Source organism: Anabrus simplex, chromosome 1, assembly GCF_040414725.1.
Source record: "Anabrus simplex isolate iqAnaSimp1 chromosome 1, ASM4041472v1, whole genome shotgun sequence".
Classification (NCBI taxonomy): domain Eukaryota; kingdom Metazoa; phylum Arthropoda; class Insecta; order Orthoptera; family Tettigoniidae; genus Anabrus; species Anabrus simplex.
The window spans coordinates 963,994,140-964,502,326 of record NC_090265.1 but is presented as its reverse complement, the minus strand read 5'-3'; the positions used below and the strand labels follow the sequence as shown (position 1 = coordinate 964,502,326).

The 508,187-nt window shown below is 38.9% G+C and overlaps 2 protein-coding genes across 3 annotated transcripts; both read right to left on the bottom strand.

The window, feature by feature from the left end:
- Window positions 1–23,564: 23,564 nt before the first annotated feature.
- On the bottom strand, window positions 23,565–448,256 carry AP-1sigma (AP-1 complex subunit sigma-2). 2 transcript variants are annotated; one of them, XM_067136778.2, is made up of 5 exons: window positions 448,099–448,256; window positions 390,572–390,750; window positions 366,275–366,383; window positions 346,560–346,697; window positions 23,565–23,755 (listed from the first exon to the last, which is right to left on the bottom strand). In XM_067136778.2, the coding sequence occupies exons 2-5, from the start codon at window positions 390,748–390,750 to the stop codon at window positions 23,696–23,698; spliced, it is 486 nt and encodes a 161-aa protein (XP_066992879.2). In that variant the 5' UTR covers window positions 448,099–448,256; the 3' UTR covers window positions 23,565–23,695. The 2 variants fall into 2 exon arrangements, with proteins under 2 accessions (XP_066992879.2, XP_066992880.1); XM_067136779.2 differs by lacking the exon at window positions 23,565–23,755 and adding an exon at window positions 118,323–120,322.
- On the bottom strand, window positions 351,521–359,567 carry LOC137497076 (uncharacterized). Its single transcript, XM_068225709.1, has 4 exons — window positions 357,532–359,567; window positions 357,320–357,421; window positions 351,776–351,832; window positions 351,521–351,685 (listed from the first exon to the last, which is right to left on the bottom strand). Exons 1-4 carry the CDS (start codon window positions 357,619–357,621, stop codon window positions 351,521–351,523), a joined length of 414 nt encoding a protein of 137 aa, XP_068081810.1. The 5' UTR covers window positions 357,622–359,567.
- Window positions 448,257–508,187: the final 59,931 nt, after the last annotated feature.

Here is a 508,187-nt window from a genome sequence, read left to right as displayed (position 1 = left end):
CATATCAATATGGAACCTGATGTTTAAATGTAGAAATTGTTTAAATTACCTCTTGTTGAAACTGGGTCTAAAAAAGAAAAGACAAAGAGAAAGATGAGAAAATGAACTAAAATTGAATTGGGCAAGCGAAATAAAAACAAAATCACTCGCGTTCTGTCAACCAGCCCCCGTTGTTGACCTTGTTTAGTTAAGTGATCATCTAAATAACTCCAGGCTTTTGTTTGCTTTTATGATTTATGTGTTCCTTGTAACATATATTAACATTCCTACTGGTTTGTCCGATGTAGATGGTCTCGCATTGTGCACATTTTAGCTTATAGACACCAGATTGAATGCATGTACTATTACTATTGAAAATGTAGGTGTTATAAAATATTTTAGAAAAGTATCGTTGGTTTTGAAATCAATTTTCAAATTCCGTTTCTCTGAAATGCTCATGATTGATAAAGATTATTGTTATTGTAAGTAAAGGTAGTGATAATTTTTTTCTTTTCGGTTCTTTTTGAAGGTAGTGGGTGATTTATGTTTTTATTTTGTTTATAATCTTGTTGACATTATCCTTGTTATAGCCATTGCTTACTGCAGTGTTATAAATGTAATTAATTTCTTTTTTGTAGTTTTTGTCTAGGAGTGGGATGGCGCCCAGTGCCAGTGCATAGTGAGTGCTCTCTCTTTATCCCGCAGAAACCGCAGAATTAATCTCATATTTAGCCCGCGAGTATGACCAGGATATTGTCTAGATACAGTAGTGCCTTAATTCATCTGAATAATGTTGCCAAAATTTTTTTTTTTTGCTAGTGGCTTTACGTCGCGCTGACACAGATAGGTCTTATGGCGACGATGGGATAGGAAAGGCCTAGGAGTTGGAAGGAACCAGCCGTGGCCTTAATTAAGGTACAGCCCCAGCATTTGCCAGGTGTGAAAATGGGAAACCATGAAAAACCATTTACAGGGCTGCCGACAGTGGGATTCGAACCCACTGACTCCCAGATGTAAGCTCACAGCCGCCCAGTGCTGCCAAAAAAAAAAAAAAAAAGAGAGAGATATCAGGTTGGAATTCTGAATCAAACGGCAAGATGATCTGCTGGATGAAGCTGAGCAATACAGCTGGAGAAACTGTTGTCTTATTCATGGGGTGAGTGAAGATCCCAAGGAAGATGTGTATTCCAGAGTGACTGACGTATTTAAATCTCATTTAAACATTGATTTTACAATGGGCAATATCAGTCGCTGCCACAGAATTGGAAGACCTCATTGGTCAGTGGCTGATGTGGTTGCAAGTGATAAATGGCAAATTGTGTTGTTGTTTGGGTCATGAGTCCATAGACTAGCACACTATCCTGTGCTAACCTTTTAATTTCTACATAACTACTGCATCCTACATCTACTCTAATCTGTTTGTCATATTCACACCTTGGTCTACCCCTGCCATTTTTACCACCTACACTTTCCACAAAAAACTAACTGAACAAGTCCTGGGTGTCTTAAGATGTGCCCTATCACTCTGTCTCTTCTTCTGGTTAAATTTCACCACACCATTCTCCTCTCACTAATTTGATTCAGTATCTCTTCGTTTGCGATTCAATCTACCCATCTCATCATCAGCATTCTTCTGTAACACCACATTTCAAAATCTTCTGTTCTCTTTCTTTCTGAGCTCGTTATCGACCATGTTTCACTTCCATACAATGCCACACTTGGGATGAAAGTCTTAAAATTCTCTTTCTAATTTCTATTTCAATGTTTGAAGTGAGCAAATTTCTTTTTCTTATAAAGGCCTTCCTTGCTTGTGCTAGTCTGCACTTAATGTCCTCCTTACTTCTGCTGTCATTAGTTATTTTACTACCCAAGTAATACTAATATTTATCTACCTCCTTTAAGACTTCATTTCCTAATCTAATATTTCCTGCATCACCAGACTTAAATTGACTCCATACCATAACCTTTGTGTAGGATTTATTTATTTTCATCACTAAGACAGTGTCCATACCATTCATCAATTTCTTCAGATCTTTTGCAGACTCAGACAGAATAACAATATCATCGGCAAAATCTCAGACTTTTGATTTCCTCTCCTTGGATTGTGATTCCTTTTCCAAATTCCTCTTTGATTTTCTTTATTGCCTGTTCTGTATAAATGAAAAAGTGAGGGGACAAACTGTAGCCTTTCTTCACTCCTTTCTGGACTGCTGCTGCTTTTTCATAGCCTTTGATTCTCATCACTGCAGAGCGCGCGGTTGTGAGCTTGCATCCGGGAGATAGTAGGTTCGAATCCCACTATCGGCAGCCCTGAAAATGGTTTTCCGTGGTTTCCCATTTTCACACCAGGCAAATGCTGGGGCTGTACCTTAATTAAGGCCACGGCCGCTTCCTTCCCACTCCTAGTCCTTCCCTGTCCCATCGTCGCCATAAGACCTATCTGTGTCGGTGCGACGTAAAGCCCCTAGCAAAAAAAAAAATCATCACTGCAGACTGACTTTTGTACAGGTTGTAGACAGTTCTTCTTTCTAGGTATCTAATTCTGATCACCTTCAGAATCTCTCCCAAATAGCTTGGTCCAAACAACATTGTCGAATGCCTTTTCTAGATCTACAAATGCCATGTGCATACGCTTGTTGATCCTCTAAGTTCAGACGTAAAGTCAGGATTGCTTCACATGTTCTTACATTTCTTCTGAAGCTAAACCAATCTACTCCCAACTCAGCGGCAACTTGTCTTTCGATTCTTCTTTAAATAATACTGTACTTTACTGCCTCCCTGTGTCTTCACCCGGCTGCTCAGCGTCAAAGTCCACCTTCGGTTCTACAGTGGGTCTAACACAATATCATAACAAGTATTCTAACAAATTGATGCAGGGCAGGACTCAAAGTACACATTCGTGAACGAGAAAGTAACAAGATGTGTTTGACTAATTTTATTCTCAAGGAAAAACATAGAAATTTAATGGAAATTATCCATTAAAATCACTTAAAAACAAAGAAGAGTACCCTATACATATTACCAAAATGGTAGGTCTCCTGCCCACACAACTTTATCTGTGTCTATAGATTTGGAGACGCGAGATTTCTTGTTACGTGATATATAGTGAGTTATCTAGTCTTAACAGATAAGAATTATTCAATCAAATCAATCAATCAGTCAATACTGATCTGCATTTAGGGCAGTCGCCCAGGTGTCAGATTCCCTATCTGTTGTTTTCCTAGCCTTTCCTTAAATGATCGCAAAGAAATTGGAAAATTATTGAACATTTCCCTTGGTAATTTATTCCAATCCCTAACGCCTCTTCCTATAAACGAATATTTGCCCCAATTTGTCCTCTTAAATTCCTACTTTATCTTCATATTGTGATCTTTCCTACTTTTAAAGACACCACTCAAACTTATTCGTCTACTGATGTCCTCCCACGCCATCTCTCCATTGACAGCTCGGAACATACCACTTACAAGTAACTATTCTCATTTTGGTTCCGTATTGAAGTTGACGTATGTCTCAAGTATTATTACAATATTATAAGTCCACCTGTTCAATACAATACAATATGATCCACTATTTCATATGGTCAAATATTTTTTATACATAATACATAAAAGTCAAAGGTACATGTTTCACCCTCCTTACGGGCATCATCAGCCTATATCAATCTTAAAAATAATACATATATAGTCCGCACACTTTATGTTGGTGCATTTGTGTACGGTGGTGAGGAGTAAGGAGGGAGGTGTCCCGGTATCAATACTGCTGCCAACCGAAGGAAAATGAAATCTGAATTGAATCGAGAATATGATCGATCGATACGAAGTTTCTAAACCGTTATCATCTTAAGCCAACAACTATGTCACATACACATTATATAACATTATAAAACATTTCTCGATGCGAATCTTGTTCCTAGCATGAATTCTATACTTTGGATTTGTTGTGTAAACAACAACAGTACTAGTACGTAAAGTGTACGCCAGATGTCGCACAACGATGCTTAAGCGATTCATAGTTTGTGTTTCAAAGGTTGCCAGTACGAATCTCGAAGATCGCCGAGGTCGACCGATTCAGCACTAGGGTGTAAATGCACCAACATAAAGTGTGCGGATAATACTTATAAATTATAGGTTAAAATGTTGAAAAATGATTTCGTAAAACATTATACAGTAACATCTAAAACAACGATAATGCACCAAAGTATGTTAAAAGAGAGTGAATTAACAGTTTTGAAGATTAAAACGTGATTAAATATGAAATTTTGAGAGTTTAAAACTAAAATGGATCCATATTTTTATAATATCATTAAGACTGTGATGGCCTTGAGTGTAAACACAATCATCAAAGGGGGATGTTTCTTCAATTCCCAAGTTGAATCCAAGGTGGTAAAATCACTGTCAGTTATTTAAAACGGAAATGTGAATGTAATAAACAAGTTAAAATGTATATGTTTGGGATATCTGAAAGTCGAGAAGAAAATGGAACTTCTGGAGAGGCGTTGCTTGTGATAAAACGTATGTCAAAGCTAGCGGAGTTCGGAAATTATGTGGTAGTCGAATGGATCTAGAAGATAGTCAAGTTGATGTTATAATTCCGTTGAAACATTTGTTGGAAGAAATGTTAAGGATTTTCTGAAACAAAATGTAGAAGAAAGTTGGTGAATAATACCGTACTGTACAAGAGACTTCCCGTACGTCAAAGATGGCTAATGCGTATTAAGTACGTCAGGTTGTTGTTGTGTGGATTTAGTTATGTTGGACAGACTGGGCGCAGCTTCCTTACGAGATATATGGAGCATTATAATGCCTTAAAGCACAACAAATATTCAGCGATGAGCTCACACATGAGTGAAACAGGACATCAGTTTACATCAATTGATAAAGATCTCACTATTCTAAAATGCATAGGCAAAGGAAAACTTATGAATGAATTAGAAAATCTTTACATCTTTTTAGACCAAGCCTATAACAAAGACCATAATCTTAACGATATCACGGAAGCAAAAAAATCCTTTATATGAGCTAACTCCAAAGTTATTAGGCATGGTGAATTCAAACCATAATACAATCCCGCCAACCTTTAGAACTTCTTGTTCTAAAGCTTCCACCACCTCGTCAAACGATAGCCCCGCCCATTTTGCTCCTAACAGCCCGCCAATAACAACACATGCGCGCAAGGATCCACCCACCATTACCCCCCCTCCATGTCCTTCACTGCCTCAACCACACTGTTATAATACTAGAAGTCGAAAACCCAGTCAAGCTAGCGCTGCTGTAACAACCGGACGTACTTAATACGCTCCGTACGAGTAAGTACCGCATTAGCCATCTTTGACGTACGGGAAGTCTCTTGTACAGTACGGTATTATTCACCAACTTTCTTCTACATTTTGTTTCAGAAAATCCTTAACATTTCTTCCAACAAATGTTTCAACGGAATTATAACATCAACTTGACTATCTTCTAGATCCATTCGACTACCACATAATTTCCGAACTCCGCTAGCTTTGACATACGTTTTATCATAAGCAACGCCTCTCCAGAAGTTCCATTTTCTTCTCGACTTTCAGATATCCCAAACATATACATTTTAACTTGTTTATTACATTCACATTTCCGTTTTAAATAACTGACAGTGATTTTACCACCTTGGATTCAACTTGGGAATTGAAGAAACATCCCCCTTTGATGATAGTGTTTACACTCAAGGCCATCACAGTCTTAATGATATTATAAAAATATGGATCCATTTTAGTTTTAAACTCTCAAAATTTCATGTTTAATCACGTTTTAATCTTCAAAACTGTTAATTCACTCTCTTTTAACATACTTTGGTGCATTATCGTTGTTTTAGATGTTATTGTATAATGTTTTACGAAATCATTTTTCAACATTTTAACCTATAATTTATAAGTATATGTATTATTTTTAAGATTGATATAGGCTGATGATGCCCGTAAGGAGGGTGAAACATGTACCTTTGACTTTTATGTATTATGTATAAAAAATATTTGACCATATGAAATAGTGGATCATATTGTATTGTATTGAACAGGTGGACTTATAATATTGTAATAATACTTGAGACATACATACCACTTAATCGAGCAGTTCGTCTCCTTTTTCCCAAGTCTTTCCAGCCCAAACTTTGCAACATTTTTGTAACGCTACTCTCTTGTCGGACATCACCCAGAACAAATCGAGCTGCTTTTCTTAGGATTTTTTCCATTTCTTGAATCAAGTAATCCTGGTTAGGGTCCCATACATTGGAACCATAACCTAGTTGGGGGTCTTACCAGAGACTTACATGCCCTCTCCTTTACAGCCTTACTACAACCCCTAAACACCCTCATAACCATGTGCAGAGATTTTTACCCTTTATTTACAATTCCATTTATGTGATTTTTCCAATTAAGATCTTTCCTTATATTAACACTTAGGTACTTACAGTGATCCCCATAAAGAACCTTCACCCCATTAACACAGTAATTAAAACTGAGAGGACTTTTCCTATTTGTGAAACTCACAACCTGACTTTTAACCCCGTTTATCAACATACCATTGCCTGCTGACCATCTCACAACATTTTCGTGGTCACGTTGCAGTTGCTCACAATCTTGTAACATTTATTACTCTATACAGAATAACATCATCTGAAAAAAGCCTTACCTCTGATTCCACTTCTTTACTCATGTCATTTATATATATGTAAGAAAACATTTATGTATAGACGGTGTTTCAAAAATAGGGGGCATAATTTCAGGTATGTATTTGTTACATGTAGATAATCAAAATAGTGCATTACAACATATGTCCGGAAATGCTTCAATTCCGAGTTATGGCGTTCACAACACCGAACTCCACTGGAACGTTTTTCTTCTCCAGGTCATTGTCATTACAGAAGAAGTTCAAAATTTCACCTCCTGCTTGAATACAGACCTCACATCGATGTCTTATTGACCTGCGAACACGATCCCAAACTCCAGGAGTATTGCGTATGTCCTCACACGATGCCACAATTCGATTCCGAAGGGTTTCCACATCAGGCACCGGAGACAAATACACTGATGATTTTAAATGACCCCACAAGTAGAAAAGGAGAGGGTTCAGATCAGGTGAGCGTGGAGACCAAGCAATCGGGCCACCTCTACCTATCCATCGATCAGGAAACATTCGATACAAGTCAATGAGACATCGATGTGAGGTCTGTATTCAAGCAGGAGGTGGACATTTTGAACATCTTTTGTAATGACAATGACCTGCGGAAAAAAAACGTTGCGGTGAAGTTCAATGTTGTGAAGGCCATAACTCGGAAATGAAGCTTTTCCGGACACATGTTGTAATGAACTATTTTGATTGTCTACATGTAAGAAATACATACCTGAAATTATGCCTCCTATTTTTGAAACATCCTGTATAAGAAAACGTAGCTAAGCATCTATTAAATATGGTAACAGATTAGCAGGGTTCGCACATTACTTCCCATGGAATTAGGAATATAAAATACACACACGCATGTTCAGGACTGTACAAATTGTTCCCCCTCAAAAATATACTGCTTCTACTATGGATGTGATTTCCATAATGCAAATGAATGAGTATGAAACTTTAAGCATATGGGCTTATGAGAACAAGGCACAACAAAGTATATCAACAAATCACACACAATTCTCACTGCACCTGAAAATACATATAAAAAGGAAATATACTTGTCTTGAGAAAGTAAACATCTGGGTCATTCAGCCATCCCTCTGGAATGTAATCATTGGCCTCCAGCATAAACACGGAGAAGCAAGGTCATCACCAAGCTCGTGCAGTTCTCCTCTGGCTCTGTTAATCTAATGTAAACAACTTCCTTACCTAACACGGCAAGACTTGACACAGCGACCTTGATCCATGGCCATCCCTTTCTGGGAGAAACTAAAGCACTCATTTCAACAAATTCTGCTCCTTTCTCTGAACATAGAGCTTCAATATCTTTAGGCATTCCTATCATATCTCATAACACTCAAAATTTAATTACATTATCTGGTACAGTTTTCCCATATCAATGACTAACAACAAGTACTCCTCGTGGTCTTATCTCCCCACGGGTACTCTGCACATATTCATTATTCACATCTCTCAATATTTTGCATCAAACAACAGACTTCAATGAGGCAGAAGACATTCTATCCCAAGACCTTGACAAGATGGGTGATTATTTCAAAAAATGGCACCTGAAACCTAGTCCACTAAAGACAGAGGTAACTGCGTTCCACCTAAATAACAGGCTGGCAAACTATCAACCTACGATCAGGTTTGGAAACCACACACTGCAGTGTAATACCAACCCAAAATATCTTGGTCTAACTTTAGACAGGTCCTTAACCTATTGACGCCATCTTGAGAAACTGGCTGCTAAGCTTAAAAGCTGTAACAACTTGCTGGGTAGACTAGCTGGTACTTCATGGAACGCAGATGCATGCACACTATGAACAACTGCTCTAGCAATAATATATTCACCAGCTGAATATTGCTCCTCTGTATGGCTCATTAGCTCCCACACTAGTCTGGTCGATGTCCTACTGCACCACACAATGAGAATTATATCTGGTACATTGCGTTCTACTCCTATTCAATGGTTACCATTACTGAGCAACATTCAGCCTCCTCACATAAGACGGCAAAGTGCCCTTGTTAGACTGTGTGCCAGAATAGCGAAGAATAGTTACCTGCCATTACATCAGGATACAGATGAAAATGCCGTAATGAGACTCAAGTCACAGAAACCTGCCTGGAAGACGGCAAAGGAATTAGTTAATTCACATTTCAAGCCTGATGAAATATGGAAACATGAATGGTCTCAATCACGCCCTCATGGCATTGTCACCATCGGGGATCCAGCTACAAAGTTGCCTGGGTTCAACCTTCCTCGCTCCACCTGGACCACACTCAATAGGATACGCTGCGGAGTAGGAAGAAGTGCTTCTGCGCTGCATCATTGGGGCTGGAAAGACTCTCCAGCTTGTGACTGTAGTGCTGAAGTGCAAATCATCCTGCACATTCTGAAGGACTGCCCTCTGCGAGCTTTTGCTGGTTCCATCGAGGACAGTCACCGAGTGACCCCTGGAGCACTCTCTTGGCTGGAAGAGCTGGACATTCGTCTCTAAGAGACTGAAAGACCCCACATTAACTTTTTTAAATGTATATATAGTATGTATATAAATTCAATTTTTTTTTTGTGTGTGTGCGTTAACCCATTCCCGTACAAAGACGGATGTCTCCGTCCCGGCTCTCGACCGCACTCTGGTATAAAGACGGATCTCTCCGTCTGCGCATAGTGTTTATTTCCGGACCCGCTCCTAGCCGGTTTCCTTTGTGAAAGGATTTTATATTAGTAAGGTAACCTCTTGACAGATTGAAGCACTGTTTTATTTCATTGATGTATTTGATAAGCACTCCTGTGCAGTTATTCTGTGGAATGAATGACCTGTATCTTAGCAACCTCATCATAAGCGAAATCATGGCTGCCTCCAAGTTGAGTGACAAAGCGATCATAAGGGAATTTTTAGAAGAGAATGACATTGATATAGAAATAAGCAACGAAGAATTTTGTGGCAATGAAGATAGTGAAAATAGTTCGTGTGGCAGTGACGTGAGCACTGATAGGGGTGAACAAAGTGCTGTTTTGCCGTCGAGTATGTCACTGAATTTTAGGCCTACAACTGATGCCACGCCAACGGCTTTTAATCATATTTTACCTGATAGGGAATGGAACTGGTAGCACGTAAGTGATACTCCAGAGTATCATCCATACATCGCAACTGGTGAAATAAATAGTGTTGCTGTAAAGCATGCTTTTTCAGTGTTGGTGATAATATGTCAAGTCATGAAAATAAATGGTACACCAGGGCACAAATAAGTTCAATTAAATGGTACGTGAATGGGTTAAGAACTTGTAAATAGTCAATTGTCAACTATAGCATCATACGCTAAATAAATAATAAATCAAACGGGCCCTGTTTCGTTTGTCTCATGGTGCTGTGTCTTTCGCCCACTGGTGTTTCAAACTTATCCACGTAGGTTCACCTTGTTCTCTGTCTCTCCGAAACACTGAAAATTAGTGCAACATGGTGAATCTTCATGCAGTTTCCCTCTTTAGGATGTTTAGCCATCACTCTGACCTTTCTCTCTTCAATACCTACAATGGCCCTATCCACCCTGTTGTCTTTGATGACCCTATTACTCTTACTGTCACATCCCATGACAAGGCAGGAATACAAATGACGTAACATAACTTGCAGCAAAATCAACTAATCTACTTATGTTCCTCCTATCCAATAATCTGTTCTCACACAAAGCTACAAACATTGAAAATTAAGCATGCATTGGACCTGATCGTAACTAATCTAACACATAGTTTGCTCTAAGCTAATTAATTATTAATTTACAATTAAAATAAGTGAACCTCACTATTCTGCCCCATGCTCAGATCTGTTCATACTTATGTTATCACATGATGTCATTCAGCTCCATCGTCTGGACCCCTGGTTGTTTTAATGCCTCGTTGCACTCCGGTGGTCTTGGGCTCCGTCCTCTTGGATCTGCATCTTACAGCGGTTCATGGCGATGCCGTCTGCTTGGTTATAGTAAGATTGGAAAGTCTCATCTAGTATGCAGGAACTGCACTCCCTCGTTCAACTACTTCAACTGGATTTCCGTACCGGTAGTTACTGCAATCAGCCTAGTTAATTTTCTAGTTATAATAATTTTGTGTGGCTGTTTCTAGCCGAGTGCAGCCCTTGTAAGGCAGACCCTCCGATAAGGGTGGGCGGCGCCTGCCATGTGTAGGTAACTGCGTGTTATTGTGGTGGAGGATAGTGTTGTGTGTGGTGATTTTCTAGTTATTTGGGTGTTTATTTGCTGTCATAATCAATCACAGACCAGGAAAGTGTTAACTGCTGTAGCCTCTAACTAGCCTTTCTCTTCACGCTTTAATTACATACAGTCTGATATCTCCACACCTCACTACAATCACATGTCCTATTCTTGCTCAGGTAACGTAATCGCAATTTTTCCTTCGATTCTATAGAATATTCTTCTCTTGTGGTCAGTTAAGAGAGAGTACTAGATATCTTCTATCACTTCTAGCCTGCTATTACACAATCCTATACTTACTTTGTCTTATTGCCGTGCACTATTTTACACACACAATGTTCTCTGTCGACCTCCAGATCAGAATAGGCAGGTGTTCCCTATCTCATCTTCCTTTTATCTCTTCTTTTGAGTGACGCCTTGCTCAGCGAACTACTATCAAACTAACCCTAACTCTGTGTGGAGGTGGCATCGGTTCATTTACTGGCGTGTAAAAGAACTCTTGTGGGACTATATTCCGGCACCTCAGCGTCTCCAGAAACCGTAAAAGTAGTTAGAGCGACATAAAGCAAATAACATTATTTTTATTACATCCTTGCACTTCCCTTTCATCTAATCTTCCTTAGCTCATTTTTTAGTTTCTTGTATCTTCACTGTTCATCAATCAGGTCTAATATCTCCCGAGTTATCCACTGATTCTTACTTGATTTTACCTTTATTCCTAACTTTTCTTCAGCAGCCCTACTGATCTAATTCTTCATGACTGTCCACTCTTCATCTGTTGTTTCCTTCAGCCTTTTCATTTAGTCCTTGTGCAACATATTCCTTGAAACAATCCCTCACACTCTTTTCTTTCAATTTATCTAAGTCCAATCTTCTTCCATTCTTTCCTTTCTTCAATTTCTTCAACTTCAGATGACATTTCATGACCACCATGTTGTGGTCAGAGTCCTTATCTGCTCCTGGGTACAGTACATCTTTCAATCCAAGATCTGTCTAATATCGGGTGGCAATTCTCCTGTGTCATACATCTTACACACTAAATGGAATAATCTCCCCATGCTGGTTTCTCCTACGGCAGTCAGTAATTCTGAGGCGTGTCATCAATTCCAGCTGCCTTGTTCCTATTTAGGAATCTGAATCTCTGCCTAATCATAAAGAAATCTGTTTGATACTTCCCTGTGTCTCCAGGTCCACGTGTACTCCCATCGTTTGTGATATTTGAACCAAGTATTAACAAGGACCAAATTATGATCGGTGCAGAATTCAACCAGCCAACTTCTTCTTTCATTCCTTTGTCCCAGTCCAAATTCCCCTACACACACATCACGTACGGGCGTCAAATCAAAAGACCTGCACCTGGCAAGCCGAACATGTCCTTGGACACTCCCGGCACTAAAAGCCATACGCCATTTCTTTTTTCCAACTCGCAGAAAGTCAGTATTCATCTTCCCCCTCCTGTGTAGTCACACCTAGAGATCCAAATGGTGTGTTAATGAAGCTATGTAATATAGAGAGAGACTTTCATAGGTGTTTAAATGAAGAAGTTATATCATTTCAAGATCATGCTTTCACATCTCTACACAGTATTTAAAATACAACTCTTCTCAGAAGAACTCTTAAGGTTTCACCTTACTCTTTCCTGCCTGCTGGCTCTTTAGAAATGTGTGCGCGTGCGTTTTTGTATTCAGGTATCATTCAAGGCAAATATTATCGCACTGCAAGTTGTGTGGTTAAGCTCATTTTTAATATGCATAACGATGCATTTGTTTCTACATTCGGCCCTGTTTTCATCTCCTCGTAAGATGTGTATTGTTTAATGCAACACCTTGTGTAAAAATTGGGTTAAATGAAGGAGTTATATCATGTTCATAATCATGCTTTCACGTCTCTGCACAATATTTGAAATGAAATTTACCGTTGGTCTTTATAGCTATTGTTGAAAGTGAAGGAGAATTTCCTGTTGTATATGTTTATCAGGAACTCAAGGGAGACTTCATTAGCTAGTCGGAACATAGAAAAAATATGATGAACTCTTCTCAGAAGAACTCTTAAGGTTTCACTTTACTTTTTCCTGCCTGCTGGCTCTTCGGAATTGTATGCGCGTGTGTTTTGTATTCAGGAATCATTCAAGACGAATATTTTCACACTGCAGGATGTGTGGTTAAGAATATTTTAATATGTATAACTTTCCCTGTTTTTATCTCCTCGTAAGATGTGTATTGTTTAATTTCCTGTTGTGTATGTTTATCAGGAACTCAAACGAGTCTTCATTAGTTAGTCGGAACATTGAAAGTATGATGAACTCTTCTCAGAAGAACTCTTAAGGTTTCACCTTACTTTTTCCTGCCTGCTGGCTCTTTAGAAGTGTGTGCGCGTGCGTCTTTTATTCAAGAATCTTTCAAATTCAAATATTTTCGCACTGCAAGTTGTGTGGTTAAGCTTATTTTTAATATGTACAACTTTTGCTCTCTCAACGATGCATGTGTTTCTACATTCGTCCCTGTTTTTATCTCCTCGTGAGATATATTATTTAATGTAACACCTTGTGTAAAAAATGTGTTAAATGAAAGGAGTTACATCACGTTCAAGATCATGCTTTCACGTCTTTGAAAAATGAAATTTACCGTTGGTCTTTATAGCTATTGTTGAGAGTGAAGGAGAATTTCCTGTTGTGTATGTTTATCAGGAACTCAAAGGAGACTTCATTATTTAATCGGAACATAGAAAAATGATGAACTCCTCTCAGAAGAACTCTTAAGGTTTCACTTTACTTTGTCCTGCCTGCTGGCTCTTCAGAAATGTGTGCGCGTGTGTTTTATACTCAGGAATCATTCAAGAAGAATATTTTCGCACTGCAAGATGTGTGGTTAAGGTTATTTTTTAACATGTATAACTTTTGCTTTCTCAACGATTCATTTGTTTCTATATTCATCCATGTTTTTATCTCCTTGCAAGATTTGTATTGTTTAATGTAACACCTTGTGTAATATGAATGCCTACACACTGGCCTATTTTCCCATTTTTTGGCTGATGATGACGCCAACACAGCGTCGAAACTAGTCCCAAGTGCAAATACATGTTATAAATAAACTATAACATTTTTGTATTGAAAAGGTGGACCCTTTCTAGTTTTTCTTATGAATGTTATTTAAAAAGTTGGTCATAAAGCTTGGTATATTCCGTTTAATAGCTTTACAAATTTGAGAATCTTCCTTTTCACCATTCATTTTTCTTTCTTCTATGTACAGTTCTTATATTTACAGTTTTATGTTGCATGGTCATATTATCCCCAAAAGGCAATACCACAAACGTGGTTTACAAGAAGTTTCTGGGGTAAATGAAACTAAATTTTTTGGTGAGTTTTTATACTTTAGGGATTTTCAAATAATGTCTTAGTTCAGTACCGAGGGATGGTTACTTTTATCAAACTACGAAATCCATGCGAGCAAAGCCGCGGTTAACTGCTAGTGTATATATATTAACTGGACACATGGTTAATAATTTATAAGAGTGACAAGGGATTTTGATATATAAGCATTCCTGTAAAAAGAATTCAACCCCTTTATCAGTCCTTCCACCAGCCCCACTCCCATCTCAGTGGATTTTCTGAAAACAGAAAAATGCATTTCTTTATTTTTAAAGGAGACTCCAGATACCATTTTTCATGTCTGTAATATCTTCAATTTTCTCATTTAAAAAAATCAACACTTTTTTCACTTCTTTTCACCCTCATTAAGTGCTTTTTCCAAAAACAAAAAAAAACCATGTTCCTGTATTTTTAAAGGACTTTCCAAATACCAAGTTTCTTGTCTGCAACATGTAAAGTTTTTGACATATACTATAAATATACCAGTACTCATTTTAAAAATTCACCCGCTTTTCCAATTCTTTTCAGCCCCTTAAGTAGATTTTCTGAAAACAAAAGAATACGTGTTCCTTTATGTTTAAGGGAGATTCCAAATACCAGTTTTCACGTCTGTAACATCTTCAGTTTTTGAGACATAAGTATCCTCACAAAAAGATTTCAAGTTCTTCTTCATTTCTTTCCATCTCCTTAATGGACTTTCCAAAAACAGAAAAACACGTGTTTCTTTATTTTTAAAGGAGGTGAAAAATACCAACTTTCATGACTGTAACATCTTCAGTTTTTGAGATATAAGTATCCTCATAAATAGAATTCAACTCCTTCTTTACTTATTTTCACCCCTCCTTAAGTCGATTTTCCTAAAACAAATAAATAAATACCCCAATTTTCACATCTGTAACATCTTTAGTTTTTTTTTTTTTTTTGATATAATTATCCTCAACAAACAGTTCAACTAATTTTTGAATTCCTTCACGCCCCTTAAGTGGATTTCTTGAAAGCAAAAGATGTGTCTTTATTTTTAAAGGAGATTCCAAAAATGCCTATTTTCAGTTTTTGAGATATAATATTGGAAGAATATTCCAAATACAAATTTTGTTGTCTGTAAACATCGTCAGTTTTTTGAGATATACATATCCTCATATCCCCCCAAAATGCGTGTTTCTTTTTAATGGAGATTCCAAATACCAATTTTCACACTTTAGTTTTTGAGATATAAGTATCCTCATAAAAATAATTTACTTTTTTCACTTCCATTCACCCTTCCCCGCCCCCACTTAATTTTCTGAAAACAAAAAATATATGTTTATTTATAAGAGTTTCCATATACCAATTATCACTACCGTAGTGCAACATCTTCATTTTTTAAGATACGTGTATCCTCATAATAATTCTACTCCTTCACCCCACCCCAAGTTGATTTTCCCCCAATATGCGTGTTTGTTTATGTTTAAAGGAGATTCCAAATACCAATTTTTACGTCTGCAACATCTTTTGTTTTTGAGATATAAGTATCCTCATACAAAGAATTCAACTTCTTCTTCACCTCTTTCCAGTCCCTCTCCCTTTAAGTGGACTTTCAGAAAACCAAAAATATGCGTTTCCTTATTTTTAAAGGAGATTCAAAATACCAACTTTCACATCTGTAACATCTTCAGTTTGTGAGATATAAGTATCCTCATAAACAGAATTCAACTCATAGTTCACTAATTTTCAACCACCTTAAAGTCGTTTTTCTGAAGAAAGGAAAAAAAGAAAAAATTCCTTTATTTTTAAAGGAGATTCCAAATACCAATTTTCACATCTGTAAAATCTTGAGCTTTTTGGATAAATGTATCCTCATACAAATAATTCAATTGACGAGATGGAAGAACTGTGGAAAGACCTAATGAACAAATGTATACAGACTGGGAAAATACCAGAGGGATGGAACACACTCTAAAGATACTGTTCAAAGGAAAAGGGAGCAGAACATCACTAGACTCATTTAGAGGAGTAGCACTAGAAAATGCATCCTTTAAAGTTTTCACGAAGATACTAAATGAAAGATTACTAGAAGCCTTCAGTGGGTACATTCCAGAAAATCAATTCGGTTTTATGAAAGGCCGGAGCACGGTCCAGGCAGTGAAATACCTAATAAATCAGGTAGAAGAAGCCTTAAGACACAAAGGAGGGAAATATCACGCGGTATTTGTTGATTTCAAGAAGGTATTCGACTCAATCGACAGGCGAAAGCTAATCGAGAAAATGAAATTGACAATCGGCGAGAGAGACCCACTAGTGAGAATAGTTGAAGCATGTCTACAGAGAAACATAATCCGAATAAACAACAACGTAGACATTTCTGAAGACATAATACAGACGAACGGAGTTATGCAAGGGGATCCCATGAGTCCCATACTTTTCAACATTTATACAGCAGATGTGAACCGCATAGTAGAGGAAGGATCAAAAGCAGAGCTGATCCTATACGCAGATGATATGCTGATCGGAGCAAAAGAAAAGGAGGAGGTGCAAAGGGTAGTCCACAGACTAGAGACCTGGGCGGAGGAAAACAGCCTACAGATAAATGAAGAAAAGACAGTACAAATGACCTTCAGAAATGGTGGGATTTCAACGCCCAAAGACAACACAACATTACACCAAGAGCCACTACAAAAGGTACGAAATTACAAATATTTGGGAATAACACTACAGACAACGGCGGCGTCCTTTGGTATACATATTCAAGAAAGAACGGCAGCAGCAATCAGAGCCTCATACAGCATCCAAAACATATCAAACATATCAATCAGCACGGCGATGAGACTTCGAAACGACAGTAGCGCCAGCGATAACATATGGAATTAAGATCGTGTGGGAAAAGCTGAAGATCGGAGACCTGATGAGAATAGAAAGAATAAAAGCATGTTCATGAAGAGGATTACCCGAGTTGGAAAGACAGCGCCATCCCGGATGGTATACGAAATGATGCGGGAGACGTATTTCATAGAAGACATACGATCACAATTCTACCTACAATCAACGGAAGCAAGCAGGGCACTAGTAAACTTCAGGGAAAGGAAGAAAAGTGAAATTGACCTAGACTTCTACACCTCACCAGCGATGACGGACGATAGATGGACTCGAGAGTGCAACACACAGCGCCACGTGATAACACGACTCTCCATACATGGGTTTCACCACAAGATATGCGTAAACCAGAAGTTCCATGAGCCAGACGAAGATTGTAAGTGCACTTTGTGTGGGCAGAAGTGTAGTAGATACCACATCATAACTTACACGAAAAGAACCAGGACAATAACAGACTATAGCAAAGACTGAAATGTGAAATTTATTTAATGCTCAAACTTGAGTTTGGAATTTTTTCAAAAACAGAAGAAGACGCATCTCTTTGTTTTTAAAGGAGATTCTAAATACTAATTTTCACGTCTGTAACATCTTTTGTTTTTGAGATATGAGTATCCTCATACAAAGAATTCAACTATAATTTTTTAATTCATTCACACCTCCTTAAGTGGACATTCCGAAAACAAAAAAATAATGTACCGGGAAATTATTGTGAGGTTTGAGCATGGGAAGGATCTCAGGTAGTGTCCGGTATTTTTTGGAGCAGGTACAGAGACGGATAGTATCGCAGGGCGAATAATAGATGGCAATTCTTTTTTCTATAAAATGTATTAATAATAGCCACAGATACATCACCCTGCACTTGCAACTCTACTTGGTAGTTAATATTTGCCAAAATGAAAAAGAAAAGATTTATGTTATGATTTTCTTGACGTCTGTTCGCTTGAGAATTTCAAAAATAATTATTGTTCTTCTATAGATCATGAATAGCCTACAGTCTTTCTAATTTTAAATGCAAACACACACAAATATTGTTTAGCACCTTGGAAATTGTCAGTTCATCATTTAAGGTGCTGACCTACAGTCTTTCTAAATTTTGAAACACAAAACAAACACACACTTGTCATGGAAAGTTTGATAAATTAAATATTTGAACTCTTTCAGTTTGTTTAAATTGAAAAAATGAAATGAATAAAGCACTTCAATTAATTAATGACTTAGAAAGGCATTTACAGCAAAATATGAATTTTTAACTGACGATGAAATTATGAATTAACATCCACACGCAGCACTTGTAAGAACACTGTACTGAACAAAGTGCTTAGTAAAAAGTCAGTCAGTTGTGATTACTCACTCAGATTACTAGAAGATCTGCTTACTACTGTTGGAGTTGAGCTGTACGATGTCTGGAACATTCCGCGGAGTGCGGACGAAGACTCGAACTCAGCACCGGCGATGTTCAGTGAAGATACCACGTCAATCTCCCTCGTCGACGTCCCTCGATGGGTACCATAACTGAAGAAACCATGTAAATCCCTCGTTGGAAGCGACGTTCAATGTAGCAGGATCTCGTAGCACTTTTGCCAAGATTTCCGTTGTTCTTGGAAGTAATGTCGGAACACGGAAAGTTCAATTAGCACTATTGAAAATATTACGGATGTTAATACTACACACCGTCGTAATGCACAGTTCTATTTTTACACTGATTTTACGGCGTTAAATTAACATTCACAGTCCACGCTGCAGAAAACACAGTTTTTATATACGCAGTTCATAAGCACTTGAAAACGTGATCTATCACCGTCTCTGAACAAATATTATTAACATATTAAGGCGGTTTTATGGTTGTATTTACACCACACTAGTCCGTACTATTTAAGATTATTGTAAAATGTCCTTAATGTTAACTGGGTTTCTCACAGTGGTGATCGAAAGATTGAGAACATGTTCAAGGAAAATGGTTAAAGTTTGCCCTGTTATGGGACGAATGTCGAGGAAATAAAGTTATACACAGTTCACTGATATATTATCGTGAAAAATGTCTTAGACTGATTGAAGTGGTCTTAAATTATGATTTCAGTTTACCACACGCACTGATTTATGATATTAGCACAGTTTAGAATTATGTGGAACTAGTACAGTTCATGGTGTCGTATTTTAGTCAGTGAAATATTAGCACTTCAATTATTACTTCCTATTATAGCTTCACCTTTATAATAAATTTGCAAGTATTATATCACGCTAATTTACCTTTAAAAACGCCTAGAATCTTACAGTCGTCGCGGCGCGGCGGAAACTTCACGTACGGTACGACGTCCTTTTACTATTACAACAGTTTTTGAGTACGGCCACAATTATGTCCTCGCGAATCGCGACGGAGCATACTTTCTACACACACACACTGTGCACACATGACTCTGTACACGGGACTGCACTGACGGGACTACACTGGCTATGGCCTTGGCCCAGTGGCCTATATATACACGTCAGGCGGGCAGCGCTTGGAATCAGGTTATAAGGGGCGAGTATTTCTCCCAAATTTTAAATTGTCATATCTCGGAAACCACTGGATGGATTGATTTAAATTGCAGGGTTTTGTTTCCAGAACATTAGCTATAATTCAGCGTGGGTCTAGTGTTAATCGGCCCAGGCATTAAAAAGTTCATGAAAATAGCCGAGAAACTTCTGTAGGGGAAGTAAGCTGCATGCTGCGGTGACGTTGCTTGACTTGCGTTCTCGCTCGTGTCGTGCAGTAGGTACGAGAACATTCTCTCACACAGCTGTTCACGTATCGGAACTGAATTGTATACTAGAAAATAAAATTTGTAATTTATATGTGCCAGGGCCTATGCCTTCCTGGTACATCACGTATTTGTTTAATTCGAGATAATATTTCAAATCAAATTTTAATGTCTGTAACATCTTCAGTTTTCGAGATATAAGTATCCTCATAAAGAGAATTCAACTCCTTTTCAACCCCTCCCCCACCGTAAAGTTGATTCCCCCACCAAAAATGCGTGTTTCTTTATTTTTAAGGGAGATTCCAAATATCAATTGTCACACTTCAGTATTTGAGATATAAGTATCCCCATAAAAAATTCAATTGTTTTCAATTCCTTTCACCCTACCCCTAAGTGAATTTTCCAAAAACAAAAAAATATATATTATTTGATTTTTAAAGGAGATTCCAATTTTCATGTCTGTAACATATTCAGTTTTTGGGAGTATCCTAATAAAAATATTTCAACCCCCTTTTCAGTCCTTTTTACCCCCATGATGTGTTTTAAATAAAAAATACATGTTCCTTCATTTTAAAAGGGATTAAAGATACCAATTTTCAGACCTGTAACACGTTAAGTTTTTGAGATATACTATAGATATGCTTATTTTCAAAATTCATCCCCTTTTTTGGTTTCCGTTAAGAGGATTTTGCAAAAAAATCTATGTTTCTTTATTTTTACAGGAGGCTTCAACTACCAATTTTTACATGATACTGTATAGGCTTTGGGGCTTATGTCGTGTCAAGAAAATAAGGTGAAATTCTTTATGTTTCATAGAGAACTGTGCTCTGCGTCTTCAAAAGAAATCTCGATTGTCCACGAGAAAGGCTTCTTAAACAATGACTCTTTAAAATTTAGACATTATAATAGAAGTTGAAATGGTACTTCTTTCGCCACCAGATGGCTCCCAGGACATGGCACAACGCTAGAGTTCGAAGCGGAAACTGACCGAACCATAGAATCAGTCTAAGCGTTCCACATAAACGTGTGTACATAACATATGACATTGACAGGTGTATGATATAGACACAAGCCTGGATGTTTCATGTACAATATTCTCGGTTAGTGACCGTTGATTTGTTGACGCGCCATTTGTGTGTTAGCGATGGCTATGTACACGTAAATAGGCCTATTATTAGCATTTGTAAATGGTAGAGGAAAGAAATTATTGTTTAAGGAAATATTTCGTCGGTTAACAATGAGTTGTATTTTATTATAAGATTAAAGATTGTGTAGTATTTCACATTTTGTAGTTGGGTTAAACGGAGTAGTTTACATAATTATACGAAAGTTAGAACTTGTAGGTTAGGAAATTAAACTTTGGTTAAGACTTGTAAGTGTATATTTCGAGGTTAGGTGTATTACTGAGTGCCTTTTAAATAAACGGTTCAAGTAATAACAAACAAACCTATAATTAATATAGAAGAGATATCTTCGGGAAGTACATGATGCACCTCTCAGATGGCTTGGAGCTAAAGTTTGGATCAAAACATTAAACCATGAGATGGAACTGTCCTATTTAACAGATACGTGGATGGGTTCAATTTAAATCAAAGCTGGAAGGAAGAGTGATCTATGGAAACATTGGATCTTACAAAGAATCCAAAGGGTTTTGACCTTTCAAGAAAGCATTGGTACCGAGAGAGTGGCTGCGCAATTTGGGCCACAATGCTGTCAGCTTGCATTCGGGAGACAGTGGGTTCGAACCCACGTGTCGGCAACCCTGAAGATTGTTTTCCGTGGCTTCCCATTTCCAAACCAGGCAAATGCTGAGATTGTGACTTAAGGCCACATTTGCTTCCTTCCCACTCCTATCCCTTTGTCGCCCTAAGACCTAACTGTGTGTGTGTGTGCAACATAAAGTAAATTGTAATTTTAAAAACAACTTTTTGGTGCTCCCTCAACAGACATAGGACTGGACACGGCTGCTGCAACTACTTCCGGCACAAGTAGGGCTAGATCAGCTCAGTTGTGTGAGACTGTGGTATAGAAGAGCAGAATATCGAACATCTTATCCAGTACTGCCTTTCCATTCTTACCTTACCTCACTGCCAGACCTTGAACAATAAAACAACGTAGCAGCAACTCTGCACCTGCAGTCAATTGTTCATGTTTCACTCTGACAAGTACATCTGAAATCCAAGCAAAAATATAACTTACCTGAAGCCCTCATCCCTTGTCATTGCTCTAAGTAGCTCGAGCTAACACCACTCCTGTACTTCTTGGAAACAGTGCGTTTCCGATGGGTAGCCAATACGACACAATTCACTTAAGGAGTGTACAAACTGACAAATTTGTTTACTCAACACATAGCCCTGGTAGAGGAAGATACAACTAATAATAAGGCAATAAATCAGAACAAATCGCACCTCATCTGATCCTTAAGAAAGGGATAGTCCCTCATGGACTTTTCAGCCAATTGGTATAACTTTTGTAATATTTACCATTCTTGTTATAATAAACAGAATTCAAACAAAAAAATTTAAACTGTACATTTTCTGGGGGAGAGGTTAATTTACTTACAAGGGAATTATATACCCCCTCCCCCACCAGGCACTGCCTGAAATATACACTATTAGTTAGGCCATATGATCCTTCCCACCATTTATTTCTGATTTTGCACCCTGGTACAGAATGTTGACCTAGAGTAGTTTTGTATTTTTATCCATTCATTGTGATATCTATACAATTAAATGAACGATAACTCAATAAACTGATCGTTATAACCTTTTACTCAGTTTCTTAAGTTTCTTAAACAGTAGGGTATTCATGAGAAGACAAGCCAAGTTAGGATAAATACACAGGACGAAAATGTCCTTAGAGCTAGTTTTAGTAGAGGATTTGCAAAGGAATAAGTAATTACTCAAGAGAATAAATTTTTCAACTACCATCAGTTTATATATTTCTTCTGCAGTTGGTCAGTTATAATTAACTGTTATTGTCCTACTATAATAACATATTATAAACAATTTTATAATAATGCGTTTTTGTTTTATGTCCCTCGGACTACTTTTGAGGCTTTTGGAGGTGCTGGAATTTTGTCCGATAGGTGTTCTTTTACGTGCCAATAAATTGCTAATGCGACGCTGGCATATTCAAGAACCTTCAAATACCACTGGACTGAGTCAGGATCGAACCTACCAACTTGAGCTCGAAAGGCAAGCACTCTACCACCTGAGCTACTCAGACTGACATAAATATTTTTAAAATTTAATAATACTTATCACCACATTTTTACATGCTTCGTCATTTGGTAACCATTGATGAAGGGAAGTTATGTAAGATTTCTCTCTGCCTGATTTCAAACTTGGAAGATGAAACCACAATCCTAAATATAAACAGAGGTGTCTAGTTCATTTGCATGTTTTTACCAACTGACTACTGAAAGGCACAAGAGTCTAAAATGCTACGGTTTTTACATTGCATCGACACAGATGGCAACGATGATGGTATAGGACAGAACTAGGTCTGGGAATGGTGCAACCATGGTCTTTATTAAGATACAGCTCCAGCTTTTGCCTGTTGTGGAATATGGGAAAACATGGAAAACAATATTCAGGGCTGCCGACAGTAGGATTTGAACCTGTTATCTCCTGAATACAAGTTCACAGAGAGTATGAAAGGAAGTAGTGTGGAAACTTAGGTAGTCTAAGAACCATATTACACACCAGAATCCTTAAAAATTTTGATTGGAAACTAGGAATTGCTACATCTTACTCGATGAGAGTACAAAAATAATAGTGAAATAATCACTTTAGATATTTATTAATTTTTTCAACAACAGTGAGAAATCGCTCCATAACTACACACTGATTTTCGATTACTGCAATAAGCCTCTCTGTTATTTTATGCTGTAAACATCCATTTTAGCCTGCTGTACAGATCCTTGGCCATAAGCATTGCTGCTTTGCAGTTTCATCAATCATCTGCAAAGAAAGAGAACAATTTAAGATTAATATTTTATTCTTAATAAATTTCTTGCTACTGGTTTTATATCGCACATACTCAAACAGGTCCCATCCCATTGTTACCACAAGACCTGCATGTCTCAGTACAACGTAAAACAAATAACAAAAGATACCCACGTGCCATTGCTTACTTGTCAGTAAACTCAAAATGTAAAATATATGAAGCATTTGCCAAGGAAATCCAATTGGAAAAGTATGTGTACTCTATATATACATATTAGTGGGAAAGAAAAGGATGAAGGGTGTCATATATTTCATGCATACTGCAGATTTGCAGACAGCTGGAGTAATAGGCATTGATCACAATATTTAAAGGCCCGATGACCTTAGATGTTAGGGCCCTTTAAACAAGAAGGAAGCAACAAGTACAATATTTAAATATGAGAAATCTGCTGTAGACATTAATGGTTATTTATAAATTCATCTCGTTTTGTAGATATAGCCAGTTACTTCCTCAACAAGTTAGTATTTTGTAGAGTGGCTTATATTAGACAGTATATAGCCAATCACGTCCGATGTGTGGACAATAAGTATTTCAATATCTGTGCTTTGCTGGTATGTTTGTAACCAAAGCAAACAAAAAATACTTGTACACTGAATTCTCCAGTCAAACTCTTCTTTCATTAACGTGAAATATAAACCTGATTCTTTCTTGAGCAATTCCCATTTAGTATTAAATGTGATGTCATTCACTTTCAGCTTTAATTCCTCAAAGTCTTCAAATGTTATTGCATCAGCATGTTCACTATATGTACGTAAACTGTCAGTAATAGCATTTTCTAAACACTGTTTTTCCACTCTACGCCGCCTGTTTTCTTGATCTTCACGGCAGGCAGTAGTGGTTCCAGAGAGATATTAAGGGCAGTTTGGAAACTGTGATGGAACTGCATCTAAAATTCTTAAAATTAATTGTTACACAGTTGTACTGAAACTGGCATTTTATTAAAAAACAAAGAATAGGCCTAAAACATCACTGTGCTCTATTTAGGGAAGATGAACTAACCTTTCACCAATCTGGGGGTTTGACAAAGGAGCAGTGAGGAACCTCCCGTTCTTTTCATCGAACATGCTGGTATTGGAATAACTTACCAAGGGAGATATTCAATAAGTTTCCAATTTCTTTGAAATCATTCAAGAAAAGGCTAGGAAAACAACAGATAGGGAATATTCCACCTGAAAAAGGTTAATTGAAAACTACACTTTTTCACACATCCAACAAAAATAAACACGTGGCCACCTGTTTACAGTTTGAATAGGGGCATTATTGCTTTGGAAATGGGAAAATACGATAAGATATATGAATTTGCTTTAGAAAGAGAATACACAACACTTCAGCTGCCACCTACCAATGCGAATTAAATCCCACTGAACTCGTATGGGCTCAGGTGAAACGATATGTGAGCTTACATAATATGGACTTCAAAGTGAAAGAAATGCAAAGATTCATTGAGGAAGTTTTAGCGTGCGCCACACCTGATAACTGGATGAATTATATGAATCACGTTAAGAAAACTGAAAATGATATGTGGAAGGCTTATGAAATTCAGGACAACATCGAACCCGTTATCATTCACCTCGGTGCTAGGGCGCCCATATCCGGGGGCAAGGTGGGGCCGCGGCCCCCCTGTAGCTCACAGTGAAAGGTAAAACTCTAGTGTAGTCACGTGTTTTACTTTCAAGAAAATCGGTGCAAGGGCGCCCATACCCGGGGGCAAGGTAGGGGCGCGGCCCCCCTCTAGCTCTCAGGGAAATGCAAAACTCTAGTGTAGTCACGTGTTTTCCTTTCAAGAAAATGACTTAAAAGTCAGTATTACGTAAAAGCGGTAGTACCGTCCCCCACCAACAGGCAGGGCATACCGTGGGTTATTCTACCGCAGAGTAGAAATCGCCATTTATCTTCCAAAATATTAAAATTACTACGTACCCCCAGGTCTGGACCCTCCTCTAGAAACTGTCATTTGGGCGCCCATGCCTCGGTGACTCTTCAGACGAAGATTCCTCAAACAGAGTGTAAATGGAAGAGATGAATGTTCCACCTCTGTCTTGAAATCTCTACATTGCTGATAATGTAAGTAGAGTAGATGGATTTATTTTAAAATTATATTTACATTTTACCATATTTGTCTATCTGTGTTTGTGTGTTTTCGCGTTCTCATACGAATAGGTCATTCAGCATTCTGTGTTGTATGATGTTAGTTACGAGTAAATTTATATGAAGTGAGCTGTAGGATACATCACCGGGATAGAGATATCTCGTTGTCATCCATCCTTAAGGCGCCGTTCACACTAAGGCGATATAAGATAAGTGATATATAGTAAGGAATATATTGAGACGATATATTGCTAGGAAGGTTCATGACAGTGGGCGATAAATTGGCGTGATCTGGGCGGTAAAAATTTGGCTGAAACACAATTCTCACTACATCAGTTACAAATATGAGTTCAAGTGAGGAAGACGTTCTAGTGGCTTATTGGTTCAGGCGTAGGATGAGAAGTACTGGGTACATCCCTACAATCTTACCAACCTGCACCATAGCTCGGCTGTTGTTTCTCGAAAGCTGTCTCAACATGAATCAAAATTCAGGGAGTTTTATCGAATGCATCCTGAAAACTTTCATTTTCTGAAAAGCCTAGTGTCACGAACAATTGAAAAAAAAGATACACCCTTCAGGAAGGCCATTCCTTCAGATAAAAAACTTCTGATTGCTATAAGGTAAGTAGATATGAATATAAAAAGCAGTATTAATAAAATTTAGCATTTTTAATTTGATAATTTTTACATACTTTTTTTTTACAAATTATACCAATCAGTACCACTTAATTAGTTAAAGGTATTACAGAATTATCTCCTCTTCTTCCTGTCATGTTCACAGCTCAAATATCGTATGATACTAATCGCTGAAGAGACTAGCAAACTGCACTTCGAGAGATATGTCACTTGCGATATGTTGTGCAATCGCGCAGCTGTGAACCTTTTTTTACCACATCCCTTTAGATTTCAAGTATCTGTCTGTGCGTGTCGCGTATCGTATATCGCTTACGATATATCACTTATCTTATATCGCCTTAGTGTGAACGCGCCGTAACAGAGCTTTTTGTGTTGTAGCCACACAGTATTTGCCTTAATAGTGAAATGTTTCTGGGGGCTAAAAAACTAGCACTGTGCTCTCTTAAAACAACAACGATCATGAAACTTTTTCAGATATAATAAGCAAGACATAAACATTTCGGCTTTATAATCTTAATAAATGAATACTGTAGATTAACGCGTTGTCCGGTAGTGTTATAATGTAGTATAGTTGCAAATATTTATTAAGTTCATGTACCGGACAAACTAATAATAGGCCTAATGACAGTTATGTGATGCATCTGTTGTAATAATCATATTTTAAATCAAGAAATTAAAGTAGTCAGATTGGCGATCGAAGTCTGATTGTTATAAGCTCAATCCAATAATAATAATAATAATAATAATAATAATAATAATAATAATAATAATAATAATAATAATAATAATAATAATAATAATAATAATAATAATAATAATTGTTACGGAGTTATCCGTGGTAGTTAGAGGTGAAAGAAGGTGCGGGCGGGAATAGGTCTCAACTACAGAATTAAAGTTAATTTAAAACTTTAACAAAGGTTATATTTTCTTTTCAAAATCAACAAATGACAACAAATAACAAAAGTGTAACAGGTACCAAGTAGCAGATCAACTATTTAAGAAGTTACAGATTACAGTCGTTACAAGATTTGGGCTTCGAGCCCCAAGTTTAATTCCTGAGCTCTCAGCTCACAACCACCATAGCTGAAGGGCAGAAAACCCCTAAGTACGAGGAGCACTTGCTCCTAATTACAATGTTAAGAGAAACAGAGCAGACCCGCTCTCAATTTTACAAGCCTATCAAAGGCTACAACAAACTTCATTACTATCTGCCCTTAAGGCACACAAGGAAACAGGGGTAACTAGTACCCAAACTACGGGGCCTTCGCAGGAAGGAAAACAAAATAAATGGGTTAAGTAAATGGCCCAAAAAACCAAATTGACTGGAGGCGTAGCTTGCACTCCTACATGAAACTTCTTAAAACCTAGGTGGCACTCGGCCAGTTATACAGGGGCTAATCCCATACTAGGGAGGTGACTCGTAGAAGAATAATTTATTACACTAAGAAGAGAAGAAAATCGGGTATGAAAACGTAGTCACCTCAAAACAACATGAGTGGGAGCTCGAGAGGGTTAAGCACTCTCTATCCCAAATTGCGGTTAATTTACATGAATATAGTAAGGTTTACATTGAAAAGGATTCGAACCTTCCCCCGCGGGTTAAAACTGCTGAGCTAGCAAGAAATAAAGATGTTAACAGGTCATTACCTTGTTGATGAACCGCTGCCCGAAGAAAGAGGCGCTTCCCGCCCCCTGCTACATAATCACACACTAAGCAAGTTGTCGATGAAGTGGTCCGGAGACAAGAAAATCAGCAGTTTTTATACCCTCGTGGAAAATTCGAGACCTTTCAAGAATGAATAGACACACCCCATCAACTTTATTGGTAGACTAGGAATTACACATGGAAACCTGAGGAAGAAAGCTATGATTGGAGGAAAATTAATTACAGAAATTACTGATTGGTTAAATTCAAAACTGGCGGAAAGAGAAGGGTTATACTGCCAACCCCAAAAATGAATGAAAGAAATTTAACAAAAAACAAACTTATGAATACCAAATTTCTTCAAAAAACAGTTCCTTCACTTCGCACTAGGGTGCATAATTATAGTTCTTAGGCAGTGACATCTAGAAGAGGACGTCCACACTTCTTGCTAGATAGTAAACAAAAACACGTCGGAATAGACACAGTTCAGAAAATTTCAAAATTACACCATTTACCGTAGTGACATCTTTTAAGAAATAGTAGAATTAGTTCAGTTTTCAAGGTTCAAAACTTCTCCTGTAGAGGAGTTTAAATTGGCGCAATATTTGAACTAGCGGCGTGGAGGTGTACCGCCCGGTACAGACCTCCCCCCCCCCCCCCAAAGTCCTTCCCAAGGGTTACACCGAAGAAAACAAAAATATTTGTTTTAAAACAAAGTCCAAGTCTTTTGCAGATTGGATGAAGAAGAATTTAGCAGAGAAAATACCAATTTTTTAGTAGTCAGAGATCTCTTAATAGGTTTGATATTGGTGGGTGCGACTAGATTAAGTCCAGTTTTTAAACTTTTGTAGTAGATTTTGATGAAAGGTCTCTATGTTTGTAGGAGTTGAATTCAAAAGACACTTTAATTCTTGAAAGAAAAAACTTTTCTAAGTCCACCAAAGGTTGATTTGAAGCAAAAAATTATTAATTGTAGTAATAAGGTGTCCATGTAGCTGAAGAAGAACTTTAGCTGTTGATTAAGTTTGACGGCCAGACCAGCCGCCGCTGCTTGTGTTCAGAGGATGCCGCTCGGACCCCTCAAGTACTCTGAGATACACCTCTCCCGCTACTATGGGAGGGGTAGTGGTGGTGAAGCACGCCGCACACGCGACGATTGTTTACAGTCCGCGGGCAGTTTGCAGGTGGTGCGCCGCACATCAGCCTTAGCCGGAAGGAGGACTCAGACTCGCCGTACACTGGTTGACCTCACTGGAGTGGAGTGGGCCCGTACCCCACCTCAGTGGCGGTACGGCGCCGCACGGCTGCGGGGGCACTGAAACATTAAGATCTCGGCGGCAGAATTTTGTTGGACCATAATGGTTTTAGGGTACAGTCTTTGTGGTGAGGCTGAGGGGCCAGCGGCGTGGAAGTTTTTATTTCATTTTTATTAGCCACTGGTGTGGTTTAGCAGGAGACGCGAGCTTGGTAATGGCCTTACGGAGAGGACAGCAGAGTAACCTCAGGGAAGGTTTCACGCAATTTATACAAGGCAGATTCAACCAAATGTAAAACAATAAGGGGCAGAAGGTCTTGAAATGAACTTAAAAATATTACCTTCAGGATTCTTACAAAATTATAAGGACCAAGTTAGCACGGAAATTAGACAGGTTTCACCTGCGACAGGTGAACCCTAAATATCCTCTCGGTGGCTGGATTGCTTAGTAACAACGTCACCGGGGTAGGGAAATCTAAAATGACGCACGGCCCATGAAATCTGGGGGCAAGCTTGCCCGCGGGAACAAAATTCTTGACCATAACCTGGTCGCCTACCGTCAAATGGGTGGGTCTCCGTCCACGATCATATCTTTCCCTAACCTTTTCATGAGACACTTCAAGATTGGCCTTAGCCTTCTTCCAAAGATCTTTAATGTTATCAGGATCTATTGTCTCGGGTAGAATATCACTAAGAGACCAAAGGTTAGAGAGCGGCGTGTTGGGAACAAACTTGAACATCAAAGAAGCTGGAGTAAATTTATGAGATTCATGAACCGCCGAATTCAAACCGAAAGCTAACCAATGCAGGGACGTGTCCCACCTAGAATGATCGTCGTGATGATAGGCAATAAGAGCCGACCTCAGATTACGATTGACTCGTTCAGCTAGAGATGGTTGAGGATAATAAGCAGAAGTAGTCACATGAGAGATGGACAAACCAAAACAGAATTTACGAAAGAGATTGGATGTGAAAGCTTTAGCATTATCCGACACAATATATTGACATAGACCAAAAGAAGCAAAAATGGACTTTAAACAGGAAATATTGGACTGAGCGGTAGCCAGCTTAGTCGGAAATAACCAAGAAAATCTAGTGAAGCCATCTACACACACAAGGATGAACTTGTTGGCATTCCCCTCTGACTGGGGGAAGGGTCCTACGTAGTCGATGTAAAGACGTTCCATGGGGCGCGACGCTTGATGAGAAGACAAAAGCCCTTGCTTAGTGGACATGGAGGGTTTATTAATCCAACAAGTTTTACAAGTTTTAACTAGTTCACGAATTTCACCGTCTATACCTTTCCAAATGAACATCTCCCGGATCTCTTCTCTAGTTTTAAAGATACATAAATGCCCCCCTAATGGGGTCTCATGATAGTACTTGAAGATCATGGACACAAGAACGGCTGGAACCACCACCTTCATCTTATTGTCATGCCTCGACGGGCAACATAAAACACCATTCCTCAGCACATAAGGGACAACATGGTCCCCAGAAGAAAGAGTTTCCATGCTAGGGGCCAGCGTCGGATCTTCACGTTGATATTTCTCAAGATCCCTAAACAACATGGGAGCATCAGTTAAAATGGCATTAACCTCAGGTCGTATGGACTGGGGAGGTGAAGAACTATCGACCAGTTCATGGGTCTCTACATCATTGGAAAACATGCGGCTTAGTCCGTCTGCCACAACATTTTCAGTACCTCTGATATGCCTAACGTCAAATTGGAAGGCAGAAATTCGGATGGCCCACCGGGCTATACGACCAGTACGACGCGGCCTACCTAAGACCCAACTTAAGGCTTGGTTATCAGTCTCCAAGTCGAACTTGACATGTTCCAGATAAAGGCGGAACTTTTCTAGCGTAAACAAGACAGGCAAACCCTCAAGTTCATAGATGGAATATTTGGCTTCTTGAGCCGAAAGAGTCCTAGATGCATAGGCGATGGGTCGCCTCCATTGATCGGTCTCTTGAAGAAGGACCGCAGCCAATGCCGACGACGACGCGTCGGTTTGGACGATGAATTTCTTCGAGAAATCGGGCATGGCAAGAACAGGGGCATTACACAGAGCTAATTTAGGATCTTCAAAAGCGGCTTGTTGAGAAGGCCCACACTCAAATTTGACGCCTTTCCTACGAAGAAGGTTCAAGGGCGCCGCTCTGTTAACGAAGTTAGGAATAAATTTCCTGAAGAAATGCACCATACCAATGAACCTAGCAATACCTTTGATGTCCTTGGGAGGCTTGAAATCACGGATGGCCTGTGTTCTAGAGTGATCGACTGCAACACCATCGGGCGACACAAATGCCTAGGAATGACATGGAAGACTTAGCGAAGGCGACCTTGGACAACTTCACAGTTAACCCAGCCTTACGAAGGCGATTGAGAACTTCTCTCAGATGATCTAGGTGTTCTTCGAAGGTCTCCGAAAATACGACATCATCAAGATAGTGGTACAAGTACTCAAACTTGATGTCGGAGGAGACCCTATCTAGCAGTCTAGTGATTACAGCTGCTCCCGTGGGGAGCCCAAAAGGCACGCGGTTTTATTCGTACAAGTTCCAATCTGTGGCAAAAGCTGTCAGGTGTTTGGATTCCTCTGCTAGCGGTATCTGATTATAAGCCTGATTGAGGTCTAAGATGGTGAAGAACTTAGCTTTACGAAACCATGAAAAACAAGAATGAAGGTCGGGAAGGGGCACAGATTGTAACACCACCTTCCGATTGAGAGCCCTATAATCAATCACGGGCCTGAAGTCACCTTGCGGTTTCGGAACAAGGAAAATAGGCGATGAATATGCCGACTAAGAGGGCGAATAATGCCATCCTTCAACATCTGATCAATGATCTCCTTCAGAGCCTTCATTTTAGGCGGAGATAGCCTATAAAGTGGAAATCTAACGGGGATGGAATCCGTAACCTCAATCTTGTATTCAATAAGGTCAGTAACACCAAGAGTATCCGAGAAAACCTCTGGAAACGACTGACACAGCTTACGAATACTATGAGCCTGCTCCTCAGGTAGATGTCTAAGATCTAACAACATCTCATCCTGGGTAGGCGAAATAGATGAACTTGACACAGAACTACATTTTAGCAAAGGGATTTTGGAATTACTGTCAAATTTGAAAGTGCACGACTTGCTCTGAAGATCGAGCACTAGACCAGTATAGGACGTGAAGTCTGTTCCCAATATAATGGGGCAAGACAAGTGCTTTGCCACCAATAGTTAACCTTCCAAGTAAATTTAGAAATACGAATTTTGGCATTTAAGGAACCTAAAATTTCTAATGGAGAAGAATTAGCCGAAACATATTGAACCGAGGACGAGCAATAGTCAGGAAGTTTACAAACAGATTTCAATTTCGAATACCATTCATCCGAAATAATGGAACACACACTACCAGAATCTAACAGAGCTGTTACAGGTTCATTATTTAATTCAATTTTGAGGAAGGGAACCGATGCGGGTGAATCCGCCGCAATCCTAAGACATTCTCTGGGACATCCAAATGGTAATGTAAAATTGTTCTGACTTTTTCCTGCATTTTCGTCAGATTTAATTTGTGCTGAGCCTTGAAAGGATGAATCTACCGACTCAGCCGGAGCCACTAGTCATTTTTGATTGTTGGTGGAAGTTGCACCCGAAGTTGAGCAGGAGGGAGTGCTGCTAGCATTAGGGCAGTTCTTGGCAATATGTGAAAACGCGCCGCATTTAAAGCAGCCTTGGGATGAACCTGCTCCATTATTTGTCCTACTAGGTTTGATCAATGGACATTTATTGCGAAGATGGTCAGGCGACCCGCAAGCATAACATTTACGGGTTGTGACGGTTCGGCGAGGAGTGGACCGAAAGGTACTTGATGACGGAGGTGGCTCCCTCGCGACACGTAATGTGTCAGCATATCTAACCCCTTCGGCTGATACGGCCAATGCTTCAAGCTCAGAAAAGTTTTGCGGGCGCGTCGCAAAACACAAATATGACCTATAGGATGGTGATATTCCCTCCACAATAGCATGAACAATTTGATCTTCTGGAAAATGAAAAGCAAACACCCTGGTATAGAATTTGATATCCTGGATGAATTCGGCCAGGCTTTCGTCCAGACGCTGTACACGATTTTAGTGCTTTTGAATAAGAGATGACCTAGCTCGAGCCGGAATGAAGTTTGCGAGAAGGCGGGCGTGAAAGTCTTCAATAGATGACTGTTCAGCAATTGCCCTAAGTATTTTGTCTGAGAGGACACCTATGGCATAGGATAAATAATTTGAAGAATTTGGGAAGCAGAGAGGGAAAAATACTAGGGCATGATCTTGGAACTCGACCAAAAATCTCAAAAATGAAATTACCTCACTGGTAGAGTTAACCGAAAACTTGGAAATACCCCTAAGTAACATTGATAACGGATGAGGCAAACTACTGAAGCCAGGTGACATAGTAGGGAACTGCCTAGGGGGTGACGGAGGCTCGGAGGGAGCATTATTCAAAAAGAAGGGCGGAATTGAGGGCCGACGATCAGGTTCGGTTTCTAGAGGGGCAGGTGTCTTTTGAGTAACTGCAGATGTTCCATTTTCTTCCCCTTTGGAAGAAGTTTCCTCAATGAAAGTGTTTACCGCCATGGGCGGGTCAGTCTTGGGAGCCGTTACCCCCGATAACAACTGACCAACAGTACTGGACAATTTAGAAATGTTTTCAATGAGGGCACTAGCCTCCTTTCCCTGAATGTCACTCAATTTGAGAGTAAATTGATCATGAAGCCTATTATAAAATGGAATAATCGAGCTTGCACACGTTTAAGATGGTTAGGTGTTGGATTCCCTTCTTCAAAAAGCATACTACGGATGCTAGTTCAGTAACATTGTCATTGATCGTGGAGAGAGCGTCGTCAATCTCTTTCTCTCCCAAAGTTGGGTAGTTAATTGCCAAAGTGAGGGAATCTTTACGTTTGTTGGCATCCACCGCAACCGTGCCTCCAGATTGAACGTTTCTAATAGATAATTCATAAATTAATTCCTCCTTACGCAAATAGGAGGGATGGAGGACATCGCGAGGGCCGGACATGATGACGAATGATTTACAAATTTAGAAAAAACCAAAGAAAAAACAGCGACTGAGAAAATTGTTAGTGTTAAAAACAAAGTAAGTCTTAGCCGTCAAAAGGGGCTAAATTGAGACCCATTCAACCACGCTCTGCTACCACTTGTTACGGAGTTATCCGTGGTAGTTAGAGGTGAAAGAAGGTGCGGGCGGGAATAGGTCTCAACTACAGAATTAAAGTTAATTTAAAACTTTAACAAAGGTTATATTTTCTTTTCAAAATCAACAAATGACAACAAATAACAAAAGTGTAACAGGTACCAAGTAGCAGATCAACTATTTAGGAAGTTACAGATTACAGTCGTTACAAGATTTGGGCTTCGAGCCCCAAGTTTAATTCCTGAGCTCTCAGCTCACAACCACCATAGCTGAAGGGCAGAAAACCCCTAAGTACGAGGAGCACTTGCTCCTAATTACAATGTTAAGAGAAAAAGAGCAGACCCGCTCTCAATTTTACAAGCCTATCAAAGGCTACAACAAACTTCATTACTATCTGCCCTTAAGGCACACAAGGAAACAGGGGTAACTAGTACCCAATCTACGGGGCCGTCGCAGGAAGGAAAACAAAATAAATGGGTTAAGTAAATGGCCCAAAAAACCAAATTGACTGGAGGCGTAGCTTCCACTCCTACATGAAACTTCTTAAAACCTAGGTGGCACTCGGCCAGTTATACAGGGGCTAATCCCATACTAGGGAGGTGACTCGTAGAAGAATAATTTATTACACTAAGAAGAGAAGAAAATCGGGTATGAAAACGTAGTCACCTCAACACAACATGAGTGGGAGCTCGAGAGGGTTAAGCACTCTCTATCCCAAATTGCGGTTAATTTACATGAATATAGTAAGGTTTACATTGAAAAGGATTCGAACCTTCCCCCGCGGGTTAAAACTGCTGAGCTAGCAAGAAATAAAGATGTTAACAGGCCATTACCTTGTTGATGAACTGCTGCCCGAAGAAAGAGGCGCTTCCCGCCCCCTGCTACATAATCACACACTAAGCAAGTTGTCGATGAATTGGCCCGGAGACAAGAAAATCAGCAGTTTTTATACCCTCGTGGAAAATTCGAGACCTTTCAAGAATGAATAGACACACCCCTTCAACTTTATTGGTAGACTAGGAATTACACATGGAAACCTGAGGAAGAAAGCTATGATTGGAGGAAAATTAATTACAGAAATTACTGATTGGTTAAATTCAAAACTGGCGGAAAGAGAAGGGTTATACTGCCAACCCCAAAAATGAATGAAAGAAATTTAACAAAAAACAAACTTATGAATACCAAATTTCTTCAAAAAACAGTTCCTTCACTTCGCACTAGGGTGCATAATTATAGTTCTTAGGCAGTGACATCTAGAAGAGGACGTCCACACTTCTTGCTAGATAGTAAACAAAAACACGTCGGAATAGACACAGTTCAGAAAATTTCAAAATTACACCATTTACCGTAGTGACATCTTTTAAGAAATAGTAGAATTAGTTCAGTTTTCAAGGTTCAAAACTTCTCCTGTAGAGGAGTTTAAATTGGCGCAATATTTGAACTAGCGGCCTGGAGGTGTACCGCCCGGTACAATAATTAATACGGATTTTCCAGGTGAAAATTCGTTATATGTGGATAAATTCCAAGATCTAACATAGATGTCTGAATCGTAATGTTTGATTTTGTTTACCGCCGAATTACCATAATAATAATTTATTATTAGACTATTATTATTATTATTATTATTATTATTATTATTATTATTATTATTATTATTATTATTATTATCAGAATGTAAACTTTAAATAATTGTTTGTCACATGATCTTAATTTGAATGATAAATATGTGTTCACAAAATAATAATAATAATAATAATAATAATAATAATAATAATAATAATAATAATAATAATAATAATAATAATAAAGGATTATCTGAGTCTACAGAAATCTTATGTCATAATAATAATAATAATAATAATAATAATAATAATAATAATAATAATAATAATAATAAAAGTTAGTAACGAATATTGTATTGTCAAATTTATTCTGATCTTGTGAACAGATGTGATTTACAATTATAATCGTGATTATAATTTCGCGGTCACATCAAACCGAAGAAGGAGAAGAAGAAAAAGAATGTCAATTCTACATTTCAAACGTGGATATGTGGAGATAAGATTGCGTGTTTATTGTCAAATCACGCAGTGTAATGCAGTTGTTAAACTTAAACTATGATAATAATAATAATGATAGTTCGGAATTTAAATTGCGTAAATGAAAGCGTTACACGTAATATTTAATTGACGAAGGGAATGTATCATAGTAAAGGAAATCACATATGCAGATAGATGGCCGTGATAGGGGCTGTGTTGATGAATCGTTGTTAACTCGCAAGATACAGATACAAATGAAATACAGGTCCAATTGAAAGCTAGATAGGCTGATTATTAGTGTTGAATATAAGATATCCCTGAATATTTGAGATGAGGATTTTGTCTTTAATGTAAAAAGCAAGCGAAGATAATATAATTGAATATTAATAGCTCTATGGATAGGAGCAAATCTACGATGATGTATGAGCTAAGTGAATATTAAAGACGCAAACGATGAACAGGGATAATAAGGGATAATTGAATAGAATGGACCCATGTGAGATCTACTTATAAGCGAGTTTGGCAATTATTATCATACAGCGATACTTGTGAGACGTCAAAATCTCTAATGATTAATTGAGGAGATGGATAATGTTTTGTAATTGTGAAGTGATTGTCGACAATGATAAATAAAATTGATAATAATTTCAACATTAAATATTATAACTGTAGATAAGCACTGTATGCTTAAAACGTATGTTTGCATGTGGTTAATTGTAGTAACTGATGAATTAAAATAATTGATTAATTAAGTAATCTGGTAAACACTAACCTTCTTTACACAAATTTTGCATGTGTAATAATCATAAATAAATTAAGGGAAGCTAATTATCATAATATTTGGCAGACATTTGTGTCACTGATGACAATCTAAATCATGGGTTTGATTATAATTTAAATAGGCGTGGAAGGTCGTGAACATTAAATTGTGTAAATACTAGGTAGTGGATAAATTGTGTGATTTGAGTCATTTGTCCTATTTTCTGGATCACTACATTGTTAATGTTGTCTTATTATTTTGTAAATATTCATTTTTCTCGTAGTTTTAAATTTAAATAGCTAATAGAGTTAGCTAGAATGGATAACCCGTCAGTCTCAGTCAAAATAAATGCAGCATTGTCTGTACTCCCTAGAAAGTCAACGCAAAACCTACGAATTTAAATGTCACAAAAATCAATTAAAGGTAATAGTAAACTTTCCGTCAGGTCAACAACCTGTTTGGTCAGGTAAAGCAAAGTAAATGCCGTAAATTTAAGTATGAATAAGAAACATATTTCCTAGTGTCAGTGAGGTGATGTGAAGTGTAAACAAATGAGTGTGTTTACGCAACCAACGGCAAAATGTATTGGAGAGGAGGCTAAGTTGACCACTAACCCTCTACATGTAATTATTTTGTTAATTCTGTTAATATTGGTCCGATAAGTTCACAGTGGAATTATATTTAATATTATCAGGGCTTATAATTGTGTTTTTATTATTTTATTTATGGTAATGTTAAGACAGCCATGTCTGGCGGTATGCAGCCATTGAACAATCAATAGAGGTGCAACTTCATTGAACTGAAGTGATGTTTTATGTTCATGGTTATATTTCAAAGTTTAGGTCACACGTTTGATATTGAATGAGACTAATAGTTAACTGTTTGGAATCATTACTTCATGATGCTGTGACAAATAAATTAACAATTTCAGTCTTAACTACATTTTGTAATTTGAGTTTTGTGTCGTTAATTTAGTTGAGTTTTGAAATATCTTTTGGATTTTAGTCTGACGACATTGTAATTGTCCACAGTTAATCTTGATTTTTCCGATGTGAGTTTTATTTTTTATTTCAGCTCTATTAAACGTCAGTTTTTTATGTGGAAATTTCTTGATATTTAATACCGCTTTTATTTAACTTCATTTAATTATGTTTTGATTACCAAATGTTATCTAACAAGGAACAACTTTGACCTCGAACGCTCGGAACCGCACGAAACCATGCTTAGAATAACAAGCAATCATAAACAAAACAGTGGTGTGCGTCATTTCTAAGCAAAACGTTGCATTCTACCTGAAGTAATATTTTAATAGAGAGAAACAAAGTAACAAGATATCAATACCATAGGAAGGAAATGATATAATTTAATGGCGTCGGTATATCATTACATTTTCAATCGGCGGCACCAAAAACTCTCTGCTTAAAGTACTTATAATAGTACAAAACACACATATACAGCAGTACCACACACCTGAAAGTGCTTATATTAGTCTTCAAAGTCCAGATGCAGGATTTCGATCAAGTGCTTAAAACAAATTGGGAGATAACAATGTGCACACCTCACTAAAGCCACGTTATCACATTCCAAATCACTTTCGCATTCACGCAGTCAAATATCAAAAGCCACACTAATTACATTTTCAAATAATGCTGTTGATATGTCAATGTCATAACCTGCCTTTCGTCAAGCATATTGCAACATAGGCTTATACGTAGGTGCAGCAAGTTGATTATAATTCACAGAGTGAAGTTTCACGATGAAATAACGACCATGTACCTTCACTTGTGGTTTGGCACCTTGTAGTCTTACAAAATCAGTAATCTTTCTGATATAGAGTTTATATTGCCGAAAGAATAAACATCACGGGGTTGGCAATATTTTGATGTTTTCGGTGGCAATATCTTCAGCGTAACATCTTTGTTTGGAAAACTTACATCTAGAAGGGTACGATCTGTATGACCTGCCGAGGAATCACACACCAATAGGCTCTTTTGAATTGTTGCATATTCAGCAAGGACTGAAGTTAGTAAACGTATCATGTGTTCTTTAGTCATTTTTCCAATTTTGCTCCACATAAATGTTTCGTGGACAGGTTGTTTCAAGTTTCTTTAAAATATTTGGACCGAAAGTGCCTTGTGTGTCTTGAAAACAGATGTACAACTTGTTTGCTAGTCTACCTGCCATTGATAAAGCCACATCAATTGTGTAGCTGTGGATAGAGCTATGTACAGACTACAACACATTACTTGTAGTTTTCTCTCCTCTGTGGGACAGTGTAGATGCTGAAGACATTTCATACTGGAATTGACTCTGGTCACTGTTCCAAAGATTGCCTTTATCCACGCCCTCCTCTGTTAATAACACGTTCACTTCTTCCACAAACTTTTGTGCCTCCTGACGTATAATATTATCGTCTTCTATGTCCTTACGTGTGACAAATTTAGTAATATGCCTGCATGAAATGCCATTTTCAGGCTTGAGATGGTCGATAAAGGAAATGGAAGCTTTGAAATTGACCAAGCCAACTATTTTAGCTTCTTCTAGTGCCCACATTTGCAGATGCCAATAGTGAACCGTAGATCCATACCTCCATACACCATAAAATTGTGATATTACATACCTTTTTATAGTTTGTAATTGCGACGGTCTGTTTCCTTAGAAACGAGCACCTGCTCTCCGTTTCCTAGACACATAATTTAGAATTAATGTGCAATATGATTTACTTTTGATGCACTTATAGTGTTTCATTAGTTTGCGATAGGAATTGAGCCACGATTTTAATAGTCCTCATAAATGTTCACTAGTACGCTGTCATCAATATCTTTTAATACACTGGACTTCCTCTTTTTGGGTGGAGAGACTTCGTACTCACTTTGACTTGACTGTTCCTGTCGCTCTGGAGATGAATGTCGCTTACTGCTTGAAGAGCCAGGTTCAGGTTCCTCCTGTCCTTCAAAATCCGCATATCTATCCAGTGTTACGTCGTGTATTTCTGTGTTATCGCCATTATATTTCTGAATTATTATGTAATATAATATATCCGCGAAATCCATGTACTCGGCCCCGATGTCATTTCTATATTCAACACGTCGCAACTTGGTCCTAATATTTGGACCACATGCGTAGGGTTAATTCTCTTCATGATATCACTGCACTGTACACAGTAACTCGCCTTCGAACACTCCAAGAGACAAATACGTACTGCAGCTATACCACTCATGAAACTGGACCACTGGTTAGTGCAGCTACACCACGCCACGGTCTAGTGGCGCTAGCAGGCAATTGCGGAGTTTTGCACGGAAATGAAGCACACCACTGTTTTGTTTATGATTGCTTGTTATTCTAAGCATTGAATCGCGCAGTTCCGAGCGTTCGAGGTCAAAGATGTCCCTTGTAAGTTAACTTCATTTTATTTGTTTTTGATTAATAAATAATTTTACTTAATTGGGTTTACCTTATTGCGAAGTTAGCTTGACCCGTAGTTAATTCATGACACTCCTATACCAGCCCTGTACGAGGAAACATCCGGACGGTCCAGCGCCCTGAGAAGAGAATCTACGTGGTGGTATGTTTCTTTTTCAGATAGCCGTAGCAGAAGTTGGAAGAGGCTCATCACCACATTTGCTCTGGTCAAAATGGCACATAGGGGGTGTCGATCAAAATAATCTTGGCGCCTGAACTTGCGCGAGTTTCCTCTGTATGTAAAACACCAAGCGTGGTGTACTTTAGGCAAGCCAATAGTGGGAGATTCTTTCCGTAACCCAGACTAAAAACAATGAACACACATCCATTATTGAAATTATTGTTTGACTTGTGATTGTGACATTTATTATGTAATTACTTTTCTCAATTATCCTGATTTTAAGGATAATTTTTTTTTCAGAATATGTTTTTGCGATGCATTATATTTGTGTTAGTTTCATGTACACTGTGATCTCAAGGATCTCGTTTTTATTTTGAAATCATTATTATGTCAATTAATCAGGAACACTGGGATCAATTGAGCCAGACAATTGCTAATCTAAACATGACCACTGCTGAACTATCAAGTTATAAACTACCGCGACTGAACTTAGAAAAAGTCAAGGCTGAATTGTCAAATAAAGTAGAAACTACCAAGATAATCAGAACCAGTTGATGGAGGCTTGTAACAATAATGGGAAAGAAACTAAAAAGGAAACCCAAAATCTAGCCAAAGTTCAGGCAGAAATGCAAGAACAATTAAAAGAAAATACCCGTATTTTCAATGAAAATGTTAAGGAGACGCTATTCTTGATTCACAAAGCCAAGGCAAAGAATTAAGCAAAGGAATTGACAATGTAGAAAATAAAATAGGAAACGCTGAGAAGCAAACCAGGAGCGAATTGAACAAACTGCCCGCGAAGCGAGAGGAAATTACAAGGAAATAACAGACACACGCGAAGCTGACACGGCGGAACTAAAGACTAAAATATCTAATTTGAAAGCCGACACCATATCATTCACCCATGACGTCTCTTCTAAAATCGAAGAATTATCAGAAAAGATAACCGCCAACGAAAGAGAACTCGTGCTTAGGGAGGAATCTATACGGCACAAGATGAGTGACATCATCGATCAGAATTTACAGGCAGTGCAGACTCAAGGGGAAAACTTGTCTACACTAGTAAAAATGTTAGTAGGAAAACAAAATTCAGTTCAACAGGTGCTTAATCAAACACCGCCTATGCCGGAGGCCAAGCCAGACTCACCCCAAGTACTCGTTAACTTAACAGAGCAAACAATCCCAGAGACTTCACATTATGTTAGCTCACCACAGATAGTGAACATTCTTTGAACAAATGAAGATAAACCTAAGAAGTTCAACGGTGCATCACAGCTCACTCCGAAAGTATACCTTAGAGAGTTAAGGGAATATTTTAAAGAGATGAGAACACCCGAGAAGAAAAAGCTGCGTGTCGTAGAGAAATACCTTGAAGAGCAAGCGAAAACATGGTATTATGGATTTTGCGACACTTTTAGGAATTTCGAGGATTTCTAGAGAGCTTTTCTCGACATATTCTGGACGCTAGGTACAGAGCAATCCTTAAGAATGGATTTTTATTCGTACAAATGGACGCCGACACTACCCACGCGATTCAGTGAGGTCTTCCTAAGTCGATTAGTGAAATTACGCCAGCTAGGTTCGCCGCCATCTGATGCGGAGAGTGAGCGAACTATTATAAAGCAATTCCCCGCAGATATGCAACGCATGCTTATCACTGCAAAGGTAGAAAATCCAGCTCAGTCTATTTTAAGCCAGTTAGACAGCACGGCTAACAGCAACCAGCCTGGAATAACTAGACAGGCACAGGAGCACCGAGCTTACGTGATAAACACAGCAGACGAGAAAACCCAGGGTAATGAGAAGCCTAATAGCACTAGCAATTCTGGAGCTATTCCTCGTAGGAACCAAAATCCACGGAAAGAAGAATATCGAATGATGAATCCGCGGTACTATCAAAATATTTACCAAGACAGACGTCCGTACCAGGGGAGATATACATTCAGAGAGCAGAATAGAAGAAATGAGAGGGGTAGAGACCGGCCATATTACATGGACCAAAAAGATGGAATTATAAAAGAAATGACAGAGAAAATCAGTATGACCGAAACCCAGATACGAGGTATCAGTAACGGCGAAAGTACATCACTGAACTTAATGATAAACACGAGTAAGATAAATGGAAACTAGCTATTCACAGACAAGGAATGGATCCAGATATAACTGGATCAGAAAGCTTACAATTTCCGTCCTCCAGAGAGCAAGGTGTGCAAACCAGCCGACCATTAAACCCATGAGAACCCTCATACGAGGATGGTGCTAAGAAACAACCACCAAATTTCAATTAACGTCGCCATACAACAACGAGTATCACGGACAGGCTGGAGACGACAACCAAGGATGGGAGATAGCACAATTAGACTCGTGGATTTCACAGCCCGAAGATCTTTCAAATGACGCCATAAAACCGAAAAGCGCTCAGATTCCACCGTTACTCATAAAAATCAAAATCAATGGTACTAATGTACTAGCACTCTTGGATACTGGCGCCAGCGTAAGTATTATTTCGAGAAATGTATACTATGATTTATAGGACAGAGCGAATCTTCCGGAAATACCAGTCGCCACAGTAAATATCAAAGGAATTGTACCAGATAAAATCACTACTTGTAAATCACAACTTTTCTGGATTTAGAAATCGGAAATTCAACCTTCAGTCATACCTTCATTATTATGGCTACAGTCAACTACAACGTAATAATCGGAGCGGACTTTCTACTTGCTATTGTTGACTTAGCAGGTAGCGTTGTGAAGTTTCGCAAGAATGGAGATACTGAAAGGATTACCATAAACCCAGAGGCTGAGGACGAAGAAGATGACGACATCACACTGGAGGAGAATAACGACATCTTGAAACATGAACACGTCGATTTCGAAGTAATTATATTGGATCACAAAGACATTTTTGAGGATATTTTTAATACTGAAGTAAAGGAAGAAATGGAAAATTTAATCAACGACGAAGTCGCAGAATTCAACGGAACAAAAGTACAGAAGTGTCAATTGCGCGCATTTTAATTAAATACAAAGCTATGTTCGAGTCAAAAGTAGGAATGATACCAAACTTTACGTATGCATTAAAAGTTTTATACTGGCAAGTCTATAAAAGAAAACCATATCCCGTACCAGAGAAGTACTACCAGGAGGTTCGCAAGATAATTACGTAAATGGAGGAAAATGGATCGATTTCTAAACGCCCAACACCATCCGTAAATAGTCTGGTAATTGTAAAGAAACCGGATCGATATTTGAGAATATACCTAGATGCTCGGCAACTCAAAGAAAAAACCCCGAAAATCATAGGATCCTCCCACAAAGAACGTGATACGGCGATTTAAAATATGACAGGCTCCTACCACAAAGAACGTGATACGCCTATTTAAAATATGATAGTCTTCACAGGGATAGATCCAACGTCATCTTTCCACTATATGCTACTGGAGGACAAGTCAAAATTGTTAACAGGTTTCATGTTTGACCAGCGAACCTATATTTTTGAAAGGCTACCATTCGGACTCCGTATTTCAATCTCTGCATTAATCCGCGCGCTCGATCGCGATCTAACAGAACTTAAAGCCGTAACGACTTTGTAAATCCACGACATGATTGTAGCAAGCAAGTCATTCGTAGAAAATCTCCAGAATTTAGGCCTATTATTCCAAAATCTTATTGATACTGGACTCAAAGTGAATATAAAAAATCCCATTATTTCAGCCCGAAATGCTATTTTTAGGTCACTTGATAGATGGTCACGGTGTCAGGCCTAACCCTGTGAAACATAAGGCTATTAACAAATGTCTTGGGCCAACTAAAATTAAGCATATTCGCCAATTTCTAAGCATTGCTAATTCTTGGCGGATCATTGTCCCAACTTCACTGGAGTAGTTGCGCCACGTCAAGATTTACTGCGTAAGAACTGATGACAATGGTCTCAGGAGTGCGAGACCGCATTCAGGAACACCAAGGAGTTGTTGGAGAGAAGTACCAAACTCGGATACCCTAATTTCGATAAACCCTTCATATTACAAACGGACGCATCAAAAGTTGGCATTGGTGCAGTCCTATTTCAAGAAGGAGACAATAGAACTAAAACAAAAATTTACCTAGGATTCTTCAGTAGGAAGCTAATTATACAACAGAACTAGAAATGTTGGCGATATATCAAGCTCTACTGCACCGGCGCATGACAATCTATGGTTTTCCACTGGTCATACGAACGGACCATAAAGTATTAACGTTTATGTTAAAACAGCTATCTCTTTAGACCGAATGAAAAGATGGTCCCTTTTCGTTCAACAATTCAATTTTAAAATCGAGCATTATGCAGCGAAAGCTAACATTATAGCAGACGTCCTAAGGTGCAACCCTAACACTAGAGAAGAACACGTAAATTTCGTAGATCTTACGTCGGAAGGCAAAGATGTCCTATTGACACTAAGTCAAATGCCTAGGCTACAACAAGCAGACTTATCTCTACGACCTCTATTGGAATACTTTAAGGGAAGGATACAACAGGGTGATCTACGTTACGAAGAACTTCATAAGCTTTCAGAAGAATATAGATATTTCAATATCCAGCTATTAAATTATACGGATAAAGAGCAAACCAAATTGAAGATTGTTGTCCCTACAGAGTTACAAATTGAACTAATATGGCACGTTCACCGTATAACAGGTCACGGAGGGATTGACAAGACCGTGGCTACTATTCAAGCGACATTCACATGGAAAAACCTCCGAGAATAAGTAAGGAACGCCATCATTAGTTGTGACACATGCCAGCGTGTAAAATCAAATGCATACTTAATCAAGCAGATCCCGATTACCATATTACCTTCAAAGCCGCGTGAAATCTGCACAATGGATATTTTTGGACGAATTCCAAAGTCACGCAGGGGCTATCAATACATTCTAGTTACCATAGACTTATTTTCTAAATTTACAACACTCTGTCCCATGCAAAAGCAAATACAAAGCAAGATTTAAGATGCCTGACCAGAGATATTATTCGAGCAATGGGAAAACCGCAGCAACTGTTGACAGAACACGGATCGCAGTTTACTTCCGCACAATTTGAGACAGCACTACATCAGCTCGAAATTCGGCAAGTATTAAGTTCTACCAAACACCCAGAATCGAACCCAGTAGAGAGAGTGATGAGAGTTATTTCCCAATAGGATAAATATTCCTCAGCAACATTGGCGACGGGTGGATACTCTACCAGTCATTGTTGATTGTATTAATAATACCGTACACGATTCAACTTGGAAAAATTCATCAGTAGTGCATAACAACAAATATCCTGTCATACCCTGGTATCCCGTCATTAGCTGCCCATCAGAGATCTAACCTTCACCGGAGGTATGCACACAGCAGGTGGTTAAGGCAACAAGCTGACCGCAGGTTGAGACGGATGAGGGGAGATAGGTTTCACAGACCCCTACGAGAAGGCGAACATATATTAATCAAAATGTTGTAGATTTAGGAAACAATGCCTACAAAATCAGAAACAAAAGCGGAGATAATGGAAATATTTGCATGCCGCCAACCTCGCAACCACCTGGAGCAAATATAATCAATTTCGCATTAAATTATTGGAGCTAAACGTGCACAGAAGATGAAGAGGAGTAAGAAGAAGAAGAAGAAAGAGACGTGGAAGAGATACCAGTCACACCTGTAGTAGGAGCAGACATCCCGATAAGGAAGTAAACCCAAGTACAACTAAGGAATGTTGTATGTGTGAACAGGAGGCTAATTAAATCAAGAATATCCTAGAACAAATTGCTCAAGATTTAATTGCAGAAAACCAACAAATAGAGAAAGAGATCCGAGTAAAACTGCTACAACGTCAGAGATATTAATGAGACATGTGATAATATTCGTGAGATAGCAATAACATACGCTTGCAATTTTTATGCAGCTTATGTCGTAGAAATCTTCCATTGCTCTCTGAGATTTCTAAATCAATCAGTCACTAATGATCTGCATTTAGGGCAGTCACCCAGAAGTCAGATTGCCTATCTGTTGTTTTCCTAGACTTTTCTTAAATGATCGCAAAGAAGTTGGAAAATTATAGAACATTTCCCTTGGTAAGATATTCCTATCCCTAACTCCCTTCCTATAAACGAATATTTTCCCCAATTTGTCCTCTTGAATTCCAAATTTATCTTCATATTGTGCTCTTTCCTACTTTTAAAGACACCACTCAAACTTATTCGTCTACTGATGTCCTCCCACGCCATCTCTCCATTGACAGCTCGGAACATACCACTTAATCGAGCAGCTCGTCTCCTTTCTCCCAAGTCTTATCAGCCCAAACTTTGCAGCATTTTTGTAACGCTACTCTCTTGTCGGAAATCGCCCAGAACAAATCGAGCTGCTTTTCTTTGGAATGTTTCCAGTTCTTTAATGAAGTAATCCTGGTGAGGGTCCCATACACTGGAACCACACTCTAGTTGGGGTCTTACCAGAGACTTATATGCCCTCTCCTTTACATCCTTACTACAACTCCAAAGTACCCTCATAACCATGTGCAGAGATCTGTACCCTTTATTTACAATCCCATTTATGTGATTACCCCAATGAAGATCTTTCCTTATATTAACACCTATATACTTACAGTGATACCCATAAGGAACTTTAACCCCATCAACGCAGTAATTAAAACTGAGAGGACTTTTCCTATTTGTGAAACTCACAACCTGACTTTCAACCCCGTTTATCATCATACCATTGCCTGCTATCCATCTCACAATATTATCGATGTCACGTTGCAGTTGCTCACAATCTTGTAACTTATTCATTACTCTATAAGAATAACATCATCTGCAAAAAGCCTTACCTCTGAATCCACTTGGTTACTCATATTTATATTGCACCCATAATCGAATGGGCATATTAGATGCATAAATTAAATGATTGAAATTCGCATATGTGAATAGTACGGAAGGCAAGAAAAGCTTGCAATTTTACAAAGCGCCACCCAAGGAGACGTACTGGCTGGAAATATATCCGCAGAGTACGCTTTAAGTCACGTACAGGATGTAGCTGGCTAAGTGATCTTTCCAATAAAGTTTTATTTCGCCGAATAATGCGGACTTTCTATCTGGATTTCTCATAGGAACCGGCACGTTGGAATGTGCCCTACCCTAGCGTGGAAGGGAGAAAGCGATAATACCTATCACCCCTCGATAGCCAAGTGGTTGTGCCCAAGGTCTGTCTAGGGAGGTCTGGTCACGCTACCACAATCCTTTGCGGTGGCGGCCATATTGGGTCTCAAATATCGTTGTTACGTGGGCGTGCCCGATGTAATGATGTGAGTTATTACTTGTATTTTGAAGGAAAACGGGATACTGCTCCGCAATAAATTGTCAAAATAAGACAACTGACGGAATTAGAATGTTTCGCTTCCCGAGAGATAAGCAAAGGAGAGCTCAGTGGGTACAAAACTGTAGGCGTGACAAATGGCAACCTACAGATAATTGCTTCTTGTCCGAGGTTAGTGGAGTTATACATTCGTATTATTCCTGAATAACAGTATGTTTATATGAACGATGTTTTATATTTATAGGTCTTATCATGTTTTCATTTTTTATGCTAGTGGCTTTACGTCGCACCGACACAGATAGGTCTTATGGCGACGATGGGAGAGGAAAGGCCTAGGAGTTGGAAGAAAGCGGCCGTGGCCTTAATTAAAGTACAGCTCCAGCATTTGCCTGGTATGAAAATGGGAAACTACGGAAAGCCATCTTCAGGGCTGCCGACAGTGGGGTTCGAACGCACTATCTCCCGGATGCAAGCTCACAGCCGCGCGCCTCTAACCGCACGGCCAACTTGCCCGGTGTATTTTCTTCTAGCATCATTTTGAAGAATCGCAATTTGAACTAAAGAGGGCAGATGGACGGAAACTACTGAAGTGGAATTCCATCCCAACAATTTTCGAAGTCCCTAATCCACCTAAGTCTTTGACATATAATAGGAAACCTCCCAAAGAAAGAGAATTGTCTTTCAAAACAAGCAAGAAAAGTAACAGGCAATGTGTAATACTAGTATTGATGTTTATGAAAATTTCCTTTTCATGTGTCCGGCTCCATGGCTATGTAAATGGTTAGTGTGCTGGCCTTTGGTCACAGGGGTCCCAGGTTCGATTCTCGGCAGGTTCAGGAATTTTAACCATAATTGGTCAATTTCGCTGGCCTACGGGAGTCAGATCAAAAGACCTGCACCTGGCGAGCCGAACTTGTCCTCAGACGCTCCTGGCACTAAAAGCCAAACGCCATTTCATTCCATTCCCTTTCATGTAAACTACAGACAGTATCATTCTAACCCTACATGCAATGTAGAAATGTTTCACAGATATTTGAAATGCTTGTTCCTGTTCAGTTCATTATCATCATCATTTGTTTACCCTCCAGGGTCGGCTCTTCCTTCGGACACAGCGAGGGATCTCACCTGTACCGCCTCAAGGGCAGTGTCCCGGAGCTTCAGACTCTTGGTCGGGGATACAACTGGGGAGAATGACCAGTACCTCGCCCAGGTGGCCTCACCTGCTATGCTGAACAGGGGCCTTGTGGAGGGATGGGAAGATTGGAAGGGATAGGCAAGGAAGAGGGAAGGAAGCGGCCGTGGCCTTATGTTAGGTACCATCCCGGCATTCGCCTGGAGGAGAAGTGGGAAACCACGGAAAACCACTTCCAGGATGGCTGCGGTGGGAATCGAACCCACCTCTACTCAGTTGACCTCCCGAGGCTGAGTGGACCCCGTTCCAGCCCTCATACCACTTTCCAAATTTCGTGGCAGAGCCGGGAATCGAAACCGGGCCTCCAGGGACGGCAGCTAATCACGCTAACCACTACACCAGAGGTGGACTCCTGTTCAGTTACCAATTATAATCACAACAAACAATAGGCCTATCACTTCAAACCAACAATTTATGTCCAGCTGGCCATCATTACAACAATTGTATTGTTGTAGTCTTATACATACTGTACTACAGTTATTATTTACAGCTAAATTTCATTCATCTTAAATGCTCTATAGAGTACATTATATGGCTGGACAAATACTTAAAGATCACAACACTCGCTTCACTCGCACTAACCAACTACTGTAATTTAATGTACCATAGCCTAACATAATATCCTGATGTAATCCCTAAAATAGCCTAACCTAGGTTAACTCAACTTAATAGTGACTGAATTTCTATTTCTTATGAAATCGTGTCTACCAATGGCTTTAATTTTCTTAACCATTAATATTATTATTATATGCACGCATATTAGGACTCAGCTAAGAGCCCCGTGGTCGCCAACTCACGCTCCCTGGTTAGGAGAGCCTGACGCCCCATTCAGTCGCCTCTTATAAGAGGCAGGGGATACCGTGGTTGTTGTTCTATTGCCCCCACCCATGGGGAAATCTATTTTGGGTTGTGACTACGAGGCCCTTAGCTGAGTCTTGACATTGGTTTCACTATTCTAGCCCATCCGACCTCCCCTGGTCAACACTTGTTCTTTTCCGACCTCGACGGCATTAGCACATTCGAGGCCTAGGAAGATTTTTCGTTTCCACGCACTTTGTGACCTTCATCTTTCTTTTGCCGATACCTTCATTTTTCGAAGTTTTGGTCCCCTTCCATTTGTTTTCTTCTGATTAGTGTTTATAGAGGATGGTTGTCCAGTTGTACTTCCTCATAAAACAATAATTACCACCACCACTTTGTACTATATAGCTGCATGGGTTATCAATAAACTAGTTAAGAGTAGCTAAGAACATCACTCTTGTTGTATATGTGCAGAATATTTTGGCCTTGGAACCGAAAGAAATACCACACGAATGGATAACAATAGTTACAATACATAATTTAATGCACTCAACTCAAGAGGCATTCATAGTTTGTCAACAAACTGGGGTAACCTTTTAGAATCGCATTATCAGAAATTACTTTCTTAATAAAGCAAACACTGAAGGTAATTTATTACAACCGCCGTTTAGTACTTGAAATACAGTACTTCAAGTTCAGTATTTCATGTACGGGTAATCATAATATGACACAGGTACTGTACAGATTTCTATGTTTCTGTCAATAGGATTACGTATTTGACAGCTGATATTAAGAAGAAACACAGTAAAACCAAGTTGTAAGGAAGTAAAAGAGAAGAACATGAGATTTTCTGTTGATTCTTGTTTCTCAAAAAAGAAAAAAAAAGAAATTCAGGCTCTGTTAATTATCTTCCTATTCAAATAGCTGTGAATGTATTCATATCATTTAAGTGTTACACAGTTACATGGCCAAGAGATGCCCAATTAAATTCTTTATCAAAATTGGTTGGTATTTTGTTTTTATTTCAATGTACGGTACCGAAATCCTCTAAATTCGAATACACTTGCCTTTGGTTACGATCGCTTAAAGACCCAATATGGCGGCTCCATAAGTAGCATTCGTGACTTGACCTCCCTAGACAGACCTTGCTTGTGCCCAAGCCGCGAGGCGCGGGAAGATCTCAACCAATCAGAAAATTAGAAAATTTGCCGCCCCATCCTAGCGGGAATCGGTAGTCAGTATTTCGCGATTTGGTGACGGAGATAGCAGTGAAACACGGTGTCCTGATCTGAGAACAATATTTGAGGAGTTATTCAAGCAAATGCGAGGTTAATTATCTCTTAAATATTAAAGTTTCAACTTTGTGTAGAAGAGTGGTTTCGTCCAGGAAGCAAACTGTCTTGGCGGGAAAGCGCCATACGCCAACAGTAAATAGGTCGGATGAAGCATTTCATTTTATTTAATAACCTACGATCATTTATCACAACACAGTTCAACACGTCAATCGGACCAAAAGTTGGAATATTTAGAATACATCTCCTGAATGTTTGACATACGGACAAGTGGTAAATGATCCAAGGTGCCGTAGTAATCCGCCACATCCCTTCCAGTGGAACTAATTTTGAGGTGGGGGTGTGAGTGTTTACAAAACCACTAGCAGCAGAGTGTTGAGTGTTTAGTTTCACTTGAAATTTCAGTGTACAGAGGTGACTCTTCAGAAGGCCTAAGAGACGGCTTTGGCAGTCGAGTGAGTAAAGTCTTTATTTAAGTGAGTAAAATCTTTAGCCGGAAGATGAACATTTAGGCAGAACTTTTATTCATCATCGGAGTATAGATAATCAGACAATCATTTCAATTAAAATGACGATGATAGTTATTTTTATTGACACTTTTACAAGATAACTCATAACGTTATGTGACCGGCGGAAATGGAGACGAACATTGGAAATTTTAATAACACGTAGCCGTAGAACATTCTCTTTTGTCACAGGTTACTTGTACGCTAATTCTTTAATGGAGATGTTATAGTTTTGGAGGACAGTATCTTTTATAAGATTTATCCATATGTCACTGGGAACATTGCATTTAATTTCCACAGTCTCACAGAACTGAAATTTAAGTTGAGACCTTGGGAGCAGAATATTAGTCCAGCTAATTACGCGAGGGTGACCTTGTTTATTAGTGGAAGGCAACGGTACAAGGACTGGGGTCCAGTGTTATTGTCAGAGTAGGGTGAACGACCAGTAATCCCTTATACAAACAAACTGTGAGGGCTGAGCAGACAGCAGAGACCGCAGAGGTGACCAGGCAGGTAACTTGTTCCAGACTTTCAACGTCCACACGGCAAGTGCTACACGCTGTAATTTGTATTTTCTTCACATGAGTGTTTGAAATGCGTGTGTTTGTATAAAATTTGTCGTGTGTAACGCCAATATAAAAATGAATCCAGTGCGCGTGTATAAAGTATTGGATATCCTCGTCGAGATGAAGAAGGAGCACTAAACACACGATGGAGGCCGACAGATGACCCAGCCTGCCTCCCAGCACAAAGGTAAAGCAATGAGCATTATTTGAAAATGTAAAATAATTGAGGACTATGAACAATCAGTGATCAAATGTAGGTTAGCAATTTAGGTAGGCTTGTAAATAATAAAGTCCCGTACCGGATGATATGATCAGATTTTTGATATCATTTATATTTAGAGTTAGGTGTGAGGCCAAGACAGTTATATCTAACGATTCGGGATATAAATGCCATGGCGTCATAGTAACATAATAATAATAATAATAATAATAATAATAATAATAATAATAATAATAATAATAATAATAATAATAATAATAATATGATAAATATGATAGTCAGATAAATCTTCGTACTCTTCTCAGGATTTATGTCATATATTTTGAATCATTTTCTAGCGTGTGCTATTGTTTTGACATATGAAGTGTGCAGGGAAAAAAAGAGCTGTCACATTTTTAAAATTTTGAGTAAATGGCATTTAAACAGTTTAACTCTGCTTACCAACTGTATTTTCTAAAGTGAATATCAGTTAGAGTTATTCTCTACTAGCTATATAATTTATAAACAGTTTTAATTTATATCTGGTGTGAAAACAACATTCTATGTTCGGAAAAATAAATTTTGCTTTCCTAACTACACTACAGAAGGGGAGAGAACGGGGCTATTCTACGGAGGATGTGTGGTAAAAATTGTGCCCAATCCATTATTTGACAATTTTTCAGTTTTATTTAAAGTAATTTACACTGACTGACAGAGCAAATGCAACACCAAGAAGGAGTGGTCAGAACTTTATGCCAATTGCAGGGTAGACTGACGTCACTGAGGTATGCTCATGATGTGAAATGCGTCGCTGTGCTGCGCACGTAGCGAACGGTAAATGGGACACGGCGTTGGCGAATGGCCCACTTCGTACCGTGATTTCTCAGCCGACAGTCATTGTAGAACGTGTTGTCGTGTGCCACAGGACACGTGTATAGCTAAGAATGCCAGGCCGCCGTCAACGGAGGCATTTCCAGCAGACAGACGACTTTACGAGGGGTATGGTGATCGGGCTGAGAAGGGCAGGTTGGTCGCTTCGTCAAATCGCAGCCGATACCCATAGGGATGTGTCCACGGTGCAGCGCCTGTGGCGAAGATGGTTGGCGCAGGGACATGTGGCACGTGCGAGGGGTCCAGGCGCAGCCCGAGTGACGTCAGCACGCGAGGATCGGCGCATCCGCCGCCAAGCGGTGACAGCCCCGCACGCCACGTCAACCGCCATTCTTCAGCATGTGCAAGAAACCCTGGCTGTTCCAATATCGACCAGAACAATTTCCCGTCGATTGGTTGAAGGAGGCCTGCACTCTCGGCGTCCGCTCAGAAGACTACCATTGACTCCACAGCATAGACGTGCACGCCTGGCATGGTGCCGGGCTAGAGCGACTTGGATGAGGGAATGGCGGAACGTCGTGTTCTCCGATGAGTCACGCTTCTGTTCTGTCAGTGATAGTCACCGCAGACGAGTGTGGCGTCGGCGTGGAGAAAGGTCAAATGCGGCAGTAACTGTGGAGCGCCCTACCGCTAGACAACGCGGCATCATGGTTTGGGGCGCTATTGCGTATGATTCCACGTCACCTCTAGTGCGTATTCAAGGCACGTTAAATGCCCACCGCTACGTGCAGCATGTGCTGCGGCCGGTGGCACTCCCGTACCTTCAGGGGCTGCCCAATGCTCTGTTTCAGCAGGATAATGCCCGCCCACACACTGCTCGCATCTCCCAACAGGCTCTACGAGGTGTACAGATGCTTCCGTGGCCAGCGTACTCTCCGGATCTCTCACCAATCGAACACGTGTGGGATCTCATTGGACGCCGTTTGCAAACTCTGTCCCAGCCTCGTACGGACGACCAACTGTGGCAAATGGTTGACAGAGAATGGAGAACCATCCCTCAGGACACCATTCGCACTCTTATTGACTCTGCACCTCGACGTGTTTCTGCGTGCATCGCCGCTCGCGGTGGTCCTACATCCTACTGAGTCGATGCCGTGCGCATTGTCTAACCTGCATATCGGTTTGAAATAATCATCAATTATTCGTCCGTGCCGTCTCTGTTTTTTCCCCAACTTTCATCCCTTTCGAACCACTCCTTCTTGGTGTTGCATTTGCTCTGTCAGTCAGTGTATATACGCGCTTTTTGGTTAACTAGGCCCATGTTTCTGTCACACTCCATGTAACTGTGACCTCGAATAGGGAATGTTACTTTGAATCAAATCTCTTCTCAAAATGAACAAGATAGTGAAGAAATCGAAAGACAGTGTGATTCTTATTTTGTCCTGCGCAAGAGTCACAGAATATTTGAATGTCCCTAATTTTCATGGGCAGATGATTATAAAAATAATCATGCAATAACGAACACACGTCATCACTGCCTTTCTTTCCTTCAACTTCTGTATAGAGATAAAACTGACTTTCACCACAGGATAGTCTATGAACGTTGAATACATAAAGAGACAGCTGTCTCTTGTAATAAGCATCATTAGTTGGTATGTTAGGGATAGGCAGATTTCTATCATAATCAATACAAATTGCTTCTTTTACGCTTGAACGTTTACAACTTATCCTCGCTTTCCGTTTTCTGGCATAGAACGTGTCAGCCCTTCTAAGATGGACCCTATTTCCAACTGAAAGTCTTCTTATTTCATCAGAAATTTGGGCAGCTCTAGCAAAGTTCCCACAGTTTGCTTTTTCTTTCTCTAAAGCGGCGACCTTTGCTTTGTATTCATCGCAGGTAGAACAAGTGTCCGTTCGTGGGTATCCAAAACTGATATTGAATTCATTGTTGAATACTGAACGGTAAATTTCATACGAAAGCTGGATCGTAGGATACTTAGTTTAAATCATACCATACATTCTCTTAATATTGAGATCTTCAGCTAAGTATGCTTTTTTGGTGTCTTGTATACCATAGTGACTGTTTCTTGAGGGAAATGGTTTTATATGTTCACGAACAGCATCTAAACTTTCTTCCGGAATATTCCACGGCCGATTGGAATGCTTTCCTCTCATGTTCTTTTGACTTACACCGGTGATTTTAAGACCTCTTACCAGCCGCTCGACCCTCTTTTTACCAATGCCATGAATTGCAAGGAAAACTTTACGGCATACATCGTAATCATTCGTTACACCGGCACATTCCCTCTCTCTGTACTTGTACGTGGCTTGTTTGGCAGTATTTGCTTGACCCTCCAAGTTTCTAAGCCGTCGATGAGCGACTGGTAAAACAGAAATGAGTCCGTATAGGTATGAATCTTGGATGTCCCTGCTTAGCATGAGATTATAATTCCTTAAAATGGTTTTACTGTTTTCCTCACCAACCACATCAAAACATTTCATCTTACAATTGCAGTTCTGCCCCATTACATGACTACGTAGGTTAAGTTTGGTCCTGACCTCTGACATTCTTCCATGACGTCTCCTTTTCTTAGTTACCTGGTGCTGATCATCCTGATTAATTGAAGAATCTGATAGTTCACTTAAGTCACACATATTGAAGCATTAATTAACACTTTCTTGCTGAATCATTCACAGAGCACTCCTAGAACAAAATTTTACACATTAACTAACCTCCAAATGGTACAATGGAAGGAAATAATAATTAATATGATAGGGCTGGTAACTTAAAGGTTCAAAACTACTGTTTAAGAGCCCGTTTATTCCCTGACTTACTGGACATGACCCCTTCTTTCCCAGTGCACTGTTTCTTGTTTTTGCTGTATTTGTGGACCTAGCTCCTTCTTTCCAAATCCACGTGATGTATTGTTTACTACCTGGAATAAACATCTCATTCACATCAAAAATAAAAACAATTAAAAATGGACTTAGCCCTTTCTTTCCCTGCACCCTTCATATGGGAATCCTAATATTTATTATATAATTCAGGTCTAGTGTAATTGCAGGTTTTAATAATAATAATAATAATTGGGAATGTTACTTGATGGCATTTGATTTTATGGATGCTGCCACGTTATTTTGATGTTTAATTAGCTGTAATTGTTGCGCATCCAGTTTGGTATTTCATGTTTGCGTGATCACGTGTTGGAGGACCGTTTGCGGCATGTCTCATACCTTTTATTTCTGTGATGTAACGTTTAACACGAAACTCGCTTTTCTTTACGAGCACTTTGGATTCATATTATTGATAGCTGTGTATTTGGCAGGCAATCTTGTTATTACAATCGATAGATAAAGACAGGGAAACCATTGACAGTCAGCTCTGATAATTTATGACATGTGAGAGTGAAATGAGATCAAGAAAATGGATAAAGATATAGTAAGGTCACTAGTGATGATAATTGTGAAATGATAAATGTGAGATTTGAAGAACATGTCGTATAATAGTGTCGTAATAACTAGTATGTGAACGACACAATGTGTTATTGAAGTTATTTCGCCCGCGTGATATGAGCGAGGCTATGTTAAGAAGCGCTATGATAAGAGTAATGTGATGACTAAATAGAATTGAGAGATAAACAATTTAACTGACAAAGTTAAGATTTCGACGACATTTGTGATAGTTGTAGGCGGAAAGCCTGTGCATTTCAAATATTTTCCAGGGACAACATGGTGCTCGGAAGCAGACAAATTAGAGTCCGAGCCGAGTCATGAACAGAGCGACCGAACAGTGGGTAGTTTTGATAGTCATTGGTAATCATTGATGACATAATATTCAAGTGTTATTATCCGTAAAAGATGGAGCAATGTCATGCTCAGTTACGTCTGATATTAAGAGGTTGCCGTCAAATTCACTTAGTTGTTATTTGAATCATTTTGGGAGTTATCTCCACATCACGATTTGCGTGTGGTATTTCAAATTTGATAGGCAGTGATCACGTGTATTTTGAGATTCTTTTTGCTAGGTTTTTCTTTTCCTTTGTGGATATTTCGTCACCGTATTTTTTTTTATAACGTCTGATGGTACGTGAATATTGTGATGGTTGAATGATGTAAATAGATAGAGTAGTCAGGTTATTTTGAGTTTAGTTGTTTCTTCTGGAGCAGTTTCTTCTCCATTTGTTATGTTATTTTGTACATAAATATTTCATGTGTTAGGTTAATAGATCACTGATGGTTCATAGTCAAAATCAATGTAGTAGGTATGCTCAAGCAGCAAGGCAATTGCAACTAACAAGCTTTTGAAATCCACTACAAAATTCAGTTAGGTAAATGAATCGACCTTTAATGATGAGACTGTCATGAGTGCCGCAAATTAATTAATTAAACAAGATGGAATCCGCCTCCATCAAAGTTGAGATCATAATTTATTCATTCCTAATGGAAATACAGGTAGCGGCAGACTAGATAAAAGACTAATTTGTAAAAGGGTCGAAATCATTTATTCAGTTAAAAATTTTGGCACTTAGCCTAATGTATTCTATTTATTTAAGTATCCAGACTATCACAGCTAATAGAGTATAAATCAACTAAATAAGTTATTGTTAGTATTCAGTGTTTGGTGTGATAATATTCTTGGTTCAGCCACGAAGTATTAAATGTGTGGCAAAGTTATATAAAACGGTAAGGGATACGGTGTTCATGGTACTGCCTTTATTTACACATGGTTACTGTACACCAGTATTACTTGACAGTGAGGTGGTTACCAATTTGACATGAATTTGGAGTTAACAAACTTAGGAAGTCCTTAAATTAAAAAGGTCAGTGTGATTAATTAATTAATCAATTAATAAGTTATACAATTCAGTTGACTGAAAGGACGATTCAGATGTATTTTTAGAGGTGTTATTCAAATGAGGCTGTATATTTGTCAGACCTGCAGTCTGTTGTGGTTGTGTCATGTACACGAGAGTCTTTAGTTCGATGGTGATCATCATTATTAAATTTTAATCGACCTTCAGTCGAAATCATTAAGGCGGATGATTGTTATAAAGAACATTTTAAAATTATTTTAATTTCAGTAATTCTATTTTATTTTACTTAATTTCACTCCGTTTAAAGTTCATTTTTCACATTTTGCCAATTTTTGTTAATAAATAATTTTATAATTTACACTTAATTCAGTCTATGGGTACCGTCATTTACTAGTTAGCTGACCCCTATCTTTCAATTCCTCACCCCCGATGTTGTGTGGCCTGTCAACCCCGAGGAGAGCTTAAGGACGTTACCACGCCTGAGGAGAGAAGAGTCTACACGTGCGGTAGGTATTATTTTTATGACATTCTTTACAGGAGCAGACGGCGCATCAAACAAGTGTGAAGAATACCGCATCGGGAGCCTTAAAAGGGCACAATATATATAAGGAAACAAGGTCCAGTAATACTGCCTTGAGGAAATCACCTCTCAATTATTACAGGGTCAGATGAAGCTTCGCCTACTCTAATTCTCTGAGGTCTATTTTCTAGAAATATAGCCACCCATTCAGTCACTCTTTTTTCTAATCCAATAGCACTCATTTTGCCAGTATTCTTCTATGATCTACCCTATCAAATGCCTTAGATAGGTCAATCGCAATACAGTCCATTTGGCCCCCTGAATCCAGGATATCTTGCTGAAATCCTACAAGCTGAGTTTCAGTGGAATAACCTTTCCTAAACCCAAACTGCCTTTTGTAAAACCAGTTATTAATTTCGCAAACATATCTAATATGATCAGAAAGAATGCTTTCCCAAAGCTTACATACAATTCATGTCAAACTGACTGGCCTGTAATTTTCAGCTTTATGTGTATCACACACAGGGGCTTCTATAGCAACTCTCCATTCATTTGGTATAGCTCCTTCAACCGAATAATAATCAAATAAGTATTTCAGATATGGTACTATATCCCAACCTATTGCCTTTAGTATATCATCAGAAATCTTATCAATTCCAGCTGCTTTTCTAGTTTTCAACTTTTGTATCTTACTGTAAATGTCATTGTTATCATAGGTAAATTTTAATTCTTCTTTAGTATTACTCACCTACCCTATCTGGAAATTATCCTTGTAACCAGCAGTCCTTACATACTGCTTACAATACTTCTGCCTTTTGAAGATCCTTGCATACACACTCCCCTTGTTCATGAATTATTCTTGGAATGTCCTTCTTTGAACCTGTTTCTGCCTTAAAGTACATATACAAACCCTTCCAGTTTTCACTTAAATTTGTATTACCACCAATTATGCTTGCCATCATGTTACCCTTAGCTGACATCTCTGCTAGATTCAAATTCCTAGTAATTTCCTCAATTTCTCCTTACTTCCATAACCATTTCTAACTCTATTTCGTTCCAACCTGCACCTCCTTCTTAGTATCTTTACTTCTCTGTTATAACATAGTGGATCCTTACCATTCCTTACAACCTTTAAATGTAAAAACATATTTTCACATTCCTCAACAATTGCTTTAAACCAAACCCAGAGTCTGTTTACATTTTTGTTTACCATTTTCCAGCGATCATAGTTACTTTTTAAAAACTCCCTCATGTCTGTTTTATCAGCCACATGGTACTGCCTAATAGTCCTAATTTTAATGCTTTCCTTCCTTTCACATTTATTTTTAACTACGACAAAAGCAGCTTCGTGATCACTAATACCATCTATTACTTCGGTTTCTCTATAGAGCTCATCTGGTTTTATCAGCACCCCCAGACCAAGGGGAGCAGGATCTCCCCTACGCAGCACGTCGAGAGCTTACTCCCCGGAGCCTTAATCATCAGGGACCCCAGGCAGGAGCGCCTGGACAATATCGCGAGGGATATCTCTCAGATATACCAGGTCATCCGGCTACCAGGGAGAGACGACGCACCAGGGATTTTCGACGCCTTCCGATGGAGGACCTTAACCAGCGCGGCCGCGAAGGACCGATGGACGAGGGATAAGGACGTTAATACAGACTTAGTTCTCCCGTTCACGCCGGATACCAGCGACGCCACCACAAATGTGGAGCGTGCCACCCTCTGTCGCCGCGACTGTGCGACCCAGGCCGAGCAGCTCGGCACTGCGAAGTGGATGCAGGCCACTCCTCCAAGGACCATCTCTGCAAGGTGGACGCAGACCAAGGCCTACTAGGAAGGGACTAACACCAGGGCGCAATCCAGGAAAGCGTTCCACACGGCGGACGGCAGCGCAGCAGTAGAGGAGGACGCTTCCTGGCCTTCGGAGGCCCTGCCAGCGAGTCTGCCATGTTGCGGACATCGATGTGCGCCCCGCAGGACAGTGAACGCAATCAGGTGTCGGCAACGACCGACGCCGCCACTACCAGCCTGGAGGAGGGAGAAGCCGACGCCGCAGTGGGGCCAACCGCTACCCCAGGGTCACCAGGCGGGGAGGAGGGCCACCAGGGCGAGGCATCTTCCCTTGCAAAGAAGAGACCGCTCCAGCCGGGAAGCAGGCACCGCCCCTGCATCAGGAAGAAGAAGACGCCGTCGGCCAACCAACCGCAGCCCAGGACAGCAGTGGACCGAGGAGCCAACCAGGAGAGTACCTCAGCGGGAAGCGGCAGTCAGGTGACATTCAAACGTCCCCCTCAGCAGCTCTTGCAGTGTTTCCGCTGTTTGAGGCGGGTCCATCGCCAGGATAGGTGTGGGCCTTAGTGAGGTACAACCGTTGTGGGGGCGATCACCACTACACGGTCTGCGCAGCACTTAAAGATGCGCCGGTATGCGCCAACTGCGCGGGGGGCCACCGGGCCTCTCATTGAAGATGCCCTGTTTGCCAGGCCATGGCGCGGGCAGAGAGGAAGGAGGCCCGGCGTCATGACCCACCCCCATACAGGAGGCCCCCGCCCTGGCGGGCTTGGTCTCATTCTCCGGGATCGGAGGCTGGGTACGAGGGACCCCAAGGAAGTGACGCTGTGCTGCGGGCCCTAGTGGGACTTGACGCATCGCTCCGCAACCGGCAAGGCCCGCGCTAGTTACGGCAATGCCCAGACGGACTGATCCCCCGATAACGGGAATGGCGAGATTATGGCTCATGGCTGGTGCATGATACCATTTCTGAACTAACAAAAACACCTTGACCTATTCAGGAACTAAGGTTTCACATGTAGACTCTTACATTTTCTGCCTATGTGTGTTTCTCTGACCCTTAATACCATGCCTTAACCCCACTTAGCTAACACAAACTCTGGCCTTGGTGGCGAGTCTAACTCGGAAACGGGCAGATACTCCTTGTATCACTTCCCACCCTTCCCTGCTATCTCTTTTCTTCTTAGAAATAATAGCATGTCGGTGGCAATGTAGATTCAGTCGATTGCCACGCGGGGAGCGCGAGCTGCGCCTCTCCTGGAAAAAGCAACAGGATTCGAGGGGAGCAAGCTGTCACCCATAGCCAAAGGATGTACGTGCTTTCCGCTCAGTCACTCTCCTCGCCAGGCTTATCAGTACTTCTAAGTACAAGGCCTGTACTTGTTAGTATATACCCAAGAGAATTTTGTCTATAATTGTGTACTTCTAAGTACATGCTAAGAGCAACGTCTTGTAGGAATTCTCAGTGCTCATTCTCTTCCAGGATTTCAGGAGAATCACAACGACGACAGTGACACCGGAGGAAAACTAGGACGAGACACGCTGGCCCAGCCCTATCAGCCCTCTTGGTGTACTTTCGAGAGGGCCTTGGAAGGGAGAGGCGTGTCTTATCTTCAGCCTCATCACCAGGGGCCATCAGGCGAAAGGCGCTCCCGAAACGGAGAACGTCCTGGAAGCAATTCTTTCCCGGGCACTCACCCAACGCCCGCCGGACCAGTCATGGATCGGCTGGTGTAAGAAGCTACCGAGGGTCTTCCAGGTCATCAAACTGCCTGGACTGGGAACCAGGCCAAAGGTCGACAAACAAGACACACACACCCAGACACTACAGGAGACGTCTACTACAACCTCTCAACTACTAGGAGGCAGCAACGCAAGCAGGAGGGCATGGATCCACGTTTCTTGGCTCTACAGGAGCCGAGGAGGATGGTGACTCTCCCGAGCGTCACGTTGGCGCGACCCAGATTGAACTGCGCCAATTCTCTAAGTGGACTCAGAGGTCCATGGCCGTCAAACTGGAATGTACACCAGCTGTGCGGGCAATTCCGGAGAGTGTCCAACACTCGGGCGCAGACCAGGAAGACTCCCCGGACGGACGAATGTAGCGTGGAGACGGACTCCCCCGGGGCGTACAGAAGCTCCTACCCAGGCCTCACAGCTTGAGAGCGCCTCCCTTCACGATGCAGGTATCGATGTGTTATCCACAGGACAGGGAATGCTCTAAGATGCCAGTTAAGATCGACGCCGCCACCAGCCATGAGGAGGGAGTAGCCAGCACTGCAGCAGGTCCACTCGTTACTCGACGTTCGCCAGGCCAGTGGGAGGAGCACCAGGACAAGGCCTGTTCCCCAGCCGAGAAGAGACTGTCGCGGGACCGGTAGCAGACTTCACTCCCAATCCAGCCCTTAGGAAGGCGCCGGTATCCGATAATTGTGCGGGGTCCACCCGCCCTCCCATCGCAGTTGCTCGGTGTACATGGCTATGGCCCAAGCGGAGAGGAAGGAGGCCCAGTTTCAAGTCTCTCAACCATTCAGGGAATCGAGGAGGTAGTGGTATGAACATGCTGTTTTACAGCGCGCTCCGATGCGCTTATGTTTAAGTGCAGCGCATGGCGCATGAAGTAAAACGGACTCGTAGTTCTAACTTTTTCCTCCTTCGAAAAGGAATTGCCTCGGCCGGAGTGGCCTCATTCTACGGAATTGGAAACTGGGTACCAGGAACTCGAACGGGGTTGGGTGGTGTGGCAGGCGTTAGGGTTTCAGGTCGCATGGCTCGGCAACCGGCAAGGCCCGCGCTAGACATAGCAGTGCCCAGGAGTAATGATCACCTGAATAACTGGACTGGCGAGGAATGGGTCATTAAGGTATGAGGTCTTTACGAGGTCATTTTCTGTGTTCATTGTGTGGTCGATGCTGCATTGTATTCATTTGCTCGTTAAATTCTCTAGGAGAAAGTCGCAGAACTTTGTGGTTTATATGGGTAATCTTGAGTTAATGTGTTATTTCGCACATAATTGATTATTGCTATATGAAACAGTACGCAATTGTTCATTGCTTGGTAATTCCTTCATTGAATGGACATGACATTCGTCGTTAATTTATTCTGCATTGTGAATAGTGAGGTGACTGGAAACATTTTTTGTACCTCGCGCTGTTAATATACGTGGTAACTTTATTTATGGTAATATTTTGTTCATACAAAGGAGGTTAAGAAAGAGACAGCAATCTCATCCATACGAAATCATCACTTGGAAAACTGGCCTTCAAAACTATGTACATACATCGGTGAATGAAGGAGGCGATTCATGTATATTAATGTCTGGAGCGAAGTGAGAGGCCAGACCCTTTCGAAATAGTCGGAAGCTGGGAGGACTCAAGGCGCCAGTGAATGTGCAATTAAGGTTAGAGATGAACTTCGCAAATAAGGGGCATTGAAGTGTAAGGAAGGTTGTCGTATCTGTCCTTACTAGATCAAGTGGAATTCTAGTAGCACCAGGCAGTGCCTATCGGACTATTACCTTGGGGTATGTAGCACTGACACAGATATGTCTTATGGCGACGGTGGGGCAGGAAAAGTTTAGGAGTGGGAAGGAACCGACCGTGGCCTTAATTAAGGTACAGCTTAGTGTAAAAATGGGAAACCACGGAAAAACATCTTCAGGGCTGCCGATAGTGTGGTTCGAATCCGCTATTTCCCCGGTGCAATCTCACAGCGATTGTCGGGTCATTTTTGTTAGTACTGTTGGCAAATTTATAGGATCTGGAAGGCTGTGGTGTCATCCGGCACCCGCCAGTTAGAGAAGAGTTTGTAGAATTGCGTAATCACGTTTATTTAATTTGAAAAATATTGTTGTGACACAAGAGGCCGGTTTCATCAACACTTGTTAAATATATACTTACAAGTAGTTAGTTAATACTGAGTTAACATTTTTTTTTTGCTAGGGGCTTTACGTCGCACCGACACAGATAGGTCTTATGGCGACGATGGGACAGGAAAGGCCTAGGAGTTGGAAGGAAGCGGCCTTGGCCTTAATTAAGGTACAGTCCCAGCATTTGCCTGGTGTGAAAATGGGAAACCACGGAAAACCATTTTCAGGGCTGCCGATAGTGGGATTCGAACCTACTATCTCCCGGATGCAAGCTCACAGCCGCGCGCCTCTACGCGCACGGCCAACTCGCCCGGTAGTTAAAAATTTAATAGCGTGTTAGGTTTCTTGCGTTTCTTCAAACTTTTCCTGTAAAATGTTAACTAATTGACTGTAAACTCTCCCAACATTGCGAACTGGTGCGATTCAAGGAGGTAATGTATGAACATACTGTTTTACAGTGCGCTTCGATGCGCTTTTGTTTAAGTACAGCTGTTAAATATGGCTCATGAAATAAAACAGACTCGTAGTTCTAATTTTTTCCTCCTTTGAAAAGGAATTGCTAATTGAATTGGTTAGTAAATATAAAGGAATAAGAGAGTCCAACATAGCTCTCTGACATTTGATCCATAATTCCAGGCTAAGAACAGGAAATCTTATTTTCCAGACCCCTATCATCCTTTCCATGCAGCTCCGTATCCTGATATGCGCTAGATTGTAGCGGTTTTGTGGTCTTCCTTCAGGATGTTTCCAGACCCCTGTCATCATTTCCATGCATTTCCGTGCCCTGATATGCGCTAGATTGTAGCGGTTTTGACGCCTTCCTTCAGGATGTACGTATGGGGTTAAACAAAACTTTCTTAGCGGGTATCCATTATGAAAAATGAAAATCCACAGCCTGTTTCCAGTCATTCGACCGGGTCAGGAATGGAATGAATGAAGCCCCATCTAGCGGCGAGGATAGGAATTGTGCCGGCTACCGAAGCCTGTCGCACTCCTCTGGGGCAGATGGAGGGTGTTGCTGGAATGAAATATGACAGGGAAAACCGGAATACCCGGAGAAAAACCTGTCCCGCCTCCGCTTTGTCCAGCACAAGTCTCACTTTGAGTGACCGAGATTTGAACCACGGAACCCAGCGGCGAGAGGCCGGCACTCTACCGCCTGAGCCACGGAGGCCCTTGCGGGTATCCACTACCATCTACCAAAATCCCTTCGTTAATTGTTCCCACTTCAAACTGTGTTCTGATATGGGAGTTTTTAAATATTGTACTGTCATGTACAGATCCAGGCCACCTAGCAACTATATACCTGATTTGGAGGTTAGGATCGCTAATCACTTGAACATAACAGGGGCGTAACCCTTCCAATTACGATATACAGTATTTCGGCGCTAGTGCCTGCAGGTGATTGGATTCTTATATGTGTGCAATCTATTGCACCTAGAACACCAGGAAAACGGCTTATTTCATAGAAGTCTCGGATCATTTCCTGACGTTCTTCTACTGAAAGGAATATTACATACCTCTTTCTCATGGATGGTATTGTTACAGAAACTCGACAAATAACTCTACTAACAATGGCTTTAGAAATTTCAGCACTGTCTCCGACCGTTACGTGAAAAGAACCAGTAGCAAAAAATCTTATGCACGGTTTCTTCAACTCAATGTTAAATTTTACTTAACAAATGTTAACTAATAATTGTTATTAATTTAACACTTCTTCTAAAAGTGCCCTGTTTCTCGAACACATTTCCAACATTTGTTACGAAACAATTGTTAAAGACAAATTAAAACACATTTCCGAGAGATTTCTGAACGCGTTTGGCAGTGAGCGTCTTTTATTTCTTTACAAAAATCGCTCCTAGTGGTGTGTTGACACAACACCTCCTAGATATATAAGGCCTCACAACTGTTCTGGGAATATACTGTGACGTCAAAATCGGGAGGCAAGCTTGAACCTTTTCAGTAATAACACAGCAATGAGTTTGGCCATGTAACGCTGAAATTAGAAGAGTTTTAATTCGTTTAATGGTGCCAATTGTTAATACCGTTGTACGTAATGGTACTGATGTGTTGCGTACTCAACTTTAAGGAGAATTCCGGCAGTGATAACGAAGTGCATGCATTAAGTTTACGAAAGACGAGGTTATGCGGCAGATATGTTTACGTGCAATTCCAAGACAAGACTACAGATTTACTAATAACTCAATGGTGAGTAACTATTATTATTACATTCTCACACAATCATAATGAGTATAGGCCTATGACGTATTTAACTACACGCAACAGCTGGTGATATGTAGGCATATTTACTCTTCAATGATATAAGGTTATGTTAGATCACAATCATGGGATACATTATTTCAACGGTATTATTATTATCATTATTATTATTATTATTATTATTATTATTATTATTATTATTATTATTATTATTATTATTATACGCATTAAAACATACCACCTACAGGAGCTGCTGGTGTAGGCCGATTCACTCTGTAAATGCACGAATTTCGCTCACGGTGATACATTATTTTACAGGTATGCCACAGACATTTCAAAGTCGGTGATATTTTATGGGAAGTAACTGGTACTGATCCTGCCAGAATGTAACTATAAATATGATGGGCAGTTGGAAAAGATATAAGCCACTGCTGTCTCTGACAATCATGGTCTTGGAAGAGGAGTAGTTAAAAGAACCAGGCAAAAATGTAGAATAGAAAGGAGCAATAAAGAGAGCCATTGAAGATAGTACATATCTCATACACAGAATTTCAACACAGCTGAAAAGTACAATAAACACGTTGTTACCTGATGGTTGTTGTACTGTGATGAAGGGAAAGTAAGTAATTTTTCTGTACGTCGATACATCAAGGCAACCATACTGCATGGCATATGTAATCATCTTATAAGACATGGCCTTTATTCTAAACGGGTTTTATTAAAGTAAAAAATATTTCTAATGAATATGTGGACAAAATTACTAATACAAATGCGGTATATTCTTTAGTTACAAAACATCATAGCTGCATCACAAGGAATGAGTGTAACAATGTGTAGAAAGATTCAATAAATAAGTTAATTCTAGTCCTAGTTGGTGAATTGAACACCGGGGATGATGTCCCAACAGTTAATTTAATAGCCATAGTTTAAATATTTCTTAGTTCATAAAGGAGTATGTGTATGATTTTCTTGTTATTTGTTCAACCTTCTGTCTGATATCTCCTCATGTTTACAAATTTATGGCCGACCCCGTGGTGAGGGGATATAATGCCTGCCTCTTACCCGGAGGCCCCGCTTCGATTCCAGGCCAAGTCAGGGATTTTTACCTAGATATGAGGGCTGGTTTGAGGTCCACTCAGCCTGCGTGTTTACATTTGCGAGCTATCTGACGGTGAGATAGCGGCCCAGGTCTAGAAAGCAAAGAATAACGGCTAAAAGGATTCGTCCTGCGGAACCCAAGACACCTCGCAATCTGCAGGTCTTCGGGCTGAGCAGGATCAAGGCCAAGCCCTTCAGGGCTGTTGCGCCGTGCGATTTTTACAAATTTATGAGACAGTAGCAATTTAATGTTGCCACAATATGTCAATACTTTGAAAAGAGTAGGCTCCAGTCCGAATGGTAGTCCAATATTAGGTTAGAAACTTACATACTTTCTGGAATACATGAAGGTTTCGAACAGAATTACAAATTAGTAACATCGATGGTAGGTGAAATTCTCATTAAACCATACATGAACTCCAAGGGAGGAAACATTGTAGGCTCATGTGCATATACTGCCAGTGATGCTACATCAGCTTAGATGTTAGGCCTATGCTAATATTATACGTGCTAGTTTTCTTTTAAGATCACGTAATGCCTATTTAAATTGAAATATGTTTGTAACATTCTGTTGTGATGTTAGCAATTCGGCCTAAGTGAGTTAACATTGCAAAATGCTGTCGTGTTTTACAACTGTCTGCTGTTTATCTTTAATGGCAGAGTCACTAAAATACGGTAATAACGACAGTATAATTCAATATCCTTCAAATTTGAAACGCTATTTGTTAGTAAATAAATTATTCCATTGGCAAAAAATATTAAAATCATGTCTGTGTTTAACTATGTTCCGCGTTTCTCTGCATTGCCATCGCCTCCGTTGCGTGACGTCACTACGCTGTTGTTAGGCCTTATTATCTAGGAGGTGTTGGTTGACAAGGTAAGTAGACTATTATAAGGTAGGCACTCCCGCCCGTTCAGTGGAGAATTTACCCACACTGTTTTGCGCGCTGTGACGTCATGTGGCGGATAACTGAGGCCCCGGCAGACTTAGGAGTGAGTGAAAAACGAGGTAACTAGTGAGTGCGTGCGTGAGGAACCAGTAAAAAGGAAGCGTTGTGAGAGAAGCTGTCATCTATGTGTAAAAATAACAGTAATTTTGCAGTTGCAAATTGCAACAATTATGACCGTAAGACGAGTGGTATAATGTATCATCGTTTCCCTAAAGATGCAGTGACACAAAAAGAATGGTTATTGCGGTGCAAGCGTGCCGATGAAATGAACATGAACAATGCACGTATGTGCTCAGCTCATTTCCTTCCGGAGGATTACGAGCGTGATTTAAAGGATGAGCTGCTCGGTTTACCGCTAAATAAGAAACTAAAAGCAAATGCAGTTCCATCACAGCATTTGCCAAATTGGCACGGAGAAGTACGCACAGCTGAATGTGGCACGAATAGCGATGCAGTCGAAGAGGTAAGGATGCTAAAGATCTTTCCACATAAGTACTGTTGAACTGATTAAGTTTGATTTACAGTATTAATCTGTTAACTTTTATCTTCTCGAATGACTTTTGTTTTATTCATAGGTAGTTATGAATCCTCATTTGTTAGAAATAAAACAGCCGACCTCGTTGGTGTAGTAGTAGCGTTATTGAATATTATCCCCGAGGTTCCGGGTTCGATCCCCGATCCCGCCAAGTAATTTAATCCGGCATGGGGGATTGGTACAGGGTCCCACCAGCCTCGTGAGGTCAGTCGGTGGATTAGGACACCTACAACGTCATCGACGTCCAAGTATAAGACCCACGGGGTTACACGTGTTACGTTACTCAGAAATAGAACAGGAAACGTGGAACTGTGGCAATTGCCTACCTTTTACCTTACAAGTTGCTCTTTTTTCCTTTTAGGCTGCACGTGATCGTGTTCAACAGCATCAAAGAAGAGAAGTGCGAAAGAGTATAGTTCCGCTTTAGCCTTAGCACGAGCAACACGTATCTCGAGCAAGTGTGTACAAGTGTGGAGCCGTACAGTGAAGTGGGGAAAGCCCGTTTGGTTTCAGTGTTTTGCGTATTATACACTTAGGGAACTAACGACATTACGGAACGATGATAGTTGAAAGGAAAAATACAATCGTCATCACTTTCACAGAACGAGATATACCAAGACCAGCCCCCTACGAAATCCACGAGTGGATTTTTGAAAATTTGAAACTTGATGAAGCCGACATCGAAACATTACAGCTCAACGGAATTTCCCGACAAGTCTTCATTAAGTTCAGGAGGCAAGAGACAGTTGATCATCTTCTCAAGCACTATGCAGGTGAGCAATATTTTGTTCATAGCAATGGCTATCGTAGTAAAATAACTGTTGATTCGGCCGGCTTAGGGATTAAACTTGTGAGATTTTTTAACCTCCCCACCGAAACATCTCATGGACACATTTCAGACGTTTTGCGTCAGTACGGGACTGTACTTTCAGTAAGTGATGAAACGTGGAGTTCCAATTTTCGATATAAGGTGCACAATGGCATACGTGCAGTACGCATCATGCTTAAAAAACATATCCCTTCCTACGTAGACATAGCAGGAAATAAGGCTTTAGTAAGTTATGATAACCAACCACCAACCTGTGCCAGCTGCAGTAAGATAGGCCATTACCGTAGTGAGTGCCCAACGCGCCGTTTACCAGTTCAAACACCTGCTACACCCGACAAGCCAACCTGGGCGACCTTGACTTCAGCCTTGGGGAAGCTACCGACGCAACGTATACCTCTCACAACAACACAACTCACCCCAGATTTTCCAGAGGTGGACACACGATCAGCTGATACACCAGACTCACATGTAAACACACCGTCCGCACAACAGGCAGAAATAACCACAGAAGAGGAAGAGACACAAGTAGTGCAGCCAGCACACAACCACCTTGAGGAGACAACAGAACCTGTTTGCGATAGAAATTCCCCAGTGGAACAGTCGCTCAGCTTATCAACCTACCAAAATAATACCCAGTTAAGTGATGTACCGGTACTATCAGAACCACCCTCACAGCACCAGACACAACTTTGTGAACCTGTCAGCGAACCGTCCCCGACACCTACCAGTGACATGAATGGCTTAAAAAATGACACCACCACACAGTCTGTGCAGACGCATTCCGCACAGTGCACAAACAAAGTAGGCGGTGACGAAGGTAGTTTAATGGAAACGGAAACCACCAATTCAAAATCCAACCAAGCAGTTAGTCACAGGGATCCAAGATTAAAAAGATCGGTTGAGGGGAATGATAGGAAGAAAGTAATAAAATTAAGTAAATGTCTTTCACAAACCTAATCTGAAGAATATTTACGTGCTGTTGGGTAACGCCAAACGAGTATGGAAGCTGCTAATGTTTTTTCTTGGTAATCTTAGCTGTGACGTCAGTAGTTAGCTGCTACGGTACTCTGAATGTGAACTGCCTCCGAAGTCAGAGCAAGCAGGTCTTGCTAAAAGAATTTATTAAAGATTATGATTTAGACGTAGTTTTCTTGCAAGAGGTTAACGTCACGAACTTAGCTTTCCTTGGATCTCAATACAGTTATATAATCAATGCCGGAGAAAATTTAAGAGGAACTGCCATCGTCTATAGCGCTGGGATAAATATCAAATTCAGTGAATGTCACCCGAGTGGAAGAATTTCATGCATACTTACCGAAGATAATACACTGATGATTAATATATATCTACACTCAGGAACACACAGACGCCAAGATCGGGAAGATTTCATTCAGAAGGAACTGCCTTATTTTCTGCGTCACAATTATGATAACATTATTCTCGGAGGTGATTTCAACTGTGTATTAAATGCAAAAGATCAGACAGGTGAATTCCATCCCTCCCTGGCATTAGGGAGAGTATATCGCGAACTTCGGCTTTCTGATGTGTGGGAAGTTCTTCATGGTAACAAAGTCGAATATACTTTCTTCCGAGGTACGGCTGCTTCACGTATCGACCGCTTTTATGTAAATAAAGAATCAGAGAATAATATCCGAGCAGTAACTGTTAATGTTGCACCATTCAGCGATCATCATGCAGTAGTGATGAAGACTGCGGGGCATAGACCGGCGGCACAGATGGGAAGGGGTTACTGAAAAATAAACAGCTCCTTACTGTCTGACGACGATATACAAAATGAATTTTCACTCCTGTGGAATGAACTGGAAACTCGAGTGCGAAGAGGTGGACAACTTTCGATCAAATCTTGGCTATACAAGTTTAAGCCAGCTATTCAGAGCTTTTTCAAACGAAAGGGAGTAGAAAAGGCCATCAACAGACGCCGTACGCTGCATTCTTATTACGTGATTCTTCACGATCTTGTCACCCTTCAGCAATGACGTATCCAATCATTTGACCGCTGTTAAACGCCGAATCAACTCAATACAGGAAACTATTCTCCGAGGAGCAATCATTCGCTCCCGTGCAACATCAGTCATACACGAAGAGAAAGCACAGTTGTACCACCTTGCCTCCGAAAAGAATAAAGCGAAAAATAAATACATTCACTCGTTAATTACAGATGACAATAGGAGTCTTACCACTACAAGAGACTGCATTACTGAAGCCGAAAAATTCTTCCAGAGAACATGTAGTGAAAGTGAGATATCGATACTCGACCAAAACAAAATACTCTCCTACTTAGATCAACGTTTGCCTGAGGAAGGAAAACAGCAGCTGACCCGTGAGATCACCGAGGAGGAAGTTCTTGCGCACTGCAAGTGACAGATCAGCTCCTGGCCCAGACGGTCTCAGCTTCACCTTCTACAAAAAGTACTGGCCAGTCATTAAACATACGCTTGTAGAATTGATGAACATTCTATTAAACAACTCCGAAGAATCAACTGGATTCAGCGAAGGCATAATCATTCTTATTCCAAAAGTGTCAATGCCCCGAACTTTATCAGACTATCGTCCCATAACCTTACTAAATGCAGACTACAAATTATTTATGAAAATTCTGGCCAACAGGTTACGGCCGTTTCTGGCAACCATCATTCAGCTAGGGCAGACGTGTGGCATTCCGAACAAGAAAATCACTTTTAATCTCCAAGCAATTAGAGATGCTATATTATTATGTGAACACTACCCTCACAATGACGCAGCAATACTTAATCTTGACTTTGAAAAGGCCTTTGATCGAGTTCACCATGGTTATTTGTTTACGATTCTCGATAAGTTTGGTATTCCACAGTCAACATGTAGCATCATTAGATCTCTATACACTCATGCTCATTCCCGAATACTCCTCAATGGTCATTTCTCCAAACCTATTCCAATACGAAATTCAGTGCGACAAGGATGTCCTCTATCTATGATCCTCTTCGCCTTAAGTATAGAACCCTTCATTCGAGCTGTCCATCACCTCCTAAAGGATGTACCAAATCCGCACAAGATGTTTACCGTCCGAGCGTATGCTGACGACGTAACACTTTTATTACGGAACCGAGCCCAAGCGGATCAGCTGATTGGAATAATATCTGTGTACGAAAGAGCCGCCAACGCGAAAGTGAATTATCAGAAATCTGTCTTGTTACCTCTCGGTACCTGGCCAAATCACATCACAATTGCTGGAATCCCTGTCAAAGAAGAAATAACAATTCTCGGTTTGAAATTTACAGGCAAATTTCAGGAGACAGTCGAAAAGAATTGGACTGCAGTCATCAACACTGTCCGGAACACAATGACGAAGGATCTCAGCAGAAATCTTAATCTACTACAGAAAGTATGGCACATTAACTCATTTGCTCTGTCCAAGATATGGTACGCGGCTCAGGTCTTCCCCATTTCAGAGAAACATGCACAAAGAGTAGAACTTGGAATTAGTTACCATCTATGGAGAGGATACATATATCGCATTTCAAGAAATCAGCTCAGAAGGCCAGTTGATCAAGGGGGCCTAGGTCTCATCGCCGTCTCCGCTAAATGCCAGGCTCTGCTTCTGAGGTCAATTCTACTGGCAAAGAACGGACTCGGGGATATTAATGATATGCATTTTTGGACATCACCTCGAACTGGAAGCTTTAAACGAGTACTGCATACTATTCAATCTTTCTATCCTCATGTGAATCAACAGTGCATTCCACCCACACAAATCATCTACCGTCATCTTTTGAACCGTCAACTTGTTACCCCACAGATCATGGAAAAATTCCCCAACAGAAATTGGAAAAATATCTGGAAGCAGTTCACAACACAAGAGATCCCAACAGACTGGACAAGTTCAGCATACATAGCCATCCAAGATGCCATACCAACCGAGGAGAAAAAATTTCGCCACAACTTGGTCCAGTCACCCTTGTGCCACAAATGTGAGATTCCAGCTATTGATACACAACTCCACAGACTAACTTCGATGTGATGGTATGATGGACGTTTGGCGATGGACACTGACTCTGGTGCAACAGTTAACATCTTCCAATAACCCTAACGATATATATCGTATCTTGTTAGCTTTGGACATACCCAACAGGAACAAGTTTGCCCTAGTATGGCTAGCAATGGGCTTTCTTCATTATGCGCAGACCAACGAGAAATGCTCTGTACAAGGTTTTAGGCAGTTTCTCAAGACAGCGAGACAAAAACTGAAAGTGTATAGTGCTTCTGGAGGTCAGGAGAAATTCAATGAACTTTCTGTTCTTAACTTGTGATGATACAGATTGTGTAAATAATACTTTGTTTCTGTTTGCATTTATTTGTTTCTCTATTTAATAATCTAAATTAACGATGTAATTGTATAGTGTATCGGTCACCGACGAAAGTGGATCGCCTTCCCGTTCCTCATTAAAGTGATGGATCACGTGTGTTAATTATATATATATATATTTAAACAAGATATCTTAATGGTCGTGATATCTCTCAAGATTTGTTTGGTGGTTTTTTTTGTTGATTTTGTATTTGATGTTTATCTGTAACAGTATGTCTAATTTACGCAGCACTGTAATTAATTATGTATCCTTTACTTTGCTCTAGAAAATAAAATAATTATTTGAAAAAAAAGAGAGCAATTGCAACCTTGGAGTCTACATCCCCGAAGAAAAGGAAACTGGACCAAGTCACAAATACAGAGCCCATCCGTGAACTCTCTGATATGAGACTAAAGGAAGAAGAAATTAAAAGACCGAAAACCGAAATAGAAGTCCTAAAGAAGAAAAATGCAGTCCAAGAAATTGCCTTAAAAAGAGTAATGCAGCCCTGAAAAAGGTCAAAGCTGTAAGGCACATGTTGCCAAACAAGAGAAAATTATCCAGAACTCTGAAAGAAAGTGTCGTGAGGAAAAAAGTGGAAAGTGTGCTGTCTAAGTGTTTCACTCCCGGACAAATTCGCTGCTTGTTACGAGGCAACAAACGAGTAAGATGAAACTCCGAGGATATTGCCAACGCACTGATTTTAAAGGCTCTTTCTCGAAAGAAAGCGCAACATTCCCTTGCCATGTCGTGTTACGCTTCAAAATTGGACTAGGAATTTTAAGTTCAATTCGGGTGTTTCGGAAGAAGTTCTGTCAATCTTGAAAGTTAGGCCCGCACATTTAGCGATTTAGAGGAGAAAACTGTGCTGTGCTTTGACGAAATGAACATTGACGGCCGTATCTGTTATGATGCCTCGGAAGACAGAATTGTAGGACCTCACAGCAATGTTCAAGTTGTGATGATTCGCGGTTTGTGTAAATCTTGGAAGCAACCACTTTATTACGATTTTGATGTGACAATGAACACCAAGATATAATAATGAGATTTGGAGATTTAGGGCTACATGTCGTGGCGGTAACGTGTGATATGGGGGGAAAGAATTCAAAAGTATGGAACGAACTCTGCGTCAACACATCCAAAACTTTTTTCATAAATCCAGCCGACAAGAAAAGAACTGGGTTTTTTTATGACGTGCCTCACTTACTGAAGCTCCTTCGAAACCACTTTTTAGATGAGGGGGTAGTTTTGCTAATGGAACTGAGATAACGAGGAAGATAATTGAGGACGTATTAGATAGCCTGAAAGGCTATTTATCTATTACGCATCACATATCAGAAGCTCACATCAGAGTCACAGGTCGAGCGCGTCAGAATGTTTGTTTGTTGTTTGTTGCGCTTGTTTTCACACCGTATAGCTAAAACATTGAAGTATGTTCTAGGTAAGGAACGCGAGAGCATTTTCTTTGAATTAATGAATGATGTTTTCGATGTTCTGTATTTTCGAGTTCCCTTTGATCGTGGTACACCTCTCCGAAGCGGATTCGGTCTCAATTTTCCGAGCCAGGAGAATACATTAAGAAGGTTCATGGACGTTTGCCGTGGCATGCGCTTTGGAAGTAGAAAAGTTTTGTTGCCGTTTCAAAAGGGATTTCTCATCTACATCACATCACTTCTGGGACTGTTTCAAGAAATCAGAGAAGAGTATGGAAGATACATCCTACCATCTAGACTAAATCAAGACTGGCTAGAAAATTATTTTTTCGAGAATTCGAGGTCTTGGTGCCTTTCATAACAAGACTTTCCACACAGCCAACATCGACCATTTCTTCTGGAAATGGACCATAGTATCCCAATAATAAGGTCCTTTCCACACCCTAGAAAGCTAACTGGACTCTGTTCTCGGAAAGCCTCCCACAAGATCCAATTACAAGCGATTTGTTGGTGCTATCATAAGTACAGCAAAGAAATGTGTCCCAAGAGGCTACCGTAGGGAATATGTCTCTGGCTGGACTGAGAAATGTGATAAACTTTATGAGGAATTCTGTGTAAGTAACGACCGAGAAATAGCTGATGAACTGCTATGCCAACTTGACGCTGCAAGATGTGCTAAATGGACAGAGACTGTTGAATCCATGGACTTCCAAAAATCAAGTAGAAAGGCCTGGTCTCTCCTTAGGAAGCTTGGTGGAGGCAAATCATCACATCGTACTAACGGAGCTGTTACACCAAATCAAATTGCGTCCAACACAGTCAACAATTCAAGAGCTCCTCAAAATAAACAACACACGATCAAAGTTAAGATCATTAATCCAGCCCGTGGACCGCTATTCACACAGGCGCGTAACGACTGTCGTTTGTTTCCTCGCTCGCGGCCTTCTTGGAAAGGATACTTTGTAGCAGTGCTCAGTGCTGCCAACCTCTGTACTTAGGAACTATGCTTCGAATTGTTCCCCATTCTTGCCATTCGCGAAGCGGACTTCGCGGACTTAGGCCCCTAGTTTCGTATACAGATCTAGGCAAGACCATTGGTCTGGACGGTTAGGATTCTTGCCGTGGACAAGACCATTGGTCTGGACGGTTAATATTCTTGCCGTGGACAAAACCATTGGTCTGGGCGGTTAGAAGCCGCGAAGCGGCGTTAGGCCCCTAGTTTCATATACGGTTAGGATAGGATCTAGGCAAGACCATTGGTCTGGACGGTTAGGATTCTTGCCGTGGACAAGACCATTGGTCTGGACGGTTAGGATTCTTGCCGTGGACAAAACCATTGGTCTGGGCGGTTAGAAGCCGCGAAGCGGCGTTAGGCCCCTAGTTTCGTATACGATTAGGATAGGATCTAGGCAAGACCATTGGTCTGGACGGTTAGGATTCTTGCCGTGGACAAGACCATTGATCTGAATGGTTAGGATTCTTGCCGTGGACAAGACCATTGGTCTGGACGGTTAGGATTCTTGCCGTGGACAAGACCATTGGTCTGGACGGTTAGAAGCCGCGAAGCGGCGATAGGCCCCTAGTTTCGTAAACGGTTAGGATAGGATCTAGGCAAGACCATTGGTCTGGACGGTTAGGATTCTTGCCGTGGACAAGACCACTGGTCTGGATGGTTAGAAGCGGCGTTAGGCCCCTAGTTTCGTATACGACTTGCGCTTTTATTGTGCTGCGGTTGGTACCGGATTATCATCAACATACTTGACGGGAAGGTGATCACGTGCCACTTTACATTGGCCGATAAGAATACAAATACCTACTTCAGAAATGAACATGGCGTGTAATAATCTTTATTAGGTTATAAAAGTAAATGTACTTCTTGGGGCGGGATGGAGGGTTCCTGGACATCGCAAAGAACACATCTCTCCTCTGAGACGCTCCCCAGGTAAGATTTCACTAATTCCACTCACTTGTAACATTACAAATTACGCCGGTCTACGGACTGTACCAATGCCAAGTTAAGAAGGAATTAAGTGAGCTCAAGAAAATATGCAGCTCGAATTCTGAATATTCCACTCCATTCACTCCAGAAGAAGTTACAATAGCACTGAAAGATATGAAACCAGGAAAGGCTCCAGGTTTCGATGGTATTCATCCAGAGTTCCTTCTCAACTGTGGTAAAAATGTAAGAATATGGTTAGCTAAATTTTTCACAGACATTCTTCTATTAGGCAATATACCCCATGAATTAAAGAGGGCAAAAATCATTGCTATTCTTAAACCTGGCAAACCTAACAACGAACCTCAAAGCTATAGACCCATTGCTCTGCTTAGCATGATCTATAAATTCTGAAAAGAATTATTTATAACCGTATTTGCCATATCATTTTCAAAAACTTACCTGTTGAACAAGCTGGCTTCCGCCCGCACCGAAGCTGTACAGATCAGGTCCTTTCTATGACAACATTCATAGAGGCTAATTTTCAGAAACACCAGAAAACTTCAATTGCCTTCGTTGATCTAACAGCAGCATATGATACTGTGTGGAGACAAGGATTGATTCTCAAACTTCTACGAATCATTCCATGCCTGCACATTGGAAATCTTATTAACAACATGCTCAGTAACAAACACTTCCGGGTTCAAATTGGCAATAGTATGAGCTCACTGAGGAATCTTAATAATGGTCTCCCACTAGGTTCTGTGCTGGCTCCCCTTTTGTTCTGTTTATATATAGCAGATATGCCAGAGACTACATCTAGGAAGTTTGGGTAAGCAGATGACTGGGCCCTTGCTGTTAGCCATATAGACATCGACGATACCGAGGATATTCTAACCAGAGACCTCTCTACTATGGGACGATACTTTCGTGACTGGAGGTTACAGCCAAGCAAAGCATAGACAGTAGTTGCTTCGTTCCATCTCAACAATAAACAAGCGAATAGAGAACTGATTCTTCACTTTGATGGCAGATTACTCTCACATACCAAGTATCCAAAATTTCTAGGAGACATTCTAGATAGGACTCTTAGTTTCAAAGAACATCTTAGCAGAACTGCCGCCAAACTCAGAACCAGAAATAATATCCTGCAGAAACTGTGCGGCACTACGTGGGGGTCAACAGCTTCTACACTTCGAACTTCTGCCCTTGGACTAGTTCACCCCGTGGCTGAATATTGTGCTCCAATCTGGATAAATTGCGCTCATGTTAAGCTTGATACTCAGCTCAACCAAACCATGCGTTTAATATCAGGACAATCAGATGTACTCCAACATACTGGCTGCCATCATTAAGTCACATACCACCTACAACCGTGAGAAGAGAACAAGCACTTATCAAGGTGTACAATAATATGTGCAAAAATTCTTCTCTTCCTGTAACTTACATCTTGACATTCCTGTTATTAACAGGAAGATACTTCGCTCTCGCCACTTTCCATTGAATACTGCAAGGAAGCTTGCTGAAAGTAATTTCAACATGATTGACAGCTGGAATCAATTATGGAAGACCTCTGCAATACCAGAACAACAAGCTATGCTATGCATCACATTTAAGCCACCAGGTTTTGAGCTCGCCAGAAAAATTTGGTGTACTCTAAACCGAATCAGAACTAATTGTGGTAGATGTGCAGACCCCCTTTATAAATGGAAGAAAATTCCATCTCCCGAGTGTAGTTGTGGTGCTGAAAGACAAACTGTTCAGCATATTATCCAAGAATGCCCTCTATCAGCCTTCTCAGGAGATTCAGCCGAGTTCCTGATGGCTACTCAAAACGGTGTTAATTATATTAGAGATACCAGTCTGATATTTAATGTGTTCAGGCGTGAAAATAATTTTAAAATACGTTTATTGTGATGTGATTGTAAACCATACGATAAATAAATAAATAAATAAATAAATAATTAAATAAATAAATAAATAAATAAATAAATAAATAAATAAATAAATAAATAAATAAATAAATAAATAAATAAATAAATAAATAAATAAATAAATAAATAAATAAATAAATAAATAAATAAATAAATAAATAAATAAATAAATAAATAAATAAATAAATAACAACCCTACAGCACTTGAGGTGAAACACAGGATTCGGCTTCTTATCTTAACAGGAAACTCAAATGACCTACTTTTATCAGGAAGTACATCAGTTGCTGAAGAAAGAAACAGTACAGCTATGGCAGACGTCAAAACACGGGACAAGGAAACAGATGAGGAATTCTTCAAATTCATAAGTTGTAAAATGAGCATTGAAGTGACAGAAGAAAGCCCAGCGAATATTATACGTAGTTCTGGCAGTGAAGACATTGAAGAAGACGAAGAAGAGTTACTGATTAAACTCCACGAGTTAGGGCAGAGCTATTCTAATAATGAGGACGTTTCTCGGGATACTGTCCAGTACATGGCGGGCTACCTCGCATTTAAATGCCGAGTGATTGATAAATCCTTGGGATCACGAACTGAAATGTGACCGATTCCTGGGGCAAGTTCTAATTTCTGGATATTTACTGTTTCTCGAGGAGGGCTTTTTACTCCGACAAAAGATTGGGTGAACGCATTCAAACAGTTTGAAATTATATTTGCTGGTTTTCTTGAACATGACAGTTCGAAGTGTGACAAGGTGATTAAAACTTTGTCTTCAGTTATTAAATCGAAGTTTCCTCAGGTGCATGAAAATATAATTCATTTGTATACAAGGACGAGGACATTTATTTGCATCAGACATTTGAATAAGGAAAGGCAGTTGCAAGCAGCAAAGACGTATGCCGCAAAGAAGTATCTGATGTGGACTGCATCTCAGCCAGTAACATAATGAGGATACCTTTCAGTCTCCTGCATACAGGTATGTTCGGTTCACGACAAATTAAATTAAATTAATGCATGGTGGCGGTGGAACTCGTTCAATTGTATATAGTACCGTATTAATTTTCATGCTATGTATTTGTGTTTAGTTTGCACATTTTTAAAACGTGTAAATTACGAAAGAAGTACGTTCTCGCAACCTACACAGCATGCCCTGTCTCAAGGCTATCCGCCTGTTGACATCACGCGAGAGCGGCCAATAGCAGCTTCCATTGTGAATTGAAATAGTATTTTGTCACACAGACACATGGTTGGGGTTTAAATTATTATAGGTTTTGGCTAGCGGAGACCGATAAGACGTAAACATGTCAAGTAAGAGGCAACGAACGCGTTATTATGATTAATGGACAAATGTTGTTATAGTTTTAATTTAAAATTGTGCGAGTGTGCTTAAAGAAATGAAAGAACGGACTGTTAAATCACAACATTCCATATAGCCTATTCTTATAGGCTATTCTTATATTCTTATCGCCGGGAAAATGTGATAATTGATATGTTTTGAATGATTTTATGGCATTCTTTTATTGCGGGGAGAATAATGTAATGCCTTGTTAATGCTGCAATGGCAGCATGAATTCTTTGCAGGATTCTACATACTATTTTCTTGCACTCGTGAAAATAGTCGCCTACGATTACATGAAAAGTGTCTCAAGCATAATTAACAAGTAGAGGCCAGACCCTGCGGTCAAACGATTTCACCGAGCTTCAATGTACCTGTGGGGAGACACTCAATAGGAACTCGTGTATGAGGGTTTCGTTTTCGAAAAAAATGAGGTCAGATGTCTTTACACAGAAGCCGCTTCGGAAATAGTGGAGGTGATAGAACACTAAAAGGCGAACACATTTTACTTAAACATGTCAGGTCCGCCACCTAATAACTTCTGAAAAATTGATGAATCCCTGATTCCAATGCAACGGGAGTTACATCACTTGGGAGTTACATCACAGTGAGAGAGAGTGGTGGGCCTAGTGGTCACCTTACTTGCCTGTGAACCTCGTAGACGTAATTTCGAGCCTCGCCACAGTTATAATTATTGCACAAAATACATTAATATTTGAGGGAACGTTAAGATAAAAACTGGAACAAAAATATTACGCAAATTGCAGAATACTTAATTTTCTACCTGAAATTAATATAGGACTAAACGTTTTCACAGTTACTGCTGAATCTCTGTCTCTGTATACATATTAATTTCTTTCTCCTTTCTTAATCTGCTTACCCTTTAGGGTTGGCGCTTCCCTCAGACTCGGCGAGGGATCCCACCTCTACCGCCTCAAGGGCAGTGTCCTGGAGCTTCAGACTCTGGTTCGGGGATGAAACTGGGGAGGATGACCAGTACCTTGTCCAGTAGGATGTTGGTTAAGAAAGGAACACGATGGAATTGGTATATGTAACACGATACAGTATTTTATAACATTAAGGACATTGTTAAAACCAATAAGTCTCTGGGGCATTATAACCCCAATATTCCGATCTGTTTAGTGGTCGATGGTTCTTACTTCATATTGGGAGCGGTTATTTCTCAGAAAATATATGGAATTGAAAAATCACTAGCTATTGCTACTCGTACTATGACTAAAGCGGTGGAGGGGTACATCCAGCTCCATAAAGAGGCGGTTGCATTAATCTTTGCTCTTAACAATTTAATTTTTATTTATATGGGCACAAATGGATATAAGTTAATGATAACCATCCATTCCTTGCCAATTTCAGACATAAAAATGATATCCTGGTGTGTGCCGCTAATATGTTACAGCGTTGGGCATTGTACTTGTCAAATTACAATTATGATGGTGACTGGATTAGTACAAATAAAAATGTTGCAGACTAGTTGTCTCGCGCTCCGCTTCCCTATCGTAGTCGAGTCGATGATGACACTGACCCTGCCGTCCAATATGTTTATGAGGGAAATGAAGAATTATACCTTTAACATACGTATAAAGGTTTTAAATCATACAAGGAAAGATAAGGTGAGTAAAAAAATATTGACTTACCTTATGATTGGGTGGTCTTTAAAACCTGGCGATGTCTTATTACCGTATTTTAGAAGAAAAGAGGAGGTATATGCTGAAAAAGAAATATTATTTTGGGGGTACAGTGTTATAATACCTTCCACTTTAATAGATAAAGTTTTAAAAGATATTCATGGTTCCCACATGGAAATTTGTTGCCGGGCTGAGTGGCTCAGACGGTTAAGGCGCTGGCCTTCTAACCCCAACTTGGCAGGCTCGATCCTGGTTCAGTCCGGTGGTATTTGAAGGTGCTCAAATACGACAGCCTCGTGTCGGTAGATTTACTGGCACGTAAAAGAACTCCTGCGGGACTAAATTCCGGCACCTCGGCGTCTCCGAAGACCGTAAAAGTAGTTAGTGGGACGTAAAGCAAATAACATTATTATTATATTGGGAATTTGTAAGTCCAATGCTATAGCTCGCTCGTATGTATTGTACCATTTCATTGCCCTGGTCATTTCGAATCGTGGTGTTAAAATCGTCATTTTGCCGTGGATAGCGATAAAGTGTTGGAAATCATGTGGCAGAAAATACGAATTCTAACATACAGACATGTAGAATCAAATAGGCCGTGAATATCTTGTAAGAAAGTACAGACCAACGGAATCTAAATGGCCGTGATTTAGGTGAATGCAGTGACTTTTAATTGGAAGAACCAACAATAAAAAAAAACATCGCATGAAGTTACCAGAAAAAGATTTACGAGTGGATTGATATGCAAGAAAAACAGAAGATTTAAAAGGGATACTTCCTAAATTATTGTGAAAACAGATTGTAGTATTATAAAGTTATAACGATACATTTTTTGTAGTCGTAACAGAAATCCCAAGCGGAGAAAAAAAATAGACGAAGTAAATAGTGGAACGCAGATTCGGAGTAAACTAGAGTATCAAAAATGTATTACTGGAGACGTCGGGAATTGATCAATTAATGTATCTAATCAAAATAGGGCAACATTTAAGATACCTCTTAAATCATTCAAATTAAAAGATTGACGTTTGTCACGTCATAACTTTTTTGCTCAACATAAGCATAATTCAAGGAAGATCTACAAGTAGCATGATTGTCAAACTAATGAAATTTTCAAATATGTGTTTTATGAATGTCTTCGAGAGCTACGTGATGACCGACTAGACTGAAGATGGGACGGGTGTCTGGCGGTAACCCACCCACCATTCCTACAGACCCGAGGATCGAGACCGCAGCCCGGTCATGATGCAGCGATAACCCGGAGATGAACGTCCTAGGAGAACCAGGAAGGAGCCATCCCAGTCCAGAAACGCAAACGGATTAAGTTTCACAAAGTTCTTTCCTTAAATTTTAGTTAATTGTATTTTATTTGATATCAAGTTGTCAATGGTGTTTGTATAAGAGCTAGGTCGATATATCTTCGAGAGGTGACCTCAATATCGAGTTTCAGCGCGAATGAACCAATAGTGACGTTTAACTGAAGGATTTATATAGGTAATCTTCCAAAACTTATAAACACTCCCATGCGTAGGAAAGATAACACTCGCAAATGATGTGCTTTGTTAGCAATGTTCAGCTTTCTTTCAAAGAATATTGCCGTGCATAATGTGAACTGAGATATTTGAAATAAGAATATGTAGCATGTTGAATTGAAGGTTATCGAGATCGGATACGATGTCAACTTATTGCCAAATGTAAATAGATACAGGCTTAATATGTTCGTACTTTGATAAGTGTGCGTCGATATAAATGATAGTTGTTGATCCATATAGTATAAATTGTGATAAGATACTGAATCTATTGAATTGAGCGGTACTCTGAACAGAGTTAATGATGTTTATATTTGCGGTGAGGTCATGTACGTCGGAAATATTGAGGTAAGATTGGTGAATGTTATAAATAATATATGCATTGATATAGTAGGCGTGGAATTATGACTGATACGACGACGAATAAGGAAGGAATTCAGAGTAAGGCTAATTGATGTCAGTTTATTTTAAGTAGTTATGGATCAGGATATATTTGACGCTTATAGCGACATGTAATATGGCTTGTCTTATTATATGAGTTATTGACATTTGGTTAATGAACTTGCAGATTGATAATAAAGTACGATCTTCAAAAATAACCCTACATAACCTATAGTAGAGTATAATGACGGCATTTTCTAAGAAAATTTTACATGTTAATCAATATTTAAAATGACTTAAGTGGGAACAGAAAATCATTGACATGTACATACAAATGATTATTTGTCAACTTATCCTACGTACAAATATAATTTTGAATAAAATTAGTATTTAAGAATTTAACTAATTGATATTATTTATAGGTTATAAGATTAATTTAAGGTAATTTCATATGGAAATAATGGAATTTAAGATCGGTCGTATTTTGATTTAATCACCTGTTAGTCATGCAGATATGATGAATATATTAGAGGCGCGTATCTCAGTCGGATTCACGTAAAAACATATCATATTTTAATTTGATATAGGATAATCCCTGAGTTTTATAACATAGGTAGCTAAAGATTTTCTTGAACGCCGGCGTGTAGTTAAATGGAAGAAAGAATGACTCCCATACGTGGGACAAGAAAAGAAGAAAGACGCCGCGGGACTCAAAACGTGGCGCAAGAAAATTTTTCCTTCGACGCGGCGCAAGAAAAATTTGCCGCCCACCGTGGTTGCAAAAATGAATGTTGGGCTCAAGAAGAATTGTCGTCAACAGTGGGGCTTGAAAAGGAGATTGACACCCCAGTCAAGAGCAAGTCGGTTCAAGAAAATTTGTCGGCCTAACGTGGCGCAGTATGATTACCAAATTTAGACTTCGCAATTGAGAGATTTGTAAAGCATTGTGAGTCATGTAATGCCAATTGTGATAACCCTCCTAAGTCTTACCTTGTGCTATGGGAATAGCCACAGCGACCATGGCAAAGAATTCGAAGGACTTTTCCTTGGATGGTCATCGACAGTCATTCAAAGTGGTTAGAGGTATTCCAGATCCAATCTGTGACAGCTTTGACTAACATTAAGTCTCTGCATCATGAATTTGCCAGATTTGGTCTACCAGGAGTTATAGAAGCTAACAATTACTCTGTGTTTGAAGGTGCTGAATTTGAATTTAAAAAAATTATGAATGGGGTAGTTTTCAAGTGTTGCACACTATTTTCCACAAAAACTAAAGGTTCAGTTGAAATTTCTGTTAACACGTCAATTCCTAATTCCCATTTCATGCGCTTTCCATTTACTGTATCTATTCTCTCAACTTTGGAGATTGGATTTACTCCATGGCAGTTGTATGCAGTTGTTACAACAATGCCACTTGATGACAGCTACAGAATCTGTAACTTGAACTGAGAGTGACCCTCTGGTTTTCTTCCTCAGTTCCTTGCTGGTTACAAGAGAACAGCCTTGAGTACGATTCTCCCTACGAGTTCCTGAACCACCACTTCCATTTTGAGAGAGTTTGGTCAGTAGGGGAAGTGTGGTGAAAAATATAAAAAATATAGGTTGTAGAGTCCTCCAGTTTTTGGAAGTCTGCTTTCCATTTCAAGGACACCACCACCACCTGCACTAAGCATCCGTGGTGGAAGATGGTTTATGTCACCCAAACCTTCATCTCCACTTTCTTCGTCTGTTACTCGACCGTCTTCTGGAGGTATAATGGCAAACTGAGCTGAATCCAACGCCTTTTCATTATCTTCATTTTCTAGTTGAATAATTTCCTCCAATTTTTCATGGACTTGGAGGCTGAAAAATACAAATATTTCAATTAGAAGCAGCAGTCAATAAATATATGAAATGAGCTGTAGTGCCCAACGTCACCTGTAGGTGACAATGTCTAATTATTTTCAAGAATTTGTACTAAAAATTAAAATTACTGGCTCAAACTATTGATACGGTACTATTGAACTTTCCCGCCTGCAAATGCTGTTTTCGAAGTTATAATAAAGATGACTTACCTTGTAGGGGCAGAAAACGAAGGTCCTTTTCCAGAGAACAATGGCTCTTGGTTGTTGTTATGCGCCATCTTGATCTGTGGTTCACAGACTCACAGAAAGATCACATAGACAGCTGATATTATTATCTGCGCACTTTTTAACGATAGATTTACACCCTAGTGTTTAATCGGTCGACTTCGGTTATCTTCGAGATTCGTATTGGCAACCTTTGAAACACAAACTAAGAATCGCTTATCATCGCTGTGCGACATCTGGCGTACACTTTACGTACTCGTACGGTTGTTGTTTACACAGCAAAGCCAAACTATAGAATTCATGCTAGGAACACGTTTCGCATCGGGAGATGTGATATAGTATTATATATTGTGTGTGTGACACAGTTGTTGGCGTAAGATAATGAAGGTTTAGAACATTCATATCGATCGATCATATTATCGATTCAATTCAGATTTCATTTCCATTCAGTTGGCAGCATTACCAGAACCGGCAGCGCTCCCTTCTTACTCCTCAACCGAGTACAAAAATCTATCACTAAATAGTGCGCACACAATAAACAGATTTGTGAGTGAAGGTTAGTTGATGCCACTGAACAAAGAGGTCAGCACTAGTTGTCAGTATCAGAGTGATAGGAAGATACAGAAATGGTGTCACCTGTGGGTGACGTTGGGAATTGCCGAGTTAAGACTACAAAAGTATTAGTTTATAGGAAGGGGAGTTAGGGATTGGAATAACTTACCAAGGGATATGTTCAATAATAATTTCCAATTTCTTTGCAGTCATTTAAGAAACGGCTAGGAAAAAAACCAGATAGGGAATCTGTCACCTAGGTGACTGCCTTAAATGCATATCAGTAGTGACTGATTGAAATGACAGTCAATCTACCATATCGCCTTTGAATGTCCTATCAGGTGATACCCAGGCAAGAGACAAGATTTTATTGATGCGAAAAAACAGCTTTACGAGCTGCATTGCAAAATATTCCTGTGGAGAAATTGGAATTATGTCTTCAAAGGTTTTTGTTGGATTATCGCAATACTTCACCTGTGATCATAGGAGTGTCACTGGCACAAGCTCTTATGGCATGCATTTTGAGAAATAGACTAGATTTACACCACTTTCCCCAATGATGAACAAGGTTCAGGAAAAACAAAAGAAACAAGTTGTTTCATATGGTGGGACTCTCTCATTATCAAAGGAGTTTTCAGTTAATGACAATGTACGGGCAAGAAATTACCAGAAAAATGAAAGTAAATGGATGAAGGCAACTATAACTGAGCTTTGAGTCCTACACGTTCCTGAGTTTATGTTCCACAACTTCGGAAGTTTTGGATTCAACGTCATGATCAGTTGCGATCGGCACTATCGGACAAGGCTGAAGCTTCACATGGCGATAAACAGTTCCAAGATGACTTATCTTCTCATGCAACATATCCTCTGAAGGACTATGATGGCTCGCTCCATGTCGAAACGAACCAAACAGGCCTGGCACAGACTTCAGCGAATACCAAGCACAAATGATGGAATTCTTTCCTCGGCCTGCTCTTAATTATGATGCGACAGTACATAGTTCAATGGCCGAAGAGCCTTCTACTGTTATGAATTCTCTGCCCACTCTGGCCATCACCGCTGCCTATCTCTGTTTCTGTGAAGGTGCAACTACTACTACTACTACTACTACTACTACTACTACTACTACTACTACTACTACTACTACTACTACTACTACTACTACTACTACTCCTGACCATTCCTTGGAGGGCTAGGAAGAAAGTTAGGAAATATGAGTGTTATAACATCATTTTTAAATGTTTTTATTTATAGAGGAGAAAAGATCATTTCATGATCTATGAGACTGTATAAATATCACTACCCTGCAATGATTTCCCGCTTTTGGAGAAAATAGGAAAATATGGAATATGATGTGCTGATTTTTAAAACTCCAACAGTTTTGCCATAACACATACAGATTCTATGTAATTAGACATTTTATATATATATATATGAGCGGGAATCAAAAAGTAAGTTACACTAGCTCACCGCGAAAGCACCCTGTGTGTCGTGACTGTGGCCAATACGAAGGAAGCTACAGTAACTGCTGACACGTCCGATTGGAAGGTTGGTGTGGTATCCCGTCGTGTTGTGTGTGGAGAGCGGGCTAGGCTCAATGGCGCGTCTACTGAATGTTCACTCCCAACTGGAGGTGAGTGCAACAATCAGATTTCTATGGCCTAAACGGCTCAATTGCACAGATGTTCATCGTAAAATCGCTACTGTATTGTACCGGTTACGACCTGTACATGAGTATTTTTTGAGTATAAATGACATTTAATTATCACGCGTAATGTTCTGAGCACGCCTGGTTTGTTTACCGTCAGCGGGGCAAGCAAGCGAGTGAAGGACAGCTGTGAGCTGTGACGTACCCACAGGGGCTAGCTAGACCGTCCGCCCGTCACACCACGTGTTCCCAGCCTGGACTCGTATATTCTAAATTCCACGTCACATCTTCCCGAATGTTCGACGGGGAAAATTTTGTAACTCCCGTAATAATTATGCTAGCGGCTTGAGCGATATGTCATCTTGTTTGGAATCACCTGAACGTCACAATGCTCGAGTTTCAAGTAAATCCATCGAGGGATTCAGGAGATATTCAGTCAAGCCGTATTGTGACGTAGACGCCCCGGATCGAATAAAAGGAGGGCCCACTGTAGCCTGTTCAGTCAGTTACAGTTGAGTAGTCGGCGTGGACACTCTCGCTGCTACTACCGTCGTGTAGTGACAGTCCCGACGAGGAACTCTGTAATTTTCTAAGTATTCACAAAGTGAACTTGTATTTTTTCCGAGTGTGGGAGAACGAATTCTTCCAAGTATTCTCAAGTAGACTTATAATATTTCGAGTGTTAAAGAACATTTTCTAAGTCTTCATAATTGAACTTATAATATTTACGGGTGTTCGAGACTGGAAGTTTTCCAATTATTCATAACTAGCAAGATACCCGTGCTTCGCTACGGTATTATACTGAAATTTATAATTGAATGCTTATTGTTTTAGATATATAATCCGCCGAAATTCGCGATCTGACTCGTTCTCTGCGAGAATCCACCAAAATTCCCGATCTATTATTTTACGGCACGTTTCCTCCCATTTTTAAATCTTCCTTTCCAGCAATCGATTTCGTACTTCCCGAGTTAGGCTCAGGTATTCCTCCAGGTCAGTTGGGTCCGTAAATCTTTGCCATCTTTTCCTATGATATTTTTAATACGGATATAATCCTTCAGGAGATCCGGCGTGCTGTCATACTGGGTGCCTTGGCGGCACTGAACCCGCGACCGGACTGCATTCTTAGTCATTACCCGTCCAGGAGCCGTTTCCATCGCGGTCCGCAATTTGACGACGGTCCGGATTATTATTATTATTATTATTATTATTATTATTATTATTATTATTATTATTATTATTATTATTATTATTACTATTATGTGTTGCTGGAATGGCTGATGACAGGAAAAACCGGAGTATCCGGAGAAAAACCTGTCCCGCCTCCGTTTTGTCCAGCACGAATGCCACATGGAGTGACCGGGATTTGAACCACGGAACCCAGCTGTGAGAGGCCGGCGCGCTGCCGCCTGAGCAACGGAGGATCCTTATAAGTACATTAATAACAGTAAAATCAATTGGTCTCACCTCCTTCTACACCCCACCGCCGTTAAGTTTATTTACAGCCCCCCCCCCGAAGAAGAATCAAAAGGATGCTTGTTTCTTTATGTTTAAGGGAGATTCCAAACACCAATGTTCACGTCTATTAACTTCAGTTTTGAGATATAAGTATCCACATAAAAATAATTTACTTTTTTTCACTTCATTTCACAATAATCTCTCCTCCCCCTAAATGAATTTTCCCGCAAAAAAAAATACTTCTTTCTTTAATAGTAAAGGATTTTCTAAATACCAATTATCACGACTCTAACTTCTTCAGTTTTTGATTTATGTGTCCTCATGAAAGGAATTCAACTCCTTTACACTCCCGCCCTCCAAGATAGTTTCCCCACCAAAACGCCTTTTTCTTTGTTTTTAACTGAGATCCAAATACGAATTTTCACGTCTGTAACAACTTTAGTATTAGATGTATGTATTCTCATACAATTAAGTCAACTAATGTTTCAATTCTTTCACCCCCCCACCGCCCCCTTCATTGGATTTTCCGAGAATACGTGTTTCTTTACTTTTAAAGCAGATTGCAAATATCAAATTTCACATCTGTAACATCTTCATTTTTGAGATATCAGTAGCCTAATTAAAAGAATTCATCACCATTTTCAGTCACTTTTACCCCCCCCCCCGCCCTCCACCCAAGTGGTATTTCCGAAAACTAAAAATAAAGTTTTCTTTATGTTTAATAGAGATAAAATACCATTTTTCACTTCTGTAACATGTTAAGTTTTTTAGATATCCGTAAAAATTCTCATTTTAAAATTTCACCCCTTTTGGGTTCCCCTTAAGTAGAGTTTCCAAAAACAAATAACCTATATTTCTTTACATTTACAGGAGATTTACACCCACTTTTTACGTCTGTAACATTTTACGATTCCAAGATATTCTGTAGATATAGTCTTTCCAAAAATTCACCCCAATTTGTCACTCCTGTTTAACCGCCATTAATTGGCTTTTCCAAAAACTAAAAAATACGTGTTTCTTTATTTTTAAAGGAGATCACATATGCGAATTATCAGTTCTGTAATATCTTTCGTTTCTGAGATATGTGTATCCTCATTAAAGGCATTCAACCCATTTTTCACGCTTTTACACCCCTCCTATTAGGACTTACTGGAAACAAAAACATACGTGTTCCTTTGTTTTTAGAGGAGAATCTAACCACCAATTTTTACATCTGTAAATTTTAAAGTTTTAAGATGTAGACACACTCATTTTAAAAAATTCACCCCCGTTTTCACCCCCCAATATTTGGATTTTCCAAAAACGAAAAAATACCTGTTTCTTTACTTTTAAAGTAGATCCAAAATACCAATTTTCAGGTCTGTAATATCTTCAGGTTCTGAAATATAAGTATCCTCATGAAAGGCATTCAACCCATTATTCACCCTTTTACACCCTTCCTATTGGGATTTTCCTAAAACAAAAGAATACATGTTTCTTTATTTTTAAAGGAGATTCTAAATACCAATTTTTACATCTATAAACTTAAAAAGTTTTGAGATATAGATACACTCATTTTAAAAAATCACCCCCTTTTCACCCCCCCCCATTAATTGTATTTTCCACAAACAAAAAATACGTGTTTATTTATTTTTATAAAGGAGATCCCAAACACCAATTTTCAGGTCTGTAATATCTTCAGGTTCTGAAATATAAGTAGACTCATGAAATGCATTCGACCCCTTTTTCAACCTTTTCCACCCTTCCTATTAGGATTTTCCGAAAACAAAATATACGTGTTCCTTTATCTTTAATGGAGATTCTAAATACCTATTTTTACACCTATAACCTTTAAAAGTTTTGAGATATAGATACACTCATTTTAAAATAGTACCCCTTTTTACCCCCCTTAATTGGGTTTTCCAGAAACAAAAAAATACGTGTTTCTTTATTTTTAAAGGAGATCCCAAACACCAATTTTCAGGTCTATAATATCTTCAGTGTCTGAGATATAAGTAGCCTCATTAAAGGCATTCAACCCCTTTTTTACCCCTTTCCACACCTCCTATTGCGATTTTCCGAAAACAAAAAAATACGTGTTTCTTTATTTTTAATGAAGATTCTAAATACCAATTTTTACATCTGCAAACTTTAAAAGTTTGGAGATATAGATTCACTAATTTTAAAAATTCACCCCCTTTTCACCCTCCCATTAATTAGATTTTCCAAAAACAAAAAAATACGTGTTTCTTTATTTTTAAAAGTGATCAAAAGTACCAATTTTCAGGTCTGTAATATCTTCAGTTTCTGAGATATAAGTACCGGTATCCTGATTAAAGGCATTCAACACGTTTTCCCCCATTTTCACCCTTTTTCACCCCTCCTATTGGGATTTTCTGAAAACAAAAAAATAAGTGTTTCCTTATTTTCAAAGAAGATTCTAAATACCAATTTTTACATTTGTAAACTTTTAAAGTTTTGAGATATAGGTGCACTCATTTTAAAACTTCACCCCCCCTTTTCACCCCCTTAGCAACGGAATATCCAAAAATCCTCTCTTAGCGAGTACCTACATCTTCATATGAATGTATCCCCAAAATTTCATTTCATTATGTCCAGTAGTTTTGGCTCGGCGATGATGAATCAGTCAGTCAGTCAGGACAAGCTATTTTATATATATATATAGATTGGACTTGTATTATTTACGTGTGTTAAAGAACGGATTCCTCGTAAATTGAACCTGCAATACTTGCGAGTGTTGAGAGACTCATTCTTCTAATAAACAATGATTTATAAACTTTGCTAGTGATGATCTTTGAATGTGCTCAAAGTTCCCGTAAGCATAAATTTGTGATTTTGCCGGTACTGGTTCAAAGACTTATAAACTTTGCCGGTGATGAAATCTAACTTCATTCAACGTCTTTAAAGCATAAATTTAGGATTTCACCTGTGTTTATTCAAAGACTGGGATACCTTGCCAGTGATAGACTATAAATTTATTCATGTGGATGGACTTGTGTTTTTCGTCCATGTTCACTCAAAGACTTGTACATTCGCCAGTGTTGATTCAAAGACTTATAAATTTCGCCAGCGATAGACTGTAAATTTATTCATGTGGATGGACTTGTGTTTTTCGTCCATGTTCACTCAAGGACTTGTACATTCGCCAGTGTTGATTCAAAGACTTATAAATTTCTCCAGTGATAGACTGTAAATTTATTCATGTGGATGGACTTGTGTTTTTCGTAAATGTTCATTCAAAGACTTGTACATTCGCCAGTGTTGATTCAAAACTTTATAAATTTCGCCAGTGATGAACTTTAAATCTATTCAGATTTTCATGTGGATGGACTTATGTTTTTCGTCTGTGTTCATTCAAAGACTTGTACCTTCGCCAGTGATGAACTTTAAATTTGGTCATAGTTTCATGAGAAGGGACTTGTGTTTTTTGCCAGTATTTATTCAGAGACGAAGACTTTTGCTAGTGGTGAACTCTGAAATTATTTATTTTCCTCGTATACAGAGACATATCATTTTACGAGTGTTAAATTTTGAAAGTCTTGATGAATAATAACCAGTTACTTCGCTAATAGGTTAATCGTCCAAGGTTTTTATGAACTCAGATTTATCAGTACTGCGAGCGACCTTGGAGACATCAACCCTCTCAGTCACATTGGACTGAGGTAGCAAATGATTATCTGCAACATCACCAGGATCATCGGGGTTCAACCTGGGCCTCGAAAGTTCGAGGCAACTCTACCTTCTACCAACCCAGCCAGTCCAGCCGCTTCTGTACGGAGTCCCTGGAATCTTCTGGAACGTGTTCCAACCTACTCGGCTTGGTGAACTGGAGAATCCGAGTCATATTATAGGACTATGTGGAAGACAACTTATATCTACCTGGAGGTGATGAGCAATTTCATGTCTTATATGAATAAACTCATGTTCAGCCAAAGTTTTCTTGTAGATAGGACATTACCTCCTGTACCGAGCCCTACCTACTAGTCACGCAGTTTTAGCCCTGAGAACTATATTCTTGCTTACTTTAAAATATAATCTGAGAGTCGGGCTCTTTTACCGGTATAGTATGTGCTGAGTGTGCAATTTCTCGCTCACGTATTGTAAAGCGGTGTAAGGAATTTGATGCCGGAAGCACGGATCTCATGGACGAATAACGCAAAGACAAGCCCGCAACGTCCAGTACCATTGCAAACGTTGACAGTGTGCATGGGGTCATTAGAGAAAATCGGTGCATAACAATGCAGGACATTGGCAGCATGCTGAACATTTCGTTGGCAGTATGTTCTCCATTGTTCACCAGCACCTTGGATTTCGTAAACTGTGTCAAATATAGGTCCCAAGTCTGCTCACCGATGTTCACAAGGGACAACGTTACCAACCGACACTGGCATTTTTGCAACGGTATTCTGTAGAGGCCAAAGAGTTTCTGCGGCGAATCATCACAGGGGATGATATGTGGCTCCACTATTTCACCACCGAAACAAAGAGAACATCGACAGAATGGGTGCACACCACATGACCACCATGAAAGAAGGCCAAGGTCAAACCTTCATCAGGAAGGGTAATGGCGACAGTGTTATTTGACATGGCGGGTTTGGTGCACGTGGAATTTATACCGAAAGGCATTAGGATAAATTCTGCTTCATACTGTCAAATGTTGAACCAGTTGTGTTAAGGAAATTAAAAAAATGCGGCGGGGAAAATTGAGTGCCGGTGTGGTTTTGTTGCACGATAACACAACACTTCACACGGCCAGCCAAACGTTCGAACTGTTGCAGCGATTAAAGTGGGAGGTATTGCAACGTCCTCAATACAGTCCAGACTTAGCACCATGCGCTTATCATTTGTCCGGTAAGCTGGAAAAGGATCTCCGTGGATGACGATTCCGAAACGATTAGGAGGTGAAATCTGCTGTCTCCAGATAGTTACATAGCGCTGGACGTGATTTCTACGCGTCCGGAATAGAAAAGATGGTTGAACGTTCCTAGAAATGTTTTGGAGTCTCTTGGGGCCTATGTGGAAAAGTGAACTTACATTGTATGTTGTCATAGTTGTGTTGCCTATGTGTAGGTGATTTCATAAATGGCCATAACTTGGAAGTGTAACTTACTTTTTGATTCGCCCTCGTGTACATATACAGGATGAACAAAAATGCCGCACTTGGAGGTCGGCATGCGATTCATCGTCCCATTACAAGACAAAAGTTTCTATGGCCAAATCGGATCTGGTGCTGTTGGATAACAAGTCGAAAACGAGGAGCGGGCAACACTGTCACATCCTGCAGTGCATCGGAATGTAATAGAGAAACGTGCATCATCCCGCTCTACCGTACCCGCCGTCGCAGCTCACTGAGTATACTGCTGGGTTATCAAACCCACATGCACCATGATGCTACGCTCGAATATACGACAGTTTTTTTGTTTTGTGTGTGGCAGGTCCCTAGTTCCCGTCGTGTAACTGCGTTTGTAAGCATGACATCCTGTTGTCACATGACAATAGTCGAACACATGACAGTGTGATCCATTCAACTAAATGCATGAGTAGACTAACCACGCAGTGCGCAACCATAACTGGCCCTGTCAAGTGCATGTAGGGCGGCTTCCTGATGGAGTACACAAACGGCGAATACGTCGATATGCTTTTAGTGTTGGGTGCATCTGATAACCAAGCTTCTGCTGCTGCTCGTGAGTATGGAGCACGGTACCCTCAAAGGCGCCATTCCGACAAGAATGTTTTTCGTCACCTTGAGCAGCGCCTGCGGGAAACCGGTAATCTTCGTCCACAAGTAGTGGATAGTAGGGTTGGACAGACCGGAACATACAGTTGTTCCGGAACATTACGAGCTTGAGGCGGAGTGTTTTGGTACAGAGTGTCGGGACACGGGACACATGACACAGGACTGTAACTGCGTCGTAGAGAGAACTTCCGAGAGGCAATATGACATGTTCCGCGTCAGCTGGAATGTGCCTGTACCGAACGCGCTGTTGGAAGGCCGCACTATTTAGATTAGTTGGCCTTGGCTGTGTCTGACTGTCGCTACCGGCTGTGTGCCGCCCTGTGCTGGAGTGTAAACATTTCTTCATCCAGTTATATCTTTAAATCCAAAGCCATGACCTATACTTTTCTTGGGCTTAAAAGTTTCCTTAAAGTCCAAATTAATTTTTAACGTCAATCCCCGAGAAAGTGTTGAGGGAAATTTTCGAGATATTAAAGAAAGTAAATGGAAGTTGAGAGTGAAGGAGTTCGAAGTGCAGAGAGCATAACAGCACGAAAGTACAACAATGTTTTCATCCAGTTATATTTTTAATTCCAAAGCAATGATCTATATTTTTCTTGGGCTTAAAGGTTTGCTTGAAGTCCAAATTAATTTTTAACGTCAATCCCCGAGAAAGTGTTGAGGGAAATTTTCGAGATATTAAAGAAAGTAAATGGAAGTTGAGAGGGAAGGAATTCGAATTGCAGAGAGCACAACAGCACGAAAGTACAACAATGTTTTCATCCAGTTATATTTTTAATTCCAAAGCGATGACCTATATTTTTCTTCGGCTTAAAAGTTTCCTTAAAGTTCAAATTTAATTTTTAACGTCAATCCCCGAGAAAGTGTTGAAGGAAATTTTCCAGATATTAAAGAAAGTAAATGGAAGTTGAGAGGGAAGGAATTCGAAGTGCAGAGAGCATAACAGCACGAAAGTAATTAAACCGTACGAAAGACGGTAAAGTTTGCATAAAGTCGCATCGGAGTCCTGTTCAGGACTTTTTTTACTAGAAGAAAACTGTACAGAGTGAATGCAATTTATGTTCTATTTTGTCTGCAAAGGGACCTTCAACGCCACAATGACAAGACATTTCGAACTTAAACATCCCACAGTTTTTATTTTCGTGTTCCGCTTGTATATTGTGTACGTGAATAGAGCACTGACGAATGTTTCTTTAACTGTGCGAGTATACTTTTAGTTGGTGAAAACAACATTGTGACATTTGTAAACACCTGTACTGCCAGTGTAATCGTGACAGGTGTATTTCAGAATGAATGAAAACATTCTTATCCTAAAAAAAATTTAGACATGATATTTTGGTTGAGTATTTCATTCAGAGTTCCGACTGCTTTCTCACGTGCCGTGAAGTTTTATCCTGGCCCTAATTACTCACAATACAGGCCAATACATTCAACTGGTGAAAATATTCTTGAATTAGTTACTTTTAAACACCTGCGCTGCCACTGTAACCGTGTTATGTGTATTTCATATTGACCGGAAAAATCTTAACCTAAAAGCAGCCTTTAAACGTGATTATTGGGCGCAAATTTCAGTGTTCCGACTGTTCGTTCACGTTCCGTGCAGCTTTATGCTGGACATGGCCATAACTACACACAGGCACATTCCCACTGGCGCGGAGCATGTAATGTTGCCTCTCGAAGTTCTCTCTACACTGCGCAGTTACAGTCCCGTGTGCTCACTGCACAGTTCAGCTAGTAGGCGAAGGGCAGTGCATAGTGGCGCTTCTGACGGGACAGCGAGTCAGTGTCTCTGTCTCGCTTGAGAATGTTTCGGAACAATTGACACTCGGTGTTCTGGAAGAGCGGAATATAACTGTGCACCGGCACAGTGTGCCGAAACAGGGACATAGTGCCCAACCCTAGTGGACAGAGGTAGTCCAAGGACTAGACGTACTCCACAAACAGATGACGACATACTTGAAGCCGTTCACCAATCACCTCGGCGAAGTATCCGTGATATTGCAAGGCAGTTCCAGGTATCTCAAACACTGGTTGTTGACGTGTTACACGACGAAAAACTGCATCTATATTATTACACGTTAACTCAAAACCAACGGCCTGAAGACTGCATTCAACGAGTACAGTTCTGTGAATGGCTTTTGCAACAAGTTGAAGATAACGAACATTTTATAAATAATGTGATATGGAGTGACGCATGTAGCTTCACTCGAGAAGGTACTGCATTTTCAACCATCACAACAGCCATTATTCGTCTGACCACAACCCACATGTCACCCGTGAACGTGGCTTTCAGGCACGCTTTGGCATAAACCTGTGGGCAGGAATCGTGGGAGGAGTGCTTTTAGGCCATTACCCATTGCCGGGCAAGTTCAATGCGCCCCGCTATCGTACGTTTCTGGACAATACTTTGCCTGACGCTTTAGTAAACGTTCCACTTGGTGTTCGGCGACAGCTATGGGTTCAGCATGATGGCGCACCGCCACACTTTGGAATGCCTGTGCGTAACTGGTTGAACGGAGCGTTTTCAGGGAAATGGATTGGTCGTGGAGGTCCAATAGTCTGGCCTCCACGTTCCCAGGACCTTAATCCACTAGATTTTTTATTTGTGGGGACACTTAAAGGAACACGTTTATAGTACTCCACCCATGGATGTACAAGACCTAATAGCTCGCGTGCATGCTGCATCGACAATGGGGGGTGCAGGCGTGTTGCATAGTGTCCGGCAAAGTATGCTCCAGCGAGTGGCAAAGTGTTTTCAAATGCAAGGTGGTCACTTTGAACATCTGTTGTGAAGTGAACGTTGCTCGTGAGTGTACGTACCGGCTCTGTGAAGATAAGACTGGACGTCACACGTACACTATGGAATTATTGTGCGTAGCATAATGGGCAATCCAGTGTAGCCTACCTACTGTACTGTATTGTGTTTCCTTGTACCGTATTGGATAGAGACGATGTTAGTGTATCCACTATGTTCTACGTATTTGCTTTATTTGTGCCAAAGACGAAACAAAGTGGCCGTTTACGTCTGTAAGATGTTCATGCTATGTTTGAATGTTTAAATAAAGGTAACTGTAACGGTAAGACAGAACATAGTGTATTGGAAAGTGGAGTTGTACACTGCATACAATTTGATATATTAACAAAAAAATTGGCGCTAACGCGACTCGAAAATCGCGCGTCCGCACATCCGGCATTTATGGCATTACCACGTCTCACTGAGCTAATGAGACAGCTCCGGCAGACTGTCGAGTTCATGTGACCTGTGCTTCGCCACGCTGCACGTCGTTGGAGCGTTGCCAGAGCATAGTTTCTTAACTCGCATTTTTATTAAACCTATTGGTGGGACTAGTTTTTGCAAGATAAACTTTTGTCGTGAATTTCGACGTGGAACCGCATGCCGACCTCCACGTGCGGCATTTTTTGTTCATCCTATATATATATCGATGTTCGGGATTTAATGGAAATATGAATTCATTTCATCATGTGCCAAAAAATTATACCAGGCATCCAAATACGTGAACAACGCTAATATTAGTGTATCGAATTCAGTGGGAAAAAACAGAAATGCTTTATCATGTACCGTTTACAAGATATTAATAAAACATCCTAAAATTCTTATATTATGCAAATTTATGGGAACATGAAAATAATTTTATCATATATATATAAAGAAATTGCCAGTCAAAACAATTGGTGGGATACATAATAATACGACTTACTACCTGGAAAATAATACTACAGGGCTTACCCCTAGCACCCGTAGGTGACAAAATACATCCACAACGTTATATTGCACTGGATTTACTGAATTCTTTGGAAACTTTATAGTGTATTACATAATAACAAATGGATAAAAGCGAATCTATGCAGAGAATAATTTTGTGAAACCAAACACCTGTTTTACCCTAAGTTTTACATTTGGCGGACCATGTGTTTAAAATTATCGGAGGGTTGGGTGATTTGGGAATGCAAGACCAATACGGTGAAGGAAATAAATAAATAAATCTGTCAACACTGAAGAGAAGAGCGCTAAGATATGTTAGCTCATAAACATATCTGAGAAAAGAAAATATAAGTTTAGATAAACACAGCCCTTAAATAAATGCATCTTAGAATAGTACCACCATAGTCTTCATTTGGCTTTCTTTTCTCGTTGTTGTCCAGCGTGTAATATCCACTGGTGTTTAAGTGTTCCTTAGTGTTGTGTATAGTGATATATTAATATAATATGGCTTCAGTCTCTGCAGCACCAAGAAGGCAGTGTGTAAACAACCCGAACAATTTCTATTATGTATGTGGTTCATACTTATTACAGAGGCAGAAATATGATATTACACCCTTTATTAAAAAGTGTACGTTACATATTTCAAAGTTAAGCTTGGAGATCAAAACAAAAAGTGGGCGTTGCATATTACACTGCTGAAGAAAAAACATGCAACATTCTCGAGGACAAGGTCATTTTGTTCACAATTGATGTGACAAGCAGTACATTATTCTAGGAGTACGGTATATAATTACAAATTCAGATCAAATGAAACACACGTCAAAGTAAAGGGTGCCAAACAGTTGCATCAGTTCACAGTGTATCAACCTCTGGTAGCAAAGCAGGCATGTATTCGCGCATGCAAACGAGCAGACTTAGCAGATTTTCAAACTTCAAGATCTCTGCAGATTTCTCTGGCTCTGAAGAAGAATTGGCACATTAAATAGTGGTAGACTAGTTTAGGAATGATGTCCAGCGTATGTCCAATACAACAACCAGCACCTAATGGCACAACTGAAATCGCCTCAATAGTGTCAAGACACTCGTAAAAAGGTGCCGAATGGGCTCCTGCGATAGATTGTCCCAATTATCTTGCTCCTTTTGAAACAATTCGGCAATGGTTCTTGCAGGTTCTGGAGAATGCGAAAATTGCCGCTTCATCATGTCCCATACGTGTTCAACTGGCAAGAGATCCGGTGATCTTGCTGGCCAGGGCAGTTATTGTACACCATGTAGAGCACGTTGCGTCACAGCAGCTGTATGTGGACGTGCATTGTCCTGCTAAAAAAGTACATCACCTTTCTGTCCAAGACATGGCAGTAGCACGGGGCAACGACCTGTGCAATGTAGTGGGCGCTGGTTATATTACTCTGCAGAAACACCAACTGTGACTGCGAGTTGTAACTGATGGCCCCCTATACTATGAAGCCTGCGGTGGGACCTGGGTTTCGTGGGTGAGTGCACTCTGGAATAGGCCGCTCACCAGGTCTACGCATTGACAAATAGAATACATAGTGAGATCACTCACAGAGTTCAAGCACGCTCCCGCAGAGCGGCGGCAGTGGAGCCAATCACCAATGCTATACGGTCAGCTGATATAATGGAGGTTACACTGATACGCAAACAACCAAATATAACACCCAATTGCTTAGACTTTATAAGGGATCACACGAGATAAAATGGAACATTACGAGAAGCAAAAGTAATATTGTGCTTTACATATCGCACTTTAAAAAAAATTAAACAGTGCACATAAAACATTAAACATGTACCAGATTGCAAAATAACACTGACACTTTTCTCAAATAAAGTAAATGAGGTAAACTATTCATCAAAACTAGTTTGAGGCCACTTTTGATAGTTTACGAGTAGACTTAGCAGATTTTCGAACTTCAAGATCTCTGCAGAAGAATGGGCACTGTGGAGAACACAAGTTATACCTTTGGCGACTAATCCATTTCAAGCATAAGAAAGACAGTCTTTTGTTCTATGTTGTTATGTAGTCCCCTTGCATATAGTTTTGAAGATGGTGTTGAATTGCATGAATAAATTGTGTTAAAGTAAATGATTTGTTACTGTATAGAACATTTGGCGACCGTGGCAGGACTACAAGCAATTTCAACATCAATATAAATTAGAAGAACAATGACTGAACGACGAGTATTACGCGGCGTGTTTACTCGCGAAGTGAATAAGCTTGAAGAACTACTGAATCTTGCCGATTGTGACCACATAGAAATTCGTAGCAGGTATGCTTCACTTGTGGAAAGATACGCGAAGTTAAAACGTATTGATGATGAAGTCTACAATGAACTGCTGCAAAGAGAAAACCTAGAAGACATCGTGCTTGAAACAGAGATCTACAATTGCAGTGAGTACGAACTGAAATTTTTTAAGGTTAGAGAGAAGGTGCAGGCATTACAAGTTGCAGATCAAGATGTTTCAGAAGTCAATAGTAACTATTCACGTTCTTCCAATCAGAGATTATTAAGACTGCCGAAATTAGAGCTCAAAAGGTTTGATGGGAATGTGAAAGTTTGGATTGGGTTTTGGGCGCAATTTGCTAAAATACATGAAGATGGCAGCCTTAAAGATGAAGACAAATTTGTTTATTTGATTCAATGTGTGGAACCTGGTTCACCTGCACAGAAACTGGTAGAAAACTTTCCTCCTTCCAAGGAAAACTATAAAAAGGCTATAGATTTGTTGAAGTCTAGGTATGGGAAGGATGAGTTACTTATTGAATACTATGTTAGGGAACTTTTATCCTTGGTGTTAAAGAAAGACAGCTTAAGATCCATAGCACAACTGTATAACAGTCTGGAAGGACAGTTGAGGGCGCTTGATTCATTAGGAGTGACAAAGGAGAAATACGCAGCAATGTTATTTCCCCTCGTGGAGAGTGCCTTACCAGAGGTTATGTTTAAAACCTGGGACAGGTACCGTGTATCGAAAGAAACGTCTACCAAGGAACCTGACTGTTGCTTGACAGAACTGTTAGCCTTCTTAAAGACTGAGGTTGAAGGGGATGAACGACTTAAGCTAAGGCAAGGTTCTTTTGAAGCTAATGAGAGGGTAGATCCTGTTATGCAAGATGATAAAATCAAGATTAAGAAGAGGGAAGTGCCTTCAGCAACTGCTTTAGTTTCAGTACAGGATGTTTCGGTTAGTAAGGGAAACAAGAACAACAAAGAACTAGCATGCGTGTTTTGTAGCAGAACCACACATCCCTCCCAAGACTGTGCTGTAGCTATCGATTGTTCTCTAGAAGAACGCCAAGGGACGTTAAAGAAAAAGGGAGCTTGTTTTAGGTGTCTACGACAGGGACATGTCAGTGCTAAGTGTAAGATGTTTGTGAAGTATCCATTTTGCAGAGGGAAACATTACGCTTTGATGTGTGCGAAGACAGCCTCAGATGAACCTAAAGATGATTCAGTTTCAAATACAGTTAGCATGATAGCAGGTAGTAACGAAAGACAAGTGACCTATCTGCAGACTTTAGTTGTTAAGGTAGTTGTTGGTGGGTCCACTCACAGAGTGAGAGTTCTTTGCGACAGTGGATCGCAGAAAAGCTACATTAAGAAGTCTTGTGCTAAGAAATTAGAGTTGAAACAACCGGAAAGGTAACCCTAAGTCAAGAATTATTTGGAGGTAGGAACACAGCACCTGTTAGCTTCGAGTCCTATCAGATAACCCTGTTGGGTATGAACGAGGAAAGGAGATGTGAGGCTACTGTGTTAGGTTCTGATTGTATTTGTAGTAGTGCTCCCCTAGTTGACGCTGACTTGTTTAATTTACTGAAGGATAAGGGAGTTGAACTTACTGATGTTAGACAGTGTGATGATAACAATGCTAGTGAAATACAGGTATTGTTAGGAGCTGATGTCTGGGCTCAGATAATCACGCCAGACTTTGTGCACGTATACAAGAATCTGGTGGCTGTGAGAACTTGTTTGGGGTGGACACTTATGGGCCCTTCTGAGACCATCTCACCAACTGCCTCGTCTTACACTTTACTTACATTGACTCAATCAACAAGACCAGCGGATTTGTGGGAAATTGAAGCTATGGGTATAAAAGATCCTGGCGAACAGATCAAAAGGGAAGAGAGGGAACAACAGGTCAAGATGTTCTTCGATAAGACTGTGAAGAAACATCTGGACGCTACATTGTTAAACTGCCTTGGATTGACGGTTGTGCTTCTCTGGAATCAAATCGTGAAGTTACTGAGAAACGATTGTTGAACACTTCAAGAAAGTTACGAGGAATGCAGAAATTTCAGGATTATGATGAATTGTTTCAAGAATGGGAAAGTAAGGGGATCATTGAAGGCGTTGCAAACGAGGTTTCGGATGGAGCTACGCATTATCTGCCTCACCGAGCTGTGCTGAAAGACAGTGGTAATACAAAGATTAGGCCAGTGTTTGATGCTTCCAACAAGGACAGAAATGGTAATTCTTTAAATAAGTGCCTCGAACATGGACCAAACCTCATTGACCTTGTTCCATCCGTACTCACCAATTTCCGATCCTACCCTATAGGTCTAATTGCTGATATAGAGAAGGCCTTCCTGCAGATTATAATTAATCCTGGAGATAGAGATATGTTTCGTTTTCTTTGGTGGAATAAGGGAAAGGTCGCCACTTTTAGACATTGTAGGGTGGTTTTTGGGGTCTGTTCCAGTCCCTTTTTATTGGTCTCAGTACTGAACCACCTTCTGGATGGTGCCCCAACTCATTTGAAGGAAGTAGCTAATAAATTGAAACATGCATTTTATGTGGACAACTGTCTTACTGGAGTTATTTCAAAAGAAGAGATTGGGCCATTTATTTTAAAGGCACAAGAGTTGATGTCCTCTGCAGGTTTCAATTTGAGGGGATGGGTGAATTCCTCAAATTGTAATGTTGGCACAACTGAAAATGTCTTAGGACTTCGATGGTATTGTGACGTACATAAACTTGGATGCAACTTCAATCCAACTACAGGTTTGGTAACCCGAAGGGTGGTACTCTCCAGTGTGCAGAAAATATTTGATCCGGTTGGATTTTCGGCCCCAGTAACCCTTATTCCCAAACTCATTCTACAGAAGACATGGCAAAAGAAGATAGGATGGGATGAGGTTTTACCAGAAGATATTTGTGAAGAATTCTATCAATGGAACCAGCAGTTACAATACCTACATGACTGCCGGATACCTAGAAGGATTTTCCTGCATGACAACAGCTCATTGCATGTATTTGTTGACGCCAGCAAACGGGCGTTTGGTTGTTGTATATTTCTGAGGACAGAAGATGAAAATGAAATCAAACTGAGCCTTCTGATGGCTAAATCGAGAGTGGCACCTCTCAACACTACCTCGTCTCGAACTGATGGGTGCGCTCCTTGGAGTTAGGATGTCTCGGTTGAGCCTGCGATGCCTACATAGGAATAGTATACACACAGTGTTTTGGTCCGATTCAACAGTAGTCTTATCCTGGATAGAAAACAAAGGACATTGGTCTGTGTTTGTAGAGAATCGGGTAAAGGAGATTCACGAGTACAGTAAGGCTGATTCATGGAGGCACGTTCCGGGCGGTCTCAATCCAGCAGACCTGCTGTCTAGAGGATGTTCACCTGCACAACTTTGGAGATCCCGATGGTGGGAGGGCCCCTCTTGGCTTAAAAGTAAAGAGGAAGAATGGGTCTCAAACCGTCCTGAACCAGTATGGGAAGAAGTCAACAGGGAAAGAAAAACAGTTGTAACTGCCAAGATCACTGTTGTGAGAACGATCTTACTGCAACTAAGCTCACGATTCTCTGGATACACTAAAATCGTTAGAACTATTGCTTGGATTTTGAGATTCAGGCAGTGTAATCATAGGGATCATGTATCTAAAGAAATTGGTAGTGAAGAATTTCTCTATGCTGAGAAGAAGCTGTTCTTCCTTATCCAGTGTGAAACTCTTTATGAAGAAGAAAGAAAGGAGCAATTGAAGAATCTGCAGGTGTTCACAGATAACGAAGGAATTCTTCGCGTGAAATCAAGAGTTGTTGATTCTGACGACACTCCAGAATATACCTATCCAATTGTACTTCCATCAAGACATGTAATGGTTGAAAGGATGATTGAACAGTTTCATTATTTTCATAATCATGCTGGGACACATACGCTACTTGTTTTGTTGCGCCAAAGGTTTTGGATTCTTAGAGGAAGAAGAACGGTGGCAGCAGTTGTTCGGAGATGTGTAATCTGTCGTCGTACCTCTGCTAAAGCTTTGGAAGTACCTTTCCCTCCATTACCAGAGGATCGAATTAAAGCATCGAGTACTTTCCAGATCACTGGTACAGACCTAGCAGGCCCTGTATTTCTACGAGGTGCAGAAAAGGGATGGATTGTTATTTTCACTTGTGCGGTTTATCGGGCTGTGCATCTAGAGTTGATCACTTCACTTAGTACGGTAGCTTATGTCCAAGCTCTACGCAGATTTGTGGCAAGAAGAGGAAGAGTGAATACCATTTATTCTGACAATGGGACGAATTTCACAGGACTGCGTAAGGCGCTGGAACAACTGGACTGGACTGAAATAGAGAAGACATGTGGTCTTCTGAAAATTACCTGGAAGCTGAACCCTCCCACGGCAGCCTGGTGGGGAGGATTCTGGGAGAGACTTATTCGGATTTTAAAGGATTTGCTACGCCGTAATTTGGGCAAGGCTTTTCTAAATTATGAAGAAATGTGCACTCTTTTGTGCGATTGTGAGAATTTGATGAACAACCGACCTCTAACTTATGTTTCTGAAGAAGATGAACTGAAGCCACTACGCCCTTCCATGTTCTTACAGAATCTAGAGAGTAATGATGTAACCGACTTGGACCAAGTTCAATCTTGCAGTTTGAATGACAGATGGCGTTATCTACAAGCTGTTCGAGAGAGCCTTAGAAAGCGCTTCAAAAAAGAATACTTGGGATTTCTTCAATCACGGAGCCAAAAGCAACGGGGATCCCTCCAAGTTGGAGACATCGTGTTGGTGGAGAGCAACGACAAGAAGCGAGTCAACTGGTCCTTAGGAAGAGTGGTGGAGCTGTTACATGGAAGAGACAATGTGACTCGTCTGGGCAGGATTAAGACAGCAACTGGTGTCTTGCTTCGTCCAGTACAAAGACTTTATTCTCTAGAGATAAACTGTCTTGAGAAGAAAGATTTTACCAATGCTTCACAATACCGAACAGGAGAAACAGTAAACAACGAAGATGTTGCCAGTAGTGACTCCAGGAGTGAATTCAAGACTCGCTGTGGTAGAGCTGTTCGACCACTCAAGAAACTAGACTTATAGTGGTTCACATCTATGAGTGAAGTGTAAGAGTATAAATTTTCAGTTGTCGATGTGTTGCAAAACTGCTTTTGCAAGGTGGGAGAATGTGGAGAACACAAGTTATACCTTTGGCGACTAATCGATTTCAAGCATAAGAAAGACAGTCTTTTGTTCTATGTTGTTATGTAGTCTCCTTGCATATAGTTTTGAAGATGGTGTTGAATTGTATGAATAAATTGTGTTAAAGTAAATGATTTGTTACTGTATAGAACAGGCACATTAATTAGTGGCAGACCAGTTTAGGAATGATGTCCAGCGTATGTTCAATACACCAGCCAGCACCTAATGGCACAACTGAAATCGTGTCAAGACGCTCGTAAAAAATAACGCCCCAAATCGACCTAGACGAGCTCAGTTTTTCATTAATTTTTCTTTTAGTCTAGAAAAGAATCTCACACGCACTTTTAGATTGACGTGTTAGAAATTTCGTGCCGTGCCAGATCCGTAAGAACTGAAGACTTTTCACTTTTGTGGTTGAGAGAGTGGACACAGATAAATTTTGAGGATTTCCTAACAACATACCCCATCACATGATAAACTAAACACTTTTCTATCAAAGGATCGGGGACGCGGCTCAACTCCGGCACAGCACTTTCCCAAACTTCAATATTTAAATAGTCTTGAATAACGAAGTTTCACCATTCACATCGAAACAGTCCGCCTTAATAATTAAATTTTCGGAAATGTGCAGGTCATATATTCTGCTTTTGGTCGACAATTGCTTATTTCTGCGGAATAATTCTCGCCTATTTTGCAAACATTATTTTCTTTTGGCGGTGTAATAAATCGTCTACCATTACGCTTCCTTCCGTAATCTGACTTACAACCAGGAACGAAACAGTACGACCTTTTTTAAAAATAATAGAAGACTACTTGATTGCACACACAAAAAGCACTGCAGAGATACTAACACAGACTTTCGGAAAATATTCATACAAGCAAATTCCCTCGATAGGTGGTAAAATTATCACCATGACTTCACGCACACACGCTAATTACCTTCATCGATAATTTGACGCACTGGTGCGTTGCGACTGCAGCGCCACATTCCGCCGGGGTCACCAACGTGAATATTGAGAGAGCGGAATGATCGCACTAGGTATTCTTGTACACTTGTACCTACGCCCATCACTTGCATACAGACAGAATGTACTCTCGTCATTGAAGACAACAGAGCGCCATTCACCTCTCCAGTCGACTCTTTCATGACACCAGAGTAGCTGTGCTTGGTGGTGTCAGTTATAGCCTGGCCAGAGGCAAAAGTGATCGTAATTCTGCTGCAAGCAGATGGTTCCCAGTGGTTCAAGTGCAACATGTGACCGGATTTTGTTCCTGGATGATGTTTGTTCGGCCACCGCTGCTCGCAAAATGGGTTGATCTTGGAAGCGTGTCTGTACTACGTGGATGTCCAGAACCTGATTTGCGGGAGTGGGTATGTTCCACAGACCACTACTGAAAGCAGTGACACACCATTGATGCATTGCGTCCCAACACGTGCAGCAATCCGTTGATACGTCCATCCAGCTTCCCGCTGGCCCATAATGCGACCCCGTTCCAATGGCTGCAGTTGTTCAACTGGAGCACGTACTCGTCGGCGGGGCATGGTTGTACGGGATTTTATTTTTTATTTAAATTCATTTATTGAAAAACACAAGGCAATTACAATTTATTTTTTCACATAGTTTCATGCTTTGGAAATGCATTTGTCGCAGCATATGGGCAGCTTTTTGATGCCCTCATCGTAAAAGGAACAGGCTCGTGTCACCAGCCAGTTTCGCATGAAGTCTTACACACTCTCGTCATCTTCAAACCGTTGCCCTCCTAGAGATTCTTTAAGCGGTCTGAACAAATGGAAATCATAGGGTAGTAAGTTCGGGCTGCAAGGAGGATGATCAAACCTTGCTGTAAGCCTCTGACAGACCTCCAAATGTCTCAACTTCAGATTTTCGGTCAAAAGGTGAGGGACTTTATGGAACTGTAGGTCGTTTGTGATGATTGCTTGACAGTTCCCATAACTGGTTCCGACTTCAATTTCTGATATTATCAGTCGTCAATAATGTCTTTAACCGCACGAATGTTTCCGTCTGTAATGCTGGTCCGAGGACGGCGATCGTGTTGCTGATTTTCCACACGTTCTCGTCCTTCCTTGAACTTTTTATGCCAGGCAAACACGCGCGTCCTTGACAATATGTGATAAACCGAAATGTGCAGTCAATCTCTGGCAAATTTTCGCCACTGTAACTCCTTCATGAGTAAGAAATTTTATAATTATGCGTTGCGCAGTGGAGGGATGCACATGTTGCTCCGACATCGTGAGCGTTACTGACGAAACGGCGGGAAATATCTAACAGCATGCACGGTCCCGCCTAAGTATAGCAGAAGCACGGGCCCAGTCCTACCAACTGTTGATGTTCAGGAACATCCTGTTTATACTTGATCGACCAACGTACCCCAGAATGAAGGCTGCAAACACTGTTTACCTCTAACCTCAGCACAGTTACTGCCTGCAGAGTCAAAAGAGTGCATACAGACAGGCCTCCTGAGCTCCATCTGATCACCAATGTACATGTCAAATGAATCACTAACACAACCACCCCTCAGTATGAACATATTACACCCTGGTGCATTGAACACAGTCCTTGAGGAATATGAATTTTCTTTTCCCGGCAGTGTATATGTAAAACATGTTTTGAAAGACAAAGACATTGGTTTAATTGAAAACAATTCCATGCAGTTTAGAATTCCCATGATTTGGCGTAAACCAAAAAAATCATTATGATGATTGCTACGTCTGTCTGTGCAATGTATTGGGGTACAAAAAAATTAATAAACCTAAAATACAATATTCCAAAGATTTAGAATCAGTTATTAGGCCTGGGCCACAGAGTTGAGTTATTCCCGTTCCAGTGCCACTACAGGAACTACAGGACGTGGAGCAATTGAGTTCATCTGAGTCTACAGAATGTTTCTAAGTGGATGAGGATTTCTCCCCACTCACTTCAGAAGACAAACCACAGTTTTTTTTTTTACTCAGGCAGAGCTGAATGATTTTGTGCAGGACTTATGTCTTATCAAGGAAAAGTGTGAGACTGCGGGATCGAGACAGAAAGAAAAGAAAATGCTGGCAGAGGAACTGAGAGGAAGAATTCTGTAAGTTTTTCAAAATGGAAAAACGGGTGGTTTATTGCTGTAATACTAAACTTTGTGAGAAGAGTAACTTTTCCTTTTTTTTTTTTTTTCTTCTCAAGCGTCAACTTTAGAAAGACTGTAGGAATTTGAAGTGATAACATTCTAGAAAGACTTTAAGAATTTTAAGTGATAATATTCTAGAAAGACTTTAGGAGAATTACTTTTCCAACTCTATGAACTTAATGAAGAGAACGATTAGTTTTTGAATTTCATTTGTTGCAAACACTCACTAAAATTCATAATATTGCTGAATTGGGCAACATTAAATACAACAGAAGAAATTTTAATTTAATTTCTATTTTCAAATGCGAAATAATGAAGGAGTTATTTATGCCATACACAAGTTGAATAAACATAACATTTTAAAAATAACATTGACTATTTCGCACTGCAAATACCTTTCTCTGTTCCAGCTCCTAAGAACTGCACTCCCTTAGATAGGTCTCATGCCCCTTTTTCCTATGACCTTCCCTGGTACAATACAGTAGATCACTCTTTGAATCGTTTTATTTTTCCTGGGTGTGAGGTTATGTTTGACAGTGTATGGCGTTATCCAAGAGCATTATTTCTGTAAATGCACCTTGTTGGATACATTTCAGAAATACATTTTTTCCTGCAGCATATGAAAGGTTTAATTGTGAACCAAGGTGATTGCATGCATTATAGCTTCTTAGAATATTTTGTGATGCAACAAGGGTTGGCATTTCTGAATTTCGAGTTGGCGGTGGTTAATTCAAAATCACGTAATTCAAAGTCCGATTTTAGTGTCCAAACGACTTTGAATTAACAAGGTTTTACTTTAATTTGTGCTAGTCTGGCTGATCCTAAAAAAATACTACTTCCTCTTTTACATATCAAACTTGGGATCATTAAGCAATTTGTAAGAGCACTGGACAAAAGTGGTATGTGCTTTGAGTATTTAAACCGAAGATTTTCATTCTCGTCAGAAGCTAAGATAAAAGTGGGTATATAAGATGGACAACAGATTAGGCTCCGTATGAAGGACACTGCATTTTTGGGCACTATGAATGCTAGTGGCTTTATGTCGCACCGACACAGGTAGGTCTTATGGCGACGATGGGATAGCAAAGGCCTAGGAGTTGGAAGGAAGCGGCTGTGACCTTAATTAAGGTACAGCCCCAGCATTTGCCTGGTGTGAAAATGGGAAACCACGGAAAACCATCTTCAGGGCTGCCGACAGTGGGATACGAACCCACTATCTTTCGGATGCAAGCTCACAGCCGCGCGCTCCTAACCGCACGGCCAACTCGCCCGATGCACTATGAATGATGCTGAACATCAGGCAAGGTGTGCTTTCAGAAAAATAATCAATAATTTTTTGGGAAATGTAAAAAGGCATGAACTGTAAGACAACTGTGAAAAGTATGTTGAAACCATTTAAAGCTGTAGGCTGCAACATGAATTTAAAACTCCAGTTCTTGAACAATCATCTGGAATATTTCCCTGACAATTTGAGAGCCCTAAGTGGTGAGCAGGGTGAAAGATTCCACCAACAAATAAAGGAAATGGAAAGAAGATACAAGGAACGGTTGAACGTAGCGAAGTTGGCTGGCTACAATTGGTGCTTGAAGAGAAAAACTATGCAACATGGCTATACAGGTCAGTCAACACAACCCTCTTTCCAGGCAAAGAAAATGAGTTTTTCTATACTGTTTTATGTTGTACAAGGGTTTTCTTCAATTTTACAGTGCACTTTCTTAGGTAAAATCTAACTTTTATGACATTAGTTTTGTATACTGTAAGAAAAGAGGACTTTGGCACTAAATTCAGTGTGTGAAAATTATTTATTATCACCTATAACATCTCGGACCTCAGGAAAAGAAAAAAAAACAAAACAATAATATGCTGGTAAGTCATTTATGGTCATCTATTAAATAAATATTTTCCAAGATCTCTAAGGGGTGTCAAAACTGAGTGAAATGTGATCAAAATTATGATATTAAAGGAAATGATGCAACTCTTGTAAAAATATGATTAAGTGATATGAAAAAACTGAAAGCAGATTTGAAAACAGCACGAGTTTTACGTTAATGTTTGTTTATAAAAAAAAATTTTGCAGATCTTACGGTGTGCCAAAATTTAGTGAATTGTGATCAAAAGCATGGTATTAAAGGAAATAATGAGGCTACTGTAAAAATACTTACGTGATACAGAAAAACAGAAAGCAGATTTGAACTCAGCACACCTAAATTAGGTGAGATTATCTATTAAATCTTTTACTGAAGGAAAAAAAAAGAAAATGCAGGCTAGTGAAATGGAAAACGATGATGTAATCAATTCCATTTTATGGCAATACTATCGGGATGGATCGCCTGACGTTTGCCAGACATGGATATAGAGAATGAACAGTATTAGTAATATTTTATGTTATTAACATCTAAAAGAGTCCAGGATATTACACTGTGGTTTCCCCATTTTTGCACCAGGCAAGTACTGGGGCTGTACCTTAATTAAGGCCACGATCGCTTCCTTCCCACTCCTAGCCTATTGTCACCACAAGATCTATCTGTGTCGGTGCAACATAAAGCGAAAATTGTAAAAACTAAATAATAATTTGTAAAAATCTAACTTCAGCTGTACGGATTCATGAGCACTGCTTTTTATGCATAATAAATATGTGTGTTCAGGTCTAGAAAGCCAAGAATAACAGCCAAGAAGATTCATTGTGCTGATCATATGACACCTCGTAATCTGCAAGCCTTCGGGCTGAGCAGTGGTTGCTTGATAGGCCATGACCCTTTGGGGCTGTTGCACCATGGAGTTTTAAAACAAAATGTTCATTCAGTTTTGTCAGAAAATCTTTTCTCTTCTCTTCGTACATGTTATTTTTATTTTATGACCACTTTTATATGATACCGCGACCCCAAGTTAGAAATGCTGGTATAGAGAATATGTCACACACTCTGGACCTTGGACACTGACAATTTCAGAGAAATGTTATTTCGAAAGGAAGTCATTGAACAACCATTCTACTTCATCTTTTGTATTAATGCAGCATTGGCAACAGTAGCGTAGCCAGGATCGGCCAATGGGGGGGGTTACAGTTACAAAATTAAGATATAACATAATGAAAGTGCTTGTGCTAGTGTTTGTGCTTGTGCGTGTCTGATACGCGCATGCATGACTGTCATAAGGATACTGATACAAGAGTGAATTACTGTATGTGATATTCAGATTGCAATACATTACAAAATTCTTACTTTAAAATACAGAACAAGAACAATATGATCGAGGTCAGCAGTTTTATCTCACACGGTATGTTCAGTTTACAATCTAAAATCTAATTTTCGAGGCTTCCTAGAAAATAAATTTAACACATCTGTTGGTTTTACAACTATGTCTCTGTGAATGTTCAAGGGAGCCAATCCGTTGAGTCGACTTTCACTTGTATTTCTGAGGTAGGTTTTAAGGCGTCTTAATATTGAAAATGATCTCTCACTGGCTGCAGTGGTGACAGGTAGGGTGGCAAACACTCTCAACAAGCAGTAGATTGCAGGGAGTTTATCTTGATCACATAAAAGAAGTTTATTGTTTACTGTCAGTTTCTATTTATTTTATTTTTGTGAAAGTTCAATGGGGGGGGTTCTAACCCCCAGTAACCCCCCCCTGGCTACGCCCCTGATTGGCAAACAGTAGCATTGGCAAACAGTAAAGTATATTTATTTATTTATCGTATGATGAAAGGACGAATATCAGCTATTTACACAACATGTACAAAAATACACACATATACACACACTCTCAAGTTCATAAAAATATTCACAATACCATGTCCAGATGGTTAATCCACTCAACAGCTTCTTGTGTTAGTTTGTGGAGATCTTTCATTGAGCCTCTAAATGCTCTGAGGGGACATTTGAGCACTATATGGTCCATTGTTTGCTGTTCTTCACCGCAGTCGCAATGAGGAGACGACTTCCATTCTTACTTGTTCAGTATTGTTCCGCATCTTCCCTGGCCAGTCTTTATCCTATTCAGTACACACCACTGTTGCCGAGGTGAATGAAAGCTTGTGGGCTGCTCCCAAGGAGTTTTTTTTTTTTTTTTTTTTTTTTTTTTTTTGCTAGGGGCTTTACGTCGCACCGACACAGATAGGTCTTATGGCGACGATGGGACAGGAAAGGCCTAGGAGTTGGAAGGAAGCGGCCGTGGCCTTAATTAAGGTACAGCCCCAGCATTTGCCTGGTGTGAAAATGGGAAACCACGGAAAACCATTTTCAGGGCTGCCGATAGTGGGATTCGAACCTACTATCTCCCGGATGCAAGCTCACAGCCGCGCGCCTCTACGCGCACGGCCAACTCGCCCGGTCCAAGGAGTTTTAATTAAGTAATGATGTGTCAGAGTTTTGGCTCTGCCACTGATTGTTCCATGCATCTAGTATTTTGAAGTGATTATCTTGCAGATTGATTGCTGTTCGCCACGATGGTTGTCTGGACTTTAATCGCTGCGGTAATAATACTGGATAATCTGAATGTATTGGTAACAGTGGGTTGTTTTCAATTTTCTTCCATGTGTTCAGCAATGACTGAGATCTTCTTAGGGGTGGGGCTGGAATGTTACTTAGAACCGATAGCCAGTGTGTGTTAGTAGATCGAATACACCCTGTGATGAGGCACATTGCTTGATTGAGCTGTGTGTCAATTATTTTAGTGTGAGCACTGTTTAACCATGTAGAACAGCAGTATTCTGCAACTGAGTACGAAAGAGCCAGAGCTGTGGATCTAAGGACTGTAACTTCTGTAACATGTTGTTCTGGGTTTTAATTTTAGCTGCTACATTCTTGAGATGCATTTTGTATGTCAATGATTTGTCCAGGGTCACCCCTAGGTATTTAGGGTTACTGCATTATTGGAGAATCTCATCTCTGAAACTGACTGTAGGATTGTAATTTGCATGTTTGTTCTGCAGATGGAAAGTCTTTTGAGGATTCGGTCGAAGATAATTATGTTTGAAGTATAACTTAGTACACATTTCATTGCTTATTTATTGCATTATACTTTAAATATTTGTTGCTTTTACCAATGTTTATCTTTGACAAACCAGTACTAGACTGCTAAAGTAATGTGGCGTATTATTTGGAGTGACTGGAAAGCTAGTAATCATTTTACTGAACTATTACATTCATGAGGAGTTACATTTCTGATCAGGTGAAAATTATTGCTGTAGTTTTTTCATTTAGTGAAATGTATCGTGAGGACTGTTTTGTACCAGGTATTTTAACACTGTACATGGCTTTTGAAACTAGTACGGCTTCTGTTCTTGCATCTAACTAACTTCCTCTGTGATCTCCGAGATCCTCGGATTCAATATAATGGTCCGTTATTGGACATTATAAATTTTCCAGCTAACTCATTATATTGGTATTATAAATTTACTCATTCAGGACAAATATTTTAGGTTCGCTATGGGAATCAACATCTACATCATCCTCGGATTCATCATACATTGACAATGTCTGGGATAAGACAAATGAGTATAGAATTATATTTCTGCCAGCAAGTTTATGAAATTTGAATGATTCACAGATGGATATTCCTGAAAATGTTATTTTGAACCGATAACCAGAAACCAGGCTATATAAAACTTATTATTTACTACTAGAATGTATGACAGCAAACTGCTAATTTTTCCTTCAGTACATATTTTTGCTTGTGGTTTAATGTTCAACTAACACATGGATGGTTTCAGCGATGCAAGGATTGGAAGGTTTAAGGAAGAAGTCGCTGTTAGAACCCACCATCTACTGAATGCAAGCTCACACCTAAGCAAATAGAATAGCTATGCTAAATATAACATCAGTACAGTCTTAAAGGATCTCTTCTTATCAATAATTTTTCAATGTGATCTCGATCTGTATTTTATGAACAAAGGAGTCTGTCATCTACAGGGTAGATAACAAGGCTCTATAGTTGAGCAGAATACACAATACCAAATCAATACATTTTGGATTCAAGTTACAATGCCAGGGATAAGAATGTCATAGTCAGCAACACATATTTCTTACCCATAAGTTTATTTTTCTGTTTAAAGAATTATCATAGGTGTTCAGTTAAGAAAGCTAGCAGGGGCAAAATATTTATATGCCTAAGAAACAGATGAAGAGCAGTGACTTTCCGTGTAAGAACGTGTGGACAGAGAACACATAAAAGAAAGACATGGGTCCAAAATTGTAGGCTGTAGTCTTCATCAGTCGAGGATTATGCTTTCCTTATACGGTACATCATTGCTGCCCATTTTTTCCTTGGTGCATATACAATTATTCAACAAAGAACTGTCACAATCTAAGAACAGTCAACTTTCACACTGACTTACAAAGATAATAATCAGTATTTTACTCCTACAGTGTTATATATAATAGGACTTTGGAAAATGAAAAGGTTTTATAGCTTATGTGCCTGTTAGGCAAAAACAATTCAAATAAGAACTACTACATTCTTAAAATAAACAAAAAAATATAAATTTGTTAAAGAACCATAAAACAACCTACATTTAAATAGCTGCCAACTTCCAGTAAACTGACCTCACAATATGTAACATGAAAACTGGGATTATGGTAATGAAGTTGGAAAATATTTTCTTTTACCTTCAAAGAAACTAACTCTGACTGTATTATATAGATTCAAAATAAAATAAATCATCACGTACTATGATACAATACAGTTAGCTTAAAAATCTGCAGCTTTATTCGCCCTGAACTGATCGCTATAACTTGAATTTGAAAAAACAAAAAAAAAACAAAAAAAAAAAAAAAAAAACCCGAGATTTTGGTATGGTGATTTTTTCAGTGATGTTTTCCCTTCTTTCTACCATACCAGACTACTATATATGAAAATAGCTTTCTACTTTTAGCCTTTAATTTTATACATCTATAGTAGTAGTATGAAAAGGATACAATAAACCAAGATTAGAAAAAAGTGACTAATTTTCAACATCTACATTTATTTTTAAAAAATGTAAGTCAGAAAATAAGTCTTTCAACTCAAGAAAAGAAATAAAATTAAACCATATCAGAGCACATTTTGATTACCTATTAACTACATACGGATATTCAGAAAGACATACACATCCAGTTAAAGTTCTGCTACAAGAGAGCAGGGCCCTGCAATCATTTGGGAACAAGCCTCAAATACACCTAGAAAGCTGGCGAATGTGCTACAAAGATTTGACATAAGCAAATATCAGCTGTACTGAAAAGATGGTCAACAGAGCATGTTACAGAAGGTAATGGTGCCTGGAATAAATCTGGAGAGCATTTCAGGATGATTATTTCTCAAAGCAACTTCCTAACCTTTAAAAGTACACTATTTTCAGACAAGGATGTTACTTCTCATGAGTTCTCACTTTCAAGTCTAGTAATTTTAATTTACTTGCAATTCCTCTACAAGTTAAAAACTGAACAATGATTCACAAAGATAACATTTGTCTTTTACAGAACTGTCCAACGTTGTATCCAAGAATTACAAGAATACTTCCTGTATAATGAGGAACAGAAAACTTGCAATGACAGACTGTAGAATATGATCCAATTATCACCGTCATCCCCTCTACGTGAAAACAACTTCTATTCTGATACCTGAGGTATATTACTTTTATGGAGTTAGTAACACTGGGGTGAACATTTGTCAGTAGCAGTACAACTTAATGGTATTGTACAGTAGCTGGGCACAAAATTTCACAGGATTTTTCTGCAGATATTAGGGCATATAACACTTTGATTCTGAACAAAGTAATTACTTAAAGCCACCAAGATATATTATTAGAATGCCACATAATTTTGTTGAGAGAATCAAGTCACTACTAATCAATTGTATATTGCAGACATTTCAGAGAATGGGTATTTAGTTTAAAAATTCCCAAATATTTAAAGCCTGCTCCTCTGGGTTAGTAACTCCATGCATGCTCCTAAGTTTGCTTGAAATGAAAAGGAGGGCTCTTATCAATAGCATATGGATAAATAATATTTTTAAAACTTTTACATGATGACTACAGATGATGCCTGTAACAGATTTCTGCATTACGATGATCATGAAATTGAATCTGCATTGAAATTACCAGGCATAGAAACAGGGAAAAATATCATTCGGTACAATCATAATAAATAAACAAATACTAGTGAAAATAAACAAAACTGTCATGTACTGAGGAGAAATGCAGGACAGAATATCAAGTTCCATTTCTGCAAGAAAGAGAAAATGTCAACTGAAGTTTGTCAGGACATCGCTTGAGTCACTATTAACAGAAAAACAAATGAATTTAATAACTATGACATCAAGGGATGCCTTCATATATAAAAAGAGTCTATGTTATCTGGCAGAAACAGAAAGATTTCTCACAGTGGTAAGTAAGCCAGTGAATTTTTATGGGCATTTGGTCTCTTTCTACTGTCACAAATACTTGCACACTTCTATAGTTTTTGACAATTCATGACACCCATATGTACAAATAATGTAATACTGCAATGAATTGTGAAAACAAATGTTAGAGTGGGACAGCAGCATTGCAGAAAGTTGTGATGTGTTAGCCTGGAACATTTATTCCCTCTAGGTCCAACTAATGTTGCAAAACTTGTGTGTTAGCAGTTTCCATATTTGGAACAGAATTACTTGATATTATAAACAGTAATAAATTTTTAATTATTAAAGTCCTTAACTGAGCCATGAAAGCACAAATTAATGACTAAACATTAGAAAATTGTGAGGAATTAAAGTAATCAGAATCAACATTGAAACAGGCATTGTTAATACAGGTTTCCTCTTCTCCTAAATACATGGAGAATGGTTATCCATTATTGGTATTAAATAAACTAATGTAAGCCTGAAGGACTTTTATCATGCATAATATTCTGTGCCATATAGCTATAAAGATCTTTATGTAAAAACATTCTTCAATACAACTCTTGTAGCAACTCTTGACTATTACAATAAATCATGAATGCAACCTACAAATCTTAAGAAGCTAAGAAGACCCAGAACTGAGGAATGTATGAAGACTGTTAGAAAAAGGGCATTTCCCATTAAATATGCAGAGATCTTTAAAATTCACTGAGTAAAAATTCTCCACAGCTTACAAAGATGTGAGTTATTAAAGCTACTTCGTACATTTTTCTGTAACACTCCAAATAAATTCTCAAATATGAATGATCTTATACGATGCAGAGTTCTCCTCACACTGCTTTTATAACTGGCAGTGTAAAACCTTAACATTTTATATAATTCAGCGTGTAATCAACCATGTTGTGTTCTAAAACTTAACTACAATATATCACAAAACAGTATATATAATACTATAAACAATAGCCTACATCTGACTATTTTACACTTAACATACATATAAGGCTTCCAACAAACATTCACATGAACCACTAAGCTCAAAAATAATTTGATGTATTCCATGATCTAAAACAAAAACAATAAATATACATTTAGGAAGTTAAGTACAGAAAACACTGAATGTATCGATTCATTTGAATACCAGTCTCTAATTAAACATCTAAAGCTAATCATTATCATTAACAAACATGGAGATGTCTTCCTGAAGCATACTGTGGAACACATAGACAAAGCTGGATACATCACATATTAACATGAAGCAGAGAGCTGCCTTCTTTAGCCAAGTCCATGATCTTCGAAGAATCCTTGAGGGGTTTCTTCCTATAATGAACAAAAATATAAAATAAAGTGAATATGTTTTAATAAACAGGCTATTCCAGGTAAACAATGAGATTCAAAAAATAGTAAGCATCTGTCAACTGAGTCTGTGAATAAACACTTATTGTCTTCTAATGGAGACCACTAGCTTTTAATGAAGCAGGTAGTTACAGTAGGCTGTATCAAGAATACGTTGCACTTCTATCTAAAGAAAGTGTTCCTGGCTAGCATGAAACCATTACAACCAAAATTGAATATCCATTACTAAAATGCTATTTGTGTTATGACAAATTGATCTCGCTGTGGATTGGGGTGGTAGAAGAACACTCAAGGTATCTCCTTCCTGTTGTAAGAGGCAACTAAAAGAGGCTCCAGGGGCTCTGAATTTGGGGAGCGTGGGTTTGTGACCATGGGACCCTTAATTGAGTCCTGGCACTGCTTCCATTTACTTGTGCCAGGCTCCTCACTTTCTATCATATCTGACCTTCCTCGGTCAACTCGTTCTTTTCCGACCCTGATGGTATTAGAGTATTTGAGGCCTAGGGAGTCCTTCCTTTTCACACCCTTCGTGATTCTCGTCTTTCTTTGGCCGATACCTTCATTTTTTGAAGTGTCAGGTCCCTTCCATTTTACTCTCTGATTAGTGTTATATAGAGGATGGTTGCCTAGTTGTACTTACTCTTAAAACCACTTGTCACAAACTGATGGAAAAAAAAACCCTGAAACTTCTTGAGGTCAGTATAAAGTTCTTTAGACTTTTTCAATCACAAACTCACCAGCGTTTTGCCCCAGTGTGGCAGTGGGCTTGGCACACCTTCCAAAGACGCTGGTGGCTAGTGTGCCATTGAGACACTACTGAAAGCCACCTTTGTAGAACAATGCAGTGATGGTGCATTAGGACAGATATCTATCTCCATTCGTATAAATGTCTACCTTTGGATTTTATATAAAAAATGAAGTTAAAGTAAATTATGGTTCTGTTCTGATAAATTAAGTTTTGATATAAAAGCCAGAGGCACGCAGGAGGTGGAGGTTATTTTTATTATTTTTATAGATATAGTATAAATGCTCATAGTATGTAGCTTTTAGCTCATGTGCATTGATCACTGTTTATTGTCATACTTGTTTTTCTGTTACTTTATTATGTATAGTGTTCAGTTTATGCATTGGTTTATATTTTTCAGTGTTTGTATTTTACTTGTGTTATCATTATGATGTTTTCTATTTCTTTTTTACTTTTACGCTCTGAATTTCTTTTCTTTTGTTTAGTTTGTTGAGCGTTGCTTTCTTTCTTCATTATATGTTCTCCAGATCTGTTGTTTAGCTTAGTTATCTTTAATATTATTATAGAATAGTATGTGGGTGCATAATGAGAATGACCGGGGAAAGACTGCCAGAAAATATTTTGACCTTAATCTCGTAGGAAGAAGACCACAGGGAAGACCAAGAAAATGTTGGATAGAGACTGTAAGATCAGATGTGGAGGAGAGAGGACACAAATGGGAGGATGTACTGGAATAGAAGATGTATGAAGACAGAAGGAGATGGCAAGCGCTTGTACACCACACCTGGGAAACTGGAGTTGGGAAATGATGATGATGAGCATTCCAGGTGTATGCATAAGTTTTTGCCAGTTTTTGTGGTAAAGAAAATTCGTATTTTCAAGGGAAATTCATTTTTTGTTTCGGCTTCTACACACTTCACCCATCTTTCAGGTAAATTATGAATACCATGCCAGAAAAACTGCTTGTCTTTTGTGGCAAACTATTTGTCGAGCCATTTTCCAACTTGCTCGAAATTGCTGAAGTGCTGCTCAGCGAGCGCGTGTCCCATTGATGCGAAGAGGTGATAGTCAGATGGCGCCAGGATGGGGGCAGTATGGCGAGTGGAGAAGGATGTCCCATCCAAGCGATTTCAAGGTGTCTTTCACTGGTTTTGCTGTGTGAGACGGTGCACTGTCTTGTAACAAAATCACTTTGCCATGTCTTCTGGTTCATTCCGGTCGTATTTCGATCAAGGTGTGATTTAAATTAATCATTTGTTGGTGATAGCGTTGTGCATTAACGGTTTTGCCAGGCTTTTAGAGTTCATAATACACAATACCGCTCTGGTTCCACCAGACACAAAGCATGGTCTTCTTGCCAAGGCGATTTGGCCTTGAAAGATCGGCTTCGCCAGGTGACAGCAACAATTTTCTCTGCTTTGGATTTTCAAAATAAATCCTTTTTTTTTTGTCATCCATCACAATTCAGTACAGAAGTGATTTTCTTTTATAGCGCTGAAGCAGCATTTCACAAGTGACTTTGCGACTTTCCATTTGCTGTTCATTCAAATCGTGTGGGACTCATTTAGCGAGTTTATTGATCTTCCCCATTGTTCGTAAGCATCTCCTGATTGTTTCTTGTGACACATTTAATGCTTAGTGCCAATTGCTGTTCAGTTTGAGTCCAGAGCGTGCACTGTCTTTCACACTGACATCACCACGTTTAAATTGTCAAAACCATATCTCACATGTTCTAATCGGTGGAGCGTGTTCACCATATTTTTCTACCAGTAAATGATGACTTTCCACCACCTTTTTCCTTTGATTAAATAAAAGCAGTGCGTGCCGCAAATGTTCTTTTTCAGGCACAAACATCGACATGATCACTGAATGATACAACACAGACGCGAGTGTTTGGCGCACTCAACTTGTGTGTGTTGGTAAGTTAATGTCAGATGACCAAACTGACGTATGTATCAAATTCATACACTGTGTACTGTTCGCTGGTGCTATTTCTTTGTGAAACATCTGGTATTTCTTTTATATATGTATTATCCTGTAATTTACGTGGCAAATGTAAGAGAGGGTCATGAGCCCTAACTTCACATTGCTGAAGTAAAATAAATAAACAAATGAATATCTCCCATAGTGCACTGTCACTACACTGTCCTACAAAGGAGGCCTGCAGTGGTGCCTCAACGGCACTCTAGCCGGCAGTGACTTTGACAGGTATAGCAATCCAACTGATAAGCCCACTGCCACACTGGGGCAAAATGCTGCTAATTTTGCAAATGAAAAAGCCTACTTTAATATTCACAATCGGTGAAACTAAACTATGGTTCCTTTCTGGGAACTTCTTTTTTTCTCTAGACAGTTTGGCCACAGTAGCTTTCCCTTTTTGATAAGTTATGTATGGAAATAAATGTAAACTAAATTAAGTGGGTAAAATATTATAAGAAATATTTGTATTTTGTACATTCTCAGAACGTGAGGATATTTGTAAACTGTGGATAGCCAGTGGCCGAAGAGAGACACTTGGAATCCTACCACTTGCACAATAAGTTCATCCCATTTCAGACAAGATTTTAAAAGAAAGCCATCTTCTGCAATAACCAATTTTTGTGTCCTTGAGTGTGCATATTGAGGTATTCTGGCAAAAGGTCATAACCCACATTTTTCTGAAAATTTGCTTTTTACTTATTTCAGTTGATTTCTGTCTTCCGCATGTACTGGCAAAAAATCGTATGCCATAAGAAACGAGAAATATATTTTATTAAGGTTTAAAATAAGTCGTATCCAACGAGTGGTCAGGTTTTAAACAGGCAAAAGGTTGTAACCCATTACCTCATGGAATACGCTAACTTAAGAAGGAACCTCACACTTACTTTTAACTGGCAAAAGGTCGTAACCTATTATCTCGTGGAATAAGCCTACTTGAAACGGAACATCACGCGGACTGGTATCTGGCGAAAGGTTGTAACCCACGAAAGTAGTTTGATATGCCATTAATTCTGCTATTTTGAGAATGGGAAAGAACAGACAAAATGATGAAACAACACAGCAGAATTTTAATTAAATTTGCAGTAAGCCTAATTATAACATTTTTGAACTAATTGCTTAGAATAATATTATTAATAAAAAGTTACTGTTATTCAACATTGGCACGCTTGTCCAATAATGACAAAAGCAATAGTTCAAACAAACTGAAGTTTCCATAAAATGAGGTGAGATTTTTTCATTATTGCAGCCTTATTAAGTTATTGATTTTCCAATATATTTCTGCCGAGAGTGGTGTTTAAGAAGAACGGCTTAGTAAAGAACCTTCAGGATACATGCTTAAAGAATGTAAAGAGGCACATACTGTTAATGACGTAACATCTGATACAGTGACCATTTCAAACATGTGTTTAGAAAGTGTTTCAGGAATTTCAATAAATTCTGAGAATATCCATGTTATAAATCCATTGGACAGTGTATTGGACTCAGTGTGTGTTGAAGGAGGAAGTAGTAGAATTCATGTTGACTGCGACAGTGGAAGTGTGCACCCCTTCTGACCACAGTGGGAAATATGACAATGCTATGTGCTTTATTCCTCCCAGTGATAAATCCTCCAGAAGTAAAATATATTGCAGCAGAACATGTACATGCCACAACACAAACCAATATGAAATTCATACAGATCATGACAAAACAAACCAAGAATCCCATGATGCAGTACAAGGAAACAATCAACAAGTGGTACAATCAGAATATGTCAGAGAAGGATTTAAAGAAACACAACAACATGGTACACAAACACAGCAGAGTGAAAGTGGTCTTGACGATTGTGGGAGCAACAACAATCCAAGTAATGAAGAGGCAATTAATTTTGGAATTAGAAAACATCATGTAAGTGAAAGGGAGGAGAATCTTGGTATGGAACATAAAAATTGGAAAGCTGTTGAAAAGCCCCCAAAGAAGCCTGAGTTAGACACATGCAAAGAAACTTGTGTTCATGATTGTAACAAACACTTCTCTCAGGACAAATGAAAAATGATTTGCTCAGACTTTTGGAAATTAGGTGACTATAAACAACAATCCAGCTTTAAAATAAATTATGTTAAGAAAGAGAACAAGAATATTGCAGAATATTGGCTGAGAAGACATAAAAACTGTTTATTTCAAATTTTTCCACGGTTTCGGCACATTCAGCCCACGATTGATGTACTTTCTGCGTTGCTCTCCGTCTTAGTGTGAGACCTCGCTATTGGAGGAATTTGGTTTTGTTTTAAAAACTGGCCTCAAAACCACCCTCAATTGCTCCCCGAGTGATATTTCCTGGTTACAGGCTTCTCTTCCTGTTGGTTCTGGTGGCCTCGGCATTTGTTGTGCTGCAGATTTGGTGATTCCATCATTTTTAACATATTTCCACAATTCTCTTTGTCTCATCGAGGCTCTCCTTCCATGGAATGACACTTCGCATGTGATGATGCTGTACAAGAGAGCACATCTCGATGGTCAAGATTAGTCGGCATAGTTCCCCCTGATTATTTATTTATTTAGCGTATGGCATACAAATACGTTATTACAAATGAACAAAAATAACCAATGAACCAATCTACAAACAAATATCTAGATCTTGTATGTACTCAATACATTTTGGGGTTGCCATCAAGAAGTCTTCATATGGCCCTCCATATGCTCTGATGCTGCATTCCTCCCTGATGTGTTTAATAGTTTGTCGCGGCGCACCACAGTCGCATAGCGGCGAGGAGAGCATTCGCCATTTAAAAAGTGAATCCCCACATCTTCCGTGTCCCGTCCTGAGTCGGTTGAGCATTGACCCCTGATATTGGCAAGAGAAGTATTCAAGCTGCTTGGGATGCTCCTCTTATCAGTCATCTCCACTCGCTTCTGTAGCAGTGAACTAGTAGTCTTTAAGACAAAGCTGGGCTCCTCACTGATTCTTTTCCTGAATCTGGTGCATGGCTCCAATTATTACCTTCCCCTTCTCTTCATCTCCCATCTCTACAATGAGAGTTTCCATATTGCCTCCATGGCCTTTCCTGTGTGAAAAGTAAAAGCAGGCGCATCCGCCACTTCACTGTGCCAGGATCAAACTTGCCAAGTTGGGGTCAGAAGGCCAGTGCCTCAACTGTCTGAGCCACTCAGCCCGGGGATATGAGGAGTGACGGGTCATATACTAAAAGTTTGTTCAGTAGTAGATACAATATTTTACTTCGAACTATTTAATATTTTCTATAGGAAAACTTATAGTTCCAAAATTACAAAGTAATACTGGAATAATTCATATACTGTAGTTGAAAAGTTAACTTACATTAGTGCCAAGGTTGTAGTTCACATTAATTCAGTATGTTTCAGTCTTTTGAAATATAACATACTGTCATCTATGATTTATTTGACATTTAGTTAAGTCCTGTTAGAGGGGACATGGAACAACTTGCTACTCATGATGAAGGTATTGGGCCCTGTTGGATGTTTAGAAGCTCTTTGAGATTAGGAATAAGTAGCAAGCTTCACAGACTTCTCTTACACAGAAGAATCTGCTTTCTTTAAGACTACACCAGAAATAACAAAGGAAGGGAGTAGAAGTAAGATCTGAAATAATGCCTTTTGAAAATTCAAAAACTCTTTCAAGAGGCTCATGAAGGCAAGAAGATGAAGAACAGAAGCTAGAATTTGATTACTGGTATATACCATAAGCTTTTGGATCAAAGGGTATTGTATGCTCTAGTTATGATGCATGTTATGAAGAACACACTACTGAGGATAATTCTCATTATATTGGGTTACTGAACAATATTCTAGTATCATTGTTGTGACAGAGTTTAACCTTCAGGCACACTCGAGTGTGTACCTTTAGATGATCGTGACTTTGAGAATAACCAATGTGTATGAATTCATTAATGTTCTAAACTATTCTAATTAATCCAGCAGGATTTGGTTAATTTGAAAAATTGGGTCATTCAAAGTGCAACTGATTCCTTGTGAAATCCCAATTAAAAGAATGATTTTATTTAAATTCTAGAATGAAATATTTAAACAATTCAAAGTTTGTGCATGTTCAGTATTATGAATTTGCAATTTAAACTGAACACTGTTACTGAAATTCCCAGATGGGCTACAAATACCTTGCTTTAAAAAAAAAAAAAAAAAAAAAAAAAAAAAGTTATACGTCGTACCGACAGACAGGTTTTATGGCAACGATGGGATAGGAAAGGGCTAGGAGTGTGAAGGAAGCAGCCGCAACTTTAATTAAGGTACAGCCCCAGCATTTGCCTGGTGTGAAAATAGGAAACCATGGAAAAACAATCTTCAACGCTGCCGACAGTGGGGTTCGAATACACGGCCAACTCGCTCAGTAGTAAAGTTATTATTTTTTTTTTGCTATTTATTTTACATCGCACTGACTGGGATAGGTCTTATGGCGATGATGGGATAGGAAAGGCTGGAATGGAAAGGAAGCGGTTGTGGCCTCAATTAAGGTACAGCCCAAGCAATTGCCTGGCGTGAAAATAGGAAACCACGGAAAACTATCTTCAGGGCTGCCGACAGTTGAATTCGAATCCACTATCTCCCGGATGCAAACTCACATTGCAGGTTATAAATTTCATCTTCTTTTTCCGTATTGAAGATCTACTTGTGATACAAATTCTTATAATTTTCTTAATTACCACCTATTCAATACAATAAAAACATAGTACAAACTTACATATTTATTAAGATGTTTATATGGTACATGTTTCGCTCCTTTTCGTGAGCATCATCAGCCAACTATCGTTCACTTAAGGTTGTATAAGATCATGAAATAATTCTTTTGGATCAAGATTATTCCTATAAAACTAATTGACAAATCTTATAACATTTTAAAAGTCACACAACAATAAAATTATGTCTTTAAGTTAAAACTTTTTGTCTAAAATCTTTCTAAGTCTAATATTTTGTTGACGAAAATGGGAAACCACGGAAAACCACCTTCAGGGCTGCCGACAATGGGGTTCGAATCCACTATTTCCTGAATACTGGCCACACTTAAGCGACTGCAGCTATCGATCTTGGTGCCCTACTATGTTATTAATTAGCAGAAGGTCAGATACATGCTGTCATCAGAGAGAGTCTCAATTTGCGACGAGCAAGAAGGAATTATTTTAACCATGTTAATTAATCCTGTCCATATTGACTTTATATTCAATTTCTACAGAACACTTTCCCGCCTTGTCAATACTTTACATATTTTATTATACTTAATTACCGTACATGTTCGAGAGCTAACTACTCTCCTCTTCAGCAGTGCCAAAAGATCAAAATTAAATCTTTGGACTTGATACATTTGTACAAATATAGTTATCAACAGAACAATTATATATAAATCTTGAAATTGTTAAAATATTTCTTTGTCTTCCAACTTTTACTTACTTACTATGTCATTTATTACAAACTTTAAACTAGAAATTTCAAATCATAAAATGAATAAAACCTATTAAATTATTCACTATATGCTAAAATTTAAAATCTGCTCTGTTCTTGGAACTTTACATCTAAAAAAGAAAATTTTCTTTGTGTCCAAATTTACATTTACTTTGTCATTTAGTAAAACACTTTAAAATAGAATAATTTTCAATTCATAAAATAAATAACACCTATTAAGTTAATCACTATATGTTGAATTTAAAATATTTTCTTGCAATTTCTCCTTTCCTTAAGTCCTAAAATAAGAAAACATTATATTTAAATTTCTAATCTGTAATTCAATTACCTTATTTATTCAAATAATTGTCAATTAACTCACTGCTATATTTCTTGAGACCTTTCACATAAGTAACTAATCTCATGTTTGTTCTTTATTGAAGATAACAATAATTAAGATTCTATTAGAATAAAATTTATTGTAGCTACCTATTCAATACAATTCACCATTTGTGGTGATTAAATTGTAAGTGATTTGTATACACTACATAGGTACATGTTTCGTCTTGTTTTTGGGCATCTTCAGCCTATTGTCAATCTTAAGGTCAAGACCCAGGTCCTGTCTTTGTTAAACATTTGGAACCAAAAACCAAACCAAACCCCATGGCACTACAGTCCTTGAAGGGTCTTGGCCTACCAAGCGACCGCTGCTCAGCCCGAAGGCCTGCAGATTACGAGGTGTCGTGTGGTCAGCACAACTAATCCTCTCGGCCGTTATTCTTGGCTTTCTAGACCAGCGCTGCTATCTCACTGTCAGATAGCTCCTCAATTCTAATCACGTAGGCTGAGTGGACCTCGAACCAGCCCTCAGGTCCAGGTAAAAATATCTGACCTGGCCGGGAGTTGAACCCGCTGCGTCCGGGTAAGAGGCGGGCACGCTACCCCTACTGGGTGGGTGAAACACGTATGTATGTAGTGCGAGGCGAGGCGAGGCGAGGCGAGGCTAGGCAAGGCAAGGCAAGGCAAAGCAAAGCAAAGCAAAGCAAAGCAAAGCAAAGCAAAGCAAAGCAAAGCAAAGCAAAGCAAAGCAAGCACAAAGAAATATTTTAACAAAGATTTATATATAACTGTTCTGTTGATTTGTACAAATGTATCAAGTCCAAAGATTTAATTTTGATGTTTTGGCACTGCTGAAAAAGAGAGTAGTTAGCTCTCAAAACATGTACAGTAAAGTACAATAAAATATGTAAAGTATTGACAAGGCAGAAAAGTGTTCCATAGAAACTGAGCAAGGAGGAAGCAATCAGGATTAAAGGGTGAGAGAATTTTTTCTTATGGAAGTCACATTGCTCACGTCATCTGGATGTTGCTATAAGCCTGAAAACAGACAGAATTTTTGTAAGAGAATATCCTTGGAGAGAGCAGCCTGGTACTTACCTTTTCAGCAAGTGAAGTTCACTTTTAAATTCCTTTTTGTATGTTAAGGCTTGTGTACTAACTTTGATGGTCAAAGTCCTTTTCAGATTCCTCTCCAGAGACCAGTTATCCTGTATAATCTGTGTCTGAAAACTGTGTCCACACACAGAATGTACACTAGTTTCACCTCTGTGATAAAAGTTGAAGAACTTAAAGAAGTGGGAAAAAGAAGAATAATATTGTAAGGGAGTCCAAAATAAAACCAAGAACTATACCAACCTTTCTTAAAAAATAAAATCTAGAGCACTGAAATGTGCAAGATAGAGGAATGAGAAGACATCTATCACAATCAAGTTATTAAGAAATTAGGCACCACAACTGACCTCTTGGATGTTGCTTGTATCTTAAGTAAAGCATGGAAACAAATCACTTTGCAACTCATGATAATATGAGCGTGACATTCCTATAGATGGAGCATTAAGATTACAGCTGAATTAGGAGTTGGGAAGTGGAAGTCAAGTTTTGTTTGGTTTGATGAATCAAGGAGAGAAAAATATATCTTTTAAATGTGTTTGTGGTGAGAGTGGGAATGTGGATGGAGAAATGGCTAACTTAAGGTTGGGAGGATTGCTGAAAGTCATTTTAGATTACAAACCAACAAACATTTTAAACATGGATTTTCTTCTACTGTTGGCCAAATAAAATTTTACATTTAAAGAACATTGTAATGGAGGAAAACAGTAGAGAAAGTGACTGTTTTAGAGCGGCAAATATGAATCTGTTTGAAAAACTCTCTTTAATTACAGAAAAAGTGATTCATCATGTGGGTTACTGTAGTTCATGTCTTACTTCGTGAACCATGGGCAACGGCTGCGTAGTCTCGTAAGTGGTCCTGAGTCAGAATAACAGTTGCTATGGAATAGGAGTGAGCGTCTTAGACATACGGAGGGTTGCCCCAGTTAAGTTTGAACGATTTTGACGTACCATTTGTCCTTGACGATTCCTTTTCTCCAGACCCGGTTGTGCTCGATGTGATAGCCACAGGCATGGACTATTGACCTACATCTCGATTTACAATCTAGAAAACTTCAACAGAGTATAGGAAGATGAATATTGTCCCATACAGCCCTGCACACTTTCCAAAGACCCTCAATAGTGGCGGAATGTATAGAAGAAAGCTCTCTTTACAGGAGACAGACACACAGAAAACCATCGGTGAGGCAACCGGGGATTTGACAGGGATGTCACTAAATGGTGTGACACATTTCTCTCGTAGTAGGTGACTGATGATCTGGCAGTATGACTGGATGCCTTTCCCATGTGAATCCAGACATTTGAAGCATCCTCACCTACAGCCGAGGATATCTTTGTCGAAATAGCGGTCCATGACATTCTTCTGGAGGTAGGTAGCATTGATCACATTTTTCGACACTTTGAGGATTCGAAGTTTACCCCGGGCACAATATCCTGCCACTACCATGAATCCCGTAGCAAACTTTTCTTTGTTTTCTTTGATGAAGTTTGAGTGCCCCTTTTGGCCTTTTGGGCGAGAGTAAATTGCCCGGGGCTTGTTGGTGTCATCTAAATAAACCAAATCTTCATCCAGGGTAACAACTGACAGCCATTTATCCTCTGCTAGGTAGGTTTCGTATAATTTTCTGGGATTAGTGAACTGTTCTTGAACGTGCCTTACTTTCAAAGCATGTCCACGTGCCTTATGCTGCTTTACCAGGTTCAGGTCTTTTTTAATTATATGGTAGACTGTACCTTTAATAGTACTTGTGTAGCTGACAAGGTGTTTTTGAGTTGGTAGATTTTCCTTCAGGACAGCAGCTTTTACCTTCTTAATGATGGCCGGAGTCCTGGAGGGTCGAACTCTATTCCGCGGCAGTTTTTTCGAACTTGTTGTTTCTGGTGGAAAACCATTTTCATGTAATTTTATTGCATTGTCTACAGAGGACTTACTAGTGTTGAGACTTTCATTTTACACTGTTGTACAATCCTTGATAATGAGAAATTATCATCGTAAAGGCCATTACGTAGCCTTGCCATATATCTGTAATTTGGCAGACCATGAGGCAACAATGGTAGGATATGACTCTATGCGGCACTTCTCTAAATCACACTGACCAGACAAAAAAAAAGATATGCAACTACTTCCAGGAGCGACAGGTGAGCTGAAGGTCGCATCCTGTATTAACTGGGACAACTCTCTGTATCCTAAGTCATGTCCCTCCTCGTGCTCAGGCAGTTAGAACTATACAATACACCATGGTCCCTAACCTGTTAGAGGAGAGCTTCTCGCTGGGACCATGTGCAAATAGAGTAACATCCTGCTTTACAGAATACTTACACCTATGGGAGAAACGGAGTTCCACTTACATTTAACAGGTGAGGGACTCCTTGGAACCAACTTGAAGAACTTGATGGGGAGCTATCAATATTAATGGGCCTTATGGAAGAAAGAAAGAAAGAAAGAAAGAAAGTAGAACCGGCCGAGTCAGCAAAAAACAAGGAGGTGCCTCGATGTGCTAGGAGTAAATGATGTTCGGATAAGGGGAGATAACGAGGAAGGGACACGAGACTATAAAGAGCTCATAACAGGCGTTAAAAAGAGAAGGGTCAGAGTGCGGGGTAGGACTGTTCATCAACAATACTGTTGCACACAACATAGTTTCTGTGAGGCATGTAATTGAGTGAATGATGAGAGTTGATTTAGCACTTAGAGGAATTAGGACAAGATTTGTTTCAGTGTATTCACCATGTGAGGGTGCAGATGAGGATGAAGTCGACAAGTTCTATGAAGCACTGAGTGACATAGCAAGGGTCAACAGCAAGGATAAGAGAAGCTGATGCGTAAATGTTTTGAAGATATGGAAGCTAAGTAGAATGGGAAGTGCGTACTGGATTTCTGTGCTAGTATGGGATTAGCAGTTATGAATACACTCTTACAGCATAAGGTTATTCACCATTATACATGGGAGGGTAGGAGCACCAGATCCATAATAGACTACAGTAACATCCTGGTTAACCGAAACCCAGGTTATCCGAAATGCCTCCAAAATAGCAAATAAAACAAAACCATGTACTGTACTGCACGTGGATAATCACAGTATACAATATTTAATGAGTTGCTTTTTTTCAATGTGGGAAAAAAGAAGTCATCGTTGTACCAGCTGTATACATTAAAATCTTTTCTTTTAAGACAACACAGAAACTACAGTATGTACATGTGTTGTTGTTATTTTAGGTTGCATTAACATTTGTTGAACAATACAGTGAGGCAATACTGGCTGATGTCCTTCTAATGAAATGATGGAGAGACATTGCTGCTTGAAAATGTTGGGAAGGACGCAAGAAACAAACAAATTTTACTGAGATTATTGAATGAGTAATTCATAATAATATGGTTCATGGTGTGGATTATGATAGTCATGTCCTAGTTCGTGAACCATGGGCAACGGCTGAGTGGCCTAGTAAGTGGTCGTGAGAGTCAGGATACCAGTTGCTATGGAATAGGAATGGGCATCTCGGACATATTCTGAGTCATGGCCCTCCTTGTGCTCGGGCAGCTAGGACTATACAATCCTAACTCGTTAGAGGAGAGATCATCACTTGACTGTGTGTAAGTAGGGTAGCATCCTGCTTCATGAATTTGCAGAGCTCAAAACATTTTAAGCAAGCCTCGGACCTATGGGAGTAACAGAGTCCCACTCCCATTTGACAGGCGAGGGACTCCTTGGAAACAACTTGGCAAACGAAATGGAATTCGATGGGGAGCTATCAATATTAATGGGGCTTATGGAAGAAAGAAACTAGAACTGGCTGAGTCAGCAAAGAGGATGCATCTGGATGTGCTAGGAGTGAATGCTATTTGGGTAATAGGAGATACTGAGGAAAAGAGAGGAGACTACCCATTTAAAGTGTACTTGCTGGGTGTTAAAAAGAAAAGGGCAGAGTGCGGAGTTGGACTGTTCATCAGGAACACCACTGTACGCAACGTAGTTTATGTTAGGCACGTAAATGAACAAATGATGTGGGTAGATTTGGCAGTTGGAGGAATTAGGATGAGAATTGTCTCAGTGTATTCCCCATGTGAGGATGAAAATGAGGATGAAGTTGACAAGTTTTATGAAGCATTGGGTGACATCGTAGTCAGGGTCAACAGCAAGGATAGGATAATCCTAATGAGTGATTTCAATGCAAGAGTTGGAAATAGAACTGAAGGATATGAAAGGGTGATGGGTAAATATGGGGAAGATATGGAAGCTAATGGGAATGGCAAGCAATTGCTGGACTTCTGTGCTAGTATGTGTTTAGCTGTTACGAACACATTCTTCAAGCATAAGGCTATTCATCGCTACACTTGGGAGGCTAGGGGTACTAGATTAAATAGACTATACCTTAACTGACTTTGATTTCAGGAAGTCTGTTAGGAATGTACAGGTTTTCCGGGGATTTTTCGATGATACAGACCACTATCTGATCTATAGTGAACTAAGTATCTCTAGGCCTAGGACAGAGAAAGTGAAATCAGTCTGCAAACGATTAAGGGTAGAAAATCTCCAGGATGAGGAATTAGACAGAAGTACTTCGATATGATTCAAACAGTGGACAGTAAGCAGGTTCAGGATATAGAAAGAGAATGGGTGGCATACAGGGATGCTGTAGTAGAAACAGCAAGGGAATGCCTAGGAAACTGTGTGTAAAGATGGGAAAAAGCAAACAACTTGGTGGAATGATGAAGTGAGAGCAGCTTGTAAACGTAAAAAAGAAAGCTTATCGGAAATGGCTCCAAATAAGGGCCGAAGTAGACAGGGAATTCTACGTAGATGAAAGAAACAGAGTGAAACAAATAGTTGCTGAATCCAAAAAGATGTCGTGAGAAGATTTTGGTAATAACCTGGAAAGGCTAGGTCAAGCAACAGGGAAATTTATGGACAGTAATAAAGAAAGGAAGGGAGGGAAAAAGGAAATGAACAGTGTTTTGGGTAATTCAGGTGAACTCATAATAGATCCCAAGGAATCACTGGACAGGTGGAGACAATATTTTGATAATCTTCTCAACGTAAAAGGAAATCTTCCTGGTTGTGTCGCGTTCAATCAAGCTCATGGGGAGGAGGAAAATGATGTTGGTGAAATTACGCTTGAGGAAGTGGAAAGGATGACAAATAAACTCCATTGTCATAAAGCATAAGGAATAGGTGAAATTAGACCTGCAATGGTGAAGTATAGTGGGAAGGCAGGGATGAAATGGCTTCAAAGGGTAGTATGATTAGCATGGGGTGTTGGTAAGGTACCTTCAGATTGTCCGACTCGTTGGCTGAAGGGTCAGCATACTGGCCTTCGATTCAGAGGGTCCCGGGTTCGATTTCCGGCTGGGTCAGGGATTTTAACCTTCATTGGTTAATTCCAATGGCCCGGGGGCTGGGTGTGTATTGTTCCCAACATCCCTGCAACTCACACACCACACATAACACTATTCTCCACCACAATAATACGCAGTTACCTACATTTGGCAGATGCCGCCGGGTCTGCCTTACAAGGGCTGCACTCGGCTAGAAATAGCCACTCAAAATTGTTATATGCCTTCAAATTGGACAAAAGCAGTAATTGCACCTATCTATAAGCAAGGGAACGGAAAGGGTTGCAACAATTATTGAGGTATCTCACTGATTAGTATACCAGGCAAAGTATTCACTGGCATCTTGGAAAGGAAGGTGTGATCAGTGGTTGATAGGAAGTTGGATGAAAATCAGTGTAGTTTCAAACCACAGAAGGGCTGTCAGGATCGTATTTTCAGTATGCGCCAGGGAAATGAAAAATGTCACGAGAGGAGTGAACAGTTGTGTTTATGTTTTGTACATCTACAGAAAGCATATGTCAGGGTACCGAGGGAAAAGATGTTCGCCATACTGGGGGACTATGGAATTAAGGGTAGATTGTTAAAATAAATCAAAGGTGTTGACAATTGGGCTTCAGTGAGAATTGATCGTAGAACAAGTTCTTGGTTCAAGGTACTTACAGGGGTTAGGCAAGGCTGTAATCTTTCACCTTTGCTGTTCATAGTTTACATGGATCATCTACTGAAAGGTATAAAGTGGCAGTAAGCAGTCTGGCCTATGCTGACGACTTGGTCTTAATGGCAGATTGTGCCAGAAGCCTGCAGTCTAATATCTTGGAACTTGAAAATAGGTGCAATGAGTATGATATGAAAATAAGCCTTTCGAAGACTAAATTGATGTCAGTGGGTAAGAAATTCAACAGAATTGAATGTCAGGTTGGTGATACAAAGCATAATTTCAAGTATTTAGGTTGTGTGTTCTACCAGGATGGTTATATAGTAAGCGAGATTGAATCAAGGTGTAGTATAGCTAATGCAGTTAGTTCGCAGTTGCGATCAACAGTATGCTGTAAGAAGGAAGTCAGCTCCCGGACGAAACTATCTTTACAACAGTCTGTTTTCAGACCAACTTTGCTTTACGTGTGAGAAAGCTGGGTGGGTTAAAATAACAGACATGAAAGTAGCGAGAATGTCAGCTAGTACAAACAGGTGGAAACAATGGCAGGAGGGTACTCTTAATGAGGAGATAAAGGCAAAGTTAGGAATGAACTCAAAGGATGAAGCTGTATGCATAAACCGGATTCAGTGGTGGGGTCATGTGAGAAAAATGGAGGAGGATAATTTACCTAGGAGAATAATGAACTCTGTTATGGAGGCTATGGGAAGTAGAGTTAGACCAAGACGACGATGGTTAGACTTTCTAACGATTTAAAGATAAAATGTGTAGAACTAAATGAGGCCACAGCACTAGTTGCAAATAGAGGATTGTGGCAACATTTAGTAAATTCACAGAGGCTTGCAGACTGAACGTTGAAAGACATAACGGTCTATAATGATAATTTATGCATGTATGTATATATTCATAATAAGTATATATGGATGGACTGTAATCCTAAAAAATGTCATTTTAATGTTAATAAGGAACATAAGTGTAGCCTACAAGGAGACTTCGGAATTTGTTTGGCCTTCAAAACATTTCAGAATTGTTGTTGTTATTGTTGTTTGAGTCATCAGTCCATAGAATGGTTTGGTGAAGCTTTTTTTGCTATGGGCTTTATGTCGCGGTTTGGTGAAGCTCTCCATGCTAGCCTATCCTTTGCTAACCTTTTCATTTCTACATAACTACTGCATCCTACATCTGCTTTAATGTGGTTGTCATATTCACACCTTGGTCTATCTCTACTGTTCTTACCACCTACACTTCTCTTAAAAACCAACTGAACAAGTCATGGTGTCTTAAGATGTGTCCTATCATTCTATCTCTTCTTCTCAACAAATTTAGCCAAATCTATCTCCTTTCACCAGTTCAGTTCAGTATCTTTTCTTTTGTGATTTGATCTATCCATCTCACCTTCAGCATTCTTCTGTAACACCACATTTTAAAATCTTATATTCTCTTTCTTTGTGAACTACTTACCCTCCATGTTTCACTTCCATACAATGCCACGCTCGAGATGAAAGTCGTTAGAAACATCTTTCTAATTCCTCTATCAATGTTCGAAGTGAGCAAATTTCTTTTTTTAACATACTCGACTCATTTGACGTGGCGTTCACGCAAGCATTGACCAGGCCTTCAACTCAAATGATAAGACATTCACGCACCGCGCCGAGTCGTAAGTACTAGCTTATATATTTACAACCCCTGCAAGGATTTCCCTTTTGCGAACTTCTATGAATAGAAAATGAATGTGGTCTGTTTACAGCTCTCCTGCTAAGAACTTGTACCATAATTTATTGCCCAATTAAGGCCTCTGAAAGCACAAACATTTCATCAGGTGTCAGTCAGGCTCCTCCGGGCGTAGTAAAGGCTGGAGACAGCAATGCTATGGCTGGGTCAAATGAAAGTGTTTTAGAGAGTAATTTGGAAGACAGTGATGGCAATTATGATAATACTGAAGAAGAGATTTTAAGTGAATGTGACAGTTCATCTGATACGAGTGGCTGTGAAATCGTACCTAAAGCCTCATGTGATGTGGTGTGGCTTAGTAATAGTGATAACCAACCAGTTAATCATCATTTTACAGTCTTTCCAGTGGTGTCAGGAGAACTCTGAGACAAATATTTACATGATTCTGTATCGGCGGCGTCTGTTTTTGCAGTTTATGGACTCATTACTTTCCCATATTGTGCGGGAAACAAATATTTACACTACAGAAAAATGATCGGAATCAGATAGAAAATAAGAATAGATGGTGACAAAAGTGGTTTTGACACTAATGAGGATGAAATCAGGGCCTACTTTGGCCTCTACATTCTTATGTCTCAGGTTCATAAGTCTCACGTCCAATTGTATAGGAGCAAAGATAAAGGAATTGAGACCCTAAAAAGTGTGAAGTGCCTCTACATATACCCGAATGTTTTTGAAATTTATCACATAAAATCTTTGTTCCGGCATTATTTCAGAGTGATGCACATTAGTTCTGACCATGTAGCTTACTTGAGTTGAGGGCAATTTAAATCTGATTACTAAGTGCGTGCATGGGACATTTAAACCTGAAGTGAATAGGTTAAGAAAGCTCTTCTTTGCTTGTGCTAGTCTGCATTTTATGTCCTCCTTACTTCTGCCATCGTCTGTTATTTTACTTTATTACATTTTTTATTATATTTTATTTTTATACTTTAAATATATTTTATTATACTTTTTATTTTATTTATTTTACTACTATTGGAAACTGTAACTCCATTATTTGTTATTGCTATGAAGACGAAACTGATTACAGGATCAAAATGCGTCAGCAGATTATTAACATTACGCGACCTAATATCCCCAAATTAAGTACTATTATGTCATGTAGTGGTTGTGAAAATCTATGTATTAATATTCATCTACTTCATTTAAGACTTCATTTCCTAATCTAATATTACCTCCATCTCTTGACTTCGTTCAACAGCACAGAATTTTTCTTTGATTTTCTTTACTGCCTGTTCTATATAAACATTGAAAAGGAGGGGAGAAAACTGCAGCCTTGTTACACTCCTTTCTGGGTTGCTGTTTCTTTTTCAAAGCCCTCGAATCTTATCGCTGTAGACTGATTTTTATATAGAATGTAGATAATTCTTTGTTCTCGGTAACTGATCCCTAACACCTTCAGAATCTCAAATAGCTTGGTCCAATCAACATTATCGAATGACTTTTCGAGAACTAGGAACGCCATGTACGTGGGCTTGTTCTTCTTAATTTGATCCTCTAAAATCAGACGTAAAGTCATGATTGCTTCACGTGTTCCTACATTTCTTCTGAAGCCAAATTGATCTTCTCCCAACTTACTTTCAACTTGTCTTGCCATTTTTCTGTAAATAATACAGGTTTGTCATCAATTCCAGGTGCCTTGTTCCTATTTAGGTCTCTCACAGCTTTGTCAAATTCTGACCTCAAAATTGGGTCTCCCATTTCATCAGCATAACAACCTTTCTTGTTCCAGACCCACATCATCTATGTCTTTACCTTGATACAACTGTTGGATATGTTCCTGCCATCTTACTGCTTTGCCTTCTTCCCTAGAAGTGGTTTTCCATCTGAGCTCTCAATATTCATACGCCTATATTTCCTTTCTCCAAACGTTTCCTTGATTTTCCTGTATGCAGCATCTACCTTTCTTAAGACCATACAACCTTCAACACTTCATTCTTTAATCACCTGTATTCTTTTCTGCCCTCTTCATTTCTTGCATTCTTGTATTTCCATCTTTCATCAATCAAGTCCAGTATCTCGTCAGTTATCCATTGATTCTTAGTTGACCTTTCCTTTCTTCTGAACTTTTCTTTAGCAGCCTTACTGATCTCATTCTTCATGACTGTCCATTCATCCCCTGTTGTGTTTACTTCAGACTTTTCATTTAGTTCATGTTCCTTGAAATAATCCTTCACACTCTTTTCTTTCAACTTGTCTAGATCCCATCTCCTTGCATTCCTTCCTTTCTTCAATTTCTTCAACTTCAGATGGCATTTCATGACCAACAGGTTGTGGTCAGAGTCCACATCTGCTCCAGGGAAAGTCTTGCAATCCTACACCTGGTTTCTGAATCTCTGCCTAATCATAATAACGTCTATTTGATACCTTCCAGTGTTTCCAGGTCTTGTCCATGTATACAGCCATTGTGTGTGGTATTATAGAATTACATACTGTAATTAGATTGTAGATAGATAGATAGATAGATAGATAGATAGTAATAGGTGTTCATGGCTTAAACGAGTTACATGAAAGGAGCTTCCCCGTAGATTGCAATGATAGGTGTTCAAGACAAAAGCAGCAATCGGGCGTACTCTGGACAATGTTGAGAGAATAATTTAAATAAATTCCGGCACCTCGGTGTCTCTGAAAACGGTCGAAAAAGTAGTTAATGGGACATAAAGCCAATAACATTATTATTATTATTATTATTATTATTATTAATTTTAAATGATCTGGTGGCTGATCCTTCCACAACAGACACATTGAAGAATATGAATAAAACGGTCTTTTCAGGACCCCACCTGGCAATTATGTCCATAAATACTGAGCGAATGTTTTCCGGGAAAAGAAGATTTGGAAAGAATCTTTGTAAAATACATGGTTGTAACCTCCTTTGTGTTCAAGAAACACACCGGAACAGAAATCAACATTGTCCAAGAGTTATTGATATGCACTTGGTAGTAAAGATATCAAATCAATGTTATGGTAGTGCCATTTATGTTAAGCCTGGTATCGCTGTCCTGTCCACTGACATTTCGCAGGGGGATGATGTAGAGATTCATACAGTTGAGCTGAATCATTGTACTATTTCATCTGTGGATAAATCACCCGGCAGCGTATTGAACTTCCATACCTCTGTATGGGGATACGAACACAATGATGAAGATGGAGGGGCAGTGTTCGAGTGGGCAGGGGCTAATCAGCTACTTCTGATCCATGATGCCAAATTACCTCCTTCTTTTAATAGCAAACGATGGTACAATCCAGACCTAATTTTTGTCAGCGAAGGAATCGCTCAGCAGGGTGTGAAAATTCCCCCTGCCCCATGTTTGTACCTTTCTGAAGACGATTTAATTTCAAGAAAGCTGACTAGAACTTGTTTACTACATGTTTGGAAGATGCTGTATGTGATATACGTAACTCCACAGATGATTACAATCTGTGAAGAAGAGCTCTAGATTATCAGCTTCTTGTGGATGTTGTACAAATTATGTTCCTCGACTCAACAGACACACATCAGTTCCGTTATCTAAATATATAGAATTATTTGATCAAGACCTATTTGGACCGTTCGTAAACATCAACATCATTAGCCGTGCACAAAAGAGAGCGATGGATTTCCACCCTCGAAGAATTGGATATGTCTAAGAGTTGCCAGAAAGCTTGGAAACTCTTGAAGTGGCTTAATAATGACTTCACTAAAGCCCGGATGCATGTCAACTTGTCCCTGGACACTATTGCAAGGCGCATAAGCAGAGCTAAGTTGGAAAGTCAATTTGACATGGAGACTAGTGACCTCACAGAACATATCACCATGATGAACTAGAAGGAACCACCAAGAAAATCCAAGACAGGCAAGGCAACGGGTTTAGATGATATGAGAGTGGAGCAGATTAAAAATTTCAGTACCAGGGCGAAGGAGTGGGTTTTTTCTTTCTTCAATAACTGCCTAATGAATAAACAAATACCATCGGTTTGGAGAAAGACCCGAGTGATTGCCATTTTGAAACCAGACAAAGATGCATCAGATGTCAGGAGCTACAGGTTGATATCACTGTTGTATCATCGCTATAAGGTATTTGAGAGAATCCTGCTTGAGTGGATGATTTTGAAGGTAGAACAAGCAGGTTTCAGATCGGGTAGGAATTGTACATCACAGGTCCTAAATTTCACCCAGTACATTGAGGATGGATATGAGAAACATATGGTAACTAGCATGGCCTTCGTGGACTTCACTGTGGCATTTGATATGGTGCACCACAGAATGTTGTTATGCAGGCTTTACCACATAACAAAAGACTATGGTTTCCCAAAGATCATTGAGACTCTCTTACAGAACTGCAGGTTTTTGTTGAGTTCCAAGGAAGGAATAGTAGATGGAGAGACCAAACAAATGGTTTTCCACAGAATAGTGTTCTGTTGCCTATCCTCTTTAACACATATACCAATGACTAACCATGAACCCCTCTTGCAAGGAGCTTCATTTATGCCAATTATCTGGCTTTGGCTGTCCAAGGTGATGATTTCCAGACTATTGAAGGGATAATGGCTCCTTGAGTTGAAGAACTATCAAATTATTATAAGAAAATCGGGAGAGTTCAAAACCCTGCTAAGACCCAGGTGTGTGCATTTCATCTTAGGAATTGGGAAGCTAACAGGCAATTGATTGTGGAGTGGGAGGGGAGTCACCCTGGACCGGGCCCTAACATACAAGACACACTGCTCGAATACTGGACAAAAGGTCTCAGCCCAGAACGATATCTTTCATAAACTTTGCTCTACCAAGTGGGGCGCATATCCAATAGCACTGAGAACATCTGCTTTGGCTCTCAGTTTCTCTGCAGCAGAATATGAAAGCCCTGTGCGGTTCTAGTTCATACAAAACAGGTGGATATAGCTTTGAATGAAACCTGCAGATTAGTTACAAGATGCCTGAAAGCAACCCCTACTGAAAAACTTTACTGTCTGGCTAGGATTCCCCCCAGATATTTGGAGGGAAGTGGCAGCACGATATGAGAGGACAAAGGCGGAGAACAACAGGAATTACCCGCTATTTGGACTTGGACTGCCTCATAAAAGAGTAAAATTAGGAAAGAGCTTCCTCAATGTCTCTACCACTTTTGACAAATCACCAGCAGCAAAGCGCCGAGACCTGTGGCGAAGAAGATTACAACACCTTTTGGAGTGGATGGTACCTCATGAATCTCCACCTCCTGGACATAAGCTCAGCTGAGCTATTTTGAGGTCACTTAATCATTTGAGGAGTGGTACTGGAAGATCTAGGGACAACCCCAAGAAGTGAGGGTATTTAGGAAAACAGACAGAACTTCATGCTCGCAGGAAAAACAAACTACCCCACATTTGTATAACTATCAACTATGCCCTGTCCAATGTACACTTCAAGACCTTGTTGTTTATTGGATGGACTCAGTGTAACTGCTCGAATTGTATCTGTAAAGTTCCGTGTATTTTGTGTAATGTATTGTGTATGTTAAGTTTATGTATATTCATATTGTATCAATGCTCTGACATGAAATAATAATAATAAAAATAATAATAATGGCTTAACCAAAAAAAAAATTCAGTTTGGTTAACCGGGGTCATACTGTATAACGGAAATGACTGAATTCAAGAAATTTGTTAGGAATGTGCAGGTATTCCAGGGATTTTTTGATGATGCAGATTACTCCCTCATCTCTAGTGAACTAAGTATCTCTAGGCCTAGGACAGAGAAAGTGAAATCTGTCTGCAGAGGAATAGGGGCAGAAAATCTCCATGACAAGGACATTAGGCAGAAGTACATGGATATGATTAGTGGAAAGTTCCAAACAATAGATAATAAGCAGGAACAGTGATGCTGTAGTAGGAACAGCAAGGGAATGCCTAGGAACAACTAAGTGTAATGATGGGAAAAAGTGATCATGATGGAATGAAGAAGGAATATCAGAAATGGCTACAAACAAGGACTGATGCAGACAGGGAACTGTATGTAGATGGAAGAAACAAATAACTGTTGAATCCAAGAAGTCATGGGAATATTTTGGTAATAACCTGAAAAGGCTTCGTCAAGCAGCAAGAAACCTTTCTGGACAGTAATAAAGAATCTTAGAAAGGGAGAGGAAAGGGAAATGAATAGTGTTTTGGGTAAATCAGGTGAACTCATAGTACATCATAAAAGGAAATATTTCTGTTGACTGAGTTCATGGGGAGGAGGGCAATAATGTCAGTGAAATTACACTTGAGGAAGTGGAAAGGATGGTAAATAAACTCCACTGTCACAAAGCAGCAGGAATAGATGCATTTAGATTTGAAATGGTGAAATATAGTCAGAAGGCAGGGGTGAATAGCATCATAGAGTAATAAGATTAGCATGGAATGTTAGTATGATGCCTTCTAATTGGATGAAAGCAGTACAGTGAAACCTCGGAATGCGAGTAACTTGGTCTACGAGTGTTTTGCAAGATGAGCAAACATTTAAAATAAATTGTAACTTGATAAGCGAGTGAGGTTCTGCAATACGAGCGTCACGTGCGCCCACTTTTTCACCTCCCTTGTGTCTTTGTTGAATGGATGAACGTTTTCTTTGGTCCTGTAGTGAAGAAATACCTTTCAGAAAATAATCTACCCCTCGAAGTCTTGCTGGTTTGGACAATGCTCCTGCTCATCCTCAAGGCCTCAAGGACTTACTGGAGGAATTCAAGTTCGTTAAGGGTAAGTTCCTTCCTCTCAAAACTTCTTCAGCCTATGAATCAGCAAGTCATTTCGAACTTCAAGAAGCTATACACCAAAGCACTATTTCAGCGATGCTTCGAAGTGACCGAAGGAAGAAACCGTGAGTTTGGGAGAAATCATTTCCCCATCATGAACTGCCTGAGGATCACCGATAAAGCCAGGGATGGAGTCACCAAGAGAACTCTCACTTCCGCTTGGGGAAAGCTGTGGCCTGACTGTGTTCTTCGACGTGACTTTGAGGGGATTGTTGTGACAATGAGCCACCGATTTTTGATGAAATTGTGTCCTTAGGGAAGACTATGGGGCTGGAGGTGAAAGACAATCAAGAGCTGGTGGAAGAACATGGCCAGCAAATGACCACCAACGAACTGATGGACCTGCAATCCAAGGTTCCACTGTCCTTGCACCTATCTATAAGCAAGGGAACAGGAAAGACTGCAACAACTATTAAGGCAATGTTTTTGCTAAGTTTTTGGAAGGGACAGTGGTGATCAGTAGTGAAAGTAAACTGGATAAAAACCAGTGTGCTTTCAGACCACACAGGGGCTGTCATGATCAGATTTTCAGAATGCACCAGGTAATTGAAAAATTCTTCGAATAGGCAATAATGTTTATGATTCTCTCCTTTATTTTGTGCTAGTGGTTTAATGTCGCACTAACATGTCACAGGTTTTCAGTGGCGGAAGAATGGGAAAAGGTGAAGATTGGAAGGCAGCAGCTGCGGCCTTCGACCCCAGCATTTGCCTGATGTGAAAATGGGAAACCACAGAATAGCATCTTCAGAGCTGTCGACAATGGGATTCTAACCTACTATCTTTTGAAACCAAAGTCGCACCTACGCGACCCAAAACCGTGTGGCCAACTCACTTGGTCTATTTATGTTTTGTAGATTTAGAGAAGGCATTTGACAGAGTACTGAGGGAAAAGATGTTAGCTGTACTGGGGAATTACAGAATTAAGGGTAGATTATTAAAAGCAATCAAAGGCATCTATGTTGATGATTGGGATGCAGTCAGAATTGATGGTGGAGTGAGTTCTTGGTTCTAGGTACTTACATGGGTTAGACAAGGCTGTTCATAGTTTATATGGATCACTTATTGAAAGATACGAAGTGGCAGGGCGGGATTCAGTTAGGTGGAAATGTAGTGAGCAATTTGGACTATGCTGACGACTTGGTCTTAGAGGTAGATTGTGCTTGAAGCCTGCAATCTAATATCTTGGACCTTTAAAATAGGGGCAATTAGTCTCCATCTTCTTAATTTCCCATTTCCAGTCTGTCTTCTGGGTCGGGTTGTGAATCAAGGACCTCCACAGTTTTCTATCTCTCCACCACTCCCTTCTTTCCTCCAATATTTATTCTATTTTTACTCCTCTCTTCTCTATACTCACCTCCACTGTATCTGTCCATCTCTTTCTAGGCCTTGCCCATTGTCTTCCTCCTATTATTTTCTCCATAAATACTCAATTTGGAACTCTACACTCTTCCATTCTCACATCATGTGTCCATACCATTTCAGCTTACTGGTCTCTATCTTGTCTTGCACTTTAAGGAATCCAATTCTTTCTTTGATTTCTATGTTTCTGATTTTATTCCTTTGTGTCTTCCCAATTATTCCTCTAAGGAATTTCATCTCGGCTGCTTAGATTCTGCTTTCATCATGTTTTGTTGTTGCCCATGTGCCCGAGACGAATGTCAAAATTGGTGAGTAATAAACTGAGTACAGAATTTTCTTGCATTTCTCTGGTACATCCCGGTTCCACACTGGTAAAACCCACTAGCTTGTTGGATTCTCTTTCCAATTTCATTTATTTTCCCATCTTCTGTAAGCATACTCCGCAAATACTTGAAGCTTTTCACAACTTCTGAATATCTCCCATTTACTTCAGTATTTCCTCTTCTTCTCTATTACCTCTCATCTTCACTACTGATTTACTCTTTTCCACACTTATTTTTATTCCATATTCCTCTGTCTCCCAATTCCATATGGTAACTTGTTCTTGTACTTGCATTTCATCTTCTCCCCATATTGCTATGTCATCTGCAAAGAGAAATTCCTTTGGCTCTTTGCTTCCCATTTTTTGTTGTACACTACTGTGGATTTCATCCACGACAGAGATGAGTACAGGGAATAATACAGTTCCTTCTTGAAGTCCTGTTTCTACATTGAACCAGTTTTTGTCCTATCTTAGTCTTCACACTACTTTTCATGTAAGGCTTTGATCATTTGTACTTCTGCTCTGCCTATCTTCTTCTTTAGCAATGCACCCCAGAGCAGTTGCCATAGTACGCTGTCATATGCCTTCTATATATCTATAAACGCCATCACTAACTCCTTCCTGAACTCCATGTTCCTTAATGCAAACATTAGATCAGAAGTTGATCTATCTCTTCTAAATCCATATTGTTCTTCCTCCATTTCCTTTTCAACTTTCATCCTCAGTCTTCGCTCTAATATCCTCTCAAAGATTTTTGCTACATATCAAATGAGGATGATTCCCCTATTCCCCTAAAGTTGCTATATTCATTCTTATCACCCTTCTTGAATACTGGAATTATCAGACCCTTCCTCCAATCTTCTGGTATTTCTTTTTTTCTTCCATATCACTCCAAATAATCTATAAATCCAATGTAACCCAACTGGTCCTGCTGCCTTTATCATCTCTCTATCCACCTTATCTACACCTGGTGCTTTGAAACTTTTCTTAATATTTATACCTCTTTCTGTTTCTAACACGTTATATCTTCATTTTTGGTTTTCTTCCACAATTTCTTCTTCACATTCCTCCAGTTCTTTGAATTTGATATTAAGTAATTTAGCAAATTACTCCTCCCATCGCTGGAGAATGTCCTCTCTCTTTGTGTCAAAATTTGTTCTGTATCTGTCCTTACACATTTTGTTTTAACTTTAAACCTATCTATAATCCATATAACACTTTCTTACTTCCTTTAACATTCTCCTGCAAGGTTTCTGCGTAATTTTCCCAGCATTTCTGTTTCTCTTCTGACACGTTTTCTTTGCTTCACGATACTTTTGCTTACTCTCTGTATTTCTGCCTCCTATCTAGCTCCTCCATGCTTTTTATTTTTCTTTCCCAGCATATCTTACTTTGATATAACAGGGTGTCTCCTTTTCCTTCCTTTTCCCTGATACTTTACCACATGTATCTTCTGCGCATTTCACCCTTCCTTGTTTGAACTTGGCCCATTCCTCTTTAATTCTGTCAACCTCTCCTTCAGGAATTTGTTTTTTTAGTTCTTCTTGGAACTTCTCTTGTGCTCCCTTTTCTTTTAATTTCCATGCCTTTATTCTTTTCTCTTTTAATTTCACTATTTTAGCAAGTCTTAATTTAGCTACTAGAATTTTATGACCACCTTCAAAATCTTCTCTTGGCGTATCTGTCACATCCTCCAATTATTTGCATTTCTCACTCTCAACTAAAATTAGATCAATCATTGTTTTTGTTCTCTTTATCCCCATCCATATCTAGTTACTTTTTGGCTGTTCTTCTTTCTGAACCACGTATTGCCAACTATTAATCCATTCCTCTCACAAAAATCTAGTAGTAGCTCTCTTCCAGCATTTTAATTTCCATAACTGAAAGAACCAATTATTTCTTCTTTGCCTTGCCTGTTTGTTCCTATGTGGGGATTCATGTCTCTCATTATCACCACTTCAGTACACCTCTCCAGTTCCTCCAGGATTCTACTCAACATTACCTGCCTGAGGTGCGTATACTTGGATAAAATCTTGCACTCCACTCTCCAAGCCAAGTTGGATTTTCATGATTCTGTCATTTACCTGGTAGACCACCTCTATGTACTGTAACATGTTTTCCCTCACAATAAAACCTACTCCATTATTGCAGTTTGCACCCTCACTCCAAAACAACTGAAACCCCTTCCTCAAATCTCTCCTGTCCCTTTCCTTTCCTATTTGGTTTTACTCAATCCCAACAATACTATAATCTATCAGCTTCATTGCCCGTATTGATAATTTAAGCACACAAATATGAAGGATGAGTTTTTCACCTAATCGATACTTTATTTTACAAAATGTTTCGAATTATTTACATTAAAACAGTACCGGTTTTGACCTAATCATTTCCAAGGCCTCAACTCACTCTCAATCATTTTATAGGCTATTAGAACGATGGGCTTGCCACTCGTAAAAGCATTTTATAACTACTACTAGAATTCTTTCATGCTACCCCTAAAATACCTGCATAGGTCGAAACCGGGACTGTTTTGATATAAATAATTCGAAACATTTTGTAAAATAAAGTACTGATTAGGTGAAAAACTCATCCTTCATACTTGCATGCAATCCCAACAATGCAATGCCCTACTTTTCCATGCATTCTCTTAGTTCTTCTGTCTTGCCGTTAAGGGTCAAGAAATTTATGAATGCAGTCTTCGTTGCTGGTTGCCCACTTCTCACAGTTCGCTTGGACGAGAACACCAGGAACTGTGCGACGCTTTTGGGGGCCACCCTAACTATTTCCAAGGCCTCAACTCATTCTCAATCATTTTATAGGCTATTAGTACGATGGGCTTGCCACTCCCGAAAGCATTTTATAACTACTGCTAGAATTCTTTCATGCCACCCCTAAAATGGGGAAATGTGCCTTTTGCAGCTGCCCCTAACATAGAGTGCAGATGCTGCTAGATGTGGTATTACCTCCACCAAAGGACCATCAGCTTTCTTGAAGAGCCTCATCTGCCCGAAGCCATTTGTCCTCTTTAGACTGCACTCGTATTTATCCCCAAATCCAGCGCTGCATCTTCCGCCATCTCCACCGCACTGAAGTCTACTTCCTCTGCCGTAGATGCTATTGAGGTCTTCGCTTGTCACCCTGAGCTGGGACCCTTACCACATGTTACATACCGGGTCAGTGTGCTCTGGGACTCTCATAAACATGGGCGCCACTCTCTGCATAGGGCTGTCTTCGAAGAGGGTCCCTACCCGCTAACCGGTGCAATGAGTACAATATGAAAATTAGCCTTTCCAAAACTAAAGTGATGTCAGTAGGGAAGAAATCTAGAGAATTGAATGTCAGATAGGGAATACAAAACTGGAACTGTTAGACCATTTCAAGTATTTAGGATGTGTGTTCTCCCAGGATGGTGAATTTGAATCATGGTGCATCAATCCTAATGAAGTGAGTTCATAGTTGTGATCAACAGTATTCTGTAAGAAGTCAGCTCCCAGAAAAAACTATCTGTATACTGGTCTGTCTTCAGACCAACTTTGCTGTACAGGAGTGAAAGCTGGGTGGACTAAAGATTTCTTATTCATAAGTTAGAAGTAACAGACATTAACACAATGAGAAGGATTGTTGTTATGAACATGTGAGAACAATGGAAGGAGGGTACTCGGGATGAGGAGATAAAGGCTAAGTTACAAATGAACTCGACTGATGAAGTTGCACAGATAAACTGGCTTTAGTGATGGGTTCATGTGAGACAAATGGAAAAAATTAGGTTACCTAGGAAAATAATGGACTCAGTCATGAAGGTTGAGTAAAGTAGGGGGAGATCAATATGATGATGGTTAGACTCAGTTTCTAATGATTTAAAGATAAGAGGTAGGAAATAAATGAGGCCACAGTACTTGCTACAAACAGAGGATTGTGTAGGCATTTAGTAAATTCACAAAGGCTTGCAGACTGAATGCTGAAAGGCATAACAGTCTATAATGATGATGTATGTATGACTGCCCAGTACTACTTGAGCAACCAGACAGTGCGGCCGTGTGGTAAGGCGAGTGCAGTATAACATGATTGGTATTGAGCAATATTGTGCGGCGATTGGCGGCTGGCAGAGCAGGCAGAAGAAGACGAAGGGAAATGAGGCGGACAAGGTAGATCTGAGGAAGATTGGCGAAGCTATACTGGCAGCAATGGTGATAACTATGCTATTAATTATAGGGGGAGTGGAGATGAATCCAGGCCCTGACATGAGCTGGGAAGACTGGGACAGAATCAGAGGGCTGATAGGAGATGCCGTAAAAACATATACTGGAGATGCATTGGTGAAGGAATTGAGAAAGGAACAAGCCAATAGTTTTGAAGATATGAAGATATAGATCAAGGAACAGTAGGGAGTTACGGAAAAAAGAATAGAGGAGAACGAGAGAGCAACGGGAGTGCTAAAAGAGCAGGTGAAAAATCTGGAGAAGGAAGTGGCGTCCCTGAAGAATGAGCTTGGACTTGCTAATCAAGAAAAGACGAAGAAGTGTATATATATCTATGGATTACAGGAAGAGCAAAATGAAGATAAAGTGAAGCTTATATATAAAGTGGTGGACCTCGTCCAAAATAAGCTGAAAACTAACTTCAGTGAAGTAGATATGGACGATGTAGAAAGAGTAGGAAAAGTGAAAGGCAGGAGACCAGTGAAAGTGAAGCCGATATCAACCTTAATGGCAGATATAGTGATAAAAAACGCTAGGAATTTACAAGGTGAAAAGATCTTGATAAACAGAGACATGGGAAGAGAAGGAGTTGAGAATAGGGAAACCTTACGAAAGCATTTAGGAGGCAAGCTACACATCAAGGCCTTAAAGCACTTATTAAGGACCAAAGGCTGGTGGTAATGAACAGTACCTGGTGGCGTGTTTGGTCCGTAGCAAAGCTAAAAGGTATGGAAGAAGAAATGAAACGGGAAGAGGAACGAACGAAGCGGCCAAAAGACAGACAGGAAGACGCCCAAGAGGAGGGAGGAAACGTGGTAACGATGGCTGAAGCGACGAGTCAAAAGAACAGTGCAGTGCAAGGTAGTGTGAGTGGAAGATCAAATGTGGAGGTTCAGGAAGAGTTATCAGATAGTGTTTCGAAACAAAAAGAGGTTTCATTGATTGCTGACCTGGGGGTTGACAAGAAAGAGAGAGACCTTATGACTAAGGGGAGGAGAAGGAGCTTGAAAAATCTGTGGGGGGAAAAGGAATAAAGGTTTAGAAGATAAAGAGAGGAAGGACGACGATAAAGTGTCCAAGAATGATAGAAGGGAGGTAGAAGCTGAGAACGAGAGAGTGATGAGGAGTAATAGAGAGGGTGGTTTGGAGGGTAAGGAAAAATAGCCTTAACTAGGCTGGAAGATATGCTTTGTTAATATTGAAGGTGTATTGAGTAAAATAGGCAATATAAAAGTGAAAAATTTAATAGAAAGCTTTGATATTGTAGCGCTTTTGGAAACATGGCTAGGAATAGGCAGGGAGATAACTTGGGGAGGATTTACGCTGAGACACAAGTCAAGGAAGAGATTGAGCAAAATGGGCCGTGTGCCAAGAGGAATAGTCGTGCTAGTTAAAGAAGAATTGAACGAACGTATAAAGTATATTGAGAGTGGCATTGAAGGTGTGATATGGATAAGATTTAACATGGGGAGAGAGGCAGTGAGTGAGAAACATGTATGTTTGGCTTTTGCCTACTGTCACCCCAAGGAATCTCCAAATGCAAATGATAACTTCTTCGAGGAATTGTTATTAGAAATTAACATCATTAGAGGGAGGTATGAAGAGGACAGAATATTGTTATTTGGAGACTGGAATGCCAGAATAGGCGAGCGAAGCCCGAGGTATAGTAAGGAAGAAGAATCTATAGTAGGATCAGGAAGAACTAGTAATGATAAGGTAATTGATACCTGTGGTAGAAAACTTTAAGAATTGTGCGAAGTCGGGAATTTCTACATTTTGAACGGTTATTGGGAGGGACACAGAGAAGGAAAAATGACATATATTACAGAACGGGGGAGGGGGCGTTATAGATTTAGTAATGAGTTCAAAGGACTTGCTCGATAACATCCAAAGCATAATGGTGGAGGATTGGAACAAATCGAACCACGCCCCGGTATGGGTGAGTTTGGTAAGGAGAGAGGAAACCAAAGAGGTAGAGAGGAATAGTACGGTAGAGGGAGAGAGTGGTTACATTAAATATAGATGGACAGAGAATTCAAAAGGAGAGCTAGATGCATTTATGGATAAAGAGATACAGTTAATTAGAATTGGCTGGGAAAGGGCGCTGATGGAAAATAACATGGACAGAGCGCTTGAGCTGTTAGAATACCCTATAAGGAGAGTGACAAGGACAGTTGAGCACAGCAGACGAAAAAAAAGCAGAAGGGAATGGCTGGTATGATAGAAAATGTGAGGTTTGTAGAAGAGCAGCGCTAGGAGCATTAAAAGAGTACAGAGCAAAAGGAAGGAACAAAGATTGTGAAGCATTTTGTAGATTGAGGAAAGAGTATAAAAGGAAAATTGCGGAGAAGAAGAAGAAGTGGTTGAAGGACCAATCAGAGCTAATATATAAGGAATGCAGTATGAATCGGACTGAAAAAATTTGGGAGAGAATAAATATAATAAATAAAGGAAGAAAGGGTCCGAAGAAAATTAATATTGACTATGTATAATGGGTGACATATTTTAGTGAGCTATTAGGAGGAAGGGACGATTGGGAGTATAAGGAAAGAAAGCAGGCCATGTGGTCTAACGTGGAAGTAAGCATCCACGAACTAGATAGGGATATCACGATACAAGAAGTTAAGGAGGTGATTGGGAATCTGAAGATAAAATCAGCGGGCGGGGGGAGGAGTGGTATTAGTAATGTATGCTGGAAACAAATAAGTAAATACGGTCAGATAGCAGAAGGAATTGTAAATATATTCAACAGGATTTAACGGAGCAAAGGTACCGAAGGAATGGGAATATGGGATAATATGCCCAATATACAAAAAGAAAGGAAACAGAAATTAACCCAATAACTACCGAGGTATAATTCTGTTAGACTCATTGAGCAAAGTTTACAAAGGTGTCTTAGCCAATAGTCTAAGAGACTGGGCCGAAAACAATGGCATAATCTCAAAATACCAGTGAGGTTTCAGGACGGGGAGGCAAACGATAGATAATATCATGATTGTGAAAATGCTAGTGGAGAAATACATTGTGTGGGAAAAAGGAAGCTTATTTCTAGCAGCAGTAGATTTTGAAAAAGCGTTCGACACGGTGAGCAGAAAGGCATTAATAGAAAAACTAGGGAGGCTGGGAGTCTCTAGGAAAATGATATGTGCAGTAGAGGTGCTGTATCAAAGAGTATATAGTAGCGTCAAACTAGAGAACAATTTAATAAGCAAACCAATAGAGTGCAAGCAGGGCCTCAAACAAGGGTGTAAATTATCGCCCATATTATTTATACTATTTACAAATGATATATTGGATGAGCATGGAGAGGCTAGGTGGGCTGTACCGGCAGTGGGTAATATAGAGTTCCCAGAACTGATCTTTGCTGATGATATTCTGTTAACGACGCTGACCAGGGGTGGACTGAAGAAAAGTCTGGATAAATTAGTAGATTATGCAAATAAGTGGTCACTGAAAATTAACTATAATCAAACAAAGGTGATGATTGTAAGTAGAAGAAGGAGGGTAAAAAAAGTAAGGGAATGGTGGATACAAGGGGCAAAAATAGAGGAAGTAGATAGATTAGAATATTTAGGAATGATACTGAATAGAAAAGGAGGTTGGGATGACCACATAAAGAGATGCAAGATGAGAGGGATTGCAGCCCTTGCAGCAATAAAAATTCTAGTCGCCAAATACCCAGGAGCAAGCTATAAAATACTTAGGCTAAGCAGAACTCTATATGGGGTTGAACTGGGGGGATTAGAAAAGAAAAGGGATAGCCTGAATCAAATAATATATTTCAGCAAGGCTGTTATGAGGCTACCGCAATGTACAGCTAATGTGGGGACACTTATCTTATATGGAGAGTTTATAGAGTTGGACTGTGTCAAAAAGGTTTTAAATTATTGGACTAGACTAAGATGAAGAAGCGGCGGCATTCTACTGCAGGAAAAATATAGATATGAACCGGAAGGAATGTATGATGAGGGTTGGCTAGCAAAAATCAAAAGTTATGTTGAGGAACTGGGTATGGGATATATTTGGCGAGAGGGATGGAAGGGGAGCAATAGCAGAATGCAGCGGGCCCTAACAATGAGAATTAAGGACATACAGATCCAGAAATGTTTGGAAGAATGTAAGGAAAGGCCTTCGCTTAGCCTATTCTACAAGGTATACCAGTTCTCCAATTTAAGTATAAGATTTGGGGACGGAAGATTAAAGGGTGGGTTACTAGGGTGGCTGATGGGGATGCATAGAAATAAAGGGTGGAATAGTTGCTGGAAGAGCTCTCAGTGTATACTATGTGAGGCTGAACATGATGACTTACATTTTCTTTGTGATTGTATAGGAACAGAGAAATTAAGGGCAAAATTCTTAAATGCTAAGCAGCAAAAACTCTGTAGACAAAGAGATGAACAAAAAATTATTGTATGGATAGCAAATCAGTGTAGGAATGACAGTGGCTTGAATAAGTTTTTATGCGCAGTGAGGAAACAATGTCTCAGAGAAATACGAGGTAGTATATGATGTAATGGCATGGAATGTAAATAGTGAAGTAGCCAGCATAAATAGGTCAGAAAGAGATTGGCACTCAGTACTTTAGAGGCTAAGACAATGTCAGCATGTAGTAATAACTCCATTAGACATGCTGACAGGGTAGGAGGTAGAAGTAGGTTCACATGGTTGCGACATCTTGCTCTTTATTATTATATGCCTTAACCTTACGTTAATTATTTTATTCTATCATGCCATTTTAATTTGCCAATTGCCATTGTTAGCTCATATGCTGTTTGCCGAAATGCCATGGCCAATGGACATCCGAGAAGTTGTTCCAAGGCCCATATAGATATAGAATTTAATTTAATTTATTTTACTTATTTTATTTTAATTAATTTTAATTTATAACCTGATGTGAATAAGAACATGTATTGGGCGGAAGCCTGTTATGTTCAGCAATAAATGCTATGTATGACTGGAAAAAGAGCAAAAGCAAGGTGCTTCCAACAGTGAAAATTTTAACTACTGTATTCAGTAAAAAGCTCACGAAAAAGAACTTGAATGACTAATGAATCCATTAATGTCTTACAGATATTGTTAAAAAAAAAAAAAACACCTTTTGACACTTTGTAAACTTTACTAGCCCTTTGCAATTCCCAAAAGTCATCATCCCTCTATTATGTATGGCCGTGAAAGTCTACATCAAAACCAAACGAATGATGGCAATGTTGTCATGTGTGGAACTCTGACAGATGATGAGATCCTTGAAGAAGTAAGGAACAAGATAAAGAAGACAACAGCAAGCAGAAAAGCCAGTACCATTAAATCAATCGCTACTGATCTGCATTTAGGGCAGTTGCCCAGGTGGCAGATTCCCCATCTGTTTTCCTAGCCTTTCCTTAAATGATTACAAAGAAATTGGAAATTTATTGAACATCTCCCTTGGTAAGTTATTCCAATCCATAACTCCTCTTCCTATAAATGAATATTTGCCTATTCTTTATACAGATAAAGACCTGCCTTTATTAATTATTTTATTCATTTCTTATAATTTCTATTATTTATTTCATATTTACCTGATATTAATTTCATTCACTTTTTCTTATCTTTTAGTTGCAACAACATCGCAAATAAATACTTCAAATTGCATGTAAGGCTAAAGCTCAATACTTATGCAATACTCATTTCATTCACTTAAAATTTTCACATATAGCTGGGTCAAAGAGCAATTCTTGCTCCGAGAAATATAATTATGTAAGCACTACAATCTGACATAAAATATTTATATTATGAGGACAATTTATGAAATATGGGAATGAGTAAACAAATAATGAATAGAAACAAATATTTTTTTTTAGAAAACTTGATATATCTTTTACTACTAAGTAAATTAAATAGTTTTCAACATTCATAACTTTCAACATCATGGATCAATGTTTTCAAGTACTTTTCCGAGGATGGTAATGCGGTAATTACAGTGATTTAATGTGCAGTAAATCTAATGCAGGGAATTCGCAGTTGTCATCAAACCATATCATCTCTGGAAGGAAAATGTGTTTGACAGGAAAGTGTGCGACTCTTAGCGTTCTGTCCAAAGGGAGAGCTAATGAGAATCAACTGCCACAACGCAGTGAATTCTATGATTGCTGAAAGCCTTTGTAAATATCACCTCGGAGTCTATCAAGAAGTTCCCAGGTGGAACAGGGTCATGAGAGGGAGAAAAGGGAGGAGGAAGTAGCTTCTGAAGCTATCAGGAAAAATAGGGCTGACCAGTAGGGGAGGGGATCAAATGAGGTGGGTAGGGCTGATGCTCTGGTTATGGGGGATTCCATCATTAGACATGTGGGGAAAGTGTGTGGAGGAAAGGGAACCAGGGTAGAGTGTTATCCAGGAATTAGGTTGAGGCAGATGTGGAGGAAAGCAGAAGAGAAGGAGGAGGGGAAGGAGAAGGAGGTAGTGTTTCATGTTGGTACCAACAACGTAAGGCAAGCTGGTATAACTACCAACATAGTTGGGGATGTGTGGGATCTGGTAAATGCAGCACAGGTGAAGTTTAAGGAAGCAGAGATTGTTATCAGTGGAATACTGTGTAGGAGGGATACCGACTGGAGGGTGATTGGGGATTTAAATGAGAGTATGGAGTGGGTATATGGGAAACTGGGAGTGAAATTTTTAGATCCTAATGGGTGGGTAGGAGATGATATCTGCGTTCAGATGGCCTTCACTTAAACCACAGTGGTACGTATAAGTTAGGAAATTTGTTTGGAAGGGTAATAGGGAGGTACATTCAGGGAAACAGGGTGGTCTAGGGAACGGTGATGAAGGTACAGGGAACTGGAAGTCAAGCAAGGATGACATAAAAATGTTAGTGCTCAACTGTAGAAGTATTGTAAAGAAAGTAATAGAATTAAGTAATTTAAAAGATATATATATATATACTTACCAGGTATTGTAATAGGAGTTGAATCATGGCTGAGAAATGATATAATGGATGCAGAAATTTTCTCATGGAACTGGAGTATGTATCGTAGAGAGAGGAATGATGGGAGGGGGAGTATTCATTCTGGTGAAAGAATAATTTGTAAGCTACGAAAAGTTAAAGATGACAAACATGAAATTCTAGGTGTAAGGCTCATTTCTAAAGATAATAGGCAACTTGATATCTTTGGAGTGTACAGATCGGGAAACGGTAGCGCTGGCACGGATTCAGAATTATTTGATAAGATAATCAGCTATGTGGGTAACATCAGACATCATCTGAACCTGCTTGCTAAAAAAAACAGCAATACAACATAGGAAAACCTACAAAGTTCATTGCCATAATTACTGTTCTGTGTGAACTGATAAGGAGGCTGATCATTTTGATTCCCCTCTAGGGGTGGCTATCTGCTGGATATTCTGTCTGTATTCAGACTTGTATCTCTATAAGTGGGCAGTTCATTTGTATCGGTTTCTCTAATGATGATACAAAATGTATATGCCCACCATTTCCTTACACTGGCTAAGTTGTGAATTTGAGCTCAAATATGGCACAAAATTGGAATATTGGCATTGCTCCATAGCAGTGCAATCTTTTTTTTTTTTTTTTTTTTGCTAGTTGCTTTACGTCGCACCGACACAGATAAGTCTTATGGCGACGATGGGATAGGAAAGGGCTAGGAGTGGAAGGAAGTAGCCATGGCCTTAATTAAGGTACAGCCCCAGCATATGCCGTGTGAAAATGGGAAACCACAGAAAACCATCTTCAGGGCTGCCGACAGTGGGGTTCGAACAAACTATTTTCCGGATGCAAGCTCTCAGCTGCGCGCTCCTAACCGCACGGCCAACTCGCACGGTAGTGCAGCCTTTACCGAGTGTGTTATGGAAGAGAGTCAGAACTGCAAAGTAAGCTGAAGGAAATACAGTACTGTTCAAAAATTTAGGACCACATAAAGAAATCATGAAATGTCATCTAGAACCTAAAATTGTCCCACTAGACCCCTGTAATTTTCTTTCTGAGTTTTCACATCTAATAGGATATATATCGCCTGATTTCACTGAGTTAGTCCAAGTACTGTGTAAGTTATAATTTTGTAATTCTTGGGAGGTCACACCAAAAAAAAAAAAAAAAAAAAAAAAAAACTTCTTAATATAATGTACTGAATATAGGTAGCAGGTAGGGACCCTCTTTGGAGGCAGCTCTACCCAGGTAGTGGCACCTCTGCCTATGAAGTTCCAGAGCACACTGACCTGGTGTGTATTGTCTGGTAAGGGTCCCAGCTCAGGGTTACGAGTGAAGACCTCAACGGAATCTGCAGCGGAGAAGTTGAACTTCTGAACGGTGTTTAAAGATAAAAATTTCATTGTTCCGTATTGAAAAGTATCAGAGTTAAATTGAAATAATAAATATGGTAGTTCAACCTATTCAATACAAGTAAATAAGAGATGTAGAGATTACATTCTTATTTAATTAAAAGTGGAAATGGTACCGGTTTCGAACCCAGTCTGCGTCATCATCAGCCGATTATAACTCAAAAAACAATGCATAAGTAAGAAAGAAGTTAACGGTCAAGTCCACACAATATCAGTTGAAGAGGCGATATAAAAATGACGGGGGTAGGCACTGTAAAATTCAGACGAAGTGAAATGTAAGTCACTTAAAAGAAGTAATGCGTAATCTTCCGAGCATCAGCACGGCACACGCAATGTTTGGCACTGTCTCACGATATTCACGAAAAGCAGAGAACAGTTAAATGAGCCAGACTGCATAAACCGTCAGGCACAAAGTCACAACACAATCCAAATATGAAGATCTAAAGTCATGAAAAAGCCGAAGACGAGCAGCTCAACCAAAGTAACTTGCAAGCTCCAGAAGATCGGCGCGGTGTTTACAACGTCAAGTGTTGTAGTTTCATACGCTGACGGAAGTTGAAGGATAGATTAATGATCAAGTATTCGCTTAGTTCACGAAAATGTACCTATATATATATATACTTATAATATGATTCAATATAATTGAATACGTAATTATGATCTTGAAGATTTTTAGAACAGTTGACATGAAAAAACAATAGTGAATAGAAAAAATGGTAAAAAGCGCAATACCGGAAACAAATGAAAACGTGTATGCACAGTACGCTATTTCTTGAATATAAAAAATTCAGGTCGTGATTGAAGTAGTCAAAGTTGGTGGACGCAAGGCATGAGTTTAAATTTGAAAGTGAGGGCCCAAAATGAAGGTGGCAATGTAGCTTTTTTTTTTTTTTTTTTTTAGAGGTGAAAAGAAAAATAGGATAAGTTAATAAAGAAAGAAGATTAGTGGATAATAAAAGATTAAAAGGGTTTAAAGTTAAAAGGTGGTGAGAAAGGATAAGGTAGGGATGAAGGAGGGGTAGTTTAGGGTTGGTTACTAGAGGTAGAAAATGTGGGTAAGAACTCTGTAAGGCATGGAAAATTGAATTCAGGTTTTGAAATTTAGAATTTTTGAGAAGAAGAATTAGGAAGTCAAATAGGATGTTGGGTTTTTCAGAAATGTCGTTTAAGTTGAAATTGGGGTTGAAGTATTGGTCAAGGTGAATAAAACAATTTTCAGTAGTGTTTAAGAGGGGGCCTTTGTTAATAATTTTAAGTATTTTCATGTCTTTTTCAATATTGGTGAAATTGTGCTTGGAGTCATGTATGTGTTTGTCCTATGGCGGAGAATCTGTTGTATTTAATGGCGTTGATATGTTCGGAGTATCTGATGTTGAAGTTGCGGCCAGTTTGACCGATGTACGAGGAGCTGCAGTTGTTACATTTGAATCTGTATACTCCAGATTTTGAAAAAGCATAAGATTTATTTAGTGATTTAGAGTTGTGTAATATATTAAAATTTCTGTTATTGGTTCTAAAGAAAATTTTCATGTTATGTTTTTTAAGAACATTAGTTATTTTATAAGCTTCTTGAGTGAAAGTGAAAGTGGAAAATGCAGTGGGTGCTACTTATAACAGCCTGATTTTCCGTGCCTTCAATACCCCTATGTCTAAAAAAGATTTAAATAATGAATTAAACACCATCCGTAACATCACTAAATTCAATGGCTATAACAACTCCTTCATAAACCGTATCATCAACAAATTCAAACATCGTCCTAAAACTAATTATCTAAAGACAAAACCAAACCAAACTAATGTTCTTAAAAAACATAACATGAAAATTCCCTTTAGAACCAATAACAGAAATTTTAATATATTACACAACTCTAAATCACTAAATAAATCTTATGCTTTTTCAAAATCTGGAGTATACAGATTCAAATGTAACAACTGCAGCTCCTCGTACATCGGTCAAACTGGCCGCAACTTCAACATCAGATACTCCGAACATATCAACGCCATTAAATACAACAGATTCTCCGCCATAGGACAACACATACATGACTCCAAGCACAATTTCACCAATATTGAAAAAGACATGAAAATACTTAAAATCATTAACAAAGGCCCCCTCTTAAACACTACTGAAAATTGTTTTATTCACCTTGACCAATACTTCAACCCCAATTTCAACTTAAACGACATTTCTGAAAAACCCAACATCCTATTTGACTTCCTAATTCTTCTTCTCAAAAATTCTAAATTTCAAAACCTGAATTCAATTTTCCATGCCTTACAAAGTTCTTACCTACATTTTCTACCTCTAGTAACCCACCCTAAACTACCCCTCCTTCATCCCTACCTTATCCTTTCTCACCACCTTTTAACTTTAAACCCTTTTAATCTTTTATTATCCACTAATCTTCTTTCTTTATTAAGTTATCCTATTTTTCTTTTCACCTCTAAAAAAAAAAAAAAAAAAAAAAAAGCTACATTGCCACCTTCATTTTGGGCCCTCACTTTCAAATTTAAACTCATGCATTGCGTCCACCAACTTTGACTACTTCAATCACGACCTGAATTTTTTATATTCAAGAAATAGCGTACTGTGCATACACGTTTTCATTTGTTTCCGGTATTGCGCTTTTTACCATTTTTTCTATTCACTATTGTTTTTTCATGTCAACTGTTCTAAAAATCTTCAACCGGGCGAGTTGGCTGTGCGCGTAGAGGCGCGCGGCTGTGAGCTTGCATCCGGGAGATAGTTGGTTCGAATCCCACTATCGGCAGCCCTGAAAATGGTTTTCCGTGGTTTCCCATTTTCACACCAGGCAAATGCTGGGGCTGTACCTTAATTAAGGCCACGGCCGCTTCCTTCCAACTCCTAGGCCTTCCCCATCCCATCGTCGCCATAAGACCTATCTGTGTCGGTGCGACGTAAAGCCCCTAGCAAAAAAAAAAAAAAAAAAAATCTTCAAGATCATAATTACGTATTCAATTATATTGAATCATATTATAAGTATATATATAGGTACATTTTCGTGAACTAAGCAAATACTTGATCATTAATCTATCCTTCAACTTCCGTCAGCGTATGAAACTACAACACTTGACGTTGTAAACACTGCGCCGATCTTCTGGAGCTTGCAAGTTACTTTGGTTGAGCTGCTCGTCTTCGGCTTCTTCATGACTTTAGATCTTCATATTTGGACTGTGTTGTGACTTTGTGCCTGACGGTTTATGCAGTCTGGCTCATTTAACTGTTCTCTGCTTTTCGTGAATATCGTGAGACAGTGCCAAACATTGCGTGTGCCGTGCTGATGCTCGGAAGATTACGCATTACTTCTTTTAAGTGACTTACATTTCACTTCGTCTGAATTTTACAATGCCTACCCCCGTCATTTTTATATCGTCTCTTCAACTGATATTGTGTGGACTTGACCGTTAACTTCTTTCTTACTTATGCATTGTTTTTTGAATTATAATCGGCTGATGATGACGCAGACTGGGTTTGAAACCGGTACCATTTCCACTTTTAATTAAATAAGAACATAATCTCTACATCTCTTATTTACTTGTATTGAATAGGTTGAACTACCATATTTATTATTTCAATTTAATTCTGAACGGTGGACATTGCGGAAGAGGCAGCCCAGTACTCAGGGAATATTATGAGTACACCATTTATCAGCAGCCGTTTGTCTCCCATGTTAGGAGCGGCTGCAAGGTATTTGGTCAACAGTCTCGAAGGTGGAAGAGGAATCTTGACTTCCAACTGCAATGAGAGCAGAAGAACCTAGTGGAGTGAACCACGAAAAAATAATCATTTCGGACTAACAATCCAATCTTACCTTGGAAGCTAATTCTTTCCTTCACAAATCACAAGTTAATTCGCAAGATGGAAATGTCGCTGAAAGAAAGCACTACCCCAGGTGGCAGCTCGGCAGAGAAATCCACCATTGCACTATGCAATACAACAGGACCTAGGGTTCTGGGAAGTCCCAACATCTGTGAGAAAGACGAGTCGGAGCGTCTTGAAACACCTTCCAAACTCAAATTCAAGAAGAACTATTTCATTGGAACCATAAACGTCAACTCACTTACCAGAGTCAAAAAAAAAAAAAAAAAAAAAAAAAAAAAAAAAAAAAAAAAAAAGAGGAATTAGAAAAGCTTTTGGACAAAAATCAAGTCCAGATCCTAGCTGTACAAGAGACAAGACTCCTGGAAGAAAACATCATCGACATCAACTAATACAGAATATTAAAAGGAAAGCAGGAGATTAGAACAACCACCAACATGTCTCTGCTCGGAACCTGCTTCTACATAAACAAGAAGGTAGTAAACAATGTCACAGACTTCACATCAAAATCTGAAAGATTGTCTCTACAAACTATTAAATACAAGAATAAGGGGTACACTCTCATCAACTGTCACGCCCCGATCAACGAGGACGAGAAGAACCCACAGAAAGTTGATGACTTCTGGGATCTTCTGAAAACTGAAATCATCCGGATACTCAAGAGCAACGTAAAAATCCTGCTGGGAGACTTCAACGCACAGACTGGAAAGGAACAAAAGTACAGAGACGTCGTAGGGGAATATCCAGCACATAAGAAGACATACAAGAATGGGGAAAGGCTCATTGGACTCTGCAAAGCTTTTCTGTTGAAACTTATGTCAACACACTTCAAGAAACTCCCGAGAAAATCAAAGAAGTGGGTATGTCCAAATCCCGAACTAAGGGAATTCAACTGGATCATGTAGCGATAACAAGAAAAAACTCAAAGGAGGTGATGAACGTTAAAGTGATTAGGAACAGTGAATTCGATTCAGACCACTATCTCTCCAAAGTTAAAATCTTTTTCTCCCAGTAGGACAAAAGAGAGACCCACCTAAAATGATGAGATACAACACAAACAAAATGAACATCGCTGAAAACATCATTAGAAACTTCAGGGATGAAATCCGGACCAGCAGAAAGGGGAACTGGCAAGAACTGTGCACGGGAATCAATGAACTCGCAAAGAAAACACTCGGATAGGCTAGGAGGAAAAGAGAAATATGGTGGAATGAAGAGTGCGAGGAAGCTCTCAGGGAGAGGTCCGAGAAATGGAGAAAAATGGAAATGCTCCAGAGAAAAGGAACACATGGAACAATTCAAGCAACAGAGGAAAGAAACATCCAGAATATTTCAAAGGACTAAACGATCATTTGAAAGAGCTTAACTGGAAGAGATCCAAACCGAATTTGTCAAGAACAATTCCAGAGACTTTTATCAGATCTTCAAGAACAAACTCAAAGGATACCAAGCAGCAAGTTTGAGCTTCAGAAACGAAGGGGTAAAATTGGACTGAAAAAAAAACACCTGTGAGATATTAGCCAGATACTTCCATACTCTCTTGAACTGTCCTTCCGCATTCTCCAAACTAGAATTTCTAGACATACCAGAGACCTTAGAAGATAACGAACCACCAACAAAGGAAGAAGTCAAGGAAGCCCTTGAAAACCTCAAAAACAGGGCAAGTGGAGAGGACTCAATAATGGCAGAAATAATGAAATGGGCAGAACCGGAAATCTTAGATGATCTTAACCAAATCATCAAGGAAATCTGGGAGGAGACGACAATTCCAGAAGAATGGAAAACAGCACTTATCCATCCGCTGCATAAGAAAGGGAACAAACATGATGATGATGATGCATGTTGTTTAAATGGGCCTAACAATGAAGGTCATCGGCCACTAATAATACGAAATGGACGACATGAGATGGTAAATAAAAAATTAAAAGTTAAAAGATTAAAAGGCATGAAATGGTGATGAAAAAAATGATTGTGAGATTAAAACAATCAGCGAATCTAATTTGCAATGCCTTATTCCTAATAAAAGGATAGAAAATAGAGGTGATAATGGAATAAGACATTGCCTGGACAGTCAGATATATATATATATATATAATTCATGTTATGAGTTAAAATAACATATTAAAATACGCAACACGAACTAAAATAGAGTCAATGGGATAAAAGCGCAGTTGACAAAATACACTAAGACAAGAACAATATTACACACGAGAAAAAAGATCACTGTCGATCATAAAACGGGTGACAAGGTCTGCGGACTGCTCGTCACTGCGCAGGATGAGGGAGATGGTATGCGGGAGTTTTAGACTACGGCAGATCGACGAAGTCCACGCACTCCGTAAGGATGTGTACCACGGTGAGATGATTGCCGCAAGTACACACCGGAGGGGGTTCTCCTTTCAATAAATGGGAGTGCGTCAGGATAGATACCATGGCCTATCCGAAGATGACATAATACCACTGCTTCCCTCCGAGAAGCCTGAAGGTTAGTCCTCCATACCTTCGTTGTACCTTTTACCGCTCTCAGCTTATTTGGAAGAGGAGTGGCCTCTCCCAATGGGACATAACCAGATGTCTCAGCTGAGAGCGAATATCACTTGCTGGAACCTTGAAAGGCAACGGGGGCAGCGTTACTGCCTCCTTGGCAGCCTTATCTGCTAACTCGTTTCCTCTACACTCATATGGCTTGGGAGCCACAGAAACGTGATTCTGGTGCTGGCATCCGAACACCTAGCCAGCAGGTCCTGGATTCGTTGCACCAGAGGGTGCCGAGGGAAACAGGTATCAATAGACTGTAGCGAACTCAAAGAGTTGGTATATACAAGAAAGTGTCAGCGTTCATCGGACAGTGCGTACCGCAGAGCTTCACAAATAGCATAGAGCTCTGCTGTGTACACACTAGGGGGGACAAACAGGATGTCAACAACTATAGGGGTGTGTCCCTCCTCCCGATCGCCTATAAAATCCTCTCAAAACTACTTCTTAATAGAATAGGGGCGAATCTGGACCAACAACTACGGGAATACCAAGTAGGGTTTAGGAAAGGCCGCTCCTGTATCGAACAAACATTCAACCTGAAGTCAATACTCCGCCACAGAATGTTGAGTGGTAAGAAAATTGTGGTATCGCTTATAGACTTCAAAAAAGCTTTCAATTCAGTGGACAGAGAGAATTTGGATAAGATCATTAGGGAATTTGGAATCAAAACCAAACTGGCAAATATAACCAAAGAGACCCTAACAGGCACAACCTCCAAGGTAAAATTCTTCAGTTATCTGTCACAATCATTTGAAATCAGGACAGGCATGAGGCAAGGGGATGGATTATCCCCACTCCTATTTAACAGTGTCCTAGAAAAGATAATGAGAATATGGAAGTCAGAACTTGAACATCAAGGGATAATCCCAATCTGTCTAGGGAGAAAATCAGGATGGATTAAAGTCAACTGTTTGGCTTTTGCTGATGACTTTGCTATACTATCAGAAAGTCCAGAGGTCGCAACCATCCAGATTAATCTCTTGGAAAGAATCGCCAGCCAAACAGGACTGAGAATCTCAGCAGAAAAGACTAAATTCACGACGAACATCAAAGATGGACCAAAATTCCTGGAAATGGAGACAGGACAGATATAAAGGGTCAAGAAGTTCAAGTACCTTGGTGAGATGATACAGGAGAATGGAATAGAAAAAGCTGCAGTGGAAGATCAAATCTCAAAAATGGAGAGCGCTTACGGCTTGACAAAAAACATCTACAATAAGAAGTGCTTATCCCGGAATTCCAAATTAAAACATTATAACACCGTGGTCAAAAGAGAATGCCTGTATGCCAGTGAATGCCTGTCCTTGAACTACAAGCTGGAGAAGCTAGAGGTCCTGGAAAGAAGAATCCTCAGAAAAATTATGGGAGCTGTTGCAACTATCACCACCAAGATTTTTTGTAGACTTAGCAACAACAGCAGGGGGCCATTTCAGTATAAATATAAAAATTCCAAAAATATGCAACACGATTTTTTTGCATTTTTTTTTTTTTGAAGCAGCACCAAGACAGCTGATTTTTCTTTGCCCTTGTCACGTATGGCCCAAGGTCTCAGGGTGGCCTATTGGAGTTAGACTTATCTTTCATTTGTACTCTACGGATGACATCTAAGAATACATTTCTGATGCCGATAACACACACCGAGACCTAAGACAAGAACAAAGAAAAATTGACTATCTTAGCGCTGATTTGAAAAAAAAAATAAACACACATTATTGGTGGTGCCGCATTTTTTCAGAATTTTTATATTTATACTTAAATGACCCCAACCTATTGCTAAGTCTACAAAAGAACCTTGGTGGTGATACTTGCAACCAATTAGAGTATATAGTACATAGAATCTCCAAAAATTTTGACTTTCTGATGTGACCTTCCAACAGTTAAACATGTATAACTTCTACAATACCTGGCATAACTCAATGAAATCGGGTGACGTATATCATATTAGATGTGAGAGCTCAGGAAAACAAATACAGAGGTCTAGTAGCACAAATTTAGGTTCTAGATGACATTTCATGGTTTTTTATGTGGTCGTAAACTTTTGACTATTACTGCACAAGCAATAGAAGACTGCTCCAATAAATTCAGTCTGAGGCAAGGTATACAAACAAGTTGATACAAACTGAATAAATAATATGCTCAAGATCCTGTCTGGGAAAAACATATGATTTTCAATACTTTGATCAATAAATTCTGACAGAGATCCAGATAGGACAGTTTTCACTGCTGTGCAAGTGCACAGAAAGCTGTTTTCGTTGCAGTACGATACCTGCACATTGCCTCTTGAAGAGTAAACAAAATGTGAAAGTATTCCAATTAAACAAGGTTTGACAGTCTGCTTTCTTTGGTGTTTTTTCTTCTATTGGGCAATGTCCTAGAAATGAAGAGATGAGAATGCCATTTTCATTATATTATATCATGTTAGTTATCACACCAGATTCAGCGGTCATCGAATTAGAATTTCCACTGTGGACAATAGTTTACTATTTTACCCCATTCAGACCAAGTGTTCTTATAATAAACACAGCTTATGATATTTCTTTCCCAATGTTTCATGTCCGTTTACAACTTTTGAAATGGCCTGTACATATAATAATAGAAGAGTAAATTAACAACAGCTTGTACAGAAGGCTGAACGTGTAGCAATAGGTCAAGTCTTATGATTGTATGAGTAAATAAATATGATTTAATGTTCTAGAAGTTGGACATATTTTTTTATCCTTTAGTAGATCAATTTTCAGAAAAAAATAATTCTTCCTAAAGGAAAAAAAAGAAGAGAGAATTTCTAGCATCTTTTCAGTGTATATCTATCTGTACTTGTACTGTACATTGATAGGAGCACATATTAAGATAAATATTATGATAGCTCATTGTGCACCGTGTGTGTTGGCCGTGTGGTTAGGGGAGCGCAGCTGTGAACTTGCATCCGGGAGCTCTGAAGATGGTTTTCCGTGGTTTACCATTTTCACGCCAGGCAAATGCTGGGGCTGTACCTTAATTAAGGCCACAGCCACTTCCTTTCCACTCCTAGCTATTTCCTATCCCATCATTGCCATAAGACCTATCTGTGTCGGTGCGCCGTAAAACAAATTGAAAAAAAAAAAAAAAGAAGAGATCGTTGCGCGAAGGGGAAGTAGAAAGAACAGACAAGGACAAACATGAAAACAGAAAAGGACAAGGACAGTCTCCACTTCTTCATACACTGCAATCTTCCAACAGATGGACTCTCTCCTCATTAATTCATATTTTTCTACTGTCAGGAGGCTGAGCATCAACACTCATTGAGGGGCCACCTTCAGAACTCTTCAGTCTTGATGTGGTAAGTGGAGGATAAAAAGAAAACCAGACAAACACAGGGGAAAAAGAGGTGGATACATATGGTAAAGGACTACCAATGCAGGACATACTGAACCGTTGGGCTCCATTATGTTTAAATCCAACATTACATTAATTATACAAGGACTGAGCGAGTTGGCCATGCGGTTAGGGTCGCGTAGCTGTGAGCTTGCTTTTGGGAGATAATGGGTTCGAACCCCACCTTAATTAAGGCTGTGGTCGCTTCCTTTCAACAAAATTGTAAAAAATAAAATTAAAAAATGTACACAAGGCAAATTAATTATTACTCATTCTATGTTACCAACATAGAAAAAAACTCATTTTCATTAGTGGTATAAAAATGCGGTTTGTAAGGTTTTGGACTGTTGTGAATTCTGTCCACAACTGGTGCATTTTAGATGATGATGATTATTGATGTTTAAAGGGGCCTAACATCTGGGTCATTGGCCCATGCAGTACAGATGGCTGCAAGTGGCAGGATAGGAAGATGCATGTTGTTTTTATTTTATCATGTCATTTGAGTCATAAATACTGTCTACTGGAAGATGCTCCTTAAGAAAATAACCTTGTACTTTCCACTGAAACGTTCTTTGCTCCATCCAGCTCATAAGAGTTATAAGATTGTTAAAAAAATGTGTCAAAGCATTTCAAATTGTTGACATATTAATCAACAAATAGTGTGCATACATTTGGAGTGTGAAAAACTTCAAAATTCTCAATAAGCAGTTCAAGGGTGAAGACATCAGTGAAACGAAGCAAATAATTTTGAATTAGAAATAAGTCAATAACAGATTCAACTTATTTGTTAGATGACTGAACTAAAGCTTTCCAACCTATTAAAGTCATTCAAAATCTATCCCCACTTCTTGATGAAGCAGTAAAAGCAATTTTTAATGACAATAAACACGGTCACAAGGAAGAATACGACTATCACAAAGAGCCTACGATTGGCCTGTGGCATGATAGCTGAACGATATCATCAATGGTTTCTGATCAAGGCAGCTACAATTCAAATCTTGGCCAATGAGGCATGTAGGATGTTAGATGTTAAAAATAACATCCTTGTGGTTCAGATTACACCTAAAACTGTAAGTCCTGTTGCTAAGATCACACTGTCAACAGTCACAAGCTTGCAAATTTTTTTATTTCTTAATGGCCTAAATGTGAACTCACCAATTGTATATGCTGTAACTTTCTTCAGAATATCGCAGTTAGTTCCGAGGATGCTAGAGCCAATATGGCTCACTTGTATTTTCAGGTTAGATGCCTTAAACTACATGATATTTCAGGTGAAAATTCCACCCTGGGATACAAAAAAGATTTGAACCTAGATTCTCAGGGTGGAAAGCCACAAGCTAAGCATTGCACTATTCTGCCTACCAAAAATAATTCAATAGATAAATCTAAAATTCTTCCATGGGAGTGGTTCTAAATGTGTTATGTCCAAATATTTCTCCTTACTTTTTTAATGCTCAAATTTGAAGTCATTTAACCCCTGGACCGGGCGCGCCAATTTCTGTCACACTACTTTGTCAACCAGTTACGTTTTCAATAGTTTACAGGCTTTCAATCACATAAACATTTCATTTAACAGCGTTTTATCTTTTGTTTCAATGTTATTCTTCAAATAAAATTTAAAACTTGTATTAGTGATTAATATGAATGTACTTAAAATGGATAATCATGAACACGTGAACTAATTCTGACATGGACATGAATACTGCGCCTATTTAAAATGAGTTAAGCAGTAGATACATAATTAAATTAAAATAATGGTCATATTTTAATATTTGCGCAATTATACAATGAAATGATCAGATATAATGGCCAAAAATGACTGGATGAAAAATAAACTTTGTTACCATGTCCAAGAAATCTCTCACTCCTTATCCCCCGAGCAAGGCCATAATTTCACTGCGGTTCGCAAATTTAGCATCGCCCTCACGGCTGTAATTCACTTCCTCCCGCTTCCTATAAATGTACAAATTAATCCAGTATAATAGTTCATCAACCATCTCAGCGTATATCAACTGCATGAAACAGTCAACCTTCCTCGCCTCCCCTTCCAGTCCTGGCAGTATTTTTACAATATTCCTTGATTTTATTCTCGAGTTCCTCCATCTCACGAAGATAAATTCTCTTTCGTTATCGTTATCGTCTTCATAGATCTCACTGACCTAATTGGCCTCCTGCTCCGTATCACTGTTATGATCCTGATCCGTTTATAATTTCCTCCTCCCCATTCAAAAAATCCGAAGCAGAGTCCTCTATTTCATCGGACAACTGACTCAAAATGTCACATATGTCTTCATAATTGACAAAACAAGACCTAAAATAGAAATATACCACTTGTAATTACGCCTGACCTTCCCTAATTACCCAAAAAGTACAGAGGAAAGTAGATTTTAAAGAAATAATTTTACTTACATGACCAGGCGCGCGGTTGACTTTGTCAACCAGCTTCGGGTTCCACTGTTGTCGAAATTCGACTGAAATTAAGGTCAAGAGTGAGAGCAAAGGTATTAGTTGCGAGGTGGTGAAAGACTGACAGTTCTAGGAATTATGGCGTAAAATGGAGAGCTGGTTGACAAAAACAACCAGCGCGCCCGGTCTAGGGTTAATTTCTGATGGTTTCCTGGGTACTTTCTTTTTCTTTAGTCCTGTGAATCTCTTCTGTTCTGTTCTGCGATTACTTGGTTAGTTTAGGAGTTATTAGTTTTATGCCATTCTGATAAAATGTTAATTCTTAGACATAATATATCTGCAACAATGTTCCTAGGTTTACATTGGACCAGGAATGCAGATAAGGGTCTGACAACGGACTAATGTATTTTCATGGCATTTTCTTGGAGGAGAGTGTGGGTAAATCTACAGAGAAACCATACTTAGTACAATCGTAATGTGACAGTTCTCCAGGCAATAACTGAAATACATCCTATGAAAGTCCCATTTATCAAAAGGGTTTTCTATAATGTACTACATGAATGCAAAAGGCTTGAATTGTGATCTCAAATAAATTCAATAAAAGGCAACTAGAGATATCTGAGCTACAAATACTGCTGATTTTAGCAGCAAAATTATGCACACACTTTCTTTAGCAGCAAAATTATGCACACACTTTCTTGTTAACTTGAGAGTCTTCAATCATATGGTGTCCATATCATTGTGTGCAGCAAATTACTTGAAATAAGATACATTTCCACACCTTCACTCAGCCTGGCCTTGAAAAACATCAGAAATAAAACTTCACATTGTCAGTAATAATACAATATTCAGACATATTGATCACATAAGGATGACCTGTGTTAGTAGAACAAAAGAGAAAATACTTCATCATTTCTGTTTTATTCAGAATACGGTACAATTCTCAAATAGAATTATATATCAGAACAGGAACAGTATATCAAACGATAGTTAATCTAAAGGCTAGTTATTTGTTCCTGAGATGTTTCCTCACCCCTCTTCCTTCACCCAAGAGATCAAGTCAAAATTACACTCTTTTACAAACTGCAAGTGCCTTCCTCAAAGACTGGCCAACAAGATAGTGTTGCTAACAAATGAAAATATTCTTATGATGCAACTTTTGCATTTAATTGATTTGTCGTCCATTAAAATAATACGTTTTGAGTTGAGTTGCATCACACGTTTAATTTATGAACGTCATATACTGAACTCCATAATGGTATGGCATTATTTACGGTTGGGGCAAAAGACATTGCAACTTTTTTTTTTTCCCCTGCAGATGTGTGAGCGGATCACAAACTGCTATTTGTCATATGGAAGCTATGCAGGCATAGTGTGTATTCACAACAGATGGCTCTGTGATTGCTGATAGTAGCACAGAGTGCGCTGTGAAAGCAATAGTTTGGCAAGCGTCATGTGAGATGGAAGTAACCCATGTTCAGCAGCACGTGTACATCAAAATAGGCATCCTCCGAGGGAGAAATGCAAGAGAATATCACAGGGAATTGGTGAAAGCCCTTGGGAATAATTCCCCCCCATACTGTACAGTAGCATGGTGGGTAGGAAAGTTTCAGCAAGGACGTGTGGCAACTGGTGATTAGTAATGATCGGGACGACCTGTCAGTGTGTGGACTGGCGTGGCACGTGCCGTCATCGAGCAGCTCCTGCAGGAAGACAGACAATGGAAGCTTCTGGAGTTAGAGAGGGCAAGTGACATTGAGAAATGCACCATCCACAGGATATTGCAGACAAAGCTGCAACTGCGCAAAATCGCATCCCGTTGGGTACCGTGTGCATTGACGGAAGTTCAATAGTGATATGCAACATGCTCGAGCACCTAGCACGCTGGCAACAGGATGGCGACCACTTCCTGACAGATCATCCCGAGCAGTGCTGATTACCGGTTGCCACACGTCCTTGCTGAAACTTTCCTATCCACAATGCTACTGTACAGTATGGGGGGGCATTATTCCTAAGGGCTTCCACCAATTCACTGTGACATTCTCTTGCATTTCTCCCACAGAGAATGGCTATTCTGATGTATGCGCATTGCTCAACACAGGTTACTTCCATCTCGCATGATGCTCGTCACCCAACTAAATTCATAGCGCTCTATATGCTACTACCAGCAATCACAAAGCCATCTGTTGTTGTAAATACACACTATTCCTGTATAGTTTCCACACGACAAAGAACAGTTTGTGATCCACTCACATATCTGTAAGGAAAAAATTGTTGCAAGACTTTTGCCCCAACCTTTGTACTGTGATAAGATATATAACTAATATTCCATCAACTCTACTGACAACTTACTACACCATCTTTTAATCAATTTAATTCTTGCACAGATCTGATTTCATTGTTTTGTTTCCTTCATAGAGGAGTTAAAATTCATATTTATAAACCAGTTTCCAGTACTCACATGACTGGAATGACAATTTCTCATAATCTTTGATTCTCAGTATTTCACGTATCTTACGCAAAATCAATTAAATGTTATTCCTAGTCAATACATGTATCTCACCAGGACAGCCTTCAATGTTTCCTTATTTATATTTTTACAAAGTACAACAGAATTTTTCCTTTACCTTCTAGTGCATCAAACTATTACACCCAAATCAAGTTTGCATGAATTAGCCACTAAATGGAATGGGATCATTACATCTGCACAAACCTATTCTTTTAATCACATATGAAAAGCAATAGTTTCTTTACAGTAGGCATTCTCGACTAATTCATATTTGTAAAATAATTTTTTATCATCAATCCAAACTTAAGAGCTGATGTGCTGTTATTTAGAATTAACTAAGAAGGGACACCCTTGGTTTTGAAGAAACAAAACTGCACCAAAATTCAGTTATAGGTCATTTATTTGTTTGTTTATTTATTTATTTATTTCTTTCTGAATGCAATAACGATAGTTGTTTTACTGCAAAACACGGCAGATGTTCTCTATATTGCTCCAATGAATCAACCTTTACTCACCTACTGTGCCAGTAAATATTGTGTAGGTGCTTGAATCATATGTCTTGTTTGTATACCATAAACATGGACGACATCAATCGAAATGTACAAATATTTGCACAGAATTATTTTACGTAGTTTACGGCTTCAATATTTGACGTACCAATCCTTCATATTTAAGTAATTTAAGTGATTGTCGTCATCTTTGTTCTTCAACAATGCAGGTTTTAACAAACAGTAGTATGATCAGAACCACCAATCTATGACAATCATGCATTTATTTTTCACAGAAACTCATTTTAAGTTTCAAATATAGATGAATCTGATCAATTATTAAGGTTTGAAAATTAGATCTCATTGTAATTAATAACATCAGTTGGTGGGATCTCATCAGGTCATTTCTCATTGGAGAAATAGTTACCCAATGAAGCACATGTTACAGTTGATTTGATCCTTTCTTATTTTTTCACCACACTGCATGCTTAATTCCTTGTTTTGTTCTTCCCCCCATGCATTTCAAGCTTGTATTTTTTGTCAATGTTGTCATCCAGGGTCATTTAGGGCACACTGCATCATTTCGATACTTTTCGGATGTTTAACCCTTCTGACTTGATAGAATTCACTACTTTAGACAGGTGTACAGAGATATAATTACAATCTTCCATTGGGCCCAACATTCTTTTTGTATTTTCCCATGCTGATTGGATTTGTCCTACAAAAGCACAATTTTTCATTCAGATGATCATAACCATCAAACTCAACACATTTTAAATATTGCTATTACTGATTTTTGTGCATGATACTGTTGTTGTGCTTCTAAAATATTGTACTACTGAGGCTATGCCACAGATGTTTACTATAATGAACATTCTTGACATTAATTATTATTTCCTAACTAAGGGCCGGTTTCATCAACGTGGGTTAAACCTTAACGCCGAGTTATACTGTTTTAACTCTAAATTTGACTATTCTGTTTCATCAAGGATGGTTAATTTTAACTCCAGGTTAAGGCCGGAGTTAAGTTAACCCATTCTTTCACCTGATTTAAACTGTTAACTCGAGATTAAGAGCAAAATAGCCAACATAAATCATGCGTTTAATGCAGGGTTGCTTTATTTAGATATGTTAAATGGTGTTCCTAACAGAAATAGGTCAATAATAAGAAGGAACGACTTTCAAAATCTATCTGAGGAACAATTCCTGAAGAGATATAGACTGTCAAACACTGTTGTCAGTGAAGTCGTTGCGTTAAGGTTATTTACCACAGGGTCGTTTCATATAATGGTTGGAGACAACAAGGGTTATTTTTCTGTCAACTGTCAAGTAATCAGTGATTCTAACCTCAAAATTCGTTATATAGTTACAAGATGGCCTGTAACGCTGGCAATGCGATTAAATTCCCTCATTTTTTCTGATGTGTCCTGCTTTTCTTTTAATTTTTCACTATCAGTCTTCTTGCATTCTACGATGCTTTGGTACTTGGTGGCTAATTCAATTGGTAATGGTTTTCCTAAAGCTGAAAAATTCGTGCCCCTAGTTCTCTTCTGAACTTCTTCCATTTTTCGATCACTGCAATCAGTTCTATCACGATCACAAAAGAATAATATCTACCAAAGAACTGAAAAAGAAAACAAATTACCACACAAGAAAGAAACAAAAGAACCACGCAAGAAGTGTGTTCATAATCTCTGATATTTAGTCACTGCCTCCTTGATCGGTATGGCAACTGTTTGTGGCGAGGGTTTATATGGTGTTAGTTAACCCTCTGCCGAAATAGCTTCATGAAACATGTGACTTGTAAGAATAAGTGAAAATATTAACCCTAAGTTAACAAACCCACGGTCAGAGTATATTTAACCCACGTTGATGAAACCAGGCCTAAGAGGATTAATGATTGTAACTGTCTGCCTTTATCAGATCCACCTACATTTATGGTATATAGCAAGATGAGAAAAAATCAGAATTAGTAATCAAGCCAGTTAATGAATTACAACTGGTTACCCACAGCACCAGTCCCCCCACCCACAGCGCTAAGCTGAAATACAACAGAAGGTCTGCCATGAAGATGAAATTGGTCTGGAAGATACATCATTTGTATGTTTCCTTGCATCCTTGGTTATGAACAAATATGAAATCTTGTTGGACAGTGAGTGTCACAGTTTAGATTGCAGTTATGTTAAGGGAGATGAAGGTAATGGGAGCAATTCACTGAAAGCCGAGGTGATGCATTTGGTCCAAAGAGAAAAGATGGAACCAACCAAGTGATTATGACCTCTTACCTGCAAACAACTTTGAAAGTGTCTGACAATAATACATTAAAGAACATTTATTTTGATTATCAAATCCAAGGATATAATACATATGGAGAAACTAATGGGGTTATACACAATAAAAGTAATATTAAAGTCATGTTGGAGTATGTAACAAAGATAAGAGAAGAAGTAACTGTTTTCAAAGGAAATTCATACAAATAAATGCCATTAAACAACATACAACAGCCAAGAAAACTGTGGTATACCATTAGTTATTGGCATTTGATATCTTAACCAACTGAAGCAGACAGAAATACTGGGCTTTTGAGCTTCAAAACTTCAGTCAATTTTTTATTGACAATTCGAAGACAGACCTCAGAATAACATCTTGCCATGTAACAAGGCCCAAAACAAAGAAAAATAATCAGGAAGGAAAAGAAATGATACAAAGAGCAGAAGCATTCATTACTTAATTTAATGAACATATTGAAACTGAAAATATTAAAATGGGATGTTTCTGGAACTGCAATCAAATCCAAATTAACTACAAGATTTCTTGTATGACAAGAAAAACCGAACAAAAGTGTCCACAAAACATTATCATGAAATAAAGTGAGTGTGAGTGGAAAGACAACAAAGGCTATCTTCAATTTTTTGTTACTTGTTTAACATTGCACTAATGTATTGAATGTCTTTGGTGATAGAGGGATGGGAAAGGGCTAGGACTGGGAAGGTAGCAGCAATGGCTTTAATTAAGGTACAGCTCCAGCATTTGCCTCATGCGAAAATGGAAAATCATGGAAAACCATCCTCAAGGCTACCAACGGTAAAATTTAAATGCACTATCTCCTGAATGCAAGCTCACAGCTACGCAACCCTAACCACACGGCCAACTCACTAGGTGCGTCAGTTCTGAACATATATCTGCCTGTGTACAGTAGTTGTTTATATTTTCAGACAATAAAAAAATTATACACAATCTCCCATAGCCTCTTGTTATTTCTTGATGGATGCAGTACTTTTGCATGGATCTTTTGGCACAGATGAAAGCAAACTATAGCTTCCACAAAAATCTGTCTGAAACAGCATGGAAGTTACTGAGGTATGGGTGGTGCTGAGTAATGACATTCGCAGTAAGACTAGTGCGCTTGGATGTTATGAAAGGATCAACTCATAGGGCTAATGCTACTGCAATAGCACTTTCTGGCCCAGTGAGGAAAGCAATGGCAAACTACCTCAATCCTCATCATACTTTGTTATGCCTCATTATGGCATCACCATTGGTTTTTGCATTTCCCTATAATCCCATAATATTTGATGGTGCTTTTGAGGATCAAACCAGCCTCCAACTTGAAGACTTAAAATATACCATTAGTTAGTGGCTTTTAATATCTTAACCAACTGAAGCAGAGAGAAATACTGGGCTTTTGAGCTTCAAAACTTCAGCCTTAGTTACACACAGCAGAAAGCTACATACTACAGTCGTAAACCTGTACAGTAATTAAAAAATGGCAAACGACATGGCCTTGAACACTAATGTTCTTCGTGAGTGTGCATTCTGTGAGCATACCAATGTTATATTTATTTCCTTGTGCATATTGCAATAATGGTTATGGCTTTGATAATTTTATAGAATGGTCTCACATGCATTAGTCATTGGACACTTGCATGTCCTGAAGTTATGGAAGTCAACAGTTCTATGTATAGTTAAGAGCAAGAAATCCTTCAATGCCTCTGGTTTCCAATTGTGTTGTCTCTTATCTAATGTTGGCAGAACCTTTTAAACTTTTAGTGGCCACACCAGTTTTTTGATGAGCCAGTCTCTTATTGGTTTGAAGTAAATTCTGGTGCACAGACACTATGAACAACGGTCAGCTATAGGTAAGAAAAGAAATGGAAGTAGTAAAGAAAATGTGAGCCCAAGCGGTGCAAACACACTGGTTTGTTAAGTTAATGTTATTAGCTTTATGTTCCACTAACTACTTTTCCAGTTTTTGGAGGGCTTATTAAGTGTATCTACACTAGGCTTGGGCTTGAGGAACAGCACTCCGAAGATGTGAAAAGAGGTATCCCTACAGTTGGTCGGTGTGTGTGTGTGTGTGTGTGTGTGTGTAAGAGAGAGCACGAGAGATATGCATGCAGCTAAGTAAGGTTGACCGTAGTAGTGGTAGGTCCTACAGTCATATTACAAGACATTTTCTTTATTTAAGCTTAAATAATTATGATTTATTATATTATTACACCATTTGTTTGACAACAAACCGTTTCTAACAAATAGTTATAATTGCAATATACTGGTAACTAAATTTTATGAAAAATATTTACTTGTTTTCAGTCATAAAGGAACAAAATGAGGTATTGCAAATGAAATATTTGCTTTCAACTTACTGAATTCTCCATAAAATCACCAGGCATATAACTAAATGATAATATACAATTAATTCTGAATTTGGTCAAGACTTCCAGTCTATCAAATTAAATAACTTGATTGTTTAGCTCTTTTGACTTCTTTAGACTCTGTGAACTAAGGGTAAAGGTAGGCTGTCAATCAACACAAAGGAACTGCTAGAAGCAGTTAAGGGCTAGTCCTGAGCAGGACAGAGGCACTGTAACATTCCATTACCAATAAAATCCTCTGTTTCCATTTCAGCAAGATTCCATGGATGATATTCTACATAATTATTTTCATGCAGTTCTGCTCTTTTGGCTTCAAAGTGACACTTGTCAGAGACCTCTACTGATCAACTGCAGAATTTTATAGAAAATTGAGCATCACTACTGAATTCAGAGGTACATAAATTTGGTGTGATTTTGTTCACTAGAACTTGAAGGTGTCCTTTGTCACTGTAGTCACACTTCTAGCACCATTTCAGTAAAATGCCATGAGGATACACTTATAAAGAGCGTACTTTGACAATAATAATTCTTCAAATGGATTCAGAGGACCTGCCTGCAACCTTCTTGACATCAGACCCACCAAACACCTCAAGAGAGTGATAAAATTTACATAGTGGTTTGGAGAATGAAAACAGGAATGAGCATTCACGGAACTTGTCTTTCACTTGAGTCATGAGATACCTTCTCAAATTCTATGCTACTGACTGGGACTGGCATGGAAATAAAAGCATCTTAGGCCAGCATTTAACCATGAAAGTACAGTCAATTCCTTTTCAAACTTTCACCAGCCAACAGTACACAAGTAGAGACTATTACCAGTATCATTTACTACACAGGATCTTTATTTGACTAAGTCACTGACCACACAAACAACATTAAGAGGTGAAGTATGGGATACAGTGCTGGATCACTGAAGTCCAAACAGAATTTCATATTTCTGTATGGAAAACTTTGTACACTAGTCAAAACATCACTTTGGCACTTTAATTACAGAAGTTTGTTTGTGTTAATATTCAAATAGAATAACACGTACCCAATTAATAAACATGCAGAAATAACAGAGACCACACAAATCCATCAATCCAACAAGTATATAGCATAGAAATTTACAATATCTGCCAAACCTATGTATGATGTCACTGTCAGAATTTTATGAATGATAAGAGTTTCATAAACTATATACCATACATACAATTCACATTACTGCACAAGCATACTTTATGTAATATAGAAACAATGACGATGAATGGTAACATAACTTCACACTTGGTACATATAGAAGATAAGCAATTAAAAATAATTATCTGAAACTATTCCTTTCACATAATATTTTATCAGATATAGCCTACACTGCATTTGAGATACTAGTAAAAACTTGAAGAGAATTTTTAAACGAATTAAGTCTAAAATTACAAAAAGTCATGGATAGGGATGTTAAGAAATGATTATAGCATAAATGGAGGTTAAATTTAAAAAAATGCCCTTAAGGAGGCTTAATATTACAGCAACAATTTAAAAGGAAGAAATTTCCTTGATGATGAGTTACAAAGACAGACGTACCTACATTAAAAACTAAATCCTTTGGCATTATCACAACATACATTTATTTATTCTAAATTGGATCCAAATATAATTCTCTTGATTAAGCAATCTGAAAAATGTTATCACAAATTTTGGTATAGGGACATAATTATTAACTACCACCACATTTTGAATTCAATATAATATACTAATTTTAAATTTTATATTGCCTTTGTTACCACAATGAACAACATTTTTAGTCCAAGTCCATTCATTGGATTATTGCTGGAAGATACTTAAACAGTAAGAAAAATATATAAATGAATTCTCTTAACAAAAATTTACATTAAACTTCTTAACAATTAATGATATGAATGAAATGAAACATTGAAAAATAAAATCTATCGTCTTCAATTATTAAAATATGTATTGTAAGTAATTTAAATGTTGGAAATTGGTCAGCATTCCTTTACTGTAAGTTCATATTCAAAATACGAATCTGTATATCCTGGTATGTTTCTTTAACATGAATTTAGTGGTCCCAATATAGTGAATCATCATCTCCTCCAAACTAGTAAAGCTTCAATTTCTGATGTTTTACAATCATACATCGTGCAATTCTAAAGGAACTTCAAAATAAAAAATATATTTTGGTGATACCCAGCAAAAGTACTTAGATTTACAAATAAATATTACTAGAAACATTTTCTTTCAAATGTTAATAGACTTCACCTATTAGAAATACCAATTTTATAATCTGATAATAGGCAATAACAGACATCTACTGTAGCCTTAAATATACTGAATGTCTGTCTGCCTCTTAATCTCATTTCCTGATATGGGCTTGGGGATGAGATGAGATGAATTTATATGGCTTTATTTTTCTTTTCTTTTTTTATGGTTGTATGCCCTTCCTGATGCCATCCTCAGCTAAAAAGCTATTGAAGATAAAATTAATTATGGTGAATGAAATTGGGAAAGGAGGTGGACCTAACTGGAACTGCCCCAGCATCTGCCTCGAAGTGAAAATGGGAAACATCAGAAAACCATTTTCAGGACAGCCAGCAGTGGGGTTTGAACCCATATGTCTCTCAAATGCAGAGCCTGGAACTATAATTATAGTGTGTTAACACGTGTGGCCACTCCGCTTAGTCCTTAAAAGTAAATGAGTAACTATTTGATATTCAAAGGGTATGATAGCGACAAATATTAAAGGGTGCAGTCTCGATCGAGTAAGCAGTGTGAGTGGATGTGCTGAGTGAGTGCTGAAGTATGGGGATAGCGCTAGAGCTTTATCCAGTGAGGATTGGAAGTTGGCAGTACAGGAGAAAGAAGAAATCGGAATCCAGTATGAGGATAAAGTGTGAGAAAATAGGGAAGATGGCAGGGCGGCTGGTGGCGGTGGTGCTGGTAGTGCTGTTTATAATAGGTGGAGTAGAGCTAAACCCGGGGCCAGGCGCAATATTAAATGTTTTAAGGATGAGGTCACACCAATTTCAAGAATTTATTTTGTCATTCAGAGTTTTAATTTTATGGTTGTAAAAAAATAAAGTTTTAAAGGAGTTTACAAGTACAATTAAATAAAAGTGTTCATTCTGAAATTTTCCACATGAACCGAGTAGAATTCTACTCTGCATGCAACAATCTGAAACAAGCGACAATAACAATGAACATTTGAAATAAAAACTATTTTTTTATTAAACATGTAGTTTTTACTCCATAATGAACATCTACATATGTACTATATGACAACTCATATGTAGTTTTCATCCATATTTATATCTGACAAGGATGAGAATTTCAAAGTCATAATTCTGATGAACATACGGTATCTGGTCATATAGGAAAGACAAAAGGCCTAAAGGTCAATTAATTTCAAGCTCTTCATACTTGGCTGCGCGGTTCAGCTAATATAGCTGTTGGGCTTGATTTCAAGAGATAGTGGGTTCAAACCCTATTATTGGCAGCCCTGAAGATAATTTGCTGGGGTTTCCCATTTTCACAGAAGGCTGTACCTTAATTTTTTTTAAAAAAATTATTTACATCGCATCGACACAGACAGGTCTTGTGGCAATGATGGGATTACAAAGGGCTAGGAGTACGAAGGAAGTGTCCATGGCCTTAATTAAGGTACAGCCTCAGCATTTTCCTGGTGTGAAAATGGGGACACCACGGGAAACCATCTTGAGGGCTACCGACAGCGGAGTTCGAACCCACTATCTCCCGAATGCAAGGTGGCAGTTACATGACTCAAATCCATGCAGCTACTCACTTGGTATGTACCTTAATTAAGGTCATGGTTGCTTCCTTTTCAATCCTAGCCCTTTCCTATCCCATCATCACCAAAAGACCTGCCTGAGTTGGTGAGACATTAAACCGTCAACAAAAGAAAAATATTCTAGTTCCTCATTCAAAGTGTTTAACTCGCACAATATTTCATTCTATGTCCCCATGTGTTCACACAACTTTGTGTCCAGGAGAGAGAGAGAGAGAGAGGGGTTGAAGTTCACACTTCATTAATATCAAAGTCTTTCAATTCACTGACATAATGTATATATCTCGCCAAACCAAATATCAGGTTTTTTCATTCCAATTCCTGTAAATATACAAAAGAACAATTAAATATTTGTATGAAGTTGAATCAACTCAGTAGTTAGAGTGTGACTCACATGACAGAGTAAGAATCAAATCTTTTGAAACAAAGGCAATTTCTGAAATTTTAAGAGAGGTAGGTATCCAATACCAACCTGTAGTCTAGGGGCAGCAAGTCTGCCTATTAACCGGAGATCCTGGGTTTGATTCCCAGCCAGGTTAAGGTTACTTGTACCTGGATCCGAGGTCTGGTTCGGGGTCCACTCAGCCTACGAGAGACCACAATTGAAAAGCTATCTGACAATGGGATAGCACCTGTTTCCCACAACAATTTATTCCAATCCCTTACTCCTCGTCCTATAAATAAAATTTGTTCCAATTTATCCTCTTGAATTCCAACTTATTCATCTACTTATGTCATTACATTCCATCTCTCCAATGACAGCTCGAAACATACCAAATAGTTAAGCATCTCGTCTTCTTATTCCCAAGTCTTCTCAGCTAAAAGTTTGCAACATTTTCATAATGCTACTCCTTTGTCAGAAATCATCCAAAACAAATTGTGCTGCTTTCCTTTGGATATTTTCCAGTCCTCTTATCAAGTACTCCTGGTGTGGACCCCATACACTGGAACCATACTCTAATTGGGGTCCTACCAGAGACTTATAGACCTTCTCCTTTACATCCTTATTGCAACGCCAAATTACTCTTATAACCATGTGAAGAGAGAAGGTTTCTTAACTACCCCAATGAAGATCATTCATTATATTAACACCTAAGTGATCCTCTTAAGGTATTACCACCCCATCGATACAGTAATTAAAACTGAGAGGTCTTGTCTTGGTCCCCCTGCAGTCGCTCACGATCCTGCAACTCATTTATTACTCTGTACAATATAACATAAGGCAGTGATCATGGGGTCGAAGAAGGACTCGACAGCTAAAATAATACTTTCGGGGGAGGAGATCGAACAAGTGTCTAAATTCAAATATTTGGGAAGCATAATCAGAAATGATCTTTATTGCTTGGATGAAGTGAAGACTAGAATTGCAATGGCAAAGGAAGCATTTATGAAACAAGAGACACTGTTGAGTGGGCCTCTAAATAAGGACCTTAAGAAGAGGTTAGTGAAGTGCTTTGTGTGGAGTGTGGATGAGGCTGAGACTTGGACGTTAAGAAAAGAGGAAGAAAGAAGACTACAAGCATTTGAAATGTGGATCTGGCGGAAGATGGAGAAAATCAGCTGGCAGGAAAAATTAAGGAATGAGGAAGTATTAAAAAGAGTGGGTGAAGGAAGGAGAACGAAATTGGAATGTATTCAAAGACGGAAGAAAAATTGGTTGGGCCACTGTTTGCGACGAAGCTGTTTAATAACCGAAGCATTGGAAGGGAAGATACAAGGAAAACTGAAGAGAGGAAGGAAGAGGTATCACTTAGTAGATAGTGTAAAAGTAAATAGCAGCTATTGGAAGACAAAGAGAATGGCTAAAGACAAAACAGCGTGGAGAATTCATGCGAAGACCTGCTGATAGGCAGATCACCAGTGATGATATAACATCACCCGCAAATAGCCTTATCTGTGGTTCTAGTTCTTTACTGATACCATTTATACAGAGTGTCCCACTCAACTGCGCGACCCCAAATATCTCCTAAATGAAACAAAATATGAAAATTCCAACTGGCCAGGAACGTACCCATGTCAGGGGCTCACACAATGAGAAGGTGTGCACAATCCATAAAGGTGAACAAGTAGCACTTCCAACGCCAAGTTGCGTTTTTTTTTTTAAAATGGGACATGTATGCTTGTTCTAGCAAAATGAAAACTAGAGCTGCAATTGGTGCTAACACACTTGGTTTCACGTTTCTAAACCTCATACGTTCTGAAATACGTGGCTGTTAGAGGATGGCAATGGCGCCACCATTTCTGACGTAATGCAACGCATGTACTTCTGTGCTCAGAGCAGGGGATGTTTGCACTGGCCTACAGCCTGCTGTAAACAAACCGATACCAGCTCTGCATGTTGTAGCTTCAGTGTACTAGTGTCTCCTGATCTGGTCTGCTGTCATACTGTACCGTAATTCACGTACGTTTCAGATACTGCTTTCACTACTAACACATTAAACCGTGTTTTCGTGTGGCGTGTAACAATTGCCCTCAGCTAGTCGATGTGCCGGCCTTCAGTAACGAAGAACACCTGGATATTATTTTAATTTACGGCGAATGTCGCAGAAATGCAACCGCGGCTCTGGCAGTACGCCGAATGCTACCCAGATTGATGGTGTCCTTCACCTCGTACCATTGCCAACATCTGCACGAAACTCAGGGAACAGGAAGCCGGACTCCCACAAAGGGACAACATACAAAGACAGCGAGTGGCACTTGAATCGAAATTGCTGTTCTGGCTGCTGTAGCGCACAATCCTCAGGTGAGTGTCCGGCAGATTGCACCAGGTTCTGGAATAAGCCACAGTAGTGTGAGCAGAATTTTGCAAAGGCATCGGTTTCATCCGTTCCATATCTCACTGCACCTGGAACTGTATGGGACGGACTTTGAATCCTGCATTGTATTCTGTCGTTATGCACTTCAGCAGTTGCAAGTTAATCCAGCATTCCTACCTAATATGTTGTTTACGGATGAAGCTTCATTTACAAATCATGGTCATGTGAATCTGCGGAACATGCAATACTGGTCCGAGCAAAATTCCCACTGGATTCGCCAAGTTGCTCATCAACAACAGTGGAGTGTCAATGTTTGGTGTGGTACCATTGGTAATTGTATTTTAGGTCCCTATTTTTATCAGGGAACATTAAACAGACAGCGATATTCATCATTTCTGCAACACACTCTACCCCTCCTCATGGAGGATGTGGGATTGGAAACGCGTCTATCAATGTGGTTCCAGCATGATGGATGCCCCGCACATTCTTCAAGAGTTTCCAGAGATGTTGTGGATGCGACGTTTTCAAATAGGTGGATAGGACGGGGAGGTCCTGTGCGATGGCCACCTCGGACCCCAGACCTGACGCCATTAGACTTCTTTCTCTGGGGCATAGTGAAAGATAGAGTGTATCAAGAACCGCCAACGACAGTAGAGGATATGCAACATTGTATTAGTGCGGCGTGTGCGGCAATATCTGTAGAAACACTGCAATCCGTGCAACACTCTCTTGTTACCAGATTCTAAAAGTCTATTGATGCAAAAGGAGGGCACTTCGAACATCTGTTGAAGTGACACGATTTCAATGGACAAGACGCTACTGGTGATTTGTGGGTGCATTTTCCATGCCAGATGTACTGCACAACAATGAAGTTTCTGAGGGCTACAGGCCACTAGTAAATGTGTTTAGAAAAGCGGAACCAAGTGTGTTATCACTAGTTGTAGCTCTAGTTGTCATTTTGCTAGAATAAACATACATGTTCCATTTAAAAAAGCGCAACTTGGTTTGGAGGTGTTATTTGTTTGCCTTTGTGGATTGTGCGTGCCTTCTCGTTGTGTGAGACCCTGACATGGGTACGTTCCTGGCCAATTGGAATTTTCATATTTTGTTTCATTTTGGAGATATTTGGGGTTGCAGAGTTGGGTGGAACACCCTGTATATACATATAAGAAAACAATAATACTGCCCTGTGGGAACCCCTTCTCTTTCCCTCTTAATCATTACAGGATCAGATAACACTTCACCTACTCTAATTCTCTGAGACACGGAAAACGTTCGATAAATTTCCAAGTTCTTTGAAAACGTTTAGGAAACAGCTAGGTGAACAATTCATAGGAAATCTGCCACCCAGGCGGCAGCATAAATGCAGATCAATGATGATTGATTGATTGATTGAAGTTAGGTTGTTGAGTTTCAACAGGAGGAAATGTCTTCCCAGATTTAATTACCGTGTTGATGGGGTGAAAATACCTTATGGGGATCATTGTTTTTTTTTTTGCTAGGGGCTTTACGTCGCACCGACACAGATAGGTCTCATGGCAACGATGGGATAGGAAAGGCCTAGGAGTTGGAAGGAAGCAGCCGTGGCCTTAATTAATGTACAGCCCCAGCATTTGCCTGGTGTGAAAATGGGAAACCACGGAAAACCATCTTCAGGGCTGCCGATAGTGGGATTCAAACCTACTATCTCCCGGATGCAAGCTCACAGCCGCGCGCCTCTACGAGCACGGCCAACTCGCCTGGTGGGGATCATTGTAAGTCTCCGTAGTGACCTAGGCTGGTGGTGATACTGTGTATGTTGGGAACGATCCAGCCGAGTGGGATGCAATACTGTTAAAGTGAAGGTTGGAGGACGTGGCCAGTAGCGTGCAAGAGTTAAGATGCTGATATGACTTGGACATCAGTATTTTATGATCAATGTCTAGTCCATCACAGATATATTTTAATTATTAATTCTTTTTAATTATATGTTATTTAGTCATAATATTTTATGGATGTGAAACAATTTTAACGAACAAATTCATTATAAGAAGGTTCAATGTAAAAGCTCAACCTTGAGATAATCGTTTAAAAAGGCTGAAGATGCTCGATATAATGAGCGAAACATGCCACTGTTAATGTTTGTATTGTAATAAAATGTCCTTCTAGAGACAATGAATATTTTTATGTATTGAATTATGTGGAAAATATAACAAGAATTGTAACTATTAGTGAAAATAAATACGTAAACCAAGGACAAGTTGCTGTGATTTTACTTCACAATGCAATATTTTGTGTATGTTTAAAGTGTAATGTTCCTTTATAATATTTTAGTTAAGAAATAGACTAAAAATAAATATTTCTTCCTTAAACTTCCATCCTGAAATCAAGGTGCATTTTTATCGTTCGTAACGTCTTACGGGTCTAAAAATATCGTTTTTACTGTTCACAGCGGACTGATGACAGAGCTTTTAAGGAAGCTTACAGGTCATCAGTGCAAAATTGTCTCAACATATTAGCTTCCACCAGTATTCCGATTACATCCCCATTGTATTTCGTGATGGAAAGTTTTTCCCTCCACACCTTCTCAAAGACAGTCTAATTTACGGACTGTACTACTGCAATAACTTGGTGAAAAGAGGAGGAGAACTTGGGCCCTGTTTAATCACTGCACTAAAATAGATCTGTCATTCGATACTCCCTAGGAAATGATCTTCTTTAACTACAGAATTTTTTACTGAAATGACCAAAATGAAAAATAAAGTTATTTCGAACTGCCCCAATTCCCTGAATATGAAAAACAATGAAATCTGAATTTTGATTGCATATTATACATAAATCATTAGCATTTCAAACAGGAGAAGTAAATGCATAGTAATTTCAATTCCTGCTACATAAACACTGCTATGATGATCAGCAAACTATAAAGTCATCCATTAATGGACAATGTTATATACATCTTAACATAATGCTATGTGATGTGATTCGATTCATACCTGAGCTGTGTCTTGTTTTTCGGTAACTCACAGAACAGTGCCTACTATTCTCAATTTATACTCTCAGCTATTAGATAAAACTATGTTCACAAGGAAGCCATAACTATAATTTTGTTTTAATGCTATGAGATAACTCCTTGGACATCCTTAAAAATCAGAAAAGCAATACTGGTCATTTTATTAACTTCCCCACAAGAAAATAATGTATTTATCAAAAACTTTCTAATCCAGAGAATATGTTTTAACAATGCAAGCCTACAATATGGAAATCTGTCTGAAGTTATATCAACAAAATCTTAATATATTAATATCTACTAACACCAAGTTCATTGTCAACATACAGAAAATAACTGAAAACTGATTGTGGTGACTGAAAGTACTGTTAAAAAAAAAAAATCACATACAGGTTACATGTTATCCCCTTGGTTATCTTTTTGATATTCAGGATATAACGAAATTAGGCCAAAATAAACTTCCTGATACAGAAGTTGCACTGAATATGCATTGACCACTTTCCAACAAGTAAAAGTACACCATTTAAGTTATCTTTAAAAAAACTTATAACAATAGATACCAGGTAGGAAATCATTAACTAAGCATTGCATCTGAAGCATATACGAATATCAAAACTTAAATGCCATTTTATAACAGTCAAGCATAAAGTAATTACAATTAAGTCAAATTATGTGTCATGGAAATGTTCTGGTAAAAACAAAAGAAGAGAAATGCAAAACGAACACAAAGTACTCCACATGGGATGGGACAATGCAATGCTCAGTTAAGAAGATCCAAGCACATCGGCAGCAGTCTGGCAATCTTCCCCAGGCCAGTTGCTTGTAGTTTTGTGGATCAGCACTACAGAAGCCCTATCTCCCTCAGAGCCCCTTCCACTGCTTCATCCTTTAGAAGGGAGAAAAAACCAACCATTGCAAGATTGGAGTTGATAATCTACTGATTGCAAAACTACAGATAAAATCTATATAATTAAGCATTCAACAAATATTTTAAAAACATATAGCATTCCAACTGAAGTTCTTTGTGGATTATTTAAACATAAAAATCTACCTTCCAACCGTACTTAAAGTAGAAAATACAAGAGTGACGATAATAAAATGGAATCAATAAATCTACCATAATCTATTTTTAAGTAAAAATAAATTTTTAACATACTTTAAAATTCTATAAAGCATTAGGAACTATGGTTACTTCAGGATAAAGAGTAATGAAATTAATAAAATTCTCTCATGTTTTGAGAAAGATATAATTTATGGAGCTCAACTACTTTTGTACTCCTGACTGCTAATGAAGAAAACCTTCCAGCACACTGTACACTACCTTATAACGTATGCAGTTCCATCAACTAGTACGTGATTGCATTCACTCAACAAATATAAGGTCATACAAAAGAATTTGAGCAAACAAGAAGCAAAATAAAGTGCTTTGAATTATGGGGACTGGAATTATACTTCATAATCTATTAAACTAGACTAAAACTTGCTATTAAAGAGCCAAGCAGTCTTCAAGTTGCTGGTGTTTATGTTTTGTTCTAAGTGTGAACGTTCACAGAGAATGGAGAATAACATAAATAAATTTACAGAAAGAATTTTTCAAATATTCAAACAAAATCCATTTCATATAGTCCCTGACTGTTGCTAGTCCTGCAATACTCGCTGGTAAAATGCAAACTGTTTATTGTATCATTAATCACTAACACCCATCACTGATTAAAGTCTTAACAACCTAATCAACACAACTTTGATGTATAGTTCTATGCCAAAAAGTTAAGCGCATGGATGGTAGCTTCTGAGTCCAGTGGGAGGATCAATTTTTCAAGTAATTGAATTCTGTATAGCATCTGTTATAAAAAGTCTGTTCATCACCATGACATTTATTACCTGTGAGATAATACCTCTTGGGCAAGATTCATAACTTATTCCAATGGTCTTTGTTGTATGGCTGGGCTGAGATCCCAAGCTGACAGGCTCGTTCCTGGCTCAGTCCAGTGGTATTTTAAGTTGCTTAAATATGTCCGTCCTGTGTTGATAGATTGGCCGGTCCCATGGTGTAGGGGTAGCGTGCCTGCCTCTTACCCGGAGGCCTCGGGTTCAATTCCCAGCCAGGTCAGGGATTTTTACCTGGACCTGAGGGCTGGTTCGAGGACCACTCAGCCTATGTGATTAGAATTGAGGAGCTATCTGACGGTGAGATAGCGGCCCCGGTCTAGAAAACCAAGAATAATGGCCGAGAGGATTCGTCGTGCTGACCACACGACACCTCACAATCTACAGGCCTTCGGGCTGAGCAGTGGTCGCTTGGTAGGCCAAGGCCCTTCAAGGGCTGTAGTGCTATGGGGTTTGGTTTGGTTTGGTTTGTGTTGATAGATTTACTGGCACGTAAAAGAACTCCAGCGGGACAAAATTTCAGTACCTTGGCATCTCCGAAAACCATAATAGTAGTTAGTGAGAGGTAAAACCAATAACATTATTGTTACTTTGTTGTATGTTATGGTTTAAATTAACAAAAACTTTTCAGTCTGTCAAATGCACAGCAATTACAACATCAATTATAACACTATAAACATACCTGTAAAAATACATACTACAGTTGAACCTGACTGATATGTATATCAAGGGGAAGAGAAAAAACTACTTGTAACTCAGAATTAAAAATCAGACTTACACAATACATCACATACTTACTGAAAAACCAATGGACTAGACCTACATGTGTAAATCATTGCAAGTAATAAATACATTAAGACAAAAAATATTATTTTGAACTTAGTCCAGCCTTAAAGAAATCATATAGTTTGGCTTGTTTCACTTTTCTTGCATTAAGAGCATAAACCTCCTTTAGGAAACTTAGTAATAAATTCAAAGCATTTTCACTACAACTTTTCGCACTGATGTAACGCCTACACACTTCGATTGCAGTTAACACTTCACTTAGTTCATATGTCAAGATTCAAGTCGTTATCTCCATCTCCAATGTCACTATCGCCTGTAGCTGGTCCATCACCGCCGCGTTGTTGGCATACATCTATTCATCCGGTAGTTCTCCACATACAGCCAGATTATCATCGAAATGCACAAAAGTATCTAATTCTACACCCTCTGGTAGCGTTAGCTCATAGCCAGACAAAACTTCGTCCCCATAATCATCATTAGAGGCAGCCTCTTCTAATAAGACACCAGCTTTGCACAAACAGTTGCTGCTTGTGGAGGATGACTCCTGCTTCCATGCAGCCCGAATGAAGTCCATGTCTTGTAGCAAATTATTGGAGAGAGGTTCATTTCCTGCATCACTCAGTTTTATAAAATGTTGAACCAGCATTTTTCTACAATGCGGTTTGAAATTTCCAATGATGCCCAAATCAAGCGGTTGTAGAACACTGGTACAGTTAGGAGGGAAAAATTCCGCTCGGACATTCTCCAGAACAATCCATAAGAAGAAGGATCTTCTTCTGTTCTTTTTCACTTTAATGTCCAGTTTTTCAACCACTCTTCCATTGGATTCATATTCCGTAGGTTTTGTTTTCGCACCCTTAAAATACCTCGAATTCTTCGGTTTTCCTATCACAAGTGGAGGAATTTTGTCAGATCCATCTGTGTTGGTGGCGAGAAGTACTGTTACACGAATTTTACTTTTCTTCCCTCCATGGCATGAGTCACCTTTTCCAGCTAATGTTTTATTAGGAAGGAGATTGTAGAATCGGCCGGTCTCATCACAGTTGTAGATGTTTGAAGGCTGATAATTGCTTACGGTGCCTGGCAGAACCTCTTCTTTCCAGTGTTGCACCGTGACGTTGTCCGCAGATTTTGAGTCACCTTAAAGTGTTCTCCCTGTAATTCCATGACGATCTTTAAATCCTTGCAAACAACCTGATGAAGCCTTGATCAGCAGTGATACTCATCATTTTAGCTAAATCTATCGCCTTTGCCTTCAGCATGTCTCCACTAATTGGTAGAGCTGCAGCCCGCTTTTGCTGGAACCATGTGAAAAGTGCTTCCTCCAAATCTACATACCATCATTCTTGCTGACGGCTGCGCGTTGCTGATTTTGAACCCAGTTTTAAGAACTCATACAAAATAGCGTTTCTTTTACTGATGACTATACATAACGTGGTATAAGCATCCCTAAGTGTGGAGCGATTTCGGTTTTTGTTTTATGTGGATTAGCGTCCACTTCTCGTATAAATTTTCCTTTTTCTGTTCTCCATGGCTAATCAAAAGCAACTGAATGACAAAACTGCTGTTCAAAAGTAAACACCAGATACCGGCATCATGGGCATTTTAATTCTCTGTTGTTCCCACGGAAGAAATTCTCATATTCAAACAAATTTACTGTATTTTCTTTTGTTTCCGCACCGAAACCGCCCACTTTGCTTAAAATGTATCTTAATCTTTGACTGCGTGTCAAAAACAACGAAGGTAGAGGAGCAGCGAAGGGGACTCGCCTTTGTTAAGCCGCCAGTAAGTAAGCTGCAACAATGTCATTCGGCGAAACTCTTTGTGTTCTGTTTCAGCACCGAAACCCGATCGCTCTACTTCTGCCTACGCCGACAAAGAGGAAACTTCGTAAATACAGTAGTTTATTTTTAAAAAGCACGTGCTCATTACAATTACGCAAAACTCAGTTATATTTCACTGACATTTAAAAGGTATAACAGCGAATTACGTATAAACGGATTACGTATAAAAAAGGTTTAATTAACACGATTTTAAATTATATTTTGCCGGGACCTGAAGGATATTACGTACAAATACGAATTACGTAGAAAAGAGTTACGTATAAAGCAGGTTCAACTGTATTATACAAAAAATGACATGTTTCGTTCCACAAGAACACCCTCAGATTCTATCGAATCACACGTATGATATCCTTTGACATCACTAACATGTACACCAACATATGAAGGTAATCCCAAAAATAAGGTCTCCTATTCCTTTATAAATACATATACCTGTTTATTTCCACAATGATTTACATCATTTTACAGCTTGAACATTTAGCTATATTTCTACATAATCACCATTTCGGTTGATGCATTTTTGGAGATGCTGTGACAGTTTTTGTATGCCCATGTCATACCAGCTTGCTGCCATGCTGTTCAGGAAGTTGTGAACCTCATCTTTCACCTTGTCGTCGGTGTTGAATCGCTTTCCAGCCAAATGTTCTTTCAACTTGATAGTCACTGGGTGCCAAGTCAGGACTATAGGGTGGGTGGGTGATGATGTTCCACTGAAACTGTTGCAGGAGAGCAACGGTTTTCCGGGTGACGTGTGGGCGAGCGTTGTCATGGATAATGTTTACGCCCTTGCTCAACATTCCTCTTCTCTCACTCTGAATTGCCCGTCTGAGTTTTTTCAGGATCTCACAGTACCTGTCAGCATTAATTGTGGTCCCAGTGGGTATAAATTCGACCAATAATAGCCATTTTTGATCCCAAAACACAGTTGTCATGACTTTACCGGCAAACTGTGTTTGCTTGAATTTCCACGGCTCTGGCGAAGAGGGATGCTGCCACTGGCGTGATTGTTGCTTGGTCTCAGGTGTAAAGTGGAACGCCAAAGTTTCGTCACCCATGACAATTGAGTCCAAAAAGTTGTCTTGTTCAGCTGCAAAGTGTTGAAGAAATGCGCGGGAAGAATCAATTCGCTGCCGCATGTGGTCTTCAGTCAGCATGCGTGGCACCCATCTTGCGCACACCTTCCCGTATTTCAACTTTTCCGTTAAAATTCTGTGAGTGGTGCTTCGGGAAACTTCAGGAACCAAAGTGCAGAGACCATCCAGGGTTACCAGCCGATCTTCACGCATGATTTGCTCAACCTTCACGACTGTCTCAATGGAAATTGACGACTCCTGCTCCTTTGTTCGTCGTCAATTTCAGTCCGACTGGCTGCAAACTCTCTACACCACTAACGAACATTTTTGACATCCATGCAGGACTCACTATACACCTCCGTCAATTGGCAATGGATTTCAATTGGTTCAATACCTTTTGCATTAAAAAACCAAATAACTTCACACTTGGCGGTAACATCCAATGGGAGTTCCATTCTCAATGGCTACCAAGCCAAGACAACATGCACATGTTTATATGCGAGCGCGGGAAACACTCTTCACAATATTGTGACCAACAGCCACATGAACAGAGTGCTGTATTTATAAAAAAAATAGGAGACCTTATTTTTGGGATTACCCTCGTACCAATAGATGAATCCATTAAAATTATCGAAAATCTTCTTAAAGAAAACATTTCCCTACAAGAAACCAAAGAAATTATCAGCCTTCTTAGAACAACACTACAATAAATTGCTTTGCATTCAACGACAAACTCTATTGCCAAAAAGAAGGGTTAGCCATGGGTTCACCATTATCAGGTATAATAGCAAACATTTTTCTGAATAACTTTGAAAACATCTTTTTAATGGGTCAGCATTCAAAAGGAATCTTACACTAGAGCAGATACGTGGATGATGTCATGTATATATGATAATGTCATCACTAACGCACACCATTATTAAACACATTAAATTCTTTACAAAAGTCCATCAGTTTCACAATGGAGCCAAGAACTAACAAGAAAATAAACTATTTAGACATCACAATCAACAGGAACAATGACAACCTATCTTATAAAGTATACAGAAAGCCCACTCAGATGTCGCACACTATTGACGAGTCAAACCACCCATACACACACAAAATAGCACGACTGAATACAATGAATGGAAAATTCTAAATTCCCATGGAGGGAATTAGATATTTTGACATGAATACAATGATACACAGAGCTATTTCCATACCAATGAGCACAACGGATTTCAATAAAGAGATACAAATCATTAAACAAATCGCAAAAGATAACAACCACCCTACAGACACAGTAGATAAACCATTAAATAAACGTAAGAAAAATCGCTGAGAAACCACCACAAATGACAAAGAAAAATACGTGGTTCTCAACTACGTTAACAAGAACACATACAAAGTAGCTAATACTTTTAAGAAACAAGGTTTAAAAGTAGCCTTTAGAACGAACAACACACTACAGAGACACATCACCAAGTGCTACCTACACCAAAAAGACCCTTTCTCATGTCAGAAGTATACGAACTCAAGTGCCAAGAACCTAACTGCAATGCAACATGTATAGGTCAAATGAAACATAATTTCCACACAACATACAAAGGACACAAAAACACGATCAGATATAATCGGTATTCAGCACTCGGGGAGCACATATACGACTGTTCACACCATTTCACAGACATCAACATCTAAAAATTTTACACATCAAAAATAAAAGTAAATCTTTGAATATAAACGAAGCAATCAAAATTTACATTGCAATAAATGCTAATGAAACTAACCTAAATGACCATACACACTTAAAAAATTCCCCCCCTCTTCACTCTACTCACATAACATCTGGGTAACACTTGCTCATTAAATTAGATTTTATCATAATAATAACATTTTACAGTTAGTCTCTATTTCAATTCACCTATAATCATTATCTAGCATTCATTCATATTACATAAAAGTACATTTTAACATCAAGTAGGTCAATAACCTTCTTCCCCCTCTCCAGTGTTGATAGAAGTTTCCACAGCGCTCCACTCGCTCCAACCTACTTCCCCCTCCTCTCTTCATGGTACAGTATACTCTATTTTATCATCCAATAGGAGAGATCCACAATGCTTCACAAGGCCCCTACCATGCTTCCCCTCCCCTCTTCACGAGCAGTATGCTTTACCCAAAACTTTCCATGACCACAGTCCTGAAATATTTGGTGACATCAGTCTTAGCATCGGCAGTTTATATAAGTACGGAAGTTTTTCATTATATTAATACTTGTAAATTTATTTTTTGTCATTACTGGTTCATGTTATCACTAAACCCTCTATCATACACAAGTTTACGCAACATAAACGATACTGTACATATATAAGCATGTTTTAAGTGATTTGATAGAATCTGAGGATATTCTTATAGAACGAAACGTCATTCTTTGTATAACAGTGTGTATTTTTACAGGTATGTTTACAGTGTTATAATTCATATTATAACTGTTGTGTGTTTGACAGACTGAAAAGCTTTTGTTACATTTAACTAAGTCGACACTGAAAAATATGGCTTCATTCTTAAGGAAAAAAAAACCCAACATGTTATGGTTTGGCGATGCCCAAATCATGACTTCATCTGTAATAAACTGACTTTTTTAAAAATCGGACTTTCAAGGAGATAACTGATGCATACCCTGAATAACAATGTGCTGGACTATATAAGGTAAAGTAGCATATATAGCATCCCTTAAGCTGTTTCTTGCAAGTAGTGCTAAATGTGATGCACCAAGAGGAAAATTTGGATGAATTGGATAATAAATAACTACTGTAGTTAAGATAGGGATTTTGTTTGTTTAAAAGAAAATATATGATAGAATTGAAGTTCATGCAATACAAAATTAACATTAAACACATTGATAACATATGATACAAAACTAACTTAAATAACAGTTTACGAGAACTGAGGATGATGTTATCAATAGAGAGCAGAGTTTTATGTAATTACATATTTTTTTTGTGCTTGTTTTAACACACTTTACAAGGTTTATTATTCCTATTGTGTATCCCCAAGCATTAAAACCTAATCATATTTCACATAAAAAAACATATATTCACTGATACTTGATGTTATATGTAAACACATAATTAAAGAAAATCCTTAAAACAATTATTATTGTGATTGTTAAGCATATGGAATAAAACATCACATCAATATAAAAAAAGAATATATACATAGAGTTATCCCTCATTTTAACGCCACTGTTTGTTCCAAGTGTAGTTGGCAGTGTTCATATTCTCATTTTACAATTACGATCTTGTTCTTTTTTTTTTGTTAGTTGCTTTACGTCGCACCGACACAGATAGGTCTTATGGCGACGATGGGACAGGGAAGGGTTAGGAGTGGGAAGGAAGCGGCCGTGGCCTTAATTAAGGTACAGCCCCAGCATTTGCCTGGTGTGAAAATAGGAAACCATGGAAAACCATTTTCAGGGCTGCCGACAGTGGGGTTCGAACCTACTATCTCCTGAATACTGGATATTGGCCGCACTTAAGCGACTGCAGCTATCGAGCTCGGTCGATCTTGCTTTCTTAACAGTGTATCTTATGCCACATTTCTGAACATTGTGGCTATTTAGGGACTTCCCTCCGGAAGTTCGAAGATTTGCCAGTCACTGACTAAGTATACCTCACTCACTCATATTAGTCAGCCACCTCTGGTTTTGTTTACAGAATGTCAGTGAAAGACAATCTCAGACAGAATTTACAGTCAAAGAATACTGTAAATTAAACTGCACTGGGGACTGGGAAGATATTCTCAGTAGGATTGTGTCACTCCTAAGTGTAAGATTAGTTGTTCAGGTCCATATATAATTTCTGAGGTCATGTGATTTTTTTTTTCTGAATTTCTGAGAGAGAAGAAATATTTCTTTCAGTGTCTGCTACTATTATATTTTATTGAAACAGTGATTCACGTAAATGTTTGTGTAACCTGCAAAATAATGCTCAAACTGAAGTAGAGTACAAGATCGCATTTTGAACAATACGTAGAGGAATTTAAAAACATTTTCACTACCGATGGAAAAGTATTGTTTTAATAATAGTTTTATTGCAGCCAAATGGCCATGTAAGTAAGTACATTAATTCTAACATTTCCACATAGGTCTCATTCTTCTGAACAGAATTTAGTCAATGATTTTCCTCTATTAGGACATGTTAAGACGTGGTATCTATCACATTCACGATCGCACAATTTACACATGCATCCGAATTCAGGTTCATGAAATGTTTTGGTTTTGCAAAGCTTAAAGTGAAAGCCATGAACAGCCAATCTAATTACAATATGTCTTAATTCGTAGTTCGCTTCCATCCATCCCCGCGTTGTCATAGCATCTGTTGCATAGAAATCTAACCAAATGTCTTCTCTTTTCTGCTTCAGTTCCGTAAGTAGTCGATCGTAATTTGTCGTGGATGGTAGTGACATCTTGAAGCGTAGCTCTTCGATCAAGAAAGATTCCCTTGTCAGAACATACACAAGTCGAGATAGTGTATACTTCGAAAGCCCCAGAGCTCTCTGCAAAAGTATTGTTTTGCCAACCATATATAAAACAGTAAGTGCAGATCAACGTTCTCAAGTAACCCAGCATTTGTCTGGAAATAAACACATAGCGGCTGCTTCATGTGTGCGTTTGCGACAATTACTAACCCAGATGAACCAGCTACTTCAAATGTAGGCCCATCCAAATACTCCCCGTATTTCTAGATTTATTCAGAGCATTTGTTTGTGCCGACATTCCTCCTGGCAAAATAAATAATCCAGGACTGAGAAATTTTCTTACAAAATACATTAATTTTGAGCCTCCAGATGAATCCACATCAAGGAAAACCTATCTTCCAAAATGTTACAAAGAAATTTTACAGAGAATTTGGGCAGTATGTGATAGCAAACAATTCTGGGTGGCCACTGACGAAACCACTGATTGAAGTGGAAGGAAAGTAGGAAATGCTGTAGTTGGTGTGTTAAAGAATGACAAAACTGCTTGTGAACATTCTTATTCGCTAGCGTGTAAAGAAATTCTTGCTGCAAACCATGTCTATGTCACTGTAGCAGGTTGTTTAATGAAGCTATCTACTTACTTTGGCCAAAAGGTGTAAAATATGACAATGTATTGCTTCTACTTACTGACAGTGCAGCTTATATGAAAAAATCAGCGGAAGGCCTTTCTGTAAGCTTTCTGAAAATGATACACGTAATTTGCGTAGTTCATGCTCTACGCAGGTTATGTGAAACTATAAGGGCTCGGTATCCTAAAGTGGATAAATTAGTGTCTAATGGCCGAAAAGTCTTTGCAAAAGCACTTTCAAGAATCGATCTGTTTAAAGACAAAAACCCAGGTCTTGCACTTCCCCTTCTGCCTATTGTCACCAGGTGAGGTCCCTGGCTTAGCGCAGTGGTATAATATGCAGACAATTTTGAAAATTTTGCATCCGTTGTAAATGCACTACAGTAGAAAATAATGATGCATCTTCAATTGAAATTCTTCAAGAGTTATCAAAATACAGCTCTTTGAAATGTGATTTGGCATTTATATCTGCCAATCTAAGCTTCTTGTGTAAAACCATAGACATACTTGAAGCAAGTGTATACTGTTGAAAATAAATTAGATTCACTCTCAGCTTTGCAGGAACAGGGACTGTTAAAGATCAAATATAAAAATTTGTTCTGTAAAAACAGAGGGTTTAAAAAAATGTGTGAAGTTGCTCGAGTATTGGAATGTGTTTATGTTGGTGAAATTGATGGCGTTAGTGCTGGTGACATTCCTCTTTTTAAGTATGCACGTCTGACGTCCTGTGATGTGGAGCTATCGTTTTCGCAGTATAAGGCATTCTTCAGAGATAATCAGCATGCAATTGTAATGGACAATTTAGAGATGACCTTTGTTGTTCACTGTAATTCTGAGACTACTTCTAGCAACTAATAATCCAGCGTGGGATTGGTGAGTACAAACTGATACAATTTTTTCAAAGATGACATGTTGTTTTGCTTTAGTTAAACAAAATATTATCGTTTTTATAAATACTGTAATATCTAGTCAGGCACATCAAAAATTAATATACTGAACTGCACTTTTCCTCATACAGACATTCATCTGCCTTAAGGAGCACGTTTGTTAACACCATATTTTAATACAAAACTTATATTTATTTACATCTTGAATGCGAATGGTTATGCAATATTTAAAGAAGAATATTTTTAAAATGTTATTAACTATTTTTAGTTTTTTTAGCACACAAAAATATTTTTCACCTTTCTAGCACATAAAAATTGCAATAACATTTGTCATGGTATTGCACAAATATAAAATACCTACATAAATGGAATGTTGAATTAATACTATTCTAGAAAATCCCTGTACAGTACAGTATATCACTACATAGTATAAGTGAATGTTTTAAAATGTTACCTTAATTTAATGCCACCTTCTTATTCAATTATCTTTATTCTTATGTTATTGCAGAAATCTTTGTATCCATCTGTACGACTGGATGTCCTTCCTTGACGTCAATCCTATATGGAGAAATGTATTCACTATTGGATACCACTGTGGTGGTTGGCATTATCAAGTGTATTCATCAGGAATATCTGATCGTTGCTCATCGTGGACGATAAGTGAGGATGGCAGTATATTGGGTGGCGATAAATTGGCGGTCGACTGTATATATGAAATTCCTAGTTTAAGGTACAAATTTTATATGTAGACCACTGGTATTGTTGATGCAAGTTCAGTCTTTAAGATTTTGGAGCCATGACATCGGTGGTCTACCAGATCCTTGCTTGCCTTCTATCTTTCCCTGTAATATATGAGGTGTAGAAGTTCATATTCTCTACCACATGGAACATAGTCTAAACAAGTGTTTTCCTGGCTTTGATGATGTTTGCCAACTCACGCTCAGCTCTAGCTCTCCTTAACACTTTGACAGTCCACGTCTCTACTCCATAAAGCAGTATTGACCAGACGTAACATCTCAACAGCTTTTGCCTGAGTTTGAGATTTAGATTATCATCACAAAAGAATGATCTTATCTTTTGGAAGGATGATCTGGAACTTTCAATACAGCATCTGATCTCTTTTTTGGGGTTCAGATTGTCTGTTATGGTTCTCCCAAGGTATGTGAACTGACTTATTTGTTCAATGTTTTGATTATTTAATGAAATGGAGACACCTTCGTGGTTGCTTCTGCTAAATACCATGAACTTGGTTTTTGTGGAATTGATGTTTAAGACCATAAACATTATTAGATATGCAGATGACACAGTAATGATATGCAACACCAATGAAGGTCTTCAAGGACTGCTCAGTAGAATTAATGTCAGTGGATTAAGATGTAATTTACGTTAAGTTTTATTTCTATCTAACATGTGTTTTTAATATTTTTTCAAAGCACAGTAATCATCCATACAATTACTGTGTTAACCAACTGAACAGCCCAGTTATTATACTAACTTCTGTTAGTATGATAATGTGGGGATAGATATTGAATCAAAAGGTGCCAAAGCTAATGCATAGGCACAAGTTGGTGCACAACAGCAAGCCTTGCTGATTCATTTCATGTTACAATTGACAACACAAGCCCAAATGGGGCAAGCCCGATGGTGCTTTACTGCTAGCTTGCTTCTTGCAGCTGTTCTATCAGTATTTCATAGTTTATATATTTCACAACAGACTCTATCAGCAAAGGCGTTAATCAGAAAGTCTGGTTCCAAAGTTGTTAATATCACAAGAATTCTCTTTATGGGCATATTAGATTCATCTGTTAAATAAAGAGTAGACTCCACCATTACTTTAAGGAGGTTAAAACTGGCTAACATCAAAGTGTTGGGTATCCTGGTGAGGGTGCAGAGAACTATTTCAAAATTCTCTGACAAATTCAGGTAGTGTTTCAGTTTACCCAGCATCCTTCTCATGAAGGAATTTATGATAACCGCTTAGAACTTGCCTGTCTTGAATCCTTAATTGCCTACATAAACATTCTACTTCGACTTCACTAAAGATGACGTGCTTCAGAACATTACCTGGCCAACATTCAGGGTACATTATTTTTGTCCATTCTGGTATTTGCGTCTCTTCATTTGTTAACAGACGGTTTACCATCCAACCATTGTGTTAAGCTGTCATAGAATATTTCAGGATCAAGAGAGCTTTTTGCATTGGCAACTGGACTTTATTTCTCTCTTCTCCAGGGTCACTTCCTTGAATTTCAAATTCTCAGCTGTACTTCGAGATTTACAACAGTAAGACCCACTATTAAATGTCTTATCTTCAAATGGAAGAATCTACCTGATATTACTTTATAAGCCTTACAATGAGTCATATCACGTGCTTGTAGTTCAAGGCTGAGTTCTGACAACTCTTGAGGAGAATCACATGTAAGAATAAAATCAACAGTTGTCTTTTTTTTTTTTCCCCCTTCAAGAGAGAAGTCCAATTCATCCAAAACATTAATCAGACATTGAAATGTCATATGGCTTTTTTTGTGCCGGGATATCCCAGGACGGGTTCGGCTTACCAGGTGCAGGTCTTTCTATTTGACGCCCGTAGGCGACCTGCACATCGTGATGAGGATGAAATGATGATGAAGATAACACATACACCCAGCTCACGTGTCACTGGAACTAACCAATTAAGGTTAAAATCCCCGACCCAGCTGGGAATCGAACCCGGGATCCTCTGAACCGAAGGCCAGGATGCTAACTGTTCAGCCAACGAGTCGGACAATCAGACATCGAAAAATACCTTGGGCAGACACATTCTGCAACTCAACAATATCAATAAATAATTTGTATGCTTGTCCATATCTTTACATATATTATTAAAGATGATAATTTGCTAATAGGAGTGCTTTTGTCAATTAGCAAAGAAATCCAGTTTCCTTGGTGTGGTATATGAACCTCCTCCATCTCATCCTGTCCTTGTAACATTCCTCCTCCACCAACTTGTCCCAATCATGACCTCCCAGCAGTACATCGTTCTTAACTAAATCTATTCATTTCCTTCGTGGCCTTCCCATGGGTCATCTTCCTTCTACTTTACTGTCAAATTCCTTCCTTGCAGTTCTGTTAACTGGCATCCTCTTCATGTGACCAAACCACTTCAGTCTTGATATCTGAATCTTATTGAGGAAAGAATCATCTATTCCTACTTCTTCTCTAATTTTCTCATTCCTAATCTTGTCTTTCCTGGTTTTCTGGATCATAGTGCATAGGAATTTCATTTCAGCTGCCTGGAGTTTGAAATTATCTCTGCTGGTCAGTGTTGTGGTTTCGAGACTGTGTGTAAGAATTGGTGTATAATAGGACTTGTACAATGTCATTTTTGTTTCCATACGTATTCGCTCATCCCATAGCAGGTGTCTTACCTGGTGGTAAAATTGTGTTCTTGCAATTATATTAAATTATTTTCTTCATTTCAGCTCCAATATGCTTAACTATGTTTATACAAGCAATGGTTGAACGAAGAATTCGATCCATGTCGCTATCATTCACTCCTTGGAGAACAATTTCAGGTTCAGCTTTTTCTTTTGCAGCAATTAATATGGTAGTGGCAGCCTTATGAATGGATGTAATTTTATGATCATGGATCATTTTTCATCGTGAAGTCATCTGATTTTTAAAAATTTTCATCAAAAGAAGTAATCTGACCATTTGCACATGACTTAGAAATATTCATACCTGTTTGTTTCTATCCGGACCTAAAGTGACCACTTCCTGACATGTTCGATAGCCACAAACATGTGTTCAGCTTTTACAGATTCGATCACACCATTGCACAGACACAACCACAGCAGACAAAGCAACAAAGTTAAGTGAACAGGAAGTGAAGTGAAGCTGATCACATGAAGGAAGTTTCCAATTTCAAGCGGCAAGCACGTACAGTCGAAAGAAAAGTGTTATATCACGGATTAGGGTTTAACTATCGACACTTCCTGATGCCATATTTCGACATCAAGCGATGATGCTAGCACCTAAGTGGAGAAACACTTTTGAATAATAAATCCAAATCTTCACCACAATTTTTACAATCTGAAGTTTGCCGATACGTGTAGCGGAGCGTACCGGCAGAAAAAAGTCCTGGATAGAAGACTTGAATAACCTGGATTTAATTTCAAGAATGCATGGAATTTGTTAGAAACTCTACAGTCATAATTGAGCCAGCGAAGCGAGAGGTAGTACTGTATTGTATTGAGAGTGCTGAGTGAGAAGAATGGGTATTGCTGCGCAACGGTATCGTGCAGCCATAGTTTGATGGCAAGAGCGAGTGAAGTGTATGTGTACGGCTAGCAGGAAGATAAACCTGCAACAAACTGGGCTGCAGACAACTGTGATGGTAGCAGCAGTAGTGGGAATTCTTCTTGTAACAGGAGGTATACAAGTGAATTCTGGACTATTATGAGCAATGAGTTGGGAAGACATGGAAATAGTCAGAGGCCTGTCAGGCTGAACTAATGAGGGAGCTAATTCGTGAGCAGAATAATGAAATGAGAGAAATAAAAGACTGTGTAAAAGAAGAAGAATAATAAGAGAAAAGGAGGTGGAGAATTCTGCTGAAGTAGAATTAGTGAAGGCTAAAACGAAGGGGCTGAGAGAAGAGTTGGGGCAAGTCAAGTGGCAACAGAAAATGATCATCCAGGAAGCTAAGATATGTTTTTTTCATGTATGGTATAGCAGAAAATGAAAAGGAAGAGTCAAATGACTTAATGAGTAACGTGTTGGACATTATAAATAGCCATATAAACTGTTGGGAAGAGGACATTGATGATGTACACAGGCTGGGGAGAGTTAAAGGAAAAAGATTGATTAAAGTTAAGTTGATTTCAGCTTTAAAGGCAAACAAAGTCATCCTCAATGCTAAGAACTTAAAAGGAGAAAGGATTTGGGTGAGAAAAGATATGGATAAACAGACCAGCATGAAAGAGAGAATCCTGCGACTCCATTTAGGAAAAGCTATGAATTCTGGTCTAAAGGCATACATAAGAGACAAACACCTTATAGCAGATGACAGAAAGTGGTGACAAACTTGGACTATTTCATAGCTAAAAGAAATGGATAAAAAGATGAGTTCATCAACTCAGGGAGTGCGTCCACAGCCGCCAGAACAAGGAATCTGCAAGTCAGCTACCAGTGCGCATGCTGCTCACATGGAATCAGATGAAAACGGCGACCTTTGTACTACACAACAGACGAACGGAAAAGGGCAGACTGATGAACTGGCAGTGGAGAGGGACGGACAACCAGCTGACTGTCGAGTAGACTTGACTCCAGGGCCTAGTAGATCATCAGAGGACAGAAGTAAGACACTGGTGGCTAGAGGTAAATTTTTTAGTTTAATGGACTTCTGGGCTAAAAAGGGCAAAGGACAGAAAGACAATATGGGAAAAAATAATATTAGTTCACCAGAAGGTTATATTTCAGAATTGGAGACAACTAGAGTAACTAGAAGTAAGACTAGTAACTTGACAAAAGGTAAATGTAAGAAATAACTAGAATGGAGCATAGGTTCGTTCTCGCCGGGCTGATTGGCTCAGATGGTTAAGGCGCTGGCCTTCTAACCCCAACTTAGCAGGTTCGATCCTGGCTCAGTCCGGTGGTATTTGAAGGTGCTCAAATACGACAGCCTGGTGTCGGTAGATTTACTGGCACGTAAAAGACCTCCTGCGGGACTAAATTCCGGCACCTCGGCATCTCCGAAGACCTTAAAAAGTAGTTAGTGGGACGTAAAGCAAATAACATCATAGGTTCGTTCAATATAGATGGAACGAGCAGGTGAAATGATTAATGGCAGAATGAACATCATTAGCTTTATTGAGAGTTGGATTGCACTGAGTCGTGAAAAAATAGCACAAATTAAGCAAAAACTATTTTTAATGTTACAGAACTAGTAAATAATTTTACATGAACTTGTAAATAATGTTCAAAGGTATTTTGACAATACAAAAATTGGATGTTAAACAATTGATGTCATTCCGCGTCATCACTAGAATCCTGACTTTCCGTACAGCACCGAACACACGTCACTGCTGAATGTTCTTTATAGATATGTCACTGGCATACACGGTATCTAGTCTTGGTTTTTCTGTTCGTTTTTCTTTTCTGTTGTAGTGGGCGTATCTTCCAGGCCCTTCTAGTTCTTGTGGAGCTGCAGAGGCTCTTCTTCAGACAATCGTAACATTTATAATACCAATATAAATGGTCCGTTATTGGACATTATAAATTTTCCAGCTAGCTCATTCTTGGTTGCCAGCGTTTCGCCCTCGTGTGCTAGGGTGGGCTCATCAGTTGGTACCTAGCACACCTACCAATACGCTGGCTAGTGCATACCGTGGAGGCCACTGCGTAGGCTAACTGGAGCCACCGGCAGTGCCAATGCACTAAGAGACTTTGTCTCATCACTAAAAATTGATGCCTGCTTGGCCATCAGATGATATAGATGTTGATTCCCATAGGGAATCTGAAATATTTGTCCTGAATGAGCAAATTTATAATACCAATATAAATGGTCCGTTATTGGACATTATAAATTTTCCAGCTAGCTCATTCTTGGTTGCCAGCGTTTCGCCCTCGTGTGCTAGGGTGGGCTCATCAGTTGGTACCTAGCACACCTACCAATACGCTGGCTAGTGCATACCGTGGAGGCCACTGCGTAGGCTAACTGGAGCCACCGGCAGTGCCAATGCACTAAGAGACTTTGTCTCATCACTAAAAATTGGTATTATAATTGGTATTATAAATTTGCTCATTCAGGACAAATATTTCAGATTCCCTATGGGAATCAACATCTATATCATCTGATGGCCAAGCAGGCATCAATTTTTAGTGATGAGACAAAGTCTCTTAGTGCACTGGCACTGCCGGTGGCTCCAGTTAGCCTACGCAGTGGCCTCCACGGTATGCACTAGCCAGCGTATTGGTAGGTGTGCTAGGTACCAACTGATGAGCCCACCCTAGCATACGAGGGCGAAATGCTGGCAACCAAGAATGAGCTAGCTGGAAAATTTATAATGTCCAATAACGGACCATTTATATTGGTATTATAAATTTGCTCATTCAGGACAAATATTTCAGATTCCCTATGGGAATCAACATCTATATCATCGTAACATTTAGCGAATGTTCCTTTCTTAGCCCCATTGGGAGAGTTTGAATACTGTTCTTGCAAATATCTCATGCATAGCTGTTGGTTTAGTTTCTTCAAAAATTACGCCTTTGAAGCCAGAGCTGGAAATAAAACTGAAGGATAAATGTGGGGAAGGTATGAAAGCCAATAGGAAATCCATAATGGACCATATCATAAATGACTTTGAATTCAGGCAGTATGTCAGGAATATGTGGTATTCTGGGGATTTTTCAATGATACTGACCACTATCTAATCTGTAGGTTTAGGAAAGAGAAAGTGAAATCTGTCAGCAGACAAATGAGGAAAGAGAATCTTCAGGATGAGAAAATTACACAGAAACAAAATGAAATGGCATATGGCTTTTAGTGCTGGGATTATCCGAGGACATGTTTGGTTTGTCAGGTGCAGGTCTTTAGATTTGACACCCGCAGGCGACCCGCGCGTCGTGATAAGGATGAAATGATGATGAAGACAATGCATAGAGCCAGCACCCGTGCCAGCGAAATTAACCAATGATGGTTAAAATTCCCGACCCTGCCGGGAATCGAACCCGGGACCCCTGTAAGAAAAGGCCAGCACGCTAACCATTTAGCCATGTAGCCAGACAATTAGACAGAAGTACATGGATACGATTAATAGAAAGCTCCAAACAACAGGCAGTACGCAGGTTCAGGATGTAGAAAGACATATTAAGGATGCTGTAGTAGAAGCAGCAAAGGAATGCCTAGAAATAACTGTGTAAGGCGGCGAGAAAGCGACCATCTTGGTGGAATAATGAAGTGAGGGCAGCTTGAAAATATGAAAAGAAGGTCTATCAGAAAAGGCTTCAAACAAGTACAGACCCAGAGAGCCAATTATAGATAGTTCAAAGAAACAGAGTGAAACAAACAATTGTTGAATCTAAGAAGTCGTGGGAAGATTTTGGTAATAACCTGGAAGGGCTTGGTCAAGTAGCAGTGAAACCTTTCTGGACAATAAAAAAAGAATCTTAGAAAGGGAAGGGACAAGGAAATGAATATGTTTTGAATAAATCAGGTGAATTCATAGTAGATCCCATAATATCACGGACAGATAGAGATTCTGTCACTCAAACACAGCTTTTTCAAGGCAAAAGATAGGACACTAACAGATCAGGTAAAATAGGCTATGCTATATTGTTTGTCCATTTTAACTTGGATTCAGTGTTTTTTATCCTGATATGTCGTCTATTGATTTCCTTTAGAATGCCTGTGTGGTGTAAAGTTGACTGGCAGACTGTTATTATAGGTAATATATTTCATATTCATATTATTCCGTACTGAGGAGCAGTATAATGTAAAACAAAAGCTAAAAGGTATTGAATAGTACTCAACAGGTGGAAACCTTTTAGCTTTTGTTTTACATTGTAGACAGACTGTTAATCGTATCCTGTCCCTCTTACCATGCAATCTGCTGCACGTGGGTGAAGTTCAAGATGCGGTGGACTTAATTTATGATTGTACCCTTGCTGTGATCTTTGACATTGTTCCTACTTGTTCAATGTCTCCCCCCATGGAAGAAGAGAGAGACTAAAAGAGCTGAACTTAAAAAATCAGAAGCCTGGAGACAATGGAAGAATGCCCTCCGAGAGAAATTATAAAATATTCTCTGACCTTCGCAAACACCACAAGTATTTATTAAGATGGGATTAGTCAGAATATATTAATAGAGCCTGTCTTGAAGTAAGGCACAATGGTAAAAAGTTCTGGTCACTTATAAATAACAGAAGAGACAACAAATACTGAAAGTAGTAACCTGGGACCATTCTGTAGCCAGTGGAGCAGACCTAAATTGTTGGACGAATACTGTACCTCTAATTTTGTTAAACCTGTTCACTGTGCTCATTTACCTAAAATCAGACATGTTACTTCCCATTGTCTCAGTAATATTTCTACCACTGAATCTGAAGTGTACTCTCTACATTCGTCTCTGTTAGAAAATAAACCCACTAGTCCAGATGGTCTCAGTCCTACCTTCCTTAGAATACAGCAGTAGCTCCTTCATACCCTATTAGTGTGATATTAAATTGCTGCTTCTCAGTCGGCTATTTTCCAATCTCCTGCGAACTTGCATATATCACACCCGTTCTTAAAGACAGAAAAAGGTTGGATATTGCAAATTATCACTCGGTCTCTATATTACCTGCTTTATCCATCGTTTTTGTAAGGACCATCCACCTGCGTTTGCTTTTGTTTACAATTCCATACATATCCCCTTGGCAGCATGGTTTCCTCCCTGGAAGCTCCTGTGTAACTAAATTGGCTATCCTCCAACATGTTACGTCTGCCATCCATGCAGTTTCTGAACTTGACCACATATTCAGGCACTAATGGTTCGTACTGTGGATTACTGTAGTCACGTCCTAGCTCGTGAACCATGGGCAATGGCTGAGTGGCCTAGGAAGTGGTCCCGAGAGTCAGCATACCAGTTGCTATGGAATGGGAGTGGGCATCTCGGACATATTTTGAGTCATGACCCTCCCTACTTGTGCTCAGTTGGCTAGGACTATACAATCCACTGGTGGTCCCTAACCCATCAGAGAAGACATCCTCATTTGGCTTATGTGTAATTAGGGTAGCATCCTGCTTCACAAATTTACCGAGCTCAGAACATTTCAAGCAAGCTTTGGACCTATGGGAGTAACAGAGTGCCACTTCCATTTGACACGCGAGCGACTCCTTGGAAACAACTTGGCGAACGGAATGGAACTGGATGGGGAGCTATCAATATTAATGGGGTTTATGGAAGAAAGAAAGTAGAACTGAGTCAGCAAAGAGGATGCATCTGGATGTGCTAGGAGTAAGTGATATTCGGATAAGGGGAGATAACGAGGAAGAGATAGGCGATTATAAAGTTTACGTGACGGGTGTTAAAAAAGGGAAGGGATGAGTGGGGGTAGGGCTAGTCATTAATTGAATGCAACATAGTTTCTGTTTTTTTTTTTTTTTTTGCTTTACGTCGCACTGACACAGATGTGTCTTATGGCGACGATGGGATAGGAAAGGTCTAGAAGTGGGAAGGAAGCGGCCATGGCCTTCATTAAAGTACAGCCCCAGCATTTGCCTGGTGTGAAAATGGGAAATCACGGAAAACCATCTTCAGGGCTGCCGACAATGGGGTTTGAACCCACTATCTCCCGGATGCAAGTTCACAGCCGCACGCCCCTAACCGCACGGCCAACTCGCCTGGTCATAGTTTCTGTTAGGCATGTAAATGAGTGAATGATGTGGGTATATTTGGCAGTTGGAAGAAATTAGGATGAGAATTGTCTCCGTGTATTCACCATGTGAGGGTGAAAATGAGGACGAAGTTGACAAGTTTTATGAAGCATTGAGTGACATTGAAGTCAGGGTCAACAGCAAGGATAGGATAGTGCTAATGGGCAATTTCAATGCGAGAGTTGGAAATCGAACTGAAGGACACGAAAGGGTAATTGGTATATGTGGGGATGGTATGGAAGCTAATAAGAACGGGAAGTGTTTGCTGGACTTCTATGCTAGTATGGGTTTAGCAGTTACAAATACATTCTTCAAGCATAAGGCTATTCACCGCTACACGTGGGATGGTAGGGGTACAATATCCATAATGGACTATATCTCAACTGACTTCAAGTTCAGGAAATCTGTTTGGAATGTATGGGTTTTCCAGGGATTTTTCGATGATACAGACCACTATCTCATCTGTAGTGAACTAAGTATCCATCATTTTTGAAAGGCCCATCCACCTGCGTTTGCTTTAATTTACAATTCCATACATATCCCCCTGGGTGGTTTCCTTCCTGAGCAAATGATGTGGGTAGATTTGGCAGTTGGAGGAATTAGGACGAGAATTGTCTCAGTGTATTCACCATGTGAGGTTGAAAATGAGGACATAGTTGACAAGTTTTATGAAGCATTGAGTGACACTGAAGTCACGCTCAGCAGCAAGGATAGGATAGTGCTAATGGGCAATTTCAATGCGAGAGTTGGAAATCGAACTGAAGGATACTGGACAGGAGATAAAGGCGAAGTTAGGAACAAACTCGATGGATGAAGCTGTACGCATAAACCGGCTTTGGTGGTGGCACCATGTGAGGCGAATGAAGGATAGGTTACCTAGGAGAATAATGGACACTGTTATGAAGGGTAAGAAAAGTAGAGGGAGACCAAGACGACGATGGCTAGACTCAGTTTCTAATGATTTAAGGATAAGAGGTGTAGAACTAAATGAGGCCACAGCACTAGTTGCAAATAGAGGATTGTGGTGGCGTTGAGTAAATTCACAGAGGCTTGTATGTATGTATGTATGTATGTATTGTATGTATGTATGTGTTCAGGCACTAAGATTTTTAATTACACCCACTTTTACTTTACTGTTCTGCAAGCAGGTGGATGCAGGCTATTGGTTCACAAAAACTGAAGTCGTGGCTGTTGCCAGTAACACTTTTTGCTTCTCATTTAAGTTTGAACAGTATCTTAATATTCCTTCAAATGACTATTTGCCGATCGATAAGAAACATTTCCATGCCATATATTTTCATTGGTAATGAAGCTTACCTTCTTCTTGAGAATTTATTTAAACCTTGAAGTGTTTTTTTTTTTTTTTTGCTAGTGGCTTTACGTCGCACTGACACACATAGAAGATGGGAAACTTAAAAGGGTCCACCTTTTCAATACAATAAATGTTATAGTTTATTTACAACATATATTTACACTTGGAACTAGTTTCGACGGGGTTTGGCGTCATCTTCAGCCAAAATGTGGGAAATAGGCTAGCATGTAAACATTTATATTACACGAGGTGTTACATCAGTGTGAATAAATGAGGGAACATGAAGACGCAAAGTACAATGTCAGTTTCAAAGTGGTCATGAAGGGTGAGTCAAAATTGTATAAACACGAGATAACATAATCACTTAAACAATAAACATATAAACATATAAACTGTAACAAAACCATGCGGAAGTACGAGATGATTGGTATTGGAGATTCTAATTATTTCAGACACTCTTCCATTGAATGTTGCCTGCCGCGAGTGTAGTACAAAACATCGGTTATATTTCAGTAAACACAATCTTCTAAAAATGCACATAACATTATAAAATATTTGGGTTGAGATGAAATTTGGCAGTTAGGGATTGAAATCACTTATTCAATAAGCGTCAGTTCAAAAAAATAGCTGTGAAGGGTTAGACAAGAATTGCACAAGCGTGAGTTTGGACTCGATAAATGCAAAAAACACATGAAACACACTCAAAAATGTAGGTTCGTGATGGATTTGGCACAAAAGGTCTGCGTTTAATCATTCACTGAATGGCACCGGTGCGAGTGTAGTTCAAATGTGAGGTAGTATTTAACAGCCTCTTAGAATTGCACGTGACATCTGAACTCATGGTGCGAGATGAACTTGGCACTGAAGATTCGAATTGTAGATATTCAGTAATGTCAATTCAAAACAGTCCATGAAGGGTGAATGCAAAAGCTATATCATACGAGTTAGGACTCATTAAATAATATTTTCAAATACAAATAACATATTCAACTTTTCGTAGTACAAGGTGAAATTTCACCTTGTAGATATTTTCACCTTGTAGATATTTTAATTCTTAATTCTTTAACTGCCAATTTCACCTTGTACTACGAAAAGTTGAATATGTTATTTGTATTTGAAAATATTATTTAATGAGTCCTAACTCGTATGATATAGCTTTTGCATTCACCCTTCATGGACTGTTTTGAATTGACATTACTGAATATCTACAATTCGAACCTTCACTGCCAAGTTCATCTCGCACCATGAGTTCAGATGTCACGTGCAATTCTAAGAGGCTGTTAAATACTACCTCACATTTGAACTACACTCGCACTGGTGCCATTCAATGAATGATTAAACGCAGACCTTTTGTGCCAAATCCATCACGAACCTACATTTTTGAGTGTGTTTCATGTGTTTTTTGCATTTATCGAGTCCAAACTCACGCTTGTGCAATTCTTGTCTAACCCTTCACAGCTATTTTTTGAACTGACGCTTATTGAATAAGTGATTTCAATCCCTAACTGCCAAATTTCATCTCAACCCAAATATTTTATAATGTTATGTGCATTTTTAGAAGATTGTGTTTACTGAAATATAACCGATGTTTTGAACTACACTCGCGGGAGGCAACATTCAATGGAAGAGTGTCTGAAATAATTAGAATCTCCAATACCAATCATCTCGTACTTCCGCATGGTTTTGTTACAGTTTATATGTTTATATGTTTATTGTTTAAGTGATTATGTTATCTCATGTTTATACAATTTTGACTCACCCTTCAAAACCACTTTGAAACTGACATTGTACTTTGCGTCTTCATGTTCCCTCATTTATTCACACTGATGTAACACCTCGTGTAATATAAATGTTTACATGCTAGCCTATTTCCCACATTTTGGCTGAAGATGACGCCAAACCCCGTCGAAACTAGTTCCAAGTGTAAATATATGTTGTAAATAAACTATAACATTTATTGTATTGAAAAGGTGGACCCTTTTAAGTTTCCTATCTTCCATTCTCAGTTCAATACGGACAAAAATGAAATTCTTAGATTTAAACTGACACACATAGGTCTTATGGCGACGATGGGATAGGAAAGTCCTAGGAGTTGGAAGCGTCCGTGGCCTTAATTAAGTTACAGCCCCAGCATTTGCCTGGTGTGAAAATGGGAAACCACGGAAAACCATCTTCAGGGCTGCCGACAGTGGGATTTGAACCCTCTATCTCCCGGATACAAGCTCGCAGCCGCGCACCTCTAACCGCAAGGCCAACTCGCCCGGTAAACCTTGAAGTGTAAAAAAAAACTTGATGTTACTAGAGAGTACTTAAACAAATGCCTCTCAACACACAAACAACTGAAACAACAGCTGACAAAGCAATCAAAATTTGTTGCATGTTGCAGTGCCTTTTGAAATGTACTAGTCTCTCCACTGAAATGGCTGTGCAAAGACCATAAGATGCATGTTATTCTGCTTTCACAGAATATTCGTACAATACATTTTAAAAATGTACAAGTAAAATGTGCTTAGACTATTGATAATGGAACAATGATGTTACATTGATATCATTTGTACAAATATTTTTCAAGTGATAATGATTTTAATGAATAGCCCGGTTAGCGTGCTGGCCTTTGGTCACAGGGGTCCCGCATTTGATTTCTGGCAGGGTCGGGAATTTTAACCATCATTGGTTAATTTTGCTGGCATAGTTGTCTCCTTAGTTGTGACGTCCCGTCGCCTCCACTGCTCGCTTCACACTGACGCTATTACCAGGGTCGCCCCGGCCTTTATAGAAGGTCCGGGTGCGTGTGCAGGGAATACAGCACTTCCCTGGATGGAGCGTCAGCGAGGTTGGCAGCGGAGGAGACGGGGCGCCACGAGAGGGAAACTCCCCTCTCCACTGCTATCTTTATTAATTTCAGATACAATATAAAAACATACAATACTGTATGAAGGATGGGGCCACGGTCCGTTCTTAGTGTCCATAGTGCCACTGTGCTATCAGTGTAAATGTTCACAGTTCTCACCTCCACGTCGGTGTCCTGTATACACCATAACACTGCCATCACGGCGGCCGTCGTCTCGGCTACGTGGATCGCTGTCGGAGTTTCGAAAGTCCGTGCCCAGCCCAGTGTATGTGTTGTTTTCATCATCATTTCATCCTCATCATGACGTGCAGGTCACCTATGGGTGTCAAATTAAAAGACCTGCACCTGGCGAGCCGAACATGTCCTCGGACACTCCCGGCACAAAAACCAAATGTCATTTCATTTTTTAATGAATAAAGATTTACTTTTCTTGTGTATCTAAAGACAACATAAAGAGAAATTAGAAATCGTTTTGATTATGAAATTGCTACGATTAACAGTTAACTCCTTCGATTTGATTTGAAAAACAAGAGTAGAATAGAAAATAAACATTTTAAGGGTGCAGTTTTTCAAAAACAGTTTTAAATTCCTTATAATTTATTAATATATTTTAATTAGAGATGGGTTATCGGTACCTTGATACTCAAGAGGTAGTGATATCGAATGATACTACTACAGATGAGCTCAATACTTTTTTTGATATTATACTATGTCAATAGAATACATACATACATACATACATACATACATACATACATACATACATACATACATACATACATACATCTTCATTATAGATTGTTATGCCTTCCAGCATTCAGTCTGCAAGCCCCTGTGAATTTACTCAACATCGCCACATTCCTCTATTTGTAACTAGCTCTGTGGCCTTGTTTATTTCTATACCTCTTATCTTTAAACAGTTAGAAACTGAGTCTATCCATCGTCGTCTTTGTCTCCCTCTACTTCTCTTACCCTCCATGACTGAGTACATTACTCTCCTAGGTAACCTGTCCTCCTCCATTCACCTCACAAGACCCCACCACTGAAACTAGTTTGTGCATGCAGCTTCATCAATCGAGTTCATTTCCAACTTAGCCTTTGTCTCCTCATTCCAAGTATCCTCCTGCCATTATTCCCATCAATTTGTACTAGCGATCATTCTCGCTACTTTCGAGCCTGTTACTTCTAACTTATGAATAAGATATCCCGAGTCCACCCAGTTTTCACCTCCGTAAAGCAAAGTTGGTCTGAAAACAGACTGGTGTAAATAAAGTTTTGTCCAGGAGCTGAATTCCTTCTTACAGAATACTGTTGGTCGCAACTGCGAACATACTGCATTAGCTTTGCTGCACCTCGAATCAATCTCACTTAGAGAATACATATCCTTAATACTTGAAATTATTTATCTGTTCCAGCTTTGTATTCCCAACCTGACAATGAATTCTCTATTGATATCACTTTAGTCTTGGAAAGGCTAATTTTCATACCATAGCCATTACAGATATTTTCAAGTTGCAAGATATCAGATTGCAGGCTTTCGGTACAATCTGCTATTAAGACCAAGTTGTCGGCATAGGCCAAACTGCTTATTACATTTCTAACAAACTGAATGTCTCCCTGCCACTTTATACCATTCAGTAGATCAGGGCCTCTCAGGGTGCATGCACCAGTGCATTGCGCAGTGCACGGTGCAAAAGACGACTTCGCTTGGTTAACCAGAGTGCAGACCCCCACTCCTCGATTTGGGGCAATAGTGCTGTCTCTCTCTTTCCCCACCTCTGTCTCCCTCTTCCTCACTTGCTCCGTAGTGCTCCAATCCGAGCCAAGTTGAGCCGAGCTTAGCTTAGTTGCCCCAATGCACTGTGCACAGGACCTCTGCACCTCAGTTTGCACGCGTGGATTTGTGGTGTTTGAGAGGCCCTGCAGTAGATGATCCATGAAAACTACGAGGGCCATCAGATAAGCACGTTTACCTATTTTACAAAAAATACAAGCGGGTTTTTACACTTGTGAAATAATATTTTCATTGCACAACTTGCACATTACTTCTCCAGATAGTCACCATTTCTGTCCAAGCACTTTTGGTATCTTGGCAGCAGTTTCTTGATACCTTCGTCATACCAGGTTAGATTCTGTCTTCGTAGCCAGCGGTTCACCTCCGTTTCCACCTCTTTATCGGTCACAAAATGCTTGCCTCCAAGGTACAACTTAAGTAGTGGAAAGAGATGGAAACCACTCGGGACAAGATCCGGAGAATAAGGTGGATGGGAAAAAAGGTCCCGTTTGAAGTTCTGGACCAAATCCTGGATCCTTTGAGCTGAATGCGGGTGTGCGTTGTCATGAAACACCAACACTTTCCGAGACAGAAGACCAAGATGTTTGCATTTGATTGCAGCTCTGAGCTTCGTAAGGACCGTGCAGTACCTCTTAGCTGTGACCATAGTGTGTCGGGGCAGGTAGTCAATCAGTAGAACCCCGTTACTGTCCCAAAAGACAGTAGCCATAAATTTGCCCTCAGAGGCTGAAATCTTGGCCTTGTTTGGTGCATGTTTGCCAGGTTTCTTCCATACTATGCTTTGTCGTTTTGTTTCTGGAGTTGAATAATGCACCCAGCTTTTATCCCCAGTGACAATGCGGAAAAACAGTTGATGTCCCTCTCTTTGAAACATTTGCAGGAAAGCTCAGGCCGCTCGATCTGTTGTTGCTTGTGAATATCAGTAAGCAAATACGGGACCCGTCTTGCAAAGACTTTTTGATACTGCAAGACACCTGACAGAATCGTCACAATAGAGGAGTGTCGAATTTCCATCACAGGAGGCAGTCGATTCATTATCTCATCAATGCTGAATCGCTGATCTTCATCCACCACATTCCAAACTGCAACAATGGCTGCATTGCCTGTAGTGGTAACAGGCCTGCTGCTGCGCTCGTCATCGTGCACATTTTACCGTCTTTGGATGCTCATACATCCTTCACCATAGACGCCGTGAAATTGTGAATAACAGAACGGAGTTCACAAGCGGACACGCTTTTAAGTGGTAACTCCAATGGCAGCTGGTGCTGTACAGGCGAACGCAGAACAAGTACGTGCTGTTGAAAATCAAGCGCAGCCACCATACCACAGTGGAAGTTCCTACAGTACCAATTTAATTTTAAAACGTGATTTGCAGAGAAAAAAGTAAGGAAACTTATTTATTGGATGGCCTTCGTGTGAACAACTATGAACAACAAGGTCTTCTCTAACCCCGGCAAGTACCTTCAACCATGAACTCATTCTACCATCGACACTCACTGCAGCCCAATTGTCAACATAAATGCCTTTGATTGTTTTTAATAATCTACCCTTGATCCCATAGTCCCCCTGTATGCCAAACATCTTTTTTCCCCTCAGTACTCTAGATCTATGAAACATAAAAATATCTGTCTACTCCTCTCGTAGCGTTTTTCAGTTACCTGGTTACTGAAAATTGATACTATTAGGTGGAAAGCATACTATCACAGGAAGATGAGTGAAGGCATAGAAATCAGGCTTTCCATTTCTTGAAATTCAAAGAAGTGAGGAGGAGTGTTAAGAAAGATATACACATTGTGTATGATGGATATAACGGGTGGGTACAGCACGAAAAATTTTTTGGCATTTGTTAACAGTAAACAGAGAAATCTGAATGTCAGTGTAATGAAATACAATGGAAAAGAAATATTAAGTGAAAAATCTGTTCCCGACAGCTTTGCAGACTATTTCTCCTCTGTATACTAACAGAAATGTGTGCAGTAAGATTTACTGAAATACGAAAACATTGAAATGGATCCTCTGATGAATGTGCCAAAATTAGTCCAATCGAAATTCTCAAGGCAATATGAAAACATTGAAATGGATCCACTGATGAATGTGCCAAAATTAGTCCAATCAAAATTCTCAAGGCAATAAGCAAGATGAGAAATAAAAAGCTCCAGGCCCAGACATAATCCCTCCATTTATAATTAAAGGCTGTGGAGATATTTTATGATATTCTCCGTCAATTATTTTTTTAATCTGCTGAAAAGTGGAACCTTTCCTGCGAAGTGGAAGATAACCTAAGTTAGTCCACTTCACAAATCCGGGGACAAGTCAGTAATTATTAACTACAGACCCATTGCAATTTTCTATGCACAAGCAAAAGTTTTATGAACAAACCCTCTACTCGGCATGTTACTCAAACACGTAGCTATTATCATCATTCATCAGTGACTTCCAACATTTACATGGCTTCAAACCTGGGAAATCGAGAACGACGTGTCCATTGGAGTTCACTCATGAAATATTGGCAACTATGGATGGAGGAGGCCAAGTTGATGTAGTTTTCACATATTTTAGAAAAGCATTTATTAAGTTGATCACAATGTATCGGTACTTTTAAATAAATTAGCTTATTATGGACTCTGTCATAGCCTAATATATGTATCATACCGGTATATCTCTAATAGGCAATAATTTGTGTCTTACATAGGATCTAACTCTGTATTTTATAGTACTTGATCTGGTGTCCCACAGGGTTCAAATCTTGAACCACTACTCTTTTTTATACTTATAAATGATCTTCCGTATTCAAACATAATTTTATTTGCAGATGCTGTAAACATTTTCAAAACCATTCAGTCACAGGAGGACTGTAGATTTCTTCAGAGAAACCTCAATAGCATATCACACTGGAGTGTTATTAATAGCCTAAGTTAGATTTTAACAAACAAAGGTGATATCGTGATATTTTCCAGGTATAAAAATAACATTAATCACTGCACATAAATGAAGTAGTTGCAGGTACTTACAGAGTGTTAGGATTTATTAGGAGATGCACATGTGACTTTCCTAATCAAGAGGCAATAAAGTTATTATACAACTACTTTGTAAGAAGGTGGCTAGAATATGATTAAAAACAAAGTTGAAATTGTAGAAAACACATTTGTTAGATTCTTTTCATACAAAACAACTAATAATTACCTAACTTGGGTTCCTATGGTGATTAAATGGAACAATTTGGCTATCAGTCCTTCGAAAAAAGACAAGTAATTGCAGTTCTTCTATTTATTTATAAATTACTTAACATCCCTAGCTTGCTCTCTCTGTTCAACTTGTCTGTTCCAAATCTATCTACATGTCAAAAATACATTAACATCTACTACTCAACCCAACAACCCACAACATTAGTAATTCACCAGTGTTAAAGTAAATGAAAATATTTAATAAATATAGCAAATACTAGCCGACGTACCCGTGCTTCGCAACAGAATTCTACATTGTATACAGAATGCTAGGTCAGGTAGTGTACATGTTGTGAGCAAGATTGTATTAAATTGCATAGCTCTTAACGTTACCCTAGAAACGCAATGGGGAAGTCACGAAACGTATTTTCTCATATGAAGACTGGGTTAGGGAATTTTCATTGTAATGGTAGACCCACTTGCCTACGATCAGTCACAATCAGGTTGGGGAGTTTTAATTATATTGGCAGACACTCGCTCTCCACCTGCCTTTTTACATCCTCAGAAAGACTGTCTTAGTGGTTTTTCCAACTGAAATGAACATAGGGATCGAATAGTGGAGTCCCAGGGCAAAAACTATGCCCTTCTACTAATCTGTTTCCTAGAGTACCCGAAGAGTCGGAAAATCTCAATTCACTACACTGGCGGCGGAAAAATCTATCCGACTTGGAGGCAAACTTTCCTCCAAGCCAGAGGAGAAACCCCCTCTTCGCTGCTAATTTGGAATAAAATGAATGTAGAATTCAATAAAAGTGAAGAGGAAGAAGCTTTTCTTAAGAAACGGCTCTTTTCAGGGTTGAATTTTGAGTTATTTATTGAATTGTGGTGCTATAATTTGGAATAGCCTAAATTGTAATTCTAGACCAGGTCATACTACTACTACTACTACTACTACTACTACTACTACTACTACTACTAAGTTGGCCTCTGCCTTAGGCCTAAGTGTGCACACTTGTTCATTCAAAACAATGCGTCAGAGTAGGGATTGAATAGCTGGAATACTATGATGAACCAGTGTGTTACGTACCAGCAGTATCAGGAAATGTATGAACCTGAAGAATGGCATATAAAAGAAAAAAGTTTTATAACTCCCCAGCTATTTCCCGCCAATATTCAGTCAGGCTGTTATACTCAGTACGCAGCAGTAATCCCATCTTTCGGAGTTGAGTGACAGAATAAGAGACAAAGAACATCACAACAAACAATGGTGAATGTAATGATATTGTTGATCAATGTTATGCGCTTTCAATATTGTAAACCCTCACAGTTAGTTTTCTTCTGACTTTGAAATGCCACTCTTATCATAGTTGGTATGGTAAAACTGAATAAAACATAAATGATCGGAAATTGTATTCTCTATAACTTTTGTTATGTAGCACTTTTCAATAGGACCAATAACATAGCTATTTAAAAATTAAATTTTAGGTGCCTTACCCTAAACTTCAATTTTGTCCAAAGTGAATACAATTGTTTATAGCTTAGACTGTAGTTACTTATTCCCCGACTCCATATACCGATTTTCATTAAATTCTGTTTACCCAGAGATGCACTGCAGATATATCATAACCATTTCCTGTCAAAGTTGGTGTTCACCAGGGCAGTGTTCTCAGCCCCTCCTTTTCATCATTGTCATGAATTTCCCAAAGTCGGAAATTACAGATGCGCTTCTTTGCTGATGATTTAGCATTGATCAGCAACAGTATGGTATTGCTTCAGGAGGAATTTGAAAAATGGCAAAAGCGTTATAAGACAATGGACTGAAAGTGAGCCGCTCAAAGAGAGAGCATCTTCATTGCATTTTCGAAGATCCCTTGGCTTCAATGCCAATATTTTGCTTGGCTCCCAACCACTCCTAAAATGCAGCAGTTTTAAATACCTAGGCTCTGCAGTGGAAAGATTGGGTGGATGTGATGATGATGTAAATCACAGGATCAGTGTAGGATGACTGAACCATTCTGCAATAAGAGGATGCCACTGAAGTTTAAAGGAAAGTTCTACATGACAGTGGTGAGACCTGCACTGACTTATGCTTCAAAATGATGGACATTCTATGAACACCACAAGCATGTTCTATATGTCACAGAGATTAAGATGATGAGAATGTCAGCAGGAGTTTCGAAGAAAGATCACATCCAAAATCACCTCATCAGAAGCACACTGCACGTGAAGGAGACAGTCGTGGAGAAGGTTCAGTGTGAGTGGGCGACAAATTTCAAGGTGAATGAACAGGATGTAAGCTATGTAGCCACAAGAGCACTTAACTTTCAGCTAATTGGGGTATGAAGAAGAGGAAACAACAACAGTAACAACACCAAGGCTGAGGCACCTCATAATGCTTGGTCAAGGGTTTACTACCAAAGATTGTTTTAGACATTAATCACTGTAAAATAAGTTTAACAAGTTTAACTCTTATTACAAAAAAATAAAAAAAGTGAGTATTGCACCCTGTGAGACATCACGTACCTAGGGATAACATTCATAGATAAAACAAAATTAAATTCAGCCAAAGTTCACTTCATTAATTTCTGTCCAGAAACAAAATATTATAAACCATACATTGGCAAGTACTTGTATAATAAGCTCTTAGACAAAAAATATGAAGGTGTTTCAAGATAACCGAGCGAGTTGGCCGTGCGGTTACAGACGCGTAGCTGATAGCTTGCATTTGGCAGACAGTGGGTTTGAACCCCACTGTCGACAGCCCTGAAGATGGTTTTCCGTTATTTCCCCATCTACCTTCTCTCTCCTCAGAGGTACACAACCAAAATACTGCTCAATCACAGACACAACACTCTACTAGTGATGGTACAAAAGCCACAACCGATCAAGGCAAACCAGATCTCCTAGCAGGTATATTACAGAAACAATTCCAACCAAACAATGCCCCGTAAAACATAGCATTTACCAACTAATCAGAAGACAACTCCAAACATTTTAATACACTCCCACCAGGACCAACGTCGAGCTTATTACTGCAAATGAAGTGTGCCAGGTCATAAAAATCACTTGGTCCACAAGGCTGGAGGGATCGGCGACTTTCTAAACCCTGTCCTCCAACACCTAAACGCAACAACCACAAAACACCTGACATACCATAGTAACCAAATCACACAATTATAACATTTCCCAACAGAATGATAATTGATGCAACAAAAAATCTCTTGTTATCGATTGGTATTGAAGTAAACACCAGCAAAAACTCAGAGATTTTAATCAATAATGGCAAGCTGTCACAATTCAATCTGCACCTAGGATGAGGAGATGATATATCATCTATATCAGATAATGAAACTATAAAATATTTAGGCTTTACAGTTAGAGAGCAACTTATTTTTAATAAAGATGTGCTCTTATCATTCCACCAAAAATTAGACAAACTAGCAAAATCACCACTTTTAAAGCAGAGCCAAAAGCTCAACATAATCAATATATATTTCCTTCCCTTGTTTACCGTCTGCAGTCAGCACTCCACTTCCTATCCTTGAGGGTCTGGATGTCATAAAGTGACACACTGTTAAAAAAATTGTTGATCTTCCAGACAGACCTGCTAACATTGTTGTAAACTCCACAAAAAGATGTGTGGTTTAATAAACTGTACTATTCTAAATATGATGACATTCATTTTCTGAACTTTTTCATTTATGACCAAGAAGTTAGTGAATATCTTATTAGACTAAAGGAACTGGGAGTACTACAACAAGAAGTAGGCAGCTATGTAAGCTACTGAGATTAATATCACTTGAAAACCATCACTGATGCCAAGGCAAGGCATAGGGGTGTTGCATTGTAAAAAAAAATTTGTGTCAACTAACAACTTTACATCAGATAATAGCCATCTTACTTCATCAGAGTGCACAGCCCTATTGAATCTGAACATAACTTACGCTAACCTTTGTGGAGTTCCTGGTAATGAGTGGAATGAATGGAGCATCCCTTTGCAGAAGATGTGCAATGTAGAAAGAAACTCTAAGTCACCTACTCAGGTCATGTTTGTTCAATTCACTGTTTATCAACAAGAGACACCATAGAGTAAAGCATGTACTTACCCAGTTGTTGAAAGATAACAGCCATGACACCTATGAAGAAGTCCATGCCTTAGATGGTATGGGAGCGAATCGATTTGTAGATATTGTAGTGATGAAGAAATATTCTAACACTGTTTATAATTTTTGATCCAACCATATGCATGAAACAGACACAATCGATCAAGCTGAAAATATTCATCTCTTCATTGACGACATCTGGATGATACTACTCTCCATCTAACAGATCCTATGACAGAGTTAGAGATTTGAGGAACAAGAAGCGAGTAGTGCCAGACCTGCAGCTTACATCCTTTCCAACAGAACAAATGTGACCTAGGCCACCATAGCTTAATTGGATACAGCAACTGATGTGAAATCAGGAAGTTGTGGGTTCGGATCCCACTGGTGTCCGGTTGGCGATTTTTGTTCTGTACTTATAATTTCTTCAATATGTACTGAACACGACCTAATATGTTGAAAGTTAATTTTGAGAAACTTCGAACTGTTCATATCTAATGCTCTTTCAAGTGCACTTTCAATCAATCAATCAATCAATCAATCAATCAATCAATCAATCAATCAATCAATCAATCAATCAATCAATCAATCAATCAATCAATCAAACCAATAAATATTTTTGTGGTCTTTAAAAGTTCCTCAATTTGGATATAAAAGTCTTCCACTTTGTCGCTAATCAGTGCAGAAACCTGGATGACATTAATGTGAAAGTGTTTTGTGAGCAGCTTGATCATGACGACTCTGAGTGGGGTATGCAGCAGATGACAGATGACTGCATTCATTTGTGGACAATGAATTCCACACCACTGCGATAATTTCTGCCATCATTTCCAGTGTAGCGAACCTTCCAATCATTCACCTCACATTCTCTGCTGCCTTTCCACCACAACGCTGATGCCCAAAACATCAACATCTAACTGCCTCATTTCTTGAATTGTATTATGGATCTTTCCCACTTCGTACATACTTCTGACATTCCAGGTGCATATTTTCAAGTCTGGCTGGGGGATTTTTAGCATTCTCTAACCATTTAGGGTATGCCTGGACTGAGGGCCATGGTAATTGGTTTTTCAGTCATGAATTGTTCCAGGGATTTAGTTATGCTATAGTCTCTCACTGCCTTCTGCATCACAGCACTATGATTATATCACTTGATGCAAGCTTTGCCCAGAGATGTCCAGTCTCCGACTCTTGGGAATATATTCTTCCCTTCGACCCAAAGTTGTACCAAGTGGGCTGCTGCCTCCAAGAAAATAGGTAACAGTGGAATTTCCTCTATCTGTGGGACCATCACCTCCTGAGAGGCTCATCCGCCTGAAGTCACTGGCCCTCCAGGGTGACGAGTTATTTACTGCCACGCAATGATTGGCATTGAGTCACTGACAGTACAGTCAAACCAATTCTGTAGCAGGATTACCTGGCCAGAATGAGTAAATAAAATATATCAAACCAATTACCATCTGCTGAATGACTACAAGCTAAACTTTAGTCTTATGTTTGTCAGATTACTTTACTTTCGAACTATACCATAATTACCTCCAAACCCTAGACTAGTTTTCAACTGTGTTTATTGTTCAATTATTGTTGTCCCTATAAATTTTCCATCTCTGTTTCCAGTTCATTAGATCCATGCCTATAAATATGGCTCTCATATGACAAACTTCATCATGATCCGTATTGACATTATTAAGAAATTAAAATGAAAGTCCACCTATTCAATACCATTTAACATGATGTCAAATCAGTTATACAATGGGACCAGTTTCGACCCCATTATGGGTCATCTTCAGCCATGGACCAAAATTGACAATATATAGTGCAAATACAATCAAATCAACACTTCAAAAATATTATGTACATATTACAAATTATTTTACAAAAGAGGCAAAAACTCTCTCTCTGTAATACTACAATTAGTGAATCTCAAGTTCACCAGTCAAATTTAGTGATGTGTGACAGTCATTGGTATTAATCTAAAATGAACAGTCCTAATAAGTAAACACTGTACGTGTGCAATTAAAATATTAAAATTGGAGCTGAGCTGTTTACACTGGTGTTAAAAATTACAATCTTGTGTGCTTAGCTGGTGAAAGTCTGCCTTGCTGAGTAACAAGTATCGGTGAATGTTGCGTCAAACACAACACAGCTGCGTTTGAACAAGTATACTGTAGCCACGCCTCCCCTCCTCTATAACTAAAACTCTTCTTCCCCCCCCGCCCTTCTTTGCCCCTTTCGATACACATCTCTCTCTGCTTATTCCTGGGTATGTGGGCATAATTTAACATCGAGAAGGGGTAAGTCTCATACAACTTTGATCAGCTACTTGTCCCCTTTTAATCACACATATTTATTCCGGTTTTCTTCTCTTTTCAGACCTACTGTATTTGCTCAGCATGAACCTCATTGACAAACAGCTTGTCAATTATGATTTTGACTCAAGTTCTTTTGGTTTTGCAAGGTCCCTTCTATCAAATGACTCAATTGTACCATCTCAAGTCTACTCATTGTGTCTATATTGTTTAAAGACAACTATGTTGCATTTGACACAACTCTCACCGATACATGTTATTCAGCAAGGCAGACTTTCACCAACTAAACACACAAGATGGTTATTGTAATTTCCAACACCAATGTAACAGCTTAGGTTCAATTTTAACATTCTAATTGTACATGTACAGGGTTTACTTATTAGCCAGTCGTTTTACGTCGCACCGACACAGATAGGTCTTACAGCGACGATGGGACAGGAAAGGGCTAGGAGTGGGAAGGAAGCGGCCGTGGCCTTAATTAAGGTACAGCCCCAGCATTTGCCTGGTGTGAAAATGGGAAACCACGGAAAACCATTTTCAGGGCTGCCGATAGTGGGGTTCGAACCTACTATCTCCCGAATACTGGATACTGGCCGCACTTAAGCGACTGCAGCTATCGAGCTCGGTGGTTTACTTATTAGGACTGTTCATTTTAGATTAATACCAATGGCAATATCACACGTGACGAAGTTCGACTAGTGTTCAGCACTAATTATAGTATTACAGACTGAGAGATTTTTTTTCCCTCTTTTGTAAAATAGTTTGTAATATGTACATAATATTTTTAAAGTGTTGATTTGATTGTTTTTACACTATATATTGTCAATTTTGGCCATGGCTGAAGACGACCCATAATGGGGTAGAAACTGGTCCCATTGTATAAGTGATTTGACATCATATTACATGGTATTGAATAGGTGAATGTTCATTTTGATTTCTTATTAATTTAAATATGGATCTCGTGACAAGGTATGGTTATTTGGAAAAGGACTGAAATTTTAATTCATATGTTTAATAAAATTGGCTTTCATTCACTTCCTTTATGCTTTCTTGTAATTGTCATTTAGTCCTGCATTTCAATTACCTTTCCCTATTTTAAGTGTAAAGTTTCCCCTATATTCAAATCATCTTCCCATTCCATATGTAAGTAATGGAAAGGGAGGGCGAAAAAACAAGTTTATAAATATAATACGTAAAATATACGAACCTAGGAAGGATGACAGGAAGTTGCAAGGGATTACCATACCAACAATCCCATTATGTTTATCCATTCTATGAAATCACCACAGTATAGAGAAACGTATTATTAAAGGACTGCATCTACCTTTGAACTAGAGAAACAAAAAACCACTTCAAGGATAGTCGATGAAGGGTTACAAATCCACCTTGCTTTTGAAATCTCCACAGTTACCACTTCAATAGGAAGAACTTCTTATGAATATTTTAGGTGGGGCTTAATTGCTACATTACATTTAATGTCCAGCAGTTGCATACTACTTCATAAACCATAGACTATGTATGAGGGGGCTATTAAGAGAAACTGATAATCACATTATGCATTATTATGGTGTAGTATCAAATGTATCCAACACATTCTGTATCACTGTGCTCCTCATTCTCCATCAATTGTCCTTTACCTGCTTCAAGTTAAAATCTCACTGGAACTGTAAGGAAGTTGTGGACTTCCGAGGGCGAAAGAGTACTACTACTGTTTGACAAGTCCAAGGACTCACAGAAATTATTTGGTAACCAAACTGGGATTTGATGGAGGTTCTAACAATAGCAATAAGGCAGGAAGAAGCAGCAGGGTTTTATAAGACTTTCAAACCGGGTCTAAAATAAGTCAGAGTGCAAAGTATTGCTGTCCATGAGTATAATAATTATAGTATACAGATTCTGTTAAGTCATCTAAATGAAAGAGTGATATGGATACTGAAAGAATTAAAAAACAATAATTGTGTCAGTGTATCCATCACGTGAAAGAGCACCTGAGGCTGATTGGAATACGTTGAAAACCACTTGCTTGAATTTCTGCTCTTGTATAGAATTAGGTATTACAGCTTCATTCATCAAGCAAAAGGTCGTTCAGTGCTGAGAGTAGGTATTAATCATAACTGACTCTGAATTCAGAAAATCTGGAAGTAATGTGCAGGAATTCCAGGAATTTTTTGCTGATAACAGCCACTACCCAGCCTGCAGTAAACTGAGCCTTAAAAGCCTCAGGATAAATTTTTTCTTTTTTTTTCTCTGCTAGTTGCTTTACGTCACACCAACACAGATAGGTCTTATGGTGACGATGGGATAGGAAAGGGCTAGGAGTGGGAAGGAAGCTGTCATGGCCTTAATTAAGGTACAGCCCCAGCATTTACCTGGTGTGAAAATGGGAAACAACGGAAAACCATCTTCAGGGTTGCCAACAGTGCGGTTTGAACCCACTATCTCCCAGATGTGAGCTCACAGCTGCGCGCCCCCAACCGCATGGCCAACTCACCCGGTCAGGATAAATAAATCAAGCAGAAATATATTGACATTGACAGTGAAAAGGAAACTTAAGGAAATGCTGGTTTTCTCAGCATTTGATGATTCCAAGACAAGAGACATGGAAGGAGAAGAGGTACTATGTTACCTACAAACTGTGAGTTATGGAGGTACTCTGTTCCCTCACAGGAGTCTGCACAATGCTAAAAGTCATAACAAACAGTCCATAATGAATGTGTAATGTAATACCATATGTGTGCGTTTTATCATTTCTAACGTTCAGTTACATAACTAACTACTTTCCATTACGACAGCTCAGTAATGTAAAACTCTAACTTTCTCTGGATTCTATCTATGGATTCAGAAGTCAGGTGAGTAAAAATACATTTTTCACCTCTACCAGGTGTCCTAGAAGTGTCTTTCCATGGTGATGTTTTTCTTTTAAAGTCAATTAACAACATAAAGTGTCTTTCCACGGTGATGTTTTTCTTTTAAAGTCAATTAACAACATGTACACACACGTAACTACAAAACAGGGTATTAGGCATATTTTACACATATGCAAAGTACATAAGGAAGATGATCCTGATGTATTAACCCATTCACCTTTGCCCATTTAAATTTCCCATTGGCGCTAGCATATTGTACAATAGACGCTGTGGTTTCACTCTGTGCATTTAATTGGAAAAAATCTTTCATATCTTCGGTCATTTTTATGATACAGTATTTTTATGAAACTAAAACTACAGTGACTGCAAACTTTTCCTCTATGTACTTATAAAGTTACAAGCTTATTACATCAATATTTGAATATTATATTTATAGTTTTATAACAGAAGTTTATATTTTCTCTTTTTAGATTAGTTGCAAGGAAATGCCAACGGAAGTTAAAACTGGTGTTTGGACTGTACAATCTATGCAGCCAGACATTTCCACTACCCTTAAGAAACAAACCTATATACAGTTTAAATGTCAGAAATATAATTTCCTCATTCTGAATTAGATATGCTGACTAGCTCTCGCTATGAATTACAAATGCAGGCAGATGACTGACAATATAGGTCTATCATATAAATTGTAAGTATGGCTTCAACAAGTCAACGCTAGTCGAGCGGTTCACGACGCATAATGAGTGTTAGCGGCATGGAAATTACGACATATTTTGGTGAAGATGTACTAAAAATGACAATGATATTTGGTGATACGCTAAGAGAGACATTTAATCTCCAAGATGCCACCCACAGACAAGAAAATATATGCTTGCCAGCGATTTGTGTTGTGTCAAAAAATAGGTGTTTGAAAGATGTAGGAAAAATGTGCACTACATGAGGAAATGTGGCCTTGTGCTTCAACGCCTTTAAGGCATCATACTACACTCAACATGTAAAGGTATGATGCAAATACATTTCAGGCCTATTGGTATTTCAAGAAAATTATTTTTTCCAAAACATTCAGTAAAATACAATGCAAACTTGATCAAAATAATTTGCGATAAACCTGCGTCCATAACACGCAGAGGGCATTTCCTGCTCGAAGACAATTTATCGTCCATAACGGGGAAAGCGGTAAGCTCAATAATGAAGCAGGAAACTTGCAAATATTAACAACAAATAATTTTGTTTGATGTTCCTTTAATTGCTATAGATTTTAATAGATGCCAGAGAGTTCGAATTTAGTCCCATAAGAGGTCTTAAATGAGCAGGAAACCAGCAACATGGAGTTGCTGCATTTAAACACCCTATAATACAATTAATCTCAGCTGGTACTAAACCTGTTATCTTGGTAACAAAAGTATGACTCATCGAGTGCACTACTGACAAACTGATAGCAAACGTAGTTCCAGTTCGTGCATTACCTGGCAGGTTCCAAATCAATAACCATCGTCAGCGTTGCCACAGTGAGACTGAAACACCTGGTCATGTCTTGGGTTGCTGTCCATTTAATAACACACTATAGAATTCACGGCATCGTCGTATATAAGATCTATGGCTGCTAACACCCTAAGAAGAAAGCAATATACAGTCTATGAGGAAGTACATAGATTGCCTCAGGCCAGACTGACATGATAGCCATAAGACTGGGCTCAAGTAACAGGTACGTAAAAGACCCCACAATTAGAACAGAGGCATCATCTACTCGATCACATGTTGTACACAAGGAGATACGTGACATATATGAACCTACAATTCCACATTACACTGAGGAATATCATCTGGATTCCATAGAGGTATTAGGATTGCTGATAGGAACAAGAGGCACCATTACTCACATATTTCACAAATTTAATTTGGAAACCCAATTTATTAAGGACAGCGAGTTAGAGTCAGAAATCATTTATACTCCTTGCAGTCCCTCTTAGCTATCCCTTTGTCCTATAAAGAGTTCCTTATAGGTTTCAAAATATTAATTGATATGATTTTTATTGAGAAATAGGTACAATATGGCATACTAATCCTTTATAGACAATATATTTTACACTAGCTTTATAGTTGTCAATTCACTTTTCATGTAAGCTTTGTCTTTTTAGTAGCCTCCAAATGGGGGAAGTAGAAATAAATGCAATGGCTATTCAAGCTATTCCAGAATTTATGTCTTTTCATGTATACATTGCAAACACTGTAATTATATGCAATTACATACTTTGTTTGCTGCCATGCACAGGTCTGAAAATGGCCAAGAATTATATTTGAAACAGTAATTAACTGAATTACAAAGTTTAATAATGTATATACTGTAGTTGCATATATTGGAGAATAACTCATATAATTGGATTTTCATGTTTACTGCACACATTTTAATGGTTATTTTAAATCAAAATAAATTATAATATCCTCTGAAGGAAAAAGTTATATGAAAACGAAGCATTAGCTGATTCCTGTCTACACTTTGGAGAATTTGCTGATTAGGGATTCCATGGGGGGCACCGCTGGCAACAATCAGCCAAGCACTTTGTGGCATAACTGTAGGAAATTCTGAAGGAAATGGAATATGAAGCTTTCTTGGAATGGTGGTAATGTATGTACAGAATGAAGTAACTTGGAGGCTAGTAATCATAACAGATTCAAAGTTTCCTTGTTGAGAATGGGATGTTCAAAGCTTCGTAAGAAATGGGAAGGGTGCTAAAGGTTAAAAGGTCTCATAAGTAGAGCCCTGCACGGATGCGGATATCCGTGGATTCGAAGTTAGTGTCTTGGCGGATACAAACTGTATGGCAATGTGGATAATTTTGCTGATAATTTCTAAATAATAAAGTTTATTGATTTTCACTCATGTATACTCTTGTTTTTGCTTCTGGTTAGGCGACCCTTGACATTGGTATGAAAGAATAGTGATATATATAAAGAGCCTTGTGACCATAAAGACGTAAATCTGATCTAAGCCTAACTGGCTCCTGCCCGCAATTAATGGAAGGAACGAACAAAGGTCAATACGTCGGTAGTTGTCGCAAGAGAAAATCCCTCATAAACCTGCGACTGTAGGGGTTCTGGTGCCAGGTGTCAGGCCTATTGCATTATGTTAACAGATCTATCCGTTTCAATATCTTGGGTGCAATATACTGTCGTTAAATATTTAAATTATCTGCGGATAACCATTTTGCAGATGCGAATGCAGATATTATTTTGTATATTCGCACAGGGCTCTACTCATAGGCTATAAGAAGTGACTTTATATGAGCTATAGAATTTCAGCATAACAAACTGGGTTCTAGATTAGGAGCCAGATTATACATAGCTGCTCTTGAGTACAATAAACAAGGCAGTCCAAACAGATACTGTGGTGACAGTGTAAACAGTGTTTATACTACATGTGTTAGAGATGAATCAGGTTACTGTACATGTTTTTGTAAGTATGATTTTTAAGTAAATCAGAAAATGATGAAAGAAAGGAGCGATGGAAGTTATCTCACAAAATCCACAACCGAAGATGACATATTAAAATTAATTTTGGTCAAGTTTATGCAAAACAGATTCCATGTGAAAAAGAAAAAGTATTAACTCACACAACACACTAATACTATATCACACACACAGCGAATGGATGTCAGAAACAAAAACTGAACATTACTGACTTAAGAACTGCCACCCTCTTCAAGATGGAAATAGTTTATATGTGATCAGTTATACCCTGGTGGGGAGTGTAAGCTGCATCATTCAATCATTTATTAAGGAATATGTTACAGATACGCTAAAGCATAAAATATTATATATTGTACAAGGAATATTGTGTAAGGAATTGAGACATCCTACAGACTTCTGTCTCCAGTAGGATTGAGGAATGGTAGGACATACAATAGAAGGGCAGAAATATTCTACCCAGTAGCCTTATCTTGATGGAACAAGAATGCAGTAGTTATTTCCGAACCAAGAAGGGAAATACATAGCCCCAGGGCCGAGCTCTGCCAAGAACAGGCAAGCGTAGCACGCAGGATTTCTAGGAAATCACCTAAGGCGTAACCGAATGCTGCAGTTGGCAAGACGACATATTAGGGCAAGATTTAAATTCCCATTTAGTCATGGGCCAATGACAAAATTTGCCTAGGAAACCTTTACAGATTCAATCATGCCAGCTTTAAATTGTGAGAGGCGCTACAAGGATAAATTTTGCAAATAACATTAGGTAAAACTGAGTTCAGGTTCAGAATGAGGAAGAATTTTGAACAATGACTTGATATTAAAAGTTGGTAATTTATGTCAATTTACAGCAATTATTTTTAGAAATCAGTGATGCTATTTTCTGATTGGCTGAAAACAGGGGAAACTAAAAATGGTGCAAGACTGCCCGCCAAGAAAACAGGAGCTAAATAATTATTGTATTGACCTGCGATGGATCTCAGTTCAAATTTCGGACTAAGGCAAGGAATTATTGATCACACCTGTAGACCATGAATTGAAGCCCCAGGCAGATCTGTGTGTAGCCAAACGGAAAAAAGGACTTTCTAACTCTAAGGTGACATTTCATGAACCTGGAAAAGGGGTGAAACTAATATAAATAGAAGGGCATGCAGCACAACTTTTAGCAACTACAGGCAGAGATGAGTACAATACCATTTTAATTATGTAGATTTGCTAACGTTAATGGGGGAAATTATACTCTTTAATTATGTTAACTTAAACGTTAAGCGAGCTGCTTCCCGGCACGCCAAGTTCAGTTACAGATAGACAAATGGACAAATTAATATGCGAATAATGGTATCAAGTACTCTTTTTTTCTTGTTTCTGATTAGTCACTTAGGTCTTTTTAGTGCTTAATTTTGTTCATTTATTGTTGTGAAGGAGCATGATTCAATTCATATAATTTGAGATTCATGTTTGTTTTTTTGCTACATGCTTTACGTCGCACTGACACAGATATGTCTTATGGCGACGATAGGACAGGAAAGGGCTAGGACTGGGAAGGAAGCGGCTGTGGCCTTAATTAAGGTACAGCCCCAGCATTTGCCTGGTGTGAAAATGGGAAAGCAGGAAAACCATCTTCAGGACTGCCGACAGTGGGGTTCGAACCTAATCTCCCGAATACTGGATACAGGCCGCACTTAAGTGACTGCAGCTATTGAGCTCGGTGAGATTCATGTTAGGATCGCCCCCAATGTGTTTGACTGGCTTATGTCACGTTCTCTTGTTTTTAGATATTAAGGCATGTTGTATGACGATCCAGAGGTACAGGGTTGCCAATGAATTTGAATGTTGTACAGGAATGATGTCCAGTTGCTATTGTAAATATCAGTGATTATGTGTATCGCGAAGTTTCGCCAGTGGACGAAAATTATAATAATCATTTACAATATTGAGGTGGTAAGTGGAGACGGGTTATGTCTAAATATGTGTGTAGTAATAATACCTTGTGAAAAAGGCACAGGCCTAGTTTCTAAGAATGATTTAAAGTAAATGAAATATGGAGATAACATGTGGCTCGTGGAAGACTAATTAGTTGCAGTAAATATGAATTGAATATTATTTGATGTTTTAATGCTTTGGGACTCGATAATAATAATAATAAATAATGTGTTTAGAAGTGATATCTATAACAGTACGGAAGAAGAGACTGCTATTTTTTTGGACATATTTACAGAATGGGCGACAATAGACTAACCAAAAAGATCTTCATGTATTTTTGGAAGAAAAAGTCAACAACCACCTGGATTCAAGGGATCAAAAAAGATGTGGAAATAAACAACATCAGAGAAGAAGTAATGGAAAGAGAAATTTTCAGGAAGAAAGTTTTAAAGATGGAAGGATTCCAAGGGAGGGAGGCAAAGAAAACTGGCACAAAGTGGTCTGAAGAAAGAAAAAAGAAACATAGTGAAACAATGAAGGAATATTGGAAGAAAAGGAAGGAACAACAATGAAGGATGAAGAATTGAAATTGGAACGTGGTCCCTAGTAGGCCCTAATGCAAGAAGAAGAAAAAGTATAATAATAATGGTAAAAATGAAATTAAAATAATAAATCAATGATGACTACGGGTTAAGATAATAATGATCACCAGTGATGATGATGATAATAATAATAATAATACTAATAATAATAGGCCTAATAATGATGTTAATAATAAAAAATTAAATATGGATTAATTAGGATGATGCTGTTGACGGTGACTAGGGAAGTCAGCTGGCGAAATTACGTAATGAATGTCAAGATGCTGTAAATACAAATCTAGGATTTGTGATATTATTGATGGCAAATCCCTACATCTTGATGTTTAGGTTATTGTCCCTTTGTTGCATTCCTTCCATAAACTGTAGCATGTCTAGGGTTATGAACCCGGGGCAGTGTTGAACAATCCCGGGTGGGTCACATCTTAGGAAAGGTGGAGGCAATGACATAAGTTATGTGCTCGCGCCTACCTTTCCAACAGGTAAACGGTCTCAATTATACTGGTCATGATATCATCGTAAGGGACGCTGTTTCAACCCTCAGCGATCATGAGTTCAACCAAACAAGTGGATGGGTGGTCAACAAATTGTAATCTCTGTTTTTCTTTCCTTTCAAAAATGTATTTGTCAAACTGATTGGCAAAGAAGGGTCAACAATGTTTTGTTCCAAAGGTAATTTTGAATAAAATGCTCCTTCAGCATTTGCAAAGGAAACAGTTCCAGGTTCTTGTTCTTGTAGATACTAGTCAACCCTTGGTGACTGATTAATATATCTGTCTCCTTTTCCTTGTTCTCCCTTTTGATCTGTTTTAGTTTATTTATTTTGTTTTTATCACTGTGCCTTAACGTTAATAATTTGCATGCCCCATTCATCCCTATAGTACTGATTTCATCGCACCAATATTTTAATTGTAGATTCCAAATCTTTGTATTTATGTCTGTTTGTTTGCACCATATATCGAACCATAAAACCCCTGAGATTACAGACTGGTTGGGACTCTGGTGCGAGCGGGTGCACTATGTCACTCTCACTGAGGTATACATTCTGTGAAAACACCACTCATTTTTGTTCCTTCTTAAAAAACTACTGCAGTCAAGCCATTCCTTAAGAGTCTACTCTTCAGGAAAAAGAAAAAAAAAAAAACATATTTTGGCAATTTTTAGAGTATATACTGTAAATCCAATGTCTTTTCATCAATTATTTAAATATTACACACAAGCAAAGGAAGTTTGTAGTTTTAACTGATTGTTAATATTGTTATAATAATGTTATTGGCTTTACGTCCCTCTAACTACTTTTACAGTTTTCAGTGATGCCGATGTGCCAGAATTTAGTCCTGCAGGAATTCTTTTACATGCCAGTAAATCTACTGACACGAGGCTGATGTATTTGAGCACCTTCAAATACCACCGGACTGAGCCAGCATCAAACCTGCCAAGTTGGGGCCAGGAGGCCAGCGCCTCAACCATCTTCAGCAGTTTCTCTGTAGTTCACATTTGTATACAACTGATAAGTTACAAAAGTCAAGACAATTTATACACGTACATCTATAGGCTTTTGGGGTAGAAGACAACATATGAAAATGTTCTGTCTAAATACATGCATGTCACTAAAACCACAGTGCAGTGGTTCCATGGTTCTCACAAATGCTCAATAGGCAACTACACTAGTGAAATTAAAATTCCAACACCATAAAGGGGTGTGCCTAAAATGCCCCAAGTGTGCATGGTGGACAGGCGAGTGTCTCTCTGCACACATGTGGAGAAGGCCAGTAGAGGATGTGTCAATAAGTTTCTGGATGACATCCTGTGGGACTGCGGCCCATGCATGCTGAACCATGAGAGTCACTTTGTCCACAGTTTGAGGTGGCTGAGAGGAATTGTGCACGGAAATACTATCATGTACCGCATACTTTCAATAGGGCTCAGGTCCACAGACCTGGTGGGCCACTGTAAAAGCACTATGTCTTGGAGAGCCTACAGTGTGAGGTTGGGCACTATCCTAAAGAAATATCCCATTTGCAACGGTTCCTATCAGAGGAACAACTACTGGATTGACAACCCTGTCCCATACCTGCCAACTGTACGAAACCAAAAACCAGGAGATTTTGATATGAAAATCAGGAAAACTCAGGAGATACAATTGGTTAAAAATGCTTATTCTACATGTCTTGTGCAATTCAGTAATATGATATATTAATAACACTTATTTTCTCAAAGCCCAACTGTTGCTATACGAGGCTACAAGGCTAAAAATTACACATCTCTATTCCCTCACAAGAAGTATGGTGAGATGATCAGTCACTGATAAGCCTACCGAAACTAGTATCAACTCATGCCCACATGTGTGAATCAGTCATGCACTTAGATGCCATTACTTAGCAAATGCACAGATTAATATACTGCATCAAGCGCCTGCGCGATTATGCAAAGCGCAATGCTATTTGGATCAAATAACTAGCTGATGTACCCGTGCTTCGCTACGGAATTCTCAGAAAGACTGTACTTATAGTTTTCCCAACTGAAGTCAACATAGGTCATTACAATGATGTAACTACGAATGTAGCGATTAAAAGCAATGCTGCCATATGAAATATTCGATGACATGAAAAATAGCATATTTTCTCACTTTCAACAAACAATGGTCAATGTAATGCTATTGTTGATCAATTTTATGAGCTTTCTATATTGGAGGCCTTCGTATTTAGTTTTTTTCTGACTCTGTGATATTAGAGCATCTAATATAAAGTGAGTCGTCCTCTCTTTCATGACTCCCTCTTGTGTTATTACTCAAGCGATCGTTCCTTAATGACTTTTTTCTCATTCTTATAATCATCTTCACAATTTAGTCACCATCACCACCAATATTATTATAATCAGTACGGTAAAACTGAATGACACATAAATAATCGGAAATTGTATTCTCTATAACTTTTGTTACGTAGTACTTTTTAATCTGACAAATAAGAAAAGTCATTAAAAATTTAAATTTTTGGCACCTTTCCCTAAACTACCATTTCTAACAGGGTGAATAAAATTATTTATAGTGTAGATTGTAGTTTCCTATTCCCCGACTTAACATAAAATTTTGGACTTGGCAATAAAAATCCAAATTCATGAATATCTCTGTTATCATAGCCGGTACAGTAAAAATGTATAATACATAAATGATAGGAAATTTAATAATATATAACTTTATTTATCGATAGGGCCAATAATAATGTAAATATTTGAGAATTAAATTTTAGGCCTTCCCCTAAACTACCACTTCACTCAGCGTGAATAAAATTATTCATGGCCTAGATTGTAGTGACTTATTCCACGACGTTATGTACTGATTTTCATTAAATTCTCTTCAGTCGTTTTCTCGTGATGAGTGTACATATATAATTACATACATACATACATACATACATACATACATACATACATACATACATACAGAAATTACAGAAAATTAAAACGTACATTTCGCCTTGTTACTGTGGACACGCCCGGTATGGAACTATCATTCTTTTTTAATTCTTGCAATGTACAGACAAAACTCTTATTTTATTTACATTGAGATAAATTAAAATTAGTCAGAACTGTCTCCAAACGTCTCCTAAAATCTATACTCATTGAAATTCTGTCACTCAATTACTAAGAAAGACTCCATATTTAGCGACTAGTCTCTAGACTCTCTAGAATCGACTAGACTGATGTGAATGAACAAGAACATAGCACGCGGGAACGAAAGATTGACAATCGATATATGCATTGCGATATAGTTTCAATAAACATCGCACATTTGTGCACATTTGTGCACATTTGTGCACATTTCTTGCATTAATAAATATCAATGTTTCGTTTGAAAGCGGCCAATGAGCGAAGGATTTGCGGCCACTGGCGTAAAAAAGCTGAAATGGCAGGATTTGAAAACAAATGTTTGAAGTTCACCACAAAATAAGCTAAAATCAGGAGAAATAATAGAATAATCGGGAAGCGGGAAGAACTGTCAAAAATCGGGAGTCTCCTACCTAAATGGGAAAGTTGGCAGGGATGCGTGTCCATATATAGTATTGTCGAGCAGTTGCTGTGCCCTCAATGATCACTAATGTGATTTCACATGAAGGCCAACAGCTCCCCAGAGTGTAATGTTCCTGTGCGCTTATCAATAATAAGATCAGCAAGGTGGCCAAGACGATAGCTTGATTCATCAATGAAGACAACAATATACCGTTTGTCAGCCCAGCGTGACTGTGCCAAACACTAGGACAACCTCACGTTGATGCTGTGGAGTCACTAGGACACTTGCTGCAGGGACATGGGATTGTAAGGCAGCTGCACACAAACAATTACAGATTGTTTGTCACGTAACACGTGGTGCCACAGTAGTATGAATTTCCACTGTTGTTGCCTGGGCCTCCGTCCGCAACATCTGAATGATGCACCAATCCACCAGCACTGTTGTCTTCCATATTAGTCCTATCCCAAGTCTCTGAGCATCTTTCCCATCATTCTGACCACTGCGACCATTCACCTTGTACCATAGACGCATTTTGATGAACACGTGAAGCTACAGACTATATCAATAACCCAATCTCATACAATTATCCAGGCCATCTTCAACCAGTGAAAATAGTTGATATACTGCTCATATCCATAGGCAACGTATGTTTCACAAGCAAATACTTCATGGCACTGCGCCTCGTAGACCACACATCAACTAAGATCTACTGGACTCGTAAACAGGTGGTGTTTCACCCTTGACCAATCGGGTGAGGAGGGTTAAATGAAAAATCAGACTGGCCTGAAACCAGATTCATTTACATACCTTGCTGGCACTATTACACATCTCCAATACCAATATGAAGGACCTATTCTTTTGTGGTGTTGCAATTTTAATTTTATATATCAAACTAATGGTGTACCAAGTTGTAGTCATAACAACATTACTATATGGATGTGAAACCTGGACACTTTATCGTCACTGGAACGCTTCCATCAGCAGAAACTTAGATCCATCATGAACATCAAATGGGATGACTATATAAGCAATGTGGCAGTTCTTGACAAGGCGCATATGAACAGCATAGAAGCCTTTATCATCACTCATCGGCTTAGATGGATTGGTCACATCCAGCGTATGAATGATAGCAGACTGCCTAAACAACTTCTCTACGGTGAGATTGGTCATGGTAAAAGGCCTCAAGGTACTTCTTTGAAATGTTATAAAGACCAGTTTAAGAAGACTATGGATAGCACCAACATAAATGCTAACAGCTGGGCAGCAACTGCACAAAACCACGTTCTCTCGTGCAAAACTACTGCAGAAGGCGTCCCACTTTTTGAGCAGGCATGTTGCAGACAAGAAATTGTAACACATGAAAAGCGGAAACTACGTCAGATCCAACCACGTCCTCCACCCACCTTTAGACGTGACTTGTGTGGCCGCATGTTTAATGCAAAGATTGGCTTGATCAGTCATCAGCAACATCTGCACAGAGCCAACAGACTTTAAGAGGAACTGCAGGAGAAAAATGTATTCCCGAAAATAAGCAGCGGCCAACGACAAATTTTAAATTTACTACAGTAGTTAGATTTTTTTTTTTTCAAGTTGCTTTACGTCGTGCCGACACAGATAGATCTTATGGCAACGATGGGACAGAAAAGGCCTAGGAGTTGGAAGGAAGCAACTGTAGCCTTAATTAAGGTACAGCCCCAGCATTTGCCTGGTGTGAAAATGGGAAACCATGGAAAACCATCTTCAGGGCCGCCGACAGTGGAGTTTGAACCTACTATCTCTCGAATATTGGCTGGCCGCACTTAAGCAACTGCAGCTATTGAGCTCGGTAGTAATTTGATTAGCTTAAGAAAGGTTTCAAAATATGTACTGTATTCTTAGAAAATTCATGCTCTAGCAAGAAAAGGCTCTTTATTCATATGCCAGCCATCTCCCCACCGACAGCTAGAACACCAAACATACCACTTAGTCGAGCAGCTACTCACCTTTTTGTCAAGTCTTCCCAGCCCAAACTTTGCAACATTTTTGTAACGCTACTGTTTTGTCGGAAATCACCCAGAACAAATCGAGCTGCTTTTCTTTGGATTTTTTTTCCAGTTCTTGAATCAAGTAATCCTGGTTAAGGGCCCCATACACTGGAACCATACTCTAGTTGGGGTCTTAACAGAGACTTATATGCCCTCTCCTTTTTTTTTTTTTTTTTTTTTTTTTTTTGCTAGGGGCTTTACGTCGCACCGACACAGATAGGTCTTATGGCGACGACCCTCTCCTTTTAGATTCTTACTACAACCCTAAATATCCTCATAACTAGAGATGGGGAATGTGATTCATTTAGAAGAAGGGATTAATTAAAAACAATTCACCAAAACGATTCGTTCATCCGATTAACACGTGACAGAGCCAAAAGTGAAACCATGGACTCAGATGAACTATTCCGTTATGTTCTTTATAACTGGCACTGCCTTACAAGTTACAAGAAGAAAATAAATGTTGAAGGTAATCGCTAGCATTTTAACAAGAGTAATATTCTTTTTAAGAGGTTACAGACCGACTAATCCTTTTCAAACTTAAGAAGGTTGGGAACTGTCAATGCTTAACTTTGATTTTAAGGAAGTAACATACATTCTTCAAAACTACCATTCAAAACTATACGACAATCAAATTTGAAATTTATAGTAGATATGAACATTTTTGTGGCAATTCGAAAGTTAATACTGACAGCAGCTCACCATCAGTTCTTTACTTTTGATGATGCTTGTTGTTTAAAGGGGCCTAACATCTAAGGTCATTGGCCAGCTCTTTACTTTTAATTCTTTTTTTAGGAAATATGTTTAAAATATCTGAAACCAAATGTAAACGTGTTCACCTGACTGAGAAATAATCAACCGTGACAGAGCAACTGCTATGTAACTTTTTTTCTTAACTTCGTCTGTTCTTAACAACATTCCTTATGATCTTCATTAAGTTCACAAGCTACTCACTAGATAGCAACTTTAGGCAGATCACTCATTCTCTGTAGTAGGCAGTGAAATAATAGGAAACAAATCTGTGCCTCAAATGGATCATGATCAATTTGGCAAGAATAGCAGTTCATAAACAGTAAATACCGGAAGACTATAAAAAGCCAAATAGTGCATTGCTGTGCTGAGTGGCTCAGATGGTAGAGGCGCTGGCCTTGTGACTCCAACTTGGCAGGTTCGATCCTGGCTCAGTCCAGTGGAATTTGAAGGTGCTCAAATACATCAGCGTCATGTCGGTAGATTTACTGGCACATAAAATAACTCCTATGGGACAAAATTCCAGCACCTCGGCATCTACAAAAACCGAAAAAGTAGTTTGTGGGACGTAAAGCCAATGTTATTAAATAGTGCACAGCCACCAACAAGACATTGCGTACTTAAAGTAAAGCATCAGACTGTCTTTACAGAAAATACAATTTTCTTTACGCTGCACCGACACAGATAGGTCTTATGATGACAATGGGATAGGAAAGGGCTAGGAGTGGGAAGAAAGCAGGGCTGCTGACAGTGGAGTTTAAACCCATTATCTCCTGAGAGCTGACAGCTACGTGAATCAAACTGCGTAGCCACTCACTCGGTGACTTGTCTTTTCTTTAGTATGGTTGTCCCATTATATACTGCCGCTCCTCAGAGTAACCACAGAAACCGGAAAGGCGAACGCCAAAGGGAGAAGTATGGAACAATTTACAAAGATGCTTAAGAAATAATTGAGGTTATGTGTCGGATAGTAACTGGTGTACATATCACATTCACAAGAATCTATCACTAGGAGGATTTATACCTTGTTTTATTTGCTCCCTTCGTCATCATGATGAAAATACTATAAGTAATATACATTAATAGTCTTGTATTGCCTATGTACTATAAAGAAATCATGATTAGCTATTTCACTTCTACTTGCATATAAACTTCACGACATGACAAGATAAAAAAAATCACTTATATCGATTTCTACTAAGGGCTGAGAACAAGAACGGGGAGGCTTCCATGTTACTCACGTTAGTTCTCAGTAGTTCACGAGAACGAGAATGGGAACCTTGAACTAAACTTAACCTAACATTTCGCAACGAGCTGGAAGTTGAGCATATATTACAGTTCCGTGGAGTGTGCGACTTTAAACGACGTGATAATTTCTTATTTAAAAAATATATTTTTTCGTGTAAGGTTAGGAGTATTTCACTTGTTCAGGCTAAATAAAAAATAACAGAGTCGTTCTTCACAAATTGTCATTGATTCACTTCTTGGCGATATTAATCAGAACGAACGAGGAACGAGTTGCGGCTGCCATCTCTCGATTCAGCTTTTGATTCACAAATGAGTCAATTCATTTCGCACACTGAATCATAATTTAATCGTTCGGTGCAATGATTCGTACTATAGACAATCACTTGTTTAGAATCTCCCCATCTCTACTCATAACCATGTGCAGAGATCTTTACCCTTTATTTACAGTCATATTTATGTGATTACCCCAATGAAGATCTTTCCTTACTTTCATTACTTACAATGATCTCTAAAAGGAACGTTCACCCCATCATCGCAGTAATTACAACTGAGAGGACTTTGCCTATTTGTGAAACTCACAACTTGACTTTTAACCCTGTTTATCATCATACCATTCCCTACCGTCCACCTCACAACATTATCGAGGTCATTTTCCAGTTGCTCACAATCTTGTAACGTATTTATTACTCTGTACAGAATAACATCATCTGCAAAAAGCTTTATCTCTGATTCCACTTCTTTACTGATATCATTGATATATATACAAAAAAACATAAAGGTCCAATAATACTGCCCTGAGGAATTCCCCTCTTAATTATTACAGGGTCAGATAAAGATTCGCCTACTCTAATTCTCTGAGTTCTATTTTCTAGAAATATAGCCGCCCATAGTCCAACTGCACTCATTTCTTGCCAGTAGTCTCTCATGATTTACTATATCAAATGCCTTAGATAGGTCAATCACAATACAGTCCATTTGACCTCCTGAATCCAAAATATCTGCTATACCTTGCTGGAATCCTACAAGTTGAGCTTCAGTGGAATAACATTTCCTAATCCTGAAATGCCTTCTATCGAACCAGTATCGAACCTGTATTTAAAGTCTTGCAGGAAGAAGCCAAAAATTCACAAGCAAAACACCAAACAATTAGTATGAACAACTATTACCCATGAAGTAAGAAGAGTCAAGTGTTATGAAGAATGAGTAAGGAATATAGAAGAAAAAACCTGGCTTCAAAAGGTATACCTTGAGTAATGTATAGCCAAGCATACAGCAGTAAATTTCCTTCTCTAATTCTACTATAGACAATGAACACTTGCAATATTTCAATGTTGTTATAAGTTTGAATGATTAAGTCAATGCTTATATATCATCATCATCATCATCATCATCATCATCAATGTCCCACTCCAGTTGCCCGGGTGTGGTTAACAAGCCTCCTCCACTCCTTTCTGTCCATCCACTTTTCCTACTCCATTACTTCCGCCACATCCAATCCAGCTTCTCTAATGTCCTTCCAAATCTGATCCATCCACATTCTTCTCGGTCTTCCAACTGGTCCCTTTCCCTTAACTTCTCTTTCCAATTCCCTTCTTGCTACCCGTTCCTTTCCCATTCTTTTTACATGTCCGAATCATCTCAGTCTTGCTTTCTGTATCTTCTGTACTAATGGTTCTATATTTACAGTAGCTTTTCTCTGATTGTAATATTTTGAATTCTATCTCTTATCTTTTTAACCGATGTTCTTAAAAATTTCATTTCTACTGCTTGGATCTTAACTATTTTGCCTCTTATTAGTTACCAGCGTTTCTAGCCTGTATGTTACAATTGGTACGAAATACTGTTTATATAATGTTAATTTTGTTCTCTTGGGTACTTTGTCATCCCATAAAAGCTCTCTGACTTGATGATAAAATGTTGGACCTTTACTTAAGTCTGTTATTAATTTCAGGATTGATTTCATTACTTCCATTAATAATGCTACTCAGATATGTAAAATGTTCTATGTTCTCTAACTGTTCTCCAACTATGTTCACTTGGCTTCTCTTTCTCTCTTTTCCGCAATGTATGACTACAGTTTTCTTTCTTTTTTTTTTTCCTTTTTTTTTTTTTCTTTTACTAATTACCATTCCAAACTCCTTCAGATTTTCATTTAAATGTCCAGCCTCCTTTGTACTTCCTTTTCTCCCTTTCCCCAAATCACCACATCACCTGCAAATACCAAAGCATTCACTTCATCACTACTGATACTCTGTTTTACAGGTTTTATGATTTCATCCATCAATATAATGAACAATAATGGCGACAGTGCACTTCCTTGCTTGAGACTTTTTTTTTGTATAAAATGTTTCAGAGTCACCTCTTGTACACTGCTTTTACTCTCATGATACAACATTTTTATCTTGTTAATGAATGATTTTGGAACATTCCTTTTCAGCAGGCATTCCCATACCTGTTTTCTCTTAACTGTATCATAAGCTTTTACAAATCGAAAAATACAAAGACGAGTTCCTTGTTCCCCTCCAAATGTTTTTCCATTATCGTTCGCACTGTAAATATCAAGTCTGTTGTTGATCTATTCGGTCTAAGGCCATATTGTTCTTCCTCTAACTGTGTTTCTATTATATCCCTCAGTCTTTTGTCTATGACTTTCTCCATTATTTTTAGCCCATGTGATAATAGGGTTATACCTCTATAATTTTCACATTTCTTCCTATTTCCTTTTTTGAACAATGGTACAATGCTTCCTTCTTGCCAATCTTCAGGTATCCTTTCATCCTTCCATATGGCATTGAGGGCTCTGTATAGCCACTGTAGTCCAATGCTTCCTGCTGCCTTAACCATATCAGCATTGAATTCGTCTTTTCCACTAGCTTTACCTTTGGTCATTGCTTTCACTGCCCTTTCAAGTTCCAACCATGTTATCGGGTTCCTTTCTTTTTCTCCATCTATTACTTCCATTTTCTTATTTCCTTCTTCCTCCGAGCAGTCATCCTCATTATAAAGTTTTTCAAAATATTTTGCCATCACCTTCTGAAGACCCTTTTTGTCATGTACTATGGATCCATCTTCCCTCTCTAATGATTTTTTCTTGATTTATTCTTTTCGATTTTTTTACTCTGTATAATAGTTTCTGATTTCCTTGCTCAATTTTGTTGGTAAACTCACCCCAACATTTCTCCTTTTCTTCCTTGATACTCCTCTTTACTTGTAGATTCAATCTTTTGTACTCGACATGTAATCTTTCTATCTTATTCTCATCTCTCTGATACGTATTTTGTTTTTCCTTATCCATTTCTTTCTTCACCTTGTTCCTTTCTTTTATTTCTGTTTTTATTTTGTCTGTCCACCACCCTGTCTCCTTTCCCTTAACCTTTACTTTTGTTTTCCTGCATACCTCAATTGCTGCTTTCACAAATGTCAGTCTTAAATTGTCCCACTCTTTTTCTCCACTTCATATTTCCGTGTTAGGCAACTTCCTTTTTATACAATCTTGGAATGCTATTCTTTTATCCTCCTCCTCCAATTCCCAGATCCTGATCTTAGGTTTCTTTTTCAATATATATAAAAAGAAAAAGTAACTAAAAGTAGAAAAACAGAATATAAAAAGAGTAAAATACCAATCTTGATATTTATTCCAAGTTCTTCCTAAATAACTACAGAACAAAATGGATGTACAAACTAGTATCATATACATGAGCCTATACTTTGTACACAGGCTTCTAAAATATGGAAGAGGTTCAGGATAGCACTGATATATTTTATGATCACACTGCATATTGAATTTTTCATATCACCCATTAACATAAATTTTGACATTAAAAATCCAACTTTGCCATAATTGAGGAGCATTTTTTCAAAACTCTATAAACGCAAACATTTTTGAAATTGAGTTATGCATGCTAATGTTATCAGTTTGACCTTACTCACCATCCTGTGCAATCATCCTTTGCATAAGTCGATATTTGCCGTGTATAGAAGTGGTTGAAATCACTAGGTTTTTGCAAAAGTTGATATATGCTCTCGGAAAGTTAAAGCGAAACTCGATAAATGCAGTTAACTATTAATCACGTGGCATTCTCATGGATAATCGGAAGTGTTATTCTGTGGAACAATGGAACGCCGGACTCCTTTATTGAAAGGATGTATTCTTGGAACTGCATGCCACGTGTTCCCACGATTAGCCCTCACTCTCATCAACAAAATGAAACTCACTTCTTGAGAAGTTTTAAGCAAGTTACTGTGTGAGGAACTATTTCACTCTACAACAGTATGAATAATCTGAATATTCCAAAACTGGCGTGCCGGTTCAGGAATGTGTCGGTGGAAGAAAGTCTAGATACAAGAAGGGAGTACCTGGAAAGCTGGCTAGAAATAAAAACAAACCTAATATTAAATGCATTCATGGACTCAAAGACTTGCTCACAAGTACAGAAACTAAAACGATGAAACAATGCAAAGCTGCTGAACTCTGCTATGAAGATATCACAGAATTCCATCATCATGTGACTTCTTTAAACAAGGTCGATCAGGACAAGTTTCTATTGAAGAATGTGCACATTTCCACACCTCAGCGCAGGGTAGTGAACATTGAAAGTGCTAGGAAGAAGAAAACTGTTTCTGTGAAGTACAGCATTAGGAAGAAAACTGGTGAAATACTTCCGGTCTGTGCTGCAACTTTTCAAGGAATTTCTGGTATGTCAAAGGACAGATTATCTTATCTGGCTAGTAGGTATCATCATACTGGAAGTTACCTAAGGAAAATCGAGGTGGTGACAGAACAGGCAAGGAACACAAGGACATAACAGTTGCCATTAAGAATCACATCAAAAGGTATAAATGCAGAGAGAGCCATCATGGCAGAGGAAAGTCTAAAAGAGGATATTTACTGTCATATCTCTCAGTCAATAAGATGTGGAAGACATTCTGCGAAGAAAGGAAAAGTTCTGGATTGAGACTGTGCTCGCTGTCAAAATACAAGTATATATTCTATAAGTGTTTCAATCTGTCATTCAAAACTTCTGACACTGATACCCGCTCCACTTGTAAAATTAGTCTGATGAAAATAAAGACAGAACCATGCATAGAGAAGAAGAATGAACTGAGGACAAGTTATAGATTGCATAAACTTCGTGTAAAGCGGTTTTATCAAATAAAGAAAGAAGAAAATCCAGGTGTCATCAAGATATGTTTTGACATGCAACAGAATCAACCAATTCCAAAGTTATCAGTGAGTGACGTTTTCTATGCTAGACGAGTGTGGTTATACAATCTCTGCATCATGATTCACTCAAAGGAGCAGATAAAGGAAGACATATTTTTCTATACTTGGCTAGAAACAGAATCTTCAAGAGGTTGCAACCAAGTTGCTTCGGCTTTATTGGACTTTCTTTTTAACCTGGAAAAGAAACTGCACAAAGATGGCCCTACCACGATACATTTATTCTCAGACTCTTGTAGCAGCCAAAACAAAAACAGTGTCATCCTAGCCACACTTACTGCTTTCTTGGAAATAAGCCCATTATTCAGTAATATTCTACATTTCTTCCCTATTCGGGGACACAGCTACATGGCTCCAGACAGAGTGTTTGGTAGAATTGAGAAATCTTACAGAAGACGGGAAAACATACTGTCTCCCAAACAATACTATGATATCTTAGACAAGCATGGCACCCTTAAAATTCTGAGCAGGGACTGGGAAATCAAAGATCTAAAAGAGAGTTCACAGAAGGTAGTACGAGCTAGGTTGCCATTTAAAATGAATAGTCAACGTGTTATCACATATAATAAGAGACATAAAAGAGTCTCCGTATCAGTATAGGATACCTACTTCGCATAACCAGTGGAAGTTGAACTTCTGAAAATGAAATCCAGCCATGAAGTATTGCTAAAATCCTCTGTTTTACGAAAGAAAAATATGGTGAGCAAAGAAAAGAAGAAGGATGTTCAAGCTCTGTTGAAGTTTTTTGAAATGCCGGATGATGCTGTGGATTTCTACAGGGTCGTGTTAGAAGACAAGTAACAGCCTTCTGATGGCTATGTGTTTTCATGAGTTCTTAAATATTAATTGAATAGACTTTATTTTGGAAGACTTAACTTTAATTTAACCTGTGTGATATTAATGTGTTAATTCATTACAATAGGATTGATATTATAGGTTAATACCTTATTTTGTTTTATGTTACACTGCTTGATGCTAAGTATATTACAATCTAATAATATTATGTAATCTTACAATACCAAATAGCCTATATTAAAAAAATGTATGACAATGGAGCTCAAAAATAAATAAATAAATAAATAAATAAATAAATAAATAAATAAATAAATAAATAAATAAATAAATAAATAAATAAATAAATAAATAAATAAATAAATTTTCAAAAAATATTATTCACAAAATAACAAAAATAAAAATAAGTAAATAATTCCATAAACAAAAGTATATCATTCAGTTAGGGTATTAATGTGAAGTTCCATTTTACCAGAATATTTGCATATATAGACTTTTGAAAAAAACTTGAAAAAATTATCTTCTAATCTTACCTCATCCGCCTTAAGTTTCAACAAGTTCTATTCAGGTATCGTGCTTGTCCCTATTGGAACTAACATCGACGAAAATTTGAAATGTTTCATGCATATGCTTCTAGGTGGAAATAAAAAAACACATTTCCTGAAAAATGATTTTGAGTTTTGAAAAAACACTCCTCAATTGAGCTATGCAATATGATGCATTCATCAACAAATGGTATTACAGAATATGCTGCCATGACTATTATAAAATTATACCCTGTGAAACCATAACTGAATTTTATTAAAATATAGAACATTGGAAAGGGAGGTTATCATGCTTCTCTCTCTCTCTCTCTCTCTCTCTCTCTCTCTCTCTCTCTCTCGGTGTAGAACCATAAAATAAAGTTCTCGCCTTCTCTGACACAGATGAAAATCACTATTGTATGTGAAATGAATACCATGCCAAATACAGCCGTAAGTATTTGTAATATTTGTAATTCATGATAATAAACTGTCTGAATATGAAGTGACTCTGCACAAAATGATATACAGACAGTTTCATATTACTATCCAGATGATTTAAGTAACTCTGCTAAACATTTGTTTTGGAAGCTTTGTAGCTGAAGTATATTTACATAAAAAGGTATGTACAAATTTACATCATAAGCTTCAATGGGAAGTACAAGATGCTTAGCAAACTAAGAAAACTTTGATGAGTTATGGCAATAATATATATTACTCAGACTTCATATTGTTGAAAATCATTAATAGATCTGTCCTCATGCATTTAGATGAGGTTAAGAGAACTAGCACATACCAGAGAGGCTGTTAACATATTATGACTAAGTTTATATGGATTATCAACTGAAAAGCATAAAATGTTGAACTGAGATTTGGTTGGGGGAAATATTAATTCAAAAGCAGTTTAGTGTGTGCTGGTAACTTAGTTGAAATGGTGCATAGTGTTGAAAACTTGCAATCTAGTGTTATGGAACTTTAAAAAGAAATGCAACAAGAATTATATATGGAAAAACCTGCATTTCCTCGTCTAAGGTGATGTCGGCTGAATGAGACCCAAGAAAGTAAGTAAAAAAAGAAGTTGAGGTGTCATGTTTAAAATTAGTGTATGTTCCTATCATGTTTTTAGCTTTCTGTTTTTTTTTTTTGTTTTTTTTTTTGTTTTTTTGTTTTTTGTATCCATATACTTAACTGTCCTCTTTCAAAAGTCTGTGGGCAGATGTTAGGCCCCTTTAAACAACAAACATCATCATCATCATCATCATCATCATCAAAAGTCTGCTTTCAGAAAGCTTTCACAATAACCTTGCTTTTTTTTTTCCTTCGAGAAATGTGTTTAATGATTATATTAGAATGTTTGCAAAATTACCCTGGTTCGACAGAAGGCAGTTCAGGTTAAGGAAAGGTTATTCTGGTACGGCTCAACTTATAGGATGCCAATAAGGTATAGCAGATATTTTAGAACCAGAAAGTCAAATGGCCTGCACAGCTATTAACCTATCCAAGGTTTTTAATAGGGTGGATCACAGGAGTGTACCAAAAAAGGAGCTACTGAACTAGACAACAGAAGGATTGAATGGGTGGCTGAATTTCTGGAAAACAGAAAGAAAATTACAGGAATGTGAAGCATTATCTGACCATGTAATGATTAAGAAGAATATCTGCATGATAGTAATACTGGACCTTTATGTTTTCTTATGTAAATGATAGGAGTAAAGAACTGGAATTACAGATAATGCTTTTTGCAGACAATGTTGTACTTTTTCTTCTGTGAATCTGTCTTGAGACAGGTATCAACTGGACAGCCTCCATGATTCTCTGCCCTGAGCATCTTGCTTCAGTTGTTCACAGCTTCTCCCTTGTTTGACATCTGTTAACATTCCAAATCTTCTTCTTCTTCCATCTATTCTTCCTTTCATCACCCTCTGTTGAAGCCAATTTCTATGTAGAATGTGACCCAACCAGGATATTACATATTAGGACTAAGTTTATATAGATTATTAACTGAAAAGCATAAATTGTTGTACTGAGATTTGGTTGGGTGAAATATTAATTCATAAGCAGTTTAGTTTGTGCTGGAAATGTGTTATGGATACTGTACAGATCACTTAATGTTGTCATTTTCACTTTGATACTAATACTGGATGTTACTCAACATATCGGAATGTTAATCACAATTTCTGTATTGTACATCATCAAAGCCAGGAAAACAGCTTATTTAGCCCAAAATAACTTTGTGATACTTGGATACTATCTAAAATAGCATTCTGGTTAAATCCGCCTTGTCAATACACTTTCCGTTAATGAAAACTAATTTATTCATTGTACATGTTTTGATGAGAACAACAAACATTTTCCTCATCAGTGATCATTAAAGTCTAACTTAATTACATCATGGTGTTCAAGTTTTATTGCTGGTATAACAAAATCCTCATATTCCCTAAAATTTTAAGTGAATGGAATGAATATCGGGTACATATGAAATAACTAACTACATAAATAAAATGATTAAAAGTAATGTAATTAATTAATAAAAGAGGTCTTTACCGGTATAAAGATTCATCTAAAAATCAGCCTATGTTAAAAATTTCATATCACTGCATCCCGTTGATTTGGTTGCGTATTGCGCACACACACACACACACACACACACACACACACACGCGCGCGCACAAACACTTCTGGATATCATGGACTAGGGTGACCAACCATCCAGCATTTGCCGGACATGTCCTCCTTTTTTCATGCTTGCCCTCTGTCCGGCAGGCATTTATTATTTGCTATTAAATGTCCAGCTTTTTTTCATATTGTATTCTTAGTCATTCAGTTTCCTATTGCTTTCTCTGTTGCAAAGCTATTTTTGTTGCACTTCCTGTATCTCAGTCCATATTCTAGATACCCCTATCAGACTACATCATTTATTCACTTAATAATAAATCATATCTTAAATTAGAGCTGTCTGAAGGGCCTATCACCAAAGTGGTGACACCGCCCGACGTGATCTGAACGTGCTCGGTCGGGGCTGGGGAATTTTCGGCGTGGATTCACCAGTCAAGTAATGTTGGCTGCGGTATTACGTAGTTTTGTTTTTGTGCTAGTTGGATTCGGACCTTCTGAGTGAGTGGAGTGTTTGTGATTTTATTATGAAATTTGAATAATATCAATGTCATCACTAGACCTGGGATTTTAGGCTCTAAAAAAAATTAGTTTTAGGCACCTAAAATAGGCTTTTAAAAGAAAAAATAGGCACTTAAATATGTTTTAAAACTAGGCAGAAAATAGACTTTTAAAATATTACAATATACACTTAAACTGTAACGTGATACTTTTTTACTTTAACAAACGTGGTATCCCTATTCTTAACCAAAATAACTGCAAAATTAAGACAGAATAAAATAGACATTTATCAAAAACAATATAAAAAAGTAGTGTCAAAAAAAGTTATGGATTATATGATATATCATTGTACTGATCTAAAACCTTAATACTAAAATCACTGTACACAATATATTACAGCACTGTAGGCATCCAATAATGGTGTAAACGTGAATGGAGTATGTGTTTATTATTTTGGAGGAACATTCCTATAATACTTTCATTCGTAGTTTGCTTTACAGTACATAACGATAATCATTTCCAAATTTTCCACAGTAAGACTGTGTCTTTTGTCTGTTAAAATCATTTTGAAAGCAGAAAAAGAGCGCTCCACACTCACAGATGTTAGAGGGGCATAGGAAAATTTACCTACATTTTTCAATTCAATTTCACTTGGTAAGTCTACCTTTTCCCCATCCATTTACCTGATGTACCCTTTTCAGCACCGAATAACCTGGGTTCTTCTGCAGTACACTAGACCACTTGTCTCGTATTTTATCCCCTACCTTGCCCCTAGCACTTTGTATGTTATTTTCGGCTTCCTCAATTACAGAAAATTGCTGTTTGAGACTGTTTCCTTTTTCCTCCAATTTTGTAACGGTGACTGGAAGAAATGAAAAATTTGCCTGAATATATGCAATGTCTCTCTGAACACTGGAACAATCATTTAACAGTTCTTTGACAGACGACACACATGAAAAGTTGTCCGTTAAAGGAAAATTGTCTATCACAGTCATGATCTCCTCACGATGTTCTGCATAATACAGGGCAGCTTCCATCCAGGAACCCCAACGGGTGATGATTGGCTGTGGTGGATGAGGAGAAGAGGGGAGTTTCTCTCGAAAAATGGTTATTCTTGATGGAGCCTTAGAGAACACTTTCTTCATTGTTGAAATGAGAGTACTTACTGCAGGAAACTCGGCCCTAACTGTTTCTGCGAGTCTATGCAAGGCATGGGCCATGCAAGTAACATGAATTGAAGAAGGATAGAAAGTTTTGAGGAAAGGTGCAGTGGCAATCATGTAGGAAGCAGCATCGGAGACAAGGAGAAGGACTTTAGAATCATCAACACTCCTAGGATACAACAATTGCAACCCCTTGTTGATGAAGTATGCAATGCTTTGACTATTGACTTTCTCAAGCTGTTTAGAGCAAGGAAGGTGAGCGGTAGATGTCTGGTTGGGTTACAGTTTTCCTACTATAAGATTAGCAATGTACCTGCCCACAGAGTCGGTGGTTTCGTCCACACACAACCATATGCAAGACTCCCCAATATTCTCCCTGATTGACAAAATGACCTCATTGTAACAAATATCTAAGTAGTTTTTCTTTAATGTAGATGCTGATGGGATGTGCTGCTTGGTATACTTCTGTAAAAAAATCTCTGAAAACCAGATTATGCACAGCATTCCATGGGATATTTGCTGCAAAGAGGGCTCTACACATATCAGCATTGAAACCATTATGGGTTATAGGAGATATAGTTTGTGTGAGCAGAGTCTGTCTAATGTTACTTTTCATGGCTGCTTTCGCTGTGTGACTGGCAGTATCTCCATGCTGCTGAAGGTGGCATTTTTTCTCCTGTGAAATCTAAAACACAATAAAGTGATGTCAATTAGAGACTAAGATGAGGAATAGAAAAGGTGAACTTATGAATAAAATTTGTAATTTTGAACTATTTAAATTAAGTCATTATTACTCTAAAGTAAATTAAGAACAAGAACACTACAGTCCAAAAAGGGCCTTGGCTTTCAATAACGGTTGCTGCCCAGCTCATGGCCTGCAGATATTGGGTGGCATGTGGTCAGCACGATACATCCCTCAGCCACATTGCCTTGCCTTCATGACCCCTGCCCACTGTAGTTTCTCTTCTAGACCTCATAGATTTCTAAATTACTGCCAGTACTGGAAATCAAACCCAGGTAGCCTGGACTAGGTCTCTACAATTAATTAGAGGAGCCAATACCAAAACCTTAGTTTTAGATTAATATGAAATTTAAGATATATGCACATACCTGTTTATTGCAGTACTGGCAGAAAATAATCTTGCCATCAAAAGTCATCCCTGGATACTGTACAAGCCATTGTTGTATAAGCGCACTCTTAGATGATTTTGTTTTAGGCATGATGAACTATATTCACTTAAACAGATGTTCTTTCACTGACGACTTGACACAGTATGTCCCTTCTTACTACCTGCTTCTTGTTCTTCCTAGATAATCCTCCCCCTCACACCGTCACTCGACACGGTACGTCCTTTACTACCGGCTCGTTGTTCCTCTGAGCTAATCCTACACCTCCACCCTTCACTCGGCATTACTTTGGTGACAGTTGTCTGGGAAGAGCACATTTCTGTGAAAAACCCATGCTCTGCTGTTCTGCTCATTCCAGGGATGTCCATTGTGATTGTAAAAATTACAGAAGTTGAATTTTATTTTAAATGTAGAAAATAGGCATTTTTAGGCACTAAAATAGTAAAATAGGCTCTAAAGGTCCAAATAGGCATTTTAGGGCACTATAAAACTCTATTAATGTAGCGGATTTATCATGAAACGTCATCAAATTAAAAAAAAAAAACATGTTATTTCATAAGGAACGAAATAGGCATTTGCCTTAAAACCCAGGTCTAGTCATCACTCAAAAGTGACGAGGCACAAAAGATGAAATGTAAATTCTCAGAGAAATTGAAACAGAAGTACCCGTGTTTTTGAAAGGGATGTAATGAAAGTGAGGCGAAATGTTATATTTGTGACTATTATGTAACTGTTGGAAACAAAGGTGCAGATGATCTCGAGAGACATATTGCTAGTGAAAGCATAGAAAAACAATTAGTAGCAGTTCTTCTAGCAGTAATATTGATTCATTTTTCCTGATTAAACATTCCCCACTAGACAGGAAAGTTCGGGCAACAGAGGCAACATTGGCATATCACACTGTTTCCCACCATCAGTCGTATAGGTCCATGGACTGCACGTCAAAGTTGGATAAAGTGCTGTTTGCAGATTATGAGATTGCTAACAAAATGTCACGTGCTAAAACCAAAACTGAAGCTATCATACATAATGTAATTGTTCCTCATTCCACTGACATTATCACTAAAACATTGAATAATAGTATTTTGTTCGGAGTGGGTACTGATGCTAGCAACCATGGGGCTTTGAAACTTTTTCCTAGTGTTATACAATATTTCAACTATAATTTTTTTTTTTATTTAAACTAGAGTCTTAGAACTACTAACATGTCCTAATGACACTTCAGAGACAATATCCCATTATGTTTCGGAGACTTTAAAGAAGCATAATATTTCTTCTAAATGCATTGCTTTTAGTGGAGACAATGCAAATGTAAATTTTGGAGGGGTTAATCGTAGAGAAGACAATAACGTATTTTCAGCACTTAAAAGTAAATTATACAAACATATAATCGGGGTTGGATGCCCAGCACATGTACTGTATAATTGCTTGCAACAAGGTGCTGATGTACTGCCAGTTGATGGAGAGAGTATAATTTTAAAAGTCTTCAATTATTTTCATATCTATACAATTCGCACTGAACAACTCAAAGAATTCTGTAAGTTTGTTGAAATAAATTATGAACAGCTTTTGTGTTACAGCAAAACAAGGTGTTTAAGTTTGTTTCCTGCAGTAGAAAGAATGCTAAAACTGTCTGCAGCTCTAAAGTCGTATTCTTAGCCTTCACATTCTGTTCCTGCCATAATTAGGTTCTTTTTTGAAAACAAGATTTCTGAGCTTTACCTGTGGTTTGTTCATTCCATTATGCACATTTTTCAACAGAATTTGAAAATTTCATACATTGAAAAAGAAACTCTCTCTATAGCAGAAGTTTGTGATATATTAGGTTCAACTCTGGCCACACTGAATGATAGAATGGAAAATAAATTCATACATCTTAAAGTCAAAAAGTCTCTGAAATCCCTCACTGAAAATGGTTTTGAAAGAGAATGCATTGCATTTGTAGAACATGTTGTTGGTTTTTATGAAATGTGCATTCAATTCCTGTTAAAGTGGTGTAACCCTACGATGGAAGAATTTAAGTGTTTCCAATGGATGAAGCTTCATAGTATAAAAGACATTAAGTTTGAAAATGTTCTTCCTTGTCTCGAGTATTTGCAATCTAAAGGTGTGGAGACAGACGATTCTAAACTTTTCAATCAATTTTGCAATGATATAGATGTTGATTCCCATAGGGAATTATAATTTTGCAATGTTCAGAATTACACTAGGAGTTCCGAAATTGATAAACATACAACATTAGATAAGCAGTGGTGTGAGTTTTTCAAATATAGTCCTGACATTGAAATATTTAGTGAGCTGCTTAAAATCTGCCAGTTTTATTTCGCTATTCCAGGTTGCAATGCAACCGTTGAAAGAGTGTTTCCGCTGATTAATACACAGTGGTCAGAAGAAAGAAACCGTTTGCTGACCGAGTCGGTTAAGGATATTATAATAGTGAAGTACAACTTTAAAAACATGTCATGTGGAGAGTTTTGCAATTATTTATTACAAGAAAATAATTCATCTTTGCTGTCGAAAGTGGGTGCAGTTGATAAGTATCAGCATAAAATAGCTACAACTTCAGCATCTTCATCAAAATAACAGTTATAAGGTATGTAATACTAAATTTTTTATGTAAATATTAAAATTCCATCTGACCTCCATTTTTAGAACATTTTTATGAAAAGCCCTCCTTTTATTAAGAATCTGTCCTCCATTTGAAAATTTAGAGTTGGTCACCCTATCATGGACTGAATATAGCTCCTTGTGCCTGGTGCTAAAAATGGCTTCCTACACCATGGACTTAAAATGGCTCCTTGACTTGTATTACAAAACTTATGTATGTTGCCTAGCGACAGTGAATCTATACATTTAATCCTGGTGACAGCGCACTGTATTGTCATATCCCAACACATGTTTTCAGCTGGTTTTTCGTTCATAACTCCCAAATGAACACGAAAATGAAAAATCCAGCTTCGAGGTGCATTTGGACCTCCTTCCATCCACCTATGTTAAAAACTTCAAAGTTCTGCATTCTGCAGATTGGCTTCCTTTTATTATTATGATAAGAAAACTGTCCAATTTTTGGTAGATAAGAACAATATTTGTCCACTTTATTTTTCAAGACACATGATGTTTTTATCATAATTTGATTTCATCTTTGATAACTGGAAGTTTTAGAGAAATAACAGATATTTATCTACAATCCAAGTATCACAAAAGTTCTTTTGGCCTAAAGAAGCAGTTTTCCCTGGCTTTGATGATGTTCAATATAGAAATTGTTATTAACATTCTGATATGCTGAGTGCCATCTAGTATTTAGAAATAGAAATGTATTTATTTGCAGTTAACTATAAGTAGGACTACATGTCCCGTTGGCTGTAACTAATTGCCACTTTAATTTAAATGTACAACTAATATACACAATATAATAAAAAGAATACATTAAAAAGTGTAAGATACATTTTCCTACTCAGGTTATAAGAATAAGATTAAAAACTAAACATCTCAGAGATTACAATAATACTTTTACCATTTCATAAACATAGACTATACTAACAAGGAAGAGAAGGCATAAGAGAAACCTAAGAATTTTAATGCCGAGGGTGAATTAAGAATAAAACTGAGCATCTAAAATGTATCTACATTATGATATTTTGTACTATGTAATTAAATTGGTGAAAATTCACTTACACGGCTTAATAAGTGGAAAGGTAGCGGTATTTAAGACATTTTTCTGAGTTCTGACACTACTTTGCTGTATTTCATATAGTTTAAGATCATTGTATAATTGAGAGGCAGTCACAATGAACAACTTACTGCACTTCACCGTACGATGCTGTGGAACCTGAAGGGTGTTAGCTGTAAACCTATTGTCCCGATCATGCACTTGACTTATCTGAACAAAGGACTTGGTCAAATATAAGGGACCATTAGATTTTAAGATTCTCAACAGTAAACAAGCAGCTGAGTATGATCGTCCATCCCTGAGTTTCAACCACTCTGCGGCTTTGTAGTAAGATGTTACGTCTTTATGAATATTGAAGACGAATCACACACAGGCATTCTGAATATGCTGGAGTTTGCTATTATACTTCTCTGAGATATCACTGTAAATTACAGCACTGTAATCTAAAATAAGAAATACCATAGTTTGGAACAACATCTTTCTCACCGAAAAAGGAAGATACGGCAAGTTTCTTCGAAACTAATGCAAGATGCCAGACACTATCTTGACCAAATGCTTGGCATGGAAGGTCCAGGACAGAGTGTTATCCATGAGAATACCTAAATTCTTAACACATTCCTGATACTTGACTACAGAACCGTTTACAATTACTGGAGGAATGTCCCTGTTGAAAAGATTTGATAGATTTCTCCAATATCCTAGAAAAATAGCTAAGACGTGGACTTCTGATGTCACAATTATTATACGAGAAGCGGGTGTTAAACATCGTGTGAAAAATACTGCTGAACTTAAAAAGATCTCTCCTTGTTGAAGTTAAATTAGTATGTTCTATTCGCTGTTCTCTTCTCTACTATTGCTTCACGTAATGTACCTATAACTGAATATTAATTTTTCTGGAATTTTTGTAACCATCAAATTCATGCATGTCTCCTAAACTTGCTTTCGTACGTGACCGGTAATTAATAGACACCCAAGAAACGGCAAGGCTTTGCCAATCACTAGAAGTTCGAGTTTTTTGGTTCCCGTCACATTAGTTTCCAGTTTCACTGTAACCCTTTACTTGTTAACAGTTGCTCACAAACCACAAATGCCGTATTGCACAGTTAATGTTACACAAAATTCGAGTTACAGAGTATTTTTTGCTTTAAGGGAGGAAATGTTTGCTTTGAGAAATTTGTATAACATATAACCGAATTTCGAGAATAGTGAAATAAATACACGTGAAGAATAGGACAAACGGCCGGAAAATCTAAGTTAGTTCGAGATACTGAAAATTCGAGTAACGGAGGTTCGAGATATCGAGGTTCGACTGTATTATTATTCATATGAATGTGTCATAAATGAGAGTGATTAGGTACATTTTCTAGTAACCATTTTAATGGTTTTTTAGTTTTAGTTTAAGATTTTAAATTTGATGGTCAATTCACATTGTGACTGTTGATATGTATGCCTTTTATCCTGTCCTTTTTTCACTTAGACCGTGGTGCAATATATATTTTTACCTAATGCATGGAATTTCACGAAACTTTGTGGGAATGTCATCTACATAAAAGTAGAGATATCATGAACATTTCTTTCATATACAAATAATAGTTTTTCCAAAATAATTCTTTTCTTTTCAAATTTATATTCCATTTTTTTCATGAAATTTAATTAATATGTTAATGTAAATTCGTAATTAGGTAGATAATACATCTTTGAAAAGCACTAAATAATGATTTTTCTGCGCATAATTTATATAAGGAGATATATCATACTAAAATTTGTGTAATTTTTACGTTCTAAAATTTTGGACTTAAAAATCCCTACTACTTGAAAAAGTTCTGCAATCAAAAATTCCATATACAGGTTTCTTAATATAGCTGTGATACGCATTCCATACAAATTTTGTTAGATTTGGCAGAATATTTTGGGAGAAAAATGGGATTTAAATGTAAAATTACAAATGCAAACAAAGCATTATTAGTGATAAATTGTTTGAATTCAGCAGAATAACTTCATGACAAGAAAAAAAGAAACTCAATCCTTTCAATATCAGTCATAAAAAAATTTCACCAAAGTGACCAAAATATCAATTATTATCTCTGGAATGTCGCCTTAAGGTATCATCAAGATCAACGGAAAACAATGAGGCACAGCATTAACGTGCACACTAAATGTTTCCTGGCAACAACGTGACTCGTGACATAGTGATACTGAAGCAAGGTACACGGAGAAACCAGACATGGACAGTGGATGTCCCTCCGCCGGTGCAATACAGAATGTCAATACAGGGTGTGATGACCTCGCATGGCAATACAGAAAGAGCAATGGCTTCCCATACTCTGGATTAGGCCGTCCAGCATGGCTTGCGGTAATGTAAACCACTGCTGGACATACACGCTTTGGAGGTAAACAATGGTCCGTAGTGATGGTATTCGGGCTGCAATCCTTCGGCCTAGTGCGTCCCATGCATGTTCAATCAGATTTAAGTCTGGGTAGCAAGCTGGCCACTCTAGACGTGTGATGTCCTCATGTTGCAGATACTCTTCCACCATGCCAGCTCTGTATGGGTGGGTATTATCGTCCATCATATGGAATCACATGGTATCATCATATGGAAACCAGGCCCAATTGCACCACGAGAAGGCTGCACACGTTGTTGCAGAATGTCATTCCTATAGACAACTCCCGTCACATTACCCCGAGGAAAAACATACAGTGAGCTACCGTGCTCCTAACATGATGCCACCCCAGATGAGAACATTGGAGCCACCATATTGGTCTTTTTCCACAACACTGGCAGGGTTGTAACGCATCCCAAAGGGAACGCCAAATGAAGAGACGATGACCACTCTCCAGGAAAATCTGCAACTCATCCATCTCTTATGTTCAATCCCAGCTCAATCCAGTGGTATTTGAAGTGCTTAAACATGCCAGCCTCATGTTGGTAAATTTAATGGCACATAAATGAATTCCCATAGGAAAAATTCCAACACCTCGCTATCTATGAAAACCATCAAAGTAGTAAGATGTAAAACCAACAGCACTATTTTTTTTATGTATTTGTCTATCATATGTACAATCAGTGAGCCATTAGGAACTACAGGGGCCCATATGGAATGCAAGAGTGATCATAATTATACTAGAAGTAAAAAAACATAAATCCCATTACCAGAAGTTGGAGTACAGAGTGAAGAATGTGGAAGATAATTCTTTGAAATTAATTTGCTCTTTTACACTACACAGAAGTTTCCCGTATTGCATTGATGATGTCTTTTAAAAACCTGACTAGATTTCTGATAGATCTTCAATGATTTAGTGAATTTCAGAAGACTTAACTTCCCGAGCATGTTGTATGTGGCAAAAACCTAAGCAATGAATGTACGATTCCAAGCAAACTAAAGAGACACTTGAAAATGAAGCACAGTCTCTTGGAAAATAAAGACAAAATTTATTTCAGTCATTTACTCTCTTCTCAAATTAAAGAAGGCAAGGATATGAATAAAATAATTACAACTTCGGAAAAAGCACTAGTAGGTATCTATAAAGTAGCAGAAATAACTGCCAGGAATATGCAGTCACATACAGCAGTAGAAACTTTGATTTTACCTGCTTGTAAAGAAATACAACCTGTGAAAATAAAGTTCGGTGAATAGTCCTATACTACCAACATAGGTGAACAATGAACGACAGTGGTGAACAATGAACGACAGTGAGCTTACTGTACTTTGAAATAGTCCCCTCCCATAACTATGCAACGCTGAGACCGGCGATACATGTCCTGGAAACTTTGCAGGAAGGCTTCCTTTGGGATGGTGTTCAAAAGCCTCGTCACGTTTTGTTGGATATCAGGAATATCTTCAAATCTCTTTCCTTTCAAAGTGAGTTTGAGTTGTGGGAATAGGAAGAAGTCTGGAGGATTGAGATCTGGTGAGTATGGGGGATGTTCAAGTTGCACCCCCTCTTTTTTTGCCATGAACTGTTTGACGATATTGGCTGTGTGTGGGCGAGCGTTGTCATGAACAAAGAACCATGAACCTGGTTGTGCATACTGGGGTCGTACCCTGCATAGACGTTTTATGAAACGGGTAAAAATTTCAATGTACCGTGCAGCATTCAACGTCGTTCCCTCAGCTAGAAATTCCTTGTGGATAATGCCTTGACTGTCGAAAAAGGTGATGAGCATCAATTTGATGCGTGACTTTTCAGTTCTGACCTTTTTCCGACGAGGGGATCCCGGAGAACGCAATTCCATGCTTTGCCATTTCATTTCAGGCTCGTACCTGAGACACCAGGTTTCATCATCAGTGACGATACAGTTCAAGAAATTTGGTGTCACATCCAACGTTTCGACAAAATCCTGTGAAGCCTCTAAACACGGCTGCTTCTGATCATCAGTCAAGTGATGTGGCACAAGACGAGAACAAGTTTTCCTCTTCCCTAACTTCTGCGTAACGATACGTCGCACGGATTCACGGTTAATCTGCAGTTCATCCGCTATCATGCGCACAGTTAATCGCTGATCGTTCGTGATTAATGTCCTCACCTTCTCAATGTTTTCGTCACTGACGCCGGTTGCCGGTCTTCCGCTACGGCGGTTGTCAGAAACACTTTCCCAGCCACCTTGAAAACGGGCAAACCACTCGTACACACACTTCAAGGACAGTGCTTGATCTTCATAAACACGTACCAGCATCGCATGCATTTCTTTCGGTGTCTTGCCAAGCTTAAAACAAAACTGTATATTGATCTTTTTGGTCGTTCATGTTCCTGTTCGCAGTTCAAAACCAACACACTAAACACTCACAGTGCCAAACAGGTCTTACACAGCACACACACGATGCTCAACTGAACACCGTTGGGAGCAGGTGGTCAAAACCTGCTGCTATGCAGGTGCAGCGTTGTGTCGCCAGTGTTGCCAGATTGACTGTTCTGACTTCATTCACTGAACTTTACTGTCATAGGTTGTAGTTAAATCCATGTTAGGAGAGGCTGTCAAGAGAGAGATATCCAAAGCACCTTTGTCGAACGATACAATTGCTTGTCGCATAGAAGACATGTCAGATGATATTAAAAAACAAGTATTGGAAAATTTACATGGTAACAATTTTGCACTTCAACTGGACGAATCAAGGGACATAAGTAAAAAATGTCAATTAATGAACTACATAAGATTTTTAAGCGAAGAATCACTTACTGAACAGTTCCTATCCTACAAAAGAATTACCTCTGTCGTAAACAGGATCAGCCATATATGATTCTATGATGGCAACATTGGAAGAAAATGGACTGAGTTGGAACAATTGTCTTTCAGTGTGCACTGATGAAGCCCCGCAACAACTGGTCGAATGAGAGGTTTTACTTCAAGGTTGAAGCAAGATTTTCTGCACATTGGATCCACACATTGTTTTTTTACATCAGAAAGCTTTGGTGACAAAAACCATTCCTTCTGATCTAAGGAATGCAATGAGTGCGGTTGTTGAAACGGTTAATTACATTAAAAGTAAAGCTCTAAAAACTAGACTTCTCAAAGTCATGTGTCAGGAAGCAGGAGCTGTTCATGAAACTCTAGTCCTTCACAATGAAATTTGTTTGTTGTCTAAAGGAAGTTTATGAACTTAGAAATGAGTTTTTACAAATATTTGCTACAGAAAAGCCTGAGTTTACTGACCTCATTAGTGAAGAAACTTGGTGTTCCGAAGTTGCATACCTCGCTGAAATTTTTGGATGTCTGAATAATCTCAACACCAGTAGGCAAAGAAAGAAAGAAAATATGCTTACATCAACAGACAAACTGAATGGGTTCTTCAGAAAAATTCAACTACTGAAGTCAAAAGTTGAAAAAAGTGATCTTGAAATATTTCCTTTCACAGATGATACACATATCTGTTCCAGTCTGATTTTAGAACACTTTCTGTTTTGGAGAATAAACTGCAAGAATATTTTCCTTTCCTCAATGTGAACGAAAGCAACTGGATTTGCAATCCCTTTGCCGTTACTGCTGAGGACACAAAACATCTACTATTAGAAGAGGCAGAAGAAATGGCTGAACTTCAAGTCGATCGAACTTTGAAGCTGAAATTTAGGGAAGAAATACTACTTCAGTTCTGGATTTCAGTGAAAAGAGAGTTCTCAGTGTTATCCGAGCATGCCATATCTATATTATACATTTTTTAATAACGTATCTGTGTGAACAGGAATTTCCAGCACTGACGTGCATTAAAAATAAGAAACGTGAGCGACTTCTTTCTGTAGACCAAGAATTACATGTGTGCCATATCTATATTATACATTTTTTAATAACGTATCTGTGTGAACAGGAATTTCCAGCACTGACGTGCATTAAAAATAAGAAACGTGAGCGACTTCTTTCTGTAGACCAAGAATTACATGTGTGTTTGCATGCGATTCCTCCCCACATCGAACAGTTGTGCAAAAGTAAACGAGCCCACATTTCCCATTAAATTGCAACAATAGTGTAATAATACTGACAGAGCATCTTATTTTTTTGAGTTCCTGCTGCATGTAGGCTTACGCTGTTCTGTAATGTTAATAAAGGGTATTACTAAAATACTGAATACACAAGCAATTTTTCTGCGGCAAAGTCCAACAATTTCACAGCATACCCTTTGAGAACCCCGGGTCTAATGTCACCATATTTTTCCATCTGCTCCCTGAGAGATAGCCCTGATACAGTTTCTTGCATTAGTGCGACATGACAAAGCAACAGCTTGTAAACTCAGCGCTTATGCCACTTTTTAAATTGCAGTTCTTTGTTGATTATGGTGTTAACCGTTGAAACAAACATCCCCAACTTAAGTGCGATAGTCCTTCGGGACACAGGGTTATCACCTGAGATAAGGGACTTCACTTTTCTCACCACTTCTGGTGTACAGCTGGTGGCTGGTTGTGGATTGATGACAATGATGCCGCTTGTTGTTTAAAGGGGCCTAACATCTAAGGTCATCAGCCCCTAATGGAACGAGATGGACGACATGATATATGATAATTAAAATTTTAAAATGTATCCACTGACTACAGTTTAAAAAAAGGTGATGAAAAAAAAAATGATTATGCATCCTGCTTCATGAATTTACCGAGCTCAGAACACTTTAAGCAAGCCTCGGACCTATGGGAGTATCGGAGTCCCAGTCCCATTTGACAGGCGAGGGACTCCTTGGAAACAACTTGGTGAACGAAATGGAATTCGATGGGGAGCTATCAATATTAATGGGGCTTATGGAAGAAAGAAAGTAGAACTGGCTGAGTCAGCAAAGAGGATGCATTTGGATGTGCTAGGAGTAAGTGATATTCGGGTAAGGGGAGATAACGAGGAAGAGATACGAGATTATAAAGTGTACTTGACGGGTGTTAGAAAGGGAAGGGCAGAGTCTGGGGTAGGGCTCTTTATCAGGAATACCATTGCACACAACATAGTTTCTGTTAGGCACGTAAATGAGCGAATGATGTGGGTAGATTTGTCAGTTGGAGGAATTAGGACTAGAATTGTGTCCATGTATTCACCATGTGAGGGTGCAGATGAGGATGAAGTGGACAAGTTTTATGAAGCATTGAGTGACATCGTTGTCAGGGTCAACAGCAAGGGTAGAATAGTGCTAATGGACGATTTCAATGCGAAAGTTGGGAATAGAACTGAAGGATACGAAAGGGTGATTGATAAATGTGGGGAAGATATGGAAGCTAATGGGAATGGGAAGCATTTGCTGGACTTCTGTGCTAGTATGGGCTTAGCTGTTACGAATACATTCTTCAAGCATAAGGCTATTCACCGCTACACATGGGAGGCTAGGGGTACCAGATCCATAATAGACTATATCTTAACAGACTTCGAATTCAGGAAATCTGTTAGGAATGTACGAGTTTTCCGCAGATTTTTCTATGATACAGACCACTATCTGATCTGTAGTGAACTAAGTATCTCTAGGCCTAGGGTAGAGCAAGTGAAATCTGTCTGCAAACGAATAAGGGTAGAAAATCTCCAGGACGAGGAAATTAGACAGAAGTACATGGATACGAATAGTGAGAAGTTTCAAACAGTAGACAGTAAGCAGGTTCAGGATATAGAAAGTGAATGGGTGGCATACAGGGATGCTGTAGTAGAAACAGCAAGGGAATGCCTAGGAACAACTGTGTGCAAAGATGGGAAAAGGTGAACATCTTGGTGGAATGATGAAGTGAGAGCAGCTTGTAAACGTAAAAAGAAGGCTTATCAGAAATGGCTCCAAACAAGGGCCGAGGCAGACAGGGATTTGTACATAGATGAAAGAAACAGAGCGAAACAAATACTTGTTGAATCCAAAAAGAAGTCATGGGAAGATTTTGGTAACAACCTGGAAAGGCTAGGTCAAGCAGCAGGGAAACCTTTCTGGACAGTAATAAAGAATCTTAGGAAGGGAGGGAAAAAGGAAATGACCAGTGTTTTGAGTAATTCAGGTGAACTCATAATAGATCCCAGGGAATCACTGGAGAGGTGGAGGGAATATTTTGAACATCTTCTCAATGTAAAAGGAAATCATCATTGTGGTGTTGCGAACAGCCAAGCTCATGAGGAGGAGGAAAATGATGTTGGTGAAATTATGCTAGAGGAAGTGGAAAGGATGGTCAATAAACTCCATTGTCATAAAGCAGCAGGAATAGATGAAATTAATCCTGAAATGGTGAAGTATAGTGGGAAGGCAGGGATGAAATGGCTTCATAGAGTAGTAAAATTAGCATGGAGTGTTGGTAAAGTACCTTCAGATTGGACAAAAGCAGTAATTGCACCTATCTATAAGCAAGGGAACAGGAAGGATTGCAACAACTATGGAGGTATCTCATTGATTAGTATACCAGGCAAAGTATTCACTGGCATCTTGGAAGGGAGGGTGCGATCAGTCGTTGAGAGGAAGTTGGATGAAACCCAGTGTGGTTTCAGACCACAGAGAGACTGTCAGGATCAGATTTTCAGTATGCGCCAAGTAATTGAAAAATGCTACGAGAGGAATAGGCAGTTGTGTTTATGTTTCGTAGATCTAGAGAAAGGATACAACAGGGTACCGAGGGAGAAGATGTTCGCTATACTGGGGGACTATGGAATTAAAGGTAGATTATTAAAATCAATCAAAGGTATTTATGTTGACAATTGGGCTTCAGTGAGAATTGATGGTAGAATGAGTTCTTGGTTCAGGGTACTTACAGGGGTTAGACAAGGCTGTAATCTTTCACCTTTGCTCTTCGTAGTTTTACATGGATCATCTGCTGAAGTATAAAATCGCAGGGAGGGATTCAGTTAGGTGGAAATGTAATAAGCAGTCTGGCCTATGCTGATGACTTGGTCTTAATGGCAGACTGTGCCGAAAGCCTGCAGTGTAATATCTTGGAACTTGAAAATAGGTGCAATGAGTATGGTATGAAAATTAGCCTCTCGAAGACTAAATTGATGTCAGTAGGTAAGAAATTCAACAGAATTGAATGTCAGATTGGTGATACAAAGCTAGAACAGGTCGATAATTTCAAGTATTTAGGTTGTGTATTCTCCCAGGATGGTAATATAGTAAGTGAGATTGAATCAAGGTGTCGTAAAGCTAATGCAGCGAGCTCGCAGTTGTGATCAACAGTATTCTGTAAAAAGGAAGTCAGCTCCCAGACGAAACTATTGTTACATCGGTCTGTTTTCAGACCAACTTTGCTTTATGGGAGCGAAAGCTGTGTGGACTCAGGATATCTTATTCATAAGTTAGAAGTAACAGACATGAAAGTAGCAAGAATGATTGCTGGTACAAACAGGTGGGAACAATGGCAGGATGATACTCGGAATGAGGAGATAAAGGCTAATTTAGAAATGAACTTGATGGATGAAGCTGTACGCATAAACCGGCTTCGGTGGTGGGGTCATGTGAGGCGAATGGAGGAGGATAGGTTACCTAGGAGAATAATGGACTCTGTTATGGAGGGTAAGAGAAGTAGAGGGAGACCAAGACGACGATGGTTAGACTCGGTTACTAACGATTTAAAGATAAGAGGTATAGAACTAAATGAGGCCACAACACTAGTTGAAAATCGAGGATTGTGGCGACGTTTAGTAAATTCACAGAGGCTTGTAGACTGAACGCTGAGAGGCATAACAGTCTATAATGATAATGTTTGTATGTATGTATGTATGTATGTATGTATGTATGTATGTATGAAATTAAAACAATCAGTGGGCCTAATTCGCAATGCCTTATTTTCTAACAAAATAACAGAAAATACAGGTATCAAAGGAATAAGGCACTGCCTGGAAGTACAGATATATATAATTCAAGTTAGAAGTTAAAATAACACATTAAAATACGTAACACAAACTAAAATAAAATCAATGGGATAAAAGCGCAATTAACATAAACACATTAGGACAAAGGACATCATTACACACGATAAAAAAAAGACCACTATCCCTCATAAAACGGATGACGAGGTACGCTGACTGCTCGTCATCTTGCAGGATGAGGGAGATTGTACTCGGAAGGTTAAGCCTACGGCACAGATCGACAAGGTCCACACACTCCGTAAGGATGTGTACCACAGTAGGATGATTGCTGCAAGTACACACCGGAGGGGGTTCTCATTTCAATAGATAGGAGTATGTCAGGATACCGTGGCCGATCCAAAGATGACATAATACCTCTGCTACCCTCTGAGAAGCCCGAAGGGAAGTCCTCCATACCTTCGTTTTTACTTTTATCGCTCTCAGCTCATTTGAAAGTGGAATGGCCTGCCACTGCATCTCCCAATGGGACATAACCACATGTCTCAGCTGAGTGCGAATATCACTTGCTGGAACCTTGTAAGCCAATGGGGGTAGTGCAACTGCATCCTTGGCAGCCTTATCTGCTAATTCATTTCCCTCTATGCCCATGTGGCTTGGAAGCCACATAAACGTGATTTTGGTGCCGGCATCCGAACAAAAGGTCCTGGATCTGTTGCACCAGAGGGTGCCGAGGGAAATGGGTATCATTAGACTGTAGCGAGCTCAAGGAGTCAGTACACAGAAGAAAGTGTCAGCACTCATCGGACAGTGCATACCACACAGCTTCACAGATAGCATAGAGCTCTGCTGTGTACACACCACAGGTTTCTGGGAGAGCAAAAAGAAACCTATCATTGTCAACAATGAACGCACAGCCCACTTTAGTGTCTGTTCTTGAACCATCCGTGTAAACGATGACTGAGCCTGGATAGTGGCAACAACGGACAGGAAGAGCCTCCGATAAATCAAAGGGTCCGTGTTTTCCTTCAGGCCAGTGTGCAGATCCAGGATTATTTTAGGTCGTTGTACTCCCACGGAGGTCCACTTGGTTGTCTGATAAGGCAAGGAACCGAAAGTGCGTAAAACAATATGTAACTGCTATCCAAGCGTATTCCAACCGGCTGCGTTGCTCGAGGACAATCGGCATACAGCAAATGGTTTCCATTATTGAATAAGCAAGGATAGCTTGGGTGAAGTGGCATCTGTCGCAAATTAGCAGCATACGCCAGAAAGAGCTGCTGGCGCCTCAGGTGTAAAAGTGGCACACCAGATTCAGTGAGCAGGCTAGCTATGGGGCTTGTTCGGAGAGCTCCCGTCACCTAACTAACCCCGCTGTGGTGGATGCTGTTCAGTTTTGCAAGGACACTTGGTCTTGCTGAGCCATATGCTGCACTGCCGTAGTCTAACCTGGATAAAATATGTGCCCGATAGAATTGTAGGAGCACCGTGCGATCCGCTCTCCAATTAGTGCTGTTATGAAACTTCAAGAGATTAAGCCTCTTGATGCATTGCACTTTTTTTTTTTTTTTTTTTTTTTTTTTTTGCGAGTTGCTTTACGTCGCACCGACACAAATAGGTCTTATGGCGACGATGGGACAGGAAAGGGCTAGGAGTGGGAAGGAAGAGGCCGTGGCCTTAATTAAGGTACAGCCCCAGCATTTGCCTGGTGTGAAAATGGGAAACCATGGAAAACCATTTTCAGGGCTGCCGACAGTGGGATTCGAACCTACGATCTCCCGAATACTGGATACTGGCCGCACTTAAGCAACTGCAGCTATCGAGCTCGGTCATTGCACTTTTAGCTGCCGCACGTGTGGCTCCCATGATAATTTACTAATCGAAAAGGAACCCAAGACATCGGTGTCAACAACAGGAAGAGCGACATATCCTAAATAAAGTTCAGGATAAGGGCGAAGAGTACGTTGACGACAAAGGTGGACAACAGAGGTCTTTGCAGTGGAAAACCGAAAGCCATGTTCTAAGGTCCACTGCTCCACTCTCCTAATAGCTTGCTGTAATTGTCGCTCTGTGACTGCCATATTACGCGAGCTATAGTGCAGAGCAAAATCATCCACATATAGCGATGGTATTACTGCTGAACCAGCAGCAGCGACAATACTATTTGTGGCAATCTCGAACAGAGAGACACTAAGAACTGACCCTGTGGGACTCCATTTTCTTGAACGTGGTATTGCGAATATGTCCTCCCTACTCGGACATGGAACAGACGGAGGGACAAAAAATTTCCAATAAATACCAGCAAGTTACCTCGGAATCTCCACTGATAGAGAACTGAAAGGACACCATATTGCCGTGTGGTGTCATAAGCCTTTTCTAAGCCAAAGAAAACGGCTACCAAATGCTGTTTGCGGAGAAACGCATCCTGGATAGAGCTCTCCAGACGTACTAAGTGGTCAGTGGTCAGTGGTCAAGCGAGCGGCTTGGAAACCATACTGGTACTCGGACAAGAGTCTTTGTTTCTCCAGACACCACACAAGTCTGAGATTTACTATCCTCTCAAATAGCTTACACAGGCAGTTTGTAAGACAAATAGGTCTGTAACTTCCTGCATACTTAGGTTCTTTGTCAGGCTTGAGGACAGGAATGACTATGCCCTCTCGCCACTGAGACGGAAACTCACCCTCTATCCAGATTCGGTTGAACACATGATGGAGATATAGTTGACTGTCCTCATTAAGGTGTTTCGGATATTGTCTGGTCCAGGAGACGTGTCCTTGCAAAGTGCTAAGGCGCTGTGAAGTTCCCACTCCGACAGGGGCATGTCATAGTCCTCAGAGGCTCGAGTGGCAAAACTGAGGTGATTACGTTCTGCCTCCCGCTTCAGAGCGACGAAATCACGATAATAATTCCCAGAGCCAGACACATCCGCAAAATGGCTAGCTAGATGGTTAGCAACCGAGAATGGTTCAGTGACGACACTGCCTGCAATGGAAATTCCCGGTACAGAAGATGAACTCTGGATACTCAAAATACGTCAAAGTTTAGTCTACACTTGAGATGATGGAGTATGTGACGTCATAGACAACACATATCTCTCCCATGAAGCTTTCTTACTTTGGCGAATAAGAACTCATGCCTTAGCGTGGGGTTGTTTAAATGTTACCAAGTTGGCCACAGTAGGCTGCCTACGATAACATTTATGAGTGTGACGGCGTTCTTTGATAGCTGCTGCAATTTCTTCGTTCCACCAAGGAACGAGTTTTCGGTGAGGAGTCTCTGAGAAGGAAGGAATGGACTCCTCAGCAGCAGCAAGGATAACTTTTGTTATACAAGTTATATCGCCGTCTGAAGTCCGCCTGGTCTCGTCGTTGAAGATAGCGAGTGATCTGAACTTTGGCCAATCAGCATGTTTAAGAAGCCATTGAGGAGGAGCCTTGATGGATTTTTGTTTCAACAAAGTAAGAATGATGGGAAAACGTTCAATATCACAGAGATCATTGTGTATTCCACCGAAACAGCGGAACCAACGTTCGGCTGCATAGACTAACGTCTATGCGAGAATATGTGCCGTAACGTACACTGAAGTGAGTTGGTTTCGATGTGTTCAAAATACAAAAATCCAGCTCTGTTACTAATGTTTCCAGCTTTATTCTCCAGGGGCAAGGTGTCTCAGAGCCCCACTTGGGGTGATGGGCGTTAAAATTTCCCAACAAGAGGAAGGGAGGTGGAAGCTGATCTATAAGATCAGGGACATAATTTATGTTAAGAGGCTGGCCCGGTGGAAAATAAACGTTACACACTGTTGCTATGACAGGCAGCGGTACCCGCACCGTAACTAATTCCAGTGGGTCCTTTGAGGAACCCCTTCGCTATAAGTATCAGAACAAACAAAAATACCCACGCCACCAGACGCTTGGTGAGCACAATATGATTCTGTCGAGTATAGCCTGAAATTTCTCAAGACCGAATGATGACCTGGTCTGAAATTTGTCTCCTGAATACAGACTATACTCGCCGCATACTCACTAATGAGCTGACATAGCTCAGCAAGATGCCTGTCACAACCGTTACAATTCCACTGCCATAGTGGGGACTATAAAAGGAGTGTTAGGTTATGAGCGACAAGATGCTCCTGAACCTAAACACTATCAACATCTACATCCGTAGATGTACATGACAGCGTGACATCCATCCCGGTGGGGATGACGCCCAGAACATCGACGCTTTTTGGGGGCGGGAAGTTCCCCTACGAGGGGAGCACTCAGGTTTTGGAGCAGGAGTAGCTGCTGGCACAGAGTCATACCCTCCAGGTGGAGGGCAAGATTTCTCTTTCACAGGGGAAGTGCTGGAGCGTCCGGTAAGGGCGTTCTTCTTTGCCGCCTTCTTTTCTACCTTAGACGGGCTGGGAGATGATTTCCCAACCCTGGTCGACGATGCCGCCTCTGCTGGCTGGGGCATGGCTTTCCCCGACCTCTTAGGGGGGAGATGTAGCCTTACCCCCTTGCTGTGCTGGCTTAGAACTACCAGCCGGTACAGACTTCTGGTTGGTTGAAGGTGGGTTGGTCCCCGCACCCCTTTGAGCTTTTACTCTTTGTGACATTGCTCTGAGCAGCAACAGTCGCCTTGGGCACAGCGACCATCACGGGTAACGATGTCGTAAAGGAAGAACCTGGGAGACTCTGAGCTATCATGCTGTAGTCGAGTGTATGGGCAGGTGTATTAGTGGAATTAAACTTATGGTGCGCTTCCTGATAGGAATGACCATCCAGGGTCTTGATCTCCTGGATCTTCTTCTCACTCAGATATGTCAGACAGTTCCGATCCCAAGGAGAATGAAGACCAGAGCAGTTAGTGCACTTGTATGGAGTTGTGCACTCAAGACTGAATGATGACCTGGTCTGAAGTTTGTCTCCTGAATACAGACTATACTCGCCGCGTACTCACTAATGAGCGGATTCGAACAACAAGATACCGTACGTCCGAATCTCTGGCATTGATAGCATCGCATGGGAGGAGGGATGTACGGGCTCACATCACAACGATAAGTTGTTACCCTGACTTTCTCTGGTAACAATGACAACTTAAAAGAGACAATGAAGGCACCAGTGACAACGTCTTCACTGTTGACCTTGCGTGTTTTGCGCCGGATGTGTATCATGCCACGGTTCTTCATGTCTTCCATCAACTCTTCGTCAGTGTTCAAAATAAGGTCGCTATGAAAGATGACTCCGTGAACCAGATTCAAGGATCTGTGCTCCTCCATTTTGACGGGGATTTCGCCAAAGTGGTCGCACTTAAGCAACTGATCAGCTTGCAGTGCTGTACAAGTCTTCAAAAGCAAACTACCATTGCGCATTTTGTTGAGATCCTCAAGTTCGCCGTAGCCGCCTTCAATGTGTCTACTAAAACGGATCAATTTTACCAGCTTAAAATCATGTCCATCGGTTCTGGTAGCAATCAGAATCCTAGAGAAGCTGGATCCCATTCCTTCACGCTGCTTATGTTCCCAGGGAGTTGAACCTCTCAGGGAAGCAGGGAACCACCTTGGGATGGGCGACTTCGTTTCGAAGCCATGCCTGAAATCATCCTCCCCGAAAGCCACCCACTCCGATCAGGGGTCTCTGTAACCGAACCAAGCTGCCAAGGCAATACCCACCTGGTCATAGCCGGTACCGTCCAGGGTAGGATGATGCCTAATACGGGATGACTGAGGCGATGAGCACAAGAACTCCCTTCTTCCAGTCACCCGCAATAGCATGTACCCCATAGCGTGTACAGAGCATTAAATATAGAGAAAAAATAATAAATAATTAATAATATTATGTCCTTCTGGCATTCGGCTGTGTGGGGACCTGTGTTGTCAGGCGGATACTACTGCCAGGGTACATGGCGCTCCCACCTGTGGTGGTCAAATGCGGGCTTTTGGGCGTAACCGCATATGTAAGAGGCCCATCTCCGAGCAGTACACACATAAAAAAATTTGAAATGGTCTACAACTAACCCTGAAAAAAGAGGGGACCATGGCCACATGACCCTCTTAGTCGCCTCCTACGACAGGCAGGGATTACCTGTGAATGTATTCAGCCCCTCACATCCACAAGAGGTCCAACACATTATACCAAACCGCAATCCATGTCCTCAGCTGCCTCTGTGGATCCGTGGTAGAGTGTCGGCCTCCAGATCCCAAGATAGCGGGTTCGAACCCGGCAGAGGTAGTCGGATTTTTGAAGGGCGGAAAAAAGTCCATTCGACACTCCATGTCGTACGATGTCGGCATGTAAAAGATCTCTGGTGATACATTTGGTATTTACCCGACAAAATTAATTCAATCTCAGCCATAGACGCCCAAGAGAGATCCGGTTTACTCTAGGTCCGCTAGATGGCAGACAGAGTAAACCGGAACGTCGAAATTGACGAGCAGACAGCCAGATGGCGTCAAATCGAAATGTCTGCAAAACGGCAGCTGAGGCCATACGATTATTATTATTATCCATGTCCTCGCCTATGTCGCCCCTTTAAGTTGCCTTACAACAGGCAGGGGATACCGCGGGTGTATTCTACATGTGTGTCCCCCACCTGCAGGGGGTGCTGTTCATGGATTTGTCTACTTTTCCCCTCTGGAATTAAGCCCAGTCGACCTTTGTCTTTTTTTATTCAATTAAGAACTGATCCCGTCCTTTGATATCAAGAAATCACGCTTCTTGCACATATGAATTGCAGAATAGTTATATTTAGCATTGGAATTGGCTGTTATGTAGCCCTGCCAGTAAGGGTCACTCCGCTTTGGCATTGTTACAGCTAATTTCACGAAACTCTACACGCACGTTCTGATTATTAACATGAATCATCAGTCCCCATTTCGATATGCTCCAGTTAATATCAGCGCCGCCAACAGCCTTCAAACTCATCACCAGAGATCCCGAACGACCTTCTTTAGTCCTTGGCAAGTACATTATTATTTACTCCATGTTTATTTTATTTTCAATTTGTGCATCAACAAAATAATTTATCTCTTGTAAAATAAAGATAGTACGATATACAGGGTGGACCATTTAAGTTGAGACTGTACAATATCTAAAAAACTAAGCGTTGTATAAAGAATTGCCCAGAATAAAAATTTGCTTGATATTAAGGGGGGAACCACATGCTATTTGCTGTGTTTTACTCTGAGAACGTTTGGATGATCATTTGAGGATCATGTGACGGTTCTTAATGGAAACCAACATTTTTTATTTTGTTTTTACATTTCTCATACAAAACTAAACAGCTTTTCATACACCATTTTTGAATAAGATTCTGTCCCTAGTGAATACAATGCAACACTGATGACATGTAGGTACACAGAGTAATACCACTTATTGCATACACATCGGACCTTAGCGTAATAAATATTTAAAACGATGCCCTTCTACCTCAATGCATTTTCCAACTCTGTGAATGAACGATTGATGTGTCGGTAAAAGCATGTCTCTGTCAATACTGGAACAAGCATTTTGTACGAGTGTGTTCATGTTGTCCGGAGCCGTTGGTTTTTCACAATACACTCAATCTTCAGGTAACCCCATAAGAAAAAGTCTGGGGATATAAGGTCAGGAGACCAAGCAGGACAATCGATGAGACTTGCACGTTCTATCCAACGATCATGGTAACTCTTATTTAAAACATTCCGAGCAATGCGTACATAGTGCGCAGGGCATCCGTCTTGATGATGCCACATTTGTTTCCAGATTTCTAATGGTACATCCTCCAACAATAACGGCAAAACCTCCATTAAAAAGTGTCTGTACTTTGCAGCTGTTAAGATGCCATCAATGAAGTATGGTCCAATTACCATGGCAACCAAAATCCCACACCACCAACGAGCGAGAATAACATAGAGGGGCTGTATGCCTGACGTCAGATCTCCCTGCAGAAGCATGTTGATAAAGGGCAACCATGTTAACGGTTGTCAAAACAAAGTGAGTTGGCGCGAGAACATATGTTTAGGTGACAAAGAGATTCTGCGTGACAATTTAATTTCGTAAGTTTTCATAAATTTTAAGACGTGAAAAAATAGATTCTCGCTTTCAAGAATGCAGCCGTATGCTCAGCAGAATAAAGAGTAATACAACCAAGGATATATCGTATTTAAAGTATATATTACTGAATGATAGCCGAGATCGCTTCTGTAATTTCTGTTTGTAATTAAACCCATGTTAATGCTTACACAGCGAAAGTACTGATAGTCACGATAATTATTTATTGGATTTCCTTTAAATAACAAGGAATTATTTTTTACTAGCTACTTTATGTCGCACCGACACAGATAGGTCTTATGGTGACGGGATACGAAAGGCCTAGGAGTTGGAAGGAAGTGGCCATGGCCTTAATTAAGGTATAGACCCACCATTAACCTAGTGAGAAAATGGGAAACCACGGAAAACCATCTTCAGGGCTGCCGACAGTGGGATTCGAACCCACTATCTCCCAAATGCAAGCTCACAGCCGCGAGCCCCTGACCCCACGGCCAACTCACCCGGTGAACAAAGAATTAATGCAACAATGGGTTGTGGTGGCGAAAAGAGATAAATGGTATCCCACTCAATACAGTCGCTTATGCTCTGTACATTTCGAAGATAAGTACATGTATGAAACGAATGACCAACGGCGATTACTGGCAAAGGGCAGTTTTGAACCATGCTAAGAGAGAACTGTTTGAAGAACTTTACGAGCGTATATTTGATTCACCACCCCTTGACAACCACATTAGTACGCTGAAGTGGGGAATTTTGATGGAGTATTTCAAAGTGAGATTCTGCAATAAAACATGACTTGAGACAGAAAAACTTCACAGTTTGCAGATACAAAGCTTTCACAGAAAGACTGGTCTCTTCAAGAACTAGTCGTGTAAGACCAGGCTACTTGTTTGTTTGTCCAACCCTTGTCCCGTTTCCCTACGGGGTCGGGTATGAGGTGAGATGAATTTGTCGTGGCGGTTTTTTTTTAAATGACCGGATGCCCTTCCTGACGTCAACCTCATCAGAGGAGTTAATGAGAGATGAAATGAATGGCGTGATATATGATAGTAGGGAGAGGGTGAAACCCGGTGCTGGCACATAGCCTACTCCTGTCGAATAGCACCAAGGGGTCTGCTCAAGGCTTAACGTCTCCACCCGACGGACGAATCACCATCAACAGCGTCATATGCCCTCACTCCATATGAGCACTGCGGAGAGGTTTGGAATTAAATCCAGGCTTTTGGCACGCAATCTACGCAATCTAGTGATTAGAAATTGTAACCCACCACCTCCCCTACCCTGCCGGCCAACATTCTGATGGTGAAATTTTTTTCGACCAACAGGACTCGAACCGGCTAACCACGGTGTTAGACCGTTTTAGACTTCAGCGCCTTAACGATCATGGCCACCAGGCGGGCTTAAGACCAGGCTACATTGCAATATAAATATATTTTCTATGCAGACATGTTACAGTGGGTAGGTCCAAACGAGGATTTATATGCTTGTAACTGGAATATTTACAAATATATAGGCTTAGGTTGCTTATGTCAGAGGATGATTTTATATTAGTGTTCTACTTTATACGCATAAGTCTGTTTTCATTACTCCCTCTAATCACTGTCAGTGAGTCGGGTCAATGTGTATACAAAGGAATTCTTAATCTTCTTTCTGTACTAGGGGAAGAACACTGCTGAATGCTGCTGGATGTTTTTTTGTTTCTGCAGATGTTAACTCCTGTTATTTGTACTTCATATGTGATATGTGCATTTTATGCTGTGCTTCAGACTACGACTAATTTAGTACATGGCAGTGTAGTGAAATATTACCTTTGTTGTTTTTTATGCATCCCTTTAATTATTATTATTATCATCATCATTATGTCCAGCTCCATGGCTAAATGGTTAGCCTGCTGGCCTTTGTTGACAGGGGTTCTGGGTTCAATTCCCGGCGGGATCAGGAAGTTTAATCATAACTGGTTAATTCCACTGGCACAGGGACTGAACGTATGTGCCGTTTTCATCATAATTTCATCCTCATCACAATGCACAGGTTGCCTATGGGTGTCAAATCAAAAGATCTGCACCAGCCCTCTCCGGAGGCCACACGCTATTTTATTATTATTATTATTATTATCATCATCATCATCACCAAGTTGTTGCATATGTATGGTGCTTGATAATGTTCACTTTTAACAGACATGATAATTGACGATTTCTTTGTACTTTTTTATTTTTTGCCCTTACGAGTTAATTTTTGTTGCCATACACCGTTGGTGGTGTATGAATCACTGAAGTTAGATATCCAGGATCTTACTTTCCCCCCCTCCACTATGGTCCTGAAGGCTATTTGTTACTCTCTGCGTCTTGTGCTTGGGCACTGGTTTGATGTAGGCTTATTTCGGTCAACGTGCACCCAGCGTGGTGAATGCAGTATTTTACTGCTGTTTGTGTAATTTAAGCAGCATTTTTTGTAGTGGTGGTGGTGGTAGTGATTATTGTTTTAAGAGGAAGTACAACTAGGCAACCATCCTCTACCTTTATTGTAGATGTCAGCTGCATTGGTATTTAAAACTAGGCTACACTTCATAATGGATAACTTTCAAGGTTAATGATAACTTTCAAGGTTACCTTTTAGCTAGTAATCCCAATATGATATGGGAATGTGAAAAATGTCCTCTATATTATAATAAATAATTACATTCAACAATTATAGTGGTACAGTACTCATGGGGATACAATACTTTTAAAAATATGATCAGAATAAAGTTGTAACCTATTGTAGCTCCCTATCATTTTAAGGAAATCTGTCATAAATATTTATGTCCACAGTTTTTATTGTAATTTAAGCTCAACCACACAGCCAAGCACGGTAATGCTCTTGTTCCGATTTCGAGGCCCATTCGTATGTCACTATGAGGCGATTTCGAACTACCCTACAATCAACTGACCGCGATGTTGGCCTTGTACCGCAACATGATGAAGTGGCAGTATTCGCACTCTATGATTTTTGATGCTCTAACCTTTCAGCTAACGGTCTTTAACTGTGCTGCAGCGATTCTAAAATGCATATTTTTTACACTTTTCGTCTTTCAAGAGCCAAGCTCCTTGCTTGTGTGACCACAGGAAACATGGCGGATGTTCGTTCTATTAGCTTCAGCTGGGCAGCGCTTCCGCCTCTCGATGTTATTCTAGCTCGTTGCACACCACACGTTAACCGACCAGGGTCTCTGATGTTCCACATCTCGTAAACAATGTGGATTGTCCACAGGCCAATAGTGTCAACTTACTTCACCATGATTTGTGAATGTACACTTGTCACTAGACAATACTACCTAAAAAAAGTTAATATTATCCTGCAGTCTGTCCTGTGTCCATGTACAGAACATTAGTCTATTCACAAAATCAACATCATGTAGTTCTTGACGTAATGGCATATGGAAATTCTAAGTTCCCATGAAGGGAATTAGATTCTTTTCCACCAATAGAGCATATCAAAAATCAGATCAAAAATTAGATGGATGGCTTTTCCGGCGTTTGCTCTATTAACCAGCGTTTCGTCTTAGGTCTGACACTAGACTCTTCAGAGTGGGATGTGTCAGACCCTCCCCACTGACGCTGGGGTGTATGCAGGTGAACTTATCAGAAGCTTATTTATGAAGCACAGTCTGATAACTGCATACGGGAGATAAAACTCCACAATGGAAATAATGCCCGCCTAGCAATTCCAAATGGAAATTCTAAGTTCCCATGAAGGGAATTAGATTCTTTTCCACCAATAGAGCATATCAAAAATCAGATCAAAAATTAGATGGATGGCTTTTCCGGCGTTTGCTCTATTAACCAGCGTTTCGTCTTAGGTCTGACACTAGACTCCTCAGAGTGGGATGTGTCAGACCCTACCCACTGACGCTGGGGTGTATGCAGGTGAACTTATCAGAAGCTTATTTATGAAGCACAGTCTGATAACTGCATACGGGAGATAAAACTCCACAATGGAAATAATGCCCGCCTAGCAATTCCAAATGGAAATTCTAAGTTCCCATGAAGGGAATTAGATTTTTTCCACCCCAGCGTCAGTGGGTAGGGTCTGACACATCCCACTCTGAAGAGTCAGTGTCAGACCTAAGACGAAACGCTGGTTAATAGAGCAAACGCCGGAAAAGCCATCCATCTAATTTTTGATATGCTCTATTGGTGGAAAAGAATCTAATTCCCTTCATGGGAACTTAGAATTTCCATTTGGAATTGCTAGGCGGGCATTATTTCCATTGTGGAGTTTTATCTCCCGTATGCAGTTATCAGACTGTGCTTCATAAATAAGCTTCTGATAAGTTCACCTGCATACACCCCAGCGTCAGTGGGTAGGGTCTGACACATCCCACTCTGAAGAGTCTAGTGTCAGACCTAAGACGAAACGTTGGTTAATAGAGCAAACGCCGGAAAAGCCATCCATCTAATTTTTGATCTGGTAATGGCATATGGTAGGGATGGAATTCATGCCGTTTCAATATTCTGAGGTCACTGCCTTTGGAGATTCCCAAATTGGTGGCTCATACGCGAAAACTGACATGAGGTCGTAAATCACAGTGGCTAGCACCACAACTGTCCTATCGTTGTCCGTAGCGATTTGTCCATGCCTCCTTTTCTTTAGCTGGACAACACTGCCTTCTTCGGAGAATTGTTTTATCACACGATAAAATGAAGCTCTTGATGGAATTCTTCTATCAGGAAACCTTCCCGCATATACAAGAATAGCCTGTTCCACATCTCTCCTAGATTCCCCGTAAATGAGAACTACTTCCACTTTGTCTTGTTGCAAAAGCCAGTCCATTTCAACCCACAGACAACTGCGTACGCTTCAAATGTTAAACGACTTGCATGGAACTGATGGTTGTTACTTGATGATCACTAATTGTAGTAGGTACGTATTATCAGTGAATCCACCTGGACTCGCAGGCGGTTGCAAGTACAATAACGACAGATACCAGGAAACCGTTCTACTGCGGAAAGTAAACAAAACAACGGACACAGTGTTTCATGGCCTCCTTGCCGTAGCATTATGCTGGACTGTGTCAAATAGGTCCAACCATTCATTGCGCTCTTCGAACACAGAATGTAATTCGTTCATTTTTTTGTTTTTTATGTACGGTGGTGTACAAACAACTGCAAAGTACTTTATACAAAAGTTGTTTAGTTTCATATGATGAATGAGAAAACTAAACAAAAAATGTTTGTTCCCATTTCAAAAAATGTCACGTAACCCTCAAATGACCATCCAAACATTCCCCAGTTAAAACAAATCAAATAGCATGTTCTTTCACCTTTAACATCAAGCAAAATTTATTCCAGACAATTGTAAGTATATATTATAAAAAAATCACTCACCAATCACGTTGATACAGTGGTGGGTTAAAATTGCTCAATGTCTGCAGTGAATAAAGAAAACTTTCTCCAGGTTCTCTTTGCTCAAACCATTGTCAATTTTCTCAGAACAATACCACCACAAAAAGATTGTCTAATAAATTCCTTCAAAGAAAGGTCATAGGACAAATAATTATTAAAGAAAGGTCACCCACATACACATTTTCAATTTCACAAATGTCTCCTTGCCCTTCCAAAACTTTAAGCAACTTTACACATAGTATGGAATGCATTTCTTTCTTTCTTTTTTTTCTTTTTTTGAAGCACAACATTAAATTCTTGTTTAGTAGTTTCTACTTTGAGCTTTTGCATGAATTAATTCTTTACTCAGTGCCAAGCATCTCAGTAACTCTCTCAATCAACAACTTGATTGATGTTTCTAATTTCTTTTAAAGATTGACACAAGAAAAACCTCGAGATTGCAGAAATGTAAGGTAAATTATTTTTTAATGAGCTGTCCTTTAGTAATTTCTGAAGAATTTCAGATGATGAAGTGTCATCTTTATTTAATTCATCTATCACTGATTTAAAATGTTCAAGACTGTCTCCACGATTCATTTCACTATTGCTTCTAACCATGTCTCCACGATTCATTTCACTATTGCTTCTAACCATGTCCTCCAACGAGTATAATTTAAGTTGAAGTGCAAGATCTGAATTTTTGGCTTTGATCAAATAAATTCTTACTGAGGCTTTTATAAATACCTTTTCTCAACTTGAAATTAATTTGTCCACTTCTGGATATCAGGCACATACCTGCTCACATACCCTATGTAAACCGTGTACAGTACTGTACAACTTAGGCCTACATGCTTCATGTTTGGGAAACTTACAGAAATACTTTTGCTGAATTCATCATATACGGAGGAGCATCCGCAAACAAGAGTAAATATCATATTTAATCCAATTTGACTGTCACAACTGCAGAGATTCATTGAATAACCAAGCCATTTTTACATAATTTGATGCTGATAATCCTCTACATGCTAACAGAGAACACCACTTGGAAACTATTTCATTACTTTCTAACACACCAACCCACATAGAGTCGAGTGAAAAGTCCATGCTGCTCACCTATATTTATTTTACTTTCATATTCAAGTCTGAGGTTTCCTAGTATTTCGACATAACATGTAGGGATAAACTGTTTTGTAAGAAACTTCCTAAACTCTGGACTTTTCAGTTTATACAGGACGTATCTAAACTATACTGACTAAAAAATCAGGGATGCCCGTTGTGTTATATAGAGAACAATGACACAATTGGGCCGGCGAAGAACATTTTCCTTTTTAAGAAAAGAGGTTACTATGTTACTTCTGGGGGTGCAATTAAGATTGATGAACTCACCGTATTTGCTGTACCAGAGCGCAACCACTGCCGGCTGCCGTGCTTCAGAGTAAGAAGGAAGGGGAAGTGGGATATATGATAAACGGAGACTGAGACTGCGCGAATGCACAAGTTTCTTCGTTCAACTCAAGCAGAATTGTCCTTGTCTTTTACAGGCAATATCCACAGTTTGTTCATTAAGCAGCCATAATTGCACATACAGTAATTAAGACACAGTTGCCAGTCAAGGAATGCACCCGATCATTTCTCCTGCTGAAAAGTGGCTGTGCGGTTTGGGTCATATAGCTATCAGTTTGTATTTGGGAGACAGTGGGTTTGAACCCCACTGTTGGCAGCCTTAAAGATGGTTTTCTGTGGTTTCCCATTTTCACACCAGGCAAAGGTTGGGGCTGTACCTTGACTAATGCCATGGTCGCTTCGTTCCCACTTCTAGCCTTTTCCTATCCCAACGTCGCCATAAGATCTATCTGTGTCAGTGCGATGTAAAGCAAACTATAAAGAAAAGATCATTTCTCCTCTTGTCTGTTGGTTTCAGTAACGTTCTCAACAGAAATCAATCACTGCTGATCTGCATTTAGGACACTCGCCCAGGTGGCAGATTTCCTATCTGTTGTTTTCTTAAGTGATCGCAAAGAAACTGGAAAATTATTGAACCTTTCCCTTGGTAAGTTACTCCAATCACTAACTCCCCTTCCTATAAGCGAATATTTGCCCCAATTTGTCCTCCTGAATTCCAACTTTATCTTCATATTGTGATCTTTCCTACTTTTCAAGACACCACTCAAACTCATTCGTCTACTGATGTCCTCCCACGCCATCTCTCCACTGACAGCTCGGAACATATCACTTATATAGATGTTGATTCCCATAGGGAATCTGAAATATTTGTTCCGAATGAGTAAATTTATAATACCAATATAAATGGTCCGTTATTGGACAGACATTATAAATTTTCCAGCTAACTCATTCTTGGTTGCCAGCGTTTCGCCCCCGTGTGCTAGGCTGGGCTCATCAGTTGGTACCTAGCACACCTACCAAGACGCTGGCTAGTGCATACCGTGGAGGCCACTACATAGGCTAATTGTAGCCACAGGCAGTGCCAATACACTACGAGAGACTTTGTCTCATTATCAAAAATTGATGCCTGCTTGGCCATCAGATGATATAGATGTTGATTCCCATAGGGAATCTGAAGTGTATTTGTTCCGAATGAGTAAATTTATAATACCAATATAAATGGTCCGTTATTGGACATTATAAATTTTCCAGCCTAGCACATGGGGGCGAAACGCTGGCAACCAGGAATGAGTTAGCTGGAAAATTTATAATGTCCAATAACAGACCATTTATATTGGTATTATAAATTTACTCATTCGGAACAAATATTTCAGATTCCCTATGGGAATCAACATCTATATCATCTGATGGCCAAGCAGGCATCAATTTTTGATAATGAGACAAAGTCTCTCATAGTGCATTGGCACTGCCTGTGGCTACAAAGTAGCCCACGCAGTGGCCTCCACGGTATCCACTAGCCAGCGTCTTGGTAGGTGTGCTAGGTACCAACTGATGAGCCCAGCCTAGCACATGGGGGCGAAACGCTGGCAACCAGGAATGAGTTAGCTGGAAAATTTATAATGTCCAATAACGGACCATTTATATTGGTATTATAAATTTACTCATTCCGAACAAACATTTCAGATTCCCTATGGGAATCAACATCTATATCATCTGATGGCCAAGCAGGCATCAATTTTTGATAATGAGACAAAGTCTCTCATAGTGCATTGGCACTGCCTGTGGCTATAATTAGCCTACGCAGTGGCCTCCACGGTATGCACTGGCCGCGTCTTGGTAGGTGTGCTAGGTACCAACTGATGAGCCCAGCCTAGCACACGGGGGCGAAACGCTGGCAACCAGGAATGAGTTAGCTGGAAAATTTATAATGTCTAATAACAGGCCATTTACATTGGTATTACATACCACTTAATCGAGCAGCTCATCTCCTTTCTCCCAAGTCTTCCCAGCCCAAACTTTGCAACATTTTTGTAACGCTACTCTTTTGTCGGGAATCACCCAAAACAAAATGAGCTGCTTTTCTTTGGATTTTTTTTTTTCCAGTTTTTGAATCAAGTAATCCTGCTGAGGGTCCCATACACTGGAACCATACTCTAGTTGGGGTCTTACCAGAGACTTATATGCCCTCTCCTTTACATCCTTACTACAACCCCTAAATAACCTCATAACCATGTGCTGAGATCTGTACCCTTTATTAACAATCATATTTATGTGATTACCCCAATGAAGGTCTTTTCTTATATTAACACCTAGGTACTTACAATGATCCCCAAAAGGAACTTTCAGTCCATCAACACAGTAATTAAAACTGAGAGGACTTTTCCTATTTGTGAAACTTACAACCTGACTTTTAATCCTGTTTATCATCATACCATTGCCCACCGTCCATCTCACAACACTATCGAGGTCACCCTGCAGCAGCTCTCAAACTTGTAACTTATTTATTACTCTGTACAAAATAACATCATCTGCAAACCGCCTTATCTCTGATTCCACTTCCTTACAGATATCATTGATATATATATAAGAAAACATAAAGGTCCAATAATACTGCATTGAGGAATTCCCCTCTTAATTATTACAGGGTCAGATAAAGCTTCGCCTACTCTAATTCTCTGAGTTCTATTTTCTAGAAATATAGCCACCCATTCGGTCACTCTTTTTTCTAGTCCAATAGCACTAATTTTTGCCAGTAGTCTTCCATGATCTACCCTCAATAGCTCAATCGCATTGCAGTCCATTTGGCCTCCTGAATCCAAGATATCTGCTATATCTTGCTGAAATCCTACAAGCTGAGCTTCAGTGGAATAACCTTTCCTAAACCCAAACTGCCTTCTGTCAAACCAGTTATTAATTTTGCAAACATGACTAATATAATCAGAAAGAATGCTTTCCCAAAACTTACATGCAATGCATGTCAAACTGATTGGCCTGTAGTTTTCAGCTTTATGTCTATCACCCTTTCCTTTATACACAGGGGCTACCATAGCAACTCTCCTTGTTTGCTTGTTGTTTTAAGGGGGCCTAACATCGAAGGTCATCGGCCCAGCAACTCTCCATTCATTTGGTATAGCTCTTTCAACCATACAAGAATCAAATAAGTATTTCAGATATGGTACTATATCCACACATACACACTCCCCTCGTTCATTAATGATTCCTGGAATGTCCTTCTCTGAACCTGTTTCGGCCTTAAAGTACCTTTATTATTTAACAGGTGTGGAGACACAATGCTGCCGCCACACGATCACGCATTCCTTTACTCACAACATTGTAAAAGGAATGAAATACTGAACAAAAGAATCCATACGCCCAATGGTTTGATTAGAGTAAATCTTCAATATTTCCCCCCTCTACTTCAATTTTCATGTCCCTAAACTGGCAGGTTAGATCCTGGTGATATATGAAAGGGCTCACATGTCAGCCTCATGTTGGTAGATTTACTGGCACGTAAAAGAACTCCTGTGGGACAAAAGTGACAAAATTCCAGCACATCAGCATCTCCAAAAACTTCTATAAAAAGAAACAAAATTCTAGCACCTCAGCATCTCCAAAAAGTGTCAAAAGTACTGTAGTTAGTGGTACGTAAAAACAACATCATCATCATCATCATCATCTACACGTAACAAATAAAGTCCATGGGAGTTAAAGTGGATGAGTGTGGAGGCCATTTAACTGGCCCTTCATCTTCCTGGGTAATGATCATTTAAGTGCTGTGTGGAATAGCGAGCGAAATGCAGTTGATCGTCATAATAATCCAGGCAATGATTCTATAGCAAAACAGTACAATTCCTCACCATTCAGGTGAGGAGGAAGGACACAATATATATATATATATATATATATACTACCGGTCAAAAGTTTTCAATCACCTATCACAGCTATGGATTTGTGGTTAAAACAGAGATGTAGTTTTAAATAATCTATCATAGCCCTGTTCTGATAATAAAACAAGCATGAACATGTAAAGATGAAACGACTCTGTTGTGTATTTGACCGGTTCTCCGCATGGAGGGTCGCTGATGAGTAACCACAACAACACTGACGTGTCTTTACCCAAGACGTGTCCACTCGAATAGGCCTCATTCCTTCAGCTGTCTGTGTAGCAAGCAGTTCACATTAGTTTTCAGTACACTGAGTGCAGCTAGCAGTGTGTTTGTGTATTTGATCAGGTGCATACCATATTACCTCCAAATGGGGCGGAAGCAGGAGATTGGAACTGAAAAACGTGCTGTAATTGTAGCTCTGCATCACGAGGGGTATTCTAGTAGGACAATAGCAACAAAAGTTGGTGTAGTCCAATCTACAGTGGTGTATACATTGCAGCGGTTCAAGCAAACCGGTGCCAATGCAAGTGTTTCGCGATCTGGAAGACCCCATGTAACATCATACAGGGAAGATCAGTTCATATATGTACAGAGTAAACGTCAGAGGACTCGTACGGCACTTGAAATTCGCGAGGAAGTCAATAATATGCAAGATGCTCCAATTTCCGTCTCAACAGTGCAACGCCGTCTTCGTGAACGAGATTTAAAGGGGTGCATAGCGGCCAAAATACCTTTATTATGGACACAAAATAAGGTGAAAAGAATGCAATGGGCACAGCAACATAAAAACTGGAGCGTGCAGCAATGGTCCAAGGTGTTATTCATGGATGAATCGAAGTTTGAAGTATTTGGGAGCCATCGTTGAATGTTTGTTCATCGACTTTGTGGAGAACGTATGAAGAGTCAGTGTGTGACACCTACGGTGAAGCATGGTGGAGGGTCGGTTATGGTGTGGGGAAGTTTTGCGGGTGATAAAGTCGGTGATCTAGTGCGAATTAATGGAACATTAAAGAAGGAAGGATATCACAGGATACTGATCAACAATGCAGTTCCATCTGGCAAGAGGCTTATTGGTCGTGGGTTTGTTCTGCAGCAGGACAATGACCCCAAACATTCTTCTAAATTGTGTAGAGGGTATGTCAATAGAAAAGAGAAATGTGGGGAACTGAAAAATATGATTTGGCCAAGTCAGTCACCAGACTTAAATCCCATTGAACTGTTATGGGATGAACTTGACAGGGAGGTCCGAAAACTGAGGTCCACTAATGCTGAAGAGCCATGGAATAATTTACACAGCTGTTGGACTGCAATATCAACACAAACACTACAAAATCTTATTTCCAGAATGCCAAGAGTTTGTGCAGCTGTTCGGAGGGCAAAGGGTGGATACTTTGAAGAGGCTAAAATATAAAACATATTGTATTCTACTTAATGATAGAGAAAATTTATATTTTGTTGGTCTATTTCGTTTTTACGATGTGTTTGTACATTGAAATAAAGTATCTAGTTTTGTGCTTAGGTGATCGAAAACTTTTGACCGGTAGTATATTATATGGCCCAAGTAGATAGTCATCACCAATGCTGGCCCATATATTGATAGTCCCAAAGAGTGACACTAAACCGATGCTGAAATGTGCGCACTACTGTCACATGAGGGTTTTCTTCTGCTCTCCTTCACATAGTTGCCTGCCAATCGACATGACGGTTGAATGACGAGGTTGGTGGTGATTAGGGTGCCGGATGCCATACAGTAGTGCATCTTCTCTCCTGTTGCTATTTTGCTATGCCACAGCCAAGAGCACATCAGCCACTCCTTCATTGGTGTACCAAAACAGAGCCATTCTTACCAATTTATACCACAAAAATTAGTAGCCAATATGGACAGAACAAACTGTACTTCTTAGTAGGGCTGGGCAGCGGCTGAGCCGAACAAACGAATAACTTGTGCATTCACTATGAGCATTATCTTTATCGCCATCTATCACACACTCCACTTACCCTCACTTCCCACACTCTGAAGCACAGCAGTGAGCAGCGATTTGCACTCTGGCAGAACAAATACTGCAAGTTCTTTAATTTAAATTGCGTGCCTGGAAATAACAGATTAACCCTTTCTTTTGAAAAGGAAATTTTTTTCAGCCAATCCGATTGTATCATCGTTCTTTACATAACACAAAAAGCATCATCCCTGATATTTTTTGTCTGTATAATTAAGATACACCCTGTATCAATATCAGATGTAAGAAAAGCTTTGCATAAATCTGCATAATATTAAAAAATGTTTGAAAACCGGGAATGCGAAGTGAAAGTTACTTTGCCTAAAAGAAGTGGTCAAGAAGTTGCAAGTGAAGCAGACATTCAATGTTTAGTACCTCCTAAGTACTGCAAGACTTCGGATCACAGATCTGCACTTTCCACATTTTTGACAGAACAAAGTTTTTCCATCACTTGTACAAATTCCGTTAAATTCAGCAACATACTGCTGCAAATAAGAATGAACACTTCCCTTCATTTTCAAAATTATATTACCCAATACATCACTTATGTGCCAGTACTGTATAAGTAGTCCGAGTTAATCAACCAATGACTGAAGAATATTGAAGTCAAATGTATCGTTTCATTTCAATGTTTGAAAGGAGAGTGAAGGAGCTAGATTGAATGTACAGTATTATTTTTACCATTATGGTTTGTTTTTTGGTCTGAATTGACTTATATCTCATAATAACACTGAAAAATTGCTGGTAAAGATCTATGTCCACCTTGTCAATACTATTAAAAAGCTATAAAATCTAATATTAATGAAAAGCTCATTTCAATCCATCTCCAGAAGAATTACCAGAAAATGTTATGAATTCCTTCGGAACATTACTTCTTGGAGACCTGTACATGGGATCAGAGCCCCGTCTATGTCTGTAGTAAGGCATACTTCATATGGGAATGAGCATTTAATTTGTCAAGTGACGTTACAATGATTGTACGCATGAGAAGTAGCGCTAATAAGGGACTTTAATTCAGTGAGATGAGCGCAACTGGCATGCGCACTCAGAGTAATATTATGGATAGAAGAGTCTTATCAGAACAGGGTCATGCGGGATGTTTCGCTGCGCGAAGCAAGGGGATAAGTAGAATTATTGATAATATGTATTTATAACAGAATTATTGAAATTATGCATTTATTTAAAAATCTCAAAACTTCACTAGTTTAACAAGTTTAAGACAACAACTTTTCTGAACTTGAAAACAATAAACCTAAATACGATGATCTGCTCCTGTATAAAAACATCAGGTGGTTTGGTCGTGGACAGTTTTTTAGAAAAATTCCAGTCCTTGTTGCTAAATAGAATTATATTCTTAGAATTACTTGAACACTATCACCGCAAGATGATGTTACTTGGTTAAAAAGCTTTTTCTAACCGTCCTAACTTCTCATTGAATTGCATTTAAATATTCAGATTCAGAGGAAATATAAATATATAATTAAAATAGTTTGCTGCATAAATGCAATGCAAACCAAACTCAAGTTTTTACATTCTCAACTTCATAAAGGAAATACAGTATGAAAACTCAGTAACAAACAGTGGCGGTGGTAGTAATTAGAAATATGAGAAATTTTGCACTGAAATAAATATTTGGGAAGCATTGCAAAGACAATTTCAACATATGAAGAGGTTTGAGCCAGCCTTAGTTTTTATGTCTTTCTCATTTAATGCAGCTGACAATAAGGAAATTTCTGGTATGTTCTCTGAATTGTTTCACCTAAGTGCATCGGATGTGCTAAATTAAATAGTGAACCTGCAAGCTGATATTGGTTCCCTTAAAAGCAAGAGTGTCTGAAAATAATTTCTGGTCCATTTTACATCTGCAGCTCTCTGTTCTCTCAAACGTTTTGAAGCAGCCTCCTCTCAAATTATGATAATCAAATCAAAATGCAGAACCGGTTTGATCAAAACATTTAAAGTCCTGCCTTCATTTGTGCTTAAAGAAATTTCAGTCAGGTCATCAGCCCAAAGGATGGTTGGATCCCCAAAGAGCACCACCAGATTATGTGGTTACAGGGTAATCGTAAAAACCGATGGCACTGCCAAAATGAGGCATACCACACGAGATGAAGATAAAGGTATTTAGCCATTAACTTGTTCACTGGACTAGAGTGTGCTTTAACAGCAAGACTGACCCTACGAGCAGCACTTTTCATAACATTCAGATGCACTAGTTATGCACCACAGCAGTTTCCATTCTGTCAAAGCCATAAATGGGATTGAGACTTTGGTGGAAGCTACATTTTACTCTAGCCTGTGCCAAGCAACATATGATACAACACTGTATCCATTAGAAAATAGTACCACGTGGAGCTTAACCAATTACAAACCATCTTTCTCTCAACTATTACAAGACATTAGAATCATTCTGTATTGATGGTTTTCACTTTACAAAGGAAAAATTTAAAGCATCCTCCTATTCAATATATAACATAATTCCATCATTAGATGGAGGAATAAAATTCAAACATGTTTCAACTCCTTTGAGCCATCTTCAGTGAAATAAGGCGGGTTAAAGTTATTTACATAATACAAGCCAAAAATTTGCTAAAAACAATGAAGGAACAAATAAAAAACAGAGACATGATGGAAATAAAAAAACAATACAATATACAACATTTCCAGCATTAGATGGAGCAATAAATAACTTGAGACAAATTCAGTGGAAAAAAAAAAAGGTAAATATTATACACAATTGAATCTAAAAATTGTGTTAAACCTAAGAAAACAAATGATACAGATGGAAATGAACAATAAGTGCTTAATAGTGAGGTTTAGGACCTCTTGGTCTAAAAATTTTGTAGTTTGATACAATTAAAAAAAAAAAAGAAAGGACGGAATCACTGTGTTGAAAATTCAGAACTGACAGTCTTTCTTTGTAGTCACCATCCCCATGAATGGCTAGGAGGGGAGTGAAAAAGCTTGAGAATCCAAATTTGAGAGGAGACAACGTGCCAGGTGAAATGTATGTGACAACGTGATGAAAAAATGCTGAATAATTTCAAATTTTAGAATAGCAGCATTCTCAATTTCTTCTCAATTTAGCAGTCCTGTTCTCGATGATTGTTTCCAATGTTGGCTAGGTGTGTTTGCCTTATTTTAAATGGTCAGGAGAGCAGCACAAAATTGAGAAGCTGTGTTAGATAAGATAACAGGTGCATGGTAAACTGTCTGTGACCATAGTGGAAACCGTCAATGAAGTTCTAATCTGTAATGGAAAAAATAAGGTTGTGTGAGATACTTGGGCTGATAAGTAAAAAATGTAAAACGAGTGTGGAGAAACTTTACGGTACTTAATACGTGATTGTCCTCCCGAAAGGGCCTGGCCTTCTCTAAGTTAACGGTCCCGTTCTTACGATCTTGTCTGTTGTTGGCTGAACTGTGTTTGCGAGGATGGGATGAGAGGAGGGGGAAAGGTGGGGTGCAGGGTTGGTGGGGAGAGGTTGGGATGGGGGAGTGGGGATGGTGGTGAGTTGGAGAGATGGAGGTAGGGTTTGTTTTTATTATAGAAGTTCTGACAAATAAATGGAATGAATGTTTCAAATAGAATGTTCTTTTTTTCATTGATTTAATTTAAATTGTGAGAGGGGTTCATGAATCGATGTGGATGCTCTCGAGAGCGTTGAGCACGGTGCCTTTTTGCTCATGATGCAAGATCTTAAGATCTTTATCTATTGATGTGTATTCGTGGCTGGATGCTTAATGGTGTTCACTCATAGCTGATAAACAATTATATTTGAGAGCGTTGCGATGTTCGGCGTATCTTATGATAAAATTGCGGCCTGTTTGACCTACATAGCTGGAATTACAGGAGTGACATTCTAATTTGTCAACTCCGGAGTTCAAATATCTATTATTAATGTTATTATTGTTATTGTTGACAGTGTGTGGATTGAAAATGAGTTTGGAGTTGGTGTGGGAGGTTCTAAATGCTATTTTAATGTTGTGTTTTTTAAAGATATTAGAAATTTGGTAAATGCTACTATTATTGAATGTGAAAGTGGAAAACTTCTCTTTAGGAGTGGAATCTTTTTCTAGCGTAGTCTTGGGTCTGCTCTTATATCTATTGATGATTCTGCTGATGAAGGTTCTACTGAAACAGTTGTGTTCTGCAATACTGTAAAGAGTATCATTTTCATTTTCATAATTCTTGTGAGATAAAGGAACAGTTAATTCTCCGAGTACCATGCTATTGTAAGCTGCTTTCTTATGTATGTCTGAATGCACAGAAGTTTGTTGGATGGTACTGATGGTGTGGGTGGGTTTCCTGTATATATTAAAGGAAAAAGTGTTGTTGCAGTTGCGCATATTGGTTAATTCCAGGTAATTAAGGGCAGTATTGTTTTCTGACTCTAAGGTGAATTTTATATGTGGGTCAATGGAGTTGCCCTGCACGCACGCACGCACGCGCACACGCACACGCACACACACTCTCTCTCTCTCTTCCCCCTCCACTTCTCCCATCCTCGCAAACACAGCTGAGCCAACAATAGACACGATCATAAGAACAGGACCGTTAACTCAGAGAAGGCCAGGCCGTTTCTAGAGGACAACCACCTATTAAGTACCGTGACTTTAAAGTTTCTTAACACTCATTTTACACTTTTTACTTATCAGCCCAACTTTCTCACACAACCTCATTTTTTCCATTACAGATTGGAACTCCATAGATGGTTTCCACTATGGTCACAGACAGTTCACCATGCACCTGTTATCTTCTCTAACACAGCTTCTCAATTTTGTTACTGCTTTCCCGACCATTTAAAATAAGCAATACTGGAAACAATCATCGAGAATGGGATCACTAAATGGAGAATGCTGCTATTCTGAAAATGAAAGGAAAATCCACAGCCTGTTGTCAGTCATTCGACCGGGTCAGTAATTGAATGAATGAAGCCCCCATCTAGCGGCGAGGATAGGAGATGAGCTGGCTGCTGAAGCCTGTCGCACTCCTCTGGGGCAATGATAAATGACTGACAGATGAAATGAAATGTTAATGGAGAGTGTTGCTGGAATTAAAGATGAAAGGGAAAACCAGAGTACCCGGAGAAAAACCTGTCCTGCCTCCGCTTTGTCTGGCACAAATCTCACACGGAATGACCAGGATTTGAATCACGGTATAATGCTGCTATTCTAAAATTTGAAATTCTTCAGTGTTTTTCCATCAGGTTGTGACATACATTTCACATGGCATGCTGTTTCCACTCAACTTGGATTCTCAAGCTTTTTCGCTGCCCTCCTAGCCATTTGTGGTGATGGTGACTACAAAGACAGATTGTCAGTTCTGAATTTTCAACATAGTGATTTCGTCCTGTTTTTTTGAATTGTATCAAACTGCAAAATTTTTAGACTAAGAGGTCTGCAACCTCACTATTAAGCACTTATTGTTCATTTCCGTCTGTATCATCTGTTTTCATTTGTTTTCTTCTTAGGTTTAACACACTTTTTAGATTCAATTATGTATAATATTTACTTTTTTCCCCACTGAATTTATCTCAATGAATTATTTATTGCTCCATTTGATGGAAATGTTGTATATTGTATTGTTTTTTATTTCCGTCATGTCTCTCTAATTTTTCATTTGTACCTTCATTATGTTTGTAGCACATTTTTAGCTTGTATTATGTAAATAACTTTAACCTCCCTTGTTTCACTGAAAATGGCTCAAACGAGTCAAAACATGTTTGAATTTTATTCCTCCATCTAATGATGGAATTATGTTATGTATTGAATAGAAGGATACTTTTAAAAATTTTCTTTTGTAAAGTTTGGATGAAAGTTTGGGACAGTCTGGTGTAAAAAGGAATTGGACAGGGATTAATAAAAATGATCATGGCATTGTATAAGGAATGTTGTAGTTGCGTGCAAACACAAGTTGGCAGGACAAGTTGGTTCAAAATAACTAGTGGGCTGGGACAGGGAAGTGTTCTATCACCAATCCTGTTTACAATAGTAATGGATGACATCATGAGTACAGCAAAAGCAGCATATGGAGGAAGAGAAATGAACATGATGTTATTTGCAAATGATATTGTAATTTGGGGAAAAGACGACAGGAAGGTTCAAGAACAGTTGAATGTGGTGAATGGGAAGATCGAAGAATGTGGATTGAAAATAAGTGTAGAAAAGAGTTTTTTTTTTTTTTTTTTGCTAGTTGCTTTACGTCGTACCGACACAGATAGGTCTTGTGGCGACGATGGGACAGGGAAGGGCTAGAAGTGGGAAGGAAGCGGCCGTGGCCTTTATTAAGGTACAGCCCCAGCATTTGCCTGGTGTGAAAATGGGAAACCACGGAAAACCATTTTCAGGGCTGCCGATAGTGGGGTTCGAACCTACTATCTCCCAAATACTGGATACTGGCCGCACTTAAGCGACTGCAGCTATCGAGCTCAGTGTAGAAAAGAGTAAAACTCTTGTTATGACTAGAGGGGAGAAAGGTCAGATTAAACTTGCAGACAAGCCCCTGGAAGTAGTAGAAACCTTTAAATACCTGGGGAGTGAATTAATGGAGAATGCTCGACTGGATGCCGAGATTAGTAAAAGGATTCAAGCTGGAAGTTGTTTCTATCATAGTGTAAGAAACATGTTATGGGCCAAAGATGTGCCAACGGAAGCAAAGGATACTATGTACAAGATGTATTACGTACCCATAACAACTTATGGAGCAGAAACTTGGACAATGACAAAGAAGGATGAGAGTCGAATACAGGCAGCCGAAATGAAGTTCTTGAGGAGTATGATACAGAAGAGTAGAAGAGACAAAATAAGGAATGAGAAAATCTGGGAAGAAATTGGAGTGGGAAAAATGAATGATAGAATAGAGAAGAGCCGATTAAGATGGTTTGGGCGCACAAAGCAAATGAGCGACGAAAGAATGCAGAAAAAAAGGTGATGGAAATGCAAATCCAAGGAAGGAGAGGCCGTGGACGACCACGACTGAGACGGAAGGATATCATCCAACGCAGCATTATAGAAAGAAACCTGGACTGGGACACAGTGTTGGAGGAGGAGTGGTGGAAAGGCCGAAGAAAGTGGACAGGAACCATATTTGCCTCTACTTGGCTACAGCTGGATAAAGGGAAATGATGATGATGATGATGATGATGATGATGATGATGATGATGATGATGATGATGAAAGTTTCTCTCAACTTTCAGAAGCATTTCATTGCCATGCTTTAACTTCAAAGTACATAAAAGATTTGTGATAATATAATTTTTATTATTAAAAATAGTTCATTGAACTGCAATTTTGCTTATGTAATGATATAGTATAAAAAATAACCTAAAATTCTTTGAATTTAGGCAGCATTCTCACCATTTGAGACATTTTAATAGGTTATTATTTGTCATAAAAATAAGGCCTTACAAGATACTCCTTAATTCCAGACTTTCTGCTATAAAAATCATTATGAATTTACTCTCTAATACACAACAAAACAAATATAAGATGACCAAGCAGCACTTCCTTTCCTTTCTGCTGAATAGTTTATGGCCTACAGCATTTCTCTCACTTCCCTACATAACCACGACCAGAGCAAGGGAAATGGCTTCAGTCAAGATATAGTTGCTGGGGGTGATGGATGATTAGCAGAAAGCTTTCTCAAAGTTACTAAGGTTACAGTGGTGGGCTACTGCTATCATTTGTCTCACTTGTTTCATAACATCACCATTTCACAATCATTGATAAGTCAATACAACATATAAATTATTATTTATATACATAGTTTAAAGTGATTTCATAGAATCTAAAGCTGTTCTTATAGAACAAAACATTTCATTCTTTGTTTACTAATGGGTGTATGTGCATGGTGCATGTTTTTACAGATGTTATGTAATACATAATAAGCTGAAATATAGCCTGGTACAGGAGCTTCAGATCAGCTAATATTCCATGAACAGAAAGAGGTCACGGTTAAAGTTGAAATCAAACTGTAGGAAGGTTAAGGCACATCATCTGATATTTAAAAGCAACTTAAAATCCAAATCTGTTTTAAGTTTCTATTCCATCCAAGAAGAGTATTTTGCTTCTTGATCAATTTTCATGAAAATAGAAGTAAACAACACTTTGTAATTCTTGCTGGTAATGAAGTTCAACAACTATCTGTTCTAATATTAATAGACTGGAGAAAACTGAGAAATTTATTGATCAAGGTGATGGAATACAATTATGCAAAATAACTTTTACACGATATATAACAACATAAGGGAGCTTACTTTATTTTGCTTCTTATTACAAAGAGAAAGAAATCATGTGGCCAAAATATAAACACACAGACGTTAAGTATGAAAAATGATTGGAAGAACAGGGCAGATCAAAATATTTGAGCCAGTGAAGTTATGAATAATAATGCAGAAATAGTAGTAATTATTATGCATGTAACACAACATAAAAAGTACCTAATTCAAAGTGAAATAGAAACTGAAGTGTCTGGGAGAAAGTCACTAAATTAATGAATGCATCATAATGTTAGCTCATACAAGAACAATCAGTAAACTTTAAGTACATTCTACAACATACAGTAGTTGCCCTACATGACTAGATTTAAACCAGAGAAGACTATTTGCTAAAAAATCATGCTGCATTTCTTTCACAAACTGAAAAGAAAAGAACAGTCCTCCCAAGCTTTCTTAAACAACAAGCAAGTAATTAAAAAAACCATGAGCCCACATTAAACTATATCCTTACTAATAAAATATATGAGAAAACAACCAAGGTGCATTCAAAACAACACATGCACGTTTATTAAAAACATTCAAAGTTAAGAAAATCATGAGATTTACAATATACTATAAGTTTCATTTTAAGAAGTAATTTAACAAAACCACATTAAATGGTATGCATTCTTGCAATCAGCCAGTTCATGTTATCTCACATGCACCATATCAGTAAGATAAACAAATTGCCACCTCATTCAAACAGGCTGAGTACTTGGATTACATATTTGCTGAGATAATTCTTTAACACTGAAATGGAAGTAGTAAATTTTTCACAGACTAGGATCAAAGAGGTGACAAACATATTATTAGTGAAAGTTCGCTACAATATTCCCTCCTTTGTAGCTTTCACAAAAGAAGTTCATATTACACTTTAATTTATGAAAGCCTCGGGAGTACACATCATGCAAGATTACCATCTAATTTACACCACAAAAGTATATTTAAGTTTTAATAAACACAACTTTTGTTTGATTGCTCATATTATTAAATGATTTATGAAAAAATTACAATATGTTTGATGACACTTCATTAGAGAACAATATTAAAAGTTTTACAGAATTCTGAATAACACTACTTAAAACAATATCTAAAATGACAATTACAACAAAAAATCTAATAGTGAAGTTTACTGCTGTGGATGATTCATGATTAACTGATATCTGAGTAAATTTAAGCAATCTCCATCCAATGGCTAGAAAATACACTGAATAAATACATCGTGATTTATTTTTTAAATCTCCAAGCTGAGGCAAGTTGTAATTACAAATTGTTTAAGGCCTCTTACATTTATTTGAGGACTTAATTTTGTATATAATATCCAGAACATTAATACAAATGAGTAGTACCATTCAGTAGGACATTATCTTTTCTCACCTAAATAAGAGCCATTATCACACAAAGTTAGGAAATGGTATTTTAAAAATGATAACACAGGCCCATAAAGAATTTACAACATGAGTATTTCATTTAAGTCAAATAAAAATATATTTTTTAGTACCACGGACAGATTTTGAACAATTTTGTACACAAGAACCTTGTTTATCTGGATTAAGTGGGACCGGAACTGATCCAGATTATAAAAATCCAGATAATCCGGAAAAACTGAACCACATATACAGTACATATTATATAATCTATTAACATGAGTTGTACAGTAATACTTTATTTTCAATTGTATAAAAATATATAAGAAAACTTTTCGTACATTTACAACTCTGTTTTATGCACTAAAATAATGTGCGAGTATTTTTCTGTTTTACATATGTATAGCGTATGCGCGCAGCACGATCACAAAGACATTTTACTAACAACAGTTCTGCTGGTGTGATTTCAGTCCAGGATTCTAAACAATCCATCAGTTTGTTCAGCTGCATTGTCCACGAGTCATTGGTTCTTCTGATGGAGCGCCGGTTTCATTATCGAATTCACCATCAGTGAATTAATAGGGCGCTGCATTCAGAAGAGCGTGGGTTCATATTCCACCTCGGCCGTCCTGGGAATGGTTTTCCACGGTTTCCCATTCTCAATTCCAGGCGAACGCCGGGACGGTACCTTTGTTAGACCATAGCCGAATTACTTCCAATTCCTGTCCTTAACTATCCTTGGCGGAAGAGATATTCAAGAAGAGTCGACGCCGTAAAAGAAATACTGTACAAGTAAAAATAATTTTTTATTATTTTTGATCTGGATTAATGAGGGCTGGATAAACGAGGTTCTTGTGTACTTGAATAGTGATTATATACTATTTTTAATAATAAAAACATTGCATGCAGTACATGTAGCATGGTATCTTTTCTGTGTAAAAGTCCCAAAATTATATTCTGCCTTAATCTAGTGCTGCTTTCATTATACAGTATGTTTGGATGTGTTACCATGATATTAGGGTTGGTTTATCCAATGACCAACCCACTTTTCCTTTCATGTCAGCCTTCCAGTCTGTGTACTGCAAAGGCAATTAAACTAACAATCAAGAGTTTATATTTTGCACAATTTAAAATGAAATAGGTCAGAAAGAAATGTTTGCCCCACGCCATAAGAAAAATTTGTGCGGAGTATCTAAGATAACCCAAAGAGTTGGTCTACGCTTATTGTTTTACGCGACTATGATATCGTGATCATGCATAGGGTATCACTAGTTTTATGAGGAACTGGACCTACTGGATGTGTAGTATTATTACAAAAATCCCAAATGCATTGGCAGATTTGAATAGCAGTTAAGTTAAATGTAGTTTGGTCTCTCTTTAGTGGTTATGTTAGGTGTATGTTGATGTTTATATATATATACACACACACACTGTCTATGCTTAGCAGCTAAGTTAGATTAAGTTCTTTCTACCTATCATATGATTTCATTGCTCATTTTATTATATCACCTGTAATAGGGATTTATCCTGTTGGTGGATAATAAATAAATATATCTGCCTCCAAGAGGAGTCAATGACTGTCACTCAGCTATGACACCCTCAAAATCTAAGACAATATGGTATTCTAGTGAAGTGATGTAAGAAATTCATTACAATTACACTGGTGTAGACTTTCATTGCTGGTGTCAACTGACAAGTGATGAAAATCTTCCTGGATATTAGACTATGTTTGCATATGGATATACTGGAATTCTGCAAATACAGTCATAAAAAAAAATTTCAACAATTATGATTTGCTCAAACCTATCAGAACTCTTTTCTCCAGTGCAGGTATGCAATATATTTCCTGTTCATGTGGGAGGGTTTATACTGTGACCACAAAACATAGCAGTAAAACAGGCTGAAGGTTAAGCATTACTGACAACTAAACCACACCCGAAAAATGTGCAGTGGCAGAACATGCCCTCTCCTTTCCTAATAATGAGAAGTGGGGCTACCGATTAGCAGAGGCTTGCTACCTGTGCTCACCGTGTAATGACATGAGAAATTACTCCACTGGATCAAACTGCACAAGTCTTGACAATATCACTCTCAGAGAGGCAAACACAAGAAGCAGTGTCATGGTTTAGCCTTTCCTCTCTTATGGAAGTGTAAACGCTCTTCCTGCTTGTGTCATTTCACTTACACAAAGGGATACTGAAACTAGATGAAATGTTGAAACAGTCCAAATGCAGTCTGTTTTCTGATGACAAAGGAATTACCTACACTTAGTTGGAGCAATTTTAAACTGCTTTGTGATAAGCTGTCCTCAGTAACTACTTCCCAGGACAAGAAAGCTTGATGTCATGTGTCTGTTCAATTTGTAATTAGAAAGACATTTCTGTATGATGTACACAGATAGCATGGGACTTCACCTGTACCTGCACACTGGAAATGTTGGTGCTTTGAGGTATATTGTGTGAATATTTCATTCTATAGTGTTAAGGGTACGTATTTCATCAACACAACATGGAAATTGTCCACATCAACCCTAGAACAACAAGAAATACACACAAATTCTCAATGAATAGACACAATACAAATCTTACATGCTATATGATCACTGCATACATAAAGGTCTTTCTATCTACAACACTGGTAGGTGACACAAAACAATGTTTACTCCAACCCCAGGAGCTAATCACTGAGGTTGGTTGCTCCCAGAACAGTTTGAAACGCTCCAACAAGGCAATTTATTTACTATCAAAAACAGTTGAGCATATAGTACAATTTATTAGAATACTTTTAAGAATATTGATACAATATATTTTAATGTGTTACAAGTGCACTATTGAACTGCCATCCTGTTTTAGCAGTGCTGTACCAGTATTATAGTAATATTAATAAGAATTTTTAAAAAAAGTTAAATATAGCATAAGTATCTCACACGATATGAAAAAAAAAAAAACTTATTTGAATTCAATACATCAAAACTAGGTCTGGGTAACCACTAAGCATCACGAAACAAAAATTGTATTTGTTGTAATATACAGATGAACACACATTTTCTGCTTACGAAATAATTTATTAGTAATAACATAATATTATCACACCATGCAAATAAAATGTGTAAGAAGTATCAGCAAGATGGAAGAGAGAAAACTAGCTACAAAAATGAAATGCAATATAGATGCAGAGGATATGAAGTACGTTACTTTAGAGGAAATTTTCAAGGACTAATTGAAGTGCTTGGGACCAGGTAGTTCTATACCATATTTAGGTAAAAATTCAGATATTCCAAGTAGTATTAAATTATGTCAACAGACAGCAGACCAATACAGTATTTATAATTAATTAATGGTACAAGTTAAGCCACGCACAAATTAAGGAAGAAAGAACATGATGAAAACACAATAATTTACAAAACTGAATAAAAATAAAAAGTGAAGGGGGAGAAACAAATACAAAAATGGAGATGAGTACAATACAGAAAAGAGAAAGAAAAAACAAAAACAGGAATGAAGCAAAATGACCATACATTAACCGATGAAAAATGTGAACTAAACGACGACGTCTAGTTGTTGTAGCCACCGAATAGACTGTCTGGATTCATCATCCATGGAGTGAATGGGTCCGACTAAACTGGGTGCACAGTGGGTGTGGAAGAAGTGGCTCTATGATGCATTCTTGAGGCCTTTGGCCTTTTCCAAGCTGCGACTACAGGGAAGAATTCCAGATAAAATGACATATCACCTTCAGATGCCCACATAGAGACTTCTCTGCGATTATTGACAACTTTCTGATAAAGACCAATACAGCAATATTTGTTTTAGATTTCTTGGGGTAGCTTGAGATTCTTAGAAATAGACTGTCCCATGCCTCTAATTTTACAAGCTGGCAGACAGTGAGGAACTGTGCAGAAATTGTCCAGTTGTGTGTGACAGTGATGAAGAAGCTGCCAATATTTGTGCAGGGAGTACAGAAGAGTTTATACCAAAGGGGTTGGAAGAAATAGAGTCATAAGAGAACAGTCTTGTGGTAACATGACATTTTCATCAGAATGTAAACATCTTGTTGTTTATTCCCACAAATGTCCACAATAAAACAAAAACTGGGACGTAAGTGCAGTATGGATACATCTCACTCGCTCCAAATGTTTTCAGAGTATTGAGCACTGTTTTGCAGTAGCAGGTCACACACGCCTATCATCTGATCGTGACTTTGTTAAAGATGAAAAGTTCTTAAGCGGTTTACAACATGGAAGGATGGCATTAGATAATACTCAAACCTTACTAGGAATTCCTCTTGTAACATGCGATTTATCCTGCCCTTGGACTTGGGAAACACATCTTGCCCCTTGCTCTTGTGCCACCTACTGTCAACCAAAATATTATGTGCACTCGAGTTGTTTATAAATTTCAGAATTTTGTATTTCCACGAAAAGAAACTATTATCAATTTTGTAAGGTAACGTTTTCTTGGCTTGGGGTGGTTGGAGAATTGCATTCTTGGTTGCATTCTAATCTTTATCCAATGGTTATGCTGTACGACTTTGAAATACGTAAATGAATTCACTTTTTTATATCAGTTTGTATTTGTATTGGATATCTGTGGCTGGTTGGCACACAGAAAGTCGTTCTCCACCCAGAATAAATATAATATCAGTCTTCTATCAACTCAGTTCAGTCTCATTCAGTGTGCTGGCAAGTGCACATTCCTACGAGATATCTTCAAGACTTCCGTTTACTGAATAGCTTCACATGATAATGAGTGCCGTTTGCTTTTTTTGATTTTTTTACTTTAGAGGGCGAGAAGCTAGGTGAAGAGCAGTTTCTTATTAATCTTAAATATAACCATGTTTTAATGTAGGCCTTGTCCGTACCTGTGAAATAATTCATTATGCAATATTCAATACTGTTACCAGTCACAATTTTTATTAATTTGTATTCCATAGTGTGTTTCAGAGCTTATACTCATCTCCAGGTGATGAAATGGTGATATTTAATTGTTGCTCTATTCGATACACAGTTGTTTTCCAAGAATGTTATACTATTTAATTGTAGACTAAGGGTTAGACCTATATGCAATATGAATTGATTACATTTACAAGTACCTTTGCTGGCGAGACCTACTGTTTAAAGTGCACTGTCTTCTGGTATGGGCTAAAGCAATTTTGTTACTTTTATTGATCTGTCGCAGTCTTATCCTTCGCTTTGACAGTATGAAAATGACAGGTATGAGCGACGCTAGTAATGCCATTTCTTATGCAACTAATCGCAGCTATGAATGGTGTGAAAATGTTGCTTATAGGGTCAGATGATGCATACATTTCAGTGGGCTTAGCAGACTGATATGTAATAGCAACTTCTGGCTCAGTGAAGAAAGCAATGGGAAATTACCTCACTCCTCATTTCCCCAGTATGCCTCTTTAGTGATGCCTAGGCCATCTATGACAGCTAATGGTAGAGCTGTTGCAGATCCAACCAGCCTTCGGGCTGAGGACTTAACATACATACATGTTGGGTCAATAATAGCTGTGTGTCGTCTCAGAAATATTAATCAGCAACGGCACAGTCAGGAACTCTTTGGTCTGAGGTGACACAAAACTTTCGATGTGTGTTATTATACTATGATGATTGCACAAAAACATAAGAACTTAGTAATGAAAGTTCAAAACACTTTTATCAACACGAAGTATAAAAGGAGTTAGTAATACATTTCATGGATTAATTTGAAACAGGTTTTTTACTTTATATTTTAGTTTGAGTACAACATGGCATAGGAATACCTGTTCCCAAGCTCTTCAATTATAAAGCAAATTTCTGCAGCACATCAAGAAACATATAATAAAATAAATACCATTCCTGGACATGTTTGTGAAGAAGGGTGGCTATCATACAGCTCATCTAATATACAGGAAACCTACACATATCCAATTGCTACCTCGACGACGACTCCAACCATCACCCTAAAGATAAGTGGGTGTGATGAGGACATTATCTGAGCAAGCCAGGTTGTATCAGGCAGATCTTCAACAAAGTGAAATGGAGTATCTATTCTCAGCTATAAAAGCTTATGGATACAGAAGAAATGAAATTAAGAGGACTGCTGGGACTTCTTCACGATTTGAGGAGAAACAGGAAGAGGCTTGTGAGAGAAAGGCATTCTTTTCATACATCTCAGAATTAGCAAGATGGAAAAGAGTCGCAATATCAAGACCACCTTTACAATGACAAAGAAAATATCCCAGCAGTTACACTCAGCTTAGGATCCTCAGAATCATCTCTTCAGTACAGATGTGTATTGTATTCCGTCTTTGTGCAGGAAGGTTTACAGTAGGACCATTGCAGCATTAGTATTAGGTCACAAGAACGTAAGTGTCATTGTCATCTTGCCCAACTTGGAAAAATCTGCTCTGTGACAGAGAAAGCTCTCCCTTTCCTCAATCATGAATGAAATTTGAGGAAAGCACCATTCTGGCTATCACCCACCAGGTTCAAATGCTTTATCTGTGCTTAAAGATCTGAGGGCAGAGAAATAACTGTAACTCGTTGCCCGAGATGGTCCTTGGTCAGCTCTATGAAAATATCTATCTTCATTGAAGTACCAAAGTTCCAGCGTTAAACTTTCAGAATGACAACCAGAGGAAGGACTTTGTGAACCACGTTTGACCAACATAACTTATCAACAGTATCCACACAACATTTGGTTATTGTAAAATGTCATTATCACAGCCTGTTTTTTATCTCCAGATTCATAGTGCACTGTGAAGACAACTAATACCACTCCTTTTTTATTTCTTTATTTTTTTGGAATGTGTGACTGAATAAAAGCAGAACAATGATGAAAACTGTTCTCGACCACTCGAAGAAACAAGTTCAGACAATATTCCACATCTGTTTATTCTTAGAATACCTACACATATATTCCAGTGGTTTTTCAACAAATCATTTGCCAATGGCGCACTCATGAACCAATATTGTCTATGAGTACATTTGTCCCTGTGTAATTAGTTGGAGATAATAGCTGCTTCACTAGAGCTCATTCTCTATTAACCTGACAAAATGGGTCTTCCAGCTGTTAACTAACACAAACTTCTATACTTGTGTAGAATGTATGAATAACAGCTTTAAAAATATTTTGATGCTGTATTTTGCTGGCTTGTTAGACATAATATATTCCTTAAAGCATTCTGTATGTAATTGTTTTAATATTTCAATAAAATCTCTTATCAATGCAAATTTGCCAGTTGAACATCTCCGATCTCTAGGGGGGGGGAACCTGTCAAACTGAACAAATCTTAGGAGAAAAAAAATTTTCCTGAACAATTTTGCAATGAATAATCAATGCTGCCGATATCAGTGGCCCAAAGATCTCTTGTACTGAGATGTGCTTATCATTACATACCGGCATGGTATAAAAGTTAAAACAAAGGTTTAATTTCTGACTTGTTAGTTTCTGTGGGATTTCTCTTCCTAGAACATTTAGATTCATACTCTCAATGTAAATATTAGTATATGCTACAGTAAGATCAATTATCCTATGTCCGGCTCCATGGCTAAATGTTTAGCGTGCTGGCCTTTGGACACAGGGGTCCCAGGTTCGATTCACGGCAGGGTCGGGAATTTTAACCATAATTGGTTAATTTCTCTGGCACAGGGGCTGGGTGTATGTGTCATCTTCATCATCATTTCATCCTCATCATGACGCGCAGGTCGCCTACGGCTGTCAAATCAAAAGACCTACACCTGGTGAGCCAAACTTGTCCTTGGACACTCCCGGCACAAAAAGTCATACGCCATTTCCATTTCCAATTATCCTATTGTCTACCATTAACCTCCAACAGTCATCAGTCTTCGGAGTTTGAGCTTCTCCTTTGGGCCCTGGCAAAAGAATAGATATTTTAACACGTTGGGTGCCACGTGCCGCCATATGGCGTCACGGTGGTCTACAAATTTGAGATGGCGTGACGCCATATGGCGGCACACCGTTCTTGAAATCAGAGTTGGCGTGACGCCATATGGCGGCACAGTTGAGTTTCAGGCGATGCGCCGTAGATAATCAGCTGTGACATCTATGCGCGTAAAATTGGTACTACGTGAAGGGCGAACTTCAGGGTCTATTCCAGCTATGTATTTTTACTGTATGCCACCATGTGGCGCCACAGTATTCTTCCGAAGCCACTGACTGGCCAGTGGTCTTTGTCACAGGCGAAAGCGCGCCAGGCTTTGTTTATTCCTCGTTTACGTACGTATTATCACTCAGTTTATATAGTTGTGCAAAAATATAAAAAAATGGAAGATATTGGTAATAATCTTACGAGGGAACACATACATGTGTTACACTTGGATTCGGTTGAAATTTCGTAGGAATATTCGGGGGAGGCAGTAGAATGCCAAGGTGAAAACTGCTTGTACCCAGCGCAAGTTTAAACGCCAAAATTGAGCAAATAAATAGTCATAAAATTAGAAGTACCACGGGAGTATCGGGGTGTGGCGGAGAGGTAGGGAGGAGCGAAGCATCGGACGTGAACCAACCGGGCTGCGTCGAGCTGCGCCAGCAGCCAGGTAGCGTACAGTTAGCGCGTCTCCCTTAACTTCCCGATCAGATGTGCAAAACGTAAATATGAAAACAGCACATGAAACAAGTGTACAAAGGACGATGTTTGAACAACGATGCCAATAAGGTTTGAAAAATTACAACGAGTAACAAGAACTCGGGCATGCCGAGACGCATATTTTCATTGTTTAGAGTTATCAGAAAACTGTTCACAACAATATGTAATGCAATATAAGTACTTGTTTTGCATTTTACTAGGTTTACATAAATATTGCGTTAATTTGAATTAGGAAATAAATATCCCGTATTGGAAATTCGTACTGAACATTCCATGTCAAAAAATTCTGTGACACCATATGGCGTCACGCTATATTTTATCTTTCCTAAAAATTGATGTGACACCATATGGCGTCACGCATGACCATGGTATGGTGAGATAAAATTTACTTAGTACATCATATAAATACACCCCAAGATTATATAAACAGTCTACAACGCGTACAATTGCTTTGGCACCAGCGGAATGCAATTCAAAAACATGCCTGGCACCAGTGGAATAGTGTGCTACAATCGGCTCGGCACTCAACGTGTTAAACTCTGGTGTAGCTTCTTTGAGGAGTAATACTTTTATACCTTATGGTACCATCCTTCCTGTTATAAAAATCACGTCTCAGTGTAAGCAGGATACCATCCTCATCAATTTCATGAACAGATTCATTCAAAGAAATACCTTCACTGTCTGACACACAGCTGTCCTGCTTGGAGTTGCTTCTGTGATCACTTTCGCAAACAAAGTCTATCAGAATTGTCAGTTACATCAACAACTTCATCATCTCATTCATCAACTACTAAACCACTGAGATCATTGCTGGTTAATCTATCTATTGCGAACAGTCCATCAATCGAAAAGAAAATTACGACCTGTGGGTTTCTTTTACTAGTGGCTTTACGTCGCATTGACACAGATAGTTCTTATGGCGACGATGGAATAGGAAAGGCCTAGGAGTTGGAAGGAAGCGGCCGTGGCCTTAATTAAGGTACAGCCCCAGCATTTGCCTGGTGTGAAAATGGGAAATCACGGAAAACCATCTTCAGGGCTGCCAACAGTGGGATACGAACCCACCATCTCCCGGATGCAAGCTCACAGCTGCGCGTCCCTAACTGCACGGCCAACTCGCCCAGTAGGACCTGTTTTAAAGCATGCACATTAGGTAGAAATTACCTAAGACTATCACATACAAACACGTCAACAGTTCGAACAACTCATGTTATAAAACTAGCAAGCAATAAGGTATGTATGAGAGAGTCAATTGGGAAAGTAGTGAGACGCAGAAGGCAGAATACCGTACCTCTGAACCTAGAATTACTCAAAATTAATTTTGCCCCTGGATAATTAAAAAATATTTCTGTGCACATCTTGATGGTTAAGGATTAACACCTAACAAAGGTATGTAAGAGTTACAATTACTTTTTTTAAATGTTCGTAACTAAATTTTCCCACATTTGGTGTGTTCAGCGACCAATCACGTTGATTTGTGTTGGTGGATGTTCATATGTTTTCAATTCAGTACGTAAATTTATCATTTTCGTTTCCAAAACTATCCTAACAAATATACTGAGAATGAGAACCTACAACCTGTTTTCCAGTCTTGGACCAGGTCAGGGATGTAATGAATAAACTACATATAGGCTATTATTACAATGGGGTCGCCACTCCCGAAGTGATTTTATGAATGACTGATAAATGCTATGAAATGATAATGGAGAGTGTTGCTGTTATGAAAGATGACAGTGAAAACCGGAGTACCCAGAGAAAAACCTGTCTTGCCTCGGCTTTGTCTAGCACAAATCTCACATGGAGTGACCGGGATTTGAACCACGGTATTCAGCGGTGAGAGGCCGACGCGCTGTCGTCTGAGCTACGGAGGCTCTACCCTAACAGAAATACTAGATTGAAAATTCTTAGTAAGGCTCTCCAGGACAGGAGGTGATCATAGATTTAGGGTCGACTAACATTCAGAAAAGATGTGTACAGAAAGATATGAAAATTAATAGGAACACACAATAGGATAAACGCAATGACAGATCAGCATTGAAGAGAAAGTTATAACAATAAAAGTGATGTCTTTACAGTCCGGCCCAGCGGTGTAGGGGGCAACGCGTCCGCCTGTCACCCGGCGGCCCCGGGTTCGATTCCTGGCTGGTCAGGGGTTTTTAGTTGTAAATGATTAAATCTTTAGCCTGGGGACTGGGTGTTTGTGTCGTCCTTAACGTTTCTTTCCTCACGTTCAACACTCTACACTTCCTCCATTCCAATTACAAGCAGGTTCATATCACATGGTGCAAGTAGGGGCAAAAGATCTCTATAGGTCGACGCCTAGAACAAATAGCATTAAAAAAAAGATTGTTTACAACATATTAAAGACTTTGATGATTTTTGAAGATGCCAAGGTGCCAGAATTTTGCGCTGCAGGAGTTCTTTTAAGTGCCTGTAAATCTACCGAGACAAGGCTGACATATTTAAGTACCTTCAAATACCACCGGACTGAGCCAAAATTGAACCTGCCAAGTTGGGGTCAGAAGGCCAGCGCCTCAACCGTCTGAGCCAATCAGCTGACAGTGTAATATAGTTTATCTTAGGTTCATATGCCATAGTATGAACAGTTATATGGAACACGATCCATAAAGATGAATTATATACATACATACTGAACCCATCGTTCACAGTCGCCAAGAACCACTGAATTTATTATTTACTGTCGCTGAGAGCTACGCCACTAAAAATAGTGCATCCATTCTTACGAGACCAGCTGACAAACACCTTGTGTCCTGATTGATAATGATCCACCTCTGTCCCAATTTGAGGTCTATGAGGCAAGAGTTTGAGGCAACATTATAATATCCTTGGCCAGAAATTGACTCCAGGTTAACAAAATCCTAGGAGAGAATTTCGGAAGGACTCGAGCATGCCTGTAATTATTTTCCAAAATTAAGATGATAAACAACCCGTCATTAGAAGACAAATTGGCAAAGCAGGATACCAAACAATTTATAGATAACTGTCAAGCCAACGAGTTTCTTCAGTCACAACTGGAAAAGTTTCAACCAGACCGTGGGAATCTTTCATCCAGAGTATTGCATCAGAAAACAGGGAGGGTATTTTTATACAAGTACGCTTCATCATTTTAGACCTTTTAGAGGTGGAATAAAATTAAGAAACCAAGAAATTAGTAGGCCCGAATTTTTCTGCACAAGCTGAACCCCAATTATATGCGTTGGCCAATATCTCACACCAAAACATGTGGATTTGTAAGGAGGAAGCAACGGTGACTAATCATTCTCTAACACATGGTGCTCAAGTTTGGACCCAAGTCACTCGTGATCCCAATATTACTGTATGTGCAGCTAATAATATTTTACAGTTGTCATTGATGAAGGTAAAGACTTATCATGGATGCAGGTTAAATCAATTTGTGGGAAAATAGTGATCCAGCATAAGTGGGGATCAAATGAAAATGTCAGAGTAGGCATATCTTAGTAAATGAACAAAATCTCATTTTATCTGCACGACAAAATTATATGAGTTTGATCATACGAGTGGTTTCAAATTATTAAACGGTTGGAAAATTTTAGTGCCGCTAATAAAGTATAATATGTGAACGTGGGTGTTGAGTTACTAAATAAATATATAAATGGTGTGTTATATTTAGTCTGATGGCAATTGGAGATATTGTGCATATAGGAAAGATCACATTTCGACATATAAGAAGGTGAGCTTGAAAAAATACAAAACTACTTGAAAATATCAAGATATGGAAAATGCACATTATTTGGTGTATTTCTCAGCGAGTACAATGTCACAAGATCTGAGGCAAAATGTTGGCTATTGCAAAATGTTTTTCCGATGCATCCTTCTGTAATACAAGATTTTAAACTATATAAAATCATAATTCTTCAATAAAAAAATTAATATCAATTTGGCAATTTACGCTTCGGTACAACATTTGTTTAAAATCATTTTATTGATTTAATTCAGGCACGACATGATAACGTAGATATATTTTTATTATGTCATTATTTTCAGACCTTGCAAACAACTGATATTTAACATCCATGTGAACGGAGATCATTAGTTTGGTCTTCTTCAATAGTGTTTATTTCATTCTACCACTTAGGGCTGATTTTATCAACTTGTAGTTATAAAGTTTTAACTCTAAATTTGACTATACAAGTTGTTTCATCTAGGAGGGTTAATTTTAATTCCAGATTAAGGCCGAAGTTAAGTTAACCCCTCCTTTCAGTAGGGTTAAACTGTTCACTCAAGATTTAAAGCAAAATGGCCACCATAAATAAAGCGTCTGATGCAGAGTTGCTTAATTAGATTTGTTAAAGGGTGTTCCTAACAGAAATAGGCCTGTAATAAGAAGGAATAACTTCCAAATCTATCTGAGGAACAATTTCTGAAGAGGTATAGACTGTCAAAAACCATCATCAGTAAAGTCGTCGATGAAATTCGTGAGAGATTAGAATACACAACTGACTGAAATAGGCCTCTCTCTCCTATAATATATAAGGTTTTATACCACAGGGTCGTTTCATAATGGTTGGAGACAATAAGGGTTATTTTTCTGTCAATTGTAATCAGTGATTCTAACCTCAAAATTCGTTATATTGTTGCAAGATGGAAGAAAACAAAATACCGCACAAGAAATAAACAAAAGAACCCCGCAAGAAGTGTGTTTATAATCTCTGATTTTTAGTCACTGCCTACATGATTGGTATGGCAGCTGTTTCCAGCGAGGGTTAATATGGTGTTAATTAACCATCTGCCGAAATAGCTTGGTGAAATGCGTGACTCGTAAGAATGAGTTAAAATATTAACCTTCAGTTAACAAACCTCAGGTTAGAGTATTTTATCCCACGTTGATGGAACCGGGCCTTAGATGGTTTTTTAATTCTACCATTTGATGGTAGAGATTACTATATCACATTCTATTTTTCATTTTTACTATTGATGGTTGTAATTAAGGGTTGGTGATTTAATTGATTAATCTAACTGATTAAACTAAAAATCCAATTAACCGATCAATGTGCTTTAACTGTTAATCAAACCAAGTAACTGTATTCTGGTGAAGGAAAAATAACTGTTTCTCATGGCATATAACCTGTGTAATTTATTGTTATTTGGCTTTTGGTGCACTAGCCCCAGCTATTGTATGACTGACTGGTCATTAAAGTAAGCTGAAGTCGGGGGCGGCTTTTCAGGTGAAGTAGGTAAAGTGCCACTTCACCACTTATTTTTGCCATAATGAATTACTTAAATTTATTTTCTTATGACATTTGTTGGTTTTATGGAAAGAAAATGTTTTATTGTATGGCATTTGGAGCACCTCATCACCTGATGAGAAACAGGGGAACTCACGAAAGCGCCGGCTGTCGGCCACAGTACGGTGCGCGAGACTGAATGAAGACGAGAGATTCCGCAGCTGACTCTACCTCCCAAGTGCTCCCTCCTAGTGCTTGGCCTTGGCGGTTGCCATGACAACCGTGACGTCACCCGCGTACTTTCCACATAGCGGAATGTGCTAGTAAAGTTGTCGGAAGAGCGGAATGTTTCGTCTTCTCTGCGCCATCCTGTGTGAAGTACGAGTACTTGGGCATCGTGGTTCATTCGTAGTGTTGTGCTGTTTTATTTAAATATGTATCCTATTTATGACATAGTGCATTTTATTATAAACACCATTTTCACGTTGGAGAAACGAAGATCAGAATGAAGTTCTACGTTTTGATCGCCCTACTGAATCACTGCAAATTTGTGCTACAAAAGAAGTGAAACATTCTGGTAAATCTTACAATTTTAGTTTCAAACGATCGTGGTTTAAGGAATTTCCATGGTTGTGCTCCTCTCCAGCTCTACAGAAGTTGTTTTGTTGGGCCTGCTTGCCTTTTATCAATAAAAATAACGTTTGGAATAAAGAAGGATTTTCAGCCCTTTTGAACATAACACGTTCTTTACATAAGCACTCAGACTCTGAAGAACATAAAATACGGCAGCTAGATTTCAAGACATTGGAATCAAACCAAAATACGATCTATGATGTCCTGAAGGAAAATACCAGACTGTATATTGTAATTGTACAGTTCAGTGAAAATGTACATTTTAATAGGCTTTTCCTTCAGTTGGTAATTGATGCAGTGCTCTATTTAAGTAAGCAAGAACTAGCTTTTCGTGGTCATGATGAAACATTAAATTCAATAAATCGTGGTCACGTGCTGGACCCTCCACCAGTCACAGGTATGAGGTACGAGTACAAAACAACCAAAAACAACACATAGTTCCTAAATCTTGTCCTCCTCTGTGGTGTAGTGGTTAGTGTGATCAGCTGCCACCCCGGAGGCCTGGGTTCGATTCCCGGCTTTGCCACGAAATTTGAAAAGTGGTACGAGGGCTGGAACGGGGTCCACTCAGCCTCGGGAGATTAACTGAGTAGAGGTGGGCTCGATTCCCACCTCAGCCATCCTTGAAGTGGTTTTCCATGGTTCCCACTTCTTCTCCAGGCAAATGCCGGGATGGTACCTAACTTAAGGCCACGGCCGCTTCCTTCCCTCTTTCTTGTCTATCCCTTCCCATCTTCCCATCCCCCACCAAGGCTCCTGTTCAGCATAGCAGCTGAGGCCGCCGGGGCGAGGAACTGGTCATACTCCCGAGTTGTATCCCCCGACCCAGAGTCTGAAGCTCCAGGACACTGTCCTTGAGGCGGTAGAGGTGGAATCCCTCGCTGAGTCCGAGGGAAAAACCAACCCTGGAGGGTAAGCAGATTAAGATTAAGAAAGAAAGAAAGAAAGAAAGAAGCTCCTAAATCTGTCGCTCGAAACCGAACGTGTAATAGCTCTTCACCATACTTTACAGCCACGAGCTGCCACTGGCTGAAGTTCATATCTTTCTTTCAGAAACGTAAAAGCAATAATACCAGCTTAATTGATTTCTTCTAAAACGAGGGTTATGACCATTGCTTTTACAAACTATTGGAAAGGAAATATCGGTCAGGCTAGTGTAGTATATTTGCGGACCTTTACAAAACACAGTCAGGATGCAGAACAGGTAGGTGTGGGAAAGGTATTTGAAGAGACTGTCATTAAGGACTAGTGAAGTGGATTGTGCAGGATAGTAGGCCAATCAACATTTTCTCTGATCGTAGTCTTGGAGAGGTTTTACGGGAAGCTTTCAAATCTCATACTTACCATCTTCCTCTGGAGACATGGTTTCAAAATAAAAATACAAAGACAAGTAGTATGATGAAGAATGATCAAAATTATTAGATGAACTGAAGCAAGTTGAATTTGTTATTCTCAAGAGGGATCTTTGGTCTTCCATATCTAACCGTAGCTATTTAGGGGTTACAGCTCTCTGGAGTGATTCAAACTGGTGATACAGAACACCATAGTGCCACTATTTATAAAATAATTCAATTCAAATTTGATTAATCGACCGATAAATCGATTAAAAGCATTATGTCAACTGTCATCAGTGTTAGCCCCAATTTGCCTGTACATCTTTACCACAACCCCTAAATACCATCATAACCACATGAAGAGACCTGTAACCCTTATCTGCAATCCTGCTTATGTGATTACTACAAAGATCTTTCCTTATATTAACCCTTTGCTGGTGGCGATGTATTATGCCTGAGGACGAAGGGTGAATTTTGGAAAAATGTCATTTGATGTAAATACTGCTAAGACTAACCTAAAGTATGCATTCATGTATAAAAACAATATATATTTCAGATTTTGCTGAATTTCAGCAATGATCTACTCCAGGAATTTTGTGAAAATTTGTTACCACAAAAATGGCGCAAGTGTCACTGAACAATTTTACCAGTACAATGTAGTTTAAGAAATTATTGTTGTGAGTTTATTACTGTAATCACAGTTCAACGACTAAATACAACAAGAGAGACAGATAATGCTAAAACAATGATGACAAGATTTTTTATAGAAGTGTAAAAAGTTCATAATAATAATAATAATAATAATAATAATAATAATAATAATAATAATAATAATAATAATAATAATAATAATAATTTTTTACAAGTTGTTTTACATTGCACCGACACAGATAGGTCTTATGGCGACAATGAGACAGGAAACGGGATGGGAAGAAAGCAGCCATGGCCTTATAATAATAATAATAATAATAATAATAATAATAATAATAATAATAATAATAATAATAATAATAATAATAATAATCACTACCACCACCACCACCACCACCACCACCACCACCATCACCAAGAAATGCTTTCATGTCTGAAACACTTGGGGAAGACCATGACGCAGCTCTTGCCTTTTTAGCTTTGAATACAAGTTTCATTTGTAATTATCTCAAAAATCTCATCACCAAAGAAAAGATAAGAATATTCTAGTGAATCAATATCATCAAAATGTGATGGTACTATAGGCCTCTGCAGAATATTATATATTGGAATTGTAGTTGATGGGCCAGGATCAAAATTACTCGCGTCTGTGCAGGCAGAGCCGGATGAATATACACTATCGCCTGTACGGTCACTTGTGCCGTCCTCACATTCACTACTGCTGCCGGAAAAAAATCTTGAGAGACTGACCTTCACTGTCACTAAAAGACAATTCTGACACTTTGCTGCCACGTTAATTAACTACTGCCTCTATCCCATAACTTGTGATTAGTTGTAACCATTTTGCTAAAAATATGAGGGGAAAAAAAAAAAAAGGGGGAAAACGTAAACCACAATATTTTGCAATTGCGCATGGTCAACGAACTCAGCTGATAACTTGCAACAAAAAGTGCCTAATATATAGTCGTAATGCCACCAACCAGCTTTAAATTATTTTAAATACAGCAAGAAGTGCGTTTATAATCTCTGATTTTTAGTCTCTGCCTACTTGATTGGTGCGGCAGCTGTTTCCAGTGAGGGCTAATATGGTGTTAATTAACCCTATGCCGAAATAGCTTGGTGAAATGCGTGACTCGTGTAACTAACATTAACATTTTGAAATATTGTGCAAGCCCCATATATGGGTTCCCATGCACAAGGGTGAACAGGTAACCCATATATGGGTTTTCGCCTGGGTAAGGTTAACACTTACACACTTACAGTCGCCCTCGGGAGGTCCTTTCACCCTATAAACACAGTAATTAAAACTGAGAGGATTCTTCTTCTTGGTGAAACTTTTACAACCTGACCATTAACCATATTTACCATCATATCATTGTTTGCTGTACATCTCACAACATTGTCAAGGTCTTTTTGCAGTCACTCACAATCCTGTAACATATTAATCACTCTATACAGTATAACATCATCCGCAAAATGCCTTATCTACGACTCCAGTTCCTTACTAATTTCATACAACTTAAAGGTCCAATAATACTGCCTTGTGGGACCCTTCTCTTAATCACTACAAGATCAAATCATGTTTCACCTACTCTAATTCTGAGTTCTATTTTCTTGAAATTTAGCCACCCTTTTATGTAGTCGAATATAGCCCTCATTTCTGTCAGTAGCCTCCAATGATCTAGTGAAATTCTACAAGTTGAGCCTTACTTGAATAACCTTTTCTGAACCCGAACTGCCATCTGTCAAACCAGTTAGTAATTTCTGAAACATGTCTAATATCATCCGAAAGAATGCTTTCCCAGAGCTTTCATACAACTAATGTTAAGCTGACGGCCTATAATATTATTTATTGTAAGTTTATCAACCCTTCCTGTGTAAACTGGGGCTATTATAACAACTTTTCATTTATTTGATATAGCTACTACATGCAAACGTGGCAGCTGTCCGGACCATTCCAGGCAGATCCTTAAACGGTACCCGATGCAGACACTGCACTGAGAATCACTTGGCCATGTTTTAGGATTCTGTGATAGAGGAACATTACTACGTAATCCATGCCATCACATGGTGAGATCTAAGACTGCTAACGCTTTGCGACAGAAAGGGTTGCAAGTGCACAAAGAAATCCCATGCGTTTCCTCAGATGGGTCTACTAGAAGAGTTGATATTATTGCATATTCTATAGGCATGGCATAATAATTGACCCTTGGTCTTCAACAAGCTGAGGAAGTGGATAAAGAAAAGAAAGCTATCTATGATCCTATTGTTAATTATTTCAAAGACAGATTTAAGCTCAAATGCGTTGATGAAATAGGTCTACTGATAGGAGCAAGAGGTGCTATACTTAATTTTCTTTAGGAATTTCAAAAAAATATCACATTCCAGCTTCTGTACAAGATGAGACAGTCACCATAATACTAAAGAAGAGCTGTCATACTGTGAATCACTATCTGAATCCACATCTCTACGCGTTTGAAAGTTTATGTCATATTATTATATTTTAATATTGTAATTATAATAGTAACATTAATTATTGTCTTGTGGGTATACTGACTCCTTTGGGGATACCTACACTGGGATGCAGTTTTGTAAATAAAACTAAGTACTTCAGATAAGGAAAAATATGACAACCCATTGCCTTTAGAATATCCCCAGAGACCTTATCAATTCCAGCTGATTTTTTTAGTTTTCAACTTTTGTACCCTTTCTAAAATACATTTATTATCATAAGTAAATTTCAGTACTCTGCTAATATTAATTACCTCTTCTACTTGGACATAATGCATATGTCTAACTACTTTTACATAGTATACCGAGATCTCGTCAATATATGACTCATCTGAAACTTTTTGTTACTTTCCAATACTTAAATTATTTCGCTGGGATACTTTTCTCTTTTTTTGCATTTGTCCTGTGCTCCTATCTTTTACTGTTTGTAGTCATCTTTATCTTACATTTATTCCCTTTCCTTGTATTTACCCGGTGTTGTTCTTATCCTTCACTAACCACATCAAGACTGAACATCTGTCATGATGGCTCCTTAATGAGTGTTTATGACCGCCCTCCCGACGAAGCTAGGATGCAGAAATGAGTTTGCTGGGTGCTAAGAAGAAGTAGATGTTGAACTGAGATTGATCAGGAGAGAGCCTGTAAGATGGCAATGTATGAAGATATGGAGTTTGCCTCTGTCCTCTTGTGTTTTCATGTTTGTCCTTGTTTCCTCTTTCTGTTTCTCCCTCACACCACACTGAGCTGCCATTGTCCTTTTCTTGTTCCTATCTCGCGAAATATGACTTGATTTGACATTTGTTTGTTCCTTTCCAATAATTATCTTTACATACTGCTTGACTCAATACTTCTACCTTCTATAAATCTATATACAGTAGAGTCTCGTTAATCCGAACTAATTGGGACCGGAGTCCATTCGGGTTACAAAATTTTCAGATTAACTGGAAAATATTTTCTAATAATAATGTTATTGTTTTTACGCCCCGCTAACTACTTTTACGGTTTCCGGAGCCGCCTAGGTGCCGGGATTTTCTCCCACAGGAGTTCTTTTACCTGCCAGTGAATCTGCTTACACGAGGCTGACATATTTGAGCACCTTCAAATACCACCGGACTGAGCCAGGATCGAACCTGCCAAGAGGGGGGTCAGAAGGCCAGCGCCTCGACCGCCTGAGGAAAATAGTTTCTACAATACAGCGCAGTACATATTGTAATTTGAAATGTCCATTATTTAGCAGTTACATTAATAAAATACTGTATAAAATTACTTTAGGATAGTTAAGAACCACTAGAGGAGAAAACGACAATGGAAATGACCTAGCAAATGGATGGAAGCTGACTGTCATCAATTACAAACAGATCAAGAATTTGTAGCTATGGCGGAGAAATAATCTGGAGTTGATGAGGAACAGAGTTACGAAGAACAAGACCACAATGAACTAGTGTCACATTCAGATGCCGCAGCCACCTTAGAACTTGCCGTACGTTACGTCAAGCAACACTCCGCTGCTACACCGAATGATGTGATGTTTATGAGACACTGGTTTAACACTGCATCTTCGAGTAGGTTCCAATCACTACGGCAAAAGAAACTAACAGACTTTCTCAAGATAAATGACCAGTGATTGATATTGATGGTTATGATGTGTAATTATCTTTACATTGTTATTCTCGTAAAATATGACTAATAAAATGCAAGCAAATCTTCATTCTATAATATGTTCCTTCATTTCAATAAGGAGATTTTTTTAAAAATTTGAATATTTCTGTTCGGATTAACCGGACTTTCAGATTAACGGGGTTCGGATTAACGGGACTCTAGTGTATATAAAATAAGAGTTTTGTCTGTACATTGCTCAGAATTTAAAAAGAATGGCATTTCTGTATCGGACGTGTCCACAGCAACAAGGAAAATGTACTTTTTAATTTTTGGTCATCTCTCTCTGTCTGTATGTATATACTATGTGCGTACGTATGTACGCGCATCATGAGAAAATGGCTGAAAAGAATTTAATGAAAATCGGTATGAAAAGTCAGGGAATGAGCCACTACAATCTAGATTATAAATTATTATATTCACGCTGAATGGAATGGTAGTTTAGGGGAAGGTCTAAAATTTAATTCTCAAATATTTATGTTATGAGTCCTATCGATAAATACTACACAACTAAAATCAAATAGAAGACTTACATGTTTCTAAAATGTTGGCTTTACTATCACTTGAAGGCGGGAGTTTTAATTTGCATTTTATGAGTGCTGCTTCTACCTGGCAAGATTATGGCATACTGTTTTATGTAATTGCACAAAAATTTTACAACCACCTCTGTATCAAAAAAAGAAGTCACATTCTTACTAACTTTTCTTGCGTTACTGTGTGCTTTAGCAATTGAGTCCCATATCATTATACATTTTTGTTAGGCATTTTAATGTTTTATTTTTAATATGATGAGCAAACATATGAAATGATTTTATGAACTTGCCCACATTTTACAAAACAATGAGTTCTTTGTTGTTTCCTCTCAGTCTGTACTTGATGATTACGAGTTGTCAAAGTAAAATCTAAAGTTACACAGTGTTATCATTGTTTCCATAATGATTAGTCTCGGCGGATTTGTACATGTTCGCCAACAGAAGAGTTATTATAACATTATAACAAACCGTTTCTAAAATCTCTGAAACCAAATCATGCTTTTTTTCAGCAACGGAAGTGTCAACTAAATCTATGCAGTGAAATGAAATGGCGAATAGCTTTTAGTGCCGGGAGTGTCTGAGGACAAGTTCAGCTCGCCAGATGCAGGCCTTTTGATTTGACGGCCGTAGGCGACCTGCGCTCCATGATTAGGATGAAATTATGATGAAGACGACACATACACCCTGACCCCATCACCGAAATTAACTAATTACGGTTAAAATTCCCAAACCCGTCAGGAATCGAACCCAGGACTCCTGTGACCAAAGGCCATTTTGCCATTGAGCTGGATATCTATGCAGTTATCAGTTATGATAGTTAAGACAGTTATGACCTTAGTCTATAGGAAGAATGGTAAGGGATTGGAATAATTTACCAAAGGAGATGTTCGATAGATTTCCAAATTCTCTGAAATTCATTAATAAGAGGCTAGGCAAACAACAGGTAGGGAATTTGCCACTTGAGCGACTGCCCTAAATGCAGATCAGAGGTGATATAACGATGGGTCTCCCACACCATTATTGTCATCTATTACTTGCTCATTATTACCGCTCTGTTCTATTTGAACAATAACATTATCAATAATATTCTCGTAGTTTCCTATGCAATCATCAAACTTTGGAATGTCTTGTAATAAACATGTGTTCTTTCAGTAAAATAATCTGGAAACACTCAATGGTCTTCAATCACATATTACCACCAACACCAATATTATTTAGCAGTTTCACAACTTTATCTTAACTCATTTTAAACTCTGAAATGTGCAACAAGTAAACATATTTTAGTTGTTCAAAATCAAACAACAGCAATGTCGGCTATCAACTGTTATTTTAGGGCTGCCAACGCTACATTATTCATAACTTTCACATCGTTCATCGTGTAAAATATTTTTCTTAATTTAATAAGTAAATTTAAAGGCAAATGCTCATCGGGAGAAAGTGAATTGCAAAACTGACAACACACACATCGGCATTTACATCTTTCAAATGCAGAGGACCTCTTGTCGTGGCAGGCATAATTTTAAACAGAAAACATTCTACTCAAGAGTTCTCTAAATGCCCCTAGAATTTGGGGAGGCTATTTTGTGAGGGGGAAAAGAGAGAGAGAGAGAGAGAGAGAGAGAGAGAGAGAGAGAGAGAGAGAGAGAGATGAGCCAATGTTATTTTTCCACAGCGACAAGAGGTCCATTTTCATAAGACCGACGTTGATGGCTTTTAATAATATAGAGTTCTTTTCAGTTCAAACCACTTTTAAATTGATACGAGCTTGTAAAGGATATATTACATTACTAAATCCACAATACTCCAAAAACCGTAAAAGTAGTTAGTGGGACGTAAAGCCAATAACAAATCCATATATTTTTTTTTTTTTTTACCATAACCAATCATTTTGCTTGTAGTGAAAATTCTACATTTCCAACAAGAGCCCCCCCCCCCCCCTTCTTTTTTTCTTTCCGCCTCACATATCTAGACAAAGTTGGAATTCAAGAGGACTAACTGGGGCAAGTATTCATTCATAGGAAGAGGAATTAGGGACTGAAATAATTTACCTTAGGGATTGGAATAATTTACCAAGGGAGATGTTCAATAAATTTCAGACCTTTGAAATTATTTGAGAAAAGACAACGTAACAACTGTGTAACCATATAAAAGTACGATCCCCAATTTTAGGTTAGGAAATGTTTGTAAATGACAATCTCCCAATTTTAGGATACGAAATTTTTGTAAAATAATTTGTAACATAAAAGTAGTGAATATCATGTGAGTTTGTTAACTTAAGGTTTTAAAAACATAGTATTATAAGAAGGAATTGTAGTTAGGGAATATTGAACATTTATATCCTTATATCTGTATAACTTTTAATTTGGGTAAGAACCTGTACACATGGCCTAACAGTGAAGATTGTGCAACATGGGAAACAGTGACTATATTGGTAAAGATGGTTGAAGTTTGCTGAAAGTGTTGCAACAAGTGTTTTGGAAACCTGGGGTTCAGCCGGGAAGTATAGGCTGAAGATGGTAATTCATCAATTTGGATGAACACTAGAGATCTCTAACTTGCGTGTGGGCCAATCGGTAACCAATCCAAAAGCTCTGATTTTGAACTAGGTTGCGTTGACTAAGAGATGCTTGAAGATGTGTCAGAAGGTTGGCTATTAGTAGACTTTTGCAGACTCTACAGCCACATGGAGGAAGCCTATATATATGCGTACACACGTGCAACAAGAGCTTTTTATCCGTTACCCATTACATAGTTAGTAATGTTGAAGAACCTTGATTGTGGAGTAATCACTGTGCCTTTTATGGAGCAGACTACGAAGACTGTGCGGAGCCATTACAAATGTATTGTGAGGTTACTGCAAGTTCATTCCCGGTGCGCATCTCAAGTTGTATGGTTTGAATAACGGAGTATAGTGAGGTGAATGGGATTGTTTTGTTTTTATACAGTTATAACCCATGGTAAATTGATTCTATGGTGATGCTATTTTGTTCATGTAAATGAGGTTAAGAATGGGCAGTCATCTTATCCGCATGAAAATCATCAATCTGAAAGCGTGGCTCTCAGAACTACGTACACTTGTGGTGTATAGAATGTAGACGCTGTTTGTGGATGTTTATTTCTCTAAGCGGCAAAACAAGCTGGTCTCATCACATGATTATTGTTGATGGTTGTTTTGTTTTATTTTGCTTCGGGAGTAAATTTACGGAGTGAAATTTATGGTAAATCGTTTATTGGTGGAGTAAGGAAAAAAACTGGCATGCAGCCCAAATTTATTTTCACAGTTAAATAGTAGCAGGTAAGGTAATGAAGCAAATTTGGAGCCTCGTCAGCCTGATGACCGCTGCCTTGGAGAAAAAGTTCATTTATGCCCAACAGTCAATTATTCCCATAAATCTTTTGCAGGTGGTACCCATCTCATTATAATTTTGTCATTTCTTATTTTAATCTAGTTACAAATTATCCATTTCGCGTTTGGTGGTGGTGATTATTGTTTTAAGAGGAAGTACAACTAGGCAACCATCCTCTATATAACACTAATCAGAGGGAAAAATGGAAGTTATCCGACACTTCGAAAAATTAAGATCTTGGTCAAAGAAAGACAAGGGCCACGAAGAGCGTGAAAATGAAAGACTCCCTAGCCCTTGCAAACCTAATAGCGTCGGGGTCGGAAAAGAACAAGAGCTGACCAAGTGAGGTCAGATAGGATAGATGAAGGTGAGGAGCCTGGCACAAGTGGAAGCAATGCCAGGACTCAGCTGAGGACCCTGTGGTCGCCAACCCACACTCCAAAGTTCAGAGCCCCTGGGGCCATTTTGTGTTTCAATTTCACCAAGTAGTTTCAACTGATAGGGAATTTGCCACCTGGGCAACAGCCCTAAATGCAGATCAGTGATAAATGATCAATGATTATAGAACTCATCTGGTTTTATCAACACTACATCTACAATATCTCTCTAATTGGTTCCATCGCTTTCTGATACAGTTGCCCTTTCCAGATTAATTTATTTACCATTTGTTGGTCATGCTTTCTGTCATTGACATTACCTTCCCAGTTAACATTTGGTCAATTGAGATCACCTGTATCTTGCCTTTTCTAGCATTTATCCGGCTTTTTGCTTATCCTACGCATTCCGCATCAAGATTAAAGATCTGTCAAGATGGCCCCTCAAAGAGTGTTGATGCCTCCCCTCCTAATGAAGCTGGGAAGCAAAAACAAGCTTGTTGGGGATTGATAAGAATTAGATGTAGAAGAACTGGGACTCATGAGGAGTGAGCCCATCTATTCAAAGATGACTGTGAAAATGTGGAGATTGTCCTTTTTCTTTTGTGTTTTTATGTTTGTCCTTGTCTCCTCTTTCTGTGCTCCTTCTTCCCACAATGACTTGTCATTGTTCCCACAATGACTTGTCATTGTGTTTGTCCTATTATGTGTTTTTCCTCAATCTACATACCTTTTTTTCTTGTTTCTCACACAGCTGATTACACCAGCCTGCGAAGATTTTCCGGCAAAAGTCACTGTATGTGATATACGTCACATTTAGTGTCCTTATGTAAAAAATAATACTAGTTGTTTCGTATCACGTACAGATTTGTCACAAGTATGCCTCATGTTTATGCTAATGGAGCTTCGTTATTGTAAATGAGGTTTGGATTGATTGTATGGAATGCAAGTATGGACATGTCTGAGAGAAAATAGTGTATGTGCTCTGTTTTGGAGGAGAGTAGGTAATCAGGAACACCGGAAGAACAATTAGAACCATTGCAGTTCATGCATGCGCAATGTCAGACATGGTCAAAATGCCAAGATCGTGTTTCTCCATAGTCAGAGAGGAGAATCTGAGAACGTGTGTCACGCTTTTGTTACAACGTGCACTTGAAGTTGATTGAGTGAATAAGTGAATTAGTGTATGTTAAAGTTGCAGTGATGTTCGGAGGCAAAAATGTGTGAACAATCCCAACTCTTTCTGTCATATATGTGGTTATGTGGCCAATATACAATTAAAGGCCAGAAGCGAAATATTATGCCATTTATAAAAAGCTTGTACCTGGCATATTTTAACATGGAGTTAGGTGATCAGGACAAGAATTTCTCACCCCATGTTGTGTGTAAAACATATGTAGAAAATCTGTGGCAATGGTACAATGGGTTGTTGCCGTCAATGCCATTTGGAATCCCAATGGCTTGGCAGGAACAAAGAAATCATTTTGATGAATATTGTTTTTGTGTATGTGAAGTGTCTGAGTTCAATACAAAAAACAAAAAGCACATTGTGTATCCCTGCCTTCCATCTGTCATAACCCCTGAATCACATGGACCCGATATTCCTGTTCCAAAACCACCAATACAGTTACCAGAGAGTGTGACTTTGTCATCTTCAAGTGCAGAGGATGGTGATGATACCTTTGTACCAAATGTTAAGGGTAAAACTCCACGTCTTTATAATCAGTGTGACTTAAATGATTTGGTGCTTGACCTAAAGCTCACTAAAGAAAAGAGTGAGCTTTTAGGATCAAGATTAAAAGAGAGAATTTTTTTACTTCCTGGGACAAATTCATATTGTTAAAGAAATCGGGGGGAAGAATTCTGGCAGTTTTTTGTTCACGAAGGCGAACTTGTGTTTTGCTGTGATATCCCTAGCTTGATTCGTCATCTTGGAACTATTTAAAAAGCGCCTATTTATTGATACCAGTCTCAAAGGTGTTCTTCTGCGCAACAGAAATAAACTTGCTTCAGTGCCGGTCACCCATTCAACATCTCTCCGTGTAAACTAACACAATTTATCTATGGTGTTGCAAACACTGAACTACAATGAACACAGATGGTTACTATGCTGCGATTTAAGTGTGCGGAATCATATTAGGGCAGCAAGGAGGATATACAAAGTTCCCGTGTTATCTGTGTGAGTGGGACCCTCGGGACAGGGATCGTCACTGGTTAGTGTCCGAGTGGCCCAAGAGGAAACATTTTGAGTCTGGAAAAAACCCACTGTAAATAATCCATTAATTGATCCTCGGTGTGTTATTGTCCCCTTTACGTATTAAATTTGGAATTATGAAGCAGTACTTGAGGAGTTTGGATAGAGGCAGTCCCTGCTTTCAGCACCTCTGTCAGAAATTTCCAGGACTGTCGGATGCCAAAATGACGGCCCCCAAATTCGGAAGCTTATGAAGGATCGGACATTCAGTACGATGATGAACAAAACACAGCTTCAGGCATGGAAATCATTCAAGGACGTTTGCAGCAAATTCCTGGGTAATGTTAAAGATGTCAACTACCAACAGATTGTGGAAACCATGCTATACAACTTCCAGAAATTGGGTTGCCGCATGAGTTTAAAATTACATATCTTGCACAGTCATCTGGATTATCTTCCTGCAAATTTAGGAGCATTCAGTGAGGAACATGGCGAACGATTCCATCGCGATCTAAAAGAAATGGAACAAAGGTATCAGGGGCGATGGGACGTCTCCATGATGTCAGATTCATTCACATCAAAGTGCAGCAAACAATAGTGTTCTTGTAGTGAGATTCATACATTCTAGCAATGAACATGTTACATTTTTGTATATTCATTGCAATTTGATCATGTCCCATTAAAATTACATATATTCTCTATTATTGTGTTTTCTATCGAAATTACAACAATATGTGAAATCTGGATTTCAAATAGCAAAACACTGTAAGTGACAGACAAAAACAGTTTACAGATTTGAAATCAGGACACCTAAATTAGAGTACATCACCTCTTCAACCTTTCGCCGGAGAGAATTTCTTTTTTTTCACAGGCCAGTGTTATCTTACCGAATAATTCTGCATCAGGGTCAGCCCTACCAAGTCTGTACACCCCGAAAACATCAAGTTGCTTATTATCTTTATAGATGAGCCTTACATCTAAAATTTTAAGTTTCTCATCCTTAACTTTTCATAGCTTACAAATTCTTCTTTCACCAATATGATTACTCCCCCTTCTGACTGAATATATTCTGTCTCAACAGTAAACACTCCAGTTCCATGAGAAAATGTCCACATCCATAATATCACTTCCTAGCCATGATTTAACTCTATTAAAATATCTGGTACAATATACAGTGTGTTTCCAAACTGGCAAGAAATTAGAGGCACACAGTACAACCTAAAACTACACAAGAAGTCCCAAAAACATCTCCCTGTATCTAATATGTTAAGATCTATTTCTTAAATTTAAATAAAAAAACTTATGTATTGAATAGGTGGAATTTATCATCTAGTATTATTCTTCGACTTTAAGTACATTTCAATACGGACCATAACATGAGATTTGTAACATATAACACTTTACATGTTCCAGGACACTTTCTTTACACAGGGCTATGACATTCTTTCTCTTAAAATTATTCTGCAGACATACAGGAATTCCTTTTGAATGTTTGTACTATTTCGTTTCCAAGGAAAACAGAAAGAAACGTATAAAGGAATGCTGAAGTAGCTGTGAAGTTAATTGTTCTGCACAGGGCTCTTTCCAAACCTTCCGTTAGGGTCATCTTGTGTTCTAATTAGTGTACATTCTGATAATTCCAGCTGCCCGGGAATGCTACCAGTAACTGCTTACTCACAAGTTACCAAGGAATTTTTCAGCACATCTTGCATCATTCCACTCATAACTCAGATTGTCGCTGATAAGGTCAAGGTCAGGTAGTTCAGTTAAACTTGACAAGGATGAGACTTCATGTACTGATTGCTGATGCAAAAATACCATAGCATTTCAGTCGCCCAGTAAACATTAGTAGGAGATACGAGCATGTTTAGATCTCGAGGCAATAAAAATTTAGTGCAAAAGGACTTTCAGTGAGAAAAGTTCCCTGAAAAATTAAACTGCAGGAAAAAACAATTGTGAAGAATAAGAATGACAATTTACGTGAGTAGGAGGAAAGTAGGAATCAAGGAATTAAAATAAAGTGGGAGTCAGTTTTTGCAGAAGTGAATGAACATTGTTGTATATGAGTGGTTCAAATTTGTTTGAGCAAAGAAAATGTGAGTGAGGGCCAATGTTACATGAAGAAGCGTGAAAAATCGCAAATAGTCTGAAAATCGAGTTTAATTCAGTAAACAATTTGTGTGTCACCCTGAGTCGTTATAGCCTTTTTGAAAATATTGTAGTAAAGAAAAATGTGCTAAATGTGTACACACAGCTGAATGATTACTTCCTGAAGCTGTAATGAATGTAAGGACTGTAAAATCACTTGTAAGATCTCCTGGGCAAATATTCAGTTAGAAATTATTTAGAATAAACAAAATAAAGATGTATGCTTATAATTAGTGTGGGTGTTCTTTGCCATTAAAGTGTTTGATTAATTTTTACAAACTTGTGTTAGCGGACACCTCTCGTAACAGACATTTTCCGATGGAACTGATGGTGTCCGCAGAAAAGAGGTTCAGCTGTATCCATGACCTCCGCGAAGGTGTGGTGAAGGAGAGTTTGGAAGGGATAATAATCGAAACTGTCAATGAGGATTCCGACTGCAGAGTCTGCTTGCAGGGGAAAATGAGCTGACCACCATTCCCAAAAACATCTGAGAAAAAGTCAGCCATGGGTGACCTAGTGCATTTGAATGTATGCGGTCTGATACGTGTTCCCTCACACGGTAAAAATATATATTTTTGCACATTTATTGATGACTACCCCAGATGGTGCAAAGTAAAGCTCATTAACCAGAAAAATCAAATACTTACAGAATTCAAAATTTTCAGATCTATTATGTTCATGCAACAAGGGAAGAAAATCAAGTGTCTTCAATCTGATAATGGATTAGACTGCATGAACCGAGATTTTGACAAACTACTCGAGAAACATGGGATATCCCGATGACTGACAGCCCTCTACAATCCCAAACAGAATGGCAAACTTCATCAAAAATAGGTGTCCCACAAAAAAGTTGGAGGGGGAGATGCCATATGATCTTAGCATGGTCAGCTGCAGAACATGCCTGACAAGCTGTTCGGATGCAAAGTGTTCTTCATGGACAGGTCACCGGCGAGAAGTAAGCTCAAACCTTGTTCCATGAAAGGAATGTCTATCTAAAAAATTTAACTCCAAATTTTTTGAAAGGTCATAATAAAAACATAAGAACACAATACAAACACAAATCACACATTTAAAAACCAATAGAATTGGGCTAAAAGAGGAAATAAAATTTTTATATAGAAAGTTATTTTCTTAACACAAAACTATCTGAAACCCATCTAGAAGCTTCTAGAGACTTCCCCAAGCCTAATCGGATGACTTCCAGCAGCAAACCTACCAAAAACTTGAACACATTATCACTCAAAACAAAAGCAATCCCAGCCCCATGATAACCAAACAAGAAATATTTGTTCAACCCTCCAAAACTGAGCCAGTTGATCACACTACTGAAAGTGAAAAGCCTGAATTTCATCCTCCAATTAAAAACTTATCCAACATCATCTTTAATGAAATAGAATTGACATATTGAGTAGGGGACCAAAACACAATTGGACAGACACGTCAGCATTCAATAATCTCATTAATACAGTCATAGAAATGGAACTAGCCATTAGCAAACTTAAAATCTAACACCGCAAAGAAATAAGATACAAGATCAAGAAAATATTACCTAACTACAGTGGAACCTTGATCTCGAATCCCCATCTTGGGAGCTAAATTTTATTGCGAGTTATTGAAATTTCAAGATACAGATAATACAATTTTGAGCATGTATAGCACGAAATTGAATCATATGTATCTATGGGCTTATACTGAATACATTCTTCTTTCTTGCGAACCGGCCAAACTTAGGACCACGCCAATACCACTTCACTTCCTTCTCATCATCCCTTCTTTCTTCCTCTTTCTCCGCAGTGCCTTCATACTTTCAGAATGTTGCACTCTTCTCTCTTCAGTCCATCTTCCCCCCTCTGCACTCTTTCGTTTCTTCCACAAGAACTTTTATGTTGGAAAGTCTTTTAATGAATTGGGTCTCTATCACGACATTCTTCATCTGCAATTCCTAACCTCTTGAGTTCTTCCTTCATCGGCTTGGCATATCCACCCTGGCTCTTCAAGTAGTGTATTTTATTAAAAATGTGTTTATTTAACCTTGCTGGATCCATTCACATCATGTGTCCATAGAATCGCAACTGTCTTTTCCTTACTGTTGTTTCCAGGTCTTCTGTTCTTCTGTTCTTTTGTATATCTCCTTATTTGATCGTAATCTGTAGTTTCCCTCTACCACCCTTGGGCCGTAAATCCTTAATATTCTCCTTTCAACCTTCAGTAGTTTTTCCAAGTTCGTAAGTATTGCTGTTTCTACCCCATACAGAATCACTGGTTTTACCACAGCATCATAATGTCTTAGTTTGGCATTAATGGAAAGATTCTTTTTGTTGTAAATGGCTTTGGTGGCAGTGTTTAACCTTTCCAACTTAAGTCTCCTATTTTCCATGGCCTCTTTATCCATCCCATTGCTACTGATAATCTCTCCCAGGTATTTAAACTGCTTGGTGACCTTCACTTTGCCATATTTTGTCTTCATTGTTCTTTTCACATAATTCCTGTCCATGCTCATCATCTCTGTTTTCGTGAAGGAGATATTTAAACCTGTTTTCTTGGCTATCTCCTGTAGTTATTATTTTTGACAGTATTTAAAAATATACAAACTATTTTACGGCATATCTTTAATTATAGGCTAACATTTATTATATTACCATTTTAGAAGACAGGATACAGTACATACAGTAGTAAAACAAGAAACATACCTCCGTTAACACCTTTGGAAAAGGTCTGTTAGTCTCTTCTGTTTGTTACTCTTAAACTCTCCTCGCTTCACATTGAAACTTCTCGTCAATACCATGCAGTCGAGATTCGTAAATGGAGCTTGTCATCCGCGAATTCGGGGGTTGCTTTCGTACATGACCGGTAATTAATTCACACCTGAGAAACAGCAAGGCTTCCCCAATTTTCCGATCACTTAAAAGTTTTAGTTTCCCGGTTCCCGTCATATTAGCTCCCAGCATCACTGTAACCCTTTCTTTACTTGTTAACTGTTCCTCACAAACCACAAATGTCATATTGCACAGTTAATGTCGCACAAAATTTGAGTTACAGAGTATTTTTTGCTTCAAGGGAGGAAATGTTTGCTTTGAGTAGGACAAACGGAGGGGACCTTTAAGTTACTTAGAGATACTGAAAATTTGAGTAATGGAGGTTCGAGATATCAAGATTCGACTGTATATTGATAATCTTAAAAACATAACGAAATAATAAACAACTAAAGGAATTCAAATGAAAGATCAGGAATAACAAATACATAATCAAAGCCGACAAACACAATACGATTGTCCTTATGAACTAAGATGAATAAATAACCAAAACTCAACAATTGTTTTCAGACAACACATTCCAAATCATTTAAAAAGACCATAGAATCCAAGAAAATCTCCAGACAATGCTTAAAAATGTTATCTTTCTTTTAGACAAACAAGAAACATTGATATTAATAACCATCAACCCCAAACTTCCCACAGCCTGAGCATACCCTAAAATCCACAAGGCTGATGTTCCCATGAGAACCATCATAAATTTTAAACCAAGTCCAGTGTTCTCCCTAGGACCTTTCAAATGGGCGCACCGCCCAGCCGTTTACACTGATCGCTCGGCTATCATAACCTAGATATGTGCTAGTTATATAATATTTAAAGTTGCTTAACGTCACGCTGACACACACAGGTCTTATGGTGACGATGGGATAGAAAAAGGCTAGAAGTTGGAAGGAAGCAGTCGTGGCCTTAATTAAGCTACAGCTCCAGCATTTACCTGGTGTGAAAATGGGAAACTGCAGAAAAAACATCTTCAGGACTGCCGAAAGTGGGTGCTATTGAATTTTTAAATCTTTGGTGATATTACAAAAATCTGTCTTTTTTTTTTGAGAGGAATGAATAATGTTTCTTTCAGAAGTTTCTGGATAAAGTGTGAGATTTTGTATGTAGGGCTTCAGTGTTCTCCCAAGAAATTTTCTTCAGCTGGGTGGCAGGAATGAGTAGCCGGTCGGGGAATATTACGTAAAAAATTAATATGATAAAATTTCAATTTATTCGCCTCAGGGCATTAGCAATAATATTTGACAGGTAAACATTAATTGCAAAACTGAACTATTTTGGTGTTATCACGAAGAAGACATAGCAGAATATTTTGAACTTCTAGTGTTCTACTGCTCGTTCATAATCATTCGGTTGCAGTGAAGTGCCTGACAGGTTTGTTACGAGCCACGGAATAGAGTGCTCGCATGCGATTTCACGCTAATCCAGACACCGCTCGAACATGACACTATGTGATAAGCTAAATACTTAAACTCTGATGTAACTTGTGCAAATATGTTCATAATAATGAAGATTTTTTTTCATTTACATAAACATTTTTACAGTATTTACATTTTAATTTGGAACACACAGTGACTCAAATATGTATTAATAGCACATAAACCGGGCGAGTTGACCATAGGAGCGTGCAGCTGTGAGCTTGCGTTCAGGAGATACTGGGTTCGAACCCCACTATCTGCAGTCCTGAAGATGTTTTCTCCGCAGTTTCCCATTTTCACACCAGGTAAATGCTGGAGCTGTAGGTTAATTAAGGACACCGCCGCTTCCTTCCAACTTCTAGCCTTTTTCTATCCCATCGTCACCATAAGACCTATGTGTGTTGGCGTGATGTTAAGCAACTTGAAATATTATATAACTAGCACATATCTAAGTTATGATAGCCAGGCGATCAGTGGAAACGGCTGGGCGGAGCGCCCATTTGAAAGGTGCTAGGGAGAACACTGGTCTTGGTTTAAAATCTATGATGGTTCTCATAGGAACATCGGCCTTGTGGAGGACAGCCGGTAGCTAGGTTTGAATCGACCTGTTACTTGAAAGTTTGAATGAGCCTGCAGGGAGTGTCCCGGCTTCGCCTAACATGCGGCGAGTTTGAAGTAAGCCAATCGCGAACTCTGAAGGTGCGGCCTACGGTCATGGTGAGTCCCAAGACAATTTCTCCAGTATTGCCAACTTCATCACAGTGCTGACTTACTAGTTTAAAATGGGAGAAGTCTGATATATAACCTGTGCTCCATGGTTTTGATATGTATAATGAGTAGCAGTTGAATTTAGAGATCCATATCTGTTCATACTTCGGCTAACTTCAACATATATATTAAGGGCCTATGTTCTAACAGTCATGTGTTTTGTCTTGAGAAAGCGGTTGAGACCTCGAGCCATAGTTGACAGGAGAACCCGCTCCTTTGAATGACACCGGTGAATCTATAAAACCAGCAGTAGCTAGGGGAAGCACGGTCAGTTGTCAGTTATTCGTTGTTCAGAAGGCAGTCTCCACATCAGTTGTGACTGCCATATTCTTTGTCTGTTATCTAAGTACTACAGTGACGCTATTTCTATATAACTGCTATGAACAGTGAAGCATTATTCAAACTATATTAACATGCACCGTCCTGGTGTGAACTGCATCTGAGAAATCCGGGAGTTATAAGTCGGTACGTGGTAGTTTCCTCTACACGTATGACGCTTCGATATTATGCCGAGTGGGGTAGGTACCGCGTATGTGAGAACTTGATAGACGAAAGGGCGGTAGGAGTGGATACTGGTGTGAACTGAATTAACTGTGCTATACGCCAATATTTATTGGGTTGGTATCGCAATTGTGGTGGAATCGTGTGTGTGCGTCTCGATAATTGCTCTTGTATACGAACTGATCCGGGATATAATCCACTGTACATTTATTCTGAACAAAGATTTATTTCTTATCTCTTTATTTGTGTTAAACAATATCTGCATAGGTAGGGTGCGCGTATACAATTGAGCAAGTGTAGAGTTATCAAATTTTTATTAATTTTAGGAGTGTTTTTCTGCAAGGACGATAATGGAATTTACATGTGTTGTTCATCTGTGTTGAAACACCATCCAATGTTGTATCATGGCTGAGTAAGTCAACTGGCGCTGCAGTTATGCAGATGGTGTGAGAGCTGAGAGCAACAAAGTTAAGTGGATATGTCATTATTATAAGTATGTCTGAGGCAAAAGGAGTCAGCTTAGTTTCATCCAGTTTTAGTTTAAATTAATGTTAAATGTCAGCTCGCTAGAGCAGAGCTATGATAATTTCAATCATGTAGTTGGAGTTCCAGGGCAAATGCATGCTAGTGCCCTTATTTACTTCTTTGTTTAATACGTTAGTTTAATTATGGATAAAGGGTTGTGAATAGGAGTAGCTAGATATGTGTGTGTATGTGCTTATATTTTCAGAGTATTCCAATATGCATGTATTAAGTGTAATGCAGGAAGGTAGTTCTTCATTAACGAGGCGAGGCCGCCTTATTATTGTGGGATAATTATTATCCAAGAACAGTGTAGGCTTCTTCTATTTGTATGTAAATGCACGTTTTCAGGTATATAATCTCTGCCAGAGGAGCGCCCAGACGTCGTCGTGAAGTCAGGATTTTTTAATGAGCAGGGGTGACAGGAGATCGAGGAGGAACACAATGCGAGTGTTAAGAAAGGAAGTTATCGCCTGATATATAATGGGGTGGTAATAGTAGAATTAAATGCCAGTAAAGATGGCAAGGAAGGGAGATAATAAGTGAGAGCTGCTTTGAAAAAGGATAGGCTTGAATACGCCTGGAGATTCCGAGATAGAGTTGGGAATCGAATTCCCAAGCAGCTAGGATGGAAGACCATGTGTGACGTCTTCTTCTTCTTCGAGAAATTTGTGCGGCCAACATGTTGAGATATGACGACGAGATGTTTCTGTTATTACAGAATATTTTATGAACGGGTGAAATAATTAGTTTTTACGCAGCGAAGCAGCAGTTAGAGAAACCTCCCCTGGCTGTGTAAGCTCGGCCGGCGTTGGGACCGACGTGAATGTATTTAAACACCCAGAACCCCGCCTGTGAATGGCCTGACCTGCTTGCATGTCAGCCCTCTGCGAGGTAGCATTCTTGACGTTACAACTGTTCGGCAGTCCAGTGAAAGGGAAAGTCACCAATTACCCCAAGAAGGCAACCATTCAGCCCGGCCTAGACTGGGTCGAGCATCTCATGACCTGATTATGAAGAAGTGCTTTGCCTGTGTGTACGTATTTTATTTATCTTGTGATTTTGCCTTTGTCTTTCCAGGATTGTTTGTTCATTTATGTGCCATGTATCAGTGTGTATCGTCGAGTTTATTGTCCTTGTGTAGTGTCAACGCTGTGTAATTATTTGCATCTTAATTTAGCCTGGAGCTAATTTTCTTGTGGGTTTTTGGATTAATGCCGATCGATGTGCGATAGATCGGGTCTGTAAGTTAAAGCTGTGTAGTATATAAGCTTAGGACCCCTGGATTTCACCTTATTGTGATTAACTAATTTGTGTATGTACGGATTGAAACTGGCATGACTTTCTTTTGTCAAAGCGTAGCTTGTGGATGATCACAATCGCAATTCCTCTCGGGGATATCGGCATATCGATTTGGCGGTGTTGTTCTAATTAACGATGTAGATCCAGCCAAGATTTAATTATGTTGTTATAATTTGTTTCTTTCATTTCATCGGCATCTGGACCGACAATTCTTGTTCATGTTAACTTGTAATTATTTCTGATGTGCACAGCACGCAGTGTTATTTGAACGATGGCTTGCGTCATGTTTATATCGTATGTTATTATTTGATTTCGGATGGTATGAATCTTTAATCATGTGCTTAAGTGAATAAATCTATTTTTACCCCTTATTTGCCGCTTATCCACAACAAATGCAACTGTTTCCCATTCATATATACCACTGGTATCTACTTCTTAGGAAGTTAGCTTTAGTTTTACGCCCATTATTGAACTAACGAAACTGCGGAGCTCACCGACTTAGCCTGGCCTATTTATATCTGTGGATGGGAACGGTTCAGTAGGGAAAGGTGAAACCTGGTGTCGGCATACAGCCTACTCCTGTTGAATAACACTAAAGGTCTGCTCGAGGCTTTACATCTCCATCCAACAGATGAATCACCAACAACACATACGACCTCACTCTACATGAACACTACGGAGAGATTATTTGGAATTGAATACAGGCTTTTGGCATGCAATCTAGTGATTAGAAATTTTATACCACCACCTCTCCTATCCTGCCAGCAAACATTCTAACAGAATTGTTTTTTTTTTTTTTTTTTTTTTTTTTTTTTTGTACCAACGGGACTTGAACTGGCTAACCACGGTGTCAGACCATACAGACTTGATGCCTTAACGATCATGGCTACAAGGTAGGCCCAACTCGCATAACGGTAGACTATGTCCAGTAAGCTCTTCATTACCACAGCTTGGCAGAGGTTCTAACATTGTGAAGATATTCTATCTTTTAGTCTTTGTAAATACACTAGCCTACATTATCCTACACAGAGAATTTTAGGATACTTTAATAACCCATACACACTATGCAAAGTGAAGCATGTGAGAAAAATGAACACTAATTAATTACCTGTTATCAGTGTGTATTCATCCATTTACGTCCAAATATATTTTTTTCTTCAAGGACTCAAGAATTGCACATGGAGATTTAATGTGGACTGCTACTCATGTGAACACAAATTAAAATAGCTTCATTCCTTCAAGTCCTATATACACACACAGATCGTTAACAATCCGCTAAGCACTTGCTTGGAAATGAGGCTGTTAGAATAGCCGGAATTCTGTACAAGGCAAAAAATTATTTTTACAAACATACATTGAATATAAGCTGTAAAAGGAGAGTTTTTATATCAATAATGCTCATTGTTCCCTTTCATACAAAGAATATTTTGTTTGTAGAACACACAACTAGATCACATAACCAGCACTGGAGTTTAGATTTGCTTGTGGCAAGTTGCAAAAGAGGAATCAGGAAGAAGAACAATACACCTAGCACACTTTTCTAATTACCACAAATTTTGCATCAAAACTTGGTTCATAACCTTCTTCTTCTTTTTCTTCATCAATTCCCTTTTCCAGATTCTATCTGGGTAGGGTAGTGTATCAAAAGCCCTCCACCTTACTCGATCTTTCCACCACTCCTTTTCTAGTACTTTATTTCTAACGACTCCTCTATTTGCTCCTCCATCTCATTCTAGGCCATGCCCTAGGCCTCTTTGTAGTCTTTGTATCCATGAATGTTCTCTTTGGTATTCTCTCCTGGCATTCTCATTGTGTGTCCAAACCATTTTAGCTTTGCTATATTAATCTCTTCATGAAGTTTACACACTCCCACGCTTCTCCTTATTTCCTCATTTCATATTCTATCATCTTGTCTTTCCCTGTACGTTCCCCAAGAACCTCATTACAGCTGCTTGTATCTTACTTTAGTTCCGCTTAGTCTATGTATTTGTAAAAAAAAATAGGAGAACTAGATCCTCTTCTTGAATAAAATAAAGTTCTAATAAAATGGTTCATTAAATTGTCTACTATTTCTCCAAAGGCTGCTGAAGCATAAGTCAGGGATTACCTTCGTATTAAAAAGAAAGAGATAAAAGTTGTGATGGAAGACCTTAATACCAAGATTGGTAGAGAAATTAAGGATTAGAGCGAGCAATAGGAAGACATGGGGTTTGGGACCAAAAATGACAATGGTGAGGTTTTATCGAAATGTGCTTAAATAACAGGCTGGTTATTGGAGGATCAGTGTTCCCACACAAACTCTGCCATAAAATTACATGGGTCTCACCAGATGGCAAGACACAAAATCAAACCAACCATTTTGCAATTAGTCAGATGTGGATGTGTTCCCTTCTTGATATCAGGAACAGAAGAGGTAAGTACAGGTGCTGCCATAAACCATCAGGATGCAAACCACAGTCAAAACTGCAAAACAAGACCATCAGAAAAGAATTTGTGCTGGAGTTGAAAAATCAGTACAGCCAGTTGGAGATAGATCAAAGAGGAGAAGAGGGTAATACACACGTAGAGAAAGGGTGGAAGAAAATCAAGAAAATGTTATTAGTGTGGCTTTATGTCGCACCAACACAGATAGGTTTTATGGCAAAATGTTCTTAAATGCCAGTGAGAAAGTATTAGGATTTCAAGACATCAGAAGGAAGCCATGGATATCTGACCATGCATGGCAGAAGATTGAAGAGAGAAGAGGGGGTTAAGGCCTTGATTAAGCAATGCAGAGACGAAGAAGAGAAACAACGCCTCAGAGAAAGGTATAACGAAGTTCACCAGCAACTGAAGAGATGTGCAAGAGCTGCCCTGGAAACATTTTAATGAACGTAAGCCAGTGAAGTCGAAAGAGGGTGAGCAGTTGACTAACAGCGAGGAACAGTTGAAGCGATGGAGGGAATATTTCAGTGAAGTATTCAACAGGACCTCGGTCCAACAACAGGAACAAGAGCAAGAGGAATTTGGCCAACAGGAAATGCCTGCAAGAGTGAAATTGTCAAGGCTCCTCAAAGCTGCAAGACTAACAAAGCACCTGGTATGGATATATATATATATTTTTTTGGCTAGTGGCTTTATGTTGCACCGACACAGACAGGTCTTATGGCGATGATGGGATAGGCCGTGGCCTTAATTAAGGTACAGCCTCAGCATGTGCCTGGTCTGAAAATGGGAAACCATGGAAAACCATCTTCAGGGCTGCCGACAGTGAGATTGGAACCCACTATCTCCCGGATGCAAGCTGACAGCCGTGTGCCCCTAACCGCACGGCCAACTCGCCCGGTTCTGGTGTGGATGATGTGGTGGCGGAAATGCTCAAGCCAGACTATGAAGTAATGGCAGAAATGTAACTACCATTGTTCCAAGAAACCTGGAACCCAGAAACCATCCCGGAAGATTGGACGAAGGGAATCCTTATCAAGTTGCCCAAGAAAGGAGACCTGGCGAAATGCAATAATTGGCATGGTATCACACTTTTGTCAGTACGTTGTAAAGTATTGTCAAGAGTTGTTCTCAACAGTCTTAGAGGGTCAATAGATAGTAAGCTCAGGCTGGTTTCAGAGAAAGCAAATCATGCATGAATCAAATCAACACCTTGAGGATTATTATTGAGCAATCCATGGAATACTGGTCTCAACTATATCTGGCTTTTGTCGACTTTGAAAGAGCCTTTGACAGAGTGCAGCAAGAAGCCATCTGGAAAACAATGCAGAGCTACGGAGTACCCTCAAAGATCATCAGTATTGTGAAGATGATATACAGAGAATATACTTGCCAAGTGAAACATGATGGCAACCTCTCAGAACCATTTAATATAGATTCTGGAGTAATGCAGGGCTGTCTGCCCTCACCACTTCTGTTTTTGCTGACATTAGATGGGGTCATGAGGAAGGTGACTCAACACCAGAGGAGAGGTATACAATAGACTATAACTGACAACCTGGAAGATTAGGATTTTGCGGAAGACATCTGCCTTCTGACCCACATTTTTAAGGATATGAGTGGGAAGCTTAAGGAAATAGAAATAAGTTTAAATAGTAGGATTAAAAATTAACACAGCCAAGACTAAAGAGCTTAAATTAGACTAAATAGCAAAAACCAGAATGTATTGGCCGTGAAAGAAGAAGAGATTGAGCAGGTGGAACGCTTTTGCTACTTGGGAAGTATTGTTTTCAAGAATGGAGGGGCAACAGAGGGTGTTGTAAATAGGATCAAAAAGGCAAAAGGAGCCATCGCGCAGCTGCGACCAGTGTGGAGATCTTGTGAAATATCATTAAAGACAAAACTTAGAATCTTTGACTCAAACGTGAAATCAGTTCTATTTTATGGGTGTGAGACATGGAAGGTGACAGTAGAGATTACAAAAAGAGTCCAAACTTCATCAATAAATGTTTGAGGACTACAGTGGGAGTACACTGGCCAGAAGTTATCTCCAATGAAGAACTTTGGCAACATACCCAACAACGGAAAGCTGAGGTAGCCATAAAAGAAAGGAAATGGAGATGATCGGACACACTCTGAGAACAGGCCCACAACATATTCCAAAGCAGGCGCTGAAATGGAACCCTCAAGGAGCAAGGCAGAGAGGTAGACCGAGGGCGACCTGGCGCAGGATTGGCTGAGTGGTCAGCATTGAGGCCTTTGGTTCACAGGGTTCCAGGTTCGATTCTGGGCTGGGTCGGGGATTTTAATCGCGTGTGATTAATTCGTGTGGCTCAGGAACAGGTTGTTTGTGTTTGTCCCAAAACTGTCCTCTTCATATTCACTCAACACACCACATTAATAACCACAACACGAACACGCAATAGTAATTACATCCCTACACACGTGGTTGGCATCAGGAAGGGCATCCAGTCGTAAAACAGGGTCAAATCCACATGTGCGGCACAGTTCGCCCCCGCGACCCGACAGGTGTGGGAAAAGCAGTAGAAGAAGAAGATACTCATTTTTAAAATTCACCTGCTTTTTTTATTATTTCACCCCCCTTAAGTGGATTTTCCAAAAAAAGTGTGTTCATTTAAAAAAAAAAAAAGAGATTTTAAGTACTAGTTTTAACATCTGTAACATCTTCAGTTTCTGAGATGTATGTATCCTCATATAAAGAATTCAACTCCTTCCTCACTTCTTTTCACACACCCCTCACCCCGTAAGTGCATTTTCTGAAAACAAAAATTTGTGTTCTTTTATTTTTTAAAGGAGATTCCAAATACCAATTTTCATGTCTGTAACATATTAGGTTTTAGTGATATATTGTAGATAATCTCCCTGCTGTAAGAATACTGGAGCTGACGTTGCCATGGTTATGGCAGTTCATTTCTTTATCTGATTCCTAGAACAGGGGTAGTGTGGTGCCAATATCTCCATAATGGTGCGTTTTAGGGCCTTATAACATGGTTTTCAGGCCCATAGGGCTTACTGAGTTTTGTTCTTTGCGTCAAGGGGCTTAAATTGAGCCTTGTCTCGTCCTTGTAGACAAATTCGATATTTCACCTATATCAGCTTAGTATTTTTATATCTCCCCCATAACCCCCCCCCTTCCCCCTTTGAATTGTTTTGAAAATAAAATAGAGCCCATGTCCCTCAGGGATAATGAATATTTACATTAGTAAAATCATTTTTTGAATCCGTCCAGTAGTTCCTGAAATTAGCCATTACATACAAACAAACTTTACCTCTTTATAGATAAATAAGTTTTAACATATTTTTGACACAAATGCACACAAGTGGGCTGAAAATAAAATTTCTCAACTAGCGAGTGGGAAGGATTACATAAGGTGTATGGTATGAAAATGGGAAACAACAGAAAAAAAAATTTCCAGGACTGCCGACAGTGGGGTTTGAACCCACTATCTCCCAAATGCAAGCTGACAGCTACGTGAACCAAATTGCCCAGCCACTTGCTCGGTTTGCTTGAGTTTAAATGATATGATAAACTCATCAGCTATCCAATCATGTTTACAGGGAATAACATTAGTTAGGTTATTTACTTAAAGACATACTGTTTACCTACTTGTTAGTACATTTACTGGGCTGATGACCTTAGATGTTAGGCCCCTTTAAACAAGCATCATCCATCATCATCGTAGTACATTTACTGTATTGTTGTACTTGGATAATAAATACCTGCATCTTCACTAGTGATGAAACTCACTCTCTATTTAGAGGCTAGCTATTATCAGTGGACATTATCATCGAAATTTGTGTGAAGTGCTCATTATGTACTTCCACTCCACATAGGGAACGATGGAACCTCCAAAAGGAAAACTAGCTTGCTATCTCCGAGAACCTTGATAAATGGCTAGGCTGGATACCACATGTTAGTGAAAATTATGAGAGGTTTCTTGGTGCAGTGATAACCATAGCCAAGAAGTTTATTCCTAAAGGATTTAGAAAGGAATTTATCCCTGGATGGAGTGAAGTTAGCGACAAGCTCCATGAGGAGTTCCTTGCAACTGCTAACCAAGAAATATCAAACAAACTGCTCCAAAGCCTTGATAACTCTTGGAGACAGAAATGGGTTGAAATCATTAAAAACCTTAACTGTAAACACTACCAGGAATGCTTGGTCTCTCCTTCATAAAATAGGAAGTAGAAACTAAACAGGACATGCTATCACCACCGTTAAGTCCAACTGCTATAGCTTCGCACACAGTATCAACGTCAAAAGTGCCTAAAGACTGAATACATACCATCCATGTTAAATGAGACCTGGAGGTAAAAATCTAAAAATCAGAGTGTCAAGATGATAGTGAATTTTCTTGTCTATTCACAACAGAGGACGTTTCACAGGCACTAGACCAGGTTTTGATGATATCCACCTAGAATTTGTTTTCCATGCGACAGGTCTGCGAAAGTATGGCTAGCACGCTTCTTCTCCAAATCCAGCAAACTGGGAATATACCTAAGGAGCTGAAAAGAACAATGATTATTGCTACCCTGAAACCAGGCAAACCCAGTGACAGAAGACCATAACGCTATTGCCCAATAGCACTACTGAGTATGGTGTACAAATTATTAGAAAGACTACTGTACAAAAGGATTAGCTCTACAATTCTTTAACATGTTCCCCTGGAATAAGCTTGATTCTGACCAAACCACAGTTGTGTGGATTGAGTATTATCACTGACCACACATATAGAAGGTGGCTTTGGGACCGATGACCTAGATGTTAGGCCCCTTTAAACAACAAGCATCATCATCATCATCATCATCAGAAGGTGGCTTTCAGAGGCATCTTAAAGACATCAGTTGCTTTCACTGATTTCAACGCTGCATATGATACTGTCTGGAGAGTAGTTACACAAAACTTGTCGATGTCCAGCTAAATCAGGCTATGAGGATAGTAACTGGTACAGTCAAATCAACACCTACATTTTGGCTATTAGCATTGAGTCACATCCCACCATGTGAACTCAAATGTAAATATGCCTTGGTTTGAGATTATAAGAATTATAACTGCCAACAACCAGCTGCCAATTCATCAGGACATCACTGCTGCCAAAACTGCTAGAGTGTGATCCCAAAATCCACCATTCAAAACAAGACATCTGATAGACAGTGACTTCAACTTACTGCAGACTCAGAAACAAGAACTGGTCTAAAAATCTCCATCTCAATTCCAGAGTATTGCAAATATCATAAGACGAAAAAGTGGCTTAAAAACTTGTCTTGGAGAACACAGTCAACTCTAAAGGGGGTTACGGTAAATCATGGCAGATGCTCATCTCCTCTGTAAGTGGGAACAAGGTCGTTCCCCAGAATGTAGTTGTGGAGCTCCCAAGTAGACCATCCACCATATAGTGAAAGAGTGTCCTTTAAGGTCCTACAAAGGCAAACACTGTGATTTTATGGAAGCAGTCCAGTTGTGATAGTTTTAATTATGTTTTGTTCATTAATAACCAGCTCAGTTTCATTGCTGAATACTCGGCATCTTGGCCTTCGATCCTCGGGGCCTTGAGCTCAATTTCTGACTGTTGTCGAGAAATTTAATCATAAGAGGTTGATTTCCTTGACTCAGCGAATGGGTGTCTGTGCCATCCCCAAGAGTCCTGCAACTCATATACATCACACACCACTTTCTTGTTTCTTTTTCTTTTTTTTTTCTTTACAAGTTGTTTTACATCACACTGGCACAGATAGGTCTTATGGTGGTGATGGGATAAGAAAGGCCTAGGAGTGGGAAGGAAGCAACCCTGGCCTTAAATGAGATACAACCCCAACATTTACCTGGTATGAAAATGGGAAACCACACAAAACCATCTTCAGGGCTGCCCCCCGAATGCAAGCTGATAGCTACATGACTCAAACCACACAGCCACTTGCTCGATTCACTGATGAGCAATTGAATTAGAGATACCTGGCTAGTAGCATGTAGTGCCCCTTTGGCTCTAATGCTGGCAGAGACTTAGTGTAACACGGATTCCACAAGATTCTGAAGGTGTTAAGTAGCCATACAGACATTTTATAGAACTGGGACATAATATGTTTTCATGTTTGAATTTTCAATATTGTTGTATTGATTGTCATTTTAACTGCAATCCGTTAGCACATAATTCATTTAAAATAGAAAGGGGTCTTTGATGCATGCGATTTCATCCACAAGTTGAAGAAGAGAATTTAATTTCCTCGAAACATGTACTTGTATGTGTGTATAAGTAAATAATAGTTTAGATATACAGGGTTATTCCCCGAAGATGTTAAACGGAAATAACTTCTAAACCATTAAAGATATCAGCATTCTGTTTTCATATTCGTAAATGGTATACCCGGGAGCTTGTCCGATTTTGAAAATACTTAGATATTTGAACTTGTATGCAGTTGAACTTTTAGGCCATTCCATTTAACAATATGAAGTTAGTATCAATATCTTCGTTATTAATCACCCCATGAGAATAAGTAGCACGTTAATTTAGAAGACCCTGGGTACCATTTATGAATATGAAAACAGAATGCCGATATCCTTAATGGTTTAGAAGTTATTTCCGTGTAACATCTTAGGTGAATAACCCTGTATAATACATTCTGAATTGTATTGACAAGGCGGAACTTGAACACAATTAACTGTAATAATTAAGTCAATACAGACCATTTGTAGCCATCATGGTCAAGTTAATAGATATTTCTTATATCCTATTGCGAGGAGATGGTTCTGGATGGCACAGCTGCTCATACTTTGTTGTTGTAGAGCATTGAATCCGCTAGTGATCTGCTGCATTCTAGTTACATGTATCGCCTCTTACAGTAGCGCTCCCAATGAAGTCATAGTCTCGGCTAGTCTGTGATAAGCTTCCATACAACACAATTGCTTCTTATACACCAGTAATTGATCAGTTTAGTGCTTCTGAATTTGGTTTAGTGTGTTATGTCTCCTGAATTAAGTGCTGAACAGCATATTTTCGTGTGCTGCATACTTTTTAAATGTAATATCGTCACATACTACAATGCTTGTCTGCAGGCTGAGGGAAGAAATTTTCAACCTTTACTATAAGTTTTATTTTGTTTTTCTATCTCATTATCCATTCACTAAGTTGGATTTTTTATTGGTGTACAGGAAGGATGTGAGGGTGACTGCACTCTTGTTTACCGACATGCGGTATGCAGAAAGGACCACAACCTTTATGGGACTTGTCCTGTATATATATATAGAAGGAATAGACTCTTAATCACTTTTAGACTGTATAGAAAGCAATTTAGTTTTTATGGGCAACAACCTGTGTCAATGGTATTAAAAAATAATTACCTCAATCACCCCACAGCAATTAAAATATTAGCATAATATTTTGTCCGTGATTTAAATTCTTGTTGCATCAATTGTGATATAAATAGGCATAATTAACAAATGGCCTATCCAATTAGAACCAAGCCTTGATCTACACTGCATGAAACTAGAATATTAATGCAATAATATTTCTGAAGACAATATAGAAATATGTTCTCTCTTACATAATACATCTGACCGGTAACCAACAATAACAGGTCATGATGCAAGGAACATTCACCTTTACATTTTAATTCCTAAAATAGGTACAAAATCATAAGATAAATGGCATCATACAAGCGTGTACTATCTCTCTCTCTCTCTCTCTCTCTCTCAAAAAGAAGAAATATATATATATATATATATATATATATATATATAAAAGAAACTGCACCCTATTATTTGATATTCAAATCGGCAAAACTATTCGCAATTAGCTATTGGATAGCTTAGAATATATCGCATTGGAATATAGCTTACATATCACTATGTAGATCAGATAACTGTTAATGAAAAAATCTAAATTAAAACCACATTTTACAAAGCGCCAACAATAATTCTACAACTATTCCATAACATATCAACAACCTAATAAAAAATAAAAAATAAAAAAAGCACTAAAACCTGTCCTCCCATGTACAGAGGCAGAGCCACCCTTGTACATTCCCCATTAACTGACAAACTAAAGAAACAAAGCAAAATAAGTACAGATATCACACTCCTCTCTTAGTAAATATAAGAAATTTTCAGTAACTCTGAAAAATATTTCTCAAAAGATTTCAATTGTCTAATGAAGTATTATTAGGACACTTGTAGTCTTCATGTAGTCACTGTGAGCATTTGTATAACATACGGAGAACTTGACACTTATTTCACAAGGCAGTGCATTGGACTCTTGATAATATTAAAACTCTTATTGCAAGCAAGACATTAGAAGTCTGATCTAAAAGGACTGTCAGCATGGGAATGAAGTCCAGCACAATCCCATCCTACCACTTTGCCTACAATTCTGGAGCTGAATCCTGCCAGGACTTGAGCAGGACCAACCTCAAACTCCAACCATTCCAATATACTTTACTTGCAACCCACATTTCTCACAGTACTGTAACATCAATGGTATGAACAAACATAGTTCGTATCATATCGAACCGTTACACAACGGGGTTAATTTCCTTATTCGATTCTGAAAGCTCTCAAATACAGACATGTTAGTATTATTGAATATGCTTCATAAGGCTCTTTAGTGACAGCAGAGGCAGATTTTCTTATGGCAACTACAGAGATCTTGACAGTTTCAAATGATTTCAAAAAATATATTACTTGTTAAAATTACATTTGTCTATAAAGATTGAACATATTTTCCTCAAGAACTTTTGTAACAGTATTTATGTTAATAAGACCAAGTTGTAGGCTATCCATCTCCTCCACAGGAAAAGAGGCAATGATACAAATAAATAAATAAATTAATTAATAAATAAATTAATAAATAAATAGATAAATAAATAACAAAATAAGGCTGCTGTATATTTATAGCTACTATGCTTAAATAAAATACTAAAAACATGAGATTGCAGTACGTGCAGGATACTGTGTATGCTTTAATTCACTTTTGAGTAACATTTTCCCCTCCTATGTTTGAAAACAGATAACAGATAAAAAGCTGCTAGTTAATCACTTCTCTACGTGTGACTTAACAAGTATACATCACAGAGTAGTTTTCCAACTAATAATAAATACATAACCACCTTCTATAATTTAAAAGTTCACAGCTCAAGGCTATTCTCTCCATAACTAACCTCTTGTAGCAGATCCTGTGCTGCAATTGCCTTCAGGACATTCTTCTTACTTGTTTCCTGTATCTCACCACCCAACAACAGTTCATCCAGAATAAAATAGGCCTTCTCGAAGTTAAAAATGATGTCCAGTTCACATACCTGAACATACAAATTTTCTTTTATCAGCAGTCATTCATCCTGTTTCAATACATTCTCTATCTTACACTAATGATTTGTAGGATAATAAGTATTGTTCCAAGCCAAATGAACTTAGGTCAATGAGATTTTTTTAATATAATTTGCTGTACGTCTCACCAACACACATAGGTTATGGCGACGATGGGATGGGGCTAGGAGTGAAAACAAAGCAATCATGGTCTTGATTAAGGTACAGACAGCTCCAGCCAGCATTTGCCGGGTAAGAAAATTGGAAAACATGGAAAACCATATTCACGGCTGCCGACAGTGTTTGTGTTCGTCTTAATGCACATCTTCATTATGTATGACACATTGCAATGCAAAGCACAACATAAACGTGCAATACTGAATACATCCCTCCATATATGTTTTGCATCAGGAAAGGTATCCAGCCACATTAAACTGAGTTTAATCCATATGTAGTGTTGACCTCAAGTAATGGGGGGAAAATGACTAGAATCTGAAAGAGAGGAAGTGATAATTTGTAGTCTTCATTCCATATTATCATTCTTTCTCTCTTTTTTTTTTTTTGCTCTTTTGTATTTAAGTACTCAACTTTGTTTTTTATGTTTGCTTAAATTAATTTACAGATACTTGAGTAAACTAAGTGGGAGGTTTTTATTTATAAATGATAGTGTTTCACAGTTTTTAAACAATGAATGGACAGCTTATGTAATACTAATGAGATACATAACTGAAGAAATGAATGAGTGAGAACAATAACGGTTTACATTGTATGTATTCAGAGAAAATACATTTAAACATTTCAATGCTAACGTAAAGTCATGATTCACATAAAATAAAAATTATACAATGCTTGGCGCTTGAGAGAGGGCGTTATAGAATGACAAACTTCACGAGGGTAAGGCACCTTTGTACATCTATGACTTCAAAACATTGGTGCTTAATGCCATTTTCGTAACTTTAAATGCATTCACTATCACTCATTACTTCATCACTTTCATGTATGCCAGGGTAATATTCTGCATGACCTGCTGTTACACAGATTCATTTAGTTGTTTGACATTTTGCCACCCCCAAATTCACAAACGAGCAGCGTACAACAGCATGGTGTATCGAGCCTTCAATGTCCAAAAGAGACCTCAAAACTGAGTTGAACACCATTCGTAATATAGCTAAATCTAATGGATATAACAGTTTCTTTATTGCAAAAATAATCAATAAATATAAATATCGTCCCTCTACCAGTTTGAAAATAGATAAACAAAACAACTCCTCCCTTTCTATCTTTACATTCAACATCCGACTCGTTGGCTGAACGGTCAGCGTACTGGCCTTCGGTTCAGAGGGTCCCGGGTTCGATTCCCAGCCGGGTCGGGGATTTTAACCTTAATTGGTTAATTCCAATGGCACGGGGGCTGGGTGTATGTGTTGTCTTCATCATCATTTCATCCTCATCACGACGCGCAGGTCACCTACGGGTGTCAAATAGAAAGACCTGCACTTGGCGAGCCAAACCCGTCCTGGGATATCCCGGCACTAAAAGCCATACGACATTTCATTTTTTACGTTCAACGAACAAATTTACAAAGTCACCAACATCTTTAAAAAGCACGATGTAAAAGTAGTTTTCAAATCCAACAATAGGAATGCACAAGTCTTACATAATGCCACATCCATAAACAAGTTCAATAGTTTTTCAAAATCAGGAGTATACAGGATTATTTGCAACAGTTGTAATTCTTCTCACGTCAGACAGACCGGGAAGAATTTTAATATAAGGTACTCGGAACACGTCAATGCCCTGAAGTACAATAAATTTTCAGCTGAACGACAGCATATGCACGACTATAATCACAAGTTCACAGACATAAAACACGATATGGAAATTCTCAAAATCATCAACAATGGACTCTCCTCAACATTACTGAAAGCTGCTTCATACATATAGATCAATATTTTAACCTGAATCATAATCTTAATGACATTTCAGAAGAGCCAAATATCCTATTTGACCTTCTAATCCCCATTTTTAGAAACGTCAAACCAACAGAGTCCTAATTCAGTTTTTCATAATATTCACAGCACTATCCTCAGCAGCCACCTTTTTTCCCACATCCTTTGGCCCCGCCTTAATCCCCCCCCCTTCTCCTCAACCCCACCCCTTCTCCTTCCCTGACCTCTCCCCTTGCCCCGCCCCTTCCTTTTCCTTTGAATCTCACAACCGTTAGTATGAGGTACACAACCACATGCCACAACGAGAGGTAAGTCTTATATAACCTATGCCATTTGACTAACACGCTCTCCCTCCCCTCCCCTTCTATTCATTAATTTTATCTATCATTTATTCAGGTTAACTTCATGGACATCGCGTTGAATTATGAATTTATACCAGCCACAAATTAAGAATGTGTCAGTTTTAACCGTATCTTCATGTGCCGTCCTGACAATGTCCAACGGTATTTCAGAATAATTTTAACAAGCACTACGGGAACATTTCATTTTATTCACGTTGGTCGATGTGGAAACACCATCTAGCAGTTCTGTGTCAGCTGGTGGTTATTTACAGTGGCATCCAGAGGCTTGCATACCGCTAACACCACTCAAGTAGATTTGGTGATTGATGATCTGACTACAGAATCAACATTTAGAAGTTCCCGTTTTGCAATTGAAATTGTAATGATTAGCAGTGATGGAACTAACAATTCTATGAATATCAATACAAAAAGAAGTCTGGATGATGAGCATACTCCAGATGCTAAGAATTTACAGTAGAGCCAAATTTATTTTTCAGATTTTACACTTAGTTCATCCCAGATTTTAATGTTAATTGTGTGTTTTGTACATTAGTTTTCATGTCAACTGTGTGTTTTTACATTTGTTTAGTTATTAGATGTATTACACTAAGGCTGAAGATGGCCAGCCAAGGCCGAAACTAGTCCCTAGTTTAGGAATGTAATTCAATAATATTGCACAATATAGTATTGAAAAAGGTGGACCATGCAACATTAATTTATTAATTATTATTGTGATCACAATTCAATACGGATCAAAACCATGAAGTTTATATCATATGAATAACTACTTTTTCTTTTACGAGGTCATTTATAAACAGGATGGGTTAGCAATGGGGTCACCGTCCTCGGGGATTTTGGCCGAGATTTATTTGGATTTTTTAGAGGACACCGTAATAGAGAACGGCAATAAATTTGATAACATACAGTTTTGGTCTAAGTACGTAGATGACACGGTTGTAATTCTGGACGAACGTGTCACAGATGCGACTGCTACTCTCGATAGTCTCAATAGTATAAACCCACATATAAAGTTTACTTTGGAATCAGAAAAGAAAAATTCAATTAATTTTTTGGACTTAACAATTAACAGATTTAATTCCTCTATGGCCCAGTTTCATCAACACATGTTAGTACTTAACAAGGTGTTAAATAATTTTAACATAAGATTTAAGAAAATTTGCGTTTCATCAACAACTGTTAACATTAACAAATGTTAAACTGCGTATTAAAGTTAACATCAGCCATTGCCAATGTTAAATGGCTAATATTAGCATTTAGCAACCTGTTATACACTTCCCAAATGGCTGCTGTGAATCTCGCTTTCGATGCGGAATTGCTCTATTTAGATCTTTTACAAAACAATCCTGATCGAAGAAGAGTTCAGCGACGTAATGACTTTGAAAATTTGACGGATGCGGAATTTCTTCATAGATACAGGTTATCAAAAATAGTCGTTGCTAAGGATGTTGACGAAATTCGAGTGAGGTTGGAATATCCTACGAAGAGAAACTTACCTCTTTCTCCAATGTTGCAGGTACTGATAACATTACGATTTCTTGCTACTGGTTCTTTTCACGTAATGGTCAGAGACAATGCTGGAATTTCTAAAGCCACTGTTAGTAGAGTTGTTTGTTGAGTATCTGCAGCAATAGCATCCATGAGAAGGAGGTATGTAACATTCCCTTCAGTAGAAGAACGTCAGCAAATTATCCGCGACTTCTATGAAATAAGTCGTTTTCCTGGTGTTCTAGGTGCAATAGATTGCACACATGTAAGAATCCAATCACCTGGAGGCAATAGGGCTGAAATATATCATAACCGGAAGGGATATTTCTCTGTTAATGTTCAGGTGATAAGTGACCCTAACCTCCAAATCAGGGATATAGTTGCTAGGTGGCCTGGTTCTGTACACGACAGTACAATATTTAATAACTCCCACATCAGAGCACAGTTCGAAGTGGGGACAATTAATGAAGGAATTTTGTTAGATGATAGTGGATACCCACTAAGAAAGTATCTGTTAACCCCATACTTACATCCTGAAGGAAGACCTCAAAACTGCTACAACATAGCGCATATCAGGACACGGAACTGCAGGGAAAGGATGATAGGGGTCAGGAAAAGAAGATTTCCTGTTCTCAGCCTGGGATTACGAATCAAATGCCAGTCAGCCTTAACCATTATTGTAGCAACAGCTGTGTTGCACAACACTGCAGTGCTGACTAGAGATGAACTTCCTCCAGATGACTTACCATTATACCAGTACATAAGGCAAAAGGGAAATAGGAATGAAAGGATGGAAAATCATCCCATTGAAGCTGATAATGAACACACAGCAGTAGCGTATAGGAATGCAATTGCTCAACAACACTTTGCTTGTAAGTACTGCACATGAAACTTTTATTTTAAAAATAAAAAATCATAAACAAGAATACATAATATTGGTTATTTACAATGTTAATCATAATATTTAGCAATTCGCCATCTTTTTTCTTTTAAATAGAGAAGCTTTTCCTGTATGGCTTCCTATTGCAACTTCTCTGTTTGTTGTTTTAGCCTCTCAGTTTCTTTTTTCATTTCTAGAAGTTGTATTTCACGCTTATATTTTTCCTCTATCAACTGCATTTCTTTTTCGCAGAGAGATGTCCTGCTCTCAGCAAGTGCAGCAATGTTGCTACGACAAAGACTGGCCTGTGAACAAAGATGACCAAGGAAAATGTTTAAACATTTGCAATAATGTTTATGACTTTCTCAGTGTGAAATAGCTGATGAGATACTGACCTTGTTTGAGCGAGCTGACTGTTTCGTTGAGTTTTCTGTGCAGGTTTTATCTTTGGTCTGAAAAGAAAAAAAAAAAAAGAAAAAAATTGTAAGGAAGGAAGAGATAAGTAGAAATTGCTGAAAACAGGTAAATGAACACCTCTGACATTGGTGACTATGTTGTGTAAAGTAGGCCATACACTTGTCTGTATTGCGCAGGTTGCAACCCTTACCCACACTGTGTTCGTCATGATAAATGGGATGGGGAAGGTGGATGGCCATATAAGTGTATGTTAGTTGCAGGCCAGTTCAATGGTAAGAGTTCTTTGTCCAGTGTACAGTGCCTATTGTGAATCTTCTATCGTGTTGACAAGTGGCTATCGTCTACGTACAGTTACCAGTTGTCTCAGCTGATATCCTGTATGTGTCATAGAACTGCTGCAGTAAACGACCTGGTTTCAAGGTGTAGACAAGTCTTGTGCGAAAGGCGTGGGTTTTGAAAAGAGAACAGTAGGATTATATTAGAGTTAAAATCAATGCGTGGCTAAAAAGACACAATATAACAAGAGTGATCTGAATCACAATACCACATGTCAGAGCAATCCCTGAAAACTGTGTATGTTGCTGTTATTATTGTTCACTGTTGCCTATACAATTACTACAGGTAGTAGTAGGTCATAGTGCTTGATTTTGTATGTATATATTTCAGCTTTAGGTTTATTTTTATATGTTAAAAATTTATATGTTAAAAAAATTTATATGTTAAAATTTATATATTATTTATATGTTAAAAATTTGTTTACCATTGCACTGACACAGATAGGTCTTATGGCGACACTGGGATAGGAAAGGGCTAGCAGTGAGAAGGAAGTAAGGTTTCACCAGCATTTGCCTGGTGTGAAAATGGAAAACCACGGAAAACTATTTTCAGGGCTGCCGACAGTGGGGTTCGAATCCACTATCTCACACGCTCACAGCTGCGCAACCCTAACCGCACAACCACTTGCTTGGTGAGAAATTTGTTATTTTATTATTAACCCGCGAGGACTCGCCGCGCGGTCTTTTCGACCACACATTCATTTATTCACTTGTAATCTGCAATGAACTTACATCTCGCCTTGCTCTTGCTTCTCTTATCCTTCACTGGAGAGTTGACAACGCTAGTGCAGTAACAATTAATCTAAATTTGTTGTCCATTGTTACCGGGAGGACGAAACTCTGACCTCGATGGAAGTTGCGGTCTTTTCCACCGTGCGCGAGGCCTTGCGTTTGGCGTTGTTCTTTTGTTTGTGTTCCGTAAAGATACGTTTGCGTAGGATTTTGGGTATTGAAAAAGAGGACCAACGTCACCAAACTGTAAATCAGACAGAAAATGGTCGCTGTGCTTATTGTGACAGAAAGAAGAATCGGAAAACCAAAACTAAATGCGTTTCATGTTCACGTTTCATATGTAAAGAGCACACATGGACATCATGTGTCCAGTTCACGAAGAAAAGTGTTGAAATCGTACAGGAGGAGGGGGATGATGACTAAATTCTTCAGCATTTGTGAGATCTGGCAAGTTCTGAACGGTTTTCCTGTATTGCACTCAGTGTTTAGTTCCGAGATTTGTTTTGAAGCAGCCATAGGTGATGAAAATTCCTAATGACTGGTGCATTGGGACTTGAGTGGGTTTTCATTCTTTAATGTTTATTATTGTTTGCATTTTACATTTCAAGAGTTCAATTTTTAAACACCGGTAGCCATAAGTTCTGACGGACAGATTTTGAAAGTAGTCAATTGAAATGAATATGTCTTTATTTTGTGTCTGGTAGAATATTTTCTCAGCTGATTAGATATACATTTGTGTAATAAAGCTATGATATGACGTTTCGGTGTATTGTGTTCGAAAAAATAATTTGTGCATTAAATAATGGCCCATGGATTCTGTGCGGTAGAAAAGACTGCGCGCGAGTTCTGGCGAAAAAATATCAGTGCGAGTTCTCCTGGGTTAAATAGAAACGCGCAAAATGTACATGTGAAATATTATTACAATTTTTAAACTGTCATTCACTGCAAATTTGCTGTATTGAAATAGTTCTTTTTATTTTTTATTTTTTTATTACATACTGGAAAACGGTGTTTATCACATGGTCCCGCACGCCATTCAAACTTGCAGTCTGACGCTGGACCGTGGAATTTCTTATTTGTACACACTTTGAAGTGGAATCCATGCCCCGCAAAATGAATAATCGTGTATCTCAATTCATAGTTTGTACTTTGCAGTTATCCATATCGTAGGTTGCGATGTTCAGTAAAAGAGGGCTCAGTGGATCCCACTGACGTACGCCTACAGTTTGTAGCAAAGGGCTGGAGGTCATGATGTTATTGTCTATGATTAAATAGTTACAATATTACTGCACCTGTAAAAATTTTATTTGAAACAGAGAAAGAAATAAACAAGTGGAACTAACAATTGTGAATGGATAGTTGTTGGAAGCAAAATGACAATGCCTATCTCACTGTGTAATTTTTTTCTTCCAATTTATTTTTGTGCCATTGGGGTAAAGAAGGGGCGATTCGAAAGTGAGCCATTTTACATCTTCACTGAAGGTGAGTGCAAGCTAGCATTTCAGGTATTTGTGCTAAGTTGTGATAGAAACTTTAGGTGATGAACATTGTGCCTAGATTCTCTTCATAATTGGATGTGACTGATGCAGCGGGAAAAAGAGTACGTGGAGGAAATCCACAAGTTTTCACATTTTTTGAAGTATTATGTAAGTAAAAAAAGTGTCACAGAAGGCAGTTTCCACAGAGCAACAAGAAAGTGGACATTCATAAAAACATGTAATTTTATTATAAAAATACCAGAAAAAAGGAGTAGGCCTACAATGTATGAAAAGTAACCAAAAACATGCAAAGAAGCAACTTTCTTCCTATGAAGCTTATAAACAACTATTTGCTTTTCTATTTGTAAAATATTTTGTGTTGAGTGATGATGACATCAGTCTCTATTTATTTGTAAAAATTGTTTAAATAAACAGGAAAGTAAAGAGGAAAAATTCTGAAAATAGAAGAGCTACTGAATGTTGCTACATATCGAACAATGAGCAGGCTGTGATGATGAGAGTGAAATCTGATATTTTTAAAAGTTTTCCAGTACAGAATTTTCAAGAATTATGATTGACTTGGCAAGCTTGACTCCTAAATTATGTGAAGTGGACTTGCCAAAAAAGTGTTGTTAATTTTAATATTGTTGTGTGTAAATAGGATAGTTTTAATGGTGTTAAAGAAATGCCACACAAGATAGCTGCCATGTAAATTCACCATTATTTGTTACAGACTAGAGGAATCACTTAGATGAGTAAGAGAAATGAAAAGGACTGTCCATTGATCAATGGAAGAGATAGGAACATTTCATAGCCAACCAGTGAATTACTTTTGATTTGTTTTTCTAAACTATGTATTACTCTAGCAATTTCATAAGCCTTGTATTTGTATAATTTTTCAATATATATGTGATATCATTGATGCTGTACACATGTACATTCCCATCCCCCATCTTTAGGTTTTATCAGTCTGATTTTATACTTTTATGTGTTCGGGGAATCTTAAATTTGTTCCGATTACATGTGTAACAATTTGGAAAACATTTCAATTCAGTTACAGTCATAGTGATTTTCAGTCTGAACTAAAATATGCTGAATCTTTGAATAAAAAGTACATTGCAACAGGTTAAGCCTTAACACTGAATCATTCACCTTGTCCTAGATGATGTCCCTGCCTCGTTCCTACTTTCAGAATGTATATGAAACATGTGTTTTGTCATTTTGTATTTGTTTCCTTTAAATGTAGAATTATTACACAAATCAAGACTTATAGAAATGTATGCTGCTGTTATACGGTGTTCATTTGAGTGTAAAGTTAAAAGTTTTCCAGTCTGTGTTTGGTAGACTGGAAAGTTTTTAAGTTTTTTATTAGCAGCTTACTAAGGTCAGCACACAATGCTACCACCTGTTTGGTACAGGTTGCGAGGGTGAAGATAATTTTTCACTTTTGGTTTCTTCACAGCATATAAGCAAAGTGAAGCAAGGCATCAGGGTTTAGACTTTGTTTGTCTGTCTAATTTACCACCATTCGTCCAGAAATTCGATTCTGATAGTGTTATGTGGAAGATAGATCACAGATCGAACATGGCGCTGCTGGCACATCATCGTTTGTTACAAAGAAGATGGGATCGGGACAAGCAAAGGGGTCTGGGGGCATAAATTCTACCTAACAAAATGAAACCCAGCAAATCTTGAATGACTGGTAAGAGAGAAATGCCAAGAAATATAATTACTTTCACAACTTAACATCATAAATTGTGTGACAATCTGCACCTATGGTGTCAGCAGCCATTTCAGCCATTGCATGACTCCCAGAATTCAATATAGACAGATGTCATTAACAACACCAGCACACTAAGAACCAATTAATATACACACACATCTACACGAAGTGTAACCCTTTTTTTGCCTCGCTTTGCTCAACATACAACTTAGGCTGTACAGAAAACAATGTTGAAAAATTCTATGCACCTCACAACCTGTGCACACATTTCCTCAAAATATTAGTTCCTACCAACTAAGTCCAACCCTAGCAAACAACGAGCTACATGTACATGTGCCTGTGGTCTGCACATTTTTATGAAAATTATGACACTATAATAAATCATAAAATTATTTATACTTTCAAAACAAGTTTGAATTATCACCAGTGCACTATTAAAGGTAAAGCAAGTGACTGAACTATGTTGGCCTACCCTATTGCTTATCCCCTGTTATCAAGTTACTGCTCTCACCAAGTTAATGAGAGCGTAGGAGAGACTCGACCCTTGAAAACATCATCCAGTCTCAGATAATAAATGTAATGCCACTTTTACACAATAAACCTCAACAAGCAAGTTTGGAAATAAGCTATATAATTCAACACTTGTTTGAGACTGGCTATTCCAGTCAATTCAACTGCACTACCTGCATAATCTGACTTCAAGTTTGCCTAACCACATAGTTAAAACATTTCCTCATATTCAGAGATTCCAGATATTCCAGCGTGATATCGTTGGTGATAAGGGACTCTCTCAACAGTTTGCATCACAGATTGTATTTTTAAATTGTTTTGAATGCTTCACATAGTTAGAATTGACAAAGTTACCTCGGCCTACACAGCTGTATTTAGAGTCAAACAAATATATTATTTTCTCTCTCTGAAAGTAGTAGTAGTAGTAGTAGTAGTAGTAGTAGTAGTAGTAGTAGTAGTAGTAGTAGTAGTAGTAGTAGTAGTAGTAGAGGTGGTGGTAATAATGAGCTTTTTATAAGTTGGAGGACACTATGCTAGTTTACTTATTTATTTCAATAGACTTCAGTGACAAAGTCTCCCCTGATGCTGTGCTGCAGGAAGTAATTGTCCCCTCTTGGCCAGGTTAAGCTCAGCCCTGGATGGCACATCATCGTAAGTTAAACGTTATTAACCACATTCTACAGTATAGGCCTAGTTGAAACATTACCTCATATTCAAGTTCATTAGAAAGATATATGGACTTACAGTTTTTGGAGCGGCTTGTAGTGAAATTATATCCGGCGTGGTGCTGCTCTCAAGGTGTGTAGTGGCCTTGGGTGATGAACTCACAACCAAACTTGGTTCATTCTGCTAACAGAACAATGCACATGTTGTTCAGTATAATGTCTAAACATCCAATCACTTTAAAGTATACGTGAGGTCCATGGAAAATTATATTTGATATAATTTATTATTACCTGTACAGCTGCCACAACTGGAAGATCCTCATTCACAACTTCCACAATCTCGGCATCTCCTACAACAGTACACAAAAATGTGTTTAACATTTACCATCTGATTTATATTAACATGTAAAATACTCTTTTATTGAAGTCTTCCATGAATGAAAGCAATACATACCGTAATAATCCGCATCACAGTCGTACAAGTTACTGCAGGGCTCTATGTGGTCTTCTATCAAGGATAGAACCCTTTCATCTATTTTGGTTGCAGCTGGAGTATAGGGGCCACCTCCTGTTCTGAACCTCTCCAATCATTCTTCTCCCTTTGCTTTCTTAGTCAGCCTTTTAATATTAAAATAAAACTGGCGAAGTTGTTTTGCAGTCCGGGAGGTTACATTGGGATTAGAATTGAAACCCTCCCAGACTTTCTCCCACACCTCGTCCTTTTCTCTTATTGTTAAGCCATCTGTGCGCTTGCACTCAATGACTTCTCTATTTTTACTGACTAACTCAATTAGTAACTACTTTTCGAAGGAGGAAAAATTGGAACTTTGATTCCTTTTCACTTCACGCGCCATATTTAACAGCTGTACTCAAACAAAAGCGCATAGGAGCACGCTGTAAAACAGCATGTTCGTACCACTGACTCCTTGATTCACACCACTTCACAATGTTGGGGGAGTTAACAGTCGATTAGTTAACATTTCACAGGAAAAGTTTGATGAAACGCAAGAAACCTAACAAGATGTTAAATTTTTAACTCAGTATTAACTAACTACTTGTTAGTATATATTTAACATGTGTTGATGAAACCGGGCCTATTACATACAGTATTTTTAGAAAGCCTACACAAACAGCTGTTACAATAAGGCAGGATTCGGTGCACCCACAGAACCAAAAAAGTGCCACATACAACAGCCTGGTAGAACAAGCTTTTAGGATCCCCATGACAAAGGCTAACTTGAACAAGGAGTTGAACACCATCCGCTCAATATCTAAGACTAATGGCTTTAAAGAAGACTTTATCGAATCTATAATCAACAAGTTTAGGCATCGCTCACGAACCACATTACTTAAAGATGAACCTAGTCAAAAAGCTTTTGCAACATTTACTTTTAATAAGGATATATGAGGCAGTCTGTTCTAAAACTCATCTTGTCCATTATAAAAATAAAAATAAAAAAAGAGTTAGAGGTAGCATTGCCTTCTTGGTAAGGTTTGTGATAGTTCTATCACAAAATTAAGCATCAAAACTCACCTTTTCCCATAGAAATCTGTCACCAACCTTAGGCTACTGTTCCATAACTTGCCTTATCTATGGCGCTTGTCGTACCAAAACTCGCCTTATACAATCAACCAATAGGAGGGGATAATGTCAGCATGTGACTTACGCTACAATTTACCCGCATTTTATGCCAGTCTTTCCACTCTTTGAATTGTTCTTGAACTGTGTTAGTCTTTCATGCAGTCTTGTGCTGTGAACAGTGTATTATGGTGACAGAAAATATTGCTCTTGTTGCAGAAGGAAAAGGGAGAAGAAGAAAGTGATTCTGATTCATGGAGAAAAACTAAGGGGAAAAAAAGATATGTATGTTATGAATGTTACATCCTAATAGTTTAGTTGAGAGCTGCTACTTTTAAAATATAGTGAAACCTCATAACATGTTTCTGCAGGGGACAATCTTGTCTACTGGAAGCATTTTAATTTTGTCTTCATTAGTTAGCGATTTAACAATTTCTCTTCTACATCTCAACTTTATTGTCAGAACATTGACTACACAAACCCATAGGTACAAAGGGTTATAGTATTCAAGAACTCGATGAGATTCAAGGTCAAGCTACCTGCTTGTTATCTCGCAAACTTCGCCCATCCTGTGGCCTAGACAAGAGATCAAGGGAGGTTCACATTCCACAAGGGATGGACAAAGAATGCTTTCAGGGTCACGTAAAATGTGATCATATTAAGCAATAAAACGTATGAGGAAGGAACGTGGTTTCACTGTAATGAGAAGTAGCATATTGTTGTATTATGAAATCTTAAAACATCAGCAATTTTGAGATATACAGTACCTTGATAAGAAATTATTCATTTCCATTGCAGGCATGGGCCTACTAGTCCTCCAGACTACCCACAATGTACGCATAATGGTCCAACCTTTAAATATCGTAAATTGCAGATGATTGACATTCAGCAGTTTCATGGAAACTTTTATGAATGTAACAATAAGATTCAACAAGATACATTTATTTTAAAGTATCCGAGTGTAGAGAAGCCCAAAAGGGAAAGACTGTCAAGGAGGGAAGTTCAAGAAAAGGTGTCAGTGTTCAATACTATATAAATAAAAGATTTATTGCAGATAAATAGCCATACATTAGTGAAAAGGTGTTATAACAAACACTTGCACCATTGGTTGCATAGTCTCTGATTGATCTAGCCCTCTTGTTGCACAATTCTAAGTGATATTGTTCACATAACTGTCCACATAATGTACTCTTGCATGAGTTTGATGGTTCGTGGTATGGTGGGTTTTCGCAAATGGCATGGTGGAATCCATGTACTGCAACTCTTGTAAACACGTGCCTCGTCTCAAAATTTGCCGCTGTCCATGTACGATCGATCATGGCCCCAGTTCCACAGAATTCCATGGGTACTACTTCTCTTTTCCTAGTTAGTGTTCTTAGTAAGTTCTCCGATGCCGCTGTGTTGGGTAGGGGGTACATTGTCCTTAGATCCTCTATGAGGAAAGTTTCCCCACACGGGAAGGTAGACTAATCTGGATCTTGTTGTTTTTGCCACTCCGATTGCTCTTTTGATGTATGTTGCTTTAATTCTTTCCAGATTTGCTAAGTTCTTTTAATTCAGGTGTGTCCATATAATTTCAATACCATATGTAAGTACTGGGACGATTTTCGATTTGAAGAGCGCCATTGCTGTATCTAGATTTGGTGATCTGATGAAGCTTATTTCGTTTATCGCTCTAATGGCTTGTGTTGCTTTCTCTATTGTGTGCTTAGTGAAGCATTTTGCCGACGGCTGAAGTGTTATCCCTAGATATTTGTATTCCTTGGTGAAAGATATTATTTTTCCTTCCAAGGTGATTCTTGTCGATTTTAGTATCTGCCCTCTTGATCTGAACACCATTTCTGTCTTCTCTGTCTTCTCAGTGTTAATTACGAACTTGTGTTCAATGCACCATTTTCCCACCTCGCCAATAGTGTTCTGCAGTTTCTTTAAGCTTTTTGAGCCAATCACAATATCATCTGCGTAGGCGTATGCTGCTACATCTTCATTTTGCGCAATTTCTATAATGTCCTTCGCTGCCAGGATGAACAGCAGAGGGCTTAGTGGGTCCCCTTGGAGTACACCGTTTGTTTGAATTATTGGTTCTGAAAGGTCTAGGCTGTCCGAGATCCTTATCTTGTTCTATTCATTTATGGAGTTTATAATTGTTGTCCAGGCACTGTCTCTTCCTAGTTTACTCGAGCTTCCTTTGTACTGATGTTCGGTCCAGGAGATCAAAGGCTTTTGTGAAGTCTATAAAGACTGTATTTCGATGGCTTCCCGTATGTTGTTTAGCAGTAGTTCCACCGCTGCGAGAGTGGATCTTCCTCTCCTAAACCCGAATTGAGATTCTGGGAGGTGCTCTTCTACTGTGTCCCTTATTCTGTGATTACTTTTGTGGATACCTTAAAAGGATTGTTTTCCAATGCTATATTTCTATTTGTGTCCTTCAGATCTCCTTTCCCTTTGAACATAACCTTTACTATTGATTGTCTCCACTGATCTGGAATTTTGGCTATTTCTATGCATTTATTATAAAGTTTCATCCAAATTGGTGCTAGTAGATGAGCCGTGTCTTTAAGGAATTCATTACATATCATATCTGGTCCTGCAGCTTTTTCCCTTTTGGTGGATTCAATAATGTTTTGAACATCATTTGTAGTAAGTGGAGACCATGCTGCCGTCTCATGCATTGTATGCTCTTGGTTGGTTTCAGGTGTTCCTTCTTTGTTGAGGGTGTCTTTGAAATGTCTCGTCCATTCCTCCATGCTGATATAGTGGGTCTGAGCCTGCTTTCAAGGACGAATTGCCATGAATGGATCTCTCCTGGCTTCCTCAACTCTTCTTCTTCCTTCTTCCCTGCATGCAGTTTTCTTCTCCCGTGTTAGTGTTTTGTATCGTCTTCTTTTCTCGGTGTATGTCTGAAGGAGTGCATGATTCTCGATGTCCGATTTTAGTCGGTGTAGAGCTTGCAGCACCTCTTTCCTTAGTAGGAAGCACTCTTGATCGAACCATGCTTTTGCTTTTCGCACTTTCCTCGGGCTGGCTGCTTGTGTTAGGAGTTTCTCCAGTTCATGCAGCTTCCTCTACATTTGAGTAGTCAATTAGTATTTTGATTTGTTCCATCTGTTCTTGGCATTCTTCCACTTTCCTGACATCCAATCTCCTTGAGAGTGTTCTTCTTTCTTGTTGGTTCTTTGCCTTCCATTCACTTTGTATTGGAATGTGTTTTCTTGTTGGTGTGCGGTTCGTATTCCAAAGTGGGTTGATATACCTTTTATTTCTCCTCTTATGAGGGCGATGTCTATAGTGCTTTTGCCGTTGCGGCAAATATATGTAGGGACATTTGTGTCATTTAGCAGGATGAAACCTTCTTCTTGCAGTGAATCTATTACTAATTTTGTTTTGTGATTTGGTATGTCCAACCGACAATTTAAATTCCCTGCAATAACTAAACAGATAACAGATAATAATAAGGGAAGAGGTTTCATCTAAGGATAAGGTTTCAGCTGCTCCACCTCCTGTTTTATGCATGTTGATCTTATCCTCGACCTTCTGTTATTTCGACCTGTGCTTAAAATTGTCATAAAATGATTTCAGCTGCTTTTTAGATGTTTTTAAAACAAAATCTCTAGCATTAAACATGTCTGTTAACTGTTCCAAAGTTCTTTCCTTTCTTTTACAGTCACACCATCAGTTCTCTTAGTTTCTATTACATCTTTCTTTTCAGCAACTAACCTTACCATTAGTGCCTTCTCTTCTTTGGAGAAATTCTCTCCCGTTTTTGTAAAGTTTCTTTGTTGTCCATTTCTTCCTAGTAGTTAATCAAAACAATATTAAATAACTAACTTTTAGATATGAGTTAATTCAATAGAGAAACATTACATAACTCATGGGAACTGAATTCTACTGCTTTCTAACCTTCTTTTGTATTACTAGCGAATCAGAAAGGCCAACATATATTAATTTGTCGTTGAAACCTCAATATTATTTTGATGAATCGTCATATTTGACGAAACCTCAAATAAAGCCAATGCGTGTTGGTGAAACACTTTTCATTTTAACGAATTGTCAAACCTTGAACGACCAACATATTTGATGTTCATCAAGACCTTTTGACGAAGGTTGGTGAAACCGGGAGATAAGTTCCATTTCCAACTATCACACTGAAATTGCCATTTAGCATCATCCTACCCTTACTGCTGACCCCAATTATGATGTCACTCAACACTTCAAAAGATCCATCTGTGAATCAGTGGTTGAGTGTCCGCATTAAGATCCCACGATAGCAGGTTCAAAACTAGCAAAGGCAATCACACTTTTGACGGTCGGAAAAAAAAAAAACTTATGAACTTCATCCTCATTTGCTCCCTCACATGATGAGTAGACAGACAAAATTCTCATCCTAATTCCATCCACATCATTTGCTCATTTATGTGTCTAACAGAAACTATGCAGAGATGCCAACTTTCAAGAAAGGCAATTTGTAATGCAACCGTTAGGGCATCGGGGGGGGGGGGGGGGGGGGGGGGGGGATGGAATTTTTTTTCGAAATCTTACTAACTTTTTTAAAATGCTATTTTTTCAGGGCGTTGACCTACCTTTTGCCCCTACTTGCATCATGTGATATGAACCTGCGTGTAATTGGAATGGAGGAAGTGTGGTGTTGAATGTGAGCAAAGGAACGTCAAGGACGACACAAACACCCTGTCCTCAGGCCAGGGATATTAATCATTTACAATTAAAAACCCCTGACCCAGCAAGGAATCGAACCCAGGGCCGCCGGGTGACAGACGGACGCGTCGCCCCCTACACCACGGGGCCGGACTCTTACTAACTTACATATCATTGAAATATCAATGAACAACGTTCAATTCAATCAGATATAACATATTCAAAGACTGGCATATACAGAGTGTATGATTCTTACCTGTTAAAGTAACAGGTGATCTGCAGTATATGTATATCTGAGTGGGTTGAAGAATCATTTCTTTTGTTGAGTACTGTAGTTGCTCCCTTAACAGCTTGTATTCCTGTTTGGTAAACATACAGTGATAACGTGCTTTTTCTTTTGGTATCATGTGCATCCTCTGCACTAACAGATCACTTAACAGTTCGGAGTTCATATTAGCACGGAATTCAGTCTTGTTCTTCCTCATCATGCGCATCTGAAAAATTGCAGCTACATACACACTATAAAACAAGTGTGAATGAGATTTTGAGGAATGCAGTAAACAGGGCCATTCTTTCGAGTATTCCTCCCTAAATATTTGAAGTATTTTTGGTTTATTACTAGCGTCACTAGTAATGGTAACGTCATCACACGTATTTTCCTGTACAAGAAATCGCTTCATTATTTCAAACCTTTTGTATTTCGTAACACATGATTAGCATATATCCTAGAAGAGCAAGATATGTAAATTTGGAAACCAAAATTGCAATAAATACTTCAGTCATGCACACAGTATTCACAATGAAATGGAGTTTGTCCCACTTTGCCGCCAAAACAAAGACAGAAGAACTCCCATACTTTGCATGGAAGTGAACATCTCCACAAGGTATACCACTTCCCTGGTGCCTACGTTTCCGGTACTGCGTTTGGCACGTGAAAACTCAAAATATTCTTAAATGAGGGACAGGAAAGGGGTATAAATGATTACTGAGAAATCCAAAAATAATATTCTGAGAATTCAAGCTGTAATGGCATTCCTTGTGTATCCTTTTGAACACTTCATAGAGTTAGATTTAAAAATCAACAAAAAATCAATTTGTGGTGTGTGATTCGTAAAGGCGTAATTATGATGGGTAATTCATAATTATTACGATTGAATTGTAATAGTTGGCATCTCTGACTATGTTGCGCGCAATTATATTCCTGATGAATAGTCCTACCCCACACTCTGCCCTTACCTTTTAAACACCTAAACAGTTTCCTTTTACGGATCCACCAAGTATAATCTGGAATTAATTTTTTATGTTATGTAAATAATATAATTTAAATACGATTCAAATGTAAATTATGTAAATAATAAATTTGAAATTATACTTGTGAGTACTGTCAAGGCAGATCCAAGAAAGGAAACTATTTATAACAGTCAATACAGACCAATTACACCAAATATGCTCAAAATCGTAGATTCTTTGTAACACCTGTTAAGAACAAACATTCTTGACCCAACTGTCAGATTTGAAGCAGATGCACCGTATCGCCCTGTGGTGTTGCCTTTTCTAAGTCAAAGAAAACAGCCAGCAAATGCTGTTTTGGGAGAAAAGCGTCCTGGATAGAACTCTCCAGGCGTACCAAGTGGTCAGTAGCTGAGCGAGCGGCTCGCAACAGCCTGTTGACGTTGATGAAGGAAAAAAGATGATATATTCACCAACCATTCCATATTATCTCAATAAGTACAACCTTGAGGACATCAAGGTCATAGGGCTCATGCTGGGTGCAAGGGGCACCATTCCTAAACTACGGGTCACCTACTTACGATGCTTTGGTGTACCGAATGAGACCATCGTGAGCTGGAGCATACAAACATTGAAAGCCTCGATAGCAATCTTGAGGCATCTCGGCTACGCTCCATCCACTTAATTACAGCAATGAAAGTAATTTATCTGCTGTTTCTTTCTTTTCTGTATATTATCAACGTAATGATTGTTTTTTACTCTGTACAAAATTTATATTGTATGATATTCTTTGTCGCTTTGGCAACCTCAATCATTTGAGGAAGAATAATATAATAATGCCTATATCTTCCTCATTATCTCCCCTTACTCAAATATCATGAACTCCTAACACATCCAGACGCATCCTCGTTGCTGACACAACCAGTTCTACTTTCTTCCATAAGCCCCATTAATGCTGATAGTTTCCCACTGAATTACATATCATTTGCAAAGTTGTTTCCAAGGAATCCCTCGCCTGTCAGATGGAATTGGAACTCTGTTTCTCCCCCAGAGGCCTGAGACTTGCTTAAAATATTCTGAGCTCTGTAAATTCTGTGAAGCAGGATGCTACCTTACTTACACACAGTGCCAGTGAGAATCTCTCTTCTAATGGGTTAGAGACCACCAGTGAATTGTATAGTCCTAACTGCCTGAGCGCAAAGAGGGCCAAGACTCAGAATATGTCTGAGATGCTCACTCCTATTCCATATCAACTAGCATCCTAACTCTCAGGACCACTTACTAGGCCACTCAGCCATTGCTCATGGTTCACGAACTGAGACGTGACAATAACCCACACCACGAACCACAATAACCAAATAATATAGTTTATATCATCATATAGTAGCACTCCCTACCCAAAATAAAGAAAACCAATGAAGAAGCTAACCTCTGTTAGGTCTCTGCCTTTTCCCTCAATGATCTATATTCCTTACTACCCCTATCCTTACATTTCAAATTGTACATGTTTCTGAATTATAACAATTTACACACAACACTTATATTAAAATTATGCAATAAATATTAACTTACACTTCCAAAGTATTTATCAAGTAACTCAACGTAACGATGAATTATCTCCAAAGTTAAGAGCTCATTGTCCTTTTGTTCAATGGCACAGCAGAAGTATAAACTGGCATATCTGAAAAAATAATAGTATCAATGAACACTTGAAAAATCGAGAAATCTTGCAATAAATAAACAAAATAATATTGATTTTCAGCAATTTACTAAGTTTAATAAGGAAAAATACTAGATGTGTTTAATACTCCTGAAAACGTAAGTACAGATGATGAAAGACTATTCATCAACTATTGTTTAGTATGATCCATCAGAGTTGTTCTTAGTATGACAGTTGTATATACGGTGACCTACAGGATAGTTAACCAACATGTTTTAAGTAGTTCAAGCATAGAGAAATGCTATATGACTTTTACAGTAAATATGTTACCTGTTAATATTATCTATTTCTTCAATAAGGTCAATAATCTAAGTTACTGTAAGCTATGTTAAATTATTTTGATCAAGATACGATGTTTCAAAGATGCAACTTTTGAACGTAAATATCGAGAAATGTCCTAAAGTTAGTCATTTCAATTATCACTCACACTATAAACACCAAAGACTACTATATCTATCCATGTTACTAAATGTTTTCTCTTATTTATTCACAACCCCGAGATATGTGCTTCATGAAGTTCAAACCGCATGACCGAATTCTACAAGGTAAACATGCTACATTTAATGAAGTGAATGAATTACACAGAGATATCCTTGCATGTCCAAACTGGTGATTAAATATGATTCAAATGGAGTGCAGTATGTGATCCAGTTATTTTTCTATCCTCTCTTTTCCTGTATTTATCCAGCTTTCTTCTTATCCTACACTTCCCACATCAAGAAAACGTCTGTCCAGACAGCCTCTCAATAAGCATTATACGGAAATGAAGTTAGGAATGGATTTGGAAGTAAGGAGAAATTGAAGGAACTTACTAGGAAACTGAATTCAACAACAACAACAACAACAACAAAAAAGGGCAGTTAGGACAACATAATTGGCAGTCACGCGAGTTTTAGTGAAAAATGGAAGGGCATGTACACGTACCTTAAGGCAGAAACAGGTTCTAGGAAGGTCATTCCAGGAATTATTAATGAACAAGGGGAGTGTTTAGGGGTGCCGGCGCTAACTGCTTGCACGTCGGGCTTCAGCCTGTGACATGCCTCCTGCGTGTTCTAAGTGGCAACATGAGTGAGTCAGCTGTTCAAGAGTTCATTGAATATGCATGTTGTATTATATCCGGCTCTAGAAATATGCTGTATAAATTCATCACAACTCATCCCCGACCCTGAATGAAAAATCAAGACTAAGGGGTTGACAAACAACAAGTGTGTTGTCTTTTAGTGCGAAAAAAAGTAAAATGAGTCAAAAATGTCACACATCGCATCAGCCAATGGCAGAGCAGCTCTCTGGAAAGGCCTACCTATGAGGTAATCTAGTTATATTGGGAAATGTATGTGTGAGATTGTACAGAATGTAAAGATAGTTGGACACAAGGATTATGTCTAGGTAGAAGAGATGACTAATATTAGTGAAGTGCTGAAATCTATATATATATATATATATATAAAATAGTTTTGTCTGTACATTGCTCAGAATTTGAAAAGAATGGTATTTCTGTATCAGTCATGTCCACAGTAACAAGGAAATGCACTTTTTACTTTTCCGTAATTTCTGTCTGTCTGTCTGTCTGTCTGTATGTATGTATGTATGTATGTATGTATGTATGTACACGCATCACGAGAAAACTGCTGAAGCGAATTTAATGAAAATTGGTATGTAAAGTCGGTTGATCAACCGCTACAATCTAGGCTATAAATTATTTTATTCACACTGAGTGAAATGGTAGTTTAGGGGAAGGCCTGAAATGTAATTCTTAAATCTTTATGTTATTAGTGGTCATCTCTTAATGAAAATCAGTATGCAAAGTCGCGGTAATAAGTCGATATGATCTAGGCTATCAATAACTGCATTCACGTAGAATGAAATGGTAGTTTAGGGGAATGCCTAAAATGTAATTCTCAAATATTTATGTTATTAGTAGTCGTATCTTAATGGAAATTGGTATACAAAGACGGGGAATAAGTCGCTACAATCTAGGCTATAAATAATTGTATTCACGGGGAGAAAAATGGTAGTTTAAAGAAGGCCTAAAATTTAATTCTCAAATATTTATGTTATTAGTGGTCGTATCTTAATGAACATTGGTGTGCAAAGTCGGGAAATAAGTCGCTATAATCTAGGCCATCAATAATTTGATTCATGATGAGCGAAATGGTAGTTTAGGAGAAGGCTTAAAATGTAATTCTCAAATATTTGTTATTAGTGGTCATATCGATAAATACTACATAACTAATATAACTTTAGTTATGTAGTAAGTTAGTAGTAGTAACGTAGTTATTAAATTTCTGATCAATTATGTCTTATATATTGTTACCCCACTGGCTATAATCACAGAGATATTCATGAATTAGGATTTTTGTTACTAAGTCCATATCAGCGCTGAGTCACGAGAAAATGGGTAAACAGAATTTAATGAAAATCGGTGTGTAAAGTCTGAGAATAGGGAAGTACAGTCTACGATATAAATAATTTTATAAGACACCCTAATATTACAAATCCAAAAGAAAACTAATGTGAAGGCCTACAGTATAGAAAGCTCATAAAATGGATCAACAAAAACATTACATTGACCATTGTTTGTTGTTATGTGCTTTGTGTCTTCTATTTCCACCCATCTCCAATAGATAGGATTACTGCTGCGTACCGAATATTTTTTAAAATTTGCTTTACGTCGCACCGATACAGGTAGGTCTTATGGTGACGATGGGATAGGAAAGGTCTAGGGGTGTGTAGGAAGGGGCCTTTGCCTTAATTAATGTACAGCCCCAGCATTTACCTTGTGTGAAAATGGGAAACCACCGAATACCAACTTCAGGGCTGCCAGCAGTGGGGTTCGAATCCACTCTCTCCTGGATGCAAGCTCACAGCTGCGTGACTCTAACCACATAGCTAACTCGCCCAGTCGTACTGAGTGTAACAGCCTGCCTGAGTATTGGCAGGAAGTAGCTGGGGAGTTAGATAATTTTCTTCTTTAGCATGCCATTCCTCTGGTTCATAAATTTTCTGATACTACCGGAACATAACACACTGGTTCATCATAGCACTCGAGCTATTCAGTCCCTACTCTGAGGCACTGATTGGAATGGGCAGTGTGCATATTTAACGGAATAATGGCAGAGGAGTGTTCACAGCAGTCTGCGACCTGGTCATTCCAGCTCTGGAACTTTAGACTGTTAGATCGGCACCGTAGTACTGTTACATGTAATAAATATCATTTTTGGTCCGTATTGATGATATTTGATTGAAATAATAACATTAAGCTATTTATTAGACCACATGATCAATATAAAATCATCTTGGATGATTTACATAAATTTGCTAACTAATAGTGGTACATGTTTTGCCTTCCCTGAAGGCATCATCAGCCATAGTCTTAACCTTAAATTAAAAATAAGTGTCTAAATAACATGTAATAATGAAATGAATTTTAAAATCTTGAAGAGATTTGAAGTAAAATAACATTAAAAATAACAATGATGATTTAAAAATACAATGTGATGAGATATAATAGTGGAAGTATTAACAAAATTAACATTAGAAGGCTGCTAAAATAAGTGCAATGGATAAAACAACAGATTGTTATACAACAAGTAGTAAAAGTAAACTCATGACAGAATATGAAAACTTATTTATTTTCCTCGACCAACATTTTAATAAAGATAAGAACCTAAATGACACTATTGATAAAAAAAGCCCCTTGTATGAACAGATTCTTATTTTATTACGAGAATCAACTCCCCTCACCAACATATTCTTAAAAATCTTCAACCTCACATCAATTAGCGTTCCCACCTCCCCTACAGATATATACCCCCCTCCCTTCCCCCCGCCGCTAGTACCTCTAATTCAAATACAACCAATAAACCCATAGCCACACCCACCGTAACATCGCTCCCTCCAATAGCCTTACACCGATACAACACGCTCAGTAATACACTCTCTTCCTTCCCTCCCACCAATAGCAGCCCCCCTCCAATAGTTACGTCAACGCAAACAGATCCCCCTCCAGCACAAACCTTCAGCTATAACACACGTAGCAAGAAGTCTACTGTTGCAAATACTTCTAACTCATAACGTTACAAGCTATCTTTGTCACCGTCAAATGGTAAGTGCACACGATTCTACTTCAATATTTTCAAATATCTTTTCACACAATTAACTCTACGTTTCTTGCTTCCTTTTACAGATTCCACTATTATATGCTTTTTCAACTAAAATATCTACAAACTCACAATTTACAACATTTGAGCATTACTTCAAATTTTGAGATGGTCCATAGAGATCCTATTTGAAACTGCTCTCCAACTTCTATTCTACAACTTCATATCCTCAACGTGTTCTACAACTTCACCATATGCCTCTGACTTTCGTCTTTTATCTTCAAGATCATGATTAACTTCGGATCTCTCGACTAACTTTGACTTTTATTCTCTCTTCTGATTATATACGAATTTTCGCCATCGTCTAATTATAACTGCCAGACTATCAACTTTATTTTTATGCAATCTTACTACTTGTTGTATAACAATCTGTTGTTTTATCCACTGCACTTATTTTAGCAGCCTTCTAATGTTAATTTTGTTAATACTTCCACTATTATATCTCATCACATTGTATTTTTAAATCATCATTGTTATTTTTAATGTTATTTTACTTCAAATCTCTTCAAGATTTTAAAATTCATTTCATTATTACATGTTATTTAGACACTTATTTTTAATTTAAGGTTAAGACTATGGCTGATGATGCCTTCAGGGAAGGCGAAACATGTACCACTATTAGTTAACAAATTTATGTAAATCATCCAAGACGATTTTGTATTGATCAGGTGGTCTAATAAATAGCTTAATGTTATTATTTCAACCGTAGTACTGTTCGTTAAAAGTGAGAAAGTGTGCGGTTTTTCATTTGATTGAGTATTTTATAACATTCCTACTAACGGTTTTGTAATTACCTATGTTGAATTCAATTAGGAAAACCACAAAGTCAGTCTTTCTGAGAATCCTGTTGCGAAGCACGGGTACATCAGCTAGCTTTCCTATAATAATGATGATATTTAAATATATACAAACTGAAAACTACAAATGCAGCTGTAATTGATATGATTTCTGGAGATATACAATACTAGAGGCAAGGGTTTGGGATAAAGTAGCATATCTGAAGGACATATCTGATTACTGATTGCATGAAGGAGCTATAGTGAATGAATGGAGAGTTGCCATAGCAGCCCAAGTGTAACAAGGAAAGGTACATACCAGTCAGTTTGATATGTGTTGCATGTAAGCTCTAGAGAAACATTTTGACTGACTATATTGGACACGTTTACAAAATTACTATTTGGTAGAAGGCAGTTTGGATTCAGGATCAACTTGCAGGATTCCAACAAGAAACAGCAGATATTTTAGATTCTAGATGTCAAATGGACTGTATAACTATTGACCTATTCAAGGCTGTTGATAGGGTAGATCGTGAGAGACTACTGACAAAAACGAGGTCTACTAGGCTAGACAAAAGGGTGATTGAATGGGTTGCTAAATTTCTATAAAAGAGAACTCAAAGAATTAAGAGTAGATGAAGCACGTGCTGATCCTGTAATGATTATGATAGGGTTTCTGCAAGGCATTATTATTGGACATTTCTATTTTCTTATATAAATAAATGATACGAGTAAAGCACTGGAATCACAGATAAGGTTTTTTGCTGATGAAGTTATACAGTATAGCGTAATATATAAGTCCCCGGACTGTAAATGAATGTTAAAAATAACCTTGACAAAGTTGTCATACTGACAAATGACAATGGTGTGATGGAAAACAGGGTGAATAGTCCGGTTGTAAGTTTCACTAAGAGGAACAGTCCTCTTATTTTTAATTATTGTGTTGCTGGAGTGAAAGTACATCATTAGGATCACTGTAAGTAACAGTGTTCATAGGTATATAGAAATATCTTCATTGGGGTAATGTGCTGACTTTGGGGGGTAAGGCGTTTTCTGTTCCCCCACCACCAAGTGATCTTAACCCTGCTGTTCTGTTCACTTTTACCTGACAAATATACTGTTTGGGTCAACATGACCTGACATACCAAAATGCTGTAGAAATCTTGTAAAAACATACATTTCTGTATAGTTGTTAGCTATCAACATTGCTGTTCTATTCCAATACCTTGTTGATGATAATAATAATAATAATAATAATAATAATAATAATCCACAAAACTTTATTAAAGTGCATTTCCTATTTAAATATTCACATGAATTTGAAATAACAGACAGTTGTCAATACAATTATCTTAGAAAACACTACAGTTCTTTTCTTACTTCTCTTCTTACTGATTGCAGTGTGGACGCAAGTAGGTGACATGCATTTTGCAAATATTTTTACTACATTTTCCACATAACATGTTTGTTTTATTGTCACTGCTTGATGGGCAGAACTCACAGCGTGCATGTTTCATAGATTTTCTTGTTGTTACTGACACACACACACAAGTCACATCTTTATGCTTTCGGATGCTTCTGATCATTCTCAAAGAATCTTTTCTTGAAAAATGCATTCTTGATGCAACGTGTTCTCTTATCAGTGACTTTCCAAGTTCCTCCAGGAGTATTCACCTACTAGTCAATTTGCTCGTATTCCATTTAGGGTCAATTAAGTCCACAAGATATGCACTATAAGCAGAAACATCAAGACTATTGTAGAAAACTATCTCTGGCCACCTTTTGGTTTTTCGTTTGCATGTATATGTACCTGATAGCTGATCAAGCATGTCTGCAGCCCCCTTGGTTGAATTAAAGTCCAAAATCATTTTGGGCTTCTCTTCAGCCCTGTTACTGATTTCCTCATCATGGTGGAGAGTGTTCATACGTACAACATTCTTATTTCTCTTAGGAATATAATTGACAACAGTAGTGTCATTTATGAAGTAAAATGAACAGCTAGTACCAACTTATTTGTCATTTTATGTGGAAACTCCAGATTATTTTTTTCTGTACAGTTGCCAGCATAGTCAATTTCCTTCTCAGAAGCAGCTGTCCCAAATTGTATGACGTAAAAAAGATGTCACACATGATATTCTGACCATGTAACTCACTAGTGAGATCAGATACTACCCTTACTCCCTGATTTCTTTCTGGTGCCAGTCCCATTGCCTGCTAACTCCAGGGGTACTCTTGATGATGTCCGAACCTGGTAAGTGGCGGCGGCGTGCTGGTGGATATAACTGCCATTTTATCTTCCCATTTTTAGAAAGAAAAGTCTCTACACTATTTTGTACAGGCTGTGGACTGTTGTAATTGTCAATAGAACACACTCCTTTCAGATGCATTACTGACATGATCTTCGAACTCAGAAAGTGATAGTTCATCTGCCTAGGGACTTACTAGTTCTTCCAAGTCATCATCAGTCAATGGTCTAATCGCCAAATCAAACTGAGCAGAAATAAAGCATTCAGATTGTTGAGAGCTGATTTCCTAGGAAGAGCAAGAAACAATGCTGTTGTTGGAAAGGCATGGAGGCTTAGTTGATTTTTTTTTCTATTTGCTTTACATCCCACCGGCACAGATATGTCTTACGGCAACGATGGGATAGGAAAGGCCTAGGAAATGCAATGAAGCAGCCGTGGCCTTAATTAAGGTACAGCCCCGGCATTTGCCTGGTGTGAAAATGGGAAACCACGGAAAACCATGTTCAGGGCTTCCGACAGTGGGGCTCGAACCCACTATCTCCCGATTACTGGATACTGGCCGCACTTAAGTGACTGCAGCTATCGAGCTTGGTGCTTAGTTAATTGTTAAAAGTAAGTTGGAGTGATAAAAATCACTATTCCCATCAAATATAACAAAAACATTCAACATTTCCATTCTTTAAAAATAAATCCGAATAACAGTAATCATATTTGTGTCGGATCAAAATGACCCGAACGTTACATATTTTAAACTATTTTAAAACCTTTTTAAACATGTGCTGCTCTTCTATTTTCAGACAAAGTCACCGAGTTTCATAAATATATATATCTATATATATAAAATAAGAGTTTTGTCTGTACATTGCTCAGAATTTGAAAATAATGGTATTTCTGTATCGGTCATGTCCACAGTAACAAGGGAATGCACTTTTTACTTTTCTGTAATTTCTGTCTGTCTGTATGTATGTACACGCATCACTAGAAAACGGCTGAAGAAAATGTAATGAAAATCAGTATGCAAAGTCGGGAAATAAGTCGCTACAATCTAAGCCATAAATAATTTTATTCACGCTGATGAAAATGGTAGTTTAGGGGAAGACCTAAAATTTTATTCTCAAATATTTATGTTATTAATGGTCCTATCTTAATGAAAATCGGTATGCAAAGTCGGAAAATAAGTCGCTACAATCTAGCCCATAAATATTTTTATTCACGCTCAGTGCAATGGTAGTTTAGGGGACGGCCTAAAATTTAATTCTCAAATATTTGTGTTATTAGTGGTCCTATCGACAAATACTACATTACTAAAGTTATATAGTATTAAACTTCCGATCATTTATGTCTTATACATTTTTACCGTACCGGCTATGATAACAGAGATATTCATGAATGTGGATTTTCGTTGCTAGGTCCATATCAGCACCAAGTCACGAGAAAATGGGTAAACAGAATTTAATGAAAATCGTTATGTGAAGTCAGGGAATAAGGAACTACTACTATAAGTAATTTCGTAAGATGCCCTAATATCACAGAGTCGAAAGAAAACTAAATGTATAGGCCTACAATACAGAAAGCTCATAACACTGAACAAGAATAACAGTACATTGACCATTGTTTGTTATGATGTGCTTTGTGTCTTTTGTTGCCAGTCATGTCCGATAGACGGGAGTACCGTTGTATACCGAGTATATTTTTAATTTGCTTTACGTCGCACCGACACAGATTGGTATTATGGCGACGATGGGATAGGAAAAGGCTAGGAGTAGAAAGGAAGCGGCCCTGGTGTTAACTACGGTACAGCCCCACCATTTGCCTGGTGTGAAAATGGAAGACCACGGAAAACTATCTTCAGGGCTGTCGACAGTGATTTTCGAACTCACTACCTCCCTGATGCAAACTCACAGCTGCACGCTCCTAACTGCACGCTTAACTCGCCCGGTCGTACCGAGTATAACAGCCTTCCTGAATATTGGCGGGAAGTAGCTGGGGAGTTAGAGAACCTTTTCTTAAGCATGCCAATCCTCTGGTTCATAAATTTTCTGATACTACTGGTACGTAACAAACTGGTTCATCACAGCAGTCAATCCCTACCCTGAGGCACTGATTAGAATGCGCAGTGTGTATGTTCATGGCTGTCTGCGGTCTGGTCATTCCAGCACTGGAACTTTGGAATGTTAGATCGGCATCGTAGTACAGTTCGTTAAAAGTGAGAACATGTGCGGTTTTACATTTGATCGAGTATTTTATATGATAACATTGCTTTTAAACCCTACATTCCTACTGACGTTTTTGTAATGGCCTAGGTTAACTGTAGTTAGGAAAACCACAAAGACAGTCTTTCTGAGAATCCTGTAGCGAAGCACGGGTACATCACCTGGTTGGTATTTAAAATATGAAAAGTGGCGTGTATATTCATTTCGGGTCAGAATAGCAGGATTAAGGGGGCAGAATGCCATTTGCCCCCCTCCCGCCCCCAAATAAATTCTCCTAGTGTTAAGTCCCCTTAAAAACATGGAGCTCGGTAGTCTTCAGAGCCCCAGGTCATGAATTACAGTGTAAGAAAATTTAAAAAGAAAGTCCAAGTCCAATTTCTGGTTCTCTCAGGTCTGCTGTGGGATGGGTTGAGCTGCACTGATGAGCTTATGCCCAGAGAGTCCAGTAGGCTCTTGCTAATGTATCTGCAAAGAGAGTGGGGCACTTCCCTTGAAACGTTGGTTGAGCGATGAGTTGACGGGTGACTCTAATTGACTGACGGCTACCTGGAGTGCCTGGAGTTTCCATAGAAGTAATCAGTGAAATTAACATGTTATCTGAACAAGTTTTGTAAGTGTGAGTTAACACCATTTGGTCAGAAGTGGAGGTGTTCGAGCATGGCATGTTCAATAGTAGTAATTTCCTGTTATGTGGGTCTCACAATCATAAACCGTACCATACAATCAATCAAGAATTTATTTAGAACAATGTGAAAGAGAAAGGTGCATGACATGATATGTGAACGGTCATTGAAGTTGCAGAAGTTTGTTCACCCACTCTGCCTAGAAGGAGAAAAAATCCTGAACAGTATGACTATTCTGAAGATAATTCAGGAGAGCAGTTTGATTCAGTTGAACAAAGGTACAGGTGTCCATTCTTTGCAATCATAGATTAAGATACCAATGTTAATTGTTTGGCTACCCGTTTTGACATATCATCTTACAAATTCTTACTTGAACTCGAGCAGACCGCAGTTTGTTGTTATTGTTTATTATTACACAATTTGCTTTACGTTGCACCAACACTGTTAGGTCTTATAGCAACTATGGGATAGGAAAGGCCTAGGAGTAGGAAGGAAGTGGCCGTGGCCTTAAGGTACAACCCCAGCATTTGCCTGGTGTAAAAATGGGAAACCATGGAAAACCATCTTCAGGGCTGCTGACAGTGGCGTTCAAACCCACTATCTCACCAGGACTACTTGATATGAGAACTGGACAAAAATTCCATGGGAGAGCAGTGCGATATGTTCTGGTTGATTTCTGATAAAGGAGTGGTGTTATGAAAATATTGTAAACTTTGGGCCGGGAAGACTTGGGAGTAAGAAGATGAGATGCTCAACTATGTGGTGTATATATATATATATATTTTTAGGGAATGAATTTCATCATTAGGCCCATATTGATAGATATGACATTTTCTTAATTAAAGTTTTATTGACCCCCTAATCAATACAATATTCTTTTACTACGACTAGTTTCACCCAATGTAAACAACCATCTTCAGCAATTCATAGCAAAATAGTTTAAAAAAAGGACATAGTGTGAATAAAATTGAATGTCTTAATAAAACGTCAAATAGAATCTTAAAAAGCTATGACAACAAACATGGTCACAAAAACACACATATGTACACAATTAAAATATTCAGTATGGTTCATGTATACGTTTTAATGATGAGTGTAATTTGCAGTAATCAGGTTGCTAGTGTGTGTGTGCTGCACGAAGACAATGGACAGAAAAGCAATATGGTTACTTATCATTCCAGACCTCCAATTTATGGTGTAAATAAATCATTATTTTACAGCTACAGTTCCTTTAATACCAGAGACTTAAACATTGGTCACTCTAACCCAGATATGGATTCAGTGCACATGGAACTATGGTGAAAGCAGTAAGACAGTGTTACTATACTCTTAAATAAACAGTACCGTGTAAAAACACAAAGTGGCTATGTTCCATTTCTGCTCAATCGCAACATGAATATCAAAAAGGATATATAAACATATTCGTGACAGTGTCGCTATTCTACTGCAAATTTTGAAAGTGACACTTTCTAGCAGTCAGCAGCACTAATCATCATCTGAGCATAGATTCTTCCATCTGGCAGTTCAGTGGGTCATTTACAACAACTTACAGAGTTCTGGTCAGTGATTATCAGACAGTAAAAGTAAGACGGCTCTCTTCACTTTCATTCCTACCAATTTATGCCCCATCCTAACATGGCAACCAGTGGCGGCTCGTAATGATAAAAATGGGTGGGGCACATACAACATATTAGGAACACTAGGAATCAATTAAATTAATCTTACCTTTTTATTTCTTGTATATCAGCTCGATTCTCCTGTCTTTGGCAGTAGCAAATTCTTCAGTTACTCGATTATTGAAGTCCGGTATGGAATGTACCATCATCTTCTCGATCGATAACATCGCCAGTGCATTCAACCTCTCATTCCCCAAGGAACTTTGCAAAAATGTCTTTATTCTTTTCAGAGTGGAGAACGACCGTTCAGATTCAACAGTCATCATTGGTACGGTGACAAATATTTTTATAACAATCATACACTCGGAAAATGTTTGTGTCATTCTATTTTCATAGAAAAATTGCAAAAGAGGCAAAACACCGAATGCACAGCGAAGATCTTCACGGCTGTGCAACACTTCTAATTTGGTTTGCAATTTTGGACCGTTTATCGCAGGATACAGCTTCAGGGTCGTCTGGAAGTCATGCTCAGGGAAAGAATTGCAGTACTGAGGAAAGTTATCTATGACAAAAAGCTCAGATGCACACAGATGATCAGTGAACTGAAATCTATCATTGATGCTACTTATAATAACATCACAAACTTCCACGGCTGCCAGCCTATGGTTTGAACTGTTTGCATGATCAACGCATTGTCGTTTTCTCAGTGGCTCTGTTGAAAGGCTTTCTTCCGTTTTGTAGAGTTGGCGAACATTGGCTATTGCATTAACAAAATTTGTGACAAACACTCTCATCTTCACAGCATCAATGTCTCTTTTCTGAATGCAATCAAAGAATACTGCAACATGTGGCATAATCTTGTGATAAAAATTAAGCCAGTAGGTGAACTGAGGATCCTTCAGAGTTCGAACAAATCCTGTAGCCTCAGTGGGAGATTTCCTGTCGCTTGTTTCATGGTCTCCGATATCTTCAAAACATTTTAGCAAATTATCACGATGTTCATAAACAGTGTTCACAGTGCGATGTTGAAAATAACATCGTGTAGGTGGAACACTGCCTAACTTCTTATGAACTGACTCGATCAGGTAATCCATTCTTTTCGGCAATCTTGAAAAAAAAAGTCCCTATACCTTGCAAGCCCTGAAAAAATATTCTGCTGTGCGAGGATGAAGATGTCGCTTTCTGAAAAATAATATTGCCTTGATGAGTGTAGCAGTGAATATAATTTCCGTTGGGATATTTTTCTTTGACAAAACACTGAACCCCACCCTGACCGCTCATAACTGATGCTCCCATCATATGTTTGACAGACTAATTTTTCAGGGAATTTTTCTACTCCAATTTCACGCAACTGTTCAAGAATTGTCGCTGCTACACCACTGGCACTTCTAGCACTGATCCCAAAATAACCCCAGAACCTTTCATCAATTTCCCTTCGATCTGGTACCTCAAAATTATTGATAAAAGTGTTCTGCATGAATTGTCTGTAGTTTCATCAGCTTGGATGGATAAAAAGTCTACATCTCCTATTTCTGATACCATATGTTTCCTACAAACAGCCAACGTTTCTTCCAAAAGTTCATTTTGAACGGCCTTGGATGTTCCCTTAATCACACTTGAATTTTCTAAGTGGTCCTTCAAAACATTGTCAAGAGCAGCAGTGTAATTAATCAGTCCTTTAAAAACACCAGGGTTATCTGAATCCTCTTTCTCGTCATGACCACGCAAGGCCACCTCAAATTCCCCACAAAATTTAATAGCATCAATGATAGGCGACAAAATATATCTATTTTTGTCTACAAGCTCGTTGTGCTTTCAGATAGACACCCTATATCCATCATCGAGTTGCAACCTGTCAGCCTTCCCCAATACGGCAAAACTCATTTCGTTATCAAAATGAGTTTTCGACAAACAATGTTTTTTGCTCTTTTCTGGTAGATTTTTTAAGTCTTTCACTCCCGTTTTTGTCCATGTTTCTTCTCTGCCGAATAATGTACACGGGAAGAAAAACAGCGAATCACTTATTGGACAACCACACAGCCATTTTTGTACACATTCTTATTAAAACTGCGATTGTAGGTTCTATTTTTATCTTTGAACACTTGATTTATGCTAAGCTTTGGCTTTGGTCGGCCCATTTCTTTAGCTAATAATCTGTTTTTGTAATTAAAGAGATTTTGTTTGTAAGTAGCTCACTTGATTCATTTTAAAAACACTTATGCCCGCACAGGCATACACTCAGATACATCACACTAATCCTCACACACTTTTCAGACTTACAATGAACATCGACACCGATGGACACGATTAATCTAACAGACGTACAAGGTAAGCACAAGTTTGCTACAAACACTACTTTTGTGCGCGTTAATAATACATATGCCGACAAGAAAGTGTAGCTGGGTGCTATCTAGTAGGCTGTAGGAGAAGTAAGTTCAAAATATGAACTAGCGCTGAAGTGTCACGTCGTAGTAATACTGTGACCGGGTCAATGGAATTTGCCATAACTCCCTTCACCCCTCACAGCTCGCAGAATGAGGTGATGATGTTCAGGTATAAGAACGAGTCGGTCCCATCCAGGATTAGACCTTTACTATGTTACCTAGTTTAGTCCAGGGTTGCTAGAACAAGAACAACCTTGGTGAATCATAGCCTCTTAAACTCACTGAAGGTGGTCGTGACAGTAATCGTGCAAATGTTGTGTTCTGATTTTTATAATAGTTTTAATCGGTGCAGGGGCACGTGACCATGTGACCTAAAGGCAGAACAGCGCCTGATGGCAACTGATACTAAGGTTTTATTAAAGTAAAGAACCATTACGAAGGCTAGTCTGACAAGAATTAAGACATTTGCTAGTAATATAAATACCGATATGGTTAGTATGAACCAAATTAGAATGACAATGTTATTTATGAAAAATTTGAGAAGATTCAATGCCAGTTAGAAATACAGGACGATAGTGTAGATCATAAGCAGGACAGGGAAGAGTTTGACGAAAAATATGATCAGATAAAGGCACGATTATTAACTACAGTACATTAGGCAATGACGTCAAATCAGTGAATTGTAGGAACAGTGGGGCAGATCAGACAGTTCAGGGATGAAGTGCAAACAATATAAAGTAGCCTTTATTTATCAGTCAACATAGCTAAATAATTTGCTGACACACTGAATACCATTTCAAAATTCCTTTTCTTGGGAATCATCCAAACGGAATTTTAACAAATGTGTTTTGAATTTAGAGATTTACCACCACCTAAGTAATGAGTTGATGGAGACTATGGAACATGGCTCAACTTTTGGGACACTTTCGATGGGCTAATTATTAGGAATTCAAATCTTCCTGCTGTTCAAAAGCTACATTATTTAGTGTCTGCACTTAAAGGAGAAGTGCATCAACTGATAAGAAACCTTCCATTGTGTGATGATAACTTTCAGGTAGCATGGGATATAGTATATCAGAGATACAACAATGTGAAAATGATTGCTGCCAAGCACTTCAAGGCTATTTTAGCACTACCGAAGGCCGTCAAGGAGTCATCCAGAGAGTTGTGGCATCTTGTCAATTAAGTCACAAGTAATCTGAATGCAATACAGACCTTGTTATCAAAAACACCAGTGCATTATATGTTATCGTAATTATTACTGGACAGGTTAGATTCACAAAATAAGTGGGAATGGGAGTTGAAACATACGGAAGCGACATTTCTAGAACTTACAAATCTAGTAACATTCCTTGAACACAAGGCCCAAGCACTAGTCACAATCCAACATAACACTGTGAGTAATAAAGAAGTGAGGTCAACTGACAGCAAGGCAGTTTCAACAAGTTTAACAGGATATCTAAGTCAATGGTTGCAACAAATCCAGTGTTATCCTTTTTTAAACAATCACACTCAATTTACTAATGTCCATCCTCTATGGGTGCTAGTTTGCAACAGAAGGAAGAATGCATTTGAAAACACTATCTCTGTTGGAACTGTTTGCATTCTGACCATTTGCTAAGCAGCTGTACGTCCGGCACTTGCAAGCGATGCAATGGTAAACACCACACCGTACTTCATAATGATAAGCCTACCAGTCAACAGGTTGAACAGAAATCTACACAGCAATCCAACCACACTTCTAGGAACCAACAGGATTAATATATTCTACTGTCAACTGCCACTGTTAAGGTACGGGACGTGCAAGGTAAATTGCAGAGTTGTACAACAATCTTAGACTGTGGTTCGCAGTGTCACTTTGTAACGGAATCTCTGACACAAAGATTAAGGCTAGGGAAATGAAGAAATTAAACACCAATTCAAGGAATGAATAGTTCCTCCATGAAAGCTACGCACAACTGCAATCAACAAGTGGCAATTTTAGGGCTAATATCACTTGTATTGTGTTACCTATCATTACAAGTAATACACCATCAATGCACATATATGATGAACAATGGAATCTTTCTCCAGATATCCACTTGGCAGATCCCACCATCTTTCAAGCTGGAAAAATCAATTTACCTATCAGTGCAGAATGAAAAGACCAGGTAACTTTCCAATTCTGTATTGAACTGGGATGGATACATTCAGCAAGATACAACAACCTAATCAAGGCCAGTACTCGGCAGGAGTGGCGACATCATTGCTTACTACCAGGGGCTGTTTAGACTTACAGTTCTGATGATTCTGGGAGATTGAAGAACTCTGCATAAAGACCAAGAGGAAGAAGAATGTGAGAAGCACTTTGTATATTCCACCATAAGAGACAGCACTGGTAGATTTATGGTCCATCTTCCTCGTCGACGAGGTTTACAGCAACTGGGTGAATCGTTAAATCAAGCCTGCACCCGACTACAACAATTAGAGCAACGATTCAACAAACAACCAGAACTACGTCAGCAATATATAACCTTCCTGGATGAATACGAACAGCTAGAGCACATGGCGTGTGTACATGTACAGTAAAACGGAAAGGAGCTGTGTTATCTCCCTCACCACACAGTCTTCAAATCTACCAGCACAACAACGAAGACACAACTTGTTTTTGATGCATCAGCGAAGACTACCACTGGAGTACTCCTCAATGATACACTGATGGTATGATCCACCATCTAATAGGATCTGTATTCAATCATCCTACGGTTCAGAACCAACCATATTGCCTTCACCGCCGATACTGCCAAGATGTATTGCCAAATTAAGGTTCACCCTGAAGATACAAGACTACAAAGAACAGCGTGGAAAAGGTCCCCAGAAGAAACCATTGATATATGAGCTAAAATGTATTACTTATGGAACAGCATTAGCACTCTTCAAGCAACCAGGTGCTTGAAGCAACTTGAAGAAGGTGGATCTCAACATTTCCACGCAGAGATGTGTACTACAGAGACACTTCTACATGGATAATGCCCTAAGTGGAGGTGACAGTATTCAAGAAGCGTTAGCAATACAATCAGAGCTCACTAAACTGTTTCACCATGGAGGATTACAACTGATAAAATGGTGTTCGAATGATGATGCCTTGCTGAAAGCAGTTCCTGCAGAATGTAGAGAAACCAACCTATCTCAGCAATTTGATGAAGAGAATAGCGTCAGGTCACTTGGCCTGCTTTGGCCTTCATCCTCAGATAAATTCCTTGACAGCAGCGCAATGGTACGGCCGGGAGAATTAAGAGGCTTGAGGACTGGGTGTTTATGACGTCTGCCATTCGTTTCATCCTCATTAGGTCACCACCAAGCCTTTCCAGAGGCTGCTGCTACTACTAATACTACTATTATTACTATTATTATTATTATTATTATTATTATTATAATGTGGAACTGTACAGCATTACCAGTGGTTGTTCACTGGTTTTTTAGCTTCCTCGGTAGATCGGTGGTAGTGTCCGACCCATGATCACAGATTTGATTCTAAACAATACAAGAGAACACGAAACCCGAATGATTGCATTTAATTTTAGAAGAACTACCTGTAAAAATAAAATTATATTACTCCTATAACAGCAGCCTTGCAGTGTCTTCCTACATGGATGTAGAAGTAGACGGAAGTGAAAGACTAGCACTTTGGTATCTATATAATTAAGTATGTAGCCAGGAAGTATATACAATGAGGAACACATGGTGGTTTGGAATCGAACCGTGCTCATGGGTGGGACACCACCACTGATCAACCGAAGAAGCTAATAAACCAGTGGACAACGGATGCGTATAACCATTAATTAAATGTTTAATTAATAAACACTATTTAATTTGTATTGAAAAGGTGGAATAACTCATTTATTATTTCATTCGTTTTAATCAAAGTTCAATATGGACCCATAAAATTAAATTCATTTCTCTAGATACATTTGTAATACTGTAAAATTTTACTTAATAATAATAATAATAATAATGCGTGGCTTGGTGGTAACCTAATCTGAATTAGATGAGTTGCAAAGACGTTGTAAAAATCCAGTCCCAAAGCCACGGTAATTAAGAGTACGAGGAGGTTGATTCCGAGGAAGATTTGGGGTGTGCTTACCATTTTAAACTATCAGCGATTTATCTGCATAGTTCAGTTCACACCTGGGCGACTGGAGTGTGACATTGATGATGATGATGATAATTTCAGTTGCGAGAATGGGTTAACATGTACCTGTTTTATTACACACGGTTCAGCAATTTTACAAAAGTAACCCAACATGGTCAGTCACGTTATACACGGTAACTTCAAATAAACCAAAATTGTTCCGAGAACAATAATACTACTTAAATACACAAAATAATTTTAACAACTATAAACAATCAGTAAGATGTCTTACACATGCATCAACTAACCAGTGACACCGTAGTTCGAGTCAATCGTGTCACCTCGGAGTCTTCCCGAGAACTTTGAGCTCTCGCTCCCTCGTTAGCAGTGGCGAACTACCCAAGTGAAGCCTTGCCTACCTATCCCCTCGGTTCCCGCATGCATCTAGCCTGCATTCAGCAGCAAGCCGTGCGAGGTGAGTTGAGGGGAGAGGGGAGCAGCGCTTGGGCTGCAATATCCATCTCCAATGCCTTGCTCTCAAAAATACTAGCAACGTTTCTTCTATAATTTCATTCAAGTTTTGTAAATGGAACAATGTGTCAGATCATGGTCAGATTCTTACATTATAATGTGCTTTAGAATTCCACTGATAGCTTCACCAACAGCTTTGGTAGCCCTCAGTATACACCATTGAGAGCACATCAGGTTGCTACACGCAGGCCCTCAACTCCTTGTAGATCATTAAGACAGCTGTATTGGATTCCGAGAATACGACAAGTCATGAGATCTGACATTCATAAATGCTTTACTTGCTTCAGGCTAAAGGCAACTGTGTCCCAACAACTTATGGGAAAACTACCCACAGCACGAGTTCAAGCTAACCGTGCGTTTCTTAATACAGGCATGGACTATGCAGGTCATATATTTGTAAAACAAGGGGGTTGAAGCAAGGTAAGAATCGAGTGTTATGTAGCAGTAACATTTGTTTAGCAAATCAAGGCTATACATTTAGAATTGGTCAGTGACCTCAGTTCTGCTGCATTTATTGCTACCCTCTGACAATTTATTTTTCGTAAAGGAAAATATTTAAATTTACACAGCGACAATTGTCATAACTTCGGTGGAGCCCATCGTGAATGGCAGGGGCTTTATCAGTTGTTCCACTCTCAACAATTCAAAGCCAGTATTGACAAAATGGCTCCTAAGGAAGGATTTAAGTGGCACTTTATAGCACCAAATTCAGCATACTTTGGAGGGTTGTTGGAAGCAAATGTTAAAGCAACGAAATATCACTTAACTTAGAACATGACATCATGCTCAAGCTCTTACCCACACTAGACACTACAGGTGCAGGAATACACGGGAAGTTGTGGAAATACGTAGAAAACCTAACAATTTCAACAGGGACACTGGCTATCAATTAAGTTATACCTGGTTGCCAGCCATTAAGAATTTACATAGGTAGTTCCCTTCCCTGTCCCTTCACTACTGTTATTTCATCTCGGTGTTTTTTTCCAAATTCGTACGTTCCTCACCGCCAGACGTTTCATTCCAGGCTTGTGTCTATGTCATACACGTGTCAATGTCATATGTTACGTACACACGTTATGTGAACCGCTTAGACTGATTCTGATGGTTCAGTCAGTTTCCGCTTTGAATGCTAACGTTGTGCCACGTCCTGGGAGCCATCTGGTGGCAAATGAAGGTACCATTTCCACTTCTATTATAACGCATAAATTTAAAGAAAATTGTTTAAGAAGCCTTTCTCATGGACAGTCGAGATTTCATCTGAGGACGCAGAGCACAGTTCTTTGCGAAACATAAAGAATTTCACCTTATCTTCTTGACACAGCATAAGCCCTAAAGCCTATACAGTATCATGTCTATAAGTACGGGCCGTGAAAGCATCAATGGCAACATTAAATAAAGTCCTGTCATAATATCTGCAGTAGGCCACCCATAGTACAGTTTTAACTGAAAGCATGCAACACCAAGGCTGTATATTTGAAATACGGCAGATTCCTAGCAATGTCAGTGTTCATGACGGCCAGGTGCATATGGGTTAATCAGGGATAATACCAGGAAAATACTCCACAGAGTGCAACAGGGCTCAAACAAAATATCCAAATTCAACGTCAGGAATGTTTGCTACAAGAGATCTTGTAGTTGATACCATATTAAATATGCAATCAGATAAAACAACTGTAAAACATAATTTTAATTAAAAATTTGAAATCATCACTGACCCAAATTACTGAACAAAAGAGCCTGTTTATCCTGAGGATTACCTGATCTGGTTTACACATGGATCAAAAACATGTTTGCAAACAGGCTCGGGGTTATATGGATTTAGACCAAAAGTAAGTTTCTTCTTGGTGAAATATGCCATAGTATTCTAGACTGAAATACATGCAATCCAACAGTACACATATGAATATGTTAGAAGAGTTTTTAAAAGCAAAAAAAAAAAAAATCATATTTTTAGGCAGACGTGCAGCATTTAGGGCTTTATTAAGCACCAAAAATAGCTATATAAACTGGTAGAAGAAAGCTTTAATACACAGCTCAATCTTGGAGAACACAATGATGACAATCTGTAGTGGGTACCAGGTCAGAGAGGCACCAAGGGAAATGAAAAGGCTGATGAAGATGCTTGGCAAGGATCAGCATCATGCTTAATAGGATAAGCGGATGTTGACTGTTGGAAATTGCTCTTTTAAGAAAGGTCCACACATGCTCTATGCATTTCATGTCTGGGGAAGACACGGGCCAGTCCATTCAGCAGATACCACGTCTCTCCAGTTATCCATTCACAGCTGCTACCTGATATGGATGAGCATTATCATGCTGTAGAGCAAACCCATTAATTACAGTCTCTGCAAAACCACTTACTACGGGTCAGAGAATGTTGTGCTTATACATTATGACCATATTTCCTCGAATATGAAGCAGTGGTGTATGGTGCCAAACATGATACCTGGCAATATGCCAGCAAAAAGCATTTCCCTTTGTCCAGCTCTCGCCAGGCGGGATGTTGTTGGTTATCAATTCGGCTCTTTCATTATCATTCAGAGGTTACCCTTGTATTATTATTTGTTTTCAATTCGAATGATGACTTAAGGATATGTGGGTAACAACTCATTGGTCTTTGACCAGTCTGGACATACAAGGGGTGCAACTTTGCTTCCGCCGTTTTGTCCCCAACACTGGAGGCTTTAATGAAACAGATTACTTACACATGTATCATTCAAAGTAGTGTCCATTGCTGGCCACGACTTTCTCCCATCTTTCGGTCAGTGTTCAAATCCTGTGTCGAAAAAAATTGTTCATCTTTTGAAGCGATCCATGAATCGATCCAATTTGTGACTTCTTCATTAGATCAAAAGTGTCGGTCAGCCAACCCATGCGCCATTGATTGAAACAGGTGATAATCAGAGGGAGCAATGTCTGGAGAATACAGCGGGTGGGGTAGGACGTCCCATTTTAACATTCCCAGGTATGTTTTGACCTCTTTTGCAACGTCGGGTCGAGCGTTGTCGTGTTGCAAAATCACTTTATCGTGCCTCTAGCTGTAATGCGGCCGTTTGTCTTTCAATGCTCTGCTCAAACGCATTAATTGCGTTTGATAATGAGCACCTGTGATTGTTTCACCGGGTTTTAACACATCATAGTACACGACGCCGAGCTGGTCCCACCAAATGCAGAGCATGATCTTAGAGCCATGAATATTTGGTTTTGCCGTCGACGTTGAAGCATGGGCGGGATATCCCCATGATTTTTTGCGTTTAGGGTCATCGTAATGAACCCATTTTTCGTCCCCATTCAACGTCTCTTGGTTTCAACTCATATCGGACCCAAGTTCCTTCTTTCTCAATCATGCCCATGGTCTTGAGACGTTTTGAAATGGCTTGCTGTGTCACTCCCACTGATCGTGCCAATTCTGAGTTTGACGCGAGTCTTCACTCAGCAATGTCTCCAATTCTACATCTTCGAAAACTTTCTGTCTTCCACCACTATGCCGGTCTTTGACGTTAAAATCACCGTTCTGGAAGTGTTGAAACCACTCACAACACGTTCTTCCACTAATAGCGCCCTCACCATACGTATGTGAGAGCATTCGATGAGACTCAGCTGCTGTTTTCTTCATATTGAAACAAAACAGTAACACCTCCCGCAAATCCCGAGAATTTGGCTCGTACACTGCCATGCTCAATCAAGAACAACTTTATGATGCAGACACACATCAACTAAGTTTGAATGGGGTTATGTTCACCGAGGTCCTGCTAACTGCCTGACGTCTGCGATATGTTTCGTTCGACTGCTATGTACCGCTGTTGCCATCCATCAGCAAACGGCACCTTGTATTATGTCAGATGTGATTATTATTATTATTATTATTATTATTATTATTATTCTGCACTCTACCAAATGGGATTTGATGCTTACTCTAAGTCTTATTATGTGGCTATTTTATGGTCAATGGGTGAATTAAGTGTGCATGTTCAATTGTGATGATGGTTTTTTATAACAATGCAACTGAATATCTATTGCCCTTTGACTTATCTTGATTTGGTCAAACTTTTCTAAATGTCTTCCTTTTTTTTTTTTTTTCACCTTAATTAAGATATTATTCTATTTTATTGAAAATGTATCTCTTAATTATTTAACTGAAACAAAATCAAACTATTTATCTGGCTATTTTTCTCACTTCCCTATCAGTTAATAGTAATTGCCTTTTGTAAATGCTTTTATTTTATTATACTTATTATTTTATTTATTCTGACTTTATCACTGTAATTATTTATCAAGAATAGTGCTGGACCTCCAAGCTGTTGGCGGCGTTCTACCAAGAATGATTCATATGTCCTCCATATGTGCAGAGTTGTCATTAGGGTGTAAGCCAATTTGCACTTCAACAGTGAACAATATTCTGTGTCCAAGTCTGTTTGATGTGCACTCTAACCCATCGAACGTAGGCCACCTTGTGATGTCGTTGAAGTGGAGGCGACCTCTGGGGCCTTCTTGAATACAGTCCCCATCATGGAATCTATTGCGCACAGTTTTGAATTTAATAGCAACCTCTCTGGCGTAATGAAGCAGAGTAATAGCCGCGCACATAGGAGTCTGTGTGCAGATATGCGTATATACTGGCCTTGAACTACTGCTGATTTGCATGATGTTGATCTGCTACTGAATGTGTGGCTTGGAACTTTTTTTTTACAACCTGGAGACACCAATTTGATTCATGAAAACAATGTTGGCAACATAAACATGTCTCATATTCTGTAGCATCAAAGTGGTGATTTTGATGCAATCTGCCATAGACAGCATATGATGAGGCATATTTATTTATTTATTTATTTATTTATTTATTTATTTATACATTTATTTATCCAGGATCAGCAACAGCATAACGCCGAATTACAAAAATCCGAGCTATGTACAATAGATAGTAATCTAAAATGAAAGATATACAGGGTGAACAAAAATTGCTGCACGTGGAGATCAGCATGCTGTTCCTCATCGAAAAGGACCTTTTGGTGAGAGAAAGCCGAACACAAGCCGGGAGTAAGGAATATGGAATAGGGTCTTCATTCTGGTACTACGGGATGGGACATGGAGGGAGAATAAGGAAACTAAATCTGAAGACCTAAATAGACCATTAGCTGCTTTGTGTAGCAGCTTAGGTCAGCTACTTTCTTCCGAGCAGAAGTTTTGAGTTTTTTGAGAATAGAAGGCACAACAAGCTTGCTTGGATCTCACCTCAACTCAATGTACTGGATTTTTTTACCAGTTGTGAGTTGGATACCTCTAACTGTGTAGAAGGCATGGCTGCCATGATTTAAACAACATACTTACTGTCACAGAGATAGATAAACTACAAAATGTTAATTAAAAAAATGTATGAGTGTATATTATTAAAAAATAATTTTAAAATACATTCATATGTTTTCTGGAGAATAATGTCAGAATTTCTTATGTTATTCAATGTTACATCAATCATTTCAATGGTAACTTACCGTTTATAAACAATTTTAAGATCTTTCCATTCCAGAAAACTGCTCATTTTTGGTTTCCTGGCCAAAATAGTTGTAATCAATTCCCTTGTTATTTTCTTCTTCACTTTATCAGGGTGAGCCACATACCATTTCTGCAGACGCAGCTTACCTTGTCGACTGAAGAGTAACATGAACTGCATCTGAAAAGTGACAACTGAAATTAATAACAGAAAAATAGATGACAAAATAAAGTGATGCTTTCTTTTGTCTCTCTGGCTCTCTCTCTCTCTCTCTCTCTCTCTCTCTCGTACAGCCAGCAGTAAAGTACTCAGGATGTACTGTAATCTGAAGGAGGCTGCAGGTTACAAAGAAACGGGTGCCATTTCTTTTGAAATCCTTTTGTGTCAGTAGCTCTCAATATTTCTCAATGATCTTATGTCACATCAATCAATTGACTGGTAACTTACCATTTACACAGTTTAATGAACTGTCCATTTCAGAAAACTCAAATATAACAAAATAGTTCAAAGTATTCATTTGCTGTAGAGTATTATATTCCAATGAACAGAATCAACTGTGCAGGCTGAAGTATATGTTAGATCATTAAACCCTACCGACAAAAACATTATTTTAATACACAAATTGTAAATTAAGCAAACTGGATTCAAGTTTCGCCAACAAAAGCATTACTTGGAAGAAATAGTTCTATATACAATGAACATAAGGGAAATGTGTTTGAAGTTCTGCAGATTCAAAAGAAAAATCACTGGCATGTTGCAATAGAACTCAGTATGAAGAAAATATCAATTCAGACACTTTCATGAATGGGGAATATTTTTCAACAGCATTCAGGTCAGTCAATGATTAGGAAAGTTAGATAAATAAATAAAGCAATGCACTCTGATAAACGAATATGAACATTTTCTCCCTAATATTAGATTTTCTAATTTTAAGCAATAGGTAATATAAGCTGTGTCCTGTAACTTCTTGGTTTCAAAGAACCTATTAATACTGGGGCCATATGAATATAAATGAGTACTCTCTCCTGACTGGTTGAGAGAGTTTTTTCCCCTCTGAGATCCCCCTCTTCTTTCCACATGAATAAAAACTGATACGTAAAAGAAATGAATGCTCCGTGTCAATAGAGAAATCTCTCTGCTTTGCTGCCCATCGTCCAGTTGTGTGAATTAGCCAATAATCAACTTGTGTGCAGACACACAGTTTTCAATTACCACAGAGTTTATATGAGTGAACCTGTCATCATGAGAAGTGAATTCACTGCATACACGAGCATGCAAGAAGAGGAAACAAGAGATAACAACTAAATCTTGTCTTGCATTGTAGATCGTCTTGTTTTTGAGAAAACCATGCAGTCAGTAAGAAGAAATCAAGGAAAAATATCAGTGTAAATTTGGCACCCATATTAATGAAAATTAACAATAAGAGAAGACTTGTAACATGAAAAACTGACTAAAAGCTACTGAACGAACAAGACTGGAACATTAATTAATTAAAGGTTGGGAAATGTAGCTGTTCCAAATGATCCAAAGAGAAACAAATTCAGAAATGACCAGAGAACCAGGCAGGAATAATGACTGTTATTACTGATGTTATTACACGTACAGTATTATTAAACTTATTTTTGTTCACGCGGATAAGAAATATTCTTTCTACTATTACTACATAAATTTTTAAATTATCTTGCACACATGGACAAGATTCCTTACTCATAATAAAAATGTATTTTATAATATAACTTTTTGACATTATAAATGGCTTGAAATGCTTTATTTCAATGTGAGACCAATCTAGAGTTCCAGTACCTGAAGATAAAAAGGTGCGGCGCACTGCCCGCCATCTTTAGCATGATATAATAATTTTGTGTGATATTAATGCTAGCCTGGTGCAGCCCTTGTAAGGCAGACCCTCCAACAAAGGTGGGTTGCACCTGCCATGTATAGGAAATGCATGTTATTGTGGTGAAGGATAGTGTTGTGTGTGGTGTATCAGTTGAAGAGATGTAGGAGACAGCTCAAGCACCATTTAAGTTTAAAATCCCCAACTCGGTCAGGAATCAAACCCAGGGCCATTTGAACCAAAGACTACTATGCTGACCATTCAGCCAAGAAGCCGGACTTCAGCATGCCAAAGATCATCAACAGTAGCTGGAAAATTTATTTGGTCAACCACTAGGTCTTCAGCTACTCCACTTTGAAATCCTGGGTCAATGAAATTTTGCAAGAAAATTCTCGTCTTGTTCATGTGTAAGAGTTCCTCTCCTAGCTTTGCTAGACAGAAAATGTATTCACAACCATTCCCGATTTTGCTTTTCAAACATGTGAAATATTTTATAATAAGCACACAGAGCTCTGCACTCCTTGTATAACTTTCCTTCTCTTAAAACTGGTATAAATTTAGCCATATTTTTCTTCCCCCCCCCCCACAGGTAACACCATCACATGCAACCTTGAATTGCCTACTCAGGAAACTCCAAAAATAAGGAGAACTCCCTCCAGTCGAAGAGAGAATTCTCATCTTTATTCACACAAAATGAGAAGTCTCTCACTGCAAAAGTTTTCTTAGTTCCCACTTTTGGAGAAAAAACTTTATTCATATAGGTGTGAGAGAATACTCCCTCGCTGTTCTCTATTTTATTCATACCACCCACTGTTGCACATGCTTTACCTCCGGAAAGGGGGTTTGGTTGGAATATAGTTTCTAGCCATAGATTTTCTGGATCCTACTTTACTGAAAATGAGTGGGAAAGTGAGTAACTTGCCAATCAGGAGATATACAGATGACTTAGTTTCATACAACTTGTGCAAAATCTTGGCCAATATTGACGGAATAGAAAACTAAGTTTCAGAAACATTCTTTATGGTGCTACAAACATTCTGAAACAAGGAAAGTACACGACTTCAGCAACAGTATTTTCCCAAATCTCCCATCTCCACGGGAAGAAAGAACAGTTTGTCTTTCAATTTCTCCAGATTTCTCATCACCAATCCAAAAATCATAGAGAAGTTGAAAGAAAAGTACACACTATGAACTAGTGTTCATGATATTAACCTGTTACAGCAAACAAAACTGGCAATGTTCGTGAACATCCAGTCCAGAAGTGAGAGATGTTTGAGTTGATTCGTGCATACCTACAGTAGGTCACATGAACGTTTATATGAAATTCATTTTTTAACCTAATCTGACTGGCATGAGCCTCATTCTGTACGCCTGGTCTAATGAAATATCATATCAAGTAGATGCACTCAGCTATATCTAACGAGAGAATAAAAGACATCATCAAAACTCATGTGTATAATGCGTGCACAGGTTTTTATTCATTGCATTCTGAAACATTTTACTACTACTATTATTGAGATATTACTGTATATCCCAGCCGTTACAGAATTAGCTCTTCATCTCTGTTATAACCACTTGACAAATGCTTCCAGGTTTCAAGTTCATACACAAATATTCTATATTTATACTGTTAAATTCACAGCCACATTATGACTTACTAACATCAATCTGTCAAGGTCCAAATCATGCTCCAGTGAAACGATGTAAATGAAAATAGAAATAAAATAAAACTAGCAGTTTCCCGCTGGCTCCGCCCGCAATGTACAAAGTATGGTGTTGTTCATAACTATCCTCACAGATGTATTTGAAAAGTTTTGAGTTAATGAAATAAAGCACATGTTCTGCTGTGGTAATAAAATGTAATATTATGTCAACAAAACACTTGAAAATACATCTCACAAAGAAATTGAATTAAACGTTCCTTACTACGCGCCGAACTGTTAAAAAGTCCTTCAAAGATCTTCGTCATGGTGACAAATGTACTAATAAATTTTCTCAGAATCTACCAATTTAAGTAACATTCCAACATGGTGGAGCACCACTACATTATATACAGAATGTTCAACAGTGGCTCAATAATACATTCCTGAATAGAAGAAATGGTGGAAGATCCCCTGATTTTAGGCCCTTAGATTTCTTTCTATGGGTGTACCTAATATCAGCCATTTTTAAAACACAGCTTCCTAAATTTGATGAAATCCAACAAAGGATAATAACAACTTACAGGAATATTCCAAACTGTGTGTTACAGAATGACACATGGGCTTTTAAAAATAGGCTATTCATGTATTGAAAAACTGGAGAACATGTCCAGCATTTCTTGTAATTCTTATAACACTGATTAATGATGAACAGCTATTATTCTTAAAAGGAATTTCCATTTTACGAATTACACTTAGGAGAGATTCCTCCAGGCCTGCAAAATACCTCTCCAATTTGGGTGACGTGGGTTGTGGTCAGACCAATAATACCTGTTGTGAAACTAAGTTTCTTTTGTTTACGTACTGCCTTTGCTTTATTTGGTGGTGGTGAATCAGCATGTTTCCACTGATTTGACTGCTGTTTTGTCCCTGGGGTATAATAGTGGACCCAAGTTTCATCTGTAGTCACAAACCAGCGCAAAAAATCCTGTTGGATGCACTGAAAATGGGCCAGACTTTGTTCGGACATTTCCAATCTGGGGCGTTTATTGTCCAATGTCAAGAGCCGCGGCACCCATCTTGCGGATAATTTTTTCATACCCATTTCTTCGGTTAAAATATAATATACCCGTTCAGAAAACATCCCTACAGCTTCAGCAATCTCCCGCACTTTCAGTCGACGATCCTCCATGACCATTGTATGCACTTTTGCAATAAATTCTGGGGTCGTAACACTTTTTGGCCGTCCACTACGCGGATCATCTTCCAAGCTCTCCCGACCAAATTTAAACTCGCTGGTCCACTTGGCAACAGTTGAAAATGAAGGAGCAGAGTCCCCCAGTGTGTTCTGAAAGTTGGCATGAATTTCCTTTGCTTTCATACCTTTCTTTACTAAGTATTTAATCACTGCTCGAATCTCAGTTTTTTCCATTGTTACAAATCACTACGCAAGAACAACAACAAAGAGTCGTCACTACCACACTCCTGCAGCTAGAGCACTGACGTGCCACGTGTTCACTCACAAAGGATGTGTGATTATTGCGCGGGAACCTCGTTGCTCTACTAGCACTGACATCTAGCGGTGATTCCGAGAAATTTTCAAACCGTCCTCGCAGATCTACCCCAACTATTCTTACAGCCTACACTTCCCTTGAATCCCAACTGAACAAGTCCTGGGCGTCTTAAGATGTGCCGTATCATTCTAACCTCTTCTTCTCATCAAATTTAGTCAAATCGATCTCCTCTCACCAATTCGATTCAGTATCTTTTCATTTGTGATTCATCCACCCATCTCACCTTCAGCATTCTTCTGATACACCACATTTCAAAAGCTTCTATTCTCTTTCTGAGCTAGTTATTCACCACATTTCACTTCCATACAATGCCAAACTCCATAAAAAAGGTCTTCAAAATCATCTTTATAATTCCTATATCAGTGTTTGATGTGATCAAATTTTGTTTCTTAAGAAAGGCCTTCCTTGCTTGTGTTAGTCTACATTTTATGTCCTCCTTACTTCAGCTATCGTTCTTTTACTACTCTATTAACAATATTCTCATTTAAGACTTAATTTCCTAATCTAACATTCCCTGCATCAGCTGACTTCATCTGACTGCACTCCATTACTTTTTGTGACATTAGTTAGACATCTCCTTGAGTTTGAATTGCTGCTGCATTTTCAGACTGCTGTGTTATGTACCCAAAACTGTCTGAATTTTACCATATCAACGAAGTTTAATGTATTTTCACAAGATGTCACCACTAATGACGAAGTGTACGGAAGTGTAATTAACTTAACTGAGAATGTTCATGTTTTACGGTTTTATAACTTAATCGCCTTCAGTTGTTTCAGAGTTATTTTGGAGTTGCCACCACTGTCTGAAGCTTTGATCAACCAATCAGATTTCTGCCTAATGAGGTAAAGTTCCACCAATGCAACATTTCCATGACATCATTGTTCTAGAACTGTCAGCCACTCCCCACCACAAATAGTGGTGAGTTTGAATCTTAAGGGGTTAAACTTCATTGAGACTTAAACAGTGCTACATTAACTGAGAAGGTCTCCCTCTGGAGGCCAGATGAGGTTGGGGCTGACTCTGACATAAAGAGGTGGCAACATAAGGTAAAGCAGAACTTTATCTAACTATGTGAATTTTAACTACAAGTAGTAAAGGGAAGATTCCAGTATGCCCCTTTAACATCAAATTCTTAGGGTGATCCGCATTTCCTAAACTGAATGTAGGGTTTTCTTTCTTCTTTTTTTTAGGACTTAAAATGTAGAATTTCTAGGCAGTCTACAGAATTAATGTAAAAACCCCTCTTGGAGAATTTGTAAAATGTAAGAGCTAGGGTGCCCCTTATTTTCAGACTTAACATTTTTGAATGCTCACCCTCCAACGTGCCTATACAAAATTTTACCGACTTGAGCCTATCAGTACATGCATTGTTATCCATCGTGTTGCATATGATTTCGGGTCGCTAATCTAACGTAATGTCACATCAATTATGCAGTGCCAGGGAATGTGTGTGTTTTTAATTGGAGATATAAAACACTTAATAACTAGACACAAATTACCATCAAAAAGGCAAGTGCTTGAAGTTTTATTTTATAAATAAAGTATGCGAGGTAAAATTAAATGGTCAGTGTAAGTGCTAATAATGTGGTATGTCGGTGCATGATTTTTAGGAGAAAGCAAGAATTCCATCAAGAGCTACTCAGCATTGTTCACAAAAACTTATTGAGTGGAGAACATTGCAAAAAATTGCAAACAAGTGTGAAGATACTTTTAAGCATCATGAAGAGGAGTTTAGAAATGATTCGAACAATCAATCTGATTTTGCATAAGCGAATGCTCTACAAATTATGAAGCTGGAATAAGACAGGGTGTTTTTACTTTGACCGAGAGAGCCAGGACGTAAAGGATAACTTGCAGGAGTAGACACAAACCTTGCAGATATAGAAAAATATGTGAGGCAAAGAAAATTACAAGAAGAGAAAAGGAAAGAGAAACAACAGTGTACAGCATCTACATCTTCTGCTGTGCCTCCATCATCTGAAGATTCAGAAAACACACTTCCAAGTTCAGATGAAATCAATGTTTGTGAATTTTTAGGACATAATTTCTTAGAGTACATCAATGCAGAATGCTACAAGGTGCAGTATGAAAAATGTTATTACTCTTAAATTAGTGGCTGCTTTAGATAAATGGCACAACACCAAAGAACTCTCAATTAATAAATCTAATATTCATCAAATCAGATAGAAAGAGAGAAAACATTCTGAAACAATTAAATCTGCTTTCAAGAATAATATACCTGCAATTTTTACTGTTCATTGGGATGGTAATGCTGTTTGGAATGCATTAACATATTGGGATACAGAAGATAATGTGACACAACCGCATCAAACATTGGACATTTTAATGGATCATGTGCCTTACTTGACAAAAATTCGACAAGGAATTGTTTTTTCCATGCAGTCATCACATATATGAACTTATTTTACGATGTGTATTTAGATGTAAAGTACGTGCTGTAACAAGCAGTCCTGACATACACATTTTTAAACATTTTAGGAAAAGCTAGGGCAGTGTTAATGCCAAAAATTTTCAAAGTGGCATAGAGAATATGGATGAAATGAAAATGTTCGATGTAAATTTTATGTCAAACTGTGGCTTCAGTGAAGCTGTAAAAGCTCCTTATGAAGATCCAACGTCATCAAGTAGGGAATAGGCTGTGGGGATGAAGTACAGTGAGGACTGTGTGGGCCCCGAGACCGCTACGGTAGCTGTGAAGGCCCTGCAGGAATCCTGAAAAAGATGGCGGCTAACGGGGCTCTGGTGAAGTCACGACAGGCTTAACAAGCTGGTGATGGATATTAACTCGCTTTCAAGGAAACAAGGAACAATAAGCTGGACGGATGTAACAGACGACGACCCTAGCGAGGAACAGGAATATGAATTGGCACACTGAATATACGAACATTGACCGGAAAAGTAGACGAGGTTGTAGACATGATGGAAAGAAGAAAACTGGATGTACTAGGGCTGGCGGAGACTAAGTGAAGGGGTGAGGGTACGAGAGAGCTGCGGAATGGCTATCGGTTGTACTGGATAGGAAATTATGAGGGAAAGCGAACTGGAGTAGGAGCGGTAGTAAGAAATGGATTGAAAGAGGAAGTAAAAGGGATACGTGACAGGTTGATAAAAGTCAAAGTAACAGTCAAAGGTAAAACCTGGGAAATTGTACAAGTGTATGCTCCACAAGCAGGATGCACGCAACAGGATAAAGATGACTTTGAGGAAGAATTGGAGAGACAAAGAACAATGATGGAAAGGAAAAGAACAGAGAAGCAAGAAAAGACACATCAAAATAAGGAAACTAAAGGAAAAGGAAACCAAGGAAGAATACCGGGAAAAAAATAAGATTGAACGTACCAACAGATGATACAAAAACAGGAGAGGAGGAATGGGAAAGTTTCAAGAGGACACTAGTAAAAACTGCAGAGGAAGTTTGTGGGAGAACTAGTGCCATGAAAAGATGCAAGGAGACCCCATGGTGGAAAGACAGAGTCAAAGTGGCAGTTAGGGAGAAGAATAAAGCTTTCAGAGTGTTGTTTCAACAGAGGACACCAGAGACAAGACAAGAATATAAGACGAAAAAGGAAGAAGCTAAAAAGGTTGAAACAGAGAAGAAAAAATGGATGGAAAAGTGGACACACATGATGGAAGAGGAAAACAAAGGAAATAAATTACTGTACGGAATGGTCAAGAGTAAGAGGAAAGGCAGGAGGGAAGATGTTATAATGATAGAAGTGCAGGAAATGGAGAAACTCAAAGGAATGTGGATGGAGTATTTTGAAGATTTACTAAACCCAGAAGGATTGCACTGAGGAGGAATGTAGAAGCAGGGAGGAAATAACAAATATGGAAGACGAAAAAGACTTAACATGGCAGAAGTGGAGCTAGCACTGGACAAGATGAAAGGAGGGAAAGTCGTCAGGTTAGACGAAGTGAGTATTGAAATGGTGAAGACAGCAGAAGAGGTAGGGAAACAGTGGCTTTATCGTGTGTTGAAAGTAGTATGGAAGGAAAGGAAGACCCCTGAAGAATGGAAGAAGAGGGGTAATCATACCCATTTTCAAGAAGGGGAATAGAAAAGAGTTTAAGAACTACAGGGGAGTCACAATGATATGCCACTGTGCAAAGGTGTTTGAGAAGATTTTGGAGAACAGAATCAGAAAGAGGGTGGAAGAAAAGTTAAGAGAAGAGCAGTATGGTTTCAGATCAGGAAGGTCCACAGTAGACCTTATATTCGCAGTAAGGCAACTACAAGAGTGTCATTATGAATGGGGTAAGGATCTTGTGATGGCCTTCATGGACTTTGAGAAAGCTTATGACTGTGTGTGTAGAGACAAGGTATGGTAAGCCTTACAGAGAAAAGGTGTCGAGGAACAGACCGTAGAAAGAGTGAAGGAGATGTACAATGGGAGTGTCAGTTGTGTGAAAATAGGAGGAGAGCGAACAGGCTGGTTTGAGCAAAAAGGTGGATTAAAACAAGGAAGTGCTCTGACACCTTTGCTCTTCGTAGTAACAATGGATGAGATAATGACAAAAGTGACAAGGAAAATTGGAGACGGAAAAATGAAAGTGATGATGTTTGCAGATGACCTGTTAGTCTGGGGAGAAAAGGAAGAGGATATCCAGAAACAGTTAGATGCTTGGGTAGATGAGGCGGAACAATATGGAATGAAATTTAATGCCCAAAAGAGCGAGATAGTGATCACAACTAGAAAGAAGGAGAGACCTACGAGAAGGATAATGCTTGGAGGGGAACAGCTTAGGAAGGTAGAGAGTTTCAAGTACTTAGAAAGTATCATAGAGGAAAGTGGAAGAAATGATAAGGAAATACTAGAGCGTGGAAGACAAGCAGGAGCATTCCTGAAAAGTGTCAGAAGCCTGGTTTGGAGCAAGGATGTCCCTCAGAGAAGCAAAAGGGTGATATACAGGGTGTACTATATACCTATTCTGACGTATGCAGCTGAGACTTGGGTAATGAGACAGAGAGCCGTGAATAGAATACAGGCAAGTGAAATGAAATTTCTGAGAAGCAGGATAGGAGTGACAAGATGGGATAAGATGAGAAATGAGAAGGTTCGAGATATAGTAAAAGAAGAGCCACTACAGCATAGGATAGAGGCATCTAGACTTAGATGGTATGGACACATGAAGAGAATGACAGAGGAAAGGATACTGAAGAGGATGCATGAAATGGAGATAACAGGTAAACGGCCAAGAGGTAGACCACAAGACAGGTGGATAAAAGGAGTGGAAGAGTGTGTACAGAGAAGAGGAGAGGACAGGGCAAGAGTGACGAGGGAGAAGTGGTGGGAAGACAAGAGGAGATGGAGAGGCTTATGTTCCAAGCAGACCTGGCCAACAGCTGGAAACTGCAGATGATAATAATGATGAAGATGAATGGATACATTCCACAATTTCAAAAGCAGCTCTAAAGAAATTTAGTCACCATATGTGGTATTTACCAGAAGAATTGTCTGTCTGTCTGTCACGAACCCTAAGCCACACTTTACAAATTACAGTTTATATGGCCATTCAAGGAAAAGAAGATTTCCTCAGTGAACTGGAAATACATATTGTTGGAGATGGGATCATGATAATGGGAGATCTGAATCCCCATGTGGGAACTGACAGAATGGGATATGAGAATGTTCTGGGCCCACATGGGTATGGTGATAGAAATGAAGATGGAGAGAAACTGTTGGACTTTTGTATCAGAAATAACCTGATAATAAAAAACACATGGTTTATGAAGAGGAATAGCCATAAGATCAGCCGATATAGTTGGGATGGACAGTATGGAACACTCATCGATTTTATAACAACAGACTGAGAATTCAAAATAATAAAATCAGAGAAGAGCTAAATATAGAACCGTTAGTATAGAACATACGGAAAGCAAGACTGAGATGATTCGGACATGTAAAAAGAATGGAAATGGAACGGGCAGCAAGAAGGGAATTGGAAAGAGACATTAAGGGAAAGAGACCAGTTGGAAGACCGAGAAGAAGTTGGATGGATCAGATTTGGAAGGACATTTGAGAAGCTGGATTGGATGTGGCGGAAGTAATAGAGCAGGGAAAGTGGAAGGACAGAAAGGAGTGGAGGAGGCTTGTTAATCACACCCAGACGACTGGAGTGGGACATTGAATTTCTCAATCGGGTTGATATCAGTTGGCCATCTCCTCAAGCACAAGACTTTATATTCTCTGTACAGGACAGTTTTGGACAAAAATTAAAACAGTAGAAATGATTCATGTGCATCACAATGCAAGAGGCTTATGAACTTTTTAAACGAGAATACCCATATCAGGCGATCAGTCGGCCTTCTTTTTGTAGACTTCGACCAAAGTACATTTCTCTGCAATATCAAACTCCAAGAAATGTGTCCCTTTGAGGGCAACATGAAAAATTCCCTTTGTTGATTGATGCTTTAAAGAAGGATGCAATATTCTTAACAAATTTAGTTGATTTACTTTTTTTGCGTGTGAGGACACAAATGAACAGTGTAAATGTAACACTTGCTCTAAAAATATTTGTAAATCTTCACCGGCAGAGGAGAATGCTGGAGACAGAATGGTACCAATGGCAAAGTGATTCTGAAAACCACGTATCTCCAATTCAAGAATCTGGTGCAGTTCAAGAGTGCTTTGATAAACTTGTAAAATTGTTTCCCTTGTTTATGAAACACACATTTATTAAGAGAATGCAAAGCATAATATTCAAGGTACAGAAAAAACTATTGACTGAAAATTCAATGGCTTTGCAAGGGGATTTTGCGGAGAATTTCACTGTTCTTCCACAAGATAACAGTCGGAGTAATTACTGGCATATCCGACAAATTACGCTATTTACTGCTGTTACGTGGTTTGCGGGAGGAAATCATGCTTCATGTGCGATAATGTATGACCATATGGAACAGACAAATGTGCCATTAACTCCTTTGTAAGCACGGTATTGACAGCCATAAAGGAAAACAGACCAGAAATCACCAGAGTTTATTTTCTCAGACGAGGTGGCGAGCCAGTTTAAGCAGATTCGTGTTCGCAAACCTAATGTTTTTTAAGGAAACTTTCGGAATGAACCTAACTTGGAATTTTTTTGCATCTGGTCACGAGAAAGGTGCTGTTGACAGTGCTGGCGGGACACTAAAACGTAATTCAACTGTTGCTCTACGTGCAAAATGAGACCTTATAAATGTACACTATGTTGCGGAAGTGGCAAAGAGAAATTTAACAAACACAAACGTTATATTTATTCCTTCTGAAGATACTGAAAAGAGTAAACCCCTTCTAGAAAACCACTTTGCCAATGTTTATGCTCTACCAGGAACACATGAATTCATTATGTGCAGACAAGAAAATATTATTCAGAAACAACTACCACCCACTCTCCACATCCTTACAAAAAGATCCAATCAGATGACAAAAATCCACCGGATGACACAGTTTTTTTTTTTTTTTGCTAGTGGCTTTATGTTACACCGACACAGATAGGTCTCATGGTGATGATGGGATAGGAAAAGCCTAGAAGTTGGAAGGAAGCGGCCGTGGCCGCATTTGCCTGGTGTGAAAATGGGAAACCACGGAAAACCATCTTCAAGGCTGCCGACAGTGGGATTCGAACCCACTATCTCCCGGATGCAAGCCCACAGCCATGCGCTCCTAACCGCACGGCCAACTCACCCGGTGATACAGTTCTGAAGTGGGGAGACTTCATACTTGGAAAATACAGCGGAAAGAAACATTCCAAATATTATGGTTTTAACATAACTGAAAGTAATGGCGATGTTTATTTCGTAACCAATTTTGGCAGTGCAACAATGAAACTAAACTGTTTTTTGATCCACCAACAAAAGGCGAGTGCTTTTTAAAAGAAAGTGAAATCGCAAGAAAAATACCTGTGCCTCATTTTACTCATGGGAAATGATATTTTGATGAGTCTATACCACAAGCAAGAGTGAAAAAAAATTGTTTTTTTTTTTCATTTTATTATATTTTGTATTTCTAATCAAACTTGCATTCAAACCGTAGGCTACTTTAGTATTGTTTGCTGAGCTTTTATAAATATATTTTACAGCAATGATTTTGTTCTTCATTTTACATTCACTGTTATTAGTGTTGAATGTGTAACAATTTATTAAAACGTTTTTATTTAATAAGTAGGCCACGTCAGTACCAGTATCTATAGTTATATACCTTGTTATTATATTATTATTATTATTATTATTATTGGGAGGAAGGAAGCTTATAGCTTTAAGTAACAGATAATCTTGTCATCATAAGCCACAGGAGATTTTTTTAATGTGAAATCCAAATCACCAGATATGACTTTCACCTTGAAAATCACACATGCATTAACCAGGGCTCAAAACGTAGTCCATCATGATGGTTGCAAGCAGTTTGACCACTGCGCTATCACGTCCCTTTATTATTACTATAATATCAAATATACATTTTGCCATTCAGTGATCATATTTGATGTGGAACCCCTCATGCCATGGCGTCATAGCACTGATTCACGTGTGTAATCCCACAAAACTGTGGAGCAAACACTGGATGATCGCCTTTAACTATATTATGAAAACATTACGCAACTTACACATTTGGTTTCTGGAGAACAAAAAAAAAGAAAAAAAAAGTCCTTCTTGTAGACAATATCTCAACATTACCAATAAAAGATATCACAATTTGCAAAAGTTAGAAAAAAACGTTAAGGTATGCTAAGTTAAAAGTCCGTTCCATTTAAACACCATTTGCTACATTTAAAATTGTATAAAATCGCATCCATCACGTTTACAACCAAAAAATTTGTGGAGGTTATTACTGTATCACCAAGATGTTACCAGTACTATGCATAAATCTCAATTTGTTTAGATGGTAAGTTTTTTATATATATATATATATGTTGAAGAGAAATGTACAAATGTAAACACCTGGAATTGTCACAATATTATAGATCGTGACTGTTATACCATCAAAATGGACCTAAATGAAATGTACCTGGACACCTGGAATTGGCCAGAAGCACTTTAAGTTACTCAAGCTGTAGGATATCATGTGTTTACTGATCGATTTTATACTAGCATCATACCATGAAGAAGCGGAAGTGTAACCTCTCCACAAGTTTCCGTGGACCGCCACATAGATGGCACTGGCAACACCTGCGTTGTGCCATGCAATTAACAGAGTCATGTGCAGTACTATCATTGCTTCTAAGTAATAAACTGAAGCATCCAACTCATGTTTAAAGATGATTTCAGCACATGACCACTTTGGAGTATTTTCAAGATGATTTAGCTGTCTTGGAAGCAGGACTCTCTTTGCATCTCCTTTGTGTGGAAGAAAAATCAACATGTCAAGTAGTAACTGTAATGTAACTTTAAAGCTTTCCGTCTGCAGAAAACGCTAATTATAATACATAAAACTACAACTAACATACCTGTAAGAAAAATGCACACTACTAAACAAAAACTGACATGTCTCGTTCTAAAAGAACATCCTCAGATTCTATCAAAACACTTTAAATAATATGCATACATGTACAATATTGTTTATTATTGTTTATGTTGTGTAAAAGAGAATTTATTACAGATAAGAATATCCTAACCCACATTCCAGACATTTAAGTTAGAGTAGCCTCCTGTGGGATCCATTAAGCACTAATGCAAAAATGTAAAATGTTGTTCAGACATTAATTAAGTAGGGTGAAGAGGGGGAGGGGGAAACTTTTTAAATGTGTATGATCATTGAAGTTGATTTGGTTAGCCTTCTTTTCGATGTAAATTTTGATGGCTTCTTCCATATTCAAACATATGCTTCTATTTTCAATGTGTAAAATATTTAGATTTTTGTTGATGTTAGTGAAATGGTGTGAATTGTCATATACGTGCTTTCCGAAGGATGAATGTTGAATGTATCTGACTGCATTTTTATGTTCTTTGTAACTTGTGTGGAAATTATGTATTGCGGTTAGGTTCTTGACACTTGACTTCATGAACTTCATAAACTCCTGACTTGGAGGAAAGGTCTTTTTTGTTTAGGTTGTGTTTGCTTGTGTGTCCTTGCAGTGTGCTGTTCATGCTGAAGGCTACTTTTAGACAAGGATTTTTGAAAATATTAGCTACTTTGTACGAGTTCATCTTCACGTAGTTGAATATATTTCTCTCTGTCATATTGTTTTTCTGATGACTGTCCTTTGTTTATTTAACAGTTTATCTACTGTGTCTGGTGGGTGGTTGTTTTCTTTTGCAATTTGTTTCATTATTTGAATTTTTTCATTGCTCACAGGTATGGAAATTGCTCTGTGTATCATTGTATTCAGTCCTGCTACTTTGTGTATGTATGGGTGGTTAGATTCATTGTGTGTGATGTCTAAATGGGCTTTCTGTATATTTTGTACAACAGGTTGTCATTATTCCTACTAACTGTGATGTCTAAAAAGTTTATTTTGTTAGTTTCAGGTTCCATTGTGAATTTGATTGACTTGTGTACAGAACCCAGCATGTTCAGTAATTGTTGTGCATTTCTGACGACATTATCACATAAGCATAAGCTCACAGGACAAAAAATTAGTCACCCCCACGGAAATTGCTAAAAACAACATTTAATACCATGTAACTCCGCTTTTGGACTTTATAACCCCCTGGATTCAGTTAGGAAGTGATTCCATGAGGTTGTGCAGGTATGTCGTATGCAGGTTAAGCCACTTGCTGAGAATTTGATTGCACAATTCCACCAAACTGCAGGGATGCTGATGATGTTTTACCTGCTATTCCAACATGTCCCACAGATTTTCAATGGAGTTCAAGTCAGATGATTTTGCAAACCAATCGAGATGTAACAGGATGGGGGAGTGTTCATAAAACCAGTCACATTTGCGTCCAGTCCGATGAACTTTGCTGTTGTCATCTTGAAAAATCGGGGTATCGATGGCATACTCATCATGCAGATATTGACTGAAAGGCAACACCTGATCATATAGAATGTTTAAATAAACATGGCGGTTCATGTTAATGGACACCTCAGTGAGTAGGCCCAATCCATGATACAAAAAACATCCCCAAAACATCAGACTCACCTCCAGCTTGAACCTGACTTTTCACACATCCAGAATGAAATGCTTCATTTGGCCTTCGGTGCACTTGACGACGTGGGTTATTGGAATACAGGCAAAAACTTGATTCGCCAGACCTCATTACATTCCGCCAGTCAGCTACTGTCCACTTTCGATGATTTCTAGCCCACTGAAGACACGCAGCTTTATGTGCCTGTGTAAGCAATGGCCTCTTGCGAGGTAACCAACTCCAAATGTTCATTGGACGCAGCTTCCGTCGCAATGTTCTCTCGCTAATAGGTTAGGATGGACCTTCATTCACTGACTGCAGCAATTCCTGTCGGGTTTGGAAGCGATTTCGATTCACAAGCCATGAAACGCGTCTCCGGTTCCTCTCAGTCAGGATCTTTTTCCGACCACAATTCTGCCATCATGTTTCGTGGCCACATGCAGTACACCACTGCCTGTAGACATGTTGAACAGTCCGCTGACAAACACCAACAAATCCAGCAACTTCATGCAGTATATGGCCATGGGCACGGTCAAACACGATTGCCCCTTTTGCCAATGTCACATCCTTACCTCTACCCAGGTTGACGTACACTGTCGCATTGATTGCTACTGCCTTAAGCTGACGTGGAGGCAGTGCACCTGCGGTTGAGCATGCGACTCATTCACTGCGCCATCTATTCAGGCTTAATGATCCATCTGTGCGTGCGCACTAGGGTGACTAATATTTTGTCCGGTGAGCTTATTACATCATCTACACATCTGCTCCAATATAACATTCCTTTACAATGCTGGTTGGTTAAGAAATTATTTTTGAAGTTATTTACGAAAATGTTCACTATTATACCTGTTAACTCTTCTCCTTGACATCAGATTTTGTTGAATGTAAAACTGTTTAAGGTTGTTTTAAAGAGGTTAGTTATTTTGTTTGTTTCTTGCAATAGAATGTTATCTTTCAGAGGGTTTTCTATAATTTTAATTGACTCTTCTATTGGTATATTAACTTAGTGTATATGCTGATGATGTCAAAGGATATCTTTCTTGTGCTTTCTGCCATTTTTAATTTATATAATTCTGTGATTGGTTCTACGTTGATTTACTCGACCATTTCTTCTTAGTGTAAGGAATTTCTGATTTTTTAATGATAAGCCTTTCTTTTTCTTGCCTTGTGAGAATAAGGCCTGTTTTTTTGATCACTTGTTTTATCTCTATTTGAAATTTATTTGCTGGGTTATGTTCCGGCGTTGCTGATGAATTCTCTTTCAATTCAATTCCATACTTCTACTTCATCAAAATCATTAACTTGCATTTACTCGCTAATACATAAAAATATACAACATTCTCCTCCCCTCTCCACAGGACAGATTTCATTGCCTACAGAATTTTCCACTCACCCCCTACTTAGCTTCTAGGACCGGTTAAGGCCACTGACAGCAGTCCAGACACAGTTGCTGAAGGTAATGGACAATTGATTAGCAACTAAGATAAGCATAGAAACGTTTCTATAAGTTAATAACGCAATAGTTGAAGACTACTACAATAATCATTTCTTATTACTTGTTCATATCACCAACTATCAATCACTGACAAGTTTACACAATGTAAACAATATTGTACATATACAAGTATGATTTTAAGTGATTTGATAGAATCTGAGGATATTCTTGTAAAACAAAGCACGTCATTCTTTGTTTAATAGAAAGTATTGTTTACAGGTATGTTATATATAGTGTGTATGTGTTATAACCAATGTTTGCGACAGACTGAAAAGTTTTGAAGTTACATTAACTAAGCTGACAATGGAAAATATGACTTCCTTCTTAAAGTAGTGAAATAGAAGTTTAGGTAGCATACACAACACATGATCTTCACAGCGCCCCAACTGCGGCGACTTTTCTTTATTACATCTTTATTGCCCCACCATATTACACACCATCAGTATAAGGTAATAAACAAAATAGTTCATGACAGGACTAAATACAACTAAAATTACAGTTAATTTCATATTAAATCCACTATGTAGCATCTCACATATGGGTGGATAGCCAGCTCCACATGCAACACGCTACTTCTACATACTAAATCCACTATGTAGCAGCTCACACATGGGCGGATAGCCAGCTCCACATGCAACACACTTTTCCTTAACAACCGATTACTTAAGTACGCTAAATCTACACTAAATCTGTCTGGTCGTGACATCACTCCCTGGTGAGGAACTGCTACCACCCTTCCCTGGGATGCCGCGACCAGCCATGTTTCATGAGGCCAGAAACCAAGACCTCATAGACCCTTTAAGATGTCAATGCTCGCTTCCTCACCATTCCTTTATGTAACAGCCCGCATGTGAGCGGATTACCAGCTCTACACGTAGCCTGCCACACCTGCATTCTCGTGCCAAGACGGATACCATAACTCGGCTCTTTTTTCTCTGTCTCATTGACAACTTACTTCCTCTAACCTAATACTATTCTCTATCTTACTCTACACTACACGTGCAGTCGTTCTGAATCATCACTTTAGCTTGAGATAGGCCAGGCCTATCTCTCCCTCTCACAGCTCTACGTCACACAACTCCACCATCTCGCTCCTTCCTTCCCCCTCCCTAACTACTCCGTCAACAGCACACTACAGGCACATTTCCAGAGCCTCCTTAGCCCCTCTCACCGCCCTCATACTTATCTCTTAACATTCATAAAATTTCCGTTTATATATCATACCTGCCAACTTTTAGAAATCAAAAATAGGAAGATTTTTTAATTCTTGGATTTCATCACATATATTGTGTTACGGTCTAAGTGAAAAAAGGACAGGATAAAAGGCATGCATATCTACAGTTACAATGTGATTTGATCACTAAATTTGAAATCTTAAACTTAAAAAAAAAAATGGTTACAAGAAAATGTACCTATTCACTCTAATTTATGACACATACATATGAATAATAATAATAATAATAATAATAATAATAATAATAATAATACAGTCGAACCTCGATATCTCGAAACTGTACTAGAATTTTCAGTATCTCGAACTAACTTAGTTTTTCCGGTCTTTTGTCCTATTCTTCACGTGTATTTATTTCTCTATTTTCGAAATTCGGTTATATGAATTTCTCGATTTCTCGAAGCAAACATTTCCTCCCTTGAAGCAAAAAATACTATGTTACTCAAATTTTGTGCAACATTAACTGTGCAATACAGTTAACAAGTAAAGAAAGGGTTCCAGTGAAGCTGGGAACTAATATGATGGGAATCGAAAAACTCGAATTTCTAGTGGTCGGCAAATCGGCAAAGCCTCGCCTCACTTAGTTACCAGTCATGTATGAAAGCAAGCCCAGAAGTCGCAGATGACAAACTCCATTTACAAAACTCAGCTGCGTGGTATTGACAAAAAGTTTCAACGTAAAGGGAGGAAAGGTTAACCGCAACGAACAAAAGAGATTAACGGATTTTTTCCAAACGTGTTAACGGAGCTATGTTTCTTATTTCACTACTGTATGCACTCTATCCTGTCTTCTAAAAAGTTACTATAATAAGGGTTATAATTTAAAGTGATGCTGTAAAAGTTTTTCTTTGTATATTTTTAAGTACCGGTACCGTTAAACATAATATATTCAGTAAAAGCCCGTAGATACACATTATTCAATTATGTGCTATACATGCTCAAAAACATTATTCTCTATATCTCAGAATTTCAATAACTCGCAATAACATTTATCTCCCGAGGTGATTCGCATAATAGTTTCCCTTTATTAGACTGTAAAATGAATGGAAACTTAATTTTATAGGTATCTGTGAACACTTGGAGATAACATTTGTTATATTTTTTGGCCATAACGTGAAGAGAAAATACCAGAAAAAGTCACCGACACACCTCCCTGAAATACATTCAACTCATTCAAATTATGAAGTAAGAATGAACGAAAAAGCACTGAAATACGCAAAATTAGCACATACAAAACAGATCGGTATGTCTCATACATTATTAATATACGAATATGACATGGGGAAAAGCACAGAAACGCTAGAAAAAACAGGTGGCATACAATTACAACAAATTACGCACAGAAACGATGTTAATAGTGCGTGAACCACACAATAAAGAAACTCATTCTTTCGTCCCAATTAACTGAGTCACTAGCGCTCGCTAGCCTGTCTTGTTTGTACGACGATTGGCGTCCAGAATCCCCAGCCGCAAAGCACACAAGCTGCTGTAGCGAGCAGGAAACACGATACACGAAGGCGACGGACAATACACTCATGAAATAAAGCATCAAATAAAAGCGCTTTAAAATGAGGTTGGGTAAATTACACAAGCACATAAGAATTTGTTCTTTATCCTAGAGGAAGAATATTGACTGTACTGGAGGTTATATTGGTCAAAAATAGGAAGGATTAAAAATAAATCGGAAAGTCGGAAGATGAATTAAAAAACGGAAAATTTCCGGGTAAATCGGAAGGATGGGCAGGTATGATACATACATGTAACAATATATAATACATTGACATATACTATACCCTTAAGCACTCTATCCTTATGTACATGCCATCCAAAACGTCCATCCACTTCTCCTTAATACTCCTTCCCTCTTCCTATTTACCTAAACCTTACCTTTTACTACCTAAGCCACTACCCATCCTCTCATCAATATGACCTTACACTACACACATACAAACAGTCCATCCTTCATACCTCATACTCTATTCACTCTTTCTCTTCATAGTTCTTTCCATACTGGCTCTATCTTCTTCTTCACACTATTGTCTTTATCTTATTACTACTTCTTACAGACCTCTATCCTTACATTTCACATCAATTCTATAATTTTTTATAAGTAAATCAATTATGTCCATTACTTTCACATTTCATCTCCTCTATCTCCTCCTTCTATTTACTCAATTTCTTTATAAATTTTACTCTCACCACGTTTAAAAATTTAGAAATATTCGTTCCTCTCTCCCACTCCCTACACAACCATGATGTCATCTTATAAACTTTAGCTAACTTCTCCACTTCTGTCTTATTAACTAATTTCCTTTCCACTTCATCCAAAACTTTACACTGGTTGAATATATGTAAATCCAACCACCCCTCCCCCCCACACAATACACACCTATCCTTATTTCCCGTCCCTACCCATCCCCTATTTTTCGGTACACCTAACAGCCACCAATACAAGCCTCTCTTTGCTCTTTTCCCCTCAAACTCCATTTTCGGACTAGTTACTTCTATTAATTTGTTTAAAACCGATAGAGATTCTCTATTCCTACATTCCATTATTAAACTCTGCCTCTTTATATCTAAACTAGTGTCCAAAAGTTAAGCATAAGTTACGAGTAAGCAGGGCACCAGGAAATAGCCCGCAAATCGCACGATATATGTACCTACCATTGTCGACCTCTCTTCATTAAGTTTAAAATACTGACAATTACAAATGTGTGTATTTATAGGCCTCTATCTTTGACATAATATGTTAAAAACAACATAAATGAATTCAGTACTAGGGAAAACATTCAACTGCATGATACTCGGGGCAAAGCAGACATTGAGATCCCAATTCACAGGCTGTCAAAAACTGCTCACTCACATAAAATCAGTTGTTTAAGATTATTTCATAAATTACCACATTATGCACGGTCCACTCCCTTAAGTCATTTTAAAAGAAAAATGTATGATTGGTTAATAGAAAATCCATTTTTTAATACCTCTGAATTCTTAGAAAAGCATAATGTTAGTATTAAGTTTTAATAAAAGGCGTATGTTCATTTAGCTGTAGTAATATTAAGTACTAAATTATTAATCAGTTGACGAAGCCTATTTCATTGTATACGGTCAATGGCAAATAAAGATTCTTCATTCTTACATGTTCGCTCTGTATAGGAAAGCAGTGTTCCCTGCTTTGACTAGTGGCGTAACTGGAAGGTAAACACAGCCAGTGCCTGCGCCCCGCATTCCCTCAGTCGTGTTCGCCCTGTTATAGTGTGCAGAGTGTAGCCTCGTGGTGAGCGTGACAACATAATGGCACAACGACGCAATTTGGACCCCATTTTGCAGGATATAATACGCGGCCGCCTGGAAGCAGGCCAGACACATACCGAAGTCGCCATATACTTAAAAGTGTCACAAAGTTTCATTTCCAGGCTTTGGAAATGATTTCAGACACAGGAGATGTTAGTCGTAGGCCAGTACCAGGTTGACCAAGGATAACCACCCCACAGCAGGACCGATATCTGGCATTAACCACCCGACGAAATTGGAATGCTCCTGCAAGACAATAGTCGTCGGAGCTTGCAGCCATTTCAGGGGTTGCCGTTTCCCAGCAAAATGTGTACCGGAGGCTCAGAACAGCAGGGCTGTTTACCCGACGTCCAGCGGTGTGCGTCCCGTTCGCTCCAGCACAGAGACAGGCCCATTTACTGTGGAGCCGTCAACATCGAAACTGGACCATGAATGACTGGAGGCATGTGGTATTCACAGATGAATACCACTTCAGTTTGCAGAACAATTCCCATCACAAACTAATCTGGAGAGAACCGGGTAGCCAATACAACCACAGGAACATCGTGGAACATGACCAGTATGGTGGTGGTGGCATTATGGTGTGGGGCGGCATCATGTTAAAAAGGCCGTACGGACCTGCTCATCTTCATGGGTGGTCCGAGGAACACTGTTAATGCTCGGAGATACAGGGATGAGTTACTGAGACCGCATGTCCGACTCTTCACAGGTGTGGTTGGTCCAGACTTCCTCTTAATAGACGATAATGCACAACCGCACCGCGCTGCTCTGGTGGATGAATTTCTGGCTGGGGAAGACATTCACTGAATGGACTGGTCAGCGAGATCTGCGGATCTGAATCCTATAGAACATGCCTGGGATGCATTGGGGAGGCGAATTGCGTCCCATCAGCTTTCACCAAGGTACCTCCAAGACCTTCGCACTGCCCTTTCGGAGGAATGGGATTGGCTGTCACAAGAGCTCTTGGACTATCTCATTAAGAGCATGCCACGTCGCTGCGAAGCATGTGTGGCTGTTAGGAGTAACCATACACCCTATTAAAGAGCATATTTTGTTGTGGAAGACATTGCCAAGTTTTGTTAGTTGTTGTCAAAGGTGTACCTTAGCTATCAGAACCTTCCTGACACTGTCTTTTTGGACAAGTTGTGTGACATACGGTGTGCGATTCAGCTTCTGTTTGTTCAGCAATCCGTCTGACATTCCCATCAGGCGGTATGGCCTCATTTAGTGATTATGCTAAACTTTTGGACACTAGTGTAATATTCCTTTTATCTTTTTTCCATATCCATTCTTTCCTCTCCCCCCACATAACACTCCTATACCCACCCCCCCACCCCCAAGCCTAGTTTTTGCATCTTTTTCTTATACTTATTCACCCAATATCCATCATTCTCCACTCTTTCTGAAATCTATAAGCTTCCTATATTAATTCCCCTCCTATCCCTTCCTCCAATCTTATCCAATACTTTATCACCCTCTTTACCATTTCTACCTCCATAAACTGCTGTGCAGTTTGGTAGTCTCATCATAATCTTGCTGAATTTTGCCACTACTTGGTTTAATTCCACCCTATCCTCTTCCAATCCCCATACCTCCACCCCAAATAATATTTTACTCTTGACCAGTGAATGAAACTATTTTCTGGATTTTGAATTTTTATATCTGGGAATTTATTTTCTAATACCCTTACTGCTGCAAGCGCTCCTTTTTCTTTTAATTTGGCCCTCCTACACTGTTCTTTCCATGACCCTTTATTACTTATTGTTACTCCCAAATACTCTATTTTTTCTACTGGTATAATTTCCTCTTCATTTACCTTCCACACTTTCTTTTCCTTCCTAACTCTCCTTTTCCTACATACCATTATCTGCGTCTTTCTCACGTTTACTATAAGAGACAATCTCCTGGTATAATCTACCACCTCATCTAACCCTCTTTGCAGACCCCTTGCCATTAGTGCTAGGATCAATACATCGTCTGCGAATAGCAAATCCGGCACTTATTTCTTTCCTATCCATGGACATTGCCATCGCTCTCCTCCATGGTTCTCTAATATATTATTTATAAATAATATAAATAGTATCCTTGTTTCATACATATCTTTAACTCAATACAATTACTCAACCTCCCTCCCTGTAATTTGATCATCATAAATACCTTCTCATAAATTATTTCAATTGCCCCCCCTCATTTTATTCAATAACCCAATCTCCCTTAATCTTGTAAATAACACCTCCCTGCTCACTGCATCAAAAGCTTTTTCCAAATCCACAGCTGCAACATATAATTTGGCCCCTGCTATCTTCACATATTTCGTAATCAACTATTCTAGTATCTACACATTATCAACCATATTTCTCCCTTTCCTAAATCCGTTCTGAAAATCCGATATCCTCCCATACTGCTCCACCCATTTCTTTATCCTATTAGCCAAGATCCCTGCATACACCTTAGACAAGGCATCTAACATCGTTATTCCTCTATAATTATTCGAATCGCTTCTAACCCCTCTTTTTTTGTATATTGGACATAATAACTCCTTTTTCCATTCCCTCGGATATTTAGCTGTTTCAAACATCCTGTTAAAGAAATTTACCAGCCCCCTCAACATCACTTCATTGGCTCCTACTTCCCTCCAAACACTATTAGCAATGCCATTCACACCACCCGCTGCCTTAGGTCTTGCATTTTTTAATACCCTAATTACTTCCTGCCCTGTTATCTCCTCATCTAATATCTGATTTCCAACTTCTAATTCTCTTACTATATAGGTCTTCCCAATTTCTCTATACCAGTTATCTTCCTCTCCTAAGAGTCTTTTAAAATACTCCACTTCCAATGCTCCTTCAATTCCCACTCCTAATATTTCTCCCCTCTCCACAAGCTCCGACCTCAATTTATCTGATGCAGATGTTGATTCCCATAGGGAACCTAAAATATTTGTCCTGAATGAGTAAATTTATAATACCAATATAATGGTCCGTTATTGGACATTATAAATTTTATAAATTATTATTTTATAAATTATAAATTATTTTAATTTATACATTTATTTAAATTATATTATTATTATTAAATTATTATTATTATTATTATTATTATTATTATTATTAAATTATATTATTATTATAAATTTAAATTTATAAATTATTTTATAAATTATTATTTTATAAATTTATAATGTCCAATAACGGACCATTATATTGGTATTATTCTCAATTTATCTCTCGTGGTCTCATTCCAATCATATTTCCACCCCTCAGCCCTATACCCCACCCTCCTTTTTCTCTCTCCTCCATTCTCTTCCTCTATCTCCCTTCTCAATTTAATCTTTATTGACATATGTTCTGTCACCCCACACCCTAACACTTCAAAACTTATAACCTTCCTTAAGGCTACCTCCGAGCTTATTCCTATACCAACTCAACTACACTCCCCCTATTAGCTGTAATGTATGTAGATTCTCAATTACAATCCCCCTCCATCTACCCATTTAAAATATATAAATCTTCCAGTGCATATAACTCTAGCGGCCTTTCCCCATAACTACTTAAACCTTTATCCTTACTCCTCCTTTGGCATCCCCTAACTTCCGTGTCCTCTCTCCCATAGTCTGGCAGACTATCTTATTTATTTACTCAAGCAATTCCTAAAAAAAAAAAAATTATTCGCATACACTGAGTCCTTAGGATGATTGTATAGGAGGGCCAAGCAAATTGCCTCAGAATCCCCCTTCCTATTTTTATTCTCAACCATACCACCCCGTCTACCTCAATCTGGATTCTCTCTACCATCTCTATCTCGAAATTTTAAATTATTCCACAATTTCTCTATTCCCCAACTGCCCTACTAACCCCTCAATGTTCAGCACCCCTATTGACATATATAGTTATTTACTAGCTGATGTACCCGTGCTTCGCTACAGAATTCTACATTGTATACGGAATTCTAGGGTACACGTCGTGAGCAAGATTTTATTAAATTGCATACCTCTTAACGTTACCTACAAATGCGACGGAGAAGTCACCAAACATCTTTTCTCATATGAAGACTAAGTTAGAGAATTTTCACTGTAATAGTAGACCCGCTTGCATACCATCAGTCACAATCAGGTTAGGGAGTTTTCACAATAATGGTAGACACTCACTATCCATCTGCCTTTTTACATCTTCAGAAAGACTGTCTTAGTGGTTTTCCCAACTGAAATGAACATACATTACAATGATGTCAGTAGGAATTGCGCAATTAAAAGCAATGCTTTCATATGAAATAATCAAATGAAACACCACACATTTTATCATTTAGGAACAGGACTACACTGCCGATCTAACAGTCCAAAGTTCCAGAGCTGGAATGACCAAGCCGCAGACAGCCATGATTCGTGAACACTCTTGGTCTTTTTTTCAGCGGGGAGAGGGTCGAATAGTGGAGACCAGGGCAAAAACATATGCCCTTTTTGCTAATCTGTTTCCTAGGAGTACATGGAGTCGGAAAATATCAGTTCACTACAATGGCAGCGGAAAAATCTATCTGACCCAGAGGCAAATTTTTCCTCGAAGCCAGTGGCATAAAATGAATGAAGAATTTAATAAAAATGAAAAGGAAACTTTTCTTAAGAAACGACTCTTTTCAGGGTTGAATTTTGAGTTATTTAGTGAATTGTGGTGCTATAATTTGGAATAGGCCTAAATTGCTTATTCTAGACCAGGCCTTACTACTACTACTACTACTACTACTACTACTACTAAGCCTCTGCCTTAAGTATGCACACTGTTCATTCAAGACAGCGCGTCAGAGTAGGGATCAAATAACTGGAATACTATGAAGAACCAGTGTGTTACGTACCAACTGTATCAAGAAAATGTTTGAAACAGTGGAATGGCATGCTAGAGAAGAAAGTTTTCTAACTTTCTGGTTATTTCCCGCCAATATTCAGTCAGGCTATTATACTCGGTATGCAGCAGTAATCCCATCTATTGGAGTTGAGAGGCAGCATAAGAGACAAATAACATCACAACAAACAATGGTCAATGTAATGTTATTGTTGATCAATGTTATACGCTTTCGATATTGTAGACCTTCACATTTAGTTTTCTTCCGACTCTGAAATACCACTCATCATAGTCGGTACGGTAAAACTTCCTTTTATGACAAAACTGAATAAAACGTAAATGATCAGAAATTGTATTCTCTGTAACTTTTGTTATGTAGTACTTTTCGATAGGGCCAAAAACAAAGGTATTTAAAAATTACATTTTAGGCCCCTTCCCCTAAACTACAATTTCACCCAGGGGGAATAAAATTGTTTATAGCTTAGACTGTAGTTTCTTATTCCCTGACTCTATATACCGGTTTTCATTAAATTCTGTAAACCCATTTTCTTGTGGCTCGGCATCGACATGGACTTTGTAACAAAAATAAAAATTCATGAATATCTGTGTTATCATAGCCGGTACACTGAAAATGAATAAGACATAAATGGTCGGAAATTTAGTTCTATATAACCTTGGTCATGTAATATTTATCGATACGACCACTAATAATATAAATATTTGAGAATTAAATTTTAGGTCTTCCCCTAAACTAACATTTAATTCAGCGTGAATAAAATTATTTATAGCCAAGATTGTAGCGACTTATTCCCCGACTTTGCATACCGATTTTCGTTTAGCCGTTTTCTAGTGATGCGTGTACATACATACATACATACATACAGACAGAAATTACGGAAAAGTAAACAGTGCATTTCCTTGTTACTATGGACATGACCGATACAGAAATACCATTCTTTTCAAATTCTGAGCAATGTACAGACAAAACTCTTATTTTATATATATAGATTTTCTACACCCCCTCTCTATGCTTATTTGTTTCTCCACTGCCTGCTTTGCTTCTCGTAATTCTCCCAGTGAGCCCAACTCAATCCTATCATCACCCTTGTCCTTCTTGTCCCCTCCTTCCTTCTCATTCTCCGAGCCCGAGCCCTTTCTCCCCCCTATCAATACATCTTTCAGACCTATCGATCTTCCCTTACTCATCCCCAGCCTTCTCTCCGCACTCCTATCTGTATTCCCCTTCATATGGGACATGGGATCACTTCCCTGTCTAATTATGGCTCTCACTTCCACTACTATTATCTCCTCTCTCTGTTCCGCTTGTGTCTCTTTTCTCATTTCATTTACTCCTGTACTGCTTTGACTCGCCACAGTTTCTCCATTCACCAACACCTGACTGCTGACGCTGCTCCCTCCTCTCTCTCCACTGCTGACGTCTTGTGCTCTGTGCTCGCTGCTTCCCTCTTCCCCGCCCATTTCCATCTTCTGCAATCTCTCCAGGGTCCAAGTCCGCGTCCATTTCTAGTCTCCTATCACCATACACTTTCCTACTATCTTCGCTCGTAAGCCCTGTGCTCTAGTCTTCCACATATGCCGCTTTAAAATTTGATCTGCTTCCTCTCTCCCTTGTCTATCTGCCTTCAAATAAATGTTTGAACATTTCAAATCAACTGCATTTCTTAGTAATATGTCCGCCATCAAGGGTGAAATAAGTCATTTTCACCGGCCTGTTTCCATTATTCCTTCCTACTCTGTACAAATCATCAATATCAACTTCGGAGAAGTTCACTTTCATTATATTCGCTATTATGTCAACCACTTTCAACACCACCTCCACTTTCGATTCTTTCTTATCTTCTGGTACACCATACACAAAAACATTTTTCCTTGCTGACTCCTGCACAACTAGCCTTGTTCCTTTCCTTATTTCTGCCAATTCCTCTTCCAATGCACCCACCTTTTCCTTCAGAATTCCCACTTCCTCCTCTAAATCTGCTATCTTATCATTTACACCACCAATTTCTTCTTTTATAAAATTTGTAGGTCCTTCATCTCTCTTATTTGCGTGGATCGCTGCTCCTGCAGCATTTCTTTAATCTCTTCTCCCTTACTTGCTTCCTTCACCACTATCTTTATTTCTTCCAACTTCTCCCACCCAAATGGTCCCGAATTTGGACCTGGGTTCTCCTCTATTCCCCCACCACCAGCAATGTTGCTATCACCACTGCACACAACATGATTTCTAACAGTCCCTTTGTGCTACTTTTGTCTCTCTTTCCTTCCACTCCAAACTTTCTCCAGCACCACCTTGCTCCTTCCCAACATCCTATTCTTATCCTGTACTGCTGCGCCGTTATTCCCATCATTCATTCCTTTGACACGTCTGCACTCTACGCTGTTGATATGGTTGATAATGTGTAGATACTAGAATAGTTGATTACGAAATATGTGAAGATAGCAGGGGCCAAATTATATGTTGCGGCTGTGGATTTGGAAAACAAATGTTTTGGAAAGCAATACTGCCATATTTCTCCCTTTCCCGACTGTGACTTCACTTTATTAACATCTAAACTATCCAAACACTCAAAAAAATTAGAAAATATTAGCACACGATAGCTTCTCTGCAGCAACCTCTTCCACTCACAACAGCACATTATAAACACTTTTTGATGCATACAACAGCACATTATAAACACTTTTTGATGCATATGTAAGATGTGTGCTGCTCAGTGTAGACTCATAATCTTTAATTAGTGTTAGTGAAGCAGGCATCGGTACTTTATCAGTCAGTCTGCAGTAGAGGAAACTTAGAAATAATTTAAACTGCGTCACTTTTGAAATATTTTACACTATGTACCTGGTTACCAAAATTTTGCTGACTTAAGTCCGGTAAACTGTTTTTGCAGTCTAGTTTCTTAATTTAATCTTCAAGGTTCACAATTTTTGCCTTGATTTTATCTTCAGTTTGTGTTTTCACTGCACGATTTTTGTACTCAATTGCTCTTGCAAGAATACACATATCATTAACAAGAGAAGTTAAGGGGAACTCAGCTTGATACTCAGTTTCTGCCAGAGGATAAAGCAAGTTTATTTGGTACATAAATGAACAGCAACATATGCAAATGTAGAAAGTCAATACTGGACGGACGATCGTCACAACTTAAGTGTTGATAAACTTAACCCGTAGAGTGGGGCTTGCGGCTCCAGCCGCACTTCAAACTCAGCACTAGGGTCGGCGATGCGGCTCCAGACACATGACTGTTTTTATTTCTTATCTTCAATATTAGGCGCAGGCCTTGAAACTTTCCTCACATGTTTTGGAAGGTGCTGCCATCTCTACGATTTTTTGAACTACGTAGTAAAAACAGTATTGCGACATAATATCCCCTTTCTTTCTATCCCGTTCGTATTTGTTCAATGCAAAAATCGCTTAAGCCCCGCATCACATTCAGCCCGTGCACTCATCAGCAGGCCGCATGGTTCATCCTGCACTGTACTAAGTTTGCGATAAATAGACGCTTCAATGTGTTCCTTTTACGTTAGAGTTTTATTTTGTTTCATATTGTACTACAGTATGTTTAAAAGGGCGGGGGGATATTCCAAGTGACTGTACTATCCGTGATATCCTTGAAAATAGCGAAGATGAAAGTTGTAGTGATTTCACTTCGGAAAGTGATGATGAATCTCTGTCATTAGTAAATATTACGTTACAATTCTCATATTTTGGTCCGTATTGAAATGTACAATGAAGTCAAATAAATAATAGAGTTTAATTATTTCACCTATTCAATACTATTTAACACTATTACTATTGAAAATAAATGAAATTACACACAACGTTTCTCTCCAACTCTTCTTTACGTCAACCAATTTCAATATTAATAAAGAGGTAAGTGTTTTTACACACTTCGATTTCCCTTTAAACTCTCCTTTCATTCAATTTCATTCATTAACACGTAAATTCTCCTATTGTTACGGACTTCAAATTTAACACAGCTACTTACCATCAAGCACTCTTCTTCACTCGTGCTTCTAGAAGACTGCAGTTTCATCTCATCACATGAGAGTTTCAACAGTCTAACAATTTTTATGCTGACATTTGAACTGTTTAATACCCGATAAATTTTCTCTAACACCCTCAACCATCAAAGGCCCCGCTTTACTTGTTTCAACGTAACAATTTATTTCAAACCTCACTTGAAGTGAGCAACAGAAACATCTCTTTACAAAATGTACGTTCTTAAAAAACTACCTGTCATTGATATTCTTAAAATAAAACCTTAATAAAGTCTAGTATACAAATAGTCATAAATTTATGAATGTCCCTGTTTAAATTAATTTAATTAACTACACATTTCCAACATCATCTTCATATTCATATGTAATTTAATTACAATCAGGTACTGACTGATTAACTTTCAGATTGAGATTAGACTGAAGATGCCCTTAATTAAAGGACGAAACATATCAGTATAGTTTTATTTATAGATTTAATTCTTTATTAACATCTCTTTTTATGTATTAAATTGGTGGAATAATTAAACTTTATTATTTATTTGACTTCATTAGTAAATTTTCCGAGAACTAGCTTGTCTTTTTTGCTATTTGCTTTACGTCGCACCGACACAGATAGGTCTTATGGTGACAAAGGGACACGAAAGGCCTAGGAATGGAAAGGAAGCAGTCGTGGCCTTAATTAAGGTACAGCCCCAGCATTTGCCTGGTGTGAAAATGAGAAACCACGGAAAACCATCTTCGGGGCTGCCGACAGTGGGGTTCAAACCCACTATCTCCAGTGAAAGCAGTGGAACTGAACCTGCGAATGATGGAAATCCTGCTGCTGTACAGGGTGAATGGAATGTGTGGGGTTGTAAGCGAGCAAGATTTTCGACAAATTACAGTGCAGGAATCCAGGGTGAACTTTTAGATAAGAAACAGCCCGAAGAAATTTACGAATTCTTTATAGATGACGGACTTTGTGATCTTATCACACAGCAAACAAATCTGTATGCTCAGCAAAAAATTACCTCAAATTCGTTGATGGCAAAAGTGAAAAGAAATGAAATAAAACTTTTTTTTAAAGGAGAACTATTACTGTAGGGTATTGTTCAGAAGCCGAAATTAGTCCATTACTTTTCTCGTAATGAACAGTTAGCTACTTCAGTATTTTATACAATTATGTCTGAGAAACGATTTTTTCTTTTACTGAAATGTTTCCATTTTGCAGACAATGTAGCTTATAATAGACAGGTTCATCCCAAATTGTATAAAGTGAAGCCAGTTCTAGACGACTTATTATAAAAATTCAGAACAACATATATTCCAGATGATCACCTATCTATTGATGAGAGCCTGTTATTGTGGAAAGGTAGACTGGGATGGAAGGTAAACATACCAAAGAAAAGGTCGCGCTTTGGTATGGAATCTTATAAGTTATGTGAAGCGAAATCTGGGTTTGTGTGGAACCTCCTTGCTATATAGGGAAGGAAACTGATCTCGTAAACGAAGTTTGTGGAGTAGATATTTCTGAGTACACTAAGCCTTCCAAAGTTGTACTTACACTGGCCAAAGGTCTCCTGAATAGGGGTTATCTAATAGTTGTGGAAATGACTACACTAGTCCGGAGCTATTTGAAATTGCGTTTGCTTATCGTAACAAACTTATTGCTCTCAAGTGGAGAGACAAGAGGGATGTGTGTACGCTAAGCAGCATACATATATAATCATTATAGACTGTTATGCCTTTCAGCGTTCAGTCTGCAAGCCTCTGTGACTTTACCAAACGTCGCCACATTCCCCTATTTGCAGCTAGTGCTGTGGCCACATTTAGTTCTATACCTCTAATCTTTAGAAAATGAGTCTAACCATCGTCGTCTTGGTCTACCTCTGCTTCTCTTACCCTCAATAACAGAGTTCATTATTCATCAAGGTCACCTATCCTCCTCCATTCACATCACACGACCCCACCACCGAAGCCGGTTTAAGCGTACAGCATCTTCCATCGAGTTCATTCTTAAATGAGCCTATATCTCCTCATTCCGAGTACCCTCCTGCCATTGTTTCCACCTATTTGTACCAGCAATGATTTTCACTACTTTCATGTCTGTTACTTCTAACTTATGAATAAGATATCCTGAGTCCACCCAGCTTTCGCTCCCGTAAAGCAAAGTTGGTCTGAAAACAGACCGATGTAAAGATAGTTTCGTCTGGGAGCTGACTTCCTTCTTACAGAATACTGTTGACCACAACTGCGAGCTCGCTGCATTAGCTTTATTATACCTTGATTCAATCTCATTTACTATAATACCATCCTGGGAGAACACACAACCTAAATACTTGAAATTATCGATGTGTTCTAGCTTTGTATCACCAATCTGACATTCAATTCTGTTGAATTTCTTACCTACTGACATCAATTTAGTCTTCGAAAGGCTAATTTTCATACCATACTCATTGCACCTATTTTAAAGTTCCAAGATATCAGACTGCAGGCTTTCAGCACAATCTGCCATTAAGACCAAGTTGTCAGCATAGGCCAGACTGCTTACAACATTTCCACCTAAATGAATCCTTCCCTGCCATTTTATACCTTTCAGCAGAGCATCCATGTAAACTACGAACAGCAAAGGTGAAAGAATACAGCCTTGTCTAACCCCTGTAAGTACCCTGAACCAAGAACACATTCTACCATCAATTCTCACTGAAGTCCAATTATCAACATAAACGCCTTTGATTGATTTTAATAATCTACCTTTAATTCCATAGTCCCCCAGTATGGCGAACATCTTTTCCCTCGGTATCCTGTCATATGCTTTCTCTAGATCTACAAAACAAAACTGCCTATTCCTCTCGTAGCATTTTTCAATTACCCGGCGCATACAGAAAATCTGATCCTGACAGCCTCTCTGTAGTCTGAAACCACACTGGTTTTCATCTAATTTCCTCTCATCCACTAATCGCACCCACTTTTCCAAGATGCCTGTGAATACTTTGCCTGGTATACTAATCAATGAGATACCTCGATAGTTGTTGCAATCCTTCCTGTTCCCTTGCTTATAGATAGGTGCAATTACTGCTTTCGTCCAATCTGAAAGTACCTTACCAACACTCCATGCTAATCTTACTTCTCTATGAAGCCATTTCATCCCTGCCTTCCCACTATACTTTACCATTTCAGGTCTAATTTCATCTATTCCTGCTGCTTTATGACAATGGAGTTTATTAACCATCCTTTCCACTTCCTGAAGTGTAATTTCACCAACATTTTCCTCCTCCCCATGAGCTCCGTTGTTCGCAACACCACCAGAAATATTACCTTTTACGCTGAGAAGATGTTCAAAATATTCTCTCCAGCTCTCCAGTGATTCCCTGGGATCTATTATGAGTTCACCTGAACTACTCAAAACACTGTTCATTTCCTTTTTCCCTCCCTTCCTAAGATTATTACTGTCCAGAAAGGTTTCCCTGCTGCCTGACCTAGCCTTTCCAGGTTATTACCAAAATCTTCCCATGATTTCTTTTTTAATTCAACAACTATTTATTTTGCTCTGTTTCTTTCATCTACATACAAATCCATGTCTGCCTCTGCTCTTGTTTGGAGCCATTTCTGATAAGCCTTCTATTTATGTTTACACGCTGCTCTCACTTCAATCATTCCACCAAGATGTTCGCCTTTTCCCATATTTACACACAGTTGTTCCTAGGCATTCCCTTGCTGTTTCTACTACAGCATCCCTGTATGCCACCCATTCTCTTTCTATATCCTGAACCTGCTTACTGTCTTACTGTTCGAAGCTTCTCACTAATCATATCCATGTACTTCTGTCTAATTTTCTCGTCCTGGAGATTTTCTACCCTTATTCGTTTGCAGACAATTTCACTTTCTCTACCCTAGGCCTAGACACTTAGTTCACTACAGATCAGATAGCGGTCTGTATCATAAAAAAAATCACCGAAAAACTTGTACATTCCTAACAGATTTCCAGAATTCGAAGTCGGTTAAGATATAGTCTATTATGGATCTGTCACCCCTAGCCTCCCATGTGTAGCGGTGAACTGCCTTGTGCTAGAAGAATGTATTCGTAACTGCTAAACCCTACTAGCACAGAAGTCCAGCAAACGCTTCCCATTCCCATCAGCTTCCATATCTTCCCCACATTGACCAAATACCCTTTCGTATCCTTCAGTTCTATTTCCAACTCTCGCATTGAAATAGCCCAATAGCACTATTCTATCCTTGCTGTTGATCCTGACCACGATGTCACTTAATGCTTCATAAAACTTGTCAACTTCATCTTCATCTGCACCCTCACATGGTGAATACTCTGGGACAATTCTCGTCCTAATTCCCCCAACTGACAAAACTACCCTCATCATTCGCACATTTATGTGCCTCACAGAAACTATGCTGCGTGCAATGGTATTCCTGATAATCAGCCCTACCCCATGCTCTGCCCTTCCCTTTCTAATAATAATAATGTTATTTGTTTTACGTCCCACTAACTACTCTTTTACGGTTTTCAGAGACGCCGAGGTGCCGGAATTTATTCCTGCAGGAGTTCTTTTACATGCCAGTAAACCTACCGACACGAGGCTGACGTATTTGAGCACCTTCAAATACCACCGGACTGAGCCAGGATCGAACCTGCCAAGTTGGGGTCAGAAGGCCAGCGCCTTGACCATCTGAGCCACTCAGCCCGGCCTTCCCTTTCTAACACCCGTCAAGTACACTTTATTATCTCCTATCTCTTCCTTGTTATCTCCCATTACCCGTCCGACTCGTTGGCTGAACGGTCAGCATACTGGCCTTCGGTTCAGAGGGTCCCGGGTTCAATTCCCGGCTGGGTCGGGGACTTTAACCTTAATTGGTTAATTCCAATGGCACGGGGGCTGGGTGTATGTGTTGTCTTCATCATCATTTCATCCTCATCACGACGCGCAGGTCACCTACGGGTGTTAAATAGAAAGACCTGCACCTGGTGAACCGAACCCGTCCTGGGATATCCCGGCACTAAAAGCCATACGACATTTCATTTCCCATTACCCGAATATCACTTAATCCTAGCACATCCAGATGAATCCTCTTAGTTGACTCAGCCAGTTCTTTCTTTCTTCTATAAGCCCCATTAATATTGATAGCTCCCCATTGAATTCCATTTCGTTTGCCAAGTTGTTTCCAAGGAGTCCCTCGCCTGTCAAACAGAAGTGGGACTCCGTTACTCCCATAGGTCCGAGGCTATATGCCGAAATGCGCACTGTGAAAAACAGGAAAGGGGACAGAGTAGAAAAGCCTGTCATGTGTATAGATTTCGATGACTCAATGGGTGGGCATAGAATTTCAAGGATCATCTTCACATCATCTTCAATACGGAACAATAATGAAAGTTGTTACTTGTAATCAATGGCTGGGTTCGATTTATCTGATCAGTGTGTGATCCCATACAGTACAGCCCGAAAGCAAATAAAGAAGTTCTACCAAAAGATTTTCAGGCACTTGGACATAACAATGTTCAACTCCTTTGTTATTTATCAATAATGGAGGAAAATTCACTCACTTGAAATTTCGTATGCACGTTATCCAGAAGCTCTTTAACAAGTATGATAAATCAACCCCCACTGAAGCCCAGCCAGTCAGATCAGTGGCGTCACTATCAAATGACCCTTTGGATCAATTCTCGGGAAGGCACTTCCCAGATTTCAAATCCCCTTCAAAGACGAAACCCATTGCAAGCAAGAGATGTGTTGTCTGCACACTGCTGCAAAATCTGCGATGTAGCATTGTGCCCGGGTCCTTGCTTCGGAGTGTACCACACCACTAAAATGTAAACTGAGAGGCGTCCATTGCACGTGTATTGTGAATAGGGTTCCTAATTGTGTAAATTTCTGTGTGTGCGTGTAGACAGTGACGGCGACTGGGGGATAAAGAAATTAGAAACAAAATGGTAGGGCCTACATTTGAACTGCAATTTTTTTTTAGACGGCTAAAATGCAAGGAGGAGGAGGAGGAAGAAGAAGAAAGAGAAAGTCAGGAAATAATACACACCCATGCACAAGCTATTGAGTGTGTCAGGGACATTATGAAAGTTGCTGTCAAGTCGAATTCACCGCGACTTCTTTTGCTACTGTACAGCGCTGAAGACTGCACTGAGAAAGACATGACATCATGGAAGGTGAAACAGGTTTCTTTGTTAGACATGTGGAAAAAGGAATAATTTGACAAATACAGTATTGCATGTAATGTGTTATATATATATACTGTAGTTTGTTTATTAAACATGTGGAATAAGGCAGAAATTGTCCGGTTTTCATTGAACGTGGTACATACTGTACATAATATGTTGAGGGTGTTATACTGCAAGCCTATGCGAGAGTAATAAAAACCTACTGAACATCAAGATATTGTGTTACTGATATTTGCATACCAAAACTAGACTAATGGATCAGGGGCAAGTAATTTGTGAATCTTTTTGTATGATTTTGTTCAAACTGGAAACTTGTCTAATTCGGAAAAGAAACTCGGACCCTCGCGATTCCGCTTTGAACAAGTTTTACTCTATTAGAATGACACTATCATATTGGGTTGATTTTGTGCATCCATGTCGTTCATTTCAAAATGTAGACACTCACTGTCTGGAACAATCAGCTTAGGGTCCTCCCACACTAGTCACAACGGGCGTCAGGTAGCATGTCCATTAGCATTTCTTTTGTCTTTCTAGGTTTCTCCCTGCCTTCAAATATAACTTTGTTAAGACCGTCCTGGCTTGAAAAACAGCTGCCATTCCTTTCTCTCATAACAGAAAGACCCTTGCGTAATAATCCTTCCAAATAGTTGTACACAGGATAAGGAGCTTTTGGGCTTTTGCCATGTCAGAAAACAAGGTGAAATTCTTTACGTTTTGCAGAGAACTTTGCTCCAGTCTTCAGAAGAAAATCTCATTTGTTCATGATCAAAACTTCTCCGATAAAGAAGTTTTGAATTTAAGAATTCTTTACCGTTGGTCTACTGTATAGTAAGCACAGTGTTCTCTCCAGACATTTTCATGCGCCAGGTGGCAGGAATGAGTAGCTGGGTGAGGAATACTACGTAAAAGATGAATATAATAAAATTTCAATTTATTCCCCTTAGGCCATTAGCAGGCAAAAATTAACTGCAAAATTGAACTATTTTAGTGTTATCATGAACAGGACATAACAGAGTATTTTGAACTTATGGTGGTCTACTGCTCGTTCATAATCATGTAACTCAGAAATACCCCTCGGTTACTGTGGACAGTGTGCAGTGCCATACGAATTTGTGATATCATGTGGAATAGAGGGGTTGCATGCGATTCCATGCTAATCCACACTCTGCCCACGCACGATACTAAGTGACAGTCAAGCTAAACATGTAAATTCCCATGTAATTTATGCAATTATGCTGACAATACCAGTAGTGAAGATTTATCATTTAAACAAACAGTTTTACAGTATTTAAGTTTTAATTTGGAGCTTCCAATGACTCAAATATGTATTAATATTATGTAACTAGCACATATCTAGGTTATGTTAACCAGGCGGTCTGTAAAAATTGGTAGAGCGGTGTGCCCATTAAAAAGGTCCTGGCCAGGCTGAGTAGCTCAGATGGTTGAGGCACTGGCCTTCTGACCTGAACTTGGCAAATTCAATCCTGGCTCAGTCCGGTGGTATTTGAATGTGCTCAAATACGTCGGTCTCGTGTCAGTAGATTTAGTTGCACGTAAAAAAACTCCTGCGGGACTAACTTCTGACACCTCAGCATCTCTGAAAACCGTAAAAGTAGTTATTGAGACGTAAAGCCAATAACATTATTATTATAAAAAGGTCCTACGGAGAAAACTGAAGTAGTACTTTGGTTTATCACCGGATGACTCGCTGTATGCTAGCCTTTCGTTGAAAGTTGATTTTGATTACAACGAGGTCGTGAAAATTCAATATTCATCAAGATATTTCTTGTTCCATCATATGTGTGTGCAAAGTAAACAGCAGAGGACAGTTCAAATTTTTGCAGGATAGAAACTCACTGCAGGAATGGGGGGAAAAAACTAGCATATGTATAGAAAAGCATGCTATGGCATGTGCCCACAAAACAGTTGGTTGTCAACCAGCAATTTGCTGCAAAATTATGGATTCCTGAATTTGATGTTCGCTTTGCTCTGAAGCAAAGATAAGAGACATGCACTCATAAAGATTGAATACGAAGTGAACGCCCTAGAAGAACATCTGTTGCTGAAGATAAACACACTGTTATCTTAAGCAAGCAAAACAGAAGGCTTTCAGCTGCAGAATTCTGCGCTGAAATCAACAGAACTAGAGATCAACCCGTGTCAAGTGTCGACTGTAAAATATTATTTACGCGATGATGGGTTGTGTGCATATGTATCAGCCAAAAAGACTCTTAACACACTGACATAAATCTAAGAGACTTCAGTGGGCCAGACACCACAAAGATTGCACTACTGATCAGTGAAAACGTGTGCTGGGTCAAATTTTGAGAAGTTTGAATTAAATCGCTGTCAGTATGTCTGCCGTCGTCCAGGAGAAAGAATGCTAGAAAGCTGTCTAACACCAAATGTGAAGTATGAGGGTGGTAGCATTACATTTTGGGGTTGTTTTAGTAACAATAAGGTGGACGACTTGGATGAAAGTGAAAGGTTCCTTAAGAGTGAAACAGTTCCATCACATTCTATTTTATTTTTTTGCTAGTCATTTAACATCGTACTAACAAATGAAAGGTTTTGCGAGGCAAGGATGGGAAAGAGCTGGGATAAGGAAGGTAGCAGCCATGGCCTTAATTAAGGACCAGTCCCCATCATTTATATAGTGTGAAAATGGGAAACCACAGAAAACCATCTCAGGGCTACCGACAGTGGGATTCGAACTCACCATCTAACGAATGCAAGCTCAAAGCTACGTGACCCAAACCACGAGGCCAACTTGTTCAATATCATCAGTTGTGAAGATCTCTGACAATGCCTTTTGTAAGCATGGAGAAATATAACCACAAAGATGTTGGCAAAAACTAACCAGGAGAATGCCAAACACAGTATTTGTCGAGAGTCATCAGAGCAAAAGGGGTTCATATAGATAAGCACATAGTTTGAACAGTGTAGCTCTAAAATACATTGTTTTCCATTATTTGAATCATAAACTGCTTTGTAGCGTGTCAGTTTGTGTATAATGGATGCCCATTTATTCTGATTTAAAGTATATGTTATGAAATATCACTAATGTGCTGCTCTTAAGAAGAACTGGAATTTTCTTAAGGTGAGATTAATCTTTTTGATGCTATTATATACTGGGGAAAAAATAGGTTTCTTTTGACAAATCCCTTTTCTTTTTTTACTTGATGATGATGATGATTGTTGTTTAAAGGGGCCTAACATCTAAGGTCATCAGCCCCCAATGGTACAAAATGGACGACATGAGATTATAATTAAAATATTAAAATGTATCCACTGACTAGAGTTTAAAATAAATGGTGATGAAAAATGATTATGAGATTAAAACAATCAGTGGATGTAATTTGTAATGCCTTATGTTCTAATAAAAGTTTAAAAAATAGAGGTGATAATGGAATAAGGCATTGCCTGGAAATATGTCAGAAATTAAAATAACACATTAAAATACGCAAACATGAACTAAAATAGAGTCAAAGTGTGACGTACCCACTTCGCCCACAGATGAATGACAAAATTATAACGTGGCGGGTCACTTTAATATTAAAATAAATAAATGATATGTCATTGTTTCTCCATAAACAGTATCCCAAGGGCGCCAGTCTTCAAGCTTATGGCTTGAAAACAAAAGTAGATAATTAATAATAATAATAATAATAATAATAATACTAATGCGTAATGAGACTCAAAAAACTCCCAGGGGTGAGGTGAACGGAACACAAATCATTAAGTACACTAACTTGGAATTTAAGGATCATTAATAATCATTTCATAAAATACAAATTAGAACAGCTATTTATTAAGATGAAAAACGTGACGTAACGGCGTTTTAACGACATCTGAACTTACGAAAGCAAAAGAAAAATTGAATGAAATTAATTTTTAAAACGAACTGTTGCGCGAAGACTTGCAGTAACTTATGCCATAAGCTCACCCTATGTAGACTCTGTTGTCTTGAAGCTGATGATATGTGGATCTCGTACCGGCTGCCTTCTCTGTTGTTGGATTCCAGTCCTACTTCTACATTTCCTGTCCTTAACACTTCCTACTGTACTCCTTACATAAAGTCGTAATGAGTCCTAATTTTAAGTGCAAAACCACCATGGGTTATGTTCATGGAGAGAATACATTCGTATTCTTCCGTATTACGGAACAGTAGCGTAGCTAAATTCATAATAAGAGCTCTCCTGCCCTATACTAGTCAAAGCCGGTCTCCCGTTGACTACCTCTCGTCATTGAGATAACAAGTCCTAATGAGAGTAACTTTTGAGTAGAATATACTCAGATGCGAAGTGAACTAAGTTAAAATCTTCTCCGATGTGTAGACGTAGAATCGTAGTAAGAGTATGAATAAGAATATAAATGAGAAAGTCTGAATGAGAATATCCTCTCCAGCCCTTGTCGGTGGTATTTATCGGTTCAAAAGTCTCCTTCCATCAGCCATATCACATGGTCCAGTAAGATTCGAGGTCTCATCCCTTCTCCGATGTATAGCTGTGCATCCATCACGTTGCTTCATTACGTTCATTCACATAGGCTGAACTTTCCCGCTGAAATAAAGCGTCCCGAAGCTGAGTTTGAAAAGTGGTGTAAATAATGTATCAACTGTCTCTTCATGAGGTGGAGAGGGTAATATCTCTCGTAACCTCGATGACGTACTTTTCCCGGAACTGGGCTGAAATTAGCCTGCTGACTCTGGTCACCTCACAACGGCTATTGGAAAATTTACTGCAAGTTATAAATATGCGTGATGTTGAAATACTTTACCCAATAATTTGTTCGTTCAGAATGCGTTATAGCCGCGATACAAAGAAATGAAATGATGATTGAAATGGATGATAAAAACCCTATATATACATACATACATATTAATTTAAAAATGACCTATCAGTGGTTAAATATATACATCTTATCAATTAAATATATAGTTCAATAATTAAAAATATACAGTGATGTCCCAAACATCACAAAAGGGATAAAAGCACAGTTAACACAAATACACTAAGACAATGTACATTATTAAAGGCGATAAAAAAGACCACTAACCCTCATAAAACGGATGATGAGGTCTGCTGACTGCTCGTCATCGCGCAGGATGAGGGAGAGGGTACTCGGGAGTTTTAGGCTACGGCGCAGACCGACCAGGTCCACGCACTCCGTAAGGATGTGTACTACGGTAAGGTGATCGCCGCAAGTACACACCAGAGGGGGTTCTCCTTTCAATAGAAGGGAGTGCGTCAGGATACCGTGGCCGATCCGAAGACGACATAATACCACTGCTTCCCTCCGAAGAGCCCGAAGGGAAGTCCTCCATCCCTTCATTGTACCTTTTATCGCTCTCAGCTTATTTGGAAGAGGAGTGGCCTGCCACTCCAACTCCCAATGGGACATAACCAGACGTCTCAGCTGAGAACGAATATCACTTGCTGGAACCTTGTAAGGCAACGGGGGCATGTTACTGCCTCCTTGGCAGCCTTATCGGCTAACTCGTTTCCCTCTAGACCCATGTGGCCTGGGAGCCACAGAAACGTGATTCTGGTGCCGGCATCCGAACACCCGGCCAGCAGGTCCTGGATACGCTGCACCAGAGGGATCTGATCTATAAGATCAGTGACATCATTTATGTTAAGAGGCTGGCCTGGTGGAAAATAAACGTTACACACTGTTGTTATGACAGGCAGCGGTATCTGCAGCGCAACTGCTTCCAATGGGGTTCTTAGAGGAACCTCTTCGCTATAGGTATCAGAATGAACAAAAATACCCACGTCACCGCAAGCCCGGTGAGCATAATATCGTTCTATCAAGTATAGTCTGAAATTTCTCAAGACCGTATGATGACCTGGTCTGAAGCTTGTCTCCTGAATACAGACTATACTCACTGCGAACTGACTAATGAGCTGACGCAGCTTGGCAAGATGGCTGTCATAACCGTTACAATTCCACTGCAACAGTGCCATAGTGTGGACTATAAAAAGAGTGTAAGGTTGTGAGGGACAAGATGCCTGTAAACCTAAACACTATCAACATCTCCATCCGTAGATGTACATGACAGCTCGATGTCCATCCCGTCATCGACAGACGGCGGGGTTAACGCCCAGAACTTCGATGCTTTCCGGGAACGGGAAGTTCCCCTACAAGGGGAGCGCGCAGGTTTTGGAGTAGGAGTAGCTGCTGGCACAGACTCATACCCACTAGATGGAGGGCATTTTTTCCCTTTTGCAGGGGAAGTCCAGCTGCCTTCTTTTTGAGTTTAGATGGGCTGAGAGATGATTTCCCAGCTCTGGTCAACGATGCCACCTCTACCGGCTGGAGCACGGCTTTCGTCGACCTCTTAGGGGAGGAGATTTGGCCTTCCCCCTTGCTATGCCGGCTTAGAACTGCCAGCTGGCACAGACTTCTGGTTGGTCGAAGGTGCAGTGGTCCCCCCGCCCTCGAGCTTGTACTCTTTGTAACATTGCTCTGAGGAGCAACAATAGCCTTGGGCGCAGCGATCATCACGGGTAACGATGTTGTGAAAGACGAACCTGGAAGACTCTGAGCTATCATGCCGTAGTCGAGTGTACGGGCAGATGTATTCGTGGAATTAAACTTACAGCACACTTCCTGATAGAAAAGACCATCCAGGGTCTTGATCCCCTGGATCTTCTTCTCACTCAGATATGTTGGACAGTTCCGATCCCGAGGAGAATGAAGACCAGAGCAGTTAGTGCACTTGTATGGAGTTGTGCACTCCTCCGTGCCGTGTGCTACTCTTCCACATGTACCACACAGAGACTGATTCGCACAATGAGATACGATATGTCCGAATCTCTGGCATCTCTTACATATTTTTACATACTTCAATGCATAATAAATATTTTGATAAATATTACATATTTTAAATATTTTGAAGTATATTGCACATTTGAAAGAGAACACAAATCTTTTTTCACTAATTTTATATCAATTTAAGTTTTTTAATTAAACACTTGAAAACAGACATGATACTGTATAGGCTTTTGGAATCTCGACTGTCCACGAAAAGCCTTTCTTGTAGACAGTCAAGATTTTCTTCTGATGACGCAGAGCACAGTTCTCTGCGAAACATAAAGAATTTCACCTTATTTTCTCGACACGGCTTAAGCCCAAAAGCCTACACAGTATCATGTCTATAATTACGGGCCGTGAAAGTATCAATGGCAACACTTGAAAATAGTTTTAAAAGCCTGTACTGTACATCTCTAACATCTAAAAATAATTTAATCATTTAAAGTGAAATATTCTTTCCAAGAATCGCATCCCTTACCTATATTGATGATTTGTACATCCCTTAAGAAGTAACAGCACAGTGTGAAGGGTGAGTCAATGACATATTGCTGCTACTACGGAGAAAGACACAAAGTGAAAGTTACCCTGTGGCTGGGATGACCACTAGGCAAAAACAACTCGTGAAAGAAAATACTTGCTCGAACTATCTGAGTCACAGTTAGTGAATCGCTATGGCACCAGTGGCATTCAAACTAGCGACAAAGTTACAAGATTGGATTTTCATTGATGAAGCCTTTACAAGTGACAGTAAAATCGTGCTATTTAGAGCATGTGACAAACATATTGGGTGCTCCAAGAAGTCACAATTAGAGCAGCATTTAAAAACTGATCTTAATGTGAGAAACAGAAAAGGCTTTCCATCGACAAAACACGTTCTTCTTACGCAAGGGGCGCTGGAGCCAACTTCGTCTTCTACCAGTGAATTTATTAAAGATTTGTGCATGGCAATGGTCGCTGCAAACCTACCTAGTGTGAAAATGGGAAACCACAGAAAACCATTTCAGTTCTACCGAAAGTGGGATTCGAACTCATCTCCCGAAAGCACGCTCAAAACTACATGACCGAAACCACAAGGCCAATTTGCTCTATATCATTAGTTGGGGAGGTCTCTGGCAATGCCTTTTGTAAGCATGGAGAACTATAACCACAGAGATGTTGGCAAAAACTAACCAGAAGAACGCCACCCACAGTATTTGTCGAGAGTCGTCAGGGAAAAAGAGGTTCATATGGACAAGCACATAGTTTGAACAGTGTACCTATAAAATACGAAGAGTGGAGTGCCAAAGTTTCAAGGATTCCTACGCAAATATTGAAACTTCAATATTTCGGATGAATCAACATTCCAGAAAAACTATTTGAACTCCTGCTACATTGACACCATGATGGGAATGATTAGAGCCGAACTTGGCAATTCATACATATGGAGTGCCATTAACGAGTCGATCGATGCCTTGGGTCGTTTCATTTCAAATCTTCTAGCAAAGTAAATTGGATCCAGAGGCTCCGTGTAAGTCTTATTTAATTTACTACAAACTACTGGAACAGACAAATCATGCTACAGTTTTGCAATTCATCGACAACGAACTTACAGAGCTACGGGTTAAGGAAGAAAAAGTGTTGGTGCTCTACTCAGATGTTGGATCCTAGACGTTAAAAGCTGCAACTACGCTGTCTGTGTTTTACCCCAATATGGTTCACTTCACATGTTTGGCACATGGATTACATCGAATAGCTCAGACCAAAAGAGAAAAATTTCCTAAAGTGAATGGTTTAGTATCAGCAACAAGAATTTTTTTTCACAAATCTCCATATCGCGTGCAGTGCTACAAGAAATTGTTACCAGATGTGCCTTTACCTCCACAGCCTGTGATCACCAGATGGGAAACGTCGTTAGAAGCTGTGAACTTCTTTAATGAACATTTTGAAGCAGTGAAGTCAGTGGTGGAAACATTTCCTCCTGAAAGTGAAGCGTCTGTGCATGAGTGTATGAGTGCCTTTCAAGATTCAAAGGTGGCTTCATCAATTGCATACATCACTAGCCATTTTAGTTGGATTCCAAACAGAATTACAAAGGTCGAAACGTCTGGACTGTCCCTCCATGAATCTATGTCTATAGTGTGTAATGGACTCACCATGTCCGCCAGTCAACGCTGTACTTTCTTCGCATCACCTCATGTTGAACACCAGCAGTGATCACCACCTTCCTTCTTTACCGGTTGATCTATCACTGAACCTCGTGGTCATATGTCAAATGTCCGCTGATGTCATTGTTATCAGCTTGCTTCACGCCTCGAGTGTTCCAGTACCTTTGATTTTGTTGTGTGCTGCGTGTGACATAACCTCCCCTCGTGTCCCACCCCTCTCCAACTTGGCAATATATACTGCCTCATGCAGCCTTCTCATCGAGACAAGTTTCGACTGTTGGGGAGAGAGACACTGGGAGAAGATCGTCTTTATGATGTTGATGTAAATGTCTAATCTAGTCTAAGACTTCTCCATACCAGCATGCACCATGAGGTAGTGTAACTTGAACTTATATTTCTACATTGTGATATCTAAGCTTATCGAGTGTCTGAACTCTATCTTGGAATCAATATGGTAGCCAACAGATTCTTAATTCATGTAACTTATTGTGCTTTTCCAATCTTGTGGTTTTTGAGAAAGTGGACATAATTTTAGTCAATACTTCAGAACTCTTGTACTTCAAGGCTGTTTGTATAAATTTACTGTGATGATGGGTTGTATAGATGTTGATTCCCATAGGGAACCTGAAATATTTGTCCCGAATAAGTAAATTTATAATACCAATATAAATGGTCCGTTATTGGACATTATAATTTTCCAGCTAACTCATTCCTGGTTGCCAGTGTTTCACCCCAGTGGGAATCAACATTTATATCATCTGAAGGCCAGGCAGGCATCAATTTTTGGTAATGATACAAAGCCTCTCAAAGTGCATTGGTACTGCCGGTGGCTCCAAGTAGCCTACGCAGTGGCCTCTACGGTATGCACTAGCCATGCGTCTTGGTAGGTGTGCTATTTACCAACTGAAGAACCCATCTTAGCAAACTGCGGTTGCTTTACGTCGCACCAACACAGATAGGTCTTATGGCGACGATGCGACAGGTAAGGGCTAGGAGTGGGAAGGAAGCGGCCATGCCCTTAATTAAGGTATAGCCCCAGCATTTGCCTGGTGTGAAAATGGGAAACCACGGAAAACCATCTTCAGGGCTGCCGACAATGGGATTCGAACCTACTATCTCCCGAATACTAGATACTGGCCACACTTAAGCGACTGCAGCTATCGAGTTCAGTTTTAACCCTTTACTGCATGAATTATTTTTCGTTTTCGTTTGGTGAAGAAAATTTCAAGCTTCAATGTTCAACTTACGTTCAGTGTTTCAGATCTACCAGCAATTCTTAACTAGGGCTAATAGCTTAACACTCGTATGTGATGTGGATTGCCATAACGGGGTATATATACGATTTTTCACGATTTCACGCTAAGCTTTTAACATTCAAAGACCGAACATTACTGTCGGTAATGTCTTTGAGGTTGAGCCAGAGGTACTCCTGAAGCCTGTGGTAATGTGATGGGGAGGGCCCACAGTTGCACAGCATTTGGTTGTTGTTTTGTTATTACGCTTCCACTGCGAACCCACTCCGCTACCTACATTCTCCCTAGGCTCTTTCCCCAACAGTCGAAACACGTCTCGATGAGAAGGCCATATGAGGCAGTGCGTATTGCCAAGCCGGAGAGGGAGGGGTAGGAGGGGAGGTTATGTCACACGCAGCACACAACAAAATCAAAGATACTGGAACATTCAAGGCATGAAGCAAGCTGGTAGCTATGACGTCAGTAGACACTTGACGTATAACGAGATTCAGTGATAGATCAGCCGGCAAAGAAGGAAGGTGGTGATCACTACTGGTATTCAACACGAGGTGATGCGAAGAAAGTGCGATGATAATTGGCAGACGTGATGAGTCTATTATATTATAAAGTATACTGATCTAGCTATTGCTTTTCTCTACATTCAGTCGTGACTTGTACTATACTTGCAATATATCAAACAATCAACTGATATAAATATTTAACAGTACAGTATCAAGCTTGAGTTAAGTTATTACTACAGACAAGTAATATCGTTGCCATATCGTTTACCAGTACTATTTTCCACTGACTTTCCCTGATATTCCGCAGTATTTTCAGTTTCTTCCCTGACACAAAGTCAATTTCCCTAACTTTCCAGGTGAGAGGGAACCCCGTCATGGAGCAACAGCCAATTAAGAACTTTGGCCTGCTAAAACAACTGCTGCCTAGTCGGTTGGCCAGTAGATACTCGAGTGCCACATGATCAGCTGGACATCCTCCTCAGCCATATTGCCTGGATTTCACGACCAGGTATTCTGCCTTTCATATTAGATAACTTCTCAGCTGGCCTCACGAGGCTGAGTGAACCTAATTCTAGAGATCAATCCACAATTAAAATCCTTGTACTGGCCGAAAACACAAACCTGACACCTCCGGGTAAGAGGTAAGCACAATATCCTTACACTAGCAATCATGAAATGGTGGAAAGGAATGGGGATGAATAAAAATGATAAAATGGCGATCATATCTGCTCAATGATGAAAATCTTATGAAAGCTTTCTATTCACTGTTCATAAGAACTCAAGAATGAACCTGTGATTTACCATGCAATATCTCTTTCACTTTAGCCATTATCCACTAATGTTAATTGTAAGCCTCATCTATATTTCTTCTACACCTTCCGTTTTTGAGCCACCTGTTACCACCACGTCTCAGCAGTCTCATTGATAATATGTTTCCGTGCCACTACTATTCATAGGTAATTAATTGGTGCGATGATTGTTTTATGTTAAAAGTGTATATTTCAAAGTGTGTCACTTTTGAAGAATTTTGAGGTTTCCTTGTGTGAACAGTAATACCTACCCGATGTCTTCAATGGATGTGACTTCCAGAAAGCATAATGCAACTTGATACTGTACTGTTGGAGTACTTCCAGACACAATGAGAGTTAAGTAAGTACTAAATTTGGTGTTGCCGCAGGTACAATAAATTATTCACCATCACAAACAGACTGACTCAATTTCACCAAAGAAAAAGGGAAACCGTGGCAGGAAAAAGAAAGATAGCAACTGATGAACAATTTCTCCTCAGAAACAACAAATCAAACCCCAGCCTCACTGCTGCAGACTTGGCTTGCGAACTGGAGGAAAGGTGAGTGAATCTGCACACTTTTAATGTTCGCAGATTTCTGGCAGCCAGAAGGAAAGCCCGTAAACATGTAAAGAAACACCTTATAACAGGAGACATGAGTAGGAAAAGTCTCTTGTAGGCACGTAGTCATCAGGATTGGACAATAGAAAACTGGAAGAAAGTTCTTTTCACTGATGAAAGTCACTTTGAAGTGCAATGGCAAAGGGTTCAATATGTGTGCCGAATGAAGAAAGAGCCAACAACTTCAGTACATTTGAAACAGGGGGTGTTTCACACATGAAGGCCTAGGGCCCTTATTACCCTGACCAGTACATCCGAATACTGGAAAGGAGAGTCGTTGGTGAGCTGCAGAAGAGGTTTCCAGAGGGACATGGAATTTTTCAACAAGAGTTGGCTCCTTGCCATACTTCAAGAAGTGAAGAAATTCTTCAGTGAGAACAATATTCATGACATAGAGTGGCGAGGAAACTTTAACATTAATCCAATAGATGATGATTGTTGTTTAAAGGGACCTAACATCTAGGTCATCGGCCCCTAATGGTACGAAATGAGACGAAATGCAATGACAATTTAAGAGTCCAAAATTCATCCATTGACTAGAATTTAAAATGTGATGGTGAAGAGTGAAAGGATAAATGTGAATTTAAAATAATCAGTGGAGCCAACTCACAATACTGAAAGTTAAAAATAATTCCAAAATTGATCCACTGGCTAGAATTCAAAAAGTTGACAAACAATGATTATGAACTTAAAACAATCAGTGGGTCCGACCCGCAATGCCTCACCTTCCCAGAGACTATATTGAAAAATTTGTATTACTGACCAAGGGACTGCTTACAAAGCACAATTCTGAATCGATTCTTGTTGTCCAAAGTGGTCCAAAATCCAGGTCAACAGCCCCTCATAATGGTACTTATCGCTAGTAAAGTAGAAACACGGTATTTCTCAAGATGCGGTACTAATCACGAGTAGCATAGACTCATGGTGTTCCAAACGTTAAGGTACTACTCACAAGTATTGTACGCCACACAGGTAACACAGACCTATGGGGTTTCTCACATAATGGCCCCACTCGTAGGCTACACAAACCCATGGTGTTCCTCACACAGGTGTACTAATCACAGGGACTCGTACTATCCCGTGGTGTTCCTCACATAATGGGTACTAATCACAGACAGTGCAGATCCACAGTGTCACTCATATAGTGCTACTAATCACAGGCGGCGCCCAGTTCTGTGGTGTTTCTCACAAAAGTACTAATCGCAGGCAACGTAAACCCGTGATGTTCTGCATATAGTGGTTCCAAACACAGGTACTGTAAACCCATAGTGAGCCCCCCATTATTGCTACTAACCACAAACCTATTGTGTACCTGACATAGTGGTACTACCAATATACCAATATAAATGGTCCATTATTGGACATTATAAATTTTCCAGCCAACTCATTCCTGGTTGCCAGCATTTCGCCCCCGTGTGCTAAGTTGGTCTCATCAGTTGGTACTTAGCATACCCACCAAGACGCATGGCTAGTGCATACCGTGGAGGCCACTGCGTAGGCCACTTGGAGTCACCGGCAGTGCCAATGCACTATGAGAGACTTTGTCTCCTTACCAAAAATTGATGCCTGCTTGGCCATCAGTTGATATAGATGTTGATTCCCATAGGGTTACTCATTCGGGACAAATATTTCAGGTTCCCTATAGGAATCAACATCTAAATCATAGTGGTACTACTCACAAGTAAAGGCGACCCATGGTTTTCCCTGCGTGATGGTACTAATTACAAGTAGGGTCATGGTTCTACTTCGATCATCCCTTGTTTGCCCCTTTTAGTCGCCTTTTACGACAGGCAGAGCATACCGTGGGTGTATTCTTTGTCTGTATCCCCCACCCATAGGAGGTTAATCCAATAGAAAAACGTGGGCTATTTGCAAAAGTATACTCACAAAACTTTACTGTTCCACAAAAGTATGTATGATAGTCTCTCCAGTTATCAATCAATCAATCAATCAATCAATCAATCAATCAATCAATCAATCAATCAATTAATCAATCAATCCTGATCTGCATTTAGGGCAGTCGCCCAGGTGGCAGATTCCCTATCTGTTGTTTTCCTAGCCTTTTCTTAAATGATTTAAAAGAAATTGGAAATTTATTGAACATCTCCCTTGGTAAGTAATTCCAATCCCTAACTTCCCTTCTTATAAATGAATATTTGCCCCAATTTGTCCTCTTGAATTCCAACTTTATCTTCATATTGTGATCTTTCCTACTTTTAAAGACACCACTCAAACTTATTTGTCTATTAATGTAATTCCATGCCATCACTCCACTGACAGCTCGGAACATACCACTTACATGTTACAAATCTCATGTTATGGTCCGTATTGAAATGTACTTAAAGAAACATAATAATACTAGACTATAAATTCCACCTGTTCAATACATTTTTTAAATTTAAATTTAAGAAATAGGGCCTAGTTCTTAACATATGAGATATAGGGACATGTTTCACCCATAATGAGGGCATCATCAGCCTAAAAACCTCATACCTGAAAGAAAGACATATCAGGATCCTGATTGTTCTTATACGTAGTTTTTAACAAAGGCCTAAAATATAAATAAGAGGATACTGTTTTAGGTACAAATGTGTATAAAATGACTAGCAAGTAGAATATAGCAGTTATAAGTACTCTTATGACAAAGTCTTATAATCAATCCTTATTGTAGATCTTTATGAATGTCTTGTTTTTTGTATGTGGTAACAAGTAGTTAGTTAAAAGTTTGAAAAGAATACGTAAATTGCTGCGTTGAAATGAAATCTGGTAAATATGGTGCCTTATTCTGGAGATGGTGTACGGAGCTTATAACAGCTTAATATTTAGGATAAAAGTCACTCTTAGTGGTAGTTAAATTTAAATCCAAAGTTGACGTTGTTAATTTTATATGAAAAGATAAGACGACAAACTTCTTGAAGCACTTAGGAGCGAGGACAAGTACTCGTCAGAAATGTAGCTATTTGTATAATTAGCTAGTAGACATGGTTGTAGCTTCTTGTAATAAAAGTTGAAAAGAAAATGTGCAAGGTTGAGTAGAGCTTGTGGTGTTATGTCCCTTCAACAGTTATGTTAATTTGGTTAAAGATGAGGTAAAATCCAAAGTTGTTTGTCTGTTGAAGTTGTTAATCTTATATGCACTAGCCATGCGTCTTGGTGGGTATGCCAATCTCACATCGGTATAACACTAGAAGCACAAATATCAGTCATTCAAACGCTACCAAGGCAACTAATTAACATTACAACAGTTGAAAAGATAAATGAAATCACATACAACATATTTTCTTCAACTCCCTTCATATTTAACCAAATTAACATCACAACTGTCGAAGGGATAAGTAATCTTCACACACATAATTTTTTCTTCATTCTCTCCTCTTTTAATTTTATTCCTTAACATTTCACTCTCCTCTTATTTCAGACATAACACCACAAGCTCTACCCAACCTCGCACAGTTTCCTTTCGACTTTTAATAGAAGAAGCTACAACCACATCTACCAGTTCATTATAAATATAGCTACATTTTCTGATGAGTACCTGTCCTCGCTCCTAAGTGCTTCAAGAAGTTTGTCGTCTTGTGTGGAGGTGGGGGTGGGTTGGGCGTTAAGTTTGTGTGTTGTGTATTGAACAGGTGGAATTTATAATCTAGTATTATTATTTGACTTTACATACCACTTAGTCGAGCAGCTCGTCTTTTTTTCTCCCAGTTCTTCCCAGCCCAAACTTTGCAAAATTTTTGTAACGCCACTCTTTCGTCGGAAATCACCCAGAACAAATCGAGCTGCTTTTCTTTGGATTTTTTTCCAGTTCTTGAATAAAGTAATCCTGGTAAGGGTCCCATACACTGGAACCATACTCTAGTTGGGGTCTTACCAGAGACTTATATGCCCTCTCCTTTACATCCTTACTACAACCCCTAAACACCCTCAACCATGTGCAGAGATCTGTACCGTTTATTTACAATCCCATTTAAGTGATTACCCCAAAGAAGATCTTTCCTTTTATTAACACCTACTGTAGATACTTACAATGATCCCCAAAAGGAACTTTCATCCCATCAACCCAGTAATTAAAAGTGAGAGGACTTTTCCTATTTGTGAAATTCACAAACTGACCTTTAACCCTGTTTATAATCATACCAATGCCTGCTCTCCTCTCACAACATTATCGAGGTCATGTTTTACTTGCTCACAATCTTGTAACTTATTTATTACTCTATACACAATAATATCATCCGCAAAAAGCCTTACTTCTGATTCCACTTCTTTACTCATATCTTTCTTTCTTTTTTTTGCTAGGGGCTTTATGTCGCACTGACACAGATAGGTCTTATGGCGACGATGGGATAGGAAAGGCCTAGGAGTTGGAAGGAAGCGGCCGTGGCCTTAATTAAGGTACAGCCCCAGCATTTGCCTGGTGTGAAAATGGGAAACCACGGAAAACCATCTTCAGGGCTGCCGATAGTGGGATTCGAACCTACTATCTCCCGGATGCAAGCTCACAGCAGCACGCCTCTATGCGCACGGCCAACTCGCCCGGTATCTTTCTTTCTTTTCTTTTTTTTTGCTAGGGGCTTTACGTCGCACCGACACAGATAGGTCTTATGGCGACGATGGGATAGGAAAGGCCTAGGAGTTGGAAGGAAGCGGCCGTGGCCTTAATTAAGGTACAGTCCCAGCATTTGCCTGGTGTGAAAATGGGAAACCACGGAAAACCATTTTCAGGGCTGCTGATAGTGGGATTCGAACCTACTATCTCCCGGATGCAAGCTCACAGCCGCGCGCCTCTACACGCACGGCCAACTCGCCCGGTATCTTTCTTTCTAGCGAGCCGGCCAAACTTAGGACCACGCCAATACCACTTCACTTCCTTCCTCTTTCTCCACAGTGCCTTCATTCTTTCAGAATGTTGCACTCTCCTCTCTTCAGTCCATCTCCCCCCTCTGCACTCTTTCTTTTCTTCCACAAGAACTTTTATGTTGGAAAGTCCTTTAATGAATTGATCTCTATCACGACATTCTTCATCTGCAATTCATAACCTCGCGAGTTCTTCCTTCATCTGCTTGGCATATCCCCCCTGGCTCTTCAAGTAGTATATTTTATTAAAAACGTGTTTATTTAACCTTGCTGGATCCATTTTGACCATGTGTCCATAGAATCGCAACCGCCTTTTCCTTACTGTTGTTTCCAGGTCTTCTGTTCTTCTGTATATCTCCTTATTTGATCGTAATCTGTAGTTTCCCTCTACCACCCTTGGGCCATAAATCCTCCTTAATATTCTCCTTTCAATCTTTAGTAGTTTTCCCAGGTTCGTCAGTGTTGCTGTTTCCACCCCATACAGAATCACTGGTTTTACCACAGCATCGTAATGTCTTAGTTTGGCATTAATGGCAAGATTATTTTTGTTGTAAATGGCTTTGATGGCAGTGTTTAGCCTTTCCAACTTAAGTCTCCTATTTTCCATGGCCTCTTTATCCATCCCATTGCTACTGATAATCTCTCCCAGGTATTTAAAGTGCTTTGTGACCTTCACTTTGCCATATTTCGTCTTCAATGTTCTATTCACATAACTCCTGTCCGTGCTCATCATCTCTGTTTTTGTGAGGGAGATATTTAAACCTATTTTCTCGACCATCTCCTGTAGTTCATTTATCTGTGTTATTGCTTCCTGTTCCGTCTCAGCGAAGAGGGCCAAATCAACAGCAAAGGCCAAACATTTGGGTTTGACATGTTTACTTTTATTACGTATTATAGCACCTGAGTCATTATGTTTCCACAGTGTTTTCATGACCTTATCTACAACTACGTTGAACAGTGTTGGTGCTAAGCTGTCACCCTGTCTCAGACCTGTTTTTACCTGGAAGGGTTTGCTGATCTCTCCTTGAAATTTCACTTTGGGTATGGTGTTTGTTGAACGACACCATATTCTCTCAAAATGTCCATCAATGTGTCTCTATCTATTGAATTGTATGCTTTTTCCAAAGTCAACGAAAGATATGAAGATGTTCTTTGGTCACGCATTGTAATATTTGATTATTATTTTTAGACTCAAGATTTGATCCTGGCAAGAGCGCCCTCTCCTGAAACCACCCTGATACTCTCCCAACTTGTGGTCAATTTGCAGTGTCAGTCTGTTCAATAGGAATTTAGAAAAAAAATCTTATACGTGACAGATAAGTGATATTCCTCGGTAGTTGTTGACGTCTATTTTCGGTCCCTTTTTATGTAGCAGGTGTATTAATGCCACTAGCCAGTCATATGGCATTTCTTCATCTCTCCAAATATTCTGGAACAGTTCTGTCGCTTCAGTAATAAAGGCGTCATTGGCTATCTTCCACAGTTCTGCTATTACTCCATCTTCACAAAGTGCTTCGTTGTTCTTTTTTTTTTTTTTTTTTTTTTGCTAGTTATTTTACGTCGCACCGACACAGATAGGTCTTACGGCGACGATGGGACAGGAAAGGGCTAGGAGTGGGAAGGAAGCAGCCGTGGCCTTAATTAAGGTACAGCCCCAGCATTTGCCTGATGTGAAAATAGGAAACCACGGAAAACCATTTTCAGGGCTGCCGACAGTGGGGTTCGAACCTACTATCTCCCGAATACTGGATACTGGCCGCACTTAGGCGACTGCAGCTATCGAGCTCGGTTCGTTGTTCTTTAGAGAGTTAATTACTTCCCGTACCTCTTTCTCGTTTGGTGGTTCGGAATATGGGTTCTGGATTGTGTCCTTCTCAATCTCCAATTTTTCCCGTGGCGATACACAGTTAAGGAGGTCTTCAAGGTACTTTGCAAGGATCTCACAGTTATCTTTATTGCTCAGGGCAAGAGTTCCATCTGTTTTCTTGAAATGCAGGCTCGGTGCTAAATAGCATTTGATTCTATGTTTAAAGGCCCTATGGTATTGTTTTTCTTGAAGTTCTCATCCATTTCTATGACTTCTGCCCTAAGGTGTTCTCTTCTGACTCTTCTCAGTGTTTGGTGTGTTTGTTTCCTTATTTCCCATGATTTTTCCAAATTTGTCACAGTCTTATTCTCGTTCCATGATTTCCACGCCTCAAATCTTTCTTTGATTGCATTTTCGCATTCTGCATTCCACCATGCATGCTTGCTTCGACGTTTCGTAGATGCTAATTCAACTGCTGGCTCCTGCATATTTTTTGCCACTTCATTCCAATTTTTTGGCACCTGTAGTAGCTTTTTCCAGTATTCTTCCCTCTTTTCTTGGATGAGTAATTCACGGTCAATTTTTGGCACTCTATTGCCACAGGTTTGCGTTTTTTCTTCCGGGTATGAAATTCGTCTTAATCTGTGATAAGTAATGGTCTGATGTTACATTAACCGTTTTTCTAACTTTAACATTATGAATTTCCTTATAATTGTTCTTGGACATCGCTACATGGTCCAGTTGAAATTCGCAGGTGCAGTATAGCTAATGCAGTAAACTCGCAGTTGCACTCAACAGTTTTCTGTAAGAAGGAAGTCAACTTCCGGAATAAACTATCTAATATCTTTACATCGGTTTGTATTCACAGCAACTTTACTTTATGGGAGTGAAAGCCGGATGGACTCAGAATATTTTGTTCATAAGTTAAAAGTAACCGACATGAAAGTAGCGAGAATGATTGCTGGTACAAACAGCCGGGAACAATGGCAGGAGGGTACTCGGAATGAGGAAATAAAGGCTAAATTAGGAATGAACACGATAGACGAAGCTGTATGGATAAACCGGTCGTATAAGGCGAATGGAGGAGGATGGCTTACCTAGGAAAATAATGGACTCTGTTGTGGAGGTTAAGAGGATGGGGGTAGAGTGAGACCAAGACGACGATGGTTATACTCCGTTTCCAATTATTTAAAGATAAGAGATATAGAACTAAACGAGGCCACAGAACTAATTACAAATAGAGGATTGTTGCGGCGATTAGTAAATTTACAGAGGCTTGCAGACTGAACGCTGAAAGGCATAAGTGTAATGAAGATGTATGTCTCCCACTCTCTATAATCTCATCCTTACATTCCACTTTATTTCTTTTGCATTTAATACTGCTATACTAAATTTGGTCATATGAATAAGATACAAAAACCGGATGGATGACACGTTTGTTGAGTTTCCCCATAAAATTACAGACGATTTCCTCGCAATATTTCGTTAAATATCAATTTACGAAATGCACTATGAAATTAACCTAAAACGCCCAAACATACAGTTACATCTTAAAATAAAATTAAAAGACAAATAAAATGAGAAATCTTACTTTTAACAAGCAATTGCTAAATTTTTGGACAAATTTCGCGACGAGATCTATTCGAACATATCAATCAATCTCCAAATTAAGCACAACAACCTTAACACTTCAAAGTACACGCACAATATTTATATCGGTAGGAAGTAACATGCAAAGAGAATAGTAACATGACAACCACAATTACTCGTCCAAAGAGAGTTAAGTCCGTTAAGTCTGTTATGTCCAACGAGCTATAGGAGAGCCGGCACTAGGTTGCACTTGACATCGTAGGTAATGTTGGTACCACTACAAAAATTAAATATATATATTTATATGGAGTACTCGAATGAGTATTAAGTTTGTTGTGATAATTTAAAGTTTTCTGTATTCTGTTAGAGTCTTTAATCTGTTTTTGCACTTTAGCAGATGGTACCAGTCGCACTTTTCCTTACACGTTGTACAAACACAGTCATCAGTTGGGTTGTGGAATTTTATCTTTGCGCATATTTTGTGGTGGTGAGCCATGTATTGCACATCTCGTTATGACATGTCTTTGATCTTGAAGTTGTATGGTCCAGTTACGGTAGATCATGGCGTCATTTCCGTAGAATTCGGGGTCTAATTCCGCACGTTCTTAAGAACTTTTGCTGAAGCTCTTGGAATGGGCCGGTAGATGGCAGTGGTAGATTAAGTCGTAGAAGAAAGGTTTCTCGTGCCAGTACATAAACAAATCTGGAGGGTGCAGGTTACCTACTCCTAGGGCCTTCTTCAGGAACCTTGCTTTGACTCTTTCTATCATCTCCAAGTCACCAATTGTCAGGTTGTCCCATATTATTTCTATTCCGTATGTGACAATTGGGGGTATTGCGGTCTTGAATAAAGTCATATCTGTGTTAAGGGATAGCATAGGTATATTCTTGATATTGTCAATGGCTCTGATTGCTGTTGTCGTTCTGTCTATGACGTGGTTATTGAAGGATGTCATGCTTGTTTGGAACGTGAAGCCCACGTATTTGAATTTGACTATTTCTAGTGTTTTATTAGTGATATAGCGTCGTTCTTGGCTGGCTTGCAACCTTTTCTGAACACTATCTGTACTGCCTTTTCTCGTTAATTTCAAATTTGTTTTCTGAAGCCCAAGTTTCTAACTTCATCATTGTCGACTGTAGTTCTGCCTTTGAACTCGATCCCAAAGCTATGTCATCAGCGTACATTATTAGAGTACTCTCAGGGGAGTCCACCATTATTTGTGTGATATCTGCCGTTGCTATGCTGAATAGTAACGGACATAGGGGACATTGGGGTACACCATTTGTTTGAATTACTTTCCCGGATGAGGATGCTCCATTTTTAATTTGGATTAGGTTGTAGTCGAGTATGGTCTCAACGATTTTCACGAGCGTGTTGTCACCAATCATTCGTTTTAATTTTCCTATCAGGATATTCTGTCGATAAGATGAAAAGCATTCTTACAGTCAATAAAGACGACATAGTACTTCCCGTTTAGGAGCCTCAGTGCCTCTTCAATTTTTTTCCTTTTAGGCATGCTGCGGCTTGTAACGTGATTTTTCCTTTGCGAATGCCTAATGGGCATTCTGATATGAAAATGAAACTCAGGAAATTAAGGAATTTCAAGTTACTCAATTGCAACAGTCAATTTTTAGGGAGGAAGGGGGTCTGAGATTGCTCTTGGTAAACTGTCAGAGTGTAGTAAATAAACAATTAAAATTCAGTACATTGATGGAATCTTATGAGACTGATGTGGTGATAGGAGTGGAATCGTGGTTGAGAGAAGGGGTGGGTAATAGAGAAGTATTTCCAGAAGGCTACACAGTCTATCGTAGAGACCGAGGAGATAAAAAGGGAGGGGGGGGGGGGGGTGTTTATTCTGGTGAAGGAAACATATTGTTCACATGAATGGTTTACCGATGAAAGGGATGAAATATTAGGGATAAAATTAATTTGTGATAATATGAAGGAGGTGGGAATTATAGGAACATACAGGCCTGGAAGAGAGGAAAGAGACATGGAAATATTTGAGAAAATAATAGATTATACTCATAAGAACAATAATAATGATGTGGTAATAATTGGGGGAGATCTAAACTTGCCTGAGGTTGAATGGAATGGAGCTGCAAGTGAAGCCCATGAACAGAAACTGGCAAATAAGTTAATTTGGGAGGGAGGATTTACACAAGTAGTACAAGAACCGACTCGTCTCAATAACTTACTCGATGTATTCTTGGTTAAACCATGGGAAATTGTTGATAAAACTGAGGTAATTGAAGCAATAGGTGACCATAAGGCTGTAACAAAGGATGTAGGACTGGTACCAAAAAGGCTTAATAAGAGGGTCACACAAGACAAGAAATTGTACAGAAAAACTAAAGTTGATGAATTTGGGACTTACCTTAAATCACAATTCAGTTGTTGGATAAGTGAAGGGAGTAATGTGGATACACTTTGGGCTAAATTCAAAGAAATCATTTGGGAAGGAGAGAAGAGATTTGTACCTGTTAAGAAGGGTAAAATGACCTCAGACCCTGTTTATTATACAAGGGAAATAAGAAAATTAAAAAGAAAATGTAGAATAGTAAACAGGAAAATCAAAAAAGGTAGGGAGAGTAGAGAAAGTAGAAAACAGCTAATGAGGGAACTGAATAGAGTGAAAAAGGAAGCAAAAGAGAATTATATGAATGGCATACTTCAAGAGGGTAATGACCACAAAGGGAAATGGAAAAAGCTGTATTCGTATATCAGGAATCAAAAAGGAAAAGGAATCCAAATTCCTACAATGGTGGGAGAAGGGGGTGAACACTATTTAACAGATACTGAGAAAGCAAACCTCTTTAGTAGGGAATTTAGAGATTCAGTAGATGATTGTCAGGAGTTGGAAACCGAAACAGAAGTTACAGAGGGACAGACACAGAGGGAAACAAGAAGCTTCTCGTTCACAAATGAAGATATTTTCAGAGAAATCTAACTGCTTCAGCAAGGAAAAGCAGCAGGAAGTGATCAAATTACTAGGGAGGTGATAAAGACAATGGGGGTGGTACATAGAGCCTTATTTAAGATTTATCTTTGACTATGTCATAAATAATAGTGTAATACCAAAGGAATGGAAGGAATCTATAATAATACCAATTTATAAAGGAAAGGGTGATAAAAGGAAACCAGAGAACTACAGACCAATCAGCCTGACCAGTATAGTTTGTAAAATACTGGAGAGTTTAATATCAAAGTACATCAGAGGGATATGTGATGATAAAAATTGGTTCATGAGGAGCCAGTATGGATTTAGAAAGAAATTTTCTTGTGAGGCACAATTGGTGGGATTTTAGCAGGACATATCAGATCAATTGGATTCAGGAGGCCAGTTAGATTGCATAGCCATAGATATTTCCAAAGCCTTTGATAGAGTGGAACATGGAATATTATTAAAGAAATTGGAGGGAATAGGATTGGACATAAGGGTTACACGTTGGATAAAAACATTTCTAAATTCAAGGGTTCAGAAAGTCAAAGTAGGAATTAACGTATCGCAGGAAGAGAAAGTTTGGAAGGGAATTGCACAGGGTAGTATAATCGGTCCGTTACTTTTCTTAATATACGTAAATGATTTAGTGAACAATATAACAATTGTATGCAGATGATATAATTGTTTATAGGGAAATAAATAACATTGAGGATTGTTCAGAATTACAAAGGGACCTTGAGAGTATCCAACAATGGGTTGAAGAGAATAACATGAAGGTTAATGGAGGCAAATCAACTGTTACAACATTTACAAACAGGAGTTTTAAAACTGAATTTGAATATACTTTGGATGGGGTAGTTATCTCAAAAGATGGCAAGTGCAAATACTTAGGTGTAAGATTTGAAAGTAATTTGCACTGTAAGGGTCATGTGGATGACATTGTTGGGAAAGCATACAGATCGTTACATGTCATAATGAGGCTACTTCAAGAATGCTACAAAGAATTAAAAGAGAAAAGCTACTTAGGTATGGTTCGTCCATTATTGGAATATGCAAACAGTGTTTGGGATCCTCACCAAGAATACCTAATAAAAGAAATAGATAGTGTGCAGAGGAAAGCAGCAAGATTTGTAACAGGGGATTTCAGGAGAAAGAGTAGTGTGTCAGAAATGTTAAAGAAACTAGGGTGGGAAACTTTAAGTAAGAGAAGGGAGAAAACTAGACTTATAGGTTTATATAGAGCCTATACAGGAGAAGCAGCATGGGGAGATATCCGTGAGAGGCTTCAGTTGGAAAATAATTATATCGGCAGGACTGACCACAAATATAAAATTAGAAGGAATTTTAGCAGAAGCGATTGGGGTAAATTTTCTTTCATTGGGAAGGGTGTGAAGGAGTGGAACAGTTTACCAGGGGTAGTGTTTGATCCTTTTCCAAAATCTGTACAGATATTCAAGAAGAGAATAAACAGCTACAGAGAAAATAAATGAAATGTTAGAGGGCATTCGACCAGTGCAGGTTAATGTAAATAAAAAATGTGTGTGAATAAATTAATTCCATCCCCTGCTCTAAGGAGTTTGGACAGCCAAAGTAGGGGACTGCCTGTAGGGGTGAAGTACAGTGGGGACTTCGAGGGCCCTGGGACCGCTACGGTAGCTGTGAAGGCCCTTCAGGAACTCTGAAAAGTGGTGGTAAAAGGGGCTCTGGTTAAGACGCAGCAGGTCGTTATGCTACTTAGGTTCCAGAATGGGTAAAGAAAAGAAAAAGGAAATAAATGCAATGTAAATTTTAATTTTATACCAGTTGTACAGTATCATTTGAAGTAATTCCACATACTGTATATCAGATGACTATATTTGTAAGTAGTACAGGAGATATTATAAGTAGAATTTTGTAAACAATGTAAATTTATTAAGGATGAGCTGTGTGTTTAATAGAAAATATGGTTAGCGTAAATTATATAATATTGTATTATAGGAAAATTTTATTCTCTTGTTAATTTAATATTTAGTGCTTGACAATAATGTATTTTAGTGTACCATTTGCCACCGAGGTAAACACCTCATTTGCAAATAAAGAGATTTTGATTTTGATTTGATTTGATGAATGGGTCTATTTCGTTGTTCAGGCGATTCGCTTTGTGCAGATTGCTTTTTAGAGCTGTACCTCTATATGAGTCGGGGTTGTCAGTTTTTCCTTTCCCTTTGTACAATGTTTTCAGCGTTGCCGTTCTCCAAACTATCGGTATTTTGCCTAAATTTAGACATTTGTTGAATATTTCTGTCCAACGCTGTAGTAAATGGTCTTGAGCATTTTTTAAGTGTTCTGTATATATGTTGTCCGGTCCTGCTGTCTTCCAGTTTTTTTCTTTGCTGATTATCATCTGTACATCACCCGTGGTTAGTCTAATTTCGTATTCTGGATTGACAGAGTGGTTTACGATATCACCTTTTACTCTGCTGTCTCTATTTAGAAGCACTGGGAAATGATTTTCCCATGTTTCCATTGGTGTTTCCCTCGATCTACACGCTTGCTTTTTCTTGAGGACAGGAAATGGGTCTGTTTCTGCTTCGACTACAAGCTTTTTGGCTTCTACTTCCAGATATTCAGCTTACTTTTCTTTTAAATGTTTTTCCGTAAAATTAGAACTTCAGTCTATGTCACGCAACATTAGTACCATGGTACCGCTTGCATCGGCAATATCTACGCGCGGTATGACTGTCCTATGTTTATTTTTCTCGCAGACGACTTGCACGACTCGCCGATGATGCCAACCACTGTACTTAGGAACTAAATGGTACTGAGCCCATGACCACAATTACATTTGTTGAGCCCTGGACCACAATTACATTTGTTTTCACATAGGTTAGGTTAGGTTAGGTTAGGTTAGGACTATGTTTAATTTTATCGCAGGTTAGGTTAGGTTAGGTTATTTATTTTCCTCGCAGACGACTCGCGGTTAGGTTAGGTTAGGTTAGCCCTGGACTATGTTTATTTTTCTCGCAGACGACTCGCACGACTTAGCCCTGGGCCACAATGACATTTCTCTTCACATTAATACACCACGGCATTCTATGTCGCTTACTGGTCACGAAATGATAGGATTGTTAGAAGCAAAGCCTACTACTTCTTTCTTCGTACATAGCGCATCCAGTGTATCTGGTCATTGTTGATACAGAAAACATATCTAATTATATTGACATAGCATCGTGCGATGGATGTGTTATTAATGTAACAAGTTTTTCAGCGAATTACAAGAACAACTTCAATGATTTACTTCAATTCTATGTACGTCACAATTTGATTTCAAATAGCAGAGTATGTGAATGGTGTGGCCGTCACGTCAAATTATTAGTGAATGAGAAGTTCAATCGTGTTGTTTTTCGTGTCGTCGCCTAACCTCCGCTACATTAAGGTTGGTTCCATTTACATACATTCTTCCTCTCTATTATACATTGTTTATCATTCAGGTTACATTTCCTTGTGATTTTTTCTTCCGGTGTCGGGAACGCTACGTACTACTAATAATTAGGCCTCTATTTCTTTTTTATATTCAATCACAAGTCGCGCGGATTTAAGCCTCTATTTCGTATTCATATTTAAGCATAACTAGCGCTATCTATGGTTTCAAGTGTTTAGAATCGTAATTACTGCATCGAAACGTCTCAACTATTTCATCACGTTGTTATATAATCGTGGCTGGCGTTGGCACGATTGGACTCTGCATCGCCTGAAGATTTGCCCTATGAAATGTCACTACCATAGTTCAACCAAATACAGTAGAGACAATACACGACACTGAGCGAGATATCGAGGGACAGCTATTGGAGCACACTCTAGCGGATAGACCTGAACGGTACTGATTCTGTCATAAGAGCACGTGTATTTTTGTGTGAAGTTTTTGGTGTTATTTATGCGTTTTCAGTGAGTTGACATAATTAAATAGTAGCCTGTGTCATTCCTTGATATCTCCTCTCAACATGAGGGGAAAGGTATGTGCTGTGTTTGGCTGCAGTAATTACGAAGTAGAGAAAAATGCGCGCTCGTTCTTCAGGTTCCCTCGTGACAAGAACATGTACTATACGCGCACTTTATCTTGAGCCCGGATCTCCATAGTAACGAATGGGAACTTGTGTTTGCATATATATTCTTCCAGTAACCGAGATTTTTATAGTACTTCATAATCTTCTGACCTGTTCGACCCATGTTTTAACGGGCTTAAAATATAATATGCATATTTTATTGTATAGTGCAGCAGTTAACCTTCAATACCGATGTGTTGTTTTAGGTGTGATCTGTAGGTTTTGAAATGTCACAGAAGCGATTTGGTTAAAGTGTACAAGAAAGAAGGGACGTTATGCCTTTATAAGAATTATAAGATCTGTTCAGATCATTTCCAGGCCAGCGACTTTAAAAATCCTCGACTATACAGCCAAGGGTATGTTACATTTTTACTCTAATTGTACGTAAATATTCCTCAAAGCATCACTATAGACAACATTTTCAAACTTTTCTTTCTTTTATCCCTCTTCTCAGATTAAAGCCGGGATTTTATAGATTTTCTTTCTGTTGGTAGGCTTCATGTTAAGAGGAAAATTGTCCAGCTATTAAATGTTAATTCATTGCATCATATGTGTAAGGAATGCGTCGATATTTTTATTGACAAATGTCTTAATGTGATGATACATTGTTTTTAAATGAGGAAAAAAGACAAATCCAACCGTAAGATTTCAGGCAGGTATGCTAAAGCTAAAAAAGTAATGCATAAATGAAAGATCAAGCCATTTCACAGCAGTCCATTTCACACCTTGTTTATATGTCTAATTTCAGTCTTTGAATAATAACCTTTTAAATAATTCTTCATTCATTTATCCAGAATTGCTTTAGCAACTTCGAAGTTAATATCTCAATACCACTGTCTTTCTAGACGTAATTTATTTATCCATTTCCGTATATACATTTCCATTGATATTTGAATTTAGCGCGATTTGTTCAGGTCAAGTCACTAGGAGCGCCACCGTCGAATTGTCTCCCATTTTAGCAAGGCGAAATCCTTAAGTGTCGTGTATTGTCTCTACTGTATTTGGTTCAACATAGCCAGATATTCTTACTCTTATTGTCTCATATGGTTATTCTTTGACATTGCCTCAATCTTAGGTCTTTTCAACGCGTAAGTTGGTCATAACTTCTGTCTGTATTGAATTATGGGAACGACATTTCACTGGACTAGCCTTCAACCAATGACAGTGTCCATTCGCCCACCGTCAGCCATGATTACTATGATACAAACTTGCGTGACAAGGTCTGAAGTTTTACCGAGGACAGGAAATGGGTCTGTTTCTGCTTCGACTACAAGCTTTTTGGCTTCTACTTCCAGATATTCAGCTCACTTTTCTTTTAAATGTTTTCTGTAATTTCTTCTTTTGATGGGGTTTGCTTCCAAGTAATCAACGGTCTCCATTTTTCTGACTAAATGTAACGCGCGTAAAGTGTCTTTTCGTGCTATATAGCACTGTCTGTCAAACCATTGTTGTGCTCTCCTTTCTTTCGCAGGCAAACCGGCTTCCTGCCTCAGATTTTTAGCGATTTCTACTGCTTCATTTAGGTGTCCTCGGGCTACAAGTGCTCTTGTTTTCTGTATATTCGGATGGTCTTGCAGCTTCGTTCTATCAATATTTCTTGAAAATGTGATTACCTTATCATCGGGGATTAGTATTTTCCGTGACATGTTGCGTTCAATTTCTGTGCAGATGGGTACATGTTTTCTGATTGGCGTTGACCCTGAGGACCATAGACCTTCCTGCTCCTTTATCATAAATATTTCACCTCTGTAGAATACAAGATCAAGTGCGCTGGAGCCATTTGGACCAAAGTATGTTTTAAGAATTTTTTTATTTATCATTGTGAAACCTTCTGCCCTCAGGATTTGGATAACACTGATTTTATGTTCGGCTTGTCTATCCTGCAGTTGAGATCATCCGCGATTATCATTTCTTCCGCAGTATTTACTTTCCCTATTGAATTAAGTAGTGATTCTACTACATCTATTGATATTATCTGGTGCGATATATATTCCTATTAATGTTAAGTCAGTGGACTTAACTATGATTGTGTTTTCACTTCTCTGGATTTCATGTACTCTTCCAACAGTTGGTGTGAGGAAGCATGAAACTCCTCCAGTCGGTCTACCTCCTTCTTGGTGTTGCAAATGTGTGGCATCCATATAATTTTGGTAGGTTTTTTGGTTCTAAAAGAAAAGTTTCCGTAGCTATGATGACATCAAAATGTTCCATTGTCTTTGGAGGTACTAATAGTAAGAAATGTAGAAAAATCAAAATCACCAATCTACTACATTTTATATCAGATACAGTTACGCATTTTATTCGTGTTAATTCGTATTTTATTCCGTATAGTGCTTAAAATCTTGTATTTGCTTACACAAATATGAGCATTTTAAAATATTATAAGGTTTAAGCGAGCCACAAAATAAATTCGTACTATTTTCAGTTGATTGTTGTTGGCAATATGGGTAGTATAGTGGTTGCATATTACTGATGTGTTAATGCTGCAAATGTCATCCAACAACTAAAACAACGGGACGCACTTGATGCTAGACATCTTTATATCCTTTCTCATCAAGCTGCTCTCTTGTAAATATATATATAAGCTGTAATTTCTCAACTGTTCAATTGGATATTGTAAATTTACTGTATAGCTACCCTGTCAACCTGTAATCGTTCAACCAACGGCAGTAATTAATGTTACGAACATTGACGCCAGATACTTTAAACTCCTCCCCTGACTGTTTCAATGTAAATATTTGTATAAACTTTATAATTTCCTATGATTTTCTAATGAGTGCGTCAGTTACTCTTCGGAACACCACTGCTGGACTCTGCTAAAATACCCAGTGATTTTACGCATTGGTGCCGACTACTATGTCTATAAACTATATTGTATAACTGTATCACCAGTGAACAAGTTTTTCTTGATTGCTTAATTTTTTCCCATTGTAATGAATTTAACTTTTAAAATTTAACTACTAATCAGGTACCTGAATTTTGCCTTGAGGAGGTAATTTGACTGATGATGCCCTCAATGAAGGACGAAACATGTCTCAAATGGAATTAATAATAAATTCCTAAATGTTTTAAAAATGTATATGTATTGAATAGGTGACATAATAAACCCTTTAGCATCCTACATAGTATAGTGGTGCCATCTATAAGTAGCTTGACTACCGTATTCAAGTGTTGCCGTTTTGTCTGTCGCCGCTAGCACGTGGTCAGATGTGAATCGCGCGTTTATGAAAGCTTTGTTTTCATTGTGAGGTAATTGTGAAATTTTTATTTTAACGAATGCAGTGCGATGTCTAGAAAATGACAACATGGTCATGAAGCGCGAAGTGATAATACTTTGCGCCGCCGAGTGTCCCTTAATAGTCAGGCATTAGAATTAGTGCGGAGAACTCGTGAGTTTTACAAGAGGAAGAGGAAATTCGTACGTTTTTATAGCCGTCTCTCTGTCCCTGTAGATCTTGTTGTGGAACGCATACATCAAGCATTAGGGCTTTCAAAGCGTACTGTTATTCAGAGAGGTGTTGGCCTCCAAGAACAGAAGGAAAAAGGAACTGGGGTACTTCGCAGTAACTGAAACGGGGCTGATAATAGGGACTTGTTTCACAGCACTCCGGAAGAGAAACGAATTAAGCTATTTCCTGTAACAGGGATTATTTCCAGGCTGATGCCATACGAAGACACGAGTACGATTATTACAGCTCAAAGTCCCTTCTGTCATTGTTATGGACAATGCACCTTACCACTGCGTAATAATGGGCAAGACCCCTACTTCGAGCGCCCGTAAAGAATTGTTAGTAGAATGGCTGCAGTAAAGAAATATCCCAGCGCATGTGTGTATGAAAAAATTAATCGACACCGGGCGAGTTGGCCATGCGCTTAGGGGCGCGGAGCTGTGAGCTCTCATCCCGGAGATAGTGGGTTCGAATTCCACTGTCGGCAGCCCTGAAGATGGTTTTCCGTGGTTTCCCATTTTCACACCAGGCAAATGCTGGGTGTGTGCCATAATTAAGGCCAAGGCTGCTTCCTTCCCATTCCTGGCTTTCCCTCTCCCATCATCGCCATAAGACTATCTGTGTCGGTGCGGGGTAAAACAAATAGCAAAAAAATGACGAGGTAGTGAAGGGACAAGGGCACGAGGTCATTAGGTTGCTGCCGTACCACTGTCACTTCAACCTCATTGAGTTGGTACCGGTACGGTATGGGGTGAAGTAAAACATTACGTACGCACTAATAACAAGTGTTCACAATTACTGAAGTAGAAGGACTGTTCCGGGAGATTACTGCTCGAATGGATGCGGCTCTGTGAAGGAAGAAGTTTAGTCATGTCGCAGCATTCATTAACTCGGCAATGGCAATACATAGCATCATCAGTGACTCTCAGGAGTTGCTGATCTGCCTAGACGACGATGACAACGAAGGCGACGGTAGTGATGGTAGTAATCTGGAGGACATCGAGCCTCTACCTTTGTGAATCAGGTATGCAAAAAAGATTTCTGGAATTTCGTAAATTTTACCGATTTTACTTGAAACCTTTTGTTTTAGAACCGGTGTATATTATTCTATAACATTTATTGGTGTATTTGAATTGAGATCATGTCGGCCGATTTCTTCCGTATTTTCTAAAATCGCGATAATAAGAATTTTTGAAATATATTTATCTCGTATGATGTTGTGTGATGAATAATCGGTGAGTTGAAAGATCGATTTTTGTCGGCCTACTTCATTTGTATTGTGTATCATCGCGAACACATAAAAACATTTCTCCCGTGTTTCTAAAAACTCACGTGTCATGCAATCAGCTGTTGTTATGGCGGCAACATCGTTTCGTGCGATAGAATAGCATATAGGGGCTGTATGCATTACATCAGCGCTCCCTGCGGAAACAAGTTGATAAGGAGAAGCCATGTTAACGGTTGTCAAAATAAAGCGAATTGGCGCGAGAACTTATGTTGAGGTGACAGAGAGATCATGCATGCCAGTTTAATTTCCTAAGTTTTAAGAAGTGAAAAGATAGATTCTAGCTTTCAAGAATGCCAGCCGTAAACTCAGCCAAATAGAGTAGAGACAATTCGCGACACTCAGCCAGATATCGAGGGGCAGCTATTAGAGCTCTCTCAAGTGGATTAACCTGAGAACTACTGATTCTGTCATACGAGCACGTGTAGTTGCGTGTGAAGTTTTTGGTGTTATTTATGCGTTTTCAGTGAGTTGACATAATTAAATAGTAGCGTGTGTCATTTCTTGATATCTCCTCTCAACATGAGAGGAAAGGTATGTACTGTGTTTGGCTGCAGTAACTATGAAGTAGAGAACAATGCGCGGTCTTTCTTCCGTTTCCCCTCATGACAAGAAAATGTAAGTTATATTGTGTTTGCATATATATTCTTCCAGTGACAAAGAGATTTTTATAGTACTTCTTAATATTCTGACGTGTTCGACCCATATTTAAACTGGCTTAAAATATAATACGCATATTTTATTATATAATGCAACCTTCAATACCAATGCGTTGTTGTAGGTGTGATCTGTTGTTTGATTTAATTCAGGAAAATACATATGCATATGAAAGTGGCTGGTTGTGTTCCAAGTTACTCCATTTGGAATGCCGTAATGAGTTGTCAAGCACTGAAAAAAATATGGGTGATTTAAAAAATGTAGATATTTTCTTTAAACAATGTGATGATGCAAATTTGCTATACCCTAATATAATGGCAAGTGAATGAGACAGAAGCAATTCTGAACAGAGACCTTGACATTTTGAGCGAGTACTTTGATAAGTGGTGTTTGATACCTAGTACCAGCAAAAGGGAAACCTGTCTCTTTCACCTTAATAACAGGCAGGCAAACGTTACTTTGAATGTTTCCCTCCTCAACTTTCCCCTACCACACAATCCTTACCCCAAGGACCTTAGATTAACTCTTGATCGGACACTATCCTTCAGTAAACATTTCATGAATACCGCTGCTAAACTGAAGACCAGGAACAATATCATTCAGAAACTTGCATGTTCTACATGGGGAGCATCAGCATCCACTCTTAGGTCGTCAGCACTGGGACTGATATACTCTACAGCCGAGTATTGTTCTTCGGTTTGTCTAAATAGCCCTTATGTTAAAAATACTGATGTTCTGAATCAGACATGCGCATTGTCAGCGGAGCAGTCAGATCTACTCCTCTTTTCTGGTTGCCAGTCTTGAGCCACATAACACCTCCAAGGATTCGCAGACAAAACAACCTAATTCGCGAGTTCAGGAAAATAACAATGAACCTAAGCCTTCCCATTCATGAAGATATGGTTGTTAGGTATGGACGTCTGAAGTCAAGATCTCCACCCATTCAGACTGCAGGGGAACTCATCAATAGGAACTTTAACGGTTCTGATGAATGGCAATTGGAGTGGACCAATACAGCTCCAGATGAATGGCAGACCCTCTCTAGTCGCCAACACCCACCACCTGGCTTTAAACTCCCCAGAAGAACTTGGTTTCTTCTCAACAGAGTCCGTACCAATCACGGAAGATGTGGGTCATTGTTGCATATGTGGGGTATGCGCTCCTCTCCTGAGTGCGACTGTGGTGAGAAGAAACAGACCATCCGTCATATTGTCACCGAATGTCCTAGGAGGTCATACTCCGGTCAACTGAAGGAGTTTGTGTGTGTTTCTGACGGGGTTGTACAATAGTTGGACAGTTTAGATTTGAGTTTATGAACTGTTTTAGATATTGGTTGATTGTCTAAGGTGTTATATTGTTTGTTATATTTTCGAATATTGTATGTAGAGTTATGTACTAGCCATAAGCTAAATAATGGCAAGTATTGCTTAAAGGGAAATTTTGAATGTTTTTGAGGCTAAATTTATAGATTTTTCTTTCCGTTAGTAAGCTTCAAGTTAAAAGGAAAATTGTCCAGCTCTTAAATATAAATTCATTGAGCCATGTGTATAGGGAATATGCCGATATTTTTGTTGACAAGTGTTTTAATATGATGATACAATGCTTTCAAATGAGAAAAAAGACAAATCTAGCCGTGAACGTTCAGGCAGGAATTCTAAAGCTAGAAAAGTAATGCATAAATGAAATATCAAGACCTTTCACAGCAGACCATTTCACATCTTGATTATATGTCTAATTTCAGTCTTTAAATAATAACCTGTTAAATAATTCTTCATTCATTTATCCAGAATCGCTAAAGCAAATTTGAAGTTAATATCTTAGTAACGCTTTCTTTCTAGACGTAATTTATTTATCCATTTCCGTATATACATTTCCATTGAAATTTGAATTTAGAGCGAATTTTCAAGTTGAGCAAATAGGAGCGCCACTTGCGACTTATCTCCCATTTTAACAAGGCTAGACAGTAGCTTATTCATTGTCCTGTCCTCGGCTAGTTCGTTCACACGAGGACAATATTGTCTTGGCTCACTGTATTGTCCAGTCTACTGTCCTCGTGTAAACTCTGTGTAAATCTGGAAGTGTCGCGTATTGTCTATACTGTGTTTTGCTCAGCGTATGGTTGTATTAATCGGAGTAATAAAACCAAGGATACATCGAGTTTATGTATTACTGAATTATAGCCGAGATTCCTTTTTGTAATTTATATTTGTAAATAAAACTATTTATTATATACGGTACAGCGAAAGCACGGATGGGCACGGTAATTATTTGCCGGATTATTTTTCAGATTTCCTAAAGAACAAGGAATTAACGGAACAATGCGTTGTGAGGACGTAAAAAGATAAATGCTATCCCAATCAATACAGTCGCTCACGCTTCTTCTTCTTCTTCTTCTACTACTACTTCTCACGAAATGTTGTGTTGGCTCCTTGTGATTTTCGCCCAGTCAATATTTTTATGGGATTTATAAAACGCCATATAGATATTTGTATAAATATAAATAAATAAACAAATAGGAGCACTGTATTATACACACGACAGAAAACACAGGGGGTTTGGAAAAAGAGGTGAGCATGAGAGACTTGATTAACTCATAGAACGGTAACGGTACAGTATGCAAAGGACAAGCTTCATAGAGAAGGTAGTAATCAACTCCAGTAACAAATAGGAGAAAAAGTGATAATGAAGAAATAGTCACCACAAAAAATAAACGATCAGATTATATACATAAAGGAAGCCAGGAGCATGCCGACAAAAAGAAATGGAGGAGTAATATGATATCAAGTTATAAAGTGAGGTTGGAGTCATCAAGAAAAGTAGTAATTATTGAAATTGCAGTGGGTGTCAGATTATAGAGTAAACAAGAAAGACTGGTAGGCAATGAAAATTTGTGCTGGATAAGGTGGTGTAAAAGACGTCAGCGAGCTGAACGATATAAAGGACATTGGCAAAAGAAATGATTAGCATCTCCGTCAGGGTAACCACATTCACAAAAGGGTTGAGTTGTCAGATGAAAACGATATTTATAGAGCGGAATAAGGTCATGATTAAATCTTAGACGGATAATAGTAGTTATATGTCGTCTAGAGTACTGGCCTGTTATGAACCACGGTTGTAGGAATAAGAGGTTGCAATTGGTAGTACGATCTGCCTTTGTACTTGCCAGTATCATGCCATTCTGATTGCCATTCAGAGTGAGCCTTGTTTTTGACAGGTATAAAATAATCAGTGGGGGAATGGCTATAGTAGAGACGGGAAGCGGAAGACGTGCTGCTTGCTTTGCATAAGTATCGGCTCGTTCATTTCTAAAAATTCCAATATGCGCTGGCACCCAGACGAAAGTGAGGTAGACGTTTGAGTAATCGAGTGTATAAATAAGATGTTTTGCGTTATATAGGTACCAATTGTATGAGAAGGAGGTGGCGGAGAGTGATTGTAATACGCTCATAGAATCGGTGTGGATGGTTGCTTTTGCACACTTATGTTGTGTAACATAAAGGAGAGCTTGGCGTACGGCAAAAAGTTCAGCAGAATAAATGGAGAAATGATTAGGTAACCTAAATTGTTGGGCTAACTGAGTTTGAACAGCAAAAAAGGCCGCTCCAACGCCAAACGCTTAGAGCTATCTGTGTATATATCGACAGTACTTAAAAAAAGGGGAGACACGTAATTTTTTGTGAATCTGTGCCTGTGTGCAGTTCTGATTTGCATCAAGGAGCAGTAGGGAGAATAATGTAAGGACGATGAATGAAACATTCATAAGAAAAAGAGTAATACGGCAGTGTAGGCACATGCAAAAGAGAATCTCTATATCCATGTAAATAACTATATGCATGATGTAGTGCCGGCATTTTTTGAAGACGGTGACGGGGAAGAGCGTATTGTTCGAACAAGAGTTTTAATTTTGGTATGAGGGGAGTAGCGATGATGGCAAATTTCTTGAAGGGGCATTTTGTTGATAACATAAGTCGACGTATTCTTAGAGGGGGATCGCAAGCTTCTACAAGTAATTAGTTAGTAGGCGTTGTGTGAAGAGCACCGAGACAAATGCGGAGAGCATTGAATTGAAACGAATTTAGATGTGTTAAAGTAGTATTAGAAGCCATATCTAAGACATGGGCACCATAGTTCATATGGGAACGGAGAGTGGCCTTATATAAAGAAAGAGCGGTGGTCGGGTCCGCTCCCAAATTTCTGCGTGTAACAGTTCGGAGGACATTTATATAAGAAGTAGCTTTGTTACGTAAATGTTTAATATGGTGAGTCCAGGTCAGTTTATGGTCTAAATGTAGTCCAAGGTATTTATAATGTTACAGATAGGGATAGAATACGTATCGAATAGAAGAGGGTTCCGGTCATATATGCGGCGATGAGTAAAGATCATCGTTGAGCATTTGGATATTGCAAGCTGAAGGCCATGGGAATCCAACCACGAGGTAGCCTCACTCATAAGTTGCGACATTCGCTCGCGGCATGTATCTATGTTGATGTGAAACAGGTAAACAACGATATCGTCAGGGTACGCTATTATGCGGGCGGAGCGTGTTACTAACCTGTCAAAATCGCTCATATAAAGAGCAAAAAGTATCCCGCTGAAAATGTCCCCCTGGGGTAAGCCATTTGACATCTGCCGACTAGAAATAGTATGTTGAGACGATTTGATTATAAGATTCCGGTATGTAAATAATTGCTGTAAAAGGGAAATAAAACCAGGTGGGAAGTTCTTAGCAGAAAGACAATTCCATAACATATGTAATGGAATAGAGTCATAGGCGCCTTGAATATCAAGAAACGTAGCTATGGTACTGTGGAGACGTGCCTTGGCCAATATTAGGTCGATTACAAAGGTGTTTATAACATTGTGAGTGCTACGGCCTTTAAGAAACGCATATAGACTTTTTGGGACCAAGTTATAATATTCGAGTACCCAAAGAAATCTCTGGAGTAGTATTTTAAGAAATGTTTTCCTGATACACGAACTGAGAACAATCACACTGTAACTGTGAAAATCAGAGGCTATCTTATTCGGTTCAAGGACTGGCACAAGAAAAACGTCATTCCATTGACAGGGCGCTTTAAGTGTAGATAATATGGTATTATAGTATTTAAGAATGACTTGCTTAGTTGCGTGAGGCAACAAATGCAGTATACTGTACGTAAGTTAATCAGGGCCAGGTGCTGACTGAGAGGATGAAGGAATAACTGCTTCGAATTCGTATAGTGTAATAGGTTGTAATAAAACGGAAGAATAACGACTGAAATCGGCTTGTGAAAAGGTACTGGCAGGGACGACATAACCCAATTGAGATAATAAAGAAATTGCTCAAGCACATCAGTCAGGATTATCGAATTTGTGGCACGTTGAGAAACACGAGTCAGTGTTCGAACAGCATTCCAGAGTTGCGTAACCGGTGTGGATGTTGTAAGTGATGAAATAAAGTTCCTCCACGCTTCCCGGCGCTTGGCATTAAAAACTCGGCGAGAATAAGCAATATGATGCTTTAAAGCGAAATAGTTGGGAGACGATAAGTTTTTTCGATAAAGACGAAATAATATTTTACGTTTTTGTATAATGTTGTGGCACTCATCATCCCACCAACGCAGACGACAAGGTTGCCCTGATTGAGGAGTTTGAACGACTTTAAAAGGGTGATATATATATTGATGTAGCGAAAGACGATCTGCAAGAGTGAGTCATATGTTGGCGTATGAGAAGGCATAAGAGAAAATTGAGTCGCGAAAAAGTGGCGGAAGGTGTTCGCGTTAAAGTTCTTAAGTGATCGTACAGTAGGAATATGCCTGCTGTCAAACAGAGACGGGTTTGGTCTACTGAGGCCGTACGTAATAATGATGGGAAAGTGATCGATTGTAAAGGTATCCACCAAAGTATGCCAGGTTGTGAGTGGTGCCATAGAACTACGACATAGAGTAAGATCTACCGCGCTGGGGGTGGGGGGGGGGAGCCTGGGGGAGTCAACCTTGTAGGAGAGCCATCGTTGAGTATAATGAGTTTATGTTGATATGACGCATCTAATAGATGGGTAACTTTTGACGAGTCAGAGTCACTACCCCACACTGTATGGTGACAATTCATATCTCCGAGGATGAGAATCTTTGAGGCATGATCAAATTGAGCGCAATAGTTCGACCATTGTTCTTCTGAAAGATAAATATCCGGGTGGCAATAGATATTGATAATATATATATCACGATAAAGTATGCCGATACTGAAGGTGGTAGGCAGTTGAGTAGTAACGTGTAATGGTTGTTGTGACATATTATTTTGAACGAGTGCCACACTACCAAATCCTCGCCCGTCACATCGTTCAGTATTATAACCTGGGACGGAAAAAATGACTTGGCAAAAACCATGTTTCTTTTAAAGCTACAATCTGAGGGTATGTTTGTTGGATAAGTACTTTTAGTACTTTTAGTACTGATCATGAAAAGAAAACATAGAGTATACACTATTTTTTAACATCTGAAGAGCATGAGATACTTGATGATTATCTCCCAGAAGTTGGATTAATTGTGCTAGTTTATTGGTAATATCATGTTGTAGATGTATACTTTGGTGTTGGTTGTTGTCTACCAACGGTGGGTGTGGCACACTTCGGGATGCAGGACGAGTCCGAAAGCGGGGGGTACAGATGGGGCGGCTGAAGTGGATGGCAATGAAAGGGGTTGAGAAACTGGTACCGGAGGAGTACGTATGCGATTTATATAACCTTCTCGGTCATATCCTGGTACAGGTACAGGCCGAGGTTGATGAGTAATAATTTGGGCAAATTTGCTGTTTTTTGGCTGTTCGGCAGGCATAGGAGATGTAGCCTGAGGTAGAGGGGGAAATTGTTGTGGATGCCGATCAGGAGAATAATTTGGGGGATGAAGCTTAGACAAGGCTTCATTAAAGGAGATATTTTCAGTGCTCATTATTTTCTTAATTTGGAGCTGGTATTGTTGTTCTGGACAGGAGGCAGAACCAGTCAGATGAGGTCCTTGACAGTGAACACATTTAAAGAATGTTTCTAGACAATCTTTAGTAGAGTGAGAAAGGGAACAGCGACCACATCTGGTAGTATTTGCCTTACAATTCTTGTCTCTTTGACCATACCTTTGGCACTTGCGGCAAAGAATAGGAAGAAAGATAAACGGTTCAACCTCCATATAAACACTGTATAGGGAAACATGTTGAGGTAGCGCCTGACCACGAAAAACTACTTTAACAGAGTCCATGGGTAGATATTCTGCACTACCTTGTTGCGTGACTCGACGGTTTAGGCGTTTCACAGATTTAACTGGGATCGTGGATTTTAAGTTTTAAAGAATCTCAGATTCAGTAAGTGATTTTTTAACATCACGAATGATAGCCACACGCATAATATTGGAACTGGGTATGAATGCTTTAACTTGGAGCGTAATGAGAGGAGGATTAGTTAAAAAAGCATTGGCTTGCACTGCATATGAAAATTCAATTTGAAGTCGATTACGTCCTTTGCGAGTAATGGATTTAGTACTTAAATTATTTTCATGAAATTTGCGCCCCAAAGCAATCGGGTGCAAATGACTGATATTCTGTGGATTGATAGATTCCACAAATATAGTATATGGTCCATAATGATTATTAGGATACGTTTCGGTTACAAGAGGCTGAATAGATTCCGAGTGGGGTGGATCATTAGATCCTTCCATATTTTGAGGTGAAGAATTGGATAATTGAGCGGAATTAAGTATTGAGTCACCATCTTCCATTCGGAGTTTTATTTCCCGTTCAACCTGTTGCTGTGACGAATCAGGCGATTCGTCGCCCCAATATGTTCTGCCATATCACACACACACTACACGAAGAGGTAAAAGATAGTAATACGCTATGTAGCACACAGTGCACCACATTTGACCGTACACTACAAGAGGCAACCGTTCAGGAAAAAGCCCAGATATGAACTAGGACACGTAATAACGCAATTTACTCTTCACGGATTTCCTATTCCAGACACAATTTCTCTCCAAACCACCAAATCCGAGCAGCTATAATTGCACGCTGCTCTTAGTTTCCGTATTTCAAAACAACAATGTATGTTCACAATTGTTCATGTGGAGTGTATGTGGTGATGCGTCGTATCTGAGCCGTTATCAAGTCGCTCATGCTATGTACATTTCGAAGACAAGTGCATGTATGAAACAAATGATCAGCGGCGATTACTGGCAAATGCCGTCTCAACCCTATTTAATTTTCATTCACTTTTACACACAAAGAAAATGGAGCGCACTCCACCAAGGAAACGTAACTGCGAAAAGTCACATATTTCGGTCCAACGTACACCAATTATGGTAAATACAGTATTTTACTGCTATTTGTGAAATTTATGCAGCCTTTATTGCAGATGTCAGTTGCCTTGGTATTTAAAACTAGGCTACCTTTCATAATGGACAACTTTCAAGGTTACCTTTCAGCTAGTAATCCCAGTACGGTAATGGGAAAAACATGATATACCCACTATATTATAACAAATAATTAAATTAGTCAATTATAGTGGTACAGTGCTCATGGGCCGCCTGTGTGGTGTAGTGGTTAGCGTGAGTAGCTGCCACCCCGGAAGCCCGGGTACGATTCCCGGCTCTGCCACGAAAATCAAAAAGGGGTACGAGGGCTGGAACGGGGTCCACTCAGCCTCGGCAGGTCAACTGATTAGAATTGGGTTCGAGGCCCAGCTCAGTCATCCTCAAAATGGTTTTCCGTAGTTTACCACTTCTCCTCTAGGAAAATGCCACGATGGTACCTCACTTAAGGCCATGGCCGCTTCCTTCCCTCTTCCTTGTCTATTCCTGTCAATCTTCCCATCCCCCCGACAAGGCCCCTGTTCATCCTAGCAGGTTGTATACCCGAACCAAAGTCTCACGCTCCAGAACACTGCCCTTGAGGTGGTAGAGGTGGGATCCCTCGCTGAATCCGTGGAAAAACCAACACTGGAGAGCAAACAGATTAATAAAGAAAGACGGTACTAATGGGGATGCAATAATTTTAAAAATATGAACAGAATGAGTTTGTAACCTATTGTAGGTCCTCATAATTTTAAGGCTTTCTGTCTTAAATATGTCCACGGTTTTATTGTAATTTACGCTCAACTACAACAGCCAAGCGGGGTAACACTCTTGTTCCGATTTCGAGGCCTATTCGTATTTCACTGTGCGATGATTTCGAACTACCCTACAATCAACTGATCGTGATGTTGGCCTCATTCCGCAATATGATTAAGTGGCGGTATTCGCAGTCTATGATTTTTTTAATGCTTTAAACTTTCGGTAACGGTCTCTAATTCTCCCCCAGTAATTCTAAAATGCGTATTTTCTACACTTTTCGTAATTCATGGTCATACCTTCTTCCTTATGTGCCCAATAGAAACATGGTGGGCGTTCGTTCTATTAGATTCACCCATCCAAAACTTCCGCCTCTCTTATTCCAGCTCGTTGGTTTATGTCTGATGAAAAATTCTAGCAAAGAATATCAAATGTGTCTAGTGGCAGCAAGAACACAGGGTGTAAAGAATACAGGGAGATGCCTTGGAGCTCTGCGAGTGAAGCCAACCGCCGTCTTGATCCTCTTATACTGTATGCTCGAGACCAACTACAATATATTGTAATATGTTACTCAATTTACCTTGTTATATTTGTAACTGATAGTAATTCTACCCCAATCCTTCATTATTTCATTAGTCATTTCATCATTCTGCATTACTTGATAATTACTGAAGTTATTTTAGTTCATTACGGTTGACCATGGTTGCGTTTCATCCTCTTATTCTGCGAAACACTGTTCCATTGCAATGAATATTCTGTCGAGATAACACTTTTAGTTCTATGGAACACAGTTCCATCCCAACTAGAGTTCTGTTTGGGGTTATAACACCGGTAGTGTGCTTCCTAATGCGTTCTGTTGTGTTATTCTGTGGAACAGTGTTCCATCGCAACGAATTTCCTGTCGAGATAACAGCCTCAGCTCTGCGGAACACTGTTCCATCACAACTAGAGTTTTGTTGAGATAACACCGGTAGCGTGCTTCCTGTATATTTCATAATTAGATCTTAATTTCTACACTTCTGTTGTTTTCACAGGGCCTAAGATTTTTCTCATGATTCTCTTTTCTAGTACCTCAAGTTTATCTAATCTATAGTTCAGTACCAGCCGTTCACTTGCATATAAGCATTCCGGTTGTCCACAGTAATGCTTATTTTAAGAGTTTTAGATAGACACTTTTTGTTATAAAAACTCTTTGTGATACCGTATGCTCTTTCCATCTTGTGTACCCTTTATTCTACTGGAGATTTGTTTAAACCATTTTCTTGAATTATTTCTCCCAGATATTTGAATTTCGTTATTATTTCTACTAGACCAATCTCTGTTGCCAAAATGTTTGGAGCATTATTGACGTTTGTAATAAATTTTGTGTTCTCTACGGAGATTCTCAAACCTGTCTTGTTGGCTATTTCTTCCAACAGATTGATTTATGTCGTTGCACTTTTTAGGTTTTCTGACAATATAGCGAAATCGTCTGCAGATACTAGGCAATTTATTTCAATGCCTTTGTTTTATCCCCAAAGTTACCGGCAAAATGTTATGCTCTTTAATCTTTACGTTCCAAATTCTTACAATTTTCTCTAGAACACAGTTGAATAGAAGAGGTGAAAGACCGTTGCCTTGCCGTACCTGTGTATTTATCTTAATAGGTTTGGATATCTCACTCATTAATTTCACCTTTGAAATTGTGTCACTATGGGTTTCAAGTATTAGGTTTGCCAATTCAGTTTTCGCTCCAAATTCACAAATTGTTTTATCTATGGTTTCTCTATGAACCGAGTCAAAGGCTTTTTTTAAATTTACAAGAGTCACAACAATGTCTTTTGAATTCAATATCCTATGGTGAATTATGGATTTTAAGTTAAATATTTGTCCTGAACAAAATCTACCTTTTCGAAATTTAGCTTGATACTCACCCAGTTGCTTGTCAAGTGATTTTTCTACTCTATTCAGAAATATTTTTGAGAATACTTTGTATGAAATTTGGAGAAGAAAGGTGCATCTATAGTTAACAGCCTTTTGTTTGTCCCCTGTTTTTATGCATTGGGTGTATTAGTGCCATTTTCCATTCTTCTGGAATCCTCTCTGTTCTCCAAATATCTTCAAAGATTAACTGCAGCTCTTCAATGATTTTTACTGAGACCATTTCAAAAGTTCGGCTGTTATAGAGTCTTCTCTCCTAGCTTTATTACATCTTTAATTTCTTTAGCAGTGGGTAGTGTATCTTCTTCCATATTTTGAGTTGTTTGAGAGAATTCCAACGTATGGTTGGATTCAGGACAGTTTAAAAGTTGATCAAAGTGATTTTCAAGTATTTCACAATTCTCAGCATTCCTTAGGCCAAGTCTGCCATTTTCATCTTTGAAACATATACTAGACGTTTGATACCCCTTTAAGTGACTTTTAAACGTCCGGTAGAAGTTTCGATAGTTATTTTTAACAAAACTGTCTTGCAGGTCAATAAGTTGTGATTTTTCGAATGTTCTTTTAACTCTCCTTATTATTCTAGCAGTGTCTTTCCTTTCCTGTTTGAATTCGCCATAGTACTCAGTCTTTTCAGAGGATTTAAACTTTTTCCATTATTTTATTCTCTCTTGTAATGCATCTTCACATATTTGATTACACCAACGTTTCTTTTTTAGGTTTGACTAGCCAAAAATTTCCTGGGCTGTATTGGTTACCGGTATTTCTTTAGATAAATTTTGTCACTTCCCATGATGAGATACTTTTATTCATTCTTGAAATGTTTTCTATGTTTCTTATGTAATTTGAAGTCAATTTGTGTTATATTTGTTTACTCTTTCCCTTCTTCTGTGATTTCTGTTGGGTAAGAATTTTAGTTTGATTTTAGACAAGTAGTGATCGGAATCAAATTCTCTCCTTCTTACTACCTTGACATTCATAATTCCTTTCATGTTTCTTATGGATATATCCAGTTGAAATTCATCTAATAATGGATTTGGAGAAATCCATGTTTTAGCTTTCCTTGGCAATTTCTTGAAGAAAGTTGACATTAACTTCAGCTGAAAACTTTTACAGATGGTAATTCATCTCATTCCATTGATGTTTGTTCTTTGGTCTGCGGCATATTCTCCCACTATTGGTCTATGAATTCTCTCTCTTCCTACTTGGGCATTGAAATCGCCAAGTAATATCATCACATTTTACTTAGTAATTTTAGTCGATTCCTCATCCAGGAATGTCCAGAATTCCTCTGCTTGATTTGGGTTCGTTTCGTTGTCTTCATTTATTGGCATCGGCGCCCGCAGGATCATTTCCAAGGGGGGGCACATTAACAATTTTCTTGAATATAAATACCAATATAACGTCAGCAACATTAAATTGTTTACAGAAATTTGCGAATATAACAGATGTTAGATGACTGTCAGTGAGTTCAGTTTATGAAATAATCTGGTATGATATTAAACAATTGAACATCAACTTTTTAGAATTCCAGGGGGGGCAAGCGCCCCCCTTGCCCCCCCTTGCGGGCACCCATGTTTATTGGTACATGATAGTTTATTCTGTTCGTTATTATTGGCAGCTTAGCAATTCAATACGATAATTTAAAGGTTATGTTTATGTATCACAGGCGTGTTTACATTGAACTGATGCGTCGGCTATTTTGTTTTTGTATTAAGGTCTGATATATAATTGTAGATGGTCTTGGTTGAGGTAACACCGGTAGCGTGCTTCCGAATTAGTTCCGTTGTGTTATTCTGAGGAACAGTGTTCCATCGCAATTACTGTTCTGTGGAAACAATAGCCTCAGCTCTGTGGAACACTGTTCCACCATAACCGAGTATTACGACCAGGTAACAGCCACAGCATTGTAATTCCTGAAGCGTATCGTTATTCTGTGAAGTCGTAAGGTTTCGAAAGTTGTCCGCTCAGATTTATAATGAATAAAACATCCCACACAGGTTAGCATACTTAAAGTCCTATTTCTCAGTGAAGAAATTCACATCGTATGATATTTGTGATCAAAGTCAATAATTTCAAAAATTCCGATCTAAATATGAGAGCCCATTCAAACTCAGCCTTTTCAATTTGTACCGGCACTCACAATGTAACGAATGGTAACGACGACTGGGAATTAGAGGCGGGAGTGGGGGGAACAATTACGGACAAGGGAAAGTACGGTGCCCGTGTTTGATAATAATTAAACAAAATAACGGAACAAATTAGCTGATAAGACAACAGGGCTTGTACAAATAGCTTATTTTAACAATTCTCATAATTCTTAGTTTCAAGTGGCTAAAATGGAATTAAAATATAATATTTCCTCCTCAAAGTGTGGGGCGACTGCCCCACTCTCGTCACTCCCACTAATCACCATCACTGTTTAAACGAAGATTAGGCCTACTATGGCGTCAATTTGAAATGAAAATGTTGAAACAGACAGTGGATTTACACCCAACACAACCACAGGCGAAACCCAGTCATCTCAATCACCACAACCTGTCACAGGGAAACGGATATCCGTTCTTTTTAACATTCATATTAAAAACGCTTTCCTAAAATATATGGTCTTGTTCCAGTGTGTGATATTTTGTGTTGCCTTCTCTTTCTTGATTTACTGATTATCGACCGCGACTTTAATGCACGGTTGTCTAGTAAAATAGAAGTTGACTGCGACTTTAATGCACGGTTGTCTAGTAAAATAGAAGTTGGTTACGCATATTGTGCGTTAAGTTCGTTAACTGTTTCAACTCATTTGTTTTTTGTATTATTTCGAGACCTGATTTTCAAGATAGAAGGTATTTATAACAATTTGTAATCTATGCCATTATATCTTATGTTCACTGATTTTATATTTGATCCTTTTTAAAATTGGCTTTCCGTCGCACTGACACAGATAGGTCTCCTTGCGATGATCGGATAGGAAAGGGCTACGAGTGGGAAGGAAGCGAACATGGCCTTAATTAAGATAATGTCCCGGCATTTTCCTGGTGTAGAAATGGGAAACCACGGAAGACCTTCCGGTCTGTCGACAGTGGAGTTCGAACCCCCGATTTTTCGAATACAAACACACAGCTACGTTCATAGCCTATTGCGTTTTGTGTACGTCTATATTTTGTCTTTTTGAATCTACTGCATTTATTATTATTATTATTATTATTATTATTATTATTATTATTATTATTATTATTATTATTATTATTATTATTATTATTATTATTATTATTATTACAATTCAGTACAGAAACATGGAAGTTCTAGTGAAAAGGGCGAACTCCGGATACATATAAAATGTTCCCTAGATTCAGTTTTGTCCTATTTCTTTGTGATACACTTTTATCGTTTGTGATGAACCGAAACCGTCACGTCGCGGCTATCAGTGGCGGCGTTTCCGGTCTTTTCCACGCCCATTTTATTCGGCTGTCGGCGTAGTATACTACGCTACACGTGACTCTGTTGTCAGAGGCGCATGGCGATAGACTGCACATGAATGATTCTCAACAAATCCTACCTCTTCTACAGATTGCACAGATTGACTCACCCTTCATAATATCTGGCACCTTCTAGTGAAAACTTTATTCAGTAACATTATGCTTTGTTAGTTTTGAAACATGTTAAAAAATAACATCTTACTGGAACATGTTATTTCAGTGGAACTGTAATGTTGGAACATGTTATTGGAAAATAACATTTTAGCCCATCTCTACACTATGCTACTAGTTTAACATCGGAAGGCGCGAATACCAATATTTCTTCAAGTCGCCGTAAGAGTGCAGTAGTAGACGCACAATCTTCGCTCTTAATGTGGGTGTAGCGCTGTGTTATTGGTGCATGAATGTGTGTGAAGAGCTGAGTTATTTCGTACAATGAGAAAATGTGTCTGGTCACTTCGGTTCGTACAAGAGATATTTTGTATAGAACTGTGAAACGAATTAATCATGTTATGCTTATAGATAATTCAAAAGTGATTTTAAGGCGTACTTCTTTCTTTCCGTTTGTGCAAGGCATTTTTTTAGAACTGAAAGTCAGACTCTTTCCCCGAATTATTCACCTGTTGTGTACCATTTTGCCAATCTCGGCAAGGTGGTTCGCAGCCAGAAAAGATACGACTCCATGAAATACCGTCTAGAAGGGAATTAAGAGAAAAGCGACTGTCGGCTTTATCTAGACAAGGACCTAATAAAGGAAGTAATTTGATACTCAGATTACTCTCGCATCTGTGCCTTTACACCTTATTTCCGAAGGGTATGGTGCCTCCGTGGCTCAGGCGGCAGCGCGCCGGCCACTCCCCACTGGGTCCCATTGTTCAAATCCCGGTCACTCCATTTGAGATTTGTGCTAAACAATGCGGAGGAGGCACAGGTTTTTCTCCGGGTATTCCTGTTTTCCCCCTCATATTTGATTCCAGCAACACTCTTGAATATCATTTCATTTCATCTGTAATTCATTAACCATTGCCCCAGAGGAGTGCGACAGGCTTCGGCACCTGGCACAATTCCTATCCTCGTCGCTAGACGGTGGTTTCATTCATTCCATTCCTGACCAGGTAGAATGACTGGAAACAGGCTGTAGATGTTTTCAGAAGGTGATTAAAGCCGTGGAGGATAGCGGATTCCTTGTGATAAGAATTGTGACGGACATTCACAAAACAAACGTCTTCATTTTGGACAACCTCAAATATACATACGATAATATCCCATTCAAACTATAAACAGGAAATCAAATCCTAATTTGCGGGTACTTGGTTCGTGTTCTTGAAGAAGGAATGGAGTGTGACATTTGCGTCAACAACATCTCACTGCCTAGAGCTTCGACACCGCTAAATGGAACTGATTGTGCATAAGGACAGAAGAGGAGACCGATACCCAAAACCTTGTTTTGTTGCTCAGGTGAAGCATCTGCAAAAGTTCATATAAGCTGTTGTGCCATATTGTCGAAGTCCTTCAAGCGCACGAGCATAATGCGAGAACTTGCGACTTCTTCCCTTTCAGAATGTTTTTTATTATGTGAGGTCAAAGAACATCAGCAAACTGTTAGTGACATTATCCTAAACAAATTCGTAAGACCTCTATTAACTGATATTGCGTTGGCAAGAACACAAAAAGTACGGTACGGTACCACTCCGAGCCTTCGTCCAGGGAAGTCTTTAAACTGTGACATGAAGAGGCCAACTGCGACTTCATGCGGGTAATATTGCCGATATTTAATATTACTAATGTAATTTACGAGTTTCAGTGAACATATGACCACACAACAAGGTATTTCGTTGGCTGTCGTCATTAGAATATACCTGACATCTAGTCGAGAAATTTTGTCGCATAGAGCAAGCAGTATAGAAGGATCGAGACGGCGGTGGTGCAGCCCAATGTCAGTGGTCTACATAGGGGGCGTGGTCGTAAATAGGTGAGAGAACGCATGCTAATTTTTAGCAACCGTAAAGAAGTGTTGTTTGAACTTTGGAAAATAGATTGATTTGTATCCGTTTCGCGTGGTACATTGAGGATTTCTGAGGACTGAATAATGTTTTTGTTGCGTTAATGAGTTTTTACGAGTTTGTGCGGAGCATTCAAGCTGTTCGTTTTAGTTCACTGGTGCGCTGAGTCTATCACGTGTGCTTCCTATACATTTGAGATATTGTGTGTGTTCCTCGATCAGTATTAATTGTTAGTTATTTGTGGGTACGATTGACGCCTCCAACGGAGGAGGCGGACATATTTTGCGTGATCAAATACCAATGAATCAGGAAGTAGAAGTTTCAATGGAAAATGACTCGCCTCAAAGCTCTGAAGTTCAACCATTTCATAAGGAACAAACACATGCTCAACAGAGTAACCAAGTGGATAACGGTTCTAATGTTCAAATAGAAAGGGAATGTTAATCCCCACCCCGACACAATATGGCCCATTTATCGTTTTCGTAGAATCCAAAAATTACCAGCATCTTGGTCAGTTACACCCTGTGGCTCCTGGGCGATGTTTTCACGAAAATGCTTTAAATGTGAAATCCATTACCCGAAATGGGAGGAATCGTTTGCAGGTGACATTTACTGCTTCATTGCTAGCTAATGACATTTTGTGCCATTCCATTCTCGACACATTAATTTTAAAAGCATATATTCCGTCCTCAAATGCGCTAAGTGTTTTCCTGATCCGAGACGTTGACAAAAACCTCACGGAAGATGAAATACTCACATACTTACATTCTACCTTTCCCATTAAGTCAGTGCAAAGATTCAACAAACGGGTAGTCAATAAGGAGCATATTGTGTATCTGCCTACAGAGTCTGTCAAAATTATTTTCCGAAACCAGGCTTTTTAGTGTATATTTTAAGTTGAACAGTTCATTTTCGCACCCATGTTATGTAGAAAATGCCAGCGGTATGGTCACACAGAATACAGTGCAAAGCTCAATTTTTCAGATGCAGAAAATGTTCACTTGCTCATCCTACTAATCAATGAACCGAACAGTTTCAAAAATGTGCGTACTGTAAGGGTAGTCATCCAACCGGATCCAACGGATGTCCAGAGCATAAATACCAGCAAGAAATAAAAAATTGATGAGTTTAACTTTCGTTTGAGGAGGCTAAAGCGAAGGTTGCGCTACCCATTTACTATTCACAGCAGCATCCACACCACTTCCCCCTTCCACGAAACGACCACTCTACAAACCTTCCTCCGGAAAATCCTAGAAAAAGAAAATCCAGCCAAGTGGTAATGCAATCTCCACGACACACTCCAACCCCCGGCTTTGATACGGTGTGATATATGTCACTTTTACGCAATGAATGAATCCCCTCACAGGGGCCAGTCTATCTATCCCACCAGGTGACCCTTTCTGAACCTCCCCCTCTTTTTCTATGAGTATCAGCACTTCAGAATTACAACAGGTAAACGTTCTCCATCAGAATAAAGTCAAGTTCAACAAGAAATTCTAAAAATCATAGGCCTTCTATTACAAAGTCCCGGAGGAGAGGGGCAACTCTCACATGCTATATACCATTTAAGGGATAGAATAGCTAATATGATGGAATTGTATGATTCGCATTTTACAGCGGAATGCAAGAAGCATAATTCTTGAAATACATGAGTTACAATTATTAATCCGCGAAACCTGTTCTAATATCATTATCCTTCAGGAAACATTGTTTTCTAGCTCTTCCACCTTTCATTTACCGGGTTTCAATCTCGAAAGACAAGATGGACCATGTAGTGCTGGTGTAGCGATTTTTAATCAACAAAATCTTACTACAATATTTTACCTTTCACTTACCAAATTCCTTATACTTTCGCTGTAGGTGTTACTCACAGTAATATTCATTTCATTAATGTCTACTGTCCTCCCGATATTTATATTACAGCAAATCAATGGGCAAATTTTTTGTCAATTTGACGTTTTAGATCACGTTATTACCTTCGAAGACTTCAATTGCCACTATACGTTATGGGGAAGTGAGCATGATTCACCAAAGGCACTTTATCTCCTATCTGAGTTTCGGCAATATCTCTCTCTTTCTTAGCATTAATCCCGACTTGCAGGGTCTGCTGCTTTGCTACATCTCCTCCATTTCTGTCTGTCGTTGACATCTTCTGGTGTTAAGCCAACACTGTGCATGTCTGCCCTGATGTTGTCAGTCCATCTCCTTGCCGGTCTTTCTCGTGGTCTTGTTCCCTCTGGGTTGATGTGGAGCGCTGTTTTGGCAACTGAGTCGCCCTGTTTTCTCATACGTGGCCGTACCAGCGGAGACGGGCTTCCCTCACTTTGTCTACGATGGGCGCGACACCAAACCTTTGCCGGACGTCCGTGTTCCTTATGTGGTCACATCGGGTCAGCCCCATGGACCATCGAAGCATCTTCATCTCCATGGTTGTCAACATTTGCTCCTGTTGTTTCGTCATGGGGCGACATTCAGTCCCATAGATCGCTGCTGGCCGTACCCCACTCTTATAAACTTTTGCCTTTAGATATTGAGGCATCTTTTTATCACGGAGGACTCCAGTGACCTGTCTCCACTTGAGCCAAGCTGCATTTACCCTCGTCCGAGTATCAGGAGCGGTGTCACAGTTTGAGGTGACGACGGATCCCAAGTACTTAAATTGCATGGTCTTCTGCAGGTCTTCTTCACTGATACTTATGGTACCTCTGGTTTGGGGGCCAAATTCCAGGTATTCTGTCTTCTGGATATTGAGGTGCAGTCCATTTTCAGCCAGTCTGTCCTTCCACGTTTGAACCTGATGCTGGAGTTCAGGACGGGTTTCTTGTGCAAGTACCACATCATCGGCATAAAGAAGGGTCCAGGGATGTGAAGTCTGTATGTCAGCTGTAAGTTTCGGCAATATGATTTAACATTATTAAATGATGGATCTCCCACGAGAATATCCCCCCTGGCGCACCTCCCAGTGCTGTGGATTTAACTCTTTGTAGGTCTCACATGGCTCCCATAATCACATGCCAAACACTATCAGACACACATTCTAGTGATCATTAGCCTATATATATCACACATAGTATTGGAAAACCATGCTTAATGCAGAGAGCAACTCAAATCCGTAGCAATGTCCGCTCATTTCGCACTTTTGATAAACAAACTTACTGGACATTCATACACAATCAACTTAGTGGCCTTCAGCAAACTCTTATCACGTATAGTACACTTCATTCTATTATTAATACATACATTAATATATTTCATCCTTGCAAACCTTGTGTGTCCACGTATGTGCGACCCTATCAGTATATACACTGGTGGGATAGTGAGTGCCACCAATTGGTATTAAAACGAAAACGTTTATTTCAAACGTACCGAAATGATATGGCATTACAACATTATTTATGTTTAAAGCGGCATATTGCAAGAATGAAACAAGTATTTCAAGAAAAGGGACGGACAGCCTGGAAAACCTTCTTATCATCTTTGACTTCACAAATGTCCACTGTGGAATGCAATTAGAACTCTTACACGTGCTGACCAACAACGCACACATACACCATTCCGCGAGAGATTCTTAACCCCTTTCTCACTTCTCTTACTCCAGACTACACCGTTCCCTTCCCTTTTCCTCAAACTGTTTCCCAATCTACTATATATTCTACATTATTACAACCTATTCAACTTCATGAATTAACTCAAACACTTGTATCTTCGACAAGTTCTTCTCCTGGCCCAGATTCAATAACCTATACTATGCTTCAATTGTTGCTATCTTCAACCCATAAGATAATACCGGTACTCGAATATTTTAATAATATCTTAGCTGATGGATATATCCCCACATAATGAAACATCTTTCATCTTATACCAATACTTAAACCTGGAAAAAATGCGAACAGACCCGGGGCATTATAGGGAATCGTGTTGGGTTCGTGTGTACGAAAAACATCCCTGAAATACTATTAAACCGTTTGGTCTGGATTATGGAATATTATCACCTCATACCCACATCACAATATGCTTTCCTTAAAGGAAGGTGTATATAAGACCTCCTTAATATCTTTATCGTTGACCTTCTGTTAACTCGATATCGCAAACATAGTACAATAATAAGAATTATTCTTAAATCACCTATATTTTCTTCAGTACTTGACAACGCATTACGGCATTCCAAATGAGGTAACTTGAACACAACCAGCCACACACATATGCATAAGCATTTTCCTCAATTAAATCAACCCACAGATCACACCTTCAACAACACATCGGTATTGAAGGTTAATTGATGCACGATACAGTAAAATGAGGGGTACGATGCGCATTGGTATCACCCAGATATCACAATAAAATTTGTCACAAATGGATCATAATAATTGCTTTTACACATATCAAGAGAAAAACCTCTGGCAAATTAAGAAATATTTCATTTTTGGAGTATATTATGTATGCGTAATTTACCACTTTACAAGTACATTTGGTGTTACGCTCACAGTGACACACGTATGTCTTTTGTCTTACACTATCAACAATTTCGTGTGTGATATCTGTGGTCACTGAAGTTCTTTGCTTTCGTTTCATTGCTTCACTTTTCAATGACACAATTTCATGAATTGTATCGCGATATGCAATATTTAATAGGCGACAAAATGGTATGGCCAATGTACATAAGAAAAATTCAGTGGACTAGTGATTTATTGGATCTATTGATTTATTCGTTCGAACAGAAATAAAAATATTTATTGGTCCAGGGATCATGCCATTTTGCTGTTTGTTGTTGTTGTTGGTGGTGATGCTTATGGGCTTTGTCGAAGACATTTCACCCAGTCAATACTCTCTGACTATTGAAAAAAAAAAGAAATGAGAGTTTAAAACTGCAGACTATGCACAACTATCGTGGATTTCATTTAAATGGGTGACATAACACTATATTTCACTAGAACAATCCGTAATCGTGGCTTGCTAAACAACACTGAGACAGACAATGAAAAACGTTCGCCCCTGTAAACACTTCTTCATAAAGGACACACATGCTAATAATCCAGAAAATCACTCTCATGGAATACTCTTAGTGACTTGGCATCATGTTCGAACTTGAACACTCTTAACATCTGTCAATATAATACACTACGCAAGAGTAGAGGAGCTCTGAATTCAACACCCACAAATGCACTTTTAGTCGAATCTTGCGAAACTCCCTTACATGTGCGGTCTCTCCAATATCAGCCAGACATTCCTAAAAAGTGACACTGAAGAATACGGCATAAATCCTTTACTAGATAGCGAAAAAACTGATGTCTGAAAAATGCACAGATAGAACAATGTTCAGGAAAGATCGACAAAAACGGAATATTCCAGCTTGTTCTAGAAAAATCAGGAAGCACGATAGTTGCACCCGGTCACTATATGCGAAAGAACATACAAATATCACTTTCTGAGAAAACATACTATTTTCGAAAAGATAGAACTTTCTAGGATGTGTACTGAAAATAAAGTCGGAATGAAAATGTCGAATAGTCGTAATATTAAAGGTAACATGGAACCGAGGTGGAGTGGTTCCGATCCAGGCGGCGTACGAGGCCCGAAATGGAATATATTTTGCTGTTTGAACTGGTCGCTCTAGTCATATGGACAGAGATAATGAGAATCTACAGACATAGCACTTCCATTCCACGGTGCTAGCCCTGGACCTGAAGAAAGTAACAAAAGACGGCGCCAGCAGCGAATGGACAAAGATAATGAGAATCCAAAGACATAGCCCTCCCATTCCACGGTGCTAGCCCTGGAACTGAAGAAAGTAACAAAAGACGGCACCAGCAGCGGAATACGACATAAACCAGTCCTGTCTACAAGCCTAAAGATGTTTTCATATTTCTCAAATAACGTCGGTATTTCTTAATTTGCCAGAGATTTTTCACTTGATATGTGTAAAAGCAATTGTTATGTTCCATTTGTGACAAATTTTATAGTGATATTTGGGTGATACATATGCGCATCATACCCTGCAAACACAATATTACTAACATTTTCGTGTCACGAGGGAACCTGAAGAACAACCGCGTATTCTTCTCTACTTCATAGTTACTGCAGCCAAACACAGCACATACCTTTCCCCTCATGTTGAGAGGAGTTATCAAGGAATGACACACGCTACAATTTAATTATGTCAACTCACTGAAAATGTATAAATAACACCAAAAACTTCACACAAAAATACACGTGCTCTTATGACAGGATCGATAGTTTTTAGGTCTACTCGCTAGAGAGAGCTCCAATAGCTGTCCGTCGATATCTCGCTCAGTGTCGCGTCTTGTCTCTACTGTATTTGCCGTTTCCTACGTTATAATACAAATCCTGGAAATAGAGCCCGTAAAACGCTATGGAAGTGGTTAAACTGAAGTTCAATGCCGGGGCACTAGGATCGCTTTCTTGCCCCCTGTCTACCAAGTTCGCGACTTTAAACGTGTTCATTAACTGATTTGTTTGTGAATGTATTATGTATTCGTCTGATGTTAAGCGTTCGCAGTTCTAGTCATGGTTTATTCACGAGAAATTAAAGGTAGTGCAATTTCGTTTTTCAAATTTCCAGTGAATGTTCAATGTTCGAAACATTATACAGAGGAAGTATTACGCATGGGATACGAATTCAAGCTGATCGAAGTAGGCCTCTGTTCCTAAGTTTTGATTCGAGTTACGTCATAAGAATCGGATGATCCCAAAATTTGTCACTGGACTTTTCTGTAAACAATGCTACCGTGACCGGCGATCTATTGAGAGGCATCTTCAAACTCAGAAATCTTAAATTAGGAAACCAACGAGGAAAATAATTTGCCCAAGAAATTTCACGAAAATGAATGTAGGAAGAGCTAAAAACATTGTATTTTCTCCTGAAACAATCTCTGGTTTGAAAAGTATGGAGGGGGTTTGTCCCGAGAACATTAAATACAGTTTAAAATAAGCCATTTGATTTATGAAGTATTTTATGAAATTGTTCGATGCGCATGATGTCTGCAACACCTCACATGGCACATATTCCAGGAACGAGAACAAACGAGCATCTTTTAACCGTACGAGTTGGTGGTATGTTTAGGGGCGCGCGGCTGTGAGCTTTCATCCGAGAGATAGTGGATTCGAATCCCACTGTCGGCAACCCTGAAGATGGTCGTCCGTGGTTTCCCATTTTGACACCAGGCAAATGCTGGGGCTGTACCTTAATTAAGGCCACGGCCGCTTCCTTCCAACTCCTAGGCCTTTCCTATCCCATCGTCGCCATAATACCTATCTCTGTCGGTGCGACGTATACCCACTAGCAAAAAACAGAGCATCTTTTAGTACTGAAGATGAACGCCTCAGTTGGTTAATTAATGATTTCCTGTCATATATTGAGAAACTTCAAATGCATTAAGGGAAAGTAAAAAAGATTCACGAGAGAAATGTATCAGGCATAGATCTTGACTACCCAATCCACTGTGGCCTGCGTAAAATACCTCATAAGTATACATTTGCATTATGCATTGACGAGGAACCTAACGAGCTATGACATCAAGCTCTTCTTCAGCTACCTAAGACGCCAAGGGGAATAAAATGACATTATGGTTCGTGTGGCAAAAGAAAAAAAACAGACTGTAAAGGCTGTTTAGAACATATCTCTTCTCCAGCTACTCAAAGTCCAACATTGTGTCTTTTTCGTTTCCAAGATCGAGGAGCCCTCAGATACCGAAAATCATCGTCTGTGACACTTCTGCAGTGAACGACGGAATTTGTCACCTCCGCTACGCAGTACTTGCCCGAAGAGAGTTACTAAAAAGTGTCGGTTTATTTTTTCGAAAGACATGTTCAACAGTGAAATTCAGGCGACAAACCACCTCTTTTTCTACTATGAAAATTTCTGAGACCTCTGTTAGACAACATTGCTTTGAGCCACTCAAATAGAAGAGAGAAAGTTTTTGAAACTTGGTAAGAAGCCCCTCAAAAGGAAAGTTTTGAAACTTCAATGACATATCCAAGCCAATGCAGCACTGCTCTATAAATAAAGTACTGTCAATACTCGCAAAAGCATTCAATTCTTTTTATTTAGGATATAATTTACTTATTGACATATACGTCCACGCGAATACAAGAGGACAAGAACGCGATCCCAGCGGCTGAATGGTGTACTATGAAGCAACCCGTTTCCACGAGTTCATTTCAAGGCCCTGTATTTAGAGCTGGGAACGGTAGGAGCGGAGCGGAGCAGTTGTTTCCGCTCGTCCTCCGGTAGTCCTCCGATTTAATTCACTGGCGGAAGATTCAAATGCTTTAATGTGGGCAATGTTGTAACGGTAATCTTAGGATGAATTACAATTTAGATTTCATTATTAATTCCACAGATGCATGTATTCCCATACGCTTGTCGTTCAAATGCTGTAGTCGTTTCAAGGTCGCCGCATTATTTGTTACGCTATGAATAGCAGTTCTTGATCAGCTGACATTCAGTTTGCAATTGGTACAGGTGGATTGAATATTGACATATGTTATACGGCTGCAAATGCATTTACAATATTATTAATAGTAAAAAGTTTAAGTAATTATTATATTCTATTGCATGTAAACAAGTATTATATACGATGCTCTTACATTAATTATACTCGTAGCTCATTTATTACGGAAGAATACGCCCGGCTCCATGGCTACATGGTTAGCGTGCTGGCCTTTGTTCACAGGGGTTCCGCGTTCGATTTCCGGCAGGGTCGAGAATTTTAACCGTAATTGGTTAATTTCGCTGGAACTGGAGCTGGGTGTATGTGTCGTCTTCATCATCATTTCATCCTCATAACAACGCGCAGGTCGCCTACGGGAATCAAATCAAAAGACCTGCATCTGGTGAGCTGAACTTGTTTTCGGACACTCCCGGCACTAGAAGTCATACGCCATTTCAATTTTTACTGAAGAATACGAACTGTTTAGAACTGGTTATATGCTGTACCGGGCTGATTAGTGCAGACGGTAGAGCCTTCTGAGCTCAAGCTTGCGGTTTCAATTCCGTCTTTGCTCGACGGTACTTGAAGTTGGCTACATACGAGAGTCTCATGTCGGCAGGTGTACCGGCACATGAAAGAACTCCTGTGGGACAAAATGCCGGCATCTTAGAGTCACACAAAACCGCAAAAGTGCTTATGGGAGTATAATAATAATAATAATAATAATAATAATAATAATAATAATAATAATAATAATTCTATCAATTCACCCTCCAGGGTTGGGTGTTCCCTCGGACTCAGAGAGGAATCCCACCCATACCGCCTCAAGGACAGTGTACTAGAGTGTGAGACTTTAGGTCGGGGATACGTTGTTTGTTTTGTTTTACGTCGCACCGCCACAGATAGGTCTTATGGCGACGATGGTGTAGGGAAGGCCTGGGAGTGGGAAGGCAGCGGCCGTGGCCTTCACTAAGGTACCATCCCGGCATTTGCCTGGAGGAGAAGTTGGAAACCACGGAAAACCATCTTCAGAGCTGCCGACGGTGGGATTCGAACCCAATATCTCCAGGATGAAAGTGGGTTCGAACCCCACTGTCGGCAGCCCTGAAGATGGTTTTACGTCATTTTCCATTTTCACGGCAAGAAATTGCTCTCCTTAGCCGTTCCTATCACATTGTCGCCATAAGACGGCATGACGTAAAGCAAATTGTTACAAAAGTAAACGACAAATGAAACACGAACGATAAATGAGAATGTGTATATTTCATGTATTCGCCTTCATCACACTTATAAAGCAGTATTTACTATGTCGCTAGCACATCCATTGCGCACCACTATTGGAACTGCAAGCTAGCACAGATTCAGTACTGTTGCTCCGTTCTCCGCTCGCCCACCGAAAACACCGATTGGTTTCCAAGCAACAGTTTACTACCAGAGAATACCGGAGGGAGCGCTGCACTCGCACTACCCATTGCAATCATAGGAGCAACTGCTCCGTTTCCCAGCTCTACGTTCAATGACGAGCCGATGTAATCTCAGATGAAACTGTGGAACATGACATAGCTAAGACGAAGTCAGACTGGCTAGAGCTGAAAACGGTAGGAACGGAGTGGAGCAATTGTTTTCGCTCTTCCCCTGGAGACCTCCGGTAATCCTCCGATTGAATTCACTGGCGGAAAATTCAAATGCTTTAATGTGGGCAATGTAGTAACGGTGTGATCTTGGGTGGAATTACAATTTAGCTTTCAGTACTAAGTCCACAGGTGCATGAATTTTCTACGTTTGTCATTCAAATGCTGCAGTCGTTTCAAGATTGCCTCATTATTTGTTACGCTATGAATAACAGATATTGATCTGTTGAAATTCAGTTTGCGTCCGCCTCTGTGGTGTAGTGGTTAGTGTGATTAGCTGCCACTCCCGGAGGCCCGGGTTCAATTCCTTGCTCTGCCACGAAATTTGCAAAGTGGTACGAGGGCTGGAACGGGGTCCACTCAGCCTCGGAAGGTCAACTGAGTAGAGGTGGGTTCGATTCCCCCCTCAGCCATCCTGGACGTGGTTTTCCGTTTTTTACCAGTTCTCCTCCAGGCAAATGACCGGATAGTACCTAACGTAAGGCCATGGCCGCATCCTTCCCTCTTCTTTGTCTATCCCTTCCAATCTTCCCAACCCCCCGCAAGGCCCCTGTTCAGCATAGCAGGTGAGGCCGCCTGCTGAGGTACTGAGCATCCTCCCCAGTTGTATTCCCCGACCCAGAATCTGAAGCTCCAGGCATTGCCCTTCAGGCGGTAGAGGTGGGATCCCTCTCTGAGTCCGAGGGAAAAACCGACTCTGGAGGGTAAACAGATAAAAGAAGAAGAATAAATTCAGTTTGCAATAGGTGCAGGTGGATAGAATAATGTAGACTGAATATTGCCATTTATTATGCCCTTGCAAATGCATTTACAATATTATAATAGTTAAAATGTTTAAGTAGTAATTATATTCCATTGCATGTGAACAGGTGCTATATACGATGCTCTTACATAAATTATACTCGTAGCTCATTCATTACTGTAGAGAAAACTGATTGGAATTGTTTATATGCTGTACCTGGCTGAGTAGTTCAGACGGTAGAGCGCTGGCTGGTGGTTGGGACCTTAGAGCATTGGATATATGATCTAAGGTTGGGACGGAGCGGAGCAGTTGTTGTGACGTCATCACCCGGTTGTACCGAGTAAACTACGGAGTAGCTGCACGTTTAAACACGTTATTGGTATGACAACGTAAAGGTATTTCACCCATCTATTCAATGCCCTTTTCTCACAATATAACTGTCTCGCTTAATACAGCAATGTTGTTTTCTGCTGCTGAAGCCGACCTGCTCATCTCATCCTTGTAATGCCTCTTGATATGGTCCCATAAATTTGATGCACTATCACCCGACGCGTAAATGCGGCGGGAAAATTTACATTTTGCCGATGTTTATCATTAGTAATTTCAAAGAAATGCTATGCATCAGACGGTCTTCGTGGCATTTGTGGTACAAATTGCTGTAAAGAATTTATTAAATTCCTTTAAATATTTAAAAACATGAATACCATCTAAAAATGGGATTAAATATCAAACTAATACCACAATTATTTTCTAATATACTTTGCATTATCTACAAAACACAACAAGCAGAGGAAATATAAACGCAAGTTTAATAAGCATAGACTGAATACAGGTACAATACACTTACAAGGGGAGGCCACGATGTTCGGATCACGGACTACTTTCAAACTTTGTACAGATTTAGTAGTCCATTAGGACAACATAATTTGCAAGTAGTAAGGCGTACTACTAAGGCGTTCTCGAGAAAACCGCAAGATAAAATTTTCGCGTCGAATATATATACCGGTGCGTTGGGGTCACGAACACGCAACGGCGGTGGTCGAGTGGTTAGCGTTCAAGCTCCATAATCGCTGGTTCGAGTCCCGCTTCTCGCTTTGTTTTTCAACACTGGTCATTTTTCTTTAAAATGCTATTTTTCGGGGCGTCGATCCATGTGGATCTTTTGCCCCTACTGCTCCTACTGGCACCATATTGTATGAACCTGCGTGTAATTGGAATGGCGGTAGTGTGGAATGTTGTGTGTGAGGAAAGGAAGATTAAGGACGTCAAAAACACCCAGTCCCAAGGCCAGGGGTACTGATCATTACAATTGAGAAAACCTGACCCGGCTGTCAATCGAACCCGATGCCGCCGTCTGACAGGCGGACGCGTTGCTCCGTACACTGCGGGGCGAACAACACTGTTCAGAGTTCAAAGTAAAAATAATGAAAAAAGGTGTATTCTATTTACATGGACTTTTTTTTTGCTGGTGGTTTTACGTCACACCGACACAGATAGGTCTTATGGCGACGATGGGATAGGGAAGGGCTAGGAATGGGAAGGAAGCAGCCGTGGCCTTAATTAAGGTACAGCAACAGCATTTTCCTGGTGTGAAAATGGGAAACCACGGAAAACCATTTTAAGGGCTGCCGACAGTGGGGTTCGAACCTACTGTCTCTCGAATGCTGGATACTGGCCGCACTTAAGCGACTGCAGCTATCGAGACATGGACTTTTATCGGATATATATATATTATTATTAAACACTAACGATAAATGAGAATATATATATTCCATATATTCGCCTTCTTCACACTAACAAAGCAGTTTTTACTATGTCGCTACCACATCCGTTGTGCTCCACTACTGGAAATGCAATGCAGTATTATCTGCACACTTTTTAACGATAGATTTACACCCTAGTGCTGAATCGGTTGAAATCGGCAATCTTCGATATTTGTACTGGCAACCTTTGAAACACAAACTATGAATCGCTTATGGACCGCTGTGCGACATCTGGAGTACACTGTACGTACTAGTACTGTTGTTATCACGGCCGACTGGATACCTCGCTGCGCTCCTTATACCGGCCTTGACAATCAATTGTGAAGCCCAGCATAAAACAGTAATTGGAAAGTTTCACCATAATGCCGCTGGAGCGCTGGCCTACTACCCACTGACAGAAAGCTGTATACCGCAAATTGCCGCATTTCCAGATTTATTTTTTGGTTTTGCTGTCGTAAATGTTGGCAATGTTTTCGCAATGAGGTGCTTATTGACTTGATAATGAGATCTGATAGTTATGCGCTAGTGAGTTTATTTTTTATTGTGTAGTGCGGTGATTATATTTTTTAAATTGTGTTTACAAATCTTGGAATTTGAGACATTATTGTGCACCTTTTCGTACTTCGAGCAGAAATTTTATGGAAAGAAGAACAAAGTGATTTCTCGCTGTAACTTCGTCCTGAACAAGGATTTTAATTTATGTGCTAATTCGTTTTTAATGGTGTGTTGATTTGCTTTTCTTTAACTGTGTTAGGAAATATTCGAATATATATTGCTGTGTGCCTTTTTTGTATTCCGAACAGGAAAAAAAGCGAAGGGACACCATCATTTCACGAATTCTCTGTAGACCAGGACAAAACTACTGAGTGGCTAAAAGCAGGTAACACTCTCGTCTTAGTTTTCTGTATCTATGTCGGGTATTTACCTTCGTTCTTTCTTTCTTTTTTCTTACTCTGTTTACCCCTCCAGCGTTGACTTTTCTCTCGGACTCAGTGAGGGATCCCACCTCTACCACCTCAAGGGTAGTATCCTGGAGCGTGAGACTGCAGGTCGTGGATACAACTGGGAAGGATGACCAGTACCTCGCCCAGGCGGCCGCAGCTTCTATGCTGAACAGGGGCCTTGTGTTGGGGATGGGAAGATTGGTAGGCATAGCCAAGGAAGGGGGAAGGAAGCAGCCATGGCCTTAAGTTAGTTACTATCGTGGCATTTGCTTGGAGGAGAAGTGGGAAACTATGGAAAACCACTTCGAGGATATCTGAGGTGGGAATCGATACCATCCTCTACACAGTTGACCTCCCAAGGCTGAGTGGACCCCGTTCCAGCCTTCGTACCACTTTTGAAATTTCGTGGCAGGGCCAGAAATCGAACCCGGGCCTCCGTGAGTAACCGCTAATCACGCTAATCAGGTATTTTTACCCATGAATTTTCTTTCATAGAATAATCCTTTAGGCGGTGTCGTATTTGCCATATGGCAGCAACACAACATATTTTTGTTCAAGATAATCTGAACTTTAACATTTAAACATTGACAAGTAGGAATCACTACTGCTATGACGGTAAGGCCAACGTATGAAGTGTTGTTACCTGAGCAATGGGGCCGATGACCTAGATGTTAGGCCCCTTTAGACAACAAGCTTCATCAACATCGAGCAGAGAACACTTTACAATTTATTTACTCAAAATACTTTTCTATCACTGAATTTTTATTTAAAATTCTTCTTTCGCTATTTGTTTTACGTCGTACCGACACAGATAGGTCTTATGACGCCGGTGGAATAGGAAAAGTCTAGCAGTGGGAAGGAATCGCCTGTGGCCTTAATTAAGGTACAGTCTGATGTGAAAATGGGAAACCACGGTAAACCATCTCCAGAACTGCCGACAGTGGGGTTCGATCCCACTATCCCCCGGATGCAAGCTCACAGCTGCACGCCGCGCGGCCAACTTGTTCCACCCTACTGCATTTCAAGTAAAATTTTTTTGTCTGAATTTAGGATGGCCAGCTTGCCCGGTATTTAATATTCTAGTGAAAAGTATGAATGAAATGTAATCTGAAACTATATATATATTGAAATTAACTTTTTAACATGTTTGAGTGAAAATATTTGTGTTCTGCATACAACGAATATGGAAAAAGTAAGACTCTTATGTTTTGTCCAGCCCCCTTCCTGAGAGCAGCGCTTGAAGAATTTTAAAACTCTATTTGAACAATGACTCTTAATCTCAATATTATCATCAGAAGACAAAAGCATTGTGGTAAGTTCTGCTATGTATCTAAATGCCATGATAATAAAAACGATTGCTATTGTTCCTCACAATTAAGGAACGTCAGTTGGACTACTCCATCCTCCGCAGTTTCATTTCACGAGGTTGTTTTGGCATATATCAATCAAAGTAGCCTTTAGGATTAATCATTTTAACAATATTAGTCAATGTAACATACTATTTTATTCACTAAATTAAGATACATCGGCAATCAGAGTCAATATCAGAACGTCAGCTGGACCAAGTCATCTCCCCGCAGTTTCATTTCACGACATCATTTTGGCAAATATCAATGAAAGTAACCTTTAGATTAATCATTTTAACAGTATTAACCCATGTAACACTCTCCATAGCTCTAAATTACGATAAATCGGCAACCAAAGTAAATATATTTTCCATAAAGAAGTATGCATTTCTACCGCAAATAGGTCGGCCGCCAGCGCTACGTGTCGAGCTGTGTAACTACTCCGATTACAGAGCTTGGACCCGATTGTCAAGGCCGGTAAGGAGCTAGCTAGAGCGACGCATCATGTCGGCCGTGGTTGTTATTTATACAGCAAAGCCAAACTATAGAATTCACTCTAGGAATAAGGTTCGCATCGAGAAATGTGTATAATGTTATATCATGTGTGTGTGGCTTAAGATAACAATGGTTTAGAAAATTCATATCGATCGATCATATTATCGATTCAATTCAGATTTCACAAATACAGTAGAGATTTGGATTTCATTTCCATTCAGCTGGCAGTAGTACTACCGGAACCGAGAGAGCTCTCTCCTTACTCCTCAAACCCGTACACAAATCTAACGCTAAAAAGTGCGCAGATAATACACATTCAGTACTGTTCCTCCGTCCTCCGCTTGCCCACTGAAACCACCGATTGGTTTCCAAGCAACAGTTTACTACCGGAGAATACCGGAGGGAACGCTGCACTCGCAGTACCGATTGCAATCATAGGAGCAACTGCTCCGTTCCCAACTCTTATATGATCCTTGCCCAGCTCTACTTCTATATAACGTAGGCAACGATATATACTTCTATTCAATCCTCTTTGGTATATATACTAGTGCTGGGAAAGGAGCGGTAGGAGCGGAGCAGTTGTTCGCGCAACATTAATCGGTACCTCCGATTACCTCCGTTGCCTCCGCTTCCTCTGCCAAAACCGTTATGCAAGGAAAGGAGCGGTAGGAGCGGAGAAGTTTGTGTTACTATAACCTATTTTAAGTAGAGTGTTAACGCGGCCAAGCCGTTGGACTGCTACGTACGGTACCGGTACCGTTTTTAAGCAACAGATGTAGTAGTGTTGTTTTGAATGAAGAAACTACCGTATATCATATAATACCGATACATCATTTAATGTAACAATAATTCATAATTTTTTGGTATATTAAAGAGAAGTATATTATAAAAAGGCAGCCTCATAATAAATGCCCCCAATTTCTTCGGAGACACAGTCATACACCAAATAAATAAATAAATAAATAAATAAATAAATAAATAAATAAATAAATAAATAAATAAATAAATAAATAAATAAATAAATAAATAAATAAATAAATAAATAAATAAATAAATAAATAAACAAACGTTTCAGTCAAGAAGAAACGATGTTCACGGCTATATGCGTTACTTGAAGAAATATTTTGAGTTTCCATGTAAGAAAAGCAAAGTGTTTGCTCGTTCTGGCGATAAAGCATTTCTTCTTGCCGTGATTATTTGTCCGGCAGCAGAAAACATTCTCTCCGCTGGGACAGAGGTAGCTGAAATACAAAGGTAGTATCCAGCTATTTTATGAAGCGGATTCGATTGGTTCGCCATTTGAGCCCAGTACTTGACAGGGTCAGTCAACCTATGCTCTGGCTCTAATTCCACGTACTGCCTTAGGAGTATCGTGGTATTCGACGTAGGCGTCGCAACACGTCGCTTCTGGGCCAGCTTTGCATCCAAAAACGCTAAGAGATTACGTCTGCCTTCGTTTCTTCCTGCAACAGGCTTTTCTTCCAAAGATGCTGAACTTTCTGCTGCTGCTTGTAGCCTATCACGCCTTTGGATCGTAGCCCTTAATTCGACTTCAACATGAAAAATTGTCACATGCTTGGTTTTGTGAAAGGGATAGGCTATATAGACAGTGAAAACATCGTGCTTTTGTTCCATTCAAAATAGTAACACTAACCTGTTTTCGTGCTTCTTCTGCATGATCTGGTATTCGAAATCCATCCTTTTTGTACCTAGGATCAAGAAAAGTTGCCGCCCTTGTCACAGAACGAGTTTCATATGCAAAAAGTCGCGTTGCTACGGCTTCCAGACTTGCTTCGAGGACCATCTGTCTGACAGTGGTAGCTGGTTTTTCTACTTCCGTAGAAAGAGAGAGAAATAATCCTTGCACCAAAGGGATCACGTGAGAACGCGTGGTATATGGTTCTCCGGATAACATGGTAGTCATCGTTTCGAATGGGTCTAGAATTGCTACACACTCCTTTAAGGTCAACCATTCGTCAGCTGGAAAAAGTTGAGGTCATACATTATATTCAAATGTTACAAAAAGACAGAATTTTCAATACATTACACTGTATTCGTAATTTTCACCTGTTAGCGCTTGCGGCGCATTCACAAGTTCCGACTGAGCCACTATGAGTTGGTCCTTTACCTCAAGCAGACGGCGCATCATGGCAAGCTGACTGTTCCATCGGGTCGAACAGTACTGAATAAGCCGGCGTGGCTGCTTACCGGACTCTAACTGTTGATGTTTTAATTTATGGCTTGCAACAGTACTTTGCCTAGAAGAGAAATTAGGAAACAAAAACTAGCAGCGTTGCGAGAAGGCGTGGAGCAAATATACTTTTATAAGCCATAGTTCGGCGATACCTTGAGTTCAACATTTCAAAACTTAGAACCCTAATCTTACTTTTACTTCTGTTGTAGGGATACTTACTTGAAATGCGTGATAATATTTGAGCAAGTATCCAAAAGCGTACGAAAAGGGAACGTGCTCTTTACCACATCACTTATGGCCAAATTAAGCGTGTGCGCTACACAGGGAACATGGCGGATATTTAACTTTCGTACCGCAGCAACCATATTTGCAGCGTTATCTGTAGTAATTGCTGGCACTTTACCAGACAGCTGCCAAGAAGTGATGATGTCTGACAAGCGGCTAGCGATATGCTCCGCGGTATAACTTCCTTCCAGAATTTCCGTTGCCAGACATGCGGACATCAGTGCATTTGACGCCTCTGATATAAAATGGGCAGTCACAGTTATGTACGGGACTTGTCTATTAGATGTCCAACAGTCCGTCGTTAAAGCGACATGTTTTGCTGCTGCCAGTTCTATGTTCTGCTTATTGCGTTCTTCGTCATATATTTCGCCTAGGATTCCCTAAGAAAAAATAAATATAACGTAGGTATCGATCACAGAAATAGCTGGCAATTAATTGTAATACTGTACAATAAATGGTGCAACATGAGTTCATTTTCCACCTACCTCAGACAGAGTTCGGCGACATGGTAGTTCATACTTCGGATTTAAATCGTTAACAAACTTCCTGAAGCCTTCATCCCGGACAATGTCGAGCGGTTGCATATCTATAGAAACAAACATAGCCAAACTCCGATTCAACCTCTTATGCTCTTCACTGCCTGGGGCGTACACCTCGCTACTTTGCTCAGTTGTTGGTTCCAAACACTGCTTATGACTCCTCTTTAAATGATCAAATAAATTAGATGTGCCGCCTCCTGTTGAAAAAACTACGCGCACATAATTTGCACTTGGCAGATTTCTTCCGATCGCCTTCTGCATCGAAAAAAGTCCAAACAATTGATGGTTTTCGTGGCATTAGCTACACAGTGAAGTTAACGGTGCCAGAAAGTTCACCCGTCACACGCAGCAACTGATAGCAAGGAGTGTTTTGTCTGAATGAGCAGAGCACGTTCGCTCCGTTTCCTCCGCCACCCTCCGTATACCTCCGCAATTCTCCGCAGTAGTACCGGAGAATACCGGTAGAGCGCTTCTCTTGCTACTACCGATTCAATCACTCGGAGGACTGCCTCCTCGAACATTGTGAAATCCACAAACCACAAAAAGAAATTAAACGCATTATGAGTATTGAAAACAAATCATATTTAGAAGTGAAAAACTATTTTGCCCCATTACAGTCCCTATCTAACCCCCTTCTGATGCCCCAACATTTTCCTCCTTTACCCAATAGACCATCTCAATCGGAAGAAACTCTCTCTCGAAAGCGTAAATTTACTATGGTGGTTAGTAACCCTTCCCGCCCACCCGTTAAACAAGGTTATGACAGGGCATCATATCTCAATTTGATAAATAATCCGAAGACGGTTCCAGAACATTCTGGCACTCCAGTCGTGCGTTTGATACCTGCTACTTCTTACGAGCCTGCATCTACATCACGGAAGTCAAGTCCCCACGGGCAACCTTCGGATTCCCACGCACCACTTTCAGCATCTCCCTCTGTCCCGGCTTTACACGGTAATTCCAATGTTAATTTTATCGACCAATGTCGCACCTTTTCTAAGAGAATTGACGATTTAATAGCAGACGTGGGACACAATGTCCGCTTGAAGCATTTGTTACAGTCATTACGGGAAGATATTCTTTTATATTTACCCTCCCCTCCTTCCAAGTAAAACATACGGCTATTGTAATAGAATTGTAGGAGCACTTTCCACACATCCGCCTCCGCCTCAATCGTGTCTGTAAGCTTACACATCTCTCTTGCTTTACTTTTCTTGACAGTACCTTCTGTCCATGTGGCCGAGTAGTCAGTACTGTAACTCCCATCTTTTTTCACTGTCAGACATATGAACATCACCGTCGCGAATGCATAGGTAAGCTTTTTCATGAGGGTTACCAACTGCCGTTAAACGTTTCGTGTCCTAACCGACTTTTCACGTTGTGGACTTAATCATCAATTTTTTTGTTGTATGTAACATCCATTTGTAACCTTTTCCTTTCCTCTGGGTACGGACTTGCACATACTCACCCTTATATGTGGTCCGGTTTTTGTTTGTTTGTAGTAAGACGTCGTGACAGACCACACAGACGTGAAGAATTAGAACCCTGTGTCCCAGTGTTTTTGTGTTCTTCCCTGATCGTTTAGCCTATATATCATTGGTATTTTCCTATGTTTCATCATTAACCGCTGCAATTCGCTTTTTTACATAGCTCTCCCTCCTCTTTCGTAGTGTAGTACTTTCTTCTACTGTTGGCACCTCTCCCCGACATTAATTAAACCGCAAACCAGTGACTGGACGTAGCGTCTTACGACGATTTCCAACACAAGCGTCTCGGTATAACACTGCGATAATACGACCTGGCCAATCACAACGCATTCTCAGAGTCTGTGGCCCTGGCCGCTTTTTATTCCCATAATTCCTTGCTTTGGTAATGGCGACTTCGCGATTAGTTTGTTTACGATGATCAGCTGATCGTCAGTGATCGAATCCAGCCTATTTATGCCACTATATACGTTTGTCTGATAACCTAAAACAGAAGAATTAAATTTAACACACTAATAATTAAAACTCGAATACGAAAGGATACGATTCTTTTTTCGATTCACTATGAATGATTTCAGGTCGAGTTGCTCAGAAAACCGATGCAGTGTTTTTATAGTCCTCGTTAATAATTATTTCCGGTTGTTACACAGAAATCCAAGTTTAGATTTACGTAACCGATAGTTTTGCATAAGGTATTCGACATTTCAAGCTATGTTAGCAGAAAAAAACGAGGTTAGGGGTGTTTCTTATACATGATAATATAACTGATGAATTATGAAGGGCTCTATTAAGCCCATGGTGAATGATCTGCATTTAGAGCTGTAGCCCAATTGGAAGATTCCCTATCATTTTACCTAGTATTTTCTTCAATGATTTCAAAGAACTCGGAAATCTATCAAACATTTCCCATGATAAATTGATCCAATCCGTAACTCGTCTTCTTATAAATTATTTGCCCTAATTTGTCCTCTTGAATTCCAACGTTATCCTCATATTATGATCTATCCTACCTTTAAAAGCTCCTCTCCAAGCTTATTTGTCTACTAATGCCATTACACTCCAGTAGCAGATCAACTTATGGGAGGAGGCTTAAAGTTGCAAAATTATGATAGAACATAATTAAGGTGCTTGTGCATGCTTGAGTGTCATCATAAAGACATTAATACAAATGAATTACGTTGATATTCAGATTGCAGTACACTACAGAATCTTACATTAAAATACAGAAAAAACAATACGATCAAGCTCAGCAGTTTTACAGCGAATGGCATGTTCAGTTTAAATCTAAAATCCAACTTTCGAGGCTTCTTAGAAGACATATTCAAGATATCTGTTGGTTTTACAATTATGTATCTATGATTGTTAAAAAGAGCCACCCCATTGAGTCGACTTTCACGTGTTTACAATCAGTTTCCGTTTATTTTCTTTTATAAAATTTCCATGGGGTTTCTAACCACCAGTAAACCCGTCCCATATGGCTACGCCCGTCACACGCCATCTCTCTGCTGACAGCTCAGAGCGTGCCGCTTAGTCGAGCATCTCGTCTCCTTACTCCCAGGTCTTTTCTTTCCAACATATTCAAAAACTACTCCTTTGTCGGAAATCACCAGAAGAAATTATGCTGCTTTCCTTTGGATCTTCTCCAGTTTTTGTATCAAGTAATCCTGGTGGGAGTCTCGCACAGTGAAACCATCCTCTGATTGGGGGTCTTACCAGAGACTTATTGTATATGCCCTCTGGTTTACCTCCTTACTATAACCCTTAAATACCCTCAGGTGTAACTTTTATGTACTATCTCATTCATGAATGAAGATCTTTCCTTATATTAAGACCTAGACCGTGATCCCCATGAGGTACTGTCACCTGATCAACAGAGTAATTAAATCTGAGAGGACTTTTCCTCTTTGTGAAAATTACAACCAGACTTTTCATCCCATTTACCATCATACCCTTGTCTCCTGTCCATCTCACAACATTGTTGATCTCTTTTTGTAGTCGCTTACAAACCTGCAGCTTATTTAATACATACAGTGTAACGTCATTAGCAAAAAAAGCCTTATCTTTGATTCCAGATAACCATTTCAGGATCAGGTAATGCTTCAACTACTCTAATTCTGTGAGTTCTTTCTAGAAATTTAGCCACCTATTCAACCACTCTTTTGTCCATTAGTCATCATTTTCGTCAGTAATCTCTAATGATCTACCCTGTCAAAATCCTTGAATCAATACCTCCTGTGGGTGGGGGCAATAGAATACACCCATGGCATCCCCTGCCTGCCATAAGTGGCAACTAAAAGGAGCCCAGGAACTCTAAACTTGCAAGCACGGGTTGACGACCATGGTGACTTTGGCTGAGTCCTGGCATTGCTTCCCTTTACTTACACACCAAGTTCTTCACTTTCATTTATCCTATCCAATCTCCCTTGGTCATTTCTTGTTTTTTTCTGACCCAGTGGTATTAGGTTTTTGAGGTCTAGAGAGACTTTCACTTTACCAGTCTTCATGGCCCTCACCTTCCTTTGGCCGCTACCTTCTTTTTTCGAAGTGTCGAATCTCTTCCCTCTGATTCGTGTTAATAGAGGATGGTTGCCCAGTTCCTCTTAAAACAATAAACACCATGACCACGGATGGATACATATAGTCCATTCTACCTGAATCTAAATTATCTGCTATATCATGTTGGAATCCTACAAGTTGAGCCTCACTGGAATAACTTTTCCTAAACGTGTACAGCCTTCTATCAAACCAGAGCTTATATGCAACACATGTTAAGCAGGCCGGCCTGTAATTATCTGCCTTATGTTCATCACCCTTTTCTTTATACAGTGGGGCCAGAGCTCCTTCTTACAAACAGTAAACAAATATTTCCGATATGGCAGCATATTACCCTGAATTCTTAATAAAGCCAGCTGCTTTTTTTTTTTTTTTTTTTTTTTTTAGCTTTTGTACCTTTTTTGAAAATGTCTTTATTATAATAGGTAAATTCCACTACTTTGCCTGTATTAGTCACCTCCTTAACCTGGAAATTAATCTTACATCCAACTATCTTTGCATATTGCTAACTGAATTCTTATGCTTTCTCCTAGTTCATTAATTTTCCCTGGAATGTCCATCCTGGAACTTGTGTCTGCCTTAAAGTACCTATACATACCCATCCATTATGGTACAGTACTCACTAAAATTCATATGGCTGTCAATTATGCTTGTCATCATGTTAACCTTAGCTGACTTTTCTTGCTAAATTAAATTTCCTAGTAAGTTCTTTCAGTCTCTCCTTACTTCCTCATATATTCCTATTTCTTTCTAACCTGCACCTCTGTTATAATACAGTGTGTCTATACCATTACTTACCACTTTAGAAAAATACCATACCTGTTTTCAAACTCCCCAACAATTAGTTAAACCCATCCCATAGTCCGTTTAGATTTTCATTCACCATTTTTAACTAATCATAATTTTTTTTTTAAACTCCCCTCTGTCTCTCTTGTCAACCTTATGATATTGCCTAATAGTCTTGCAGCATTCTATTCTCTCACATTTATTTTCAACTACAACAGAAATGATCTTCATGATCAGTTTTTCTATAGTGCTCATCTGGTTTTATTAGCACTATGTCTAGAATATTTTTCCCTCTATATTGTTTGTTACATCACTTTCTGATTCAGTCGTCCTTCTCAGATTAACTTATTCACCATTTGTCGGTCATGTTTTCTGTCATTCGCATCAGTCACCACTGATCTGCATTTAGGGCAGTTGCCCAGGTGGCAGATACTTTGTCTGTTGTTTACTCATCTTCTCTTCAAGAATTACAAAGAATTTTTAAATTTATTAAACATCTCCCGTGGTAAATTATTCCAATCACTAACTCCTCTTCTTATAAAATAATATTTGTCCTAGTTTGTCCTCTTGAATTTCAACTTTATCTTCATATTTTGATCTCAAACTTATTCGATTACCAATGTCATTCCACACTATCTCTCCGCTGACAGCTCAGAAAGTACCACTTAGTCTCCTTACACCCAAGTCTTCCCATCCCAAATTCTGCAAAATTTTTGTAATGCATCTCTTCTGTCAGAAATCACCCAGAAGAAACCGAGCTGCTTTTCTTTGGATTTCTTCCATTTCTCGAGTCGAGTAATCATGTTGAAGGTCCCATACACTGGAAACTTACTCTTAATTGGGGTAATACCAGACTTATATGCCCTCTCCTTTACATCCTTACTGCAACCCCTAAATACCCTCACAACCATGTGCAGAAATCCGTACCCTTTACTTACAATCACATTTATGTGATAACCCCAATGAAGATCTTTACTTATATCAACACGTACATACTTACAATGATCCCCATGAGGAACTTTCACCCCATCAATGCAGTAATGAAAACTGAGTGGACTTTTCCTATTAGTGAAACTCACAATTTGACTTCACACCGTTTATCATCATATCATTGCCTGCTGTCCATCTTGCAACATTTTCAGTCTTTTTGCAGTAGCTTACAATCTTGTAACTTATTTATTACTCTATACAGTATGACATCATCTGCAAAAAGCCTTATCTCAGATTCCAGTTGTTTACTCATATTATTTAAGGTCCAATAATATTGCCTTGAGGAATTTCCCTCTTAATGATTGCAGGATCATTATCAGCATTGAAACACCAACTGCATTTTACAGTAATATGTAGGAATTATTTTTTCAATAAATGTCAACTCATTATTTTTATGTACATTCATTTATTAAAATATTAATACAATGGTACATGAGAAAACACGTCAAAATGATACACTCCTCATCTTGCAGCCATTAAGAACTCATTGGTACTGTTTTACATTAAAGCTAAGCAGGGTATTTCAGAAGGCAAAGAAAGCTACAATGGTATTAAATAATTAAATAATTAAATAATTATTTATGTAGAAGACACATTGAAAAATGAAAAATAACTGCCAACGACAAATTCATTAGTTCCAAAAATAAATGCATGGCAGCTTGTACTGAAATAATGAAATAGCTAGGAAGGTAACAAAGGAGCCTGTAGCCATTGTGCCAAATATACTGAATGATTCATTTTTAAATACTGTAAAAAACATGTCTAAACTGGAAAATAATCTTGACTCACTCAAGGAGAATGAAGATACATTTACAGATATGTTGAGTAAACTATAAACTACCATGAAAAAGTGAAATAAAATATACATGGCATGAAGTTGCACCTAGGGAAAATTTTCAAAATAATTAAAGAACTCAGGAATTCCAGGACAGATGAGTACAATAGGCTCTCCTCAAAACCAAATGAATATGTTTGCATATTGTAGCTGCAAAGAATAGTCACAGCATGTACATGGATACTGATGAATACATATTTTATATTCAGAGCAAATCAATGGACAGCAGAATGAATGACCTGTTACACATTCTTTCCTGACACTATAAAACTCATCTGTCCTCCTGCTTTCAACCTTACATGAAGTGGAACTTTCCACTGTCACATCATCAATACACATTTGTGGACTGTTTTTGTGTCTCTGCCTTGTATGTTGCACAGCTTTGCTAAGTTTTCCTTTATTTACTTTTAGCAACCTATCAAACACTTTGTGTTTTACCACTGACATCACAGCATTTATGCTCTTATCCATCCTACTGACTCGAAGACCTTTCATTACCACTTGTTTCAGGACTTGGTGGAAGACTTCTAAATGCATACTGGTATTAATGTGCATTTCTAATCGGTAACAATAGGCCTACTAGTATATTCCTTTTCGAAGTACACACCAAACTCTCTATGTGTGTCATTATTTTCACAAGCATCTAGGAAGTTGTTGAGCTCACTGTGGAATTCAACTACGTTTTCACACTGCAACAACGTCCTTAGGTGTTTGTTACACAATTGCTTTGAATGCCTGTGTACCATGAATTTTAGAGGAAATGTTCTTTCTCTAAGCCCTATCCATATGCCACATGCATAGAAGTTTCTTCAAAGGGGCACCCGTGACTTCAACCCATGCATTAGAGAATGAAGCCTAATTATCAGTTATCAGTATCTGCACAGGAAAATCAATTGCAGATATTGATTATTTGACAACATACAAAAAAAAAATCCATTTCAGCACATTGCAGTCTGTTCGATTAGAGTAACAGAATGCAACAGAGAATCTCTCACTGTATTCATCTAACATCAATAATGTTGTAAGTGAGAAGTCACAAGCATTTGTCCCATGAGTACTGTCCATACAAATGATTTTTTTCCCAAACTCCACAAGCATTACTTTCTGCATATCAGTCATAATTATTAATACAAAATCATTCTCTGTCAATCCGTATTCTGGGTTGGAAATCCCTTGTAATTTACCAAATTGGACATACTCATTACCTTGTTCTTTTAACCTATCCATCCCAGTGCACACACTTTCTGACTCTGTTTATCACTATCTAATCTAAAATCACAAACAATATTACTCAGGTCATGTCTTTGCAGAAGGTGTAGCCTGGTAATCTGCTTAGTATCTAAATTGTCTGTGATATTTTTCAGAACAGTGTTAAAGGGAATATTCTGAGCCAACTGGCCAGCAATCTGCTCTCTCTCTCTCTCTCTTCTTTTGACAGCAGGATATGCCCAACTCCTCTGCAATGTCCAAAATGTACATTATTGTAAATAACATGCACACTCGATTTATTTATTTTACACGAACCCTGAAATTTCATATGCCATATTCCCTTTCCTCTTCTTTTGACCAATCCACTGCGATGACAGAAATAAGTAGATCCTTCAAGGGCTGTAGTGTCGTGGGGTTTGGTTTGGTAGTTGTCGATGTCCTCTTATGTCTTGGTGGACTAGTTAGAAAATATCTGGATTGAGTGTCTTTTTTACTTTGATTTCCATACCTTAAATTCTTGAAAAGAATAGAAAAATTGAATTACTAGTTATTAACATTAAGATAATAATAAACTTATTGCACAGCTCAACTTGTATTATGGTAAGGGTCATTCCATAAAAACTCACAAACTACAACAAATTAGACATTTACTTTTTTTTATTACTAAACTTGTTTGTAGAGTACTCGTTCCCGTCTGGTGGCCATAATTGTTAAGGCGTTGAAGTCTGCATGGTCTAACACCGTGGTTAGCCGGTTCAAGTCCCCCTGATCGAAAACATTTTGGCCATCAGAATCTTTGGCCACCAGGGTAGAGAAGGTGGTGATATACAATTTCTAATCACTAGATTGCGTGCCAAAATCCTGGAATAAATTCCAAACCTCTCCGCAGTGCTCTTATAGAGTGAGGGCATATGACGCTGTTGATGGTGATTCGTCCGTTGGTTGGAGATGTTAAGCCTTGAGCAGACCCCTTGGTGCTATTCGACAGGAGTAGGCTATATGTTGGCACAGGGTTTCACCCTCTCTCTTTCTACTATCATATATCACGTCATTCATTTCATCTCATTAACTCCTCTGATGAGGCTGACGCCAGGAAGGGCATCCGGTCATAAAAACCCACCACGACTGATTCATCTCACCGTATTCCCGACCCCGTAGATAAAACGGAACAAGGTTTGGACATTGTTTGTAGAGTACTGTTTTGGTGATCTAATGTTTATTGTTGTTTGGCCAACCCTTGTCCCGTTTCTGTACGGGGTCGGGTATGAGGTGAGGTGAGATGAATCTGTCGTGGCGGGTGTTTATGACTGGATGCCCTTCCTGACGTCAACCTCATCAGAGGAGTTAATGAGATGAAATGAATGATGTGATATATGATACTAGGAAGGGAGAGGGTGAAACCCATGCCGGCACGTAGCCTACTCCTGTCGAATAGCACCAAGAGGTCTGCTCAAGGCTTAACGTCTCCGTCCGACGGACAAATCACTATCAACAGCGTCATATGCCCTCACTCCATATGAGCATTGCAGAGAGGTTTGGAATTTAATCCAGGCTTTTGACAAGCAATCTAGTGGTTATAAATTGAATACCACCCCCTCCCCTACCCTGCCAGCCAACATTCTGATGGTGAATTTTTTTTTTACCAACGGGACTCGAACTGGCTAACCTCGGTGTCAGACAGTTTAGACTTCAACGCCTTAATGATCATGGCCACCAGGCAGGCTGATCTAATGTTCATTGTTGTATTTTAAAAATGACTATCTCAACATAAAAATGTGATTTCCGTGCATACTTCTATAAATAAACTTTGAACTTGAGAATTTTAAGTGAGCTTCAGATAATTTTGATAAATACCTCTGACTATGGTCTGTCTGTTAAGTTGGATCCTCAAAAAGCACCATTAAATTCAAGTACCACTGGACTGGGCTAGGACTGAACATACCAACTTGAGCTCAGAAAGCCAGTGCTCTACTGCCCTAGCTGCCCAGCCCAGCCTGAACAGCTGATCAGTATATCCAAGCACTGAATTACTGAGAAAAAAAATACTGGAAATCACTCCCGAGTATGAATATCCACAGCCTGTTTCCAGTCATTCAACCGGGTCAGGAATGGAACACATGAAGCCCCATCTAGTGGTGAGGATAGGACCTGTGCCGGCTGCCGAAGCCTGTTGCACTTCTCTGGGGCAATGATTAATAACTGACAGACGAAATGATACTGGAGAGTGTTGCTGGAATAAAAGATGACAGGGAAAACCGAAGTACCTGGAGAAAACCTCTCCTGCCCCCTTTTTTGTCCAACACAAATCTCCCATGGAGTGACTGGGATTTGAAACACGGAATCCAGCGGTGAGAGGCTGGCGCACTGCCGCCTGAGCCATGGAGGCTAGAAATCACTCTTCAAGTGCTACTATTGACTCCACTCACCAAGACTTGTGCAACTTGATCCAACAACAGGTTTATTTCTTTGGAAAAAAAAGTAGTGGTTATATATTATTTTCTGGAAAACTATACTTCTATTCTTCAAAATGCAATTCTTTACATCTGGAACAAACCAGTCGCTATTTAATTTCCTTTTCCAGAGTTTCAAGTAAGCTTACTGTATGACAACATAGTAGACATGATGCTGTATAGGCTTTTGGACTTATGCCGTGTCAAGAAAATAAGGTGAAATTCTTAACGTTTCGCAGAAAACTGTGCTCTGCATCCTCAGAAGAAATCTCGACTGACCACGAGAGAGGCTTCTTAAACAATGACAATTTCTTTGCAGTTACCTCAAAAGATATTAAAGTATAAATTTTTTCAGAGAAAGTTAATGAATTACATGAGGATGTAACAAATATTATTTCATAAATTTAGGTAAATACCTCGCAGATTCTGGCAAAGAGATGAGCACTTTTCTTGCACTTCAGAAAGACAAAGATTTAATGGTATCGGTGGTGCTGTCAATGTTTTCTTTGAATCTAAAAGTTGATAAAACAGATCTTTAACTGTCACAGGAACCATATTTGTGGACAAAATAGATTATAGAAGATGTAGCCTAAACATCCAGTTTGTCAAGAACTGTGGAATGGAGAAAATAAGGACAGATTATAGACAAGATTAAGGAAAGTAGGTATTCAATCTTACTATGCAAACATTCCCATCTCTAAGTTATTCCTGAAAATTAAAAATAACTACTTTATCTAAGAATGAAAATAATGATGAAATATTACATAAAATGCAGGTTTCCGTTAGGTCAATCGGTGTGACATCAACACACTGTCTTCCTATGCTAATTCTGAAATGGAAATCAGAATTCACTCCGGCCACTTCAGCCTTGCAACAATTGTATTTCACAGAGGAAAGTAATCATCATGCCTTTGCTGGCGAGATGTAGTGTTTACAGTGCACTATGTCTTCTGGTATGGGCTATATCAAAATTGTTACTTTCATTGACCTGTCTCAGTCTCATCCTTGGCTTTGACAATATGAAAGTGACTGAGGTATGGGTGATGCTAGTAATACCATTGTTTATGCAGCCAGTCCCTGTTATGAATGGTGTGAAAATATCACTCATAGGGTCGGTTGGTGCATGCATTTCAGTGGGCTTGGCAGACTGATATGTAATAGCAACGGCTGGCACGGTCAGGAAAGCAACGGGAAACTACCTCACTCCTCATTTCCCTAGTACGCCTTTTCAGTGACGCCTAGGCCATTTATGACAGCTGTTGGCAGAGTTGGAGAGGATCAAACCAGCCTTTGGGCTGAATACCCAACATACAAGTAATCATCCTGTATTCAAAACAGACATATAATTTAAAATGTAGGGTTGCATCATGGATTAATATGTTCGGAATTTTGTGCACATTCTTTCCATGGATATAATGCTGTAACTGCTAGAACTAGATAAGTCTTAACAAAATTTCTTAAAATAATACTTTAACGAATTCAGCAAGAACCATAGGTACCCTTCTTGAGATTTCAAAGAATGGTAAAATGTAGTTAGTGCCAGTATAACAATTTTAATGAAATCTGAGATTTCACCCTCATGCAAATAACTTATTTCAAATAAATACTGAAAATATTAAGGAAAATCTTTCTGAAAGCATGAATTTTGGTTGCGAGTACATTTCGAGCATCATTAGGCCTAATGGAGCTATTAATAGGAACAGAAAATTATACTGATTTAAAGAATATTGGTACTGGTATTTAATGAACATGCGAGGAAAATACATTTTGTGAAAAGCTTGTAGCAGATTGTGATATTTCATGGAATAGGCCTACCCTTAATAAACTTTAATGAACATTTATGCATTCAACTATCTCCATACGGATTGCCTAACTAGATACAGTGAACAAAAATACGAATATGAAGATCTGTTGCATAACTATTATGATACAATGGTTGAACATTCTTCCCACCTTTCATGTTACTGAAGACATTTCTGTGATAGAACATCCTTCAAGAATTAATTCACTGTGGTCATGCAACACATGCTGACTCAACTCTTGGTGATTCGCAGTGATATACGGACAATTCACCACTGAAATGAAAAAAACAGGCTTTTTGAGTAAGAACATACCAATCCATTACCTCTAACCTATTCAACTACTAATATGGAAATCGTCAGCACTTACCAGGACAGTCTATATGAATTTTGAATCTTCTCGCTGACTGTATGACGCTCATATGTCCCCGTAACTCTCGTTCGCTGGATGTGTCCCAGCTACAAAATTTACAAGTAAATCCAGTTCCATTAAGCCGCCCACGCTTTAGTGATTCAGATGGCAACTTGTGTAGGCTACTTGTAATTTATGTCTCTTTAATTTTGCATCGTGTAGATAGCAGAAATTATCCGAATGAACGTATTAACCACACTAGAAATGATCCAAATTAACTTATTGACCATGTGACGCAATTCAAACAAATATTAAAAATTATTCACCCGAACGTATTGACACATGTTAAAC

What these genes read in the sequence shown, in the direction of transcription:
- LOC137497076 (XM_068225709.1), bottom strand. Translation starts at nt 357,621, where the DNA reads ATGTTAAACACATTTTTGTGTACTGTTGTAGGAGATGCCGAGATTGTG. An exon ending in CAGTTGTGGCAGCTGTACAG is followed by an intron (nt 357,422 to 357,531) that starts GTAATAATAAAT and finishes TTCTGTTAGCAG; the next exon opens with AATGAACCAAGTTTGGTTGT. An exon ending in TACAAGCCGCTCCAAAAACT is followed by an intron (nt 351,833 to 357,319) that starts GTAAGTCCATAT and finishes TTTTCTTTTCAG; the next exon opens with ACCAAAGATAAAACCTGCAC.
- AP-1sigma (XM_067136778.2), bottom strand. Translation starts at nt 390,750, where the DNA reads ATGCAGTTCATGTTACTCTTCAGTCGACAAGGTAAGCTGCGTCTGCAG. An exon ending in CTTAAAATTGTTTATAAACG is followed by an intron (nt 366,384 to 390,571) that starts GTAAGTTACCAT and finishes TTATTTTTTCAG; the next exon opens with ATATGCCAGTTTATACTTCT. An exon ending in TTGATAAATACTTTGGAAGT is followed by an intron (nt 346,698 to 366,274) that starts GTAAGTTAATAT and finishes TTGTATGTTCAG; the next exon opens with GTATGTGAACTGGACATCAT.